Source organism: Simochromis diagramma, unplaced genomic scaffold (assembly GCF_900408965.1).
Source record: "Simochromis diagramma unplaced genomic scaffold, fSimDia1.1 OVJJ01000685.1, whole genome shotgun sequence".
Classification (NCBI taxonomy): Eukaryota; Metazoa; Chordata; class Actinopteri; order Cichliformes; family Cichlidae; genus Simochromis; species Simochromis diagramma.
The window spans coordinates 9748873-10323888 of record NW_024387477.1 but is presented as its reverse complement, the minus strand read 5'-3'; the positions used below and the strand labels follow the sequence as shown (position 1 = coordinate 10323888).

General features: G+C 39.3%; 33 protein-coding genes, 2 long non-coding RNA genes and 3 other non-coding genes across 64 annotated transcripts; 27 read left to right on the top strand and 11 right to left on the bottom strand.

Moving 5' to 3' along the window:
* Positions 1 to 3275: 3275 nt before the first annotated feature.
* tmco6 (transmembrane and coiled-coil domains 6) lies at positions 3276 to 8523 on the bottom strand. The gene is made up of 13 exons (XM_040015956.1): positions 8324 to 8523; positions 6971 to 7077; positions 6240 to 6352; positions 5954 to 6137; positions 5750 to 5854; positions 5496 to 5587; positions 5249 to 5365; positions 5039 to 5153; positions 4550 to 4730; positions 4145 to 4239; positions 3817 to 3984; positions 3604 to 3738; positions 3276 to 3516 (listed from the first exon to the last, which is right to left on the bottom strand). The coding sequence occupies exons 1-13, from the start codon at positions 8412 to 8414 to the stop codon at positions 3493 to 3495; spliced, it is 1527 nt and encodes a 508-aa protein (XP_039871890.1). The 5' UTR covers positions 8415 to 8523; the 3' UTR covers positions 3276 to 3492.
* Positions 8524 to 8860: 337 nt separating this feature from the next.
* On the bottom strand, positions 8861 to 14484 carry LOC120724037 (nucleolar and coiled-body phosphoprotein 1-like). 2 transcript variants are annotated; one of them, XM_040015954.1, is made up of 8 exons: positions 14229 to 14484; positions 13135 to 13187; positions 12990 to 13033; positions 12579 to 12625; positions 12315 to 12489; positions 9868 to 11071; positions 9689 to 9789; positions 8861 to 9586 (listed from the first exon to the last, which is right to left on the bottom strand). In XM_040015954.1, the coding sequence occupies exons 1-8, from the start codon at positions 14334 to 14336 to the stop codon at positions 9465 to 9467; spliced, it is 1854 nt and encodes a 617-aa protein (XP_039871888.1). In that variant the 5' UTR covers positions 14337 to 14484; the 3' UTR covers positions 8861 to 9464. The 2 variants fall into 2 exon arrangements, with proteins under 2 accessions (XP_039871888.1, XP_039871889.1); XM_040015955.1 differs by having other exon boundaries at positions 9872 to 11071.
* A 5459-nt stretch (positions 14485 to 19943) lies between these two features.
* Positions 19944 to 27576, top strand: arsia (arylsulfatase family, member Ia). 4 transcript variants are annotated; one of them, XM_040016390.1, is made up of 6 exons: positions 19944 to 21524; positions 22189 to 24629; positions 25576 to 25666; positions 25752 to 26132; positions 27009 to 27113; positions 27236 to 27576. In XM_040016390.1, exons 1-2 carry the CDS (start codon positions 21211 to 21213, stop codon positions 23585 to 23587), a joined length of 1713 nt encoding a protein of 570 aa, XP_039872324.1. In that variant the 5' UTR covers positions 19944 to 21210; the 3' UTR covers positions 23588 to 24629; positions 25576 to 25666; positions 25752 to 26132; positions 27009 to 27113; positions 27236 to 27576. The 4 variants fall into 4 exon arrangements, with proteins under 4 accessions (XP_039872324.1, XP_039872323.1, XP_039872322.1 ...); XM_040016389.1 differs by having other exon boundaries at positions 25526 to 25666; XM_040016388.1 differs by having other exon boundaries at positions 25522 to 25666; positions 27236 to 27534.
* Positions 27577 to 60051: 32475 nt separating this feature from the next.
* Positions 60052 to 60123, top strand: trnaq-uug. The gene has a single exon. It is a non-coding gene; the product is annotated as a tRNA-Gln (tRNA).
* A 1544-nt stretch (positions 60124 to 61667) lies between these two features.
* trnal-cag lies at positions 61668 to 61750 on the bottom strand. The gene has a single exon. It is a non-coding gene; the product is annotated as a tRNA-Leu (tRNA).
* Positions 61751 to 62801: 1051 nt separating this feature from the next.
* On the bottom strand, positions 62802 to 62873 carry trnaq-cug. The gene has a single exon. It is a non-coding gene; the product is annotated as a tRNA-Gln (tRNA).
* Positions 62874 to 65762: 2889 nt separating this feature from the next.
* On the top strand, positions 65763 to 68559 carry LOC120723858. The gene is made up of 4 exons (XM_040015638.1): positions 65763 to 65937; positions 66027 to 66404; positions 68168 to 68303; positions 68402 to 68559. Exons 1-4 carry the CDS (start codon positions 65883 to 65885, stop codon positions 68451 to 68453), a joined length of 621 nt encoding a protein of 206 aa, XP_039871572.1. The 5' UTR covers positions 65763 to 65882; the 3' UTR covers positions 68454 to 68559.
* A 7809-nt stretch (positions 68560 to 76368) lies between these two features.
* On the top strand, positions 76369 to 79664 carry LOC120723859. Its single transcript, XM_040015639.1, has 5 exons — positions 76369 to 76550; positions 77401 to 77543; positions 77632 to 78003; positions 79224 to 79359; positions 79454 to 79664. Exons 2-5 carry the CDS (start codon positions 77489 to 77491, stop codon positions 79503 to 79505), a joined length of 615 nt encoding a protein of 204 aa, XP_039871573.1. The 5' UTR covers positions 76369 to 76550; positions 77401 to 77488; the 3' UTR covers positions 79506 to 79664.
* A 6236-nt stretch (positions 79665 to 85900) lies between these two features.
* LOC120723852 (hepatocyte cell adhesion molecule-like) lies at positions 85901 to 90390 on the top strand. 3 transcript variants are annotated; one of them, XM_040015631.1, is made up of 6 exons: positions 85901 to 86059; positions 87119 to 87409; positions 87728 to 87985; positions 88069 to 88194; positions 88322 to 88435; positions 88665 to 90390. In XM_040015631.1, the coding sequence occupies exons 1-6, from the start codon at positions 86011 to 86013 to the stop codon at positions 88865 to 88867; spliced, it is 1041 nt and encodes a 346-aa protein (XP_039871565.1). In that variant the 5' UTR covers positions 85901 to 86010; the 3' UTR covers positions 88868 to 90390. The 3 variants fall into 3 exon arrangements, with proteins under 3 accessions (XP_039871565.1, XP_039871563.1, XP_039871564.1); XM_040015629.1 differs by having other exon boundaries at positions 87119 to 87439; XM_040015630.1 differs by having other exon boundaries at positions 85902 to 86059; positions 87119 to 87439; positions 88689 to 90390.
* A 2825-nt stretch (positions 90391 to 93215) lies between these two features.
* LOC120723856 lies at positions 93216 to 98120 on the top strand. The gene is made up of 5 exons (XM_040015636.1): positions 93216 to 93768; positions 96431 to 96751; positions 97289 to 97546; positions 97643 to 97768; positions 97977 to 98120. Exons 1-5 carry the CDS (start codon positions 93720 to 93722, stop codon positions 98114 to 98116), a joined length of 894 nt encoding a protein of 297 aa, XP_039871570.1. The 5' UTR covers positions 93216 to 93719; the 3' UTR covers positions 98117 to 98120.
* Positions 98121 to 106619: 8499 nt separating this feature from the next.
* Positions 106620 to 111979, top strand: LOC120723853. The gene is made up of 5 exons (XM_040015632.1): positions 106620 to 106962; positions 108037 to 108357; positions 108902 to 109156; positions 109245 to 109364; positions 111156 to 111979. Exons 1-5 carry the CDS (start codon positions 106914 to 106916, stop codon positions 111335 to 111337), a joined length of 927 nt encoding a protein of 308 aa, XP_039871566.1. The 5' UTR covers positions 106620 to 106913; the 3' UTR covers positions 111338 to 111979.
* A 10033-nt stretch (positions 111980 to 122012) lies between these two features.
* Positions 122013 to 126564, top strand: LOC120723855 (hemicentin-2-like). The gene is made up of 5 exons (XM_040015635.1): positions 122013 to 122138; positions 123209 to 123529; positions 124074 to 124325; positions 124414 to 124533; positions 126325 to 126564. The coding sequence occupies exons 1-5, from the start codon at positions 122090 to 122092 to the stop codon at positions 126504 to 126506; spliced, it is 924 nt and encodes a 307-aa protein (XP_039871569.1). The 5' UTR covers positions 122013 to 122089; the 3' UTR covers positions 126507 to 126564.
* A 9640-nt stretch (positions 126565 to 136204) lies between these two features.
* Positions 136205 to 139801, top strand: LOC120723857. Its single transcript, XM_040015637.1, has 4 exons — positions 136205 to 136529; positions 137074 to 137328; positions 137417 to 137536; positions 139129 to 139801. Exons 1-4 carry the CDS (start codon positions 136286 to 136288, stop codon positions 139308 to 139310), a joined length of 801 nt encoding a protein of 266 aa, XP_039871571.1. The 5' UTR covers positions 136205 to 136285; the 3' UTR covers positions 139311 to 139801.
* Positions 139802 to 149528: 9727 nt separating this feature from the next.
* LOC120723854 (hemicentin-2-like) lies at positions 149529 to 153255 on the top strand. Its single transcript, XM_040015634.1, has 5 exons — positions 149529 to 149917; positions 150948 to 151271; positions 151816 to 152067; positions 152157 to 152276; positions 152493 to 153255. The coding sequence occupies exons 1-5, from the start codon at positions 149869 to 149871 to the stop codon at positions 152672 to 152674; spliced, it is 927 nt and encodes a 308-aa protein (XP_039871568.1). The 5' UTR covers positions 149529 to 149868; the 3' UTR covers positions 152675 to 153255.
* Positions 153256 to 161454: 8199 nt separating this feature from the next.
* On the top strand, positions 161455 to 200496 carry LOC120723848 (contactin-2-like). Of its 4 annotated transcripts, XM_040015621.1 has the most exons (9): positions 161455 to 162386; positions 167532 to 167589; positions 168059 to 168376; positions 168563 to 168820; positions 194952 to 195269; positions 195476 to 195733; positions 195818 to 195922; positions 196088 to 196201; positions 196524 to 200496. In XM_040015621.1, the coding sequence occupies exons 2-9, from the start codon at positions 167541 to 167543 to the stop codon at positions 196700 to 196702; spliced, it is 1599 nt and encodes a 532-aa protein (XP_039871555.1). In that variant the 5' UTR covers positions 161455 to 162386; positions 167532 to 167540; the 3' UTR covers positions 196703 to 200496. The 4 variants fall into 4 exon arrangements, with proteins under 4 accessions (XP_039871555.1, XP_039871556.1, XP_039871554.1 ...); XM_040015622.1 differs by lacking the exon at positions 161455 to 162386 and having other exon boundaries at positions 167069 to 167589; positions 196148 to 196201; XM_040015620.1 differs by lacking the exon at positions 161455 to 162386 and having other exon boundaries at positions 167072 to 167589.
* Positions 200497 to 209107: 8611 nt separating this feature from the next.
* On the top strand, positions 209108 to 213863 carry LOC120723850. The gene is made up of 6 exons (XM_040015627.1): positions 209108 to 209290; positions 209380 to 209742; positions 211477 to 211797; positions 211921 to 212178; positions 212403 to 212525; positions 212715 to 213863. The coding sequence occupies exons 1-6, from the start codon at positions 209236 to 209238 to the stop codon at positions 212951 to 212953; spliced, it is 1359 nt and encodes a 452-aa protein (XP_039871561.1). The 5' UTR covers positions 209108 to 209235; the 3' UTR covers positions 212954 to 213863.
* A 1378-nt stretch (positions 213864 to 215241) lies between these two features.
* Positions 215242 to 219149, top strand: zgc:171497 (pregnancy-specific glycoprotein 22). Its single transcript, XM_040015628.1, has 4 exons — positions 215242 to 216162; positions 216253 to 216615; positions 217732 to 218094; positions 218555 to 219149. Exons 1-4 carry the CDS (start codon positions 216108 to 216110, stop codon positions 218953 to 218955), a joined length of 1182 nt encoding a protein of 393 aa, XP_039871562.1. The 5' UTR covers positions 215242 to 216107; the 3' UTR covers positions 218956 to 219149.
* Positions 219150 to 241052: 21903 nt separating this feature from the next.
* Positions 241053 to 252611, top strand: LOC120723849 (hemicentin-1-like). Of its 2 annotated transcripts, XM_040015625.1 has the most exons (7): positions 241053 to 241216; positions 241610 to 241930; positions 242227 to 242547; positions 243077 to 243397; positions 250890 to 251147; positions 251573 to 251695; positions 251988 to 252611. In XM_040015625.1, the coding sequence occupies exons 1-7, from the start codon at positions 241168 to 241170 to the stop codon at positions 252065 to 252067; spliced, it is 1473 nt and encodes a 490-aa protein (XP_039871559.1). In that variant the 5' UTR covers positions 241053 to 241167; the 3' UTR covers positions 252068 to 252611. The 2 variants fall into 2 exon arrangements, with proteins under 2 accessions (XP_039871559.1, XP_039871560.1); XM_040015626.1 differs by lacking the exons at positions 250890 to 251147; positions 251573 to 251695; positions 251988 to 252611 and adding an exon at positions 243590 to 244263 and having other exon boundaries at positions 241064 to 241216.
* LOC120723861 lies at positions 247643 to 249412 on the top strand. The gene is made up of 3 exons (XR_005693828.1): positions 247643 to 247902; positions 248335 to 248827; positions 248916 to 249412. It is a non-coding gene; the product is annotated as an uncharacterized LOC120723861 (long non-coding RNA).
* Positions 252612 to 269340: 16729 nt separating the features above from the next.
* On the top strand, positions 269341 to 274817 carry LOC120724349. Its single transcript, XM_040016516.1, has 6 exons — positions 269341 to 269576; positions 272674 to 272991; positions 273158 to 273415; positions 273524 to 273673; positions 273784 to 273897; positions 274262 to 274817. The coding sequence occupies exons 1-6, from the start codon at positions 269528 to 269530 to the stop codon at positions 274435 to 274437; spliced, it is 1065 nt and encodes a 354-aa protein (XP_039872450.1). The 5' UTR covers positions 269341 to 269527; the 3' UTR covers positions 274438 to 274817.
* A 7627-nt stretch (positions 274818 to 282444) lies between these two features.
* Positions 282445 to 344262, top strand: LOC120724348 (T-cell surface antigen CD2). Of its 6 annotated transcripts, XM_040016510.1 has the most exons (7): positions 282445 to 282551; positions 283870 to 284035; positions 285521 to 285838; positions 286032 to 286289; positions 340517 to 340717; positions 340838 to 340954; positions 341293 to 344262. In XM_040016510.1, the coding sequence occupies exons 2-7, from the start codon at positions 283990 to 283992 to the stop codon at positions 341481 to 341483; spliced, it is 1131 nt and encodes a 376-aa protein (XP_039872444.1). In that variant the 5' UTR covers positions 282445 to 282551; positions 283870 to 283989; the 3' UTR covers positions 341484 to 344262. The 6 variants fall into 6 exon arrangements, with proteins under 6 accessions (XP_039872444.1, XP_039872449.1, XP_039872447.1 ...); XM_040016513.1 differs by lacking the exons at positions 282445 to 282551; positions 283870 to 284035; positions 285521 to 285838; ... (2 more) ...; positions 340838 to 340954; positions 341293 to 344262 and adding exons at positions 318976 to 319260; positions 320555 to 320869; positions 321055 to 321303; ... (1 more) ...; positions 321683 to 321799; positions 322098 to 322767; XM_040016509.1 differs by lacking the exons at positions 282445 to 282551; positions 283870 to 284035; positions 285521 to 285838; positions 286032 to 286289 and adding exons at positions 338782 to 339037; positions 339655 to 339984; positions 340174 to 340425.
* LOC120724345 (hemicentin-1-like) lies at positions 292740 to 296469 on the bottom strand. The gene is made up of 7 exons (XM_040016503.1): positions 296019 to 296469; positions 295083 to 295403; positions 294659 to 294916; positions 293774 to 294094; positions 293320 to 293577; positions 293171 to 293197; positions 292740 to 293089 (listed from the first exon to the last, which is right to left on the bottom strand). Exons 1-7 carry the CDS (start codon positions 296065 to 296067, stop codon positions 292896 to 292898), a joined length of 1428 nt encoding a protein of 475 aa, XP_039872437.1. The 5' UTR covers positions 296068 to 296469; the 3' UTR covers positions 292740 to 292895.
* LOC120724346 lies at positions 302233 to 307780 on the top strand. 3 transcript variants are annotated; one of them, XM_040016505.1, is made up of 6 exons: positions 302233 to 302346; positions 305366 to 305686; positions 305821 to 306078; positions 306158 to 306379; positions 306496 to 306612; positions 306972 to 307780. In XM_040016505.1, the coding sequence occupies exons 1-6, from the start codon at positions 302298 to 302300 to the stop codon at positions 307196 to 307198; spliced, it is 1194 nt and encodes a 397-aa protein (XP_039872439.1). In that variant the 5' UTR covers positions 302233 to 302297; the 3' UTR covers positions 307199 to 307780. The 3 variants fall into 3 exon arrangements, with proteins under 3 accessions (XP_039872439.1, XP_039872440.1, XP_039872438.1); XM_040016506.1 differs by lacking the exon at positions 302233 to 302346 and adding an exon at positions 304409 to 304656 and having other exon boundaries at positions 306529 to 306612; XM_040016504.1 differs by lacking the exon at positions 302233 to 302346 and adding an exon at positions 304411 to 304656.
* LOC120724347 (hemicentin-2-like) lies at positions 309484 to 314859 on the top strand. The gene is made up of 6 exons (XM_040016508.1): positions 309484 to 309925; positions 312562 to 312882; positions 313067 to 313324; positions 313407 to 313595; positions 313715 to 313867; positions 314263 to 314859. Exons 1-6 carry the CDS (start codon positions 309877 to 309879, stop codon positions 314451 to 314453), a joined length of 1161 nt encoding a protein of 386 aa, XP_039872442.1. The 5' UTR covers positions 309484 to 309876; the 3' UTR covers positions 314454 to 314859.
* Positions 344263 to 344582: 320 nt separating the features above from the next.
* Positions 344583 to 350081, bottom strand: cdx1a (caudal type homeobox 1a). Its single transcript, XM_040016518.1, has 3 exons — positions 349488 to 350081; positions 348258 to 348406; positions 344583 to 346119 (listed from the first exon to the last, which is right to left on the bottom strand). The coding sequence occupies exons 1-3, from the start codon at positions 349945 to 349947 to the stop codon at positions 345934 to 345936; spliced, it is 795 nt and encodes a 264-aa protein (XP_039872452.1). The 5' UTR covers positions 349948 to 350081; the 3' UTR covers positions 344583 to 345933.
* Positions 350082 to 354436: 4355 nt separating this feature from the next.
* On the top strand, positions 354437 to 383869 carry pdgfrb (platelet-derived growth factor receptor, beta polypeptide). The gene is made up of 23 exons (XM_040016498.1): positions 354437 to 355025; positions 365933 to 366007; positions 366607 to 366924; positions 367178 to 367435; positions 367584 to 367714; positions 368109 to 368274; positions 370136 to 370316; positions 371538 to 371653; positions 371836 to 371959; positions 372097 to 372308; positions 372690 to 372784; positions 372862 to 372994; positions 374022 to 374126; positions 374462 to 374572; positions 375785 to 375941; positions 376198 to 376364; positions 376693 to 376805; positions 377132 to 377254; positions 377476 to 377587; positions 379914 to 380013; positions 380110 to 380215; positions 381163 to 381452; positions 382103 to 383869. Exons 2-23 carry the CDS (start codon positions 365956 to 365958, stop codon positions 382248 to 382250), a joined length of 3318 nt encoding a protein of 1105 aa, XP_039872432.1. The 5' UTR covers positions 354437 to 355025; positions 365933 to 365955; the 3' UTR covers positions 382251 to 383869.
* On the top strand, positions 377615 to 396062 carry csf1ra (colony stimulating factor 1 receptor, a). 4 transcript variants are annotated; one of them, XM_040016499.1, is made up of 22 exons: positions 384226 to 384407; positions 384768 to 384830; positions 386265 to 386543; positions 386657 to 386944; positions 387287 to 387423; positions 387520 to 387685; positions 387817 to 388018; positions 388352 to 388467; positions 388589 to 388700; positions 388846 to 389045; positions 389318 to 389409; positions 389542 to 389668; positions 389803 to 389928; positions 390075 to 390185; positions 390324 to 390486; positions 390566 to 390657; positions 390752 to 390855; positions 392091 to 392213; positions 392304 to 392415; positions 392497 to 392596; positions 393623 to 393734; positions 394036 to 396062. In XM_040016499.1, exons 2-22 carry the CDS (start codon positions 384785 to 384787, stop codon positions 394174 to 394176), a joined length of 2949 nt encoding a protein of 982 aa, XP_039872433.1. In that variant the 5' UTR covers positions 384226 to 384407; positions 384768 to 384784; the 3' UTR covers positions 394177 to 396062. The 4 variants fall into 4 exon arrangements, with proteins under 4 accessions (XP_039872436.1, XP_039872433.1, XP_039872435.1 ...); XM_040016501.1 differs by having other exon boundaries at positions 384228 to 384407; positions 389803 to 389907; XM_040016500.1 differs by lacking the exon at positions 384226 to 384407 and adding an exon at positions 384494 to 384518.
* A 3624-nt stretch (positions 396063 to 399686) lies between these two features.
* On the bottom strand, positions 399687 to 418258 carry hmgxb3 (HMG box domain containing 3). 3 transcript variants are annotated; one of them, XM_040016495.1, is made up of 22 exons: positions 416270 to 416457; positions 415558 to 415667; positions 415317 to 415468; positions 415021 to 415195; positions 413360 to 413866; positions 413134 to 413241; positions 412889 to 413023; positions 412558 to 412802; positions 411356 to 411465; positions 411188 to 411268; positions 410904 to 410986; positions 410692 to 410799; positions 410437 to 410577; positions 409896 to 410203; positions 407785 to 407912; positions 404588 to 404719; positions 404296 to 404480; positions 403947 to 404169; positions 402110 to 402243; positions 401791 to 401910; positions 401387 to 401596; positions 399687 to 401260 (listed from the first exon to the last, which is right to left on the bottom strand). In XM_040016495.1, exons 3-22 carry the CDS (start codon positions 415454 to 415456, stop codon positions 400667 to 400669), a joined length of 3867 nt encoding a protein of 1288 aa, XP_039872429.1. In that variant the 5' UTR covers positions 415457 to 415468; positions 415558 to 415667; positions 416270 to 416457; the 3' UTR covers positions 399687 to 400666. The 3 variants fall into 3 exon arrangements, with proteins under 3 accessions (XP_039872429.1, XP_039872430.1, XP_039872428.1); XM_040016496.1 differs by lacking the exons at positions 415558 to 415667; positions 416270 to 416457 and adding an exon at positions 418079 to 418258; XM_040016494.1 differs by lacking the exon at positions 415558 to 415667.
* Positions 416593 to 419942, top strand: LOC120724353 (SLC35A4 upstream open reading frame protein). The gene is made up of 3 exons (XM_040016519.1): positions 416593 to 416988; positions 417330 to 417428; positions 419432 to 419942. The coding sequence occupies exons 1-3, from the start codon at positions 416974 to 416976 to the stop codon at positions 419627 to 419629; spliced, it is 312 nt and encodes a 103-aa protein (XP_039872453.1). The 5' UTR covers positions 416593 to 416973; the 3' UTR covers positions 419630 to 419942.
* A 113-nt stretch (positions 419943 to 420055) lies between these two features.
* On the top strand, positions 420056 to 421519 carry slc35a4 (solute carrier family 35 member A4). The gene has a single exon (XM_040016517.1). The coding sequence runs from the start codon at positions 420156 to 420158 to the stop codon at positions 421131 to 421133; it is 978 nt and encodes a 325-aa protein (XP_039872451.1). The 5' UTR covers positions 420056 to 420155; the 3' UTR covers positions 421134 to 421519.
* A 10298-nt stretch (positions 421520 to 431817) lies between these two features.
* On the bottom strand, positions 431818 to 436671 carry cd74a (CD74 molecule, major histocompatibility complex, class II invariant chain a). Its single transcript, XM_040016360.1, has 9 exons — positions 436474 to 436671; positions 434627 to 434796; positions 434071 to 434165; positions 433877 to 433933; positions 433705 to 433788; positions 433520 to 433598; positions 432967 to 433167; positions 432807 to 432869; positions 431818 to 432691 (listed from the first exon to the last, which is right to left on the bottom strand). The coding sequence occupies exons 1-9, from the start codon at positions 436560 to 436562 to the stop codon at positions 432675 to 432677; spliced, it is 855 nt and encodes a 284-aa protein (XP_039872294.1). The 5' UTR covers positions 436563 to 436671; the 3' UTR covers positions 431818 to 432674.
* A 3193-nt stretch (positions 436672 to 439864) lies between these two features.
* LOC120724255 (bifunctional heparan sulfate N-deacetylase/N-sulfotransferase 1-like) lies at positions 439865 to 492745 on the bottom strand. 2 transcript variants are annotated; one of them, XM_040016358.1, is made up of 15 exons: positions 489592 to 490256; positions 455189 to 456206; positions 452208 to 452690; positions 451365 to 451452; positions 450809 to 450963; positions 449794 to 449979; positions 448508 to 448636; positions 445622 to 445804; positions 445080 to 445176; positions 444636 to 444759; positions 443592 to 443766; positions 443302 to 443472; positions 442027 to 442136; positions 441382 to 441484; positions 439865 to 441295 (listed from the first exon to the last, which is right to left on the bottom strand). In XM_040016358.1, the coding sequence occupies exons 2-15, from the start codon at positions 455732 to 455734 to the stop codon at positions 441176 to 441178; spliced, it is 2670 nt and encodes an 889-aa protein (XP_039872292.1). In that variant the 5' UTR covers positions 455735 to 456206; positions 489592 to 490256; the 3' UTR covers positions 439865 to 441175. The 2 variants fall into 2 exon arrangements, with proteins under 2 accessions (XP_039872292.1, XP_039872291.1); XM_040016357.1 differs by lacking the exon at positions 489592 to 490256 and adding an exon at positions 492459 to 492745 and having other exon boundaries at positions 441176 to 441295.
* On the top strand, positions 492064 to 497867 carry rbm22 (RNA binding motif protein 22). Its single transcript, XM_040016359.1, has 11 exons — positions 492064 to 492211; positions 493334 to 493387; positions 493494 to 493523; positions 493665 to 493797; positions 493896 to 493996; positions 494198 to 494370; positions 494506 to 494706; positions 495569 to 495733; positions 496108 to 496196; positions 496895 to 497023; positions 497175 to 497867. Exons 1-11 carry the CDS (start codon positions 492158 to 492160, stop codon positions 497327 to 497329), a joined length of 1284 nt encoding a protein of 427 aa, XP_039872293.1. The 5' UTR covers positions 492064 to 492157; the 3' UTR covers positions 497330 to 497867.
* Positions 497478 to 504541, bottom strand: LOC120724259 (myozenin-2-like). Of its 2 annotated transcripts, none has more exons than XM_040016361.1 (6): positions 504395 to 504541; positions 502501 to 502594; positions 500418 to 500566; positions 500015 to 500168; positions 499244 to 499427; positions 497478 to 498473 (listed from the first exon to the last, which is right to left on the bottom strand). In XM_040016361.1, the coding sequence occupies exons 2-6, from the start codon at positions 502580 to 502582 to the stop codon at positions 498290 to 498292; spliced, it is 753 nt and encodes a 250-aa protein (XP_039872295.1). In that variant the 5' UTR covers positions 502583 to 502594; positions 504395 to 504541; the 3' UTR covers positions 497478 to 498289. The 2 variants fall into 2 exon arrangements, with proteins under 2 accessions (XP_039872295.1, XP_039872296.1); XM_040016362.1 differs by having other exon boundaries at positions 500087 to 500168; positions 504395 to 504537.
* Positions 504542 to 510228: 5687 nt separating this feature from the next.
* LOC120723604 lies at positions 510229 to 512675 on the top strand. Its single transcript, XR_005693793.1, has 3 exons — positions 510229 to 511365; positions 511983 to 512112; positions 512284 to 512675. It is a non-coding gene; the product is annotated as an uncharacterized LOC120723604 (long non-coding RNA).
* A 5975-nt stretch (positions 512676 to 518650) lies between these two features.
* arl3l1 (ADP ribosylation factor like GTPase 3, like 1) lies at positions 518651 to 522502 on the bottom strand. The gene is made up of 6 exons (XM_040015991.1): positions 522158 to 522502; positions 521164 to 521307; positions 519958 to 520074; positions 519648 to 519698; positions 519351 to 519536; positions 518651 to 519128 (listed from the first exon to the last, which is right to left on the bottom strand). The coding sequence occupies exons 1-6, from the start codon at positions 522173 to 522175 to the stop codon at positions 519081 to 519083; spliced, it is 564 nt and encodes a 187-aa protein (XP_039871925.1). The 5' UTR covers positions 522176 to 522502; the 3' UTR covers positions 518651 to 519080.
* A 4656-nt stretch (positions 522503 to 527158) lies between these two features.
* rgs14b (regulator of G protein signaling 14b) lies at positions 527159 to 541649 on the top strand. Of its 3 annotated transcripts, none has more exons than XM_040015989.1 (16): positions 527159 to 527175; positions 527300 to 527431; positions 530813 to 530834; positions 530994 to 531145; positions 531264 to 531356; positions 532782 to 532925; positions 533022 to 533195; positions 534307 to 534388; positions 534519 to 534583; positions 534765 to 534983; positions 535221 to 535297; positions 535652 to 535778; positions 536756 to 536837; positions 537684 to 537733; positions 539675 to 539774; positions 540512 to 541649. In XM_040015989.1, exons 2-16 carry the CDS (start codon positions 527306 to 527308, stop codon positions 540784 to 540786), a joined length of 1788 nt encoding a protein of 595 aa, XP_039871923.1. In that variant the 5' UTR covers positions 527159 to 527175; positions 527300 to 527305; the 3' UTR covers positions 540787 to 541649. The 3 variants fall into 3 exon arrangements, with proteins under 3 accessions (XP_039871923.1, XP_039871922.1, XP_039871924.1); XM_040015988.1 differs by having other exon boundaries at positions 527166 to 527183; XM_040015990.1 differs by lacking the exons at positions 527159 to 527175; positions 527300 to 527431 and adding an exon at positions 528055 to 528178.
* A 10873-nt stretch (positions 541650 to 552522) lies between these two features.
* On the top strand, positions 552523 to 566793 carry slc34a1b (solute carrier family 34 member 1b). The gene is made up of 13 exons (XM_040016594.1): positions 552523 to 552556; positions 553526 to 553687; positions 553762 to 553947; positions 554303 to 554449; positions 554730 to 554873; positions 557497 to 557608; positions 558075 to 558270; positions 558943 to 559038; positions 559499 to 559562; positions 559942 to 560109; positions 561881 to 561997; positions 565144 to 565268; positions 565821 to 566793. Exons 2-13 carry the CDS (start codon positions 553627 to 553629, stop codon positions 566397 to 566399), a joined length of 1995 nt encoding a protein of 664 aa, XP_039872528.1. The 5' UTR covers positions 552523 to 552556; positions 553526 to 553626; the 3' UTR covers positions 566400 to 566793.
* The last annotated feature ends 8223 nt before the right edge of the window (positions 566794 to 575016 follow it).

Here is a 575016-nt window from a genome sequence, read left to right as displayed (position 1 = left end):
TCATGGACAGATAGAGCTGGGTGTCATCTGCATAGCAGTGAAAATGTATGCTATGTCTTCTAATGATGCTGCCTAAGGGAAGCATGTATAATGTAAACAGAATTGGTCCTAGCACTGAACCCTGTGGAACTCCATAATTAACCTCAGTGTGTGAGGAGGACTCTCCATTTACATGAACAAATTGGAGTCTATTAGACAGATATGATACAAACCACTGCAGTGCAGTACCTGTAATACCTACAGCATGTTCTAATCGCTCTAATAGGATATTATGGTCAACAGTATCGAATGCTGCGCTAAGGTCTAGCAGGACAAGCACAGAGATGAGTCCACTGTCAGAGGCCATAAGAAGATCATTTGTAACCTTCACTAAAGCTGTTTCTGTGCTGTGATGAGCTCTGAAACCTGACTGAAACTCTTCAAATAAACCATTCCTCTGCAGATGATCTGTTAGCTGTTTGACAACTACTCTTTCAAGGATTTTTGATATGAAAGGAAGGTTGGAGATTGGCCTATAATTAGCTAAGACTGCTGGGTCTAGAGATGGCTTTTTGAGTAAAGGTTTAACTACAGCTAGCTTGAAGGCCTGTGGTACATAACCGATCATTAGAGATAGGTTGATCATATTTAAGATCGAAGAATTAATTAATGGCAGGACTTCTTTGAGCAGTTTTGTAGGAATGGGGTCTAAAAGACACGTTGATGGTTTGGAGGAAGTAATTATTGAAGTTAACTCAGAAAGATCAATTAGAGAAAAAGAGTCTAACTTAACATCAATGGTACTAAGAGTAGCTGTAGATAATATTACATCTGTGGGATGATTACTGGTAATTTTTTCTCTAATGATAAAGATTTTATTTGTGAAGAAGTTCATGAAGTCATTACTAGTTAACGTTAAAGGGATTGTTGGCTCAAAAGAGCTCTGACTTTTTGTCAGCCTGGCTACAGTGCTGAAGAGAAACCTGGGGTTGTTCTTATTTTCTTCAATCAGTGATGAATAGTAAGATGTTCTGGCTTTGCGGAGGGCTTTCTTATAAAGCAACAAACTATTTCTCCAGGCTAAATGATGATCCTCTAAATTTGTGACACGCCATTTCCTCTCCAGATTACGAGTCATCTGCTTTAGGGTACGTGTTTGAGAATTATACCACAGAGTCAGGTACTTCTGATTAGAGACCTTAGTTTTCACAGGAGCTACAGTATCCAGAGTCGTACGTAGTGAGGAGGTGAAATTATTAACAAGATAATCGACCTCTGTTGGGGTAGCGTTCAGATAGCTGCTCTCCTCTATGTTGGTACAGGGCATTGAAGATGATAACAGTGGGTGGATTACATTCTTAAACTTAGTTACAGCGCTTTCAGAAAGACATCTACTTTGATAAAGTCTACTCTCCACCGCTGTGTAATCAATTATTGTAAATGTAAATGTTATCAGGAAATGATCAGACAGCAGACGGTTTTCAGGAAACACTGTTAAACGTTCAGTTTCTATGCCATATGTTAAAACAAGATCTAGAGTGTGATTAAAGTGGTGGGTGGGTTCTTTTACATTTTGAGAGAAACCAATTGAGTCCAACAACAGATTAAATGCCATGTTGAGGCTGTCATTTTTAGCATCTACATGGATGTTAAAATCACCCACAATAATTATTTTATCTGAGCTCAGAACTAAATTAGATATAAAGTCTGAGAAATCAGACAGAAACTCTGTGTAAGGCCCAGGTGGACGATAGATGATAACAAGTAAGACTGGTTTCTGAGTTTCACAGCTGGGGTGGACAATGTTAAGCATCAGGCTTTCAAATGAATTAAAAGTCTGTCTTGGTCTTTCATTAATTAATAGGCTGGTGTGAAAAATTGCTGCCACACCGCCCCCTCGGCCTGTGTTTCGAGATTTCTGGTAGTTAGAATGACTCGGGGGTGTTGATTCATTTAAACTAACATAATCATCCTGCTGCAACCAGGTTTCTGTAAGGCAGAGTAAATCAATTTGTTGATCAATTATTAAGTCATGTACTAACAGAGACTTGGAGGAGAGAGACCTAATATTTAATAATCCACATTTCACTGTTTTACTCTTTGGTTAGATGTGGATACTTTATTGTTCTTTCTTTGTAATTGTTTATGTTTAAGTTGTTTGTTGCTGGTTTTTAGTTTGTTTTTTGTCTGTTTGGGAGCTGACACAGTCTCTGTGGAGATGGGTTTTTGGGGGGGTAGCAGGAGGAGAGAAGCTGCAGAGAGGCGTGTAAGACTGCAACTCTGCTTCCTGGTCCCAACTCTGGATAGTCATATTTTGGGGGGTTTAATAAATTTGTCCATATTTCTAGAAATGAGAGCTGCTCCATCCAAAGTGGGATGGATGCCGTCTCTCCTAACAAGACCAGGTTTCCTCCAGAAGGTTTGCCAATTATCTATGAAGCCCACATCGTTTCTGGGACACCACTCAGACAGCCAGCAATTTAAGGAGAACATGCGGCTAAACATGTCACTCCTGGTCTGATTGAGGAGGGGACCAGAGAAAACTACAGAGTCCGACATTGTTTTGGCAAAGTTGCACACCGATTCAATATTGATTTTAGTGACCTCCGATTGGCGTAACCGGGTGTCATTACTGCCGACGTGAATTATGATCTTACTGAATTTACGTTTACCCTTAGCCAGCAGTTTTAAATTTCCTTCAATGTCGCCTGCTCTGGCCCCTGGAAGACAATTGACTATGGTTGCCGGTGTCTCTAGCTTCACATGTCTGAGAACAGAATCACCAATTACCAGAGTTTGACCCCCGGCGGGTGTGTCGCCGAGTGGGGAAAAACTGTTAGACACATGAACGGGTTGGTGGTGTACCTGGGGCTTCTGTTTAGGACTATGCTTCCTCCTAACCGTGACCCAGCCGCCCTCTTTCCCCAGCTGCTTGGGGTCTGCCGGGGAACAGCTAGCGGGGCCTACGCTATCTTCGGCTGCACCAGCTACAGGGGCCTGGCTAGCTATGGGTGAATGAAGGGTGCGAAGCCGAGTCTCCAATTCAGTAATCCTGGCCTCCAGAGCTGCAAATATGCTACATTTGTTACAGATATCATTACTGCTGAAGGAGGCCGAGGAGTAACTAAACATCTGACACAATGAGCAAGAAAGTGCAGGAGGGACAGGTGAAGTAGCCATGGTGCTAACGAGTCGGCTACGAGCTAAGCTAAGCTAGCGAAACAGTACAGAGACAGTGAGTGAATACTTTGGCTATAAATTAGGTAGTGAGTACACAGAAAGTGTGCTTCGGATGAATACAGTTTTATGCAAAAGTACTTCACCAGTACAAGTATTATAAAAATATTTAATATTTGCATAGATTAAAATTCCATGAGTAAAAACATACAAGACAGCAGTTTTATCACTAATTACTTCAAATACACAAACAAGTTTGATATCTATCATATCAAAATGTAAACATGTTGTTATCCTCAGCTGGGCCCTCCTAACACAACAAGTCTTGTTGTTGATTCAAGGATCCGGCATATTGTCCACCTGCAAGACAGCAGCTCACATCAGACATTTTTAACTAAAAACTACAAAAAAAATTCAACAGAGACAATAAGGCTGCATAACAATTACTGTTATATGCTGTTGGTAGGACAACAAGTGCTTCTCCAGGAGGTACGTCGACCTTTGTCTCATCTCTGCTGCACCATTGTACTGAAGGACCTCCAACAGTGAAAGCCCATCTTGCCTGACAAACTCCTCTGCCACCTGAAGAAGAAGAATACCACATCATGCCACAGCTTAGCAATCATTACAGAGTTTAGTTTCACTAATTACCACACTTACCACTGGACTGCTGACAGTCATCATGAACAGGATGTCCAGGCTCTGAATCACCATTTCCTGATCAGCCATTTTAAGCGTGGCACAGAGTGCAGACAGTAAACCAAGCTGCATGAGCTGCACACAGAACTCCTTTTTCTTGTGGGCAATATTAGCCAGAATCCTGAGAATCTGAGTGTAACAAGCAAGAAAAACAAAAAACAACAAAAACACAAAATCAAAAAACACTTTTTTCATCCAAAAGGATGCAAGAGAAAACCACAAGATTTCTTATTATATGCCACAATGACTTAATAGTACAAGAAGCACTTATATCAATCATAGTACTAACCATAGTATTAATGCCTTGAGAAAATGGGAGAAGTTGGATCAATCCTGGGACCAAGTTTAGAGTCAAGAGGGCGGAGCAGAATTCAGTGGAGTGAGCTGGGATGGAGAGAGGTAGAAAACACAATGGGGCACGTTACACACACTACAGAAAACCCTGATAATTATGATGCATCAAATCTCAGATGTGCACAGAGAATGCACAAGGCAGCCACATGCATTTTATTCAGTATTTGAATAGATTGAATAGTTACACCAAAAAAAATACAATGTTTTCTTGCACAAATCTATACTGAACTGCAGCAAAGCAGGAAAAATATATTGCAAAACGGTTCTATTAGTAATGATGAGGTGTACTTCTGTGTGGCTGCAGTCCCATTCAGAGACGACTAAAACAAGAGAGCCGTACCTGTGAGGTTGTTGAGGACCCAGACGGTCTCTCTGGCCAAGGCTGGCAGGGTGTGCAGGTAGGCTTGAACAAGTGCACACAGAGAAGCTGGCAGATGAGCATCAGTCAGTTGAGCATTCAGGTCTTCCTCCGGGCAGGAGGACAAGATGTTTCCCACACACCTCAACAGAGGCCAGATGAGCTGAAGAAGACACATTAAAAGCTTCTGTGATCCAAGTCAGATTAAAAACTAAAGTTGTTATTTTTACTTTGTTCTGAAGCTTAGGCAAATGTGCGATGTTGCTGTTTTGTTTCAGTTCCTAGATTCTTCAATTGACTTTTAGTAATAATTAAGTCATTTTACTGTCTTTGGAGGTAGCTCAGCATGAAATGAACTAATCTACATTATTAATTCAATGATAATTATCAAATTTGTTTGCTTAAAAGTAAAAAAAAAAGTCTTAACAAGTTTTAAAAGTAAATAGTGGATTTGATCATTCACTTCCATACCAGCTCAATCCCATCTTCTTTGTTTCCCTCGGTGACAGCACCACCTAGTGACACTAACAAGGAGCTGCACTGTGACAGGGCACCCTGAGCCAGCAGCTCTTTGTTATCATCTGTGCTAATAAAAGGCACAAAACAGATTCAGTAATTACCTACAATAGCAAATCAGCAAAAAAACCAAAAAGGTTTTGGACACTTTCCTAAACTTCTCACCTGCATATGAGGTAATGGAGACACCATGCACACTCTATGGCAGGAGCCAGGCCGAACTGTGGGTCGGGGGTAAGGACGGATAACAGGTGTGAAGGCAAGGTAGACTTCAGGACTGTCCTACAGACACAGAGGAAGACAAAAAAACACAACAAGGTTAAATGTGAACAAAACATTACTCTGACATTTTCTGCGAGATGAGGAATGCAGAGGCTGAAGACGTGAAGAAGTGCATTATTGATATATTTACGGGATTATCTTCTCAGGTGCGTCTCTGGCCTGGAGAAGCTGAGAGAGGGTGAATGCTGCAGCTTCCACTACTGCAAGTGTGTGCCGTTGGTTCTGGACAAATACACAGTAACATGTTACAAAGACGTGTAGCAGTCACACTCCTGTCTCTCTATGAATCGGATGTTTGAGTAGATTTGGATTCAACTGCAACAATTCTACGAATTGCCAGTACAGTAAGGATATTAGTGTAGACAGTGAGCCTTCGTAGTTTACCTCTATACAGCTGGCCAGAGCGGGAATGATTCCCTGAGCCAGGAGCTTCTCTCTTACCACATCGCTGTCTGGACACATGTTACCAAGTGTGTAGAGACACAGCTCCTGTGTACATATAATGTTCCGCACAATAAGGAAGTCAAAAATCTTCTGCATTGTAGGTCATACTATATCACAAACTGCCTGCACTGCATGGTGACTTACTGTAAACTTAGTGCTTGGGCCAGACAGGTAAGTGAGCAGGTAAGGGGTAGCAGGCAGACAGGCTGGAGCCACATTAGTGTGGGAAGAGTGAGAGAGCTCGTGAAGACACCGAACGGCCTGCAGGCGGCACTGAGCATTAGAGCCAGTGAGGAGGCCGACCAGCAGATGCATACTGTTCTCGTGCCTGAAAGAAAACACAGTTTCACACACAAAGATGAGGAAGTGACTTAAAAGTGACAGCGTAATTTAGTCTCTTCCAGTATGGCCACAGAAGCCACTACCATACTTGATAAAGGTGAGCTGTGCAGCTGGGTCGCGCAGAACTTTACTCAAGGCCTTCAGGTGTGCCTCCTTCTCTGTCCCGCTGTGTTGAAGTTTGTGGAGCAGACTAACAATGTCCTGAGGAAATATGAGACTGGCAGGCTGAGTTCAGATCTTTCATTTTACTGAACCTACCAAAAAAATAATCTAAGACAGGCATGTCAAAATCAGTTTACGTTGTGGGTCAAATACGGCCCAGTTTGGCTCGAGTAGTAAAAACACCCCATTCTGTCAGTGTTAATATATTTAGCTACACTTTAAATCCCTGAGAAAACTTACAATGAGACAAGGAAGAAACATTTCAACAATATGTCTCAATTTTTCAGCAAAATAAAATTACAGAAAGGTTCCAGTAGCTCTTTTTCCAGACTGTCCTGTACTTATAAAACAAAGTTTTTGTTAATTCACAGAAAATATTCTTTTTTTCCCACCAAAATTTCAAAAGATGTCAAAAAACATTAACTTTTCTGTCATTTAATTATTTATCTATTAGTTAATTCCTTTAGTTTAGTGTGAATGGCCACGTAGGAGGTCTTTATCAGCAGTAAAAGATGTAAAACTTCTGAAAACATAGCCTATAAGTTGATTCCCTCCTTTACATCTTCCAGCCTTCAAGTGGGCCAGATTGGAGAATTCTGGCACCTGGGAAATTCTTGTGCTTGACACCCCTGATCCAACACAATATCTGATACTTACATGTCCTCCTGGGGCTGTGTCCATGCTAACGTCCGGCTGCTCCTCATCTTCATTTAGCAGTAGTCGCTTGCTCACCAGCTGCCTGTCTCTGCGTGCCTGTCTCAGTGCTAAAGCATTCAGGGAGAGGCATGTCACAACTCTTTAACCTTCAGGGATCATACGTGATCATACTTGTGTTTAGTGTACATATGCTGTGCAAAACATGCGTCCTTTTGAGATAAAGCCACCATGGGGAGGCCATGCCTGTGGGGAAATAAAGAAGCTGAAGTTAAGATGATGCTAACATATCCATTTAGGTTTTGAATCATTTTACGCCAGTGTATGTCACCAACACTGCTCTATTTTATATTAAGACCTGTACATGGGAACATCTCAATTTAAAAAAAAACACTGAATTTCGAGTAGAAACGAAAACCTATATCTGCACAGGAACTGTTTTTGCTGTTTATGTGTTGTAAAAATGCCTGGAGATGAAGATGTAACAGCTAACAGTTCCTCACGGGTGTCATAAAAAAAAAAGAGCTGTATCTTTGTAATACAGTTTTTAAAAAAAAAATTACATGTGCACATTACATAAACCTATTTCACACTTTATTATGCACATTTGTTCAACTGCTTGGTAAATACAAGTATCTAATCAGACAATCACATAGCAACAACTGAGTTGGTTTAGACATGTAGACAGGGTCAAGATGGCCTGCTGAAGTTTAAACTGAGCATCAAAATGGGGAAGAATAGTGATTTAAATGCCTCTGAATGTGGAATGGCTGTTTGTGCCAAATTGGCTGGCCTGTGTATTCCATAAACGGATGACGTGCTGGAATTTCCAACACAACCATCTCTAGAGTTCACAGAGAACGGTCTGAGAAAGAGGAAAAATGCATTAGTGAAGCCAGATGTCAGAGGAGAGTGGCCGACTCGTTTGAGCTGATGGGAAGGCCACAATAGCTCAAATAACCGCCCATGACAACAAAGGTATGCAAAAGAGCATCTATGAACGCCAACACGAAATAGATGGCCTACAGCAATAGACAGCTGAGGCTACAATACCAATACTAATAGAACAATACCAGCACTTTATTGAATCTGTGCCCTGATGAATTAAGACAATTCTGAAAACACAAGGGGGTTCAACTTGGCTCTAGCAACGTGTACCTAATAGTTTATTAAGATATTAATAAAATAATGGTTACGTTGAAGCTACAGTTCCAGCTAGTTTCTATGGAAACTAAACATAGTCACAGAGCCAAAGGAAAAATGAGCTCATTACTGAATAAACAGGGTTTTAGTTAAAGACCAGGGTTAGCCTACAGTATGTTTGGGAAACTGAGCCTCGGTATTTAGCAGACACACCTCTCTCGTTCTCTCGCCTCTTCAGCCTGAGCTCCTCCAAGCTGCCGCCTTGTTGTCCGGCTTTGTGACGAACTTTGTTCAACCTCCACATTTGGCGGCCAGTAACGACTGCAACTGTAAAACTTCACTGACAGTTACTCATCGTTTGGTTAGTGTGTAGCTATGGTAGTGGGGCAGTCTTCTTTCTTCTTTAACAGTGGTAAAACAAACGTCTTTTCGCTGCATTAGCGCCACCCTCCGAATTGGAGTGGAACAGTCGTTTTCTCGGTTTCCTTAAAAAAAGACTTGACACCCTCACGTTACACGATTCAGCGGAAAGGCAGTTTTAGGCCTCGTCTCTCTTAATAATCTTAATTTGTCTCACCGAGATCCCTGACACGTACAAACATATAGAGTGTCCCCTACAGCACAGCACAATCTCCAGAGCTCATCAAGTCAAGCATTTTCCCTTAATTTGTAAGAAGTTCAGTGTTTGTGTGCCCAAAGAACAGGATTTACCAGATGTAAGACTTGGGACGGGTACAGTTGATAAAAACAAAAAAAACTATGGTGTTTAATTTGTATTAAAAGCATAATATACAATCTATATAAGAAAATTTATATCAAACATTTAAAACTTTAAAAAATAATGCTCATCACACACATAGAATTTCCCCTCCTTTCCCACGATAGAACAGCTGACATGTCAATTTGAATAAATATACATCTGGTTAAAAAAAAGTGTGTAATTTTTTTTAACGAAATACCAAAAGACAGCTATAGGACAGGAGTAAACCTCTTAATCAGAATCACACAGTTTCACTTCATTTTACAACTTAAATCTGCATAAAAATATGAAAGGTGGTTTAGAGAACCTAGCTCAGGATTATCACGAGGGAAATTCCTGAGAGCAAAACAGAATCCATGTTTATAAAAACAGACGTTACTCAATTAAACCCCATCTGAATTTCACTATGAGGCAGAAATATTTCAACAGGTGATCATCAGTTCCCCAAAACAACCACGAAATGCGCGTGCCGTGAAAATGGCAGCTACCGTAGAAACACTTAAGTAAAAAAACACAAACCCAAAACCCATAAAAAGATAAAAATGTAGCAAAAATATAAACGACGGATCTTTAAAGTTTTAAGTCATATTCTAACTACTGATATATGATCAGTGTACATGATCGGAAATCGGAGGACGTGATGTGACCCTCGTCCTCTGGGTCTGCGGGATGACGAGTCACACATCTTGATGATTCTTTGATGATTTCTTCTTCTTCTGTGGAGAGACAGACATGAGGGTTAGGATCCGCCAACGTTGAGACTGGACACATTTGTTTTCTAAGTAGCGTCGAGATTTGTTTTCTAAGTAGCGTGATACCTTTTTGTGGGAGTCGCTTGAGGCGGTTTCTGTCGCCATGGCGTCTTGGATTGAATCTACAGGTATTTCTGGGATGTCGGCTGGTTTCAATTTGCTTTTTTCTGAGGACAAATGCAAAGCAATTTTACAAAACCAAACCATCAAATTACATGTTTTGAAGCTATATGTGGGTTGTTTACTCACTTCTCTTCTTCTCCGTTTGAGAACTCGTTGCCTCTACGTCAGGTGGAGGCAGCGGCTCTGTGTTGGCGGGATTATTTTTCTTTTTCTTCTTGACACTCTTGACCTGCTCTGTTGTTTCCTCTACCTTATTATCTATTATATCCTCAACTACCTGCTCTCTTTCTTCATCAGCTTTTTCTTTTTTCTTCTTCTTTGATTTCTTTTCCTGCAGTACTTGTTCTGGATTTTCCTCACCATTAAGAAGGTCCCTTTTCCTCTTCTTTGCCTTCTTTTCTGCAGACGTCTGCTCTAAAGTCTCAGTTTCTTCAGTTTTTTGCTCTGTATTATTTTCTATGTCTTCAGCTTTTTGCTTTGAAATGCTTTCACTCTCAAATGTCAATGAATTTTCCTCACTTTCTGTTTTCTTCTTTTTTTTCTTCTTGGCTTTCTTTTCTTCTGCTATGTGCTCTGAGATTTGGTTGTTTTCTTCCTGTTTGCTCTCTCTGTTATTTTTCACTTCCTCAGATACCTGCTCAGAATTTCCAGTCTGTGCCAAACTTCCCTCACTACCAGCCTTCTCTTTCTTCTTCTTCTTTTGTTTCTTTTCTTGTACCGTTGACTCTGAAAGGGTTTTCTCGATAGCGTTCCCTCTTGTGTTTGTCTCAGTCGTGACTGTCTCATTTCTTTCAGCATCATCTTTGGTTTCTTTTGCTTTTTTATTCACCTTTGGAGTTTTTTTAGCCTCCTCCTGCTTCGTGTCTTTGGTCTTTCTCGTCTCTTCGCCACATTCCTCTTTTCCATCTTCACCCGTCTCATTCTTTTCCTCCTTGTCTGCAATTTTCTCCTTCTTTTTCTTCTTCTTCTTGGGCTCAGATGTTCTGTCATCAGTTGTTTGTTCACTGGGAGTTGCAGTTTCCCTGTCCTTTTTTATTTGTTTGTCCGCTGGAGATGAGAGGTTTTGCTTTTGGCTCGGAGTGCTTGAGGTGACAGAAGTCACATTTTTTGTCACATTCTTCTCGGTCGAGCTCGTCTTTGCTTTTTTTTCAGTCACATGTTTCTCGCCACCTTCGTCATTGTGTTTCACTGTCCCGTTACTCGGTTTAACTGGGGTTCCAGGTTTCGCCGGAGCCTTAGCCCGGGGTTTCCTGACTCTCTTTTTCGGGGGTTGAGGAGTAGAGGAGTCCAGGGCATTGATGGCATTCATCTTGACTATGTCGGCATCTGTGGACAGAGAAAACCCAGTAAAAACATCAAACTGTGCATGGTGGAACAAATGCCTAAAAGAAAACATAAACAGCGAGCAAACAGTAACTGTTCACAGCTCTGTTTGGATGAAATCACTCTTTTCCATGGTGAGGTTGTTCATGGGTGGTGCTGCACTGTCTGGTGGTTGTCTTTCTCTCATTAAGTGGAGGGACCAAGCTTTCCCTTCATCTTACATCACTTTGTACATTTTCCACACCCTCCACAGTTTATTCCACCTGAGTTTAGACTCCTTCCACCATGAACACCTCGCCTGAATGCTACATCTCAGTCTCTCAATAGCACGCTTTGACGTTAGCTCAAATGAGACATATTTTGCTTATTTCCAGCTTTACACTTTAATTCAGAACCTGCATTAGAGTATCTTTGCATGATTCTCATTTCAATAAAATCTTATTTGAAATATAAAATACAGTCTTTTCCTGAAACAGGTTATGTTAGCTCAGACCACGTTAAGGACCCCTCTTCTAACAAGCCTAATTTCATCTGATTGGATCTCTAACAGATCAAACTTGTTGGAAAAAAGATAAAACTCACCCACGTGTGCGCTGATAGCCTGCAACTGAAAATAATTTCATTACATTAAGGGAAAAATATCCTAAAGTTACTGTGCAAATAACCGCTCCTTCTGAGAGGGGCAGATGGGATTCTTTTTTTTAGATATGGTTCATTTGATGTGAAATGTTTCAGGTATCTGAACTGGATGTGCCCTGGTTGCTCCTTAAGTGAGGTGTTTTGGGCAAGTCAAATATTTCTAGCCTGGCTTTGGTCACTTTATTGTCCCCGTGGTAGAGCTGGATGACACTGCTGGGAAGAAAAAGGAGGTTTGGGCATCTTTGATTGGACTGCTGACTTCCATTTACACAGCAGAAAAAATGTTGTGTACAAGCCCCTGTTAACAGGTACTGTATGTGTATTATGATGAAGTGAAATTAAATCTGTGGTGCAGAAAGTGCTAAACAGAAAGGCACGAGGAAACCACAACTTAGTCAGCCAATCGTTTTAGTAGAAAATATTCAATCTGCATTTCTCTTCAACACATCTCAACACAGAATGAGCCGCAGCTCATGTCACCAAACTCCCTCCAAACCCGCCTGCACTAACAGAAAGCACTCATAACCCCCTCTTCATTTTTCTAGGATTCTTTTCATCACCTCATCCTTGACACGCTCGCCCATGAATAATGCATTCAGTGACTCACCTGTCATCTGTTGGAGCAGTTTCTTCCACTTCTCCACATCCAGACTGCTGTCAGAGTCTGAATCATCTGCACCGGCAGTCACAACTTTGTCTGATGTTCGGCTCTTTGATTTCTTCTCCCCTGTGACTTTTTTTGCAGCTTTTCCCTCAGTTTTTTTCTTGTTTGCTGGAACAGACTGGGAAAAAAAAGAAAAAGAAGGATTAGCGTGGTTGGTACAGTCCAAGAACTGCCACGAAAAGAAATTAAAACAAAATAAAAATTCACCTTTTTTGCAGTTGTGTCCTTTTTCTTTTTTGATGTTGTAGACTTTGCTAAACATAAAAAGTGCAAATGTGTTAAAATGCATTCAAATACGCCAACCTCTGGCCTCAAAGAGTTTACTGCTACAAACCGAGCTGCATTCTCTGATATGTCAGTTTTTTCACTAAGCTGTCGCCCTCATCTTGAATCTGATTGGAGGTTGTTAGGAGCGTGAATGTTTGGGTACAGGTGTAAGATGAAAATACTCAAAGCAAACTAATGTACAGAAGTTCCAAATCTTGCTTAAGAATTTTGTAAGCATGAACAGCTGGATCAGGACACACATATACACAAATAAACAAATGTAGTATCTCAGATCCAACTTCAGCTTTCTAATTTAATTTGTATTTAACAAAGAAAAAGAAAAATATGAACCTTTAGTTGGAGTCCTTCCTTGATCTGCTGAATCTTTTGGGTTACTGTCAGGAATAAAAAAATAGTTAGTATCCAAGTTATTACAAAATGAGACATCTAACCCAGTGGGCGTTGCTTCTGAAAAGCACTAAGAAATCATCCTTACTTCAACCATGATGTGTAGATGTCGAGTAGTGATACTGATATTTTGGTCTCCCCCTGTAGAAAATCAAAATTAAATGTTACAACTTATTAAGAAGTTTGAAACATACAGTGGGAGTATTTCTTGGACATGGTACAGTAGTCTGAAGGAGATGTCAGCATATAAAGACATAAAAACATGGCATTGTTATGGTTATGTGTCAAATTTGAATGAAAGCAGACCCCAAGAAGGTGGTTAGGAAGGACTTGAGTTCATTACAAATGAATGAACTAGAATAATAAACACGTTTACAGAAAAGGACAAAGTCTACTACATTTTGTGGAATATTTACAAATTCAAAAACCTGTGGAGGGACCAAATGGTTCTCATTTGGGGAAGAAAAATCAACAAGCCTTCTTGGTCTGTATTACATTTGCAATGACTGCACTTATACAAATCTCTGGGCTTTTTTCTTAGACTTTACCACAAACAGCTTTTCCTGGCCGCACACTCTCCCCACTCATTTAAATTGGCCATATGCTACATCCTATTTGAGCCACTTTGGGTGGAAGCTCTTGGTGAGTAGAGTCTAACTGATGGTATTTTTATGTCAAGGACTTGATTACCTTCAAAACTAATCTGACTTTTTCTGTCTTTCCTCCAGCCACAGTCCCTCTTACAGAGGTCTATACAAGGTGAAAGCCTTTCAAGTGTTACGTTCTTAGTCTAGGCAAGTATTGAACGCAACAAGAAGTTGGCCCACTCACACACCACTTTTTTTTAAGTGGTATATAAGTCCTAACATTGAGCTCGTTTTAGCTCACAGCAAGGGGAGGATACATTTCTTGGATCTTACGATCTTTAAAGTTATATATACACACACAACTATGTTTATGCAGAAAAATAGAAACACGTAGCAGTCTAGTTGTTACGAAAAATGGGGAGATTTAATTGAGCAAACGTTCTTCCCCGTCCACACTTCAGAAAATGTTTTTTTGTGGAATTTCATGAGGTGTGAGTAGAGGGGGTTTATTGCACAGAGCAGGAGCAGCATTTGAAACATTGTAACAGTTGCAGTTGATGTGTGTGTGTGTGTGTGTGTGGTGAACAATGTTGACCTGTGGGCTGTGCCTCTGTAGCTCATCTGCAGCTGAGCGATAACCATGCTCCTTCAAGTGGCGGTAGATCAGCTGGATCAGCTCGTGCTTTGATGCGTTCACGGACATATTCGAGAAACGAAAAAAGGATTGATCAAACTAAGGCTAAGCTAACGCAAGTGGTATTTTCATATTAAAAGTATCCTCATGATGCTCAGAGTTGCAGCTTCTGAAACCCGCATGTTACCATTTTGAACTCTGACCCAAGGATGTGATTATTTTCTACCGCTGCAATGCACTATGGGAGATGTAGTAAGCGGGGCGTAGCAACGCTGTCAGCGGTCCGCGCAAAAATATCACGCATTCAAACGAAAACTTAACCTGTGTACACAATGCATTTCGATAAGGGGCTAATAACGGAAAGTAGTTTATATAGTCTGTTAGTCATATGTGTGTCAGAGGCTTTTTCAGCTGTCTTTTCACCGCATTTTAAAGCCACGTTATAATGAAAACTGACATTAGTATTGAACCATTTAAACCAAATCATTTTCTTTTTATATTTGTGTTTTGCTATCTGCCTTTAACTATCTTATATTCGGGCCAGTTTAGGCTCAGTTTTACCCAAAGAGGGGATGATTTTCATGATGTGGACGAATCATATTTTATAAATGATGTTCTGGAAATTTACTCTGATTCTACCGGTAAAATGCAGACATCTGATCTGCCCTTCTATCATTACAGTTCAGCTACCATAAACACTTTTAATATAAAGCAAACAAACAATATGACAGCTTTGTGGCATGGCATGCTTCTAGTGGGCAATGTCTTTTTATAGCTACTACTTAAAAGCACCAAGTGTACAACTGGTTGCTTTCAATTGCTCCTTCCGCTGTGCAAATGTCTGCATGTTGCATGCAGAAGCAGATAAAACATGCTGTGTAATAAGTCTTTGACTTCAGTGTAAAAGATCGTTTGCGTTCTGCATAGTGTGATAAGCTTGATCTCTTTTGTCTGTTACATTCACCCACCACTTCCTTTTTCCTGCAGAACAGGCATAGATTTATCAAGATGCTAGAAACATTTTTCTGAGAATTTGGGCCATATCGACATGATATCATCCCACAGTTGCTACAGATTATTTTGGTTGGATATCCACAGTGTGACACTCCTGTTCCACCACACCCCATAAGGGTGCTTTATTGGATTGAGATCTAGTGACTGGAGGCCATTTCACTACAGTGAACTCACTGTGATGTTCAAGAAACCCCTTTCATATTATTTGAGCTTTGCGGCATAGTGTGTTATCCTGCTGGAAGTAGCCATCACGAAATGGGTACACTTTGGGTATGAAGGGACAGCAACAATGCACACATCATTACTAAATTTTGCCAAATTCAGCTATCTACTATCTGAATGTTGCAATAAAATAATTGGGATTGTTCAGTTAGCATATTTGAAACAACGTTTCAATTTCCTGGTCATAATTAACAGGAGTTGCACCTGCTGCGGTCTTCTGCTGCTGTAGCCCATCTGCTTTAGGGTTTAACTGGCTGTGCGTTCAGAGATGCACTTCTGCATCTTCATCTTCATCTTGAGTTGATCACATGTGATTGGCTTATATTTAGATATTTGTGTTTATAAGCAGTTGAACAGATGTACCCATGAAGTGACTGTATATGTCTGTCTCTATTGTAACAGACCCTGTCCCTCTGTTGAGATGTTCTCAAACCTTACAAATATGTAAAAGCGGGACATTTGTAGAGACCAAAATCCACCTCGGCATATATGTTAAAAGGCAAGAAATGAACTGTGAGAGCCAACATAAACTGCCTGCTCATATTCAGGAAACATAACTGTAAGTCTTAAAATACACCTACCCTTTATGTCTCTGTTAGCTCGCTCTTGTGGCTCTAGGTTTCTTAACTCAGTTCTCTTTTTTAATCACATGTTCGAAAAAAACAAACCCATTACCCATCCACATAGCCAGACAATCCACAAGCTATTCAAGCAAGTGAACAAGTCAGAAATATCCCAGAAACTGCCAGAAAGGTCAGTCAACTCTATCAGGTGTATTTGGATATAAGTCTAACTTTTTGCTTTGGTGTGGGAGGACATTAATGGTGATTGGGCATGGGTACATGCTGCCAGTGAAAAGATCTGAGAAAGCTGGCGGTGAGATCTTAGGTCAAACTAAAGGAGAGTATTGGGTAAGCAGGGGGTCAGTAAGAGCAAGGCAGCTGAAAGAGACTCATTCATCAGGGAAAACCAGAAAAGGAAAGCAGTGTGTAGTCCAAGCTCAACGTCAGCACTCAGTGGGTCTCACTGAGCTTGATTTCACCATCTTCCACAAGCTTGCTACCCCTCATACTCTTCTCTCTCACTCTCACTCTCTCCTCTCTCACACACACACACACACACACACACACACACACACACACACACACACACACACACACACACACACACACACACACACATTTGGTTTGGACAACGCGCAGGTTATGAGGCTGACTCAGCTCCCATTCTTAGAGTGTTGATGGGACAGACCACCAAAGTTTTGTGGAAGAAAAACAATTTTAATTTGTAATATTTAAAAGTGAGCAAAGAAAATGTAATATTTAATTTGCTCATGTTTACTCCAAACAAACATTCCAATATATTAAACTGGGTATTGACGAGTGTAAGAAAATGGATTTTAGCTAAAGTTACTGCTTGAGGGAGGACCAAAAGACATCCTTGAACACAAGGAAAAAGAAGTAGTACGCTCCCCTCGGCTTTGATGGCACGTTTCTGTAAAATGACTGCAGTATTTGTATAGGCTACACTTGTAAATGGCAGCCTGTTTCACAGGAAATAAATTACGCTGGACACATTTAACAGCTCACATCTGTGCTCACTCTCCATTTAATTACCCGCTATAGACGGCAAGGTCTGGGTGCCACAACCTGTCATCGCTGCCACACTGGCACAACAGTAAAACTGGTTAAGTGGAAACACTTACACACATGTGATTAATAAATATATAAAAGAATAAAAAATAGCATAACTGAGCTATACTTTTTTTTTAACACCCTCTCCTTAGGGATTCTTCAACGAGTCCCTTATGATGTATATCCAAGGGGCCTTGCAGGAGGGTCCTAATGAACTGCTATGCCTAGCCTTGCCAACCAGGTGCTGCCGGAGCTCCACATGAGCCAAATCAAACACACCTTCAGCGACGGCCAAGGCCATGTGTTTGAGCCCTTCCTCTGATTTCCACCTGCTAAGGGCTGATATGTGGACTTTAAAACCCCACCAGACAGAGGAAATCTAAGAAATGTTTACTCTTTATTTGAGTTAGAAATTAAAGTTATCAGTCTTAAACACTTGATTCTGGGACAGATCTTGTGACATGGTAACTACTGCACTGTAAAAGGCAACCACACAAGTTCACAAAGAGAAACTGAGGCAATAATAATGCTGTTAGCAGAATCTAAACGCTGTTCCTGTTTTTTGGTAAATACAGTTCTTTTCTTCTGTGTAACTTGTAAACTGAGTCAAAACCTACGCAAATTAGCCATACTAACCTCCCTACTATCTTATCTACAGTGCTCTTATTCAGTTACTTCTCTCTGCATTTGAATAGCTAATATAACTGTATGTAGGTCCTGGTTGTTGTCGAGGACTGTTTATGAAACTCACCTGAGAGAGGAAGCGTCTTTGGCCTTTACTTTGCTCCCAAATAAATGACCTGTAGCTGAAAGATTGATAAAAGATGAAAAAGCCATTTTTAGTAAATTCTGAAACAAGGCTTCTATTGTATAAAGTGGAGAGATGACAAACTGAGCATGCTGAAGTACAGGTTTTGCCTCAGAGTTGGCACACAGGAGGAAAAAGAACACTTCCATCCAGTCTTACTCAGATTAGAAAATTGGGGTGAGAGGTGGGGGTAATGTGGGGGTTTACCGGCAGGGCTGCGTTGATTAGAAAGGGGGTAGTGTTCCTAGTGAAGCGGAGCAGCCGTATTCAGTAACAGCACCACTTTCTTTAGCCAAAGCCAACATCTGCTGCCGACCGGCACAGCTGTCTCTACTTCCCTTTAAACTCATTGTCGGATTTCTCAAGGCCTTAAAATCCTGCTTGGAACCGGTTTGGACAGGGATGTAAAGATGAGAAAATGCTGTGAAAGTATAATTTTGTGTTACTAAATCCAAATCTTTTAGGGTGGGTCTGCTATTGATTTACTCTTTACGTGACAGAGAGGCAAAAACCACAGAAGCAAGACAGGAGCTGAAAACTACCTGTACCAGCAAAAGCTACCATTGCTATTTATAACTTTATGAATGGTTTTCTCCAGATCAAGCTAAGAAATCCTTAAAGAAACTGGATTCTGTTTTATGGCTCCACTGTTAATTACGGGGTAGGAAAATGAAGTGTTGTTAAATTTATGATACTTCACAGCACTTTGCTCACATCCTCTGGAAGAAATTGGCAAATTAGGAGGGTAATGAACAGCCAGTGAACACAATTAAATCTCAGTCTGAGAAATTCCCATGTAGCAGATTTAAAGGTTGTTACCACATAACAAGTTTAATTGGTTAATCAATAACTAAAATAGTGAAATAAGTGTCTGAGAATGTGAAATTTAACTCCCACAGCAACAACTCAGAATGAGTGGTTTCTTAAAGCAGAGTGACCTTTTTTAACATGCCTGAAATGACCGCTTACTGGAAATAGACAGCTGCGGTTTACGAGGATATTAAGAAATTCCATTTTTATTTACATTTTTTAAAAACACGAGCCTAACGTAAGTTAAAACAAACAAATAACTTTAAAAATAACCTCCAGAAACCGAGCACGATGTTTATTCAGGGTCCGTGATATTCTATTACTGGTGCATTGTAAGGTTACTCATTCTGTAAATACTGTCATCAAACCATTTTGTGTCTTAGCCTTGCGTTCGTGGTGAAATTATTTTGGCAATATGACAATCCACAAAAGAAAGAGCAAATGTGGGAGGCGAGCAAGAATATATCTGTGGTATTGGCCTATCACAGTCTTTTTAGACTTCAGAGTCTGTCGGGTCTCTGGGGACGTGGCTGTGTTAATATTTGTGGATGTGATAGATGTGAGTGTTGTTTGCATTGTGGTCTTGGATGTGAGCAGAGTTGTTGTCAGCCTGGCGAGCTGCTGCAGTTACAGCTCTGAGCGGCAGAAAACAGATGAGTCACATCTCATAAGTGTGGCTGCCCAAAGACCAGGAAACTCTCTTTCCTCTAATTTTTTGCATACTTTTGAGGAAAAGCAGTAATATCACAATCATGATATGTAATGTATTCCCTCTAGAACAGCACATGAATAAACATAATCGTGTAAAACTTCAGGTCCCTTTTCCTCCCTCTTTCTCTGTTTGTTCTGTCATAAAGTCTAAAGCTCCGCTCTAAAGATGCCTTTCCTGCTTCAAGACAAACATGCCCATCAACCTCAGCTTTATACTCTTTTGGGGGGCGGGGTCATTCTTCCTTTTGCACCCCACGACCTCCATGCCCACAAACCTCAATATCAACACTTGCAAGGTGTGATGTTTTACATCTCACTATGTTGACCAACTCCTCCCTTCAGTATATCAGTTTATTTTTGTCTGCTGGCCACATTTGACGTTGGTGACCATGAAGTATTCATTATATTCAAGTTTTAAAGCAAAAGAAATATTAACCACCAGCCTTGATTTTCCAAATTTGATTCCCTGTAAAATCGTCCTGTTTCCCAGAATTGCATTGTTGCCATTTTTGCCAATGAAGGACCTCAAGAAGGAGTGCAATGTTCAGTGGAAACTGTGCAGTGTTTCGCAAGGAGACGGCCCTGAAGGGAACAGCGTCAATCACTTTGTGCTTTAGCTCTGCTATGAAATGAAGCCTGATCCTAGCTTCAAGAGCAGCTCAAAAACACTTGTGATTCACAGTGACAGGCAAATACCCAATGTATGTTAGATTAATTATTTTCTACTTTTTATAGTCTGATTTTTAGCTGTTCTCTACAGCTATTCCACTGTTCCCAGTCAAAGTGAACCTGTATCATGATGGCGGTCTACAGTGCAGATACTGTCGAGAAATACCTCCACTCAGGAGCTGTGGGTGAGGCTGTGCAGTCCTGCTGCTTTCTGTTGACCCACTGGATGATTTGTAAAGTGCTTCTATGACGCCCGGCTGGAGATGTTATCAGAGTCAGAGAAGTCTGTTCTGTCTCTCTCCTAGGGTCTGCAGTGCGCAGAAACAGCAGGAAAAATAAGAGTGTTTGTGAGTGCAGTACAGAGTAGAGTGGAGAACTGTGTCTGTAGGGCCCCACAGCCACCCTGAGACTCAAATCTCCCCCACACAAGGTGGTTTTTTTTTTCTGTAGACCCTCTGTCAACTGTGTTTTAACCAGGTCAGATGGGGAGATATTGCTCTTGCTTTCTAAGGTTTTCTGAAGTCTATAGGGTGGCATATTGAAATGATGATCATGACGGAGCACAAATGAAGAGGAGAGTCTATGATGCAATTATTTTGAGTACTAAGTATGTTTTTAAAGCTATCTTTTACAGTCAAAGACCAACAAAGCTACATTAATATCTAGAATAATGCAGCACAATGTCCAAATTCAGCAGAAGTATCACTAATGTGAGATGTAAACTCTCCATTAACACCTGGATGTAGTAGAAATACTGTATTTTCTTTGGCAGTGGGGTCAGTAGGGGCTGATATTATTTCAGTGAGGCAGCAAGGCAACTGGGCGGGGTTAACAGGAACACTTGGAAAAGTGGAATGCTTTCAAAGGTGGCAGAAAGTGTTTGGAGATTCAGCGAGGCTGGAGGTGTAGCTTTTCTTAGTTTTAGGTTGCTTAACTGCCATTCAAGTGTACAAGGGGTTACTTGCAACACCTTATGAGGGGATTTTTTTTTAACCCTGAGTCTCACTGCATAGTTATTTAGCGCCAGCTTACTAAGTACAAGCAAGCTTAAGTAATTTAAAGCGTCACAGGAACCATGGCAACGACAGCTCTCACCGGTTTCTCCATGATGAGCCTGCTGAGCCTCGGGTACCTGACCTGGGATCTGATGAGCCCTAACCAGGTGGAAAACGATCCAGAAAAACCTTTTATTGGCAGATTTCCTGTCCCTCAACCCCCTCATATTATTTTCATTATGACAGATGACCAGGGGTTCAATGACATTGGCTATCATAGCTCAGACATCAGGACACCGGTGCTGGATAAACTGGCTGCGGATGGCGTGAAGCTGGAGAATTATTACATCCAGCCCATCTGCACCCCATCCAGAAGTCAATTCATCACTGGCAGGTAAAGTGTCCTGTGACTGGACTGCTCCTTATTTAAAATAAATGCTTTGTATTCCTAGAATTAGACCATACTGATGTTTAACATAGATGTAACTGCTGCCTGATAAATTAAACTACTGGATTTTAAAGCAGCTTCCTGTTTTGTGAGCTAAAGTATTTGAATGCATGGGGACAGTGGAACCAAGACCACACTTCTAGAGATAATGGCAAATCTAGAAAGTGTACAGCTTTTATGTTTCAAAGCTATCAATCAGGTCCAAACATGTGATTTCCGACTATATATTTCCAATTAAAGAAAAAGGATGTAAAGGATGTGCTTGCTATTACACAGCCTTCTGTCTGTGTTTTGACTGGCATACAAATATAAACAGACACAAATCTGGAGTGTATCTTCATGCCAATCACCATAACCTGTTTGAGAAAAACAGGGCAGTCTCCTTCTCCCTGTTCTATTTTTCTAAACCTCTTTACAACTCCTCTTATTCACATTTCTGTTTAACCTGTTGGATGTGATTGGATGATATGGATTAAGGCTGTCTTGATATCAGATTTCCCTCCTTTATTATTGCGCCCAAAAGATATGCAACCTCAAAAACGAATCTTATCCCTAAATGCAAACAATATATTTTTCCTTCTAAATATTTTCTTAATCTTAAATTCTGCAGGTACCAAATCCACACTGGTCTTCAGCACTCCATCATCCGACCTCGCCAGCCTAACTGCCTGCCTTTTGACCAGGTCACGCTCCCTCAGAGGCTACAGGAACTCGGCTACTCCACCCACATGGTAGGGAAGTGGCACTTGGGATTCTATAAGAAGGAGTGCTTACCCACTCGCCGTGGCTTTGACACATACTTTGGATCCTTAACGGGGAGTGTTAACTACTACACCTATGATGGCTGTGATGGCTCTGGGCTGTGTGGCTTTGATCTCCATGAGGGGGAGTCAGTTGCCTGGGGTCAGAGTGGAAAATACTCCACGCATCTGTACACGAGGAGAGTACGCAAGATCCTGGCAACCCATGATCCTCAATCCCAACCGCTGTTCATCTTCCTCTCCTTCCAAGCTGTTCACACACCCTTACAATATCCAGATGAGTACATCTACCCCTACCTTGGGCTGGAAAATGTGGCACGCAGGAAGTATGCTGCTATGGTGTCAGCTGTAGATGAAGCGGTTCGTAATATAACATACGCTCTCCGCAAGTATGGATACTATCAGAACAGTGTCATCATTTTCTCTACAGACAATGGAGGTCAGCCCTTGTCTGGTGGAAGTAACTGGCCTCTTAGAGGACGTAAAGGAACCTACTGGGAAGGTGGCATCCGGGGTCTGGGATTCGTCCACAGCCCTCTGTTAAGGAAAAAGAGGAGGGTGAGCAAATCACTGGTGCACATTACTGATTGGTATCCCACATTAGTGGGATTAGCAGGTGGTGATGAGTCCCTCACTGAGGGGGTTGATGGGTATAATGTGTGGGAGGCCATCAGTGAAGGAAAAGAATCACCTAGGCTGGAAATCCTGCACAACATCGACCCTCTGTATAACCATGCACGCACTGGCTCCCTGCAGAAAGGATATGGCATTTGGAATACAGCCATTCAGGCCTCCATACGAGCTGGAGATTGGAAACTTCTGACAGGAGACCCTGGTTATGGAGACTGGATTCCACCACAAATACTTCCAGGTTTCCCCAGTAGCTGGTGGAAGCAGGAGCGTCACACACGTCCTCGAAAAACAGTGTGGCTTTTTAACATCTCCGGGGACCCCTATGAACGTTATGACCTTTCTGAGCAGAGACCGGATGTTGTGAAGCAGCTGCTTGCCAGACTGGTGTACTACAATCGCACTGCGGTGCCTGTGAGGTACCCATCAGAGGATCCGCGGGCTGACCCCTATCTGAATGGAGGTGCCTGGGTCCCTTGGGTAGGTGATGAGGAGGAGGACAACTGGGGCAGTTTTTTCCAGAAAAAAAGCATGGATTGGAAGAAGAAGCTCAAGCTGTCCAAAAGCAGGTCATTTTTCGGGAAACTAAAAACTCGGATCATGTCCAACATAGTATAGGAGAACACAACCAAAAGAAAATCACTGGTTTAATGAAGAAGTGCTACTTTAGTTGAGAGAACATCTGAAGATGTGTTCTCACTCATGGGCCAGGTTTCTGCAAGATCGAGCTGTAGTTGCAGGTGCATGTTCGATTTCTGTAAGAATAACCGATTGGTGATGTTTTCATTATTAATTTGTTTGTATCTCAATTATAAGTGTTTGTTTTGCAAAAGTGAACATTATAAGCTTCAAAAACACATGAGCGAATTCCATTTTACAGGTGCAACTGTGCAAGCTAGTGTGTTTACTGTTGCACAGGTAAGGGTTGTTTTAAAAACTCAAAATCTGTGTACTTGACAAGAATGACAAGGTGGAATCATCAGAAGCTTTCTGGCTTTGATTAATGTAAATGATGACTACCTCTGTGGCAATGTGACATTAATTGTAGACATTATTTCCTTCATTAAATTAGCCTCTGGATTATTGTATTTACATATTTTCTACCGGAAGAATATTCTTTGTTTCTGTACACATCAGATTCTTTTTGTGCTGTTCTGTACTTTTAATAGCAGCTACCTGTTCCACTGAATATTAGAAGAGGGCTTCCTTCTTCATTTGTCACAGCTATTCACGATGAGCTTGAACGATTGCAAGGACTAGCAAAAACCAGTACAAAGCAACATAGCAATATGTTTTAAAAAACAGGCTTGTTTGCCTCATTGTGCCAGAATAAAAACTGATGAGATGCCCAGCCGTGCACATATATGCTGGTGGACATGCATGTACAGACATAGCTGTTTCTTCTATTTTTAGAGCAGGGTAGGAGGAAGCATGCAAAACAAAAGTCAAAGTAGCTTCAGTGTGTTTAAAAGCCCCGTACTATTCGCACAGGTTTACTGCACCCCTATAAGAGTGGTAGCTTCCATCTCCTCTGTAATACAGGAACTACCCATGTAGGTTCTTTTTTTTTTTTCACACAGATGGGTTTTCTCAGTTCCAGTTGAGTGATTATATGTGTGTTACTGCCTTAGCCTGTCCTGTTGTGTGCGTCCATTAAAATGTAAGTAAGCAATGTACATTCTTCTTTTCTAATGATCATTTTTATTCTTCTTATTCTGTTCTCCATCACTCCTCTTGCTTACTAACCTTAATTAAGAGTAAGTGAAGAATTGTAAAGCTTGCTTCCACCTGTGCAGAGCTGTAATGTTTAATGTTACTATGTTCATAGTGACTATTTGATATTTACTTTTTAAAGTTTATTGTGCTATTACAAAATTATTCACATATAAATCTGCATCATTTGAATTTGTTTTCTTTACCCAAATACTTGTGAGTCATGTAGCATGAATTTTCATATTGAATTCAGCCTCCTTTGTTGGATAAGAGGATTCTGTGTTTTAATATTTTCTGGAGAACATTGCCTCACAGTTTCATATTGTGGCAAAGATTTGCATCCTTTTCGCGTGGTGCTTTTAACCAGGTTGTCTGCATTTTATTTGTTCTATATCTTTCATTTCTCTTCCTTTTTGGAAAGCAAACTTATGCAAACCTACAAACAGAAAAAGACATCTCTCCTGCACACCCTGTAAAGACTGTTAAACAATAAAGTTCTCCTCACAGAAGCTTCTGGACTATCGGTGACTTAATTTGTCACTTTAGTTTTGGTTTGCTCCTTCTCACACTATCTGTGGTAACCAGCATACCATGTGTGGCTGACTGTTCTGAAAGTGTGACTACAGTTCCCAGTGTTGTTTAGATTCAAGTTTTCACATGCAATTACAACAGAGAGGAGAACATATTTGTTCATATGTGGTAAATATTTCTTAAGATCAGTTCAGTACAGCAGCCTGTCTCAGTTCTCTTTGTGTTGGCAAGGAAAGTGAATCACTTTATTTCCTGCCCCTGTGAAAATACCCTGCCTATATCGTCTCCCATTTACTGTTTCCTGTCAGTTAGGGCTGAGGTTCACAGCAGATTTACACCCGGATGTGTCCAAAATTTTCTAGATTCATTTTAAAACATTAAAACCACAGCGTGGGTGAATGAAAAGCATGGAGCAGTTTCTTATTCTTGCGCTATTGGCAGTGGGAACTCATGGTAAGATCATCCTCACAAGATGCCAAACATACATTTGTAGTGTGAATAATTTCAACTCATGTTCTTTTGAATGCATCTTTTCCAGCTCTGGTTCCGGTTGATGAGACTACTTGTGACCTCAGGACGAACACATGTCCATGCTCTCCTCTTCTTCAAGGAACTGTGTATATCCAAGTGATGACTGATGCTAGTGGCCGTGAAGTGAAGTGTTTGAAGGTCATCAATAATATAATTGCGTTTAATCAGAAGAAAGAAAAAATAACGATAGACAAGGAATTTCACAACAGACTACAGTTTATAATCGAGAACGGGACAATCAAGATCACAAACCTGAGGAGGAATGATTCAGGTCGATACAGCATTGAGGTCTTTAAGTCAGATGGAGTTCAAGAGAAAACTATTCATTTCACCCTGGATGTTAAAGACAGTGGCAAAGTTGAAGGCAAGGGACTCTGGAACCTGGAAGGTAACTTACTCATAATTTTATAGTTTTGATATTATTATAAAGTTAATCAGAAATGTAAGCATGTGAGAATAGAACTGCAAAACACAGTACACATCACTTGTGCAACTAATTATAGAAGATGAAATAAAGAAAATGCAGAGACATGAAAATGTATCATATTTAAAGTTTTCGATTTCTTGAGGAGAATGAACAGAATATTTGTTGATACAACATCTTTGTATCTGTTGGTATTTTCAGTTATTTCAGCCACACAAGGGCAGCTGTTCATATTCACGATTTATTTATCTTTTTATGGCACACTAAAACTTTCCACTTGGTCACTGATTATTATTAGCTGCACTATATGAGCACATTAAGCTGTGAAATGGATGTGTTGTGTAGGTGTGGTTTTATGACAGGAAACAGGTGGTTCAACAGAAGTTGTCAGTGTGGTTTTTCTTCAGTGTCTAACACTATACCTCTGGTGTGGTTTAGTGGGCGTTAGCAAATAATCACGGTCAGAGCAATAAACTTTATCTACATAACACTTTTCTTAAATAAGTGTTTCACTGAACAAATGAAAAGGAATAAAAGATAAGAACAAATGTGAATCTGGAACTGTCAAGAAGTAAAGATCTTGGAAGAAACATAACCTCGGGTTCTTGATACATGTATCAAGATCAATTAATGAAGTATTCAGCCATGATCCAAACTGCATAATGGTAGCTAAGAAAAATGTCTAGGATTCATTATGTTTTTATATCTGTAATCTGATACCTCAGCCTCATAACAAACTGACTTGTTTCATGTTGGGATCTTCTATGTTGCAAATACAATGACATTTACGTTGAACACTTAAATAAATTTCTAATTGTTATCACTGTGATCTTCCCTCAGCAAACAAGTGTCTTTACCTGGTCATAGCCTGTTGTGTACTGGCATTTCTCCTGATAGCAGTGTCATGCTGTTTTGCGTGTAGAGAAATTAACCATCGTAAGCAAGGTAACATGCTGTCTCATGATCAACAATGCTCAATAAGCAACTGCATCATTCACTGAATAACATAATTGGATGGGGAAGTTAAAAAGTGTTTGTTCTGCTGTATCTTTTCTATATTTTTACAGGTTCACGTGCTTCTGTACTTTAAGCAACAAGATGACTGAGCTGACCTCTTCAATAATCAATACTGGACACTGAACTAAAGATTCCTAAAAATTGGGGAAAAAAAATATCAAACTACAAAAAAAGAAATCAGGAGGTGACTGTGATATTTTCATTTTATACTTGTACATACTGAAAAAGACTTGTTGGGGTTTTGTCTGTAAGGGTTTTTGTATGGTCTTTACTGTACAATATATTGCACATTGAAGCAACTGTAATTGTGATTTGGTGCAATAAATAAATAAAATAGAATGGAAATTGATCCAAAAAATGTATGTAGATGATTAAAATGTTCATTTCTAAAGCCTGTCTGAAGGCTGATTATGCAACACTAAAGTAAAAAAAAAATCAAAAAAAAATCAAAATTTAAATGTAATTTTTCTTTATGTATAGCATTAGCTAGAAATATAATAAAGGGTATATTAAACCTTTTGATTTCTTAAAGTTTTTTTTTAAATTTGTCATTTAACTCATATGTTTCTTTCACTGAATAAAAATGTGATAAAAAATTAATAGTTTAAAAGCTAAAACTGTTATAACTGACAGGACTGTATGTGACTGTAGGCAAATGGGGCAGGATAAAATCAAAAGAAATAACAGATCAAAATGAGATTTTGTGGAAGATGCTGCAGGCATGCCTGTGGTTTGTATGTTGACATGTTTCACTTCCTTCAAACTGTAGTAACTGTTTACAATGAAAATCACTCCTTGTACGGTGAAACTTAACATGCAATCTCAGAACACGGAACTGCAGAAAATATGTCAAAAATCTGAAGTGCTGAGATTCCAGTTTTTTGATTGCTGCAACACTTCATGTCAGCACAGTGGCCTTTAAATAAAGTAAATAAAAGAATGAAGAGAAAAATTTTCAAATTTCAACTAATATTTTTAAAATTACATGTGGTGATGTCTTTTTGAGTTCATCCATTCACTTATCTACAACTGATTGCTAACAGGAAAGTAGACAGGAAAAAACAAGCTGCAGATGGGTTTAAGGTGATGAGTGGTTTAAGGTGTGTCCTTCGCACTTCTTTGAAACATGCAACAGATACTGTATCAAGTATAATCACTGCACATATTTTGAGGTCATGCTTTGTGTTGTGTTATTTGGCTTTGAGAATGACTATTCTATGCTATCAAAAACAAAATGTCTTATAAATACAACTGTCATGTAACTGTGTGAAGCAGCCAGAGTTGAGAACCCAAATGTAGACTCACAGGCAAAACTAAACTGAAATGTAGCTTTTTTGCTGAATTACCAAATATGGTAACCAAGGAACTCATAAGGAAACTAAACTGAGATATATTAAGCAGACGGCACGCACACAGACGTGGAGGATAAGAGAAATCACGACAAGAAACAGAAGGAAATGCAGACAATTTATACAAAGGGAATAAGTGCAGAGGGGAAACACCTGGGAAACAGGGCTGGACATGATCTAACTGGCGAGACAGCAAACAACTGAACGTGATGGACACAGGACACGTGACTATCAAAACAAAACAGGAAGACACGAGAAACCCACACTGAGACACAGACTGACTAAAAACAGGGAGCAGAGGGAGGAGACACAGACAAGACTAAGGAAACAGATAATTACAAAGGGCACGACTAACTCTCAGAGGAGACACAGGAACGAGTCAAAGGTAAAAAAGGAACCTAACAAAAAAGAAACTAGAAATACAAATAAACTCAATAAAGGAACTAAACTGTACAAAACGAACTTAAATCGTCTTCCTCATGCAAGGAAAGACTCATGAAACTAGAATAAACTCAAATCGCTGGGCCAACGACTCAGGATCATGACAACAAACTCACTATAATTTTTACTTGCAGCTGAATTTGAATTAATTATGACGTCAAGTGAAAGCTTTCTGTGGTTCAACTGGAACTGGTGCCAGTGGATAACAAATATCAGCGAACATTTCAAATACAGTGCACAACTAACAATAAAAATTCAGTAATACCTTATTACGTAATACGATTATGACTGATTCGGTATACATATGGGTAGGTGTGTGGTTTCCCTCTATTGGTTTTTAAAGGCGTTGCATTTAAAATTGTACTTGTATAACCCTCCACCTACCAAAAAGTAGAACAACAAAACCAAAAACCGAGCAGGAAAAGGTCAACGTTTTTTTTTAAACTTAACCACAACACATTTTCCACCAGCTGCTGTTTAAATTGTGTCACAGCAAAGAGCCTGTACTTTTCAGCTCTGCTTGTATGAATTGATACATTTGATATAGTGGACCTTAAAATAATAATTTATGTCTTGAGCAATGCTTTGGCATCCGAGCGCTGCTCTAAATCGGTTCCATATCTGACAAACTGGTCCTCTTCTATAAGGCCCTGAGGCTGAAACTTGGCTTTCACATAATGATGTCACCCTTAAAGCTGAAATCCTGGTTTTTAATGCCATTAACCATCAGCTTAGCCCCCCCGAAAGAACCTCGGTAAAATATTTAATTTGTCTCAAAAATTCGACTTGGAGACTCAACTTTTCATCAAAGCTCACTTCTTTAGAACATTATCAACACTTGTATCACATCCTGGATTACAGTTCTTATTTACTGTTGTGTATCTCCATTTTCCTAATTAGATTTCAAATAAACAATAAGTAAGACTAGAGACCTCGACTATGATAAGAAAATATAAAGAAAATCCTAACCTGAAGAATACAAACTAAGAATTCTAAATCCTGGGTCCAATACTGTCCAATGTCCAGTTCTTGTTAATTCAAAGACGAAGCAAAGAGACAACTGCTTTTTTCACCATCAGAGAAAGAAGTGTGATGCACATAATAATGCTACTCTTGGTCAAAGTTTTTACACATCCTCCTGAGAAGTTGATCGCTAACAGGATGCTGTTGGAAGCTGTTGCTGACTGTGTTAACACACTAAACGATGACAAAGATCAATTTTCTTAAGCTGCTACTACTACTTAAGCTACAACAGCAATGACCACTCAGCTTTATCACAATCAGATACGTGACTATTGCATTTGATATTGCATAAAGAAGACATGATTTCTGGTTTACTTAGCAATTGTTGATAATTTTGCTAGTTGTACTGTCATCATCTTGTTAAAAAACAAGAGTTAAAAATTCCTCAGTTTTATTCACAGATCTTTTTTGTACAGTTTTTGGCAAACTTACATATTAGATAAAAATGTATCATTTATTCCTTTGTTTTCTAAAAGTTGAACTGAGCTAGATGTCATTTTATAATTATTTTACTACATTGTTGCTACATTTCTAATTTTTTTTTTACACCTACACTTTAACAGTGTGTTTGTAATGTGTTTGTAATGTGTACAACACTAAGGAAGCAGACAATCTGGCAGATTTGCTCAAGCTCAAGTGGGACCTTAAATGCAGGTTGTAAATGAGGCTGATGAGAAACAGGTGGTCAGGCTGAGGCGTGGAGAGGAGCCTCTGCTCAGCTTCTCCTGGACTCAGGGAGTGTTAAAGACTCCAAACAACAACAACAACCCTGTGCAGAAATATGACTTCAGGCTGGGTTGAAGATTTAAGGTGGTTATACAACTTAAATGTATGCACTGATGTTAGAATGTTGCAATCTCTATTTTGCTTTTTATGCTGCCTTTATTTCCAGTTTTTCCAGCAAATATTAAAGAATTTAGAAGTGCTTTTCACACACTTCTGTAGGTCAAAAAAATAAAATGTGATGAATATAAATATTTTATTCATGCCAATATTTTAGAAGCATCTTATTGGAAACTTTAAAAATACAAAAAACAAAACCATTTGAACAAAACTAAGGGAAGTAGGTGAAGGCCACTTCACTTTTTTAACTATCAAGTTAAAACTGGTCCTTATTTTTACACTAGTTTTGTGTTTGCTGCTGCCATGAATACAAACAGTAATGATTAACTTTAACTAAATTAACTTTAACTTTAATGATTAACTTTAACTTTAACTAAATTAAGATAAGATAAGATAACCTTTATTATTTGTTTTGTTACAGCAGAAAGTGGACAGTGCAAAGTTAGATAGCAAAAATTTGAAAAACACTGGAATAGGATAAGAATAAGAAAAAGATACTGTACACAAATGTACACAATAGAATAAAATAAAATACTATACTGTATACAATAGAATAAAATAGAATACAAATACTATATACAACTGAGTAAAAAATAACATCGTTGTCAGAAAAAGAGTACTGCACTTAGTGTTGTTGCACATTTGTGGATGTGTGTGTTTGGTCAGTTGCAAAGTATTGTGAGAGCCTGACAGCAGAGGGGAGGAAAGACCTTCGAAATCTCTCCGTCCCACACCGTGGGTGCCGCAGCCTGCCACTGAAGGAGCTGCTCAGTGCTGTCAGAGACTCCTGCATGGGGTTGCAGATGTTGTTCAACAGCTTAGCCACCATTCTCGTGTCACTCACCACCTCCTCTGGGTCCAGAGGGCATCCAAGAACAGAGCTGGCTCTCCGGATCAGCTGTTCAGTCTCTTCCTGTCCTCAGCAGAGATGCTGCTGCCCCAGCAGACCACACCAAAAAAGTCAGAGTCATAGAAGATCTGCAGGAGTGGGCCCTTCACTCCAAAAGACCTGAGTCTCCGCAGCAGGTACAGCCTGCTCTGCCCTTTCCTGTAGAGGGCGTCTGAATTATGAGTCCAGTCCAGTTTATTGTTCAGGTAAACACCAAGGTAGCTGTCCACAGCCTCAATATCCATAACTTGACTGTTTAATGGTTGCAGTGGAGGATGTTTGTGTGTGCTGAAGTCTACCACCAGCTCCTTGGTTTTAAATGCAAGAGCTTGAATTTATATATTTCCTTTTTTTTTTTAAAATCAAAAACCTTTCAGGTAATTCTCCTTGTATGCGTCGTCACATGTGCTGGCGTTTTGATCACGCACTGTTTTGTTAATGAAAGCTGAGACGTGAACAAGATTCATCATCAGTATAAAGAGATGTAAAGTTTCCCTCTACTGGTTTACGGAGGTATTACTGTTGCTTGTACATAAATGAAATTGTGTCTAAAAAGGACATGCACATATTTGAATACAATAATGCTTGCAGGAGCAAACACAACAACAAACCAAAGTATATTTGTGAACTCAGAATTTGCCCATTAAAACTACTTAAATAGGAGCAAGCTGATTTGTGAAGGCTGAGAAGTTGCCCTGCCACCTTGAATCCAGTGGCTGAGATGGATATTGCCTAATCACCTTTATGCATGTGCAGGCAAATTTTAATTAGTGTCTGCACCTTCAAACATAACATATGAAGGATCATACCTTTATGTTTTATCATCTGAGAATGGGTCCCTTTCACTAAAGAAGTGAAAACATGACTGACTCATTGTCAGCATTAGATGTGCCATCCTCCAAACTCAAGATAGCTGACATTAAGTCAGCTAAACAATAACCTCTGGTTATAAGCCAACATTTTGCCACCTCATTTCTCACATCGTATGAAAGTCTATTTGCTAAGTGTCAATCAGAGGCGGAGGCAGACATTTGAAACACCTGGGGCTTAGCCCTAATGGGTAGTATGATTGTGTGGGATTTTTTTTTGGGGGGGGGGGGGGTAGAAATGACTGAAAGAGTAATTGGCTCTGCTTTTTATTTTGCCATTTGTTGATTCACTTGAAGAGCGAGTAACGTAATATGGGTCAAGTGATCATTTTGATATCAATTTTTCGTGATTCACCGTCATATTTACATTATTTGTACAGTACGAATGATTTGCTTTGGTACCTGGTCAAACTTCAGTTTTCCTCTGTCTGCCTGGCTCCGTTTCTCCAACAGGCAGCAGCTCCCCCCGCCCCCTCGCTTAGTGTCTGAGCTCGGATCATACCAATATTAGGGGGGATTTATGCACAGTCATAAATTCCCACAGTGTGCACTATGTGTAGTTTTTTGCTTTATACAGTTGTCAGCCAGGCATCTAACTATGAAAAAATTACACTCCAAAAGACCCCGGGCTTCTGAACAAACAACCCGAGCTTAAGCCCAGTAAGCCACTCCCACGCTCCGCCACTGGTGTCAATGTTAGATCGACTTCAAGGAAAGTTTCTCTAACACCGGCTAACAGCACTTAACAGAGGCTAACAACTACCTGTAGCAAAAACAGCAGCAGTGTTGGGTGAAGTAACTGAACCAGAGGAAATCAAATGAGAGGAGGCTCATATGAGAAATTTAGCTTAGCTTCAGAAAAGTGTGAAACAGCAGCACTGTCTGAATGTACTTCATCACCCTGTATGTCCACTTCTGCAATTAAGAAGATATGAATCTACTTCCTTTCCCACTTTGAAGCTCTGAATGACAAAGCATCAAATCATCAGTTTCACAAACAAAACCTCCTGAACAGTTTTTAAACTGATACATGGCTTAAAACTGTGATGAGTCTCAAAATAATGGCAGTACATTTCAGTCTTTGAAATGTGACATACAAATGAGTCAGAACAAGAGAGCTGACACATAGTTAACATGTGATGCACCCAGATCCCAAACTAATGACAGAATATTATCATTGTTATTATTATTCTCTTTATGGAAAACATTACAAGCAATTGTCAAGGAGGTAATACAACACAGGTTTGTATGGTACTTTTTATACATATACAAAAATATTTTCTTGCTAAAGGTTTCTTGATCTTTTCATCATATTTCAGCTAAATTTGTTAGCTAACTTGCTAGCTTTAACATAACAATGAAAAACAAAAGAGCTCTGTGCAAAGGTAAAAAATCCATCCAAGTCTGTGAAGTCTAGTCTAGTCTACTCCAGTCTGTGTGCTTTCCTGTCTGCAATGGAAAATATGTTATATTGCTTCTCTGCAGAGGAAGAAGACCAGGAAGTAATGTACGCTGATGTTAGGTTCATGCACCTGGTGGATGAAGGAGGAGAAGAGGTGTTGTATAACCAAGCCAAGTTTTCACAGTTATCTCATTACATCAAACTGACATGACGATGACCAAATCCTTTCTCTTTTGGCTCTCAGCGAAGGCGGTCGCACTTTTCTCCTCTCCTTTATCTTCCCTTATCTTCCCTGCTTAGCTTCTTATGTCCTTGTCTTGTCTTGTGTTTTTACTTACCTTTCTCTGAACACTCTCTCACAGTCTGTTCTCTAAAACCTAAAAGAGGAATACAATAAACACAGCAGTACTACTAATCCAAAATACTCAAAGCTTCATAGAACTGAAACAAACATTTATTTTTTAGTTCCGTTCTGCTGCTGATACATACTTTAGGTTTCTGAATATTAAACTTGTTGCTGCCTTTCATAGTGTGTAACTTGAAGGCCGTGAGTACTTTCTCCCACACTGAAAACACTGGAATGATAATATTATTTGAACATTACCTAATAAGACTGATTCAGGACAGATAATTAGTTATTTTAAATTTTTCTAGCAGTCCTTCACAAACAGGGAACAGTCTGTCTATTCTCTCCATCTGTCAGCTGCTGCTGGATCTTCCTCCTCCTCTTCCTCACACACTGCTGAGTTTGTCCTGGTGGATCATCAGGGGTGCAAAGCCTCACAGATGATGTGCAGCAGTGGGTCCCTCAGTCTGTCCTCACTCTGGACACTTGCAGTTGTCACACATGGAAATCAAATGTATGATAAGCTGCAGGATTCAAACACAAGTGTAACTTATATACTTATATAACTTCATACTTTTATTACACAATCAGAGAGAAAGAATAAGAGAGAGAGTGCAGGACAGAGAGAAAGTCGACAGTCTCAAGTATATACACTGCTACAAAATAGCTCAAGAGAAGGAGGGTTTTTAAAGATGAAAACTATAAAACAATTAAATTTATACTTATTTTGTCATCTAAAGGAAATTTCTTTTTAATACAGGAACATAGGGCTCTCAGGAACTTAAGCTGTCAGTCTCAAAATGTCTTTCAAAATAAATGTTAAATGTTTCATTCTTTTCTTCACAGTCCATTAATTCTATTCTCTTGAAATCTAAAAAGAGGAGAAGAACAACTGATGTCACTTCCTTGTTTTCTCTCACGAAAAACCCAGAACTTCAGTAAAACCTGCCAGTGTTTGAACTCCTTTGAGGCTAACAGGACACACTGCAGTCTGTTCAGAGTAAAACATACATTTGTTTTTGAGAGTAAAGGTCTGACAGCTGCTGCTTGAATCAGCAGTGAGAAAACATGGAAGCTGTAAGTGGGTAGAAGTATTTCCATGTACGCACCCAGATGCTCTACCAGTAGCAAAAACACATCTGAAAGTCATACTGGCTGATAGAATCTATAGTGATAATGGAACACATTTGACATTAAACAACAACATCTACTACTGCAACACACAGATGTAGAGAGTGAAGATGAGGGTGAATTTGTGGGGAGGTTTCTACAACAAAACAGTGAAATCAGCATTATCCCTCCAACTCTTCAATCTGAGTTGGGTAAACAAAAACTGGAGGTGCCTCAAACAGCTGACACAGACCCTAACTTACAGAACAGGGAAAGGAAAATGAAAATGCACCTGAACTGCAGACAGCAAAGGAACATTATGACTAGCAGGAGTCACAATATGACTTTATCTGACAACCAAATGTCAGATGAAGAACAGCATGAGCAAGAGACAGAGACTAGAACACTGAACAGGGGTTGTGACCTTTACTCGGACACTAGACACATGCTGGGACAATCTATGCTCAGAGAAGCTGAGAGAAGCTATAGACAGTATTAAGGTGGGAGCTATTTGCCCTTAGGGGCTGTAGAGGCCTTGGTCTCCTGAAGATATACAAGCAAGGCGTGAGAGACAGTAATAAGAAGTTGATGCAGATTGAACACACTAATAATAAATAGTGACAAGAAAAACACAGCAAACACAACACACAAAAAATTGACAGAATGCAACACTCATTCTTATAGTGTGTTCTATCATGTCACAGGGTGAACAACCATTTGTAATAATAGTGTGGTAACAGACTAAAGTGTATTGTTATAGTAAAAATGATATCATTCTTATGTTTGAAGCAGCTCAAACAATAAAACACTGAAAAAAGTGAAATTCTCCTAAAGATGTGTTGAATACGCAGGATCTTGAAAAATGACACGTAGGTGAACTTAAAGCCAATGGAGCAGTTTAAGAACAAGTGTTCAGTGGATCTAATTCTGGATATAATATGAGAAGCTGAATCTTATGGAGAGATTTATAAGTTAGACCACAGAGATGAAAATTACACTAATCTAAATTAGATAGCTGTTAAAAACAAGTTTTTACCAGCTGAGCAATACGACTGATTTTAGGGTTTCCCCTAAACTCGTTTTCCTGTTTAGAGGATAAAATAACCCTCTGAAATGTAGGCGAAAAAATAGTTAAAAAAAAATAAAAATAAATCCTTTTTCTCTGTTCATGTTTTACATAACTGATTCAAGCTGAATACGTTTATTAGAATTAAAGTTTAGACCGAAATAAAGGTTTTACTGCCATCTACTGATTGTTACATTAATATAGCAAAAGGTTCAGTAAGCTTTGTACCAAAATAGCTGGTAGAAACATACTCCAAAGAGCTAATTTTTCAACACTTGTATCTGCATTTCTGCTTAAATACTGAATGTCTGTACTTTTGCCAATTCTACTGGTATAGGAGGAGAAGTCAAAACCAGAAGCCAAGACTTTTTTTTGCAAAGTTTTTTCTACAAATGCTCAAGTTTTTAAACTGTTCCAACATCTCTCTCGGTATATCTGTATGTCTCTGAGCTTCTATGCTGAAATATTATTAAAATGAAGGTAAAAACCGACATGATCATTCTGCTCAGACCCCAAACAACTCTCCAACACTTCATGGGCTGGATGCTTCTTCTACACACATCATTCAAAGCGACACCTGTGCGTGCATGTGCAGCGAGTGGCTGTGATCTTGGAGTACCTGAGGCAGGCAGGGATCACGGCCAACCGGTAATCAATCTGGGACCTTGGGATATCATATGTTGACAATTTATCATCTCTCTTGTACTGACTTGTTTGCATCTGAAAACTTTATTGTGGTCAGATTATTAGCATCACTTGTAGCCTCATCAAAGTCTTAACTTGTGTTTTTATTTAAAAAATGTTTTGGTGTGAAAAAATGAATTTGCTGATTTGATTTTGCTTTGTGATCCACACAAAGGAACCTGATTTGCATTTACAAGGTGGTAAAACAGATACATTCACACTGCACTCTTGTTTCACACTGGTCTAAACCTCATGCTTTTTCTCTGTAAAGTTCCATTTCTCAAGCTAACTTAAATTTCTCACACCATCTTCCTCTTTTTTGCTTGAGTAACGAATATTAAGCAATGTCACCCAACACTGATCATGCTTTATTTAAAGAAACATGATGCCACATTGTTACACATTAACTGACATTAACATTTGCTGTTATCTAGAGCTACGTTACCTACCAGTCATCTCTATAACCTCTTGCCACATAAACAAGAGGCAGTGGAGAAATACATCCCTAACTCTTCACCTGGGTTTTTCTTTGTTGATAAAAAGGCTAAAACTCCCCGGCCCTGCATTCAAGACCTAAATAGCATTGCTATGAAAAATAAATAGCCACTCACATTCATATGCGCTCCTTTCAAGACACTACTGGAAGCCAGAGTTTTCTCTAAGTTGAATCTCCAAAAAACCTTTCATTTTTCATTTCCACTATTTTTTTGACTTGAATTGTAAACAAAAACAGATCTCATTAATTTAAATACAATCCAGATCAGATTTATATATGTAGCACCACATCGTAACATGTGCACTGTCAAATGTTGAATCTTATGTCAGCTTATTTGTACTTAGAAGCCAGTTTAACACACGTCTTCCTCTGTCGGCTTTGTAGATTTATGACCATTGTTGGGTGGTCTAACCTTACTTGAGCAAAGAAGAGGAAGATAGTGTGAGAAACTTTGCTTGAGAAAAGGAACATTATAAAGAAAAAGCATGAAGTTTAGACAAGTGTGAAAAAACAGTACAGTGTGAATGAATCTGTTACAATAATCAAAACAGTTTGAAAACTGCTGCACTGAGTAACACTGTAAAAAGTCTGAAATGTATTACTATTACATCTAATGTGATCACTCTAAATTTTTCACATAGTCAGTACTAGCGAGTTGCTTTCTTGATAGCTCATCTCTGTACAAAGGGAACAAAAAATCCAATGAACATCACGTCTAAAGCTAAGTCAGCTTAAGTTCCGTCTCAAAGCTTCTTTTAGAATACATGACAAATGTTTTGTTCTCCTTCTCACAGTCCTTCACACATGAAGTCTATTTGCTTGAAAGCTAAAAAGTGGAAGAATAACTGATGTCACTTCCTTTTTTCCTCTCAGTGTGTGAAAAGATAAACAGAACTTCAGTAAAACCTGACACCAACACATTCACACATTCTCCTTTGAGGCCGATTGCTGACAGGACACACTGCAGTCTGTTCAGAGCAAAACACACACGTTTGGTTTTGAAGTTTGAAAGCTGCTGACTGGATCAACAGCGAGGAGACATGGAAACTGTAGTTGGACTGTTGTTGATGATGTTTGGAGTGTCTCATGGTGAGCTGTTCAACTATTCTCATGTAGTCTTTCACAAATACTTGATTTTAAATCAGTAACATGTTTTGCAGCCATGACATCCAATGAAATCACTAAAATTCAGATAAAGATCAGATGAATACAGCCTCAGTTTGTGAATATCATTTTAACTTTGAACTAAACGTAACAATTTGTGATCTAATTTACATAAATATGCGCTAAAGCTGATTAAATCATAGAAAGAATAATATAATAAGAAAAATTGGATTATCCCTGAGCCCTAGCTGTGTGCAACATGTGTCGTTTTCATCTGCATGCATATAAATGCTTCTTTAGATCTCCTCGAATCTCTCTCCTCCCAAATATAAGAACAAAATCAGCATTAGCTCAGAGTAGCTTCATTAGATATGTGAATTAGATGGATGCGATTTGATTTTTTAAAATTTGTGCTTTTGCTTTGCTTGTGCCAAGTTGCTTTGATAAAATCTCTCACAATTAGAGTCAATTTAATTGTAGATTTTCTCTTAACCCTTTGTAAAAGAAAATAAAGGTATAAATCTGAGTATTAATCCTTATTACTCCAAACAGCTTGTGTAGGTTGTTCTAGCCTTTCCAGGTAACACACCCTCGAAGGCTGCACTCTAGGCTTCTAAAAGCATCCTATAGGTCAGGGGTAGGCAACTCCAGGCCTCGAGTGCCGGTGTCCTGGAGGTTTTAGATGTGTCCATGATCCATCCCAGCTGATTTAAAGGGCTAAATGACTCCTCAGCATTTCTTGAAGTTCTCCAGAGGCCTGGTAATGAACTAATCATTTGATTCAGGTGTGTTAACCCAGGGTGCGATCTAAAACCTGCATGACACCTGCACTCGAGGCCTGGAGTTGCCTACCCCTGCTATAGGTTAACAAGTACCACAATCAAGAGGGGAGATGATACAGTTTGACCTGCAAGCGTACTCAGGTTTCTTCATATCAGGGCAATCAGGGAAGACACCTGGTCATCAGTGCAGTCAGGCTGGGCGAGTCCCCTCACCCACACTGGCTCCAGCTAAACCCTGCATCATCTACTGGGTAAGACCCAGTAGAAAATCACCGTCCTGTACAGGGCGGTGGGTACTGAAAATTGACAAATATATTCTCTCTAGGTTTGATTAGAAACACTGTGTTACTCACACTGTGAGTGATTTTTGTGCTTCTGTTTTTATTTCAAGTTGACTAGTTTTTGACTTGGTAAAGTCAAGCCAGTTTAACTCACATATCTTTCTATCCCTCCTGCACCCTCTATTCTCCTGCAGCTACAGGAGAATAAAATCGTCAGATTACCTCTTTATGTAAAGCTTTAGGGATGTAGTTCTCCCTTGCCTCTTGTTTAGGTTGAGTTTACAGAAATGACTATTTAATGTAGCTGCAGTTAATAGTCAATGTTAAGTCTATTATTCCGGTATTATGTTTCTTTGAATCAAACATGACCAGTGTTGAGTGACACTGTTTAACCTTTAAAAATTTAAGTTGGCTTGAGAACCACCTTGTACATGTAAATGCTTCCTGTGTGTGAATGACAGTGTTGGTCAAGTTACTTGAAAAAAGTAATCAGTAACTAATTACTAATTACTTCCCCAAAAAAGTAATCCCGTTACTTTACTGATTACTTATTTTCAAAAGTAATTAATTACTTAGTTACTTTTTAAAAACACGATTTACAACCTGAAGAGGTGATAAAGCGATAGATCTTTCAGCCCAATTCTACTTTTTCTACATAATCCATCATACAAAATGTAATCAAATGGAAAAGTCTCTTTTTTTTAACTTGTTTTATCAGTTTTAATCTTTTAACTTTATGCATCAAGCAAAAATTTAATTATATGCAACATTCTCTGACTTGAATAAATTAGTTTAACATTTAAACCTGTTTTCTACACATTCCAGCACATAAAATAAAATATTTTTTGTGTTTACACTCACTCTTTCAAATAGATGCAAGTAAAACACAGCAGAAAATAAATAAAGTCAAAGACTCAGTGGTCCTGTTGCTCTATTTTCACCTGTAAAGCAGGACTGCGGTAGGCAGAGGTTTACCCTGGTGCAGGTGTGCTGCGGTCAGTTGAAGAATCTGCGAGTTTCTCTGTGAGTTTCCCATTGCGTCGTTGCGCACTCGGTACTTGCTTGGAAGTTTAGGGTTTTTTTTCGCTGTAAAAAGAAGTTTTCTTCCCACGCACAACGGACACTAATGTTTTTGTCACTTTTTATGGAATCAAACTCAAAGTAAGGTCAGTACTTCCACGCTTTAAACGCTGCACGCTCATACTCTCTCCCACAATCGATATGTGATCCATTGTTTTTTTTAACCCCAAGGGCATGCAAGTATTTCCCACACTCTTGCTACACAACATGTTAATGTATGTGCATATATGTATAGTATGTTACCACTTCCCTTTTCAGGGAACAAGAAGTGAAGCACCAACACTTAAAGCTGTTCTGCAGCAATGGAGGTTACTCAAGCCTTGAAAGTTTTTCCTACACGTGTCCAAAGTGTTCTTGATTACTTACAACCCTGCCCCTGCAGATAGAGGTGTTTGCAAAACTAGTGTTGGAACATGCTGTGATACCATGTCCTTGTGAGTATTATTTGAACTGTAATGTACAGCAGAAGATCATGTGTTTCCATAAAAATGGCAAGAAAAAGGAAATTAACCCTAGAAGAAAGACAGACCATCATAACATTTAAAAATATTTCCTACACAGAAATTGCAATGAAGTCAAGATGTCAGTCAGTAGTTTCCTTCACCATCAAGAACCACTCTAAGTAAACTGACGGGATGAGGTCTGCAGACTTCAAACCACACAGAATCAGAAGATACATTTCTGAAAGTCAAGCTTGTGTGGGACACCTCACAAGACCAGAGCTTTAAAACTTGATAGTGATTGTAGAAAACGAGTCTCAGTTTTGACTGCAAAGAGAAGCCTTTACAGTTTTTTCTGAATGCTTAAACCCTAACTGTGATTCCTGTAGCACAATCTCTAAAACTATTCAGACTTATAGCAAAACCACTCACTGAGTTTGCAAAACTAAAAGCACAAAAACTGCTTTGCACTCAGTTTGCAATTTTGTAACACACACTTTGCAAAACTGTAGGCACAATTCACTGCACAACACTCAATTACCAAATTTCCAACACACTCCTAGCAAAAGTATACACATGTATGGCTATCATTAACACTAATTTGCCAACTGTCTGGCACACTTTCACATGTGAAAACTTTTTTTAGATAATTAGTTCACTTTGCAATCAGCCTAAGCACTATAATACAGGTAAGCTGTGTGTGCGGAGTACAATGGAGGGAGCAGAAAGAGTGAGAAGTAGAGGAGGCCGAGGAAGAGGACATGGAGGTGAAGAAGTAGGATGAAGAGGACGACAAGGACAAGGAGGAGCAAGAGGAAGATGAGGAGGGGGGAGAGGAAGGGTAGGAAGAGTAAGAAATAGAATTGCTGATGACATCAGAGCTACAATAGTGGACCATGTAATCAACCGTGGAATGACCCTGAGGGTAACTGGCCAACGGGTCCAGCCTAACTCGAGCCGCTACACTGTAGCAAGCATCATAAGGACATCTTGAAATGAGAATCGGTTAGTACAGTCACTTCGCACTAAGATTTGTAGCACTGCCATATGCCAATGAGAAACACACCAATACCATTGATGTAAAAATACTGAAATTGTTACTTTACAGAATTGCTAGATGACCAGATGCTGGGGGCAGAGGAAGCATGTTCACTGCAGACCAAGTAACCCATATAGTCATTATGGCGATTGCAAATAATCCTATACTTGGAAATAAACACTTGTGTTTGTTTTGATGTGTGTGAATAAACACCAGTACTTGAAGTTTGGATCCCTCTATGCTTATGGATCTATGACAGAAGTATGAGCTCAAACTGACATAGCCTACCTTGTGCACAGAGAAAGCAAAAGCCAGATGTGTTTTGTATTCATACCATCAGTGTGCAGTTGGCGCATTGTGTGCTTAGTAGATGATGGCTTGTGTGTACTGTTTGATACGGAAACACCATTTTTACGAAGGTGTGAAGAGTTAATCCAGCTGTGTTTGCTTTTGCAAGAGAACTACAATGTTTTGATTATTGGGTGACAGGTTTTCTTATTTGTGTGAAGCGTTTTGCAAAATTAGCCAATAGTTACAAAAAATGTGCTTAAGCAATCAGAAAAAACTGTAAGTTGCAGGTTTGACAGGTCGAGTTGCAACAAGAAAACCATTTATAAGATGCCAGAATAAGTTAAAAAAGGGTTGCCTGGGCCAGGAAACACAAATGTTGGACTACTGTAGACTGGAAGGCAGTTTTATGGACTGATGAATCAAAATGTGAAATCTTTGTTTCATGCTGAAGGGATGGTTCCTCAGTGTGTAACACCATACGTCAAATAAGTAAGAGAAAGCGTCTGGTCTGTATGTAAAGTCCTTTTGCAATGGCATATTTTGATGTTTTGGGGACTACATCAATAAAACTAATAAACTAAATCACAATAACAATAATTTTGTCTAAAAAAGGCAACAAATGTGTAGCTGGTCAACAATAAAGTGTGAAGCAGTATCATTATTCTTTACTAAATATTATGTAGCACACTCTTGCTACATATGTATATGTAAATAAATGTATGTTACAAGCTGTACTTATATTATATATTTATATTCCTGCAAACATATTCTTCACTCAGTGCTCACCATGCTGACTGACATGTTTTTCCTTTTTACTTTGTGTTTAAAGATGAAAAGTAAGCCACAATTGATCTTGTGCTTTTGTTATCCACATATCTGTAACTGATCATTTCTCTTAATACAACAACACAGTTTTCTTATTAACATAATCTCAGATTCAAAACTTCTTTCAAAATAAATGAAGATTGTTTCGTTCTCTTACTCTCAGACCATAACGACATAATTCTGTTTTCTTTAAGCTAAAAAGCGGAAGAAGAACTTGTCACTTCCTTTTATCCTCTCAGCAGATGAAAGAATAAAGAAAAGTTCAATAAGTCTTGAAACCAGCCTTTTTTAAAAAATATTTTTAAACCCCTCTCATTTGAGGCTTATCACTGACACTTTGCTTCAGTTCAGAGCCGCTTACATGTTTAGTTATTCTGAAAGCTACTGAGTGGATCGACAGTGAGCAGACATGGGAGCTGTAGGGTTGTTTTTGATGATGTTTGGAGTCTGTCATGATGAGCTGTTCAAATTTTCTCCTGTAGTCCTTCGTTAATACTTCGTTTTATAGTCAACGTGTTGTTGTTTTCAGCAATGGGAATCAGTAAAATAAGTCTGACATTGTTGTAGTCTAAACAAATCCCCGGTACACACCCGCAGAGGAATTATTATTCTGATGCTGCTTTGAGCAACGTGAAGTTATAGACATCAGCAACCACAGTCAATTGTCTTCCAGGTGCCAGAGCGGGCGACGGTGAGGGAAATTTAAAACTGCTTGGCTAACGGTAAACATAAATTCAGTAAAACCTTTTTTGACGCCAGCGGTAACGACATCTGGTTTAGTCAATCGAAGGTGACAAAACTATTGCATGGTTGTGTAACTTTGGTAAAACAATGTTGTATTCTGTAGTGTTCATTTGTTACCATTACCAGCAAGTCAAACAAGTACAGGATATCTTAGTTCTTCTAAAATTGCTGGCTGTCCGAGTGGTGCCCTAAAAAACAATATGTTTTTTGTATATAATTGCAAAACTTTGTGGGGGAAACCTGGTCTTTTTTTTTATGGGAAAGGGGATCCATCCCAATTTGGATGAAGCAACTCTCATTTCTCCAAACCTTGAGAAATTTATTAAACCTCAAAACGTGGCTAAACAGAGTTGGGACCAGGAAGCAGCGTCACGTCTCTCCTCCTGGCATCCCCCTAGAGACCGACAAAAAGTAAAAAGAGATTTAAAGCAAAAAAAAATAAAAATAAATTAATAAAAAAACAACAACAGCAACAACAAAACATTATAGGGTCCGCAGCTCCACCAAAGAGTAAAACAGTTAAATGTGGATAAGTTGAACATTAGGTCCCTTTTACCTGGTTGCAGCAGGATGAATGTTTAGTTTATTAGATGAATCAAAACCTCGGGTCATACTGTCAGTGTCCATAGCTGGACTGGCCATCGGGCATACCGGGCATTTGCCAGGTGGGCCGATTGTGATTTTTAATTTTTATGGGTTTTTTTTCCGTAACGGTATAAACAATGAAAGGTGGTGGATTGGCCAGATACTGGCAGATGTGTAGAAATAACTCAATTGTTTGGTGGTGGCTATAGCAGAGCTTCCACAGATTCAATAACATTAGCAAGTGGTGGAGGCCAGCAGGTGGGCCTCCTGCCTCACCGCCGGTCCGAGTATCAGCGGAACTGAACTTCAGGTGAGAAGTTATGACCTGCAGTCTATCTGGGTCAGATACAAACCAAGTTTAGTTTACTTTCGTTGTGCTAACTTTTTACAGTCAGTAACAATAACTCGCACTGCGTATTAGCCAGCATGACGGAGTTTCTATACTGCTGGGCGGGTGCTACGATGTTACTAATGGTAAACTTTATTTTATTCATAAGGTTAGTTATTAGAGAACGCAATCTTCTCGTAGAGAAAATATTACGCGTTTCGTATTGCGGTGAAAAGGAACGCAATTTGTCCTGTACTTCAGCTACAATGAAAAAAAGACACAAAGCTGGAATTATTCTGTGTGTTTATGCTGTCTTCTTTCACTTTTTAAAGGTTGCCATGTTAGAAAAAATATTTTGCCCTGCCATGCTCCTTTTTTTATGTGGTAAATAAATAGTTTATGAAAATATCACTAAATCTGTCATTTATTATTTTTAATATTCAGTAATGATCAAGTTTCACCTCTAGTCTTCTAATTTCAGGTTTCCACTATGTGTTGTAGATCGTTCAGGAGGTTAACTCAACCAAGCAGTCTTTGGGTTTCGGCTAAGTACTGTTTAGAAGACTAGAATAGGGAGGGTGGTGTAGGTTTAAGTTTATTAGATTGATACATGTATACCAACAAGACAGTATATATCACGTTTGTTTTCATTCAAAGGCTTTATGGTTTTTCCTATAATACCTGGTGAGCAGGTCTCTAGTCACAAATTTTGTCCCAGTCCAGCCCTGACAGTGTCCTTAAAGCACAGGTCCACGTGGTGTGTGGCAGCAATCTTCCACTCCAGAACATTTAATGCTCAGTTCAGATAAAATAATTATTGTGGTTGATCTTAACATCCTTGCAGATGCTGTAAGTAAATATAGTTATGACTGTTGGAGCTGATTAATTTATATTTGAATAATAATATCAATAATAAAATAGGATGAAAGGCGTACCCTTTTTTCAAATATTTATTTAATGCATTTAAGTTTTGGAAAATCCCTCAATTACTTATTTAATTGCATTTTACAGACACTATGTTAGTGTAATTCAAATACTCTGCATTATTTGATCATTTTTAGTGTTTTAACTAGACCAATGTGAGGAGTTCCCTGAAACATCAAAATATCAAAATTGTTCATTCTTGCTATGTTTTTTTTTGTATTTAAGCTATTGACATTTTAAATTAAGTGTCTACATAGGTCATGATGTTATGATGATAAGGCAATATGAAGAGTAACAGAACCTTCTTTCATATCAGGTTCAGTCATGTCGTTTTATTATTTGGACATGAAACCCATAATTTTTAAATGTTCGTTATAAAAAAAAAAAGACTCACTCTGGTTAGGAAATAGTTGGCTGTAGCCTCGCTATGGTTTAGTCACAGACCTGTGTAATGCTCATTCACTTTGTGTGACCTGAGATAGGTCGCACTATTTCTGTTTCAGATAAACATTTGGAAATGCTGCCATAAATGTTCTGGTGGCGACTAAACACAGAAATGAGTGATATCTTTTCTTTAATTCATTATTATTATTATTTACAGGTGTGGAAAGTTACTGTGACGGCAGACCAGATGGAGCTCATTGTTATGGAACTTTGGGAGGAACTTTGGACATCAAACTGATGGACAGCACGTCAGAAATAGTCAGATTCCAACTATTAAAAAATAAATCAGTAATACTAAATTGGAGAAGCAACCGTCCTAAATATAATACGACAGATGAAAGATTTCTGTTTTATCCCAGTAATGGAACACTTAGGATAAATAACCTGAGCAGTACAGACAGCGGTAAATATAACTTTTCGACCTTTAATTCAGATGGAAAAACATCAGCTGAGCGGACTTTACAAATTTTTATTCAAGGTAATTTTTCCCTGCATTACTAGATGTTAACATTGTCCTGGTAATCCATATGCATATATACAGTGTGTAAAAAGAAGTATTGAACACATCACCAAATTTCTAAGTAAATCTAATTTTAAAGGTGCTATTGGCACGAAATTCCCACCAGATGTCAGTAACAACCTATCCAATCCACACATGAAAAGAAAAAGAGATAAATCGCCCTCATCACCCTAAAGTGAATTCAAGCGCTACAAATTCTTTCACAAGTTCTAAGTTCAAAAGCCTCTTATTAACAAACTCTGACAGAAAGAAAGTTCTGTGAATCTGAGTGTCTTCTCAGTTTCCTGTACAGAATCTCCTCTGCAACACACACTCTCACAGGGCTCTGCTGAACCGTTATATAGACAGCATGAGGCACATTAGAAATATCTGTGAATATAACAGGGAAAAGGACTTGCAGATCAGCGAGGAGCTCACTATCACAGTTAAACAACACTTAGGAAAAGATTAGAGGTCAGATCCCAGCTGAAATAGGAGTCAGGTCATTGCCAGATGCTTCACACACATGCTTGAGTGTTTCAGGTGCATCCAGGAGGGGATGGGGATCCTGGCAGATCCCTCCCCTGTAAGGTAAGGCGGGATGAGAGAATACACACACAGCCACCAGCACACAAACAGGATACAGAGGAGGACTATGACATTTGTCTTGTAAAATATGGTGCAAGAGTGAAAACTCTCAAGTGTGTTTTATTTCACAGCTCTAACTTTTCAGAAATATGTGTGTCTCTACACAGGTACTTCCTGGTTCATACATGGTTTGAAAGCAGTGGTAATTGCGGTGGTAATTATATCATTAAGTGGGATTTGGATCTACTTCACTTGGAAGAAAAAAACAATATTGGAAGGCTCTGCTGTCCCACAAAGGATGGAATCTCCAGATAACTCTGTTTTAATGACTGAAATGAGTCCTTACTCCAACACCTAGTGTCACCTTTCACCTGCTGTAAATTCGCTGTGTGTCCTTACAGGTGTGCAAATGAGGACTAGGTTCTTCTTCTTCTTGTTCTTTTTTCTTTTGTCATATGTAGTGCACAAGGACACATTTGTTTACACCCTTTGGTGTGTTTGTGTTGCATTTTATAATAAACCATATAGTTTACAATGTGATTTCAGTGTGTGAATAAAGAGGTAACAAAAATGTTTATTTCTGGTTCTTAAAAGCAGGAATAGTCAAAGAAAAAAAAGACCATGGAAAAGGGGAGAGCAAAAACTTTAGAGGAAAGGAGCTAAAGAACTGAAATAACATCTGAGTCGAACATTAACAATCAAGTTAAAAAGGGTCACGTTTTTATGTTGTGTAGTGTCGGGCAACAGAACTTCAACTGGATGGCATTTAGCCGGATTTGAGCAGACAGTATGTCTCTGAACACCTCAAAATACATTCGGCTGCGTATGTCCTGTGTCATCAATAAACACTAGTGTCCTAGTTCCATTGGCAGCCATGACATGCCTCCGCTGTTTTTTACAGATGATGTGGTATGCTTTGTATTGGTCTTTCACGTGGAATTCCAATAAAATTGATTCATGTTTGTGGCTGTAATGTGACAAAATGTGAGAAAGTTCAAGGGGACTGAATACTTTTGCAAGCCACTGTATATAAAAGGGCCTTGGCTAAAGTTCTCTGAGAAGACATATCTTGCGTTGTGGGACTACATAAATAAAACTAAATTTAAAGTCTGAAGAAGTACTTTCTGGTTTTTTTTAACCACAAGGGCATGCATGTATGTACCACACTCTTGCTACACATTATGTATAACAACTTAAAGCTGTTCTGCAGCAACGGAAATGGATTAAGCCTTGAAAGTTTGTGCTACCATTTCCTACATGCGTCCAAAGTTTTCTTGATTACTTACAGCCCTGCTCCTACAGATAGAGGCTTTTGTAAAAGTAGTGTTGGAACATGCTGTGGTACCATTCCCTTGTGAGTATTATGTCAGCCTGCAGTTTCCTTTGCCATCAAGAGGCACTCCGAGGGGAAGAGGTCTGCAGACCTCAAACCACACAGAATCAGAAGATACATTTCTGAAAGTCAATAGCTTGTGTGAGACACTTAATAAGACCACAGCTTCAAAACTTGATAGTGATTATAGTAAGCAAGTTTCGGTTTTGACTGTAAAGAGAAGATTTTGAGTCGCAGGTTTGACAGGTCGAGTTGCAACAAGAAAACCATTTATAAGATTCCAGAATAAGTTAAAAAAAAGGGTTGCCTGGGCCATGAAACACATCTGATGGACTACTGTAGACTGGAAGGCGGTTTTATGGACTGATAACTCAAAATGTGAAATCTTTGTTTCATGCAAGATTCTTATATGTCGTTGAGTAGGTGAAGAGATGGTCTTTCCCTTTTCACGTCCTTTGAAATGGCATATTTTGATGTTTTGGGGACTACATCAATAAAACTAATAAACTAAATCATAACAACAATAAAAATAATGTCTAAAAAAGGCAATAAAAGTGTAACTGGTCAACAATAAAGTGTGAAGCAGTATCATTATTCTTTACCACATATTATGTAGCACACTCTTGCTACATATGTATATGTAAATAATAGTATGTTACAAGCTGTACTTATATTATATATTTATATTCCTGCAAACATATTCTTCACTCAGTGCTCACCATGCTGACTGACATGTTTTTACTTTTTACTTTGCGCTTAAAGATGAAAAATATAAGCCACAATTGATCCTGTGCTTATTTTGTTATCCACATATCTGTTAGTAGGCATTTCTCTTTCTCGTTGACGTAATCTGTCAGTTTTGAGACTTATTTCAAAATAAATGACGAATGTTTCGTTCTCTTCCTCCCTGTTAATCGCGATATATTTTTATTCTCGTCAAACTAAAAAGCGGAACAAGAACTTGTCACTTCCTTTTATCCTCTCAACAGATGAAAGGATAAACAGCACTTCAATAAGACTTGAAACTAGCTTTCTTTGAAAACCCTCTTGTCCGAGGCTCATCACTGACGCTTTGCTTCAGTTCGGAGCCGCACACGCGTCTGTTTTTAATTATTTTGAAAGCTGCCGAGTGGATCGACAGTGAGCAGACATGGAAGCTGTAGTTGGATTGTTTTTGATGATGTTTGGAGTCTGTCATGGTGAGCTGTTCAAATTTTCTCCTGTAGTCCTTCGTTAATACTTCGTTTTGTAGTCAAAGTGTTGTTGTTGTTGTTGCTGTTGTTTTAAATCAGCCACGGGATCCTGTACAATCAGTTAAAAAAGTCTGATATTGCAACAGTGCTGGATATTGTTGTAATCTAAACACCCCCGTCCCCTCCCTGTACACACCCCGCGGGGTAAATATTATTTTGATTATTGGCGATGCTGCTTTGAGAAACGTGAAGTTCGAGACAGCGAGAACCAGAGTCACACGTCTTCCAGGCAGTGGCGTGTCTAGAAAATTTTTGTTGGGGGGGCAGGTAGGGGCACAGACTTGGAGAAGGGTGGCAGATGTAATTGGCAGATAATGTTAAAAAAATATCTTAACAACTGTTAACCATAATTCAATAACCCTATAAACCTAATAACCGAACGCACTTTTAACTCTTATTAGAATGAGATTTTAACCACTACGGTGCAAAGGTTTTAGATACTGCGTTATTAAAGTACAAGAGATACAATCAGTGCTTTGTTGGTGTTTATTCAGCATTCAAGTACAGCAATATTTGCATAGTATTTTTTACTGACATATAGCGCACATATTTTTTTTTGGCAAAAACTGTTTTGAATTTTAAAATACAAACATTTTTAACATACAATTTGCAAATTAGCCAATGCCAATGCAAAGCTTTATCTGCCTATTAAAAAAAGAAGATAATCTTCTCACAAACTGGTGTTTGATTTTGAAAAGGAAAAAAAGTGGGGAAACAAATGAAAAGACTAACATTTGAATGAAACCTGAAAGCAAGTAAATACTTTCTATGCTGCCCTATACATTTTACGTCAGATAAAACTTTTGTTTGCAAGATTCAGATAATTATTTAATAAGAGCTAGATATTTTAAATGAGAATAAGAAAGAAAAGTATTTCTTTGTGCCCCCCTTTCCCTGTTAATGCCCCACCTGGCCCCCTGGCAAAACTTTCCTAGAGAATGAGAGAAGAAGAGGCAGCTGTGCAGCGTAAACACACAGAATAACTCCAGCTTTGTGTCTTTTTTTCATTCTAGTTGAAGTACGGGACAAACTCTTCTCAGCTTAATACGAAATGCGTAATATTACCGTTCTATTTTTTAAGGAGCCGTTGGCAACTCTACTAACTAACCTTGTGAATAAAATAAAGTTCACAACGTCAGCACAACGAAAATAAACTCCACCTAAACTTGGTTTATATCTGACCCAGATAGACTGCAGGTCATAACTTCTTACCTGAAGTTCAGTTCACCTGACACTCGGACTGGCGCCCGCCTCGGGTCTGTCCTCCCCCTGCCTCCCCTTTCCCTCATCCACCTGCTGGCCTCTGTGGAAGCTCCGCCATAGCCACCACCAAACAACTGAGTTATTTTTACACATCGGCCAGCATCTGGACAATCCACCACCTCTCATTGTACATACTGTTACAAAAAAAATAAATAAATAAATAAATAAGTCATCAGCCCACCGGGCAAATGCCCGGTATGCCTGATGGCCAGTCCAGCTATGTTAATCTGCAACCAAATCTGCAGCTCCATACAGCAATGTTACGACTTGGATTATATCTTATAACTCATAACTCTTATGCTAGCTCCCCCCAGTAGCCTACTGTCTGAAATATTCGACGGTTGCAATAATTCTTTAAGTGTTATTTTTTCCTTGGTATTCTAATTTCACCGAAGTTTACTAAACTCAACAAACTTAATATTACTTATCAGGACGTTTATTCTCTCCTCATTTTCTTTCCCCGAAAAATTGTTTTCTGCGGGGCCGTCTTTCCTGCATGGCTCTCCTTCCTTTGCTAACGTGATGCTCATAGTGCAGAAGTCAATGCTGCATTCACTTACACTTGGATATCTGTATCAGAATCAGAAGACTTTATTTATCCCCAAGGGGCAATTAACATACAACAGAGCAGCATAACGTTGAAGATAAGGACAATAAGAACAGGCAATAAGAGTGAGATAATAAATACACAGAATATACAGTATATACAGTTTTAGAATTACACAGTTTTAAAATTAAAGTGACTGAAAGGTGAATAAATAACTGTAAGTGAATAAAAGTGAATAAAGTGTCGGTAGTATAAAAAGAGTTTAGAGTAGTTTATGCTTATTGGTGTGGGAAAAGCTCTTATCGGCTGGTGTTAAAAAGCAGAGTGGCTTTGGGGACAAAGGTGGCTCTCCTTCTCAGATAATTTCTTTTTTCTCCCATGTCCCCTGCGGGGCTCCGAACTATTTACATTTTAAGTAACACAATAGGTCATGATGTTATGATGATAGGGCAACATCAGCAGTAACAGTTACCCGAAACATCAAATTATTTTATTATTTGGACATTAAACCCATAATTTTTAAATGTTCGTTATAAAAAAAAAAAGACTCACTCTGGTTAGGAAATAGTTGGCTGAACTCTGGCCGTGTTTTAGTCACAGACCTGTGTAATGCTCATTCACTTTGTGTGACCTGAGATAGGTCGCACTATTTCTGTTTCAGATAAACATTTGGAAACGCTGCCATAAATGTTCTGGTAGTGACTAAACACAGAAATGAGTGATATCTTTTCTTTAATTCATTATTATTATTATTATTATTTACAGGTGTGGAAAGTTACTGTGACGGCAGACCAGATGGAGCTCATTGTTATGGAACTTTGGGAGGAACTTTGGACATCAAACTGACGGACAGCACCTCAGAAATATTCAGATTCCAACTATTAAAAAATAAATCAGTAATACTAAATTGGAGAAGCAACCGTCCTAAATATAATACGACAGATGAAAGATTTCTGTTTTATCCCAGTAATGGAACACTTAGGATAAATAACCTGAGCAGTACAGACAGCGGTAAATATAACTTTTCGACCTTTAATTCAGATGGAAAAATATCAGCTGAGCGGACTTTACAGATTTTTATTCAAGGTAATTTTTCCCTGCATTACTAGATGTTAACATTGTTCTGGTAATCCATATGCATATATACAGTGTGTAAAAAGAAGTATTGAACACAACACCAATTTTCTAAGTAAATCTAATTTTAAAGGTGGTATTGACATGAAATTCTCACCAGATGTCAGTAACAACCTGTTCAATCCACACACGTAAAAAAAAACCCCCACAGATGTCCATTAACTATGTTATGTGCAATATTGAGAAATGACAAAGGGAAAAAGGTGCAAAAAAGCATTGAAAATCATGACACCAGTCCTGTCACTTAGTGCAAATTAATTTTAGGTGGTTCAGTTCCAACTGCTAACCAATAAAAAGGTGTCTTGTTACCAAGAGATTTCTTGTGTGTGTCACACAAGAAATCTCTCATAACAAGCAAATCTCAAATGAGCAAGACCTTCACAACCTTATTTTTTTAAACAAAACATACTGATAGCATTGGTTACAGACAAAAATGTAAACTACTGAAGTTTACTGATCTCTGTTGAAGCCATAATCCTGAAGTGTAAAGAAAATAAGTTCACCCGGAAGATTTCAGACCGAGGCGTGAAAAGACTAATCCTTTGAGTTCTGATAGCTGGCCCTTCTCATAGGACCAGTTGAGGAGAGCTACAGAAAGACTTGGAATCAGCAGGTGCAATTGTTTAAAACGATAAGTAATGCACTCAACCACCAAGGCCTATATGTGCACTCACCATGCAAGATTGCATTGCTGAAGAAGCGTGTTTAAGTTTACTAAACAACATTTAGACGAGCCTGTAAAATGCTGGGAAAATATGTCTGGTCAGATGAAACCAAAAATGAACTCTTTGGATACCATAATATACGCCATGTTTGCATATCACTCCCAAAACACCATACCAACAGTGAAGTTTGGAGGTGAGAACATCATGGTGTGGAGCTGTTGTTCAGCATACGGGACTGGCATGCTGGAAAATGCACCAAGACATTCTTGACAAAATCTGCTGCCATCTACCAGGATGATGACGATGAAACGAGGGTGGACGTTTCAGCAAGAGAATGATCCCAAACACAAAGCCACGGAAAATCTAGAGTGGCCCAGCCAATCACTTGACCTGAATCACTTTGAAAATCTATGGAAAGAAATAAAGCTCAGAGATCATAGAATAGGGAGATTCTTGTGTGGAAGAATTGGCAAAATCACTCCTGAGCAAGCATGCAACTGGTTTCTCCATACAGGACGCACCAACAAAGGCTTTTGTACAAAGTAGTAAATTCGGTAAGTGTGTTTTCTCTGTGTCATTTCTCTTTATTAAACATATCCTAATTTATGGAAATCTGTGGTTTGATTTCTTTGCGTGTGTGGATTGGACGGGCTTGTCACTGACATCTGGTGAGAATTTCACGGCAATAGTGCTAGAAATATATTTCAAAAACTGGTCACTTATTCAATAAATAAATAATCTCTCTGTCTTCTCTATCTTATCTATGATAAATGTAGTTTGTGCTTTTGCTGTTCTTCATTAGAGGCTATAAAGTATTTCCAAGATTGTGTTTTAGCATCAAAAGTCATCTGTTTGTGTTTCTCTTGGCTCCTGTGTCCTTTTATTTTTAGAAGGAGGTATTTTGCCAGTGATCTGTGGTGTTCTCTCAGCACTGGTGATTTTCTTAGTTGTGGGTGTAGCTGTCATCTGTTTTGAGAGGAGAAAAAACAAAACAAAAAAAGGTACAAAACTTGCTTTTCAATCACCTCACTCAGCCTTTTGCTCTTCTTGTAGATATACAGAATCACATTATGCTTCTTTTTTGAAGACACTTTTTTGCTTTCTTGCTAATGATTTCTTTATAATGTTATAATTTCGTTGAAATATGTTGGTATTGCTAACCAGTCAGCTCTACTGCAGTAAAAACATGATCAAAACAGGTCAGAACAGCATGTTTCACAAAAACTATTACCCTAATGAATCACTGATGTTAATTTTATCTTGCTTCTATGCAGAGGAAGATGACCAGGAAGTAATGTACGCTGATGTTAGGATCAGGCAGCAGCAGGAGAAGCAAGTGAAGCGAAGAGAAGAGGAAGTGGAGTATGGCCAAGTGAAGCTTTCACAGTGATCTTATCAGACTGAACCAACGTGATGATTGTACAGAAAGATTGTTTGTATCGCAAAATCCTTAAAATCAGGTGATTTAGATGGTCTGTGCTTTTATACAGACTGCACCACTAAATGCCCACAGAGGGAGGAAGTGATGCTAAATCCCTAAACATCTTTTCTATCACAAAACAATTTTCTTTGCTTCATCTTTACTTTTGTATTATAACAGAGCATAAATTCATCATTTAAATGGAAATAATTCAAGTAAGAACACTGAAGTTTTGTATGAATTAAAGTGGAGCAACAGCTTTGAGCATGACAACACATCCAGATGTTACAGTTACAGAATATGAGAAAACCTTTTGTTTCGTGTTACTTGGTTTCCATCAATGATTAATACTTTTTACTCTGTAAACAAAGACACACCACCTTTTTATTAAAGACAATTCAGATTTATTTATATAGAACCAAATCATAACATATCAAAAAACCCTACAATAATACAGATATGAGCACGGCCAATTACTTGTTATAGTGACAATAATACAATATTGATAATGTTTTGTCATCAGTCTGGGATCTACATATGTGTTCGTTAGTGTTATGGTGTAAAAATCTCTTTATGCTAAATCAAAAATATAGTATTGTGAATAATGCTTCTATTATGCTAAAGATGTTTTTTGTTTTATTTTAATTGACTGGGTTTTTTATATATTTTGCTTCTCTATAGTTACACAGTCACAACATATTTGTAACATTGATTTTTGTGCATTTGGTGATTTACAGAAATTGCCATGGTCCCTGGGGCTCGGTATTGAAGTTTGGATTTTAGGTTATCTTTGGATTAGGTTTCTGTTATTTTTACTATTTAGTTTTCTGTTCACATAAAAGTTTATTCCTTTGTCTGTATATGTTTTTTTTTCTAGCCTTTTCGTTTGTGCCATCGGCTCTGATGACTTTAAATTTAGTTAGTTCCCCTTTCCAGTGTGTTCCTCCTTCTGTCTTATCTCTGTCCTTTTCTTTCAGTGTTTCCTCATTTCTGTCGACATCTCTCATGCTGTTTTCTTGTCTGCTTCCTCTAGTTACGCTCTTGTTTAACCGTTTAAAGACAAACTGCATCATGTTCAATTTTCTTAAGAGTTTCTGAGACTTCAACATCATCAGTTTGTTTTTTTGATTCAGGCTTAAAGAGTTCAGTTCAGTTCATGTTCAGTTTTTCTTGATGAGGTTTTTTAGCTTTTCTTCCTGGCTTTGCTCTCACTGATCACCTGATTATCAGCCCATCTGTCTCCTTTTCTCTGACTAACTGATACTTTGACATGACTAAATGATGTAATTACTTTGTTTCTTATCTCTTTAGAGTCTGTTTCACTTACATGTTTTATCACCGTTAATGATTTACTCTTTTAGAAATAATTACACTTCTAAAATGTCAGTTGAATTGCCTTTTTTGTTATGATAAAATAATAATAAATAATTATTAAAGTTTCAGTGAGTAATCTCTATAATTTTTATGGTAAGCTGTGTGGAAGACAGGGGTCGGAGACTGAACACTTAACTAAAGATGGCAGCTTTATTGCTGGAAAAAATGAACTAAAACAACATCAAGGCTGAAAGAAACAAACAAAAGCTAAACTAAACCCAAGGATCTTGAATTTGACAACTAACGACTTGATGTGACTGGAGAACGTAGCACTAACACAACACCACATAGGAAAAATGGAGAACACGACAACGAACAGAGGGAGACTGGTGATATGATATATTGTCATCCTTTTACAACAACATGAATGTACTATTGCTGTGTGGTTTATTACTATTACTGAAGGTTACTCGCCACCAAGCTAACATTGTTAGCTAGTGTCAGCTGAGGTTAGTTCATAAACTGCAGACTGTTAAACTTGATGGAAGCATTAACAAGAGTTTTTAAATCTGAGAGTCTTTAAATCTAGCTGAGATTGCTCAGCTGAGCAGAGAGACCGATCTTATCAGGGCTCAACTCAGCCAGGCAAAGGGCCTCGGGTCAGGGGTCAGAGAATCGCTCGACAGTGGCAATGAGAGAAGAGGGTTGAGCTGCAGCAGCACCGGGAGAGTAACACCTCAGAGCGCTGCAGAGAGCAGGATGTCTGGGTCCAGCTGTAAAGAGAGGCGGAGCCAGCATGTGTGGACTCCTGAAGAACAACAGCTGACTCAACAGGTAAGATTTAAGGGGTTGTTTGAAGCTCTCTGAGAGCAGCTCACCTTTTAGAAGTGGAGTAGTGGCTGCTCTTATCCTCCCTTCATAGCGTGATGCGACAGGTGTGTCGAGGAATGAACTGCGCTGAGCCTTTAGGTGTTCTCCTCATTCAGATATAGTAATGATTCACATGCAGTGTGTGTCTTGTTTTTTGTTGGGTTTTTTTTTTTTTTGCTTAGGCAACATCACTCAACACTTTCAGTGCAAACAGAGTGGAGCAATGCCTCCTGGAGCTGAACAGGCAGAGCGCTGCAGCCCGAGGTCGACTGCTGGAAATAATCGAGCAACAGAAGCGAAGTGTTTCAGCCAGAGTCTCTCCCACTGTCTCCCCGATCCCAGCTTCTGCCTTCTGCCCGAATCCAGAATCCAGTGGGTAAAAGCAACATGTCGCTGTCTGTCTGGAGCACACATGACAGTTTAAAATCATTACACCTCATCTTTTGCAGCGGAACGCCTGCAGGCATCAGAGCTGCTGCCTGAGCGGGAGCTCCGGTCACACAGTGGTGGCGGTGAGGGTGAGAGGAGGTGAGTATCAGATCGGCTCAGAGAGGGATGTTATGACAAAGAACAGTAAGGTTCTTTTCCCATTTCTTTTCCAGCACCTTAAACAGACACAAGGTGATGATGTCAGGAAGAAGAACTGACTGAAGATCACATGATGTAGGTGATTAATTATCTTTGCTGCAGGTTTGCTGGCTCTGATGCATCTTCTTACAGTTTTGGAAGAGAAACTAGGGATGGCAAAACACAGGTACACACATACACGCGCGCGCGCGCACGCACGCACAACAGAAATGTTACCAAATAATAATTAACTCACCTCCGTTTTTTGTAGTTCCACTTGCCTTCTTATGAATCCTACAAGACACTGTTCTTTATATAGAGATCAGTATCATCAAATACTGATCAGATATCAGTATTTGATGAAAGGTCTGCCCCTCACAAACTCCTCCCAGCTGACCCAGTTATAATGAGTTTGGTGGTAAAGATGTGTCGATAAAAATTATGAACCAAAATTTTTATCCATATTCTGTTTACATTTAAAAAATATTGCTTATAGCACCATTTAATCTATTTAATAGCAGTATTTCAAAGCCCGAACTTATTTCAACATGAAATGCTATCACATATAGATTGTCTGCAGTCCAAAATCCAGTGTAACCTAAATTTGTTCCAGTATTATTCTTAAAGTGGTTTTAGCTGCAACACAAACAGTAAAGGCTTTAGAGTGAAAGTTGCTTATTTTTCTGGAATTGAAAACTCAGTTTCTATCTTTAGGGTTAAGACTGGAGTAAAGCCGTATCCACGCTGTACTGTTTAATCAATGCTTCTCTTGGGCACTTCAATCAGGCTGGTGTGAGAACACTCCTTCCACATCACTACAAACACACGGACTTTGCAACTAAAAAGTTTTTTTGCTCTGCTCCTCCCAAACTCCTCCCATCTGCTCCCAATAACTGAGATGTCATATAAGATGTATAAGGAGTGTACATGAGTTTCAAATGAGTAATAAAAAAAACAAAAGTCAAAGTAGAATGGCTACACCACATGATTTCCCAGAAACCATGTGACTTAAGTTTCACCTTACTCATAAGCTCATTTATACCAACACGTATAAGTTTGTCTCCACCTGCTGGGCGGTGGCGTGTTTAGAGTGGAGGATGTAGTTGCAGCTGTCCTGCAGGAGGAGGTGGTGCAGGACAAGCAGAGCAGCAGATTTGTGAGTGTTTCGGACTTGAATTAAAAAGCCCAAGACGTGCTGATGAGGCTGCTGTGTGAGGTAGAGACAGGTATAAGGATGTGTATAAAGATTGGGTCTCGCTGTATTGCTCAGGCTGCGCTACAGCATCTATTCACAGGTGCGATCCCACTACTGAGCGACACAGGGGCTTTGACCTGCTCCGTCTCCGACCTGGGCCGGTGCACCCCTCCTTAGGTGACCTGGTGGTCCCGGGCTCCCCCAGGATCACCATATCGATGCCAAACTTAGTGCGGACACCCGATCGACATAGCCTGCTGCAGCTCAGAGCTCCTGAGCTCAAATGATCCGCCAACCTCAGCCTCCCGGTAGCTTGGATTACAGGCACGCGCCACCGCACCCGGCGAGAAGCACTTAGGTTAACAGGGCTTTTAACCATGTCTGAGGTGACATCATGACACTAACCTGCTGCCCATCATTAGCAAAGTCGTAATGATGGGCAGCAAAGATGAGGAATGAATGGTGCACAGTTGTTATATGCAAGTTTTTAGAAAGCTCGTGGTTAACCCTAGAGCATTTTGTCACAATATCAAGAAGAGTAACGCTTCAATGTCAGAAGTGGGATTCAAACCCACGCCTCCAGGGGAGACTGCAACCTGAACGCAGCACCTTAGACTGCTCAGCCATTCTGACATTGCAGTGTCAGTTTGGTGGAGGTTACCACTGTTAGATACTTTGGAAGAAACAAACATTATCCTTCTCATAACACATATAGCAGCTGTTCAGCCATGGAAACGTAGTGCGAATAATCTACGATGTCATCCATATTGATCATTTGGCTGAATACTTTTAGGCAGGTTGCCATGACCTGACAGTTCACACATTTTCGCATCGGTTCCATGGTGTAATGGTTAGCACTCTGGACTTTGAATCCAGCGATCCGAGTTCAAGTCTCGGTGGGACCTGCTTATTGGGAGGTGAAACCATACTGCATGTCAAGTAATGATAACTTGTGCAGGTTTTTGGTCGCCAAGCGGTCTAAGGCACTGCATTCAGGTCGCAGTCTTCTCTGGAGGCGTTTGTTTGAATATAGCAGCTGTTCAGCCATGTAAACACATACTACGAAGCTCGTGGCGCCCACTTTCTGTGCTGACTTTGAGGTCGGAAGAGGTTTGGAGCTGTGCAGTTAGAGAGTCAGCAGAGTGTTTGTGACTTTTGCGCACAAGCGCACCTCAGCACTCGGATACTCCAATCTGTAACTTTGTGTGGGTTGTAACTGAATTTCAGACAGCTCTTTAGTACCACATAGTGACTGACAAGTGAAGGACCTCTTTAGTGATTGACAAGTGTTTTGTAAAGGCAGACGTCATGATTAGCTGCTTGATTTTATACACCTCTGACTGAAAGCACAATGTGCTAGAGAAGACATGCACTATGGTTTCATATCCCAAAAGCAAATCCCACTGGATTCGCTGGATTCAGAGTGCTAACCATTGCACCGTGGAACCACGACAAATCATATCAGCATTATTGTCGTAGTATTTTTAAATGGCTGTACAAGAAAAAGAACGCCAGATGCATTGGCTGCATTTTAAGATTAATAGTCGTATAAAACTTTGTTGTTCACAAAATTTGTAAACTTATGGACAAAATCTTTGCATATGTTTTAAAAATGCACAATTTCTATTTGCATTTCAAGTTATGAAGATAATTTACTAAACATGTCTGTGGTTTTTACAGTAAGAAGAAAATATTACTACTACTAGGATTTTATGTTCTTGTGTGATTTCAGATCAGTTGTGTTAATACAGTATGTCAATGAAAAAATAACTGTAAATTCAGACACGTGAGGTTGTGCTGAAAAGAATGATACCAAGCAAGGCAAGGTAAAAAAAACCAAACAAACATTCAAACAAACAAACATTTACACAGTAAACATCTGAAATGATGACAGCCTTTCATATTTTAATACCATCACATGGGAAGGACCAGTCCTTATTTTGGGATAGTTGGAGTAAAAGATAAAGATTGTTTCAACTTGCTGAACGTTTTGACTTCACAAAATCAGGTTTTTAGCACATCAGTGTCAGTGTGAACAAATCCACCCTCTAGTGAATTTTATTACAATTATCTAGAATGTTGTTACACTGTGCATGATTACAAAATCCACTGCTGTCAGGGACGAACAGTGCACAACTCTCATAGTTGCCAGTTTCAAGTGTATTTTCTCACAACAGTAAGAAGTCTCCAAAGGTTCATTCTGTTCATCTGGATGTAGCGTTTTCAGTGGGAGAAACGTCTCGTCACTCATCCAAGTGACTTCTTCAGTCTCAGCTGACTGCAGGTTTCCCCAATCTTATAAACAGTATATTTGCATAATGACTGAAAGCAGCCCCCTGAAGGAACAGTGGGCTCGGAGGTCAGTTCCTTCATCATGATTATGCAAATTCTCATGACCATTGATCAAAGACCCATGAGTACCAGTAAGAAAGAAGTGCAAAAATTCAATTGTCAGAAGTGGGATTCGAACCCACGCCTCCAGGGGAGACTGCGACCTGAACGCAGCGCCTTAGACCGCTCGGCCATCCTGACATATTGAAACTTACCACTAATTGAATAATCCCGCGCAGTTGCTGATTTCCATTCGACATACTTGTATGTTAAGTGCATGTAATAAACAAAAACAAATAAAAAATAATTACAAAGAAAATATATTGATTTTAAAGTTTGTGTTAAATGTTGTAAGTCAGATCGAAATAGAAAGATCAGGTGTGGGTGGACAGGAATGATTAGATGTCAACAACTTGATTGGACGGCCAAAGTGTGAAATGTGACGTCCTGTGAGGGAAGCGTGAAAAAGCGTGAGCAGGTATAAAAATTAGGTAAAAAAAAGACATTCTGGGTTCTTCCATTTTGTCTTTTGCGAGATGAGCAGTTGGGAAGGTTGGATCTAAGAGGTTCACAGTTGAAAGTTCAAGCAGAGACGCTAGAGGGGGAACCACAGCCCAACCTGTGAACTGGTTTCAAATGAATGCCCAGCTGCTTTCCTGTTGGGTGATTTTCATCAACACAGAACACGGGGATAAATGCATTTTTGGTTCCATCCTCTCTCCTCACCAATAAAATAAGAATAAAATCTGCATTAGCTCAACGTGGTTTAGTCAGATAAGTGTTGTTTACATACATAATTGTTTGGCGACCATAAACATGCACGTGTTATCATCAAATTTTCATGGCATGCTGCTGTTACACATGCTACAGATTTAAAACAAGTGGGGCTTAAAACTTTACTTTGGAAGACATAAATATTATACTTCACAAAACACATAGCTGCTGTTCAGCCATGGAAACCAATACCACGATGTTCATGCTTGTTTGTTTTTTGATGTTAAAGACAGAGGAGGATTTAGTGCTGTACAGTTGTTGAGTCAGCAGCGTGTTTGTGACTTTTACTCTGTAACTTTGTGTGGTGTGCAACTGAATTTCACACAGCTCTTTAGTACTACTCTTTAGTGATTGACAAGTGTTTTGTAAAGGCATGGTTTGCTGCTTGATTTTATACAGCGTTCACTGAAAACACAATTCATACAGAAATTCAAAGTGCCAGAGAAGGTATGTAGTATGGTTTCACCTCGCAAATATCAGGTCCCACCTAGATTTGAACTCGGATCGCTGGATTCAGAGTCCAGAGTGCTAACCATTACACCATGGAACCCCTGTTGCAGTGTCTATACTGTCAGGTCGTGGCAACCTGTCAAAAAGTATTCTGAATTAAGTAAGAACGGTTCCATGTAAACCCATGCCGGAGGTGGATCAGATGAGAAATAGTATATCATCATGCGCAATTGTGCAGCCCAATAGTCCCACTGAAAGTTAGGACCCTTAAGCCCACCCCTGTCAAATGGCAGATATAATAGAATTAACCGAAGCCGATGGCGATGATTTTGCCAAATAAAATTGGTAATAATTTTCTTTAAGTTAAGAAAAAGACCTACAGGTACTGGTAGAGGGATATTCTGGAATAAGAAGAGGATTTTAGGGAGTACGCTCATCTTCACAGTAATATGATATGGGTCGATTTGCCTACCTATCTACAACCTCTGGCGAAGCGGATGGCACAACACAGAAGAGCACAGAAGAGGTCAAGGCCCAGCCAAAAGTGAGTTTCAACAATGAGATGGGATTCATGATAAAAAATGAAAAATGTCAATGTGATGACATCCAAAGAGGGAGCTCGCAGTTCCCAGTTTTCATGCTGATGTTAAAGTCAGAGGAGGTTTAGAAATGTGGAGTCAGTGAGTCAGGAGAGTGTTTGTGACTATTACGCACAAGCACAACTCAGCACTCAGACACCCCACCGTGTAACTTTGTGTGGTGTACAACTGAATTTCAGACCGCTCTTTAGCACCACATAGTGATTGACAAGTATTTGTAAAGACAGAGGTCATGGTTAGCTGCTTGATTTTATACACCTCTCACTGAAAACACAATTGTAGCACAGTTCTGGTGTGCCAGAGAAGACATGCAGAATGGTTTCATCTCCAAAAAGCAGGTCTCACCAATTTTTGAATTCAGATCACTGGATTCTAGGTCCACAGTGCTAACCATTACACCATGGAAGCACTACTGAATAAAAAAGGTATGACTACCAGATTGTTGCACTGTGACAGCACCATACCAGATGGAACCCAGAAAAAAAAAAGTGGGATAAAATAAGACAGATTTTATCCCAAATCTGTGGTTATAACTTATAACCACAGATTTGAATGACTACCTGAGGTGACACAGGCTCACCAAAATTCAACAATAGAAGGTTGGAAAATTGTCGCCTGTTCTTCATATTCTATAAAATAATATGTTTTTAGTTGCTGTCTGTGAGGCCCACATTTAATGAGCAGGATTTACAAAAACATAGTAAGTATTTCAGCTGAGCCCATGATAATGCAGAATAACATTGGCGGGGGATTTTTCACTTGAATGAATACTTTTAATTTTGAAAATTTAAATTGGATTTTTTTAATACATTTTAAAAATTGTGCAGTTTATTTGTAGTATAATATAGTATTGTAGGTACTTTCATAAAACACGTAAACAATTCCTCATCACTCCTCATTGTCATTTAGTGGTTAAAGGATCGTCATGATAGGGAGACATTGCTAATGAAGCTGTGCATAAACATAGTTCTTACTTCCATTTTTAAGGCAGAGTAAGAGGAAGCATGTAAAACAATAGTCCTGCCATAACATTCGGACAGTTTCATTGCAACCCGCTCAGAGTTGAAGGTTCCAGCTTTGTTTTATAATGCAGAGAGTACTTATGCAGGGTTTGCTTTTCTCATAGATGATTTTTCACATTTCCAGTAGAGTGCTTATATATGACCTCTCTGCATTGAATCATATCTGTTATTAACCTCTGTCTCTCTTCCACAGCATGTCTTTTATCCTGTCTTCCTTCTCTCACCTTAACCAATCACAGCAGATGGCCCCGCCCCTCCCTGAGCCTGGTTCTGCCGGAGGTTTCTTCCTGTTAAAAGGGAGTTTTTCCTTCCCACTGTCGCCAAAGTACTTGCTCATAGGGGGTCATGTGATTGTTGGGTTTTTCTCTGTATCTATGAAGCGCCTTGAGGCGACTTTTGTTGTGATTTGGCGCTATATAAATAAAATTGAATTGAATTGAATATGTTGCTTACTTAGGCTTTGCTGATGTGTGCATCCATTGCAACATAAGTATATCATGTACATCCTATGTTTCTTGATCATGATTCTTCTTCTATCCATGTTCGCCATCACTCCTCGTGCTTACTGAGAGTAATCAAAAGTAAGTGAAAAATTGCAAAGCCTCCAGTGTGCAGAGTCTGCAGTGTTTAATTTAAATACATTCAGTGACATTCTGCTATTTACCACTGAAAACCTGTGTTATTACACATTCATTCTAAACACATTACGAGCCGTTTACGGAGAGAGATTTAAATTTGCATTGTTTTCATTTGTTTTCTTTATTCAAATACTGTAAGCGAGTTCTATTACTTTTGAGTCTGTCTGCTTTGATGGGTAAAAAAAAATTATGTTTTTTGTTTTTGTCTAGAGGACATTGTTTCACAGTTTCATGTTGTGGCAGTGATTTGCATCCATTTAGTATTTACAGTTTACACTCTTTCTTTATTGTTTATTTCTCTTTCTTTCAAAAAGCAAACTTACGCAAACCTGCAAACATAAAAAGATGTCTCTCCTGCACACACTGTAAAGACCATGAAACAACTACGCTCTGCCCACAGAAACCTCTGGTTTATTTTGAATTACTTCCTGTTTTTTTTTCTTAAAATTTATATATTAAGACCATATGTGAAGGCTTTATTGACACTTGAAAGTTTTACCCCAGTAAAGAGTATTGCCTAGATTGTCTATAGATTGTCTATAGATTGCATAGGTAATTCCCCCAAATTACACCAGTTGAGGGGAAAAGATTCATTAACATTTGAGGATATTTCTTGAGATCAGTTCATTACAGCACACAAGCAAAAGCCTGCCTCACTTCTCTCTATGTCACTTCTATTTGTGTGGGCAAGTGGAAGTGAGTCACTTTATTTCCTGCTCTTGTGAAAACACCCTGTCTGTATCATCTACTGTTTGTTGTCAGTTTGCCTGAGGTTCACAGGAGGTTCAGCATTTGTTAATATTTTTCTATTATCTTTATTCTTTTAAGATTAAATCCACAGTGTTGATATATGAAGAGGATGGAACAGTTTTTTATTGTTGTGTTATTAGCAGGAGGAACTCATGGTAAGATTGTCTTCATAAAAAACACCAAACATTCACATTTGTAGTGTGATTCTTATAAGCTCATGTTCTTTTGAATGCATCTTTTTCAGCTTTCTTTCCAGTTGATGAAACTACATGTGATCTCAATGCAAACAGATGTCCATGCTCTCCTCTTCTTAAAGGAACTGTGTATATCCAGTGTGATGTGATGGCTAATGCTAGTGGCCGTGATGTGAAGTGTTTGAAGGTGCTTCCCAGGGTGAACATAACTGTGTTCAATATAAAGAAAGAAAAAATAATGATAGACAAGGAATTTAACAACAGACTAACGTTTATAATCAAGAACGGGACACTCAAGATCACAAACCTGAAGAAGAATGATTCAGGTCAATACAGCATTGAGATCTTTAATTCAAATGGAGTCCAAGAGAAAAACATTTATTTCACCCTGGATGTTAAAGACAACAGCAAAGTTGAAAGCAAGTTATGTAAGTTACCCTTTATTGCTTAGTTTTTATGTTATTATAAAGTTAATTACAAATGTAAGCATCATGTGGCAGTAGAACTGTTAAACACAGTAAACATCACTTGTGCAACAAATGATAGAAGCTAGAATGGGGGAAAAACATATGGAAAGAAAGATGGAAATGTACAGTGAACAGAATAGAACAGAGTATATGTTGATGCAGTATTTGTCTCTCTATTGGTATTTGTGGTCATTTAGCCACACATGGGCTGCTATTCATTTTTACGATTTAATCATCTTTTATTACCCAGTAACTACCACCTAAACTCTAAAGGCACACTGAAACTTTCCACTTGGTCACTGATTATTATTAGTTGCATTAAATGAGAACATTAAGCTGTGAAGAAGAAATATTTTAGCAGATGCGGTTTTGTGACAGGAAATTTGCCCTCGTTCAGCACAAGTTTTCAGTGTGATTTTTTTTCCAGTGTGTAACACTACCAGCTCTGGTGTGGTATGGTCAGGTTTAGTGAAAGATAAAAATAAGAATAATATTTATCTATCTAGTAGTTTCCTTCACAATGTGCTTCACCAGAAGAATTTAAGAATAAAAGATAAGAACATGTGTGAATCAGAAAGTGTTAACATGCAAAGGCTATGGAAGAAACAAAGCTGAAGTTCTTAATACTTGTATGGAGGTCACTTAATGAAGTATTAAATAACATGTAATAATGTTAACTATTAGTTATATAGTAGTGAATCCTCAACCCCATGTCAAGCTGACTTAAATGGTAAACTCATAGTTAAATACTTTTAAGTTATTTTATTTTTTAATAAAATTATACTGTGTAAAAATATGTTAATTTTTTATGAAATTATCTGAATTGTTATTGTAAAGTAATAGTCACTTTAAAACAATGCTAATCAGCTCTGTCTAGAGCATCTATAAATATCATAGATGTTTGTAGAGCTCATGGGTAGTGTCATGTGGTGTTTGTGAAGGACCCAAAGCACAGGCACTGGCTGATGTGTGAGTGAGCTTTATTGAAGGAGAATGACATACAACCAAACGCGAGGGTGGTGAGAAACAGAACTAAGAAACAAGGAAACTGCACACAGGAGGGAGACACAGCTGAACCTAATGAATCTGACGAGACAGGGAGGATGCAAACTGAATACACTGAGACAGAACACAGACCTTCACAATAAAACAGGACACTCAATACACATGCAAAGACACAGACTAAGAAACACGGGCCTTACACAGAGGGAACACACCAGCAGGGAATTACAAGACACAGAGCAGAGGGAGCACAGGATAACATGAGGTGCAACGGGGCCAAAACCTAGGACCTACAAATAGAAACTCAAAACATAGACAGCCATAACATGGAAAATAGATACTAAACAACTCCACATACTGGGCCGCAGACCCAGGACTCTGACAGGTAGACCGGCAGGGAGGAGGAGGAACCTGGAGGGCAATGCAACACGGTTGAGTGTTTTCCCCTATTGTTCCAGTTTTCTTTCACCATCTCTTTATTTAGTTTAGTCACTAAAGTTACTTGATTAGTTTTAGAAAAAGATTGACGTGAAATACATCAACTCACATCCCTACATCTTAAGAAACAAGGCTTAAGGGTACCCAGTGTGTGGGGGTTGTGCCCAAACGTTTATATATTTACAGTTAGTTAACCATAATAATACCAAAGTCTTACCAAAGTTTACGCTTGAATAAATTGTAAGTACTGTACTTATAATTATCACTGTGTTCTCTTCTCTCAGCACACAGTTTTCCTTACCTGAGGCTAGTCTTTGCTGCACTGGGATCTCCTCTGATAGCAGTGTCATGCTGTGTTGTGTATCGGGAACTGAAGCATCTTAAGAAGACTAGTAACAAGGCGGCCCATGATCAAAAGAGGTTAATAAACAATTACATAATTCCAGTGAATACCATCATTTGATGGGTAATTGTAAAAGTCTTTGTTTTGCTATAATTGTTTTTTCTTTCTTTCACAGCCTCAGGTGTGAAACAGAGAATATAAACCTTAAGTGTGAGTCTGAGATTTAGTGAGCTGACCTCTCTCATAATCAGCACTGGACACTGAACTGAGGATCAATGAAATTAAAAAAAAAAAAGGAAATTCAAAAACAACAATCAGGAGTATGTCTGTGTAGGTTCTCAGTCATCCAGGTCATGGTAGTCTAAGGAGCTTGGATTGAAAGCAACTGGACTTCGCTGAGTTTCTTGAAGACGCTTCACCTCTCATCCGACAAACCTCTTCAGTTCTGAAACCAAATGGTGGAGTGTTTCACTTAAGAAGGTCTTTGACCCACTAATAATCATGTCCGTCATCACATGACCCAAGGTGTAAGTCATTACCATTACAACACCAAGTGTCTGCCACCTACAACCCAGTTTTTAGATCCTTTCCCAGGTTCCTCAATCCCTGCTTTGTCAAGTGATGGGTCACATAATAGTTTTAGGTAAGGGCTTAGGGTGGTTTCACTCAAAACCTCTGGTGGTAAGGACTCATGCTTTTTTTTTTTAAACACCTTGGCTCATTCAATGAAGCACACGATCAATCGTGGGTCAATGACGCTCATAAGGGACAACTCCTACCAGGGTTTAAACACCTGGGACTCTCCACCATTTGTTTTTAGAATCAGAATCAGAATCAGAATCAGAATGGGGTTTATTGCCAAATGTTGAGCAGGTTTACAACATTAGGAAATTGCTGCGGTGCTTCAGTGCAAACATGGTGTCATAAATAACACTTAAATAGACATGGAAAAAATAAAAGTAGGGATAAGAATTAAAAGTGCTACGTGGAAAGATATGTGCATGAGATATACATGAGATATATACATGAGAGTAAGAATTAAGAGTGCTACGTTGAAAGATATATACATGAGTGCAGGTGGTGATCAGTGCCAAACATGGAATGATACAGTGAACACAGCATAGGGTCATGTGTTAGTGGTGGGGATAGTCATATGGTTATTGTTCATGTGTCCAACAGCAGAGGGGAAGAAACTGTTCTTATGGCGAGAGGTTCTGGTGCGAATGGACCGGAGCCTCCTGCCTGAGGGGAGCAGGTCAAACAGACTGTGACCAGGGTGAGAAGGGTCAGCTGAGATCCGAGCTGCACGCCGCAATGTCCTGGAGGTGTACAGGTCCTGCAAGATGGGAGTCTGCAGCCAATCACCTTCTCAGCAGAGCGCACAACCCGCTGCAGTCTCTGTTTGTCCCTGATAGTGGCTCCAGCGTACCACACGGTGATGGAGGAGGTGAGGATGGACTCGATGATTGCGGTGTAGAACTGCATCATCGTCCGTGTTGGCAGGTTGAATTTCTTCAGCTGCCTCAGGAAGTACATCCTCTGCTGGGCTTTCTTGATGACGGAGGTGATGGTGGGCTCCCACTTCAGGTCCTGGGTGATGGTGGTACCCAGGAAGCGGAATGAGTCCACAGAGGTGATGGGGGTGTCAGTCAGGATGATGGGGGGGAGTGGGGCTGTGTGCTTCCTGAAGTCCACAATAATCTCCACTGTCTTCTGGGCATTCAGCACCAGGTTGTTGTGGCTGCACCAGGACACCAGACGTTCAACCTCCCTCCTGTAGGCAGACTCGTCCCCGTCCGAGATGAGTCCAATAACGGTGGTGTCATCTGCAAACTTGATTAGCTTGACAGACTGGAAGTGAAGATGCCTCTTGGACCAGAGATGAAACATTTTCATGAAACTTAAAGAAGTCCAGTTGCTTTCTTTTCCAAGCTGCTTAAACATCAGGAGTGACTGTGGAAGTTTCATATTGTATGTGTTTAATGTTGAAAAAGACTTGAAAACAATACGAATTTTATGCTTGTAGCTATGTGATCATATTTTACAGGCCACATAAGAATATAGAGTCATGTATATTATGTTGATTCAAAGTTCCTTAAAAGCAATAAAAACACTGTAAATGAATGGGAAAAGTATTTTTCAGTGAGTAAGTAGGCATTTTTTAAAAAAATATTTCACTCTAGTTAGAAATATATTAAAAGATATATCAAACCTTGTGTTTAGTGCCTCATTTAATTCATATATTACTTTGTATGAATAAAAAAAGTTTGAAAATTGTGTTTTAATTATAACTAATAGGATGGCATATTTATCAGTGTGGATTTGACATTAGGAAAGCTGACAGGAAAAAATGAAGAGAAATAAAAGTACAATAGCTGGGCTCTTTGTGGGCCTGCAGTTTGTATGTTGACCATTGTCTGCGTTTCACTTCCTACATATGGTAGTGGTGTAAAATGAACATATCTCCTCGTATGGTGAGATCTCAGGGTGAAACTGAGGCTCTCAGTGTTGCTAAAATATTCACAAACTTCTACATTGTTTCACACGTCTATTTTCTCATGCAACTGAAGAACAATGTAACTGTTTTAATAAAGGTGACTGTAAATAATAATAATAATAATTTCATTAAGAAGAAGTGGTAATGTAACTTTATTGTTATATGTTAGTTGCTTTTTAAGGTAAAATGTAGTTCAGATCCAATTCCTACTTAGTCACATAACTCAGCTTACTGTGTAAAACAAAAGGACCTTCAGAAATACTTTCTTACTTAGGATGAGTATGACTGAATTTGTGGAAATACTATAAGCCAAAAACAGAAATATGTATTTCTGCACTTAAAAATAGACCAAACAGAATTATACTTATGATTTTGCACAAGAAATACAATTAATTCAACAAGGTAAGAAGAAGGGAGCATTTATTGTTGTGTAAACATTAAAATTAAATTAATGATCTGGACCTGTACATATGGGTAGGTGTGAGGTTTCCCTCTACTGGTTTATGGAGGTGTTGCATTTAAATTTGGATGAACTCTTGACCTGAGATGAGTCTTCTAGCAACTGTAGTTTTAATTATGTCACAGCAGGGAATTTGTCCTTTTAAGGCCGTGCGTATAATATTTGGTACATGGGTTTTGAGACCACGATATTATAAGGATGACTTTTTTCCCCAAATAAGCTGATGTATTAAATCAGACACATGCAGCGCTACTGTAAGCAATAAATAGAAAAAAATACTGCATGCAGTAAATATTATTAATTTGAAAGTCATGAATGCAAATAGATTAAAAAAAATGTGAATTTAAAAAATATTTCCATAGTTCTGACTTTAGAGGGTAATGATCTATTATGTAACCTTGATACTGCTCAGTCAGTTGTGCTCGTAGATGATCTGCTCCATTTGATACTGTGGACCATCAAATATTTATTTTCCCATTTAAGATGAGATATAAACAGTTGAATTATAGAAAGGGGAGTGCTGTATTAGTACACACTAAGTGATGGGCAAGATAGTGTTAACTTGTTACAGATCTAAAAGTAGTTTAGTGAAAGTGTGAGCGATAAGTAAAAAGTCTGCACACGCTCTGAGGGGTTCCTTTTATTTCTACCACGTAGATTATGTGGAATATGTGCTGGTGTTCCTTTTCAGCTTTCCACATATACAGAAAGAACTGTCTTAGAGGTTTATCAGAAGCCAATTGTGACTTTTAACTCCTTGATGTAAATATCTACTGGCTACATCTGCAGTTTGTGTCAATTCACATTTGTTCTTTTTTACATAAACACCCTCCATACAAACTACCTTGAGGTTAAAGAAAATAGCATTTTTGCTCTGTCTAATGCGTCTTCTATAGACTTGACTTCAGTGTTTTAGTCCTAATGGCCAACAGATCTTACAGCATTTGCTTTGGAATCAACTGTGGAGGATCTGTTTGACTGTATTTCTATGGTGAACATATTGCTGGGATAACATGGGAGTACATAATGGTTGTGTTCTTGAGCCTCTATTACTCAGTGAGAATTCTAAGAGGCAAAGTTCTAAGAAGAAAGTGAAAATTCTTAAGTAAAGTTCAGAATTCTAAGAACCAGGATAGAGTCTGGGATGAAATCCAGAATTCTGATATAAAAGTGTGAATTCTGTTTGTCAACATTCCAGGAATAACATGAGAAGTCCGACACAACAATCAGTATTCTGATGAGATAGTAAGAGTTCGAAGAGCGCTACTGCAACCCCAGCAACACTCCCTGGTTGTATTAACAACAGAATCTGCTTCATTTTTCTATTATCCTCCTCTTCCTTTTCATTCATCCCTCCCGCTTGCCCTTTTTCACGGTTCTCTTCCTTCTCCCTTCTTTTACTGCGCTTGTTTTCCTACGCAGTCACCTACAACACCCTCAATCTTTACACATCTACACGGCACGATCACAAACACGCTTTTTTTGTTATTACAGGAGACTCATAGACCTGACACAGCTACAGATAAACTTCAAAAACTTGAGTTTCCTAATGTGTTCTCAGCCTGCTATAACTCTAGACAAAGGGGAGCAGCATTTTTAATACACAAAAATATTACTCTCATCTGGATTATTCCTTAGTCAGCAGCTCACTGTTGAGTGACATTTCAGACACTGAGATACACCCTATATCTGTCAGTGATCCTGCTAATGTGTGTTTGATTCTAACACTTTCCACCAAGTAAAAACTGGAGATTTAATACATCATTGTTTAAAGTTGAAGATTTTATTAAATACTTAAAAAAAGAGTGGGCTTTATATTTAGACTGTAATGACCAGCCTGGAACATCAGCCTCTGTTCTCTGGGAAGCAGGGAAAGCTCTGATGAGAGGTAAAATAATTTCTTTCTCATCACATAAAAAGAAAATAGAAAACAAACATATTCAGGAATTAGAAAAATCTTAAGAAGATGACTATGTATCCTCCAAGGAACAGGAAATACTGAATAAAATACATAAACCAAAACTAGAATTAAATGAAATTATTAATAGAAATTTTTTTTTAATTCTTAGTACAAAGACTTCACTTGCAAAATTTTGTACATGGTAACAAATCTGGTCAATTTATTGCTAACCAGTTAAAAATAAAGAAAGAAACAACGACTATAGGTGCCATTAAAGACTTATCTGGGAGCACAGTATATGACCCTGAAAGAATAAACAACACTTTTAGGGATTTTTATAAAATTTCATATTCACCAAAAAATGAAACTGATTAGTTTCTTGGCAACGTAGCCCTTCTGAAATGACCAGACAGTCAAGTAACAGCAGTGGATTCACCGCTGACATCTGGTGAACTCCAGGAAGCCCTGAGAAGTATACCCAATAATAAGGCTCCAGGTTCAGATGGATTTCCAGCAGAATTCTACAAAGAATTCGGGACAATTCTGGCACCAGTATTCCACAGAATGTTGCAGGAAATCAAGGAAAATAGCAAACTACCACCAAATATGAATTCTGCCAACATTATCTCCAAAAGTTGATTCTGTTCATCTGGACGTAGCGTTTTCAGTGGGAGAAACGTTTCGTCACTCAAGCAGGTTTCCCCAATTTTACCCTACGTCCAGATGAACAGAATCAACGTTTGGAGATTTACTTACCTGGATGATTGAGCATGCATCAAGACATGTCTGCCAACATTAGTCTTCTACTAAAACCAGGCAAAGACCCTGTATTACCCACCAGCTATTGTCCAATATCCCTTATTAATGTTGACCTTAAAATAATCTGCAAAGCTCTCTCAGAAAGATTAGGGAAGATAACTCCCCCAATAATATATCCTGACAAAACTGGTTTCATAAAAGGTATGTACTCATCAAATACACGTAGACTACTTAATTTGATAGACTATTAATGTTTGCATTTGACAGAGTTAACTGGAAAATTTTATTTGCAACTCTACACAAATTTGGTTTTGGAAACTCTTTCATAAACTGGTTAAAAATATTATACAATTCCCAACAGCATGTGTCAGGACAAATGACCAAACATCCGACAATTTCTGTCTCCAGAGACAGGGATCGCCACGCTCCACTTCAGACCACATCAGATGGCTATTGCGATTAAAGGTATAAAATGCAAGAATGTAGAACATAAAATTAGTCTTTATGTGGATGATGTGTTGCTTTTTCTCCAAAACTCACAAACCACTCTCACTGAGGTAAATGCATTAATAAACTCTTTCTCAAAAGTTTCAGATTATTCGACAAACTGGTTAAAATCTACAGTTCTTCTGATTAATTGCTCCTTCTAGTTTCTTTAAAAGTGGGATGTTGTTTGGATTAGGTTAGTTAAATCTGCAAGATTAGTAGAGACATTAATACCTAAATATTTATATTTGTAGATTGCACTGGGATAGAAAAAGAATTATGGAAGACTCAAATCACTAATGGGATCGAAGGGTCGCCACAATAAAAATGATGGTCTTGCCAAGAATCAATTTTTTATTTTCGATGATCCCAAGTAAACCACCACCAGACTGGTTTAGCACTCTGGAACTGTTCATTTCTAAATTCCTTTGGAAAGATAAACCCCAGCGTATTAGTTTTAAAATGCTACAAAGGGCCAAGGATAACGGAGGACTAGATCTGATATCAACACTACTTCTTAGCCAACAGCCTACAATCATCTCAGGATGGTTAAAACATACCCTCTTACGAGCCCTGGCCAGACGTAGAACAGCCACCATGCGATAATATAGAGATTTCAGACCTACCATTCATTAGCTCAAACATCAAATGACATGTAGCAACCTCAAGGACTGACATAGGGACGATGTAGAGCAGGGGTGTCAAACTCAAATATACAGTGGGCCAAAATTCAAAACTGGAACAAGGTCGCGGGCTAACATTAATATTTATTGAAAAAAAAAAATCTTCCTCCAGATTTAAGAATGAATCTTTTCTTATGGACTCAAACAAGTTTCGCTGAAAAACTGAATATGGAACAAGCAAAGCTTAATACTAAACAATATATACATTAGCTGTATAATACCAGTAGGCCAGCTCTAATAATAATTTGGTATGGCCAGAGTGTGACACCTATGATGCAGAGTTATAAAACCCGTGAGCACTACTTACCGACGAAAACAACAAAAAAAATCATCACATCAAAATGCACTCTTGTACTTGGTGTCAATCAATCAAAAGTCATTAATCACAGAAAATAAAACATTTACAGTACACAAACCTCGTGAGCTGACATCCAGGAGGGGATAATATTCCTTTATGATCTTATTATCTTCTTCTCCATCTTCTTTCTCACTTATTTCTTCTCTTTCTCTAACTTTGAACATTACTTTCTCTATGTGTGGAGCTAACCACGAGCTGCAGCATGCAGACACCTGTTGCGCTAGCAAAAAAGTATTTGGGTGGAGACCCAAACTGCAAACAACTGTACCCTCCATAATTCACCACCAGAGGGTGCAAAAGAGCAAAATCTGGACATACAGCTCAACAAAACATCAAAATTTAAAAGACTGTTACATCACATATATGCTTTAAAAACCAAAGGGTGCTCTGGATCTGGTCCAGTGGACAGGGCTGTGCCAGGTGGCATTTGTGCAGGTAAAAAAGGCTGTCTGTGGGGAGCCGCTGGAATTTAGGGTCACCTGATCCAGCCCTAATTATATGCTTTAGCAAAAAGGAAAGTTTTAAGCCTAATTTTAAAATTAGAGATAGACTCTTGTCTCCTGAATCCAAATTGGAATCACTATAAGACAGAGGAGCACATTACAAGCCTGATACTTGCAAACCTAAAAATTTCAGTAAACTTAAAAAGTTTTACATGGAAACAACTGTGGTAGTTTCTGTGTAATAAGCAGGACACAGCGCTGCAAAATGCAAAACTGCCAGTTTCTATTTAATAACATATGAATAACCTATTAAAGTTTGTATATAAGAATATCATAGAATGGAATAGAATACTGAAACTCCTACAAAATGTAAATCAAAATTTTATCCTCAATATATGTTGAACTGGTTGTGACATTACATTCTGGCAGAGTAAAAACCTATGAGATGCCCACCCAGCTGGGTATGCCCATGTACATTCATACATCTTGGTGTTCATAGATCTAGCTGTCGATTGTATTTTTAGGGCAGAATAAGAAGAGGTATGCAAAATAAAAGTCAGCGTAGCCTCAGTGTCTATAAAAGCCCTGGACCACACACACAGTTCCATCTCTGTTCTGTAATGCAGGAAGTACCCATACACGGGTCTTTTTTTTTTCACAGATGAACTTTTCTCACTTCCAGCTGAGCACTTGCATGTTACTTTCTTAGCCTGTGCTGCTATGTGCATCCATTCAAATGTAAGTAAGCTAATTACATCCTTCTTTTCCCTGACGAAACACAGATTTTCTTGATTCTTTTTTTATTCATGTTCACCATCACTCTTTGTTCTTACTGAAAACATTACAAAGTGAAGATTTGTAATGTTTGCTTCCATTGCAGAATCATGCCGTGTTTATTTATATGTTTATTTATTTTACTATATTCACAGTGACATTTCAAATCTTGTTATGTTATTACACAGTTTTTCTATCCACAGGTGACTTACCACTGGGAATATAATTTACAGTTTTATCTGTGCTTGTTACCAAATACTTGTGAGTTGTGTAGCTGAAATTCTCATATTGAATTCAGCCTCTTTTGGTAGATAAAAGGCTCCTTTGTTTGTTGGACAGCATTGCCTCACTGTTTCATGTTGTGCTAATGATTTGCATCCTTTTAATAAGCTGCTTTTTCACAGGTTGCTTACATTTTATTCTTTCTACATCAGTTCGCTCCCTTCATTTCAGAAAGAAAAAACCAAACATAAAAAGACATCTGTCATAGACATTCTGTAAAGACTGTTATGCAATAAAGCTCTCACCACAGGAACCTCTAGACTATTTGTAACTTAACTTATCACTTCAGATGTTGCACGTTTTTTCTCAAAAGTAAACGTGAAGAAAAAATAGTGTGTGCCTGACACACATTTGAAAGTGTGTATTGTTTAGATTCAGTTTTGTGTATTTAATTACAAGAGCAAGGGGAAAATTGTTTTTTCGCATTTGATGGATATTTCTTGAAATCAGGTCGCTACAACACGTAGACATGCAGTTCATTTCCTGCTGTTGTGAAAATAACCTGTCTATATCATTTACTGTTTCCTGTCAGTTAGGACTCAGGTTTGCAGCAGATTTACATCCAGATTTGTACATAATTCTCTAGAATCGTTGAAAGATTGAAACCACAGTGTGGGTGAATGAAGAGCATGGAACAGTTTTTTATTATTGTGCTACTAGCAGGAGGAACTCAAGGTAAGATTGTCCTCATAAAGAAGCCAAACATTCACATTTGTAGTGTGAATAATTTCACCTCATGTTCTATTAAATGTGTTTTTTCCAGCTCTCATTCCAGTCGATGAGACCACATGTGACCTCAGGACGAACACATGTCCATGCTCTCCTCTTCTTAAAGGAACTGTGTATATCCAAGTGATGACTGATGCTAGTGGCCGTGAAGTGACATGTTTGAAGATGCTTCCCACCGTGAATATAATTGTGTTCAATCTGAAGAAAGAAACAATAACAATAGAAAAAGAATTTAACAACAGACTACAGTTTCTAATCAGGAATGGGACAATCAAGATCACAAACCTGAGGAGGAATGATTCAGGTCAATACAGCATTGAGGTCTTTAATTCAGGTGGAGTCCGAGAGAAAAACATTAATTTCACCCTGGATGTTAAAGGCAATGACAAGGCTGAAAGCAAGTTATGTAAGTTACTCTTTATTGAATAGTGTTGATGTTATTATAAAGATAATCAGACATGTAACTGTTAAACTGTTAAACACAGTACACATCACTTGTGCAACAAATGATAGAAGCAGAAATGCAGAAAAACATATGGAAAGAAAGATGCAAGTGTACAGTGAACAGTCTATGCTGATATAGTATTTGTCTATGTATAGGTATTATTGGTTATTTAGCCACACATGGGCTGCTATTACTTTTTATGATTTAATAATCTTTTATTTCCCAGTAACTACACTTTAACTACCACCTACACTTTAAAGGCACACTGAAACTTTCCACTTGGTGATAGAATATCCTGAGCTGCACTGTATGACCATATTAACCTATGACATGTATGCCTTATAATAGAAGAAGAATCCTTTTTATTGTCGTTATGTATATATATACACACATATACACACACACATGCATATAAGCACAAAGAAGACACTATTAAAAGCACACCGTCATACTAAGACAGGGGACACTTTCTGTTGTCACTCTGTAGAAGTTCATAAGAGGCAGAGAAGCGAGTCCAGTCCGTTTTAGCTTCCTGGGGAATAATAGCCTTTGTTTGGCTTTCATCACAAGGTGGGACGTGTTCAGGAACTGGGTCAGGTCAGATGATGACCTGTTTCATATTGGGATCTTCTATGTTGCAAACAGGGTTGACAACATTTTACATTTACTTTGAATTTTCATTTTAGCCAAAGCCAAATAAAAACATGTAGGTAATACTTCATCATACCTTGGTTAATAAGTTAGTAAAGTCATAGTCAAGTACTTTTAAGTTAATTTTTATTCAATAAAAATTATAATGTCACAAAAAATTAACAGATTTGTAAACATCATCTAAACTGTTTTTATAACATAATAGTAGCGTTAAAACAATGTTAATAAACTCTGTCTACAGCATCTATAAATATTGTACAAGTTTGTTGAGCTCATGGGTAGACCGGCAGGGAGGAGGAGGAACCTGGAGGACCACGCTACACGTTTGAGTGTTTTCCCCCATTGTTCCAGTTTTCTTTCACCATCTCTTTATTTAGTTTAAATAATAGTTTAGTGTGTGGGGGTTGTGCCCAAACGTTTATATATTTACAGTTAGTTAACCATAATAATACCAAAGTCTTACCAAAGTTTACGCTTGAATAAATTGTAAGTACTGTACTTATAATTATCACTGTGTTCTCTTCTCTCAGCACACAGTTTTCCTTACCTGAGGCTAGTCTTTGCTGCACTGGGATCTCCCCTGATAGCAGTGTCATGCTGTGTTGTGTATCGGGAACTGAAGCATCTTAAGAAGACTTCTAACAAGGCGGCCCATGATCAAAAGAGGTTGATATACAATTACATCATTTCAGTGCCATAATTTGATGGGTAATTGTAAAAGTATTTATTTTGCTATAATTGATTTTTTTTTCTTTCACAGCCTCAGGTGTGAAACAGAGAACATAAACCTTAAGTGTGAGTCTGAGCTTTAGTGAACTGAACTCACTCATGATCAGCACTGGACACTGAACTGAGGATCAATGAAAATGAAAACAGTTAGGAGGTGACTGTGGAAGTTTCATATTGTATCAAAAGCAATTTAAAAATGTTATGCTTGCAGCTTTGTAATCATATTTTGGAGATCAGATAAGAATATATAGTCATGTATATTATCCTGATTCAAAATTCCTTAAATAACAATAAAAACTTTGTAAATGAATGGGAAGTCTTTTTCAGTGAGTTAGTAGGGATTAAAAAAATAAAAAAAGTATATTTATAAACATATATCTATATCTATATCTATCTATCTATCTATCTATATATATATATATATATATATATATATATATACAGTGTTGGGAAGGTTACTTTTAAAATGTATTCCATTACAGATTACAAAATACATGCCCCAAAATGTATTCTGTAACGTATTCCGTAACGTTACTCGATGAGCGTGACGTATTCTGAATACTTTGGATTACTTAATATATTATCATGCTGTTTACAACTACGTGAATGTACTATTGCTGTGTGATTTATTACTGTTACTGAAGGTCCTCGGCTCCGAACCGTAGTAAAGGGACCTCTGGCTAATACGTCGGGTTCCGTGTCGGGCTCGTAGCCGAAAACTAGCTTTACTTTGTTGTCTGGGTCAACTTTGCTTGCGAGAGACAGAGAGAGGAGTTGAAAGGCTGCTCCAACGGAACTTATTGTTTCGGAGGAAAACACGAACACAGCGTACAGTCGAGTCTTAATAGCTTACTTACAACTGGGCTCGTCAGGCACTCTTCTTGGCTGCAGTGGTTATTATTATATTTACATGCTTCCAGCTCCCGTTTTTGCTCGATGACAACTCGTACTTTTCCTTTTTCTCCCTCCCTCGCTCACAGACACATAACAGGTATGGCAGTCTATTCTCCCTGCAGCACGGACTACACTGCCCATGATGCTACATTCTTTAGAGCTATACCTGTAGCATTCTGCCTGTTAGCTTAGCACAACAACAACAACAAAAAGGCGCTCTCTCACCCAGGAAACACGCAGAGAGAGAGCGTCACCCTGTAACCATGGCAACCGTAACGCTGCCGCCTGGAACAACAGAACGTAGCTGTCAAACAAACCTAAACAGTCCTGACCCGCCACAATATGAAACAGGGAAGTACCGCCGTGTAATCCATTTATTTCAACAAAGTAACTGTATTCTAAATACCACGTTTTTAAACGGTAACTGTAACGAAATACAGTTACCGTACTCATAATTTGTATTTTAAATACGTAACGGCGGGACATGTATTCCGTTACTCCCCAACACTGTATATATATATATATATATATATCGCTGTAGTTAGAAATATATTAAAAGATATATCAAACCTTGCGGGTTTTGGCTTTATCACTTTAGTGTGTCTTTGAATGAACCTAAAGAAGTTTGAAAATAAATATAACTGTTTTAATTATAACTAACAGGGCCGCATATTCATCAGTGTGGATCTGACTCTAGGGACATTGACAGGATAAAATGAAGATGGACTCTGTGGGAAAGCTGCTTGTGTCCCTGCAGCTTGTATGTTGACCATTGTCTGCGTTTCAATTCCTTCATATAGTAGCGGTGTAAAATGAACATATCTCCTCATATGGTGAGACCTCAGGGTGAAACTGAGGCTCTCAGTGTTGCTAAAATATTCTCAAACTTCTACATTGTTTGACACGTCTATTTTCTCATGCAACTGAAGAACAGAATTCACTCAGTCAGCTTCATTGTTTTAATGAAGTTGACTGTAAGTGAATTATGACATCACACAAAAGCTTTCTCCAATTTATTTCACCACTTTGTAAGTGGTGCTAATGAATAATTACGATTAATAATTCAATTTTTAAAAAAGCGTTAACTTTATTGTTATATTTATATGTTAGCTGTTTTTTTTAAGGTAAAATGTAGTTCAAATCTAATTTTTATACAGTGCACATAACTCAACTTACTGTCAAACAAGAGGACCTTTATATGACTATGACTGAATCTGTGGAAATACTGTATGTCAAAAACAGAAACATGTATTTCTGCACTTAAAAATAGGTCAAACAGAATCATTAGTTATGATTTTGCACTAGAAATGATGCTATGAAGAAGAGAGACCCTATTGCTATGTAAACAATATAACGACATTACTTTTAACGTCTGGACAAACATATTGGTAGGTGTGAGGTTTCTCTCTACTGGTTCATAAAGGGATTGCATTCAAGCTTTTACACTTTTACACTTTAACAGGAAAGGATCAGCACTAGTTACTTTGGTTGAGATGGCAGGAGCTTTTTAGGTTAATTTGTCCAGTAGCTGTAGATTTAATTATGTCATGGCATTGAATTTGCCCTTTTCTGTGCTACTATAGGCAATAAATTGGACAGAAATATTTCAGCAGGCAAAAATGGTTAAATTATATATAAAATAACAGAGAAATTCTTCAATGTAAAGTAAAAAAGGCAATGAGTTTCATTATTTGAGACGCAACTGTTGGTCTGTTCTTTAGTTTTGTTCTTTGGTGTCAACATAAATCTTCTTGTTCTGTACTTTTGTCATGTAAACACATTATGCTATCATGGCACTTTATGGGATTTTATGTCATGAAAAGAATTTTGAGCTTGCTTTGGACTGAAATGTTGAGAATCTGTTTAATTGTAATTTTTTTCACATCAAATTCCTACATGCCAAAAGCATATTTTGTAATTTTGTGTATATTCTTCATTAATCAAAGATTTTAAATATGAAATGAAACACTATAACAGACTTAGTGCCCAACACACCTGCTTATCTGACCATTTCTGTTTGGCAGAGGTTTACAGTGTTTTATTTTTATTTATTTATTTTATTTTAGAGAGAGTTTAGAGATTAAAAATACAAAACCATAATCGATCTTATACTTATTCTGTCACCTAAACATATTTCTGTGATTGAAAACTTTTTCCTAAAAGTGGACATTTTAGGAATTAAATACAGTCTTAAAACCTCTTGTAGTATACATGAAAAATGTTTTCCTCCATTATTCTCAGTCTGTCCCCCCGATTCTTTTTTCTTGAAGGCTAAAAGGGGAACTAAAAACAACGTCACTTTCTTTTGACCTCTCAGCGTATGAAAAGTAAAAAACTAGAACCAAAAACTAGAACCAATTCATCATAACCTGACATCGACATTTTCAACCGTTCTGCTCTCAGGCTGATCGCTACCAGGACACACTGGGGCTGCCGTGTAATAAGAGCAGTACACACCCCACAACTGATCTTATACTTACTTTAACTGCATATTTAACATGAAGATGCAGTTAAAGTAAAGTTCAAAAGAGAAAAAGTTGCTGACTGGATCACCAGTCAAATGTATCTAATTGACTGTACTGATTCCTGTGGCTTCAAAACATATTAACATATACAAGTATTAAGTATTAATGAAGGAACACATGAAAGAAGTGTAGTAGCTCACCATGAGAGAAAAAACCTAAATTCAGCTAAAGATGTGTTGAATACTTTCAACGTATGTTGCTTGGTTTAATTTAAATATGAATGCCTCATTCTGAGATCATTTCAAAATGAATATGCAGTTAAAGCAAACACAGCCATGCTGTAGCTTCAGGTTCATATGAACTCTGAACTCTAACTGTTTTTAAGACACAGACCTGTGCAATGCTCTTCTGCACTACAATAAATGTCTGTTTGCATAGTTTGCACTGGAACAGACAAACAATATACACATAAAAAAAAAATCTATCTGTTTTATGTAAACATTTGCAAATGCTTCCACAGCCCTTCTGGTATTGACTAACCACTTACATTTGGTATAATATTGCTTCTGTTGACTTTTTCATTTGCAGGTGTGGAAAATGAGTGTGAATGGAGAATGGAGCTCAGTGTTATGGAGATTTGGATGTTCAGCTAATAAACAGCACCTTAGAAAAATCCCAATACAGTTTGTTAAAGAGTTATTTCAAACTACTAAATGTGAAAGATAATAAGGTGATTTCTAATGGCATAGCACACATGTATCTCTTTTGTCCCAGTAATGGAACATTTAGCATCAATAACCTGAGCAGGAATGACAGTGGTAAAAAATATCCTTCCAACCTTTGATTCAGATGGAAGAATACCAGGCGTGTGGGGTTTTTCAAGGTAAATGTTGGGAAATGGAGCCTTTGATAGATGTAAATGCAACATTGTTTTGGTAATCTATATAACATAGTGTACATAATTTCAGATACATATATTTTGCACATTCCCTGTTCTGAATTAGAAGAGTACAAACAATGATAATCTGTATAATGTACCCTTCATGCACCTCTTATGCCTGATGGGCGATTGTGGCTCAAGAGTTGGGAGGTCACCTTGTAATCGGAAGGTTGCCAGTTCGAGCCCCAGCTCGGACAGTCTTGGTCGTTGTGTCCTTGGGCAAGACACTTCACCCGTTGCCTACTGGTGGTGGTCAGAGGGCCCGGTGGCGCCAGTGTCCGGCAGCCTCGCCTCTGTCAGTGCGCCCCAGGGTGGCTGTGGCTACAATGTAGCTTGCCATCACCAGTGTGTGGGTGGGTGGATGACTGAATATGTAAAGCGCTTTGGGGTCCTTAAGGACTAGTAAAGCGCTATACAAATACAGGCCATTTACCATTCATGCATCTCTTAATCTTTGAATTCATATGTTTTCAGTTTCATTGCCACTGTTGTATAAAACAAAGCACCTAGCCATGTAGACTGCCTCTGCTCACTGAATTTGTGTATGTTACTGTAACAGGAGGGGACAGTCCTCAGTACAGCTGGACTCTGGATGGATGCACACTGACAGATGCTGAGCTTTCTTCTGGAAAAACAGAGTAGTGATGAGTTAATGATTGATTGATTTTGTCTCTTTGAGATCATTCTCCTGCTTTGGAAAAACACTCTTCCACAAGGTTCTAATCAGGTAGGAATACATAAACAAAACAAAGTAATAAAAATAAACAAACAAACAAAAAGGAATACATAAACACAAGAAAGAAAAAAACATACACCTTATTTGACGTTATGGGATCAAAACGATTGTAGCCTGGAGAAAGTTTCCTTTTTTTTTCTTGGTGGTTCCATTGTGTAATATGTGATCATGAGCCAAACATGTAAACAGCAGCAAAGAGAGTCTCTTCTCCTCCTCTCAGAATGAACATGAGTCAGAAGGCTTTTTTCTTAAATGTAAAATGTATTTTTTTTTTTAATAAATTAACGAGGTCTGATCACTTACGGGAATCATGGTCAGTTATGTTGTCCATGTTGTTTGCATTTGAGTAGAATAGAGGAGTTTGTGTGAAATCTGTCTGCTGATTTGATTAGTGAGAGGCTAAATAGTGATGAAACATTCACAGAGATTTGGGGAATGGCTGCAATCATAGAACTGTAAGATGGCGAGAGACGTAGTCTAAAGTCTCCACAGTTGATTGCTCCTTTTTTTACATGAATGGCCTCTTTGACTCCCTCCTGAAACCAGTGTTTCTAAGAGTACATCTTTCACCATCTGTAATGATAGACCTGACACACTGGTATGTTTGAATGCTTGGGGAGTGTTTATTAAGGCACCACAAACATATGGCTGGACGTTTCTGTACACAGTTCATTAACTTCCCAGTCAGTCGTCAGTGCATGCTCCCCCCTCAGGTCTCCAGCTTCACTATATATAAAGGGAGAAACCTCATTAGTTAAATAACCGCCACTTGTCCCTCCAGCCTCCTTGGCACTGCCCCCTTGAGCTCACTGCCCCACCCCTCCCCTGCAGCTGAGCCAGGGACCACACCTCTGCCACACCATCTTACAATGCTGTGATGATTGCAGCAATTCCCAACTCTCCGTGAATAGTACTCATGGCAGTTGATCAGTGCTCATAATACTGGGCGTTTGGCTTAGGCAATGGGGGTAATTTCGGTCATTATGTAACTGTACTATTTATAAGGTAGGAAACATTTAGTCAGCTGAGAATGAAGAAGTCACTTGGATGAGCGATGAGATGTTTCTCTCATTGGAATTTAATTTTGGCAACAATAACAACCACTCAAACCAACAGTCATCCTAAAAAACAATCCTTAATTCTTTTTTTATGTTCAAAGCTGTTCAAAAGTGTCTGCTTCCCTCGTGGATGTAAATATGATGTATTAGATACTAAAACAAATTAAAAACTAAATTAAAATAAGATATAACAAGAATTCACTTTAGATGAGATATAAACATGACTGCTGTTAAACTGCACTAAACTAAACTTTGTTAGTCTACTGCCACCATGGGAAGGACAGTGTTATTTTGTTACAGATGTTGAAAATAGTCCAATGACAGTATGAGTAATGATAAAAAAAAAGTCTGTGGAAGCTGTGTGAGGTTCCTTTTATTTCTGCTAAGTAATGAAGATGTTAGTTTTGCTTCTGTTTTTAATGTGATGAGCTTTTAAAAAGAGGCTGATCAGGAGCCATTTCTGACTATTAACTGCTGTCTGCACGTCATCAAACAATGAAAGCAGTGGTTGAATTTATGGTGATTCTACTGGGGGTGTCTCATGGTAAGCTGTTCTGGGTTTTTCATGTGGCATTTTATTAAAAATGATAACTATATTATTAGTTATCATTTTTTCTTGATTTTCTTGATCACCAATGTGTTTTGAAGCAATACGATTTTTTAAAAATCAGTACATAAAGTTGGACATTGTCCTTAGGGGCGTTAAAGGAACTGTACTAATACTTGAAAAAAAAATGCTCTTGCATTTCTTTTCTTTTTTTCTTTTTTGGCTACATATTTAATTTGTGAACATTTGAGCAGAGCTTTAGTTCGTTTTTTATCCAGTGACTCTGGAAAAAAAGGAGAGTAGCAACTTTGCTCTCTATAATGGTCTTCCACAGACATGATTTCAGTGTTGTTGTTTTAAGTGCCAACACATTGTACAGTGGAGCATCTGTTTAACTGTTTTTCTTAGTTATTCACCTAATAACTAACATTTCTAACAGTAATGTTAAAAACATTACTGTGTTAACTTTGTGAGTATATTATCGATTAAATGTGTGCTCTTGAGGCTCTATTACCTGCACCTACTCAGAGTGAAATAATCAGAGCTTATGTACTCATGGCAGTAGTGTTATTAAAAATAACTTGATACATTTCATAATTTTATACACAGCTAACCAAAACACTGGATTATGCAAAAATAACAATTTTGTATTAAGTAAGTACATGGTAATAAAAAACATTTTAATAGGTAAAAGTCTACACACAAATTAATTTGGGTTTGCTGAAAATATTAATTTATTATATTATTATTATATTATTTAATTTTATTGTGTGGGGATAGGTTAATTGGATAATCCAAATTGCCACTAGGTGTGAATGTGAGTGTGAATGGTTGTCTGTCCCTATGTGTTAGCCCTGCGACAGACTGGCGACCTGTCCAGGGTGTACCCCGCCTTTCGCCCTATGACAGCTGGGATAGGCTCCAGCGCCCCCCGCGACCCTGAAAAGGATAAGCGGAAGCAAATGGATGGATGGATGGATGGAATTTTATTGTGATTTATTTGGCAGAAACTAAAGAATCACATTTTTTTTCTTTTTAATGTTTCAAACTTTGCAGGTGTGGAAACTCACTGTGATGGCAGACAGGATGGAGCTCAGTGTTATGGAGCTTTGGGAGGAACTGTGGACATCCAGCTGATGGACAGCACCTCAGAAATATCTAGATACGGCCTGTTAAAAAATTCATTAAAAATACTAGATGTGAGAGAGAAAATGATTCTCTCTAATACCATAGTACATAGATCTGTCTTTTTTCCTAGTAATGGAACATTTAGGATCACTAACCTGAGCAGGACAGACAGTGGTGATTATACCCTTCAAACCTTTGATTCAGATGGAAAATCATCTGGTGTGCAGATTTTGCAGTTGTTTTTTCAAGGTAAATGTTGTGATAATAAGTGATTAATAGATGCAAATTATACATTGTTTTTGTAATCTATATATCTCACAACATTTCCGATACATATAGTTTGTGCATTCCCTGTTCTCTATTGGGAGAGTATAAGTAATGATCTGCAAACTTTACAGTTGTTTATTCAAGATAATTTTTTTTCACCTATTGGGAAATAACAGCAACCAATTTAACATTGTTTTGGTAATCTATATATCATCATTATCTCCACAGATTCTGATGTAAAATCTAAATTCATCTGTGTGTTTCTCTCAGCTCCTGTGTCCTCTGTCCTGTTGGTCTCTGAGTGTCTGTCCCAGGGAGAGATGAGGGTGTCCTGTTCCTCTGAGGGAGGGGACAATCCTCAGTACAGCTGGACTCTGGATGGACGCACACTGACAGATGCTGAGATCCTTTCTGGAAATATGAAGACTAACGTCATCACTCTGAAACAGCACGTCTCAGGACATCTGGCCTGCTCCGTCAAAAACCTCGTTAGTAAAGTCTCCAAAGAACAGAGGCTATCTACCTGTGGTGAGTGAAAAAGGTGATAATTACAACTTTGACAATTATATTACTTTTAAATTTGTGAGAAATTGTCTTTTTTTTGCTCATAGGCTTCATTTTCATCAACTGCACTTCAGTCAATGGGACACAAGTATCAGGGTGGGTGTATGAAGCCAATAACACCCTGTGCATTGAACCAACAACTGAACCTTCCACAACCCCACAAACTGCAGTAGGTAAGAGGAATGACCCATGGTACAGGGGAAACTGAAAAAACAGCTAGACCCATTGATGTCATTTTCTCCTTTCTTCATTTCACGTTTATTGACTTAATCGTGCGTTTTTTTATGTCTTCTTTCTAAGAAATAGGACATTTGCCACTGATCAGTGGTGTTCTCTCAACACTTATAATTTTCTTAGTTGTAGTTGTAGCAGCAGTCTGTGCTCAACGGAAAAAGCAAAACAGCAAAACAAAAGGTACAAAACTTATTTTCCCTTACTTTTGTCAAATTGCTTTTTTTCGTTTTTATAAATATACTATATCTCTGTTATATGTCACTTAAATATTGTTAAGCAGCCACAGTTAACTGTAAAATGAAAAGAACTCAACAGCTTAACAAAATCCACCATAAAGTTTAAAGCTCAAAAATGAACTTTCATACAAAGTGCAAGTATTCCGTTAATTATTTGTTGATTATTTTTAAAGCGACCCCTTCTTCCTACTCTGCAGAGGAAGAAAATGATCAGGAAGAAATCTTTGCTGATCTCAGGGTCGTGAAACAGCAGGCGAAACAACTGGAGAAAAGAGCGGAGCTAGAGTTCTGCCGAGTCAAGTACTCAAAGCGTCCTCGGCAGACTGAACCAACAATAGATGATTGTTTGTATGTTAACGTCCATAAATTCAGGTGATTTAAGTGTTCAGTGCTTCTACACAGACTGCATCACTAAAGATCCATGGAGAGAAGAGCTGATGTTAAAATGCCTGAAGGTCTTTTATTTAATGTGATTTCCCACCAGAAAAATGTAAAAAACCTAATACTGACTGATTTATTTTATTTTCATCTGCATTATACCAGAGGACTACACATGTATTCTTTTATGATCTCTTGATTTAAAGATAGTATCTTATATAAACACTGCGAGTGTTTTCTGCTTTTGTATTCTGCAGACGCTCTGATAGAACATGTTTATTTAGGAGTTTTTCTTTTTTCATGTGAACTTGACAAGTTTTTGACTTGGTAGAAGTTGCACCAGATGATCCAAAATGGATATTTATTCAATATCCATTTAAATAAAGTAAATGGATATAAGTTTATACAAATTTCAGTGCAGCAAAACCTTTAGACAGTGATTAAACATCCAGATATCAACATTTTACCTTTGGTCAATACATTTCCTCACAGATGTCTTACAAGAGACACTGATATTCAGATGACATTCTCAAGGGAAAGGTGTGTGAGTCACCATCTTTGTATTTGCTGCCATTTGGAGAATCACTTGAAAGAGGCTGTGAGGTTTGCTATATGGCAAAGCAGAACTCAAACGGACTTAATGGACAATTAATTTATTTAGAAGCTTCAAAATGTGCAACCAACAATCCCAAAACTCAATACACAGCCTCGATGATCCAAATTCCAAGATGCCAATGATTCTCTTCAACAGGCTGCTCTCCACAGGTTTCTTTGCACAAGAGGGGAGGTGGTAAGTTTCTTCACAAGATAACAAGAAGCACAACAAACCAGCACAAGACCCGGAGTTACACTAACTGAAGTTCTCCAATGATCCAGCAAAGACTGAATAGCTCAGGTAGTGACTCTTGAGAAGCTTTAATAAGGAGACCCGATGATACCTCTTGAGGTGGTCTTTGGACTATATAAATAAAACAAAAACCTATTGAAACAAATTATGATAGTACAAAAAAAAAAAAAAGGGGGGGGGGGGTGTAACTGTTCAACAAATCAGTCTGAAGCAGTATTCTTATTTTTCACCATGAAATGGTGCTATTATTCAGCATTCTTTTAATGTATTAACTGTTTTAGTGGCTTATCTGACTTTATTGTAAAGAAGAGGTCTTAAAGATTTGTACTATTAAAACGTTAAAGCTTTAAAGATTAACTGTAACTATTTTAATTATATTTTTGTATATATTCTCAAAAAACCCCAGTTTTTAAATATGAAAGCAGTCATTTTAGTGAACAGTGTTTGTAAATAGTTATTGGTCAACATACGGAGTGGCTAGCCAGGACCCTTACTGGATAAGGACCCCTCATACTAAAAACAAAGCCCTGGAATGTCTGCAGCCTGTCCACAGCTCGGACACATATTGTGTCCGAGCTGTTGTACTCTGTATAATTGTGTATGTGACAAATAAAGGTTGTTTGTTGTTGTTTTGTTTCTTATTCTTACACTGTAAGGTCAACAAGCGGACTCTGTTGCCCCATCTACACATGCACTCACACACACACACACACACACACACACACACACACACACACACACACACACACACACACACACACACACACACACACACAATATATACTCCCCAGATACACAGGCTACCTTATTTAACCATCCCCTTCTGCGAAACGACTTTTAGATTTTATGCTATTTATGCCTTTTTTTTGCTGCTCTTTTTTAAACGTATTCTTTTAAACTGTATTTATTCTTGTTAAACTGTATTGCTTATTGCACTGTAGAGGCTAGTGAATAACAGTATTTCGTTTCGGGCTGGGTAACACCATACGAAATGACAATAAACTTCTTGAGTCTTTTATCCCCTCATCAATAAAATCTAACACCAAGGTTTTTGCACTTCATTGTCTGAGGCGGTTCACTAACAGGACACACTGCAGTCTGTTCAAAGAAGCATACACTGACCTGAAGCTTGAAAGCCGCTGTCTGGATCAACAGAAGCTGAACAATGTGCAGACATGGAAGCTGTTGGATTGTTTTTAAATACTTTTTTCTACACTTCAAAATAGAATTAAATGTTTTACAGCTATGGGATCCAGTAAAGTCAGTGAAAAGGTTTGACTTTATTCTTATGGATGAAGAATCTCAAACACAGAAAAGAGGCAAAATTCTGCAATAGATCTGCTAAATATAATTACAATTACAGAACTGCTTAAACATTTTTAAATGATACTGTTTGGTTTCTTGATATAATAATATCAAATTATGAGATCAATTTCATATGGATATGCACTTAAAGTAAATACAGTTATTGCAAAAGAACTGTTTAAATAATATATAACTAATTTAAATCAGTTTAATTAGCTCCATAACTGTTTTATTAATAATCAAATATGATGGAAGATGTACCATTTTTACAATTTTTATTTATTAAATCTATTTAGATTTTGGAAAAGCATTCAGCGATCTAAAATGTAAATGTAATTTAAATGCAGTTTTCAGACACTACCTGTCACGGCTGCGGCAGCAGTCGTGTGGTGTTTGTGTGAAAGGACACAGACACAGACAATGCAGACACTTGAAGTGATGAGAGGGAGCTTTATTGTAGAAAGTGAAAATAACAAAGGCGAGAACAGAACTAAACATAAACCTAAACTGGGAAAACTAGTAACAAACAAAACCCGAAACCATAACTCACAGAACAACACGCAGGAAAAAACATAAGGAGGTTACATAGGGGATGAGGACCAGAGAATGAAGAGCAGAGAGACACAGATATTCACCAAGCTACACTGATGGAGCGACAACAAGAAAATGCAAACAGACACTATATATACACAGGCAGGAGCGTGATGGAACGAGGCACAGGTTCAATTCAATTCAATTCAATTTTCGGATCCAGAGGCTGAGTCGGAGGTCTCAGTTTGCACTGGATTCTCAGAGGTGCGCGTTTCAGCTCCCACTATGGTCTCACACGAACTTGTGCAGCACGGCTCTGGGCCAGCTGGAGGCTCAGACGAACCCAGCCAGCAGTTTTTATTGTCAGCTGGGGGTTTACAGTGAAATTTGGATCTTCCTTCATTTGCTCCTCGCTCCAAGCTGACTGTGACAAGTCTAGTTTTGCTATAAGAAAGGAGCAGAATATCACCAAGAACAATCATGGAGGCTGTGCATGGTAAAAGTTGCATGTACACTTGTGGTTTGTATGTTGCAACTTATTTTTGCTTCACTTCCTTCTGTGCAAAATAACTTGTATGGTGAAACTAATTAACACTTAACCTCAACATACATAACTTCAGAAAACATTTTAAAACCAGTGAACAACAGAACAATCATTGATGGCTATGAATGTGTTTTGAGGTTTGAAGTAATCTGTAATTTAAACTTGAATATAAATTGGAATTTGTATCATGTCTTTGATAAACTGGTTTCAAAATACATTTTAACCTCTTACCTTTTTTTTAAAAAGTTTATTCAGTAATTACATTTATTTTAGCTGTAAATATTACAGTGTCAGTGAAACGGCATGATTAGCTAAACAAGATAATTACATATTTTGTTTGGAAGTATTAGTATGTCTAATCTGAAAGAAAACGTCTCTCTTTTTTCTCTCTTTAGCTCTTTTCTAATCACTTCCTGTCTTTCTGAGTTCACACATTCTTATCTGAAACTGATCACTAATGACAGCTGCGTTCAGTAGTTAATACTGAAATACTGTGAAAGAAGTCCCATCCTAACAGATATAAATTGACATGTTTTGATTTGAAGCTGATCACTAACAGGAAACATGGACAGCGTAAGTTGTGCCTTTTTGCATCTCAGTAAAATAGAGTATTTTATCTGTGGGTTGCCAGAACGTGGAAGCTCCTATAGAAGACTGTCATACTGTCATGCTCATAATCATCAGTAGTGTAGTCCTATTTTAAATAATTAATTATTGACCATGTTAATTCAGGTTCTTCTTTGTGGAAAAAAATAATGATGATGGAGAAAAACAGCTATTATTGAGAATGCATCAAGACAATACATTAATAATGAGTAATAGTGTTACTTTTCAGAACTTTTTGCATTGATGTTACGGCCCTGGGCCTTGGAGGAAGTGAGACTACCCTATGTTTATGCAAACCCAAAAGTGCTAGGACTCGTGGATGACTGGCTGCTGGGAGTCCTGTGCCAGCCTTCTTTTATGCAGATCCAAGTGTGCCAGCCCACGCAGACGATTGGCTGCCTGGAGATCCCATGACACTCCAGGACCAATTGACTGGCTGATTGTCTGCCGCTGGGAGTATAAAAAGGCTGAAGCTTCTTCATTCTTTGGGCTGGGCTGCTGGGCTGCTGGGAACATAGAGTGGCCTCCTTGTCTGCCTAGCATTTGAACTCCCTAATCCCTAAATTGAAAATGTGCATTTTTAAATGTTTTAAAAGTGTGTTTCTTTTTCTTCATTGATGTGTGTATCACCAAAATATGGACTTAAGATGGAATATACATGGGGCTGCTGTTGAATTGCATTAAACTACATGACATTGTGGTAGACACTGAGTGATGGGCAGGATAGTGTTGGTTTGTTACAGACTAAAAATAGTCCAGTGACAGTGTGAGTAATAATAATAAAAAAAATTCTGCAAAGTAATGAACATGCTAGTTGTACTTCCCTTTTCACATTTCCACACACAGAGTGAGAACAGTCTTTCTGTTGGTTCTTCAAGTATATTGGTTTTGCTTCCGTTTCTAATGTGAGAGGCTTTTTAAAAGAAGCTGATCAATAGCAGGAGCCATTTCTGACTGTTAACTGCTGGACATATGTGCATGCATTTAATAAAGAAACACACTGAACAGTGAGGAGACATGGAAGCTGTGCTGGGATTGATGGTGATTCTCCTGGGACTGTCTCATGGTGAGCTGTTCTTTTTACATGTGGCACTCATTATTTAATACTTTTTTATCCTGTAGAAAATACAGTGGGGCAAAAAAGTATTTAGTCAGACACCGATTGTGCAAGTTCCCCCACCCAAAATGATGACAGAGGTCAGTAATTTGCACCAGAGGTACACTTCAACTGTGAGAGACAGAATGTGAAAAAAAAATCCATGAATCCACATGGTAGGATTTGTAAAGAATTTATTCGTAAATCAGGGTGGATAATAAGTATTTGGTCAATAACAAAAATACAACTCAGTACTTTGTAACATAACCTTTGTTGGCAATAACAGAGGTCAAACGTTTACTATAGGTCTTTACCAGGTTTGCACACACAGTAGCTGGTATTTTGGCCCATTCCTCCATGCAGATCTTCTCGAGAGCAGTGATGTTTTGGGGCTGTCGCCGAGCAACACGGACTTTCAACTCCCGCCACAGATTTTCTATGGGGTTGAGGTCTGGAGACTGGCTAGGCCACTCCAGGACTTTCAAATGCTTCTTACAGAGCCACTCCTTTGTTGCCCGGGCGGTGTGTTTTGGATCATTGTCATGTTGGAAGACCCAGCCTCGTTTCATCTTCAAAGTTCTCACTGATGGAAGGAGGTTTTGGCTCAAAATCTCACGATACATGGCCCCATTCATTCTGTCCTTAACACGGATCAGTCGTCCTGTCCCCTTGGCAGAAAAACAGCCCCATAGCATGATGTTTCCACCCCCATGCTTCACAGTAGGTATGGTGTTCTTGGGATGCAACTCAGTATTCTTCTTCCTCCAAATACGACGAGTTGAGTTTATACCAAAAAGTTCTACTTTGGTTTCATCTGACCACATGACATTCTCCCAATCCTCTGCTGTATCATCCATGTGCTCTCTGGCAAACTTCAGACGGGCCTGGACATGCACTGGCTTCAGCAGCAGAACACGTCTGGCACTGCGGGATTTGATTCCCTGCCGTTGTAGTGTGTTACTGATGGTGACCTTTGTTACTTTGGTCCCAGCTCTCTGCAGGTCATTCACCAGGTCCCCCCGTGTGGTTCTGGGATCTTTGCTCACCGTTCTTATGATCATTTTGACCCCACGGGATGAGATCTTGCGTGGAGCCCCAGATCGAGGGAGATTATCAGTGGTCTTGTATGTCTTCCATTTTCTGATGATTGCTCCCACAGTTGATTTTTTCACACCAAGCTGCTTGCCTATTGTAGATTCACTCTTCCCAGTCTGGTGCAGGTCTACAATACTTTTCCTGGTGTCCTTCGAAAGCTCTTTGGTCTTGGCCATGGCGGAGTTTGGAGTCTGACCGTTTGAGGCTGTGGATAGGTGTCTTTTATACAGATGATGAGTTCAAACAGGTGCCATTCATACAGGTAACGAGTGGGGGACAGAAAAGCTTCTTACAGAAGACGTTACAGGTCTGTGAGAGCCAGAGATTTTCCTTGTTTGAGGTGACCAAATACTTATTTTCCACCCTGATTTATGAATAAATTCTTTACAAATCCTACCATGTGAATTCATGGATTTTTCTTTCACATTCTGTCTCTCACAGTTGAAGTGTACCTCTGGTGCAAATTACTGACCTCTGTCATCATTTTAAGTGGGGGAACTTGCACAATCGGTGGCTGACTAAATACTTTTTTGCCCCACTGTATCTGACATCATCCTCAGAGATGTTAAAGCAGCACAAATACTTACACAAAGTTACAATATCTGTTTTTTTAATCTTATTAAATTAATGTAAGAATCTATTGGCTATATCTGCAGTACATGACCATTTGAGCAGAGTTTTAGCTCCTTTTTTGGTCTTTTTACCGGTTTTAGTAACAGTGGTAAATTCTTAGCTCACTATACACCTTGGCAGCCTTGTTGCAGTGTGTTTAAGTGAGTTCTGGCTTTTTAAAGGACTTTATTCTTTCCATCCTTATCAAAGACATCATTTGATGGACTGCCTGATTTTGAAGACTCTGTCTCAACTTACTGATTGGATGTTACTAGAAATCTAGATCTTAGGTTACTTATGTCATGTCGTGACTACTGATATGCTGAAGAATGTATCGGTTGCATTACTTTTTCATTTATAAGGCCACCTTCAAAAATGAACATCTCTGTCCTGTTTGTGTACGGATTCTTTTCTCTGAAATATGGGTTCCTGTTTTCTTTTTGACAAACACCCATTTCTTTTCTTTTTTTTCACATGAAAATACTTTAGTTTTTGCATTCGTCTAAAATGTGGCGAATGTGTCTACCTGTATTTCTTAATTATTGATATATTGGTAAAGGTTGGACACATTCGTGTGTGATAACTTTGGGATTATGGATGCAGCATTTTGTTCTTGAGCATCTATTATCTACAATTTGCATAACTGCTACCTACTCTGAGTAAAATATTAAGAGCTGACAGATTTATAGCAGTAGTACTACCATAAATAATTTGATACCATTCAAGCAAAACACTGGGTTATCCAAAATATATTTTGATATTGGGTAAAAACATGGTAATACAAAAATACTTTTTAGTAAATGAAAGTCCTCACATCAGTAAATTTTGGTTTGCTGATAATGTTGATTCAGTTTTTGTTGTGATTTATTTGGTAGAAACTAACAAATCACAAATGTTTTTCTTTTTTATGTTTCAAAATTTACAGGTGTGGAAACTTACTGTGATGGCAGACAGGATGGAGCTCAGTGTTATGGAGCTTTGAGAGGAACTGTGGACATCCAGCTGATGGACAGCACCGCAGAAATACCTAGATACCAACTGTTAAAGAATCCATTAGTAATACTATTTGTCAGAAATAATACGGTTATTTCTAATACCATAGTACATAGATCTAGCTTTTTTCCCAGAAATGGAACATTTAGGATCAATAACCTGAGCAGGACAGACAGTGGTGATTATACCCTTGAAACCTTTGATTCAGATGGAAAATCATCAGACATGTGGACTTTACAGTTGATCGTTCAAGGTAAATGTTGGGAAATGCAGCCTTTAATTGATGTAAATACACTATTGTTTTTGTAATCTTTATAATATAGTGCAAATAATTTCAAGTACGTATATTTTATGCATTTCCTGTTCTAAATTAGGAAACCACAAATAATGATAATCTACATGATGCACACTGCATTCACCAAAATATTGCGCAACATCTCTTAATCTCTGAATTCGGATTTTTGTCAGTTTCATTGCCAGATGTATAAAACCAAGCATCTAGCCATGCAGTCTGCCCCACAAACATTTGTGAATTAATTAATAATTCTATAGAGCGCACTGAATTTGTTTATGTTACTGTACTAGGGTGCTACCTTTGCAGCAATTCGTTTTAGGATATTTCTTCCCTTCTAGATATTCCACAATCTACTGTAAGTGTTATTATTGCAAGTGGTAGATTTTAGGAACTACGGAAAATCAGCCACCAAGTTACAGACCACAGAAGGAAGCATAGTGAATGAAGGTGCATCTTATTATAGTATCAAAACTCATCTGTGTGTGTTTCTCTCAGCTCCTGTGTCGTCTGTCCTGCTGGGCTCTGAGTGTCTGTCCCAGGGAGAGATGAGGGTGTCCTGCTCCTCTGAAGGAGGGTACAGACCTCAGTATAGCTGGACTCTGGATGGACGCACACTGTCAGATTCTGAGCTCCTTTCTGTAAATAATGATGATAACATCATCACTCTGAAACAGCACGTCTCAGGACGTCTGGTTTGCTTAGTCAGGAACAACGTCAGTGATGTCTCCAAAGAAGAGAGGATATCTACCTGTGGTGAGTGAGAACATTTCGATTAAAAAATAATAATCATGACTTGTTCATTATGGTCGCTTTGTATATTCATTCATGAATTATTGTTTTAATGCATAGGTTTCATTTTCATCAACTGCACCTCAATCAATGGGACAAAGATAATAGGGTGGGTGCATGAAACCCATAACACCCTGTGTATTGAACCAACAACAGAACCTACCACAATCAGACCAACTGCAGTGGGTAAGGAGAATAACATAGTGTCAATGAACCCTCTTTAATTTAACTGCCATCAGCTATGACACATGGTATATAAATGAATAAAAATTAAATTCATTCATGTGTTTTTTTTTCTCTTTGTCTTATAAACTATGGTACATGAGTGAAAACTCTCCAGTGATTCGTCTTTCACAGCTCTAACTTGTCATAAACATTTTTGTGTCTAACACAGGTACTTCCTGGTTCATATTTGGTTTGAAAGCTGCTGTGGTAATTCTGTCATTAAGTGGGATTTGGATCTATTTCATTTGGAAGAAAAAAAACAATACTGGAAGGCTCTGCTGTCCCACAAAGGATGGAATCTCCAGATAACTGTTTTAATCAATCAATCAATCAATCTTTATTTATAAAGCACTTTTCATACAGAAAAAATGTAGCACAAAGTGCTTTACATAGTTAAAAGCAGCCCACCCCACCCTCCAACGCACTCCCCACACTCTCAATATACATATATCCCCCCACCCCCACCCACACACACATACACACACGTGCACACTTAAAGAGTAAAAATTGGGCTGGGCTCGCATGAGCCAAGTGAGGAAACATTATAACAGAGAGCCGTCTGCACCGGGAGCCGGTCACAGACCGCAGCCTCCGGGCTGGGCACACAGCAGGAGGGAGGCCAAGGAGCCCCCCAACCAGGCTGAGAGGACCCCAGAGACCCAGCAGCCACGGTCAATAACAGCCCCGGTGCAGAGAGCGCCCTCCGAGGAAACACTGGAGATATGAGTAAAATGATAAAATAAATAAGAACAGGATACAATATAAATATAAATATAAATATAGTAAGAAGATTAAAAAATGAATAAGAATAAAATCAATAAATATTAGGTAAATCCTAAATTAATAATAGAATAACAGGATAGAATAAATAAGCATAAAAAATAAATAAACGCTAAGTAAAAGCTAAATTAAAAAGGTGGGTCTTGAGCCTGTTCTTAAAAACATGCACGTTCTCTGCGGCCCTGAGCTCCTCCGGCAGGCTGTTCCACAGACGAGGACCGTACCACTGAAAAGCTGCCTCTCCGTGAGTATGTGTCCTGACTTTAGGGACAATCAAAAGGCCAGTACCAGAGGACCTCAGGATCCGCGAGGGTTCGTATGGTAAAAGCAGATCTGAGAGATAAGAAGGCCCAAGACCATTAAGACATTTAAAAACCAATAAAAGAACTTTAAAATCGATCCTGAAACACACGGGGAGCCAGTGCAGCGATTCTAAAACCGGTGTAATGTGGGCCCGCCCTCTGGTCTTCGTCAGCACACGAGCTGCCGAGTTTTGCAAAAGTTGTAAAGTTGAAATATTCTTCTTAGGAAGACCAGAGAGCAGGGCATTACAGTAATCAATGCGACTGGTAATAAAAGCATGCATCAGCATCTCCGTGTTGGCCTGAGAGAGAATAGGGCGGACTCTGGCTATATTTTTTAGATGATAAAATCCAATTTTGGTTACATGTTTAACATGTGGGATAAAACCAAGCTCAGAGTCAAAAATAACACCCAGGTTTTTCACTTGTAGCGAAGGGCATAGTGAAAATGCCTCTAATTTAGACAAGAGTTTCTCTCTCTGAGCCTCAGGACCGACAATTAAAACTTCAGTTTTGTCCTGGTTAAGCTGTAAAAAGTTTTCTGCCATCCAAGATCTTATATCCAAGATACAGTTAAAAAGGGCATCCATTGGTCTGGTGTCATCAGGAGACACGGAGATGTACAGCTGCGTGTCATCAGCGTAACTGTGGAAGTTCACTCCATGCCTCCTGATGACACTGCCGAGAGGCAACATATACAAATTAAAAAGTACAGGGCCTAGAACCGACCCTTGAGGCACACCACATGTCATTTTATGGATCTTAGAGGAGCATGTATCCATACTTACCATAAAAGATCTGTCAGAGAGATAGGAAGTGAACCAGTTGTGTACAGCACCAGAGAGGCCCACCATGTGTTTTAGTCTGTTTAAAAGAATAGCGTGGTCTACTGTATCAAAGGCTGCGCTTAGATCCAGTAGCACCAGGACTGAGAGCTTTTGGGCGTCCCAGTTACATCTAAGATCATTAAAAACCTTTAGGAGAGCAGTCTCTGTGCTGTGGTTCACCCTAAATCCAGACTGGAATATCTCCAGGATCTGTCTATCATTGAGAAAATCAGTAATCTGAGTAAAAACAAGTTTTTCTAAGACTTTACTTAAAAATGGTAAGTTGGATACAGGTCTGTAGTTATTAAAATCATTACAATCCAAATTGCTCTTCTTCAGAAGGGGCCTCACCACCGCCGTTTTAAAGGCAGCAGGGAAGACACCCAACTGAAGAGAGCAATTCATCATGTATAAAAGCTCAGCCTCAAAAAATCCATAAAGTGTTTTAAAGAGTGAAGAAGGAATTGGATCTAAAAGACATGTGGTGGGTCTCACTGTGGAGAAAACCTTCTGAAAGTTCTCAGCATTAACCAGGACAAAGCTGTCCAGTGTCTCCTCAGGTACAATCGAGCCCTCAGATGTGTTTACAATCATATCGTGATGATTGAAATGAGTTAATGATTAATGATTGAAATGAGTCCTTACTCCAACACCTAGTGTCACATTTTACCTGCTGTACATTTGTCATGTGTCTGTGTAGGTGTGGAAATAAGGATCAGAGTGTTTCCTTTTCTTTTTCATTCATTCCACATTTTTTCACAAGATAACAACTGTGTATACATTTCAATAGAAATGTGGTTCTTTATGTAATGTCTGTAATTTTATATTTAGGTCCTCTTAAATATAATCAAAGTGAAAAGAACCCTGTGTCCTTCATATTTTTTTTATTTTGCATTTACATTTCATCTGTAGTGCTGAAGGACCCATTTGTGTGCAGATGTTTTCACTGTTTGTTGTTTGTTGCTGCATTTCATAATACTTTGTACTTTTTCCAAATTTATAGTACATACAAACAAAAAAATCCTATTTTAGGATTAGTCCTTTCTAATGCCTGATCCATCCCAAACAGTGAAAAAGGGGTGGATATATGTGGGTTTTTTTGTTTGTTTGTTTGTTTGTTTGCTTGTTTTTGCAGGAGCAGAAGGGTGATGGAGACCAGAGGAGTGGAGACTGTAGGTTTACATGAGTGTGGGCGAGCCTTGCAGACTTAACCCTTTAGCTGCTATTTTTCTGTTTTACTGATTTTGTGTGAAAGAAACTGTTTTTACTGGCTGCTTGTTGGTTATGGTAACAGACTGTATTGTTGGAAAATGTCAAATGTTAGAAGTTGGCAGAAAACATAGCGTCCTTGAAGAGTGTGCAGAGAAGGCCAGCCCACATCAGCAGCAGTTAAACTATGCTCTGATGAACGGCTTTCATCCACCTGCTACCTGCTGACTTCATTAGGAAACAAAATTTTAATCAAAACACAGTATCTAAATAAGTTTGATTTATCCAGTCCAAACTGTCTCTGTAGATTCTCAAAAGATTTGAATATTTTCCCGTCTATTAATGTGCACATTGCCGTAATTCCTTTATTAACCCATCTTAAAAATGTACTATCCCATTGGTCACTTCAACTGCAAACTCGCAACAGTTTGCAGTCTTCTATATTTCTATATTTCGGCGCTATAATCCACCAGAGGTTAATAGTGAATTCGATAACAGGATTTGCGTGTGTAGACTGTATAGTTTGTTCTCCCAATCTTGCTTGTGGATGACATGATTGTGGTGGCAGATTTCTTTTCTCATGTATTAATCACATATTTAATCATATCACATTAGTTATAGTAATATCACTTTTTCACTTTACTATAGTACGAGCTCTCCTGTCACTAGTTTACATGCATGTGGAATGTTAACACAGTGAGTCCATTGTAATGGGAAATGTTAAACAGATAGTGGGACTCCTTCTGCTTATCGGGGATGTAAATCCTTAGGTGATGGCCAAGCAGAAAACAAGGTCATAATTCTCTCTGTGAGGGAGAAGGTATAGCCCCCCCGTGAGATGGGCCAACGTGTAAGAGTTTGTGGAATGTTCTTTGTCTGTGTCTCTGTATATAAGATGTAAGGGCGGTGGCCACAATTCAGAGATGGTCCTGGTGTTTCACTGGGATGCTCTCTCCAAATTGCAATGTGTTGATTAAACCCACTTCAAATCAAGCTCACTGGGTGTGTTGCAGCTTATTGTTAAAATTTCCATAACAATTTGGCGTTGTTGAACAGGATTCCTCATGTGAGTTTCGCTGAATCGCAGGTATGTGGTGACTGGCCATCCTGGGGGGAAATTGCCCCAGTCCCACCGTTCTTTTGTTTTCAAAAAAGGGGGAACCGTGAGAGGCCTTCACCGACTCACACATGCAGGAAATTAATGAACTATGAGGAAAGAAGTGGGAAAAAGAATCTGCAACGGTGAGCTGTTTTTGATTTGGAGGGAGTTTTCAAGTGGACCACAGAGAGGGAAAACTTCAAAATACAACGCCTAAATTAAGGACTGTCGTGGGAAGGACTTTTCTGTCCTTTGGTTTATGGTTTTTAGCACTTTGTACTGAAGCAAAGGCTGCAGAGGGGACGCCCACCTGCAATGGGTGCTGAGCTCAGCAAAGCGGCTACAGGAGCTGTAGGGAGGTTGTGTCCCTGGAGGTGGTCTGGGTGAAAACTCCAAATGGTTGAAGTATGTGTTGTGTAAGAGAAAGAAAGATGTCAACAAAGAAAAGAGGCTGATGTGTGTGGGATGAATGATGAGAAGAGGTGTGTTAAATGTGGAAAAGTGGTGTTTTTACTGAATCGGAGAATGAAAGTGTTAGTGAGTAGTGATGAAAATGATATTAAATAAATGTTTTAGTGTGTTAGTACAGGTGGCTACGGAACTGGGTCAACGTCCTCCGCAAGCACGGTGGCCGGAGCAAGATGATTGCTTAACTTAATTGGAACCACATCCAGCTCGTGTTTTGGCTGAATATTACACAGCTTCATTCCATGTACATCTTAACCTGAAGAACAAGCTTCGAGGACAATCAATCTCTCCCTGAAGACAAAATGCAGTTCGAGAGCAACGGCGTCCACTTCAAGAGTCGACAATGTGAACACACAGCAACACTGCCCTAAACCTTAAACCTTAAAGGGTTGAGTAGCATGTACAAATATGGAAGTATGCGCTCCCAATCACAAGCTCGGCGGTTCACCAGTGGCATCATTGTGTGTGAATGGACTTGAGAAGACTGTGAATTTCACATTTGCCATACTAGGAGTTGAAATGGCAAAGGCAGTAACTGAAAAGAGTGAAAGACAAAAGGCAAAGCTGAAGAAGAACGGCCCACTGGGCCCCTGACACACCACAACTGTGAACTGCTGCAGATGTGGGAGAGAGACAGAAGCTGTGAGAAGTGGGGAGAAGAGAGCATGGAGGAAAAATGAAGGCTGTTGTTGTTAATGTGAGAACACATGAAAATTGGGTTGGAAAATTGTGGCCCACTGTCTTGTGGAGGTTGAAAAAGAGTCCATAGGATCACAACAAAGGTAAAAAATAAAACGCACACAAACACACATAAACAGAGAAATGTGAAGGAAAGGCAGTTTTAAGGACATGCCCTGCTGAATCTGCAGCTCCACTGCACACACATCCATTGAATCTGCCTACTAGCACACACACACATGCAAAGAAGATCAGCTTGTTATCTCTCATCAGTGTTAAAATAGTGTAAATTTAACAGACACTTGTTATCAAACAATGACAATTACAGTTTTTTCTGATTGCTTAAGCACATTTTTTGTAACTATTGGCTAATTTTGCAAAACTCTTCACACAAATAAGAAAACCTGTCACCCAATAATCAAAACATTGTAGTTCTCTTGCAAAAGCAAACACAGCTATATTAACTCTTCACACCTTCGTAAAAATGGTGTTTCCGTATCAAACAGTACACACAAGCCATCATCTACTAAGCACACAATGCGCCAACTGCACACTGATGGTATGAATACAAAACACATCTGGCTTTTGCTTTCTCTGTGCACAAGGTAGGCTATGTCAGTTTGAGCTCATACTTCTGTCATAGATCCATAAGCATAGAGGGATCCAAACTTCAAGTACTGGTGTTTATTCAAACACATCAAAACAAACACAAGTGTTTATTTCCAAGTATAGGATTATTTGCAATCGCCATAATGACTATATGGGTTACTTGGTCTGCAGTGAACATGCTTCCTCTGCCCCCAGCATCTGGTCATCTAGCAATTCTGTAAAGTAACAATTTCAGTATTTTTACATCAATGGTATTGGTGTGTTTCTCATTGGCATATGGCAGTGCTACAAATCTTTGTGCGAAGTGACTGTACTAACCGATTCTCATTTCAAAATGTCCTTATGGTACTTGCTACAGTGTAGCGGCTCGAGTTAGGCTGGACCCGTTGGCCAGTTACCCTCAGGGTCATTCCACGGTTGATTACATGGTCCACTATTGTAGCTCTGATGTCATCAGTAATTCTATTTCTTACTCTTCCTACCCTTCCTCTCCCCCTCCTCATCTTCCTCTCCCCCCTCCTCATCTTCCTCTTGCTCCTCCTTGTCCTTGTCGTCCTCTTCATCCTACTGCTTCACCTCCACGTCCTCTTCCTCGGCCTCCTCTACTTCTCACTCTTTCTGCTCCCTCCATTGTACTCCGCACACACAGCTTACCTGTATTATAGTGCTTAGGCTGATTGCAAAGTGAACTAATTATCTAAAAAAAGTTGTCACATGTGAAAGTGTGCCAGGCAGTTGGCAAATTAGTGTTAATGATAGCCATACATGTGTATACTTTTGCTATGAGTGTGTTGGAAATTTGGTAATTGAGTGTTGTGCAGTGAATTGTGCCTACAGTTTTGGAAAGTGTGTGTTACAAAATTGCAAACTGAGTGCAAAGCAGTTTTTGTGCTTTTAGTTTTGCAAACTCAGTGAGTGGTTTTGCTATAAGTCTGAATAGTTTTAGAGATTGTGCTACAGGAATCACAGTTAGGGTTTAAGCATTCAGAAAAAACTGTAACTCTCTAGGTTGCAGGGCAAGAGTTTAACCTATGTGAAGGGGGAAAAAAGAGAGATTCTGGTTTGACCAACCATTGCTCAGACAATAAATTTAGTTGTTAATATAGTAAATTGTGAAATGCTTTCTGCTTGATTTGTGCCGCACAAGTAATTTACTGTATGAAGGAAATTCTCTTTTGTGATAATATTTTGAACATGCACTTCTGTTGTCCTGTCAACTTAGTGGGTTAATAGCTGATATGCAAATTAGTTGATTGTTACTAGGTCAGGGAAGGATGACTGGATTAGAAAACAAGTGAATAAGATGTAGCAGAGGGTTGAAATTAGTTTCCTGTTTCTGATGTATGGGTGAAGCTTGCAATCAGATATACACTCTGATTACATGAGAATAAACTTGTTTTGTGAAATACCAACACTGATCACTAATGACAGCTGCTTTCAGTAGTTAGACTAGAGTAGTTTATCTGAAGGTTGCCAGAACGTGGGAGCTCCTCTGTCATACTGGCATACTCATAATCATCAGTAGTGTAGTCCTATTTTAAATAGTTAATTATTGATCATGTTAATTCAGGTTCCTCCTTGTGGAAAAAAATAATGATGATGAAGAGAAACAGCTAGTTGTTTTTAGTTTTAGTGAGCTAGCTTTCAAACCCAAGAGTTTTAGATTTAAATAATTTAATAATTTTAATAACAACTTCGTCTGACATCATAGGTGTGATGATTTGCCCTGTTATTTCACTGAAGCTCTACAGTTACAAAAATAAAAAAAAATCAAACAAAAAATGAAACAAAGCAAAAAAGAAAGAAACAAATATGCGGAGTACTTTTATTTTATGAATTTCAAAGAATAATAAGATGAGTATACCAATGGCTTTCCTCAAAGTATTAACACACTGCTGCAGTCACAGCATGCCCATAGAAGGTTTTTGGTTCACTTAGGCTCTACTTTCACAGTATTAAACAAATTGAAACTGAACAGTCTTCTTTGGCCAACAAACACAACATGAAACCAATCACAAAAAGAAAGAAACACCTTTTCACTATTTTACTCATTTCAAAGAATAATAAGATGATTATAACAATGCTTTTCGTCAAAGTATTCACACACTGTCCTTTGAGGTTGGGATTCACATTTAGGATCTGTAGTCTGCGCAGGCAGACAATCTGAGCAGGCCTATGATTCAGATGAACACTTAGATGAGCAACAAAATGTTTCGCTCACTGAAAATGCTTTGTGCAGATTAAGAGAATTTTCTTAAATGTTTATATTATTATTGTAGTATTTAAAACATACTTTTGAATAATAGTGTCACTTTTCAGAACTTGTACTGGTTTGAATGAGCATTGGTCAAAACAACCACTCAAACCACCAGTTAGCCTAAATACCACAATCCCTAAAGTCACCCGTATAGAAAAGAAATAGAAAAAACTTATAAAAGACTTGCATCAGATGTGGCCTACTTCATATAATGAATCATATAAGGCTTATATGATTTACTCATGAAAGTGGCCACTTTCATATATTGTTTTAGTAAGTATCCAAAACATACAAGTTTCATTTATATATTTTTTCTAGGGATCTTATTTTTTTTTTTCACTCTTGTATGCTTTTCATACAAGTTTCACACAAGACAGATACAAACTTTATAAGATTTATATATATGTTTTCCATATGGGCAGAGTGTACATTTTATAATGTTTTAAAAGTGTTTCTTTTTTCTTCATGGATGTGTATACAAGGTACTTTGTATCAGCAACAAAATATGGACTTAAGATGGAATATAAATGGGGCTGCTGTTGAATTGCATTAAACTGCATGAATGTTGTAGATGGTGGGGAGGATATGGTTAGTTTGTTACCGATCTAAAAATAGTCCAGTGACAGTGTGAGTAATAATTAAACAAAGTCTGTGGAAGATCTGTGAGGTTCCTTTTATTTCTGCAAAGTAATGAACATGCTAGTTGTACTTCCTTTTTCGAATTTCCACACACAGAATGAGAACAGCATTTCAAAAGAGACTGATCAGTAGCAGGAGCCATTTCTGACTGTTACCTGCTGGACAAATGTGCATATTATTTAATAAAGTACTCTGACGGCTGCCGACTGTGTCAACACACACTGAACATTGAGGAGACATGGAAGCTGTACTGGGATTGATGGTGATCCTACTGGGAGTGTCTCATGGTGAGATATTCTTTTAAATGTGACACTTATCATTTAATACCTTTTTAACCTGTACAAAATATCTGACATCGCCCTCAGAGATGTTAAAGCTGCACAAATACTTCCACAAAGTTACAATATGTGCACTTTGATTTATTTTATTTAATTAAATGTTAGAATCTATTGGCTACATCTGCAGTACATGACCATTTGAGCAGAGCTTTAGTGCCTTTTTTTTTTTTGTCTTTTTACCAGTTTTAGTAGCAGTGGTAAATTCTTAGCCCACTATGCACCTTGGCAGCCTTGTTGCAGTGTGTTTAAGTGAGTTTTAAACTGACTTTTTAAAGGACTTTATTCTTTCCATCCTTATCAGAGACGTCAAGCTTATTTGTTACTGTGATAAACTGCCTGATTTTGAAGAATCTGTCTCAACTTATCGGTTGGCTGTAACTAGGAATCCAGATCTTAAGTTATTTAAGTCATGCAGTCACTACAGATATGCTGAAGAATGTATAAGTTGCATTACTTTATCATTTTTAATGCCACCTTCAGAAATGAACATCTGTGTCCTGTTTGTGTGCAGATTCTTTTTTCTGAAATATTGCTTCCTGTTTTCTGTTTGACATTTATTTTCATTTGGTTACATGAAAATACTTTAGTTTTTGCACTCGGCTAAAATGTGGAGAATGTGTCTACCTGTATTTCTTAATTATTAATATATTAGTAAATGTTGGACACATTCGTGTGATAACTTTGGGATTATGGATGCAGTATGTTTGTTCTTGAGGCTCTATTACCTACAATTGTCAAAACTGCTACCTACTCTGAGTTAGATATTAAGAGCTGACAGATTTATGGCAGTAGTGCTACTATAACTTATGTGATACCAATCAATCAAAACACTGGGTTATCCAAAACATAATTAGGCATTAGGTATAAACATGGTAATACAAAAACTACTTTTTAACAAGTAAAAGTCCTCGCATCAGTAAATTTTAGATTGCTGACCATGTTAATCAAATTTTTGTTGTAATTTATTTGGTAGAAACTAACAAATCACAAATGCTTTTCTTTTCAATGTTTCAAAATTTGCAGGTGTGGAAACTCACTGTGATGGCAGACAGGATGGAGCTCAGTGTTATGGAGCTTTGGGAGGAACTGTGGACATCCAGCTGATGGACAGCAGCTCTGAAATACCTAGATACGGCCTGTTCAAGAATTCATTAAAAATACTAGATGTCATAAATAATAAGGTTATTGCTAATACCATAGCACAGAGGTCTCTCTTTTTTTTGAGTAATGGAACATTTAGGATCAATAACCTGAGCAGGACAGACAGTGGTAATTATACCCTTGAAACCTTTCATTCACATGGAGAATTATCAGGCGTGCGGACTTTACAGCTGTTCATTCAAGGTAAATGTTGGGAAATGCAGACTTTAATTGATGTAAATGCAGTATTGCTTTGGTAATCTTTATAACATACAGCACAGAATTTCACATACGTACACTTTGTGCATCCCCTGTTTTGAATTAGCAAACCATAAATAATGATAATCTACATGATGCACACTACATTCACTAAAGTATTGGGCCACATCTCTTAATCTTTGAATTCTGATGTTTTTAGTTCCATTGGCACAGATGTATGAAACTAAGCAGCTAGCCATGCAGTCTGCCTCTACAAACATTTGTGAATTAATGGATAATTCTAAAGAGTTCACTGAAATTGTGTATGTTACTGTAACAGGATGCTACCTTTGCAGCAAATAATTTTGAGATATTTCTTCCCTCCTATATTCCATAACCAACTGATAGTGTTGCAAAGTAGTAGATTTTAGGAACTATGGAAAATCAGCTACCAAGTTACAGACCATGTAAAGTTACATAGAAGGAAGCACAGTGCATGAAAGTGCATCTTGTTATAGTACCAAAAGTCATCTGTGTGTGTTTCTCTCAGCTCCTGTGTCCTCTGTCCTGCTGGTCTCTGAGTGTCTGTCCCAGAGAGAGATGAGGGTGTCCTGCTCCTCTAAAGGAGGGGACAGTCCTCAGTACAGCTGGACTCTGGATGGACGCACACTGACAGATGCTGAGCTCCTTTCTGGAAATAATAAGAGTAACAACATTATCACTCTGAAACAGCAAGTCTCAGGACGTCTGGTCTGCTCAGTCAGGAACAACGTCAGTGATGTCTCAGAAGAACAGAAGACCTGTCGTGAGTGACAACATTATGAATGAAAGTCAATAATAACAACTAATTCACTTCTAACATCTTTCTCAAATTATTTGCTTTTTTCTGCCAGGTTTCATTAACTGCACCTCAATTAATGGGACAGAGATATTAGGGTGGATGCCTGTGAACAGTAACAGCCTGTGTATTGAACCAACAACAGAACCTACACCAGTCACACCAACTGCAGTGGGTAAGGAGACTAACATAGTGTCAAATAACCCTCTTTAATCAAACTGCCATCACTGATGACACATGGTATATAAACAGTGTTGGGCAAGTTACTTTGAAAAAGTAATTAATTATAGTTACTAGTTACTTCTTCAAAAAAGTAACTGAGTTAGTTAGTAACCCAGTTACAAGATTCTAAAGGTAATTAATTACTTGAAAAGTAACTATTGCATTTCTTTAAAAAAAAAAAGTTTAACCCTCTGGGGTTCAGGGTATAATTGGCCATTTTTGACTACTCTTGATTTTACCTCAACATTTCACCTTTAAAAACGATTTACTTTTCCTTGTTTGGTATCATCCTTTTCAGCACAACCTCACGTGTCTGAATTTACAGTTATGTTTTCATTTTGACATACTGTATTAACACAATTGATCTAAAATCAGAAAAACATGAAATCAGAGTAGAAAAAGTTAGATTTTTTACTGTAACAACCACAAACATGTTTAATGAATCATATTTTATAACTTTAAATGCAAATATAAATTGTCAATTTTAAAATCATATGCACAAGTTTTGCAAACAAAGTTATTTGCAGCCATTTACCTTTTACCTTAATTTTTTAAATAACCATTTCAAACTATTTACAGAACAATCAGCTGTTCTGCATTCAATAAGATGCCACACAAATTATTCGTGCCACTCCAAAACAATAATTTCTGTCCACTATAAAGGAGAACATCACAGCCTGATACCTGCAGGTCTGACAGCAGCAGGTGTATCACTCTTCCTGTTTTCATTCAGCAGTCGCCTCATTGTTCTGACACACAACACAAAACCATCCACAACACTACACACTAACTACACAAGACAACACATTAACTACACACTCCAAACACGCTAAACGTCACAAATCTCTCACATCTCAAAACTTGCTATGTCTTTTTCTGCTGTCTCTCTCTCTCTCGCCGTCACTGCTAAAACATCCCCCTCTTCTTAAACAACCAAATGTCATGTTGCCATATCATTTTTGATTGGTCGACATGGTGCATTTTTCCACCAACAGGAACGGGCTGTTTTTTGTTTTGTTTTTGTACTTTTTGCTCATAAGCAGAGAGCGCTTCCTAGCGCTGTCCTTAGACAGTAAACGTGACGAAAGTTAAACTATTGAGGAAAAAATGCTGCATATATTGTTTATCATTACTCTGGTTTTATGTGGCCTATCAACACAATTTAAAAACTGGTATATATCACCTTGTTGCTTTGTCATCTTGAAGTGGTCATGGGAGTGGCTTACCACGACTACTTTATTCTTCTTTAGCCAAAAAACAGCACTCATGCGATTGTTTTGCCCCCCTGAGCTCCAGGTGTTGTGCTGAAAAGTGATCGTCGGGCAGAAAGTGATTGCTGTCTGTGGGAGCGCGCGCAGCTGCTTAAAGCTGTAGCATCCAGGTTACTTACGTAGTCAGCTACTTCCGTGCAACCGATATAAGATGCGGTAAGCTGAACACAGCTTCAACCGTCTGTTTGTTGAAAAATAGTAACGGACCGCATTTTCTTGTTAGTAACTGTAACGGCGTTGTAACGATAGGAATAGTAATTAGTTAGTTTACTCGTTACTGAAAAAAGTAACGTTGTTAGTAACGCCGTTATTCCCATCATTGTATATAAATGAGTAAAAATGAACTCTGATAAAGGGGATGCATTCATGTATTTTTCCCCCTTTCTATAAACTATGGTACATGAGTGAAAACTCTACTGTGACTCTTCTCTCACAGCTCTAACTTGTCATCAACATTTTTCTGTCTAACACAGGTACTTCCTGGTTCATATTTGGTTTGAAAGCTGCTGTGGTAATTCTGTCATTAAGTGGGATTTGGATCTGGTTCACTTGGAAGAAAAAAACAATATTGGAAGGCCCTGCTGTCCCAGAAAAGGTGGAATCTCCAGATAACTCTGTTTTCATGATTGAAATGAGTCCTTACTCCAACACCTAGTGTCACCTTTCACCTGCTGTACATTTGTCACATATCTGTGTAGGTGTGGAAATAAGGATTAGAGTTTATCCTTTCCTTTTCATTCATTGCACATTTTGTTCAGAAGATAACAACTGTGTATACATTTCCATAAAAATGTGGTTCTTCTTGTAATTTCTGCAATTTTATATTTAGGTCCTCTTAAATATAATCATCATCATATAAACACACTCTGTCCTTCATACTTTTTATTTTGCATTTACAGTTCATCTGTAGTGCTGAAGGACACATTTGTGTACAGATGTTTTCGCCATTTGTTGTTTGTTGCTGCATTTTAAAATAATCAACCATGTAGCTGACAATGTGATGTCAGTGTGTGAATAAAGTGCCAATAAAAGAGTTTATTTCTGGTAACCATGCAGGAAGAGTCAAAGAAAAGAGACCATGGAGAACACAGAAGTAAGAACTTGGTGCTTTAGATTAAAAGAGAAAAAAAGAACTTAAGTTAAACTCAAACATTAAAGTTAAAAGCGAATATCTTTTTCTCTATGTGGTAGTTAAGTAAAATTAACTCATTTAGCACTTTTCACAGATAAAAATCACAAAGTGCTTCACAAAATGGTGTAGTGTCGGACAATAGAAGTTAATTTTTGGGAAATTGATGCCAACAAAACTTTAACCTTGTTAAAGTGTGAGAAGAGATCAGATACAGATTTGATAACTGACAACTGGCAGAAAATCTTTTTTTTTTTTTCTTATGGTGGAATTAAGTAAAATATATTTTTCTGTTATCCATTGCATATTCAGCTTCATAAGAACATGCGCTAAAAATCCTGCCTGTAGACTCTGCTGGAGCCACTCTGCTACACCTTTTGTCGCAGCGATGCTCCTCCTGTAAGCTAAGAACAGGAAACTGAAGACAGACTGGAAGGGCTCATGAAAATACTGAAGATCTGGTGACTGTTAAGACCATCAGCAGATCTCAGTTTCTCCACTACTATCTTTGGGATGCAGTGGATTGAGAAATTTGTATCTTTGCAAATTTTTTAAAAGCAATATATTGTCGATTTGCAGGCCCAGTTGGCCTATACAGAAAGTCTGGTTCGGCTCTTTGTTGAAAATGTTTTAATCTCTGATCCTGTGAGGCTTATGATTCCTATCTTACGGAGTAGCTATTCTGCCGTCACTAGGTGTAAAGCTGGTTTCTAGCTTGGCAGCTAGCATCACATTTGAAGAAAATGATAAAGTAGAATTTATGATACAGTAGACAACAACAAGTGGTCTGCTTGACCCCTTCTGATGCAGCAGAAAACAAGATTTTGAGGAAGATTTTCATGGGGACATTATATATTATATAAGATATTAGTTATACATAGTCCTATTACAGAACAAAAAGTCTGTAATAAAAAATAAATGTTAAGAAAATGCTCCTAATCTGCATATATGTTGATATCATATACTTTTACAGCACATGGATAGATATTAGGAGTGGGGCTCGATTAAAAAAAAAAAAGTAATTATAGGCTTTGTAATTAATCTCAAGTATTCGCATTTAATCGCACATGAAAACTGGCCCCAAAATACAAATATTTGTTTTAATTTAAAAGGGTTTTAGTGGGTGACAGAATCAAATAATAGACATGGACATGAATACTATAAACTCTAGCTCTTTTAATTTCTGGGGAAAAAAAGCATTTAAACTGCATTTCAATTCAAAACAGAGAAACAAAGACATATTATACCTGGCCAAAATTGGACAGACTTAAAAATAAAGTGCTATTTTAAGTACATTAAGTACATTTTGAAAATGTTATTGTAATAATAATACAATTTTCAACATAAAGTGCCATTTTTCTTCCTAAAAAAATAAGACAGAATCATAACAGGTTTTTTGACCAGCTTCACCTTTAAACTCTGAGTAACCTTAGCCAAAATTATTTTGTACGTTAGGCTAAAACAGTTTGATTATCGAACATTTTAGTGCAAAAAATAACAAACCTATTGGACTCACAATATCTCCATTCTTATTTACTTTCCATCTGAATCAGAATCTGATGACAATCAAAAGAGGAGAAGGTTCTTTGTCTTTGCTGGCTCCTTTGTATCTACACTGTTCCTGCAGCAGGGCCTCAAGGCCGGTCCAAACCTCTTCTCGCTTCTCCCCTCGCAAGACACTTTAAATCCTTAAAGCATGGGTCAAGCACAGTAGCTATCTTGAGCCATTGATGGTTGCGTGTAGCTACACTTGAGATTGGTCCTTTGTGAAGGGCAGTATTAAATTTTACCATGTATTTGAGTCATCATCAGAGATCTCCGTGGGTGTGATGCAGGTGTTAGAAGCAGGTAAAGCCACTTAACATGAGAAATATGTCTCACCTCCAAGAAGCTCAGTCACAAACCCTTAGCAGACAAGTCAGGAAAGTCATTATAGATCTACACATATTAACTGTCAATATGGAGCTTTTTAAAGAAACAGTAACAATAAGTTAAAAATAGTTTTATTTACCTGTTCAGGTCCATCACAGGGACGATAGTTCGAGTCCAGTGTCGGGAATCATTTCTACGTGCGTGGAGTAAATGGTATTTTATCACTTTTCTGCAGAAGGGAACATAGGGAAGGGAAGAAGGCCATTGCAGAGGATGCTCTGAATGTAAAGGGAAGATGTATCCAGTAAGTAGCTGAGCCAACTTAGCGGGCTAAAGAGGCAGCTGTGGGCAGGCACTACACTTCAGCCAGGCGAGAAGCCCCGGGCAGTTGTAACTGTATGGTAAGAACTGTAGGTAAAAGTATGTTGTGAGATGGCAGAGAAGGTTGAATGGTTGTGTGGGAAAGGGATCACTCAGCATCAAGGTTATTATCGTTAACGAAAACTAACGAAATAACGAAAACTAGAAGTGAAAAAACATTTTCGTTAACGGAAATAAAAATAAAAACAAAAAAAGGAAAACTAACTAAAACTGTAATGAGTGTTCACAAAACTAACTAAAATTAACTGAATTTATAGCAAAAATGTGTTTAGTTTTCATTGATGTGTGCGTGTCCTACAATAGTCAAGGGTGAAAATGAAGTTTAGTTTCCAGATTTATTTCTTGCTGTCTAATTATGCCAGCAGGTGGCAGTACGTTAGTCGAGTCGTCTGTGTTGCTGCTCCGTCCACGCGCAGAATCATGTCAGGAAAAGTCGGGAGAAAGCGCCGGAGTCCAATTTGGGATTACTTTGAATATTACTGTGTTTTGGATAAAGCAAGTGTCTTGTAGTGGAAAGAGACAAATTATGAGGGACATTTCTAAAGGGAAAAAAATCCCACAAACCTTAAAGTGCACTTGAAAAGCTCACACAAGAAGGCTAACCTAGCTTACCTTGAGAAGGTAAGGGAGCACACTCAACCCTCATCCCCAGAAAACAGAAGCTAACCCCAGGCAAGGCAGCGTGATGCATCCCGAGACAACAGGACTATCTACATAACTGTGGGAGTCAATTGGGTGGAGCAACAGTTTGACAACCCTCGGAGTATGTGGCAGGGACTAAACACGATCACAGACTTTAGAGGGAAAACCAGCACACCGCAGACCACGGCCTCTCTGTGTGAGGATCTAAACGTATTCTACGCTAGATTCGAACGCAGCGAACACCATGAGACCGGACAGTGTGCGCACCGCGGATGACGTCAGTGCGCACACTGTGTCTGAGGAGGATGTACGGAAGTGCTTCAGGAAGGTGACGCACGCAAAGCTACTGGTCCGGACGGGATTCCCGGCCGTGTCCTCAGGTCATGCGCGGCTCAGCTGGCTGGAGTGTTCACGCACATCTTCAACCTTTCCCTCTCTCTGTCTGTAGTCCCAGCCTGCTTCAAAATGGCCACCATCGTCCCTGTACCCAAATCCTCCACCATCTCCTCATTGAACGACTGGCGACCTGTAGCCCTGACCCCCATCGTAAGCAAATGCTTCGAGAAGCTGGTCAGGGACTTCATCTGCTCTGCACTACCCGACTCACTGGACCCTCTACAGTTTGCATACCGCCACAACAGGTCCACTGATGATGCCATAGCCCTGACACTACACACTGCCCTGTCACACCTGGAGAAGAGAGACACGTATGTGAGGATGCTGTTTGTAGATTACAGCTCAGCATTCAATACCATCGTTCCCTCGAAGCTGGACAGGAAACTGCAGGATCTAGGACTGAGCAGCTCCCTCTGCAGCTGGATCCTTAGCTTCCTGTCTGACAGACGCCAGGTGGTCAGACTGGGCAGCATCACCTCATCCCCCATCACACTGAACACTGGTGCTCCACAGGGGTGTGTACTGAGCCCTCTCCTGTACTCACTCTACACCTACGACTGCACAGCCACTAACAGCTCCAACATCATTGTGAAGTTTGCGGACGACACTACAGTGGTGGGTCTTATCACCAACGGTGATGAGACGGCTTACAGGGAGGAGGTCAGCGCCCTGACCCACTGGTGTCAAGACAACCATCTCACCCTCAACGTCGCAAAGACAAAGGAGTTGATAGTGGACTTCCGGAGGTGCAGAGAAGTACACACCCCCATCACCATCAACGGCGCTGCTGTGGAGAGAGTGAGCAGCTTCCGGTTCCTTGGAGTACATCTGGCTGAGGATCTTACGTGGTCAGTACACACAAACAAAACAGTGAAGAAGGCGCAGCAGCGCCTCTTCTTTCTCAGGAGACTGAAAAGATTCGGCATGAGCCCCCGCATCCTCAGGACCTTCTATCACTGTGCCATTGAGAGCATCCTCACTGGATGCATCACCACCTGGTATGGCAACAGCACCGCCTACAACTGCAAAGCTCTCCAGCGAGTAGTGCGGTGCTCTGAACGGATAATTGGAGGTGAGCTTCCCTCCCTCCAAGACATCTACAGGAAGCGCTGCCTGAGGAAAGCGGGGAGGATCATCAAGGACTCCAGTCACCCCAGCCATAAACTGTTCAGACTGCTTCCATCAGGAAGGAGGTTCTGCAGCATCCGGTCCCGTACCAGCAGACTGAGAGACAGCTTCTTCCACCAGGCCATCAGACTGCTGAACACGTCATAGACACCTCAGCTTCACTACTGGAACTTTAACATTATGCACTCCACACTGTATATAAATGCCACTTGTTTTGCACATATTCAACTCTGTATATTTTATATATTTTATTATTATTATTATTATTATTATTGTTTTTTTTTTTTTTTTTTTTTTTTTTTACTATTTAATTTGTAAAAATGTGTATACACACACACACACACACACACACACACACACGTAGGAAAATATTTAGTATACACATCCAGAAATGCATACACTATTATATATTGTAAATATATTTATTAGTTTCAGGTTGGCCATTCTTGTATTTTGCTCGTTTGTGTGGTTGTGTTTGGCACATCTCTGTTGCCTGTGGGCTCGCACACAAGAATTTCACTCGCATGTGCTGTGCCAGTGTGCCTGCACATGTGATGTGACAATAAAAGTGATTTGATTTGATTTGATTTGCCTTCAAAAAGTTTATCAATTCACTTGAACCAAAATTACGAACACCCGGTGCTGCAAGAGCTAATAGTCTCATTGGGGCCAAGATATACATTTTATAGTTGCCTGGTATCAATGGTTGTTCATCTGCCTTTATTTATTTATTTATTTAAAGAACCCATAGGTGGGAATGTGAGTTGTCTGTCTCTGCGTGTTAGCCCTGCGACAGACAGGCAACCTGTCCAGGGTGCAGGGTATGGTAGCTGGAATAGCAACATACCCAAGGATAAGCAGAAGAGAATGACTGATATGATGAAACTGGGATTTTGTTACACTTAATTATTGCAAACACAACTAAAACTATAACTGAAACTAATCAAAACTAAACTGAAACTAAGGATTTTCAAAAAAATAAAAACTAAACTAAACTAGCAAACAATTGGTAAAAACTAATTAAAACTGATATAAAATGGAAAATCTGAAGTCAAAACTAAATAAAAATAAAAACTAATGAAAATTGCAAAACTATTAAAACCATGCTCAGCATCAACCAGCTGAAAAGTAGAAGAGCAGTTGGAGAGAAAGGAAAAGATAAGTAATGCAGTTTTCGGACATCAAGAGTTGACAGCAGGTCAAGAGAAAACAGCAGTATCCTGAGCAGTGAGAGGTCCAGCACCAGCAGTATGTGCAAACGGCATCAGCATGGAGAAAACACCATCATCAGGACTGGATGGATGGAGATGCGTTTCCAACAAGCGGCAACTTCACTGTGCATGAATGGACCTTGGGAAGACTGTCTGAGTTTCATAATTGCCATATTTGGAGTGAAATGGCAATGGAAAAGACAGCCGGATTACACAGGACAAAGCTGAAGAGAACTGACTGCAACTGGACTGGTGCAAAGTGAGGAGGAGAGAAGACCACAGTGGAAGGAGGAGGGGGAGGACACATGGAAGAACGCTGTTTAGTGTGGGAGATCAAATTGGGTTAGGGAACCTGGGGCGGAAAACCGACTGCTTTGGGGTGGAGAATTGAAAACATGTCGGAGCACCACAAAGAGGAGGGGTATGTAATATCCCACCTGAACGTTCTTTGGCATACAGGGACGAGGGGAGCAAGCGAATCAGCGCTCAGGGCACAGAGACTAAACAGGTCTTAGACACACCATTTATTCCAGCGGAGGAAGAAAACCAGAACACAAATACAATTACAAATAAAATGTTAAAATACCCTTATACAATAAAACAACTTTCTCAATATGCTACAAACCCTGTCGGCAGAAATAAATAAAAACTATCTAAAAAATAATACAATGTCATCCCACTGTCCAGCCTCACTCGGGCAAATGTTCCTTATGTTTAAAACCAGGAGAGGAACTCCTCTTCTGAGATGGGGACCACGCCAGCCAGAAAACAAAGGCGGAAGCTCCCGTCACGGACCTGTCTTTTCCTTACGGCGCATCGCCGCGCAGTCCAGCCACACTCCACACTTGGGCCCGCGATTACTGCAAATGTGGCCTCCCTCGTAGCACCGCCCTGAAACAGACAGACATGGGTCAGCAACGTTGTCGGCACGGCCGCTGCGACCCTCCCCCGGCAAAGCTGCACCTGACAGTGGGAAAGCAATTCTCACAGATGCAGGCAGAGGCGCACCCCTGCCCTCCTGTTGATTTTACTTGAAATAGTCTTTCGGCACAGCAGTTGGAAAGTTGGATCACCTGATGCTAACTGTAGCACATTTTTTTAACCCCCTATCTTATACGACTCATAGTGGTCTACAGTCAGAGCAATCCATTTGACCTACTAATTTTGGTCCTGAAGCCAGTCATTTCATCAAGTTTGGGCTGCCAACACCTTTTACTGGTACTCGAACTGGGACTGCTAATGCTAAACGCTCCTACGGTTTCTGTGCTCTTTGCAACATGTTTTGCATTTAGATGGTACCGTAAGGTTGAAGTGCTTCGATGGTATGCCAACTCCTTTTTGCACAGTTTGCACAAAACCACACTTTTATCAAGGCTTCTGTTGGGTAGTCATTTGAAATGAAATTTGCTTCTGATCAGTCCTAGCAACACGCTTTTTCGGATTCATTGTGTGTGCATCAGTGTAATAGGTGTACTAGGAAATCATACACTGACAAAAGTTCTCCTTATCTTGGAATGCAAAGTGCAATTAAATGCGGCTTTTTTAACATGTTTTTTTTTATTATTATTAATTAAACGCAATTAACACATTAAAATCCCACACCTTGAGATGAAACTGCACACATATAGTGTGGGTGTCAAAGAAGAGGAATCCATTGCAAAATTCATGTCACCTCTCACAAATGATTTTTAAATACATTTTAACATGACGTTATCACATTCCTTGAATGTTGTGAAATTTGAGCAGACTTGTCTTTTAATTTCTTGGGAGTAGGAAAGCAGTTTCAGATTAAACTTGGCATAGACGTACAGTAGGTGGCCCAGAGGAGGAATGTGTTGAAAGTTTGACGTCAACTATTATGGACGATTTTTAATTTTAGGGTTAGGGTTTGGTCTAGTCAATTTCACTTCCTTCTGTGCAAAATATCTTCTATGGTGAAACTAACTAACATGTAACCTCAACATACATAACTTCAGAAAACATTTTAAAACCAGTGAACAACAGAACAATCATTGATGTCTATGAATGTGTTTTGAGCTTTGAAATAATCTGTAATTTAAACTTGAACATAAATTGGAATTTTTATCATGTATGTGTTGAACTGGCTTGAAAATACATATAAACCTCTTACTTGTTTTAATTTTAATTTTTTTTAGTTGTTGCATTTATTTTAAATTTTAAATATTAAAATGTCAGTGAAACTGCATGATTAGCTGAACAAGAAAATTACACATTTGGTTTCAAAGGATTAGTATCTCTAAACTGAAAGACAACTTCTGTCTTTTCTCTCTCTTGAGTTCCATTCTAATCACTTCCGTTCTTTTTGAGTTCACACATTCTTATCTGAAACTGATCACTAATGACAGCTGCTTTCAGTAGTTAGACTAGAGTAGTTTATCTGAAGGTTGCCAGAACGCGGGAGCTCCTATAAAACTCTGTCATACTGGCATACTCATAATCATCAGTAGTGTAGTCCTATTTTAAATAATTAATTATTGATCATGTTAATTCAGGTTCCTCCTTGTGGAAAAAAATAATGATGACGAAGAGAAACAGCTAGTTGTTTTTAGTTTTAGTGAGCTAGCTTTCAAACCCAAGAGTTTTAGATTTAAATAATTTAATAATTTTAATAACAACTTCGTCTGACATCATAGGTGTGATGATTTGCCCTGTTATTTCACTGAAGCTCTGCAGTTACAGAAATAAAAAAAATCAAACAAAAAATCAAACGAAGCACAAAAGAAAGAAACAAATATGCAGAGTACTTTTATTTTACGAATTTCAAAGAATAATAAGATGAGTATACCAATGGCTTTCCTCAAAGTATTAACACACTGCTGCAGTCACAGCATGCCCATAAAAGGTTTTTGGTTCACTGAGGCTCTACTTTCACAATATGTTAAGAAATATACTCTAAAACACTTCTTCAGTAAAGACTCAGAGAAGAGAAACACACAGAACTTCTTGCTAGCAAGGGCAGCCTCCAGACTGAGACTCGCACTGAGAAACTGCCCCGGTCTTTATTTATACTTCAGTGGGTGCTTGTGTGTGTGTGTGTGTGTGTGTGTGTGTGTGTGGGGGGGGTCCTGCTGATCAAAGGGTCATATAACATGAAAGCACAAAAGGAATATCCTTAGGAACCACCCTAGATGGTTCACCCTAGATAACACAGTGAGGAAGTCCAGCAGTTCATCTAAAGAAAAGGCACTTAGACTAAAACAGACATAGCTACGTTGAAACAATAAAACAAGGTACGACCTCTTCCCATGCTCCCAGGATGTGGGGGTGGACGCTAGAACACCTTGAAGTGTTACAGGCCCCCTAGGATGAGACATTCTTTCAATATGCCACCAACTATATACTTCTACACACAAATGATTACATGTAGCATTCTACCATATGCAAACTTATATCACTGAAAGATTATACTGACTAATAAGTACAATTTTCCATTGACACAGTATTAAACAAATTGAAACTGAACAGTCTTCTTTGGCCAACAAACACAAAATGAAACCAATCACAAAATGAAAGAAACACCTTTTCACTATTTTACTCATTTCAAAGAATAATAAGATGATTATAACAATGCTTTTCGTCAAAGTATTCACACACTGTCCTTTGAGGGTGGGATTCACATTTAGGATCTGTAGTCTGCGCAGGCAGACAATCTGAGTAGGCCTATGATTCAGATGAACACTTAGATGAGCAACAAAATGTTTCGCTCACTGAAAATGCTTTGTGCAGATTAAGAGAATTTTCTTAAATGTTTATATTATTATTGTAGTATTTAAAACATACTTTTGAATAATAGTGTCACTTTTCAGAACTTGTACTGGTTTGAATGAGCATTGGTCAAAACAACCACTCAAACCACCAATTAGCCTAAATACCACAATCCCTAAAATCACCCGTATAGAAAAGAAATAGAAAAAACTAATAAAAGACTTGCATCAGATGTGGCCTACTTCATATAGTGACTCATATAAGGCTTATATGATTTACTCATGAAAGTGGCCACTTTCATATATTGTTTTAGTAAGTATCCAAAACATACAAGTTTCATTTATATACTTTTTCTAGGGATCTTGTATTTTTTTTCACTCTTGTATGCTTTTCATACAAGTTTCACACAAGACAGATACAAACTTTATAAGATTTATATATATGTTTTCCATATGGGCAAAGTGTACATTTTATAATGTTTTAAAAGTGTTTCTTTTTTCTTCATGGATGTGTATACAAGGTACTTGGTATCAGCACCAAAATATGGACTTAAGGTGGAATATAAATGGGGCTGCTGTTGAATTGCATTAAACTGCATGAATGTTGTAGACACTGAGTGATGGGCAGGATATGGTTAGTTTGTTACCGATCTAAAAATAGTCCAGTGACAGTGTGAGTAATAATTAAAGAAAGTCTGTGGAAGATCTGTGAGGTTCCTTTTATTTCTGCAAAGTAATGAACATGCTAGTTGTACTTCCTTTTTTAAATATCCACACACAGAATGAGAACAGCATTTCAAAAGAGACTGATCAGTAGCAGGAGCCATTTCTGACTGTTACCTACTGGACAAATGTGCATATTATTTAATAAAGTACTCTGACGGCTGCCGACTGTGTCAACACACACTGAACATTGCGGAGACATGGAAGCTGTGCTGGGATTGATGGTGATCCTACTGGGAGTGTCTCATGGTGAGATATTCTTTTTACATGTGACACTTATCATTTAATACCTTTTTAACCTGTACAAAATATCTGACATCGTCATCAGAGATGTTAAAGCTGCACAAATACTTCCACAAAGTTACAATATGTGCACTTTGATTTATTTTATTTAATTAAATGTTAGAATCTATTCGCTACATCTGCAGTACATGACCATTTGAGCAGAGCTTTAGTTCCTTTTTTTGTCTTTTTACCAGTTTTAGTAGCAGTGGTAAATTCTTAGCCCACTATGCACCTTGGGAGCCTTGTTGCAGTGTGTTTAAGTGAGTTTTAAACTGACTTTTTAAAGGACTTTATTCTTTCCATCCTTATCAGAGACGTCAAGCTTATTTGTTACTGTGATAAACTGCCTGATTTTGAAGAATCTGTCTCAACTTATCGGTTGGCTGTAACTAGGAATCCAGATCTTAAGTTATTTAAGTCATGCAGTCACTACAGATATGCTGAAGAATGTATAGGTTGCATTACTTTATCACTTTTAATGCCACCTTCAGAAATGAACATCTCTGTCCTGTTTGTGTGCAGATTCTTTTTTCTGAAATATTGCTTCCTGTTTTCTGTTTGACATTTATTTTCTTTTGGTTACATGAAAATACTTTAGTTTTTGCACTCGGCTAAAATGTGGAGAATGTGTCTACCTGTATTTCTTAATTATTAATATATTAGTAAATGTTGGACACATTCGTGTGATAACTTTGGGATTATGGATGCAGTATGTTTGTTCTTGAGGCTCTATTACCTACAATTGTCAAAACAGCTACCTACTCTGAGTTAGATATTAAGAGCTGACAGATTTATGGCAGTAGTGCTACTTCAAATACTTTGATACCATTCAATCAAAACACTGGGTTATCCAAAACATAATTAGGCATTAGGTATAAACATGGTAATACAAAAACTACTTTTTAACAAGTAAAAGTCCTCGCATCAGTAAATTTTGGATTGCTGACCATGTTAATCAAATTTTTGTTGTAATTTATTTGGTAGAAACTAACAAATCACAAATGCTTTTCTTTTCAATGTTTCAAATTTTGCAGGTGTGGAAACTCACTGTGATGGCAGACAGGATGGAGCTCAGTGTTATGGAGCTTTGGGAGGAACTGTGGACATCCAGCTGATGGACAGCACCTCAGAAATACCTAGATACCACTTGTTAAAGAATTCATTAAAAATACTATTTGTCAGAAATAATAAGGTTATTTATAATACCATAGCACACAGGTCTCTCGTTTTTTTGAGTAATGGAACATTTAGGATCAATAACCTGAGCATTACAGACAGTGGTGATTATACCCTTAAAAGCTTTGATTCAGATGGAACAACATCAAGCGTGCGGACTTTACAGTTGTTCATTCAAGGTAAATGTTGGGAAATGCAGACTTTAATTGATGTAAATGCAGTATTGCTTTGGTAATCTTTATAACATACAGCACAGAATTTCACATACGTACACTTTGTGCATCCCCTGTTTTGAATTAGCAAACCATAAATAATGATAATCTACATGATGCACACTACATTCACTAAAGTATTGGGCCACATCTCTTAATCTTTGAATTCTGATGTTTTTAGTTCCATTGGCACAGATGTATGAAACTAAGCAGCTAGCCATGCAGTCTGCCTCTACAAACATTTGTGAATTAATGAATAATTGTAAAGAGCTCACTGAAATTGTGTATGTTACTGTAACAGGATGCTACCTTTGCAGCAAATAATTTTGAGATATTTCTTCCCTCCTATATTCCATAACCAACTGATAGTGTTGCAAAGTAGTAGATTTTAGGAACTATGGAAAATCAGCTACCAAGTTACAGACCATGTAAAGATACATAGAAGGAAGCACAGTGCATGAAAGGGCATCTTGTTATAGTACCAAAAGTCATCTGTGTGTGTTTCTCTCAGCTCCTGTGTCCTCTGTCCTGCTGGTCTCTGAGTGTCTGTCCCAGGGAGAGATGAGGGTGTCCTGCTTGTCTGAGGGAGGGGACAGTCCTCAGTACAGCTGGGCTCTGGATGGACGCACACTGACAGATGCTAAGCTCCTTTCTAGAAAAATTAAGAATAACATCATCATTCTGAAACAGCACATCTCAGGACGTCTGGTCTGCTCAGTCAGGAACAACATTAGTGATGTCTCAGAAGAACAGAAGACCTGTCGTGAGTGACAACATTTTGAATAAAAGTCGATAATAACGACTAATTCACTTTTAACATCTTTCTCAAATTATTTGTTTTTTTCTGCCAGGTTTCATTAACTGCACCTCAATTAATGGGACAGAGATATTAGGGTGGATGCCTGTGAACAGTAACAGCCTATGTATTGAACCAACAACAGAACCTACACCAGTCACACCAACTGCAGTGGGTAAGGAGACTAACATAGTGTCAAATAACCCTCTTTAATCAAACTGCCATCACTGATGACACATGGTATATAAACAGTGTTGGGCAAGTTACTTTGAAAAAGTAATTAATTATAGTTACTAGTTACTTCTTCAAAAAAGTAACTGAGTTAGTAACCCAGTTACAAGATTCTAAAGGTAATTAATTACTTGAAAAGTAACTATTGCATTTCTTTAAAAAAAAAAAGTTTAACCCTCTGGGGTTCAGGGTATAATTGGCCATTTTTGACTACTTTTGATTTTACCTCAACATTTCACCTTTAAAAACGATTTACTTTGCCTTGTTTGGTATCATCCTTTTCAGCACAACCTCACGTGTCTGAATTTACAGTTATGTTTTCATTTTGACATACTGTATTAACACAATTGATCTAAAATCAGAAAAACATGAAATCAGAGTAGAAAAAGTTAGATTTTTTACTGTAACAACCACAAACATGTTTAATGAATCATATTTTATAACTTTAAATGCAAATATAAATTGTCAATTTTAAAATCATATGCACAAGTTTTGCAAACAAAGTTATTTGCAGCCATTTACCTTTTACCTTAATTTTTTAAATAACCATTTCAAACTATTTACAGAACAATCAGCTGTTCTGCATTCAATAAGATGCCACATAAATTATTCGTGCCACTCCAAAACAATAATTTCTGTCCACTATAAAGGAGAACATCACAGCCTGATACCTGCAGGTCTGACAGCAGCAGGTGTATCACTCTTCCTGTTTTCATTCAGCAGTCGCCTCATTGTTCTGACACACAACACAAAACCATCCACAACACTACACACTAACTACACAAGACAACACATTAACTACACACTCCAAACACGCTAAACGTCACAAATCTCTCACATCTCAAAACTTGCTCTGTCTTTTTCTGCTGTCTCTCTCTCTCTCTCTCGCCGTCACTGCTAAAACGTCCCCCTCTTCTTAAACAACCAAATGTCATGTTGCCATATCATTTTTGATTGGTCGACATGGTGCATTTTTCCACCAACAGGAACGGGCTGTTTTTTGTTTTGTTTTTGTAGTTTTTGCTCATAAGCAGAGAGCGCTTCCTAGCGCTGTCCTTAGACAGTAAACGTGACGAAAGTTAAACTATTGAGGAAAAAACGCTGCATATATTGTTTATCATTACTCTGGTTTTACGTGGCCTATCAACACAATTTAAAAACTGGTATATATCACCTTGTTGCTTTGTCATCTTGAAGTGGTCATGGGAGTGGCTTACCACGACTACTTTATTCTTCTTTAGCCAAAAAACAGCACTCATGCGATTGTTTTGCCCCCCTGAGCTCCAGGTGCTGTGCTGAAAAGTGATCGTCGGGCAGAAAGTGATTGCTGTCTGTGGGAGCGCGCGCAGCTGCTCAAAGCTGTAGCGTCCAGGTTACTTACGTAGTCAGCTACTTCCGTGCAACCGATATAAGATGCGGTAAGCTGAACACAGCTTCAACCGTCTGTTTGTTGAAAAATAGTAACGGACCGCATTTTATTGTTAGTAACTATAACGGCGTTGTAACGATAGGAATAGTAATTAGTTAGTTTACTCGTTACTGAAAAAAGTAACGTTGTTAGTAACGCCGTTATTCCCATCATTGTATATAAATGAGTAAAAATGAACTCTGATAAAGGGGATGCATTCATGTATTTTTCCCCCTTTCTATAAACTATGGTACATGAGTGAAAACTCTACGGTGACTCTTCTCTCACAGCTCTAACTTGTCATCAACATTTTTCTGTCTAACACAGGTACTTTCTGGTTCATATTTGGTTTGAAAGCTGCTGTGGTAATTCTGTCATTAAGTGGGATTTGGATCTGGTTCACTTGGAAGAAAAAAACAATATTGGAAGGCCCTGCTGTCCCAGAAAAGGTGGAATCTCCAGATAACTCTGTTTTCATGATTGAAATGAGTCCTTGCTCCAACACCTAGTGTCACCTTTCACCTGCTGTACATTTGTCACATATCTGTGTAGGTGTGGAAATAAGGATTAGAGTTTATCCTTTCCTTTTCATTCACTGCACATTTTGTTCAGAAGATAACAACTGTGTATACATTTCCATAAAAATGTGGTTCTTCTTGTAATTTCTGCAATTTTATATTTAGGTCCTCTTAAATATAATCATCATCATATAAACACACTCTGTCCTTCATACTTTTTATTTTGCATTTACAGTTCATCTGTAGTGCTGAAGGACACATTTGTGTACAGATGTTTTCGCCATTTGTTGTTTGTTGCTGCATTTTAAAATAATCAACCATGTAGCTGACAATGTGATGTCAGTGTGTGAATAAAGTGCCAATAAAAGAGTTTATTTCTGGTAACCATGCAGGAAGAGTCAAAGAAAAGAGACCATGGAGAACACAGAAGTAAGAACTTGGTGCTTTAGATTAAAAGAGAAAAAAAGAACTTAAGTTAAACTCAAACATTAAAGTTAAAAGCGAATATCTTTTTCTCTATGTGGTAGTTAAGTAAAATTAACTTATTTAGCACTTTTCACAGATAAAAATCACAAAGTGCTTCACAAAATGGTGTAGTGTCAGACAATAGAAGTTAATTTTTGGGAAATTGATGCCAACAAAACTTTAACCTTGTTAAAGTGTGAGAAGAGATCAGATACAGATTTGATAACTGACAACTGGCAGAAAATCTTTTTTTTTTTTTTCTTATGGTGGAATTAAGTAAAATATATTTTTCTGTTATCCATTGCATATTCAGCTTCATAAGAACATGCGCTAAAAATCCTGCCTGTAGACTCTGCTGGAGCCACTCTGCTACACCTTTTGTCGCAGCGATGCTCCTCCTGTAAGCTAAGAACAGGAAACTGAAGACAGACTGGAAGGGCTCATTAAAATACTGAAGATCTGGTGACTGTTAAGACCATCAGCAGATCTCAGTTTCTCCACTACTATCTTTGGGATGCAGTGGATTGAGAAATTTGTATCTTTGCAAATTTTTTAAAAGCAATATATTGTCGATTTGCAGGCCCAGTTGGCCTATACAGAAAGTCTGGTTCGGCTCTTTGTTGAAAATGTTTTAATCTCTGATCCTGTGAGGCTTATGATTCCTATCTTACGGAGTAGCTATTCTGCCGTCACTAGGTGTAAAGCTGGTTTCTAGCTTGGCAGCTAGCATCACATTTGAAGAAAATGATAAAGTAGAATTTATGATACAGTAGACAACAACAAGTGGTCTGCTTGACCCCTTCTGATGCAGCAGAAAACAAGATTTTGAGGAAGATTTTCATGGGGACATTATATATTATATAAGATATTAGTTATACATAGTCCTATTACAGAACAAAAAGTCTGTAATAAAAAATAAATGTTAAGAAAATGCTCCTAATCTGCATATATGTTGATATCATATACTTTTACAGCACATGGATAGATATTAGGAGTGGGGCTCGATTAAAAAAAAAAAAGTAATTATAGGCTTTGTAATTAATCTCAAGTATTCGCATTTAATCGCACATGAAAACTGGCCCCAAAATACAAATATTTGTTTTAATTTAAAAGGGTTTTAGTGGGTGACAGAATCAAATAATAGACATGGACATGAATACTATAAACTCTAGCTCTTTTAATTTCTGGGGAAAAAAAGCATTTAAACTGCATTTCAATTCAAAACAGAGAAACAAAGACATATTATACCTGGCCAAAATTGGACAGACTTAAAAATAAAGTGCTATTTTAAGTACATTAAGTACATTTTGAAAATGTTATTGTAATAATAATACAATTTTCAACATAAAGTGCCATTTTTCTTCCTAAAAAAATAAGACAGAATCATAACAGGTTTTTTGACCAGCTTCACCTTTAAACTCTGAGTAACCTTAGCCAAAATTATTTTGTACGTTAGGCTAAAACAGTTTGATTATCGAATATTTTAGTGCAAAAAATAACAAACCTATTGGACTCACAATATCTCCATTCTTATTTACTTTCCATCTGAATCAGAATCTGATGACAATCAAAAGAGGAGAAGGTTCTTTGTCTTTGCTGGCTCCTTTGTATCTACACTGTTCCTGCAGCAGGGCCTCAAGGCCGGTCCAAACCTCTTCTCGCTCTCCCCTCGCAAGACACTTTAAATCCTTAAAGCATGGGTCAAGCACAGTAGCTATCTTGAGCCATTGATGGTTGCGTGTAGCTACACATTGAGATTGGTCCTTTGTGAAGGCAGTATTAAATTTTACCATGTAGTTTGAGTCATCATCAGAGATCTCCGTGGGGTGATGCAGGTGGTAGAAGCAGGTAAAACCACTGAACATGAGACATATGTCTCACCTCCAAGAAGCTCAGTCAAAAACCCGTATTAATCTACACATATTAACTGTCAAGTATGGAGCTTTTTAAAGAAACAGTAACAGTGTTTTATTTACCTGTTCAGGTCCATCACAGGGACGATAGTTCGAGTCCAGTGTCGGGAATCATTTCTACGTGCGTGGAGTGATGGTATTTTATCACTTTTCTGCAGAAGGGAACATAGGGAAGGGAAGAAGGCCATTGCAGAGGATGCTCTGAATGTAAAGGGAAGATGTATCCAGTAAGTAGCTGAGCCAACTTAGCGGGCTAAAGAGGCAGCTGTGGGCAGGCACTACACTTCAGCCAGATGAGAAGCTCCGGGCAGTTGTAACTGTATGGTAAGAACTGTAGGTAAAAGAATGTTGTGAGATGGCAGAGAAGGTTGAATGGTTGTGTGGGAAAGGGATCACTCAGCATCAAGGTTATTATCGTTAACGAAAACTAACGAAATAACGAAAACTAGAAGTGAAAAAACATTTTCGTTAACGGAAATAAAAATAAAAACAAAAAAAGGAAAACTAACTAAAACTGTAATGAGTGCTCACAAAACTAACTAAAATTAACTGAATTTATAGCAAAAATGTGTTTAGTTTTCATTGATGTGTGCGTGTCCTACAATAGTCAAGGGTGAAAATGAAGTTTAGTTTCCAGATTTTTTTCTTGCTGTCTCATTATGCCAGCAGGTGGCAAGTACGTTAGTCGAGTCGTCTGTGTTGCTGCTCCGTCCACGCGCAGAATCATGTCAGGAAAAGTCAGGAGAAAGCGCCAGAGTCCAATTTGGGATTACTTTGAATATGACTGTGTTTTGGATAAAGCAAGTGTCTTGTAGTGGAAAGAGACAAATTATAAGGGACATTTCTAAAGGGAAAAAAATCCCACAAACCTTAAAGTGCACTTGAAAAGCTCACACAAGAAGGCTAACCTAGCTTACCTTGAGAAGGTAAGGGAGCTCAACTCTCATCCCCAGAAAACAGAAGCTAACCCCAGGCAAGGCAGCGTGATGCATCCCGAGACAACAGGACTATCTACATAACTGTGTGAGTCAATTGCCTTCAAAAAGTTTATCAATTCACTTGAACCAAAATTACGAACACCCGGTGCTGCAAGAGCTAATAGTCTCATTGGGGCCAAGATATACATTTTATAGTTGCCTGGTATCAATGGTTGTTCATCTGCCCTAATTTATTTATTTATTTAAAGAACCCATAGGTGGGAATGTGAGTTGTCCGTCTCTGCGTGTTAGCCCTGCGACAGACAGGCGACCTGTCCAGGGTGCAGGGTATGGTAGCTGGAATAGCAACATACCCAAGGATAAGCAGAAGAGAATGACTGATATGATGAAACTGGAATTTTGTTACACTTAATTATTGCAAACACAACTAAAACTATAACTGAAACTAATCAAAAATAAACTGAAACTAAGTATTTTCAAAAAAATAAAAACTAAACTAAACTAGCAAACAATTGGTAAAAACTATTTAAAACTGATATAAAATTGAAAATCTGAAGTCAAAACTAAATAAGAATAAAAACTAATGAAAATTGCAAAACTATTAAAACGCTGCTCAGCATCAACCAGCTGAAAAGTAGAAGAACAGTTGGAGAGAAAGGAAAAGACAAGTAATGCAGTTTTCGGACATCAAGAGTTGACAGCAGGTCAAGAGAAAACAGCAGTATCCTGAGCAGTGAGAGGTCCAGCAGCAGCAGTATGTGCAAACGGCATCAGCATGGAGAAAACACCATCATCAGGACTGGATGGCTGGAGATGCGTTTCCAACAAGCGGCAACTTCACAGCCGGATTACACAGGACAAAGCTGAAGAGAACTGACTGCAACTGGACTGGTGCAAAGTGAGGAGGAGAGAAGACCACAGTGGAAGGAGGAGGGGGAGGACACATGGAAGAACGCTGTTTAGGAGATCAAATTGGGTTAGGGAACCTGGGGAGGAAAACTGACTGCCTTGGGGTGGAGAATTGAGAACATGTCGGAGCACCACAAAGAGGAGGGGTATGTAATATCCCACCTGAACGTTCTTTCGCATACAGGGACGAGGGGAGCAAGCGAATCAGCGCTCAGGGCACAGAGACTAAACAGGTCTTAGACACACCATTTATTCCAGCGGAGGAAGAAAAACCAGAACACAAATACAATTACAAATAAAACGTTAAAATACCCTTATACAATAAAAACAACTTTCTCAATATGCTACAAACCCTGTCGGCAGAAATAAATATAAACTATCTAAAAAATAATACAATGTCATCCCACTGTCCAGCCTCACTCGGGCAAATGTTCCTTATGTTTAAAACCAGGAGAGGAACTCCTCTTCTGAGATGGGGACCACGCCAGCCAGAAAAGAAAGGCAGAAGCTCCCGTCACGGACCTGTCTTTTCCTTACGGCGCATCGCCGCGCAGTCCAGCCACACTCCACACTTGGGCCCTCGATTACTGCAAACGTGGCCTCCCTCGTAGCACCGCCCTGAAACAGACAGACATGGGTCAGCAACGTTGTCGGCACGGCCGCTGCGACCCTCCCCCGGCAAAGCTGCACCTGACAGTGGGAAAGCAATTCTCACAGATGCAGGCAGAACCGCACCCCTGCCCTCCTGTTGATTTTACTTGAAATAGTCTTTCGGCACAGCAGTTGGAAAGTTGGATGATGCTAACTGTAGCACATTTTTTTAACCCTCTATCTTATACGACTCATAGTGGTCTACAGTCAGAGCAATCCATTTGACCTACTAATTTTGGTCCTGAAGCCAGTCATTTCATCAAGTTTGGGCTGCCAACACCTTTTACTGGTACTCGAACTGGGACTGCTAATGCTAAACGCTCCTACGGTTTCTGTGCTCACTGCAACATGTTTTGCATTTAGATGGTACCGTAAGGTTGAAGTGCTTCGATGGTATGCCAACTCCTTTTTTGCACAGTTTGCACAAAACCACACTTTTATCAAGGCTTCTGTTGGGTAGTCATTTGAAATGAAATTTGCTTCTGATCAGTCCTAGCAACACGCTTTTTCGGATTCATTGTGTGTGCATCAGTGTAATAGGTGTACTAGGAAATCATACACTGACAAAAGTTCTCCTTATCTTGGAATGCAAAGTGCAATTAAATGCGGCTTTTTTAACATGTTTTTTTTATTATTATTAATTAAACGCAATTAACACATTAAAATCCCACACCTTGAGATGAAACTGCACACATATAGTGTGGGTGTCAAAGAAGAGGAATCCATTGCAAAATTCATGTCACCTCTCACAAATGATTTTTAAATACATTTTAACATGACGTTATCACATTCCTTGAATGTTGTGAAATTTGAGCAGACTTGTCTTTTAATTTCTTGGGAGTAGGAAAGCAGTTTCAGATTAAACTTGGCATAGACGTACAGTAGGTGGCCCAGAGGAGGAATGTGTTGAAAGTTTGACGTCAACTATTATGGACGATTTTTAATTTTAGGGTTAGGGTTTGGTCTAGTCAATTTCACTGCCTTCTGTGCAAAATAACTTCTATGGTGAAACTAACTAACATGTAACCTCAACATACATAACTTCAGAAAACATTTTAAAACCAGTGAACAACAGAACGATCATTGATGTCTATGAATGTGTTTTGAGATTTGAAATAATCTGTAATTTAAACTTGAACATAAATTGGAATTTTTATCATGTATGTGTTGAACTGGCTTGAAAATACCTCTTACTTGTTTTAATTTTAATTTTTTTTAGTTGTTGCATTTATTTTAAATTTTAAATATTAAAATGTCAGTGAAACTGCATGATTAGCTGAACAAGAAAATTACACATTTGGTTTCAAAGGATTAGTATCTCTAAACTGAAAGACAACTTCTGTCTTTTCTCTCTCTTGAGTTCCATTCTAATCACTTCCGTTCTTTTTGAGTTCACACATTCTTATCTGAAACTGATCACTAATGACAGCTGCTTTCAGTAGTTAGACTAGAGTAGTTTATCTGAAGGTTGCCAGAACGCGGGAGCTCCTATAAAACTCTGTCATACTGGCATACTCATAATCATCAGTAGCGTAGTCCTATTTTAAAAAATTAATTATTGATCATGTTAATTCAGGTTCCTCCTTGTGGAAAAAAATAATGATGACGAAGAGAAACAGCTAGTTGTTTTTAGTTTTAGTGAGCTAGCTTTCAAACCCAAGAGTTTTAGATTTAAATAATTTAATAATTTTAATAACAACTTCGTCTGACATCATAGGTGTGATGATTTGCCCTGTTATTTCACTGAGGCTCTGCAGTTACAGAAATAAAAAAAATCAAACAAAAAATCAAACGAAGCACAAAAGAAAGAAACAAATATGCGGAGTACTTTTATTTTACGAATTTCAAAGAATAATAAGATGAGTATACCAATGGCTTTCCTCAAAGTATTAACACACTGCTGCAGTCACAGCATGCCCATAAAAGGTTTTTGGTTCACTGAGGCTCTACTTTCACAATATGTTAAGAAATATACTCTAAAACACTTCTTCAGTAAAGACTCAGAGAAGAGAAACACACAGAACTTCTTGCTAGCAAGGGCAGCCTCCAGACTGAGACTCGCACTGAGAAACTGCCCCGGTCTTTATTTATACTTCAGTGGGTGCTTGTGTGTGTGTGTGTGTGTGTATGTGTGTGTGGGGGGTCCTGCTGATCAAAGGGTCATATAACATGAAAGCACAAAAGGAATATCCTTAGGAACCACCCTAGATGGTTCACCCTAGATAACACAGTGAGGAAGTCCAGCAGTTCATCTAAAGAAAAGGCACTTAGACTAAAACAGACATAGCTACGTTAAAACAATAAAACAAGGTACGACCTCTTCCCATGCTCCCAGGATGTGGGGGTGGACGCTAGAACACCTTGAAGTGTTACAGGCCCCCTAGGATGAGACATTCTTTCAATATGCCACCAACTATATACTTCTACACACAAATGATTACATGTAGCATTCTACCATATGCAAACTTATATCACTGAAAGATTATACTGACTAATAAGTACAATTTTCCATTGACACAGTATTAAACAAATTGAAACTGAACAGTCTTCTTTGGCCAACAAACACAAAATGAAACCAATCACAAAATGAAAGAAACACCTTTTCACTATTTTACTCATTTCAAAGAATAATAAGATGATTATAACAATGCTTTTCGTCAAAGTATTCACACACTGTCCTTTGAGGTTGGGATTCACATTTAGGATCTGTAGTCTGCGCAGGCAGACAATCTGAGCAGGCCTATGATTCAGATGAACACTTAGATGAGCAACAAAATGTTTCGCTCACTGAAAATGCTTTGTGCAGATTAAGAGAATTTTCTTAAATGTTTATATTATTATTGTAGTATTTAAAACATACTTTTGAATAATAGTGTCACTTTTCAGAACTTGTACTGGTTTGAATGAGCATTGGTCAAAACAACCACTCAAACCACCAATTAGCCTAAATACCACAATCCCTAAAGTCACCCGTATAGAAAAGAAATAGAAAAAACTTATAAAAGACTTGCATCAGATGTGGCCTACTTCATATAGTGACTCATATAAGGCTTATATGATTTACTCATGAAAGTGGCCACTTTCATATATTGTTTTAGTAAGTATCCAAAACATACAAGTTTCATTTATATATTTTTTCTAGGGATCTTGTATTTTTTTTCACTCTTGTATGCTTTTCATACAAGTTTCACACAAGACAGATACAAACTTTATAAGATTTATATATATGTTTTCCATATGGGCAAAGTGTACATTTTATAATGTTTTAAAAGTGTTTCTTTTTTCTTCATGGATGTGTATACAAGGTACTTGGTATCAGCACCAAAATATGGACTTAAGGTGGAATATAAATGGGGCTGCTGTTGAATTGCATTAAACTGCATGAATGTTGTAGACACTGAGTGATGGGCAGGATATGGTTAGTTTGTTACCGATCTAAAAATAGTCCAGTGACAGTGTGAGTAATAATTAAAGAAAGTCTGTGGAAGATCTGTGAGGTTCCTTTTATTTCTGCAAAGTAATGAACATGCTAGTTGTACTTCCTTTTTTAAATATCCACACACAGAATGAGAACAGCATTTCAAAAGAGACTGATCAGTAGCAGGAGCCATTTCTGACTGTTACCTACTGGACAAATGTGCATATTATTTAATAAAGTACTCTGACGGCTGCCGACTGTGTCAACACACACTGAACATTGCGGAGACATGGAAGCTGTGCTGGGATTGATGGTGATTCTCCTGGGACTGTCTCATGGTGAGCTGTTCTTTTTACATGTGGCACTCATTATTTAATACTTTTTTAACCTGTACAAAATATTTGACATCGTCCACAGAGATGTTAAAGCAGCACAAATACTTACACAAAATTACAATATCTATACTTTGTTTTATTTTATTAAATTAATGTAAGAATCTATTCGTTACATCTACATGACCATTTGAGCAGAGCTTTAGTTCCTTTTTTGTCTTTTTACCAGTTTTAGTAGCAGTGGTAAATTCTTAGCCCACTATGCACCTTGGCAGCCTTGTTGCAGTGTGTTTAAGTGAGTTCTGGCTTTTTAAAGGACTTTATTCTTTCCATCCTTATCAGAGACACCAAGCTTATTTATTACTTTGATGGACTGTCTGATTTTGAAGAATGTGTCTCAGCTTATTGATTGGCTGTTTCTAGGAATCCAGATCTTAAGTTATTTATGTCATGTCGTGACTACAGATATGCTGAAGAATGTATCGGTTGCATTACTTTATCATTTTTAATGCCACCTTCAGAAATGAACATCTCTGTCCTGTTTGTGTGCAGATTCTTTTTTCTGAAATATTGCTTCCTGTTTTCTGTTTGACATTTATTTTCATTTGGTTACATGAAAATACTTTAGTTTTTGCACTCGGCTAAAATGTGGAGAATGTGTCTACCTGTATTTCTTAATTATTAATATATTAGTAAATGTTGGACACATTCGTGTGATAACTTTGGGATTATGGATGCAGTATGTTTGTTCTTGAGGCTCTATTACCTACAATTGTCAAAACTGCTACCTACTCTGAGTTAGATATTAAGAGCTGACAGATTTATGGCAGTAGTGCTACTATAACTTATGTGATACCAATCAATCAAAACACTGGGTTATCCAAAACATAATTAGGCATTAGGTATAAACATGGTAATACAAAAACTACTTTTTAACAAGTAAAAGTCCTCGCATCAGTAAATTTTAGATTGCTGACCATGTTAATCAAATTGTTGTTGTAATTTATTTGGTAGAAACTAACAAATCACAAATGCTTTTCTTTTCAATGTTTCAAATTTTGCAGGTGTGGGAACTTACTGTGATGGCAGACAGGATGGAGCTCAGTGTTATGGAGCTTTGGGAGGAACTGTGGACATCCAGCTGATGGACAGCACCTCAGAAATACCTAGAATCCAACTGTTAAAGAATTCATTAAAAATACTATTTGTCAGAAATAATTATATAGTTATTTCTAATACCATAGCACATAGATCTAGCTTTTTTCCCAGTAATGGAACATTTAGGATCAATAACCTGAGCAGGACAGACAGTGGTAATTATACCCTTGAAACCTTTCATTCACATGGAGAATTATCAGGCGTGCGGACTTTACAGTTGTTCATTCAAGGTAAATGTTGGGAAATGCAGACTTTAATTGATGTAAATGCAGTATTGTTTTGGTAATCTTTATAACATACAGCACAGAATTTCACATAAGTACACTTTGTGCATCCCCTGTTTTGAATTAGCAAACCATAAATAATGATAATCTACATGATGCACACTACATTCACTAAAGTATTGGGTCACATCTCTTAATCTTTGAATTCAGCTGGTTTCAGTTCCATTGACACAGATGTATGAAACTAAACAGCTAGCCATGCAGTCTGCCTCTACAAACATTTGTGAATTAATGGATAATTCTAAAGAGTTCACTGAAATTGTGTATGTTACTGTAACAGGATGCTACCTTTGCAGCAAATAATTTTGAGATATTTCTTCCCTCCTATATTCCATAACCAACTGATAGTGTTGCAAAGTAGTAGATTTTAGGAACTATGGAAAATCAGCTACCAAGTTACAGACCATGTAAAGTTACATAGAAGGAAGCACAGTGCATGAAAGTGCATCTTGTTATAGTACCAAAAGTCATCTGTGTGTGTTTCTCTCAGCTCCTGTGTCCTCTGTCCTGCTGGTCTCTGAGTGTCTGTCCCAGAGAGAGATGAGGGTGTCCTGCTCCTCTAAAGGAGGGGACAGTCCTCAGTACAGCTGGACTCTGGATGGACGCACACTGACAGATGCTGAGCTCCTTTCTGGAAATAATAAGAGTAACAACATTATCACTCTGAAACAGCAAGTCTCAGGACGTCTGGTCTGCTCAGTCAGGAACAACGTCAGTGATGTCTCAGAAGAACAGAAGACCTGTCGTGAGTGACAACATTTTGAATAAAAGTCGATAATAACAACTAATTCACTTCTAACATCTTTCTCAAATTATTTGCTTTTTTCTGCCAGGTTTCATTAACTGCACCTCAATTAATGGGACAGAGATATTAGGGTGGATGCCTGTGAACAGTAACAGCCTGTGTATTGAACCAACAACAGAACCTACACCAGTCACACCAACTGCAGTGGGTAAGGAGACTAACATAGTGTCAAATAACCCTCTTTAATCAAACTGCCATCACTGATGACACATGGTATATAAACAGTGTTGGGCAAGTTACTTTGAAAAAGTAATTAATTATAGTTACTAGTTACTTCTTCAAAAAAGTAACTGAGTTAGTTAGTAACCCAGTTACAAGATTCTAAAGGTAATTAATTACTTGAAAAGTAACTATTGCATTTCTTTAAAAAAAAAAAGTTTAACCCTCTGGGGTTCAGGGTATAATTGGCCATTTTTGACTACTTTTGATTTTACCTCAACATTTCACCTTTAAAAACGATTTACTTTGCCTTGTTTGGTATCATCCTTTTCAGCACAACCTCACGTGTCTGAATTTACAGTTATGTCTTCATTTTGACATACTGTATTAACACAATTGATCTAAAATCAGAAAAACATGAAATCAGAGTAGAAAAAGTTAGATTTTTTACTGTAACAACCACAAACATGTTTAATGAATCATATTTTATAACTTTAAATGCAAATATAAATTGTCAATTTTAAAATCATATGCACAAGTTTTGCAAACAACAAAGTTATTTGCAGCCATTTACCTTTTACCTTGATTTTTTAAATAACCATTTCAAACTATGTACAGAACAATCAGCTGTTCTGCATTCAATAAGATGCCACACAAATTATTCATGCCACTCCAAAACAATAATTTCTGTCCACTATAAAGGAGAACATCACAGCCTGATACCTGCAGGTCTGACAGCAGCAGGTGTATCACTCTTCCTGTTTTCATTCAGCAGTCGCTGAATGAAAAATCATTTTTGATTGGTCGACATGGCGCATTTTTCCACCAACAGGAACGGGCTGTTTTTTGTTTTGTTTTTGTAGTTTTTGCTCATAAGCAGAGAGCGCTTCCTAGCGCTGTCCTTAGACAGTAAACGTGACGAAAGTTAAACTATTGAGGAAAAAATGCTGCATATATTGTTTATCATTACTCTGGTTTTATGTGGCCTATCAACACAATTTAAAAACTGGTATATATCACCTTGTTGCTTTGTCATCTTGAAGTGGTCATGGGAGTGGCTTACCACGACTACTTTATTCTTCTTTAGCCAAAAAACAGCACTCATGCGATTGTTTTGCCCCCCTGAGCTCCAGGTGTTGTGCTGAAAAGTGATCGTCGGGCAGAAAGTGATTGCTGTCTGCGGGAGCGCGCGCAGCTGCTTAAAGCTGTAGCGTCCAGGTTACTTACGTAGTCAGCTACTTCCGTGCAACCGATATAAGATGCGGTAAGCTGAACACAGCTTCAACCGTCTGTTTGTTGAAAAATAGTAACGGACCGCATTTTCTTGTTAGTAACTGTAACGGCGTTGTAACGATAGGAATAGTAATTAGTTAGTTTACTCGTTACTGAAAAAAGTAACGTTGTTAGTAACGCCGTTATTCCCATCATTGTATATAAATGAGTAAAAATGAACTCTGATAAAGGGGATGCATTCATGTATTTTTCCCCCTTTCTATAAACTATGGTACATGAGTGAAAACTCTACTGTGACTCTTCTCTCACAGCTCTAACTTGTCATCAACATTTTTCTGTCTAACACAGGTACTTCCTGGTTCATATTTGGTTTGAAAGCTGCTGTGGTAATTCTGTCATTAAGTGGGATTTGGATCTGGTTCACTTGGAAGAAAAAAACAATATTGGAAGGCCCTGCTGTCCCAGAAAAGGTGGAATCTCCAGATAACTCTGTTTTCATGATTGAAATGAGTCCTTACTCCAACACCTAGTGTCACCTTTCACCTGCTGTACATTTGTCACATATCTGTGTAGGTGTGGAAATAAGGATTAGAGTTTATCCTTTCCTTTTCATTCATTGCACATTTTGTTCAGAAGATAACAACTGTGTATACATTTCCATAAAAATGTGGTTCTTCTTGTAATTTCTGCAATTTTATATTTAGGTCCTCTTAAATATAATCATCATCATATAAACACACTCTGTCCTTCATACTTTTTATTTTGCATTTACAGTTCATCTGTAGTGCTGAAGGACACATTTGTGTACAGATGTTTTCGCCATTTGTTGTTTGTTGCTGCATTTTAAAATAATCAACCATGTAGCTGACAATGTGATGTCAGTGTGTGAATAAAGTGCCAATAAAAGAGTTTATTTCTGGTAACCATGCAGGAAGAGTCAAAGAAAAGAGACCATGGAGAACACAGAAGTAAGAACTTGGTGCTTTAGATTAAAAGAGAAAAAAAGAACTTAAGTTAAACTCAAACATTAAAGTTAAAAGTGGATATCTTTTTCTCTATGTGGTAGTTAAGTAAAATTAACTTATTTAGCACTATTCACAGATAAAAATCACAAAGTGTTTCACAAAATGGTGTAGTGTCAGACAATAGAACTTAATTTTTGGGAAATTGATGCCAACAAAACTTTAACCTTGTTAAAGTGTGAGAAGAGATCAGATACAGATTTGATAACTGACAATTGGCAGAAAATCTTCTTTTTTTTATCTTATGGTGGAATTAAGTAAAATATATTTTTCTGTTATCCATTGCATATTCAGCTTCATAAGAACATGCGCTAAAAATCCTGCCTGTAGACTCTGCTGGAGCCACTCTGCTACACCTTTTGTCGCAGCGATGCTCCTCCTGTAAGCTAAGAACAGGAAACTGAAGACAGACTGGAAGGGCTCATGAAAATACTGAAGATCTGGTGACTGTTAAGACCATCAGCAGATCTCAGTTTCTCCACTACTATCTTTGGGATGCAGTGGATTGAGAAATTTGTATCTTTGCAAATTTTTTAAAAGCAATATATTGTCGATTTGCAGGCCCAGTTGGCCTATACAGAAAGTCTGGTTCGGCTCTTTGTTGAAAATGTTTTAATCTCTGATCCTGTGAGGCTTATGATTCCTATCTTACGGAGTAGCTATTCTGCCGTCACTAGGTGTAAAGCTGGTTTCTAGCTTGGCAGCTAGCATCACATTTGAAGAAAATGATAAAGTAGAATTTATGATACAGTAGACAACAACAAGTGGTCTGCTTGACCCCTTCTGATGCAGCAGAAAACAAGATTTTGAGGAAGATTTTCATGGGGACATTATATATTATATAAGATATTAGTTATACATAGTCCTATTACAGAACAAAAAGTCTGTAATAAAAAATAAATGTTAAGAAAATGCTCCTAATCTGCATATATGTTGATATCATATACTTTTACAGCACATGGATAGATATTAGGAGTGGGGCTCGATTAAAAAAAAAAAAGTAATTATAGGCTTTGTAATTAATCTCAAGTATTCGCATTTAATCGCACATGAAAACTGGCCCCAAAATACAAATATTTGTTTTAATTTAAAAGGGTTTTAGTGGGTGACAGAATCAAATAATAGACATGGACATGAATACTATAAACTCTAGCTCTTTTAATTTCTGGGGAAAAAAAGCATTTAAACTGCATTTCAATTCAAAACAGAGAAACAAAGACATATTATACCTGGCCAAAATTGGACAGACTTAAAAATAAAGTGCTATTTTAAGTACATTAAGTACATTTTGAAAATGTTATTGTAATAATAATACAATTTTCAACATAAAGTGCCATTTTTCTTCCTAAAAAAATAAGACAGAATCATAACAGGTTTTTTGACCAGCTTCACCTTTAAACTCTGAGTAACCTTAGCCAAAATTATTTTGTACGTTAGGCTAAAACAGTTTGATTATCGAACATTTTAGTGCAAAAAATAACAAACCTATTGGACTCACAATATCTCCATTCTTATTTACTTTCCATCTGAATCAGAATCTGATGACAATCAAAAGAGGAGAAGGTTCTTTGTCTTTGCTGGCTCCTTTGTATCTACACTGTTCCTGCAGCAGGGCCTCAAGGCCGGTCCAAACCTCTTCTCGCTCTCCCCTCGCAAGACACTTTAAATCCTTAAAGCATGGGTCAAGCACAGTAGCTATCTTGAGCCATTGATGGTTGCGTGTAGCTACACATTGAGATTGGTCCTTTGTGAAGGCAGTATTAAATTTTACCATGTAGTTTGAGTCATCATCAGAGATCTCCGTGGGGTGATGCAGGTGTTAGAAGCAGGTAAAGCCACTTAACATGAGAAATATGTCTCACCTCCAAGAAGCTCAGTCACAAACCCTTAGCAGACAATTCAGGAAAGTCATTATTAATCTACACATATTAACTGTCAAGTATGGAGCTTTTTAAAGAAACAGTAACAATAAGTTAAAAATAGTTTTATTTACCTGTTCAGGTCCATCACAGGGACGATAGTTCGAGTCCAGTGTCGGGAATCATTTCTACGTGCGTGGAGTAATGGTATTTTATCACTTTTCTGCAGAAGGGAACATAGGGAAGGGAAGAAGGCCATTGCAGAGGATGCTCTGAATGTAAAGGGAAGATGTATCCAGTAAGTAGCTGAGCCAACTTAGCGGGCTAAAGAGGCAGCTGTGGGCAGGCACTACACTTCAGCCAGGTGAGAAGCCCCGGGCAGTTGTAACTGTATGGTAAGAACTGTAGGTAAAAGTATGTTGTGAGATGGCAGAGAAGGTTGAATGGTTGTGTGGGAAAGGGATCACTCAGCATCAAGGTTATTATCGTTAACGAAAACTAACGAAATAACGAAAACTAGAAGTGAAAAAACATTTTCGTTAACGGAAATAAAAATAAAAACAAAAAAAGGAAAACTAACTAAAACTGTGATGAGTGTTCACAAAACTAACTAAAATTAACTGAATTTATAGCAAAAATGTGTTTAGTTTTCATTGATGTGTGCGTGTCCTACAATAGTCAAGGGTGAAAATGAAGTTTAGTTTCCAGATTTATTTCTTGCTGTCTAATTATGCCAGCAGGTGGCAGTACGTTAGTCGAGTCGTCTGTGTTGCTGCTCCGTCCACGCGCAGAATCATGTCAGGAAAAGTCGGGAGAAAGCGCCGGAGTCCAATTTGGGATTACTTTGAATATTACTGTGTTTTGGATAAAGCAAGTGTCTTGTAGTGGAAAGAGACAAATTATGAGGGACATTTCTAAAGGGAAAAAAATCCCACAAACCTTAAAGTGCACTTGAAAAGCTCACACAAGAAGGCTAACCTAGCTTACCTTGAGAAGGTAAGGGAGCACACTCAACCCTCATCCCCAGAAAACAGAAGCTAACCCCAGGCAAGGCAGCATGATGCATCCCGAGACAACAGGACTATCTACATAACTGTGGGAGTCAATTGGGTGGAGCAACAGTTTGACAACCCTCGGAGTATGTGGCAGGGACTAAACACGATCACAGACTTTAGAGGGAAAACCAGCACACCGCAGACCACGGCCTCTCTGTGTGAGGATCTAAACGTATTCTACGCTAGATTCGACGCAGCGAACACCATGAGACCGGACAGTGTGCGCACCGCGGATGACGTCAGTGCGCACACTGTGTCTGAGGAGGATGTACGGAAGTGCTTCAGGAAGGTGAACGCACGCAAAGCTACTGGTCCGGACGGGATTCCCGGCCGTGTCCTCAGGTCATGCGCGGCTCAGCTGGCTGGAGTGTTCACGCACATCTTCAACCTTTCCCTCTCTCTGTCTGTAGTCCCAGCCTGCTTCAAAATGGCCACCATCGTCCCTGTACCCAAATCCTCCACCATCTCCTCATTGAACGACTGGCGACCTGTAGCCCTGACCCCCATCGTAAGCAAATGCTTCGAGAAGCTGGTCAGGGACTTCATCTGCTCTGCACTACCCGACTCACTGGACCCTCTACAGTTTGCATACCGCCACAACAGGTCCACTGATGATGCCATAGCCCTGACACTACACACTGCCCTGTCACACCTGGAGAAGAGAGACACGTATGTGAGGATGCTGTTTGTAGATTACAGCTCAGCATTCAATACCATCGTTCCCTCGAAGCTGGACAGGAAACTGCAGGATCTAGGACTGAGCAGCTCCCTCTGCAGCTGGATCCTTAGCTTCCTGTCTGACAGACGCCAGGTGGTCAGACTGGGCAGCATCACCTCATCCCCCATCACACTGAACACTGGTGCTCCACAGGGGTGTGTACTGAGCCCTCTCCTGTACTCACTCTACACCTACGACTGCACAGCCACTAACAGCTCCAACATCATTGTGAAGTTTGCGGACGACACTACAGTGGTGGGTCTTATCACCAACGGTGATGAGACGGCTTACAGGGAGGAGGTCAGCGCCCTGACCCACTGGTGTCAAGACAACCATCTCACCCTCAACGTCGCAAAGACAAAGGAGTTGATAGTGGACTTCCGGAGGTGCAGAGAAGTACACACCCCCATCACCATCAACGGCGCTGCTGTGGAGAGAGTGAGCAGCTTCCGGTTCCTTGGAGTACATCTGGCTGAGGATCTTACGTGGTCAGTACACACAAACAAAACAGTGAAGAAGGCGCAGCAGCGCCTCTTCTTTCTCAGGAGACTGAAAAGATTCGGCATGAGCCCCCGCATCCTCAGGACCTTCTATCACTGTGCCATTGAGAGCATCCTCACTGGATGCATCACCACCTGGTATGGCAACAGCACCGCCTACAACCGCAAAGCTCTCCAGCGAGTAGTGCGGTGCTCTGAACGGATAATTGGAGGTGAGCTTCCCTCCCTCCAAGACATCTACAGGAAGCGCTGCCTGAGGAAAGCGGGGAGGATCATCAAGGACTCCAGTCACCCCAGCCATAAACTGTTCAGACTGCTTCCATCAGGAAGGAGGTTCTGCAGCATCCGGTCCCGTACCAGCAGACTGAGAGACAGCTTCTTCCACCAGGCCATCAGACTGCTGAACACGTCATAGACACCTCAGCTTCACTACTGGAACTTTAACATTATGCACTCCACACTGTATATAAATGCCACTTGTTTTGCACATATTCAACTCTGTATATTTTATATATTTTATTATTATTATTATTATTATTATTGTTTTTTTTTTTTTTTTTTACTATTTAATTTGTAAAAATGTGTATACACACACACACACACACACACACACACACACACACACACACACGTAGGAAAATATTTAGTATACACATCCAGAAATGCATACACTATTATATATTGTAAATATATTTATTAGTTTCAGGTTGGCCATTCTTGAATTTTGCTCGTTTGTGTGGTTGTGTTTGGCACATCTCTGTTGCCTGTGGGGCTCGCACACAAGAATTTCACTCGCATGTGCTGTGCCAGTGTGCCTGCACATGTGATGTGACAATAAAAGTGATTTGATTTGATTTGATTTGCCTTCAAAAAGTTTATCAATTCACTTGAACCAAAATTACGAACACCCGGTGCTGCAAGAGCTAATAGTCTCATTGGGGCCAAGATATACATTTTATAGTTGCCTGGTATCAATGGTTGTTCATCTGCCTTTATTTATTTATTTATTTAAAGAACCCATAGGTGGGAATGTGAGTTGTCTGTCTCTGCGTGTTAGCCCTGCGACAGACAGGCAACCTGTCCAGGGTGCAGGGTATGGTAGCTGGAATAGCAACATACCCAAGGATAAGCAGAAGAGAATGACTGATATGATGAAACTGGGATTTTGTTACACTTAATTATTGCAAACACAACTAAAACTATAACTGAAACTAATCAAAACTAAACTGAAACTAAGGATTTTCAAAAAAATAAAAACTAAACTAAACTAGCAAACAATTGGTAAAAACTAATTAAAACTGATATAAAATTGAAAATCTGAAGTCAAAACTAAATAAAAATAAAAACTAATGAAAATTGCAAAACTATTAAAACCATGCTCAGCATCAACCAGCTGAAAAGTAGAAGAGCAGTTGGAGAGAAAGGAAAAGATAAGTAATGCAGTTTTCGGACATCAAGAGTTGACAGCAGGTCAAGAGAAAACAGCAGTATCCTGAGCAGTGAGAGGTCCAGCAGCAGCAGTATGTGCAAACGGCATCAGCATGGAGAAAACACCATCATCAGGACTGGATGGATGGAGATGCGTTTCCAACAAGCGGCAACTTCACTGTGCATGAATGGACCTTGGGAAGACTGTCTGAGTTTCATAATTGCCATATTTGGAGTGAAATGGCAATGGAAAAGACAGCCGGATTACACAGGACAAAGCTGAAGAGAACTGACTGCAACTGGACTGGTGCAAAGTGAGGAGGAGAGAAGACCACAGTGGAAGGAGGAGGGGGAGGACACATGGAAGAACGCTGTTTAGTGTGGGAGATCAAATTGGGTTAGGGAACCTGGGGCGGAAAACCGACTGCTTTGGGGTGGAGAATTGAAAACATGTCGGAGCACCACAAAGAGGAGGGGTATGTAATATCCCACCTGAACGTTCTTTGGCATACAGGGACGAGGGGAGCAAGCGAATCAGCGCTCAGGGCACAGAGACTAAACAGGTCTTAGACACACCATTTATTCCAGCGGAGGAAGAAAAACCAGAACACAAATACAATTACAAATAAAATGTTAAAATACCCTTATACAATAAAAACAACTTTCTCAATATGCTACAAACCCTGTCGGCAGAAATAAATAAAAACTATCTAAAAAATAATACAATGTCATCCCACTGTCCAGCCTCACTCGGGCAAATGTTCCTTATGTTTAAAACCAGGAGAGGAACTCCTCTTCTGAGATGGGGACCACGCCAGCCAGAAAACAAAGGCGGAAGCTCCCGTCACGGACCTGTCTTTTCCTTACGGCGCATCGCCGCGCAGTCCAGCCACACTCCACACTTGGGCCCTCGATTACTGCAAATGTGGCCTCCCTCGTAGCACCGCCCTGAAACAGACAGACATGGGTCAGCAACGTTGTTGGCACGGCCGCTGCGACCCTCCCCCGGCAAAGCTGCACCTGACAGTGGGAAAGCAATTCTCACAGATGCAGGCAGAGGCGCACCCCTGCCCTCCTGTTGATTTTACTTGAAATAGTCTTTCGGCACAGCAGTTGGAAAGTTGGATCACCTGATGCTAACTGTAGCACATTTTTTTAACCCCCTATCTTATACGACTCATAGTGGTCTACAGTCAGAGCAATCCATTTGACCTACTAATTTTGGTCCTGAAGCCAGTCATTTCATCAAGTTTGGGCTGCCAACACCTTTTACTGGTACTCGAACTGGGACTGCTAATGCTAAACGCTCCTACGGTTTCTGTGCTCACTGCAACATGTTTTGCATTTAGATGGTACCGTAAGGTTGAAGTGCTTCGATGGTATGCCAACTCCTTTTTGCACAGTTTGCACAAAACCACACTTTTATCAAGGCTTCTGTTGGGTAGTCATTTGAAATGAAATTTGCTTCTGATCAGTCCTAGCAACACGCTTTTTCGGATTCATTGTGTGTGCATCAGTGTAATAGGTGTACTAGGAAATCATACACTGACAAAAGTTCTCCTTATCTTGGAATGCAAAGTGCAATTAAATGCGGCTTTTTTTAACATGTTGTTTTTTTATTATTATTATTAATTAAATGCAATTAACACATTAAAATCCCACACCTTGAGATGAAACTGCACTCATATAGTGTGGGTGTCAAAGAAGAGGAATCGATTGCAAAATTCATGTCACCTCTCACAAATGATTTTTAAATACATTTTAACATGACGTTATCACATTCCTTGAATGTTGTGAAATTTGAGCAGACTTGTCTTTTAATTTCTTGGGAGTAGGAAAGCAGTTTCAGATGAAACTTGGCATAGACGTACAGTAGGTGGCCCAGAGGAGGAATGTGTTGAAAGTTTGACGTCAACTATTATGGACGATTTTTAATTTTAGGGTTAGGGTTTGGTCTAGTCAATTTCACTTCCTTCTGTGCAAAATAACTTCTATGGTGAAACGAACTAACATGTAACCTCAACATACATAACTTCAGAAAACATTTTAAAACCAGTGAACAACAGAACGATCATTGATGTCTATGAATGTGTTTTGAGATTTGAAATAATCTGTAATTTAAACTTGAACATAAATTGGAATTTTTATCATGTATGTGTTGAACTGGCTTGAAAATACATATAAACCTCTTGCTTGTTTTAATTTTAAATTTTTTTAGTTATTGCATTTATTTTAAATTTTAAATATTACAATGTCAGTGAAACTGCATGATTAGCTGAACTAGAAAATTACACATTTGGTTTCAAAGGATTAGTATCTCTAAACTGAAAGACAACTTCTGTCTTTTCTCTCTCTTGAGTTCCATTCTAATCACTTCCGTTCTTTCTGAGTTCACACATTCTTATCTGAAACTGATCACTAATGACAGCTGCTTTCAGTAGTTAGACTAGAGTAGTTTATCTGAAGGTTGCCAGAACGTGGGAACTCCTATAAAACTCTGTCATACTGGCATACTCATAATCATCAGTAGCGTAGTCCTATTTTAAATAATTAATTATTGATCATGTTAATTCAGGTTCCTCCTTGTGGAAAAAAATAATGATGATGAAGAGAAACAGCTAGTTGTTTTTAGTTTTAGTGAGCTAGCTTTCAAACCCAAGAGTTTTAGATTTAAATAATTTAATAATTTTAATAACAACTTCGTCTGACATCATAGGTGTGATGATTTGCCCTGTTATTTCACTGAGGCTCTGCAGTTACAAAAATAAAAAAAATTAAACAAAAAATCAAACGAAACACAAAAGAAAGAAACAAATATGCAGAGTACTTTTATTTTACGAATTTCAAAGACTTTTGAAACTTTTGGAGATTTATTTCCCTGGATGATTGGGAATGCATCAAGATGAAACACAAAAGGAAGTGCACAGCTTTTAGCAGCTCCCCCACCCCCCCAATCACACACCCCCACTCCCCTCCCTCCAGAATTCCCAGGTAACAACCTAATATATGTATGAATGACTAGCCAATTAAGCTTCCACTTGGCTGAAGCTAAAGCTTAGCTAAAAGCCTACCAGCCATTTGGCTGCTCTCCGGGTTTTATAGGTAGAAAAGCCAAATGCCTTCTCTCTGGGAGTTTAGGTGTCAAAGGGTCATATAACATGAAAGCACAAAAGGAACATCCTTGGTCAGGAAGAGGGTAGTCTCACCCTAGATGGTTCACCCTAGATAACACAGTGAGGAAGTCCAGCAGTTCATCTAAAGAAAAGGCACTTAGACTAAAACAGACATAGCTACGTTAAAACAATAAAACAAGGTACGACCTCTTCCCATGCTCCCAGGATGTGGGGGTGGACGCTAGAACACCTTGAAGTGTTACAGGCCCCCTAGGATGAGACATTCTTTCAATATGCCACCAACTATATACTTCTACACACAAATGATTACATGCAGCATTCTACCATATGCAAACTTATATCACTGAAAGATTATACTGACTAATAAGTACAATTTTCCATTGACACAGTATTAAACAAATTGAAACTGAACAGTCTTCTTTGGCCAACAAACACAAAATGAAAGAAACACCTTTTCACTATTTTACTCATTTCAAAGAATAATAAGATGATTATAACAATGCTTTTCGTCAAAGTATTCACACACTGTCCTTTGAGGTTGGGATTCACATTTAGGATCTGTAGTCTGCGCAGGCAGACAATCTGAGCAGGCCTATGATTCAGATGAACACTTAGATGAGCAACAAAATGTTTCGCTCACTGAAAATGCTTTGTGCAGATTAAGAGAATTTTCTTAAATGTTTATATCTGGATTATTGAGAATGCAGTATTTAAAACATACTTTTGAATAATAGTGTCACTTTTCAGAACTGGTTTGAATGAGCATTGGTCAAAACAACCACTCAAACCACCAGTTAGCCTAAATACCACAATCCTTAAAGTCACCCATATAGAAAAGAAATAGAAAAAACGTATAAAAGACTTGCATCAGATGTGGCCTACTTCATATAGTGAATCATATAAGGCTTATATGCTTTACTGTATATTTTATAATGTTTTAAAAGTGTTTCTTTTTTCTTCATGGATGTGTATACAAGGTACTTTGTATCAGCAACAAAATATGGACTTAAGATGGAATATAAATGGGGCTGCTGTTGAATTGCATTAAACTGCATGAATGTTGTAGATGGTGGGGAGGATATGGTTAGTTTGTTACCGATCTAAAAATAGTCCAGTGACAGTGTGAGTAATAATTAAACAAAGTCTGTGGAAGATCTGTGAGGTTCCTTTTATTTCTGCAAAGTAATGAACATGCTAGTTGTACTTCCTTTTTCGAATTTCCACACACAGAATGAGAACAGCATTTCAAAAGAGACTGATCAGTAGCAGGAGCCATTTCTGACTGTTACCTGCTGGACAAATGTGCATATTATTTAATAAAGTACTCTGACGGCTGCCGACTGTGTCAACACACACTGAACATTGAGGAGACATGGAAGCTGTACTGGGATTGATGGTGATCCTACTGGGAGTGTCTCATGGTGAGATATTCTTTTAAATGTGACACTTATCATTTAATACCTTTTTAACCTGTACAAAATATCTGACATCGTCATCAGAGATGTTAAAGCTGCACAAATACTTCCACAAAGTTACAATATGTGCACTTTGATTTATTTTATTTAATTAAATGTTAGAATCTATTGGCTCCATCTGCAGTACATGACCATTTGAGCAGAGCTTTAGTGCCTTTTTTTTTTTGTCTTTTTACCAGTTTTAGTAGCAGTGGTAAATTCTTAGCCCACTATGCACCTTGGCAGCCTTGTTGCAGTGTGTTTAAGTGAGTTTTAAACTGGCTTTTTAAAGGACTTTATTCTTTCCATCCTTATCAGAGACGTCAAGCTTATTTGTTACTGTGATAAACTGCCTGATTTTGAAGAATCTGTCTCAACTTATCGGTTGGCTGTAACTAGGAATCCAGATCTTAAGTTATTTAAGTCATGCAGTCACTACAGATATGCTGAAGAATGTATAAGTTGCATTACTTTATCATTTTTAATGCCACCTTCAGAAATGAACATCTCTGTCCTGTTTGTGTGCAGATTCTTTTTTCTGAAATATTGCTTCCTGTTTTCTGTTTGACATTTATTTTCTTTTGGTTACATGAAAATACTTTAGTTTTTGCACTCGGCTAAAATGTGGAGAATGTGTCTACATGTATTTCTTAATTATTAATATATTAGTAAATGTTGGACACATTCGTGTGATAACTTTGGGATTATGGATGAAGTATGTTTGTTCTTGAGGCTCTATTACCTACAATTGTCAAAACGGCAGTAGTGCTACTATAACTTATGTGATACCATTCAATCAAAGCACTGGGTTATCCAAAACATAATTAGGCATTAGGTATAAACATGGTAATACAAAAACTACTTTTTAACAAGTAAAAGTCCTCGCATCAGTAAATTTTGGATTGCTGACCATGTTAATCAAATTGTTGTTGTAATTTATTAGGTAGAAACTAACAAATCACAAATGCTTTTCTTTTTAATGTTTCAAAATTTGCAGGTGTGGAAACTCACTGTGATGGCAGACAGGATGGAGCTCAGTGTTATGGAGCTTTGGGAGGAACTGTGGACATCCAGCTGATGGGGAGCACCTCAGAAATACCTAGATACCAACTGTTAAAGAATTCATTAAAAATACTAGATGTGAGAAATAATTATATAGTTATTTATAATACCATAGCACATAGATCTAGCTTTTTTCCCAGTAATGGAACATTTAGGATCAATAACCTGAGCAGGAATGACAGTGGTGATTATACCCTTGAAACCTCTGATTCTGATGGAGCATCATCAGGTGTGCAGACTTTACAGCTGTTCATTCAAGGTAAACGTTGGGAAATGCAGCCTTTAATTGATGTAAATGCAATATTGTTTTGGTAATCTTTATAACATACAGCACAGAATTTCACATACGTACACTTTGTGCATCCCCTGTTTTGAATTAGCAAACCATAAATAATGATAATCTACATGATGCACACTACATTCACTAAAGTATTGGGCCACATTTCTTAATCTTTGAATTCTGATGTTTTTAGTTCCATTGGCACAGATGTATGAAACTAAGCAGCTAGCCATGCAGTCTGCCTCTACAGACATTTGTGAATTAATGGATAATTCTAAAGAGTTCACTGAAATTCTGTATGTTACCGTAACAGGATGCTACCTTTGCCGCAAATAATTTTGAGATATTTCTTCCCTCCAATATTCCATAACCAACTGATAGTGTTGCAAAGTAGTAGATTTTAGGAACTATGGAAAATCAGCTACCAAGTTACAGACCATGTAAAGTTACATAGAAGGAAGCACAGTGCATGAAAGGGCATCTTGTTATAGTACCAAAAGTCATCTCTGTGTGTTTCTCTCAGCTCCTGTGTCCTCTGTCCTGCTGGTCTCTGAGTGTCTGTCCCAGGGAGAGATGAGGGTGTCCTGCTCCTCTGAAGGAGGGGACAGTCCTCAGTACAGCTGGGCTCTGGATGGACGCACACTGACAGATGCTGAGCTCCTTTCTGGAAATAATAAGAGTAACAACATTATTCTGAAACAGCAAGTCTCAGGACATCTGGTCTGCTCAGTGAGAAATCATGTCAATAGTGTCTCCAAAGAACAGAAGACCTGTAGTGAGTGACAACATTTTGAATAAAAGTCGATAATAACGACTAATTCACTTTTGAAGGTCTTTCATGAATGATCTGTTTTTTGCTCACAGGCTTCATTAACTGTACCTCAATCAATGGGACACAGATATTAGGGTGGGTGCATGCAGACAGTAACAGCCTGTGTATTGAACCAACAACTGAACCTACACCAGTCACACTAACTGCAGTGGGTAAGGAGACTAACATAGTGTCAAATAAGCCTCTTTAATCAAACTGCCATCAGTGATGACACATGGTATATAAAGGAATAAAAATGAACTCTGATGAAGGGGATGCATTCATGTATTTTTTCCCCTTTCTATAAACTATGGTACATGAGTGAAAACTCTACTGTGACTCTTCTTTTACAGCTCTAACTTGTCATAAACATTTTTCTGTCTACACAGGTACTTCCTGGTTCATTATTGGTTTGAAAGCCGCTGTGGTAATTCTGTCATTAAGTGGGATTTGGATCTGGTTCACTTGGAAGAAAAAAACAATACTGGAAGGCCCTGCTGTCCCAGAAAAGGTGGAATCTCCAGATAACTCTGTTTTCATGATTGAAATGAGTCCTTGCTCCAACACCTAGTGTCACCTTTCACCTGCTGTACATTTGTCACATATCCGTGTAGGTGTGGAAATAAGGATCAAAGTTTATCCTTTCCTTTTCATTCATTCCACATTTTTTTTCACAAGATAACAAGTGTGTATAAATTTTCCATAAATAGTGGTTCTTTCTGTAATTTTATATTTAGGTCCTCTTAAATATAATCAAAGTGGGAAAAACTCTCTGTCCTTCATACTTTTTATTTTGTGTTTACATTTCATCTGTAGTGCTGAAGGACACATTTGTGTACAGATGTTTTCGCCATTTGTTGTTTGTTGCTGCATTTTAAAATAATCAACCATGTAGCTGACAATGTGATGTCAGTGTGTGAATAAAGTGCCAATAAAAGAGTTTATTTCTGGTAACCATGCAGGAAGAGTCAAAGAAAAGAGACCATGGAGAACACAGAAGTAAGAACTTGAAGTTAAAAGTGGATATCTTTTTCTCTTTGTGGGAGTTAAGTAAAATTAATTTATTTAGCACTTTTCACAGATAAAAATCACAAAGTGCTTCACAAAATGGTGTAGTGTCGGACAATAGAACTTAATTTTTGGGAAAATGATGCCAACAAAACTTTAACCTTGTTAAAGTGTGAGAAGAGATCAGATACAGATTTGATAACTGACAACTGGAAGAAAATCTTTTTTTTTTTTTTCAAATCTTATGATGGAATTAAGTAAAAGATATTTTTCTGTTATCCATTGCATATTCAGCTTCATAAGAACATGCGCTAAAAATCCTGCCTGTGGACTCTGCTGCAGCCACTCTGCTACCCCTGTTGTTGCTGCATTGCTCCTCCTGTAAGCTAAGAACAGGAAACTGAAGACACAGACTGGAAGGGCTCATTAAAATACTGAAGATCTGGTGACTGTTTAAGGCTGTCACCAGATCTCAGTTTCTCCACCACTATTTTTGGGATGTGGTGGATTGAGAAATTCATATCTTTGCAAATTTTTTTAAAAGCAATATTGTCAATTTGCAGGCCCAGTTCGCCTATACAGAAAGTCTGGTTCGGCTCTTTGTTTAAAATGTTTTAATCTCTGATCCTGTGAGGCTTATTATTCTGATCTTATGGAGTAGCTATTCTGCCGTCACTAGATGTAAAGGTGTGTTGTAGCTTGGAAGCTAGCATCACATTTGAAGAAAATGATAAAGTAGACTTTATGATTCAGTAGACAACAACAAGTGGTCTGCTTGACCCCTTCTGATGCAACAGAAAACAAGATTTTTAGGAAGATTTCCATGTTAATAGATTAGAAAGAATTATACACCAAGCATCACTGCAAGTCTTTCTATAGAGATACACACCAATTCTAATGGCCTTTGAAAGTCTGACTTTTTATTTTCATAACTTGTCATTTAAAGATATTAGTTAGTCCTATTACAGAACAAAAAATGTGTAATAAAAAATAAATATTAAGAAAATCCTCCTAATCTGCATGTATGTTGATATCACGTACTTTTACAGCAAATGGACAAATATTAGGAGTGGGACTCGATTAAAAAAAAAATTAAAGTAATTATAGGCTTTTTAATTAATCTCAATTATTCGCATTTAATCGCACAAGAAAATTTGCCCCAAAATACAAATGTTTTTTTTTTAAATTTAAAAGGATTTTAGTGGGCGACAAAATCAAATAATAGACATGGACATGAATACTGTAAACTCAAGCTCTTTTAATTTCTGCAAAAACAAACAAACATTTAAACTGCATTTCAATTCAAAACAGAGAAACAAAAAAAATTATTCCTTGCCAAAATTGGACAGACTTAAAAATAAAGTGCTATTTTAAGTACATTTTCAAAATGGTATTGTCTTTAAATAATAATAATACAATTTTCAACATAAAGTGCCATTTTTCTTCCTAAAAAAAGAAGACAGAATCATAACAGGTTATTTGACCAGCTTCACCTTTAAACTCTGAGTAACCTTAGCCAAAATTATTATGTACATTAGGCTAAAACAGTTTGATTATCGAACATTTTAGTGCAAAAAAAAAACCAAAAAAACAAAACCTAATGGACTCACAATATCTCCATTCTTATTTACTGTCCATTTGAATCAGAATCTGATGACAATCAAAAGAGGAGAAGGTTCTTTGTCTTTGCTGGCTCCTTTGTATCTACACTGTTCCTGCAGCAGGGCCTCAAGGCCTATCTTGAGCCACTGATGGTTGAGTATAGCTACACATTGAGATTGGTCCTTTGTGAAGGCAGTATTAAATTTTACCATGTAGTTTGAGTCATCATCAGAGATCTCCGTGGGGTGATGCAGGTGTTAGAAGCAGGTAAAACCACTTAACATGAGACATATGTCTCACCTCCAAGAAGCTCAGTCACAAACCCGTAGTAGACAATTCAGGAAAGTCATTATAGATCTACACAGTAACTGTCAACTATAGCGCTTTGAAGAAACAGTAAAAATAAGTTAAAAATAGTTTTATTTACCGGTCCAAACCTCTTCTCACTCTCCCCTCGCAAGACACTTTAAATCCTTAAAGCATGGGTCAAGCACAGTAGCTTGTTCAGGTCCATCACAGGGACGATAGTTCGAGTCCAGTGTCGGGAATCATTTCTGCGTACTACAGTGCGTGGAGTAATGGTATTTTAGCACTTTTCTGCAGAAGGGAACATAGGGAAGGGAAGAAGGCCATTGCAGAGGACGCTCTGAATGTAAAGGGAAGTTGGATCCAGTAAGTAGCTGAGCCAACTTAGCGGGCTAAAGAGGCAGCTGCGGGCAGGCACTACACTTCAGCCAGATGAGAAGCTCTGGGCAGTTGTGACTGTATGCTAAGAACTGTAGGTAAAAGTATGTTGTGAGATGGCAGAGAAGGTTGAATGGTTGTGTGGGAAAGGGATCACTCAGCATCAACCAGCTGAAAAGTAGAAGAGCAGTTGGAGAGAAAGGAAAAGACAAATAATGCAGTTTTCGGACATCAAGAGTTGACAGCAGGTCAAGAGAAAACAGCAGTATCCTGAGCAGTGAGAGGTCCAGCACCAGCAGTATGTGCAAACGGCATCAGCATGGAGAAAACACCATCATCAGGACAGGATGGCTGGAGATGCATTTCCAACAAGCGGCAACTTCACTGTGCATGAATGGACCTTGGGAAGACTGTCTGAGTTTCATAATTGCCATATTTGGAGTGAAATGGCAATGGAAAAGACAGCTGGATTACACAGGACAAAGCTGAAGAGAACTGACTGCAACTGGACTGGTGCAAAGTGAGGAGGAGAGAAGACCACAGTGGAAGGAGGAGGGGGAGGACACATGGAAGAACGCTGTTTAGTGTGGGAGATCAAATTGGGTTAGGGAACCTGGGGAGGAAAACCGACTGCCTTGGGGTGGAGAATTGAGAACATGTCGGAGCACCACAAAGAGGAGGGGTATGTAATATCCCACCTGAACGTTCTTTCGTATACAGGGAAGAGGGGAGCAAGCGAATCAGCGCTCAGGGCACAGAGACTAAACAGGTCTTAGACACACCATTTATTCCAGCGGAGGAAGAAAAACCAGAACACAAACACAATTACAAATAAAATTTTGAAATACCCTTATACAATAAAAACAACTTTCTCAATATGCTACAAACCCTGTCGGCAGAAATGAATATACACTATCTAAAATTCCCCCCACAGCCCTCTGTCCAGCCACACTCGGGCAAATGTTCCTTATGTTTAAAACCAGGAGAGGAACTCCACTTCTGAGATGGGGACCACGCCAGCAAGAAAACAAAGGACGAAGCTACCATCACGGACCTGTCTTTTCCTGACGTTGCATCTCCGCGAAGTCCAGCCACACTCCACACTCGGGCCCTCGATTACTGCGAACGTTGCCTCCCTCGTAGCACCGCCCTGAAACAGACAGACATGGGTCAGCAACGTTGTTGGCCCAGCCGCAGCGACCCTCCCCCGGCAAAGCTGCACCTGACGCACAACAGTGGGAAAGCAATACTCACAGATGCAGGCAGAGGCGCACCCCTGCCCTCCTGTTGATTTTACTTGAAATAGTCTTTCGGCACAGCAGTTGGAAAGTTGGATCACCTAGCACGTTTTTTAACCCCTGTCTTCTACCACTAATAGTGGTCTACAGTCAGAGCAATCCATATTTCATCAAGTTTGGGCTGCTAACACCTTTTATTGGTACTCAAACTGGGACTGCTAATGCTAAACGCTCCCACAGTTTCTGTGTTCGCTGCAACATGTTTTGCTTTAGATGGTACCGTAAGGTTGAAGTGTTTCGATGGTATGCCAACTACTTTTTGCACAGTTTGCACAAAACCACACTTTTATCAAGGCTTCTGTTGGGTGGTCATTTGAAATGAAATTTGCTTCTGATCAGTCCTAGCAACATGCATATGCACTAGGTTTAAATGAACTGCAAACTGTAATCCACTTACAAAACTGTCTCATTTTATTAGAACAATTCACACTTGTATCCTTTCATGGTACATTTTATATATCGTCTCAACACGTTTTTAAACATGATGAAAGGACAGAGGGTGTTTGTGTGGTGTGCAGACAAGATTTTACATCCCATTGTAATTAATGTTATATCTTTCATAATTTAGAACTACTTAGAACAAAGTGTCAACATTTTGAGAAGACATTTAGGACAGTGTCATCCTGGCAGTACATTTTCTTAAAGCAAATTAGAGCTGCAAGACGACTGTGAGTATTCATAATTACAAGTGCAGCTGAAGGTGTCTAATGCTGGTAATGAATACACATGTTCTTTTTAAAACCACATGCCATATGTGACCACAGCTGACATGCGCTACACTGATGCCACTCGCGCCATTTCTTCATAGTTCAGAGTTTTTCCTCTTGTTATTGAAATGAGCGTGCCAGAAGCAGCAAATGTAAGAGGCCTCTAAAATACACAAAAAGTGGAGCTGTTGGATCAGGATATTAGCTGTAATTTAAAGACAGATAACACGCTACTTTATCTGAAGACATACCATCCCTAGCTGCTAGCACTGCCTCAATTCTGGATGTTTCCACAGACTCCTCTAAATTCTTAATTTACAAACAGCAGTTGCACAAAATATATAATTATTTTCTTCCCATTAGTACTTTTCACTTCAAGAAATTGCCCTGTATGATTCACAGGTAAGTATGTTGTGAAAATAAGTAGTATGTTGTGACATCAGCAACTACTTACTAATTGCATATTGAGTCACTCACTTGAGTAAAATGTGTTGTTTCCTTCACTAACCTAACACAGAGAGCCAATAAGGTAAGGAAGTAACACATATTGTACTATACTGCCCGTATACTACTTAGTGTTCTAAATGATGAAGGGTCTGAGGTCAGACTCAAACCTGGGCCACTACATTCAACCATGTGGCATATGGTCATCTTGTCAAGTAGTGAGCTAAACCAGTGCCCTAATGTTATGAAATTTATCACAAATTTAGAGAATATAACAAATTTCTACTGATGACTTCATCTCATGAAATTGCTGATAGATGTCAATGTATAGATCAGCTGAGCTGGTGATTAAATAGTAACCTTTCCTACTCAAAATGCTGTTAGAACAATTCTAATTTTATAACGTGCTGTCACAAGAAACTTAAAATGGGTGCCAGTTGGTCCACCGTGTCATTTGTTGTTTTTCCACATGTAAGGTAGTAATAAACAAACATACAAGAAACTTGTTTCCAAACACTGCCTCTAAAATATCTTCCACAATTTCTGTCCGAAGTCCACTCTCCCTGCCTGATCCAAATAAAACACAAAATTACAATATGTTGTTGACATTGTTTTCAATGTCTCTCCTTACAGAATGTTTAACCAATTAACCAATATGTGTAATTGTGGAGGCTTAATGAAAGTATCACACATTTTTTTTATAAGTTCCTATACAATGAAAATATGGCGTATTTAATTGACAGATACTAAAAAAAATGCCAACTTAGTAAATCAAACAGAAAACCTGCAATGTGAGCAGAGAATCTTAAGCTAACAATAACATATTTTTTTGGAGCACAATGGCTCAACACGTCCAGAATTTTGTACCAGGTATAACTAACAGAATTACTAAGATTTAAATGTAAAACATGTCAAACATTATAGATTACTCAATCTGAAGACATACCCTCTGCCGGCATTACTACAGTACCACCTGTGCTCCTCAGCACTCTGTACACCTGAAGAGAAAAGAAGGGGGGAAGTGTCCAAAAAAATCAAATCTACAATGTGTTAAAGAATCTTTAGTCAAGAACAGATTTGCCTTCCAAAGTGTGGTGTTAGACACCACTGTACCTCTGCTATTTAAAAAGCAGACTGTTAAGAGTTTGGGTCAAAACACTTTGTGTTTTAGTTCATAATGTTTTTCCCTTTTTTAAATTCAAACTAAGAAGATATGTAACTTTTTAGCTAATAAAAATATGATTTTCTTCTTTAGATTACAGTTGATCATGATAGATTAATCAATCACAATCAAACTGATATTTCAAAAGACAAAAATATTGATTTTACAGTAACATTTTTGGAGAAGTTGTAAACAGATCACAGTTGTTGGGTTTTACAAACAGAACTGGAATGTATCCTAAACCAGTTGAGAGTGCTGATCATCACCACTCACTTTTTCAAAATAAACCCTTACATTTGAGATTAAATTACTTTCTGTAGTGAAATATAATAAATAGGGATGGGTATCGTTTAGGTTTTATCCGATACCGGTGCCAAATCGGTACTTTTGAAACGGTGCCGGTGCTCAAACGGTGCTCAAACCGGTGCTTAAAGAATGGAGAACACAAAATTGGTCCAAAAACCTCTCATGTTGTTATGTGCTGGATTGTCTCTTTACACAGCCTGCACCTGGGGTCTTGCCTGGTGTGATAGACCCCAGCCTCAATGGATCTTGTGCTCAGCGCTTGTTCTTGTGCTGCCATGATTAGTGCCTCTGTGCTGTCTTTAAGTCCAGCTTTGTCCAGCCACTGGTAGGATTTCTGGATATCAGCCACCTTCTCTATCTGCCGGTGGTACATACCGTGCAGGGGCCTGTCCTTCCATGATGGGTCCTCGCCTTCCTCCGAGGAACCATATATATATATACATATACAGACATGTACATGTCAATATTAAAGTGATAATCCGGTTTCCTTCATTTGTGCAGTTGTTATAGTAACATATTTTAAATGTTACATGTTCCCCTAATGACATGCTTCTTCCTGTTGTCTAAAACTTTTTTGGATTAACATGTTCATATGTACTGGGTTTAAATGAACTTCAAACTGTAATTCACTTAACATGTTTTTACACATAATGAAAGGACAGAGGGTGTTTGTGTGTTGTGCAGACAAAATTTGTTATGTGTTATAATTTAGAACAATTTGAGAAGACATTTAGGAAAGTCACATCCTGGCAGTACATTTTCTTAAAGCAAATTAGAGCTGCAAGACGACTGTGAGTATTCATAATTACAAGTGCACATTAAGGTGTCTAATGCTGGCAATGAATACACATGTTCTTTTTAAAACCACATGCCATGTGTGACCACAGCTGACATGCACTACACTGACACCACTCGCACCATTTTTTATAGAGTTCTTCCTCTTGTCGTTGAAATGAGCATGACAGATGCAGCAAAAGTAAGAGGCCTCTAAAACACACAAAAAGTGTGGTTGTTGGATCAGAATATTAGATGTAATGAATATAACAGATGGATAAGACACTACTTTATCTGAAGACGTACCATCTGTAGCTACTAGCACTGCCTCAATTCTGCGTGTTTCCACAGACTCCTCTGGGCTCTGTGCACCTAAAGAGAAGGTCACAGGCTAGCAGCACATGTAGTTGGTAAAATTCTTAATTTCCAAACACCGCTGCACAAAAATGCAATTATTTTCCTTTCATTACTGCTTCTCACTTCAAGAAATTGTCAAAATAAGTCGTATGTTGTGACATCAGTGTTGGAAGTTTTTATTTAATAAAGCCTGCAGACAAACAGTGAGCGGTAGCCAGCATCCTTTAACCAAAAAAGAACAAAAACCCAAGCTTGGAGCGAGCAGCCATCACACGGGGCAAATGATCAGCAGTCTCTACTGGACCCAGAACAGCCCTGGGTTAAATACTTCCTAAAGGAATAATAGGCTGTACACAGCTGTTTTCACACCTTTGGTCTTCCCCAAAAAGAAAGTTCAAACTCCCTTGCTACTTCTTACAGTAGTTGAAACCAAAAGACTCTTCCCTCCACTCTAGGGTCTTTGTGTGTGAATGCTTCCCCCCCAACTTCCTGAGATACTATCTGTTAACAGCATGAGGCTATGTCCACACTAATGCGTTTTCAAACGAAAAACAATCTATCCAGCTAGTGTGGACGTAGCCTGAATGTGTGAGACACTGAGACATGATAAAAACCAGCGGCACCAAAGCATTATACAATAAATAATGTGAATAACACATAAATAAAAGAAATTCCTTTTACATCAACAACAATAACATATTTTTGTTGCAGCACAATGGCTCTAACATCAACACATCCAAAATGATGTACCCAGGTATACCTAACAGAATTACTAAGATTGTCTTTCAGTCTTTCAGCTCCCACTATGGTCTCACATGAACTCGCAAGGCACGTATCTGGGCCAGCTGGAGGCTCAGACGAACCCAGCCAGCAGTTTTTATTGTGAGCTGGGGGTTGACAATGAAATTTAGGTCATCCTTCCTTTGCTCCTAGCTCCAAGCTGGCTGTGACAAGTCTAGGTTTTGGCATGGAGCAGAATATAACCAAGAACAATCATAGAGAGGCTCTGCATGGTAAAGGTGGCATGTAGGGATGCACCGATACAGATACCGGTATCGGCCTCGATACCACATTTTCTAAAGTACTCGTACTCGTTAAAAGTCCCCCGATACCGAGGACCGATACCACGGTCTGAGACCTGTCTATGTTTGAGCGGCATGTAAGGGGTTAATCACAGGCACCGAGTGCCCGCCCCCAGGCCCCGAGTGCCCGCCCCCAGGCCCCGGCTGCATCTCAGAGCTGGGAGAAGGCGAGGCGAAACATATCAGCCGTGTGGAACTATTTCAAAGTGAACGAAGACGCGAAAACAAAGGCGGACTGCAAATTGTGCTCAGCGAAATTGTCTAGAGGAGGCTCAAAAGGTAGCGCATTTAACACAAGTAATTTAATCAAGCACCTAAAATCCCAACACGACAACGAGTACAAAGAGTTTACCCACGCTTATTAGCACATAGCTGATGCAGTGGGACGGAAAATAGTTGGGCATTTTAAACATTCCACCTTAGCCTACTCCCGCCTCGAGGACATTCAGGGACAGCTCAACCAGCCAATAAAGAGACTGCAGCAGGACGTACAGACGTGCTGGAACAGCACGTATTACATGCTCCAGTCCCTCATTGAGCAAAAGCGAGTGCTGGGCGTGTATGTGTCCGAGTATGAACTCCCTGACTATCTCACCGCTTACCAATGGGCTCTTATGGAGAAGACTGTTGCCATCCTCGCCCCCTTTGAGGAACTAACTAAAAAAGTGAGCAGCTACGACGCACTAGTCTCTGATGTCATTCCAGCTGTGACTGTGCTAGTGAGACTTCTAAACAGAGAAACAGACGGGGACCATGGCGTCAAGGCAATGAAAGCAACCTTACTGGCAGCTGTCAAGAAGCGCTTCAGTGACGTCGAGACCAACCCACTGTACTTCATCTCCACCATACTCGACCCAAGGTAAAGTCTGTGTGCTATAGGTATTCAATGAGTATAGCTACAGTACTAAATGTAAGATTATTTTACATCTGAAATATTATATATTTGTAACTAAAATACACAAATACAAATGTATACAATATATACAATATGAAATACATTTCCCTTATTATTACCAGAAAGTCAAATGGATGGCATTTGTCACAGTGGTTTATGGGAAACTAAAATCAGTCCTTTTTTTCCACATATTAATACATTTATGAATTTTGTGCAGGTATAAAGATTGCTTCTTCTCCAACAACACTGCTCCAGAGGCCAAGCTGCACCTGAAGCAGGAGCTGCAGATGATGTCCAGAGCTGAGGCAGAGGGGAGTCGGGCAGAAGCTGCAGAACCTCCTGCTAAACTGTTCCTCAAGGCCCAGACCCAGGCTCGACACATACCTCGGAGAGGCCCCAAGCCCTCGTGAAGACAGTCCTCTGAAGTACTGGGGTGTCAACAAAATCAGGTTCCCCACTTTGGCTAAAATAGCCCGTAAATAACTCTCAGCCCCATGTAGCAGTGTGGAAAGTGAAAGGCTTTTTAGCTCAGTGTCACACATTATAGATGAAAACAGAAACAGTCTGACTGCTGATAATGCAGAAAAGCTACTTTTCTTAAAAAAAAACCCTGCCACTCACTTTTTCTCTCCATTAAGTGAGTCATCTTAGACTTGATGTTAATACCTATTGGTGCTGCAACTCATAGAGAAATAATTAACATTGTGAAGACATTTAAAAATAAAAAGTCCACTGACTGTTTTGGTATTGACATGATATTAGTTAAAAGTATTATAGAATATATAGTGCAACCTTTCGCATACATTTGTAATCTGTCCTTTCAAACTGGTGTGTTTCCCTCACAAATGAAAATAGCAAAAGTTATTCCAATCCATAAAAACGGAGAGAGATGTCAGTTTACCAATTATAGGCCAATATCACTACTCCCACAGTTCTCAAAAATTTTAGAAAAGTTATTTGTTAATAGACTTGATAAATATATTGAGAAGCATAATCTCCTAAGTGATAACCAATATGGCTTTAGAGCGAAAAGGTCCACTTCAATGGCAGTGATGGAACTTGTTGAAGGGATATCTAATGCAATAGATAATAAGGAATATACTGTTGGTGTTTTTATAGACTTAAAAAAGGCGTTTGATACAATTGATCATTCTATATTAATGAATAAACTAGAGAGGTATGGCATAAGAGGGATAGCATACAAGTGGATGAAAAGTTACCTGGATGAAAGATATCAATATGTCGAATTCAATAATGTAAAATCTAAGCAGTTGAAGGTAACTTGTGGTGTTCCTCAGGGCTCTGTGCTGGGCCCTAAATTATTTATATTATATATAAATGACATATGTAGTGTTTCCAAACTGTTAAAATGTGTATTGTTTGCTGATGATACCACTCTGTACTGCTCAGGTAAAAACTTAGAACAGCTTCTGACTACAGCGGAAAAGGAGTTAAATATATTAAAAAACTGGTTTGATGTAAATAAGTTATCATTAAATATAAAGAAAACAAAATTGAGTATTTTTGGCACTAGACAAATGAAAAATGTATCTAAAATCAGGGTTAATGGAATTGAAATTGAAAGAGTGTACGAAAATAAATTTCTTGGAGTGATAATTGATGATAAGCTGAGTTGGAAGTCTCATATAAACCACGTGAAAACAAAAATGTCAAAAACCATTGCTATTCTCTATAAAACAAAGCATGTCCTGAACAAAAAATCATTATACACACTTTATTGTACTCTGTTGCTTCCATATATGACTTACTGTCTGGAGATATGGGGTAATGCATATAAAACGAACACTCTTCCTATTTTGAAGTTACAAAAAAGAGCTATAAGAATTATAAACCAATCAAACTATATAGAACCAACTAACATTTTGTTTATCAATCTGAATACCCTGAAATTTTATGATTTAGTTGAATATAAAATGGCACAGATAATGTATAAAGCACAAAATAACTTGCTTTGCCCCAGTACTCAGAAGCTGTTCAAAGTCAGAGAGAGTCAATATGACTTAAGGGGAACAGATTTCTTTAAAAAAAACAAGATAAGGACAAATATAAAGCAGAGATGTGTTTCTGTTAGAGGAGTTAACCTGTGGAATAGTTATGACAGTGATTTAAAAAGGTGTAGTTCATTTTCCTTGTTTAAAAACATGTTTAAAAATAGAGTAATAGAAAAATATATAAATCAAGAATGAAAGAGCAAAAAGGAGAAAAAAAAAAACCTCTTGATTCTTTTGCTTTGATGTAGTTACTTATCTAAGGTGGAAAGTTTTTTTTCTTTGTTTTTTTTGTTTGTTTGTTTGTTTGTTTGGTTTTTGCTTTGTTTTATTATTTTCTTCAAGCCCTGTGTACAGGAGCTGCATATAAAAAGATATTTTGTGAAAAGGGTTGGCGTAATAAGCAAATGCTTCAGCCAATACCTTTTGATTAGCCTTGTCTCATGCTTTCTTTCTTTATGGTAGATTTTTGTTCTGTTTTCACTGTTTTTTTTGGTTTTTTTTCCACTGTTTTCACTGAGATTTGAATTTGAATGCTAATCAATAAAATCAAAATCAAAATCAAATTAATACCTACTTCAATTGCACTGACTGCCACAGTTTTATGTCGGTCGATGTTGTTAGTTTATTCAAATATTGTGCACTAAATGGCAAAGATGTTTATTAATACCCCTTGTGTTGTCCAAAGCGGCAGAGTTTACAATAAACTGAAAAAAATACTTGAGTTGCACTGTCACTGTTTAAATTTTTTTTTCATAATTATTTATTCTGTAATATGTTGCATACAACATGCTTTTCATTTTAAATAAATGTTCTTAATTCCAAACCAGTCACTTGTTTTTTGTATTGTTTTTTGTTTTTTTGTTAAATTATAGGACTAAAGCTGTTACCTGTAAATTTAAATCATGTTTTTATTAAGTACTCGGTATCGGTATCGGTGAGTACTGAAATGCAAGTACTCCTACTCGTTTCCAAAAAAAGTGGTATCGGTGCATCCCTATAGTGGCATGCACACTTGTGGTTTGTATGTTGAGACTTAGGCTACGTTCACACTGCAGGTGTTAATGCTCAATTCCTTTTTTTTGACCAAATTCGATTTTTTTTGTCTGCTTGTTCACACTACAAATAGAATGTGACAGCAAACGCGCTCTAGTGTGAACCCTCAAAGCAGCTCGCAGAAGACATCACACACAACGCGCTCTGTTCAGACCCAGACCAAACAGTATTGTTTGACTGATGGCCCTTAATATAAAGACTTGTTTCAGACTTTACATTTCCCAGTTTTGCTTTAAGTTATAAAGTTATTTTGTTATTTACATATGGCCTAATAATGATCCTTATTGCTGTTTTAGAGAGGAGCAGCCAATTCCAGTTTCCAACAATGGCGGCAGCTACTTAGTTTTAATATTACTCTTATTTTTCTTTCTGGGTCGCAAAAAAACTTTTAACATATTTTCAGGTGAGAATGTAGCTGTGTAAACTTCAAATATCTGAGCCAACCGACACATCGTTTTCAAACCCCAGCGGTCTTTCACTACTCGGGTTAAACATGATATATAAGTCACTTTGATAACTTAATGTTAAATGTTATTGTATGGCTTTTTCAGCGTTTTATTTGTTCGTGAGTAAATCGGTTTGGCTGAGATTAAAGTTATTAGATTAGATCAAATTTAACTTTATTAATCCCTCGGGAGGGTTCCTCCAGGGTTTTCACACAGCTGAATAAACGTCAAACAGAAAACGAATTAAACAAAGTGTGAGACGGTCGATTGATTGATTGATTGATTGATTGATTGATTGAATCTTTATTTTGAACATTTTGAAAAAGTACAACAAAATAGAATTAAAAGAGACAAATGAACAAAGAACAAAGTCGAGAGTTTAAGTCAGCGCCCGGTTATATTTTAGATAGCAAGGAGCAGACGGCAGAGTTTCACTCCACCGAGGGAGCTCATGACGTACTACCCGGCTTTCTTTAGACTGCGAAGGCCGGGTCCTCAGGTGGAAGCACCCTCTGAATTTGGACACCCCCGCTGTTTCCGGGCCAGCCAATAATAACGGTGACATTTAGCGTATTTTATCCAATAAATAAACACTGTATAATGTATTCCCCCCCCCAACAGCCCTTTTGAATTTCTCCCTAATTCTGAGGTCTCAATGTTGGCAAGTATGGCCACAACACCTCACTTTTTTGCCACATGTATCACAAACCACGTCTCAGCTGTTTGTGGAGGTAAAATACCTCTGCACAATTACGGTCAGCCATTGTTGTGAGTGTGCACGCCAAGGGGCTGCGAAACATTTATACAGCCGTATTTCGCACATGACTATGAAAGGCGGAAGAGGAAGTAGTTCCTTTGAATGTAGACAATCCGAATGTTATAGTTTCTTTCCACTGTGTTCCTGTTAACGATAAACTACAAATTTAACCTACATTACTAAAATATCGATATTTTAATGTGAGAATCAATTCTAGAACATAAATGATTGGTATCGGAGGAATTGATATTTCAGCATCGATCCGCACATCACTGCTCTAAACTGAAAAACAACTTCTCTCTTTTCTCTCTCTTTAGCTCTGTTCTAATCACTTCCTGTCTTTTAGTCAAAGGAGCTTGCAAAGAAAAGCGTCTGGACTTCTTTAAGTTGCTTGAAAGTGTTTCTTTTTTCTTCATAGATGTGCACATCATATACTTTGGATCAGAACCAAAATTACTTAAGATAAAATATAAATGGGGCTGCTGTTGAATTGCATTAAAATACATGAAATTGAGGTAGATCTGAGTGATGGGCAGGATAGTGTTAGTTTGTTACAGATGTAAAAATAGTCAATTGACAGTGTGAGTAATAATAACAATAAAAAATAAATTCTGCTAAGTAATGAAAATGCTAGTTGTACTTCCTTTTTCACATATTCACACACAGAGCAAGAACAGTCTTTCTGTTGGTTCTTTAAGTATGTTGGTTTCGCTTCCTTTTTTAATGTGATGAGCTTTTTAAAACAGACAGATCAGTAGCAGGACCCATTTCTGACTGTTAACTGCTGGACATATTTGCATGTCATTTTTTAACATACTCTGTGTCAACACACACTGAACAGTGAGGAGACATGAAAGCTGTGCTGGGATTGATGGTGATTCTTCTGGGACTGTCTCATGGTGAGCTGTTCTTCTTAAATGTGGCACTTATCGCTTAATATGTTTTTTAACCTGTACAAAATATCTGACATCATACTCAGGGATGTTAAAGCAGGACAAATACTTACACAAAGTTCCAATATGTGTACTTTGATTAAGCACGGTAACGCCATCATCGCGACTAACGCGATTAACATTTAACTCACCTGGAGCTCAGACTGACTCAAAATCCCTGGAATGTCTCTGTCAACGCATTTCAAGCAGTTTGTACGAAGGCTGTTCTTTCTACGCTCCAGACGGGATGAGTGCGAGAAGAATTTTAATCGCGTTAATCGTGATGATCGGTTAGGATCAATTAGGTATAAACATGGTAATACTAAAATACTTTTTAACAAGTAAAAGTCCTCATAATTTAATTTTTATTGTGATTTATTTGCCAGAAACTAACGAATCACAAATGTTTGTCTTTTTAATGTTTCAAAATTGGCAGGTGTGGAAACTTACTGTCTTGACAGACTGGATGGAGTTCAGTGTTATAGAGCTTTGGGAGGAACTGTGGACATTCATCTGATGGGGAGCACCTCAGAAATATATAGATACTACTTGTTGAAGAACTCAATAAAAATACTAGATGTGAGAAAGAATGAGGTTATTTCTAATACCATAGGAGAGAGAGCTTATTTTCCCAGTAATGGAACATTTAGGATCAATAATCTGAGCAGGACAGACAGTGGTTTATATACCCTTCGAACCTTTGATTCAGATGGAACATCATCAGGCGTGCAGACTTTACAGCTGTTCATTCAAGGTAAATGTTGGGAAATGCAGACTTTAATTGATGTAAAGTGATATTATTGCAGAGCGGACGAATTTAGGAACTATGGAAAATCAGCCATTAAGTTACAGACCATGTAAAGTTACACAGAAGGAAGCATAGTGCATGAAAGTGCATCTCATTATATTATCAAAAGTCATCTGTGCGTGTTTCTCTCAGCTCCTGTGTCTTCTGTCCTGCTGGTCTCTGCGTGCCTGTCCCAGGGAGAGATGAGGGTGTCCTGCTCCTCTGAGGGAGGGGACAGTCCTCAGTACAGCTGGACTCTGGATGGACGCACACTGACAGATGCTGAGCTCCTTTCTGGAAACAATGAGAGTAAAAACATTATTCTGAAACAGCACGTCTCAGGACGTCTGACCTGCTCAGTCAGGAACAATGTCAGTTATGTCTACAAAGAGGAGAGGATATCTGCCTGTGGTGAGTGAGAACATTTTTGATTTAAAAACAATAATCATGACTTTGTTTATTATGGTCACTTTGTACATTTATTCATGAATTATATGTTTTTACGGATAGGCTTCATTTTCATCAACTGCACCTCAATCTTTAGGACACAGGTGTCAGTATGAAACCAATAGAACCTTGTGTATTAAACCAACAAGTGAACCTAGTTTTTAACCCTTACAAAATATCTGACATCATCATCAGAGAATTTAAAAGCTAGTATATGTGTACTTTGATTTCTTTTAATAAATTAATGTAAGAATCTATTGGCTTCAATTGCAGTACGTGACAATTTGAGAAGAGCTTCAGTTCCTTTTTTGTCTTTTTATCAGTTTAAGTAACAGTGGTAAAATCTTAGATCACTATGCACCTTGGCAGTCTTGTTGCAGTGTGTTTAAGTGAGTTCTGACATTTTAGAGGACTTTATTCTTCCCTCCTTATCAGAGACATCAAGCTTATTTTTCACTTTGATGGACTGCCTAATTTTCAAGAAACTGTCTCAACTTTTTGCTTGGCTGTAACTATGAATCCACATCTTAAGTTATTTAACTCATGCGGTGACTACAGATATGCTGAACAATGTTTCGGTTGCATTCCTCTTTCAATTTTAATGCTACCTTCAGAAATAAACATCTCCATCCTGCTTGTTTCAGGATTCTTTTTTCTGAAATATATCTTCCTTTTTTCTGTTTGATGAACACCCATTTCTTTTTTTTCATGAAAAGAATGTAGTGTTTGCATTCGTCTAAAATGTGGAGAATGTGTCTACCTGTGTTTCTTAGTTCTTAATATATTAATAAATGTTGGACACATTCGTGTGATAACTTTGAAATTATGGATGCAGCATTTTGTTCTTCAGCCTCTATTACCTACAATTTGCAAAACTGCTACCTACTCTGAGTAAAATAGTAAGAGCTGACAGATTTACAGTAGTGGTGCTACTATAACTTATGTGATACCAATCAATCAAAGCACTGGGTTATCCAAAACATAATTAGGTTTAAACATGGTAAAAATATTTTTAACAAGTAGAAGTCCTCACATCAGTAAATTTTGGATTGCTGACAATTTTAATGTAATTTTTATTGTGATTTGTTTGCTAGAAACTAATGAATCACATATGTTTTTCTTTTTAATGTTTCAAAATTTTGCAGGTGTGGGAACTTACTGTGATGGCAGACAGGATGGAGCTCAGTGTTATGGAGCTTTGGGAGGAACTGTGGACATCCAGCTGATTGACACCACTGCAGAAATACCTAGATATGGCCTGTTCAAGAATTCATTAAGAATACTAGATGTCAGAAAGAACAGGTTTCTTCATAATACTATAGCACATAGATCTCTATTTTTTCCCAGTAATGGAAAATTTAGGATCAATAACCTGAGCAGGAATGATAGTGGTAATTACTCCCTTCAACCCTTTAATTCAGATGGAAGATCATTAGGCCAGAGGACTTTACAGTTGTTCATTCAAGGTAAATGTTGGGAAATGCAGCCTTTAATTCATGTATATGCAATATTGTTTTGGTAATCTTTATAATATAGAGCACATAATTTAAGATGCATATATTTTGTGCATGAAATAAATATAATCTACATGATGTGCACTTCATACACCAAAGTATTGGGCCACATCTCTTAATCCTAAAATTCAGATGTTTTCACTTCCATTGCCACAGATGTGTGAAACCCATGCAGTCTGCCTCTACAAACATTTGTGAACATGTGTACTCAAGTGTACTAAAGATTACACTGAAGTTGTGTATGTTAGTGTAACATGAATGCTACCTTTGCAGCAAGTTATTTTGAGATATTTCTTCCCTCCCACATATTCCATAATCAACTGTAAGAGAGCGAAAGATTTCAGGAACTACAGAAACTCAGTACTAAGTGGCAGACAATGTGAAGTCACACAGTAGGGGCATCAAGTGCTGAGGTGCATAGTGCATGAAAGTGTATCATTTGATGTATCAAAGTCATCTTTGTGTTTTTCTCTCAGCTCCTGTGACCTCTGTCCTGATGGTTTCTGAGTGTCTATTCCTGGGACAGAGGAGGGTGTCCTGTTCCTCTGAGGGAGGGGACAGTCCTCAGTAGAGCTGGACTCTGGATGGACGCACACTGACAGATGCTGAGCTCCTTTCTGGAAATAATGAGAGTAAAAACATTATTCTGAAACAGCACATCTCAGGAGATCTGGTCTGCTCAGTCAGGAACAATGTCAGTGACGTCTCCAAAGAACAGAGCATAAGTACTTGTGGTGAGTGAGAACACGATGAAAAAAATAACTTAATGATTATATTATCTGTAATATATTGTCTGTGCACTTGCAGCCATAAACAGTCTGTCTTAAACCAACAACAGACTGTGTGTCTGCAAATCTTCAAGATCCCAAATAATAAAACATACTGGCAACCACCAGAACCCCTCATCCTCCCAGTAGCCGCACCTATGTTATCTGTTTCACCGTTCTCATATAATCGCATTAATTTGTGCAGCCCACCTTGCAGGGTGAGGACAATACCTCTTTCACAACTGATGTGGTAGAAAAGGATTTAACTAATGTGAACCATAGTAGTGGCTGAATAGTGTAGTGGTTTGCACATTTGCCTAATGACCAAAAAGACCTTTGGCTCCTGAGAGGAAACAAAACTCCTTTAGGGTTGTTTTAGGAAGGGCATCTGGAATGATAAAAAATCTTACAAATCAAATACATGCCACCACCTGGTGTGATGAGTCGTTGTAAATAAAGAGTCAGCAAAAAGTTGATTTAACCTGATATGAACCACAGTACATAACAGATAACACTCTTGTCACATCATTAACTTTGCTTGTGATTTTTGTGTCTCTGAACAGATATTTCCTTGCCTATATGTGGTTTGAGAGCAGTTGTGGTAATTGTCTTATTAATTGGGATTTCCATTTACTTTACTTGGAAGAAAAAGAAAAATGAAAAAGTTGAAGCCTCTGCTGTCCCACAAACAGAATTCCCAGAAAACTCTGTTTTGATGGTCGAAATGAGAAGTTCTGCAACTTAGGCCAACACTAAGTTGCAAATTTCATCTGGTGAAGCGATGAGTATTTTTAACATTTGGATTCTGTGGAAACTAATAGAAAAAAAAGATGTAAGAAAAGTAGTCCGGGTCTTTTAAATTGTCACTTTTTTCTAGGTAAAGCTGAAATTAGATAATGCTATAAACAAAAAGAATCAGCCCACTTGTTACTGCTGTTTATACGAAATTTTATTTCAGGAATCTTAAACTGCTTGTTTTTAATCATGCTTTCTGCCTTTTATTTGGGAATTTGTTGAAGACATGTATTCAGCGTCTTTGAGATTGGAATATCTTTTTCCCAGTGACAAAAAATACATATGTAAATATTGTCCACTTCCTGAAGTGAAAATCCTATATCGAAATACGATGTTATAAAATAAGTTTACATCTCAACAAAAAAATCTCTGCAACTCTCCGTGTGGTCAACAACAGACACACATTATGCCCCTATCGTGGACTAAACCAATGAGAGATAGTCAGGGGCGGGACCTCTCTGATTGGCCGTGGTCCTGTTGAAAGTGCAGGTGGATAGAGAGAGGTGAGTAGCTTGAATAAAGCGATATCCTGAATCGACTTTTAAATATAAATGTATGTTGCCAGAAACGCCAGATTCTCAGATTAGAGCAGGTAAACTGACTCCGCACAAAGACATAATACAGAGCGCGGACCCAACGCATCAGAATCAACTTTCTCTTTCTCCCACCAGTCTACCATTGTTTACAGCTCTGTCGGACACTGTCTTTTTCCTTTTTTCTTTTCTTTTACTTAAATGACCTCGGACAAGAAAGCCTAATTTCTGCTGTTCAATACAGAAGAAATTTTAACTTTTGAAAATTATGCAAAATTGCAGAATATTTTTAAGGTTATCTGCTATAAAAAGCCAGGCCAGGAAAATCTCCTTCATGTTTTTCTGTGTTTTATTCTACGTTACTTTGACACAAAGGCATCTGCTGTGATCTTTACAATTCTGATGAAGTCTCACATGTATCAGTACTGATAAATGATCAGAATTTTAATATTTCTGACTGTCTGAGGCAAAACTGAATGGAATCAGGAACTTTAACCTCTTAAGCCCCAACGCCCGCTGATACGGGGGCAAAAGGCAGAAGATCAGTTAGGCTTGCGGCTTAAGAGGTTAAGAACCGAAATCGAATGGATTATAGAAATCAGTGATGATACCCAGCCCTAGTGAGTAGCCTAGGCCCGACAGAAGAGGATGTAGCTGTGGGTAATAAGAAAAGATTAAAAAAAAGAACTATTGATAACTTTTTTGTTAAGTTAAGGCCTGATCAGTCTGAAATTCATAGCCAGTGCTCTGACACGATGCCATCAATCTTTGAATGCTGAAAAAGCACAGTGTATCCAGAAAACACATTATATGGTGCAATAAATGCACTGCCCAAGTGTCCCCTCTCCCCACTGCCTTTCAGCAGCAGGCAACAGCAAACAGGTCATCAGAGGAGGCCGAGATGACGATTAAGTTTAACATTTTCTACAATATTGCCAAAGAGTGCAAGATTATTAGTTAATCATTTACAAATCAATATTGTCACTATCCTCTCACATGTAAAACGGTGTTAAGCGATGTGGTTGAAAAATTTGAGTGTGCCTAACTTTTGTGCCGGTGCGCCTAACTTTTTAAAGTTAGCCAGTGCAACCGTGGCAAAAGGTTAGTCTAGAGCCCTGCATTAGGTAATTTACATACATGATCCTGTCACGATCCTGGGCCTTTTGACCCAGCGTCTTGAGTTTTAGTTTATGGTTTATGTTTAAGCCCTTCAGGTTTTCTAAGTTCATTTTTTTTATCATGCCTAGGTTGTTATAGTTGTTTGTTATTAGATTCCCCTTGTGTCTTCCACCCCTGTTAAGTCTCCCATGCCCTTCATTTGTTTCATGTCTGTGTCTTACGTTGTCAAGTTCAGGTTGTCATGTCTGCGACTTATGTGTCCTGTTTTATTTTGAAGAGATCTTGTGTTCCTGTGTTCATCGTGTTTAGTTTTACTCTTCCACTGTGACGTCGTTATGGTCATGTGTGTCAGCTGTTCCCCATGTGTTCCCACTTCTCTCATTAGCCTCCTGTGTGTATTTAGTCTGTGCCTTCTCATTCAGTCTTTGTTGGATCGGCTGCATTGTTTCCATGCCATGTCCTGCGTTCAGGTTTTCATATAGCCTCTTCTTCATTGCCATGTTTAGAGTTTTGTTTGTTTTTCTGTTTGCCAGGGTTTTTCATAGTTCGTGTTTCCTTTCTAGTTTACCCAGTTTAGGTTATTGCTTAGTTTGCCCTTTTATTTTGTACTGTTCTGTCAATGTGTGTTGTGCATGCTGTTTGCATTTAATTTGAGTAGAGGAGTTTGGATGAAATCTGCCTGCTGCTTTGACTGGGGAGAGGCTAAATAGTGAAGGAACATTTGCAGAGTGTTGGGGGATGGCTGTAATCGCAGAACTGTAAGACAATGAAAGACAGTCTTAGGCTACATTCACACTGCAGGTCTTAATGCTCAATTCAGATTTTTTGATCAAATCTGATTTTTTGTCTGCTTGTTCACACTACAAATAAAATGTGACAGCAAATGCGCTCTATGAACCCTCAAAGCGGCCCGCATGTGCAAAAGAAGACGTCACACACAACGTGCTCTGTGTAGACCCAGACCAAACAGTGTTTGACTGATGGCCCTTAATATAAAGACTTGTTTCAGACTTTACGTTTCCCAGAGTTATTTTGTTATCTACACATGGCCTAATAATGATCCTTATTGCTGTTTTAGAAAGAGCGGTACTTCAAAGGATAGTTGCAGATTTCTGTCAGAATCTGCAGATTATACAGTACAAATAAAATGTTCACGTTTCTCCAACATTGTCTTCCCAACAGTTGTACTGGATGGCCAGGAGGCATTCATGATGTCTTCTCGGGCGCTGATAATTGGCGTCTGTCTTGTGTCAGTGACGTAAAAGACGGATTTAATGCAACATGACCATTCAAACAGCAGTCGCTTTCTAAAACATCAGATATGTGTTGGATTCAGTGGATTTGGATTTGAAAATATCAGATTTGTGGTGTTCACACTGTCAAACCATGATTGGATATGGCTCGCATAGGGTCAAAAAGTCAGATTTGATGCGCTTTCGCCTGCAGTGTGAACGTAGCCTTAGGTCACTTTCCCCTCAGTTGTTCCTAAATGGCCTCTTTGACTCCCCCCACCCGAAACCAGCATTTCTAAGAGTACATCTTTCATCATCTTACAATGCTGTGATGATTGCAACAATTCCTGACTTTCTGTGAATAGATCTCATGGCTGTTGATCAGTGCTCACGACAATCTGCATGTTAATGATCATGAAACTGAGCTTGTGGCTTTAGGCAATGCTGCTAGTTTCTGTCATCATGTAACCGTACTATTTATAAGACTGGGAAAACCTTCTGTCAGTTGAAAATGAAGAAGTCACTTGGATGAGTGATTAGATGTTTCTCTCATTGGAAATAATATTGGTAACAACAACCAGTCAAATCAACAATCATCCTAAACACCAAAGTCCTTTTTGTATGTTCAAAGATGTTCAAATGTGTCTGCTGTATGTGATGTATTAGATACTGAAACAATATAAAACTGCACTAAATTGGTCTACTGCCTTCATGGGAAGGATAGCGTTATTTTGTCACAGATGTAAAAAAATTATCAAGTGACACTGTAATTAATAATAAAATGGTCTGTGGAAGGTCTATAAGGTTCCTCTTATTTCTGCTAAGTAATGAATATGTTAGTTTTGCTTCCTTTTTTAATGTGATGAGTTTAGGGTACAAGTGGGTCTATAGTGTGCACTATAGTCTACAGCACACAGGAGTATTAGGTTATTATTTACATGTTGGTAAGCTGTCTTGTGGCAACTGACGAATTGAAAACAAATGAGTGTGCTGTGTATGAAACAGCGCAACAAACATTACCTGTCCTTCTATTAAGTGCAGAAGTAGTGCTGGTCATTGGATGCTAGCTAACTGGGTAAGGCTCTCATAGGTCTGTAGCTCTGTCTACCATTTTAGGGAACGGCTTTAAAGTAAGTTACAGGGCTTTTCCCTGCCTTTCTGAAGGGCTTCTATTTCACAAAAAAAAAAAAAAAAAAAATCGAACACGCATATCTACATAATTAGGGCTTATTATATATATATATATATATATATATATATATATATATATATATATATTTTTTTTTTTGCCTGTCCCATCTGGTTCTTTAGCCGTCAGAATTGTTGTCTGAAGACCAACAAGGATACCCAATGGATTTATTTTGCCAAATGGATCATCATGGCATTGCCGTATTGGTCCATTTGATCGACCTTTGTTTTTATTATTTATTTTATTTTATTTTCAGTTGTTACAGACGGGACAGACATGAGTGAGGGATAGGGAAGGGAGAAAGAAAGAGGAAGGAAAAGAAAAACAGAAGGGGAGAGGGACAGTGAGAAAGGGGGAAAAAAAAAATTAAAATAAAATCTCCTGGATCACCTGTTGAGAGAAGAAGAATAGAAAACAAGCAAAAAAAAACAAAGCAACATACTAAACACAACACCATCGCATTAATCTAGCTAAGTGTAAACAGCAGTAAATACTAAATATTCAATGTTGTTGTGCAGCACGCAGGACAGACAGCGCACAATGTGTTTTGAAGTAGCAGCCAAGAAAGGTGTAATTTAAGTCTACGAACAGTGAACACCCGTGTGCACACCTGTGTGGATCAGCGTGCTTGTATTCAAATGGTTTCCACATGTTATGGTCTGCAAGAGGATGTAGAGAGCCATAGCCCTGTCCCCCAGGGCATGAAGCAGGCATGGAGGAGATCCAGGCCCCAGACATCCAGAGGCCCCAGAGTGCGAGAGCCCAAGGAGGACCCCTGGAGGGGCATCCGTGCCACCCTCATGGGAAGGGCTGAGGATCCCCAGACGAGGCGTCACCCAGTAGCCACCGAGCAGAAGCTAGAGGGGGCTGCACCGGCGTGCCTGCCGGCTCTGCCGGCAGCCAGCTGTGCCAGAGTGAACCGAGCCGCAGGCCCAGAGGCCGGAGGCCCGAGGGCACCCCGCACCCCGGAGGAGGCCTGACCGAGCAACAGGCGCCAGGCCCCCCCAAGTAGCCACCGGGAGTGAGCTGGTACATACCTGAGCGCCCAGCCCCGGACACTAAGAACCACCAATGCACCGACCCCTGAAGGCATCAGTCACCGGCAGGGAGTGTGGTGAGGGGAGATAGGCCTTGGAGGGCCTGGGAGTTCCCAGAGAGGTGGAGTCTAAGACCCGACCTGATATATAGACACAGACAAACAGGCACACACAGACACAAACATGCATTTCCACCCTCATGCACACATATACAAACACTCAGCACTCACCCAACGTAAGGATTGACATAAATGGACATGTACACACAATCACACTCCCCAAATATACTCTTAGGGCTTATTATAATTACAATATTTAAAACACACACACTGTATTTTGAAGAAATCACATTAAGAAACAAATATATGAGCGATTTGCCCTGAATCGCTCCTTCTGTCAAGAGCGATTCAGGGCAGAGGGGAAACAATCAACTGACAAGACAAGGGAAGCACATCTGAGCATAGTACACACAGATCAAGGGGCGAGAGAGCGAGGTGCAGGGACAAGACCGATAAGCAGTAATTACAAAAGCACCGTTTCTGTTTTAGGTAAACAGTTAAAATTGTTGCTGCAGTCCTTCTCATAGGCACTGAGCATGCAACATGTTTTTAATCTTGCCTTTGTTTACTTTCATATTTGCAGGTGTGGAAATTTACTGTTATGCCAGACAGAATGGAAGTTCGTGGAGCTTTGGAAGGAACTATGTACAAAGCTGATTAACAGCACCTCAAATATCTAGACTCAAACTGTTAACGAATACAATAAGTGGTACTTAAAGTGAAAAAAAAAATAACACAAGCGAGATTTGTCTTTATTCCCAGTAATGGAACTAAGCAGGAATGACACTGATAAATATATCTTTAAAACATTTGATTCAAATGGGATATCATCAGTCTTCAAGGTAATTTTTTCCCTGTTGGGAAATTAAACATGACTGTAACATTGAATTCAAATTTAACATCCATGTTAATTTTGAAATAAAGTGGGGAAACAAAGAAACAGTCAAAGGCAAAGACAGCCAATTTTATGTAGTTGATACACTGAGAGAATGGATATGTTAAATACAACATGTGTTAAATTTGAATATGTGCTGTATCAGACCAGGGACTACACATTGTGTGAATTTCGAACAAATTTTCAACCAAGAAATCCAGACAAATCACAAGCATAAAAGTGAAATAAGTATTTGATCCCCTACAACACAGCCAGAATTCTGCCTTGCAGAGATTGACTGTGTGCCCATGTGGCAGATATTCCTAATCTCAACTTCTTGTGTATAAAACAATCCTGTCCACAGAATGAAATTCTTCCGTCCCAACATCAACTCGACCTTCTGTGAATGGAGGAAAATAAATTCTCATTGAATGATATCTCCACAGAAAAGCACAGAGATGGAAACAGTATTTTTTGGAGGTGTTTTACTGCTAAGGGTACAGGACAACTTTATCATATTAGGGGCCAATAGATGGCCATGCACCATCAATATTGGATGAGACAGGTCTTTCAATATGACAATGACCCAAAACATACCAAGGCAGCAAAGTAGTGGGTAAAAAAAAAAAAAGAATGGTGGTCATGGAGTTTCCTAGTCTTCAGACCTCAGTACTAAAATATCTGTGTAGTGACCAGAAGCTTTGAGTTTCCAAGTGGCAGCAAGAAACCCAAAAGAAAAAGTGTTTCTGCAAGGATGAGTTGGCCAAAACCCCTTGTGAGATGTGCGCAAACCCCAACTGCAGGAAAAGTTTTACCACTGCGGTCGCTGACAAGGGTTTCCCCACCAAGTACGTCATGCTTTGCTTGGAGATCAAATACTTATTTTACTCAATGACATGCAAATCAATTTATAGCATTTTTGTAATGTGTTCTTTCTGGATGTTTGGTTATCTCTCTTCATAAAAACCATAAAAATTAGAGACTGCTCGCTTACAAAGAAATGATCAAACTCACAACTTTAGCAGGGGATCAGATAATTATTACTAAGATCCTGTGATAGTACCATAGACTAGTGATGTGACGTTCTGTATCGAGACTTCAAAGCTTGTGTCGAGTAATGGAGGGGGCGTTTCCGCGATGCGCGTATCGAGGCTTGCTTCATTTATGGGAAGAGTTGAAAATGATGACGCCCGAAGCCTCGCTGCCTGGCTGTACCACGTGACTGGTTCAGGAAGTGGTTCGATATATAAACCCCTCAGACTTCATTCAAAATGTGGGTGTTTGATGGAGAGTTGCGGTTAGTGAGAGTTTGGAGAGAGTTTGGAGGTTTATGAGAGTGAGGAGAGAAAGTCAGGAGAGAATGGAGCCAGCTAAGAAGAGGAGGATGTCCTCCCCTGTGTGGGAACATTGTGATTTTATTCCTCCCAACAAGGTATGTAAATTTCTACAGAAGATGTATTTTCATAATACTGATGGTGCAATACAATTTATGTTAAGCGGCTTTACTTTTGTACAAGGTGAAGTGTTGGCTTTGTGCCAGGGAGCTGGGATATAACAACAACACCTCATCCATGCTTAGGCACTACAGAGCTTTGCATGAGAATAAGGGGAACACCGATTGTGGAGCAAGACCAGGTGAGCCATCAAATGCCATGATAATATACCATGCTGTAATGTTACTAAATGATATAACAATATTATACAACTGTAATAAGTTACATGTGTGATATTTATATTTGTGCTTTGTTTTTATTGTCTTTCCTCAGGAGAACAATCTCAAATAGATGAAGTCAAGTCAAGTCAAGTTTATTTATAAAGCACATTTAAAAACAACCAAGGCTGACCAAAGTGCTGTACAATAAAATACAAATATAAAATACAATAAAACACAAGTACATAAAACACCTCACTGATAAAACAATAAGTTAATACAGTAAGTTAAACCTTGCTAAAAGCCAATGAGAAGAGGTGAGTTTTAAGAGCAGTTTTAAAAGTTCCTAGGCTTGTGGAGAATCTGATGTGAGGAGGTAAACTGTTCCACAGTCTTGGTGCAGCCACAGCAAAAGCCCTCTCTCCCCTAGTCTTTAATCTGTACCTGGGAACATCTAAAAGCATCAGGTCTGCTGACTTTAAAGATCTCCTGGGGCGGTAAATGCTAAGAAGCTCTGCCAGGTAAGGAGGTGCAGTACCGTTAAGAACCTTAAAAACCAGCAGTAAAATTTTAAAATCAATCCTAAAAGCAACTGGGAGCCAGTGGAGAGAGCAGAGGACCGGAGTGATGTGGTCTCTCTTTTTGGAACTGGTCAGCATGCGAGCAGCAGCGTTCTGCACCAGTTGGAGGCGATGCAGACAGGAATGATCTAAACCAGCATAAAGGGAGTTACAGTAGTCCAGCCGTGATGTAATAAAAGCATGGACCACCCTTTCTAGATCGTTCCTGCACAGGTAGGACTTGACTTTAGCTAAAATCCGTAGACGATAAAAAGATCCCTTGACTACGGAGCTGATTTGTTTATCAAATTTAAAAGCACTGTCAAAAGTAACACCGAGGCTCTTAATGGAGGAAGTACATTTGGAAGTTAGGGGTCCCATAAAATCAAAGGAAAGGTTGGGGTCTTTAGGAAGCCCAAACACAATGACTTCAGTTTTACTTTCATTTAGATGTAGGAAGTTAAGAGCCATCCAAGTCTTAATGTCAGACAGACAGGAGAATAACGGCTGCAAAGAGTCCTTACAGTCTAACCTCAGAGGGAGGTAGATCTGAATGTCATCAGCAAAGGTGTGGAAGGACACATTATGTTTGCGCAGCACATCGCCCAGAGGGAGCAAATACAGAATAAACAGCAGGGGGCCTAGAATGGACCCCTGAGGTACACCACAAGTTAAAGGAGCTCTGGGAGATGACAGTTCACCACAAGCATGCTGTTGAACAACAGCATGCTTAAAAAGTGTTGGGAAACAACCAGAGCTGAGACAGGCATTGATCAGGACCAGAAGGACAGGTCCAACTGAGTCCAGGACCTGCTTCAGAAGACGAGAGGGGATAGCATCAGTGGAACAGTTGGTAGACTTGACCTTGCAGACTGTTTCATGCAGCTGAGAAAAAGAGATTAGCTCAAACTGGTTAAAGGCAGATTGGCACGAGGGAGAAACACAGGGATTGAAAGGTGGAGGTGGAATGACAGACTGCAGGGAGGAAATCTTATTAACAAAAAAAATATAAAAAGTCATTGCAGACGGTGGCAGAAGGTGTGAGGCAAGTGGACGTATGAGGATCAACAATGGAGTGGAAAACCTGGTTAGCATGGTGATTGAGGACTCCCAGCGATTTAGCATTGTGGAGGACAAAGGATTTAAAAGATTTGTTAAATCATTAAATCCTAGCTATGTTCTCCCCACTAAAAAGGTCATAAAAGCAGTGAAAATTTAGTTTTTACAGAATAAAATGTGGGCAGGACTGAGGTTCAAAGCCTCAGTGTGTAGCTGTCCATACCTCAACGTTACAAAAGCACAACTACTGTCCACACCCCAACCTCACCTCACCTCACAGTAAATGATCATTTCCATTTTAAGCATTTCCAAATAATGATTTTCCATACTGCCAGTATAAATATACACAGTATACTGCATCATTACAATATAGATGTTTTACACACTCCTTTTGTTGTTGACATTTACAGGCTGTGTGCAAAAGGCCACACTCTTCAAATTCATGCCAACTAATATTTTTACGTCCAGTAGATGTCCTACTAGAGCAAATGAAGCTTCAAGACGCTTTGCGCTGGAGTGAACCAATTGGATGAAAAGCTTCAGTGCTTCATGAAGCTTCATCTGCCCATCACTACCATAGACATCTGTATGTTTCTCTCAGCTCCTGTGTCCTCTGTCCTGCTGGTCTCTGAGTGTCTGTCCCAGGGAGAAATGAGGGTGTCCTAGGCTCCAGCGTCCGTGAGCAAAAAGAAGGGGATCAAACACGCTCCAAACTTCTCCAAATTACACCCCCCCCCACTTTCCACAGGTGGGTCCACTCACTCACACAGTGCTGCAGCCTTAAGTAGGGCTCAGGATTAACGGCGATAGGCAGCAGGTGTGGAGTTGAAAACAGGTGCGTGGCCCAGAGACGGGAGCCCGTAATGAGCACCGCCCCGGCAGGAGAGAGAGAGAGAGCAAAAAACTATAACACATGTTGCCTAACACGGGATCAGCTGGTGAGGCACAGGGACCATGTCATTGAATAGTTTTTGATTTTGAAAATTTTGGCTCATCCTTTAAAGCAGTTAAATTCATACAAAACGTCAACCATTTTAATTTGAGTGTAGAGCACATGTTGTTTTGTTGCTTGGTTTCATCAGTGTTGAATTATTTTATTATCTTATTTTCTAATAACAAATACATTTTCTTCATTCATTTAAATATGTGACAGCATTTTAGCTTATTTATACTTACAATAGGGTAGGAGCCTATTTAACGCTTACACATTTGGATGTTTAACTATGTTCACAGTCAGTGTTGGGAAGGTTACTTTTGAAATGTATTCCATTACAGAATACAGAATACATGCCCCAAAATGTATTCTGTAACGTATTCCGTTACGTTACTCAATGAGAGTAACGTATTCTGAATACTTTGGATTACTTAATATATTATCATGCTGTTTACAACTACGTGAATGTACTATTGCTGTGATTTATTACTGTTACTGAAGGTCCGTGGCTACGAACCGTAGTAAAGGGACCTCTGACTAATATGGGTTCTGTGTCGGGCTCGTAGCCGAAAAATAGCTTTACTTTGTTGTCTGGGTCAACTCTGCTTGTGAGAGACAGAGAGAGGCGTTGAAAGGCTGCTCCAACGGAACTTATTGTTTCGGAGGAAAACACGAACAAAGCGTACAGTCGAGTTTTAATAGTGTACTTACAACTGGGCTCGTCAGGCACTCTTCTTGGCTGCAGTGGTTATTATTATATTTACATGCTCCCAGCTCCCGTTTTTGCTCGATGACAACTCGTACTTTTTGACTCTCCTTTTTCTCCCACCTCGCGCTCACAGACACATAACGAGTATGGCAGTCCATTCTCCCTGCAGCATGGACTACACTGCCCATGATGCTACATTCTGCATTCTGCTTATTAGCTTAGCACAACAACAACAACACGAAAAGGCGCTCTCTCACCCAGGAAACACGCAGATCGAGAGCGTCACCCTGTAACCATGGCAACCGCAACGCTGCCTCCTGGAACAACAGAACGTAGCTGTCAAACAAAACCGAAACAGTCCTGACCCGCCACAATATGAAACAGGAAAGTACCGCCATGTAATCCATTTATTTCAACAAAGTAACTGTATTCTAAATACCACCTTTTTAAACGGTACCTGTAACGGAATACAGTTACTCATATTTTGTATTTTAAATACGTAACGGTGGTACATGTATTCCGTTACTCCCCAACACTGTGTTCACAGTGGCCAGTTTATTGACAGTCAGTCACGGTACAAATATTAAGGAAATGTTCAAGTCAGGATAAATTTATGAAGCTCAATTATGCTTCTTAAAGATGTTGTTATTTTTGGGGGGACAAATTTTTATGTTTGCTAAACAATAATAATTTCTTTCTTTGTTCTTGAACTATTGAACTAGAGTATAGTATGTTTTAGGAACAAATGTGTGCTTGTTCAGGGTAGAAATCAAGCTTCTATTATATTAAACATGTTTTTTGAATTGTAGTTTACTTGATAATTTTGAGTTGAAAGAGTAATGATGAAGGATGATGTTAATAACTTTGTTTGTTTGTTTGTTTGTTTGTTTCACTTACATGTTTAATCATCATTATTAATGTATACATCTTTATAATTACCAAACATTCGACACTTTAATTTAGTTGCCTTGTTGGGTCATTACTTAAGTAAACAAATAAAAAGTAACCACAGTCTTGTAAATACTGGGTGTATATCAATAAACTAAGCAGGATATAGTCTTGAATATTTGCTTGAAACCTATAAACCCCAGGCCTTTATATTTCTAGCAAAGCAGACAGTAGATGTGAAATTAAAATTACAATTGTTTATCTATTCTTACAATAAATTAAATGAAGGAAACAAAGGAAAACAGATTAAAAACAAAAAAGCCTGAAAAAAACATCCATCCATCCATCCATCCATCTTCATCCGCTTTATCCGAGGCCAGGTCGCAGGGGCAGCAGCTTAAGCAGAGAGGCCCAGACCTCCCTCTCCCCAGCCACCTCCTCCAGCTTATCCGGGGGAACACCAAGGCGTTCCCAGGACAGCCGAGAGATATAATCTCTCCAGCGTGTCCTGGGTCTGCCCCGTGGCCTCCTTCCGGTGAGACATGCCCGGAACACCTCACCTAGGAGGCGCCCAGGAGGCATCCTTGTCAGATGCCCGAACCACCTCAGCTGGCTCCTTTCGATGTGGAGCAGCAGCAGCTCTACTCTGAGCCCCTCCCGGATGGCCGAACTTCTCACCCTATCTCTAAGGGAGAGGCCAGCCACCCTTCAGAGGAAGCTCATTTCTGCCGCTTGTATCCGCAATCTCGTTCTTTCGGTCACTACCCACAGCTCGTGGCCATAGATGAGGGTAGGGACGTAGATCGACCGGTAAATTGAGAGCTTTGAATTTTACACTCAGCTCCCTCTTCACCACGACGGACCGGTGCAACGTCCGCATTACTGCAGCTGCAGCCCCAATCCGTCTGTCGATCTCCGGCTCCCTTCTCCCATCACTCGCGAACAAGACCCCGAGATACTTGAACTCCTCCACTTGGGACAGGAACTCATCCCCGACCCAGAGTGGGCTGAAAAAAACAAGCAAACAAAAAATTACAAATATCATTGATGAAATATTATTTCGTTAATATCACAATTTTTAAAAATCTTTAATATTGTGGCGTGTTGGGGGAACAGCTAGTTCTCTCCCATCATGCCTTGGGACATGTGCTGCTATTTAGATGTTCTTGTTTTATTGTTTATGGTTACACTACTTTTAACTGTTATCTTGAATGTTGTGTTTGTACTGCGGTTCAAAGTCACTTACAGTTATTGTTTTATAGAATGAATGCAACCATAAGTGAGTTCTGTTATGCTGTTAATGACCCTCGAAGCACAGTGTAGCATCAGCAAGTGTTGTAATAAAGAGCTCCCCCTACCAGCTTGGGGTTGAATAACAAGCTTGCTCTCTCTCTGTGAGCTTCTTTGTAAAGATTCCTCTGCATGCCACATTGGTGTCAGAAGTGGGATTCCAAGAGCATGGCCACTATTCTGAAAGAGGAAGAGGAGCTGAGGAAGATTGAGGAGCTTATCACTCGCCTGGAAGCGGTGAATGGAGCACGATCGAAGAAGCGGGGAGAGCCCCGGGCAGCAGCAAGCCAGCCAGGGGAAGATCTGTGGGGCTTACCAGATGGAGCCTCACACCCCCGCCCACTGGGGAGCTGTCGGAGCCGCCAAGGCATGCTGCAGGCTCCAAGACCACGAGCAACCAGCCAGCCTCCACTCATGGTGATGCCTGGGAGCAGCACACCCTCACTGATGGTAGCCGAGGGGGACAACGCCAACTGTCTCCAGGACCAAGTGCAGCCGCCGCTGCCATCAGTGGCTCCTGTTCGGGGGAGCATGAAGCTGCCACGCTATAATGGGGAGGCACCTCCAGAGACCTACCTTATCCAGGTACAGCTGGCTGCTCAGCTAAACGGATGGTCAACAGAGGAAACAGCTGTCCAAGTCGCCCTCGCCTTGGAAGGCAGGGCCCTGCAGATCCTCACAGATCTTCAGCCAGAAGAGCATTTAAGTTGGCCTGCTGTTGCCAGAGCAATGCAGAGCAGGTTTGGCCTCCGTACACATGCAGATGATGCCCGAGATAAACTTGCTAGCCGCCCACGGAGACAAGAGGAGAGTCTGGGTGCCTATGCTGCCGACCTACGTCTTTATGCACGTAGAGGGTACCCTGCTTTGATGCTGCAGCACAAGAAGAGCTTGCCCTCCAGGCTTTTGTCCGGGGTCTCCAGCCAAAACGACTACAAGAGCACATCTATCTGCATGCACCAGAAACCCTGGCGGCAGCTCTAACTGAGGCCGAAAGAGTGGAGCATGTGCTCAGCCCAGGTGCACACAGCCCTGGCATAAGTCACCAAGTGCGCCAAACGGACTACGAAAGGAGTGACCAGGAGGAGGAGGCCTGCCAAACCACCAACACACCACCCTGGCGATCTTGGCGAGGGAATAGGCAAGCAGGAGGCCAATCCAGGGGTACCTGCCATCGGTGCGGAGAACCAGGCCACATCGCACGCTACTGTCCAGCACCAAGCCCACAAAGCCTGGCACCCCAGCTGCCTTTAAACTAAGGCGGGGTGGCACAACGGAGGAACTGCCCCCTGCCACCACTCTGTCCTCCGAATCAGACTTGCGGGTTGGCCGGCTCGGCCAGACACGGGGACTGTATCTGGACTGTGACCTTGCCGGCACCACCTGTAGAGCCCTGATAGACACTGGATCCACGCTTTCCTTGGTACAGGCTGGAGTCCTCCCTGGTACTGATGGCCCAATACCGCAGGGTTGGCAGCCTACTCAGCTCCACATCACCACAGTCACGGGGGAGCATGCCAAAGTTAAGGGGGAAAGATCCCTCCCGGTGACTGTTGCTAACTGCACCGTGGACCACCAGTTCTGGCTAGCCAGCATCCAGGACCAATGCATCATTGGCCTGGACCTGCTAGCCAAATGGGAGGCCACAGTGGACGTGTCCCGAGCAATCCTTTACCTGGGCACGGAGGCTGTGGAGCTCCACACCACAGAGGAAGTCCCGCTGCCTGCCTCCACTTTTTCAGCCAGCGTCAGGAAGCCTGAGGACCTGTTGCCGCTGGCGGGGGAAGGGGCCTCCCCTTCACCAGCAGTACTGCAACTGTCTGCAGAGACCAAGCAAGCTGTCGAGGACCTATACCAGAGGAGCTGTGAGGGTCTCCAGGCTGATCAGCGACAGCAGCTGCGAGAGATACTTGACTTGTTTGCCGACATCTTTGCAGCCAAGGTTGAGGACTGCATGCAAACCAGCCTGGTACAACATGACATTGACACTGGGGATGCACGGCCCATCCGCCTCCGCCCTCGTCGCCTTCCCCTTGCCAAGCGTGCCGCAGCAGAGCAGAAGATCAGGGAAATGGCAGAGGCGGGCATCATCGAACCCTCAAACAGCCCCTGGGCAGCCCCGGCTGTACTGGTTCGGAAAAAGGATGGTACCTGGCGGTTTTGTGTCAACTATCGTCTACTCAACAGCATCACACGCAAGGACTCCTACCCATTGCCCCGGATTGACGATGCCCTCGACGACATTGCTGGGTCCTGCTGGTTCAGTTCCCTCGATTTGCGCAGTGGCTACTGGCAGGTGGAGCTGACGCCAGAGGCCCGCCCAAAGACTGCTTTCTCCATTGGCCAGGGACTGTGGCAGTTTAAGGTGATGCCCTTCGGCCTCTGCAATGCCCCAGCCACATTCGAGCGCCTAATGGAGAGGGTTCTGGCTGACATCCCCCGCGACCGCTGTGTGGTCTACCTGGATGACCTCCTCGTCCACGCGACAGACTTCGAGAAAGCCTTGGCTAACCTGACTGCTGTTTTCCATGCTATCCGCCAGGCTGGCCTTCGCCTCCACCCCAAAAAGTGCCACCTCTTCCGAAAGGAGACGACCTTCTTGGGTCACGTTGTGAGCGGAGCAGGGGTTTCCACTGACCCTGCGAAGGTGGCCGCTGTGAAAGACTGGCCCATTCCGGGCAACACTGCTGAGTTGCGGAGCTTCCTTGGCCTGGCATCATACTACCGACGTTTCGTCAAGGACTTTGCTACCATTGCAAGCCCCCTGCACTGGCTCACACAGAAGGGCCGGGAGTTCCATTGGAGTGAGGACAGTGCCGTGGCATTTGATCGGCTCCGATCTGCACTGGTTGAGGCACCGGTGCTAGCCTACCCAGACCTGCAGCTCCCTTTTGTTGTGGACACTGATGCCAGCAACACAGGGGTGGGGGCTGTACTGTCGCAGGAAGGCCCTGAGGGGAAGCGGGTCATCTCCTACTACAGCCATTCCCTCAGCAGACCAGAGAGGAACTATTGTGTCACCCGTCGAGAGCTGCTGGCCATCATCCTGGGTCTCCGCCATTTCAGACCCTACCTCTACGGGAAGAAGTTCCTCCTGCGCACAGACCATGCATCCCTCACTTGGCTGCTCAGCTTTAAAGAACCGGAGGGACAGCTAGCCCGGTGGTTGGAGACGTTGCAAGATTACCACTTTGAGGTTCGTCACCGGGCGGGACGTCTCCACACCAATGCAGATGCCCTTTCCCGACGCCCTTGTGAGGAAAAACAGTGCAGGTACTGCCAACGCTTGGAGGACCGGGAGGGCATGACTTCAGTGATCGCGTCACCACAGGGCGGCCCTGAGAATGACTCTGTTCCAGGTGGGCATTGTAGCAGTCTTCAGGTCCAGTCCGCCGCAGGGGATACTGAGCAGCTGCAACACGACCAGAACCAAGACACTGCCCTTTCCCGGGTTCAGTGTTGGATTGGAGCCGGTCAGAGACCATCATGGCCAGAGGTATCTGCACTGGACCTCGAGACCAAGGCTCTCTACTCCCAATGGGCCAACCTCACAAACCGAAATGGCCTCCTCTATCGCCGCTGGCAGGCTCCCGGGGGTCACCGTGAGGTCTTCCAGCTCGTGGTACCTCAACAGTTGCGGTCCAGGGTGCTCCAGCTGGTCCATGGTGCAGCGGGGGCAGGACACTTTGGAGTTACCAAGACTCTGCGGCGACTTCGGTCTCGGTTCTACTGGCCCGGGTGTCGCCAGGACGTAGAGCTCCATGTCCATCGGTGCGATGCCTGCACGGCTCAGAAAGGGCCTTCCCAACGCTCTCATGCCCCCTTGCAGCAGTATCAGGTGGGGGCTCCCATGGAGCGGGTTGGTGTGGACATCCTGGGACCCTTCCCCACCACTGACCAGGGGAACCGCTACGTCCTGGTTGCCATGGACTACTTCACTAAGTGGCCTGAGGCCTATGCAGTCCCTGACCAGAGTGCTGTTACCACTGCTGAGCGTCTGGTCAACGAGATGTTCTGCCGGTTCGGGGTACCAGAGGAACTGCACAGCGACCAGGGCCGGAATTTTGAGGCTGCGGTGTTCAAGGAGGTTTGTCAGCGGCTGGGTATCAGGAAGACCCGGACGACGCCACTTCACCCCCAAAGCGATGGGTTGGTGGAACGCTTCAACCGCACCCTGGCCACCCAGCTTGCTATCCTGACCTCCCGCCAGCAGCGTGACTGGGATCAACACCTTCCCCTGGTCCTAATGGCCTACCGTTCTGCAGTCCAGGAATCTACTAAGTGCACTCCAGCGGCCTTGATGTTCGGTCATGAGCTTCGTACCCCAGTGGACTTGGTGTTTGGATCACCTCCCAAGCAGGAAGTGTGCGGGGACCCCGGGTTGGACTACCTCCACAACCTCCTCGCCCGGCTCCGAGAGGTGCATCAGTTGACCAGGCAGGCTCTCCAAGATGCGGGCTCCCGGCAGAAGCGAGCTTATGATACCCGCTGCAAGGGGGAAGGACTTTCTCCCGGTCAGCATGTGTGGGTCTACAGCCCGGAGAGGAAAAAAGGGCTTTCTCCCAAACTGATGAGCCAGTGGGTTGGACCCTGCACTGTTCTTGAGAGGCTGTCCGACATGGTCTACAGGGTGCGGCTGGTCAAACGGAACAGGGTGGTCGTACTCCATCGTGATCACCTGGCACCCTATCAGCCCTTGAGTCCATCCAGGGAGGCGTCAGGGTCCCAGCTTCAACTGCAGGCCCCCAACCTGGCCTCGGAGGCAGCTGGGGGACCCACGGAACATCCTCAACGAAGCCGTCGCCTTCCCCAACACCTCAGAGACTTTGCTATGGACATGCCGGTTGCTGGGGACAGCTAACCACTCAGGTGGGGGCTGTGTGGCGTGTTGGGGGAACAGCTGGTTCTCTCCCATCATGCCTTGGGACATGTGCTGCTATTTAGATGTTCTTGTTTTATTGTTTATGGTTACACTACTTTTAACTGTTATCTTGAATGTTGTGTTTGTACTGCGGTTCAAAGTCACTTACAGTTATTGTTTTATAGAATGAATGCAACCATAAGTGAGTTCTGTTATGCTGTTAATGACCCTCGAAGCACAGTGTAGCATCAGCAAGTGTTGTAATAAAGAGCTCCCCCTACCAGCTTGGGGTTGAATAACAAGCTTGCTCTCTCTCTGTGAGCTTCTTTGTAAAGATTCCTCTGCATGCCACAATATAAAATTTAGACGCTTCATTGCCAAAAGCAGCTGCCCAACTTAACTCTAACTAAAAGGAAGTTAGGAGAGGCCACTTAGGGCCACATATACAGTTTTTGTCTCCATTTTTAGAGCACTCACCTCAGAGGTGTTAAGTTCCATCTCTGCTCTGTGATGCAGGAAATCTTTGCTACCAGATGAGTTGACCCTTTTGTGTTCTCAGAATGTGTACATACATTACCACGCAAGGATAAATATTGTTACACGGGGACGCTCTTTGTTGCTCTGCAATTCAGTTCATGATTCCCAACAATCTTGGGTTATTCAGTTGATACAAAATCAAGAATTTAAGTACATCAGCGCTGAAGCCTGGTGATATGGCTGTGAACATGTGATTCAGGGACACAGGATCCATTAAAAAGCACTAGAATGTTTATTGACATACATCTATTGCTGCAAAAGCTAAATGAAAAGGGTCAGCAGTATGAAGTTAGGTCATGCTTGAGATGTCAGGGGCTTTTATTTCATTAAAAAAAAAAAAACCACAGACTTGTGTAAAATCGACTAAAACATTAGCCTTTTGAGTTTAGGTGTAATTTACAACAGTGAACAATAATAGCCCACTGTTCACTGATATAAATAAGAGTTGTCATTTTTAACGTAAAAAAATAAAATCTATATATTTAAAGGTTGTTCCCTTACTAGTGTGTAATTCTATTTTCCTTTTCTCAAAGCTTTCATGAGCTACTTTTACAATCACAAATTGGCGCTTAATTGTATGTTGAGCATATTTTTTAGATTGGAGTAAAATTCCTGTAACAGTAGTAGGTGTAATGTTTCCCCCTGTTGGTTCATTGAGGTTCTGCAGTCACACTCATTCAAAGTGAAAAGTCTCATAACTGACGTAACACATAAGCCTTAAATAAAACAACAACAAAACAAACAAACAAAATCAGGTGTTTTTGCCTTTATTGGAGAGTAGAAAGGCAAGCAGGGAGTGTGCAGAGGACACTCAGCAAAGGGTGAGGGGTTTTTTATAGTTACCTCCTCACCCTGTGAGCTAAACTGGTGCCCTAGACAACAGTAACAGGAGTCGCATCTGACTTCCTGCCAATATGCTAAAGAAATGTAACTGCACACTTAAAGACATGCAGATGTGATTGTAGTGTGATCTTTTTTTAAAAATGCCAGCTCTTGTTTTCTCAACCATGAAGATCATTTCCCTCTCTTCATGTCAGTCCAAATGGGTGTCTCAGAAATCTCCAATTCTTGTAAGTTTAAAGAGGAAGTAATGTGTCAACTGCTTTTACCCCTTTTCAAACAATACGCCGAATATAACAATGCTCTTTTTGGTCAGAGTTTTCACACATCCTCCTGTGAGGCTGCTCACTAACAGGATGCTGTTGGAGGCTGTTGCTGACGGTGTCAACACACACTGAACAGTGAGAAGGCAAAGATATATTTTTAATAAGAATGCTTTTAAGTTAGGGCGAGCATAACCAGTGAGCTTGGTTACTGACACATGCTTATCAGATTTGGTATTGCATAAAGAAAAAGTGATGACGGGTGTACTCTCTAGTTGTGCAGTCACCTATGCTCCAAAGAAAAAAACTAAATGATGAACCCAAAATCCAACATGTTTTACTTGTATTTATTTCTCTCATTTAATTTATTTTCAACAATTACAGATGTAGATATAGTCAGGCTTTGTAACTTAATCACCAAAATATTTAATTTAATTGTTACATTTTTCATAATTAAACAGCCAAAATTAAACAAAATTTCATGGCCAATGAGGCAGGCTCAACTCAAACATACGTCTCAAAGTAAAAGTTCAGTGTGTTTATTCACAATGAAGTCGATAATGTTAAACACAGTGCAAAAAGGGGAAATCCTGCTCCAGGGAGGAAGGGAAAGGAATACAAGCATCCAATAATCCAAATACATGTTTGTTTGTTTGTTTGTTTGTGTGTTTGTTTGTTTTTAAATAAAATGGACGTTTCTTTCTAAACTAACACAACAGCTCATAGCCCTTTACTTCAAAAACATGGATTAATCAACTGCAGACACTACACTCTGGAAAAAAGAGAAAAAGACAGCAGGTATATAGTGGAAGCCTGGTTGTCCCAGGTTTACACTGCAACTTGAAAGCAGCTTACATTTGTGGATCTGTGGGAAGCTGGCAGCATTAAATGTTACTCAAAACCCCCACTGGGCATGCAATGTGATGTGCGTCTCAAGCTATTTGTCCACACAAATTTAGCGTTTTTTTTAACCAAGAGCAATGTTAATTATTTGTACACACAGAAAGGTTTTTGATAGGTGAGCTGAACTTAATAAAATAATGAGTAGTTATCCAGGTTTTAATGTACGCATTTGTAAAATAGTTTCACTTGTGGTCAAATTGCTTCATATTTGAGTGTGGATTCAAACACATGCACGTGACTCCTCAAAAGTTACACACAAATCATAGCACACATTTATGAAGCTTATTTTATGCAGGTGGATCATATCATACACATGTGTAACCCTTTAAAGACACATTTCTCTCCATAGTTTCCAGCATTATGGGGAACATTAAGTCATTTCTGTTAACTGTTGCCTTCAAATGCCTGTTTGTTCTAACCCAGTTTCTTCTCAGTTCTCCTAGTTACTTCCCTGTACTTCTACAGAAACCTTGCCAATCTGGACAACTACTTACCTGCTGCTTGCAAAAACATTTATCTCTATTTTCTGTTCTGACACCAATTCTCTGTAAACTGTCACAAGAAGGACTTCTCCCCCAACTCTCTGATAATTGCCAGGTGCCTACACACTACCTCCAATACATTTGTAAAGCTTAGTTTACGCTTGAGGATTATGTCGTACAGATTTGGAAGCCTTTTGAGACATATTTGCCTTCGTTGCATCCAGGATAAGTCCCACCTGAGCACAGCCAACAACAACAAGAGACAGACAGAAGGCCAACCTGGTGAAGTCAGCCAGGGAGGACTGAGGGACTATGACAGGGTTGTTACATTTTACATTTTAATGATCATGAAACTGAGCTTGTGGCAGGCAATGGTGCTAGTTTCAGTCATCATGTAGCTGTAGTGTTTACAGCTGAGAATGAGCAATGAAACATTTCTCCCACTGAATGCAGGGCTGTATTCAAATTCTGGTATGAATGAATATTGGCAACAACAGTCATGAAAACCACTAATCACCCTATAAACTACAATCCTTAAAATGGTGATGTTAATTTTTAAAAATGGTTTAAGGTGTTTCTGCTTCCACTGTGGATGTAAATGCATTTTCCTGCATGAGGAACATAAACTACATGTAAGTCACTAAAATATGAACTTTAAATGAGACTTTTGTTGAATTGGATTAAGCCAGTGGCTGAATGTAATAGACACTATGTGATGGGATAGTGCTAGTTGGTTGCAGATCTAAAAATAGTCCAGTGACAATGTAAATAATGACTGAAAAAGCCTGTGGAAGCTCTATGAGCTTCCTTTTATTTATGCCAAATAAGGTATATGTTGCTTTCACTTCCTTTTTTAGATTTACACATATGCAGTGAGAACACGATTTCCAAGGAGCCATTCATGACCAATAAGTATTGGAGATATGTGCATGCCATTTAATAAAGCACTCTGACAACTTCCAACTATGTCAACACACATTGAACAGTGAGGAGACATGGAAGCTGTGCTTGGCTTGATGGTGATTCTACTGGGAGTGCCTCATGGTGAGCTGATCAAGGTTTTTTTTAAATATAAATAATTATTAATAATATGTTACATATAAGCAATGTGTTTTGAACCAATACCATTTTTTAAAATAAGGGATGTTAAAGCAGCTCTACTAATACTTGAAAAAAGAGATTTGTGCTTTTATTTGTTTTAAAAAATCAGGTTATATTCTTTTTGGCAAAATCTACAGTTTGTAACCCTTTGAGCAGAGCTTTAGTTTCTTTATGGACATGCCTCTAATTTTAGTAGCAGTGGCCCTGAATTGGATAAATTGAAGAAAATGGATGAACAGGCATTAGGTTAATTGGTGACACTACTTTACCTGCAGTGTAAATTTGAGCAATAATTGCATAGGTGGAAGGAAATGGATGGATGGATAGTAGCAGTGGTAAGATAAACATAATAATGAGATTTTAAAAATTTAAGACTGTTCTTTGTTTCTGCTTCTTTCTTCTTTTTGTTGTTTCTGTTAAATGTTACTTTGTTCATATAAGCACTTTATGTTATTGTGCCATTTTTGTATCTATTTGTATTTTTTCATGAAAATGTTAGCATTTCAACTGACCTACTGAACTCTCTATAACTATCTGTAGGTGAAAAGAGTCTGAAAAGTTCTTCTATAGACATGGTATCCATATTTTAGTTTTAATTGCCCAACAAATTTTATGGTGTTCGCTTTGGCCAAAACTGTGGAGGAACTGTTTAACTGTTTATCTTGGTTATTAACATGAGTGCACTCTTGGAAACATTACTGTGGTGATTACTTGCACCTTGGAAAACTACTTCTGCAAAGTAGTCTGAGATCATATATTTATGGCAGGATTATTCAATATGCAGTTTGGTATTACGTTTCAATGTGGTAGTTCAGAAATATTTGTAACACGTAAAACTATTTTACAGAAACTAACGAATTACAAATGTTTTTCTTTATTAATGTTTCAAAAGTTCCAGGTGTGGAAACTTACTGTGATGGCAGACAGGATGGAGCTCAGTGTTACGGAGCTTTGGGAGGAACCGTGGACATCCAGCTGATGGACAACACCTCAGAAATATCTAGATACAAAGTGTTAAATAATTCATTAAAAATACTAGATGTGAGAAAGAATAAGATTATTTCTAATACCATAGAACATAGATATCTTTTCCCCAGTAATGGAACATTTAGGATCAAGAACCTGAGTAGGTCAGACAGTGGTAATTATACCCTTCAAACCTTTGATTCAGATGGAAGATCATCAGGCGAGTGGACTTTACAGTTGTTTATTCAAGGTAAATGCTTCCCTGTTGGGAAATTAAGCCATTAAAAGATCTGAATTTAACCTTGTTTTGGTCATCTAAATATCTCACAAATCTCACATTTTAGATATTTGTGTTTCATGCTTTATACTTGGTTTTCATTAGAGACTACAACAAATGACAAAGATCCTGATTTTTTTTTTTTTTTTAAATAAAGATCATCTGTGTGTTTTTCTCAGCTCCTGTGTCCTCTGTCCTGCTGGTCTCTGAGTGTCTGTCCCAGGGAGAGAGGAGGGCGTCCTGCTCCTCTGAGGGAGGGGACAGTCTTCAGTATAGCTGGACTCTAAATGGACGCACACTGACAGATGCTGAGCTCCTTTCTGGAGATAATGAGACTAACATCATGACTCTGAAACAGCATGTCTCAGGAACTCTGGTCTGCTCAGTCAGGAACAACGTCAGTAATGTCTCCAAAGAAGAAAGGATATCTACCTGTGGTGAGTGATAGTAGGCGATAATCACAACTTTGACAATTAATGTCACTTTTTATAATGGTCATGAATTATCTCTTTTGCTCATAGGGTTCATTTTTATTAACTGCACCACAGTCAATGGGACAATGATATCGGTGTGGGTGCATAAAACCAGTAACACCCTGTGTGTTGAACCAGCACAGATTTTTAAGGGTAAGGAGAACGGAGCTGCCATAAGTGATGACATATGGTGTATTAGAAATTGAAAACTAACTACATCCACTGGTGTCATTTTCTTATTTATCCCCATTTAATTTTTTCATAAAATCATGTTTTCTGACTCAAATAACAGCTCTTTTTTAAAAATTTATGAAACAGGAAATTTGCCACTAATTGGTGTTCTCACGACGCTCATCATTTTCTTACTTGTGGGTATAGCAGTCATCTGTGCTCAGCGGAAAAAGAAAAACAGCAAACATAAAAAACAAAAAGGTACAAAACTTCATCTTTTTCCTCACTCACAATGCTCAGATTGCTTTTTACTCTTTTTATAAAAATAAATAATTATTGGAAATTTTTAAATGAAACTTTTTTGATGACTTAGCAAGATATGTCAGTTAAATACATGGATAGTGTTTAACCAGCTACCTTTATCACAGAAGACAGATCTGCCCTACCATAAAGTCTAAAGCTTGCTAATGAACCCATTTCAAAAGTCATATTTTGTGTGAATCATTTTACATTATTTCCAGTCTTTGTGATAAAACTAACCAACTTTTTCTGCCGGCCCACCGCTCTACTTGCTATTCCTCAGAGGAAGAAGATGACCAGGAAGAAATCTTTGCTGATATCAGGGTTGTGAAATGGCAGGCGAAACAACTGGAGAGAAGAGCTGAACTAGAGTTTGGCAAAGTCAAGTATTCAAAGCGTCCTCGGCAGACGGAACCAACAGGAAATGCTTGTTTGTATGGCAACGTCCATAAAGCCATGTAATTTAAGTGGTCAGTGCTTATATACAGACTGCACAGCTGAAAGCTGATCAGTGAGGAGCTGCTGTCAAGATGTCTAACTATTTTTCGTTAAATGTGATTTCCCATCAGAAAAATATAATATATACTATCAAAGGTAATACTTACTGATATAAATACTTACTGATAATTACTTTCATTGCACTTCCAATCTCTTGATTTAGTATGTTGCACAAATACTGTGAGTGTTTTCTGCATATATTCTGTGGAAGCTCTCATAGAACATTGTTATTTAGGTTATTGAGGGGAGGATCTAATCGTTAATCCAAGATGGCGCTGGTGTGCTCGGCAGGCTGGGCCCTCTACTGTTTGGAGTATCAGATCTCCTACCACTGTTATGCTGACAACATTCAAATCCATTTCCAATTGTCTGATGACCTGCCAGCTTCATTGAATCGTTTGTCTGACAGCTTGAGAGAGTTCCCAGTGGCTGTCAGCCAATTCTCTCATTTTAAATGAGAAGAAAACTGAGATTATGGTGTTTGATAGTCACACTCCACAAGATCAGCTAGCTGCCCGATTTGGTCCCTTTGCTTGCTTCTTAACGATACTGTAAGTAATCTAGGTGTTTTCCTGGATAGTTCATTTAAACTGGATAAACAGGTTTTCTTTGTGGTTAAATCTGGCTTCTTCCAATTGCGCCAAATTTCCAAGGTCAAACTTCTAATACCGTACAAAGATCTTGAAAAATTTATACATGCCTTTGTGACCTCCAGATTAGATTACTGTAAATCTCTCTACTCTGGACTCCAACTCGCTCACCTCCAATGGTTACAGCTTGTTCAGAATGCTGCAGCTCGTCTTCTAACCGGAACTAGAAAGTTTGCCTCCATTACTCCTGTGCTCTCTGACTTACATTGGCTGCCTATTAAATTTCGTATTGATTATAAAGTTCTGCTGCTTACTTTCAAATGCCTAAACAACCTTGCGCCCGACTATCTCACCAACCTCCTCAGTCTTTATACTCCCAGCTGTTCTTTGTGATCATCTGGTCAGTGACTAGGGGTGATTGTGCCATTGCCTCTGTAGCACCAAACCTCTGGAATAGTCTTCCTGCTACCATTCATGTTTCTGAGTCCATTCAATTCTTTAAAGCACACTTGAAAACTTACCTATTCAACCTGGCTTTTCCAACTTGCTAATTCTCACCGCTCACTAACTGCTGTATCGTTACTCATTTCTCTGGATCATCATGAATTCTTCCTACCCCTACTTACTAATGCCTTTGTTTGTTTCTCTATTTTACCTTGTTTTAATGACTTACTGTTTAGTGTAATCATTTTACTGTTTATTCCTTACTGTGAAGCACTTTGGTGTACCCCCTGAATTTAAACTTGCTATATAAATAAAATTGTATTGTATTGTATTGTATTTTTCTCTTTCCATTTGAATTTGACTTGTTTTTGACTTGGTAGAAGTTGGACCAGATCATCCAACTCAATTCAGTTTTATTTATATAGCACCAAATTACAACATGTTGCCTCAAGGAGCTTTATATCATTTGGTAAAGACCCTACAATAATACGAAGAATCCTTAAAACACAAATAAAGTAAAAAGGCTGAACATTTGGATGTTTATAAGACATCCAGATATCAACAATTCACCTTTAGTTGGCAAGTGTCCTCATTAAAAACACTGATGTTCAAATTACATAAAGGACAGGTGTGTGAGTCACTTTTTCATCTAAACATGTTTCAAATTGCTGCAAGTTGGATTTTACTTGGATTTGGCCACTGATATTAGTAAACAGAGGGACACTTCCAGGCTTTTTCAGCCTCAGAACAGGGGGATTGTTAACCTGCTGGTCCGCTGTTGTGCACTTTTTATAAGATGGTTGTTATCACAAAATACATCAGAAATTTGTTTAGCTCATCTTGAAAGTTGTAACATTAGTGGTGATTGAGCTATATCACTTCAGTCTACCATGAGATGGCTGGCCATTTAAAGAAAAAAACCCTCATTATTATTCATTATTAGTCATCATTATCACAATTACCTGGGTTTACGTACGTCTTAGAAAAAGAAGGTTGTTCACAAACTCGTGTTTTTTTTTTTCTCTGTTCCTGTTATGACACCAAGCTCAATTTTTCACACTACACTCCTCTTGTTTGTGCTCCTCTCATGTTGCCCTGCACTTATACCTTAACGGTTTATTTTGCTTTACTTGTTTTGCATTGGTTTATTCCTGCAACCATTTTTAACCCATTATTTTCCTTAAAGTGGTGTACTTGCACATTTTTAATAAGGACCACACTAGATATGTCAATAACTTCAATCTACAATCATCACCCTGTGAAATAGGAAAGGAAACTTCCCATAAACAGGAAGGGAAAATTCATGCTTCTTCTTTTTGATAAAGCTAAAATTTGTGTTTAACTTGGGTGTGTGTGTGTTTGTTTCCCCGGTAAAGCAACAGAAACAGTGCACCAACAATAGAAGGTCACAGGAAGTGCTGGTTATGATTTACTGCATAGAAAGGATAAAATGGTCACAGGCAGTAATAAAATTGGATGTTTCAAAATAGAAAGCGACCATCCTACTTTTATTTCAGAGTTCAGTTTTTAAATTCTGGCTGAACTCAATTCAATGCAATAAAATTTTATTAATCCCGGTTCCAGGTCCAAGGTTGGCCCTGAAGGAAATTGTGTGTGTGTGTGTGTGTGTGTTCCGTGTTCAGCTGAGAGAAAGTGTCCCTTCACCCAGTTAGGCAAAAGTCAACAATCTTTGGTCGACGTGGGGTGGCCTTAAGGGAGGGGGAAAGAGAGTCACAACAACAATCTTGTTATCTAATGGAGAATTTTGTTATTTCTGCCAGCTTTTGCCTTGAGCAACCAGCTGGCGCCAGGGGGGCCGCATGAGTTGAAGATGGTAGTTGTTTTGGTTAGTGCGAACAAACTGCATCCAATTTTACAGTTGGTCTAATCTCCATTACTGGTCACAAGGTCTCTCAATTCCCGTTGCAGAGCCATTAGCTTCTCCAAGATTTTGCCCATATGCATTCAATAAACAGTCTGAACTGTGTTTTAGTCCATTATAGTCCTTCAATTTGAAATAAATAAGATGGACCATATTATTATTTAATTTCCCCCTATCAAGCTTTAAACAAAGCTCACCAAGGTTTAATGGGACATTCAATAACATTTGATTTGAGGCACCAGTGTATTGGAAAGTAATAAATAAAACAGTAAAAACACAACAAAAATAAAGCAACAACCCTAGAATGGCAAGGAGGCAAATAAAGCTCAAATTTATAAGATAAAACCTATAGTTAAAAAAAGGTAGAGTTCATGAGGCAAACAGTTAAGGTAAAGCATGAAATCCAAACATGATGAAGAAGATAACCAGCAAGTGTTTTCAATTGCATTGCTACATGTATACTAAATCAAGCACCTAGCCATGCAGTCTGCCTTTACAAACATTTCTGAAAGAATGGCTCATTCTACAAAACTCAGTGAAATGATAAAATAATGCAATGAAGAAAACCTTAAGAGCTAGGCTTGCTAGGGAAGGAGAAATGGATAAAAAAAAAAACAGTATACCAACTTCCCTTCAACAAAATGTATGGAATCAGGTGAATTAGTCTGCCACTACTATACAGCCTACACTGAGGAATTTCCACAGGCCAAAAGTAAAAACTCTGCACATGGAAGAAAAAAAAGAGGAGAAAATGCTGAACAACCACAGGACTTTCCTCTTGTTTAAAATAAGAAGTGCTTTTGCTAAACTTACTGCCAACTGTTTATTTGTTTCCTTCTGCACAAATCTGTATTACATCTAATTAGGTCAGTATGTAATGCCATATAAAGCTCTGTGCATGCTTTCTGTATTTCTTTGATTTTATTCATTTGTAACATTTGAGACACATTATTTGGTAAAGGTGTGATCCTTTTAATAGAAACAATGATAGTAGTGTAAAAAGTAGAATGCAAATTAGTTTAATGAGTAAAGGACCTCACGTTGGCCTTTGGTACGGCTGACCACCACATTCTGCTTGGAAGGCTGAATATTGGGTCGGTGTATCTGAATCTGCCTTGGAGTGGTTCTCCTCATATTTGTATGAATGATGCTTTTCTGTGGCGGTTTCTAAGTACAGGTCATCTTCCACTTCCATTACCTATGGTGTGCCACGTGGTTCTGTATTGGGACCTTTATTGTTTCTAATATATCTACTTCCTTTTCAGCATACTTTCACCCCTTTAAGGACATTTGCTAACACTGCTATGCAAATGACATTCAGTTATACATTTCTTTTAAGCCCCAAGATGTTTCTAAGCTGTAGATTCTAAATCAGTGCTTAGAATCCTTTAAAGGTTGGATGGCTGACAACTTCCTTCAACTTAATGAAGGAAAAACTAAAGTCCTTGAATGTGCTCCTGACAGATTTGCACCTAAGACAATGAAAGCTCTTGGTCCCCTTTTGACATTTGTGAAATTGTCTATCAGCAACCTAGAGGTAAACTTTTAACTTGGCTCTCACTTTGGATGTTCATGTCAAATTTCTGTTTCGGTTTTGCTTTTATCATCTAAGAAACGTTGTTAAATTAAGCCCTATTGTATCTCACACCAAACTGGAGATTGTTACACATGCATTCATTTCATCACGTTTAGACTATAGTAATTCACTGTTTATATGGTTGGCGGAGAACTAAGGGAGACAGGGGAAAACTTCACCCTGAGAAACCCTTTGCCACTGTGGCCCCCAGACTGTGGAACGCTCTCCCTCTGAGCTTAAGATCTGTGGACTCAGTAGTCTCTTTAAAAAAATAACTAAAAACTCATCTTTTTAGAATTGCTTTTGGTTAACTTTCTATCTGTCTTTGTTTTATGCCTTGGTATTTCTGTGTGAAGCATTTTGTGATCTTTTGTCTTGAAAGGTGCTATATAAATAAAATTTTACTTTACTTTACTCAAAGTCCTAACAAGAATATTATTTGCGGTTATTTTTAATACTTGAATATAATCATAGCCATAGAAAATATGTAACTATCCATTTTAAACAAGTTGAAACCTCACAATTTTACACAATTATATACTCATGTATTTGTCTCATATGATTCTAATTACAGATGTAGGCCTTTCAGTATCATTATTTTAATCAGTAATGACATGAAACATTTGACAGAATTAAAGTAGGAACTTTAATTGAGTTTTTTCTTGTTCTGTATTTAAAACATTTCAGTTAACTGTCCTTCTGATGTCCTCCACAAATTAATTTTTTTAAGCCTTTGCTGCCATTTTGATAAACAGTTGTTTAAGAAAAGGTAAGAAGTGAACAGATAAGTATGAAAAGGTGTGACGTTTCCCTCTACTGGTTTACAGATGCGTTACTGTTGCTTATGATAACGTCTGTATTGAGTGAAGTTCATTATTATTAGTTAAATATAAAACATACATTTCACCCCCACATTTCTTCTTATAATTATGAGTTCAGTGTGTTCTTTGACAAGAGTGAAAAACTTCATGAACTTCATAAAACTAAACATGATGCCTTCCACCCAAGAATGAGCTTTGTTTTCCACTCCAATCGCTCATCTCTGTACCCCTGTGATTTCAAAACAGCCATATATTAAAAAAAACATCAACAAAAAAAAAAAAAAACCCTTTCTGTACATTAAAATCATTTGGCACCATACTGTTGGCAAGAGCTACCCACTGTTGCTGTGGATTTGATGCTTTAGAGGTGACCCTTACAGACTGGTTGGCTATCCCAAGGTAGGTGGTTTGTAGTGCATAGAGTTAGCTATTTAAAGCAACAGTGAGTGTTTTCACCACGGATAGCCATGTAGATTGTTCTAGATCTGATGTAGATCTGCGTGATTTGGCACGATGGATAGCTACACCAATGCATCCATGTACTTCAGCACCATAGACAGCTACACCATGGGTTTTAGTGCTATGGACAGCTACACTAGTGTGTCTGTGTGAGTAGAAGGTACAGATATATGTTAAAATATGTAGAGAGTAAAAGTAAAAGTTCTCAGAAAAAATAAATACTCAAGTCAAGTACAGATACATGAAAATTTAAGTACAGTAACAAAGTATTTTTACTCTGTTACTTTCCACCTCTTAACCACTATATGAGTTACCAGGATGCTAGTAACTATGTCAAAAGGATTTCCCTCTGTTTAGTTTCTTTTGTTGCTCAATCTGAAAAAAGGTCTTTTTTTCTGTCTTTTTAAAGTGTTTATATAAATTTGTTTTAATGCTATACTTTCCTTTGTACATACATCATGATTTGCGCTGTTTTCATTTAAAGTAATAAAAAATGCTCTTCTTTCTCAGTCACTATTTAGTAAGGAGAGCTGTTACTGGTGGGTCTTTTCTTATATTGTGGGGCCATATAGTGTGAAGTTCTTTGTGGTGAACTTTGCACACTGACAGAGGCTCAGCTCCTTTCTGGAAATAATGAGACTAACAACATCACTCTGAAACAGCACGTCTCATCTCATCTGGTCTGCTCAGTCAGGAACAATGTCAGTAATGTCTACATAGAGCAGAGGATATCTACCTGTGGTAGGAACAAACAGGAGACGATTGTTTGTATGTCAGCATGCATAAAATCAGGTGATTAAAGTGATCAGCATTTTTACACAGACTACACCACTGAAGGTCCACAGAGGTGATGTCGAGATACTGAAAGGTCTATTAAATAATGAGATTTCCTGTCAGACAAATCATCAAAGCTCATAAATATTGAATTTCATACATTTCACTGTTCTTCCACATTTTGAATTCTGCTTTAATGCATCCAGTCTTATGTTCCTGCTATGAACCTCTGTCATTTGAACTGTTTTGCCCAGTAAGACTTTTTGGTGTCAGGTTTCCCTCTACTGGTTTACAGAGGTATTGCATTTGCTTACAAATAAGTTCAGTGAGTGAGTCAGAGAAACTCTTATTTTTCTTTATTTTACTCTTTCTTTCTTTCTTTCTTATTAAAAAAAACGTGCACTTATTATTATTAAAACAGTGCTTGCAGGGCAAAGCTTCACAAAACCTACATGCAAAGCATCATGTTTCTCTAAATCATATAAATAGTATCGGATGATTTAACCAGAGGAGAGCAAGTGAGGGGAGCTTCACAACAGGAACATTACAGAGACAAAGCATGACATTTAGACAAGTGTGAAATGGCAGCACAGTGTGGCTGTATTGTGGGATGAAGGCACAGACGACACGGGTGCTCTAGTTTTTTCCTCTGACTTTATTCACCACCAAACATGAACTGAACACATTGCGCCAAAACCCAGCGAAACCCCTCCTCCCGACCTGGGTGTGAGTGGAGCCCTCTGGTGGGCCATCACAGTATTTACTTTTATTTTGTATATGTACTTTGCTCATATGATCTGAATCTGTCAAGGCTAATGGGAAGAGGGACTCAGGAGATCACACTTCAGTGCATTTTATTTACACTGGAGTAATATATATTTAACATTAACAAAGTAGCATGTGAAACAGTGCTCCAGGGAGGGATCCAGGGAATCCACAACTCCAAAAAATAAAACATCTCAAAAACAATGTTTAAATAAGGACATGGCTTCACATTGCGATGAGTGTGGAAGTGATGGTAACACATTTCAATCAAGCTTCACTGCATTTCTTAGATTGAACTAAGAGTGTTTTAGATGATTATAAGCCTTTATTACCAAAATGGGTGGCGAGAAGGAGAGAGAAAGTTTTTAAGACCTGTGTGTGTCTGTATGGCAATAAATACTTGTTTGTATGGTCTAAACTGAGACAGATGGGAGCCACAAAACCACTATTTCTGTTTTAGGTCAACATTTGCATCTGTTACCACAGTCATTCTGGTAAGAACTGAACACTCAAAACTGTGACATTTTGTTGTTCGCTTTTTGTCATCTAGCCATGTTTGACCTTAATGTCCTTGAATTATTCAAAAGATTCAAGGTTTAAAGCTAAAACAAATCTGATCTACACTACAACAGCACAAATGACGCAGGCAGTTTGGAGCCTCAGCGAGGATGGAGGTGTAGCTTTTTTTTTTAGTTTTTTAGGTTCCTTAACCTGCCAAATAAGTGCATAAGGGGCCATTTGCAACATCTTATGAGGGGATTTAGCACTCTGAGTCTCACTGCACACTGATTTAGAGACAGTATGCTGAATACAAGCAAGTTTAAGTGGTTTAAAGCGTCACAGGAATCATGGCATTACAGCTCTGATCAGTTTCTCAATCATGAGCCTGCTTAGCCTGTACCTGACCTGTGATCTGATGATCCCTAAGCAGGTGGAAAAAAATCCAACTTTTATTGGCGGGTGTCCTGTCCTTCAACAGGATGTACATGAAATGTCCTAAACCAGGGCGCCTAAAGAAAACCTGTCAGGTTTCATCCTTCCAGAGGGGTAGACATTTTTGCATATGTCAATCATTTATTAATCTGTTCTCCTTATAAGCAGGCCTGCTAAAGTGCTGTAAAACACCTCACTGAGAACAGTCACAAAGTGCGCCTCTCCAAATTACAGTGGGCTTCGGAGTAATTAACCTATTTGGGACATGTAATCACATTAGATGGTAAGTCCCTCTGTATAAAAAGGACTGCAGCGATTCAGTCGATTCCAAAATCACAAAGACAGTTTTGGACATAAGATCATATTGCTGACAGTGGATGCCCAAATATGTTGTGTGACAGGCTCCACTATCAGCAGTGATTCAGTATACAAATTTCACAGCTACTTGACTGACAAATTCTTTTGGACTCCTGCAATTCTGTATAGCAGCTAGACTGCTTCATACAGTGATGCTAGTTCCTAACACCTGAGAAACTTGAGCATCATCCTCATTTCCCTTGTAAATATAACAACTAGCTGTAAGTTCCTTTGTTATATCTACTGATTTCTGACACTTTGAAACTCTTAAAGAGAATTTTGTGGCCATTTCACAAATGATTTTGCTTTGAACCACCAGATTAAACCTTCTTTCAAAACTGCACTGTAAATACCTTTAGGATGTTTTAAATATCACAATGTTATTGATGCTGTTATATCAGACAGATTTCTCCTGTTTGAAAGGGAGAGGCAGTACAGGCTTAAGAGAGAAAAAGACTCAGTAATAATAAAAAGGGTGGCGATTCAGATGAAGATGAGTGGGTAGGATCCACAGAACAGTAGAGACATCATTTAGGGACAAGGTAGATGTTAGATGGTAGATGGTAGATGTATTATTATTACACTCCTCATTAGAAGGATACAAGCATCCCACGGTGTGAAGGGTTAACATGTAAGAAAGTTGAGTGTTTTTAGGTGAAATTGCTACACGCTTACACAACAGAAAGGGAGAGGATGCCTTGGCCTTGTGCAGGGGTATAAATTGTTGTTCCAGTAATGATGATGGCGCAACAACAAATAGAATCTATAAGGTGTCAGTTAAAGCTGACATCAACGAGGAAATTAAACATGTCTGGTAACAAGTGCAGACTTCCTGTGTTGTCTCACACAAGCAGCGCTTTCCACACCTGCCTTGCATATTGTAATCAACTGTGGAGTATTTCAGATTGAAGCTTGCAGCAGTTCTCATCATAGATGATGGATCATTGTCTATTAATAGAAATATGTCTCATAAGCATTGTAAATGTGTACGATATGACCCACAAGCGTAAACTAGGCTTTACAAACGTGTACAATGATTCATGTGTAACTTTTGAGGACTCACATGTGCGTGCTTCAATCCGCATACAAATCTGAAGCAATTTGGCCACATGTAAAAATATTTTACAAATGCATACATCCAAACCTGAATAAATACCAGGAGCAGATCTGCTTAAAGTACTTGAACTTAATACATTCTGGGTAGTGATTAGTATTCATTCAGGTTTGAGATATATTTCTCTCAATAGTTGCCATAATAGGGAACATTAAGTCATTTCTGTTACCTTGCCTGCAAATGCCTGTTTCGGGCTAACCCAGTTTTTCTCAGTTCTCTTAGTTACTTCCTTTGTACTTCCACAGAAACCTTGCTAATCTAGGTGACCTTAGACTACCTCCACTGCTCCATTCAGTCCCAACTCAAGTAAGACTGTTAACCACCCACTGGATTTTTAAAATTAATTACATCGACCTTTCGGACGCCATTTAATCACTTCATTCCCCTCTAACAAAGCTCCCGTGTGTCAGTCTGCAGTGCTGCAGAGTTCCCCCATACACTGCCTTTAATCCAAACAAACATGACAAAATGCACAGTGGACTCCAACACTCATCTGACAATCCATCCATGATCTGACCTTTCCAGCCCAACTGCCTGATCACGTTACGCTCAAAAAGGAGGGTGAGCAAAGCAGTACACATTACTGACTGGTACCCCACACTAATGGGATTATCAGGTTGTGATGAGTCCCTCACTGAGAGGCTTGATGGGGATAATGTGTTGGAAGCCATCAGTGAAGGAAAAGAATCGCCCAGGCTGGAGATCTTGTAAAATATCAAACCTTCGTATAACTATGCACGCACTGGCTTCCTGCAGAAATGATATGGGATTTGGGATACAGTCAGGAAACTACACACTTGAGTTCAGAACGCCATGCTTTGAGTTTTTGCGCGTTTATGATTTCTTGTGATTTTGACGAGGGATTTGTTCTAACTCTGTGCTGGTTATGGTCTTCTGTTCATTCATATTCACCGATAATTTTTGGGTTTCTTTGTTTTTTGTTTCTTTAGTTTCGTGCTGAGTTTTGGATTATTTTGGGTTCAGTAGTTCCCTTTTGTGATTCCTTTCTGTTCCTCCAGTCTTTTCTCTGCGGTTGTGTCAGCATGACATCAATTGTAATGACATATACCAAACTTAATTTCCTTTATTGGGATTGTCCTCTTAACTATTCTGTTTACATTTTTTCAAACTGAAGAGTATGAAATGAATAAATTGTATATCTCATATCTCAATTCTATATCTTCTATGCTCAATATATTTTCAACTTCTTATTTGAGAAAACAGGACGTTTTGTCGACGCGTGTGCATAAACATAGTTCTCACTTCCATTTTTAAGGCAGAGTAAGAGGAAGTATGTAAAACAATAGTCCTGCCATAACATTCGGACAGTTTCATTGCAACCCGCTCAGAGTTGAAGGTTCCAGCTTTGTTTTATAATGCAGAGAGTACTTATGCAGGGTTTGCTTTTCTCATAGATGATTTTTCACATTTCCAGTAGAGTGCTTATATATGACCTCTCTGCATTGAATCATATCTGTTATTAACCTCTGTCTCTCTTCCACAGCATGTCTTTTATCCTGTCTTCCTTCTCTCACCCCAACCAATCACAGCAGATGGCCCCGCCCCTCCCTGAGCCTGGTTCTGCCGGAGGTTTCTTCCTGTTAAAAGGGAGTTTTTCCTTCCCACTGTCGCCAAAGTACTTGCTCATAGGGGGTCATGTGATTGTTGGGTTTTTCTCTGTATCTATGAAGCGCCTTGAGGCGACTTTTGTTGTGATTTGGCGCTATATAAATAAAATTGAATTGAATTGAATTTAATATGTTGCTTACTTAGGCTTTGCTGATGTGTGCATCCATTGCAACATAAGTATATCATGTACATCCTATGTTTCTTGATCATGATTCTTCTTCTATGCATGTTCGCCATCACTCCTCGTGCTTACTGAGAGTAATCAAAAGTAAGTGAAAAATTGCAAAGCCTCCAGTGTGCAGAGTCTGCAGTGTTTAATTTAAATACATTCAGTGACATTCTGCTATTTACCACTGAAAACCTGTGTTATTACACATTCATTTTAAACACATTACGAGCCGTTTACGGAGAGAGATTTAAATTTGCATTGTTTTCATTTGTTTTCTTTATTCAAATACTGTAAGCGAGTTCTATTACTTTTGAGTCTGTCTGCTTTGATGGGTAAAAAAATATATTTTTTTTGTTTTTGTCTAGAGGACATTGTTTCACAGTGTCATGTTGTGGCAGTGATTTGCATCCATTTAGTATTTACAGTTTACACTCTTTCTTTATTGTTTATTTCTCTTTCTTTCAAAAAGCAAACTTACGCAAACCTGCAAACATAAAAAGATGTCTCTCCTGCACACATTGTAAAGACCATGAAACAACAAAGCTCTCCCCACAGAAACCTCTGGTTTATTTTGAATTGCTTCCTGTTTTTTTTCTTAGACCATATGTGAAGGCTTTATTGACACTTGAAAGTTTTACCCCAGTAAAGAGTATTGCCTAGATTGTCTATAGATTGCATAGGTAATTCCCCCAAACTACACCAGTTGAGGGAAAAAGATTCATTAACATTTGAGGATATTTCTTGCGATCAGTTCATTACAGCACACAAGCAAAAGCCTGCCTCAGTTCTCTCTATGTCACTTCTATTTGTGTGGGCAAGTGGAAGTGAGTCACTTTATTTCCTGCTCTTGTGAAAACACCCTGTCTGTATCATCTACTGTTTGTTGTCAGTTTGCCTGAGGTTGACAGGAGGTTCAGCATTTGTTAATATTTTTCTATTATTTTTTTTTTTTTTTTTTTAAGATTAAATCCACAGTGTTGATATATGAAGAGGATGGAACAGTTTCTTATTGTTGTGTTATTAGCAGGAGGAACTCATGGTAAGATTGTCTTCATAAAAAACACCAAACATTCACATTTGTAGTGTGATTCATATAAGCTCATGTTCTTTTGAATGCATCTTTTTCAGCTTTCTTTCCAGTTGATGAAACTACATGTGATCTCGATGCAAACAGATGTCCATGCTCTCCTCTTCTTGAAGGAACTGTGTATATCCAATGTGATGTGATGGCTAATGCTAGTGGCCGTGATGTGAAGTGTTTGAAGGTGCTTCCCAGGGTGAACATAACTGTGTTCAATATAAAGAAAGAAAAAATAATGATAGACAAGGAATTTAACAACAGACTACGGTTTATGAACGGGACACTCAAGATCACAAACGTGAAGAGGAATGATTCAGGTCAATACAGCATTGAGGTCTTTAATTCAAATGGAGTCCAAGAGAAAAACATTTATTTCACCCTGGATGTTAAAGAAAATGGCAAAGTTGAAGGCAAGTTATATAACTTATTCTTTATTGCATAGTTTTGATGTTATTATAAAGATAATCGGACATGTAAACATTATGTGGCAGTAGAACTGTTAATCAGTATACATCACTTGGGCAACAAAATGATAGAAGATGAAATGACAAAAAATAAGCATATGCACAGAGCAAATGTACAGTGAACAGAATAGAACAGAACATTTCCTGATATATTATTTGTCTATCTATTGATGTTTCCAGTTATTTTTGCAACATGTGGACCACTACTCATATTCATAAATTAATCATCTTTTATTTCCCAGTAACTACCACGTAAACTTAAAAGGCACACTGAAACTTTCCACTTGGTGATTGATTATTATTAGTTGCATTAAATTTAAACATTAAGGTGGGAAAAAGAAGCACTGTGGCAGATGATAAGAACACAAGTAAATCAGAAACCATTAAAAAGCAAAGAAGAAACAAAGCTGAAGTTCTCAATAACTGGGTTCACAAAATAGGGTTGGAAAGAATAACAGATGAGAACAATAATACATTGGAAACCTTTAAAAAGCAAATCTCACTGAAAAAGATGTACTTGGAGTGTATCAACGTGGATTTCCTGACACCCGAATTGGGGTCAGTTAATAAAGTATTCAACCCCAATGTAAACTGCGTAACGGTACCTCAGAAAACCACACAGGCATTATGATTGTTGTATTTTTAACCTAATTCTGCAGCCTCAAAACCAAGTGGCTCGTTTCACATTTGAAACTTCTATGTTGCAAACACATAGACTTAGTTTGTGTTTGAATAAAAGTCTAATCATCTTCACATACAGGCTAATATTTTTTTAACTGAACCAAACTGTTACTATTAAGCTGCACATAGCTGTAAAAGACAATGACGGTTTTAGTAAACTTTGAGTAGGGCAGTTCATTTAGCTCTGTATTCACCAGCTCTTTGTTTGCTTCAAGCACTAAAACCACTTGATTCATTTTAGGAAAAGATCCTGGTTTGGGCTACTGGAATACATTTTAAAAGTAACCTTCCCATCACTGCATGCTCAGTGCCCAAGTGCTGTGTCAGCTAATGTGATGTGTGTTGCACCTTTTCCACTTACTTGCTTGCTTTTCTTTAAATATTGATGCCTCTTTCTGAGATCCTTTCAAAATGAATATGCAGTAAAAACAGCTTTGAGAAATTAGATCATTAAATAATCTGTAAAAGGTCAAAATACAAAAGATTACAAGAGCTTTGCTTTTCTCAGTTTCCATTTTGGAAAAATCACTTAATAACGGATTAAAATAGCCTTATTTTACAGCAGGTATTTTAAATGCTTGTAGAAAGCATGGGCTTAGTGTCACATCCTCATTATCATCATGGTGTGACAGTAACTCAACATGCATATCAGCAGAACTCTGAAGCTACAGCAGCTAAATTAAATTCAGTCTTTTTTTTTTTTTCATTTTCATTTGTGAGTTTCGATTTTCCAGTTAGAATTTCCAAATTTTCATTTTGAAAAAGATCAGCACAAGTAAAATAGAACCCTTGCTGTGTTTAAGTCATAAACCTGTGTAGTGCTCATCGGCATGAGCACTAAATATTTCTTCACATAGTGTGAAGTGAGACAGACAGTAGGCACAAACATCGACGATTGTTTTAGGTAAACATTTGCAAAAGATGCTGCAATCCTTCTGGTAGGGACTGAATACTCCAAAATTTTACAGTTTTGCTTTTGTTTACTTTTTTTATTTGCAGGTTTGGAAACTTGCTGTGACATTAAACAGCATGGAGCTCAGTGTTATGGATCTTTAGGTGGAAATGTGGACATCCAACTGATGGACAATACCTCAAAGACATCAAAATACCAATTGATAAAAAATTCATTAAAAATACTAAATGTCAGAAATAATAAAGTTCTTCCTAATGCTGAAGGACAAAGATTTGTCTTTTCTCCCAGTAATGGAACATATAGGATTCCTAACATGAGCAGGAATGACAGTGGTAATTATACCCTTCAAACCTTTGATTCAGATGGAAGAGCATCAGGCGAGTGGACTTTACAGTTGTTTATTCAAGGTAATTCCTTTTAATTAATAGAAATGTAATATTGCTTTAGTAAGCTTTAGAATTTTCTGCTTTTGCTGTTTTTCATTAAAGGCCAACTTAAAGACTTAACTCATCTGTATGTGTTTCTCTCAGCTCCTGTGTCCTCTGTCCTGCTGGTCTTGGAGTGTCTGTCCCAGGGAGAGAGGAGGGCGTCCTGCTCCTCTGAGGGAGGGGACAGTCCTCAGTACAGCTGGACTCTGAATGGACGCACACTGACAGATGCTGAGCTCCTTTATGTAAATAATGAGACTAACATTATTACCCTGAAACAGCACGTCGCAGGACATCTGGTCTGCTCAGTCAGGAACAACGTCAGTAATGTCTCCAAAGAAGAGAGGATATCTACCTGTGGTGAGTGAGAACGTGATGAAAAAAGGTTGATAATTAGTTTTTGTTGATTATTTGTACTTTCATAAATCCTCAGACTGTTTGAGGTACATTCAATTAAAATGAGCAATCAGTAAAACAGTGATATCACATCAGTAAATCAAGTGGTCAGCGGTAATGGTATATTAGTAAATTAGTAAAAACATGCATTTGTTTACTTGTTTGTTTTTTATGTCACTTTATTTCAGAAGCAGGTATTTTGCAAGTGATCGGTGGTGTTCTCTTAGCACTGCTAATTTTATTAGTTATTGGTATAGCAATCATCTTTGATCAGAGGAAAAAACAAAACTACAAACCTACAAAAGAAAAAGGTACAAAACCTCATTTTTACTTCACTCAGAAGTATCATATTTTTGCTAAGACTATGTTGATGCCGCTGTCATGTAAATTCAGAAATGGATAATAAAGGCATTGTGTTTGTGATTTTTAGTCAGAATCAGAAATGACAGTGAAAATCAGAAGTCAAACTAATGTTTTAATTTGATCTTACTACTCTGCAGACGAAGAGGATGACCAAGTGGAGCTCAGAGCAGCAGTGAATTTGCAGGCCGAGATTGAGCTGGAGTTCGATGTCGAGATTGAGAGTGAAGATGAAGATGAGGGTGAGGGCGAGGGTGAGGCAGAGGCAGAGAAAAAGGTGGAAGTGGAGTATGCCCAGGTCAAGTTTCCAAAGCAACCTCGACACACTCAACCAACAGGAGATAATTATTTATATGCAACAGTCCGTAAAATGAGGTGATTTAAATGGTCGGTGTCTTTATACAGACTGCACCACTGAAGGTCCACATGAGGAGGTGACATCAATTAATTATCAGGCAAATACACAAAGCTCAGCTGATTAAAACAGAGCATCAATCCATCCAGTTTTAGGTTCCTTCCGTGTTTAATTACAAGCAATATGTGCGTTGTCTGCATTTGCATTGTGTTAAAGCTCTGATAGAATTAAGGTCATGATTGTAGTCATCCTTTAAATGAAAATGATTAAAGTAAAAAGTGTGGTGAACATTTCTATGAATTTCTGTGCAGCAAAAACTTGAAACAGTGATAAAGCATCAATGTAAATAAGGCCCAGCAAAGGCTCTTTAGACTGCTGGCAAGTCTATAGATACGCAACAGAAAGCATCATCTATTGTAGTATGACAGTATGGCATGGCAGCTGCACGGCACAGGACAGAAATGACATGGCCAGGGTAGTGAGAACAGCACAGGGCACTGTGGGAAATCTTCTCCCAGATCTGGACTCTGTGTATGCTTGCTGTGTCCAGAAGAAAACCAGCTGCTTTGGTGCAGATCCCACGCACTTGAGTAAATGACTGTTTGTCCGTCTGCCTTCTTGAAGGTGGTTTAGGACTAAGCAAAAAGCATTAGACTGAAGCACACTTTTTCCCCTAGAACAATGAACTCTATCACCCCTGTGCATACACACACACACACACACAAACACACACACACACACACACACACACACACACACACACACACACACAGGACAACTGCACTTTGGAACATGTAACTACAATGCTACCATATTTTCCTGTTCTGTATATTTATATATTATGTATCTTTCTGTGCTTTGTATACTAGTTGGTATTAAGCTGACCACATGCAATTCCGTTATGTGACTGCATAATAAAGGAAACGACAAAGGATCTTTGACTCATTTAAATCTTTGAATCAGCCATTCAAAACAATGGACAATGCACAACAGAGCTGTAGGTGAAAGTTCAGGCAGGGTGGAGAGGGTGAAGACGAGTGTCAGGGTGATTTCTGAAAGAAGGATATTGGAGCTAGAATGAAAGGGACGGTTTCCAAGATGGTAGTAAGACCTCCTATGATGGATGGAGCGCTGATTTGGCGACAGAAACAAGAGACAAAGCTGGAGGTGGCAGAGTTGACAATATCAAGATTTACAGTTGGTGTCCAGCATGCACAAGATTATAAGTAATTATATCAGTGGGGCAAGAAAAGTAGATTTAGAATGTAAAAAAGTAAACTGCAAATTTGTTTTAAGAATAAAGTGCTAACAAAAATGTTATCTGTGATGTGTGATGTACTTCTTGATCTGGTCCCTGAACATACCTGCAAAGGATGCAGCGTTTCCAGCTCAGAGTAACTCTTTATTACAAACTATGAACAATGCTTCCGATGTTGTCCACTCAACTCAACTGGTGTAGGGCACCAGCTCCTTACTGTTAGCTTATCTTCTCTGCCACACACACCCTGGTCACAGCATACTCCTGTGTACTGTGAGACCAGGACGTTGTAAGTGTTGATCTTAAGCTTTAATCCACTATAAATAAATTAATGTAAATAAATTGTTGTGGGAACTTATGAAGATGTGTTTTCACTCAAGGAGTCAAGTTTGTAAAAGATTGATCTCCTAGCTGCAGGTAAATGTTTGGTCTCCCAAAGAAGAACTGACTGGCTCTAGTGATGTTTTCATTATTATTATTTTGGATCTGCTTGAATAAAATACTGCTTATAATGTGTTACCAAAATGAACATTATAAGTTCAAAAATGTTGGCTGGTTCCATTTTATAAGCTATAGCTGTGAGTATGTGGAAACTAGTGTGTTTATTATCAACTGGTAAGGATTATTTCGCAAAATCAAAATATGTTTACTTGACAAGGATAACAAGTTGAAATCGCAGAAGGGAATATGCAGTTTTGATTCATCTGTGATTATAATGTCACATTACATACTTCATCATTCATTAATGCATATATATGTGTGTGTGTGTTTGTATGTTCTGTTTACATCTCCTCCAAAATGTAAACCCTAATTTCTATGCTTAATATATTTCGGCCTGATTATTTGTAAAAAAAAACTGGTATTTTTGCCAGATTGTCCCAGGGTAAAAACTGATGAGATGCCCAGCTGTACACAAGTATGTTGCCTGACATGTGCATAGACATAGTTGTATAATTGTAACTTTTATTACCGCTTTCAGAATAGAAGATCCCATCCTTGCTCTGTAATACGGGAAGTACCCATGTAGGTTGTTTTTTTTCTCACGAATGAGTTTTTCTCAGTTCCAGTTAAGTGGTTGCATGTGTATTACTGCCTTAGCTTGTTCATCCATTCAAATGTAAGTAAGTTATATGCATCCTTCTTTTGTTGACGTTCACCATCACGTTTTATGTTTACTGTGTGTAACTGTACAGAGTCTGGAGTATTTAATTACACTACATTCATACAGACTGTCTGACATTTAACTCAATGTTTTGTGTTATTACATGCCTATTCTATTCTATTAGCACATTTCAAGTGATGTAAAGCTTAAAATATACATTTTAATTTCCTTTTATCAGTAGCAGATAATATTTTTACAGTGTGCTTTGATGGATATCTGTGTTTTAATATTATCTGGACAGCATTGCCTCACAGATTCATGTTGGGGCAAAGATTTGCATCCTTTTAACAAGCTGCTTTTTACCCGGTTGTCTACATTTTATTCTTTGTATATTGTTTATTTCCCATCCTTTCTGAATAAACATGTCTCTTCAGCACACCCCATAAAGCCTACTAAGCAGTATAGCTCTCCTCACAGGAACTTTTGGAATACTTACGAATGAACTTGTGATTTTAGCTTTTGTGTGTCGTTTTCAAAAGTATACATTATGTGAAGACCAATTCAGTGTTGTTTAAACTTAGTTATGTATATTGAAATAGTGGAGGAAAATGATTTGTTCACATGTGGTACATATTTCTTTCAGTTTGCTACAGCAGCCTGTATCAGTATTCTGTGTGCTGGCAAGTAGAAGTGATAGTTTCTTTTCTGTTTTAGTGAAAACATCATGTGTTGTCACCGATTTACTTTTTCCTGTCAGTTTGGGTTTAGGTTTGTTGCAGATTTATATCTGGATTTGTTCATAATTTTCCAGTCAATAAATGAAGAGCATGGAGCAGTTTCTTATCATTGTTCTATTAGCAGGAGGAACACTCGGTAAGGTTTTCCTCATAAAGATGACAAACTTATACATTTTTAGGATGAATAATTTAAACTTGTGTTTTTTTTTCATGCTTTTTTTTCCAGCTCTCGTTCAAGTTGATGAGACTACTTGTGACCTCAGGATGAACACAGGTCCATGCTCTCCTATTCTTGAAGGAACTGTGTATATCCAAGTGATGACTGATGCTAGTGGCCGTGAAATGAAGTGTTTGAAAGTGCTTCCCAGTGTGAACATAACTATGTTCAATCTGAAGAAAGAAAAAATAATGATAGACAAGGAATTTAACAACAGACTACAGTTTATAATCAAGAACGGGACACTCAAGATCACAAACATGAGGAGGAATGATTCAGGTCAATACAGCATTGAGGTCTTTAATTCAGATGGAGTTCAAGAGAAAAATATTCATTTCACCCTGGATGTTAAAGACAATGGAAAAGTTGAAGGCAAGTTATATATTTTGAAGTTATTATAAAGTTAATCAGAAATATAAGCATCTGTCACAACGGGACTGAAGGGACTCAAGCGCAGGCTCTGGGTCGTGAAAAATAAAGAGTGTTTATTTACAGAAACACCAGTTGAGCTATTTACAAAGTGAGGGAAAAGACGGATTCCGGGAATCCACACGAACAGGGAAAGACGCTTGCACCAACACACGCTCCTAGGTCCACACTCCATCCACGCTCCACGCCACATGCTCCTCTTCACTCTCCACCAATCCACAAGAAACACAAAGCTGGCTCCAATTCTCACACACTCAGTCACACAGGTAACACATGGACAGGTCCAGGGAAAACTATTCACAAAGATACGAGAAGATTACTACGGGAAGATCGCTAGAGATACGAGAATAAACAAGGCCGGGGTTAACACTGACAAGAGTCGGCAAACGGTCCAGTGACGAGAAACACAGAGCTGCCATCTTATATAGTTACTGGAACATTGTCAAGTGATGAGCCACAGGTGTGAGATTACGAACAGGTGCGTGGGCCAAGGGAGGGAGCCCACAGGTGAGCTCTCCCCAGGCAGTAGGAGGAAGGAGGGACAGTGAGGGAGGGAGAGAGAGAGCGGGAGCAAAAAATCTAAACAAAAACACGTGTAGTCACACTGAACCAACCGGTTAGAAACAGGGACCCTGACAGCATCATGCTGCAGTAAAACTGCAAAACAGTACCCACTTGTGCAACAAATGATAGAAGATCTACTGAAAAAACTACAAAGACAGATGCAAATGTTTCATGCTGCTTGATGTTTCCAAATTCTTGAAGAGAATGAATGGAAAATTTTGCAATATAGTATTTGTCTATCTATTGGTATTTCCAGTTATTTTCCCCACACATGGGCTGGTATCCATTTTCATAATGTAATCTTTAACTTTAAACTGTAAAGGGACACTGAATTTTTAAACATGGTCACTGATTAGTGTTAGCTGCACTAAATGAGTACTTTAGGCAGTGAAGAAGAAGTATTATAGTAGAAAATTTGCCAGGAATGAAGCCAATCATTTCCATTTGAAGTGTGAATAATTTAAGCTCACGTTCTTTTGAATGCTTTTTTTCCAGCTCACGTTTCAGTTGATGAGACTACTTGTGACCTCAGGACGAACACATGCCCATGCTCTCCTATTCTTGAAGGAACTGTGTATATCCAAGTGATGACTGATGCTAGTGGCAGTGAAATGAAGTGTTTGAAGGTGCTCCCCAGGGGGAACATAACTGTGTTCAATCTGAAGAAAGAAAAAATAACGACAGACAAGGAATTTAGCAACAGACTCACGTTTATAATCAAGAACGGGACACTCAAGATCACAAACGTGAAGAGGAATGATTCAGGTCGATACAGCATTGAGGTCTTTAATTCAAATGGAGTTCAAGAGAAAAATATTCATTTCACCCTGGATGTTGAGGACAATGGCAACGTTGAAGGCAAGTTATATATTTTGAAGTTATTATAAAGTTAATCAGAAATATAGCCATCATGTTGCAGTAAAACTGCAAAACCGTACACATCACTTGTCCAACAAATGATAGAAGATCTGAGGAAAAAAACTACAAAGACAGATGCAAATGTTTCATGCTGCTCAATGTTTTCAAATTCTTGAAGAGAATGAATGGAAAATTTTGTGATATAGTATTTGTCTTTCTATTGGTATTTCCAGTTATTTTCACCACACATGGTATCCATACTCATAATTTAATCTTTAACTTTAAAGGGACATTGGACTGTTAAACGTGGTCATTGATTAGTGTTAGCTGCACTAAATTAGTACTTTAAGCAGTGAAGAAGAAGTATTATAGTAGAAAATTTGCCAGGAACGGAGCCAATCATTTCCATTTGAAGTGTGAATAACTTAAGCTCACGTTCATTTGAATGTGTCTTCTCCAGCTCTCATTCCAGGTGATGAGACTACATGTGACCTCAGGACGAACACATGTCCATGCTCTCCTATTCTTGAAGGAACTGTGTATATCCAAGTGATGACTGATGCTAGTGGCCGTGAAATGAAGTGTTTGAAGGTGCTTCCGAGGGGGAACATAACTGTGTTCAATCTGAAGAAAGAAAAAATAACGACAGACAAGGAATTTAGCAACAGACTCACGTTTATAATCAAGAACGGGACACTCAAGATCACAAACCTGAAGAGGAATGATTCAGGTCGATACAGCATTGAGGTCTTTAATTCAGATGGAGTCCAAGAGAAAAACATTCATTTCACGCTGGATGTTAAAGACAATGGAAAAGTTGAAGGCAAGTTATGCAACTTACTCTTTATTGTATATTTATGAAATTGTTATAAAGTTAAACAGAACTATATAAGTATCATACGTTTTCAGTGTGTTTTTTTGATTGGTGTCTGACACTACCAGCTATGGTGGTGTGCTGAGGTTTAATCTACAGGGTGTGCCATTTATATGGATACACTGTAATAAAATGGGAATGGTTGGTGATATTAAAGTACTGTTTGTGGCACATTAGTATATGTGGGGGGGGCAAACTCCTCAAGATGGGTGGTGACCATGGGGGCCATTTAGAAGTCGGCCATCTTGGATACAACTTTTGTTTTTTCAATAGGAAGAGGGCCATGTGACACGTCAAACTTATTGGTAATGTCACAAGAAAAACAATGGTGTGCTTGATTTCAACGTAACTTTATTCTTTCATGAGTTATTTACAAGTTTCTGACCACTCCTAAAACGTGTTCAATGTGCTGCCCATTGTGTTGGATTGTCAATGCAACCCTCTTCTCTCAGTCTTCACACACTGATAGCAACACTGCAGGAGAAATGCCAGCACAGGCATCCAGTATCCGTAGTTTCAGGTGCTGCACATCTCGTATCTTCACACCATAGACAATTGCCTTCAGATGACCCCAAAGATAAAAGTCTAAGGGGGTCAGATCAGGAGACCTCGGGGCCCATTCAACTGGCCCACGATGACCAATCCACTTTCCAGGAAACTGTTCATCTAGGAATGCTCGGACCTGGCACCCATAATGTGGTGGTGCACCATCTTGCTGGAAAAACTCAGGGAACGTGCCAGCTTCAGTGCATAAAGAGGGAAACACATCATCATGTAGCAATTTCAAATATCCAGTGGCCTTGAGGTTTCCATTGATGAAGAATGGACCCACTATGGACAAACCATCACTTTTGTTGTTCCAACAGTCTTGGAGGGATCCGTCCAATGTGGGTTAGTGTCAGACCAATAGCGGTGGTTTTGTTTGTTAACTTCACCATTCACATAAAAGTTTGCCTCATCACTGAACAAAATCTTCTGTGTGAACTGAGGGTCCTGTTCCAATTTTTGTTTTGCCCATTCTGCAAATTCTGTGGGCCGATCTGGGTCATCCTCGTTGATGCGCTGCAGTAGCTGGAGTTTGTAAGGGTGCCATTTGTGAGTAGCTAAAATCCGCCGAAGGGATGTTCAACTAATGCCACTCTCCAGTGACATGCAGCGAGTGCTACGCTGTGGGCTCTTGCTGAATGAAGCTAGGACAGCCACTGATGTTTCTTCATTAGTGACAGTTTTCTTGCGTCCACATTTTGGCAAATCCAACACTGAACAAGTTTCATGAAACTTAGCAAGCAGTTTGCTGACTGTAGCATGGGAGATGGGTGGTCTCGTAGGGTGTCTTGCATTGAAATCTGCTGCAATGACCCGGTTACTGCGTTCACCAGATATCAACACAATTTCGATCCGCTCCTCATGTGTTAACCTCTTTGACATGTCAATGGCTGTGAACAAAGAGAAACATGAAAGAATAAAGTTACGTTGAAACCAAGCACACCATTGTTTTTCTTGTGACATTACCAATAAGTTTGATGTGTCACATGGCCCTCTTCCTATTGAAAAAACAAAAGTTGTATCCAAGATGGCCGACTTCTAAATGGCCCCCATGGTCACCACCCATCTTGAGGAGTTTGCCCCCTCACATATACTAATGTGCCACAGACAGGACTTTAATATCACCAACCATTCCCATGTTATTACAGTGTATCCATATAAATGGCACACCGTGTATATAAGAACAATAAACTTTATTTACATGGCACATTTATTAACATTTATTAAGGTTATTCACAGAAAGGGTTGGAAAGAATAACAGATAAGCACAATAATAAATCAGAAACCATAAAAAAGCAAAGCTCAGTGAAGAAACCAACTTGGAGTGTATCAATCTGGATTTCCTGACAACTGAAATGGTTAATCAAGTATTGAGCCACAATGTTAACTGCGCAATGGTAGCTGAAAAAGTGCCAGATGCATTATTTTTTGCACTTGTGACCTGATGCTTCAGCCTTATAAAAAAGTGTCTGTTTCATATTCTGTTACAAACTCAGTGACATCATTTTTGATGGGCACCTTTGTAATTCCAAAAAATGTAGGTAATGCTTTATAGTAAATTGGTTAATAAATAGTAAATTCATAGATAAGTAATATATTAAAAGAGCTTCCATTTGCACAGTCACCTTCCTTTGGGAAAACAACTGAACAACCTCTATTAACCATTAAAATGTAGTTCACAGATGAAATGGAAAAACTTGTTCTGACTTGTAGAAAAACACTGGGAACCTGCTACATTTAAAATGGCTTAAAAAAGTACTAGCTTTGAAATGTACTCAAAGTAAGAAAGTAACACCAACTCCTTGAAGAACATCCAAAACTTTAACTTGTGAAGCTAGAACTAAACAAACAAAAAACCTAAAACACAGGGAATACATCAAAGCAGCTTGGAATAACCAAGGAAACACAAAGACACAAGGAAGGATAAGCAAACGCACTGAAAATGGATGTAATATATACATGAGGGTGATTAGGGAAGAAGAAACACATGGGAAGCAAAACCAAATACACTGATCTCGGGACGAAAAACTGTCAAAATGAAACAGGAAGTACACAAACACGTGACACAGAAACCTGGAGAAGAGTGGGGGAAGAAACAAGGAGACAGATAAGACCACAGGCTCACACAAGCGACACAGGAGTGTGACAAAGACACAAGAGGAGCCTCACTAAACAAGAACACAAGACTAAAGCTGTATAAACTTGAACTTAAATCATCATTATAATACAAAGACCTAATAAATCTGATTTAAAAACATGAGGACTTGCCTGTAAACTTCTAATTTCCAGTTGATCAAATAGACTTAGAGCTTTTTTAGACTTAGAGCTTTTTATTGTCATTGTGCAGTTTCTTGCACAGCGAAATTGGGTAAATACCACTGAGCAGTCCTTGACTTTATATCTAACCTCTCTTCTTCCTCTGCCACTTGAACCCTTGACTGTGGCACACAGTTTTCCCTCTTTGATCTTTTTTTATGCGACATCCCCTGGTGATTAACACACAAACAGGATTGTATTCCATGCGTTACTGCTTAGGCACAAATCGGTTTGATGTTTGAACGCATGCACTGATGAGAAATAATAACTCCTCTCAAATATGTTAAACCAATAGTAAAAAGCCTGTGTTGAAAATGTACGGAGTAGTACAAAATTTTTTAAAAACTATTCAAGTAAAGCACCTGAGAATTCTACTTTAGTACAATAACAAAGTACAAATACTTTCCAACTCTGTATAGTATCAAACAGGAGTGACAGTGATAATTATACTCTTCAAGCCTTTGATTCAGATGGAAGAAAATCAGACGAGCGTATTTTACAGTTGTTTATTCAAGGTATTTTTTCTGTTCTGTTGGCAAACTAAATAATATATCACAAAATATCAAATACATGTATTTTGTTCTTTCCTTGTTTCTTTTTAGAGACTATAGAAAATGACAGAGATTCTGATTTAAAATCTAAACTCATCTGTGTGTGTTTTTCTCTCAGCTCCTGTGTCCTCTGTCCTGCTGGTCTCTCAGTGTTTGTCCCAGGGAGAGATGAGGGTGTCCTGCTCCTCTGAGGGAGGGGACAGTCCTCAGTACAGCTGGACTCTGGATGGACGCACACTGACAGATGCTGAGCTCCTTTATGGAAATAATAAGACAAACATCATCACTCTAAAACAGCACGTCTCAGGACATCTGGTCTGCTCAGTCAGGAACAATGTCAGTAATGCCTTCAAAGAAGAGAGGATATCTACCTGTGGTGAGTGAGAACAATACTGATAAAAGCTGATTTTTAGTGTAATTTTTTTTTTAAAGTTATCTCTTTATCTGCTCATAGGCTTTGTTTTCATCAGCTGCTCATTATTTAATGGGACACAGATGTCAGGGTGGGTGCATAAGTCCAGTAATACCCTTTGTCCCGAACCAACAGGAGACCCTACCACGGCCACACAAACTGCAGTGGGTAAGGAGAATAACATAGTGTCAAATAATCCTCTTTGATTAAACTGCCATCAATAATGACCCAAGGTATTATTAAAGAGGGAAGATTAACTCTGATGAAGGGGATTAATTCATGTTTTTTTCCCCTTTGTCTTATAAAGTATGCAAAATTCTACAATGACTCTTCTTTCACCGCTCTAACTTGTCATAAACATTTTGTTTTTCTGCACAGGTGCTTCGTGGTTCATGTTTGGTTTGAAAGCCGCAGTGGTAATTATATCATTAAGTGGAATTTCGCTCTATTTCGCTTGGAAGAAAAAAACAATATTGGAGGGCTCTGCTGTCCCACAAAGGATGGAATCTCCAGATAACTCTGTTTTGATGATTGCAATGAGTTCTCACTCCAACACATAGTGTCACTTTTCACCTGTTGTACATTTCTCATGTGTCCTCATAGGCTTGTAAATAAGCATTAGTGGGGGGGCCTCATTTTATTGACAGCTTAGTATATTTTTAGTATATGTCAATATGTTTTTTGTGTTTTTATTATTCAAGAACAACAATCCAGCAAAATATAATCGAAGTGGAAAATCAGAGAAAGATCTTTGTCTCCTTCTTTCATGTATTATTTATTTTGCAATTGCATTTCATCTGTCTACTTGAAATATATTCCAAAAAGACATTAAGCACATATGTTAGTATTTTTTTGTCATGGTGGCTGTGTGGGTGGCAGAGGTTGGACACAAGACTTAGGCTACGTTCACACTGCAGGCGAAAGCGCATTAAATCCGACTTTCTTGACCCTATGCGACCCATATACGATCATGGTATGACAGTGTGGACAGCACAAATCCGATATTTTCAAATCCGACCTATGTCACTTTCGTATGTGGTACTGAGTCCGATAGATATCTGATGTTTTAGAAAGCGACTGCTGTTTGGATGGTCATGATCATTAAATCCATCTTTTACGTCACTAACACAAGACAGACACCAATTATCAGCAAACACAAACGAGAAAGCATGGCGGCGGAAACTGGAGACGGAGGGAGTCAATGGACAGAAACTGAGGTTTTGGACTTGATTACCATATGGGGAGACAATTCTTTTCATGCTAAATTTGAAGGGTCGTATCGTAACCGGGCTGTGTTTGAGTGCATTGCCAAAGAAATGGTTGAACGAGGGCACAGGCGAACGTGGCTACAGTGTCTGAGGAAAGTGACTAGTCCTTAGGGACTAGAAAAGCGCTATACAAATGCAGGCCATTTACAACCGTGAGGGAGGACACAACAAAGTCTAATGCAGACAACATATACATAAAGAAGATAACGAGGGAAAAGGCTACAGGTGGGAACACAGCTGACACTAATCTGACTGACGAGAACGGGGAAGCAAAATGAACACAAAAAAACAGGAGACTATCAAAATTAAACAGGACAGACACCATTGTCAAAATCTGAAGGGAAAAGCATAGTTTGGACACAAAGTAAGAATTTCCTGAAAAATGGCATGGGATAATCAAGTTAAAGGGTCACATTTATATAGTGTACAAAACGCAGTAGAAGTTAAATGCGATTAAATAGGCAGGAGGAGATAATCACAAGTAGAATACGAACAGGTCATTGCTTTCTAAATGGTATTCTTTTTAGGATTGGGAAACATCCGACTGGGTTATGGGATTGGTGTAATGCTATGGAGACGGTTGAACATGTGTTTATTAATTGCAGGAAGTATGTAAGTCAAAGGAGAGTGCTGAGGTTTGAGATGAATGGTGGAATGGAACATTTTTTGTTTTTTGTGGGTTTTTTTTGTTTTTTAAGAAGAGGCTCCAAAGATTTTTAAGTGAAGTGAGAGTAAAAGCCAGGAGATGGCAGTAGTGCAACATCTTTGGATGCAAGCTGCCGTTAAAAACGACAGAAGAAGAAGAAGAAGAAGGAAAATTAAACAGGGACTAACAGACACAGACATGTGTGGGGATAAACAGAATGAATATTAAAAGTACACACTAGAAAAATACTAAACTATAAAGAACTAACACTTAAGTCATAAATTAACAGAAAGAATCATTAGTCCAAAACCAACTTTAAACGCTGGGTAAGAGACCCAAGGACCATTACAGTTTTTGTTGTTTTTTAAATTAAATTAAATAATTGATGGATAATTGCTTAATTTAAATCAATAATAATAATAATAATAATAACAATAATAATAATTATTAGTCTACATAAAAGTGTTTCCCATCAGTGTTAAATTGATTAATATTTTTGCTGTATACGGCTGAGCTAATTTTAAATACTTTATTATGTGTTTAATGTGAAGCTTCATATTTTGTGTTTGTAGTGGCAGTTGTTTATTAGCTCAGAAACACAGGCCTATATCTTGATTTTTCAAAAAAAAAAAGCTTGTTTACTTCCTGATGCTACCTGTATTTCCATATGAAGTGCAGGTCAGAACTGATCTCAGAACAGGGAAAGCAGAGCCACTGGAAGCCTATGTGGCAAGCTTCTACCAGATCTACCATCAGTTTACAGACCAAAAGTTTATCTACAAAGTACATGCGCAAACGACCAGGAACACGTTACTGACCTCTCAGTTTGCCCAGCTCCAGTTATCATTCACAGGAACCAGATTGCGCTACACTTTGCTATGAGATTAAATAAGCACAGCTTTGACAGATGACTGTAGCCACAAGGTGGCAGTAATGTCAAGGATAGATGCACTTATTAACTGACGGGCGAGGTGCTTTATGGCAGTGCTTTCTGATATCAAAGTAGCTTTAAATTGCTTTGCTTTTCCTGACAGAATACTACTGATAAAATATGAATTTATTAATTATCTGCTAACAAAAATATTATTTGTGGTTATTTTTGGCCTGTTTCTATCAATATTTCAAGCAGTAATGATGTGAAATCTTTGACAGCATTTTATTTCCTGTTCAGTTAACTGTCTTTGTACTGTGTCATCAGCTTATCCTGTTAAGCTTTGCTGACATTTCAACTGTGGGCTGTTTCATTGAACAAAAACCTATCATCAGTATGCAGAGGTGTGAGGTCTCCCTCTACTGGTTTACCGAGGGGTTACTGTTGTTTATACATAATGTCTGTACTCAGTAAAACTCTTTGTTAATAACGTGCCAGTAGTTGAAATAAATGATACCTACAGAAGAAAAGCTATGTAAGACTGAAATTCAAAGCATAATATGTCTTCAAACCATAGACAACCAGTGTTGGGTGAAGGAATTGAACCAGAAGAGAGCGAATGAGTTGAGCTCTGCAACAGAAAAGTTACAAAGCAAAGGCATGGGTGTTAGACAAGTGTGAAATAACACCACAGTGTGAATGTATGTATTTGATCACTTTGCATGTATATTTCTCCTTTCTGCTAAGAAGGTGTGAAGAGTTTCCTTTGCCATTTCATAAGGTTGTGAATTATAAACATTAAATCAGCAATTTCACAAACTAAAAATCTCAAAAACATTATTTTAAATTATTTAAATTTTTCAGGAAACTCAACATTAATCACTATCAATAGAATTTATGACATGACTAGAAAATCAAGAGTTGTTCTTTTTGTTGTCAGGACACATGAAAACGTATTTTTACTATTAAGCCAAAGTGCTACAAGATCGAGTTGTAGTTGTAGCTGAAGATGTTCATTCTCTCAAGGGAGAACTGACTGGATCCTCTGACATTTTGATATACAGCTGTGAGATTGCGCAAGTCAGTGTGTTTACTGTCGTACTACTTAAGTTGTTGCATGTTCTTTCTCAAAAGTATATGTGAAGATCGTTCTAAACTACAGATAGAGTGTGAAAGTATACTATGGTGAAGGGTCAGAATATAAGCAAGAAGAAACATACAGAGGCTCTTCGTGGTAAAAGCTGCATCTGAGCTTGTCGTGTGTGTAGTGACCCTTACTGTTGTGGTTACAATGACAATCTTTTCTTTTATGTGAAAACCTAACATCTAACCTCAACACACTGAGCAGTACAACAATCATTAATGTCTGTAAATGTGTTTTGAGCAATTAAGCTCAGATGTATCAAATAAAATATTTATAGCTTAATTATACATTATAATGCCTGTCATGTCTGTGTTAAACTGGCATCAATTTGTTTGTAAACTTCTTTTTTTGGGTTATATCTATTTAAAAGAAAATATTACAGTCTCAGTGAAACTGCATTATTAGTTGGAGTATAAAATGACACGACTGGTTTTGGGAGTTTAAGTGTCACTAAATTGATACACAACTTCTCTCTCTACAGTTCTATTGTAGTTACATCCTGCCTCGTGTGAGTTTATGCATTCTTATCTGAATCTGATCAGTAACACCAAGCAATAGAAACCAATGAAAACTGAGTACAGTTTATTTGAAGCCGATCACTTACAGGAAACATGGTCATTCTAAACTGGGCCTATTTGCATCTTGGTAAAATAAAGGAGCTTATCTGAAAGTTGCCTGCTGAGTCCACAGAGGCTGAATAGTAAAGAAGAAGCATAGAAGATATGTTTGGAGTGTAGGTGATGCTATAGGAGACTCTTAAGGTGAGCTGTGTTTACTTATTTATAACCTGCAGTTAGTGTGACAGAACAGTTACTGAATACATTTCGATATCCTGTGTTTTATACATAAACACAAAGTTGAGAACAAAAGTTGAAAACCAACTCAAAGCTACTTTAAAGTGATCACCTCAGTGATTCGTCTGTAAAAACACGAAGAGGGTTTGCTGGTGAATCAGCCGGCCATTCCAAAAGTTAAACAATACTGCTTCACAGTTTCATGCTGTTGCAATGCTTTGCATCTCTTTTTTTCTTTCTATATTGCTTATTTCCCTTCCTTTCATGCAAACCTAAGCACTCAAAAAGGCATCTCTCCCTCACAGCCTGTAAAGACTGCTAAGCAACAGCGCTCTCCCCCCAGGACACTTCTACACTATTTGTGAATTGTTGCCTGTGCTTTCTAGGAAGAAAAATCACCCTTTAAAAGTTTCGCTTTAGTGAGACAGTGTTGTCTAGACTCAGTTTTGCAAGTACAATTAAAACAGGGAGAGGAAAATGAGAAGGAGAAGTAAGACAGTTTAGCTTATTTTATTCTTTTTACAAAAATACTGTGTCTACATCATCACCCATTTACTGTTTCAGTGTGAACTAAAGGTCCCAGCAGATTTATAGCCAGATTTGCTCATAATTTCATTTCATTTTTAAAGTGCATTTTTTTAAATTTACTTTTCAAGATTCAAACCACAGCGTGGATGAATAAGGATCATGGAGCAGTTTCTAATCCTTTTGCTAGTAGTAGCAGGAACTCATGGTAAGATTGTCCTCAAAATGATGCCAAAAATGTACATTTGGAGTGTGAATAATTTAAACTCACAATCTTTTGAATGCATCTTTTCCAGCTTTCTTTCCAGTTGATGAGACTACATGTGATCTTACCAAGATCACATGTCCATGCTCTCCTCTTCTTAAAGGAACTGTGTATATCCAAGTGATGACTAATGCTAGTGGCCGTGAAATTAAGTTTTTGAAGGTACTTCCCAAGGGGAACATAACTGTGTTCAGTCTGAAGAAAGAAAAAATAACAACAACAGACAAGGAATTTAACAACAGACTACAGTTTATAATCGAGAACAGGACACTCAAGATCACAAACATGCGGAGGAATGATTCAGGTCAATATACTGTTGAGGTCTTTAATTCCAATGGAGTCCAAGAGAAAAAAATTAATTTCACCCTGGATGTTAAAGACAATGGCAAAGGTGAAGGCAAGTTATGTAAGTTACTTATGCTTTTATAGCTTTAAAGTTATTGTAAAGTTTATCACAAATCATATAAACGCCATCTGAGTAGAACTGCAAAGCACAGTGTACATCACTTGTGCAACATATAACAGAATTTCAAAGGAAAAACATATATCCACACTCAGACACAACTTTAATGTTTAAGGTTTCCAGATTCTTGAAGTGAATGAACAGAATGTGTGATATAACATCTGTGTATCTATTAGTATTACCAGTTATTTTAGTTACACATGGGCTGCTATTAATATTACTGATTTAATATTAAACTTTATGCTTTAAAGTCATACTGAAGCTTTCCACTTGGTCACCAATCATTATTAGCTGCACCAAATGAGAAAATTAAAGTGTCAAGCACAAGTATAATAGTAGATGTGGTTGTGATTGTGCTGCTTTCACACAAGTTTTCCATGCAGCTTTTTTTGGGTGTCTAACAGCTATCATCTCTGGTGTTGTTTGGTGAGGTATAACAATATAATGTACTTTTTTTTTTACATAGCACAATTCTCAAGTAGCTTCTGCACAGAAAGAATAAAAAAGATTCAAAAATAAGAACAAGCTTGAATGAGAAACGATGAAAGAAACAAAAAAAGTTCTGAAGACCTGTACTGAGGTCAGTTAATGGTATTTGTGTTTAAAAAAACCTCCTGCCAGATGCATTATTGTTTAAAAAAAACAATAATACCTCATTCTGAGATAACTTCAACATGAGTATGCGGTTAAATTAATTATAGCAATGAGAATTTTAGTTATCAAATTATATGGAAAAGTAAATCTAAAACTATCCTTTGCTTAATCCTCTGTTTTTCCCATTTTGGAAAATCACTGAATTACTGATATTAATCCATTAAAAGGTTTTTTGTTTGTTTGTTTGTTTGTTTTTGTTTTTTTGTAGAAAGGCTACAGGCTATGTACAACATTTAACATTTTTTCTATTTTATGATGATGTGACTGTAAAGCTACAGTGACCGACAGCAACTACTACTTGGAGGGCATTGAACAATGAAAATTGTCAATGTTTTGATTGTGTTTATTTTGTTTATTTTTTTCTATTTATTTGCAGGTGTAGAAACTTACTGTGATGGCAGACAGGATGGAGCTCTGTGTTATGGAGCTTTGGGAGGAATTGTGGACATCCAGCTGATGGACAGCACCTCAAAAATAACAAGATACAAACTGTTAAAGAATTCATTAAAAATACTAGATGTCAGAAATAATAAGGTTATTTCTAATATAGTACAAGATAGATCAGTCATTCTCCCCTGTAATGGGACATTTAGGCTCAGTGACCTGAGCAGGAATGACAGTGGTAATTATACCCTTCAAACCTTTGATTCAGATGGAAGATCAACAGGCGAGCAGACTTTACAGTTGTTTATTCAAGGTAAATAATGAGAGTAACTTTTTCTCCGATTGGGAAATGATGACAATTTGTAGTTAGAAATTTAACATTGTGAAATTTATTTTTCATTTGAGACTATAACGAATTAGATTTTGATGTAAAATCTAAACATATTTTTTTAACCTTTTGTATTCAAGGTAAACATTAATAGTAAATATTAAATGTTAAAATACTTTAATAATAATAAAAAAAAATAACAATAATAACTATCCTCTATGGGAAATTGACAACAATTACACACGCACACACACACACACACACACACACATATATATATATAAACACACACACATAATAGTTTTTTGGTAATTTATATATTTTCACAAAATTTCATGTATTTTGTATTTTCCCTGTTCTTCATTGGACAATATAAATAATAACGCGCATCTTAAAATCAATAGTCATCTGTGTTTATTTGTCTCAGCTCCTGTGTCCTCTGTCCTGCTGGTCTCTGAGTGTCTGTCCCTGGGAGAGAGGAGGGTGTCCTGCTTCTCTGAGGGAGGGGACAGTCCTCAGTACAGCTGGACTCTGGATGGACGCATACTGACAGATGCTGAGCTCCTTTCTGGAGATAATGAGAGTTACAAAATCATTCTGAAACAGTACGTCTCAGGACATCTGGTCTGCTCAGTCAAGAACAACGTCAGTAATGTCTTCAAAGAAGAGAAAATATCTATCTGTGGTGAGTGAACACATTATTAATAAAAGCTAAAAGCAATTTGTGTTTATTATGGGCACTGTAAGGTTTTCAGAAATCCTTCCATTGTTTGCTCATTTCTATTGTTTGCACATTAGTCAACAGGGCACAAATATCATATCCACCCATTCCCTTCTGCTTATCAGGGTGGTGGAGAGGGCTGGAGTCAATCTCAGCTATCTTAGGGCAAGAGGCAGGCTACACCTTTGACAGGTCCCCAGACTGATTTAGGGCTAACACAGAGAGACAGACAACCATTTCCACTCATACCTATGGGATATTTACAATAACCAGTTAACTTAACCCAACTAATATCATGAAATCAAAATGTCAGCAATGATGACTGGTACTTTAGCAAATAAAAATGGAGTTTTATGAAGTGGATTCATTGATGTTTATTTTCTTTGTTGTCTTTCTTCATTTGTTGACTTATTTGTTTTTATGTCATTTATTTTTGCAGCAGTAATTTTGGTATTGATGGTTGGTGTCCTCTCAGCACTGGTGATTTTCTTAGTTGTGGGTATAGCAGTCATTTGTTTTCAGAAGAAAAAACAAAACAACATATCTGCAAGACAAGAAGGTACAAAACTTTCGTTGTGCTCACTGCACTCTGGTTGTTTATTGCTCTTTTTATAAATTGATAATACATTTAAACATATAAAGAATAAAATTTGCTCTTGCTTTTTTTTAAAAAAAACAAACAAACAACCGTTTTACTTTCTTAAATATTGATAAGGAATGTCTTGATGCATGCTCAGTTATTCAGTTAAGTAAATCCCAAAAGGTTGATTCTGATCATGTTGATAAAGAAGTCATGTGAACTCACAAAAAAGACAATTTTAAATCAGTTTGTGTGTGATTTTTGCTCAGAATCTGAAATGACATTAAAACATGTTTATCATTTTCTGTTTCTTTTTAACTCCTGTCAATCTGCATAAGTCAAACTATTGTATTAATGACTTACTGAGTTTTATTTTATCTTCTTGTTACTCTGCAGAGGAAGAAGATGACCAAGTGGAGGAAAGAGCAGTAGTGAAGGTGGAGGTACAATACGCCCAAGTCAAGAATAAAAAGCTATGTAGGCAGACGAAACCGACAGGAGGTGATTGCTTGTATGCAAAGGTCCATAAAGGTAATTTAAGTGATTGCTGAGTTTAGGTGGGCTGCAACACTGAAAGCCCATGGAGGGAGAAGGTGATGGAAAGATACCTAAAGGTTTTTCATTTAATGTGATTTCACATCAGACTAATCATCAAAGCTCATTATTATTGATTTTCATTACTTCGAGTTCCAAATTACGACAGGGCATCAATGCATCCAGTCTTAGATTCTTAGATTCTCTCTATATTTAATTACAGAAGCACTGTATGTGTTTTCTGCATTTGTATTTTGTTGAAGGTCTGATGGAACAAAGACTGTGATTGTAATGAGGGACTTTCTTTTAATTTGAAATTGACTAGTTTTTGACTTTGTAATTGTGGAAATTAATCATCAGATTAAACTGTTGCATGACTGCAGTGCAACCAGTACTCTGGGCAGTGATAAAACATCCAAATTCCAGCTTCTCTTATAGAATTATTATTTTTAAAGAATAATCAAACACATTGTGTTATTTGGTGTCATCACTACTAAGCAGTACTGGCAGTATAACAAACACACATTCTTTATACATTTAAACACAAATCAGATCAGATTTCTTTATATGCCACCAAATCATAACATCTCATGAAACACCACACAGTAAAACCTTAGAGTATTGTAGATTTGTGCACTGCTAAACTACTTTTTATAGTGATTAAAATAAGCATCAGTTTTGGATCTATGGGCACATGCGCAACACAGTGGAAGCCTTTTTTCACTTACAACAACCTATAAATGCTTTGAATATGTTTATACTGGACAGTAAATTGACAATAAGCTTCAGCACGAATATCAAAGAGATCTTCAGAGTCAAGATAACATTTAATCAGCTCAACTATGCTTTTATAATTATGTTCTTGCTTTTTTATTCAATGTCAATATTAGATAAACAACAAAATGCACATGTAGAGATAAATTTGGAGACAGTGACATTATTCTTTTTTGTTTAAGATTGTATTATTGTGCATTTGGTAATTTACAGAAATATTTACAAATACTGAAATGCACGTCTAACATAAACTTTGAGATGGTTGAATGATGTTGATAATTAATGTGTTACTGATGTCTTTGGAGTCTGTTTCACATCCACATCCTATCAGCATTACTGATGAACAAAGCTCTAAAGTTATTAAATATTTAATACTTTAATCTTGTTGACTTTTTGTGTCATTTTTTAAATAAAAAAAAACAAAAACAAAAAACAAAGGTTTCAGTGAGCTATCCTTATAATTACAGATCATACATCTCTTTCAATAATCTTTGGCTCCAAAGGCTAATAACTACTTTGTGTTGAGCATTTAGGATTATTAAAGTAAGCATGATAGACAGTGGTGAATATATTCTCCAAGCCTACTATTGATACTGATAGTAAAGCAGACAGTCTCATTATTGACAAAATTAATTGTGTTACAGTATCTGTGAAAAATGCGCAGAAAAGTGCACATTGTTTTTTGCATTTGCAGCCTGATATTCCAGGATCATACATTACGTGATAAAAAACCTAGCTGGATCTTTTATGTTGGAAACAGTTACACAGACTTTGAAGGCTACTACTTTTGTGTGCATTTTCTGTTTCACACAGTTTAGTTTTACTTATATCAGCTTTTTGTTAGATTTAAGCACTAAAACCTCAAGATTAAATCTGTCCTATTAATAACCTTTTACCTTAAAAAAACAATGGAGGTGTGCCGAAGCAGCTATGTATCTACAGCTTTTTAATAATACTTACTTTTAAACTGTTACCAAATTCTACACTTGAATAGAGAGAAACAGCTTTAATCTGAAAACAGTCATCATCCCAGTCTGTGCTCCTGATAACACTGTCTGTTGTGTACAGAGAAGTGAAGCAACATAAGAGGTCAGGTAAAACTCAACACGCCAGCTCATCATGTATTTAAAGGGTTAGTTGTATTGGCAATTACAGACCATGTTTGTGTTTCAATCCGATCCTATCATGAAAAAATGGATACAGGAGGCCAACTCAAGGGGTTCAGCACAGCAGGATAGATGCAACAGAGCAAGGGAGAAACTGCAAAATGGAGATCAATGATATCTGGGACCTGGAAAGCATGGCAGGGAGATCATGAAGTTGTTTTGGTTTTTTTGGTACCAGTGTTGGTTATGGAGAAGGAAAAGTAACAGGTGAGTACATGTGAGAGAGTATACCCCTATAATACTGCTGTAATGGTTTCTAGAGCAGTAAGACTGTTATGGACATGAATGCAACATACCGTTGGACCGCTAATTATAGGGAAGGGTCAAAATATAACCAACGCTTTCATGCTAAAAGCTGCATCTGCACCTGTGGTTTGTGTAGTGACCCTTGCTGCTGCTTCATTTCCTTGTGGTTACAGTGACAAACTTTTCTTTTATGTTGAAACATGTAACCTCAACAAATTGGACTTTTAAAACTCACTGAGCAACACAACAATCATTAATGTCTGTAAATGTGTTTTGAGCAAGTAATATGTTATTTAAATGTCTCAAATAAAATATTTATAGCTTAATTATAAATTATAATGACTGTCATGTCTGTGTTAAATTGGAATCAAATTTTTCATTAACTTCTTTTTTTTTTTGGTTAATTTTATTCAAATGTAAATATTAAAGTCCATTAATTAGTTGGACAATAAAATGACATGACTTGGTTTGGAATTTTAGTGTCACTAAATTGATAAACAACTTCTCTCTCTTCTCTCTCTGCAGTTCTATTATAGCTACATCCTGCCTATTGTGATCAGTGGAAACCAATGACAACTGTGTTCAGTAGTTAAGATTAAAAAACTGTGAAGCAGTCGCATCCTGGATGGTCTGTATTTACCACAGGAAACATGGTCAGTGAAGGCTGGGCCTGTTTGTATCTTGGTAAAGTATAGGACGTTGTCTGAAAGTTGCCAGCTGAGTCAAAAGAGGCTGAATAGTAAAGAAGCACAGAAGCTATGTGTTAGGTATTTTAGTACCATGGGAGCATTTACTGGATATTGTTTTATAGTGACATTATGCAGGAAAACTCTGTCATTCAATAAGGCCCCTTTGTTTTAGTTATTTTTCTCTTTGACCCAAGAATTGATGTGTGAGAATCACAGGCTGGTACAAGGTTGAAATACCACAGAGATCACTCCCTCAGCTACATTAGTTTCTTAATCTCTTAGGAGATGCCTGTTGAAGTCCAAATGGTTTGTTTCAGAATTCACTAATGAAAGAACTCTTTGTTTTGTGCCTTGAAAATATGTCGCTGAGATAATCACAATTGTAGCTGAACTGATAAACTATACAAAGGATGCTTCTTCACCCAAGGGCAGGAAGACGCTCCCTTATCTTGGTCTGTACTGGTTTAAACTGATAATCTGCTGTCTCATGAATTTTACCCTCTATATAAACTGTTGTACTTGAGAATAAAGTTGAGTCAATTTGGGAAGACAACCTGAAGCAGTCTCTGTTTTCTTGTTCTCCCAAGCTGCTCCCGAGCTCGTACTAACACGCTGAATGGCATGCTTGAATATTACTTGAGAATATATTTGACTGTGTTACAGACTAAGGGACATTCTCTGCTGATAGACGTCCACGCCTCGGAGGAAGCCGATCCACGGATTAGGCCCTGGAAGCTGTTTCCTTCAATTTTGGTGTCAGAAGTGGGATCCTGACGAAGGTAGGCACGTGTCTTTTATTTTATAAGACTGTGTTATGCCTTTCTCAGTGATCCACATAGAAACGGGATACGCTGACGAGGCCTTCTTCAGTGGCCCACATAGTAACAAGTGGGATACGCTGAGGAGCCTTCGTTAGTGGCCCACATAGAAACACAGGAAGTTGCCTGTTGTTTTGTAAATTAAAGCAGAAAGGACACAGGAAGTTGCCTGTTGTCATAAACTAAGAAGTTGCTCACCAGCAGAAAGGACACAGGAAGTTGCCTGGGGTCATAAAACGAGAAGTTGCTCGTTAAAAAGTGAGAAGTTGCTCACTAAAAAGATAAAATTGCTAGCAAAAAATCAAATAACCTCAGGTGTGCCACAGCAAAAAAAAACTAACTTAAATCCTTCAAGTGTCTAAACCCCTCTGGAAATCACTGACCATGGGTCAGAATAATTCAAAGACCTTAGACGGGTCCGATAAAAAATCCTACAGCCTTTGTTTCTGCATTACAGAGAAGTACCAGATACCACCACTTGGGTGGGCCTGATTATAGATATATATTATGTCAACGAATCCCAGGTGTGACTGAATCTCAGCTTATTGAAGAAGTAGAGGAACTAGACCCTAAAAATGACCAAGCAGTCAACACCACCTCGTTTTTGTGGATAAACGATGACAAGATCACAGCCTTTTTTCAAAATCTAAAGAAATTTCTGCTCACAATGTTGGTGTGGTGCACGACTTTGGCACATTGTGGAGACAGAGAGGCTTCACATCTGCTGATGGAAAATCGATCGCTAATTCTGATCTTGTTCAAAGACTTTTGCAGGCTATACAGCTGCCATCGGCAATTGCAGTTGTTAAAACGAAGGGGCACAGCACGGCTGACACAGACGAAGCAGTGGGAAATGCTCTTGCAGACGTAACCGCGAAAGCAGCTGCTGCCTCACAGCAACCACCCAGAAAGGAAGTATTATCTTTGCCTTTACAGCTGCCACTTGTCACACTCCCAGACTATTTAGAAACAAATGTTGACCTAAAATTCATACAAGAGCAAGCCTCTGCCTCAGATTACACTTACTGGGAAAGTAATGATTGTACCTTAGATAACAGAGACGGCTTATACAAAAACCTTGAGGGTTTGATTGCCCTCCCATCTTCACTACTGCCGATCCTTGTCCGCCATTTTCACGGTGTGAGTCATGTCGGACAAAGAGGGGTAATAGGAGCAATAAAATCAAGATTTGTAATTGAGAAAACATCACACGCAGTAAAACGCATATTAGCAACCTGTCTAACATGTGCACGAACTAATGTAGGTAGCTCAAAAGCAAAACAGCAGCATTTACCACAACCAGATTTCCCATTTCATACATTACAAATTGATTTTACACACATGCCAGCACAAGGAAGCATCAAGTACTTACTGGTAATAGTGGATCAATTTAGTAAATGGGTAGAAGCTTATCCAACATCAAAAGAAACTGCAGAAGTAGTCTGTCAAAAGTTGTGCAATGAAATAATACCCAGATTTGGAATACCTCACCAAATTAACAGTGATAGAGGACCTTCATTCACATCAGAAGTAATTCAAAAGTGTGCTAAAACTCTAGCAATAGACTGGAAATATCATGTGCCATACCATCCTCAGAGTTCAGGAGTTGTAGAAAGAATGAATAGGACCATAAAAAATCGCCTGACTAAAGCAATGATAGAAACAGGAATGACCTGGATCAAACTACTTCCTCAAATCCTCTGCGACATTAGAATGACTCCATCCGCAGCAACCAAATTATCTCCATTTGAAATAATCATGGGAAGACCGTTTCCAACACCATGGTCAGCCTCCAGAGGGGCACCGCTATTGGAAGGGGACATAGACACTGCATTGTCTGACTATGTTCATAACCTGGTAGAAACACTGAATAATAACTATCAGAAAGTTTGTCTCTCTCAGCCTCTCCCTTCCACAGATCCAACCCATCCGTGGAAACCAGGAGACGCGGTGTTGGTGAAGTCGCTAAAACCAAGGGCACTCGGGGAGGCCGCGTGTTCCAGCCCCCAGACTGTACTTGCAGTGACGAGAACCAGCATCCTAACAGACGGACAACCTCAGTGGATTCATGCCAGCAGGGTTAAGACCAGCCCCACCAAACCACCTAAGGCGTCGGATCAAGTAGATGACGACTCAGGCGAGCCAGCGCCCGGATTCAATACACCTACACACACACAATCACTGATTAACACACAACGCCTGAAAGAGCCAAGACTCAGAAAGCCCTTTGATCCCCCACCTGAACAACAACAAGGTACTCGAACATCCAGCAGGAACAGAAAGCCTAGAGTACCACACAATGTCTAACCTGATAAAGATAGACTCATTCCATCCTGATAATGGAGAAAATGAAATGCCCATTGTCATCACACGACGCTTATACGGGGTCTCTCGAACCTGGGACCAGGCCAGGAGACGACTGAAGAACTGTGTTTTTTATATATTTAGGTTATTAATCATATCTACTGCATTAACCTTAGGATTTTTATTTACTATTTTGTATTGTAAACTGCAACCCTGTTCACATTTCTGCAAGCCACATTTTGCTGACAATACCTCATGCTCCACTTGGCAAGACACCCACCTAGTACACTCCTCACGTTATAACCCATATAGCTACCAGTACAGCTACTTCAATGTATTTGCAATTAGCACAAATTGATCCTGAGGATGTGCCAGATGTTACCAATGATGTTCCTGATGTGTATATTGAACATTAGGTTGTGAACTATTACATTTTATGATTTGCTTTTTATATTATGTTATTACATTTGTGATTTTTCCTTTCTATTTGAGTTATTATTTTAAAAAATAATAAAAGAGGGGAACTGTTAGGTATTTTAGTACCATGGGAGCATTTACTGGATATTGTTTTATAGTGACATTATGCAGGAAAACTCTGTCATTCAATAAGGCCCCTTTGTTTTAGTTATTTTTCTCTTTGACCCAAGAATTGATGTGTGAGAATCACAGGCTGGTACAAGGTTGAAATACCACAGAGATCACTCCCTCAGCTACATTAGTTTCTTAATCTCTTAGGAGATGCCTGTTGAAGTCCAAATGGTTTGTTTCAGAATTCACTAATGAAAGAACTCTTTGTTTTGTGCCTTGAAAATATGTCGCTGAGATAATCACAATTGTAGCTGAACTGATAAACTATACAAAGGATGCTTCTTCACCCAAGGGCAGGAAGACGCTCCCTTATCTTGGTCTGTACTGGTTTAAACTGATAATCTGCTGTCTCATGAATTTTACCCTCTATATAAACTGTTGTACTTGAGAATAAAGTTGAGTCAATTTGGGAAGACAACCTGAAGCAGTCTCTGTTTTCTTGTTCTCCCAAGCTGCTCCCGAGCTCGTACTAACACGCTGAATGGCATGCTTGAATATTACTTGAGAATATATTTGACTGTGTTATAGACTAAGGGACATTCTCTGCTGATAGACGTCCACGCCTCGGAGGAAGCCGATCCACGGATTAGGCCCTGGAAACCGTTTCCTTCACTATGTTTGGATTGTAGGTGATGCTATAGGAGACTCTTAAGGTGTAGAATTATTTAAAACCTGCATCAGGTGTGGCATTAGGTGCAGTTACTGAATACATTTCGAAACCTGGTGTTTTATACATAAACACAAAGCTGAGAACAAAAGCAAAGTTGAAAACCAACTCAAAGACACTTTAAAGTGATCACCTCAGTGATTCGTCTGTAAAAACATAAACAGGGTTAGCTGGTGAATCAGTGCTTCAAACACACGTCCGCATCACTGCAGCCGCCGCACTAATCCGTCTGTTGATCTCCGGCTCCCTTCTCCCATCACTTGCGAACAAGACCCCGAGACCATGGAAAAAGACTTTCGGACTGCCTCGAAGAGATTCTGGCAAACCGTCAGGCGTCTCAGGAGTGGAAAGCGGTGCTCTACCTGCACTGTGTATAGTGCTGGCGGAGCGCTGCTGACTTCGACTGAGAAAATTGTCAGGCGGTGGAAGGAATACTTCGAGGACCTCCTTAATCCCACTGACACGTCTTCCGAGGAGGAAGCAGAGTCTGGGGATGAGGGGAATGACCCGCCAATTTCCGGAGGCGAGGTCACTGAGGCAGTTAAACAACTCCTTGGTGGCAGAGCCCCTGGTGTTGATGAGGTCCGCCCCGAGTTCCTGAAGGCTCTGGACATTGTAGGGCTGTCCTGGTTGACATACCTCTACAATGTTGCGTGGAGATCAGGGGCAGTACCCCTGGACTGGCAGACCGGGGTGGTGGTCCCCATCTTTAAGAAGGGGGACCGGAGGGTGTGTTCCAACTACAGGGGGATCACACTCCTCAGCCTCCCTGGGAAAGTCTATGCCAGGGTGCTGGAAAGGAGAGTTTGTCCGCTAGTCGAACCTCAGATACAGGAGGAGCAATGCGGTTTTCGTCCTGGTCGCGGAACACTGGACCAGCTCTTTATCCTCTCAAGGATACTTGAGGGTGCATGGGAGTTTGCCCATGCACCCCAAGTCCACAAAACAAGTCCAAGTGTTTTGTGGACTTGGAGAAGGCATTCGACCGTGTCCCTCGGGGTGTCCTGTGACCTCCCACAGGACACCCCGAGGGACACAGCTGCGGGACTATGGGGTGTCTGGCCCATTGCTATGGACCATTCGATCCCTATACAACCGTTGCAAGAGCTTGGTTGGGTGATGGGTTCTGCCAGGGCTGCCCTTTGTCACCGATTCTGTTCATAATTTTTATGGACAGGATTTCTAGGCGCAGCCAAGTGGCGGAGGGTTTTCACTTCGGTGGCCTCAGAATCTCATCTTTGCTTTTCGCAGATGATGTGGTTCTGTTGTCTTCATCGGGTGAGGGCCTCCAGCTCGCAGTGGAACAGTTCGCAGCCGAGTGTGAAGCAGTGGGAATGAGGATCAGCACCTCTAAATCTGAGGCCATGGTTCTCAGCCGGAAAAGGGTGGAGTGCCCACTCCGGGTCGGGGATGAGTTCCTGCCCCAAGTGGAGGAGTTCAGTGTTTAAACCTTGAGTGATCCCTTATCAATTAGTGAATATTGTGTACAATACTGTGCATGGATAGTTAATGTCCAACATGCTATCTGACAAGACCTGTTTGGAATACATAAATGATTTGGATGAGTGAGTGACTACTTTCGGTAATATACACAATGTTGCAGAAAATAAACATTACCCCAAACATTTTTAGGCAGAAAAAAATTATACTTAAAAAAAATTGAAAATGGTCAGACCTGAATACCATGAAAGGGTTCATTTCACTGCTCACACATGTATTCAATTTATATTCGACCACTAGATGTTGCTTTTGAAGACCCTTTTTTTTGACATTTTTTTTTCTTTTCTTGATAGCAAAACGGGGATCAAATATGATGTCACTTCCTTTCATCCTCTCAGCGTGTGAAAAGTGAAGTACAAGCTGACAGCAGCGTGTAGCACACACACTTCTGTTATTGAAGGAAAAGTTGCTGACTGGATCATAAGGGGCTGTACAGTGAGCAGACATGGAAGCTGTCATTGGACTGTTGTTTATGTTACTCGGTGTCTCTTATGGTGAGCTACTAAACTTTTTGTTCTTCTTCATTAATGCTTAATTTTATAATAAAAAAAAGAGGTTTTGCTGCCACGTGATCTAGCACCATCAATAAAAGTAAGCTGAATTCATCAAAGGATTTGTTGAACTGCAGTTTATGAGTTTTATTTTAACACTTTAAATGATTTTTACTTCCATTACTTATATTTCCTTAAAGATTAACGACACATTCTGAGATCATTTTAATGTGAAAATGTGTAAATATAGCTATGACATATAAACTCATTAAATAACATGTAACCTTATTTTCAGAGTCCTTCGGGGTTTACATTTTGACTAAATTAAATTCAGACACTGATTTTATCATCTGGGTTTGATGTTGACTTTGTTTATTTGTTCACTTTTTTTTGCAGGTGTGATCACTCATTGTGATGGCAGACAGGATGGAGCTCAGTGTTATGTAGCTTTGGGAGGAACTGTGGACATCCAGTTGATCAATAGCACCTCTGAAATACCTAGATACCAGTTGTTAAAGGATTCATTAAAAATACTAGCAGGGAGAAATAATACAGTTATGTCTAATGCCATAGAGCATAGGTCTCTCATTTTTCCTAGTAATGGAACATTTAGGATCAATGACCTGAGTAGGAATGACATTGGTAAATATACCCTTTTAACCTTTGATTCAGATGGAAGAAAATCAGGCGAGCGGACTCTATATTTGTTTACTCAAGGTAATCTTTTTTTGGTTAATAAAGCTGCTACTTTATATAAATATAAGATTTTTTGGTAATCTTTATATCTATATATATATATATATATAGCATTTTCTGCTTTCTCTGTTCTTTTTTAGAGACTATCAAAATGAATTTGAACAAAACAATAGCAAATACATTTTTATCTTACTTTATATTTAATTTTTTTTAAACTATTTAACTAATATGGAGCTGAAAAATACAGCTATGAGAGGTGAACTTGTTAAATAATAAGTAAAAGAATAAATTGTTTACTTTTTTGTTTTCCTTTACAGGTGTGGAAACTTACTGTGATGGCAGACAGGATGGAGCTCAGTGTTATGGAGCTTTGGGAGGAACTGTGAACATCCAGCTGATGGACAACACCTCAGAAATACCTAGATACTACTTGTTAAAGGATTCATTAAAAATACTAGATGTGAGAGGGGATACGGTTATTTCTAATACCATTGCACATAGATATCTCATTTTTCCCAGCAATGGGACATTTAGGATCAATGGCCTGAGCAGGACTGACATTGGTAAATATACCCTTCAAACCTTTGATTCAGATGGCAGGACATCAGATGTTTGGACTCTACATTTGTTTATTCAAGGTAACATTTTCCCTGTTGGGAAGTGATGCTGCTAATTTACATACATTTGATAAGATTTGCAGCATTTTTGCACAACTATCCCCTGTTTCAGGAGTACTCAAATCTTTTCTTTGTGGGTTAAAATTTCCTCCATTTTCACTTCCTGCATTCATTTTCAATGAATAACTGCCACATGAGAGCAACTTCCGAAAGTCAGTTTTTTAGACCCTAAGAACAGCAAAAAAATTGAGGTTTTGCATAACAGTTAGATACATATTCTGTTTTTGATCGCCAGCAGGCCTGAGTAAACAACAAACTACTACTAAAACAAAACGACAGTAGCCACAAAACCACTATTTCTGTTGATGGAATTCAGTCATTAATTTGTGCCCACCTGTGGGAACCATATGAAAATAATCATAAATAATCATGAAGCTTACAAATTTCTGTTTATTGTAAACATTTGCATATGCTACTGCAGTCTTTCTGGTAGTAACTTAACACTCAAAAGTCTGACAGTTTTGCTTTTTGTCTAATTTTTTATTTGCAGGTGTGGAAACTTACTGTGATGGCAGACAGGATGGAGCTCAGTGTTATGGAGCTTTGGGAGGAACCGTGGACATCCAGCTAGTGAACAGCACCTCTGAAATATCTAGATACTACTTGTTAAAGGATTCATTAAAGATACTAGATGTGAGAGGGAATAAGGCTATTTATAATACCATAGCACACAAATCTCTAATCTTACCCAGTAATGGAACATTTAGAATCAGTGATCTAAGCAGGACAGACAGTGGTAATTATAGCCTCATAACCTTTGATTCAGATGGCAGATCATCGGGCGAGCAGACTTTACAGTTGCTTATTCAAGGTAATTCCTTTTCTTCTCAATAAAGCTATTAATAGATATACATTTAACAATGTTTTGCTGATCTATACAATAAATATAAAAAATGTTCAGATGCATGTATTTTGTGCTTTCCCTGTTCTTCATTTGAGACTGTAAAGAATTTTCACAATTCTAGTTTTTAAATCTAAACTCATCTGTGTGTGTTTCTCTCAGCTCCTGTGTCTTCTGTCCTGCTGGTCTCTCAGTGTCTGTCCCAGGGACAGATGAGGGTGTCCTGCTCCTCTGAGGGAGGGGATAGTCCTCAGTACAGCTGGACTCTGGATGGACGCACACTGACAGATACTGAGCTCCTTCCTGGAAACAATGAGACTAACATCATCACTTTGAAACATCACATCTCGGGACATCTGGTCTGCTCAGTCAAGAACAATGTCAATAGTGTCTCCAAAGAACAGGAGATATCTACCTGTGTTGAGTGAGAACATTGTAAGCAGTATCTAATAACGAATCAGCAATTCAGTCACTGTAGTTTCACAGCAATCCAGGTCACGGTAGTCTTGAGAGCTAGAGATACTTGTACTTCACTCTGCCACACAAGGTGCCCAAGTGCTACAGCCTGTATTAACAATAAGTAAAAGGACTGTTCTGCTCCAAAACTGTTGCTAATTTTGACCTCACGTGTGAGACGACTTGTAGACATTGTGAGATATTGCTTGTGCCTTGTGCAGAGTGTCCTACCTCAGCAGAAGGTGATATTATCATTATTCATGCCAGTATTTATAATTTTACTAATTATAGAATTATCTGTTTGTGTCTCAGAAAATCACACACAAATTATCACATACATACATTCACTTCTATCTGCAAAAAATTCAAATTAAGGCTGGCAAGAAACAGAGACACAATGTTGTTCATTTTGTCTGTATGAATTTATTAAAGACAGTTAATTGAACTCCTGGATTGCTTCAGTCTTTCTGACAGTAGATTTAGGCCAGACTTGTATACCACCAGCATTTCAACATATCTTCCACATGTAGCATTTCTCACACCTGGGACTTTATATGAGTCAATTAGCCACAGAAAACATTTGGAAGCACTGCTGCTTCTTTGAAGATCAAAATACCTCTTAACTAAATTTTCTGAGCACATTCCTACTAGACCTCACATCATTGGAAGGAAATCTTTGGGCAATACCTACTTTTGAGTGTACTCAAACATTTTGGTTTCAGTTTGAATCAACACACTATTTTGATTCCTCCATCAGAAGATTGTGGCTGTGGATAATACATGGATACTCAACATCCTCTGCACCGCATGCAGCTAAACGCTTTCTCCGATAAATGTTTCAGCTACATTGACACCAAAAATCTTTGGTGAAACTGGCTCAAATATGGATATAAAAATGTAACATCAGTTTGTTATTTGCCAAATAAGGCAAAGAAGACTTTTTTTTCCCCATGTCCCAACCCATTAGTCAAGGGAATAAACAAACATGGAGACAAGTAGACAAAACACAGGGAGATCAAACAAACAGAAGACGCTGAAGATGAGACAAAGACAGACTGAACATGAGAAAGAGATCAGATATAAAAAGAAATGAACTGAAAACCTGAAACATAAGCATGCAAAACTCGAAGTCCCTTAGAAACTAAACATACGTATCTCATAGTTCCATTAATGAATAACGTCAAACAAACCTTAAACCCTGGGTCAAAGATCCAGGACCATAACAAGCATACCAGGCATTTTCCAGGTGGGCTGATGCACTTGTGGGCTGATGGGTCAATAATTTTTTCTCTGCGTTGATGTAATTATACAGGCTACAGCTGTCATTAAGGGCTGCTGTGCATTATTTTCATGAGCAAATGCAATACCCAAACAAATATCCTAATGCAACCAGTCCCTTCCATGTGCATTCATGCACTATGCTGAACACAGTTTAGTGTGGTAGGAGTAGAGAATAAAGATGGGTAAAAAAAAGCGAAAAAGTGGAGCTGAAAAGCTAAGAAAGAAAGAGAAAAAAATAGAAATAAATGCATCAAAAGGTGTCAAATTAACCAACATGCTAGCTATCGTGGCTACAGCAGCTGCTGCACCATTAACAGCTGTGTCAGCAAACCTACGCAGTCACAGGAAGCTGTTATTGCTAGCATGGACAACTACAAGTACAATGAAAGACAGTTTGGCATCTCTCCATTGGCAGTATGTAGATTTTTACATTAAAATTACTTTTATCTTTTATTTTAAAGTTACAGAGATATATACAGTTGTATAAAAGTTATATATGCTGTAAGGTGCAATATAAGCAGCAATTTAATCATATATATATATATATATATATATATATATATATATATATATATATATATATATATATATATATTAGTGCCTCTGTGCTGTCTTTCAGTCCAGCTTGGCATGGCATGGCAGCACAAGAACAAGCTCTGAGTACAAGATCCATAGAGGCTGGGGTCTATCACACCAGGCAAGACCCATGCAGGTGCAGGCTGTGTAAAGATGCCCCAGAGACAATCCAGCACATAACAGCAGGGTGCAAGATGCTAGCAGGCAAGGCATACATGGAACGCCATAACCAAGTGGCCGGCATAGTGTACAGGAACATCTGTGCCGAGTAATGGGAGATGCCCCCAAGGGTGGTGGAGAATGACCGAGCTAAGATCCTGTGGGACTTCCAGATACAGACGGACAAAATGGTGGTGGTTAACCAACCGGACATAGTGGTGGTAGACAAACAGAAGAAGATGGCCATAGTGATCGATGTAGCGGTTCCGAATGACAGCAATATCAGGAAGAAGGAACACGAGAAGCTGGAGAAATACCAAGGGCTCAGAGAAGAGCTCGAGAGGATGTGGAGGGTGAAGGTAACGGTGGTCCCCGTGGTAATCGGAGCACTAGGTGCGGTGACTCCCAAGCTAGGCAAGTGGCTCCAGCAGATCCCGGGAATAACATCGGAGATCTCTGTCCAGAAGAGCGCAGTCCTGGGAACAGCTAAGATACTGCGCAGGACCCTCAAGCTCCCAGGCCTCTGGTAGAGGACCCGAGCTTGAAGGATAAACCGCCCGCAGGGGCGTGCTGGGTGGTTTTTATATATATATATATATATATATATATATATATATATATATATATATATTAGGGGTGCAACAATACTCGTATCGGTATTGAACCGTTCGATACAGTGCTTTCGGTTCGGTACGCATATGTACGCATATATCGAACAATACAAAATTTTTATTTTATTTTATTAACTTTTATTCTGAAGATGCTGTCTGTGTTGAGAGCTCAGTGGATCTGCGTTCGACTACTCCGCCTAGGCTGCACCGTCGAGCGCAGATCCACTGAGTGCAGCACAAGCTAGCGAGACAGAAGTTAAGCTCATTGCAACATGGTGTTTGGAACTATTTTGGTTTTCATGTGAAGCAAGACCCTGATGGTAAGCGCGTCATGGACAAAAGTAAAACAGTATGTCGGATGTGCCACGCAATACTCAATTACATTTGCGGGAACTAGTGCGTTAGCGCAGTTAGCTCGTTAAGGTGTTGACGCCGTCCAGCCCCACACGTGGGGCAATCCGCGGTAACTCGTTAACGGAGATTTGCGGCGTTATGGTGTTAATGTCATTTTAACGAGATTAACGCTGACAGCACTAGTGGGAACACAACGAATATGACTGCACATTTACGCCGACATCATCCTAGTGCAAAGACAAGTGGAAGCAGACAAAAACAAGCAAGCACGCATGCTACAAACTTTACCCGAGTCATTTAGACAGTCGTTAGCACATGATTCTCCTTATGGGGACCTGATATGTTTAATATGCTGCTGAGAGTATACCCCAGAAGAAGCGCATGGTATAGCTTTTATTTTGTAAAGAGCCATTTCTCAGTAATAGACTCTATTTTCCAAAGATGAGTGATTTCTCGATCAGATAGATTTATTATTTTATCACTTTGTTGTTTCAGCAACATTAAATTTAAAAACTGTACTTTTGAGTTAATATATATATATTTACAATTTTAAATAATGACAAATTAAAAAGGCATGAACATTTTTTTGTATCAAAAAAATATTGAACCGTGACACCAAAGTATCGAACCGAACCGAACCGTGAATTTTGTGTATCGTTGCACCCCTAATATATATATATGTGTGTATGTGTATATGTATATATATGTATATATATACATATATATTTAAATATATATATATGTGACTGGTCTGTTAGTTCAAAGTAGCCCTGTACCACTCGAACAGTTTCACTGCACCTCTCTCAGAGTGCTAGCTTCTATCTCTGCTCTGTGATGCAGGAAGTACCCATGTGTGGGTGTCTTTCTCACAGATGAGTTGTGCCTGGTTCCAGTTGAGCGCTCGTAAGTGGGTTACTGCCTCAGCCTGTGCTGATGTAGGCATTCATTAATTTGGAAGTGAATCATGTTTATCCTTATTTCCTTGATGGTAATTCTTCTTCTGTTAATGTTTAACCATCACTCCAGCTGTTTACTGACGTAAGTAAGAAATTAAATGTTTTTATTTTTTTAATAAAGTACAAAATATTCAACCTATTTTTCAATTAAAAATTAAAAGTGATTACAAAATTGTAATGTTTGCTTTAACATGTCTGCAATTTTTAATTTAATTACATTTACAATAAAGATTCAAGGCATATTACAGATGCATACATTTAGAGTACCTAAATTTGTCTTCTTTACACAAATACTGTAGGCAAGTTTGATTACTTGTGAGTCGTGCATCTACATTTTTATATTGAATTCAGCCTGCTTTGATAGATATGAGGATTCAATGTTTTAATATTTTCTGGAAAACATTACTTCATAGTTCCATTTTGTGGCAATGATTTGCAGCATTTTAACAAGCTGGTTTTTCCTTGGTTATTTACATTTTATTTGTTCTATACTGTTTATCTCCTTTCCTTTCAGAAAGAAAACTCATCCAAACATCCAAACATAAAAAGGCATCCCTCCTGCACACCTTGTAAAGAGTGCTCTTTACAGGGTGTGCAGTACAGCAGTACAGCTCTCCCCACAGGAAGTTCTGAACTATTTGTGAATTAACTTGTCACCGCACATGTTGCCTGTTCTTTCTCAAAAAGATATGTCAAGAATACATGACATATACTTTTTTATACTTGCATTGATATGCTGTGAAAGTGTCACCCTACAGTGTTGTCTAGAGACTCAGTTTTGCCGATGCAATTAGAGCAGCGATAGAAAAGTAAGATATATATGTAAAGGTATGCTGAAAAAAATACTGTCTAAAACAGTAAACAACAGTATATACGTTATACTGATTTATACCCAGCTTTGTTCATCATTGTCTACAGTAATTTTTAAAGATTAAAATCACAACGTGGCTTAATGAAGAGCATGGAGCAGTTTCTTATCATTGTGCTTGTGGCAGGGGGAATTCATGGTAAGATCATCTTCATAAAGAAGCCAAGTATTAGTATTTGTAGTGTGAACAATTTCAGCTCATGTTCATGTGAATGCATCTTTCCCAGCTCACGTTTCAGTTGATGAGACTACATGTGACCTCAGGACAAACACATGCCCATGCTCTCCTCTTCTTAAAGGAACTGTGTATATCCAAGTGATGACTGATGCTAGTGGCCGTGAAATGAAGTGTTTGAAGGTGCTTCCCATGGGAAACATAACTGTGTTCAATATAAAGAAAGAAAAAATAACAACAGACAAGGAATTTAACAACAGACTACAGTTTATAATCAAGAACGGGACACTCAAGATCACAAACCTGAGGAGGAATGATTCAGGTCGATACAGCATTGAGGTCTTTAATTCAAATGGAGTCCAAGAGAAAAACATTCATTTCACGCTGGATGTTAAAGGCAAGTTATATAACTTATTCTTTATTGTATATTTTTGAAGTTATTATAAAGTTAATCAGAAATATAGCCATCTTGTTGGAGTAAAACTGAAAAACACAGTACACAACCCCTGTGCAACAAAGGGTAGAAGATGAAAACAAAACAAAACAAAAAAACTACACAGATAGATATAAATGTTTCATGTTGCTTAATTTTTCCAAATTCTTGAAGACAACAAATGGGATATTTCTTGATTTAGAATTTGTCTATCTATGGGCATTTCCAGTTCTTTTCACCACACATGGGCTGGGATCCATATTCATTATTTAATCTTTAACTTTAAAGTTTAAAGGGACACTGAAATTTTAAACGTGGTCACTGATTAGTGTTAGCTGCACTAAATGAGTACTTTAGGCAGTGAAGAAGAAGTATTATAGTAGAAAATTTGCCAGTAATGAAGGCAATCATTTCCATTTGTTGTCTGAATAATTTCAGCTCATGTTCTATTAAATGTGTTTTTCCAGCTCTCGTTCCAATTGATGAGACTACTTGTGACCTCAGGACGAACACATGCCCATGCTCTCCTATTCATAAAGGAACTGTGTATATCCAAGTGATGACTGATGCTAGTGGCCGTGAAATGAAGTGTTTGAAGGTGCTTCCCAAGGGGAACATAACTGTGTTCAATATAAAGAAAGAAAAAGTAACAACAGACAAGGAATTTAACAACAGACTAACATTTATAATCAAGAACGGGACACTCAAGATCACAAACCTGAGGAGGAATGATTCAGGTCAATACAGCATTGAGGTCTTTAATTCAAATGGAGTCCAAGAGAAAAACATTCATTTCACCCTGGATGTTGAGGACAATGGAAAAGTTGAAGGCAAGTTATTGTAACTTATTCTTTATTGTATATTTTTTAAGCTATTGTAAAGTTAAAGTTAATTGTTCATGATTTCTTGTTTGTTAGTGTTACTATCGCCAAGCCTCTGCACTTGGGTCCTCTCGTAAATGCTTGATTGCATAGTGTACACTTTAGCAAACAGTAAACAGAAAACTGCAATTTCTGTTTTTGTTAAACATGTGCAAATGCTAAATGAAAAGAAAAACTCTAGTTCTTGTAGGTACTAAACACTCAAAATTGTGTCAATTTTTCTTCCGTTTACTTTGCATTGGCACGTATGGGAACTTACTGTGATGGCAGCCAGGATGAAACTAAGTGCTATGGAGCTTTGGGAGGAACTGTGGACATCCATCTGGGCAGCATCTCGGAAATACTTGAATACCAATTGTTGAAGGATTCATTAAACATATTTAATGTGAAAAAGAATATGATCAGTTTTATAACCACAGAACATAGGTATCTTTTCCTCAGTAATGGCACATTTAGGATCAATAACTTGAGCAGGAGTGACAGTGATAATTATACTCTTCAAGCCTTTGATTCAGATGGAAGAAGATCAGACGAGCGTATTTTACAGTTGTTTATTCAAGCTATTTTTTCTGTTCTGTTGGCAAACTAAATAATATATCACAAAATATCAAATACATGTATTTTGTTCTTTCCTTGTTTCTTTTTAGAGACTATAGAAAATGACAGAGATTCTGATTTAAAATCTAAACTCATCTGTGTGTGTTTCTCTCAGCTCCTGTGTCCTCTGTCCTGCTGGTCTCTGAGTGTCTGTCCCAGGGAGAGATGAGGGTGTCCTGCTCCTCTGAGGGAGGGGACAGTCCTCAGTACAGCTGGACTCTAAATGGACGCACACTGACAGATGCTGAGCTCCTTTCTGGAAATAATGAGAATAACATCATCACTTTGAAACAGCACGTCTCAGGACATCTGGTCTGCTCAGTCAAGAACAACGTCAGTAATGTCTCCAAAGAAGAGAGGATATCTACCTGTGGTGAGTGAGGTCTTTGTAAATAATATCTAATACTGAATCAGCAATTCAGTCAGTGTAGGTTCCCAGTCATCCAGCTCATGGTAGTAGTCTCGAGAGCTTGACAAAAGACAGAAACTGGTCTTTTTTAGATATTTGTACTGCTACTGTAGTGTGAATATGTCTCTGCTCTGACTTGCCCTTGGGAAGTTAGTGACCAAAATGGTCAATTTGTACACCTTTCATAAATCATTTATTTATGGGCTATAAGCTTCATTTTCATTGATTGCATATTAATCAGTTGGACAATAATAATCACTGATGGCACATTAATAAATTAAAACTTTAATGCAATGAATTTATTGATGTAATTGTCTTTATTTTCTCCTTGTGTTTTGCCATAAAAACACATGTTGACTTGTTCTTTTTTTTAATTTAATTTATTTTAGGAGCAGGAATTTTAACACTGATGGGTGGTGTTCTCTTAGCACTGATAATTTTCTTAGTTGTGGGTGTAGCAGTCATCTGTTCTCGGAGAAAGAAACAAAAAAACAAACCTACAAAACAGGAAGGTAAAAAAAACTTTGTTCTTTTTATAATTACATATAAAAAAATTTCTGTTTGCTGTTTTTTAAATAAACAATTTTTATTCTTTGCCAAAAGTTTGTTGATACATCAAAAAAGCCAGAAGTGAGCAAAATTAAAAGTCTTTTTTTTGTGCGCATTTTAGTCAGAATCAGTTAAACCATTTCACAATTTTCAGTCTACTGAAGAAATGATGGTAAACTTCTGTTTAGACCTCAAACGATTATTTTAATGACTCACTAATGTTACTTTATTCTTCTTGCTTCTCTGCCGAGGAAGAAGATGACCAGGCAATAAAGTTTACTGATGTCAGTCTCACACAACAGCAAGGAAAGCAAGCTGTCAAAGAGGGGAGATAGAGGTAGAGACAAAGTAATCCCAAGTCACCCACGTGATTTACCCAGGGTTGTGAGTTTTATGATGTTTTGGGGTTTTACTCATTTTTCAAATTAATTTTGTTCAATGGGGCTTTAGGTTCATTGTGGTTAATGGTGAGTTTGGTGTTCAAGCTCAATAATCTTCTGTTCACATTCTACCTTCTGTTTACCTTTGAATGTCATCTATAGATCTATATTTTTAGTTCATGGTTTCGTTTATAATGTTAGTTCCTTTTCATTGGGAGTAACCAGGATGGACAAGAGTAGAAATTAGTATATTAGAGGCACAGCTCAGGTTGAGCAGTTTGGAGACAACATGGTTGTCATGTTGGACATGCAGAGAGCTGATATGATAGGAGAGGATACTGGGGATAGGAAGACGGACTGCTGGGATGGACCCTATAAGTATCAGATGGAAGAAGAAGAGGTATTCCTGACCTGTCCAGACAGTTTATAATAAAACATCAGAGGGTAAACCTCATCTTCTGTTTCTGTCCTCTTATTTTAGTATCTCATTTTCTCCATATACTGTATTGTATATAAATGTAATCATGAACACAGGTTACAAACATTGTACAAACTGCTTTTATTAAAAAATGAATTCATTAAAATATGTGCTGCAGTCTGTGTTCATCCAGATTTAAATGTAGTGACACAGTAGAATATAACAAAAATAAATAAAAGAATAAAAATGAGGCTTTTCATTTTAAAACCTGCATGTGTGCTTGTGGTTTGTGCAGTAGCAGTTACTATTGCTTCACTGTGTTTCCTTCTGTGCACAATGACGGTTTTACCTGACATATAACATCAACGAACAGAACTTCAGACAACACTTCAAAACTGAGCAAAACAACAAGCAATAATGTCTGTGAAGGTGTTTCAAGGTTTGACAGAATCTGTTATTTACATTTCTTAAATTAAAAACAATTGTGGCTTAATTACACACTTTTTTTGGTAATTTTTGTGTACTTCAAAGTGCTTAAAAAAACCCTTTAACTTGTTAATTTAATTTAGCTGTAAATATCAAGTGTCGATGAAAAAGCATAATAAGTTGGACAATATTGCACATAATGTCATCTTTGTATATATCTATTTACTTACTGTATATAATGTTTTTCTCTCTATATTTTGCACAGTCGAGGAGCGTATCAGGTCACATTTCACTTCGTGTTATACTTGTATAACTATGTACGTGAAAAATCCTGAATTGAATCTTGAATAAAATTACAAAATTGGTTTAGGAGTTTTAGAGTTTTAGTATTACTAAATTAATGACTGCAGTCTGTCTTCTCAGTCTCTGCAGTTGTATTGTAGTCACATCCTGCCTGGTCTGAGTTCACACATTTTTATTTAGAAGCTGATCACTAAAACAGGAAACATGGTCAGAGGTTTAGCCTATTTGTATCTTAGTAAAGTAGAAGGTTTACTTAAAAGCTGCCTGCTCAGTCACAAGAGGCTGAATAGTGAAGAAACACAGAAACTGTGTTTGTGTAGGTGATACTATTAGTTGTCCTTTGTGGTGAACTGGGTTTAATTATTTGAAACCTGTAGCAACCGTGATATTAAAGACATTCACTAAATAGATTGTAATGAACGTTATGTGTGAGTTCACTAGGGAAGATCTGTAGTCACTCATTTGCCTGCTTCTCTGTTCTCTACATCACTGCCACTTTCCCACGCTGTCAGTCTCAATACCGTCATCTTTACTCTAGTCCAATCATCTTCTTACTCACCTTCTTTGGGCTAATCAGTGTCCACTGCGCTCTTTATCATTCTTCTTTCCTCATTCATGCAGTTTTTTCAGCTTTTTACATGTGGCATACCATTAACATATATTTACATGTTATATATCAGCGCAAGGGCGAAGATTTGGTTTTGGCATTGGTGGGGACAGATGATTCAGCCACCGAACCCTGCCATGTTTCTTTTTTTTTCTTTTTGTCTTTGCTTCTTAATACAAAGAGGAGAAATATACTTGCCTACATATGCTATTCTACATGCTTTTAAACCATTTAAAATCACAATTCATAGTTTTATATGTGAATTATATAATGTTAAATTACTATTAAACAAATGACTAAGTATTTTAGACTTTAGTTTACCTCGGCCATATTCCATATAAATTAGGTATCATACAAAAATAAAAATAGTTTCAAATACAATCATGACAATAAAGGAATATGACTTTAAGGACTTAACAACATTACTTCATATTATAGTACACCAACATCTCTTATACAAAACTACTCATATAAGATTACCACAAAGTAAAAGATCTCTCAGCAAAATTATGCAACATTTTAGGTACACTACTGCCCCTATCAAATCAGTGAGCTGGGATTTTTTATTCTAAACATGAACTACTGTTACAGCAACAGACATGGACTACTGGTGCCCCACACAACAACTCAATGTCCACTATGTGAAGCAGCCAAACACATGCCTTCTCCTTTCGTTAGCTGAGATAAACTTCTGGCATATTTGTTTTACATCTATACTGTCCAGTCTCTCCTATTGGACAGGTTATTCATGGTTACATAAAATTTTAGACTGATGTGGGCCAAGCCTAGCACATACTTACCAACTTTGAGACCTCAGAATTAGGGAGACATTCAAAAGGGCTGTTGGGGGTGGGGGTGGGAGTGGTATACATATACACAAAAAAACTTAAATCTTACAGTGTTTATTTATCGAATAAAATAAGTTAAATGTCACTGTTATTATTGTCCGGCCGGAAACAGGCCGGGGGTGTCCAAATTCCGAAGCTGCGTCCACCTGAGGACCCGGTCTTTGCAGTCATGGGCCGGGTCCTCCATTCTTTCCTGAATTATGAAGAAATATGGGCCCCAGTTGGGCAGCACGTAGTGTGGGCTGCCCATACTAAGCAGAGAGGGTTCCACAGTGGGGCCAATTGTACATATAGTAGTATTTCCACACTCTAAGGCTACGTCCACACTAGCCCCGATAAATTTGAAAATGGCGTTTTTGTCTGAAACGCCAAAACGGAAAGAAAAAAGATGTGTTTTCAAATGAAAACGTATTAGTGTGGACATGGCCTAAGTGTGGGCTGCCCTAGCACGGGCATATGAATGAAACAGGGATAATGACTAGGTGCTGCGAAGGTATGGTGTTATGAGGAGAAATGCAGAAGGACAGTGTCATGGTTCTCAAGATCTGGAGAGGTCGTGGTGTGTGTGTTTTTTGTCTTAACCTCTCCCACCAGGGCGGAACTGGACCTTGGTTCCCCGCCTCTGAACCCACCCTGAACACACACCTGTGGCTCATTCACACTGATCCTGGCAGACTACTTAAGATGGCAAGAGAGGCTGCTTCCTCGCTGGATCGTCACATTGCCAAGTGTCAGTGTAGCGTTGCCTATGAAAGTGTTCCTTTGATCCCCTAGAGTTTCCTCCTGACTTTGTTGTTTCCTCTGTGTACAGGCCTTCTAGACTCCCTGCCCGTCTTCCCTGCCGTCTGGATTTCTGTGGATGTGTGTGAGTGAGCGTGAGCTTCTTAGTGTGGACATTTTTGAGTTACGGATCAAGTGGAAGAAGAGCGTGTGTGTACCCCCGTCTTGGACCTTCCCTTCTGACCCCGCCCTACTCCCTGGAGCCCCGTGTTATCTGTTCCACTGTATATATGTATATATTCTCACTTGGTGTCACATTGCAAATAAACCCTCACCTTCTCTCTAAACTTCAGAGTCCTGCGAGTGAGTCCTCTGCCTACTAATCTGTGACAGACAGATGTTCATGGATTTTCCTAGAAGGTTGAAACTGGTTGTGATGAACATTTCCTTTAAGAAAAAGTTAAATTTTTGAGCTAAACCTCTGTGAACCTAATATTATTATCTTGTAACAGAAAGTAACAGATAGCAGTATTTGTATAACAGTTTGATGGTAAAAAAAAAAAAATGTGAAAAATATGAAAATATTGTTTTTCTGTATTTACTCTGTCATACATATTTGGGGGAAAAAAATTTTTATTATTGCAGTTTTTCTTGATTGCTTTGACCCACCTAAAGATGCTGGGTTCCCTCAGTTTTCATCATCATTATATCAGTAGTACAGAAGATACCTCTTGGAAATGTTTTAACCCACAGTTTTGCAAAACAGTTAACACGGATGTCATTCAAACAGTCCATACCTGACAGCTTTTTTCCTGAGACCTGACGATGTCCTAAAATGTACACCGTACAAAAGGTTCCACATCTGTGTTGTTCTTTACCAGCATCTATGGAGGAGGTCTAAGGCAGATGAGAGTGAGTATCAAAAGTGGTGATTTCTATTGCTGTAACAGATTTTATTTTGGTTTACATGTATTTTCTGTAATATTTCATGTATTTCCGTTTTTGGGCATTCTCATATTCAAGTGAGAAGTGCATCAACATAGTAACAAATATATATATTAATAAAATATATTTCTACACATTAACCATGTGCAGAAACCACAGTAGTGTGTGAAAACAATGAGAATGATTAATGTGTTACTGATTTCTGAACTGCATTAAGAGTGGTGAGAATTGTGTTTCTGCTGTGAGAATTGTGCAAATGTAATTGATAATATGTATGTAATATCAATTTAGTTAAGCTGTTATGTTTTGTCAGGGATCATGTTTATGAAATAAAGCAAGGCAAATAAGGTGGCCAGTAAAGAAGTCCAAAGCTGCATAATTTTTAATCACTAGAGGGCACCATTATGTAAGAATTACTGAGCTGACAGTGTTTCCATTGTTCAGGTTTTAAAATCAAATGTTACATTTCAAACCCAGTTTGGCTTAACTATGTTTTTGTTGAGTGCAGGTAGGGTGGAGTGTGTGGAGATGAATTTCAGGTGTGACAGAAGGCTAGCAAGAAGAGCAAAAGTGAAGGTTTGCAAGATTGTAGTGAGACATGCTATGATTTACAGTTTGGAGCTGGATGTTAAGATCTTCAATGGGAGTAACCCGAACGTACAAGACTCAAAATAAGTATCAGAGGGAACAGCTCAGGTTGAGGATTTAGGAGACAAAGTTAGAGAAGCAAGTCTAAGAGGGTTTAGACATGTGGTGAGGTTTTTAAATACTGGAGAGGTGTAATCGAGGGTGCTGAATATCGAGCTGTCAGACAGCAGGAAAAGAGGAAGCCTGCAGGAGTAGATAATCTACCGGGGAGCAAACAAAAGAAGACGGAAAAGCTGTGGTTTTCCTGATCTGCCCAGGCAACTAATATATAATATCAGAGATTATATTTCAATCTCCACACACATATTCTGCTTTGGATTTCTTCTTTCAGCATCTATTTTCCTCAAAATACTGTATCATATACAGATGTAATAGTTTGAACGCACCCACATTGCCTAAACTATTTTTATTAAAAATCAAAGGCAAAAAAATAAAACATCAAAAAGCATGGTGTGCCCTGTGCTCATCAGTCTACATTTTAAACATAGACATAAACATAGAGCAGGAGCACAATATAACCAAGAAGAGTTATTGAGAGGCTCTGAGTAATAAAAGCTACATGCATATTTGTGGTTTGAATGGTGACACTTTTTTGTGTTTCACTTCTTTCTGTGTGCAGTGATGGTAACAGTTGCTGTGCAATGACATTGATGTCTCCTTTTATAGCGAAACCTAACATGAGACCTCGACACACAGAAATTTGGTACATTTCAAAACCACTGAAAAACACAACAATCATTAATGCCTGTGAAAGTGTTTCAAGGTTTGACAAGTAAAAATAATTGACTGTTTTTCATTAAATTGGTAGGCAGCTTCTTTCTTTTGTCTCTCTTTGCAGCTCTATTGTAGTCACATCCTGCCTGGTCAGTGTTCACACGTTCTTCCACCAACAGGAAACATGGTCAGTGTAGGTTGTGCCTTTTTACATCTTGGTAAAATAGAAGAGTTTGTCTGAAAGCTGCCTGCTGAATAGGCTGAATGGAGAAGAAACACAGAAGCTGTGTTTGTGTAGGTGATGCTGATATCATATTATTATTTTATATTACTGATGATGCTATTATTGCATCATATCTGTGGTGAGCTGTATTTAATTGTTTGAAATATGCAGCAGCTGGGGTAATAAGTGTTGTCACTGAATCGATGATAATATTATCTTTAGTGTTCTGCAGCTTAAAGGTTGAGCTACACTTACGATAAATTTATACAAAAATAAAATTCATTATAAGTTTTCCTTGGATTTAAAGTTGCCTGGATATTAAATGAAAGCTTTCTTTGCTACAATCTCCACTGATGTTTGTGGATGATTACTATTTACACTTATCACATGTAAGGAATCACTCGGACAGCTGAAAACTGTGCCAGCACGCACTGAACAGTGAGAAAAGATGGAAGCTGTGCTTGGATTGATGATTGTTCTACTGGGAGTTGCTCAGGGTGAGTTTTTCAGCTTTTGAGATGCAACACTTTTATAATGTAAAAATCTTATATATCAACAGTGTGTTTTGAAGCCATGGCACGTGTTAGTACATTTGACTACTTGAAAACAGCCAAAGGATCTCTTGTCTTTTATTTGTTTATAAGTTCAGCTTATTTACAGTATGCACTTAAGGTAAAAACAAGCAGTGCTGAGTTATAGTCATGTTGGCAAATACAGATTTCCAACATGACTAATGTGTTCATCAGTTACAGTAGCGGTATGATGCAGTAGTGTTGAGTGATATATTTTTTAAAGTTTTTAACTGGAAAAAATATAGCTGCAGATAAATGGAGAAATTCTTTACTTTGTGCATTAATTTTTAGAATTTAGGCAGTTTTTGTTCATCCTTGCTGCACAAAACCAACTTCTTCTTCAACTTCTTCTTCTTGTAGTTTTTGTGGTTGAAATGGAATTACCTTATAATGGAATCTTTTTACCTATTTTCTTTTTCCCACATCTAAGGACGTTTACTTTTCCAACTAAATGTTAAAACTTTAAATTAAAATTTCGTAAGGTACAAAAAGTAGCTTGGTTTATTCAAAATTTTATTGCCATGATTTCGTAATTGTAGTTGTCATAGGTGACATATTACACACTGTTTACTTACCAAATTGCTTTAGTAGTACTCTATTTTCTGCACTATAAGGCACATTTATAATGCTTACATTTTCTCAAAAATCAGCAGTGTGCTTTATAATCCGGTGCGCCTTATGTATGAATTCTGGTTGTGCTTACTGACCTCGAACCAATTTTATGTGATAAACCGTGCTCAAAAATCTGTCAAAAAGATTTTTAGTACGACTTTGGTAAGCTACGAAGCCGCACTGCTGTCGGAGCATTATGGATAACATAGTCAGGAGCCTCACGGAGTAATCTGGGTCCAAAACGTCTGTTCAGGTCCTAAAGATAAATGAACACTGGGCCATCACTGGGAGTTAAAAACCTTCTAAATGCTTTCATCTTTAATATAATGATCAGCATTGCTGCTTTACCAGGTGTAACAATTAAGTTCAAAATCGAGGCATCCATGAAAACAGAATTTATTAAATTTAATGGAGTTAGAAGTTAGCAGGGAGTTAGCTCGCTAGTTTCCACCTAAACAGGATATACCATGTTCTGACTGAAAGATTTCGTAAACAAATTAAGACGTGCAGCTCTGCTATCACTTCCGACATAAATGAAGAGAGAAACTAAACAGCAGTGACGTTTGTAATGTACAGATATGGGCAGTAACTTCCAGTCAGAGAATGTTGCATATAATTAAATTTTTGCTTGATGCATAAAGTTAAAAGATTAAAACTAATAAAACAAGTTTTAAAAAGAGACTTTTCCATTTGGTTACATTTTGTATGATGGATTATGTAGAAAAAGTAGAATTGGGCTGAAAGATCTATCGCTTTATCACCTATTCAGGTTGTAAATTGTGTTTTTAAAAAGTAACTAAGTAATTAATTACTTTTGAAAATAAGTAATCAGTAAAGTAATGTGATTACTTTTGGGGGGAAGTAATCAGTAATTAGTTACTGATTACTTTTTTCAAGTAACTTGACCAACACTGGTAATGTACACTATATAAGTGGTGTATATAGACAAAGGCATCTCTTAATATTTGAATTCAGGTGTTTTCAGTTACATTGCCGCAGGCATATTAAATCAAGCACCATGCAGCCCACTTTTACAAACATTTGTGAAATAATGGAAAGCTTTAAAGGACTCCATGAATTGATCAAATAATGAAATAATACAATAAATCAAAATTCAAAGTATAAAACTAGGGACAAAAATTTTATAAAAAATAAAATGAATTGCAAATAGCAGTAGTAAAAAGACGAAACATGAACATAGCTATCAAGTTGAAGCCTTCAATTTGACACTATTATAAACCCATAGTGTGTTTGTCTCATATGATTCTAATTACAGATGTAGGCCTGTCGCTGGTATTATTACATAGAGTAATGATGTGAAACCTTTCAAGTATAAAACTAGGGACTGCTCTCACTTCCAACATAGATGAAGACAGAAAACTAAACAGCAGTGACTTTTGTAGGGTTACTAAAGTTGGGCTAGTTGGTATATAATGATTTGCTACATGATCACTAGTGACACAGCTATGTTAGCACAACATAAACACAGAGAAGCTAGAGGACGAATGCTAACTTTTTTCCACTCAATAAAAGTTAACGTGAGGGTTCCCGATGGTATTCGGACAAATGCAATCGCATGGCAGGATGCTATAAACAGACCAAACTTCAGTCAGGAGAACAACTGAGATAACCCATCCACAATAAAGGTTAGTCATTAATATACTGCAACAACACAGGAATAGAGCAGCTGCAAGAAGATTCAACATTCATGAATCAATGGTACGGAAATGGAAGAAGCAAGAAGAATGAGTTGAGCAAAATTGACTTATCTGACGCTTATCTGCCTTATGTATGAAAACAGACCCGTTCAGGGACAGTGCACCTTATAATCCAGTGTGCCTTATGATCTGAAAATATGGTATATTTAGTTGTTAAGATATCTCTAAATTTTGGACTTTACTACTGTAACGTGCAAAGTTTGTAGTGACCATGTTTGCAGTGACCGTGTACTGGTGCCTCTATTACCTGTGACATATAAGACACAATGCCAGGTATAATACCTTGTTTTTACACGTTATAACCAATTAACCCACTGTGAGTGAAATATTCAGAATTATTTTTTAATTGCTTCAGTGCTGCTTAATATCTTTTTTTTTTTTGTTTGTTTTTTTCACAAAAATATTTTTTGAATTTGCAGGTGTGGAAACTTACTGTGATGGCAGACAGGATGGAGCTCAGTGTTATGGAGCTTTGGGAGGAGCTGTGGACATCCAGCTGATGGACAGCACCTCAGAAATACCTAGATACCACTTGTTAAAGGATTCATTAAAAATATTGGATGTGAAACACAATAAGAGTTTTCATGATACCACAGAGAACAAATTTCTATTTTTTCCTAGTAATGGAACATTTAGGATCAGTAGCCTAAACAGGAATGAGCATGGTAATTATACCCTTCAAACATTTGATTCAGATGGAAGAAAATCAGATGAGTGGACTTTCAAGTTGATCTTTCAAGGTAATTTTTTCCATTTCAAGAAATGACTACAATTATTATATATAGCCAAAAGAAAGAGAGCAGCTCACTAGCTGAAAACCACCAAAAACACAGCTCACTAGCTGCAAACACAACACCCACTCAGCTCACAAGCTGTAACCACACTACTGGCACTCTGGCCCAGAGATCACCTCTCGCAAAACATCAAACATTTTAAACTTTATAGATAAATACTTTATAGTGTTTAAAATATAATTTGGATTAAAGGGCTAATAAATATTGGTGCATGAAAAATCATAGAAACATAAAAAATATATTTGCTAATCATCAATAATGTTTATTTAAGGCAGGTGTGGTATAAACGTTGCATTAGATGGTAGCCTAATAAATGTGTTAAGCCCTGTAAATGTAGCATTATTTTGGGTAATCTACATAACATATCATCTTATATAATATATCTCATATTCTGTGTGGTATAGATGGTCCTTTACTTTACAACATAAACAGCGTGAGGCAACTGTTGTTGTGATTTGTTGCTATTAATAAAATTAGATTAGATTAGACTGAATTTGAATATTTAATTGAAAATTCTAAATTTAACTGTATTTTGTGGCTACAATTCTCTTCCTTATATACTATTAAGAATGAACAGTTCTGACATATAATATCAAAACTCATCTGTGTGTGTTTCTCTCAGCTCCTGTGTCCTCTGTCCTGCTTGTCTCTGAGTGTCTGTCCCAGGGAGAGATGAGGGTGTCCTGCTCCTCTCAGGGAGGGGACAGTCCTCAGTACAGCTGGATTCTGGATGGACGCACACTGACAGATGCTGAGCTCCTTTCTGGAAATAATAAGAGTAACAACATTATTCTGAAACAGCACGTCTCAGGACATCTGGTCTGCTCAGTGAGAAATCATGTCAATAGTGTCTCCAAAAAACAAAGGATATGCACTTGTGGTGAGTAAGAACATGATGCAAAAATATCTTAAGAGTTATGAGTTTTACATTTGTTATAAATTATTGAAACAGCAAATGAATTCCTCAGGATTCATATTCATTAACTGCACTTTATCTGATGGGACACACATTACAAAGTGGGTGCTTGCAACCAAAAATACCCTGTGTATTAAACCAACAATGGGCCCTATAAAAGTCTCTGACACTCCTCTAGGTAAGGAATCAATCCTCTAGTAGTATCACTTACTCCAATGGTAACTCAGTTATACATAAGTGAACCTGGTCAAAGCTCTAATTTAATGTGATATTTGTCTCTCTGAACAGATAACTCCTTACTTTTATGTGGTTTGAGAGCAGTGATGGGAATTCTCTTATTAATTGGGATTTTCATCTACTTTGCTTGGAAGAAAAAGAAAACTGAAAAAGCTGAAGTCTCTGCTGTCCCACAAACGATGGACTATCCAGACAACTCTGTTCTGATGGTTGAAATGAGAAGTTCTACTTCTTGCAATGTGTAGTGTCAACTTTGATCTACTGACATTTCACATCTCTGTGCGTGTGAAAATAACACTTAGATTACACGTATCTCTTGTTTTTATTCACTAATCATGTTTTACATTTACACAGCTTACACTGAATTACCATGAGAAGGTCTGAGTATCTTATGCATTTGTATTCTGTGGAAACTAATATAACAAATGTTGTAACTGTAAGTAGAGTAGTCTTTTAATCTGAGACATTTTTTGGCCTAAAATCAAATACATATTACATAATTGCAAATAGAAATAATCAACCCACCAGAAACTACTGTTTGTACTAAACTGAATTTGAGCACTGTTGCAACTGGTTGAAATCAACAGCACTGATTCATACTGTGTACTTTTCTTTTGTTATTGCTACACTGTAACAATATATTTGCAGGACAGGTTTATTTATTGCTGCGTTTTCTTGCTTCCCTATCTGGTTCTGCCTTTTCTGTGTTTCCTTACCTTTCTGTCTTTGTGTCAAGCTCATATGTCATAGTCTAGGTATTAATGTTAGTCATTTCCTGTTTTAATTTGCCATCCCTTGTGCTTTGTGTTCTGTTTTGTTTCTCTTATTTCATTAGCCTGGGATAAGTGTCTGTACTCCCACCTCTTGCCTGTTCCCTCATCTTCCTATATGTTCATGTATGGCCTCAGTCTCATTTAGTTTTATGTTCTGTTCTTCCTCTAGACAGTGTGCCTCTTGCTGTGTGTTCTGCTGTTCATGTGTCCTACCAAGTAAACCTAGTTCATTAGTTCCTGTTTCCACCTTGATTGAATTATTTTCTATTCTGTATTTTAGTTTTTGTTCATTTAGCAATAAAGCTGTTTTGAGTTTAACTTCTGTCTTTGCGTCCTAACCTTCCTGCTACACAGCCAGTGACATGTGACACAGGAAGCATGATGTTTAGAGTGTGAAACAATAGCACAGTGTGACTGTCCATATCTTATCAAGATGTACAGTTTCAGAGCTTCTGCTTATAAGCAGATCTGTCCACTTGCTTAGCCAAGTTTTGTTAAATTCAACCAGCAATTGTTGAAATTGTAAACAAAACATCTCAAAACCTTTGTTTTTAAATGGATACATGGACTGATACTGTGATGAGGTCAGAAACTGCAATAGATTTCAAACTTGTAGATGACTACTGTAAAACTGTTAACTATTAAATAGGTCAGTCCAAGAAAGCATTGATGATAAAGAGTATTCTTATTGTTACAGCAAGTGTAAAATACCCTAAAAAACCTTTTATTGTCAAGAGCTGTTTATTTTGGGTTCCTCTAATACATTTAGGGCCTTTGAGGTAGTGCAATAAAAACTACATTCAATAAAATCACTTTAAACAGAATATGGTCAGACAAAGCTTTAAATGGCCAAAGAAAACCCCAATGAAAGCAGCATTATTTATATGTGTCAATGGAGGGAGCCATTATGTGAGATATTTACAATAGTTGTCTTGGTGTTATGCCTCCAATGTTCAGGTCTTAAAATGAAAAGAGAAGCACTCAGAGTGTGCAAACCTCTACTAAGGTATTTACTTTGAAAGGAATAGTATTGTACTCAATTTGTTTACATTTATTCCTTTAAATGTTTTTGAAAAGTTTGTAGTACAATAAAATGGAATAGAGTAGACCTTTATTGTCATTGTACATGTACAACCTAATTGCGGGTGCCCCACGCCACCTGTACAGGAATAAAATGAAGATAAGATGAAGAGAACGTGGTAATGGAGGATTTTTAGTGACTTATCAACCACAGCACATTCACCATTGGAGGTTTCACAAGCAACAAGCTGAGTAATGAGAAACCTAAGCCAACTCCACCCTTTCTTGCATAGCCTAGGTGTGGGGGGGTCTGGGTGGAGGCACAGGAGAGACACATAGCTACTCTCAGCTCATGCTTGAAGGTGACAGTTTGTGGCAATAATGTTCACTCTGTTGGGTTGTCAGGACAAGTGGTGAAACAAAGTTTACTTTATTGATAACTTGTCTGTTCTAGTTATCTTTTGTGTTTAATGTTCTGTGACCGTGACTTGTGTTTGATTCTATGGTTGTTATTACTCTTTGTCAAAAACATGCAGTGGTTGTTCAGCAGAGCATGAAGAAACTTTTGATATTTGCATATACTATATACTACCATGAAAGCCACACCTTGTGACAGGAGCATGATGTTTTATTTAGTTTTATCTGGGGATTTGCTTATACTGAACCTGCATGACTTTCTCATGTGTGTTTTCACCAGTTTTAACAGTGTAAAAGGTCAGTTGTTGTGAGAAATGCTCACTGTTCATTGCTTATTTTTTATTTTACAATAGGAAACTCCTTCAGTTTCTTGGGCTACAGTGCGGAAAGTCACTTGATGCAGCAAAATACATCTTGTATTGAAAGTAGAAAAATGTAGAGAATATGAAAATGTCTTTCTGTTTTCCTTGAAAGCACAGACAGTTTCTATTGAGGTAATTCAGTGAATTTAGGGCTCAGTGCACCACTCTCACTGATGACATGATGGTTTTCATCAAACCGTGTTTGGAGTGTGTAGTTAATGTGTTGTCTTGTGTAGTTAGTGTGTAGTGTTGTGGATAGTTTTGTGTGTCAGAACAATGAGGCGACCGCTGTCTCCAGGTAGAAAAAGAAGTGATACACCTGTTGCTGTCAGGCCTGCAGGCTGTGATGTTCTCCTTTATAGTGGACAGCAATTATGTTTTTGGAGTGGCACAAATAATTTGTGTGGCATCTTATTGAATGCAGAACAGCTGATTGTACTGTAAATAGTTTGAAATGGTTATTTAAAAAATCAAGGTAAAAGGTAAATGGATGCAAATAACTGTGTTGTTTGCAAAACTTGTGCAAAGGATTTTAAAATTGACAATTTATATTTGCATTTAAAGTTATGAAATATGATTCATTAAACATGTTTGTGGTTGTTACAGTAAAAAATATAACTTTTTCTTTTCTACTCTGAGTTTATGTTTTTTGTCTGATTTTAGATCAATTGTGTTAATACAGTATGTCAAAATGAAAACATAACTGTAAATTCAGACACATGAGGTTGTGCTGAAAAGAATGATACCAAACAAGGAAAAGTAAATCGTTTTTAAAGGTAAAATGTGGAGGGAAAATCAAAAGTGGTTAAAAATGGCCAATTATACCCTGGACCCTAGAGGGTTAAACGTTTTTTTTTTTTTTAAAGTAACGGAATAGTTACTTTTCAAGTAATTGATTATTTTTAAAATATTGTAACTCAGTTACTAACTCAGTTACTTTTTTGAAGAAGTAACTAGTAACTAATGCCACAACAACCATGCCACGTTCACAGTCACAAAATCAGCTTTCTTCCGTATTTGAATGCTCAGTTTGAACTTCAGCAGGTAATCGTGATCATGTCTACTGTCATGTTGGTTGGTTAGATTTGTGTTAACTGGAAGAAACCAGCAGAGTAAGGCTTAGAGAGGGGTGGCCATCTGCCGCAACCAGTTGAGGGCGAGCAGATGAAGACAGGACAAAAACACACTGTAGAAGAGAGCCAGAGATTAACAATAACTAATAATTAAATGCAGATTGGTGTAGAAACACAATTGTTGAATAATGTCTGGAGTGGTGGAGATATGCTCTGGAGAGAATAAGAGTGAAATTCAGTAGAAACAAGACATAATACATGTGTGTGGATGTCAGGGAGATGGGTGAAAAGGTAAAAATGCAACAAGAAAAGGTAGTGATAGTGGATGAATTTAAATAACAAAAAATCAAAGCAACAGACAATGCATTAGAGAAGTAAGGAAGAGAGTGGTGGCAGGTTAAACTGGGTGGAGATGAGTGTCTGGGGTGATATGTTACAGAAGAATAGTAGCATAAGTGAAAGGGAAGCTTTATGAGATTATAGTGAGACCTGCTATGATGCATGGTTTGGAGAGTGTGCTGTTGTCAAAAAAACAAGAGACAGAGCAAATTTAATGTTTTATTTCCTTTTTCATACTTTAGTCTGGCTTCCTTCATATATATATATATATATTATATATTATATTGTATACAAATGTAAGATGTTGAATACATGCACAGTGAACATTGAAACTGTTCTATATAAAAAACCCAAATAAACAATTAAAAAAGATATTGTGCTGCATCCTATCTTCATCAGTACAGACTTATAATATATGGGAAGAGCACAATACAATCAATACGAATAATAGCTCGATCATGTAACAGCTACATGTGTACTTGTGGTTTTGTATGGTGACTATTAATGCTGATTGACTTCATTTTATTCATTATTAGAATCTCTACTGGCATGCACATAACCTTAACACACAAAACTTCAGCAACACAACGATCGTGAATGTCTGTGAATGTGTTCTGAGGTTTGAAGTATTCTATTTTTTAAATGTATTAAACAATATATATATATATGGCTTTATTATACAGCGTATTTTTGTCATTTCTGTGTTCAATTAGCTTCAAACTGGATATAAATCAGTTGTAAATATTAAAAGTACTTTTGAGAATTGGGATTCTCTGACATACATCTTGCCTGGTCTGAGTTCACACATTTTTATTTGAAGCCGGTCACCAACAGGAAACCAGTTGTGCCTCTGTGCACAGAGTGTGAAATGAGGCCTGCTTGCATTTATCCTGTGCTGTTTGCATCTTGGTAAAGTAGAGGAGTTTATCTGAAAGCTGCTGGCTGAGTTGACAGAAAGTGAACAGAGAGGAAAGAACTTAAAGAAGTCCAGACGCTTTTCTTTCCAAGCTCCTTAGACTACGATGACCTGGATGACTGAGAACCTTCACAGACAAACAGAGAGGAAACACGAAGCTACATTTGGACTGCGGGTGGTGCTATTAGGAGTTTCTTATGTTTAGCTCTGTTTAATTATTTAAAATATGCAATAGCTCTGTTATCAAGTACAGTCACTGAGTAGCTTTTAATAACATCCTTTGTGTTAAGTTCTGCAACTTAAAGCTTCACCTGTGCTTGTAAAACTTTACACAAAAAATAATTCATTGTAATTCTTGGTACATTTTGATGTACCACTGACTGTAACTATAATTGTGGCTGATGTAGCTGCTGTATGATGAGGCTAATTAATATTTATACTTTGACAGCTACTGAATGTGTCAATAGACTCTGTGAGAAGCAAAGTTGGGTGATTTTGACACCATCTATTGATATCATGTTACTGTAATCACATTGCAATTTTCATTACACTGTTATGACCCCTCATTTGTCTGTGAAGTCTAGGGGGCACAAGGGTGTAACACACAAGGGCAACAGCACAAGCCATACATAAGCCCATAAACGATGAGTCAAAGATTTATTTTACAATTTTACAAACAACTATTTACAATTAACTTAAGTAGGAGGAGAAAAGGAAGCAAATTCATCTTCAGGGTCTCCAAGGACAAAACAACAAACAAAAAATCCTCCTGGAAAGAAACGAACACACTAAACTCTAAAGTGAAACAAAAAAACACAAACAAAGAAAAACAAAACAGCAGAAAAGGTTTGCATGAATAAAAATAGTGAAGGAACCATCACTATCTACTGGCACGGATATCAGTGAAACTGAGACAGGGAAAGTGGATTCAGAAGGTTTGTCTTTTAGATGGGAATTTTGGGGGATCTTCCCTAAAGTCACTGGAACAGTTTCAGCATGTTAGTATAACACAGGCGTGTCTGCTTCCACCGTGCAGGTGTGTGGAGAGTCTGGTGTAATTTATGCTGCTTTTAACTTAACCCTGACCTGCAAATTTTGCTGAAAACAACTGTATGTGGGTACCAACACTAGCACTTGTCAGCAGGTTGAAAAAAAAAAAAACCACTGAACAGTTTTCCTATCATATAGCGTTTTCATGTTACTTTGAGAAAAGAAGAGGCTCGGAACTGTGTGACAACATCAAGGACAAACACTTTTAGCAGCCCTCACACATTATGTCCAAACAGCAGCTCAGCAGGGATAAAACTGAGAGATATCTGCTTAGCCTTGTGAGCAGCAAACAGCAGGAAAGCAAGACCTTTACCCCAGTGTCTCTCAGTCTCAAGGCAGTATTTGTGCATCATGACCTTTAAAGTTTGATGCCAGATGTTTGTTTGAGGCTAGAGATTTTATTTTCGAAATACCTAAAGATTGCAGATCCACATTATTAGATTATTTTTTATGGGCCGATTTATATTTTAGGCATGCTCAAAACATCACTTAGTAATAAATAATAAATGCTTCCCCTCCCTTCCTCGCAATCCATCACACATGAATCTTTTTTCTTGAAAGCTAAAAGAGGAAGGAAAACCGACACCACTACCTTTTATCCCCTCAGTGCATGAATATACAAGTACAACTTCAAAACCGGATGCCAACGTTTTCACTCGCCTCTGAGGCTGCTTACTAACAATTTGGAGTCCGTTCAGAGCACCACACCCACCTTTGTTTTTGATGGAAAAGCTGCTGACTTGATCAACACAGGCTGAACAGACATGGAAGCTGCAGTTGGACTGTTGCTGGTGTTGCTTAGAGTCTCTCATGGTGAGTAACTTATTTTTGTCATGTCGTCTCTACTTATTAATTTCATAATCAATAATATGTTTCCAGCCATGATTAAAAAGGAGAGAGAGAGAAGAAAAAGCTATATTTAGCTAAAGATATTTTGTTCAACTTATGTTGAACACAAACTATAGATCCTGTCGTACTAGTATCGATCCAATACCAATAACAGTGCTGGTATCAATACTATTGATATTTGTGACAAAACATACTCATTTGAGTGCCCTGTTAACGAAGGCTATATACCTTCATTAGCAGGCCATATAGGCTATACCTATATGGAAACTATATTGCTGAGGTATGAGTATGATCAACAAGCTACATTAAGCATATTTACTTTTGAAGAAATATTTGTTTTGTAATATTAGAGGTTATATTGACACGGGTGTGCATTTAATATGAAGTTTTGATTGTGAGTTTTTTGGTTTATTTGGTGAAATCAGATGTAGGGAGTGAAGCTCTATTGTATGAACTTCAAGTACTCTAAACTTACTACGACACATCTGCTTCAAGATGAACTAAACTGCACTTAATTACAAGCCTTAGGGTCCTGGGCCCACCCACTTCAACAAGGGGTCTGTTCTGACTGCTCCAGAGAACTGTTTTCTTAGGTTTTATTTTCAGGTACTAAATGTTTTTTTCTTTTCTTAAATGTTTTAAGTTATCATAGATGAATTCTGACCAAGTACAACTGATAGGTTCATTACACAATTTACTTTTTCTTTTTCACAGTAGTAAGCTCCTTCAGCTCTCATCATAAGTTAATTTAAAAAACACATTTAATTATACTGTTCTCCCTTTTTTAGTGTAATTTCTGTTTCTGAACTTCACTGGAGAGCTTCTCCTGTTCAGAGCACTAAAGATATGCAGAACTACAAAAGCATACTTTTTCATGTTCACATAAGTGTCAGGGCGTCCCACATGCCAAATAAAAGTTAGCTGGCTTTGTGGAGGCTTTCTGTATCATTCCATTTATGCTCTTAAATAAGAATGGCCTTATGTTGGGCCACATCTTCCAGATTAGCTATCATTCTTTTAAACATCCATGAGTCTTTACCTTCAACTGGGTCAGCTATAACAGGTCATTTCATTAAATAATATGACCGTGTGAAAAATAAATAAATTAGGTTGAAAGATCTGTCCTTTCCACGTTCCTCTCTTCTTTATATTTGTGAAAGTCAGTGAAAAACATGAATCCATTTTAATGTGGTTTAAAGACAAAAATGTCAAAATTATCATATTTCACAGGTGGCATTTTTCCATTTTTGTAGAAAAGCGCAGGGTACACAGGTGTCCAAACAGGTACTCAGAAATGCACAATTTTCTTGGTCGGCTGCTGCCTCTAAACATGTCATGTATCATTAATACTGTGTGCTGCTCAGTAATATTTATTATTTACTGCTACTTATGACAATGTTAGTTGTTGCTGTGGGTTCCCTCCTTTATGCTTGTTTTTTTTCAGCAGGTGGTGAAGCAGATTTTTAGTGTTTTTTTCTCTCTGTCTCCCTCTCTCTCTAGCCCTCTTTTTCTCTATTTTTCTCTTTCTCTTCTTCTGTTAACTTTATCGCCAACTTCTCTTTCTTTCTTCTTTCCTGTCCTGGCCTTGTCCAATCTGATTGTAGTAACCCCCAAAAATTCTAATAAAATATGATAAGTGTACCAGTATAGCAAAAGCTGTAATGATACACTTGGAAAAATAAATGTGTTGGGCATTTTCTTTTGTCCTTTTAACATCAGTTCTGATTGCTACACTGTCAGACAGGACAGGCAAAAAAACGAAAAGAAAAAAAAAAAGCTCCGGATATAAAAATGAAATAAGACTATGATGGTATAACAATAAGGCAACACGTGTCATCAACAAAACCCTAAAACTACAGCAGCTAAATCATGCGAAAATGCAGTGTGAATGCCGTGTAGTGGAATCTGAAAACAGCAGAAGAAGGAAAGCCATCTGTTGAAAAAGGTGTAGAAGCTGAACTCTGCTTTATTTAAAAGACTATACTGAAGAGTGTCAAGAAAGCAGCCCATTTTGCTGACAGGGACCACATTATCAGTGTGATCACCAGTTTTGCTTGCCGGGCTGAGCCATGTTTTAGCTCGGTGAGATGAGCAGCCGTTCTCAGACCAGGAGGCCAGGGTTTGAATCCTGCTTATGGCAACATTTTCTTCAGTTAACACTTCAACTGTTTAAACTCTTTTCCACACAAATTTCAGCTTTTTCACCTCTTTTTAGCAAAAGTTTCAGTTTTTCACTACTTTTCAGCACAAATTCCAGCTTCTTAAGCTGTTTTTAGCACAAACTTCAGCTTCTTTTCCTCTTTTCAGCAGAAAGTCTGCTGATTCACCTCTTTTCAGTACAATTTTCAGCTTTTTCACCTCTTTTTAGCACAATTTTCATCCTTTTCTGCTCTTATAAGCACAATTTTCAGCCTTTTCACCTCTTTTCAGCACAATTTTCAGGTTCCTTATCTCTTTTTTGCTGAACATTCAGCATTTTCACCTCTTTTCAGCAGAATTTAGCTTCTTCTGCACAGTGCACATTTTTTTTCCTCTCATCATATCTTTGTTTGGGACCAGAAATGGTTTGGCGCAGTGGGATGCGCAGCTGCTGTGAGATCTGGTGACAAGGGTTTGAGTACTACATGGGACAGATGCTGCACATCTTCCCTGCTTGCATGTAATCTGCTTTCTTGACACTCTTCAGTGTAGTCTTTCAAATAAAGCAGAGTTCAGCTTCTACACCTGTTTTCAACAGGTAGCTCTCCTTCTTCTGCTGTTTTCAGATTCCACTACACGGCATTCACACTGCATTTTCGCAGGAAGTGCAACTTTTTCTAGTTGTATAATTTGAATTTGTAATTTTCTAGTTTTAGTTTGTAACTGTTCATCAGCACAGGGAAAATAGTGCTGCTAGCTGAACCTTAACTGTGATTCACAGACCTGTATAATGTTCATCTGTGACAGACAGTGGGCACAAAACCGTCATTTTTGGTTTATGTAGACATTTACAGATTTTGCCAAACTCAAATTTGTAACTTAAAAACAAACAAACAAACTGTGTTTCCTTTTTTGTTTGCAGGTGTGGAAACTCACTGTGATGGCAGACGGGACGGAGCTCAGTGTTATGGAGCTTTGGGAGGAACTGTGAAAATCCAGCTGATGGACAACACTTCAGAAATTCATAGATACCATTTGTTAAAAAATGCATTAAAAATATTAGATGTGAGAAATAATAAGGTTATTTCTAATACCATAGGAGAGAGAGCTCTTTTTCCCAGTAGAGGAACATTTAGGATCAATAACCTGAGCAGCTCAGACAGTGGTAATTATACCCTTCAAACCTTTGACTCAGATGGAAGATCATTAGGCGGGTGGACTTTACAGTTGTTCATTCAAGGTAAATGTTGGGAAATTAAGCCATTAATAGATTTTTGGTAATCCATATAATACATCTCACAAAATTTCAGATACATGTGTTTTGTGCATTCCCTGTTTTTCATTAGAGGCTATAAAGAATGACCAAATACCATTTTAAAAAACTGATCTGTGTGTGTTTCTCTCAGCTCCTGTGTCCTCTGTGGTGCTGCTCTCTGAGTGTCTGTCCCAGGGAGAGATGAGGGTGTCCTGCTCCTCTGAAGGAGGGGACAGTCCTCAGTACAGCTGGACTCTGGATGGACGCACACTGACAGATACTGAGCTCCTTTCTGGAAATAATGAGACTAACATCATCACTCTGAAACAGCACGTCTCAGGACATCTGGTCTGCTCAGTCAGTAATAATGTCAGTAATGTCTCCAAAAAGGAGAGAATATCTACCTGTGGTGAGTGAGAATATAAATAATCTGATATATATATGATAATTACTAATTCATTAATTAATACGGTAACTTTGCACATCTTTAACGAATTATGTGTTTTATTGCTCATAGGCTTTATTTTCATTAACTGTACTTCAGTCAATGGGACACAGATATCACGGTGGGTGTATAAAGCTAATAACACCCTGTGTACTCCACCAAAACAGACTTCTGTGGGTAAGGATTACGGAACTACCATCAGTGATGAGCCATGGTACATTAGTAAGTAAAAAGTAACTTCAGATCCATTGATGTAATTTTCTCCTTTACTCATTCTCTGTCTGTTTCTGATTCAACCTGCTATCTGTTTGTGCCTTTTATTTTTGAAACAGGAAATTTGCCACTGATCGGTAGTGTTCTCTCAGCGCTGGTAATTTTCTTGGTTGTTGGTGTAGCAGTCATATGTGCTTTGAGGAAAAAGCAAAACAGCAAACCTACAAAAAAGGGTACACTTTATTTCATCACTTATTTTGCTCAGATTGCTTTTTTTGTTTTTTAGGATATACGGAATAGTAAGCTTTTTAAATACATTTTTGATTTCTTGTCAAGAGTTTATTGATAACTCTGTCATATATCAGTTAAATATGCAGATACTGCTATCCTGCTACAATTAACACAAAAACCTGTAAAACAGCTCTGTCTAAACAAAGCAAAATCCACAAACTATAAACTCTAAAGCTCACTAAAGAACCCATTTTAAAAGTCATGTTTTGTGTGACTCATTTTATGTTGTCTACTGTCTTTGTATTCCTTTAATCATTCACTTTTTTTAATACTATATTTGAACCATCCCTTCTTGCTACTTTGCAGAGGAAGAAGATGACCAGGAAGTCTTTGCTGATGTCAAGTTTGTCAAAAGGCAGGCAAACCAAGCTGAGAAAAAAGCTGCTGTGGAGTACGGCCAAGTCAAGTCTGCAAAGCGACCTCGGAGGCCTGAACCAGCAGAAACTGACTGTGTGTATGCTAACATCCATAAAGTCAGGTGAAGAAGTGCTCAGTGCTTTTGGACAGACAGCTCCACTGAAAGTAGCTGGAGTGAGGAGCTGATGTTAAGATGCCTAAAAGTCCTTCATTTAATGTAAATTCCCCGTATAAAATACAAACCATAGCTTATAAGGTTTAATGTATTGGACTATTTAACTGTCACTTTTGTAATATATCAGGTGATTAACACAACTATTGTTACATGACCTCTTGATTTAATTACAAACACAGAGTGTTTTCTGCATCTGTACTCTGTGGAAGCCTTTGACTAGTTCTTCACTTGGTAAAGGTTCGACCAACATGTAAATGGAAACATGATAAAGAGAAAGCATTTTAACGTTTATGAAAATATGACTGTAAATAAAGTGTCTTTTGTACCACACTTGTTATGTGAACAAAAATGTAGCTTTTCATATATTTTGGTTTTTGCACAGATACACTATAACAGTGTAATTGTAGAATATAAATGGGATATACCCCTGAGAGTGAGTACATAGTAGTGGTGGACAAGCAGAAGAGAAAGACTGTAGTGACAGATGTGGCTATACCAAGTGATAGCAACATCTGGAAGAAGGAACACAAGAAGCTTGAGAAATACCTAGGGGTGAGAGGGGAGCTAGAGAAGATTTGGAAGGTTAGGCCAGCAGTGGTCCCAGTGGTAATCAAAACACTTGAGGCTGTGAATCCCAAAATGGGCAAGCAGCTCAGAGATTCCATGAACAACATCCGAGATCTGTGTCCAGAAGAGCACAGTCCCAGGAACAGCAAAGATCAGATCATCAAACAAATTTAAATAAAAGACAATGATAAGACAAATAAACAGAAAATGGGAGGATAAAATCCAAACCTACATAGCCCTGTGTGGAAAAACTTGATATGTGTCCACTTGAACAAAAGCTTTTAGTGATATATTCACCACTAGCTGTCCTTCTCAGGTTATTGATCCTAATTATTGCATTAGTGGGACCACAAACCTGTTTCTGTGTTATAAAGTAGAACCTTATTCTTTTTTCCAGTGAGTACTTTTGATTGATCCTTTAACAGCTAGAATCTAAATATGCTATCTAAATAAAGTGTTATCCATCACTTAAATTGCCACAGATCACCCCAAAGCTTCATAGTGCACCCTGCCTTCACAAAAGGTTTCCTCACCTGCAAATAGAAAAAGAGCAAACATCACTATTTTGAGTTTTCAGTCCCAACCAGAAGGACTCTGACCACAATTTGTAAATGTTAACCAAAAACAGAAAAAAGACATTTGGTTGCACCCATCTGTCTTAGTCCATGCTATGCAAAGGTGCTTCATGCAAGTCTGTGTCTGAAACACATTTAGGGTTCAGCTAACAACACTAAACAACAGCTAAATATTATAACTGGGAAAAAAAGTCAATTAAATTAATTCAGTTTTATTTACCTGTTTAGCTTCATGTGACGGCATCATGGCCTGCTGTGTCACTACCAATAATACAACTTACACTACTAATGAAAAAGAGACACTGTAGGGTCACTGTTCATATCTTCAACTAACAAAAGAATATCATCTAACACACTCATACACACTCCTCCTCAGGGTCTTGTCCTGTCTTCTTATAGGGCATGATGCAGTGGATCAGCCTTCTCCTGTTTGTTATGGTGGGGACTCGGAATTCTTCACAGGTTTTAAACATGTATTAATGTGAAGCATTGTATTTGCTTACTTAGAACAATCTGAAGGGAGGGGGGGGTGAAAAAGTGACAACTGCTTTTGACATGGCCAACATTACCATGTGACCTACTTTTGTTTCTGTTCACTTAGTGGGGAACTGCCAAACACCCACTCATAAACTCTCACACAAACATACACATGAACACAAAAATACTCCCCACCGGAAAGTAAGCATACATTTCAGCCTTGTTATCAAAAAGAGGGTGCATGAAGTTTCCCTTCCTGATTCACTGGATGTTGTAGCTTAAAGATATTTATTATTCAGTAAAACGTCTAGTTTTAAAAAGTGCACATATTTTAACAAAAATGATAATGATAAATTTAGGTTTTGCTTCAGAGAAGGAAAAGAGTGAAAGCATGAGTTTTAGACCAGTGTCAAAAGTTGAGTCTGCTTCACATTGCTGCAGGTGCTGTAGCACCCCCTGGTGCAAAAGGCAGATATCACAGCTGCCATAGTGCCATAATGCTGTCTAGTTCCTTGCATCCATCCATCTTTTTCATTACTGCCATCTTGTGGCCACAATCAGGTATTGTTGCTGAAAGCGACCTTGACCTCTAGGTAAAGGTAACATCTCCAGTAATCTGAAACTCTAATGAATGCGATAACTCGAGAAGGTGGGCACCATTCTTTTTAAATTATTAATTTTTTATTGAGGAAAAGAAAGTTACCCAAACTTACCCACTCCTATCTGAAAAAGTAATTACTTCATAACTTTAACAAGTGGTTGTGTGACCCTTAGCAGCAAGAACTGTGAAGCGAGCATCTTAATTGGATTTACGTGTGAACTTTGACTAAGGTCACTCCAAAGCCTTAATTAAAAAAGTATATATATATATATTAAAAATATTTATTTATTGAGCCATTCAGAGGTGGACTTGTCGTATTTCTGAGCATGTCCTGAAATTCTTCTTGATGATTTTCTGGTAGAGCTCCTCAGAAATACCTAGATACCAATTGTTAAAGAATTCATTAAATATACTGGATGTGAGAGAGAAAGGGGTATTTCTAACTCCACATCACATAGATCTCTCCTTTCTCAATGCAATGGAAGATTTAAGATCAAGAAAGTGAACAGGAATGACAGCGGTAATCATAGCCTTTAAACTTTTGATTCAAGTGGAACATCATCAAGGAAATGGACTTTACAGTTGTTAATTCAAGGTAATTCTTGTTGGTTTAGAATGAATAAGAAGTTTTTAGTTTATATAATTTTTTCAAGTTTTATGGATATCATGTTTTGTTATTATGGTATTTCCCATTTAAAAGCTTAGCAACTGACTAACTGAACTCTACATACAAATTAAGAAATAGTGACAATGTTGTTTTCTCCAACAGTGTCATCAGTCATGATTCCACTCCTGTAGTTTTCATTTTTTTAAAACAAACAAACATGTACAGTGTTTGTTTTAGACTGAACTGGAGAGTTTGTGTGACTTATTTTTTTTAGTTAGTTAATAAATTAGTTATGAATAACGTTCATTGTTAGTGTAACTTTGTGAGTGAATTGTGGTTGTAGTGACTGTGTAATAAGGTTCTTTATAGTATAATACAAAGTAGGTCTCTTTTTATTCCCAGTAACGGAAGATTTAGGATCAATAACCTGAGCAGGAATGATAGTGGTAAATATACCCTTCAAACCTTTGATTTAGATGGAAAAGAAACAGGCAAGCGGTCTTTACAGTTGTTCATTCAAGGTAATGTACTATTATGAATGAGTTCAAGAACTTGATAGAAATTTAACATGGTTTTGAAAATCTTTATGATTTAACTCACAAAAATACAGTATAACACCCTTTAATCAAACTACCTGCAGCGATGGCACATGGCACAATAGTAAGTGAAAACTAACTCCAGTAAATTGGATTCATTTACATCATTTTGTGGCGGAGGTGTGGTCCCGTGCTCGGGCTGCAGGGGAGGAGTGGTGCAGTGAGCTCAATGGGGCGGTGCTGGAGAGGCAGGTGAGAACACAAGTGATGGCGTTTGGTCTGATGACGGTTTTCCTTCCCCTTTTTAGTGAGACGGGAGAGGAGCGGAGGGGAAGCTGGGAACAGCTGAGACTGGAGCTGTACAGACGGTGGACTGTCACAATAAAGGCAAAATTCAAAACAAACGTGGCATCTGGCTATAAAGAACTCTGTGTGTGTGTGAAGTGAATTTCACACACTTTCTTCTTTCTTACCATGAGAAGTAAGTGAAAACTCACAGCTCTGCCTAACATGTGATTTTGGTGTCTCTGAACAGATAATTCCTTGCTTATGTGTGGTTTGAGAGCAGTTGTGGTCATTCTCTTGTTAATTGGTATTTACATCTACTTCGCTTGGAGGAAAAAGAAAAATGAAAAAGCTGAAGTCTCTGCTGTCCCGCAAACAAGAGGAGATCCAGAGGACTCTGTTCTGATGATTGAAATGAGTTGTGCAACTTACACCAACACCTAGTTTCACCTTTTATCAACTGAAATTTGACAAAACAACACATTTTTGTTTATATTCTTGGCAAATTATGTTCCTCACTTAAGCACCTCATGCTGAATTAAGCTGTGAGGGTTTTCTGCATTTTTATTTGTGGAAGCTTTGATTACAAAGGTTGTGAATGTAATCCGAACTTGGTAAAGGTGGAATCAGTCAAGTCAATTTTTTAATTTAAACATCTGAAACATTTAGTTTCACTAAGCTTTAAACAAGGATTTTTGTCTTAGAAGATTCGGGCGATTTGATTTTTTTTTTTTTTTTTTTTTTTTTTTGCCTGTCCCGTTTGGCTCTTTTGCCATCAGAATTGTTGTCTAAAGGCAAAGAAAGATGCCCAACGGATTTACTTTACCAAATTGACCATCCCAGCCTTGCCGTAATGGTCCATTTGATTCACCTTTTATTGTTTATTTTATTTTCACTTACTGAATACGGGACAGACTTAACTGGGGGAAAGAAGGGGAGAAAGAAAGAGGGAAAGAGAAACAGCTGAGAAGAGGGACGGGGGAGAAGGGCAAAAGACAAAAACCAACAGAATGAGAAGAAAAAAAAAGAAAAAAAAAAGCATATATCAATCACCTGGATCACCTGCTGAGAAAGAAAAAAGAAAACAAGCAGAAGAGAACAAGAGTAATAGAATAAACAACATCACAATGATATATGGGAATATGACAGTAAATACTAAATATTAAACATTATTGTGCAGCACATAAGATCAACAGAACAGAGTGTGCTTTGAGGTAGGAGCCAAAAAGGGTGTAGTTTGTGGGTGTGATCACCCGTGTGTACACCTGTGAGCATGTACGCGCTTGTTTTTTTTTTTTTTTTTTTTAAAAGGTTCCTTCATGTAATGATCTGCTAGAGGGTGTGGGGGGGCCACAGCCCCGTCCTCCAGGGCATGAAGCAGGTATGGAGGAGATCAAAACTCCAGACATCCAGAGGCCCCCAGAACACAAGAGACCAAGGAAGACCAACAGAGGGGCAGCCGCGCCACTGTCCCAGAAAGAGCTGAGGAGAGTCCCAGATGAGGGCTCACTCAGCAGCCGCGGAGCAGAAGCCAGGGGAGTTGCAGTGACGCGCCCGTGAGCTCCGCCGGCAGCCAGCCGTGCCTGAGTGACCGAGCCCCAGGCCGAGAGGCCAGGGGCACCCCACCTCCGAAGTGGCCCGAGCGAGCCCCAGGCTCCAGGCCCCGATAAGCGGCCGCCAAGGAGTGAGCCGGTGTGTACCTGGACGCCCACCCCCGGACATAAAGAACCACCGATGTCTGAGGGAGTCCGCCACTGGCAGGGGAAGTGGTGGTAGGGGGAGATAGGCCTCCAAACCTTGGAGGGCCTAAGATGTCCCCAGAGAGGTGGCGCCTGACACCCAACCTGACATATAGACACAGAAATACAGGCACACACATATACAAACATCCATTCCCACCCTCATGTTGTGGCCACAAGATGGCAGTAATGTTGTTGTTTTTGTTTTTTTTAAAGAGGAGGATGGCCTGAGACATTTTACTCAACTTCAGAACAGGAACATTAATGTGAAAATCTATGAAGTTCAGACACATGTGAGTCAACAGCATAGTGTGAATGTCATTTATCACCATGTGTAGTGTTGCCATGAAACAACATTAAAACCATAAACTTCAAAAACGAAAAATTACAAAACCCTTTTTAAATTGATGATGTATTTTCTTTGTCCCTTTTCTGTTTTTTTCTGATTTCTGTTTTGATGCATGTGGTCTCTCAAGTACGGGTTTGCTTTTCTTTATTTCAGAAATTTTGTAAAGTTTCAAATAAATAAATATTTGAATAAGATGGGTAGAGAACACAGAGACAAAAGACTTGACACACAGAAACAAAGGGAAACAAAAAGAGAGAGAAGACTAGAGTAAAATCACATAATGTTAACCTTTAAGTTAACTTTTGAACTCTTAATAATCTCATTATTACAAAATTTACCTTTTCTGGTAAAACATTAAATATTTGCTAAATTATGTTTGATCAATTTCATCTGTTTACAGAAATCCAAAAGAAGTGATAAAAGATTAGAAGCGTCTTTACTGAATTCTCTTATTTCTTCAGGTGAATTTTTAAAGTGGACCATCTGAAAAATGTAACGTCACCAAGCTGATTGAATGGACAGTACACAACAGAGGTAAAGAAGAGAGTGCAGGTAGGGTGGAGTGGGTGGAGACAAGTGTCAGGGAAGATTTGTGACACAAGAATACAAGATACCACCGGTTTACAAGATGCAAGTGAGACCTGCTTTGATTTATAGTTTGGAGATGGAGGCAAGAGTCAGAGCTTGAGGTAGCAAAGTTGAATGTGTCAGGATTTTCATTGGAGTGACCTGGATGGACATAATCAGAAATAAGTATGTGGCAGCAAGAAGGAGGAGGAAACTGAAAAGGCAACAAAATGGTACTGACAACGCCACTTGGGGGTGGAGTTACACGCCAGGAAATACGACATTAACTAGTGCAAAGTTTCACCAGTTACAAAGGCACTCATGCTCGTTACTGACGAGGCAGAGGCGTGACCAATCAATTTCAATAAGTTTATTAAACAAACTAACTGAAGATAATATGGAGCTGCACCAAAGAAAACAGAAAATTAGGTGACAGGACTTAGAACACCACAAGGCATTTAATTAAAACACTTTATTACCAGGCATTGCTTAAAAACAACAAGATTCACTGTCACTGTCTTGCTCTAGTTAAAATAGCAGCTGAACAAAATAACTAATCAATAGGGTTAAAGGCAGGCCACTTAGAGAAACAACCTACAGAGCGGCAGTGCTACCAGTTGCTCACTCGTGATGTCACACTGCAGCTCAAGGGGTGCTTTTTACTCATATCCTGATGTTTACACTGACATGCATAAGAGGGAACTTCACCAAACACGCCTAGGCTGCCAAACAAGCAGCTTTCTCTCTACTAAAACAAAAGAAATTAAAAATAACCTAAAAAACAAGTTCTAAAGAAACGAGGAACAACTCAGTGAACAATATGAAAGCAGAAGTTTCTCTCTCTCTCTCTCTCTTGCTCTCTATCACATTTTACAAGCTGCTGTTATTAATAAAAACAATAATAAGAACGAAACCTCTGCTGTGCCAAGTGTTCATAGTCTACACTTAAATATAGACGAGCAGAATATAACCAGAAGAATAATGGACTGGCTGTTCTTGGTAAAAGATGCATGTGTACCTTTGGTTTTGTATGGTGACCGTTCCTCTTGTTTCACTTCCTTCTACATACAATGACAATCTGTTCTTTTATGGTGAAACACAACACTTAACCTCTATTTATGATAACATTTCAAAACCACTGAGTAACACGGGCATCATAAATGTCTGTGAATGTGTTTCAAGGTTTGATGAAATCTGTTATTAAGATGTATTAAATTAAACATGTCTGGCTTTATTATACACTCTGTTTTATGCCATCCCCATTAAACTTGCTTCCGCGTGCAAATAAACATATTTTAGTTGTCAGTGTAATTTAGCTGTAAATATTACAACTGTCAATGAAACGGCATTATTAGTTGGACAATAAAATTACATGATTAGTTTGGGGCTGTTGAATTAAATTTAAATTAAACTTTTCTCTTTTCTTTCTCTGCAGTTAAATTCTAGTCACATCCTGTCTGGTCTGAGTTCATACATACTTATCTGAAGCTGATCAGTATTGACAAGCAATGAAATTTATTGGCAACTGCTTTTAGTAATTAACACAAAAAAATTCTGAAGTAGCCACATCCTGCTTGGTCTAAATTTATATGTTTTGATCTGAAGGTTTCTCACCAACAGGAAACATGGTCAGTGTAGGTTGGGTCTGTTTGCATCACAGTAAAGCAGAAGAGCTGCCTGCGGAGTCGACTGATGCTGAATAGAGAAAAAACATGCAAGCTGTGTTTGTACTGTTCGTGATGCTATTAGGAGTCTCTTATGGTGAGCTGTGTTTACTTATTCAAAGCATGCAGCTGCTGTGGTAATAAGTACAAAGATTTTGATGTCGTCTTTAGTGTTACAGTAAGTTCTGCAGCTTACAGGTTGGTGGCATTGTGTTGATGCCACTGGGAGTATCTGAGGATGAGCTGTTCTGCTTTTTCATTTCATGCGGCACTTTATTGATACATACTCATCCCCAGACCTGGTGTCACTCGACCTTTGTTCATGGGTCTAAAAAGTATATTTACAGTCAAATCATCTTGTTTTTATTCCAAACAAATGCTTGATATTTTAGATAACACATTTTTATATTTCAAAGGTTATGACTGTAATTTTAACTCGTCTATCTTTTAGCGAAAGTGGAATCAGATCATCGCTTCAAATAAAGTCATCTGACCAGTGGCACCTGTTTGTATGAAACTGTATTTGAGCACTGGTTTTTTATAAGATACTAGTTTTTAAAATAACAACTACAATATGAATAAAAACAATACTGATCAATTCAATTGGTAAAATTATCTCAAACTTCGGGCCTCTTTAAAGTATAAAAAGGGATCAGATACACATTTTGTCACAGCCCGTATAATTTAATGTTATTCCACAGTTAAGATGGGGGAAAATAATTATTTTTATGTTAATAAATGTCAAATATTAGCTACAATACTTTTTTGCTAATGATTATTTACCACTAGAGTGCACATTTATGAAAAAAGAAATACTGTGATTTAAATCCTTCAGCAGTAGTTTTGAATCTGGATTAGTTTTTATAAGCATTTATTGCAAAAGCAATCAGAGATTTTGAAGTTTTGTTCAATTAAACTTTAAATGATATGAATGTTAAATGACCCCATGGCACCATTTAAGATTCAACTAAAGCAATATTTAATTCCAACAGTACGTTCTGTAATTTGTATAAATTCTTCTGTGATCAGCATTTTTAAATATAACATTAACCAGTGCAGTGCAGAGAATGTTCAAACCATTGTTGCTCAACATGCTGAACTATCTGTTTGACAGAGATTGAAAGCGTCCTACTTTCATGTTGTACTCTTTTTAGAGATGAAACATGTGCTATCATTAATTTTGTGTCTATTTTTTCATCTAAACATTTCTGAAATGTATCATTTCATTTTAAGTCTGGAACTTTTATTTCTTAGGAATTTAAATTGTTACTCTCATATATGAAATCTCTTTTTCATGAAGGTTAAAGGAGGAAGAAAAACTAATGTCAATTCATTCTCCTACTCTCAGCATGTGAGACGTTATTTACCACTTCACTAAAACCTAAAGCCAACGTTTTCATGATTTCTCCTTTCAGGCTGAGCACTAACAGTCTGTTAACTGCAGTCTGTTAACATCAGTAACATCACAGATTTGCTTATTTGAGAGAAAAGATTTGAAAGCTGCCGATTGAGTCAACATAGACTGAACAGTTGACATGGAAGCTGCAGTTGGACTATTGCTGATGTTCGGAGTAGCTCATGGTGAGCAACCAAATTTTTTTTCATGCAAGGTTTCAAAAATACTTATTTCATACTTAATTTCAGTACAATCAGAATTAGGTCTGAAAAAAAGTTACTTCTTAGTTTTGTCATGCTCCTTCATTCTGATGTTGCCGTCTTCTATCTGGATTTTAGGATTGCTTCATGTATCACAGCTGCTGGTCGGTGGTTATGTCTGAGTGGTTAATGGTTGGCTGTCTGTCTATGTGGAACTCAAAGTTCCACATGACCTTAGTTAGCACTGTTGTTCTCAACCACCTTCAGTGGGGTCTCCTATCGGGATTTGGGGATCATATGCAGCACAAATGTTCTTGTAGTTGGTTGTGCAAGTCAGTGTACGCTGTCCCAGCCCTGTTACTGTACGCTGCTCTGTCTCTGAGCCCTGTTAGATGTGACTCCTTCCTCTAAAATCTAGTGCTTAGGCCCTGTTCTTTTTCTTCCCTCTATCTGTTGATGATATATCTGCAGGTCAGTCATACATGATGGTCCCACTTCCTGTTCCTTATCACTGTCTGTCTTCAGCTGTTTTGGAGCAACTCACCTCAGGGAGCCATTTTTTATTTCAACAGCAGCTTCCACATCTGTTCACAGAGTCTCAGACCTTTGAGTGGAAATTGAAGAAATCAGAGGAAGGATGTTGAGTGGCATTGTGAGGAGTTTTCATGTCTCCTCTTGTGGCCAGTTTGTTATTCCAGTTTGGTATCTGATGACGTGAAGACATATATATTGATGGCTCACATTTTTTAGCACCTCTATTACTTTCTGGAGGTATTTGACTGTGTCTGACTTTATTGTGTCTTTATCATGTAGCTCTCGTTAACCTGTTGGATACCCAAGCACTTCTTCTGTGTGTCCTGTATGTCCTTATGGCAACTCCACCCCATCAGTCTCTCTTTACAACCTTTTTGCCACATTTATAAAGAATGACATCCTAGCGTCCTCACTGTAGATCCTGGTGAGGTGGATCAGTGAGTCAGTGTTTCAGTCACTCCTGTCATACAGCATAATGTCATCGATGGACAAGAAGTGGCTGATGGTCACTCCACTCTGATCTTTGTGATATGGACAGTGCATCAAGTGTGGGATATTCCACATTTGATGGTGACTTGAGTTCTTAGTAAATGTCATTAGTGCAATATTAGCCTTGTATAAAGCCAAGCACACATAAATCCAGAAGCACTGAGTTGTAAGCCTCCTCAGGTTGGTCTTCCTGGTCTTATAGTTCTGGTGTACAGGTCTATTAACCATTACTTTGTGCTTTGATCTCCTTTTGTTACCACTTCTGATATCCTCTCTGAAACATTGCTTACATTTGTTAAATAGTGTTCAGTAAAGAGGAGACAAGAAAGCAGGGCACACAGCAAAAGCCCTCTGGCTAGAACTCAGGCTACTACATCAGGCATGTGGACATCTGTTCATCTACTGAGCAAAACTAACAACTATGACAACTTTATTTTTGTTTTGCAGGTGTGGAAACTTACTGTGATGGCAGACGGGATGGAGCTCAGTGTTATGGAGCTTTGGGAGGAACTGTGGACATCCAGCTGATGGACAACACTTCAGAAATTAATAGATACCAATTATTAAAGAGTTCATTAAAAATATTAGATGTGAGAAAAAATACGGTTATTTCTAATACCATAAGAGAGAGAGCTCATTTTCCAAGTAATGGAACATTTAGGATCAATAAACTAAACAGGACAGACAGTGGTAATTATAGCCTTCAAACCTTTGATTCGGATGGAAAATCATCAGACGAGCGGATTTTACAGTTGTTTATTGAAGGTAAATGTTGGGAAATTAAGCCATTAATAGATGTAAATAAAATATTGTTGTGGTAATCTATACAATAATCTATACAATATATCTCACGACATTTCCCTGTATTCTATGCTTTCCCTATTCTTTATTAGAGACTCTAAAGAATTAGGGAGATTCTGATTTAAAATCTAAACTCATCTATGTGTGTTTCTCTCAGCTCCTGTGTCCTCTGTCCTGCTGGACCCTGAATGTCTGTCCCAGGGAGAGATGAGGGTGTCCTGTTCCTCTGAGGGAGGGGACAGTCCTCAGTACAGCTGGACTCTGGATGGACGCACACTGACAGATGCTGAGCTCTTTTCTGGAAATAATGAGAGTAACATCATCACTCTGAAACAGCACGTCTCAGGACGTCTGGTCTGCTCAGTCAGGAACAACGTCAGTAATGTCTCCAAAGAGGAGAGGATATCTACCTGTGGTGAGTGAGAACACTGTGATAATCACAAATATGATCATTTTGGTCACTCAGTCTTTCATTAATTATACGTTTTTGCTCTCAGGCTTCATTTTCATTAACTGCACTTCAGTCAATGGAACACAGATATCAGGGTGGGTGTATGAAGCCAATAACACCCTGTGTATTAAACCAACAACAGTCCCCAAACAAACTGCTACGTCTAAGGAGACCACCGTAGTGTCAAATAAAAACCCCACTAAGATCAAACCCTTCAATCAAACTGTCAGCAGTGATAACCCATGGTACATTAGTAAGTGAAAATAACTTTGCTACAGTAGACTGACTAATGCCAGTTTCTCATTATTTCTTTGTTTGTCTTCATATAAACTCAGACTTGCTGACTTGTTTTTGTCTTATTCTGTCCTTTTTTCAAACAGCCTATTTTACCACTGATCGGTGGTGTTCTCTCAGCACTGCTCATTTTGTTAGTTGTGGGTGTAGCAGGTGCCTGTGAACACATCATAAAGCAAAAAGCCAAACCTACAGAACAAAGAGGTACAAAACTTTCCATTTCCCCACTCCACTTTGATTAATTAAACATATATAATTATTTAAAAAAAAATTAATAAACCCTTTTGCTGTCTTGCCAAGAGTTTAATCATACCTCTGTCATATGTCAGTCAAATTTGTTGGTATGGCTAATCAGCTAGCTTTAACACAACAACTAAAAAAATGGGGAAACAGCTCAAAAAACAGCAACCCAGGAGTTCACCAATGAAACATTTTTAATTAGTTTTAAAGTGCACCAGTTAGAATCACACACACTGCCTTCAACCTTTGTGGTAAAACTAATCAACTGTTCCAGCAGCAGACATGAGAGTGAAAGTTATTCTTTAAGTCAAACCATTCCTGTACTAATACACTGACTGTAACATTATGTTTGTGCCACCTCTTCCTACTAATTTGCAGCTGAAGAAGATGACCAGGAAGTAATCTATGCTCATGTCATTATCACGAAATGTCAGAGGAAGGATGCTGAGCAAAGAGCAGAGGCGGAGGTGGAGTATGGCCAAATCAAGTTTTCAAGCAACAGAAGATGATTTAAGTGGTTGGAGCTTTTACACCGACTGCACCACTGACGGCAGACCGAAGGAGGAGGTGACATCAAGATGCCAAAAGGTTGTTGCTTCATGTAAGTCTGTGGCTGAAACACAGTTAATGTTCCAGCTAACAGCACATAAAGAACAAAACAAATATGAATAAATTAATGACTGAATTCTATTCAGACACTTTAGCTTCCTGTGACACCTTCATGGGCTACTTTGTCCCTACTATAACAACAACAACAACAACAATAATAATAATAATAATAATATTATTCATCTTTGGCCTGTCTTTAGATTTATATCTGGGGATCAGCCCCCTCTTCTCTAAGAAATGCAAGTGTCTTAATAAATCTGGATAAATGTGAAGCAAACATTGTATATAATAACATGGGAAGAGAAGAGAGAAAAAATCCTAATGATATTGTTCTGGTGGACTAATGCAGAAAGTCTTCATTTGTTTTTCCTCTTCTGTTCTCAACCACTCTTTGAGATCAGTGTTTGATAACGTCCCTGCCGCCAGTTTACCACCAAGAAAGAAGTGGTTACAAATTCTGTCTAACAAACACCATTTTAACCTTACCACTGTGCTCCACACTCGTGTCCAGGTGTCCCTGTTGCTTGACGGTCAGGTTTTTAAATGGTCATATTTGACTTTAATGTTTGAATCCAGATTTTAAACATCCTGCCATTTGCATAGGAACATGGCTATTTCTATAGGTGACCGACTTCTCTCTGTGTGTTGTTCTCTCATTATTACAACTGAAACAGTTTCTGAATGTGTGCTGTCAGTTGTTTTATAAAAGAAGGCAAGATATAAAATACACATTTTACATTTTGATGTACACTTGTATTACTATACTTTGAACTGTGCTTTTACCTTAATTGTACATATGTGGCTTTTTTAGGAGAATGGAACCTGTTTTGGGGAAGATTTCTGAAGCTTTTGAGTAACACAAGTAACTCTTATTTGTATCTTTTGTTATAGCAATTAGTTTGCATGTTTTTTACAAGTAGACGAGACTTCTGTTTAAGTATGTACGACAAAGAAATCATATGTTGCAGCAATTTTCACATTAGTTGTTTAAAATAGTAATTCTGAGTAGTCTTTACAAAGTGAAGAGTAGATGTGACTTATAATAGCCTTGTACTCACTTACAGTTTTTATCTTTGCAAACAAAATATCACTATTAAGCTCAGTCTTTAATTTCACACCAGTATAAACCAGTTTTAAGTTTGTCTAATGTGATTCTAAATTTAGACAGGCCTGATGATGCCATGATCACAAGCAGTATTGATTCAAAAGCCTTTGGTGACCGCTAAGAAGTGAACATAACTTTAAACTTATCAGTAAGAAGATGTGGAAGTTTCCCTTCTTGTTCCATGGTGCTTGTTGTTGTTGTTCCTTAAAGATGTTTGTTTAATAAAGCTATTAATTAAAGCTTCTCAATAAAAACATGGAGTTGTCACTCTCAGTTAGGCAGAGGACTCACTCGCAGGACTCTGATTTTTAGAGAGATGGTGAAGGATTTATTGTGAGAATATATACATATATACAGTGGAACACGTAATACAGGGCTCCAGGGGGTTTGGGGGTCCGAAGGTGGGGGAAGGTCCAGGGCAGGCACACACTCTCCTCTTTTACAGTCTGTGATTCACTCAGGCAGTCCAATCCAGAATGCTCATGCCCACTCACACACATCCACAGGAATCCAGGCAGCAGGAGAGATGGGCAGGGAAAACTATGTTAGAAGGAAACTCTGGGAAATGACAAAAGATACTCAAGAGGCAAGGCGAGGGGAGGGGAGGGGAGGCGAGGCTAGGCTAGGTTAGGCTACACTGACACTAGGTAGTGCAACAATCCATCGAGGAAGTAGCATCTCCTGCCGTCTTAAGTAGTCTGCCAGGAAAAATGCTTGCGATGAGAAGCCAGAGCAGAATCAGTGTGAATGAGCCACAGATGTGCTGTGAGGGCAGGTTCAGAGGCGGGGAAGCAAAGTCCAGTTCTGCCTTGTTGGAGAGGCTGAGACAAACACACACCACACCCTCTCCAGATCCTGAGAACCATGACAGCAATGCTCTAAACAATGATGAAGCAATGTAAAACATGCATGCAAAGCATTATTTAACATTAAATCCTAAGTCTTGGGCAACCCCAATGACACCAACAAACACCAACAAAATAGAGAAAAAACCTGACCTTCAGACCACACTGCAACATAAAAAAGTGTTAATACACATATTTTACTCTTTGTTATCTCTGAATCTGTGATGAGGTACTAATAAGTTACTAAACTCCTTCCTCCTACACTAGTACAGTATCATTGGGGACGCACAAATAATGATTCTGTGGGTGGTGCAGTGCCCCCTGTCATAAAAGACAAACATCACAGTGCCCCATTCTTTCTTCTTATTTTGGTGTCTGCCTTTAGGGGTCACCACAGGCGATCATCTGCTTACATCTCACCCTGTCTCTAGCATCCTCTCCTATCACACCAACCCTCTGCATATCCTTCTTCAGGATATCCATGTGTTTTCTCTGTGGTTTTTTCATTTTCTTTTCCCCTGGCAGCTCAATCATTAACATGTTTTGTGAAATATAGCCACTATCCCTCCTCATGTTTAAACCATCTTACCGCACGCAAAATGCAAAAAATAGATGAATAAATGTCCTAAAATGTTTTTAAACAATACTGTAATTTTAGAAATGAGTGATTTAGGAAGTTGAGATAAATAAGTAAAAATAAAAATGAATAATAGTTATTGTTTTTTCAACACAGTTGCCAGAGCTATAGCTTCCACAGCCATCACGCTATCACAATAGCACAGAAATAAATTTGAGACACTGAGTTCGTTCTGCTTGTAAAATTAAAAAATAAAATCAGATACACAAACCTGTTAAGCATGGACTGAGTATGTACTTCACTGTACTTTTATTTTGTTAAGGTTTAATGTACTGTAGTTTCAAACTATTTGGTATGGGAAAATGTTGCTGTACTGGTGGATTTCTTTAAAATTGTAAGTTCTTGACATTAGTGTAAAGTCTTTTGTGAAGGAAAGTATAATAAAAGCAAGGACAGTGTAACAAAGCAATGATAAAGTCCAAACCTTTCCCACTAGAGGGCGACATTGTGTAAAAATACTGAAAATTGTCATGCTGCTATTCCCACAATAGGAGAAAGAGGGTGATTTGTACCCCTTGTTTCTAGTGAACCATAGAAGAAATCAGTCATGTGACTGCACATTTTTGAAGAGTCAGCCATTTTACTAATCCTGCAAATAAGAGAACCTCATTGCATCAGAATATTTAAGTTCAAAAACGATTTTTGCCTTTCAAGGTAAAATTTCTGTGATCAAGGTTTTTTGATTGTTTTGTCTAAACAGTTACAGACAGGTTTAAAAACATTTCACAAATGTTTTAGTGCTTTGGTAAGCTACACTGTGAGTCTATATGGTGTGGTGCTTTGTGCCCAACTTATGAATATTTTAAATATATTATTTTATTGATTGTTTTTTATTATTATTATTATTATTTACCGTTTTTCACAGTGACATTCTTTATTTCAGACCAAAAATAGAAATAGACCATCATGCCATTGAGTTATAATAGGGAGGGCAGGCAGGGCTTTCACTCCTTTACAGGACATGGACAGAGTGAATGATGTGAGAAGGGGAAGTCCATTCATCAAGTGGCGAGGAAGATGAACATATTCATGATGACATTAAAACAATATGTGGAGAAGAAAAAGATAGATGGAAGAGACATAAGGCTATAAAAGGATGTAAAAGATCTGGACTTGTCAATCAAGTGTTATGGAGAGAGAGCTGGCAGAACATATGAAGGCACTAGCAGCCTTTATGTGTTCATTACTTTGTGCATACTCAAAATCCAGTTCATGGTATTTGAATATGCACAAAGAAATGACATTTTGATCCAGCTAGCAGGGATATCAGAGGCAGGTTGGGTTAAGTGTCCATTTAAGGAAAAGTATATAGGGAACAATAATTATTTCCCCTGGAAATGCTCATTATCAGTTATTAAAATGCAGATAGTTCACAAAGAAGTAAAGTTGGGTACTTATTTAGAGTGTATAGCTTGACATATAATTGAAAGTAATTGTGATTGTCATTATGACGTTTGCAGGCAAAATCAAATCCTACAACTACATGGATTGGTTGATGGTGCTGACTGACACTGGTGCAAAGTGTTTAAGGTGAAGTAGTAATAGGTCTGTGAATGGAAAGCCCATCTTCACTTTCAAAGAAAATTTTGACAGAGTCATCCCTCGAGAAGATGTGCATAAAAAAACAACTACCCACACCACAAAAACTTGGTGGTACATCCAGAAGGTAGCAGTGGGTAGCTTCAACAAGTTCATTTGGTCCTTGGCCATTTTTAAGAAAACTGACTTTCGATGTGCTCGTGTGGCTTGTATACAATTGGCCTTTGATATTGTAAAATAATTTTAAATATGTTAAATTTGTCTAGCTTTTATATAGCATTACAGTTTCTGAGATCAAAATATGCTGGCTCAATTTACCCCAAGGTATTCTCTCCAAAGACGCAACTTACCCTGCATCGGGGTCAAGTTGTGCCACAAGAGCACTTTTTTTTAAGAAAGCTATATATTTCAGATCCAAAGTGATTGTTCCCAAGCATGCACAACATCCTGAAATATATGTACATGTTTTAGTTGGAAGCATTACTATCATGGCCTCACTTTAAGCAAAATCTTAAAGTGAGTTGTGCCAGTTTTTACTTTAAGTAAAACCCACCCCACTCTCCCCTATTTATGTTTTAAAACTCAAATAATAAAACTCCAAATATAGAAGTTTTCACCATCCACAAAATATATTGTGCAATATGTCTAAAAACTTATTTCACATTATGAAACAGTGATCAGTTCAGTTAATATGGTTTTATGTTATCACTGTACAAGAATTAAAAGATATACACCAAGATGCATTTCATGATTATTTTGCCACGTAAGCATTGATCACATTGTTTTTCCACAAAGTGCATGTGACCTGCATTTGAATTTAATGTAAACATTGCCCAGATGGGACCCGGGAGTCTAAAATGACAAAAATCTCCTGCCTTGGGTTGTATTTGTGATCTGAGTCTTTCAGTCATTAACCAGAGCTCATGACAATTGATGATCTTAGGAGCATGAATCTAAAGCTCTTATTCTCTCAGTTCTTTCTTCAATGGACCAGTGCAGCATCTGCATGACTGCTGTTGTTGCCCCAGTTCATTTATAAATCTCCTGCTTCCCCTTCTCCTCACTCAGTAACTTCATTTGCAGAAAATTAAAAAAAAAAAACTGACACATAAAGTAAACTTAATTCAAGACTTTATTGTTTAAGAATTGTAAAGATTTTGTATTTAAAAAATGTAAAACCCAGAAACCACAGAGCTTCTCATCATAATTCGTGGGGAATAAAAAGAGCAGAAGAATTTCTCTCTAAATGCTATTTTCATGCTTTTGAACCAAAGATAAATAACAGCAAGTAAAAGGTGAAACTAGGTGTTGGTGGAAGTTGCAGAACTCATTTCAACCATCAGAAGAGAATCCTCTGGATCTCCTCTTGTTTGTGGGACAGCAGAGACTTCAGCTTTGGCATGTTTCTTTTTCTTCCAAGCAAAGTAGATGGGAATCCCAATTAGCAAGAGAATGACCACAACTGCTCGCAAACCACATATAAGCAAGGACTTATCTGTTCAGAGACACCAAAATCACATGTTAGGCAGAACTGGGTCTGCTGTTGGTTCAATGAACATTGTTTTCATGTACCTACCCTGATGTCTGTATCCCACTGACAGAGCTGCAGTTAATAAAGAAAAAAATGAAGCATAGTATGATCCAACAAACAAACAGTTCAAGACATAATGACCATAAAAATTTAATTTGTGCTTATTAACTTTTATTCATAAGGTTCTCACTCACCACAGGTAGACAGCCTGTGTTCTATGAAAACATTACTGACGTTGTTCCTGACTGAGCAGACCAGATGTCCTGACATGTGCTGTCTCAGAGTGATGATGTTAGTCTCATTATTTACAGAAAAGAGCTCAGCATCTGTCAGTGTGCGTCCATCCAGAGTCCAGCTGTACTGAGGACTGTCCCCTCCCTCAGAGGAACAGGACACCCTCCTCTCTCCCTGGGACAGACACTCAGAGAGCAGCAGGACAGAGGACACAGGAACTGAGAAACACACACAGATGAGTTTAGATTTCAAATCGACATTGCAGAATTAAATCAGTCATTCTTTATAGTCTTCAGTGGAAAAATATGTATAAACCGTAAAATACATGTATGGAAAGATATGGATTACTTCAACAATATTAAAGTTATATTCATATCTATTAATGGCTTCATTTCACAACAAGGAAAACATTACCTTGAACAAACAATTGTAGAGTCCGCTCATGTGATGCTTTTCCATCTGAATCAAAGCTTTTAAGGCTATAATTACCGCTGTCTGTCCTGCTCAGGTAATTGAGCCTAAGTGTTCCATTACTGGGAAAAAACAGAAATTTATGTTCTATGATATTAGAAAGAATCTTTTTCTTTCTCACATCTAGTATTTTTAATGAATTCTTTAACAAATGGTATCGAGGTATTTTTGCGGTGCTGTCCATCAGCTTTATCTCCACACTTCCTCCCAAAGCTCCATAACACTGAGCTCCATCCTGTCTGCCATCACAGTAAGTTTCCACACCTGCAACGACACAAAAAAAGGAAACAAAAGCAAAATTATTTGAATGGACTGGCAGCACTGACAAATGTTTACCTGAAACAGAAATGTTGTTATTGCAGCTACTGTTTGTCTGTGTTTTTGTGAAGATGCCTTTATTGTTGCACACATGAGTAGCATGGACCTCTGAATATTTCACTGTTTGGGTAGACATATGGTGCCACAATAAATCAATAAAATCATAGATGGTATTGTAACTGCCATTTAACTTTTTTTAAATTTTTGTTACTTTGTTAGTAACTGAAGATGTATTTTTTTAAAAACACACACACACACAGTCAGAACACTTTCTGTTCTTTACAACACCTTTAAAAATGTGGCTTCAATGTTCCAGTTAAAATGAAATTCCATTGTGAAATATGTGTATAAATTAGAGAGACAGACAACAAGAATCATATGAAAATGTTTATCTAGAACATAACTGGTGCTTTTGTGGTTACTGAATGTCATTAAGTAAAGATGCGTTAAAGAAGGCGCAGACAACTGGGGTCCAGGTAATGGTAATAAAAATTCAGTGTTCTCACTCACCACAGGGAGATATCTTCTGTTCTTTGAAGGCATCACTGACGTTGTTCCTGACTGAGCAGACCAGACGTCCTGAGACGTGCTGTTTCAGAGTGATGATGTTAGTCTCATTATTTACAGAAAGGAGCTCAGCATCTGTCAGTGTGCGTCCATCCAGAGTCCAGCTGTACTGAGGACTGTCCCCTCCCTCAGAGGAGCAGGACACCCTCATCTCTCCCTGGGACAGACACTCAGAGAGCAGCAGGACAGAGGACACAGGAGCTGAGAGAAACACACACAGATGAGTTTAGATTTTAAATCAGAATCTAGGTCATTCTTGTTGGTCTTTAATGGGGAACAAACATAAATCATACAATACATGTATCTGAATTTTCTGTTTCATATCTATTAATGGCTTTACTGTATTTCTAAACAGGGAAAACATTACCTTGAACAAACAAGTGTAGAGTCTGCTCGTCTGATGCTTTTCCATGTGAATTAAATGTTATAAGGCTATAATTACCGCTGTCATCCCTGCTCAGATAATTGAGCCTAAATGTTCCATTACTGGGAGAAAAGAGAGACCTATTTTGTAATACATTAGAAAGAATCTTTTTCTTTCTCACATCTAGTATTTTTAATGAATTCTTTAACAGTTGGTATCGAGGTATTTTTGAGATGCTGTTCATCAGCTGGATGTCCACACTTCCTCCCAAAGCTCCATAACACTGAGCTCCATCCTGTCTGCCATCACAGTGAGTTTCCACACCTGCAAACACACAAAAAAGGAAACGAAAAGCAAAATTATTACAATGGACTGGCAGCACTGACAAATGTTTACTGAAAACAGAAATGGTGTTTTTGTGGCTACTGCCTGTCTGTATTTTTGTAAAGAGGTTTTTGAAACTGACAACTTAAATTCCCAAGAAATTCACGTTTCCATATTAGGTAGTGTAAGATAAATTGTGACGTCCTATTAAAATTGTTATAAAATAAAATAAAATAAAATAAAATAAAATAAAATAAAATAAAATAAAATAAAATAAAATTAGGAACTGCATGAAAATATTTTAATTGGCACTGTAGCCCTAAAAACATGGGGTCCAATAGCCGTGTCTCAGCTTAAGAAAATCCAACATAGTTGTTATGTTTCCTGAAAGTGCTGTTCACATGAAGTGATGTCAGAGTTTCCTATTATAATTAAAAGTGTTAATAAAGAAAAAAAGAATTAAATGAAATTAACTAAAAAGAAAGAAAATGAAGGAGAAGAAAATGAACATGCTCTATATTAAAACAGTCCTAAACTGCAGATGTATTCAACAGTTCCTGAATTTATTTTAAAAGAAATACAAGAAATACAATTCCTCGACTGTTTTCAGCTCACCATGAGACAAACCCAGCAACATCACTATCAATCCAAGCACAGCTTCCATGTCTTCTTGCTGTTCAGAGTGTGTTCATACAGTTTGCAGCATAAATAACAGAAATGACTGACACTACACATCAGTCGGTGTTCACAAACTGTATGTGGAAAGGTGATAAAGGAAGTAAAACCAAGAGCAGAGACAAAATAACATCAGCTTCTTCTTTCCCACGTTTTGTTTCAGTGTGCAGATTTTTTTTTGGTTTTTAATTTATTTTACAAACACAGGAATGCAGAAATATTAAGCCATATATGTATACACTTACAGTCTCATTTAAAGGTTTTTCTTTATTTTCACACATATGGAATTAAGCAGTAAACAAAAAGTGAACTAACTCAAAGCATGTTTTAGATTCTTGAAAATAGACACATGTGGAAAGGTGATATAGGAAGCAAAAGCAAGGGCAGAGACAAAATAACCTCAGCTTCTTCTTTCCCATGTTTTTTGCAGTGTGCATATATATATATATATATGTGTGTGTGTGTGTACATATACTAGTATATGTATAGTATAGTATAGTATAGTATAGTAGATACTATATACTTACTGTGCTATGTATGATGAAAAAAAACACAACAAAAAAAACAAGAGCATTGAATGAGAAAGTGTGTCAAACCTTTGACTGGTAATCAAGTACTCTGCATTGTCCCCTCAGCCTTGTTAAAGCTAGGGCTGAGGGAACCAGAACCTGAACCTTAACATTACTGAAGCAGTGTGGCATCATGTTAACAAAGAAGGAAACAAAAGTCAACATCCAAAAAAGAGCCTGAAATTGTGTTCTTTGTATTTATGACTGCAGATTTAATCAAAAGAAAATTTTAATTTTTTAAATTCTACAATTAAAATACTAATAAAAATACTTCATGATGAGTTACGTTTGTTGCTTTGAATTTGCTCCAACGTCTTTTTTTTCCTCAAACATTTTAAAATTTGTCTGTGTTGAAACTTACTGGCAGCTGACCCCCAGAACATTCCCTTGACCTTGCTCCTCGTCAAGGTCAGCCACCCAAAGTGTCTCCTAAATCCCCTGATCTCTCCCAGCCTTCATGTCGCTTACTCTTTTGCTCCCCTCTTGTTTGAATGTCTTGTTTCTATCCGTCTTTGCTCCCTCCGCCCAACCAAGGCAGCATGAACTGTTTCATCTGTTGCTTTATATGTTATTTTATCATTTTAGTTTTTTATTATGGGTGATTTTTTTGAATTGGTTCTTGTATTAATTCTTGTAGAGTCTGTTATTGCTTACAATTTCTTGTATAAACTTGTTCCATGTAAAATGTATCTATCTATCTATCTGTCTGTCTGTCTAGTTTTGATTTGTATTTGTTGAAATTGCTGGTTTTCTTTATTTCTTTTGTGTTTTCTTTCTGTGAAGTTCACCTGTGTTCAGTGTGTCAGTTTTGGTTTTGATTCACTTCTTGTTTTATTTCTTTGGTCATCTTCTGTGTCTCATGTCTAGTTTTACTTCTTCTCTCTTGATTATTTTCAGCTGTGTCATAGTTTCTCTTCCGTGTCATCTTCCCCCATTACTTTTTTGTATTTATACCCTCTGTCTTCAATTAATTCCTGCTATTATCTGCTCTTTTTTTCACTGCATGTTTTTTCCTGGACTTTCTGGGATCCTATTCCTATCCTATTCCTCTTTTGCCTCCACAAATCATACAAAATAGTTGTTTTTTTTCCTATTGGGAAATTAAGCCTTTAGTAGATCTACAATTTATGCTATAATCTCCATATTACACCATATTATAGCTATTTCTATAAATAAATAAATTATAATAAATCTGTTGATGCAGAAGGCTTCAAGAAAGGACAGATATGGCCTTGGCCATCAGGGAAACCAGGAGGCAGTACAGATTGAGACTGGAAGGATACTACAACAACTCAGATTCCTGATGCATGTGGCAGGGCTTGCAACACATCACTGATTTCCAACAGAGTAGCAGCAGGGTCACAGTCCGCTGCAACGCCCTACCAGATGAGCTGAGTGAGTTCTACGCTCACTTCGACACCTTCAACACCAGCCAACATAGAGGGATTCTACCAGTAGAGGCATCACAGAGCTCCTCACTAGTGATGGGAATTCCGGCTCTTTTTAGAGAACCGGCTCTTTCGGCTCCCAACTGGCTCTTCAGGTTGTTTTGTTGGTCTAATTAATTTATTATCAAAAACCATATAAAATTATGCAGAAAAGGAATTACTAATGTAAAAAAAAATGTGGTTTTATTTATATACGTTTATATATAAATATATACAGTAGGCCCTAGAAACAAAACACCAAAACACATTGCTAGCATTAACTGAACTTCCAAAACAGAGCTACCTAGATCACTTAAATTACACAGCATATGTCTTTTGTTTGTGTATTTATACACAAGCACTCATATGTATATATATATATGTAACCAACACATCACTACTCCTCACTAACTGTGACTTTGACTGAAGTATGCAAGGTTCTGATGAGGACTAACCCCCAGAAAGCAGCTGGCCCTGACAACATCCCCAGCCCTGCTTTGTGGGTCTGCTCTTCAGAGCTGACTGAGGTGTTTACAGACATTTTTAATGTGCCCACATGCTTCAAGTTCACCACCATAGTTCCCTTCCCCAAGAAGAACAACCTAACCTGTTCGAATGGCTATCACCCCATCGCAATCACTTCAATTGTAATAAAGGAAACTTCTTCACTCTTGGACTGACACCCTCCCGCTGTTGCTGGGTCCTGGACTTCCTCACAGGCAGACCTCAGGCAGTTAGAGTTGGTACCAGGACATCAGGTACAAAGACAGTAAACACAGGGATCCCCCAAGGCTGTGTGCTCAGTCCACTCCTGTACACCCTCTTCACCTATTCCATTCCCTCCCTGTGCAACACTTCCATCATTAAGTTCACTGACGACACAACCATCTTCGGGATGATCACTGGTGGAGAGGAGGCTGCCAACACTTGTGTCCTGGTGGCTGGAAAACAATCTCTCCTTAAATGCCGAGAAGACTAAGGAGAAGATTGTTGACCCGAGAATGAGGAGTGACCAGCATGCCCCACTATACATCAACGAGACTCAGGTGGAGAGGGGGAACACCTTCAAATTTCAATGCACCCACATCAGTGAGGATCTCAACTGGACCCATAACACACAAGAAGGCTCAACAATGAGTCACAAACTCCATCATAGTGTGGTACAGGAATAGCACCATTAAGGACAGGAATGCTCACCAGTGTGTCAATAAAATTGCACAATTCATCTGTGGCGTACCCCTCCCACCACTACAAGAACATTTACAACACCCAGGTCAGAAAAAAGGGCAGACAATGTCATTGGGGACTGCACCCACCCACAGCACACGCTGTTTACACAGACGCTACAGGAGTTTGAAAGAGAGGACAACCAGACTAAAAAACAGTTTCTATCCGCAGGTTACTGAATCATGACTAATTGTTGTTCACTAACTAATTATTGAACTGTGATTATCTGCCTCAATAACCTGACCTGTAAATTTGCAATTTTGAACATTTATATAAAATATAATACAACTTCATACAAAACAAACAATTTTAATATTTGTACATTCTGAATATCTTAACACTGTGACAGTGTTGCATAACTACTTACACTTATTCATTATTTTCTATGCTTAGAGTTAGGGGTGGGGGGGTTAATTAGTTGTTTATTCAGTTGCATTGTCACGGTTCTGGGTCCGTTGGACCCAGTATTTTGAGTTTATTATGTTTTGGTTTATTATTATCATTATGGACCTGTTTCTGTTATTCTTGGTGAGGGATCAGTTCTTAGGTTTCGGGTTCTCATGTGTATTGCAGTTTCTGTTCAGTGTCTAGTCTGTCTCTCAGTGTCATGTCTGCACCTGGTTTAGTAATTCTTGTTTCCTGTCTTATTGTGAAAGTCTTTGTCTTATGTTAGTGTGTGCAGCTTAGCTCCCCCGTCTCGTTAGCCCTTATCTCCCCCAGCTGTGTCTCCCTTCTGTTGCCCATTCCCTCATTACTACCCTGTGTATTTAAGCCTTGTGTTTTCCCATGCTTGGTGTTGTGTTGTACCCTCAACTTGCTGTGTGTTTGTAATGTCCTGTCATGTCCTCCAGCACCTCGGTTTAGAGTTTTGTTTTTGTAAGTTTTATTTTGTGAATCATTCCTCCAGCAATAAAGCTGCGTTTTCAGTTTATTCCCATCTCCAAGAGTCCTGCAATTTTGGGTCCACCACTTCTGCTTGCCTGCCACACAGCCAACCCTGACATGCATGAAGGGAACTTGCAAAGTAAGAATTTCATGCTCAGCGTAACCATTTGTGTTTTGTGGTGACAAAAAATGTCTTGGATCTTGAACATTGAATATGTCATGCTGTCTCTGTTCTTCATTGAAAATGACAGAGTGACCAATATTCTGATTTTGATTTAGATTAAAATAATCATCACATCAGTGATAGCTGTTTATACTAATTTGTATTTGAGCACTGTCAAACTGCTCATTAGTCATTCTGGGGAAGGTGTTAAACATATTGTTAATTTATTTGCACTTGGAATTAGCTAAGAGCCACTTAAAAACACAAATCTTCGGTTTTCTAGACTTTGAGTTACCATTGTATTGATAACCAAATACAGCCAGAAAACTTGTTATTAATCTCTGGCTCTCTTTTTTTTCCCCCACTATGTGTTTTTACATCTCTCTGGATGAAGTCAGTTATTATTTATCTCTGACTCTCTTCCAGAGTATGTTATTTGTTCTGGTTTCCTCCCCTAACTCCAGCCTGTCATAACATATGGCTACCCCTCCCTCAGCCTACTTCTGCTGGAGGTTTCTTCCTGTTTAAAGGGAGTTTTCCCTTCCCACTGTCTCCAAAGTGCTTGCTCATAGAGGGTCACATGATTGTTAGAGTTTTGGCTGTTTTATTTGTAATTTTCTTGGGTCTTTTCCTCACAATAGAAAACACCTAGAGGCAACTGTTGTCCAGGATGAGACAACAAACATCCACAATGTTCAGCAAATACCTCAGGTAGCAGAAACCCAAGAAAGAGGAGGAACCATCATGGAAGGACAGTGCCCCTGCCCGGTATGTACCATCAGCAGACAGAGGAAGTGGCTGACATACAGAAATCGTACCAGTGGCTAGACAAAGCTGGAGTGAAAGACAGAACAGAGGCACTAATCATGGCAGCTCAGGAACAAGCTCTAAGATCCATAGAGGCTGGGGTCTATCACACCATGCAAGACCCCAGGTGCAGGCTTTTTAGAGATGTTCCTGTCCAAGATGCAAGCAGGCATACATGGAACACCATAACCACGTGGCCGGCATAGTATACAGAAACATCTGTGCCGAGTATGGCCTGGAAGTCCTGAGGTCAAAATGAAAGACACCAGCGAGAGTGGTGGAGAATGGCTGAGCTAAGACCCTGTGGGACTTGTACAGATGGACAAATTGGTGATGGCTAATCAATCAGACATAGTGGTGGTAGACAAGCAGACAAAGACGACTGTAGTGAAAGACAAAGTGATACTGAATGACAGCAACATCAGGAAGAAGGAACACGAGAAGCTGAAGAAGTACCAAGGGCTCAGACAAGAGCTCAAGAAGATGTGGAGGGTTGAAGGTAACAGTGGACCCAGTGATAATCGGAGAACTCGGTGCAATAACCCACAAGCTAGGCGAGTGGCTCCAGCAGATCCCAGTAACAACAGCTCTGTTCAGAAGAGCGCAGTCCTGGGAACAGCTAAGACACTGTGCAGGACCCTCAAGCTCTCAGGCCTCTGGTAGAGGACGCGAGCTTGAAGGATAGACCACCCACAGGGGCAAGAGGGGAAGATCATGGTGACATGTACATAAATATGTGACCAACAATCTAAATAAAGACTGAATAACAAGCAAGAAACACAAAATGTGTGCCACTGACAAAACTTTTGGAAACAACTGTAACGATTTTATGATTAAATTAAGGTGATGGCACGCTTCAAACATATGCAGAACAGATGTGGCTGTGGTTATGCAATTTTGTCTTACAAAGATCAGCTCTCTGTTTCAGTACTTAAGATATGTTTCCCCTTTCTTTAGGTCAGAAATGTCCAGTTGTTGAATGTTGAAAGCAGAAGTAAAATGACAGCTCCTCAGTTAATATGACTATAGCAATGTTCTTATTGGTTAACGTTTTCACACATTGTTCTGTGTTGCTGATTTTTAACAAGATGCATTGCAGGCTGTTGCTGACTGGGTGACAGATGCGTAACAGAGAGGAGACATGAAAGCTGTGGTTGGACTGCTGGTGCTGCTGGTCAGAGTTTCTCATGGTGAGTTTGTTTCAGGTTTTTCCACTAAAACTTAATTTTAAATGATTTATAACATGCTTTGCAGAAATAAGACGAAGTGCACACAATAAAAGTTTTAAATGATCCTTTATTGATTAAAAATAATCTTGAATACTAAAATACTGAAAAGCATTTCCATATTCAGTAATAAATATGTACACATGCATTTCACACCTCCATCTATTTCTAATGAATTAAGTAAAGTGTGAGGAAAAAGCATGAGTTCAGAAAAGTGTGAATCAACAGCACTGTATAAACTTATTTTATTACAACCTGTACACATGTAGTGCCTTTTTGTGAATACTGAAAATGACATTGAGATATATTAACATTAAAACCATCAGTTTCACAAACAAAACATCTCAAAAAGCATTTTCAGATTTTAATGATGTATGAATGGACACTGTGATGATACGGTGATGATGATGATACATGTTGAAGGTATCTGACTACTGTGAAGTTGTCATTTTTCGAGTACAGTAAGAATGTTTCCACAGAGATACTAATAAATGAGACCCTTTATTAGAACAGGCTCACCAAGGTTGGAGATAGGCCATAACATAGTGCCTGGCACAGGGTACTGAAATATCTATCCTGAGTGTGGCCTGGAGGTCAAAATGGTATATGCCGCTATAAGTTGTTGAGAATGACCAAGCTAAGATCCCGTGTGATGTCCTTACAGACAGACAAACTGGTGATGGCTAACCAATCAGACACTGTAGTGTTGGGCATCCTGTAAGAAGAAGGCGGCCGTAGTGATAGATGTAGCAAAACCAAGCTATAGAAAGATCAGAAGGATTGGAACACAAGAAGCTAAATTAATACCAAGGGCTCACAAGGGCTAGAGACGATGTAGAAGGTGAAGATAATGGGGAAGGTGGAAGATGCGGAAGGTGACAGCCAGTTAGGGGATCACAATGTCATTCCTGGATAGTCATCTGAGATTACCAAATGAGCACAGTTGTAGGAACAGCAAAGATACTTCACGGGATGCTCAAAACTCCCAGGTTTCTGGTAGAGGCCTAAGCTTGAAGGATATATTGCTATTGATATATATCACTCACCCACTAAAATCATTGAATCCAGAAGATGCAATCACTTCCATGGCCACAGGTGTATGAAATCAAGCACCTAGGTATACAGACTGCTTGTATAAAAATTTGTGAAAGGATGGGTCACTGTTAGGAGCTCAGTAAATTTCAGCATGGTATCATAATAGTATGCCAATTTTCAAGTCCAGTCATAAAATTTTCTCACTGGTAAATATTCTACAGTCAGGTGATTTTAAAAAAGTCCAGGTGATTGGGAATGACAGCAACTCGGCCACGAAATGGTATTTTATGTGAAATCACAGCACAGGTTCATCAGGTGCACAGTGTGCACAGGTCACCAACTTTCTGATATAGACCTCCAAACTTTGTGTGACCTTCCAATAGCATAGAGAGCTTCATAAAATGGGTTTCCATGATTGAACAGGTGCATCCAAGCCTTACATCACCAAACACGATGAAAGCAGTCGGATGAAGTGGTTTAAAGCATGGTGCCACTATATTCTAGAGCATTAGACATGTTCTCTGGAGTAACGAACCGCCCTTCTTCATCCGGCAATCCGATGGATTAGTAGGTGTTTGGAGAACTCTACCTGTCTGACTGCAATGTGCCAAGTGTAACGTTTGGCAGAGATGGAATTGTGGTGTTTGGTTGTTTGTTAGGAGTTCAGCTCAGCCCCTTATATCCAGTGAAAGTTAATGCTGTAACAACAAGAAACTTCTTTACCACTAGGGGCTGCCAATAGTTAAAGAAATAGTTTTGACATGGTAGTATTACTTTGACGTTTAGGTTAAAATCAAATGGTAAACACTCAAGCCCAGTTTGGTTTAACTGTATGTAGCTTATGATTATTCTCTCATGTAAATTTATTTCTGTAAATATTTATTTTTCTGTTAACACTTGACTACTTTTTGTCTTAATCAAACCTTGTTTAGCGTGAATGACAAATTGTTCCCTCTCTTCCTCTCAGTCCATCACATCTGGATTATCTTTTTTCTTGAAGGCTAAAAGAGGAAGAAAAACTGATACCTCTTTCTTTCTTTCTTCCTCTCAGCATGTGAAAAGATCATTTTAACTTCAGTAAAATCACACCTCAACAGTTTCACACGTTCTCCTCTGAGGGTGATCACTAACAGGATATATTGAGACCTGTTCACGCTTGTTTAAGAGACAAAGAGATAAAAATGCAGAACATGGAAGTTGTATTTAAACTGTTCTTGATGTTGCTCGGAGTTTCTCATGGTGAGCTACTAAACTTTTTCCATGTGGTGCCTCAATGTTAACTTCTATATTTTATTTATGTTTTGTGGCTACGGGATCCACTACAGCTAATGAAACATGTTTTTTGGTTTGTTTTTTTTTGTTTTTCAGTTGAGGGCTAACAGTTGCAATATTATTTAAGTAAAGTAAACGCAGACAAACTGATTAAATATTATTTAAATATAAATATGCATATCAAAAAGTAGATTGGACATAGCACTATGCTGGCAAAAATACACATTTTAATATTAGGTATTTTGAATCATTTTAAAATTATTAGGGTCTTCTTCACAAACGAAGGTAACAACTTCTTTTATAAACAACAATTTATAATTACTGAGCTTTTTTCTTTTTCGTTTCTTTGGTTGTAAAAAGGCACAGACGAATTGCAGCATTTAAAACATGGACAACAGAATACTGAAGCTACAGCAGCTGTTCTACAAAAGACATGTCAGCTGAAACGTCACTGTCTTTCAGTGACAAACCTGTATAATGCATCTGCAAATACTAAATGATTTGCATACTGTGAACTGAGACAGACACACAGTAGCCACAAAAGTGCTATTTTTGATTTAGGTTAACATTTGCATGCTGCAGATACAAATGTTTACCTTCTAACAGAGACTGAGCTCTCAAAACTGATATTATTTTTTTTATTTTCTTGACTTTAATTTTTTTTTCTTTTTTGCAGGTGTGGAAACTCACTGTGATGGCAGACAGGATAGAGCTCAGTGTTTTGGAGTTTTGGGAGGAAGTATAGACATACAGCTGATGAACGGAACCTCAGAAATACATAAATACAAATATTTAAAGAATTCATTAGTACTACTATATGTGTCAGACAAACGAGTTCAGGCTAATACCATAGGACACAGATCTCTCATTTTCCACGTTAATGGAACATTTAGGATCAACAACTTGAGCAGCAATGACAGTGGTATTTATACCCTTCAAACCTTTGATTCAGATGCAAGTTCAACAGGCCAGTGGACTTTACAGTTGTTTATTCAAGGTAATTATTTTCCCTGTTCGGAGATTAAGAATAGATATACATCTAATAGCAGCATATATGTTCTTCAATTAAAATAACAAGAAATGACCAGGATCCTGTTATACTACCAAAATTCATCTGTGTGTTTCTCTCAGCTCCTGTGTCGTCTGTCCTGCTGGGCTCTGAGTGTCTGTCCCAGGGAGAGAGGAGGGTGTCCTGCTCCTCTGAGGGAGGGGACAGTCCTCAGTACAGCTGGACTCTGGATGGACGCACACTGACAGATGCTGAGCTCTTTTCTGACAATAATGAGAGTAACATCATCACTCTGAAACAGCACATCTCAGGACGTCTGGTCTGCTCAGTCAGGAACTACATCAGTAATGTCTCCAAAGAGGAGAGAATATCTACCTGTGGTGAGTGAACATTGTGATAATCACAAATATGATCATTTGGTCACTTTGTCTTACATACATAATCTGTTTTTGCTCTCAGGCTTCATTTTCATTAACTGCACTTCTGTCAATGGGACACAGATATCAGGGTGGGTGCATGAAGCCAATAAAACCCTGTGTATTAAACCAACAACACAACTAACACGAGACCCTAAAATGATCACGCAAACTGTTGTGACTGAAGGGACTGACAGAGTGCCAATTGAAAACCCGAATGATATCCTCAGTCCAGTTTTCAGCAGTGCTCAGCTGTGGTACATTAGTAAGTGAAAATTAATTCTACTACAGTAGATCCGTTAATGTTCTTTTCGAATTTGTTCTTTCTTAATAAAAAAAGGTGTTTTCTGAATGGTTTGGTTTTGTGTCCTGTTAAAACAGGTATTTTGTCACTGATCAGTGCTGTTCTCTTAGCGTTCCTAATTTTATTAGTTGTGGGTGTAGCAGTCATCTGGGCTCAGAGAAAAAAGCAAAACAACAAACCTACAAAACAAAAAGGTACGAAAATCCCTGTTGTTCTTACTCATAGCTCAGACTGCCTTCTTACATTTTTTCTAAGATTCGAGAAGGTTTAATATAATTTTGATTGTATTTACAGAAATACACACAAATATTGTTTCTCACCAGCCTCTACCTCTACATTTTTGATTTGCTGCCAAGAGTTTATAATTCTGGCACATGTCAGTAAAATTTGAGTGCATCATTTATCAGCTGGCTTTAATACAGTAACGAGAAATGTGAGGAAACAGGACTGAGCATTTTTGTTTAAATCTTATAAAAAATAAGTTTTGTGAAAAGTCAAACTACTCAGTCACTGTAATACTATGTTTGTGTTACTCCTTCTTGCTACAATATAGATGAAGAAGATGATGAGGAAGTAACCTACGCTGATGTCAGGGTGATGAAACACCGGGAGAAGGAAATGGAGCAAAAATCTGAGGTGGAGGTGGAGTATGGCCAAGTCAAGTTTTCAAAGCGACCTCTGTACACTGAACCTACAGAAGATGACTGTTTGTATGCCAATGTTCAAAAATCAGATGATTTGAGTGATCATTGCTTTTATACATACTGCACAACAGAGTGAGACGGTGATGTCAAGATGCTTCAGGTGATTCAGAAAAATACAAACCATCAAAGCTCATATATATTGATTTATGGATCTTCTTTACTTTCACTGCACTTCTCTATCACAACAGAACATCAGTACATCTATTGGAGCTTATATTTGTTTTGGTAAATGGACTGGTTCTTATATAGCGCTTTTCTACTCATCTGAGCACTCAAAGCGCTTTACACAACTTGTGCATTCACCCCCATTCGCACTAAGTGCTTCATAGCTAACATTCACACACTTTGATGGATGCATCTGAGAGCAATTTGGGGGTTAGTATCTTGCCCAAGGATATTTGGCATGTAGACTAGGGGAAGCCAGGAATTGAACCACCAACCTTCCAATCAGTGGATGACCTGCTCTACCACCTGAGCTACAGGTGGTAGAGCAGGTCTGCTACAGCCACCCCGTTTATTTTATCACCAAAATATTTGAATGTGAATATGTGAATGACTATTCTGCCGCTTGGTGTTCCCACAGTACAATCATCCTGTACCCTGAGCTGAGAGAAACACACCCAGATGTCTTTTGATCTGATTTCTTTAGTCGTTAATGAAAAAGTGCGAAAGTGCAAAATACACATCTGGTATTGTGTGAGATAGAGAGAGATTTTATTTATTTATTTTAAAAACCAGTGTTTAATTTAAATGTTAAACTTGACTGATGATTTTCTAACTGAATAAAAGATTTTACATTAATATTTACCACTGTCATTCTTGCTCAGATTACTGATCCTAAATGTTCCATTACTGGGGGATAAAAAGAGATTTATTTTCTATGATATCAGGAATAACCTCATTATTTCTTAAATCTAGTATTTTTAATGAATTCTTTAACTTTTTTTTTTTTTAAAGAATTCTAGGTAAATGTTCACACTTCATCCCAATCCTGTCAGCCATCACAAGAAGTCTCCTAACTTACAAACAAAAGTAAACAAAACCACAATTGTCATCATGTAAAGGTAATATTGGCATATTTTTACCCAAAGCAGAACTTGTACTTTTGTGGTTTCAGCCTGTCTGACTGTGTTTTTGTAAAGATGCATTTGTTTGTGTGCAGAGGGCATCACTGTGACTGAAATGCATCATTCACGCCTTCAAAAAGAAAGCTAATTCATGTGTGACTAAGAGGAAGAGAGGAAATCATTCATCATCCATATAAAAAAAAGAGCTTTTGAGACTTAATAAATATCCATATTCCAGTACTTTAAAAAGTAGAATAATGATAAGGATTGTCTCTGCACAGTTTCCCAGCATCCATGCCCTCACAGGAGCACTACAGGAGGAACAGTACCATCTGGTGGCATGCATTTAAACATCTTTTCCACTCAGCAAGCCAGTGAGGGTATAATAGAGACCGCTAATTGAATGACATACAGACAAAACAAAGCTTCATCACTATTCACTCTTTGTCAACTCAGTAGGCAGCTCTCAGATGAGCTTCTTTTGCACAGCTACAAACAGGTTGTGCCAGTTTGTAGCTGTCCTGTTAGTGAACAGATCCATGCCCTGTGACAGACTGGCAACCTGTCTAGGGTGTACCCTGCTTCTCGCCCTAAGACAGCTGGGATAGTCTCCAGGCCCTCCGGGACAATAAATATGATGCTAATGGTGTGGCGTATTATCAGTAAAGACGTGCCTTTCAGTGTTTATCTAATTTCATATTAATGACCTACAAAAGCAAACTTCAATACAGCAGAACTCTGCCAATTAACTATTCTCTTGATGAACTCGACACAGCCAGATTTGAGGTGTGCAGGTCATCAAAGCTCCAGAGGTGCCAAGTCAGGCTGGCTATAGTTCCAATACATTACAGAAAAAAACTCTGACACAGTCTGATACATGTCATAATAGAAAATAGACAGATGGATGGGGCTTATATCATACAACCTGTAATTTGTAAAATGAAAAAAAAAAAAACTCATAATGCTAAATAAAAACTAATGTACAAAAGTCATGTGTCATTCCCCTTTTTTATATTTTGGCTCCTAAGAAGCCAGGCTTTCTCATTTAAAAGCAGGATTTAGCAAATGTTCGCCAGGATTTCCAGAGGTCTTAAAAAGTATCAGTGATACTCTCTTGCTCTCTCTCGCTTTCTTTTTCTGTTTCATGTGTATATGTGTACATATATAAATACATATGGTGACTTATTAATATATTTTAACAGATTGCAACATTTTATTTGCCTTTAGCTTTTAAATAAAAGTCCAAGATCATTGTCACTAATGTCACTGTTACATTAAACATGTAAACAACAATCTAATTGAAAACTGAAGCAACAAGTATAAAACACAAACTTTGGCCAAAACTGTAACGATAGTGAGTTTTGACTTCATAAAAGTCTTTATTAAGGTGACGACACACTTTAAACATATGCAGAAGAGATGCATCGTCTTACAAAGAACAGCTCTCTGTTTGAGTACTTATAAGGATCGGTTTCTTCTCCTCAGCTCAGAAATGTCCAGTTATGGTATGATGAAAGTGAAAGTAAAATGAGAGCCCCTCGGTTACACCTCAGAGAAAAATAAAGATGACTATAACAATGTTCTTATTGGTTGAAGTTTTCACTCTTTTTCCTCTGTTGACGATCTCTAATAAGATGCATTGCAGGCTGTTGCTGACTGGGTGACAGACACGTAACAGAGAGGAGTCATGAAAGCTGTGGTGGGACTGCTGGTGCTGCTGGTCAGAGTTTCTTATGGTGAGCTTTTTAAGGTTTTTCCACTAAAATTTAATTTTAAATGATTAATCAGTTGCTTTGAAGAAATAAGACGAAGTGCACACGATAAAAGTTTTAAATTATCCTTTGTTGATAATTAAAAAATTATCTCAAATACTAAAATACTGAAATGCATTTCCATATTCAGTAAAAAAAATATGTACCCATGCATCTCATACATCCATCTATTTCTCAAGCAGGGCTTTTCGTAGAGGTAAACGTGGTGTACATCCTGGACAGGTTGTTAGTCCATGGCAGGTTGTGCACACATTTCCGAATCAATTGTATCTTTCTCTTTGTTTCTGCTACACAAAACCAACTTACTTTTTGCATACTTTTTTGTTTGTTTTCATGGCATCGTTGTCATGTCACTTTTAGATCCATTTTGATTTTTATATGTTAAAGTTTAGCTTTTCATCTTGGCTACTGAACTCTCCATATCAACTGTCTTAATAGAAAAAGTGGAAACAATCTTGCTAATGTTTTCTTCTTTTGCCATGATTTCAGTGTTGAGGTTTAACACAATCTGCGAAAAATATTATTTTCAAAAACAAAATTTGAAGGATATAAAATTTTCACCTGAATGTAGAGCAGGAGAATGAATCAGATGATTTTAAGTTGGACAAAGAGAGTTCAATATTTGGTTGGAATTCTTAGTACCAATGAGGTGATATTGAGTACTGACAACTGCTTTAAGTAGTTTATACTAAGATACTGAAAGCAGATGTCAAATGTAATAGTAATTACTTCCTGTCTGGTCTAAATTTACGTGTTCTTGTCTGAAACTGATCACTAACAGGAAACATGCTCAGTGTAGGTTGTTACAAGTTTACATCTGTGTTAAGTAGAGGAGTTTGTCTTAAAGCTGCCTTGTGATTAAATAGAAAAATCAACCCCCCCAATAAACAGTCTGTTATAGTATGCTGTTTATTGGGGGGGGGTTGATTTTTGTTTGTTTGGTTTTTTTTGCACATGTACCAGCTGTGTTATCAAGTCCAGTATTGGAGCACATTTTTACATCATCCAATAAAACTATAATAAAACAAAAATGTAAGACTGTAACTCATCCTATCCTGAATGGCACTGGGTGAAAGCCACCAAACATTCACCCAAAACATTACACAAAACTTTAAAAACTTACAGGAGTATAAAATGAACCCCATCAGTGATGTCTGCTTTTAGAAAATTGAATTCTTTAAATCCGATATAGCTTATTTTGCTATTACAACAGAGTATACAATGAAACACTTGCCATTGTACTGCCCACCCAGGTCATTGTAAAATAAAATAAATGGTCTTCTTTAAGTTTTTTTTCGCCTCTCAACCAAAATGTTCCTTCAGTTTTAGAACAGCTGGTGGAGACTCCAATATAATAAACCCCTGATGGTGGCTATCCCAGCAAAGGTGGTCGTGAGGGTTGTTAGCCCACTACGGATCATGTCAGTCAAACAGAGTAATATACCTGAATGCAGTTTAATATGTTAATAGTGGGTTTCTCTAATGTTGCGAGGCCTTCATCTTTGTGGAGGTGGCATATTTTGTGATTTTATGCTATAAAAATAAAAATGAACAGAACTGAATTATGACAGTACAGGAAGGTAAGTGTAAGAAATGCAACAAAGGTGTGAAAGTTTGTCAATGAAGTCTGAAGTAGCATTATTATTATTCACCACTAGAGGGTGCCATCATTTGTAGAAAAGATTTTTTGAAAGCAGTGTTATTTCTAAAATGCTTAAGTTTTAAAATGAAACAATAAAAGCTCAAAATTAGCGTAGCTGCATTGTGTATTGTGTTAATGTTTTAGTGGAATATAAGAAAAAAGAAATAAAAACCTGATATTTAATTTTTGTAAACATTGACTGTTAAATATCCAAATTGAACTCTTGTCAAGCCGTTAAAGATTACCCTGACAGAGTTAGTATTTCCAACAGTACAATTTCAAATTTTTTATATATCCTTCTGTAATCTGAAATCTTATGTAGAGGTTGAAAATGTATTATAATTATTAGAAGTAGTAGTAGTTTTAGTATTAGTATTAGTTTTATTTGACTGTGAAGGGCAATGAAAAATCATTTATTTTATTAAATTTTGTCACCTAAACTTATTTCTGAAGTTGATCATTTCTTTTTTGATGAGTTTGAAGTTTGATAGCTGCTGACTGGATCAGCAGAGGCTGAATGGTGAGCATGCATAGATGCTGTAGATGGACTATTTATGTTTTTGTAGTCTCCCATGGTAAGCTGTTCAGCTCTCCTCACGGTGTTTCAACAATATGCTTTGAAGCTAGGTAGAAGCTGTACACCATACAGCCAAAAAACGAGTTTCATTATTCTTACTAAGAAGCAGCTCCAACTTCTCTTCTTCTTTCAGCTTGGTCACCACAGCATCCATCCCACCCTATCCACAGCATCCTCTTCTGTCACACCTACCCTCTGCATGAATGTTCTCTGAGGCCTTCCTCTTTTCCTCCTGCATAAGGCTCTATATTTAAGACCCTTTGCCCAATAAAGCCACCATCTCTCCTCTGGCACTGAAACAGACAGAAAATCAGCAAAAAAGTACTATTTGAACACCTAAAATAATAATTTATGTTTTTTTTACATTTGTTTTATTTGCAGGTGTGGAAACTCACTGTGATGGCAGACAGGATGGAGTTCAGTGTTATGGAGCTTTGGGAGGAACTGTGGACATCCAGCTGATGAACAGCACCTCAGAAATGTCGAGATACCAGTTGTTAAAGAATTCATTAAAAATATTACATGTGAGAAATAATGAGGTGATTCCTAATATCACAGAAAGGAGCTCTGCCTTTAATTCCAGTTATAGAACATTCAGGATCAATAACCTGAGAAGGAATGACAGTGGTAATTATACCCTTCAAACCTTTGATTCAGATGGAAGAATATCAGACGTGTGGACTTTACAGTTGTTTATTCAAGGTAATGTTTTCCCTGTTGGAAAATGCTAACATTATAAGTTATGAATTCATCTATAAATTAAATTATAATTTTAATCTATAAAGCATATCTTATAAAATTTTGGATGCCTATATGTTATTCTTTATACTTTAGAATGATCAAGATTCTGATTTAACATATAAACTCATCTGTGTGTTTCTCTCAGCTCCTGTGTCCTCTGTCCTGCTGCTCTCTGAGTGTTTGTCCCAGGGAGAGATGAGGGTGTCCTGCTCCTCTGAGGGAGGGGACAGTCCTCAGTACAGCTGGACTCTGGATGGACGCACACTGACAGATGCTGAGCTCCTTTCTGTAAATAATGAGAGTAACATCATCACTCTGAAACAGCACATCTCAGGACATCTGGTCTGCTCAGTCAGGAACAACGTCAGTAATGTCACCAAAGAAAAGAGGATATCTACCTGCAGTGAGTGAGAACACTGTGACAATGACAACTTTAATGATTCTGGTCATTCTGTTTTTCATCAAGTATATGTTTCTACTCATAGGCTTCATTTTCATTAACTGCACCTTAGTCAATGGGACACAGAAATCAGGGTGGGTGCATGAAGACAATTACACTCTGTGTATTGAACCAACAACACAACCTACACGAGAACAAACAATAGAGTCTACACAAACCAGCATAGTGTCAAAGAAACACTCTACTAACAGCAGTGATGACCCATGGTACATTAGTAAGTGGAAAATAAAAACTCTGTAGATCTATGTGTGTAATTTTCTTCTTCCTTCTTGTCCTTTTCATTAAGAAAATACTGTATGTTTGCCAACTTGTGGTCTCGTTTGTTTTTAACAGGATATTTCCCACTAGTCGGTGTTGTTCTCTCAGCAGCTGTAATTTACTTAGTTGTGGGTGTAGCACTCATCTGTGCTCAGAGGAAAACGCAAAACTACAGACCAACTAAACCAAAAAGTACAAAACTTATTTTTTCCTCAGTCACTTGCTCGGGTTAGTGTACCTTTTGGATTTTGTTTTGTTGTTAAATATACATCATCATTTTACATTGTTTAATAACTGTTTTTGCTGTTTTAGGTTGAGTTTATTGATACATTTGTTATATGTAAATGTAATTTTTGGCTGTTGCTGATCAGCTAACTTTAATACAATAACTACAAAGAAGGAGAAACAGCTCTCTCCAAAGATAAAACTACATTTCACTACTGGAACATTTTTGTGTGAACTTTGATCAGAGTCAGACAAATCATTTCACATCATCTCCAGTCTTTGTGCTAAAACGAAACAGCTGTTTCCACAGCAGACACTGACAGTGAACATTTTTATTTCACTCCTATCAAAAAAGCAAAGAAGTTTCACAATTTCTCACATTTCTTGCTAATTTGCAGATGAAGAAGGTGAGCACGAAGTAACATATGCTAATCTAGAGGTCATGAAACAGCAGGAGAAGCGAGTGGAGCAAACAGCAGAGGTGGAGGCAGAAGTGGAGAATGGCCAAGTCCGGTTTTCAAAGCTGCCTCAGCACACTGAACCTACAGAAGACGATTGCTTGTATGCCAGGGTTCATAAAGTCAGGTGAATTAAGAGCTTCTATGCAAACCACTGAAGAGCCACAGAGGGAGGACTTGTTGTCAAGATGTATGAATATCTCTCATTTATTGTGATTTTCAGTGTACAAGCTTTTCAACCACAGCTTTTATGAGTGGGGGTTTTTGTGTTCTTTTTTGTATCCTGTTAAAGATCTGAGATTTCCTCCTGTTATCATTTAAGTGAGACTAGTTTTTAACTTGTCTTGTTAGAAAAATAAGGCAACATTGAAAAACTGAATTTTTGGACAAATTTCACTGCAGCAACACAGAAAAAGAGAACATGGTGTTAAAAAAAAAATCTTGAGAAACATTAGACAGTTAAAATTTATAGATTAAGCAATATCAAATGACTTCTTATAGACATAATACTATCAATACTGATCATTTTCTGGGAAGTTGTATTTTTAACATCTTGGCATCTTTTTTGTATTTGTGACAAATTAACATATTGGATAAAAATAATAAATTAACAACTCATTATTATTAATAGTAAATTAGTTTTTGAAGGTTCTCACTCATCCAGGTCATCGTAGTCTAAGGAGCTTGGAAAGAAAAGCGTCTGGACTTCTTTAAGTTGCTTGAAGACGTTTCACCTCTCATCCGAGAAGCTTCTTCAGTTCTAAGGTCAAATGGTGGAGAGTCCCAGATTTAAACCCAGTGGGAGTTTCCCCCCAAAGAGGGACAAAGGACCCCCTGATGATCCTCTACCTAATCACATGAGCCAAGGTGTGAAAACATGTGTGGGTCACAATCAGCCAGGGTTTCGGGTGAGCTCATTGTGAAACCTAGCCCCACCCTATCATGTGATTTCCTGAGGTCAGATGGCCCAGGGTGTGAGTGCATTAAGGCGTCTGGGAAGGGATCTCAAAACTGGATTATAGATGGCAGACAGTTGGTGTCGTAAACCACCGCCTCTGTTCAAAGATTCTTTCCAAGCTCCTTAGACAAAGATAAATGTATATTTTACCCTTCCCTACCCTGTAGCAATGTATATTTTAACATATTTTTTCATAGTGTCCATATATTCACAAACATTAATCATTGTTTATATCTGTCCCAGATATCCCAACCTGTTCCAATATAGATGACTCAGTTTGTTCTTTATTGTATTTTTAATTAGTTAAGCTAACAGTGTTGATGTAATGAAAGATTTGTTAGATGGTAGCTCTTATTTATGGCTTTTCTTAATGGCAACAGGGAACTTCAGCAGCTTCTAACTTTTTCCTTAACCTCCTAGGACCTGGCGTCCACATATGTGGACATCACATTTTGGGTTATTTAGACATAAATACTCAATTGTGCTCTACAAGGGCCTGATATCCACTTACGAGGACATTATACTGTTACTGTTCTATCGAAATTTTAAACGAATATCCTCATATGTGGCTCTCATTTTTCTTAGAAACAAAAATTAGGTGAAAAAAAAATCTTTGTTTTTACATTCATCAGGTCCCAATCAGCCCAAATATCAAAGAGAAATTAAAAATGCATGCAGTGGAAGAGTTCGAATCTTAGGAGGTTAAATATAAGTTATGGTTTAAAATTTGTACCCCCAACCGCTCACAGCAGATGGCTGCCCCTGCCTGAGCCTGGTTCTGCTTGAGGTTTCTTCCTGTTAAATAGAAGTTTTTCCTTCCAAATGTCACCAAAGTGCTTGTTCATAGAGGGCTGTCTGATTGTTGAGGTTTTCTCTGTACATTATTGTATCCTCCAATAGGATGTAAAGCTCTTTTAGTTGTCTGTTTTTGGCACTTCATAAATAAAATTTAATTGAACATTGAAAGGTCATATTTACATGTACAGAAAACTGAAGGGGAAGAAATTAAATAAAGATACTTCATTTGTTTCAGTAAATATTAACTTTACTTATTTATTAATTGATTATTTGACTGCAGCTGTAACGATATTACTTATAGCAAAAATTTGTAATAAGCCCTTTGACAGATTAAATAGAGTTAGTCATTGATTCTTGTTAAGGCCTGTGATCTGCTCTCATACAAAATAAATGTATACATGTCCATTCCTTCATTGATTGTTGTTCTTCAGTCTGTGGAAAACATCATACATACATCATAGTTTGACTAGAATAAACTAGTTTTCTTGATATAACATTGTGACAACGGTAAAATGATGCCGGGGTTTCAGTTCAACTCATACAGAACAATTCATACAACACTAGAAACTTTACACTAATCAAAATTTCTAAATTGTATTTACTTAGTATTCAATTGATAAGAAAATGTTACATACGGAACAGCAGTACTGTTGATGTTGGATCAGTGCAAGCTATCCACTATCTCCTTCCCTGACTAGGGGCATTTCAAGAGGAACAGTGCCATCTGGTGGCTTAAATAAAAACATCTCTCAAATATGGTATCCCAACATTTGTTTGCACATTTTAACAAATTGCTGCATGTATTTCCGATTTCTATTTCCAACACACAAATACACATTTCTGGATACATCTGTAAATGCCATCATTTTTTCTATTGTAAAATTTAATAATGATGTAATAATAATAATAATAATTATGTATACTTTATTGATCCCCGTGGGGAAATTCGTCTCTGCATTTAACCCATTCACTCAGTGAAGCAGCAATTTCTTTATCCTGTGTCAAAGTACGACACTGCTATAGGAGCCTGTTACTCAGAAAAACAAGATTAATATAATGATGCTCTTATTAGTCAAGTTTTTATGAATTCTCCTCTGACACTGATCTCTGACAGGACGGACTGCAGGCAGCTGTTGACTGGGTCACAAACACTGAAGAGAGAGGAGACATGAAAGCTGTGGTTGGACTGCTGGTGATGTTGGTAAGTTTCTTATGGTAAGCTGTTGACTTTTTTCATCTTTATTCACACGTTTTGCAGAAATCCGATCAAGTGCAGTCAATAAAAGTTTTACGTTATTAGAGCAATATGTAAAGCATCCCGAATACAATAGTACTCAAAAAAAAAGAAAAAGTATTTTTCACTATTCTTTTCCATATATTAAAAAATCAAATCAAATATTCTGGAATCATTTAGACTATTTCTGTTTCTGCTTCACAAAACCAAAATCCTGGCTGCACACTTTTTTGTTGTTTTTTTTTACTTGTGTCATGTAACTTTTTTAATTTATTAATTTTAAGATACTTTGGAGCAGTTGTCACATGTGATAATGATCACTTCCTGTCTAGTCTAAATTTACACGTTCTTTTCTGAAGCTCAAGACTAACAGGAAACATGCTTAAAGTAGGTTGTACGAGTCTGAATCTGGCTGCTGAGCTAACACAGACATAGGATGCTATGTTTGGGCTGTCTGTTTCTGACTCATGCACATTCTGTGGTATCAAGTTTCTGAATACATTTTGAAATGATCCTTTACACAATAAAGCTAATAAACAGAACTTTACGACTGTAACTTGTCACAGTACTGGGTGTGGAGACCCAGTGTTTGTGTTTTTGATTTAAGTTATATTCTTTGAATGATTGTTTTCTGTCTGTATTATATTTATAGTTCCTGGTTTCTAGGTTTTCTGTTCTGTTCCTGTGCCTCCCCTGCATTCTTGGTATCATGTTTCTAGTAAAAGTTTAGTTCTGTATTTTTGTTTTTCCTATTTGTCTCCGTGTGTTGTATGCTTGAAAAATACGAGTGCTCTTTGTGAGCTTGTTCCCAGTTTGTAAGCAGCACTCTCTGTCATTAAGGGAGAGCATTGCTTAAAGGTCATAATGTGACTGATGCAAGACAGATCCTTTATTTAGCAAAATTGGTGTTAATAGTCAATTGTTATTACTACAAACACACACACACACACATTAAAAAGACAAACAAAAAAATGTCTGAAGAAAAGGGCACTTGGGGCACTGACGAGCAAAAGGGGCAGGTGCCACTGACAGAACTGTTGTCCAAAACTGTATCATGGATATTTCTGACTTTATAAAAATCTAAATTAAGGCGACTACACACTTCAAACGTATGCGTCCATTCTTGTCCACAGTCTTGTTACCTCCTGTACTGACTATTGTAATTCTCTCTTGCATGGTCTCCCCCAAAAATCCCTCCATAAGCTTCAACTGGATCAAATCTCTGCTGCCCGCATTATTACCAGAACCCCCTCCTACCAGCACATCACCCCTGTTCTCCAGGAACTTCACTGGCTCCCTGTGAAATTCCAGATTAAATACAAACTTCTACTGCTCACCTTCAGAGCTTTCAGTTGCTCTGATCCCAGGCTGTGGAACTCTCTACCCCCAGATATAAGAAACATTGGTTCTCTCCCCCAGTTTAAAACTCAACTCAAAATCCATCTATTCAAATCTGCATATTCACTGTGAACCTATTGTTTGTTTATCTTACGTTGCGCTTTAGTTTTCTTATTGTTCCTTGTTGTCATTGTTCTATTATGTGTTTTATTCTATTGTCAAGTGTCCTTGGGTGTCTTGAAATGTGCTTTCAAATAAAATCTATCAATATTATTATTATCATCATATGCAGAAGAAATGTGGCCGTGGTTATAAATTTTTACCGTGCAACGATTAGCTCTGTGTTTGACTACTTATAAGGATTGTTTCCTTTTTTCAGCTCAGAAATGTCCAGTCGTGGGATGTTGAAAGCGGAAGAAAAATAAGACCTCCTTAGTTACACCTCAGAGGAAAAAAAAAAAAAAAGATGACTATAACAATGTTCTTATAGGTCAAAGCTTTCAACAGGATACATTGCAGGCTGTTTCTATCTGGGTCACACACACTGAACAGAGACGAGACATGAAAGCTGCGGTGGGACTGCTGGTGCTGCTGGTCGGAGTTTCTTATAGTGAGCTTTTTTCATGTATTTCTACTAGCACTTTATTTTAAAAGACACTTAATAAAAGCTTTACATTATGCATTATTATGAGAGATAATTAAAAAGGATCTTGAGCACTAAAGTACTAAAAAGCGTTTCCATATTCAGTAACAAATATATAAAGTCTGCACATCTCATACATCCATCTATTGGTGGGGTACATCCTGGACAGGTTGTGCATACGTTTTAGAATCTAATACTCTGGAATTATTTAGACTATTCCTATTTATTTCTGCTATACAAAACCAACTTCCTGTTTGCACACTTTTTTTTTGTTTGTTTTCATGGTATGTGTCTCATATCACATTTCGATCCATTTTCATTTTTACTCGTTAAAATGTTTTTCATTTCAACTGTCTTAACATAGAATGAGTGTAAACAACTTGCAAATGGTTATTTCTTGTGCCATGATTTCAGAGTTGAGATGTAAAGCAATCTGTTATTTACTGAAAAATTCATGTTGATTATCCAATGTGAATATAACGCATATTGAATGTGAACAATTTTACTTTTTATATAATTTGAAGAAGATAAAATAGTGACTTGAATGTAGAACAGGAATCAGTCAGATGATATTAAGTTGGATGAGGAGATTTTAGTATGAATAACCTGATATTGTCTCCTGGCAAGTGCTTTAAGTAGTTAATACTAAGATACTGAAAGCAAATGTAAGATGTGATACTAATCTCTTCCTGCCTGGTCTATATTTACATGTTCTTATCTGGAAATGATCACTAACAGGAAATAGCTGTATGTAGGTTGTACAAGTTTGCATCTGTGTTAAGTAGAGAAGTTTGTCTGAAAGCCGCCTGCTGAGTCAATACATGACCTCTCTGTTCCTCTCGGAATAGAGAGGAACAGGGAACATTTTCACATCATTCTAACTACATCCTAAATGCACAGAACTGAATTACGACAGTACAAAACTTCAAGTGTAAGAAAGGCAACAATGAAGTCTGAAGCAGTATTGTTATAATACTTAGTCTTGTATAACGCCAAGCACAACAAAATCCATGTGTAAGGCACTGAGTTTTAAGTGTTCCTAGAGTTAATCCAGCCAGTGCTCAGGTTGGTCTGCCTAGTCTTTGAGTCCTGGTGGTGTTTTGACCCTCTTTTGTTTCCACTTCTGATCTTTAGCTTTCCGTAAAGAGAAAGAGAAAGGAGGGCACACAGCAAAGCCCTCTATGCTAGAATTCAGGCCACTGCATCAGGCAATCTGGGGATAAACTAACACCTATGACAGCTTTATTTTTTTTTTTTGCAGGTGTGAAAACTTACTGTGATGGCAGACAGGATGGAGCTCAGTGTTATGGAGCTTTGAGAGGAAGTGTGGATATCCAGCTGATGAAAAGCACCTCAGAATTACCTAGATACCAATTATTAAAGAATTCTTTAAAAATATTAGATGTGAAAAATGATCAGGTTAATATGATAGGAAACAGGTCTACCATTATTCCCAGTAATGGAACATTTAGGCTCAATAACCTGAGCAGCAATGACAGTGGTAATTATAGCCTTAAGACCTTTGATTCAGATGGAAAATCATCAGGCCAGCGGACTTTACAGTTGTTTATTCAAGGTATTTTTTCTCTGTTCATAACAGATGAATAGATATCAATTTAACATTGTTTGATAACCTTTGTAATATGCAAAAAAAAAACAAAAAAACTCAAGACACATGTATTTTGTGCTTTTCATTTGAGACTTAAAAGAAGGTCGAAGATTCTGATTTAACATCTAAACTCATCTGTGTGTTTCTCTCAGCTCCTGTGTCCTCTGTCCTGCTGCTCTCTGAGTGTCTGTCCCAGGGAGAGATGAAGGTGTCCTGCTCCTCTGAGGAAGGGGACAGTCCTCAGTACAGCTGGACTCTGGATGGACGCACACTGACAGATGCTGAGCTTCTTTCTGGAAATAATGAGAGTAACATCATCACCCTGAAACAGCACGTCTCAGGACGTCTTGCCTGCTCAGTCAGAAACAACGTCTCCAAAGAGGAGAGAATATCTACCTGTTGTGAGTGAGAACATTCTGATAATAACACGTGTCATCATTTTGGTTGCTTTGTCTTACATAAATAATCTGTTTTTGTTCATAGGCTGCATTTTCATTAACTGCACTTCAGTCAATGGGTCACAGATATCACGGTGGGTGTATAAAGCCAATAACACCCTGTGTATTAAAACAACAACAGATCATACACAAACTGGCATCGTGTCAAAAGAAAACTCCACTAACAGCAGTGATGATCCATGGTACATTAGTAAGTGGAAAATAAAAACCTGTAGTTCAGTGTGTGTAATTTTCCTCTTCCTTCTTGTCCTTTTCTATAAAAACATGTTGTGTGTTTGCTGACTCAAACATCTGTGTTTGTGGCTTTCTTTGTTTTGAACAGGATATTTCCCAATGGTTAGTATTGTTCTCTCAGCAGCTGTAATTTACTTAGTTGTGGGTGTAGCACTCATCTGTGCTCAGAGGAAAACGCAAAACAACAGACCAACAAAAAAAAAAGGTACAAAAACCTGATTATCCCTGATCAGCTCACTTTAATACAATAACTGGAAAGAAGGAGAAACAGCTCCCCCCAACAATAAAACTACATTTCACTATTGAAACATTTTTTAAATCTTTTTGTTTGTGTGAACTTTGATCAGAGTCAGACAAACCATTTCACATCGTCTCCAGTCTTTGTGCTAAAACGAAACAGCTGTTTCCACAGCAGACATGACAGTGAACATTTTTATTTCACTCCTATCAAAAAAAAAAGCAAAGAAGTCTCACAATTTCTCACATTTCTTGCTAATTTGCAGATGAAGAAGGTGAGCACGAAGTAACATATGCTAATCTAGGGGTCATGAAACAGCAGGAGAAGCGAGTGGAGCAAACAGGACAGGTGGAAGCAGAGGTGGAGTATGGCCAAGTCCACTTTTCAAAGCCGCCTCAGCACACTGAACCTACAGAAGATGATTGCTTGTATGCCAGAGTTCATAAAGTCAGGTGAATTAAGAGCTTCTATGCAGAATAACCACTGAAGAGCCACAGAGGGAGGACTTGTTGTCAAGATGTGTGAATGTCTCTCATTTATTGTGATTTTCAGTGTATGAGCTTTTCACATCAAAGCTCATGCATATTGATTTTCTTCACTTTCACTGCACTTGTTGTTCATAACAGGGCATAAATCCATACTGTATTAGGTGGCTCTCAATTACAAGCACCATGAGTTTATTATTTTATTTTTTATTTGTATTCTGTTAAAGATCTGAGATTTCCTCCTGTCATCATGTCAGCGTGACAAGTTTTTCACTTATCTCGTTAAAAGAATAAGGTAAAATTGAAAAACAGAATTGTTTGACAAATTTCACTGCAGCAACACTTTACAGTGATACAAATTTACATATTGAATAAAAACAATAACTTAATAACTCATTATTGTTAATAAATTATAATAATAATACATGTACTAAGTCAGACCTACCCAAAGTGTGGGGCCCGCCCCCTAGGGGGGGCGCAGAGCCATTGCAGGGGGTGCTCGATATGAAAAGGGAAAAAAAAAAAACAATGCTTGGACACTGCTAGCACGGGGCTCCTACACAAACGCAAAGCAGGAGATGAAGCATCGCTGAATATGTTTCCAAACCAACCTTATTCTAAGACAAACACTAGAAAATATGGTGAAGCATATCTTCCCTTTGGTTTCACCTGCACAAGTGCCAAGGTAGGTCTCCCCTGCTTAATTGGTCTTTCCTTTGTCGGGAGCACCGTTGGGCTCTTCAAATTATGGACAAACAATATCCCACATTCTTGATTTTTAGTTCACAAACACTTGTTGTAATGACTAACTACTCCTGACATTTTGGAGATGTTAGCTCTTTATACAGTAAAGTTACAGTGGGATACAAATAACATCAGGCTGATATTGCCACGATTTGTTCCCCCTGTCTAAATCACGGACAAACAGGATCCCACAGCTGTTTATGTTTTTAAACCCATTTTGCACAGAGAGGCATTTTTTTAAAAAAAAAAAATGCATTGATAGCAATGTTGAATATTATTAAACAGGAAAAAAACAACTACACGTAAAATAATTACACCGTGACGCCTCTGCCTTTCTAAATAGAGGGACATTAACTGCGTGTGTATATGTAAGCCTGTAAAAACTGAAGATAGAGACAAAATACTGTTAATCTGACTACCTGCCATTCTGCAATTCATCTCATGTAAACAATAACGTGGCGCACAGCGTGACGTGAAAAAAGCACATACCTTTGACGTTGCCTGACGAACTCTGTATTCCTCGTCCACACATAAACGCAAAAAAAGGAGTTTTAAAAAATCTCAGTTTTCGGTGATTCCAAACGCCGTTTACGTGTGGACGAAACAGCTGCGTTTTCCAAAAATACCCGTATAGGTGTGGACGTAGCGTAAAAAAGTTAGCAGTTTATTTTCTTACTACCTGTAATTGATTGCAGATTACTTGTATTTGCTTAATTGCTTACTAAATGTTTGAGGTGTGAAATAAACACTGTACTAAGTATTTTTGGCTTCTGTATTACTACCCTCTAGCTCTCTGTATTTAGAATGTAATTTTTTTTAGTGTCCATAGATATTTACAAATTCACAAAATCTGTCCCAAATATCACAACCTGTTCCAGTATAGATGACTCAGTTTGTTCTTTATTGTATTTTTATTTAGTTAAGCTAACAGTGTCAATTTAATTGTGTCTTTTCTTAGTGTCTGCTTCTCACTTTTCCTTTAAATACAAGTTATGGTTTAAAATTGGTATTCCGGTGTTTATACACCACTTTGTATTTAATGGCCATTTTCATAAATCTCTTGCTCTTAGCATCTGTTTGGACCTGTCTTCCTCCTCTCACCCCCAACACTCACAGCAGATTGCTGCCCCTCCCTTTACTTATTTTCTAATTCAGTCTTTTAATCAAAATGTTTCTGCAGGTTTAACAGTATTGCTTATAGCATATAGTTAGTCACTGATTCTTATGAAGACCTGTATGCGAATTGCTCTCATAAAAAATAAATGTATATATGTTCATTCCTGTATTGATTGTTTTTCTTAAAATTCATGATGATATGCAAATTTTGGAAAATAAATTCTGAATATTCTAAACTTAGCTTTAAAATATAAATATTCTAACTCTCAAAACCACATGACAAACCAACTGACACACCTGAGTCACTCACTTTCTTTATTCTACTCACGAGCGACTCAATCACACTGGCTGTTTTTTTATTAATCACTGTGTAACTGCTGTAAATTCACAGTAATCACCATCTCCTTACAAATGTTTATTAAATTCACCACACCACACGACTGACGGACTGTGTTGAAATAACCTGTCAGCAACATGTCACAGATGACATATTTAGTGTTTATTTGCTGGTTTGTCGGTAGCAGCTCCTGAAAAGCAAGTCACACATCTGTTTGACCAATGCCAGTTGATCTGCGACGCCAGTTAATCTGGAACACCGGGCCGGACTAAAGCTGCTGCTCTTGGTGGACGTGCACGGTAGAGACGAGGAAGCCCTGAATAAGCAGGTGTAGCACGCCAAATAGCCAAGGGAGTCCGGAGATCATCCTCTGTAACCGGAGGGCTAACTCCTCCTGGTATTCCTTACTAGATACACAGAGGGAGACACAGGAGCAAAGACACGGGGAAATCTAACAACCAAAAGCTAAACATAAGAACCAAGGGACTATTGACTAACCTTTAAACTAACAAGGTGGACTCAAACCATAATACAAAATGGAAAAAAAACACAAGAAACTGAAACTGCTGGGCCATAAGACCCATCATCGTAACACAGACTGCACCTCATCCAAGCATACTAGGACTAACACTGCTAACAAATGCCTGATGTTTAAGGGGGAAAATACCTAATAACTTATCATGTCTGTTTGTCTCCCAATTCCCATTAGTCTTTGAGCCAGGAATCATATTTCCGTACATCACAAATGAACAGTGGAGGGTAACATAATAAACAAACAGGAGGATTTTTCTTACAAAAACACACTTGTTTGAAATTGAATGATATGACACTGTGATGAGGTCTAGTGCTGAAGATAATACATTTCTTACCAGTGTGACATTCTCAGACCCAAAGTCAGAGCTGAAAACAGGCATCAAAGCTAATAATGGCCAACAATGGAGCGGTGTTATTATTATTTACCACTAGAGGGTGCCATTATATTTGGAAAAGAAATTGTGGTAGTTGTGATATGCCTTCAATGTTCAGCTTTGCAAAATGAAATGATAAAGCTGAAAATCAGCTTATTATTAATTTGATGATTGTAGTGTATTATTGAGCATAATGGTGGGCTGTAGCTCAGAAGGTAGAGCAGGTCATCTACTGATTGGAAGGTTGGGGGTTCGAGTTTTGGCTCCCCCAGTCTGCACGCTTACCCCAAGTTGCAATGCATCTATTGGAGTATGACTGTGTGTGAATGTTAGTTAGAAAGAACTTAAAAGTGCTGGTGTGATCTAGAAAACCTGTTTATAAGAATCAGTCCATTTAACATGTTATAAGACATTATCGTGAATAAAACGATTTTTCCCGCCAGCAACAACACTAGACATTCACCCTCATCTGTGAATTTTTTTTAACAATTTACAGATGAGGGTGTCCTGCTCCTCTGAGGGAGGGGACAGTCCTCAGTACAGCTGGACTCCGGATGGACGAACACTGACAGATGGTGAGCTCCTTTCTGGAAATAATGAGAGTAACGTAATCACTCTGAAACAGCACGTCTCAGGACATCTTGCCTGCTCAGTAAACAGCAACATCAATATGTGTGTCTCCAAAGAGGAGAGGATATCTCCCTGTGACGAGTGAGAACAACAAAAAAAAGCTGATAATCAGAGCTTTGATAATTATTGCGACTTAAAAAAAAACTTAAATTATTATTGAAGCGTATGACTTGCAGATACTGTTAAATGACTAGCTGATACAACAATGAATTTTGTTTCTTATCTAACTTGAATCTAACTTCCTTGCTAATAACCATTTAAAAGTCATCTTTAGTTTAGTTTAATTTAGTTGCCTTAATGTGTCATTTTCTTAAGTTAATAAGCCACCCTCACAATCAACCATGGGGTTCAATGAAGTTTGACATTACAGGCTTGTAACTATTAATCAAAGTGAAACCCTGCCTGTGACAGACCTAACATGACCTTTCATTTCTGCGTCACTGAATCGTTCACTCCTGGCTCAAATGTGCTGAAGCTCAGGAGTAATATAATTGAAAAGGAACAGCAACACCACCTGGTGGTTTACACCCCAGAAAATATTAGCCAATAACAACCCTTAATTATACTGGAAAATGACTGTGAGGCACAAAAACTCATTGCTGACAAAGTCAAGATCTGAAATCAAGTTAATTCCAATATTAGATCAAATAGTGGAATAGATCAAATAACAGGGCTGGACCCACTAGGGAAAGAAAAACAGGTTCAGAAGCAAAATTAAATTACAGTAAATGACAATAATTACAGTTAGTTTTACAAAAGCCTTAATAAGAAACCTAAACCAAAAACACTAAAAGCAGCAGCTTAACTTGATATAAAAATCAAACTAAAGGAATTAGCTGGAGGCCACTTGTGAACACTGTTTTCACTGAAGAAAGGCCAGAGGTGCTACAAACACGATGCTTCACTGAATGTGGAAAAAAACAGATAAATATAGAAATAAATACTTCTTCTTTAAAAATAATATGGTGCAGGTATTGAACTATATTTCTAGCTCTGTTAAAGTGTAACCAGATATGAGAAATATAATAATATAATAAAATAATACTCCCTAACGTTTTATAGTCTTACTTTGGAAGGGAAAGAAAAATCTCTGGTTAAATATTAGCTACATTATGCTATATTACCTTTGTTTAAACACCCAGCTTAAAGCTTTATTAACATTTCTCTCCTTTTTTTTGAAGCAACATGTCTCAGTTTATCTAAGTTGGCTTTTGCTGACACTTTGCTCACAGACACATTGGCAACTTCTGCTGAGAAGTAAGCAACATGTCTTCAGATGGGGAAGCGTGAAGTTTCCATCTACTGGTTTACAGAGGTGTTACTGTTGCACATGCATGCTTCTGTTTTTAGTGAGACTGTTAAAAACATGCAAATATTTAATGAATGCTTGCAGAAGCAAAACAATGCAAAAGTTACATTCACAGCATTATGTTTCTTTAAATGATAAGTTTCCAGTGTTGGGTGACATAATGTCATCTAAAATCACAAACAACAGGACAGAAGAGGATCATTAGATGAAACCTACGAGGTTCAGAAGTGTGAATGTACATATTTTATCATCATGTGTACTTCTGCCATGTTGTTAATGCTTAAATGACAAAATGTTAAAAGCACCATTTTCACAAACAAAACATTAAAAAAAATTCCCCAGAGTGATCACACAATCCATGATTACTTGTATGACAACCACTGCAAAGCCCAAATACAATTTAATATGACCAGCTGCTACTGGTAGGTTTACCTCATAGTGTGAGGCCTTTGGTGCTGAAGTCCTTTGAGATGGCATGTTTGTGATTGGGTGCTCTCATTCTTTCCATCTCTCTGTCTGTTTTCCTGATGAACTCCTTCTTTTCCTGCCTTCACCAACATCTACCACGGCCCTGCATGTATGAATATTGGTTGTGAGCTGCTGCTAAAGCTAACCTCTGTCTCAGCTATTTTAAAGTTAACTACAGTGTTTTCATGCTGAACTGGCTGAACATACAGTGACAATGTGCATAAAAGCTGGGATTTGATTTTAATGTTTTCCCCTGTCCCACCTGTTCAGTTCATTTGAGGGGAAGGGCACACTAGTGTACGGACCTGTGTTAAGCCGACTGTGTTACAGTTACAGTTATGAGATTTATCACAGTTATGTTAGGTTGGTCTTGTTATTGTTAGTTCATGATGTGGACTCCAGTGTGTTCTTGTCTGCTTGTCTGAGGGTTCCTGCTGAGTGTGGCTAGCAATGAGCCTCCATGAACTCCATGTCGGTATTAATGCTAATAATACTGAACACAGACGTTACAAAAAAGTGTGGAAGCTCTATCTTATGGGGTTTTTTTTAATCCCACATGATAACTGACTTTGGAAGAAACTATCCTCAGACGTGTAGGGTAGAAAGGGGGCAGGTAAAATACACACTACTGTATGCTGCCAATGATATCATTTTATTATGATAAATACATTTTTAATAGATGTATTGATAGTATATGGTTTCAAGATCTATCATTTAAGAGAATGCCAGCTCAGCATGGGTGTCTGAGGAATTTATGCTATGAGTCTCAAACGCTCTTTTACTAGAAATAAGGAATGTTTCTCTCTTTTCCTCTCAGTCAGTCACACATGAATTCTCCCTTTCTTGAAGACTAAAAGAGGCTCAATAAGCAGAGATCACTTGAAAGAATTTAACATGATTTATTGAGAGAGAGAGATAATTAATCTACTTGGTGGTGAGTCTAGATGTTAGTAGTAGTGATGAAGAGAACAGAAAAGCAGCCAGGAACCAGGCAGATTACTGATTACAGATCTTCCTCAGTGAACTTATGGATAAGCTTCATAATAAAAGCTGTGTCTATTCCTTTCATGCACTCAGCGAATACAGTTCAGGACGACTTCAATAAAACCCGACAGCAACATTTTCACCTGTTGTCTGAGGCTGATCTCTAACAGGACACACTGCAGTGTGTTCAGAGCAGCACACACATATATATTCAAATTTAAATTTTCTGTCTTTTACGTAATTTTATATTTTTTTAGGATTTTGCTGCAAATAACAAAAGTGTGAAAACATTTTTTTACAGTACCTGGGAGAATGAAGAGACACGTTTTTCTTTTTTTTATAAACAATTTACAGGCTACATGTAGCATTTAAAATGACTGTTTTAAGTATCATAGTTGCCCATCACGATGTAAGAACAAGGACCATGCACAACAGTGAACTCAGAAGAATTTTTCGCTTCAGAAATGTTATTATGTTCTTCTTGAAAACACATCTCTGTGAAAAAAAAAGCCTTAAATGTATTTTTGTCACAGATCTGTATAATCTGTGACTGCACAACAATGTATAGGTTTTTTTTTTTTTTTCATAGTTTGGATTCAAAGAGGCAAAGTAGCAACAAAACCATTGTTTTTGTTTTTGTTGAACATTTGTAAATGTTGCTACAGTCATTCTTGTGGGACAAAACACTCAAAATTCTAAAAGTTTTGCTTATTTATTTTTGTTTATTTGCAGGTGTGGAAACTCACTGTGATGGCAGACAGGATGGAGCTCGGAGTTATGGAGCTTTGGGAGGAACTGTGGACATCCAGCTGATGGACAGCACTGCAGAAATATCTAGATACCAACTTTTGAAGAATTCATCACGAATACTATTTGTCAGAAATAATGTTATTTCTAAAAACATAAAACACAAATTTATGCTTTTTTCCCAGTAATAGAACACTTAGGATCAAACAGGACAGACAGTGGTAATTATACCCTTCAAACCTTTGATTCAGATAGAAAGTCATCAGGCGAGCGGATTTTAGAGTTGTTTATTCAAGGTATTTTTTCCTTTTTGAAATAGAAACATTGTTTTGATAACCTTATTAATATAGCACAAAATACACAAGATAAACATATTTTTTGCTTTTCCTGTTCTTCATTAGAGACTCTAAACAATGAAAAAGATTTAAATTTCAGATCTAAACTCATCTGTGTGTGTTTCTCTCAGCTCCTGTGTCCTCTGTCCTGCTGGACTCTGAGTGTCTGTCCCAGGGAGAGAGGAGGGTGTTCTCTCAGCACTGGTATTTTTCATTGTTGTGGGTGCATCAGTCATCTTTGCTCAGTGGAAAAAGCAAAACAACAAACCAACTAAAGAAAAAGGTACAAAACTAAATTTTTGCTAACTCAGTTTGCTCAGCTTATATTTTTCTTTTTTGCAGGTTTTTTTTTTGTTTGTTTGGTTTTTTTGCTGTTGAGCAAAGTTTATTGATCACTGTGTCTCATGTGAGTGATATTTGCAAGTATCACTATTCCTCATAGCTAAAACTAGAAATGTGAGGAAACACATCTGCCCAAAAGTAACAATATTACACTTCACCAACGGAAACTTTTAAAAGTGAACTTTTTTTTTTTTAATTCTTATCAAGAAAGTGAATAAGTACGATCATTCTACGTTTTTGCCACACCTGATTGTTATGCCTTATTGCAAATGAAGAAGATGACCAGAAAGTAACCTACGCTGATGTCAGGGTCATGAAACAACAGGGGAACCAGATGGAACAAACAGCAAAGGCGGAGGCAGAGGTGGAGTACGGCCAAGTCAAGTTTTCAAAGCGACCTCGGCACACTGAACTAAGAGGAGATGACTGTATGTATGCCAAGATACAGAAAGTCAGGTGATATAAGTGGTCAGTGCTTTTACACGGACTGCACCAATAAAGGTTCACAGAGGGAGGAGGTGATATTGTGATCCTAAAGGTCATTTAATTTCTGTCTTTGTGTACAGTTGAATCGCTAACAGAACAAAGGTTATCCAAGTCACCACAGCTTCATCTTCATGTCTTCATGTTCAGCTCAAGAAACAGCTTACAGTAATAGATTTAAGCAACATCAAAGTGCTTGTTATAGACATATTACTCACAATACTGATAATATTCTGGATTTGTTTTCAACATCTTGGCATGTTATTTGTACTTAGTCATGTTATGTTTCCTGATTTTTTTTTTTTTTTTTTTTTTTTTTTTTTTTTTTTATATTAAGGGTTTTTTGGGATGTTTAGTTTTTCTCTAGTTTGGGATTCTTGATCATCTTTGTGTTTGTTTTGTGCTTCTGTTCCAAAGGTCTTGATGTTAATTCTGGGTTTTGAGATGAAATTTTTTCTTTGAGCTCCATAGCTTTCTGTCTATCGGGTGATGGTTATGTTCCTGTTATCTGTGTTATCATTTGTATTTCCATTATGTGTCTTCAGTCTTGTCTTCGTGTTTTATCTCTTGTGTTTCTGTCAAGGTTGCATGTTTTGAGTCTGCCATCAACTTCCTGTTTTACTTTGGTGGATTTAGTCTCTTGTTCTTTGAGTGTAGTTCCACTTCCTGTGTCTTACAATCTGTAACGTATGTATATATTGTCTCAGTCCTTGCTTGACCTCATGTCTGGAGTACAAACTTCTCGATGCATTGATTCAGCTCAGTCTTACCACACACATCCAAGGATATGTCTTCATGTTTAGTGAGCTACCCTTATAATCACAGATTGCACCTTTATTGTATGCTGAGCATCGGATGATCCAACACATAATTTGGCAATTTTAGATTTTTACATTGTTTCGAGGTTCAACAAATAAAACTTTCTGTAGGGTTTATTATACACTCATAGCTTCATGTTTGCATTTAGTAGATCTTCCTAAATGTTGATTTTACCAAATGTCTTTTAAATTCTGTCTTTAATTATTAAAAAACTTTCTGTATTTGTCTCATATGGGTCTAATTACAGATGTTGGTCCGTTGCTGTCATGATTAAAACCGCATTTATGTGAAAGTCTTGTGAGAGCTGAGAAATGAACAAAATCTGAAAGTCATCAGAAGATGAGCTGTGAAGTTTCACTTCCTGCTTCACAGTGGTGTTACATACATATATTTACATATTCAGCTAAACACCTTCTTAAACATTTAGAAGTATTTTTAAGGAAAACTATAATCTAAACTTGTGCATGCAGGGGCAAAGCAGTGCAAAACATACATGCAAAGCATTATATCACAATAAATCACAAGTGTTGGACAAAACCATAAGAGAGAGAACATAAGAAGGTATAATAAATACAGTTTGACTTCAGAACAGGAAATAATCATAAGCTAAAGGCCAGTGTGAAAATATGTGCATTGGCACAGTGTTAATGCACATGTTTTCACACCTTGTCAGTGCACACCTTTCACACCTTCAGTTCCTTTAATGAGGAACTGAAGACTTCCTCTGACACTCAGCTAGCTGTTGGCAGCGGTGAACTCCCAAACTGTGTGTTTTACCCAAGCAGTCAGCAGTACCACCCAGGGCAGTGAACTAATGATGCTGTGAGTAATACATCAATGACTATTTCTCTGTGGTCTTCTATTCCCTGGCAGCTTATTCTTAAAAATCCTTTGTCCAATATATCAACTATCCCTCCTCTGCATATGCCTAAACCATCTTAACCCTGCAAAATGCAAAATGCAAAAAATAGATCAATAAAAAAAATGTAGTAGAACTTTTTAGACAATATTGGAATTTACTTAAGAAACCAATTATTTACTAAGTTGCCATAAATAAATAATAATACTGAATAAATGTTTATTTTTCTTTAAACAGCTATGTCACTGTCAGACAGTATTATAGTCTGGTCACCAGAGCTATCGCCTAGTAGCTATCATAAGATATCACTATGGCAAAGTAGTAAATATCAAATTATTTTTATTTTATTTTTACATTTTATTTATGTATTTCATAATAGGGGTGGGTTTTGATGATCGATTTATTGATTAAAATCGATTCTAGCTTGGATAACGTGATATCGATTCATTAAAATTCTGAATCGATTTTTTAATATAATTTTTTTTTGCCCGAAATGCCAGAATCTCAGGTTAAACCTCACAAAATTTCAACAATCACCAAACAGCTAAAACAGTAACTGAGAGCAGTGAATCTCACCCAACGTCACGGACACGGTCGGGGCTGAAAGCTGACAGCTCGCTGATTCTGATGTTTCGGCGGGTCTGCGCTTTGTGTTTACGCCCTTTTTGCGCTGATTCTGAAGCTGCAGGTTTTATCTCTCTACAAACAATATTGACTAAACCAGCAGCAAAAGAAGATCCAAACTACGCTTCACATAAACATCATCATGAATTCCCTCTGACTTTTGCTGTTTTGCTTCCACCACGATAAAATCACACTTCATGCACAGCTCTCTCTCTCTCTCTCTCTCTCTCTCTCTCTCTGTATACTTCAAGAACAGTTTCGCGTCTAAAATCTGTTTTCTGCATTATTTGCTTGCTTGTTGCGCACAAGTCTGCCGTTGTTTACAGCGCTGTAGGCCGCTGTTGTTTTCCTTTTACTTACTTCCGAAAAGAAAACCTAATTTCTGCCTATTTTCAATTGGCTACTGAACAAATTTTAACTTTTTTACAATTATGCAAAATTGCAAAACGCTTGGCTGTGTCTCTAGTAAAACCTCAGTAACTTTGCTCTGTTTCACTTCAGCAGCATCAGGTAATGTTCATATGTTGATCAATGGGTTTCTTTCGTTTTTGATCTACTGCAGAATATTTTTATAAAATCCCAGGCTAGGAAAATCACCTTCATGTTTTTCTGTGTTTTATCCTCAGCTACTTTGACACAAAGGCATCTGCTGTGATGCTTACACCTTTGATAAAGTCTTGCAAGTGTCAGTTTTCTTTTTATAGATATAAAAATATGGAAATGTACTGATCTGAATTGTAATATATCTGACTTTCAAAATTTCCCAGATTCAAATCGAATTGAATCGAATCGTGGATCGAATCGATTCGGGACCTTGTGAATCGGAATCGAATCGATTCTAGAAATCAGTGACCATACCCAGCCCTAACCCTAACCTCTTCTGTCACATTAACCCTCTGCATGTACTCCATCACTAAATCCAGGGGTCTTCTCTCTTCTGCAAAATGCAAAAAAGCAGATGAATCATTACATGGGTTAAAACTTTTTAGACAATGTTGTTATTTATCTAAGACCTCACAGCCCATTGTTCCTTCAGTGGTGCGAGTTTCAGTCATTATGCAAATACACTGTTTATAAAATTGGGGAAACCTGCAGTCAGCTGAGACTAAAGAAGTCACTTGGATGAGTGACGAAATGTTTCTCCCACTGAAAACGTTATGTCCAGATGAACAGAATCAACTTTTGGAGATTTGCTTACCTGGATGATTGAACATGCATCAAGAAGTTTTAACCCACTTTGGCAAGGACTGCCTAAAGCTTGTACGTCAGTATGAGTAAACAGCACATAAGATGGCAGATTACAGGAACCACCTGAAATTCAGCCTCAGATGCAGGGTGAGGCATTTTACCATCGACATCCCAAAATCTCAAGAGGAGCGGATTCGACAGAGACTTACCATGCTTCTAGATGAGAATACTCTTAAAAGGGTGTTTGACTTCACTGAGAAGGCTCATCTAGCACAGCATAAGACATCTAAGACCAGGCAACAAAGGAAGTTTGACTTATTTGTTGTACATCGGAAACCACAGCAAAATATGGAGAGTGTCTTCAGCAGTCAGAAGAGAGAAGGATGCGACACCGAGGATGTGGACAAGTGGGTGAAGAATTTGTCTGACAGACAGCTCACCCAAACAGAGAAAAACATCCTTGCTAAAGGGTTGAATTTTGCTGTGACGAAAATACTTATGAGCCCCTGAAACGAGACCCAGGAAGTTGTTACAGGAAGAGGGTGATAGACTGTCTGAAGCAGTTAGAAGAAGAAAATGCTATTGACCAGACCTCATACCACAGGCTATACCCAGGCGAATCTACACCAAGTCTGTATGGTTTACCGAAGATACACAAACGGGTTGCACCTTTAAGACCGATTGTCTGCATGATCAACTTGGTCACCTATAACATCTCCAAGTTTCTGGCCTCGATCCTCAACCCACTGGTAGGCAGCTCTGAACACCACATCCAGAACACCCTGGATTTTGTTGAAAAGGTGAGAGATGTCGTTATGGAGGCAGATGAAACCATGGTCTCGTACGATGTTACATCTCTCTTCACTTGCATCCCAGTCACGGAAGAGTTGAAAGTAGTTCATAAGAGATTACAGGATGACCCCAACCTCAGCAACAGGACCACTCTCAGCATCGACCAAGTGTGTTTGCTTTTGGAACCGTGTCTTCATTCCACCTACTTCACATACAAGGGTCAGTTCTACAAGGCAGAAACATGGGTGTGCCATGGGCTCCCCAGTTCACCCATCGTGGCCAATTTGTACATGGAAGAAGTGGAAAAGAGGGCTTTGCTATCCTACCCTGGAACACCACCAAGTCATTGGTTCAGGTATGTGGATGACACCTGGGTGAAAATCAAATCTCAGGACGTACCACAATTCATGGACCACATTAACTCGGTGGACCAACACATCAAATTCATCAGGGATGATATGAAAAGTTGCAGGTTAGCCCTCTTAGACTGTGAGATTTCCATCAGTAATGGGGGACATGTAAAAGCAGATGTGTACCGTAAACCTACGCATACGGATCAGTATTTAAGGTTTGACTCTCATCGTCCACTGGAGCATAAACTGGGTGTCATCAGGACACTAAGACATAGAGTGAACACCATCCACACTGACACAGTGTCCAGGAAAGCAGAAGAACATCACATCAAGGAGGCCCTGAGTAAATGTGGTTAAGGCACCAAAAGAAAGCTCCAGCTGATCCAGGAGAGAAAGACAACCGCTAAGTGATCCCTTATGTGTCAGGAGTATCGGAACAGCTGAGAAGCACTTTTTTCTAAACACCGGGTCTCTGTGGCTTTTAAACCCCAAAGCACGCTGTGCCAAAACTTGGTCAACCCCAAGGATTAGAACCCCGACACAAACAGAGCTACTTGAAGCTGCATTTGTAGGCCGATTACGTCACAGCGACGCGATGAAGGCTGTCCAAATTTGTAGACTTCTCCAAATGCAGCCGACAAATGTGTCCTCCTTTTCCCCAAATTTGAAGGATGGTTCAGGGTGTATCCTTCGTGGCCCACCATATCCCAGAATTCATAGCGTGGCCTAGTCAATTCCAGTTTTAAACAATGGCGGCCGCTACTAAGTTTTTAATATTACTCTTATTACTCTTTCTGGATCACAAAATAAACTTTTAACATATTTTCAGGCAAGAATGTAGCTGTGTAAACTTCAAATATCTGCTCGGTTTATCAAGATATCACATATTTGCAAAAGTGCTCTGACGTTTTCGGAGACGTCTGTTACCCACCAGCTCAATAGCTAGCCGGGAACTTGAGGGTGACTGGAGCCGCCGAGAACGGCACAACTCCCGGCACATCATTTTCAGATCACTGCGGTCTTTTGCTACTCAGGTTAAACATAATATATAAGTCACTTAGATAACCTAAAAATGTTATTGTTTGGCTTTTTTCAGTGTTTTATTTGTTCGTGAGTAAATTGGTTTGGCTGAGATTGACGTAGACTGCGAAGGCCGGGTCCTCAGGAGGATGCAGCCCATGAATTTGGACACGACCGTAGTGTACGCTGTTAAGTGCCAGGAGAATTGCCAGGATTTATACATTGGGGAAACCAAACAACCTCTGGCGAAGCGGATGGCACAACACAGAAGAGCTACCTCGTCAGGCCAGGACTCCGCAGTCTATTTACACACAATGATGAGGATGTACACATCTTTCGCCATCCTACAATGCTGTGATTGCAGCCATTCCTCAACTCTCTGTGAATGGTACTCATGGCCATTGATTAGTGGTCATGAGAATTTGCATAATTATGATGAAGGTGACCTCCCAGCCCATTGTTCCTTCAGTGGTGCTAGTTTCAGTCATTATGCATATGTACTGTTTATAAGATTGGGGAAACCGGCAGTTGTTGTTGTTGTTATTGTTGTTGTTGTTGTTGTTATTGGTGGTGCTCTTGTTTAATAACTACCAGCTTATAAAAAGAGCACAACAGCAGACTTGCAGATTAAGGATTTTCATTCTCCTGTTAATAGAGACATCAAGGCCTCATCCGAGTGATCATTCTCCAACATGCAAGTAAAAACCTGGTTACGTCTACCATGACACATAAGAGACACACAGAGCTACTGTTAATGTATATATTTTCAGACACTGAACTCTTTGGATATCAGTGGTAATGTGATAATGAGCTGCCACCAATCGGTTTAACATTGTCCGTAATTTACAATTACATGAATACATTTGGTGCAAAAAGGATTTTGATGAAGTTTTATGCTTTGCTAACTGGACCCAGTAAAATAATTTAAATATTTGGCTATGTTAGTGAGCTGTGCTCATAGGATTCCTCCCCCCCCTCTCTCTCTCTCTCTCTTTATGTCACACGCACACAAACACACATTCGGACATTTGGCTAAGCTACCAGTTTTAATGATAGATTTCTTAAATGTTTAACTTGTATTTGCATACTTTCTGAGTGGCAGCAGGACACTGAAAGAGAGCCTTCTACTGCTAACCCTTCCTTAAATGTAAGTTATGGTTTTGTCTTGGTATTTTCATGTTAAAACTATGAAACAATGAAAGGTTATATTTATAAGTAAACCAGAAGGTGAACCATGACGTCACATTTGTTTCAGTGAATATTAACTTTGTTCAATTGTTATTTTCATCAAGCTTTTATTACAACTTTAACCATGTTAATTGTTATCAGTAATTGTAATAAGCAAAAAGCCTGATCATTGCTGTGAGGGTTTAGAAAGATTTGTGTAACTGTGCTCCTCTTACAGAAGGTAAATGTAATGATGCTGATTTTCTGTACTGACTGCTGGTCTTCATCCAATGAAAAACACCTGTAGACTGGAAAAAACTAGTTTTCTTAAAATTACTTTAGTCGGGATGTTAATTATTCTTATATGAAAAGGAACACAAACCAGCAGCCTGCATGTTACTACTGACGTGCTCTAACCTTGAGTATGTGACTCAATCAGGTGGTCATCCTGTTATTTCTGACTGCCCACCCAGACACAGCAAGCTCTTCCCTCAAAACACTTTTTAAAAAAGTTTTGTTTTTTTTTGTTTTTTTGGGGGGGGGGGGGGGGGGTGATAATGTGATGAGATTTACAACTGACAATATTAAATCTAAAAAGTATCTGTGAAGCTGCCAGAAACAAAGAAGTCAAATAAGCAACGTGTGCATCCAGTAAATTCTGAGGCTGTATAATTCATTACCACTAGAGGGAGACATTGTGTAAAAAACAAACAAAAAACAACCCCGTGATCATTATTGTTCAGGTTTTAAAATCAAATAATAAAACCTCTACCTCTGTTTAGTATAACTGTAATCTGTTTTATTATATAAAACTGTATTTCTTTATTAAAAGATATGCATACATTCTTAAGATTTGCACTTACATTTTCAGTGCTGTCCACCCCACACCCCCTTTTTTTTCCAATTATCTAAGTTTTATCTAATGAGTTTTAAAATACTGAAGTCTTCTAGTATGCAGTGTGTGTAAAGAATCATTACTCATAATGTTGTTGTAACTTCTACCAGTTTGGTAAGGAAAGCTTAAGTGGTTTAGAACGCTGGATTATTATTATCATTGTTATAAGCCATGATGTATTATTATTCTGCCACCTAAACATGTTTCTGTGATTGATTGTTTCCATGTTAATCTATAATATGTCTTAGTCAAAACGTCTTTTAGTATAAATGATAAACATTTCCTTCTCTTCCTCTCAGTCTATCACACATGAATTCTCTTTTTTGTCAGGGCTAAAAGGGGAAGAAAAACTGATACCACTTCCTTTCATCCTCTCAGTGCATGAAAAGATAACTTCAATACGACCTCACGTAAAGATTTTCACACATTCTCCTCTGAGGCTGATCACTAACAGGACACACTGCAGTCTGTTCAGAGCGGCACACACATATTTGTTTTTGAGGAAAAGGGTTTGAAAGCTGCTGACGATCAACAGAAGCTCAGCAGCTGACATGGAAGCTGTAGTTGGACTGCTACTGATGTGGCTCGGATTCTCTCATGGTGAGCTTTTCATGTTGTAATTCATCATACTTTGTTTCTGTGCATAAATAGCATGTTTTGGGGTCACAAGATTCAAAACTGTCAATGACACAAGTTTTACAAATAAATAAATTCAGTTCAGGATATGTTGAACATAATAACAGTGCTATTTTCTGAAGTCTTTAACTTTACAATAATGCTACGTTCTAATATCATTTCAACATTTTAACATGAATGTGCACTCTAAAAAAATTTCAGGGTTATTTTACTACAGTAAAATGTATTTTGCAGACAGTATGCTAACAAAAACTAAAAAATGAAAACATTCTAGCTTTAACATCAATCATTTTCATAAACAACACAATATCATAATTATAGGGTGAGTTAAATATATTTTTAAAATGCTAAAAATCTCTAAAGAATTGAAAACAAAAAACAAAAAACACTGGACTGCTTGCAAAATTCAAAACTCAGACATACAGTTAATTATCTGTACTTCTACTGATATAACTGATTTAAGATTATTTGTTAAATGTTCTTCTAAAAATATTAAAACTTAAATGTCAGATGGAGCTGTAAGCTGAATCATTACTGTTTTTTAGTTTTTGCTTTTGTTTTCTTTTACATTTTCCATGCAGGTGTGGAAACTCACTGTGATGGCAGACAGGATGGAGCTCAGTGTTATGGAGCTTTGGGAGGAACTGTGGACATCCAGCTGATTGACAGCACCTCAAAAATACCAACATACTTACTGTTAAAGGACTCATTAAAACTACTATATGTCCGAAATAATATGGTTATTACTGACAACAAAAGCACAATAGCACACAGGTCTCGCTTTTTTCTCAGTAATCGAACATTTAGGATCAATAACCTGAGTAGGAATGACAGTGGTAAATATACCCTTAAAATCTTTGGTTCAGATGGAAAATCATCAGGCGAGCAGACTTTACAGTTGTTTATTCAAGGTATTTTTTTTTCTCTGTTCGGAACAAATTATAGATATACATTTAACATTGTTTTGATAACCTTAGTGAGATAGCACAAAATACACAAGCTACATGTATTTTATGCTTTTCCTGTTCTTCATTAGACAGTATCAACAATGACAAAGATTTAAATTTGAAATCTAAGTTATCTGTGTGTGCTTCTCTCAGCTCCTGTGTCCTCTGTCCTGCTGGTCTCTCAGTGTCTGTCCCAGAGAGAGATGAGGGTGTCCTGCTCCTCTGAGGGAGGGGACAGTCCTCAGTACAGCTGGACTCTGGATGGACGCACACTGACAGATGCTGAGCTCCTTTCTGTAAATAATGAGACTAACAACATCACTCTGAAACAGCACGTCTCAGGACATCTGGTCTGCTCAGTCAGGAACAACGTCAGTAATGTCTCCAAAGAACAGAAGACCTGTCGTGAGTAACAACATTATGAATGAAAGTCAGTAATAACAACTATTTCACTTCACTTCATCTTTCTCGAATTATTTGGGTTTTTTTCTGCCAGGCTTCATTAACTGCACCTCAATCAATGGGACAGAGATATCAGGGTGGGTGCCTGTGGACAGTAACAGCCTGTGTATTGAACCAACAACAGAACCTACCCCAGTCACACCAACTTCTGTGGGTAAGGAGACTGGCACAGTGTCAATTACACAATTCAACAATGAAACTGTGACTTCCAACAGTGATGACCAATGGTACATTAGTAAGTGAAAACTAACTAGATCCACTGATGTCACTTTCTCTTTCTTTATGTTCCTTTACAAAAAACATACCTTTGATAACTGAAACATCTGTTTTTTTATGTATTTTACTTTTGAAACAGCCAATTTGCCACTGATCGGTGGTGTTCTCTCAGCACTGGTATTTTTCTTACTTGTGGGTGTGGTGGTGATCTGTGCTCAGAGGAAAAAACAAAACAACAAACCTACAAAACCAAAAGGTACAAAAATTCTTCTGTCACATATAAAATCTGTGGGTATTGTTAACTAATAAGCTTCAACACAAAAGCCGAGTAGACCGCTGTGTACAAAGGTAACAAAGTCTGTCGACTATAAACTTAAAGCATTGCCAAAGAACTCATTTTAAAACCCATTTTTGTATCTGACTCATTTTCTCCAGTCTATGAACTGAAGCTAACCAGGTCTTTCTGCAGCAGATATCACTGTGAAAATATTTTTGAAACTCGCATAAAGAAAGCAAAAAGACTTCACAAAAATTAAAACCTTTAAAAGTTATCTGTAATACTCTGCTTGTAACAATCTTCTTGCTACTCTGCAGAGGATGAATGTGACCAAGATGTAACCTATGCTGATGTCAGGATCATGAAGCAACAGGGGAAGCCAGCAGTGCAAACAACAGAGGCGGAGGTGGACGTGGAGTACGGCCAAGTCAAGTTTTCGAGGCGATCTCGGCACACTGAACCAACAGGAGATGATTGTATGTATGCAAAGGTCCAAAGATTCCGGTGATTTAGGTTGTTGGTGTGTTCACACAGACTGAAGGTCCATGGAGAGAGGAGATGATGTCAAGATGCCAAAAGGTCTTTAATTTAATTCAATTTCCCATCAGAAAAATAAAAACGTTCAGATCTCATACGTATTGATTTTCTTTGCTTTCACTGTGATTCTGTTATATAAAAGAGCATCAGCACACTCAGACTTAGGTGACATCTGGGTTATCATTTCATATGATGCTACACAAGCTGCGGTAGTTTTGTAGCTATTTAACATTTCTAAACATAATTATTCATATTTTTCTATTAGCTTTTATATTTATAGGATGTTGTAATAGTTTTAATCGCAGTTATAATTTATGGATATGTTTTATCTTATTTATTGTCTAAACACTGATAAACTGCATTATTACTATAGTTTTAACAATACATGATGCACTCATTTAACCTAAAACGGCCAATTTCAATCTAATGCCACAAAAAAAATTCCATTTAATTAAAGTGTGATTATTAACCACATGTGGTTAATGACTTGTGATTTACACAAACCTAATTACTAACAGTTCAGTGTAGTTTGTAGGTGGAGGTTGTCTTCCTTTGGCTCTTCAGTCCAAAGATAAATTTACAGCGAAGTGTTTCAGGAAGTTCACAGTAAGCAGACGAGAGAGGGGATTTGTTTCCATGATGCAAATACTTCTGCTTTTTTCTCAGACGTTGGTTTTCATTCTTTCTTCTTTTTTTTTCTGCTCAAACCGTTTGGATAAGATCAAAGTTCAATAACCACTTAGAGCAATAATACAGTGGAGTGGGCTGTGTAGGTTTAATCGTGACACTGGTTGTTAAAAAAAAAAGAATACGTTTTGTTTCAGTGTATCAAGACCAGCAATCTTATAAATACTGTCTCCTAATTGCCTTCAAATGTAAAATTGATTCAGAAATTCAATTTTAAAATGTAAAGACACCTCTACTTTTCATTTTTAAACTGTACTTTAAATGTTTGTGTTGATGATTTGTGACTACACTAAAAGGAGTTCAGTGAACTAGCTGTAGTTTGAGGAAGAAAGCTGTTTTACTGCATGTGAGATTCTGAGCTGAAGCCACCTGTTTATCATTTAACAGCATCAATTTGTGTTTTCTATATTTAGTTCAATTACACTTCCTACGTGTTTGCGGTTCGAGTTTAAGTTGTACCTGTCAAAAAAAACAGAGATGACATCATCAGTCTCTTCAAACAGTGCATGGTTTTTAATCAAATATAAGGTTCTAACTTGCAGGTTTGAAGAACTGCCGTTATCCATTCAAATGATTTTAAATTAATAAAAGGTCAGCTGAACAAAAATCAGCTGAAGCAGATGTTTTAGCGTTAATCAGGAGGTGAAGTGAGAGTCATGGATGGAAAATTATTTTGGCCTGTGTTAAAACTAAAACTAAGTAATTATGTTTAAAAGGAATAGCTGTTAAAAGGAGAATCACAGTTGAAAACAGGATAATGCACATGTTTAGACCAAGTCATTAATCAGAGATTACAGAGATTCAAGATTCAAACGTTTCATTGCTGTTTGAGTCTCAGACAGATGCATGTGCAGAGCACTGCACGGTGAACCTTTTCTTACAGATGCAGATTAATTCTAAATAGGGTCATTCACAGTCCCGGCATCCTTGGTGTGGGTGTGAACACGGTCAGGCCGACTATCGCGTCTCTTTGAAGCACAGGAAGGCCGATAACACATTTGTATAAACCATATTTTAAATGAACTGGCGCCGAATGAGTTTGGTCCCGTTCGGTTTACTGTAATGTTTGCCCATTTCAGTTCCTCTTTTCTGCATTTAGACTGTTATATAAAAAGAAGAAAATACCTTTCATGGTTGAGTGTTTGCTCCAAAATACTGGTAATATTTTTGTCACCTGACAAATGCAGAAGTTGCAACTGTTGGCACAAAACAGATGAAATACATTTGGTTAGATATGGGGTTAAAGGTTGATAACCATGCACTGACTTTATGCTGATTCATACTGCCATAAAATTGGTGTTTATGGTCCATTACAGTTGTAGTTTCCTCAGAGTTTATTTTTTGATCATGTGATCAGTCAGCAAATGCTGCTTTGTACATCAGGGCATCCCAGTATGGCCAACATTGTTTTTACCTTTTAATGTGTGTGTGGCGTAGGAAATGCAAACGAGTGAACTGTTGCACATTCACTAATGAGAAGCTGAAGCACATACACACCAGGGGATTTTATAATTGCCGTGACACGATCATGTGATGCTGCCTCGCAATGCCAAAGCTGTTAAACTATAAAACCAGACTGGCGCCAGTTCTCTGGTCTTTAGCACTTCAGTTTTTAAACTGATAAAAGCCTTGAACTATAAATACTTTTCAAACAGAATATCATTTATATTTTTAATGCAAGAGAATGAAAACATTTTTACATGTTTTTTTCTTTAGTATTGTACAGTACAGATTTTGTAGTTTAATTGGTACTTTTTTTCTGTAAGACAAAGTGTGTATGTAACTTTGTTTTTCCACAGACAGTTATAGACACATGCACACAGACACTCAGCCATACATACAAACCGCATTCACGCATGCATGCGCAAACAGCACAAAACAAACACACACGCTTATGCCTTAAAGTGGCAACTGCCTAATAAATAATGCAAATTACAAAACCGAAAACCAAAATAGTCCTGTGTCTTTCCTCTCTTTCTGTAACCTTTAATACACCTTGTACAAATTGAAAATTGTTTTCCTTTTTTCACACAATAAAAAAAAAGAAGAAAAAAGATTGTTAAGGAATGTAAATGTTGTGTTTATTTATTGTTATTTTTTTGTAATTTAAGGATATACAATTGAGGTCATCTTAGGCTTTATTGTGATGAATTTAATGTCAAGGTCAAGGTCAAGTTTATTTATATAGCACCTTTAAAACAACCGGAGTTGACCACAGTGCTTCACAGGCAGCCAATAATAAAACATAACAAAAAGGAAATGTCAAGGTTTAGATCGAATTAAAGGCCAGAGAGTAGAAATGAGGCTGGAGCAAAGACTCAAATGTAGAAACAGATTCTGCAGTTCTAGTGTGAAATCGTAAGTCACCTTTATTTTTAAGTCTAGTTTATGGAAGTCACATCTGATTGGAAGACCTCTGACAGGACTGTGAACATAAAAAAAGATCCAACAAATAAAGCGTTGTAGGCTCGTTTAGAGTCTTAAAAGTGATGACAGGAAGCCAATGTATTCGTTTTGCGCATTTATAGATAGAACTTCATACTAATGTTATATTTCTTCATCAAGAAGCCTTTTCCTGTAGAAACTGTGTTGTATGAAAAGCAAATTGACCCACGTGAATGTGGCTAGAGCAAATTAACAGAAAATACAACTCTAAATCAATAAAACCTCAGTGCTGAGGAGAGGGTTTAAGCTGCAAAGCCAACATAAACTCCACTTGAAACACACAAAAGCATGTACAAACACACTGAAATTCGGAAGAGCTAAATTAGAAAACGGTGACTTTCTTACACTCTAAACATTTGTGATTACACAACTGCACACACTGCACTGTTGATAAGTCAGTCATTTATTTAGAAATGGAAAAACCTTTAATCGTTAGATGACTCATACCTACTAAATTTCCACATCTTTTGTTTCTCCTTCCTTTTCTTTAACATTACAGTGAAGAAGTATCAAAGTGTGTCAACATTTCTTGCTTGTACAGCACATCCTTTAACATTTCATATATACAGACATTGGGTTCTAAAAAAAATAGAGAAGTGTAGACATTTTTTAAAATAAAACGAATATATCTAGTTCCATGCCAGAGCTGAATGTCTGTGCCACAGCGACTGTAAATCACGAGTCATGCAGTTGAGCAATCTTCAGCAGTTTTTCAGGATGTGGCTAAACTCTCCCGTCTGAATGTCTAAAACCAGTGACACTTTTAATAATGCTGCCCTTGCTTTGCTGCAGCTAAAATGTAGAGTAAATGCATGTTTTCAGAAAAACAAAAAGAACAATTTAACCACCTTTCGAATTAGATATCTGCTTTCCCCATCTGATTTCCTGTAACTTCAAGTTGTCATAAAAAAGGCGTGTTAGTGTCACAGTACTGCCTTGGAAACAAGAAGAAGGGCTGTCAGTTTTTTTTCTTTTTTATATCTGCATTTGCATTATATTCCTGTTAATGGATACATATACAAGGAAAAGACAACAAGAAAGACACTAATCCTCTTTCTTGGGCATGCACTGTTAAAACGCTATCTTGACGTTGATAATGATTAACACAAGCAAGTGGAATAAATGCCCACTCGACTCGATCCATGTGACAAACGTGTGGTGGTGACATTGTAAAATAGAGGTGATCTTCATGTGAATCTTTTTCATTCGTTCTGTGGTGAACTTGTACAACTATTAAAAACATTATTTACACACACAGATACAGTGCCAGTCTTTCACATAGACTTCACCTAGTACTCCTCCGATACTGCGTCTGACAAAATGTTCCTGCTGGGGCTCGCGGGGTTGTGGGTGTCACTGTGTGCACACAGTACAGGTGGGGTGGGTGTGGTTGTTGAGGCCTGCTGGGAATGCTGCAACTTCTTCCTGTTGATCTTCCTCTCCTTGGCACGTCTGTTCTGAAACCAGATCTTCACCTGAGACATACATGCATGAGATATCAGCATCAAGAACATTTCTCAGTTAGGGAGCATTATGGCTTGTTCCCTAAACGACATCAAAAGAAACAGCACATCATTATCATTTTCATTTCTTCTATAAATCGCTTATTTGCTGCATTAAAAGGAAGTTGAAAACTGCAGCGACTTTGCTTTCTGTGGTAACTTTCCCTTGCCTTGCTTCATCTACTTGAAATTTAGTAATCTCTGACTTTCCCAGAATTACTCTGGGAGCTACAACAATTGCACTCAGCTGTGGTTTTAAGAAGCTGCAAGGGCAGGCAGAAGAAACAACAAGAACAGCATAATGACAGTAAGATTGAGGGTTTCACCATTAACACTACTTATGCGTTTGGCCACATATGTTAACATTACGGTTTGCAGAATTTGTTTTTTTTCTCTGGAGCTCGTTTCTCCAGAGGGGATTGTTTGAGAACATTGTGCTCACATGTGCTGCATTAGTAGAAACCCTACACTTAACCATGGGAATAAGTAAAATACAGCACAGTGGTAATAGATGGCCTGCAGATGCAGGGGGTTTTTTCTAATGCACAATAACATCAACAAAATAAATCCAAGCTCCACCTTCCCTGTTATCTCACTTCACATAAGAAAAAAAAAGAAACCCACAAATGAGATAATAACCCCGTAACACAAAGTTAATGCCATATTTGAGATCTGTGCATCATCAGTGGTACACTGTTTACAATCAGATATCTGCAGTATATGCAGATTTATGCGGTGAGCATGAAATTCCACAAAAATGCCAAGATCATTTTTGTTATACCCCATGTGTGTTTATACACATGGGGTATAATAAGTATTGAACACATCACCAGTTTTCAAAGAAAAATATATTTCACATGGTATGAAATTCTCACCAGATGTCAGTAACAACCCAACCAGTCCGCACATGCAAAGACAAATTAAACTGCGGATGTCCAGAAACTATGTGTAATAATAAGAAGTGACACAGGGAAAAAGTATTGAACACATTTACTGACATTTATTTAATACTTCGCGCAAAAGCTTTTGTTGGTGATGACAGCTTCAAGATGCCTCCTGTGTGGAGAAACTAGTCGCACACAAACAGAAATTCAAATCCTGAAGGCTCTGTGGGCCTCTTCTATGAACTCTGGGGTTTAGTTCTTTCTATAGATTTTCAACTGGATTCGGGTCATGTGATTGGCTGGGCTATTTTTAGCAGCTTTATTTTCTGTTTCTGAAACCAGTCAAGAGTTCCCTTTGGCTTTGTGTTTGGGATCATTGTCTTTCTGAAACGTCCACCCCTCGTTTCATCATCATCATCCTGGTAGATGGCAGAAGATTTTCATCAAAAAAGTCTTGGTACATTTTTCTATTCATCCTTCCCACCTCTTAACTTCCCTGTTGGTGTTTTGGGGTGATATGCATTGCCCTATTGACCTCCTAACATGGCGTGTATTTTGCCATCCAAAGAGTTTATTTCAGTCTTATCTGACCAGACTATATTCCCCCCAGTATTTCACAGGCTTGTCTAAATATTGTTCAGCAAACTTTAAACATACTTCAGCATTTTTGGCAGTTAAGTGGATTTCTTTGAGATAATGATAACGATAAAGGTTAAACTCCAGTAACTAAAAAAACATTTAATTATTTTGTGGTTCTGGCTTTACAAAGTTAAAAAAAATTAGGGCATATTTTTTATACCCCTAACATAAACATGTTAAATTTGCAGTGACCTTCCTTATTATTGTCACTCACAAAAGGGGGTGACAAATATATACTTCTTGGCCTTGGCCTATAGATTTGTTCGTGCAAACCATGGGGGGTTTGCACGAACAAAACCCACATTCTGTTTCCTAACTGAGTTTCAACAGTAACGAAATACACTGTCTCATTGCTTCATGGGGGTTTTCTGCTGTGAGTTTAGTTTATCTCATTCGTTCCTCTTAAGGAGGAACCTAAAAAAAGAAAAACAGAACATGTGGTTGGCTACTCTTCACATTCTTTGAATGTGAAGAGAGAACGCAAAAGTTACAAAGTCTCACTGTCCTAGACAGTTTCTATATATTTTCTACATTCAGTTTTTCTATATAATTTCTACATTGACCGTTTATTTACTCTAATCTTCTCACCTGCCTCTCGGAAAGGCTGAGTGCCATTGACAGCTCTGACTTCCTTCTCATTGTGATATAGCGGTTGAACTGAAACTCTTTCTCAAGCTCCATCCTTTGGTGGTCAGTGTACACCACCCTGTACTTGTCCTTAGTGCGAGTCTTCCCACCTAAATCAGACAAAACAATTGCTTTTTAGTAAAAAATCAATAAATATTAAGAATAGTAAACATAAGCACAAAAATAAAGACAGTGAATGTAAGAAAATAGAGTCATTTTTTATTCATGTGTATGGCCCACATCTTTTTCAGGAATTAATAATTTTGTGTCAGTGAGTTACGAAATGTGTGTGTCGTGACCAAACAGTCTGGTGCCACGTTCAAGTTCAGGCGCCACTTAAAACCTCATCAATTCTACTAATCATGCTCAGACTATAACGAAGGCAAAGACTCCCCACTGCATTGCATCAGTGCTTCTCCTTATCACCGTGAGTGCTGTCTACACAGCTCTTTACATAGGCAGCTATTCATTGACACGCATGTTCACATACACACTCAAGAAACTAGGAGTCACAGTTATTGATCAGAAAACTAGCTCATGTGACAGCATTGATCCAGCCACACCCACACACACACAGATACACACAAGAGGGTTAAGAGAGGGTTAGCCTTTAGAGGAGACTTAGTTTAACTTCTGCAGACTTCCTGCACTTCCAGTGTTATCTATCCAGTTTGTCACCATCTCACACCCACCCAGTGGACAGAGAGGGTGGGGTGTGAGACTTGTGTAGACTTCATGGCCTCCACTGTTAGCTTTGCATTGACATCTCACAGCATGATTGTCCAAAGAGGTTTGCATGTGTTTCTCATGCGTTACCCATACTTGTACGGTTTTTTTTAGGTTTAGTTAGTCATGCAACCACAGCGACAGCTACAAAGGTAACCCAGGAGGTTGTGTAATCTCCTCCCCCTATAGAATGTGTCTTATCAAGATGCTGCATTTCCTGTTTGTGTCACTTGTTAACATTTAAGACAGCTAATATGTGATCAGTCGCGAGAATGAAGAAGAAGAAGAAAAAAAACAGAGACAAGTGCGTTTGAAGTACTCCAGATAACAGATATTTGTATGCACGAAGCAACTTTAGATGAAGATGTTACAAATGTTCTTTATATCTGTATAATTCACTGAATACATTATGCAGACCAAAATAAGCCTATGATTAAGAATAAGTATGATAAAGTAAAGTCCCACCTGAAGTTGTTTGTTTAACGGGCTCCTGTGGTCTTTTCCTGGGAATGAGGGGATCCTGTCCAGAGATGAAGTTGTAAGGGGTGAGCGATCCCCCTCCAGCGGCGGAAGGAACGTTGCTCAGATCCGGGTAGGTGAAGTTGACCTGCGCGGTGTTGGGGCTTGACCCCGGGAAGCTGTAGGGATACTCCTCCCGGGGCGCGTAAAGGGGGTTCCAGGTACTTGCCGACAAATCACCGACTCCCGTGACGTGATGGTGGTAGCTGGGGAAGTCATACGGAGGCGGAATGTACTGACTGTTCAGTGACAGAGCCTGAGCCGTTTGTCTGATAGAAGCAGAGCTCGGGTACATCCCGGTATCCTCGCTCGACAGGTAGGGTGAATCTCTGGAAGACCTGGAAAAATCAAACCTCCAAGAGCATGTTAGGCCCCCGAGTTTATCTTCAGCAAGCTCTGTTTTCATTTCAGTCTAAGGTTCAGGCTACCTGTGAAGTAAGACTACACACCTTTATAGATTTACTGGCAAGGAGTTCGAAAGTATCATCCTGACGTCACGCTTTACCTGAGACTCACCTGCCTGCTGGTCTTTGCGACGTCAGGGCAATGACCCCGATTTACCAGGTTTGCCCTGATGAATCATTTTGATAAGGCGGTACAATGTGTGGAATGCGTGGGAAGTCCATGTGCCTCCGCGTGCATGTATATAGGGGGCTTAGATTCAGCGCAGAGACTACAGGCCAACACCAATAATAATAATAATAATACGGACAGAGGTGGAAGGAAACAAATACACAAACAAACAAGCAGGAAAACATACCACTATATGTTTTTGTTTTTTTCAAAGCAAGGAAATTTTTAAAATATGAAATTACATATGTTGAAAAATAATCAGGTCAGGATTTCCGGTTACCCATAAAGACCTCGTCTAGCCATGCCGAAGATTTTAAAAAATGCACATTCATTTATTAATTTATATTTTTATTTTGATATAGTTTAGCTTCTTATTTTAAAGCTTAAATGTTGTTTTTCTTCACTGTCAACTTAATCTTCATACACTAAAAAGAATTTAATTATTCAACCCCAATAAACATGCAAGTAAAACATTTGAGTAAGATACAACTTAAATATATAAAACTAAAGGTTTATTTACTCAAATAAGAAATCGTGAGGGAAAACGTGCATTGTATGAACTAAATGTAAACCAATCAAGCATATTACATTTGCATACTGTATTGAAAAAAACATGGAAAATGTACATGTAATTAAATTAGTTAAAGTCCATATTTTAATTCTATACATCACAGGAACATTAGAACATGTAGCAAACATAGCTGTGGAAATGGGCTGCTTCCCTTCAGTGGCAGCTATGGCTCTGACCAGATAATACACTTCAGTATCATCATTATGGCAAAAATAAATAATTTTTTATTCTCTTAAGCTGTTTAATATACATTTGTAGTCCTTCAAACTACATAGGTTTTTCTCCTATTTTGTCTTTTTCTTTTTTAGTTTCTCACAAAACAAAATTGAACATGGTTCTCCTTTGTAACTCTTTGTGTTGTGAGCTTGATTAACCAGAAAAACACTTGATAAAAATCCTGAAATACCACTCCAGTGCTCTTTATCATTTATAGTCTGCTCTGATGTAAGACCAATAGTGACATAGGTCAAGCAAAAGCAAAGTTGCTTTGCTCCCCGCTATGTCATGGCTCAAAACGTCCATATGAGGGCAGCAAAAAGCTGAATAATAGCAGATAACTTTCCTGGTTTGGAGTCTTTCAAGTTCAGTCATACAACTGACCTGTCGTTAACAAGATGCACACAGTTTATTTGTCATCATCATTCTCACTGTTAGCTTTTTATTCTTTCCATCTTCTGTTGACACTGTGCCTTATGCTATATATTGCACTTATCAAATCCGTGCATGAGGTCCTCTATATAAAACGATCATAAAAGATTCATGTCACTATCAAGATAATCATTCTCAGCTACAGTGCCTATCAGCTGTTAGCAGGAAGCTGGCTGAAGTTAATGGAAATGGCCTGATCATTAAGGAAATTGCAACATAAACATGAAAACATATCATCCAACGCTTGAAATACATTGATGGCGACCACAATGCAAGCCAGCTTGCCTGAAAATAAATAAATGTGGTAAAAGCACTTATGAGGGTATGTCTTAATGTACAAAGTAAAGTTTGACCTCGATAAACCCTAAACATTTCTATTACTGTATAGTTATAATTCCATATATAGAGATTTAGTTTAAATCTGTTTAACCTTAAGATGCCTGTTTCCTTTTTTAATCTATTCAAAAATCACCGCTCCAAAAAGAGAGCTGGTATAAGGAATGTTTTACCCTTTACAGTCAGCATCGTGGTAAGTTATATATTTAGTTTAAATTTAAGCCAACCACACTCCCTAAATGCAAAATAGATAGCAATGCATTGTTGTTTTGTTGTCTGTCCCACTTTGTCTTCTCTTTTTTGACAATGTGTTAGACACCATGCAACTAAATTGCACTAAGATGTGAGTGTAGAGAGAGGGCACGGATGCGGTTTCTGTCATTTCTCCTCCAGTAATCTCATTCATTCCCATAACTAGTTCTTGAAGTAACAGATCAAACAAATCGTTCCATTTGAACAGTAGCAATTTACAAATAAACTAAATATTTGTAAATTGATCACAACATTTGGCTAAGACAAGCAGAAACTCTTTTGCACTGGAGAAGCTGGAACCATAGAAGGTTTTCTGTTTTTGGTTTAGTTTATAAACTAGTTGATTAACCAGTGTTCAGTGTTGTTGATAACAATATTGCTTCACGGAAGGAAACTCTGGGTTTGAATCCAGCACCCAGCTGGGGCCTTTCTTTGTGGTGTTTGTAGGTTTTCCTGTCGTTGCATGGGTTCTCTGTGGGTACACAGTTCCACAATCTAAAGTCATGCATCTTATGTTAACTGGTGATTCTAAACCGGCTTTAGGTGTGAATGTGAGCTGTCTGTTTCTGTGTCTTAGCGAGTGATAGCAGCTTCACCAAGTTGTATGTCGTCTTTTGGTGTATATTAGCTGGGATAGGCTCCAGGGCCCCTAAGACCCCAAACTGGATAAGGAGAAGAAAGTGGATGGATGTGTGTTTGCGGCGGGGTGTAGTTTGCAGATCAGCTGCAGTGGGGGTGGGGTGTGGAGTAAAGGGTTCAGGAAATGGCGTTAGGGGAGGTTGACCAACACAGCTAGCCTTCCCTATTTCAGTAGGTTGCTGAGACTCGACTTGTAAGGCTGTGTTCTTCGGGTCCTTTTGTTATCGTGTTTTATTATCTCATATGTGATGATGCTGTTATGATGATGTTTTATGTTGTATTGCTTCTTCTTGATTTTTGCTATCTCGTCTATCTCGAATGTCTATCTCGAATGTCTTATAACTGTGGTTCATTCTCAGATTTAGTCCCATCACATTGCCGAAATCAAGCTTTAAGGTGCCCCAAAGTCATATATCCTTTATCGGGACAACTTGAAATGGAGGCAGCCGTAGTTCAAACATTTCCGTCAGTCTTCATCTATCAGAGGTCCAGCAGGTTCAGCTCCAGGTCTAGAGTATATATGCTCCCTGCCTTTACAGGTCTTTGTCTCAACTCTTGTACCTCTATAATGGCCTGTGCTTGACAAACACAGCGGTGTAACTTTTACCTTTTCCTGAAACCCAGCAGGAAAACAAGCGTATAGTGTGTTTTTACTGCTTTGCACTCAAGCTATAACACTAATTCAGATCAGCAGTGAGAGAAACTACTTGTTAGCTGCTGACAGGCTGAAGAGACTCAGTATTGTTGAGGCAGAATATTTTGGAATCCCACTTGTTAAGAGCTGCTCCACTCTGTGGGGGTAAACAAGGACTGCTGCCATATATAGAGCAGTAGACATCCCGTTGTGGACTCTCTCCAGCACTGCTTTGTAAAAAGATGCTAAAATTATACATCTCATGCTGATAAAGAATCGTGTGTTCATGAGTGTTTACATACGTGACTGACGAGCACGTTCTTGCTGTATTACTGCCTTTTTATCTTTTGGGTCTACAGTTTTATTGACATTACAAGCAATAAAACGCCTTCAAATAGATTCAAGAGTTCAAATAAGTGGATTTAGAGCAGGTTTATTGCAAGTAGGTGCTAATTACATAGGTAGAATTAGAAAGATGTAAAAGGAGGAACTGTCCCTGTGTGGTGTTGCTCCCCTCCTATCTAATAACTGGAGGGGGCTTGCTGGCACTCTAATTAGTGCGAGCAGGTCTTTTAGATTTGCCCTCTCAATTAGAGGAGAACATGTTAGTTTCCAATTTAGCTCCTGTTCCCCTCCCCTCCCCCCCCAACCCCCCCCCCCCCCCCCTCCCCCATCTGCCCCAACCTGCTTGTTAGATAGAACAGGTCTTTATTCAGCTGCAGTGTTGCGTAGCGAATCTCAGATCATCCTCTCATATCCTGGGAAAGGATTGAATTAGGAAGAAAGCTAGTATTGAGAGCAGACATATTTACATGGTTTTGCTTGTGTTTATAAAAGAGAGGATAAAAGGCCAAGGGAAAAAAAGGGAGAAAGAGGGAGTGGGGATGGTGGGAGGTGTTGAGTTATTTCATGCAGGGGAAAAAGAAAACACGTGAAAAAAATATGATATAAAAAGCGATGTAAAAAAAAGTTGGTTCACTAAAGCTAAAGTCCCCACTTTTAACCACTTTTATACCTGTTTTTAAGAGTGTGATTATGTAAGGGAAGTTATTTTTCCTGAGAAACTGAGACTTCCATGTTTGTTTCCAAAGCAGGGTGCAATCAGCGCTGCCAAAACCTTTTTTTTTTCTCCTGGCTGGACCACTCACTCACTCTCTCACTCTTTCTCCTCCTTTTTATTGTGTTTGTTGTTTTATGGAGGGGGTTAGATGCGGTCCAGATTGCCGTTGCCAATAGAGACAGTCTCAGTTCACCTCCACTCCATTCATAAACAAATCGCTCCGGCTCAGACCTCTGAGCCTCTACCTTAGAACAACAAGCAGAACTGGATTTGTATTTTGAAGTTTCGTCGCCCTGCTAGAAACTTCTTGCTTTCTGCTTCAGCTCTGTTTCACTGCTCCCTCCCTCCTCTCCCTCGTCCTGCTCTCTCTCAGCTTCAGCAGGGGTGGACACTGACGCTCTGCTTAGTGTGGATCTGTCAGGGGTGGAGTGTGCACAGTTTGTGTGTGCGTGTGTGTGCATGTTTCTGTTGGGAACTTTTTTTTTCTTAGAACACTCTTTCTGAGTGTGAGAGTGGAGAGAGAGAGAGAGACACCCGCGGTGATGTGATTTGACTAAACAAACAGCCGGGCTCACTGCAGTACCTCCTCCAACGGACTCCTGGGACAGGAGAGATTAACCTCAGAGTGAACATCAGAGGGATCTATACATTTGAAGCAGCAGCCCCTGTAGAGACATCTCACTGGAAGTCTCTCCAGTTTCCTTCTGCTGGCCGGCAACCTTCTTGGTCAAAGAGGAAAGATTCTTCTGTGTTTCTGGGGTTTGTCTGAAGGTAAGAAGCATACTTCTCTGTCACCGTCAAGTATTTTAGTATAAGTTCCAGCTGCTCGACAGCTGCTGGCAGAAGTAAAAAAGGGCTGTATACGAAGTGGTGAAAATTCACTTATCCTGTACGGGAAGCCCACTGTGACAGATTGAGTTTCACAGCCATCTGACATAGACGCACTTCATCCTGAACACTGGACCCAAGTTTCTTATAGCTTTTTTAAACAAAAAATCTGATTCGATTTGACAAGAGAACAACTGTATGTCTTTGTGATGTTGTTGCTGTCTCTTGGTGGTGTTCGTTACCCACATACTTGTGTGTGTGTGTGTGTATACACAACAGCCATTGCAACGCTGCGTGAAAGAGCGTAAGCAACCTGTTCAAACATCAGCATAGTGATGGCTTGCATCTCTGTACACAGCAACTGTTTGACACTTTGACATTGGACAACTTTAACATTGTTTATTTTCCCACTAACAGAATGCATTTGACAAGGTGTCCCGGGGTCTAGCGTACACACAAACACAGTAGGGTTTATAGTACAAGCTGTTTGTACGCTCTCCACTTTGTGCTTCGCTGCTAAAGGGCTTGTTTGTACAGCCCTCTTCAGTCACCCAGAGTGAACCGGGGGTCCTCTACACCAAACCATTGGTCACTTTCCTCCCTTTTCAATCTTCTCTGCATTGATACATGGAGAAGCTCATTGAAGAGCCATGGCTGTGAACCGATATCAGCATCTATCACTGTCAACAGCATCCTCTTTGGAGGAATTCCCTTTAAGTGTTAACACATACCACCCTAAATTTATAGTTGTGTTACTCAGTCTCCCTTTTGTAATGTAGATATGTCGTAAAACCAGCAACCTGGTCTCATCTCAAGAATGCCGAGTCCAGCCGGCATAATTAGTTGAATCATCGCTTCCTGTTCATCAGAAGATTTTAGTAGCTGGAACGAGTTATATTGTAGCACTGTGAGCCATTTTAATGGCTGTGACACATGTGGCATACATGTCTTTTCAGTATATTCCAACACATGTTTTGCACCTGAAAGCCTTCCTGCCTGACTGTTGTGTATGGTGACTTTGGTATTTAAGTTGTTGGGTTCATTAGCTGCACATTCATCTTCTGCATACAGGGGACCTTTTTGACATCTGCTGTAATCAAAATGTTGTTGGCATGTGTTTTGTGGATGCTCTTCTCCTCCTCTACAGACAGGAGTGTCCTTTTGAAGTTTTTGATCTTCTCTGGCGCTGTGGATGTTTCACTCCAGGCACTGTCTGGCATTGTTTTTGTAGATGAACCGCTGGAAGACTGCATGCATGTCATACTTTTACCATCAATGGTGCTAGACTGCATTGCATTCGTTTCATAGCTTTAAAGTCGGCTTCTATTTTCACGGCACCAACTTATAAAACACTAGATCAGCTGTGACAAATCTTTATTGTAAGATTTGCAAAACTTAGTTTAATTTTGACTCTGACAAGTGGGGATTTTCCTGTCTTGCGTCATGCTGCTGGTATGTACTCCAGCGGAGTGCTCCTCTCCGGCCCCGATGAAGTGCAGCCCAGCCGGCTCCATTCCCCCTGGCCCGGACCTAATCCGTCGACATCAGCTGTTTCCTGGCTCTCTAGGCCTTCTGCATGCCAGCAGCTTTGAGAAAATGTGCTTCACATTATGACCATGCAGAAAGCATGCCAGGAGTCTGATTTAACTCACATGTGCAGATATGTAACATTTTGAGCTCAACAGCAACTTTTGAAAAATACTGATCCCATTCTGTCCTGTTTTCATTTATCCTCTGTGATTTCAACTCAAAGTTGAGCAACCCTCATCTAAAAAAACTTGTTTATAGAGGAAACACTGAGTTAAAATACTTAGACACTCTCACATCATGTTATCGTGACACGGATTGGTTCGTTTTTCAGATTCACAGAACAAACTCTGACTCATCCTCTGGTGGACACTCATTGGCTTACTCATTATCCACCACCAATATTTTTTGAATGAGCTGTTGCTTTTCTTAACACTATTAGTCTAGAGCCTCTTTTTACGTCGCTGGTTCTTTCATGCTGTACTTAGATTTTATACTTGAGTCACACAGCTTTAATGAAAAGCACCAAGTGGTGCTGCAGTAAAGCATCCTGTATGGCTGTCCATCTGGCCTCCCCCTCATTGTTTCCCTCCCACTCGCACAGAGCTGTCAGGCAGCTGCATCTCATCTTAAGACAGGAAGTGAGTTTGTTCATTGAGCAAACATTCATTTGATTTATTATATATATACTCTTGTCGCACAATAACAAACTTTTGAAAGGGGATCAGCCTAAAATCGCAAAGAAAGGTGTCATAATCATGCAAAAAAAAACCATTGCACTGTGAATACAGTACAGAAAATTACTAGAAGACTATTAAGAGACTACTTCCTCCATAATGACTTATCTTGTTGTAAACACCCAGTCACGTTCCAGGTTTCCTCAGATCAAGATTTAGTAACATTTTAACTAAGATCTAATAACAGCTGCTGAGTTGTCGCTAAAGGGAAATAACAGCCCGACACAAATGAGCTTGTTGTACCTTTTGATGAATTTCTGAATTAATTTTTTTTTTATATATTTATGTAACTAAATGCAGTTTGACATAAGGCCAGTATAGAGCATGGGACTGATGTGCTGCACACAGTTTATACCTATTGCTTATTTCCAACCCTTGTCTTTTGTTGGGCTTGTGCAAAAAGAAAATTTATATCATTCATTTACATAAAACCACAATACACTTTGAATGCAAAACTACACTAAATCCACATATTACAAAAATATAGTGTAAAAAAAGATAAATAAAGCTTAAATAAGTGTAAAACCAAGAAACTGATGAGAAAGGTCCACTACATCTTTCCCTTGTTTTCAGTCTATGTGCTAAGCTAAGCTAATCAGTACCCCCAGAGTTGCATTAATGTTTTCACTGAACTCTTTGCAAAAAATGAAAAATATTTATTTCACAAAATATTTTATACTTTTATTTAAAGTGTACGACTTTGACTTATAATGTGGTCTTTTTTTTATTGATTTTCCTGCCTTTACTCAAGTAAATGACTTGACAGCTGTGTCCAACCTTGTATGAGTGTTGATTATGAGTTCCTCTCTGGATTTATTGCATAAGGATTAATACAGGCTTACTTTCAACAGGAAGTTTTGGTCTCCATCAGATTCGTTTAAAGCACCAGGCTTTCTCCCTGGAGTTTGTTCTGTCCTCTTTCCAACAAAAACATGTTGGAAATGGTGATACAGTGCAATAAGAAAGGAGGATAAAGGAAAACAGTCTTTTTGTGAGATAAAAATATTTTGCACAGTTAAAAATGGAGCATTTTGTTAAGTTAATCTGCACAGTTTAGCTTCACTGAAAACAAGACACAAAAATGTGGGAAACTGCACAGCAGTTAAAATTACAGAATTTATGCACAAATAGCATAAGTTATCCACTAAAAAGAAATTCCCTGTGACTGTTATTCTTCCTTCTCCGTCTCCTTGGGTTTGTTTTTTTTTTTTTTTTAGGTAAACAGATGGAATTTAAAGTCAGTCAGTCCTAATTGTATTCAGCTGTTTCAATTTCTTTCTTTTTGGGAGGGAGTGCAGGGACTGGAAGTGTGTGTAGGCGTATTTCATTTCTCATGAGGCAGGGGGTCTCATATCGTGCAGCAAAAAAGGAGGGTACCACAATGAACATGGGTGGAGACGTTTTTGGAGGAAAATCTTTGAAGGATGTTGTGTCGCTTATGCTAGCAAATGTATCTGCATGAGCTGCATTATCTGTATACCCTATAAGCAATTTTATTGAGTTGACTGGCAGTGACAAAATCACATCCAGCTGATTTGAAAGAGGAAAACTGACTTCAATGACAGAGGCTGCTTAAGTTTGTAAATCGTAATCCCTTTTTCCTTCATTTTGGTTCCTGAAAAGTCATTAAATTGATCTCAAACGCTAGCCACATCTAAGGCTGTCATTCTACATCCATGGGTTTCACACAGAAGCTCTTTACATCTCCCCCGACTGCCACTACACACAGCATTTACAACTCTGTTTAAAAGGCACTGAACCAAAATCCGCAGTCTCCCAAACATGTGTTGCCTCAGCATGAGTATAGAGTTACTTTGGTTTCTGTGATAAGACCTCACAAGCACTGTGTCCAAATACCGAACAGAAGGAAACCTGTTACAGGAGTACTAGGCAGATTTTTCAGTGCTGATAATGCAAACTTGAGATGGTTTCGGTGCAGCTGTAGCTTTTTAAGTTTCAGCGTACAAGCACTTTTTGTCCAGCAGAGACTTTTCTAATAGTCTAACAGTTTTCTAATAGTGTCCTGCTGCATAATAGTGAAACCTACTTTGAGGTCAGAACAAGTGAGTCACACATCTGAAGAAACCTTTTTAGTCATGACCACAAAAACATAAAAAAAATGCCCTTTATACAAGTTGGCTGGCATGAAAATACATCATGACACCAAAGGCTCTGGAGTGGAAAGACATGTGGGGTATGACATGTGCATTATTGGCAAATGGCAACTGTTAGATCATCAGTGAGTGAGAGGTTAGAGATTACATTTGTTTAGTTTGTTAAAGATGCTAAAATTAGATAGATGAGATCAACTGGAAGGACACTCAAAAAGTGCAGTTATATCTTTAAAGAAAGTGACCCTGATTCAGACCAACGTTTAAGAGCTGCTCCCTGTGTGCTCTAAACTTTCTGCCGAGGCTGAGGAGGGTGTGCAAATTTTCCGGGCAGTAAAACCGCTTTATTCACACGTGGACTCAGTAGGAGATTATATGGACTTTAACCTGGGGAATGATAAGGTAAAGTCTTCTCATGTCATTTTTATGCAGATGATCTGCAAATTTACATTTCAGTAAAAAGAAATGATATCAGAACATAAAAGCATCGATATGCTTAATTTTTTTCAATATTTCAGTGAAAGTAAAACTAAGACTATTGTGTTCAGACCCAGTGGTGATTGTGCTGATACTCTCTTGGACTTGGGCCATATGTAAAACCCACAATAACCAACCTTAAGTGTCAAACCTGAGTCTGATCTTAAACTAGATAAGGAGATGAATTCTCTCACAGAGGCTTTTATCCAAGGTGAAATCTTATCAGTTTTACAACTCATTTGAAGAGTTACACTTCCTTAACAACATTTTATTTGCACAATTGTCAAAATGCTGCTAATCTTTAATCAAATACTTATAAAGAGGAGCGCCTTTTCCACTCAGCCTCCTTCCCCTGACTCCCCAGTCGTTTTAGGATTCTTTTAACATTTTTATTTATTTTAAATCAGCACCAAGATATATGGCTGAGCTATTGACTACACATTTCACATCAAGGTCGTTGAGATTTGTGGAGTCTCTAAGATTAAACTGAATACCAGGGGCAACTGTGCTTTTTTTCTCTGGAGTCGTCTCTGCCCATATTAGGTTGAGAATTAGCTGTTTGATGTTTTGGTGTAATGTACAAAGTGCTGTATGAATAAAACTGGATTGGATTCAGACATCATTATTCTTAGAGGTCTTCCAATGTCTTGAGGAGTTCAGGGGTGCAGTGCATGAATGAAACACTTCTGGAATAACTGAGTAAACATCATGAGTCACAGCCAGTATGTTTGATCAACGTGCACTGCAAAGTGCAGATCAGACAACTTGAAGCCTTTCAGTGAAGAGTCTTGGCAAAGAGAGTCTTGATAGAGAGACGGGTCCCCGCATTTGAAGGGAATCACTGATTACAGGCCAAAGTATTAACTCTGTGTCATTCTAGTATGCCACTTTTAAGCATGTTATGGTATTTTTTCAAGTGCTTTCTGAGACATGAGGACTCTCCTCCCAGTTAAGAGCAGGTCATCTCACCAGATACCCTGGTGGTCAGTGTCCTCTGTGATCCCTGAAAGAAGAGTCTCGTTTCCTTTTTCGGTAATTTGACCCTGGATCTAATGCCTGTAGCATTACAATATCTTTCTTTTTCTTTTTTTCTTTTTTTTTTTTTTGCTAGAAGATGATCTCAGAGTTTAAAAATAATATTTTTCCTGCTACTTTGAACTTAAACATTTATTTTTGATAGCATAATGCGACCCCTGTAGACTTTGGTAATCTTTTATTTACAAATGTAGATATAAGATGCACATTTCACTAGAAATTAAGAAAAAAAAATTTGTTGTATTTTTGTAGCATTTTAATTTGTGTCTTAAGATTAGTTGCACTGTACTGATTTTCTTTTACGTAATCATCAAAGGACATCCTAGCTGCTTGTGTCTAGCTGCTTTTTTCTGCTGGTCCCTGGTTGCCAATAACATTAATTAATGTTACTTTAAATGCAATATATTGTTCCAAGATTATACTACAAATCAAAGAAAAGAACAATTTCCATTGCAGTTGTATTTGTAAATCAAAAAGTATTCAGTTTCACACAATCTCCAAAAGCAGTTCCTGCTAAAAATCATTTGTATGAGATTGTAGCCGAACCTTTCATAGGGCTTCACTGTGGTATCATTTTTACAGCTCCTGTAATGTACAAAGTGTGCATTAGTAGAGTTATTGGAGTTGATGGACAATGAGGCCGCCTGGGGTGGGAACAGTGCATCATGGGTCTGCTACAGAGAGACCAGAAGGTTTTCCTCAGGGGGGATGATCAGTTCAAGATGAGTGATAAAAATGGAGGTTTATTTTAACAAAGAATCACTGGGTCAGTTTTTTCCCACAGAGCTTGCCAAGTCCTGCTGTTCAGAGATACGTCAGGAAAACGTCGCATCCTTCAAAAAACAAAAACTAAAAAAGACAAATGTGGCATGTGCATTTATTCTGCACTGTAGATAGTCTAATGATACACTGCATGCCCTATAAAAATCTTGATTGTCAGCAATAGTTCACATTCTGAGCTATAATTGTTTTCATTGGAAAGATGTGACTGCTAAATTGGAGAAGTTTGTTTTTTATGTATGGTGGCTTCCTGGGCACTTCAGCAGAGTAAACATCACAGTCTGTGATGCAAGTCTGCGTGTGTGCGCCTTCTGCTGGCTCACTCCGTTCTTTGATGTGGTTTTACCCATAAGGTATATTCCGTATGTTTGTGTGCTCCCTTTGCTGTTTATCCCACCGTCTGGTCTGGTGATGTGTGCAGTTTTTTTTGTGGTGTGTTAATGGTTTGTCATGCTTTGTCATTGGTTTAATTGGTCTATTCTTGCCTGCCGTTGTTTTGTTTCTGTTTCTCTGTTGTTTTTCATATCTGGTGGTGAGTTTACATCTTTCGTCTGTGAAGCTTGTGAATCAAAGATGGGTTTTTTCCTCCTTGTCTTATTGCTGTTAGATTTCTACTGATTGTTGTTTCTGAGCCTATTTGGATTGGTGGTTGTGATGGTCTGCTGTGTCCATGACACACATTTGGTTAACACCCACACAAGACCGCAAAATTTCCCAGAAACAGGAAGTCGGAGCCTTCCAGCTGCACTTTGGGAGGCTTTTCAAAAATCCTTCTCTTTTGTTAGAGATTACACTTTCCCCCCCTCCCTTTTTTCCAAGTGCAAGATTACCCCCGCTCGGGAGACGCTCAAGCAACAGTTTGCTACAAATGTGGTTCTGACAGTCATTCCCACCTCATCGAGGACTGCTTTATCATTGCCAGATGTTTAACTGAAACATGGAGCTACAGTATATATAGATAATCCCTGGAGTGGGATTACGGGGTGCTGGGGACTGGCGTTTACACACTTAGCTGAATCCTGAGGCTGAGCGTGGGCTGCGTGCATCCCAAGGAGGTTGACTTTAGCATTCTTCCTCATTAGCTGGTGACACTTTGAGTGTAGCAGGATTGTTTATGAAAACTGGGAAGGGTCAATCAGCCACCAAATTCCCAAGCATCTGTGGGAAACCTCATGCAGAGTGATAAGAATTTATCCCCCATTGTGATTACTATGCCATCACTAACACAAACATCACTTGTGGTTTTTTGTTTGTTTTTTTGTTGTTGTTGTTTTTTCCAGACCTCCAAGATTACTACAGGAATGCAGTATACCATTTCAAAGATTCAAAAGACACCAATAAACATCTGGGTTAGAAAAATGCTTTCGAGATCCTTTAAGATCCTCTACACGTTCTAATTCTCAGATTGAGAAGCCCTTCACTTAGTTTATGGACCTTTCTTACTGTAAATGACTCTGTTGCCTCTGTGGTGCAGACAAAGAGCTGTCCTGTGGTTCAGGGATCAAACTGTTACCAAGTGCTTTATTAACATCTCTGAAAGGTTGCCAAGCATTCTTGGCAGATTCACTAGTGGCCTGACCCTTTTAAGGCTTCATAACACTGTTTGTTCCCGTCTCGCACAAAGATCTGACCAAGGCAAAGATGAGCATTAATCTCAGTGTTAAAAGTATCCCTCCTGTGGTAATGTTCACTCTCCTAACTCCTGTGTAAGTGGTCTTCTGACTCCTTTGGGCCATGATCCTTGAGAGCACATCCCACTTTGAGGTCAGTGGCTCCACAGTGTAGTGGTTTACACGTTTGCTTAACAAGCAAAAGATAATTGGTTTGAACCTGGAAGAAAGCACAAAAGGGTTCAGGAAGAGGATCCAGCATAAGAACTTTAACCAATCAAACACCCACTGTAGTGAATCCTGTGAGTATGGGGGCAGCTGAAAGTAGCTTTTCCCTCTCAGTGTTCTCTGGTCATGTTGTCCCAATGCCCATCGACCAGTGTTGGAACAACCAAACATTGTTTTTCTGTCCCTTCTCAAGCCTAATGAAAACACCTCGACTCTTGTTAATCTCAGCATGATCTCTGTTGTTTGATTTTTAGATGTGAATTCACATCCTGTAGTAGCCCTTAATGTACCAGTTTGGCTTGTTTTAGCAAACATATCATCAGCAGCCAGTCACAGAGCTATTTGTTTTGTTTTCATACTGCCAAATGACACATGCCTTTGGCATCTCTGCGTTTGGCTGTTGTCGCTATCGTTGACACTGAGGTTACTAGTACTTGTAGAGTGCTGATGTATGGCTTCCTCGGCGGACCGGACCTTGTCGCATGTTGCCGGGGTCCCCCGGGGATGAGGTGACCCCTCCTCTTCTGCCGTCATCACCAGCAGGGTCCCCGGTGTATCAGCAGCCCTGGGAAAGTTTCAGTTTTTCTGTGGGAACGTGAACTGTACACCCAAATCAGTGACAAAAAGGGGAAAAGGCGGGAGAGGTCTGGCGAGTGTTTCTGTGTGTGTGTGTGTGTGTGTGTAAGTTGTATGTATGACAGGACTCTTGTACAGCATGTGTCTGTGTGTACATTATATGCATCCAGTATCCATTATGTGCCACTAAGAATGTTTACGTGCACATGTGAATGAACTACGACACAATAAAAACATAACATCTCTTTCACTCGCTCTTGCTCTCTCTGTCTGTTTCTCCTTCACCCTTTTTTATTGGAAGCAGGAGGCAGGGGAGGAAATGGACCAGTCATGTTTTTGGAGCAACTCAAGAGCTGTGAGCTTTTCGTTTTGGGAGCGGAAGTGCCAGAGGCAGTTAATTTAGAGAGACAACATGTATCTGGTTTGAGTAAATGTCCTTGGGTTAGTCACAGAACTTTTTGTGCTTCACCACCACTATCAAACTAATCAGCTGTGTTGTCTTGTTTAAACCTCAAAACACCACCTTTAGTAACGTTGTGCAAAGGATACAGCAAAGGAGGTCTTGCCAAAGATATTTAGTTGATGAATGAAGCGTGAAGCCTTTTTGTTCGTGATTAGATGGAGAGATGTAATCTTCAAAACATGTGTTCTATTATGTAATGTAGGAAAATGGCCCAGTTTCTTAAAATAGAGGTGGTGCAATTGGTGTACATTATCTTATAAAAATGTTAAATTGGGGAGCGATTTCTAGAGATACATTTCACAATTTTTCCATTGGCTCACTCCCTCTCTTCCTTCTCCACCCTCGCTCTTCCCAAGAATCATTCTTCGGCCCTCTCTTTTTCCCACCCTCGTATAGGCCTGTGATCCATCCTTAACTGTTTCCAGACGCCTGTGTGCTGCAGGCCTTAACCCTTATCCTAAACATAACAGCAAACCACCCCTCCCCACTTTCTTTTGGCCTCTCACTGTGCTGTACAATTAGAACTTCAAGGTCTTTGATAACAGTCTCGATGATGGTAAGCATGGGTCAACTTTGACCCCCCCAAGTGCTGAATCCATTGATGCTGACATTGCTTTGCTGTACAACACGATACCCTATTAGTAATGCCAAACCATAGCAACCTTTCAAAACTCCAAGTGCACTCCTTTGTCAGCAGCTTTTGTGACTGCCCTCATTTTTACTTTTGTTTTTAGCAAAACCAATTAATGGCTCAGCATGGCTGTGGAATAGCTCGGACGCAGCATTGTTGCCAGCGAGCGCGTTGCAAAGCCGAACACAGTGACCCGTTTGTTAGCGGGCAGAATGCTGGTGAACCGGGAACAAAAAGAGCCAGACATTGTTGCTCTGTCCTGGTGCAGCGAGGCATCAAATACCTGATGAGTTGCATCAGTACCTCAGTTTCTCTGTGAGGGCCAGTCGCTATTAAAGAAAGCAGCCTGATAACAAACTCAATACTTTTTGTTTCTATTTAGTGGGAGAAAAGCATAGTTTGGTATCATTCTCTTTCATTTGACGCAGTTTGTTCTGACACACACGATTTATTTTCTCACTTAACCTGACCTTGTGGAGCCTGCGAGAGCAGAAACCAATCCATCATGATATGAAGCTCATCCTCACATGGACAGATGTTAAGTCTGTTCAAGATTTGTCTTCATTGATTTGAATAGAAAACAGAATTTTGCTGTTGTGTTCATTTTCACTTAACTGTTGAGGCAAAATACTTCTGAAAAGGATCACTCTTGTTGTTGTTTTTTTCTTTTTGCAGAACAAAGTGACTTGAAGGCCTCCATGATGAGGAAGGTGACAGCATCACCGCTCCACCTAACAGTCACATTTACAGGTGAGGCCTAAATTTTACTTCAGCAACAAAAAGTGAAACTGTGTAAGAAGAAGCAAAAGTCATTTGCAGGGAAGCAAGAAGCTTGAAGCTAAGTTTGGATGGAGTATTTTACAATTAGGGGAAATAGATACTGCAAGACTGGGACTCTTTTATAACAAATCACAGTTAATGTGATTTGGATATCTAATATAACAATTTAATATAAAAAATGGATATAATTGAATGGGTTATGACTTATATCTTATTAAATTTGCAAAACATGTGGTCAGGATTATGGGGACAGCATGTTTCAGGTTTTATTAAGTAAGTATGAAGTCATTCTGTTCAGAATGTTTAAAGAATACAGCGACTTCTTCTGTGATTCATTAGCTGTGGGATTTCACAACACAACTGATGCATTCACTCACCTCTTTCAATTTAAATGTATTTATCAGTGACAAGGCGTCGTCGCCCTCCCACTAAATTGCTGCAGACAACTCACATCCTTCATCATTTAAAGATAGCGCAGGACTAACACTGTTGATTTAACCTTTCACCTCCTGCTGCAGTCTCTGTGACCTCCATCCTGACCTTTTTTTCTCTTGCTGTGCAAACTGCAGCTCTGCTGTGTTTCTGCACTGAGCTGCGCTGCCTGGAGATCACGCCCGGTGACAAAGAGTTTGTTCTGGCCGAGGGCTCCTCTCTTACCCTTACCTGCAGCGGCTCAGGGGAGACCACGTGGAAGTTTAAGATGGACGACGTGCCGTACTTTCAGCTGGAACCATCTAAACCGGGTCACCAGAGTTACGAGATCGTGCAAAGCGGAGCCACATCCAGCGTTCTGACGTTGTTCAATGTGAGCTGGAAGCACACAGGCGTGTATCAGTGCATTGATCAGCGCACGCGAGACACAGAGGAGGTGGCTGTGTTTGTCCCAGGTGGGGCCTGGTTTGCTTACCTTTGGTTTACCTTCCTGATTCAGAGTTTGCAAAGCTAACTGTACAGTACAATTGAAAAAAAAACTGTCTAAGTTCCATGCTGCATGTAAATAAAGAGCTTCTGAAAACACTGTGATTTTTGAAAGCGCTCTGAAGAAGAGTAAGGTGAAAAACCTCCAGGCAGTTCTTTGAGGAAGACGCAGTAAATCAATAGAAAAATATTTTTTGTCATAAAAAATGTGTCTGTCTGCAGATCCTGACGTGTGGTTCATAGAGAGCTCTCACGGCATGGTAACAAAGACCAGTGAAGAAAGCACCATCCCCTGTGTGGTCACCAATCCAAAAATCACTGTCACCTTGCACGAGAGGGACACTGACATACCCATAAGTGGGGTGTATGTTCCTAGTGAGGGCTACAAGGCGCCGGTGGAGGACAGGAATTACGTGTGTCGGGGAGAGCTGAACGAGGAAGTGCGAGAGTCTCAGGCTTTCTATGTCTTCAGCATTGTGGGTAGGTGTTCAGGTTGAAGAGCTTGTTTTAGAAATAGTTCTTTCCAACTTAATAACTTGATCAGCCTTAGTGCAGACATTATTGTTTAGTTACATTACATTACCACACCCTTTTCACTTCTCCCTTGTGTTTTCTCTTCTCGTCCCAGTCCCAGAGGCCATTGACGCCTACATCAATGCCTCGAAGACGGTCCTGAAGCAGGGTGAACCACTGACAGTAAACTGCACAGTGCACGGAGTGGAGCTGGTGAATTTTTCTTGGGATATTCCCAATAGAGGGGTGAGTAGGAGTGGAGCAGAACAAGCGCTATTGTTCCGTTTTCCCTTTGTGATCACTCTAAGGCCTCTGGACCAAGCCCAAATTATATCAAGATGTGGAGACACACCTCATAGTTTTTATTCTGCTGTGAAACTTTACTCACAGCTCACATTAGGCTGGCATTGTAATAACTGGGTCTCTGTAGGTCCTTGTTTGGATAACAGCGAAGCTGAAATGTTTCCGTTTTATCTTTGATGATGAAGTTTTATTTTTATGGCTTTATTAGAACATGTTTTAAAACAAACTCACAGCTTTTCCTAATAAGTCTGACTGCAAAAATAAGAGCTCACTGAAAGTCCGATTTCAATAAATTCATATTAAAACATCACATCTTATTCTTGTACTTGTCTCTAAGCTTGACTTCTATGAGCCACTGACTGATGTCCTGTCCCCCACGAGCATGCGCTCCTGCCTGGTCTTCTCCCAGGCCACGGTGGACCACAGTGGAAAATATGTCTGCCATGTCCATGAGGGCATACAAGACCAGAGCGCCTCTGCCAGCGTCAACATCACTGTGCTTGGTAAGATAAAACCCCCCTTGCACACCCCCAACCTTTCTCCCACCTTCCTCCCACACACACACATAGACATAGACACAAAAGTAAAACAAACTGATGCTGTGCAGATTATTATTACCTTTTGCTGACATAGGAAAGACTGCTTATTATGTCAACCTCTGGATGTTACGGTGGGAGAGGAGTTACTTTTAAAGGAAATGAAGATCACTTCTATTTGTTTTTCTTCAAAGTGTGAAATAAACTTTTGACACGGTGTGGATCCCTCGAGTGATACATTGAGAAACAGAGCTGTAAATCAGTGGGTACAGCAAATTTATATTTAGACTCACAGTGTTTATGTAACTGGGGTTTGACTTCAAATGTTAACATACAGTAAGTCAGCATCTTAGCTGCTAAGGTAAGCGGGATTCATCATATGTACTCTTAATGCTCTGTCTCCTGACCGTCACTGCATGCCGTATAGGTCAGTTAATGCTTACTCCACCTGCACTGAGGTGTGTTATATTTATACAAGCTTGAAGCTCCATGTTTAGTAGAGACAGGAGGCCAGGACAGTTTAATGGTGGACACTGGACATCTCAGTGGAAAAGATGCATAGTGTCTGACCACAGAGGTTCAAGAATGTAGAGCAGCAGTACAGAAGCAGCTTAATAAATGGTTTTGTACAGAGAAATGGTCACATCAAAAAGCCTTAGACCAAGAAAAGCAGTCTGAATAGAAACACAGGGGAAAGTAGTGCCCAGCTATGTGAAACTAGAAAGTATCTTTTAGGATTTTTCTTTTTATTCTCTGGCCTGCAGAGTTTTGGTTTTGGTTCAGTCTCACTGCTCTCCTGGACAAAATCTTTGGTTGCAAAAATATCAGTGGAGTGGAGAGTAGGTATTGTGCAAAAGTCTTGTGCCACATCTTATTTCTTTATATTTTGCTTCCTAGGAGACAGACGTGCTTTGAATTTCTTTTAAAGTGGTCTTGAGTAATAGTTTTTTAATTAAGAAGTTTTTGTTTTGATACTGGCTGCTTTTCCAACTCATTTTCTGTCCAATTTTAAATTGTATTTTGAAGCATCATCCTGTTGTTGTTGTTGTTGTTGTTGTTTTCTGGTTAAAGCTATGAAAAATTCCAAAGATAAGACAGTTTGACAGACATAAAATAGTATTTTTGCACTGACAAGGTGATTCCCAAAGAGGCTTTAGCCAAAAACTGGGAATACCTAAGCAGGATGTGCAGCATGTCCTTAAAAAAATTGAGGAAATCTGAATAAGAGAAGAATAAAAGAGAAGTCACAGGCCTAAAAAATAACCTAGAGCAGATGAACAGGACCTGAAAGTCATGTCTTTAAGAAATAGGAAAACAATCCAACAAAGACCTGAAGCAGGATCTGAGAGATGCATCTTTGCCTTTATTTGATCCATCTATTGTTCTCTGATGCCTCATCATAATGGTCTCAGTGGTAGAAGCCATTCTTTAGGAAAGGAAATGAGGAAAAGACTCAAGTATGCCAAATTACACACAAACTGGACTGAAAATCAGTGGCAACGGGACTTAAGCAGTGAGAGTCTACAGCCATCTGTAGAATACAGCTGATACTCTGTCATGAAACAAAAAGCGCCAATATCTAAAGAAGAACCTTGAATGTTCATTAAGTAGTCTGAGAGAACTATTCCTGAAGAATACTTGCTGTACCTCTTGGAATGTTTGCACGTGCATCAATAAGTCACTACATGTGTTTTCTATTTTCCTAGGAAAATGTAAAAAAATGAGCTTTGGCAACAGACTTTTTCACAGTACTGTAGTTAAGCTAAAGAGAAAAATAATTTACTACATTTAGTGCATTGCATATATACGTTGCTCTTTTTCTTGTTAGAAAACGGCTTTGTGGACATCAAACCGCCTCAGCAACGAAACATTTCCGTCAAGCTACAAGAGAACGTGGAGCTGAGAGTGGCGATGGAGGCGTACCCTCCCCCACAGGTTTACTGGACCAAGGATGGCGCCACCATCAAGGGAGACAAAATCATCAACACGAGACAAGAGCATGAAATAAGGTAGAACATCCAACCAGTATTTAGTTTCACGCACACCACAAAGCACCCAAACACGTCTACGGCCTTGATACATTTAAACAATTAGCACAGGACCTATGATAGGGCGACAGCCTCCACAGGTCAGTCTGCTCCTGTCAGTCATCGCCAGATAAGGGTCTCCACAGAGAGAAACACGATACCCTCTGGAGGGCTGGACGCCATCGTTCATCACACAGGAACCATAAACACCAAATGCTTGTCACAACTTACTGAGTTGTGTCTTTCAAACGGATGTCAAATAAAGCTTAAATTTGAAGGCTATGTTTTCACATTCCTGCCAACACACATTAAATATCTAAGTGAGATATCAACCACAGGGATGATGATAGGTAGTTAGAAAGAAATAACCCATGTTAACGAGTTCCATGAAGTCTCCGGCGTGTAATAAATAAGAAAGAGAAACATCAAGATGTTTTTTTTCTAGTAGTTCACAAATAGAGAGACAAAGTCACCACCTCCACGCTGACAGCTATGTACAACACATGAGACAAAACTGTCATGTCCCCTGATAATGAGGTACATCCTAAACTTTACATCTTCTTTTGTGTTGTTTAAAAAATCAAACAACAAAACACGATAAAAAAGAAAGCTTAATTCCACTATAGTGTAGTGTAAACTCATCAGCTGGTGCCATCACAGAGTTTCTACCAGATATTTTCATTTAAACCCGTCCTTCTTGTGCACAGTGTTTTTAACCCGGGGTGCTTCTTAATATTTTCATATCACACAAAGTCTCTTGAAGACTTTAGAAATGAGTTTGCTCTCATATCTAAAGAACAGTTCATTTAGTGTTCAGCCCCATTTCCACAAAAGCTGGAACACTGTATGAAATGTAAATACAAACAGAATTCAATGATTTAGAAATTTCATATAACCACATTTTTTCACAACAGAACATGAAAAACATAATTAATATTTAAATTTACATTTTTTTTACATAACAGTAAAATAAAAAAAAATGATTTTACACATGGATCATTGCATTTTGTTTTTATTTACATTTTAAACAGTGTTGCTGCTTTTTGGTTTAAGAGTGTTGTGTCTCTTATTAAAGTAGATCTGATTAAATTTGTAACTTTTTGCCAGTCAGCTTTGATTTCTCCAGACAAATAGTCAACATTTTCAGTACTGGAAGAAAAAGTGTATATTTTATTTTTTTAAAATGAATTTTTTGTACCTCAGGTATGTCAGTGTCCTCACCTTGGTGAGGGTGAGGACAGACCAGAAGGGCCTCTACACTGTCCTTGTCACCAATGGAGATGACTTAAAGGAAATGACCTTTGACCTGGAGGTCCAAGGTGAGCCTTTTTTTAAGCTGAAATGTTCCCACGTGTTTTGTGTGCTGTGGGGTTTTGTGTGGTGTTTTATATTTTTTGACCGACTGTCTGAAAGTGGTGTTTGTGAATGGAAAAAACTGAGGACAGATTGTGTTTTTCTCCGAGTCAGCAATGATTAATGGCTGCTGCCACCCTGTGTTTAGTTCCCGCTCAGATTAAAGACCTGACCGACCACAGTCTCCCAGGGAAAAAACACTTGGTGACCTGTGTTGCAGAAGGGGTGCCAGCCCCAACCATACAGTGGTACAGCTGTGGCAGCATGCTCAAGTGAGTCCCTACCACCCATTTCTCCATTGAACTGTCACAGAAGGAACACTAGGGGGCTGACCAAAACACGCTTTGCTTTCAGTGCGTCTGTTTTTGACTGGACATATTTCACCCTCCGATCTAATGTTCTTCTGCAGGTGTAGCAACCAGACAGAGGTGTGGAAGCCGCTGACACCAGAGCCAGAGGTGCTGAGCATTCATACGAACGTGAGCTACAATGAGACAAGAAAGGTCAGTCAGGTTCGCAGCCAGCTGACCTTCCAGACACCTCAGCAGGTCACAGTTCGGTGTGAGACCAGCAATCAAGAGAGGCTCATCGCCAGGCGGGACATCAAACTGGTATTCAGCTGTAGGTGTCATGTGATTATTTTATATATATATATATATATATATATATATATATATTAGGGTAGATGAAGGATATTATAGAACATTATACTTTAAGTTTGTCATTTTTTTATTATACAAATATAGACTATGCCACTTTACTATTAAATGGGTAAATGATAATATAGGATTACATTAAATTGTATTTGGCTTAAACTGCACAAACACTATAGGAAAGTCTGATAAGTTTATAGAGACACAAAGCAAACTTTGTATCCTTTAGTAGACTGTATGTCTTAGACAAAACATAGCTTCATTTATACTTATAAATTAATTTCCAGCATGTGGAGATTCATGTTATTTATATTGTGTCTAATGTTCTGTGTCCTCTTGCCTATTGCAGCCCTTTTCTCCCAGGTGGCAGTGTTGGCTGCTGTTTTAGCCTTAGTGGTCATTGTTATCATGTCTTTCATCATCCTCATTGCAATCTGGAGGAAGGTAAGAGAAACTCAAACATTTTTTAGTTTCCATTTTTCAATTTTCCTTTCTTCAAAAGCAATGCTGTTTGTTCTCAGAAACCTCGCTATGAGATCAGATGGAAGGTGATAGAATCTGTGAGCCAGGATGGACATGAGTATATCTACGTGGACCCCATCCACCTGCCCTATGACCTGGCCTGGGAAATGCGTCGTGACCACCTAGTGCTGGGTGAGTCCTCAGTTAAGAGAGATGATGAGCTAAGCTCAGCTAAAAAGAACTAGTCCTGATGGAAATCCTAATATCTTGCATGTGTGCAGTTTAACTTAAATCTGCTCCCGTTCATGCAAATTAGGGAAACCCAACTTAATGAAGATCAGAAATTGCAGTGTTACGAATGATGCTGAAAACAAAGGCAACAACAACATAAAAATATGATTCATAGTTTTATGTTGTGAAGCATAATAACAAATTTAAATGGCATAGCAAAATTAAATTAGATTAAACTATTAAAAAATATTTTTTTTAAAAAAAGGGAAAAAAAGAAACAGAGCAGAAAATGTCTTTGTAATTTTCTCCCACTACATTAAACCTTTTTAATAGAGGTTTTCCATAAATGGTAAAATATTATGTGTGGTTAAAAAAATATGAAAAAAAATTATGTGGCACAAAAAACAGAGTTTTAAATCTATTAAAGCATCAACACACTGAGGATTGAACAAATATTTATTATCTTAGGCATTAAAATTAGCCTAGTCAACTGAGGACACTAATTTGTTGTTAGCTGCAGCTAAATTTTCAGCTTGCCACTTTTTATTTGTCTTAATAGACGCATTTGCTTCCAGACATTTTAAACTGGAGCTTTTGCCCGGTAGCTGTAGTGCTGTGGGTGGTTTGTGTTGTCTGGGCACAGTCGACACTGGAATACTAAACAAACCTTGTTAAACGTCTCTTATCGGCTCCAGTGGCACTTCATTTTTAAAGCCCTATTCACAGAGAGCTTTTAAACTTTCATGTCTAACGACTGACATGTTCATAGTCAGCTGCTCACCTACAAACAGGACACATCTCAACATCGAGAAAAACATCATATGCTCTTAATAAATACTATTTATCTGCAATAATCTTCCCTTCTTCAGAAAATAGCATACATTTGCTGACACCAATATTTTAGTTAAAAATGGTCTCCCTTACTTTTGCAGGTCCAATGTGGGCCCCATTCAGACTCTGTCCTTCTGAGCTCCTCTTTGTGTTTCAGGTCGCACTCTTGGATCAGGAGCGTTTGGCAGGGTGGTCGAGGCAACTGCATATGGTCTCACGCATTCGCAGTCCAGCACAAAGGTGGCAGTGAAAATGCTGAAATGTAAGCCCTACAATATAAAAACAAAGCAGAAAGCCATGTGCGTAATTTGTGTGAACAGTATATGGACCCCCGCATAGCTGTCAGATGTTGTGACACCAGTGCCATATTCCTGTGGGCTCAGAGAGAGCAGCAGCCCGCTGAGCTTTAGTTTGCTTGCCAGCCTGATTCAAGTCGTAGCTCACAGGTCATTGAGCAGTTTGGCAAAGGCACAGTGTGTCCTGCTCTCAGGGTTCTTAGTTCTCTTGTTCTTGTATCTACTTCCAACTACCCTAAGTTTATGCATCTAATTTTTCCATCTTTTTCTTCCCTTCTTTTTCCCCTCTTCTGACATCCAGCTACAGCCAGAAGGAGTGAAACTCAGGCTCTGATGTCAGAGTTAAAGATCATGAGTCATCTGGGTCCTCACCTCAACATCGTAAACTTGCTAGGGGCTTGTACCAAACATGGTGAGCATGCATCACAATGACAAACTGTGGAAAACTGCTTTGATACACATGTCTGTCTGCTCATTTTAGCTTTGTTTAATGCAAAAGGTACCAGATAATAGTGGTGAAGATTTGTTTAAGTCAAAGGTGGGAAGTTCAGTGGCATTTGGTGCTGGATTGGCCTATATTTTTTTTAACATTAAAGTCACAATACATTTACCATCAAAATAATCAGTACAAAAGGTTACAAGTAAGGAAATGTGCTTTTAAGTAAGAAAATGTGACTAATAGAAAATGATTTTTTAAATATAGAAAAGTACAATTTATCATTTTGGAAGTTTGCTTTTCTTGCCCAGAAACAAGTTTATTTCACTGGTCAAAGGAATAGAAAAGCCTTCTTGGCTTTCTTACACATGATTAAAAACAAAACTACTGGAAACTGAAAGCATAATAAAATGGACAAAATTAGTCAACCAAGTAAAAATAAGGTTTTCAACCAGCCTGTTTGTTAGAAATTTGATGTCACCCATTTACCATAGCATGCTTTCTAAATGGACCTTTCTAAATGGCTCTTTATAATACCTCACCAGACTTCCTAAACCCTTGTCTAACTTCTTAAAACAGTGCTTTGATTTACCCTAAAATGTGTGACTCTACTATTCATAGCAAGAGGGTTCTCAGAATAATACCCTTGGAAATGTAAAAGTTTGCTACATCTAATAGTGAATATACTCACATCACTACTGACTACTGACTCTACTGACTCTACAACAGAAAAAAGTATCCATTATTCTACTCCCACCCCACTTTTTTTGGGTAACGATGTGAGAACTCCTGCTCTAGATTATATAATTCACATTACATTGCACTTTGGATAATGAGTTAATGAGTGTTGGCATGTCTTGCACTTTAAATAGCTGTGGAATTTCTTTAAAGAATGCTGAATGAAAGAAAACAGCCAAGTGCGTTAACTGTAACACATCAGAGCTTACAAGTGTTTTTTTTTTTACATCTAGAACAGCTGCTTTTGCAAAGAGAAGCAGCAAAAGAGAGTCCCTCAGTTAAATATGCTCAAAGCATAGAGTCAGCCACACAGTGAAAAAAGTACTGTATAAAAGCTCTATATTTTTGAAAGTTATAGTTGATTTTATGAGGCATACATCATACATACAAGTATAAAGAACATATTGTATTAATATTGTTATTGTTTTACTTCTTGTTCTCTGATCACAGGCCCTTTGTACCTGGTGACTGAGTACTGTCGCTATGGCGACCTGGTGGACTACCTGCACAGGAACAAGCACACGTTCCTGCAGTACTATGCTGAGAAAAACCAGGACTACAGTTGTCTCATCTCCAGAGGAAGCACCCCTCTCAGCCAGAGGAAAGGGTGAGCGAAGCAGACTGGAGCTTTCAGAGCTGCACAAAGGGCGTTTTTGTATGATGTGGGAGGTTATTTTTATTAAAACCTCCTCTTATGTACTTTGAAACATTAGGTAAATATACTTTACAACAGAAAAATATCCCCTTAGGAATCAATAAAGTTCCAGATGATGAAGGAGCATAAATAAACAAATATGCCTTTAAGGTCAGTTTAGTGCACTTTCTCAGACACAATAAATATATATATCTCTCCATCCCTCCAGCTATGTGTCTTTCGGAAGTGAGAGTGATGGAGGATACATGGACATGAGCAAAGATGAGCCCTCAATCTACGTTCCCATGCAAGAGCAGATAGATTCCATCAAATATGCAGATATCCAGCCTTCTCCGTACGAGGCTCTCTACCAACACGGCTTCTACCAGGAACAAGGTTTGATTTGAGCCAGTTTACCACTGTTTTAAAATCACTTTAACCATGATGGATGATGAACTCTGCCACTATAAGCTGTACTTCTGGTTGAAAAGCACAGTGCTTTACATATAATAGACTAATGAATACTTGTTTTCTTAACTGATCAAATGCTGGAGATAATGTACAGACAAATGTGGCAACATATAAAGAGCCTGATCTCTTTTTACCCAGGCAGTCACAGGACAGCCAGAGTTCCCCCATCACAAAAGACAATGTCTTCATTCATGTTCATCACCTTCCTTTTTTTTTTCTCCTGCTGATCCTTTCACCTTGTCACTGTGTTCAGGAGTCAACAGATTAGACCTGGTGATCAGCGACTCTCCCAGTCTCACCTACGAAGATCTTTTAGGATTCAGCTACCAAGTGGCGAAGGGGATGGAGTTCCTTGCCTCTAAGAACGTATGATATTTTATAAAATACTCATCTCAACCTTCTAGATAACTGCCATTTTGTGCCCATTTAAACAAAGATGAAATTAGAAAATTAGTCTTAATTTTCCGATTATATAGAGAAGAATTGGAAGCTTAGTTTAGCATAAAAAAAATTTGAAACAGAGAAAAGAAACTGGAGAAAGCAGGTAGCGAGACTGTGTCAAAAGAAGACAGAGGAAATAGAGATCAGCTAATCAGCATCCAAATTTGCAGCAATATGTAAAAGGAAAAATTGTGCTTATGTGGCAACCTCATGATGATTACAACAGGTATATTCGTTTTCCTCCTCCGCAGTGTGTCCATCGTGACCTGGCTGCCAGGAACGTCCTGATCTGTGAGGGCAAGCTGGTGAAGATTTGTGACTTCGGCCTGGCCAGAGACATCATGCATGACTCCAACTACATCTCTAAAGGCAACGTAAGTATAAAAAAAAACAGTGGTTTATGGAAAAACTTATGGAAAGTTATTCTATTCTGTTCTGACAAGTTTTCACCTGTTTTGGCTTTTTATCCGCGTATAACAGAAATTTAATAGCAGCAAATAAATTCTAGCTGGACGCTTTTAGCCCTCCTGACTGTTGCATGTTTCAAATTAGGAACAGTGGTTCTTTAATAAGATGTTTTTCTTCTTTCATTCAGACGTTCCTTCCCTTGAAGTGGATGGCACCTGAAAGCATTTTCCATAATTTGTATACCACCCTAAGCGATGTGTGGTCATATGGCATTCTTCTTTGGGAGATTTTCACACTGGGTCAGTTCAGGCACACTCACATCAACACACAAAAAGCTTTTAGTCCTACTACTGAAGTGCTGTAGTCATATTGTAGAAGAGAATCACCTTATTTGTAAGTGATAATATAGGACACTTTGTTCCAATGTTCCCACTAAATTTTCATGTGTCTGAGCGAACACACAAACTCCCTGAGCGATCCCTTGGACCACTGTGAGCAACAGCAGACGTGTGCACTGTGGTCATGCCAGCATCCAAGTTACATGGTTTATTATTATATTTATTATTTATTATTAAAATAATCAAATTACAGCATTTACATTTGTGTTAGACTACTTTTAATTAACTGCTTTAACCCACTTACAATGAAAATTAAAAAAAATCTTGTTCATGTCCTGTGTAGTATGTTAACACTATTGGAAGTAAAAATAACTTGAACTCCAATTTTGAAAGCAAAACTTTTTTTTTCTTTTTGTACAGTGTATAATGACCAATGTTGGGCAATTAATTATATAGTTACTTCTTCAAAAAAGTAACTGAGTTATGCAAACAGAAAAGTTTTTTGCAGCTATTTACTTAAAAATGCAGCCAAGGTGTTTTTTTAAATATACATTTCAAACTATTTACAGAACAATCAGCTGTTCTGCATCAAATTTGATGCCACACAAATTATTTGCGCCACTCCAAAAAATAATTTCTGTCCACTATGAGATAAAGGAGAACAACAGCCTGATACCTGCAGACCTGACAACAGGGGATGTATCACTCCTGTAACACCTGTAACATTCAGCAGTCGCCTCATTGTTCTGACACACACAACTAAAACTATTGACTACACTACACACTAACTACACAAGATTTGCGCTAAACGTTGCAAATCTCTCACATCTCAAAACACCTCCGTCACTCTTAAAACTTCCCCCTTCCTAAACATCTAAATGCCATGTTGCTATATCATTTTTTGATTTGTCGACATGGTACATTTTTCCACCAATAGGAAAGTGTGGGGGTTTTTGGTTTTGTTTTTGCTCACAGGCGGAGAGTGCTTTCGAGCATTTCCTAATAAAACGCTGTTTTTACCGTTTCTTCCCGCAGTAAATATAAACAATGATAATATTCAGGAAGAAAACCAAACATTGCAGATATTTTTATCATAACTCTGGTTTTACGTGGCCTATCAATGCAATTTAAAAACTAGTATAAAGTCCACACTTTTTCCGTCAATTGTTCTGTCTGTCCTGCTCACATCTCCGATGATTGTACACGTTGTCATTAACGTGGCTTCACTCCACATCAGCCACGCCGCTTTGCTAGCTAAAACACAGGTGTCAGCACATAAGGACGCTGTCATAGCCTGTCAACGACATTGATTAGCTGCGTATATACGAGTGTGAATTGCATTATAGGCTGAAGTATGGGATAAGGGGGCATCGTTCTAATCCCATACGGGAGCAGCCAGTCACTTACTGACTAACACTGCAAAACAGAATTGTTAGTGTATTAATTTTAATTTCAATTCAGGTTAGATTTTTTTTTTTTTTTTTTTTTGTGCGCAACGCAGATTTTCTGTGCGCAGAGACTGTGCCAGCAGTGCACAATTGCGCACACGTGCAGCTTAGAGGGAACATTGCTTGTACTGAACATTTAAACCTGCTTGGTCTTTTGAAGCTTGTCACACAAACTCTCCTGGACTCTTTACGCACTTCTCTATCCTAAAGTGTAACCAATAAAGAGACATACTATTTCCATGTGACAGTAAAGGAGAGTATAGGAGGCCATGGAAAATCTTCTGTTCTATGTCTGATTGCAAGTACGTACCAGTTTCTTTGAAGCTTCATATGAGGTCAATCTTCCAATTAGGCACAGTCAAGGTTTGAAATCAGCATTTCCTTACTCAGAGTATTGAGAGTTTTTGGTTGTTTATTTTTAAGCATCCTTTCACCAATTTTTTGAAAGTACTATGAAAACAAAGTTGACAGTTTGTTGGATATGCACTTGTAAGCAAGAGTGGTGAAAACATACAATCCGCTTTTGTAAGCGAGATACTTATGAAATTCTCTGTATTTCCTTGTCTAAATGTGAAATTAACTGGACTTTATGGGTCAATTTTTCTCACAGATCTGGGTCAGAATAAATACTTTACTTTACTGAAGTTGAAATAATAAGTCAGTGTTCTGCTTCTTGGAAAACACATTAAATTCACTCATGTCTCAGTGTCTCATAGGCTGAAACAATGTAATTCTGTGTGCAAGGTTGCATTATGTTAGATACAGATCTCAATTAGATTCCTAGCCTTTGCTTCTGATTTCTAAGTCAGCTTTTGAATGATCTCAAATGTTCTCTGCAGGAGGGACCCCCTACCCTGATTTGCCCATGAATGAATTATTCTACAGTGCTTTGAAGAGAGGCTACCGAATGGCCAAACCCACCCATGCCTCCGATGAAGTGTGAGTCTCACTGTCACCTTGACATTTTATTGCCTTTTCAACAACTTTTGAAAAGAAACACACTTATTTCCTTATTTCATGTTGCTCATGTTGCAGTTATGAGATTATGAAGAAATGCTGGGATGAAAAGTATGAGAAAAGGCCCGAGTTCTCATTTCTGGTCCACAGCGTGGGGAATATGCTGACGGACAGCTATAAAAAGGTACATAATAACACTTCCTAGTAGCTGGATGAGATATTGGCAAGCATTCAAGTACTTTACATTGGTGCAATTTCACAGTAATTTCACTTTAACCTTAAAATTGTACTGTAAAAAAATTGTACTTCAGTTTTATGGTTCTATTCTTATGCTTCTGCTTCAGCCAAACTCAGATGGAAATCTGGTGTTTTTTAAGTTCTTTTTCAGTCACCTAATGACATTAGCAATAATAGTTACTTGTTTTTTATTCTTTAAAATAAAGCAGTTCCACACTAAACCCTAACCCTTTCTTTTATTCAGTATTTGTATTACCTCCCACCAATACAGTGATTTAAAAATATTTTTACAGTCTTTTACAGTCATTTACCATTAATACATATTTTATAAGTAACACATATCACATATGTTGCAAGTGTTTTCAGAAAGTGTTGGCAATATAACCTCAAAATGAAATTACAATATTTAAAAATCTTTCTAACAATTTTGACATTTTTGACAAACAGAAAACAGAATAGAAATACTGAATGATTTATTTAGTAATATTTTATTTATTCAAGTAAGTAATAATAAGTAAATGAATGACATTTTCCATGTTTTTATTGCACTCATTATTATAATGAGCTAATGTCACCAATGCCACACTACCTACCTTGAAGTGTGAAACAAGGTGCCAAAAGCAGCAGCATCATAGCGCAGTAGTTGCACTCCATATGACAGCTCTTCCTGTTATATGGAGTGCAACTAGTGACTTGGAGACTATTGATGTAGCTCTCTTTTGAATATAATCATCATCAGAGGTTGAAGAAATTACTCCTTCCTGAGTTTAGGTTTGTCACAGTCAATAAAAAACACAAGTAATTTCACTAAAATGCTCATCATCATTCTTCTTACAAGCTCATCAGACTGCTCCTACGCTGTTAAGGTAATCAAACTCTCTCTCCTGACAACAGAGATACAACCAAGCCAATGAAAACTTCACGAAGAGTGACCACCCGGCAGTCGCCCGCACCAAACCTCGGCTGACCTCACCCTTTCCAATCGCCAACCCAGCATTTGGCACCCCATCTCCTGTCACACTCCAATCTCCACTGGATGCCTACAACCAAAACTCAAGGCCTAGACAAGACTTCAGACAAGAGGCACAGGAAGTCATACCGTCATACAACGAGTACATCATTCCCATTCCGGACCCGAAGCCAGAAGACGCTTTCACTGACTTGCCATCGGAAAGTCCTGGAAGGTACAGAGTCACTGAAAGGATGCTGCAAATGTGTGCCAAGAGCAGGGACTGAAACAAAGATGAATTCGTGTTTGCTTAACTCAAGCAGTTTTTTCATCCAAACACCCACTCATCCAGATGTTGAGCTGAAACAATAGCCGTATTATGGAGAAGTGTTTTTACTGCTTAGATAAACACACACTCAGCATTAATGAGAAAATGAATGCTTGAACCACCAAAGTTTTAGTTTTAGTCACATTTAACTTGAACATAGAGATTTTTTTTCCCAGTTTGGGAGTGATCCAAACCAGTGATGGAAATGTTTTTGTTTTATATTTGACTTAGAAGTCTTACCTTGTAACCTTTGTCCAAGATCACTGACACAGATCACTGATCACTTTTTTTAGATCGTATTTTGTAATAAAAACCAAATAAACATCCACCATTTAGCTGGCATATGAAAATAATATATACGGATATAATAAGACAGCTAGCACCTTGGGCTTTTATACCACCAATATATGTTTAAGTGGTTTTTATGAACCTTTTTTAATGAACAAGTTCATGTTGAAATACTTCATCTAGAACAACACCTCAAAAAGAGCCGTCTGTGTACGACTTTGTGATTAAATGCACTGTGTGAACTTGTGAATGGTTTTTTTCACCTTCAGCTCTGTAGTTGTGGGGGAGGAGACCGACTCCATGTCTCAGGACACTGCTGACACCCTTCCAGAGGAGGACCGGCTGGAAGAGACCAGCGAGAGAGACGCTCTGTTGGGCTCCTCCGGGACACCCGAGGTAGAAGACAGCTTCCTGTAGCCAGATGTAGGAGCCCAGAGGAAACAGATTTCCTTTCTGGGGCTGAAAAGGGAACGTGAATAAACTAAAATGTAGCAAAGTAGAGACTGAGATGGAAATCTCTGTATTTTCACTAAGCACACAGAAAGTTTCTTCTTTTGTTTTTTAACTACAAGTAGTTAACTACAAAATTGTCTTCTGTCATTCGGTTGTATTAGGAAACTTGGTACAAATTAATGCGGTACCCTCCTCACAATTTACACATAGTTTACAACGTGTAGTGAGGCTTATGAGGCCTTATTAAATAAGTGCTTTATCTTTTAGATAACTAATCAACAACTGTTCCCCATATTCACTGTTCAAAAGTAGGCTGCATTTCCTTTTTTTAAAAAGTACGAAATCATTGACACAATATTGTGAGAAAACCTCGAATCCATTTTTCTGTGTAGATTTCGTCCACGTTACAACAGGCTTAAGTGGCTGATTGAAGGCAACTAGACTTCTATTTAGGTTTCTGAAGACATTTCACCTCTCATCTGAAAGGCTCCTTGGAGGTAGTCCTAAGAGTTGCTCACCCACCCTGTTATCATGTGAGTTCTTAGGATCACCAGACCCAAGGCATGGGTCAAAGTGTGAGTTTCACCCATGTTTCCCTAATGACTCACATGATGAGGACCACCTACAGGTGACAACCAGGCGTGAGGTTAAAGACCTGCTAGCCCACATCAGGGTTTTTAGAGCTAAAGAGGCTTTTCAGGTAAGAGGTTAAACATCCTCAAGAACCTGAAAAGAAGTTAATTTGCCTTTAAAGGACAAGTTGCAGAACATTTTGTCCTAAAGCATGATCAGATGTGAAATGGCGATATATAAATGAAAACCTTACCTTGGGTACAGTCAAGAGGACTAATCGTAGTAAATACAAACAGGTTCCACATGCACTGTTTTAATGTGAGATATACTTTATTTTTTAGTTTAATATGCCACAGCGTCTGTGTTTTTATTTGTGTATTTTGAATATTATCTTGTATGTGATGTGTGTGTATGAAAACTTTTGGGAGTTTTTTTTTGTCCTGTATGCTTAACTCATAGTTCTGTGCCAGATTTGCACTTTATGTAGAAAACGTGGATATTCATAACAAAAAAATAATTTCAATTATGTGAAAGTTACATCACAGCAACTGGGGATCTAATGTTAGAGTGATTATGATATGCAGTTTCTGTGACTCTCAAGTGAAAACAATAAATACAGCATATCACTGCCTTAGCACAAGATGGCACAGATGAGTGCCTTTGTATAGACTGATTGTTGTCTTGGGCTGTTGTTGCTTGCATATGAAGGGCTGCTGCTCAAGAAATAGATAGCCATAAATATGTACACATGAAAAAAATCTAAAAAAAAAAAAAAATACCTGTAGTCTTCTGTTGCTTTGGATAACACTAACTGTGTTTCAACGTAATTCACCACTTAAAGGAAGAACACGTCTTTTTATGTCCTGTAGCCTTTCTTACTCTATGTAAAATGCACAAGATCACTGTTATCACAAGCTATGGTACCAAAGCTCTTCTTAACGTTTACAAATGTATTTTTTATATGTGTCATTTTCTATGTTGTAAATGTGACAATAAAGTGTATAATCGTAGTATTGCTTGGATAAGTGGTGTTTTCTTTGGTGTCTCTCACTGTCATTACTGCTGTTAATGCAACTCAAGCACATTAAAAAAAGGAAAACTTTCTGTAATATTTCTGTGATTTAATTTTCTCACTCTCCATTTTCACAGTTTATTACCGAGCTGAATTTCTAAGCCTGACGCATGTCCAAAGTTCAGCGGAGATGAAGATGATTGGTCTCACCTCTGCGGATGTTTCGATATTATTGTGCCTTTCAGAGGCCAATTGACACTGCCTCATTAATTTGTTGAGCATGATATGCTGACTGCCCCCCCCACCCCCAACACGTCGCCTCTCTCTCACACACACACACACACACATTGTTCCTCCACCCCTCCAGACGACTTTCTGTTTGCTGTGTGACTTGTGGCAAAAAGCCTGTAAACAAGAAAGAAGAAGGAGTGCGGAGACGCACAGAAAGGGAACGAGGAACTCAGCTGTGTCAGCTCTGGATGCTGGAAACTTCTGACTCAGGGAAGTTATTAGACCCAAGCTGAAGACATCTGCAGGTGAAAACACTGGAAAGAAATATGGGCTGCTTCTATAATTCATAATTCTGTGTTTCAAGTTAGAGTGACTCTTTACTTTTAATACATGCACCAATGAAATTCTTTCTCGGGGTATGTCATTCTTTAATTGTTTTTATGATCTCAAGTTTTAATATTTCAATTCTGGTTTTATTACACTGGTAATAATAATGGAAACAGTTTGTTCAGTGTTTTTCTTGATCATTCAGAAAGAAGTAAAAGATGAAATTCAGTGATAGCAACAGTTGCTTCTTTGGGGGGGTTTGTTTTTAAGCTCGCACCCATCACTACAAATCAGGTTTTTTCTTCCTGCACTAATAAGTAACAATGTTTAAACTGCAGGTCTGAGTTGATCAAGGATGTTGTCCTACCTTATGCTGTGGCTTGTGGCCTCCACTGCTTCAGGTAAGCTCTGAAAAGCAACAATTTCAATTGCTGTGATTTTGCCCCCTTATATCAGATGTTTGCTTTTCATTTTTGTCTTGTTTTTGAAAACTAATGTGGACTTACATGTTAAAACCACAATTTGTTAGATGTGAAAGATGACCGGGTAAAGCGCGTAACTGTCACATTCCCCGATAGACTTAAAGAATGAAAAGTCCTGTGTGAGTAAAGTTTGTGTAACACTAAAAGATTAAGTTAGTGAAATCAAATTAAATGTGATTACAGAAAATAGCATTCATCTGTTTATGTTTTTAAATGTGAGATGTAAACATGTCAACAACATACTCATCATATTTGGAGTGATGCACTTGTACTCACAGCAGAGAAGAGCTGACAGCCTTCTCAGCTGTTGATTGTCTTCAGTTTTGGGGGTTTAGGGTTGTTCTTGTGATAATATTTAACATCACAAATATGAGTATCACCCGACAGCCATCCAATTGCAATTTCATTTATTTGCATTTTAATAGATAAAAGCATCTGTTGTTTCGCTGAGTTAGGTCTGAACGAATTAGCTTTGCTTTCTGGTTGATTATTGTATAACGTTTATATTGGGTCATATTGAGGTTGCATGAATAGCTCTTTTAAACAGCTGAAGGACTTTGGGGCAAAGGTAGCTGTTTACACTGCTGAGCAGGACATCAGAAATAAAATGCTGGCTTCATATGACATTTAATTTTCAGTGTCTTACATTGTGCTATGTGGCGAATACAAAATGCTGAACGTGGAATCTCAGTTCTGCTTCAAGATTCAACACGCACTGTAAGAAAGGCCAAATGGAAAATTTTATGACCTCTAACTGGAAAGACGTCTCAGCTTCTCCAGTGTCGGTAATTTGGCGTAATGCACTATCCAGTTTTTAAAAACGTCCAGAGTCTCACCAAAGTAATCAAAGAAATCAGTGTTCTTTGTTGCAAAAAATATGCTTTATTAACCCCTCAGGGTTTGGCCCATTACACAAAATCCCTTCCTCAGAAATGGCTAATAAATATTTCTCCGCTCTCATGTGTTTAAAATTCTTAAATGTGTCTCTAGTTTTATTTTTGGTGTCAAAGGCAAAGGGTCTGAGCAAAAATTACAGCAGTAATATTTGAAGTTTCCCATAGTAACTGTTTTTTTACCCCCACTGTTGAGATATAACAACAATGTGAAAAGCAGAAGTATCAAGTATAGATGGAGCCAAGAGTCTTCAATCTGTTTCCTGAATCATACTCTTAAAATAATTCTGAGTCACAGAGCAGATGAGATAATGAAATGGCGAGAACAAAAATAATATGCAACACAAAAAAATAAATAAATAAAAACCTTCAGAGACCATCAGGAACAAATTCAGTTCATTAAATTGTTTTACCCTATTTTTCTATGTCATTTTAATTTGTGCCATTTTCTTATTTTTAGCTGAGTGGAGGCGTCCAGTGATCAAGTTAAACTCCAAGGTGGTTAAGAGCGCTGAGGTGGTGGTCAGAGCTGGAAGACCTCTGGATCTGAGGTGTGAGGGTGAAGCGCCTGTAATCTGGCAAACCAGACTACCCAAACACAGACGCTACATATCCAGGGGCAATGGGACTGTCCGTACTTTTAAAGTCGAACGTCCCACTGCAGAATTCACTGGAACGTACAAGTGTTATTACACCAGCGGGTCCCACCGTGACTCCTCGGTGTATGTGTATGTAAAAGGTGAGCTTCTGTTGTTCTGCTGTAAGCTTCCTGAAGTTTGTGCTTAGCTGGATGTTTATTAGTGTTCAGGCTAAGTTTCGCATTAGTTAATTGTTTGAAAATCCTTCTTCCAGATCCAAGTCATGTTTTCTGGACCAGCAGCACATCCCTGCAGGTGGTAGCGAAGGAGGGTGAGAGCTACCTGCTGCCCTGCCTACTGACCAACCCAGAAGCTACAGACATAAGCCTGCGCATGAACAATGGCACTTCTGTGCCACCAGGAATGAACTTTACCATCTTCAGAGACCGTGGCATTCTCATCCACAGCCTTCACCCCAGCTTTAATGCTGACTACATCTGCACGGCCAGGGTCAACGGAGTGGAGATGACCTCTAAGGCCTTTTCCATCAATGTCATTCAGAGTGAGAAAAACAATTTCCCAAAGCTTTTTTTTTAGAATTCCTCTAAACTGAAACTTGTCTGGCGTGGCTGTAACTCAGGAGGTAGAGCAGGTGGTTCAGTCGCTGGCTGCTTCTGTCTCTGGTCTGCATGCCTAAGTATCCTTGGGCAAGATGCTCAACCCAAGTTGCTCTCTGATGCGTTTATAGGATTTGAATATGTGTGAATATTAGATAGAAAGCACTTAGGTGTAGAAAAATGTGCTTTGAGTGCTCAAGTAGGCACTCAAAACACAAATATAAGAATCAGCCCATTACCACTTGTGTCTATTTTGACATTTGGGTATGATTTTTCTCTTTTTCTAGAGCTCCGTTTCCCTCCATACGTCTTCTTGGAGACAGAGGAATATGTACGCATAGTTGGGGAAGAACTCAAGATCCCATGCACAACACACAATCCCAACTTCTACTACAACGTCACCTGGAAATACACAACCAAATCAGTCAGTACAAGATATTTCTACGTTTTACAGTGATACTAATCAAAATTTTCATTTTTTCTTTTTCTTCTTTAAACATCTTTATGTATTTGTCTTCAGGTCCCAAAAATCACTGAGATAGTTCGCTCCAATGGTGAAAATCGCCTGGACATAGAGAGCACACTGACTATCGCTGCTGTGAACCTGGCAGACACAGGAAACATCTCCTGCATCGGTTCTAACGAAGCAGGGGTGAACACTTCGACCACATACCTGCTGGTTGTGGGTAAGCCACAAAAAAACACCCAACAGCTAAAACCTCTTGGAATTTATAAAGATAAGCCTAAAGTATTCACTTTATAAACTGTTTAATGATTTCAATAAACTAAAATGTTTGTCTCTTCATTGTTTGAGCAGACAAGCCTTACATCAGACTATCACCCCAGCTGTCGCCTAAGTTGGCCCACAAGGGCCTCTCGGTCGAGGTGAACGAGGGAGACGATCTGGAGCTCAGCGTGCTCATCGAAGCATACCCCCACATCACAAAGCACAGATGGGACACGCCGACATCTCTCAACACAGCCACACAGGAGAACAAGCTCATCCGATACAACAACAGGTGGACTAAAATAGCTTCATGGGAAAGAAACGTGCAATACCCCTACTCATCATTCTGGTATCTCAGCAGTACAGTTAGAAAAGTGCAAAAATCAAGTGTACTACAGGAAGAGGAAGTTTTACTAAATTTGAGATTTGCTGTCCTTGCATTCTGTGTAAATCTGACCAGGTCATTATATTTCCTCAGGTCATGAAACTCAAAGAGGGAAGAGTGCTGTTCTCTTTTTATTTCACCAATGATGCATAGGAGCTGTCTGAATTCAAGACACCAAATTAGTCACTTCTGGTTCTGTAGATATTCCTCTTTTTCACCATTTATTTATTTTTGTTTTAGATACCATGCTATTCTGCAGCTGAAAAGAATGAATATACAGGAGCAGGGCCAGTACACCTTCTATGCTCAGAGTGAAATGACCAACGCATCCATCACATTTCAAGTCCAGATGTATCGTAAGTGACAGAAACACAAACTAACATCGTTTAATTTTTTTCTTTGTCAACTGGTCGTATATCTCGATCATTCACTGTTGACTAATTATTGTTTTTCCCCCTCATTTCTTCCCACTGGCAGAGAGACCAATTGCTGTCGTGAAATGGGAAAATGTAACCACACTTACTTGCACTTCGCATGGCTATCCTCCTCCCAGAATCATCTGGTATCAGTGTTTTGGAATCCGACCCACGTAAGTATAACTGCGCATAAAAGACCTCACCCAGTCTCTGACCCTCTGAATGAACACAAACTGTAGTGATTTTAGTGATTTCTCTCTGAGATAAGGTTAAGCACTGATGTTTCTGTCAGTTTATTGCCTTTCTCTATCTGTGCAGGTGCAATGAAAACAATACTGGACTGCAGCTGGCAATCCCTCTCCGAGCTCCTACAGTGGAGGTCCAGAGGGAGGAGTACGGGGCTGTGGAAGTGGAAAGCGTCCTCACTGTGGCGTTTTCCAACAGGAGGATGACGGTTGAGTGTGTGGCTTTCAACCTCGCTGGCGTCAGCAGTGACACTCTTGCTGTGAACGTTAACGGTGAGCACTCGATCATATGTCCATTTTAAGGCTGCTCTCTAAATTTCTAATTTCTCTAGAGTACCATTACTGGATGTGGTTCAGATCTAATCTAATGTTTCTTTCATGGAAAGAAAAAAAATGTTATTTTTCTTCTTTTCTGAGCATGGTTATTAATTATCCTCAATAAATATGCAAGTGCTAGATAAATTCTGTTTAAGGACATCAGCTTGTATGTCACACAGCCAGTCTTAATGAGGTTAACTCACATTGAAATCTCTCTCTATGAACAGACTGGCCTTTTACTTCCCTTCTGATTGGAGCAGCAGCGATTTTGACCATCCTTCTTGTGCTCCTCATTTTCCTGTTTTACAAATACAAGCAGGTAGGTTGAGTCAATTCTTAAAAAATAACATCGCAAAATAAACTGTAAGAAGCATCTCCAACATCCAAATATGACGCCCAAAAACATTTAAAGAAAGCAGTTACTCCATTCTTTACTGACTTTATTTTTAAGAAACCGAGGTATGAGATCCGCTGGAAGATCATTGAGGCGAGAGATGGGAACAATTACACCTTCATTGACCCCACGCAGCTGCCCTACAATGAAAAGTGGGAGTTCCCTAGAGACAAGCTCAAACTAGGTGTGCAACGTGTTTGTCAAATTGACTAAATTCTCATTATATTACATCAAAATAATAATAATTGAATATTTGATTGTAAATTGCAGACTAGGTTGAAGTCAAAATGCTCCTCTGTGTATTTTCTCTACAAACAGGGAAGATCCTGGGTGCAGGCGCATTTGGAAAAGTTGTTGAGGCCACTGCTTATGGAATGGGAAAGGAAGACAATGTGATGCGTGTAGCTGTGAAAATGTTAAAAGGTTTGGATCCACTGTTGCACTGTGAGGTTTTTTTGAGTTGAGCGTGACAGATCTTTCATGGAAAATAGGACCTAACTGAGAGGTTATTGTCCACATGAGCAAGTCAGACTGACTCTGTGTAAAAGACATTATATTTAGACCTCTGAAAAAAAAACCTGTTTCTGCAGCCCGTGCCCATTCAGATGAGAGGGAGGCTCTAATGTCTGAACTGAAGATCTTGAGTCACCTGGGTCACCACCAGAACATCGTCAACCTACTTGGAGCCTGCACCTATGGAGGTCAGAGAACGCAGATGAAACGGAAATACTGCAAAAACTTGTGTTAAAATTAGAAGTCATCCATATCATGGAAAATCCTGTTTAACTAAGCATGCAAGCTCATTTCAACGGTCATAAGATAGCAGGTTTCCTCATCAGGTCCAGTGCTTGTGATCACTGAGTACTGCAGCCTCGGCGACCTCCTGAACTTCCTTCGCCAGAAGGCAGAGACATTTGTGAACTTTGTCATGAATATTCCCGACATCATGGAAAATTCTACCGACTACAAGAACATCTGCAATCAGAAGCAGTTCATTCGAAGGTACATCAGCAAACACACTTAATGAAAGAGGACATGTGAAATGTATCCAAGCACTGATATCTCTGTTTACTTTTAACAGCGATAGCGGGATCTCCAGTGAAACCTCGAGCACCTACTTGGAGATGAGACCCAGCCGCTTAGCAGAGTTGCCAACTGTGGAATCATCTGAAGGTAAGCTCGTCAGCAGCCTGAGGTTTATATTGTTGAAAATGATCAGATCAGTGTGCTGACCGCAGGATTTTATTCCTATCTGATTCTTTTCTAGACCTTGTCTGTGAGGAGAGTGGTGACTGGCCGCTGGATATTGATGACCTGCTCAGATTTTCCTTCCAAGTAGCTCAGGGCCTCGACTTTTTGGCCAGGAAAAATGTGAGTTTAACACTCCATTAACAAATTAGAAATCTGACACTTTATGGTTTGTGAATAAGAACAGAATGTGATTCACAAATTGTTACAGCAACGCATTTAATTTGAAATAGTACAACACAACAATGCTGAAACTTTGTTGTTTTTTTATATGACAAATTATTTCATGATTTCAATTTCATACCAGAGACAAAAAAAATCATGCATTGGAAAGCAGGATGGGTGTGAGGTTAACTGGTCAGAGGGCCCGGTGGCGCCAGTGTCCGGCAGCCTCGCCTCTGTCAGTGCGCCCCAGGGTGGCTGTGGCTACAATGTAGCTTGCCATCACCAGTGTTTGAATGTGTGTGTGAATGGGTGGATGACTGGATATGTAAAGCGCTTTGGGGTCCTTAGGGACTAGTAAAGCGCTATATAAATACAGGCCATTTAACTGACCGCAGGTGTAACATGATTTCATTAAGAAGCTTCCAGGAAAGGCTTAGACTTTTAGAAGTAACAATGTGGAGAGCGTCACCCCGGGCAAACAGTTTAGGATAATGTTTCTCTGTTTAATATTGCAGATGATGTAGATAGTAGATTATCTAAGACACACAATGTCATTATAAAAATCATACAAGGAGCAATGGCTGATCTTTAACCCGTAAGTGACATTCCAATAAAAATAGACAACAAAGAGGAACTGTGGTTTGGCTAATTTAAAAATCTTTATGGGAACAGGGGGAGCTTTAAAATGTACATAAAAATGCAAACCCACATTATGCATGTATTGCTGGAGTGTGGCTGCATAGCAAGAATTATGAATATGGGGCATTATCTGATTTTTAAAAAAATGTGACAAAGAAGGCATTTGAAATCTTTTATCTCATAAGGTGAGACAACCTGCTGTGACCAGTCCCCTTTCCATGTTTTTAAAGCTGATATCAAAATCATATATTTCTTTCAGTTTTAAAATCTTTTTTATTTCCTTTTTGCTGTTTAAAAAACAAAAAGGGGTCTTAATGTCTTACAAAAACATTGCTTTCAGCTTTCATTTGTTTTTACACAGCGTCCCTGTGTGTTAAACCACTCCTCTGGGCTTATGATGGGTATTTCCCATCACATATTTAGTCATAGTTTGACGTTGTACATTTCTTGATGGAGATCTTTCGTTCTAAATTAAGCCTTCCACTGATCTTATTGTCTTTCACTGGGCAAAGCTCTACAAGCTGAAACAAACTGTGTGAAATGCGTGTGTGCAGTGTATTCACAGAGACGTGGCTGCGAGGAATGTGCTCCTGACCAGTCGCAGAGAGGCAAAGATCTGTGACTTCGGTCTGGCACGGGACATCATGAATGACTCCAACTATGTGGTGAAAGGCAATGTAAGCGTTTGATCTGATAAGAGCTAAATATTGCTTACATGGTATCCACTGCAAATCACTTAATTTGTTTGTGTGTTGTTTTGTGCAAAGGCACGTCTGCCAGTGAAGTGGATGGCTCCCGAGAGCATCTTTGACTGCGTGTACACCGTTCAGAGTGACGTCTGGTCCTATGGCATCCTCTTGTGGGAGATCTTCTCTTTAGGTAAGAATGCGTAAACATGTGATCTGTGCTTGTATTTATTTCATGGGTTGGTGCTGAAAATCACATGTTATTCACTACTAGGCAAAAGCCCCTACCCCAGCATGGCTGTGGACACTAGGTTCTACAAGATGGTGAAGCGTGGCTACCAGATGTCCCAACCAGACTTTGCTCCACCTGAAATGTAAGTTTGACACTTCAGCAGCATGGCTCATTCAGGGATGAGTCACTGCTTCCCCTTTTTCTCAAACACTTTATTTTGTCTGAGGCTCTTATCCTGCTAACCATCACCTGATTATCAGTTGAGTTTTACGGGCGTATCAAGTGACTATCAGCAGAGTTTTTACGACTGATACAATGGCAAATAATCCAATTAAAGGCCTTCGTATCAGCTCCTGGCACGTAGTTAAGCAATAGTAGGAGTAATACTATGGTTATGCTTACTAACCAGTGAGATCAGCTGATAACATGCGGTGACTTTTAACTAGTAACAAGTTAATTTAAGATAACAGACTTATTAATGTAGCTGATTGTGAATAGGCACTAGCCTCCCAAAGTTCAAACAGTCTGCTTTCTAAATGGTCTTTATGAATGAACAAAGATCCTATTTTTTCCCCTTCCTGCAGTCTCACGGGCTATCTGACATCTGAAATAACCGACAGATGAGATAACCTCATAATGCACTTCCATTATTCATGAATTTCATTTGCTTTTGGGTTCTCCCTTGACCTCAAACCTAAAACTAAATAAGTCCAAACTCCAAACTTTGCAAGCCATCGAAATTAAAATAAAATAAAGATTTTATTCTTTTTTGCGATACAGCCCTAACATCTGTGTGTGCTGATTTGCCATGGCATGTCACACTAGCCAGGAATAAATGTGCTGTGGAAATAGACTTAATCTGAGTCAGGGCCAAATCATTTCTTGTTCTGCTGTGAGTCAGGCCTCAGTTCTGCCTGTTAGCCACATGATCTCAAAGCTAGAGAGCCATGTAACTGCTATTTCATGGCAACTAAATGGAACTGGAGGGGCAGGGGTCCTTATAAACAAGTCTGTCTTTTTTTTTAACTGCGTCACCGCCCCATAAGCCTCTCCTTATTCATCTAACTCGGCTTTACACCACACAGTCTGAGGAGTGAAAATAAGAGTGCAAAACCCCTTTAATGTACACCATGAACTGTTTCTCTGAAAGAACTCTTTTTGATTTCAGCTACGGTATCATGAAGATGTGCTGGAATCTGGAGCCGACAGAGCGTCCCACCTTCAGCAAAATCTGTCACATGATTCAAAGGCTACTTGGGGACCAACCTGAGCAGGGACAGGTGAGTTAGTCTGCATGTGCAGTGTGAGAGAAAGCACCCAGGGAGAAAAACATGTGGCGGCCCGGCCAAGATGACCTCGGGAAACCCTGTTTCTTTTAATTTAATGGTCCTTAAGAGACAGCAAATTTAGTTGTGAAGTCCAAGACCAATTACACGATTTAGATTCTTTGCGATAATGTCTGTTTGGGTGTTGTTCCAACTGAAGATACTCACAATGCCACTATTTATGTCAGTCTAAAATATAAACTCTGTAATCATGTTTTGTATAACTCTCACCATCTTGATGATACCTCTTCCGCAGTTAATGTACCAGAATGTGCAGGAGCAGGTCACGGAGGGTGAAGGGTGTGACGAGTGCTTCGACAGCCCCTGTGACCAGTCTTGTGACCACCAAGAAGAAGAGCAGCCTCTGATGAAGACCAACAACTACCAGTTTTGTTGAAAGGCCTTACACTCAAATCAATCAGCAAACCAATCACTCTTCAACAAGGATCAGAAAACTGGCATGATCTCTAGTTTGCAGCTTGTTTCAATCGCCGGAGAGTCGTCTTATCAGCTATTTTTCGCCTGTCGTGCCTGCTCTCCAGACAGACGAGCAGCTGCGGCAAGCATGTGACCTGCCTCTTTTGCATGCGATCCATGACTAGAAATTGCCACGTCTAAAATGAAAGGAGGAAACAATGTCAACAAGTCACACAAGGTATCAAAGGGTAGTTTATTCTAAAGATTGCTCCATGGCAGACTGTTTATTAGCCCTTCTTCTGTTTTTTATTTGAGGTCAAATCTGTCAGTTTTTCCAAGCAAGAATCTGCTTGATTCTTTTGTTTTATTCTTGTGAGTGTGCTCTTAATTATCTGTTGCACACCATGTTTATTATACTTTTTATTACCGCCAAAGGAGACTCAGAATTATGTGTTCTTCCATCAGGATCACTGTCTTTCATTATTTTGGGGGTACAACAGTCGGAAACACTGAATTAAAACAATGAGAGCCTTTCTTCTCTCTAGACAACCTGTGTTATATTAATTATAATCAAAAAATATAAAGCGCTCAAGTTTTTCCCTTGATTAAAACATGCTAAAGGGGCCAAAGAGGAGGCAGATAATGAGTGCAGTGTTTTCCTCGCTGGGCTTTGGTCACAGCTGTATTTCTTGTGACACACTTGCAGTAGCTGTTAGTGGGTTGCAGCATGTGATTGTTCGACTTCAATCTAATTAGTCAGCGTGATTTTAGAACAAGGAGTACGACTGAGCTGAGCAGGGAAATCGTTAGATGTCTTGTGGAGCAAAAGAACAATGTTTGATGTTTGGGGTTGATGGGGTTAGCAGGGTGCAGCTGAATCTTGTACTTTCCTGTAGCATTAGATGATAAGTTTCATGCACATGTGTATGTAGCAGTCAGCCTACACTGCCAAATGTATGAAGATTATATGATCATATAAATATATATATATAAGCTATACGAGAGACAGAGACTGCCAATTTCTGTGACTTTGGCTACTTTAAATGTGCTTGTATCTGAATGAAACAGAAGTGAGATGTCGAATAATGTACATATAACACATGAATCAAGAATGATCTTTATTTTCACTGAGAAGAGAAACATGAATATTTCATAGATGTGTTATGTCTCGTTTTTATCTTTTGTGCAAATGAGACAATCAACAAAAAAGCTGCAAATTAAGTTGTTGCATAACTGCAGAGGCGTTCATTAAAAGATTTATCACCGAAACTCTGTGTTTCAATGTAAAGTTTTATATTATCCAACTGAAATGTTGTATTTCACACCATTTTTTTTTCTTTGTTGTTCCTAACTGTGCCAACAGAAACTGTTTCCTTCGTGTTCTTCTCTCCTCGCTTCCTGTTTTTATTGGATAACATCCAGTCCACATTTCCCACAGTGTCTGTCAACAATTGCGCAACTCTAAAATCTTTATAGGGAAGTAATAATCCGGCTTCAGTTTCTATGTCAGTCTGGACTCTTTTCCTTCTCCGTGTGGGTTCAGTTAGAAACCTATTTCATTCTCTATCAGTTTCAGACACTTTTCAGGAACTATCTTGCTCTACTTTATCAGGTGCTGAAATTTGCTCTATCAAGAAGCTGAGATATTACTGATTTTGAGCAAAGCATGATCATCGTCCCTATCGTCACTGGGTTGTACTCTTTTTGTCAGCTGCTGTGTGTAAAACTTTAAAAGAATCTACTCTCATATATGTGACGTGCGTTCTTACTGTGGCTTGAAACATATGACAAACTGTAAAGTATCTGTTTTGTCCACTCAAATTGTTCCTACTTTATTTTAAATGAATATAAATGTTTTATCAAGAAGCTGGTTCAGATTTGAATCTTATTTCTCATGAAAAACGTGAAAGTCGTGGAGTAAATAACAGTACTTCTGTTTACATTTTAGCTTTTAAACATTTGCTGGGACTTCATAGATGCTTCTCTTCATGCCTTGATTACAAGAGGAAGTTCATGCGCGTAATGAGGTTCAAGAAATTTTCTCAGAATTGACTGGACAATTTATTGACAGGGTGTTATTTAAAAAAAAATGAAGCAGACTTAATATCTGTTGATTCCAAGTGTCAGATTTGAATTTTATAGTTTTTCATTGTAATTTTAAATGTGATACTCAAAGAGATCTCAGTGTGAAGAACGACATCATTATACTGGGGGAAAAAAATGAAGAGAAAGAGTAAAAGGTTTAGGAGTGTCCAAAGCAACAGGAATGAATGCAATGACCAGCTCAGCAACACCAACAGGCCTGAAAGACCTCAGAGGACAACTCAAGTGCATGAAGATCTTCACAACATCTAACTAAAGGAAGTCCTGAGTCAGAAGAAGTCACGTTGTTTTCAAGCTCTGCAATTATGAGTGGAAATAGAGGTTTTACACCAACATACAGTACACTTAAAAAAGTTTAAGGTCGAGATATATTTGTTCGTTCATTTTTTAATTGCACTTTCATGAACTTTAACGTCTAATGTGTTAACTGTGCCTATAGAGTTTGACATGTCACGCTTTTTATTCTTGCAGTTTCTCTGACCTTGGGGTGAATTGACTCTTGGGAATACTGCCAACTGTTTTAAAGCTTCTTTTTTTTTCATAATCTTTCTCACTGTAGAATGATGAGCTTCAAATTGGTCCCAGATTACAATTATAATCATTCTCTGATGAATAGCAACAGCTGCTCCTTTAACATCATTGCTGAAGTCTAAAGCCTGATGTCCTTAATGGCATTGCGTTAACACTTGAATGTGTCAACCAAGCCAATACTTTTATAGAAGTGCTCACACTAATGCTAATGAGGTGAATCAGGTGCATCTGATCATCAGCACCTTGCTGCTAAAAAATAAATAAATAAATAAATGAATAAAAAATAAATTAAATGAATGTAAATTTTTTAAAAAGACAATAATGGTCAGGTTATACCAGGGGTGTCAAACACAAGTTCCTGGGGCCAGAATTGGCCCGGCAAAGGCTCCGATCTAGCCCCCTGGATAACTTTGGAAAATGTGAGGGAAGGCGTTAATTTTGGACTTCTAACTACATTTATGTATATGTAATATCTTATACAGCTTTGGATATTTATTTTTAAAAAAAACTTCCTCATGGCTTCCTCAAACTTCCTCATATTACATTAAAGTAATTTTGTAAAAGGAAATCACAAAAAAGTTCATTTTTTCCCCAAAAAATCTACCAAAATGTGTGTTTTTTAATGAATCCATAATAATAATACTAAAAAATTAATTCACATTATCTGTGAATTAACAAAATCTTTCAATTTTATAGTTTCTGGGCATTCTTGAAAATAAGCTTGCACAACTTTTTTCTGTAATTTTATACATTTATTTCTTGCAATTTAACTCCAAAGAGTCATGCAATGCAGATGGAGTTCATTTACTTCAGCAGCATTTCTTTATCATGCAGAAAAAAATATATATGGTTGAACTTGCACTTCTTTTTCTAATGTTAAAGAGGACATGAAACACTACACATATCAAGGCTAACACACATTGTGGAGCGCTGCTCTCAAAAACTGAAATAGTTGTAAGTAAGTAAGTAAGTAAACTTTATTTATTAAGCGCTTTTCACAGACAGACAATCACAAAGCGCTGTACACAAATATTAAAATATTAAAATAAACAATAAAATCAATAGACATTATATACAATGTAAAAGATCAAATGTAAATAATGTAAAAAATATAAAATATGTAGATCAACAAAAGGCTTGTTTGAACAGAAGAGTTTTTAACTGTTTTTTAAAAGAATCCACAGAGTCAAGCAAATGTAATTGTAGTGGTAAACTGTTCCACAGCCTTGGTGCAACAGACTGAAAGGCTCTGTCCCCTTTTGTCTTCAGTCGTGTACGGGGAACAACTAAGAGACTCTGAGTCTGTGTCTGAGGCCATTTAGTGCTCTGTATGTTAAAACAAGAATTTTAAAGCGAATTCTAAACTCTATTGGGAGCCAATGTAAAGAATATAAGATGGGAGTGATGTGAACACGCTTGGTAGAGCGAGTTAGTAGTCTGGCTGCTGCGTTTTGTATTGTCTGGAGGCGAGAGAGAGACGATTTATCCAAGCCAGTAAACAGGGAATTACAGTAATCTAAGCGTGATGACACAAATGCATGAATGAGTTTTTCCAGTTCAGCTGAGGAAACCATATGTCGCAGTTTAGATATGTTTCTTAAATGATAGAAACAGGAACGAGACAAAGATTTTACATGAGATTCAAGGCTCAGAGAAGAGTCAAATATTACTCCAAGATTTCGAATATTTGACTTGACAGATGGACAGAAAGAGGCAAGAAGCTGACTGATTTTAGAATGTAGCTCAGGAGGAGTTATGATCATGGTCTCGGTCTTGTTAGTATTTAGAACGAGGTAGTTGCTTGAAAGCCAATCAGAAACCTGGGTTAAGCACTGGACTAGGGTGGACAGCCTATCCAGCTGATGAGGCTTAAAGGACATATGGAGCTGAATGTCATCAGCATAAAAATGATAAGACAGGTCGCTAAAAGATTGAATGATACCAGCTAAAGGAAGCATATAAAAAGTTGTAACACTGTCTGTGACACTGGATTGAAGAAATGCTTAAGTGGTTAAAGTGTAAGATTTGAGAGCATGTGTAGCACCTTCTTATGCCTGTATAAAACATTATGTCACTGGGATGGTCTGTTGGTTGTTGCTGCTAATACATTTAAATTAGTTTATTTTAGCTAATTAGTGACAGAATTGTTGTAACGTTTGGGTTAGTACGGAGCATCTATTCAGTTACTGAAGGCAAATCATCTCAAGGTAGAAGACAGAATTTGTTGATGTCCATGGATTCTAGACTTAAGGTAGTTATTCACTACAAAGGATTTTCAAGTAAATTCACAACTTTTATAAACCCCTTCAATTAAAGCTGAATGCTTGCAGTCTAATTGTATACTTAATATTTGATTAAAAATCCAGTGTTGCAAAAAAACAACAGAAACTTGCTTTTTTCCCCTTCACATCTATTCTATTCTAATCATCTAATTATATATTAATTAATCATAATTATATATTAATTCATTAATCCCCAAAGTACACCCAACATTGACTGAATTAATAACTTAATTAGTAATTTGCTTACTTGTAAACCTCTCTTCATTTCCTTATTAGTAATGAATGATGTCAGAAACTATATCCTGGAGCTGTTTCACTTCTTTTACCTTTGTGGGACTTCAAAACCCATCCTGATGTTTGCAGCCTCTTTCATGTGATGACTTCTTGTAATTCTGAATGTCAGTGTTGCTTGTGGGTGGCTTTGATGTAGAACTGAGTAAGGAAACTTCACAGACAACAGATTTACAGTAGCAGACATTAAACCGTTACAAAGTTTCAGATTTCCTGTTGTCAAGTCTAAGTTTATCAGTTTATACACATGTTATTTATACATTTAAATAAAGCTGCAAAGCCATTAATTTCTTTATATTTATTTGTGACAGAAGCAGTTTAATTTACAGACTACTTTTGCATATTACCACTATACACGGCTGCTTCGGTGCCACTTGATCAACAGGTGTCCCTACTAACAACTCTGCAGCCCCAATACTTCTATAGAGATTCTGTTCATCCATTGTTCATTTTAACTGCCAGGCAAAGTCTACGTTATCTTTATCAACACCAGAAAAAATGAAAAAAAAAAAAAAACGAATACTTCACATAGACAGATATATTACATATCTTTTATGCAGCTGTTTCTTTAAAGGTTGGCTACTTCACTTGAGTCAACCCAACTCATTCAGTGTGGCACAAATTAAAGCAAAAACTACCAACAAGGGTCTATCACCACATTATCATATATTACAATTAACATTTATAATCGCTTCCCAAAATAAACATCAGTCCAAAAGGCAGCGGGTGGCAGTTGAGAGGTAAGAGTGTAAAAATGTAAAGCAGGAACGCCAAAGGGTTATAAATATACCAAATAATTCAAAGCTAAATATTTACTTTCATGTTTGAAGTCGTAGCTGAGTGAATAAAACCCTGCTTACATTCTTTCAGTCAGAGGAAAGCACTCATTTATGAGCAGGACTCAAGGTTACTTACATACATTACATATATGTTCTGTTCTTTTTTCAATCTTTATTTCCTGTTGCTAAAAAAAACATATATATACATAGGTTACATTCATTTAGTCAACTGAGAAGGACAGCTTTGACATTTCATTACCATCAATCTGATCTACTTGTTCTCACACTTAAACATCTCTAAAACTGTTTCAACAACTTGATACAAGATCACCATCTTAAAAATACTATTATTGTCAGGGTTAACCCTACAATCACTACAATCACTAGTAGAACTTGCATGTTTCTAAATTTTTGCAGCCATTATACATTCAGTCCACCTCCCTGCCTGCTTGCTCACATATCTCGCTTTCTAAGCCAAATTAGCTTATTCATCCAGAACAACCTCAAACGTCTCTATTTCTTCCTCCTGTGCCTGTCCCTCCACCCCACTTCCTTCATCTTCCTCGCCATCCGTTTTTATCTGTGCCACTCCCAGTCGGTACAGAGAATCCCTGATCACGACCTCTCCAGGCTGGCAGGCCTTTACAACTTGACTGATCTGCTGGCTCACGATGTCTCTGCTGGTGAGAAAATCCACCAGACGGTTGTACAGGTAATAATAAGCTGTGTTGTTGAAAACAATAGGTTGTTTCAGCGCACGGCTCACAGAAGGAACGCTAGAAGAACTTTCTGTGGAGTCACTCTTGAGTGTATCTGACTGTTCTTTATCCGGAGCACTCTTGTCATCTTCCTCGCCCTTCTCCATCTCTATCTCAGCTACCAGGCTAACATAGGGCTCGAGGTCTTTGCAGACGACCATAGAATGATGTTCTGGAGCAGCAGGCTTCTGGGTTTCCTGTGGAGGATGAACCAGCCAGCAGGAAGAGGACTTGGTGATGGGGTGGACCTGCTGGTTCTCTGCTCCGGAGGACAGGTCAGCACTGTACAGCTGGTCCTGGAGCTCCGGACATGACACGAGCTAAAGAAGACAAAGGACAGTTTGTCTGAGGAAGGCACCACACAGAGTGTTTACCTCGTAACTTTTGAATGCAAACTACTATAATAACAGCTTATTTCGATCACACTAAACACTGGAATCACACACCACTGGTTTTTCAAAAGGGTCAGAGAAGCAGCCTTGATTTCTGCCCCACATTTGTTTCGCCAGCTGTGGGTACTGCAGGTCAGTGCAAAGGGCCACCTGACGAGCACTGTCACAAACATAGACTGGAGGCCAGTAGCGAGATGACAGCAGCAGATCAACATGGTCACGAGCCGTCTCTCCTTTCACCAAGTACTTAGACGCGCACATGACCTGGGCACAGGCATCACAGAGAAAACAATTATACTTTTTAAAGTGTGTACAATCACTTTTGTTTGTTACTTCTTTAAAATACTTTGGTGTGTTTGCACCAAATGACACTTGCAGATGGATGCATGTGATACAAGTTGATCCATTTAATTCATTTGTTTTGACACATCTGGATAACATCTAGCTGCTGTTTTTACCTTGTGGGGGCAGACTTTGGACAGCTTGCCAGCAGTGAGGTGTGCAGGGGGTTGTGTGGCAGTGGAGAGGCCGCTATGAACGACTGCGTACAAGGAGATCAGAGAGGCCAGCAGCTCATTCTAATTCATTCAAATGGAGACAGAAAGCAGGGTTTTATTAATACAAACTCTCACACAAATATGAGAAAATGAATGAATTAACAAAGCAAATTAATGATCAAGAAAACAGATTTTTGAAGATTTGGCTTCATAAGTAGTAAATTTAGTTCCAGTTCCAGTTATATAGTAGGAAAAAAGTGACACACACACACACACGTACCTTAGTGGAACCTGGGGCGATGTTTGCCCCACAGCAGTCCAGGACTTTTCTCAACTCGTCCTCAGTGTGATCTTCAATCTTGTCGAGTCTCAGCTGACTGTCGTGAATGAGGCGTACCAAAACTGATGGATCTCCTGAAGCACATGATGAACAATGCTGTCTTAAAAAATGGCTACATCCCTACTCCATCATCTTAAAGCAAGTTAACATATATTTCAGATCCACACTACTCCAACTTTTGCAAATGCTGCCTTCAGTTTTCATTTGAAATCTGTAGGTCTGTATTCAAGTCTGGCGAGACAAAACTGAGACTTTCCGAAATGATGATGCAGACAACCTTGATTTCTTCTCAGTCATATACAGTCACTAGTAACATTATTAGATACATTTTCCTAGTACTGGGTTGGACTTTATTGTCCAAATGGTGACAGATTCAACAAAGTGCTGGAAACATTCCTCAGGGATTTTAGTCCATACTGACATGAATGATGTGACTCTCCGGTTCAACCACATCCCAGAGGTGCTCTATCACACTGAGATTTTTTTACTGCTAAGGCCATTTGAGTGCAGTGAACTCACTGTCATGTTCAATAAAGATGTTTAAGATGATTTGAGCTTTTTGACATGGTGTGCTATACATTAGAAGATGGGTACACTGGATGGATCCATGCTTCCATGTTCTTTATGCCAGATTCTCACCCTAAAATCTAAACGTGGCAGCAAAAGCCCAGACTCCTCAGACCAGTCTTCTGTGGTCTAATTGTAGCCTTGGTTTCCTGTTGTTAACTAACAGGCGTGAAAACCATGTGCTCTCCTACTAAAGTGGCCCATCTGCTCACATTCACTCCTGCATTCACACCTATGGGCAATTTGGATTAACCAATTAACCTATCCCCACTAACTGCATGTCTTTGGACTGTGGGAGGAAGCCGGAGTACCCGGAGGGAACCCACGCAAACACGGGGAGAACCTGCAAACTTCACACAGAAAGACCCAGGCCTGATGGTGGAATTGAACAGGACCTTCTTGCTGTGCGGCAAGATGATGATGATGGATTTTTCCTCTTCTTCAAATTATTCTCTGTAAACCATCTCTGTGAGATGCTGTTGTTTGGGAAAATCCCAGTACATTACCAGTTTGCAAATTACCACCCCACGTGGCAACAATGCCCCAGTCAAAGTCACTTAAATCATAATTCTAATGATGTGTTTGATCTTCAGCAGGTTGTCTTGGCCACGTCTACATGCTTAAATGCATCGAGTTGCTGTCATATGATTGGTTTAGACATGTATTAATGACCAGTTGAACCAGTATATCTAATAAAGTGGCCAGTGAGGGTATATTAAGCTCAAATATTATGGCTAGGCTACCTGTGAGATTTCATAGTTTTGCTTTTTCATTGCAATGACTTCTTCTAGCAGTGGATACCGCTCCAATACCCGTTACTAAATCACCATATTGGTGCAACAATCCCCTAATCTATGTTCTCCCGCCGCTCCTGTGGTTCTGTAACATTTCCATGTTATCGGCAGTCCGAGTAAAGAAATCCTTGATCTCACTTTTAGTATGTTTTTAATCCTCCGTTTCCTGTTTACAGCATCTTACGCACATACAGTGCACATGAATGGTCATGTGAGATGTGTTTACTACAAAACTGTTTTTTTTAAACACTATTACGCATTTATGTTCTTTTAGCCTTAAAAATCTCCATTATATTTGCTTGATTATAGTACTTCTTGCACTAGAATTTAATCACTGGAACATCGGACACCCCTTAATAAAAATGATTTATGCATGTGGAGATTAAAATCAGCAGTAATTTACAGGAAGAACATACCCGAGGACTGCTCAGGGTGTGGCAAGACCTTGTCCTTCTCTGTGTTGATAACAGTGGGGCTCCTCATCAAAGGTGGAATGAAGGGAGCAATTATGGAAGCATCTACCCGTGTGATAGGGATGTCTGTGGGGAAAGCTGCTTGCTCAATAGCCTCACTCTCCATGGTCAGCCAGAAGTCATCCACATGTACCTCATCTGACACTGAAAACTCAGGCCAGGTAAACTGCAGAAAGGTCACAAGAGGACACAACAAAAAAGCACACAGTCAAACACATATCTAAACAAAGCAGCCATTGCCAAAACAAAAATTATGTGGCATTAATTACAGTTGTTATCACCAAACTCTCACTTCTACATTCTTGAGCTCCAGGACATTGTTTGTGTGTCTCTGTGCAATTTCTATCTTTGGAGCAACGCCGCAAATTCCACAGATCATATCGTTGTAATCTCGTACGGTGAGACACTCAAAGGCCCAGTAGCCACTCAGGAGAAGCTCTTGAATTTGAGATGATTCATCTGGATTAAGAGAATGGACTGGAGGCCAAAACCAAAGGAGAAAACAGACTGTCAAAGCCATTTTTAAAAATGTAGACCCTTACAAAGTAGAAGCAATAAATGCTGAGTGTAATAGAGGATTTTACCAGGATGACTGGGGACGTGGTCCACTATAGTCTTGGCTGCCTGATAGGGTGATTGGCCTAGTTTGATGCTGGCCCTGATCTTCAGAAAGAGGTCGATGCTCACCAGCAGTCTGTTCCCAATGTTGAACAGACCTGTTAGAATAAAGAAAGATTCATCAACTCGACGCCAGAGAATATTGCTACAGGCTAAACCACACCTTATAAAAAAGCTTCCTCAGTAAGAGCTGTTTATATCCACTCAATGCTTTTGGTATGAATACACAAGGAAAATATTGTTTCTCCATGGTCAGCCAGAAGTCATCAACATCATCAACAACCCCATCTGTTACTTTGACCATATTGAGGCAGGTTGAAACGTTAACCTGTCCTTATATTATTAAAGGTTAGTATGGAGCTGAAAGACGATGACAACAGTTTTTGAAAATACTGATAGATTTGCATTCACTGGAGTCTTATATCCTAGGCTTTTAACCAATCAGTGAAATAATTGCTGCAACTGGTAAATGCAACATTTTACTGCAGAAGCTGACCTTTAAGGGCACTTTTTGAAGAAGAGCTATTCCAGGGCAGGTACCGATGGAGTTAACATTTGAACAAGCACCAATTTCTTTTTTGAAAAAGGAGTGACTGATGAGTAGCAAGGCTAAAAGTAGTGGACTGCTGTCTTTTCTAACATTTTAAGCAAACAGAATTGCAGCACCCTTCTTAGTTTTACTGTTTTGGTCTCACAGAGCCACCGTTACTCATAATAACATTGCTGTTTGGGTAACACTGGAATTTCCATCACGACTGAAGACTTTGCCAACTTATTTTCTGTCCAGTGGATCACAGAAGCACAGTGTACTAAAAACTGGATAAGTCAAATTGGGAGCATGGGTCTATAAATGTACAGATGTTGTCAGAAGTTTACATACAGCATAAATGTCATGGTAGTTTGGGGTATTGTTGATTTTTTAGCTGTTTTTCAGGGTGTAATGATTGTGAAGCATACATCTTTAACAACTTTAGAAAACAAGAACTGGTGCATAGGATTGAATTTATTTTTAATTTTCTCTAATCCACATAGAGTCAAAGGTTTTATGCATTTTAAGCATAAGGTTAGTTCATTAATTTTTAAAAACATTCAAGCTGGGGTGTTAGGAAGACCATTCCAGAAGTCTAATGTCAGCTTGTTTTATCCTTTCAAAACCAGTTTTGATGTTGTTTGGGATCACCAGCGAGAATTTAATAGGCTTTGGCCTCATCACGTTAAAAAACACAGTAGAACCTCAGCACCACTTATTGAAAGATTTAGATGAGTCTGTGTATGTTTTTGACCCTGTCTGGATTAGAGAAAATCCAGAATAAATTCAGAACCAATACTTCTTTGAAAAAGAACAGTTCAAATAAATAATTAAAATTACCATGGCACTCATGCCTATGATAACTGAATGTAAATTTCTGGTCATTACTACATACAGTTGTGGTCAAAAGTTTACATACACTTGTAAATAATATAACATAATGGATCTACTGAGTGTCCCGTTACTTCTAAAACTCTGATTTTTCTCTGATAGAGTGATTGGAACAGATACTTCTTTGTCACAAAAAACATTCATGAAGTTTGGTTCTTTAATGACTTTATTATGGGTTAACAGAAAAAAGTGATCACATCTGCTGGGTCAAAATTATACATACAGCAACATGAATTAGCAATTTTGGTGACTTAGAAAGTTGTCAGTGAACTGAGCTTCATAGCATGGCCTCTTAACTTCTTGTGAGTGATTATGAGTGACTACAGCTGGTGACTTCTCTTAGACAGGTTAAATAGGGCTCATTGGATACAAACGCCCACAAATGCTACAATGGGAAAGTCAAAGGAGCTCAGCATGGATCTGAAAAAGCGAATCATTGACTTGAACAAGTCAGGAAAGTCACTTGGGGCCATTTCAAAGCAGCTGCATGTCCCAAGAGCAACAGTGCAAACAATTGTTTGTAAGTATAAAGTGCATGGCACTGTTTCATCACTGCCAAGATCAGGAAGAGAACGCAAGCTATCACCTGCTGCTGAGAGAAAATTGGTCAGGAGGATGAAGAGTCAACCAAGAACCACCAAAAGGCAGATCTGCCAAGAATTAGAAGCTGCTGGAACACAGGTATCATTGTCCACAGTTAAACGTGTTTTGCATCTCCATGGACTGAGAGGCTGCCGTGCAAGAAGGAAGCCCTTGCTCCAAAAGCGGCACCTTAAGGCTCGACTGAAGTTTGCTGCTGATCACATGGACAAAGATAAGACCTTCTGGAGGAAAGTTCTGTGGTCAGACTAAACAATGGCCACAATGCCCAGCGATATGTTTGGAGGAGAAAAGGTGAGGCCTTTGACCCCAAGAACACCATGCCTACAATCAAGCATGGTGGTGGGAGTATTATGCTGTGGGGCTGTTTTGCTGCCAATGGAACTGGTGATTTACAGAGAGTAAATGGGACAATGAAGAAGGAGGATTACCTTCACATTCTTCAACATAACCTAAAATCATCAGCATGAAGGTTGGGTCTTGGGCGCAGTTGGGTGTTCCAACAGGACAATGACCCCAAACACACATCAAAAGTGGTAAAGGAATGGCTAAATCAGGCTAGAATAAGGGTTTTAGAATGGCCTTCTCAAAGTCCTGACTTAAACCCCATTGAAAACGTGGACAATGCTGAAGAAACAAGTCCATGTCAGAAAGCCATCAAATTTAACTGAACTGCACCAATTCTGTCAAGAGGAGTGGTCAAAGATTCAACCAGAAGCTTGTGGATGGCTACCAAAAGCGCCTAATTGAAGTGAAAATGGCTAAGGGACATGTAACCAAATATTAGCACTGCTGTATGTATATTTTTGACCCAGCAGATGTGATCACTTTTTTCTGTTAACCCATAATAAAGTCATTAAAGAACCAAACTTTATGAATGTTTTTTGTGACAAAGAAGTATCTGTTCCAATCACTCTATCAGAGAAAAATCAGAGTTTTAGAAATAACGGGACACTCGGTAGAGCCATTATATTATATTCTTTACAAGTGTATGTAAACTTTTGACCACAACTGTATGTGCCAGCGTGTGCCTACTGAGAGCTTCTGCAGACAAAAGGTAGCCAGTCTCCTGAAGAATCTTTATTTAATTCAAACAAATCCCATAATTATATGTGCAATATACCTTCAATTGGCTCTGCTTACCTGGATGAAGGTCAGTGAAGCTGTGCAGGGCCAGACACTGAACATTGAGACAAACCTTGAGCTGCAGAGAGACTGTCTGCATTAGAGTTTCAGTGAGCAGCCAGCAGTTCTCCTGTCCTGCAACAGTGCTAAAATGTACAGATACAGATAATGTAAGATACCAGATATTACAATAATAACTTTTTTAGCATTTTTCAAAACACAGAGTTACAAAGTGCTTAACAGTTTGAATAAAAGCCACAGAGTGATGATAACCATTTTGATTTATCGTCTAGAACATCATGTTGGAATTAGAGGCACTGCCTTGGAGTGGTTTAAGTCATACCTCTCTGATAGAAGTTTTTCAGTCTCACTTGGTAAATTTCATTCATCTTCCGCCCCCCTCCCATGTGGTGTACCTCAAGGATCCATCCTTGGGCCCCTTCTTTTTAGTATTTATTTACTTCCCCTTGGCCATATTATTAAAAAACATAAAGTCTCATTTCATTTTTATGCAGATGATTGTCAAATTTATCTACCGATGAAACACAATGACCTTAACCCCCTCAGGCCTATTTTAGAATGTCTTAAGGATATCAGAGCATGGCTGGCTCTGAATTTTTTAAACTTTAACGAAAAGAAGACTGAAGTCATTATATTTGGGCCGAATGGACCTGGTGTCCCTCCATCTGACTTGGGTCCTCTTACATCGTGTGTCAAATCAATTGTCACAAACCTTGGAGTAAAATTTGACACAGCTCTTAAAATGGACAAACAAGTAAATACAGTGGTGAGAAAAAGCTTTTTTCAGTTGAGGCAGCTCTCTAAAGTAAAACCTTTTATTTCCTTTTGTGACTTGGAGAGAGTTTTGCACGCATTTGTGACCACTCGCCTTGATTATTGTAATGGACTTTATATTGGTATTGATCAGGCTTCACTATCACGCTTGCAAATGGTCCAGAATGCTGCTGCTCGCCTGTTGACAGGGACACGCAAACGTGAGCACATTACCCCTGTTCTTGCCTCCTTACACTGGTTGTCTGTCCATTTTAGAATTCATTTTAAAATTTTATTGCTTGCTTTTAAAGTCTTAAATGGCCTGGCTCCGTCTTACCTGTCAGACCTTTTACACCAATACACTCCACAAAGGTCTCTCAGATCATCTGACCAGTCACTCCTTGCTGTCCCCATGTCGAGACTGAAACACCGAGGAGACCGAGCTTTCGCTGTTGTGGCCCCCAAACTATGGAATAAACTGCCCCTCCATATTAGGCTGGCCCCAACACTTGAAATGTTTAAATCACTTTTAAAAACACACTTTTTTTCAAAGGCCTTCTAGGAGTGTTATCAGAGCCAGTTTGTAGTCAGTTTTTAGTCAGCTGTTGGTCATTCTTAATCTTTTTACTTTGTTAATCTTATTCATTGTATATCTTATTGTTTATTCTACTCCTCATGTTGATTTATTTTTATCTTCTTATTTCATTGTATGCTTAAAGTATGGTTTTAACTGCTATCTCTGTTTTATTATTGGAAAGCACTTTGGTCAACTTTGTTGTTTTTAAATGTGCTATATAAATAAAGTTGGATTGGACTGGAGCCACACAGAAACAAAATCAACCATATACGGTCAGAGACTCATTCCAACATACAAGCAAATAGTTGCAAATTACGGTCAAAGTCAAGGGGGAAAATATTAAGGGAAAGCTAACCTATAAAAATGACTTTTCAGCAGTTAAAACCAGTAACAGTGAAGTTGACCTGATAAGTGTGGAAGGCTAATCCACAGTTTAGGTGCAACAACCTCAAATGCACAATCACCTCTATTTTTAAAACCCTGGTTTAAGGATCGGAGAGGCCGGCTGCAGTGACGAGGTTTCAGAAGCTCTGCTATTTAAGCAGAGGTCAGAATTTTAAAGTGGATTATGAAATTCACTGAAAGCCAGTGAAGGAATCAGAGAATAGGTGTAATATGTGACTGCTGACTAGTTTTTGTAAGCAGCCTTGCTGCTGACCTGCTGTAACTGGGGGTTAGATATGGAGGACTGAGAGACACACGTGAAAAGTGAACTACAATAATCAAGGTGGGAGAATACTAAAGATATTAAAACTAATCTTGTCATGCATCTTCTTACCTCTGATCACCTTTGAAGAGAGGGTAGTTACACAGGCCACAGTGAGTAGCTGCTGACTCGTAGTACTGAGGCCACCTAGACTGAAGCATGGTCTCTGCCTCGGCGCTGTTTTCCTGCTCCTGGTCAGCCACTTGAACAAAGACAACCTGGAAAGTGTTGAGCTCCTGGATGAGGGTTAATGTTTCCTGAAGCTCAGTCTCATTCTCAGGAATCTGCAAAGAGCTGCGCAGCAGCTGCACCGTATTTTGACGCTGGATGTCTTTTTGGGCAGGACTAAGGGGATTGTATGGATACAGCAGAGTCTCAGACTGAAAAGGGGAAATTAAGAAATCAATGGAGACAAATGGATCCGTATTGAAAAATACAAAAATGTTGGTTTTAAAGTAAAAGTAAAGCATTTAATACATTTGTGTTCAGAAGTTGCTAAAGGTTTCTGCAATAATTATAGTGAAGACAAGTAAACGAAAGTGTTACAGCTGTAACAGCACCTTACAGCACCTGCACTTTGGAGAAAAATTGGAGGAAGGAAGGTTTTGTGTACCTTTGTTGCCTTGGCATTCTTCTGGGTCAGCTCGCAGCCACATTTCGGGCACACTGCAGGTTTGTGCCTGTTCTTATAAATATAGTCGCAAGATGGGTTCTTACACCGACCCCTGCCTCGTGCTGTGGACAGTCCCAAATCCTTAAAGAATAAAGAAGTAAATTACCTAAATATCAACAAACAAGCAATATAGAGGGACAAAAGTACAGGTTTGTACACAATTACAGCAAAATAAACTGCAAAGAAGATACTCACAAAACTGGAAACTGTTTGCTGTTTGAAAGGCACAACTGACAGGATATTCACTCTCCTGTCAGTCAGAGAAGACGTGGGCTGGCCTCTGTCAGCTGCGCCCGGAAAATCCTATGCAAATGCATGCAGACAGTTAGAAAGAAGAATTAACTCTGCTGTTTTGCAGTTCTGTGTGAGGTTTTTCTCTGTGTGTGTAACCATATGTATGTGTTAACCTGGTTAGCTGTGGTCGTTGGGACAGCGTGGCCGAGCTGCTTTAAAGTGCTGGGTTTGAGACCTGAGAAACTCTCTGGTGGCACTGTGGTTAAAAAAGAACCACATCAACTGAGAGCTAAAACCTCAGAAAATACAATCACATCGAGACACTTCATGATAAAATTGGTCTGCATGTGTCAAGAACAAGTACAGAGCATACATGTAATAAAACCAGACAGAAGCCACAAATGTGGAAATTGCACAGAATGAAGAATAATTAGAAATACAGTCAAATGATCATTACCATTCGGTGAATTATTGTTGTGTGAATACTGACATTTCTCTTTGTCAGGTGGAACAGTTATGATCTGAAACACAGCACGACCTAAAACACAAACACATATGTTGACGCTGTAAGAGCCCAATTAAACACAGGCACCAAAACATTACTGCTGGCTCTGTTTCATTTCACCTGTGTTGTAGCAGGCAGGAAGGATGGGCCTCACAGGCCTCTTCTGCACAGTGGTACTGCTCTTTTCCTGGCCTTGGATTGAGGCACTTTTAGGATTGTCTTTCACTTGTCTAGAAATAAAAGAGTAAGTATGTCAAGTCAGATACAGCCTAGTGTCAAAACACAGAGGGCAGCAGGCAGCTGTTTTAACAGCACAAAGAGGAAATGAGTATAATTCAACTTCATCCACATTTTCAAAATGGCCTTTTTTTCCACACATTTTTGGCAGTTCTTGTTATTAAGGAAGGTACAGTAAGTTAAAAGAGAAAAAACAAGATAAGTGTGCATTTTTAAAAATAAACAAATCCACTAATGCACATACAGTGCTGTGAAAAAGCATTGAGCCACCTCAAATTTCTTGACATTTGGTAGGAAAATGACAAATATGGGCATACAGATACAAATCTACAAATACAGGTACATGCCATTGATTTTAGTGCCTTTTTATGCTTCAGTTATTCTGATATTATTGTTACATGGCTTAACAAATATTTAAAAAACATTCAAGTACAAGATTAAAATGAGTTAACGAAAAATGTTGATAGTCCTTCAGAAGGCCTGAGAATTAATGCTCAAAATGACTTTGAACATTAAAAGAAAGTATTGAAGAAAAATGTAAATATAAATGACAGACTACAAGAAGCAATCTTGAGACTTTTGCATTGTACTTTTCATACTGCATGCCTTCTGCAGCTAAAGCATAAAAGCTTCCATCTGTAAATAACCACCACTTAAACCATGTAATCCAGCGGTCCCCAACCCCCGGGCCTCGGACCGGTACCGGCCCGTGAGTCGTTTGGTACCGGGCCGCGAGAGTTGAGGCTCAGTGTGAAATGTATGGTTTTCAGGGTTTTTATCGTTTTTCAGCGTTATTTTGTTATAGTTTTTATCGTTAACTCGGTTTTCCTGGGTCTTTTCACATGTGTTATGAATAAATCTTCTTTTTTTCGGTACCGGTACTAGTTTTATTTTGTTGTATTTATCCGCGACACCTTAAAGGCCGGCCCGTGAAAATAATGTCGGGCATAAACCGGTCCGTGGCGCAAAAAAGGTTGGGGACCGCTGATGTAATCAACTTGCTTCTTTAAAAGAACGAACACAATATCTGATTTAATGGCCTTGTGAACTCTCAGACAGTAATAATCTGCAGAAATGACACACACCTTGTTTGAGCCGGTTGTTTGGTGCTGCTGCCCTCTTGTGGCAATCCAGCTGAATGAACAGGCTGCTTTCTGGCGCGCCTCAGAACTTGTCCTTCTTTGTTGACTGCAGTACTATTTATTTTGCTGACAGCAGCACCTGCCTTCTGAGTTGTTGGTTGTGTGGTTTGACAGCTTTTATTAGCTTTTTTTTTAGCTTTTTGTTGCAACTGCCTTGAAGCAGCTTGCTTCTCGTGTGACTTTTTTGCCTATTAAGAAAATGGCAGCCAAAACTAACTGATTAGAATCACAAGTAAATAGTGAATATTTTTTCTTAGGTTTCATTAACACTTACAGCGGGTATCCATTTACCACCCAAGTGGCTCCCACACTCGGGGCATGTTGGTGGCTTGTGGCGGGTAACGTAGACAAATGAACAGCCAGGATTCAGACACCTCCCTCGACCTCTCCGAGTGTATGTCTTCACAGACTGATGAGAAGAAGAAAATATGTAACTTCAGGTCTTTCAAGTCCTAAAAATTAAATGTGTACTCTTCCAGATACAAGATTTTTCTTTATTTGACTAATATGCATGCTTACCATTTTATATGAAGGTTTGACACTTTGCTCTATGCTTGCTCCAACAGGGACCATCACCACCGGGCCCACAGAGCTCACAGTTGCCAAAGACTTGGGCTCCAGTAGGTTCTAGGGTAAGGCAAGAAGTAAGCAAAATACATGTGCTGTTATTAAAATTAGGTGATTATATAAGTTAATGAATATCAGTCTACAACCTGGCAGAAGATGGAGGACATTTAGGTCGTACCTGAGTGGGTATGATGGCCACCACCTGTGTGGTTTCCCCCTGTGTTTGCTGCACCATCGATGCACTGTAACTACTACTGCCAGCTTTTGCCTCATTTCCTTTCAGTATGACCCGATTTGCCGCACAGTCACCAGAGCTCTGTGAGACACTGGAGTCTCCAGAAGCTGTTGCTTTCGGTGAGACAGAGGAGGAGGAAGAGGCGGGTGCAATTCCTTGGAGGGCAGGAGACACTACCGCCGTTTCCCCTGTTATTTCATCAACAACAATGGGGTGTTCAGAGAGTTCAACCTTACTAGCCAAACCTAGAGGTGTCAACCGGGCTTCCTGAATAAGGGAGACTGAGGGCAAGCCATTTTCAGGTGGATTCTCCGTAGACTCAATGCTGAGCTCTGATTGAGAGCTTCCCGGCTGGAGACTTGAGGAGCAGCCTTTGGACAATACAAAGTAACTGGTTCTTGGTAGGATTTTGCGGAAGCCTGGCAGATCTTTGGAGGGACTAACAGATGACTGAGGAAAAAGCACAATCGAGACATTTTTTATGGCCAAAAGAATTCATGATAAAGGAAATAAATTAATCTCACTGGAGGAAGGGCTTTTTAATCAGCTGTCTACCAGTGGCAATGTTTTTAAAAAGACGGGTTGACTTTGTGGAATAATGATTAATTTACTACTAGAGTGTCTACTAGTACAGTATTTATTATAATAAAAATACTTTTTACTGTTAAGTTTTTACTGAACTTTTTAACTCAGAGATGAGGGAAAATCTGGATGTTTTGTTCAGAAAACAGGAGTAATTTAAAATCTGAATCAGTTACCATAGTAACAAATTCTGACTCTTCACGTCCAGCTAAACACAGTTACATGGTTTCTTTTGTTGATTCATAGTTGATATTTCAAAGAAGATAATGGAATGCATTTATTTGCTAAAGTTTAGGTATTCAATTCATATTTACCTGGAAAATCAAAGTCCCAGGTAAATATTAATTGATGCTGCTGCCCTCTTGTGGCACTCCAGCCAACTAATAAATATTAGTTGACGACTGCCTTAACAAGCTGTTATCCTTGTAAGAGAAAGAGATCTAGCATATCTGTGGACATGCTAGATTTATTCTCAGATCTTCACTGAAAATGTTAACATCACTCACTGTTTAGAAGTTATAAAAAGTGACTGTTTTTCATGATGTGATTGGCTGCAGTGATGGGGCCCTCCTATTATATTTATAAAATCATATTCTACGATCATAGTAAGTCGTCCCTTGGAAATGACTTGTATACTTCTAAGGATGACTGCATGTTCACATATAACAAAAGTAAGGTTATGTACCTGCGTTTATGAAGGCTGCAGACATTTTTCAACGTTCTGACACTATTGTTCACTATGTAGGAATATATACATATTTTGAAAGATAGTCAAACACTATTGAGGAAGGTCTTAAATGTAAATTAAATCTTTTTTCCCATATATTGAACTAAGTATTTTTCTAATTTATTTGTAACAGACTCATATTGCCAGGTGAAAGTGCGCCAGTTTTGAATTCTAGCATAAGTGTTTAAGAAGGTTTAATCTACAGATTAATGGATTTAAATAATATGGTCTTCTCAGCTAATCCGATACGCTGGTTTGTTTACATTTAAAAAAAAAAGTTGAGACTGCAGCTTACTGTATCTATGCCCTCCTTCTCCAACTTGGCTTTTTCCAGGTAGTAGCTTTTCTCAGCTACGCTGAGTCGTTTCCAGCTCTCACTGATACGCTTGTTGATCTCAGACTGTGGCATATTAGAGACTCCGAGTTGCATAATCTGGTGAACATCAAAGTAGTATAGCAGATAGGCAGACCTAAGGCAGACAACACATTCCAAGTCTACAATTAGAACATGACATTTTTAAGACATCTTTAATGCCTTTGAAGCTCAGCCAGTGATGAAAGAAGGGTTGAAAACCATTTTATTCATGTTACCTAGGCTTCTTAGGTTTCTCCACACTGTCATCTTGAGGTTTGCTCTTCCTCTTTTTAAAGGATGTCACCTCCATTTGGCTGTAGGCACTCTCCACCTCTTCTGTCACTTTAACAACCTCAAAAAGCTCCACTTTGTCCATGTTTCCAAAGATCTAGGACAAAAATGACACACAGCAGGGGATCCATGTTTGAACTGTCAAGAAGATGGAATTTATTGCAGGGGTGTTGTGTCAAAGCGTACCCATCTCCACTTCACTTCAAAAAGGGAAGCACCAAAAATAGAAGCATTTAGGCTTTATTTAACCAAGTAAAAGTCTCAGGGAGAATAAAGATCTCTTATTCGGTAGTTAACTTGCCAAGAGAGCAGTAAAATAGTTGTAAATAAAAACACAAACGATAAGAACAGACAAAAACACACATTAGACGAGTGAATACAATATCTCGTTCACATGCAGTAAATTCTAAAGCTCAAATTGGAAACAACTTGCAAATTTGTTTTTATGAAATTCCATGTTTGCACATCTTAGCTATTTCATGCCTAATAACACAATAACATGCAACTAAGGCACAAATCATTAGCGGGCACAATGTTTGAACAGTATGACAAGGGTGATTTTACATAGTAACTGCAGTGCTTTTGACATAAAGTTTATTTCACCTCCTTTCCTCGGGTGATGAGAGGCAAGCAGAGGTGCTAATAAAGGCTATAACTAATGAAAAATAATACTAATAAAAGTACTGGAGTGTGACTAAAGGTTATTATTTGAATATATCGCTGCAAAAATGCCATGCACTTTTATCCACATTGCTCAGGGAGAGAGATACTAAACCAAACAAACATGTAAAAACCACCGCTCCTTCCTCGTTTTAAAGGTAGGTTTAATGGCGTGTGTTAATACTGCCCGCACGGTCAGTCAGTTATCCAATGAAATGCCTTCTTATTGAAGTCTTACCTACGACGGCCCAAGGTACTACAAACTACTCTGAACAACGTTTAGAAGTCGTCGAAAATGTCCATGCATTGTGTTATTATGCTAAGTAATGCTACGTGTTGCCTGTTCTTTACATTAGATAAAGAATTTCACGACGCTAGTAAAGGTGTAAAGTAGCCTCGTTGCTAGTCGTCTCATGAAAAAAGATGGCGGTTTGTTGCCATTGTCATTAACCAATCACATGCCAGAATGTATACATTAAACCAATCACGTAAGACGTTTTTGCCACGTGAAAGTGCAGTGTGCGTCCTACGGAGTAGTGCTTGTGGACACAAGCAAGCGCAATTGTTTTCCGGTTAAATGTCTCTAGAGGGGCTACAGTAGAATAACAGGGTAGAGAGTGGCTTTGAGTGGGATACATACATGGGACGCATTTAAAAATTAAATATTCCCCATAAATCCCAAAGCCAAAGAAATGCATTTGGAAAGTTTAAATGACGTGCATCCTGATAAAGATTTTCATAACTTTGCGCGACAGCGATATGGAAGGGAAACTCCAAACTCTTTCCAACCGTACTTTCTCATACGCATGCCAACAGCACCAAATTTCAATTTGTATAACTAACGTATTACAAAGCATTGATTTCCAGGCTATACCAATCGAGCGGATAAACAGCTGCAGCACAGACTTATGAGCCGAATGCCGATTAACGCACCGAGCAAAAATGGCGGATGACAAGGTTAGTGAGAGTGTGGTCAGGCTGAATATGTTTTATGTTTATGCTGTGCGCTTCATCGTTTGTTAGCGACTGCTAGGACAATAAAATATATTTTTCTCTTAACAGCGTTTATTTTAAACAGGGTAGGGATCACTTTTACATGAAATTGTTCGGCTTTAGTATTACCGCTTGTAGCTGTGATAACTTCGACAGAAGTGTAGAGTTTGGTGGAAAAAAAAAACAGATGTGCTCTTCGTAAAACCGCTGTAGACAAGTTTAGGCTGTCACCTGTCCTCGGGTAGATTAATTTCGAACTATCATATCATGTCTAATGGGAATTTGATTAACTGCTTTTATTACAGGATCCTCTGAAACAGTTAAGAGATCTAACACAGCTCAAAAATCAGCTGGATGAGATCCAGAGGCGAGTAGAGCACGAAGTATCTGCAGGAATTCCCCAGGTAAGTTATTACAGGTGTCCCAGATAAGTGGTCAGTACCTTGAAGCACGTTCTCCTTGTCTAATCTTGCTGTAGGAATATATAGTCGGTGGCCACTTTATAAGGTATATGATGCTATTACCGAGTTGGATCTTTTCTGTCTCCATTCTTTATGGCACAGATTAAACAAGCTACTGGAAACATTACTGACAGCTTTTTTTTTTCCCATCTTGACATGTAAACATCAGATTTGTTGATCAAATGTCACACCACGTCCCAAAGGTGCTCTATTCCATTGAGATCAGCTGACATTTAAGTGGCATGAACTCATTGTGGCTTTCAAGAAACCAGTTTGACATGATTTGAGCTTTGTGACATCAGGTTTGAGATACTTTGTCTACCTGTAGGTAGATTTTGTCTGTAATAAGTCATCCATTCCCCACATTTTCATCAGAGACACAACAGATAAGTATAGTTCAAAATACCGAAAACAAAACTGACAATAATTTTGAGAACAAACAGCTTGTCGGACTGGGGAAACCCAAATAGGTGAGAACCGAAAGGAGCGTGTATAGAGGCGTGGTCCCGCTTCTGAAATTCCGATACTTAATCTCCAAGACAAGTTCACCTAGCACCAACAATCATGCCACATTCAAAGTTACTTAAAATCACCTTTCTTCCTTACGCTGATGCTCTGTTTGAACTTCAGCGTCTTGTTTTCACGACGTCTATATGGCTAAATGCACTGAGTTGCTGCCATGTGACTGGCTGACTGGATATTTGTGTTCATGAGCAGTTGAGTGGGTATACCTAATAAAGTGACCGGAGAGTGTATATGATTGTAAATGTAAAGCATTTCCGTTAGCAGTTGTATTACGACCAGAGATGGGCAGTAACGCGTTACTTGTAACGCGTTACTGTAATCTGATTACTTTTTTCGAGTAACGAGTAAAGTAAGGGATTACTATTGCAAAAACGGTAATTAGATTACCGTTACTTTCCCGTAGGAAACTACTGCGTTACTAAAACCGTGATTTTTTTTTTTTTTTTTGCGAGAATGTCTCACGACAGTGACGTAAGCGAGTGCGCCGTTAGTGACAACAGCTGTGTGCAGATCAACAATGGATCACATATCGATTGTGGGAGAGAGTATGAGCATGCAGCGTTTAAAGCGTGGAAGTACTGACCTTACTTTGAGTTTGATTCCATTAAAAGTGACAAAAACATTAGCGTCCGTTGTGCGTGGGAAGAAAACTTCTTTTTACAGCGGAAAAAAAACCCCTAAACTTCCAAGCAAGTACCGAGTGCGCAATTCACAGAGAAAGTCGCGGATTCTTCAACTGACCGCGGCACACCTGCACCAGGGTAAACCTCCGCCTACCGCAGTGCTGCTTAATAGGTGAAAATAGAGCAACAGGACCGCTGAGTCTTTGACTTTATTTATGTTCTGCTGTGTTTTACTTGCATCTATTTGAAAGAGTGAGTGTAAACACAAAAAATATTTTATTTTATGTGCTGGAATGTGCAGAAAATAGGTTTAAATGTTAAACTAATTTATTCAACTCAGAGAATGTTGCATATAATTAAATTTTTTGCTTGATGCATAAAGTTAAAAGATTAAAACTGATAAAACAAGTTAAAAAAAAGAGATTTTTCCATTTGATTACATTTTTTATGATGGATTATGTAGAAAAAGTAGAATTGGGCTGAAAGATCTATCGCTTTATCACCTCTTCAGGTTGTAAATCGTGTTTTTAAAAAGTAACTAAGTAACTAAGTAATTACTTTTGAAAATAAGTAATCAGTAAAGTAACGGGATTACTTTTTTGGGGAAGTAATCAGTAATTAGTTACTGATTACTTTTTTCAAGTAACTTGACCAACACTGATTACGACTGATGAATAAAAGTGAATACTGGTCACTCATTCAGACTAACGGAAGCTAAATTGTGATTGTGGTCTATGCAGAATATATATTTACCCTTAATGAAATATCTTCATTTGTGTATATTGTTTTGCCTTGTAGGGTGGTTCAGTGTTGGGATCGCCATTTTTGAAAGGCTTTTTGGCCGGTTATGTGGTGGCCAGACTACGTTCATCTGCCTTCCTGGGAGTACTGCTGGGAACAGTCACTGGCATGTATGCAGCGCAGAATTATCAAGTGCCCAACATTGAAAGGACCTTTAAGGAGTACATGAACAACTTGAAGAAAGGACCAAAGTAATCTGGGATGACTGTTTGTCTTTCCAGTGACTTTACAGAAGTACTACTCTTGGAGCTCCCGGCTCGTGATAGATCAGGACTTTTGCGTAGACTGGATTATGGATGTAAACATTTAACTCAAATTTTACTGGGGACTGAATTCTTGCTTCTTTTTTTTTTTTTTTCTTGCATTTTTGTTGTGAGGGAAGTTACATGCTACTGTTCCACTTGCATCTGTCCAATGTTAACCCTGACCTTGAGCCTTTAGATTTCATGACCTGTCTTAGTTTTGTTCCAGCTGTTTACACCTGTCAGATTTTGAAGTAGTCATATAAAAAAAAATTGAAAATATTTCCTACATCTTTATTGTTCAGCTAAAACACGTAGCTACATAGAGAAATATCTATCTATTGTGCAATTACCATTTAAATGGCTGTAATTTGTTGCTTGTCATTTCAAAGTAACCTTAAGTGGGGGGGTTGATGCACTTTAGCAAAGCCTGAGGTTCAGATTGTTGGAAAATAAGTATTTATTGTGTGTCATCGATTATGATTGTGATTGATAATGTGGGGCCCAGTCCCCCAGCAAGGATTAAGAGGCAGTTGGTGAAAAGAATTAGGTGGGGGTTTCTCCTGGGGCTTATGGTTCTCATCTATGGTTCTCATGCACCACTTATCACTCTCACTAAGGTAGATGGTAAAGTCCCTTTTAACCCTTCCTCATGTGTTGTAATGATTGAGTTAGCTAAACTGCTCATCTCTCTGATGACTCTTGTTCTCACTGGTGGTACATCAAACTTGTGTGCTTTTCCACGCCTTGCCTTCGTGGCCCCCTATGCAGTCCCTGCTATACTTTACGCCCTCAACAACAACCTGGTTGTTCTGATGCAGGCCTACATGGACCCAAGTTCATTCCAGGTACTGTCAAATCTTAAAATTGCCTCCACTGCCCTGCTTTACTCCCTCTGTTTGGGCAAGAGCTTCCGGCCTGCTCAGTGGTTAGGCCTGGGGCTCCTCATGTTTGCAGGCGTGTTCCACAGTTACAGTAACCTGGATTTGGAGGAACCTGACAAGGGTGAAGCTGAGGAAGTTGAAAGGCTTTATATCACAGCCTGGGGGCTTTTCCTTGTGCTGGTGTACTGCTGTGTTTCAGGGCTGGCAGCAGTTTACACAGAGGGGATACTGAAGAGCCAGCAGCTTCCCCTGAGCCTACAGAACCTCTACCTCTATATATTTGGTGTGGTAATCAATGGACTGTCATCTTTTTCCTCTGCGGCAAGTGACAAAGGCTTTCTGGAAGGCTACTCGTGGGTGGTTTGGGTTATCATAGCAGGACAAGCAGCAAATGGACTCCTGATGTCTGTGGTTCTCAAACATGGCAGTGGGATCACCAGACTGTTTGTCATTTCCTGTTCCATGCTGGTTAATGCTCTGTTGTCTTGGTCCACCTTAGGTTTGCAGCTGACTGCTTTATTCCCAGTACCCGTTGCTATGATTGGATTGGCAGCTTACCTTTACTACAGATAGTGCAGTCTTTAATAAAAGAACCACCAGCACAGTTTGACCCCACAAAAGCTCTCAGTGGAGGCTACCTAAACTTTTGTTTTTTAGGGTTTTTTAATGCCTTATCTTCCATCTGAAACTTGAAACTCTTCTTTTTTTTATTTGGATTCCAACACGTATTTGTGACCATATTACTCATACCTGTTAAGTCATGTTGCCTAATTTGACTTTACGATTGTGTTACACTGCAGTAAATTCAGATCACACAGTAAACAAATGTTATATGGAGTGAATTATTTCCGATGACTGCTGCTATTTTTTTCATTTTTTTATCACCTTCTCTGCCAAGAACAACATCAGAGATAAAGTGTTATGCAGTGTTTTAATAACCAATAAAGTGTCAAAAAATAGTTTTTTTTATTTGACATTTATTTCTCATGATTTACAGTCCGCACACTGCTGCGTAAAGACATTCAAGTCACACATTCAGTGTTGACGGGGGATCAGCCACGGGATCACCTTGTGCAGCTAGCATATCCTTCAGTTCTCCTGCTGCTGTTTAAATAAAAAAAACATTTTTTTTAAGCATTTAGTTATACAACCACACATCTAGCAAAGGTTACATAATTTCAAACTGACATTTACGGAGTTGCTTATTCTCTGCCTGCAGCTGCTGGTTCTGTGCAGACAAGTAGATGGCATCCTGCACCGCTTCCAGCAGCACACTTCTGTATCTGCCCTCTGAAATCTTTCTCTGCTCTTCGCCTACCTGACGAAACACTCTGAACACCTAGGGAGATAACAGCAATGTAGAAAGGATATCATTTAGTAAAGCTTTATACAAGTATTTTTATGAAGCAGCTAACAAAGTCATTTTATATAGAGCATAGTCTTCTCTTTAAAGTCAAAACTGGTGTTTGCTTACTATGATCAATATCAAACTGTGGTCTTGTAAGCTGCCTTACAAGCTGTTAACTTCAAAAACTCATCTTCTGAGTATGTGTGGCTTTCTTTCTGTGGATTTCTCTGTAGGAATAACCTACTCTTTTAAATGTCACGATGGTCTGTCTCTCTTGCATTCTTAATTGCCATGTTTATAGCAACACACCGCTTAGATCTAGGCGAAATGCTTAATAATTTTAATGTAAGTCTGAAGTACTAAGAGCAGGAAAAGATGCAAAATATGAACTTTATATACGTGACTCCTCCCTCATACAGCTGAATCAGCAAATATCATCACTCGGGGGGGATGTGTCAGCGCTGCATTATCCATCATCAGAGCATTACGGTCTATGGCAGTGCTTCCAAATATAAATATGCGATGTTTACTGTACATAAATCCTAATGGATACAGGAATATAGTAATCAACCATACAAGGATACAGATTTTTAATAAAGTTATACAGTAAATTTAATTGCTGTTAATTTGATTAACTTTCCATAAAACATTTACAGGCAAGTTCATACACATGTTTACAACAACTTGTCATCACTATGTGTTGTCATGCCCTGTGATGACCTGGCTGCCTGTCCTGAGTGTATCCCCCACCTTTCATCAAAAGTTAGCTCTAACAGGCGCTAGGATATAGATACTGTCTTTTGAGCTCAAGGGAAATCTTGTATTTGATAGCTCAGCTACTATAAAACTTGTTGCACATTTTTAAATCAAAGAGTTAAATGTCAGCTTGTGTTTTACGCAATTGTAGTTATTGAGAAGAACAATATTTACATAGCTACGACCTCTCTTAAATAATCTGGAAATCCAGACGAATTGATGACAGCTAAAAATTTACACATGGTAATGATTTCCAAGACTGAGTCACAAATTATGATCGTCCTTATGAAGATAGAAATGTAACTTTGGTGTTTTTAATGTCAGAGGCAGTTCAGGCAGACATGAGTTTGCTGAAAGTAACAAACTAATAAAATGTGAATAAGTCCTGTTATTTGAATCATGGTTATTTCTCCCACCTGCAGGCTCTCCTCCCTGAGACAGTGCAGCTCTGCTCGGTGTCTGTCATATTGATCCTGTAGGTCTTTTTCAGCTTGCTGGGCCTCGGCACGCAGGGCCTCTATCTGCAGTACTAGGACCTGTCTCTCTCTGGTCAGTACCAGCAAGTCCCTCTGAGGACCTTCTTTCTAACACAGGAATGCACAAACCATAAAATTATGCAAGAAAATAACATAATTATACAGTGAATTCCACTGCCTGCCATAAATCCAGCCTTGCATTAATTCAAACTGACTCAGCAACCTCAGCTAAGATGGATCACAAACAGAATAGTGTTAGTGTATCTCATTATCTCACCGGTAGGTTTTCCTGTGCCAAGTCTCTCTCCATCTTCTCCACCTCCTGCTGAATTAATCTCCCATGATCCTCCTTAAGTTGCCTCCTCCGTTCCTCTGCTTTGTTGTGTTCCAACTGAGACTAATCATTAAATTGGCAAAACAAATGCCGTTGTGTGGGCTGCCCACTCTTGTGCACATAAATAATTTTTAGATGGTGAAAAGATTATTGATTCAGCCTTGTTACTGCATTATCCAACCACATGCATGGTTTTGGAAAATGCCCAAACCCCTTTTGTTCTTGCACATTTTAACGTGTTGTCGGAAAACCAAATCTGGACGTCAGGTTAAAACCTAGAAGTCCAAGAAATTCGCTGTAGACTTGCGTCGATCAGGGCAGGAGTGTTGAACATCTTCCAACATTTCAACTGTTACCAGGAGCCAAATTGAAGTGGAAGCTTAAAACTTCGATGAGTTGGTGTTTCAACCGAAGTGAGCTGAAGGTCAGCATTACTCCAACATCATGCCTATAGAGAGGCTAGATGGAAGCTGGTCGTGCATAAAAGACAAACACCTACTTGCTTGGAGCTCACTGAAAGGACTAAGTTCAGATGTTTCAAAAAAAAGAGTAACACTGCTCATCTCATCCCCAAGGAAAAGCATTTCAGTGGCAGAATCGTGCTATGCATATGCTTCACTGCAGCATATGTGGGACTATATTCCCCATCTACATCATAGGGTATTCAAGTAGTGTAGGGGTCTGAGTATTTTCTAAATGATCTGTAATAAATTAGAGTTTGTAATGCCAGATGATGTGCTTTACTTGTTGACAGGCAGGGGAATTCCCAGTAGCAGCTCCACTCTTGAGTGTCTCCTCCCTGAGAGCCTCCTTCAGCTGCTGGATTCTCGCTACTCTCTCCTGGACCTTTTCTGCATTCTCTTTACCTTCTGGGAATATGAGAAACAAACAGAATACGCCAGCTGTGGTTAGCCATATGGAACCGTGACTTTTGAATCTGAGTATTTTACCTGTAATATGTTCTTCCATTTCCTGCCTCAGCTGGTCCTGTAGACATTTCATTGTATCTGTACCCTGCCTGCTGTTGGGGTGATGATCTCCAGAAAACAGCAGATTGCTATTTGAGGTCTTGCAAGTCTGCCAAGTAATATAAAACATGGAGCTCATTTTATTGTGTTGAAGACACTTTGTGTTCTAGTTTTTGCTACACTTGTGAATAAATGTAATAATTCGGATATAAACCTTTATTTTGACTTTTATCTTTTCTGATTCTTCCCGTCTCTTCTCCCATGATTGATTTTTCACCATCTGTTGTGGTGATCACAGCACAGACTCAAACTCATTATTTGGGAAGCATTATTTTCCATGAGGCTGATTTTATGAATTACCTGCAGGTTTTGCGTGAGCTCGGCCAGCTCGTAGATGCTGTGAACTTCACTGTCCCCCTGTGACATTATCACGCTTCTTAGATCAGTGATGCTGTCACGAATCTTTTGCTCAGTTGCCCTTGGACTCCAGCAACCAGTGGTGGGCTTAGTTGCAAAACCTCTCACTTTCTGGGCCAGATTTAAAGCAGAAGGTGTCTCGTTATCTAGAAGACCTGAAAGGAGGAGGGTTATTTTTGTTTTGTAAATCACACATGCATATTTATTTCTTTGTATGTTGATGTGGTGTAGCTCAGTACCTTGAGGGTTAATGCAGTAAATGAGGACAGTCCTGCTATTTCCTTTTAAGGCATCATTAAGCAAACGAGGCAGGAGGCTCACACTGATATTAGCAGCAGGATTTGGGATTTGGTCCAGGACCTTCAGCAGTGGGTTCACTCTGAAAATATATATCAAATATCACAAAGTGGATATGCTATCCAACCATCCAGTTATTTATTTATTTCTTTTTTTGCCATTAATCTGGGTTCAGGTCCCAAAGATGCCCAGACCTCCCTCTCCCCATCCACTTCCTCCACTTCCTTCAGGGGAACACCAATACATTCCCAAGCCAGCTGAGACACATAATGGGCCTGGATCTGGGTCTTCTCCTGGTAGGACATGCCTGAAACACCTCATTCAGAAGGGATCCTAGTCAGAAACCTAAACAACCTTAGCTGGCTCTTTTTGATATGAAGGATTAGCAGCTCTACTCGGAGCTCTTCACCCTGTCTCTAAGATATCAGGACATAATATAATATAGTAATAGCATATAATATCATATCAGAAATTAATGTGGGTATAAAATCAATACATAAAGATATCTAGGCCTTTACAGGTCTTTTAAAATGAGGTAAAAACAACTTGAGCTGAATTACAACACATGACAAATTACATCTTATTATTATTATTTTATCAAAAAACTAAGGCAAAATGCAAAAGAAGTATCTGAAAAACTAAGTACACCATCCACCCATCTTCATGTTGCAGGGGGAGAAGACTTAGCAGAGAAGCCCACACCTCCCTCTCCCCAGCTTATCTGAAAGAACACTGAGCCAACAGAGAGACATCATCTCTCTGGCATGTCCTGGTCTGCCCCGGGGCCTTCTCCTGGTAGGACATGCCTGAAACATCTCACCTGGGAGGCATCCAGGAGGCCTCTTAGTCAGATACCTGACTAACCTCAGCCAGCTCTCTTTGATGTGGCTCTACTCTGAGCCCCTCCCAAATGACTGAACTCTGCACCTTACCTCTAAGGGAGAGAGCAGCCATGCTAAAAGCCAATTCCAAATGACCTGCTGAGATTGAAAAGGCGGTTTGTGTTGTGTTCATGCTCTAGCACACCGACATAAGAAACCATGCTGTAAAATGTAGAATTAATAATTTTTAGCTTGAATAAAGCTTCTACTCATAAAGAGAACTGATGTCAAAAAATTACATTTCTGAGGCAAATGCTGTCCTCCCTGTTGATCTGACCTAATTAACAGGACCATATAACTGCAGACATTTTTGACTCATCGCAGCCAGAAAAGTACAGGTTTTACTAATGAGGTGAAGGCTGCAAGATACTTCAGGCAATCACTCTAGTGTACTGCGGCACTCGCATTGGCATACTCCCCTCACATACCCAACACCCTTTTAATCATGCTGTATAAGCTGTCAGTTCCCTGCTCATTCTTTCACTGCCTGCCTGTGAACACTGCTTTCCCCAAAAGCTATGCCGCTACTTCCTTCCATTGTTACTGAACATATTTCAAAAAGGCCATCCCCCACCCCAGCATCTACCTGTAGGCTCTGAGTCAAATTCACTCCCTGTTGAGTTGGATATGTTTTCTTGTAGAGATGAAGATCTGAAGCTGGTTTGCTGAGTGAAATAACATTAGTGTCATATAGATTTTTGTTTGCAATGATGATGGACAGGCTGACAGATGAGGTCTTTGGACTATAGTGTTTGTAGGCAACATTGTGGTCTTTAGTGAGAGTAGAGAGCACGCTGGAAGAGGTAGGGGTAGAAGCAAGACAGAATACATGTGTGTGAATAAGAGGGACACCGGTGGAAAGGTGAAGCTGTAAGGAGCAGAGGTGGTGAAAGCAGATGAGTTAAAAAAAAAAAAAAAAAAATAAAAAAACTTGGTTTGTTTCAACCATCCAAAGAGGTGAAGAAGAGGCAAGTGGAGTGAGCGGAGACAAGGTTCAGGGGTGGTAAAGAAGTGAAAGGGAAGGTTTACAAGATGGTAATGAGACCTGCTGTGATGTATGGTTTGGAGGTGCTGGCACTGACATAAAAAAGACAGGAAGCAGAGGTTTAGAGTCTCAGATTTTCAATAGAAGTGACCAGAACGGACAGGATTAGAAATGAGAACATCAGAGGGACAGCTCAGGTTGAGTGGTTTGGAGACAAAGTTAATGAGGCAAGGCTGAGAGGGTTTCAATATGTGCAGAGGAGGGATTCTGCATAAATTGGACAAAGGATGTTGAACATTGAGCTCCCAGATGGGAGGGAAAGAGGAAGACCTTAGATAAGATTACAATCCAAGGGATAGTGTGAGACGGGGGGCAGATGATACACTTTGGCTACCTTAAAGTTGTTTATAGGACAGATATAGAATCACTTTTGACTGGTGTAGATTTGGCCCCAACATCACTCTATTACAAAAACACCTACTCAGAAAGTCACAAGAGGTACATTCCTCAACTACAAGAATCCATCAAGAAAAGCAGTTGTTCCTACAAGACGATTTTGTTCAGGAATAGCAATATATACTACTTATCTCCTATAATCTATGCCTACAGCCAGAGGTAAAAATAAATAAATAAATAAATAAATATAGCACATCTCCCTCCAGATGATGACCACAATCAGAATAATACTTTATCAGTTTGTGGTAGATCATTTCAAGTTCCACTTGCCCATGTAATAGAGATCTCATTGGCTATGTCACTGACCCTCTGAGGTCAGTCCTACTGGCTCCTCCTGCCAGGCTGAACAGCTGAAATCTGCTGCGGCAGACATCTGACTCCACCTCCTCTGGATGGAGTTTCCACTCAACAGTCACCATGAACAGGGAGCTACATCTGAGAGAAACACAGCATAAACATTTGACAAGTTCATATGGAAATTTATGAAAAAATAGGGCAAGCTGACTGACACCGTGCAGAACAACTCAATCATAAAAGCCAGAAGTAAATTTTTTATCGCTCAGGCACTTGGATTTATTGCAATTAACCAATTTAATGAATGGATCCAAAGTGATTTTGTAAATGGATTAGAGTTCATAAAAGTTGTGCTTTGTATGACCTACCGGCTGGAAATGGAGCCTGTGTTCGCCTTCAGTGTTTCCCTGCATGTTTCGTACAGGTTATAAGCTTCTTCAGCTGAACGCACACACACCTCACATAATCCTCCTATGAGACTGAGAGAGAAAAGAGGGCATGAGCATATATAATACAGCTTCAGTGTGTATATGTTTTATATGAGGTCTTTGTTTATCATTAAAATGCAAAATTGTGACACACCTTCCAAGCGCTGGATGTGTTACAGGTTGTAGAGTCTGTCTGTTGAGGCTCAAGAGATCCACTGCACTGCCGTCTGGATAAAACTGACATTGAAAAACATTAGCTGTCATCATGTGTTTTATTGCATCTATTATCCTTTGGGGCTCTGCTACTGAATACAAGGACAAACCTGAAGGGATGACACAGAGATGAATAACTCGCCTTTCACTCTTGACTCCATACAGCTGAACAGGTTAGCCACGACCTACAAGCGAATCAAGGGTATGATTGAAAATATAAACACATAAAATCTGCAAGTATTAAATGCAGTTTTGTTTAGAGCTCCACCTGTCTGATGACACTGCTGTCAATAAGAGCTCTCGTCGTCTCTGTGGAGGCTCCACATATCAGCAGTGCTGCGTTACACCCACTAGACATGCACTCGGTGAGAGGCTGCAGGAGCTCAGGGTGAAAACTCTGCAGATTTACACTCAAGTCTTTCAGTTTCCAGCCATCAAAATATCAGGTAGTGAAAATATGTGCAGTGGAGCAGAAAAAGGTTAAAATAAGAGGTCAGGAGCTGTTTTGTACCTTTATGCTGTCAACAGTCACGACTTGGTCGAAAGAGAAGGCCTTGGCTGCCTGTTTGAAAGAATGTAAGCAATCTTGAAAGCAAATTAACAAATACTTTCTGAAGCATGTGTGTGAAGTCAAATGACTTACCTCATTATTTGATGATTTGTAGTAAACACTATGTCCTTCTTCATCAATAACAACAGATTCTTTACCCTCTGTGCATTCAAAACCAAGTTAGTCATTCTGCAGTGACAGTATAGCAAATATTCAGGTATACTGTCACTGTCCCAGCCTTACCTGGTTTTGTTGTAAGTACAACTCCCACTCTCACTGCGTCAGCTCCCTAAAACATTAAAGATCAATGACAGAGACTCCAACAAGAGTGCCTTTAAATTCTGCATTATTCTGATGTAAATATACCCCTGCTTTAAAAAGATGCTATTTATATACTGTGTAGAATATGAATACTCACAGGTGCATCCATGTTAACAGTGGCCATCCTGCGTCTGACAGCCACTGGCGCACCTGGATTTCATTTCAGATGGATGAATTATTAATGATCCAGAGGCTACTTCCACTGGTGAAAGTGAGCAGGGTTCTGTTACCAAGACGGACAGAGCGGTCAGAAATGGGGTCACTGATCAGCAGTACTATCTTTTTAAGCAGGGAAAAATAAAATAGGATTTATGAAGACTCGTTCCATGATCACATTTACAGTTTGTACACACTAGAGAAATACAACAGTTGTGACAGTGTAATTAAAAACTCATTTTTCTGCTATTGCCCTTTTTATGAGAAGGCACACTTTATACAAGGGTTGTAAGTTAAATAATGGCTATACAATGGTGATACCATGGTTAATTATTAATTGCAAGAACATGCTGCTTGTGTTTTACTGACTTAACCTTGTAAGAAACATAAGGGTGATAGCCATTATTTATTTGAAAAATTGGCCATATATATATATATATATATATATATATATATATATATATATATATATATATTATGTTAACTTATATTTCTCTGTGTGTGTTCCAGGAGGACAACTTCACCATTAGTGGTTTCTCTTATATAATACAAAAGACAAGACAGTGAGCACACTGGGTGGAACACTGGTATTGTGGTTAGCACTGTTGCCTCATAGCAAGAAGGCTCCTGGTCTGGACTCCATCTGGGGCCTTACTGTGGAGTTTCCCCGTGCCTGTGAGGGTTTCTTCCAGGTATTCTGGCTTCCTCCCAAAGACATTCACTTAATAATTTAAGAATCAATTGGGAGAGCAAAAAAGATCCACAAACTCTTTTAATAAATAGTTAATAAGTTGTCAATAGACTTCTCCTCTACTCTGGATGGATTCAAAAGACTTCCTCACAGCCCTGAAACTTTTTGTTATAGATTATTATTATTATGAAACCTCTAATTAGACCCTTTATAAAAGTTGAAAGTAGAACCCAACAAAGATGGATGCTGTAAATGTGGGCAAAAATAAACAGTGTCAAAAATCAAGTGTGATGTTGCATCCCGCTGCTCGGCTTCACATGCTTCAAGACACAAATTCATTATCAGAGTCTCCCGCTGGGCTTCTGGTGTGTTGCATACAAGTTCTCAGGCAAGTCCTCCACTACACACTTGTCTGTGTTATCCAGGAAGATGATGGCATCCCACTAATGGGGCTACTGCTGGCATAAAGAATATCATTCTGCTCCAGTTTGCGCAAAGCTGAAAAGCCTGGTAATAAATACACTTTGTGGGTTTCACGACTAAACTTAAAGCAAATCTTATCCTTGCTTAAAAAGCAAACTGAAGTGGCTGCTCTTAAAGTGGTAATGAGCCTCAAATGAAACGGATGACTCAGTGAGTCAGCAGAAGATAAAAAGTATCCGATCTAGAGAAGATAATATGTCATGGTTTCAGCGTTTAAATTTACGGCTTCAAATACAACAAAAAATGTTTTAATAAAGGAAAAGAATTCCTGTTAATATTAAAAAAGGAACTGGAACTAGGAGAAACTTTAATCTCAGAGAATCCTCACATAAAATTTCATTATAATACGTGTTTGCTTTATTTGACAGTTTGAAATGGTTGTTAAAGTACACATTTTTGTTTTTTATTCATATTTTTTAAGGGTTTCCTTGTCGTACAGTGAAGCCAAGCAGAGTTATAAACTCTTAACATCCACTTTTTACAGCTTGAGACCTTTTGGTTGCCAGAAGAATATCCCTGTAATAGACTGGCGCCGTGTCCGGGTATATCCTGCGTCTCACTGCATGCCAGCTGGGACAGGCTCCAGCCAGTGGTTAAGATAGTGGATGGATGGATATGGGAGAACAAATCTGTAGCTAAACGTGGATCTTATGTGTTTTCATGTCCAGCCAGTTTAGACATGGATGAGTATTTTTTGTGTGAGCTGTTCACCAAGTTGGAGCAGGTATGTGCAACTGGCTTAATCCATCAGTAATTTTCCTTTTCTTCACATCTTTTTTTTTTTTTTTTTTTAAAGAGGACTCACTGAGAAAAAACCTAATGTTTTGTACATCTTCACCACTAATGACGAAGAAAATAAATTCACACTTTTGCACCCGTCGTCCCAGATAGCGAGCCTCAAGTGGGCAAATTTGCACTCCTAACATGATCTTGGGTAACTGTCAAAACAGAAGGGACAGAAGCGAGCACCGTGGTTTTCACCTTTGCCTGTTAGATCGTGTTAATTTGATGACTGATAGTGAGAGTGGTGCTTAAAAAAAGATGGGGGCACTCTTTTTTTTTTAGAAAATGTGAGAGAACTCAATTTCTAAAAGAACTAAAAGGATGAGTCGGTGCACTCATGCACATTTCAGGTTCTTTAACGGCAAATGTATTGAGTGTCAAAGTGTCTAATTTTTAAAAAAATGCCACAAAATCCAGGACTGAGTGAGCAGCGTCACTGCATCTAATCAGGTTAAAGTTTATTCAGACCTTATTTTGATTACAGCTTAAGCAATGATTTCTCTTAACTGTAGATAATGTGAAAGATGTAATGCAAGCGGTGTTAACAGGAAAACTTTATTCATCAACCTTATTAAAACAAACATGTCATAAAAGAGTAACTTTATCATATTCACATCCTGTGAAGGATAGGTTCGCCCACAGTTTATGGTATGTATTTATGGTATGTAGATTTATACTAGCTAGATTTCTAGTTGGAAATGCAAATTATTCATTTATTTATATGTAAAATAGCAACATCTCTTTCCAGATTGTTTCTAGTTGCTTTGTTTTTTTTTCCTGACACTACTTTCTAGCAAAATATTAGAACCTATTTAAACTGCCCTCTGTGAGGTTTGGATTATCAGACCAGCACGGGAAGAAATTAGGCTGGTTTACATTAATAAATGCAATTTTTCAATGTTCAGAGCATCACAACCAAGCTTCCATTTTCCTGCATTGAGTTTAAGAGAAGGAGATGCGGTAAACCTACCCTTTAAGCATTCATCAGAACCAAACATATTAAACACTCACATAGTTTAATGTACTTATTGTGGATTATACAAATATACCCCAAAACAAATCTGACGTAAAGGCAGTTTTTTTTTTTCAAAATTAAATGCACTAAGGTGTAACAGGCCTCTATTGATCCGATTTCAAGCAGCCACAAAAAATGGTTAAAATCACGAGATTCCACGCAAAACGAGCTCATCAGGGATAGAAGCGTTAATAATTGAAGTGCGGCATGACGTCTGTCATTTGCAGAGATTGCTGGATGAAATCTTTCTTCAAGATTTGCTTCACTTTTGTTTTTCATCTGGAAAAAGAGATGAAAACAGCAAACAACAAAGTGATCATGATGATGATGCCAGTGAAAAATCTCACAAATGAAAAATCATCAAAAACAAAAAAAACTAATCTGAAGCGCTCACCATCCATGTCGTATGTCTTCTGCATCAGCCTGGGTGCAACCATCATGCGACGAGGAAATGCAGCTAAAGTTAACAGGAAAAAAACCCATCTGGTGTCATTCACAACAGCCTCACCAAAACTACACATGTAAGAAAAGATCCTTTAATCCGTGTCCTCTACCTCTCTGGCACTCGGGACGGCCACGCATGGTGGTTCCCTCGATGGGATGGCCCTCGCTATCCACGCACCAGCAGTAGCCGGTGGCGTGCCAGCACTGCATTGGCTTGTAGCGGCCCTGCTCGTCACACTGGGGCTTGTATGAACCAATCTTGCTGGGTCCGGGTGCTGCCTCCACCTGGCATTTGGTCTTGATGGTAGTGGCTGAGCGGAGAATATTCAGACATTCATTTTGGTTTTATTTACCAGTTAAAAATTAAAAAGTCATTAATAAAGACTGTAAAAAAAAAAAAGGCATTTTGTTGAGAGTTTAATGGGAATACAGATCTCAGATAGCTTAGCACAGCTCACAAACATGAAACACGCATGAACAACATCCAATCATTTTTCAACATTTTGTATTTCTTTCTTTTTTTTAATATAAATCTCTAAAAAAAAATGACTTAAATGCCAAACTAGTGCATACTAGTAAAACAGGAAAATCTGTATTTGCTGTTATAGCAACTATTTGGGTAATAAAACACTTAAAAGTGAAGGAAAGAAAAGTTGAGCTAACCTGACTGAGGTGTGGGGGTTGCAGGCTGCTGCTGGGCCATGTTGAAGATAAGCCAGTAGCGCATCCAGGTCTCAAAGCTCTACAATACAGAAAGTGTTAGATAAGCATGGCTAAAAGGACAGTCGCCATTTTTCATTTTTATTTTAGCTACGTTAGCAATGTGATCACTGCGTGTGACACTTCACCTTCCACTCGCTATCGTTCATCTGCTGCTTCAGGGTTTGCAGGTTGGCCAGGAAGGTCTCGTTGAACTGAGGCAGCTCGGAGTCCTGTTCAGAGCACGTTCGAGAGCTTACCGTCAGCAACACATCAACACGCAGGTAAGGAATGTGAGGCTAGACAGTGTTTGCAACCTACCTGCATGAGATCCATCAGCTGTTTCTCCACACTGACAATGGCAGTGTTCTGCAGTTTCTGGAGGAAGGGAGCATTCAAGTTGAAATTAATTATTCAACTTTTAAATCCAAGCATTAGCAATTAATTTGAAGCCTTAAATGAATCCCAGCTGCACGCAAATATGAACTTTTTCCCAGAAGATGGTGTGCACTTACAGTCAAGGGGGTCTTGGGTGCTGTGGAGTCCTCGGTGAAGTCCATGAGGAGGGGCAGGCTGTTCATGGGCATGGCCATCCTCACTGGAGCCACAGCTGGAAAAAAAAAAATTAAAAAGAAGAAAAAAAATCAGCGACAACAACAAAAAACTTAAATAAATGCAAGTACAAGAAAAAGTAGCTCTTTTTATGTCTAAATTATTAATGCTCAGCAGAAACAAATTGAAAAGTTGGACTACATAATAAATAGAGAATTAAAAAAGCAATGTGTTTTTGTTTCTTTGTTTAACAGTATCTCTCGAGACGCCTCTGTTTGAAATCTTGTCTTAATGCTATTAACATAAAAATATCACACAGTTAACCTTTTTCTCCCCATGAGTCACCATAAACTTTTCATTTCTCCATCCACCTTCAAACTCAGCTTCTGTAAAGTAAACTCTCACTTCCCTCCTCAGCGTTCCAGCCCGCGTCCGCCTGTCTAATTAAAACTATCACTCAAAATGACACATCCCCTTAGGGCTCTGTGTGGCCATTAAGGTTTTAGTGCTCGACTTTACCGTGAGATGAGCGGGTCAGCTGTTTGTTAATTCTGTCCGAGTTCTTCTGTAGAGTGTGGATCTGCTGCTTTTGGCTAAACACCGTGTAGGCAGTGAAGACCTGGCTGGCCACCAGCAGGCAAGCCAAGGTTGTCAGACCCGCAATTTTCAAGGCACGACTGTTGGAGCCTCTGTGAGAAATAGAAAAGTATGTGTCACTAAAAGGTTGGAGGTAAATCAGGAGGTTGGGGGGAAGAAATGAAGGACATAAAAAACGGTAAAACAAAACGTGGGATTCCAATAAAAATATTCTTGGTATGAAAGTGACGTGAGGGGATTTCTATAAGTGTGTGACATTTTTAAGGCCTGGGTGAGTCATTTGGATTTTGGACAGTCCACACACAAAAATACAATAACAAAAAAAAGGAAAGCCACAGTTTCCTTTAGTCAAACCTGTAGATGATGAAAAATGATCATGATTAGTGTGTAAAATGTTAATTTACCGCACATTATGTGATGTAAAGGAAGGGACAAATCTGTGAAGAAAACAAGGAGGGGGAGGGGGGGATTGGCCTTTGTCTCTCCTTTGTTTGCCTTTGAATTTCCTTTAAGATTTATTTTCTTTTGTTCCTTTTTTAAATTTGAATCTTTAAAGATATTTGTTTGGTTTTTCAGTGTGGGGGACAGGAGTTGAAAATGGGTAGGATATGTTGGGGAGGAGAGATATAACACACAGCTGTGATCCAGCTGTCTGGGAATCAAATCAGTAAACCATAAAAAAAACAATTATTTTCCGTCATGTAAAGAGCAGCAAATCTGGAAAATATATAATTTTTAAAAAAAAAAGTTAGATTAGATAAAAAAAAGAGTGATCTCAGATCTAATTACTGCTCCTTCTTTTATTTCAGCCAATAGAATGTGAGTATCACTAGTTACTAGGCAGATACATTCTTCTGGCTTCAGCAGGAAGTCATATTCAACTATGATTCAAGTTAAACTTGCAAATTAAACAAAGGTAGATAGGTGTAAAATGATTTTTCTCAAATACAAACGTATAAGGACAATGTTACTTTTTCATTATTGCTGGAAAACATTAAAAGTGAAAGTCAGAAAGTCATATGTTTACATATCCGCTTTTTAAATCGCGACATTAGTCTGTTCGATGCAATTTATTTGTTTATTTTTTATCATAAATTCATGTATACCGCCAATATAATCTGTGTCGTAAAGGAAAATATAAAGTTTGTTTATCTATTATTTCCAATCAACAGTCCACACAAAACGTTTATTCATAAATCAGATTCTAATCGATTATCAAGTTGTAATTCTTGTAGACTGTATTTATTTCTAACTTGTATTGTTCCCAAAAAAAGGCATTTTCTTTTCTCTATTAGCCAATAACAACTGCTGCGTCACCAGTTACTAGGCAGACGCCTTGTCCTGGCTGAAAGGGGAAGTGCGGTTCAGTGAAATTAAGAAGTAAAACGAAATGTTTTAAAAGCATTATTTGTTGTAAACATGAATACATACATAAATAATATTATAATATATAATTATAAAAGATAAAAACGAAATAATTTTACTGCTCTTTTAACTAAAAAGGAATAAGTGCAAATCTGAAACAGATGGGCCTACCTTCAAAGTTAAATGTCATAAAATGTATCTTTGCTATTGCTAAATGAAATTAAAGGAAATGTGATACTGCTGCATGTAAGCAACTAACCTTTGGTGAAAAACTTCAGTTTTTTTTAATTTATTCTGCTCTATCTGTGTGAGCCAATTTAAAAAGGTGCACTTTATTGAAAATAATAATAATTTTTAAAGATACAGCACAAACAGCTGCTATGGATAAAGTACACTCTTCTCACCCTCTTGGTGCTGCAAGGGGAAGAAGCGTCTCCTCACTGTCTGCCAGGTTTCCCCTGGCCAGGGGTGCATCGTCTGGAGAGTGGGCCATCTGTGTTAGGAGTTCTTTCCGTTCCTTCAAGCAACAAACTGAACAATGAACAACACGTCTAGAGCATAAATTGCCTACAAAATGAGGAAAAGAAAACCAGACGGGTTCCACAGAAAGCCTCTCTATTTAAAAAAAAAAAAGAACAAGAAGTTGTGGGACGGATCACTAGCGCCACTCTGATTGGCTGATTTAATAGCATCATCTGTTGACAGAGGCAGACAGCAGCGACATAAGCGACGGTTTAAGATCTAGAATTTACCATTATTGTTTGATAGTATAGTATTTTCAGTTGCCTCTGCTAATTCTAGCAAGTAAACATTAATTATTTGTAAATATAGATAATGCTGCTAGTAATAATACTACAGTAGTTTATTAGATGACTGAATTACTACATCAATGAAAATACATACTTTAGGTTTCATTACTAAACACTGCACATTATGACATTTAGGTAGTTGTATTAGTAAATAAAATACATGTTATATAATTGAAAATAATATAATAATATTCCCATAATTACAAATAAAGGCTAATATTACTATTATAGCTTAAAGAATAAAGAAACAGTGAATCAAATCATAGTAATATGCAGTGTTCTTTTAAAACAAAGTTTTAGACATTACAATTACAACAATGTTAAGGGAAATGTGGTGAGTACATTTGTCCACTTTTTATGTTGGCCTCTTTTAGGAATAAGATGAGACTTCTTTGCACACTTTAAGGTGTTTTCCCCAATGAGGAAACGAAAAGAAGAAATATGAATTACTTGTAAATCTGGTGGACTTTAGAGTAAAAGACTTATGTAAGTAGGTAAAAGTTTTTACTTAATAAAAGTTAGTGCTGAATGTGCTATCAAGGGATTTGGTTTGTCTGCTTCACGTCTCCATAAAGTGAAACAAAAAGAAAAACAGTTTGTTTTTCAATCCAAACCAGGAGACTGGGAAGCTTCTAGAAATCTCTGCATAATAGTCATCATCACGTTGAATGCTTTTAATTTACAGCTACCCCTAAAATAATAGTTCATACAAACTCCCACCTGTGGACTGTAATATATTTAAGGACTTATTTAGGACTGCAAAATTTACTACCACACGTTAACATTTTTACAGTCACATGACCTCGGTGCTTATAAGGCTGGGTCAAAATTAGGAGGTCTTTAAGCCAACTAATTATAACCAAAAGATTTTTAGGCTTCTTATACCCATAATGATATTTTCAGGGCTGAAAAACATATTTACGCTCTGTTAAAAACTGCATGCACTTCGTGTCACAATTTAATACTCAAGTCTTTATAATTCACTGGAAAAAAAAAAACTTTCAAAAGTACATTTTAGTTAAGAAAGAGTTAGTGGAGTGGAAGTAGAGTGGAAGTGAGTGGCTAGTTAAAACAAGCCAGCATCAGAAAGGTGTCCTTTTATAGTAATGCAAAAAAGAAAGTACAGAGTACAGGCCACCTTTGGTAGCACTAACCGTCCGTTGATGTTTGCAGGTGTTAGTTTATGCACAGCTCTCTTGAGGTCCCACCCCAGCAATTCAATCAGATTGAGATCTGAACTTTGATTAGGACATTTCTTTTTTGCCATTCTGTTGTAGATTTGCTGCTGTGCTTGGGATCACTGTGATGTTGCATGACCTAGTTTTGTCCGAGCTTTAGCTGCCGGACAGATGGCCTCACATTTGACTGGAATACTTCAGTATACAGAGGAGTTTATGGTTGGCTCAGTAACTGTAGGTGACCAGGTATTGTGGCTCCAAATCAAGCCCAAATCCTCTTGCCAGCTATGCTTGACAGCTGCTATGAGGTGTTTGTGCTAATATGCTGCGTTTGCTTTTCGCCAAATGTGACTCTGTGCATTGTGGTGAAACAGCTCTACTTTGTCCTTTAGACAGACAAGACTGTTCAAAACAATCTTGTGGTTTGTTCAACTTTCCAAACTTAAGCTGTGGTGACATGTTCATTTTAGAGAGAAGAGGCTTTTGGCTGGCAAAACCTTAAACAAGCCATACTTGTTCAGTCTTTTTCCAATTATACCGTCATGAACATTTAACATGCTAACAGAGGCCTGAAGAGTCTGACATGTAGCTGTTGGCCTTTTGTTGTGTGCAGTTTCTGAGCATTGTACTGACTGACCTTTAGGGTGTCTTTGACGGGACTTTCACACCTGGGAAATTTGTAGTATTGTGTTACAAGACACAAATGAATGCTATAAAACCATCAAACCACCAAAACTGCTGTTCTAGAGGTGATCAGACTGTTTTCAAGCAATTAGCTTTTAGCTAGCAGCAACACAAAGCTGCTTACACTCCTTAATTCCTATGGATGGACTTCACAGGACTGCATCCAACCCTGGAAGAAACTTCCCTTTTCACAAGACTCTGTGAGCATTTTGACACTAGGCTCATCTTCTAATCTCAGGGGTGGATTTACAGGGAGGCAAAGGGGGGCAACTGACCCACTGCTGTAGATCCATGCTCCCCCCACCCCAATTTTCTGTCCCCAACTAATTTTCTCAACCTAATTGTCTGTTTTCTTAGAAGAGATCATGCAATTAATAATTTAAAGTGTTTTGTGGATATTTTGTTGACATATTCATATAAGGGATTTTCACAACCTTCACTGAAGAGGTATGTGCCACCCTGCCTAGACCTCTTGCCCCCACCCAAATGTAGAGTTTTCTAGATCCGCCACTGTCTAATCTTGTTTCCATATTCTTATATAATCATAGCATGAGGTAGGCTTTGCATGACTTTATTAAATGAAAGAGCTGTTTATGTAAAACAAACAAACAAAAACAGCTGGAAGCCAAACAGCAGAGAAAGGAGAGGAAAAAAAGATCCAACTACTGAAAAATACAGTGGTGTTTTATTTGCAAATTAAAAAGCACCGACAATATTAGTTACACTGTAAAAATTATTGACAACAATTACAAATCTTTATCATACAGTCCAGGAGATTAGTACCATCGTTGCTGTTATGTGTTATCATTTAATACTTTATATGGAGAGACTCAGTACCTTTGTACAACAGTTGGCAGTGAGAGGACATGAGAGGAAAGAATCTCAGCGACACACCTCTGCACAGTGAGGAGAAAAATAAAATAAAATAAAAATTTCCACACTCCCCCTCAGTAGAGCACTGACATTTCACACAATGGGCTGATGGAGAGTGTAAACCCAAACACATTCAATAATTTAGGTCTACAGAGGGTTTTCGCATTATTTACATTATAAAGTCACCGTCATGTGCATTGTTATAACATCAGAACATCGTACAAAACTATTGCAAGAAGAGCAGCTTTTTGTTACCTACGTTTGACATCTAGTTGCAGTGGTAACACCTTGACCGACAACCAAAATGTCTGAGCGGTCTCTCTGGGCGAACTGTTGGTTTGCCGGGTGACTTTACGTGTTTGTTCTGTTTTTAAATAAGCAGAGTCAGCTTTTAATCTCCCAAACGAAACCTTTTCTATTGAGTGACATGAAACAGAACATAAGAAAACATAAACAGCTGTGATTAAAAAAAAACAAAACAAAACAAACAAACAAAAAACAACAACAATGCTGACACCAGATTTTCAGATGCACAATCTTCTGAATCTTGTGGGACCAGAGTGTGGCGTTAACATACAGTAGCTAGCTTATGATCTTCTTCTTCACAGATTGTAGTAGGAACAATTTCGTGAGTGTGCTTTCCAGTAACCTTTTATCTTCAAACAATGTGCTTTCATCACCCGTCCTATGTTCCTGCTGTAGCCAATCAAATGGTTGTAAAACTGGCTACAGAGCATGCTAAGCTGAAAACAGTGTACGCAACTGTACTGTACATCTGGCCTATATGAAACCAATGGCGCTAAAGTGTTTAATTTTGGTACATTCTACAGCAATGCATTGCCATCCGCATTACAGAGACGTTAAAATCAAAGTAAAGAAAAAAAAACACTTTAAAAAAAAAGAGCCATGAAAAGTCCATGTGGTAATAGTTTAAGGAAGATTCTTGTCCTGGCACTTGTAACGTGATAACTAGATTCTACCAAGGCCTATCAAATAAGGCTACAACATGCAGCCTAAGTCAAGACTTCAGACGTCCCATTCTCCCTTCATACAAACACGTGCATCAAAGGCATTTGGAACCAATGTCTCTCAGGCGATCGGGATATCATCCATTAAGCCTGCTTTAATGTGCTCCTTACGTGAAAATTCATTGGCGGGGACACAGGTGATGCTCTCCATCACCTGTGTCCCACAACTGAAATTTCAGACTTTATTCCCTTCCTCTGATTTCCAGGAAGAAGTTCATGTGATGATAAGTTTGATTGAGGAGAACAGCCATGTGATTATCAAACACCGACAATTCCTCGTGTGCGTCCTCTTGAGTCTTCCCCGGTCTCTTCTTCAGTGCACACCGTTAAGGCTTCCATGTTCCTGGTTTGCCCACTGTTGCCCTATTTGGGAAGATCACAGTTGAGTCTTGAGTTGTATGCGGATGTCTCATCCTCAAATCTCAGTCAAAACAAATTGGGATCTTCAACATTTCAGGCCATGAGGCCAGTGAGCCCCAGCAGGGAATATTAGTGGTTCAGTATGAGGAGGTGTGGTTTTCCCCTGTGGTGCTGCTACCTGGTGTGGACCAGCTCTTCTCGGAGCCAGCTTGGTAGAGGCTGTCCCATCCTGTAGAGCAGCTTAGACAGCTCAATGTTATGATCCCTATAGTACTCCCTGAGGAACGCCTGGGACTGAAGAATGCAAAAATAGAGCAAATATTAAATTAAAATATAGCAATTAAAAAAAGATCATACTATAATGTGATAATTCTTCCTACCTCAGGGTCCATATCAGGGTACCTGCGTCCTTTACTCTTTCCTAAACACTTTGTCTTCCCCCCCTCCAGCAGCTGACACCAAAAACCTTTTTTAGGGTCGAACCTGGACGTAAAAAAACACAAGAATACACTGAGAAATAAGAAACGACTATTTAGAATTTCAATTCTAATATTGAAAATCTAAAATCTCCCCCCAGTTACTGTGTTTCCGTCATATTTTCTTTGCTCATATGTCCACGTGCTGTTTTCTAGCGCGTGGACATATGAGCATGTTTGACGGCTCCACAAATAATCCCATTCCAATAAGCAACTTAAAGAAGTGTGATGTTCACACTTAGAACTTTCAGCATGTATTTTAGGAGGGTGGGAGAAATCTTTTTTTGAGCTGACAAACCTTCAAATTAACCATGAGACAAACACATTTTTAAAAGCCAAGTGATTTAGATTTTTTTTAATGTAATGATTTTTTAAATGTCTTTATTCTTTACTAGCGGGAGCTGTTGATAGCTAAGGTTTTTTAAAATGCTAATGACTCAAATCACATCTTTGTATTTACATTTGAAGGCAGGAAAGCTATTAATGCAGCTGCAAGTTCATTTGTAAACTTGGCAGCTGAAAGCAACATGCTGGGATGAAGATACTTACGCTAAGATCTTGTGGTAGTTGATAATGTTAGTGAGGCCAAGAAACTTCTGGATTTTGTCCATGACTGAAGCAGGCTCGGTTTTCAGCATCTGTCCATCCAAAACTAACACCTGGGAAACAGTATGTGAACAGGAAGAGGATAGTTGGGTATGCAGAAAGCTATAAGACACTCTCAATGATGAGCAGAGCTGATAAAGGAGTTTTTAAGACTGATACCAGTTTATTTGCTCATTTAAGAATCAGATTTATCGTCCGATATTTCCTTTCATATGACGCATAAACAAATTTCCATAAAGTTTGATATGCGTAGTTAATTATGAGTCTTTACTAGGATAATATGGCAATGAAATAAAAAACATATCTTATTTAAACATCACATGAAATTGTGCTTTACGATCTGCCCAACTCTGCTTGGACCAGCTGGTTGTTTGGCGTGTGGAAACATGTCACGGACAGGGAAGTTGTGTAGTTCCCTCTAGTGAGCAAACTATGAACACGAACACTATAAACATGGTTGAGGAGAGATCCTCCAGCCACTTCTTTATTTTTTAAATTCTAATTTCTCAAGAGGACTAACATATTGGCCAATATATTAGTCAAGCTTTAAAAGTATTATTTATTATAAATGATCATATTTCAGATCTGCAAGTCTGAATACAATGATCTGTTAGCCAGAATCCACCAGAGCTGACTCTTATGGACGTTCTTGTTCAGTAATGACGCTCACAGTTAATCCCGACTCATTGTGCAGCTTAGAGATTTTGAGCAACAAGTGTTCACTTTGCTGTTGAGTGTCCCCAAAGAGCAGCTCTCTTTCTTCAAGGTCACCCGCATTTGAAACACTGACTATGAGGAATACCAAAGAGAGAACAAGCCACCCTTACCACAAGTGATTTACCATACCTACATTTATACAACCTGAGTGTTAAATTCATTTAAATTCAACTATTAAATTAGTTGTATACTTTGTAATTAGTTTAGCATTTTTATTCTTTGATTTTATTTCAGTTTAGTTCAAGTGTGTTTGCTTGTTTTAGTTTAAATTTTTGCCAAATTAATAAATAATAGAAGGACAGAAATATTCAATTCTTCTGTATTCTTATTTTATTTTTGTTAGTGTTCAAAGTCCACAAAACCTTTTCAGGTAGTTTTCTTTATTTTTTCATAGTAGTGGTAAAGTTTTTTCACATCTAACATTGTTTTAGTTTGTTATAATGACTTTGGGTGCATCTGCACATTTCCCCCCCACTAAACAAAGCATCCTCCCCTCGGTACCTGGCTGGAGTGGTAGAAATTAAGCCAGCGCTCCAGATGGATGGCATACCAGCCTGGCACCAGACAGCGATTCTGGAGGACCCGTAGTTTGACAGGAGCATCACGCCCTGCAGTGATGACGTCGTGGAAAGAATATTTCAATGCCACTGGGTCATCGTGGGCTCTTTGGTGCTGCATACAGACACAAAAGGTGAAGAGAGTCTTTTAATTGGGATGAAAGAATTCTCTAACTATAATACAACAGCGTTTATTCAAAAGTTTGGAGATTAGTGGAGTAGCAGGTCACCAACCTGGTACCACGAGTAAGCTCTGTCTGCTGGGCTGATGAGGATGGTGATGATCTTGGCTTTGGGTAGGAGAGCTGCAGCCCTCTGAGCTGCCACCTCAGAGTCAAAGTAGTTAGCACTCTTCTCAAAGTAGTAGTCTGAGCTAGTATTGGAGGGCAGAGGGAAGTATTCCATATACCTAATGCATTAAAAAAACCACACAAAAACACAGCAAAAAAATTACAAGCAGCCGGAGTTGATCTGGTCCAATTTGCAACCTGCAGATAAGGATTATTTCTCTGTTCACTGTGTGGGTGATTGACCATGCACAACAGCTTGGCACCCCGAGTACAAAAAAACATCTAACACTCTATAGTGTTATACAATGTTAATATTTGGGCAGCCCACTCATAGAAATTTCCAGCCTGCCAAGTAAATTTTGTGTTGGATTGTTTTCAGATTGTCTGCAGTGGCGCGTGAAGCTTCACTTTAATGCTGCTCGAAGTCAATTAAACCTGCAGGAAACTCAAAACAGTGACTTTTTTTTAGATGAATGGGTGTTAATTGCGTTGCTGGTCTTGCTCTCGGCAATGTCACAAATGAGTGGATTTGTTGTTGTGAGGTGGCGTCGTTTGCTTTTTTTTTTTTTTTTTGCTTTTTACTAACAAAGTGAAAATAAATTGTTCACTGCCGTTGCCACTTTGTGTTTTTTTTCTTTTGATTTAACTGCAAATGATCTAACCTGTGCTCCTACCTAAACATATGGGAGAACATAACTCCAGATGCAGGTGCAGCAAAGTTGTGAAGCAACTGTGACTATAATTACAAGTGAAAATTGCCTTTTTCCACTCACAGTCCGGCGTATATGCCAACACGCCGAAGAGGGATGTTAAATTAAGAGCACTGTGAACAGTTGCTGTCAGTTGCTTCGATGCTGCAGCATCACACCAGACAGGGGGGGGGGTGGGGTGAAAAAATGTGAACATTAATTATATTATGGGGATATTTCTGACTCGTGAAGTGTTACTTCCCACTGCACAAAAAAGAGGCGAGTGTAAAAATACATACCAGTCAATGCCTCTGTGGTAGTTATGCCCATTGAAGAACTGGATCTCCTCAAAAGTCTCCTTGCTGGGGTAGTTACTGGTCAGATCAGGGTGCATGCCAAGAAACAGGTAGAGTGCTGTTGTCCCTGAGTGAAGAACAGCACAGCAAGTGTCACTGACATGATCAAGATGGTGAGAGGAAGAAAGAGGAAGTCTCTAACAATATAATTAGAAAGCAGATTTAAGTGTAATGTAACAGACATCTACAGTCAACCACGGTAACAACCTCTCATAAGATAACTTCTGCTTTTGAACTGAATGGCTGAATGTACTGAGTAAAGCTAAACATGTATATATTGTTTTTTTCTGTATATGTCTGAAATAAAGATACAATAACAATGGCAATTGTCACATTTAATCACTTCTAGCTATGTCCTGTAGAGGGTGTTGAAGTACTGCTTCTCACCTGTCTTCTGAGGACCAATGACGAGCAGTTTGGGGAAGCGGTCACATGTTTTCTCTTTGGACCAGATGTCCTTGTGCCTTTTGTCCTCGCAAGGATCCTGTAGCCAACAGAAAACACATTGAAAAAACATCCAGTGTTACAAATTTTTAACAGATATGAGAGCAACCAAATGGTGAAGTGGCCATCATTAAGGTATTACGCACAGGCTTTGCTTGATTTATGACACGGCCTAACTTGGGAAAATCTAACTACACGTTGCAGTGTTGCAAATCTCAACAATTGCGATAGGCCTGTGCGGTGGTGATATATGGTGTATACTGACTACAGCAAGGATGATACCCCCGTAATGGGCTGTAATTGTATCTAGCCTGCTCATTAAGCTATGCAATAGCTGCCACTGTGAACATATGCTGTTTTTCTCATTTTCATAGCTCTAAGAATACGTGCGCAGACTTGGAGCAGGTTCTGGAATCGTCCCTCCTTTGTGAGTTTCAGTAAAATATAAAAAATAAGGAATATTACACTCAGTATGTTCTTTTCACCTGCCAGAGGGGATCTCTCTCAGATGGGAACAGGCTGAAGTACTTCTGAGCCAGCTGGACAGGCGGCAGGGTCTGCATTTTCAGGTTAGTCCATGTTTTGACAAACATGACCAGGCTTTTGAAGGTGTATAGGCCGAGGCGGTCGTTCCCATAGTTGGACAAATGGGTCATGAAGATGCTGATCTGCGAACGGAGAGGGAAACGTGGAGAGAGAGTTATAAAAGGGGAAGAAGACAAACAAAATATGGTCTGAACTGGAAACGTGGTAAACTGTGTACATTATGTAACTGTCTGTGATTATGTGAATTTGACAGGAAATAAAACAATTAGTTGATTAATTGATTAGTTCATGAACAGAAAATGACAAACATTTAGTGAGTCCAGCTTTTCAAGTGAGAAATGTCTGCCTATGTCAAACAAAAGCAAATCCTAACTCTGGTACATTATTATGAGCACACTTTACCAACAGTACTACAGTACTAGGGGTGGGGGAAAAAATCGATACTGTGTAGTATCGTGATATTTTGTTTTCTAATAATGTATCGATACAGGGACAGCAGAAATCGATATTTTGTTACAAAAAAAGTGTTTGTGGACTGGAACATGCTCTGACTTCAGAGCATGTTGATCAGCTCCTTTTTCTGAGCAAGAATCCTGACATTCCTTCACTGTCCAAATGTGTTTAACTTTTTTTTTGGCAGCAATAAACATGACAGTTTACTTATTTTAATTTAAGACATGTTTTATTTTAATTAAGTTTAAAACTTTTTTATTTAATGTAAAATTATATTTTGTTTTAATTTACTTTCAAATTCTTCAGTTGCTGAATGGGCTGCATAGTTTTCATAAATTGCATAGTTCAGAATAGCTATAATTGTACCAGATGGTTGCATTCAGTTAAGTTGGACTAGACTGTAATACAAACCGTTCAGTTTGTCAACAATAAAACTGAAATGAGAGAAAGACTGAGTGCGAGACTTTGATATTAGATAAAATGAATATTGATAAAGTTTACCTTTATGTACAGAATCTGAATATCGCAAAATATTTTTAAAAATTGCAATAATATCGTATCGTGAGTTAAATATTGTGATAATATCGTATCGTGGGATGTATGGTGATTCCCACCTCTATACAGTACTGTGAAAAAGTCTTGAGCCACCTGTCTTTTAGAAAAATATTTTGCTTCCAAGTAGCCAGATTTCATTACAAGGTTTTATGAAGGTCTTTCACTTTTTCTTACCATTATCAGAGGAATGTTCTCAGAGGAATGACACTAAACACTGACCTATGAATCATTCAAGCACAAAAAGGCCCCGAACTCAAGTGATGAACCAGTCGAGCCTACACATAACATAAGGCAACTTAGCAGTTTTGAAGTGCATCTTCAGGCACTTTGTTACTTTGTGCAAAAATGTGCAAGATAAAAGAGTTTTACAGATGTAAAATAGTATTCTTGCAACACAAATGTGATTTCCAAAGAGCTATCGGCATACCTCACCACAGTGTACAGTGTGTTCTTTGAAAAACCCAAACCAAAACATAACAAAACAGTTTAAGGAAACTAGATAACTGAAAGACAAAAGAAGAAGTGGTAAGCAAAAATGGTAAGCAAAATTACCCAAGAACTGAACTGAAAAAAGGTGACAAAAAGTCTTACAGGGTGATGAACTGAAACATTATTTTTTTTTTAATTTCAAATCACTCTTGAGACGTACGGGGGGGGTCAGGAGCCCAACACAATGGAGATTCTGTCATGGTTCGAGGGGCTGGGCTCTTGTCAAAAGTGAACTATGAACACAGAAATGTATCGACAGATTTGGATCCACCATGTGATAGCATCCAGAAAGCATCTGATTGGCAACAGCTTCCCTTTTCAGCATGACAAGAAACGCAAACGAATGGACCAATGCAGTAAACGGTCAGAAAAACCAAAACAAAAAATGTAGCACTATCTATCAGTCATGGATTGGTCCAGACCTCAATATTATTGAAACAGTGTGGGAACATCTTAACAAAGGACATAGCAAAACACAGCCAACACCCCAAAATGAGCTTTGAATGTCTTTCGAGAAGCCTGGAGAGCTTTTCCTGAAAACTACATAAAAAAAAAAGATGACAACAGAGCTTGCCTAACAATGTTTTGCCTGATGTGGTCAGTCTAAAATTTGACCTCTGCATGTTTTCAAATTGTACAAACTGTGGTTTTGCCCCGGATACTATTTTCCATTTATGCTTTACTGCATTTTCCTAGCAAAATATAAAGAAATGAGGGGTGGCTCGAGACTTTTGCATTACATTATTAAAAAAAATAATAATAAAAATAAACATATTAACCACAGATGAATGACTCTGACATTCATTACTATCACTATACAGTATAATAGACTTTAAATATTAGAGCATGCTGCCCCAGTTCTCAATAAGCCACTAAAACCTTCAGATGAACTTTTCCTGGATCACAGTTAATTATACGCAGTATGAGGGAAAAGGTTTTGAGCAAAAGAGGAAGTGGCAGTTTAAAAAAAGAAAAAAAACTGTTGAAACAACACTTTATAATTATGTGACACAAACAAGTCTCACTTAAAAAGTAAAGCCTTGCAAAAATTATCTTCAGACCAGACTAACCCATTTATATCATCTCAAACAAAACATGCTGACAAACACAACGAATTCTCAACACTGTTTTTGCTCCAGCGACAGAAGCTTTGGCAGCAGAGTAAAAAAAAAAAAAAAAGAGTGCGCTTGATGCAGACATCCCTGTGTGACTCACCGACTAGTCATTGTCCCGTCCCTCGTTTAAATTTCAATTTACACCATCAGTAAAACGGTTTTTCCAAGCTCGCGAGACTATCGAGGTGCTGTGCGGATGTGTAATTGACTCACGGGGTTCAGAAGAACAGTGAGGAAGAGCTCTCCACCATTGATGAGCTTGTCCAGCTCATTCGGACTGCCCGGGTAGTCTTTGTAGAAGATAGTGTGCGTGAAAAGACCACAGGTCTGTCTGGGCAGCACCTGCGACACGAACAAAAACACAAAGTCACCAAACCAAGAGCGAGGAAACAAAAAGGGAATGAAGTTACACACTCACGTTAAAAAAAAAAAAGGATCATGAGAAGTGCATTGTCACAAATAAATACACACCATCAGCCCTCCGCTGAGAGCAGAGCGAAGCTGTCAGTACTCCAAGCAGTTACCCCACACATTGTTTGCTTCCAATAACATTCATATTATGCAGCTCATCTAGCCAAAGCAAACCTCTTATTCACTCCGAGTCTATATGGAAATTCATGGAAATGCGTTTACAGTTTGGAGTGTCAGGGGAACTGAATATCAATCATCAGTAAGCAGTGGAGACTGTCCATTCAGACTGCTCTATCTCAAGGACAGGAACAGAACTGTGGGACCACACAGGCTGACTGAATGCCAGCACTACAAAGCAACTAGACTGAGGCTGCACTGCTTCTTATCAGCAGTGAAGGTCAACCTGGGAAAGAAATGGATAAGATCCCCCCTTCACCCACCCACCTTTTAAAACCTCCTGAATGTATTCTATTCATCTTTAATTTTGCTCTCTTCAGCTCCAACTCGGATCCGAAGCTGAATAAAGTCAAGTGTATTTTTCTTTCTGTTTTTTTTTTTTGAGGAGGGAGTGCTGACATTTCAATGATTGCTGTATGCAGACACTCGCTATGCTGTTGCCAAGGATGTCAGTCTCCATTATGCTGCTGAGGCCTCCTAGGCAGCGCAACCTAGACAGGTGTCTCATGCAAGACTGGTTCACTTGACTACATTATCATTTGGCACTCGATAGGAAATACAACCAAGCAGGACTGGCCTTTTGCAGGACTCCTGATTCCAAAGATGGAAAATAATAACACTGTCATCACAATTATCATCTAGGAAAAGCGGGCACGCTGAGAGCAGTAGATGAGGGGCAAAAGAACAGGTTGAAAAGAGAGTTGGTCATAAGAGAGGAATAAATATAAAAGAACTGAAGGAGGAGGGGGGAGTGATAAAATATGTAAATGGTAGAAGAGACCCCTGAAAGGGATTATTGGCTCAGAAGGTAATGGATGTTGAGAAGCCAAGTGGAGAGAAAGCTAACAAGCCAGAGGTAAGAAGATAACGAGGCTTTTTCGAATGCCTGGGTGTATGAAAAGTTGCCTTACACTGATGCCGCTATGGATGAAACCTCGCCGGAAGCGAGCAGGCTTTAGATGCGGGTACTCTTCTGTGCTGGTCACCTTGATGCCCCACACCTTCTTCCAGGCGTCGTACAGCTGTATGTGCACAGGGTAAACGCCCGAGTGGTGAGGAGCCACCGCGTAGCCCATGTTAGTGGGGATCCCCTGCTCCTGGGGATGAAAAAGAAAACGAGGCGAGGTTTAACGACACCCGTCAAGCTCTGGGGATATTGAGAATTGTCTGAATTTGAAAAGGGTGTCTGCGTTTTCTTTGCTGTATTCACACTGACTGTATAAGCAGAAGGAATTCACAGGAAAACAATGCAGCGTGTGCAAATTTATGCAACTAATAACGGGCTCGCTGTTCTGTTGCTCATATTACACCATTTAAGAGCTCTACCAAACCTATAATTTCCCGTTGCTGCTGTGCAGTTAAATCTTAGACTTGTTTTTTAACTGTTAAAGGGGTCATAGAAGATGCGTCGCACGTGCTAACATTGTTAGTGGAGATGGAAATCATTCTTTTTGAACAAGTTCATTTTTATGCGTCTCTGTTTGAGGAGTGAGTGAGCGAGCAGTGAGGAAGGAAAGAGCAGCCACAGCGAGATATTAGATAAGAGCCGAACGACGCCTCAGCAAGCCTACTTCCACAGCGTCTTCTTGCACAGAAGACATGCAGGTCCGAATCTTCACATCTGATTAAAATTGCACTAGTTTTGCATTCTTAATCAAAACAACGCAAGACTTTTTTTTTGGCTACAGGCACAGATGCACCAGATGCCCTTTTGTATTACAGACAAAACAGCTGCTCGAGGCACGTGTGCCGCTAACTGAAGTGAGCTTCAATCTTTATTGTTTTTGGTTTTTTTACTTGCGAAAACGTCACCAGCTCGTCCGAGACTGCCTATTTAAATCAAAACAGCAGGATATGCAAAAGATAAGGCCGATCACTGTGTTTACTCAAAACAGCGATGTGACCTTTACCCCCAAGCTGACTCACCATGGCAAATTTCTTGTTGAGCAACATCTGCTCGGCCAGCACGGACTGGTTATGAAATAGATGGGGCTGCATGTGGCTCCACATGTGAGGAAACCACCAGAAATCCTTCACATAGGAAAGCAGCAGGTCATCTCCCAGGTCCTCCTCATCAGATCCTGGACGTAAGAGAGAATAGCATGGGAAAGGAAGAGGGGGAGATGGAGGGAGATGAACGGGGTTAGCGCAAAAATGAGGGGCGGTGGGTTATGAGGAAATTGAAGATATAAAAATGGGAGATGACAAAGAAGAGGCAAAGGTAAAATGGAGCCAGTGATGACAGGGAGAGGAAATGAAAGTCAGCGAGGCAAAGGGAGAGACAGAGTTCAAATATTAGAAGGAAGCATTTGAGAAATGAGAAGCAGGAAATGGACAAAGTCAGGGCATGACAGAGAGGACGGAGAGGAGAAGCAAAATTAAAGAATATGAATCACGACTTCACCAGCTTGAAGTTTTATTTATTTTAGTTTATCTCAGCGTGAGTTAAACTGGCAAAAGTTCTCGTCGGGTTGCATCTCACCAGCGTGAAAGAATTTCCCTGAGAAGCCCAGATTGAAGGTGAAGTTGGGCACATGGGTGCGCAGCTCCCTCTGTGTCTCCAGCAGGGCCTGAAACAGTAGGAGGAGAGGAGGGTGAGTCAATACACGATGCGCTGAAACCGGTGCACGAGCGCATTAATGAGAAAGCGCGAACGCCCGTTCGGTCTTGTGCCCACATGCATATTTTATTCTGAAAGTTTCTTTCGGTAAACATCCAGCATCCACTCCCAGTTGCCTCACTCCTCTCCTCCATTCTGTTTGATATTTTGCTCTCCTCTGATTCGGGTGTTTGTTTCATTTGATCTCCGTGCTGGATGAGGCTCCCAGTGCACACCCCCTCTCTCTCGCTCAGATTTCTCCATCATGTCAGGGTGTGATGCGTCTCTAAAAGCTAGCTGCTGCGCTGCCAGTGAGGGGGGCCTTGATGCCTCTTCCATAACTTTTTCTCATACCCTCTGCCTCCACATGTGAGGCGAGCCTGTTCTGCTCTGAGGGGACGCAAGCAAGGAGCTTTTCAACATTCTTTGTATGTCTCTGGGCCCCTGAAATATTCATTGCTGTGGAGCTTCTGTGACAGTGTGAGCAGTGGGGCCTGTCAGCTTTGAGCAGCCTACTGGGACGAATGCATTCAAAAGGAGTAGAGGAGTGAGAAGAAGGGGTTTCTGTATGACTGGCAGAGGGTAGAACATGCTATGTGTGAGGCAATTTTTTATTTTCCAGCAAAGGGCTGTTGAAAAACAGCGGCTGATGAATAGATAAGTGGGTTCAGTTACTATTCTGAGAAGATGTTTTTCTTTTTTTAGCACTTTGAAACACAAACTCACCTTTACGTCAGGCACCTTCATGCGGGTACCCTCTCTGCCCACAAAGATGTCATCTATATCCACAAGGATGTAGCGCTCCAGAGAAAGCGAGAGCCGCTTCCCTGTCAAAAAGGCCACAGCGTCCACAAACACCAGCTTGTGCAGCCAGAAAGCCAGATTGTTGCCGAACAAGACCCTCTGGATGCCGTCGTGAAGCCCCAGGTCCTGCACCACTGACGGCAACAGAGCAGCATTCTGCCCCATCGACGCGACGCTCTCAGCTGATTGGGTCTTGGCCAGTAACACGGGTTCGTATGTCGAGTGGTTGGACTGAAAGACGGTCCAGTCATCTCCGGGGAGAGGACCTGGCAGCGGCTGCCCAGATCGAGTGATAAAGAGAAGCGGGGACTTGGGGTTGACCGTGCAGTCCTTCAGACCCAGGTTAGAGTGAAGAAAGAGGGGGAAGCCTTTCAGCTGTGCACTGAGCAGGCTGTTTTCATTGGCCTGATCAACACAGAGAGACAGAGACGAGAGAGAAATCACACAGATTCATCATACACTGGAGTGATGAAGACAGAAATGCATTGGAAATAATTCCCCAATTTCTCCAGTCATGTGTGAAATAAGGAATGTCAGGCCTGCTCAAACGTGAAGGCATGAGGCAGCTTCTACCTGCTATGCTCAATCTGCTATGCCCTGAGATTGCAGTCAAAATGAATAACCTCCTGCTGTGTTCTCAAAGACTCTGAGACTGAGACTTCAGCAAAGGCTTAATGAAATTTCCCCGCCAAAACTTGCCATTCCCTGATTCTCTCTTACTTCATCTTGCACTTCAACATAACTCTTCCTTAGAATTTCAACACAGTGTTTGGATGTTAGTTAGAAACATTAACACTAATATACACTGTGCAGTGTCCACATGATGGTCATTGTATCTAAAGAAACGTTCATTTGTTACACTCGTTTACCTCGAGGCTGCAGATGTAAATAAAGTGATTACCCATGTCATCTAATTGATTTTTCTTTTCATCACATCTTATCAGAAACTAATATGAAGAAAGTGATACAAATACTAATTACAAATTAGGCCTGCTCTGTGAGGTAGACTGCATTTAGAGCCTGTCTGACATTAGATTTTTGAGATTGACAAAATTACAAATATTTGGTGATTTAAAAGTCAGATTTTTGTTTTCTTTTAGATGCACAAAATATAAACGCCTTTCCCTAACGTTTGGTATGTGCAGTCATTTATGAGTCCCTATTAACAAACCATAAGGAAACCATTTAAATATAATCTTGTTTACGTCATGGATTACTCGTTTACGCTCCGCCCGACTCTGCTCCAATCAGCCGTTTGCCGTTGTTTTCGTGGCCGATGCCGACAGGGTAGAAACTTGGCCAACATTTCAGTCAAGCTCGAATTTCATTGGAAAGGAGCATTTTATTCTCCGCAGACTACACGTGACAAAAAGTGTATTCGCTTGATTTGCTGTATGATTACTTACAGTCACTTCATGTTGCACAACTTAAGTCTTCCTTAGAAATACAAAACAGCGCGTGGGTGTTAGCGAGAAAAGTTGACACTAACACAAACTGCGTGGTGTCACGTCACCGTTTTTCCCATTCATGTGTGCAGACTATACGTTACATCTGTGATCATATTTAGTAGTTTTAAAAATCTAATAAAAAACAAATCAGCTGATTTTCTTTAACCATTCGTTCATTCTGGCTTCTTTTCCCCCCCGCATCATTTGGAGTTAAATTACCCCGAGGCTGTAGTGTAGATAACAACTATTGCAATGCTTAACTATCTAATTGTATTTATTTTTCTTTGTATTTTATCTTATCAGCACCTAATATGTAGAAAAATAAACAAGCACACATGCAACATCAATTTCCCTTTCCATATATCAGGCGTGCTTTATGAAGGAGATGAAGCCTCACTAATACACAGGATTTTTATGATTTCCCTAACAGTTGTTAGATGTAGTTATTTATGAGTCTTTATTAATATGAGAAAACAATATCGATATATTGGCAAATGGCTAATATCAGCCACTATATCAGTCGAAATATTTTATTTCATTTAAAAAAACAACTATTTTATTCTGCACAGACTACACATGACCAAAAACATACCATATCATGTTTGCTATACGGAAAATTCTACAGTGTGCAAAACTCTGGAGACATGCTACTCGTGTTCACGGTCACGTGAACCCTGTAGAGTTTTAACTGTAAACAACACAGAGTTGTAAATCACAAATAATCCAAATAAACTTTGTAGGGCTACATGAAAAAAGTAGCCAAAGCTAATTACAGATGCAGAGCAGATGTAAGTCCACTGTTGTACAGCTGGAGTCTAATTAGAAGCAATGCATCTGCGTCTGTAGTGGACTTCATGTGTATGTAACAAACTCGCTGATATCCATCAAGGAAAGGCCAAAACGGGACAACGACATCAATCATGCAGATGTGTAAGTGTACTGGTTGCTTTCTCTTTCTCCTTGTGGTAAATTCTGCCAGGAAACCATGACCTGCCTAAAATTTCTTCTACATCTCTAGATCTTCTGTACATGGCTCAGAAATGGTGATTAAAACCATAACACCTTAGAAGAAGAAAAAAAGCTGGCCTTGGGCAAACATAAGCATCTACGGATTTACTGATCTAGAGGAAAAAGGAGAGAGCATGAGAGAAACACAGAGGGAGAAGGAGGCTGGGGAATGCATGTGTAGATTAAAACAAAGCAGAGAAATAAGACACTGAGGAAGAAAAGAGAAGAAGGCCAGATTGCAGAATAAAGAAAAACATTGATACAGAGAACATAAGAGAGACAGAAGACACTGCCGTGGGACAGAGTGATATTGAACCAGGCAGGTCTTTCCAACTCTGTGAATCCCATCTCCTTAGAGACGGTGGAGCCAGATGGACAGGGCAGAAGGTGTGAGTGAGAGAGGGGAGAGAAAGGGGGGAGGCAGAAGGAGTGTGGTGTTGTCCTAACCTTGAAGAAGCCAATGATGCCTACTCCATATTCCACACAGTATTTGTCCAGCAGCTCTCGGTTCCAGGCGTCCAAGTTGACATACTTGAGAATGTTCTCATAAATAACAAGTGTAAAACGCCCCTTTTCTTTGTCCGTCAATGTGGGCATGTCCCCTTTGCCAGGAGAGATTTCAGTCCGGTACCTGAATCGGCCAGACTCCAAAATGGCCACAATCTCCTGCCCCAGTTGAGAATATTGGCTTTCCACAAACACCAGGACAACAGGTTCTGTCCTTGTCCCTCCGGGATCTGCCCCGGGGCCCCCTGAGGCAGGCCGCAAAGGCAGCAGTCGGGATGGAGTGACCCTTGGGTCATCGGTGTCGGCGGATGCTCCCTCGGCTCCGGATACACCCCCTCCTGATGGCTCCAGCTCCCGCTTGACGCCATATAGGAAGTAGGCTGAGATGAAGACGCTGACGGTGCAGAAGAGGAAGAGAAGTATCAGCGAGGTCTGCAGGGGGAGGAGACGGACCTGCCGACGGAGGCGGGTCACACATCCCAGCATCGTCTCACGCCACACCGCTCTGCCGCGCCGGCTCAGCAGCACACCTTGGGGGACAGTCTCTCTCTCGGTGTGGATAGAGGACAGCGAGCAGGGGATTCTCAGAGCAAGGTCAGCCTTGTTATGGAGCTAAATATAAGAAGCATTAAGATAGCAGCTGCAGGAGCTACTGGAGAAAGAAATGAGGCGGTTTTGGTTCTCCCTCATATTGCAGCACTGCTTATGTCACCATGGCAAACAAATAAGGGGCCTTGGACTGCTGGTACACACTTATGCCTCGCGGGGAGAGCTGGCAGGCCGAGTCACTGGTGGAGAAAGATGATGGAAGACTCCATCACCTGTCCATCATGTAAACCTGTCAAGCATGTCCTGGCTCGATTTTGCTCCACTCTTTTGATTGGAGAATAATCTCTTGAGGAAACAAAGGCCACGCAGGTCATCTCAACAGCATTCCCACAGGATTAAATCTCCTGACCTAGAAAAACGGCAAGACAGAAGGAAATAGCGTTAAAATCTAACAGCACAAGCATCAGCTCCTATAGAACAAACAGCATATCACGTTCTTTTGTTGAGTGGGATTAGCCGTGTGTGGGAGATGTTGCATACTGGCAGTGCCAGCACTCCAAAAGTTCGCTCCAAAGTAGTCCTTGCATTCACCTACACAAAGTAAGAGCTGCCAGTTTTCCCCTACACACACGCACACACACACCTAACCCCTGTGTGTGCAAACATAACACACACACACACACACAAATCACCCGCTCACGCAGCCTCCACACAATCAATAGGCAAAATTTGAGTGACAAAGCTTCAGGGTGAGCCAATTCCCAGTTCAGCTCAGAATTGTGTGACTGCGTGCAAGTGAAGCCATCACCCATGGGGACATTCGCCTTCTATTTCTCTCAAATCCGCACAGTATCGGAACCAAAACGGAGAGAAGAAAGGAAAAACAAGCTGATGGAAGGGAAGCGATCCAAGAGCAGAGGAGTGGATGGGAGTGACAGACAGACCTGGCAACAAAAGGATCCTTTACTCTTGGAAAAAATCCCTTATCACACTCTATATACATTTCCATACCCTCAGCAGACCTAACATAATATACCAGCCCTTTAGGCAACCTCCATCAAGCCAAGTGTGAAAAGTAAAGCATCCAGCATGAGAATGGTATGAACGAGTCACTTACAAAAACATCATTTCTCCATTAAGTCTCCTGGTGGAGAAATGAGATGGAGCATCATTACCTTTGCATGGAAAATGGTCTGACCATTAAGCGGGAAGAGCTATTGCAGCGTGCACACATCCCTGTGTAAAAACCATAGATGCTGCATTAGAGACACATACCCCTCAACCCGAAGACATTAAACAGTGACCACGAAACCCAGCAAGACACAAAGGGGACATAAAGTAGATGTAATAATGCCATTAAAGGGTTTATTGGTAACCCGATAAACCTAGGTTTAATTAAAAGTAAGCAGTAACGTCAAAAATACACAAGTGGCCGCACTGAGCTCGGCTCAAACGGAATTCCAAAGTGGAGAAAATCAAGTGCATCCGGTGTCCTTTTAATGAGAATCAAGGTCAGCACTCTGGCAAGTGTCTCTGCCCCGGCTATCCTTCCAGCTAAGCTTAACAGGATGCCTTAAATCTGCCTCCTGCAAGAGCTGTGGAAGAAATTGCACGTCTTTTTTCCCTTCATGGGGATGCAGAGACTAATGTAAAGAGAGGCCGTGAAAAAAAACAGTGGGTGTTCAGAGAATATATCACAGCGGTGCAGACAAAAACCAACAGAGCTGGTTGCTTGAAGATCCCCGGGTACCTTGTTTGTTCCTTTCTTATGGAGCCAGGGTTCGTGCCACAGCATATCAAAGTATGATTAGCCACAGGAAGTGACTCCTGATGGAAACAGTGAAGCAGAGGACATGACCGGGGTGACAACTATTACCACTGTAAAGAAGCACAGTTTTCTTTTTAGGTTTCTCAGCGTCAAGCTGCTTCAGAAATCTACATGGCTCCAATAATGAGGACCAGAATATTAATCAACAAAACTTATTCACTTGATCTTAAAATTGTATCAGGATGATGTGTTATGGTTTTATGGTCATGGGTTTGTTTTCCCAGCATTTGAGTTTTTGGACTTTCTAGTTTTGTTTATTTACTTGATATATATTGAGATCTCAGGGTTGTGTGAGGTTTAGATTATGTCTTGTATTCCTTCTCCTAGCGAATTTAGTCTAGTTCTCTTTTCCTCCCTCCCGTGTCAAGCCTCTTGCATTTAGTTTGTTCATGTCTCGTGTATGATGTTTTCCTCATTAAGTCATCAGTTCCTGTTTTACTTTGAGAGTTTGTAGTCCTGGTGCTTTGTTTTTACTTTTGCTTCCTTTGTCTTGTTCACTGTGATTTGGTTTAACGGTGTCTCATTCTCCGCAGCTGTTTCCACTCCCCCCATCACCCTCCTGTGTAGATATACTTGCTGTCCCCCCTTGTCCTCTGTTGTAGTATCTTTTCACCTCACCACAGTGAGTTCCTAGTTTTAGATTACCGTACAGTAAGTTTGTAGTTTTCCTCCTTTTAAATGCTGTATTTCGCCTTTTGGCATATGCTCACCTTATTTAGTTTAATGTACTATTGGACATTAAACTAAATAAGCAGCTAGCTGTAAGTTGTTTGGTTCAATCAGCATAGAGGCATGATTGCGAATACCGGCTGAAGTTCAAACTTACTATTGAAATGGAGAAGAAAGGTGATTTAAGTTACTTTAAATGTAGTATGGTTGTTGGTGCCAGATGGGCTGGTCTGAGTATTTCAGAAACTGCTGATCTACTGGGAATTTCCCGCACAACCATCTTTAGAGTTTACAGAGAATATATCCAGTGAGTGGCAGCTCTCTGGGAGAAAAATGCCATGATGCCAGAGGTCAGAGGAGAATGGCCAGGCTGCTGTGAGCTGATAAGATGGGAACAGCAACTTAAATAACTGCTTGTTACAACAAAGGTATGCAGAGGAAGATCGATGAATACACAACACATCCAACCTGGAAGCAGATGGGCGACAGCAGCAGAAGACCACAACGGGTATCAATCATATCAGACAAGAACAGAAAAAAATGAGTCTTGATTTCTGCAGCAGCATTCAGATTGTGGGGTCAGAATTTGGCATAAACAACATAAAAGCACGGATATATGCCTTGTATTGGTTCAGGCTGCTGATTGCAGTAAAAGTGTGGGATTATTTTCTTGGCAGTATTGTTGCCAACCATGTCCATCCCTTTATGCATAGTGAAGCAGTCTACTTATGGCTGCTTTAAGCAAGATAAGACACCATTTCACAAAGTTCAAATCATCTCAAACTGCTTTCTTGAACATGACAATGAGTTCACTGTACTCAAATGACCTCTACAATCACCAGATTGTCAATCCAATAAAGCACCTCTGGGATGTGGAGGAATCTACATTACAAGATTTATATCGCAGACGTGCAGCTGACAATTCAGCAGCAGCTGTGTGATGCTGTCATGTCAATATGGACCAACATCTCTGAGGACTGCTTCCAGTTTTAAAGGCAAAAGGGGGTCCAACGTGTACCTAATGAACTGGCCGGTGAGCGTATGTCAGCAGATATGCAGGAAGAAACATTGAAATACACAAGAATATTTGTGATAAGAGAAACAACAATGTAGATTTAACAACAAAGTAATACATTTATAGTGGTCTATTAAGAACATGGACACTAAAGATTTCTTTTGTTCTGACGAATAGTCAAATGCCAAAAGATTTGTTTTTAAAACAGGAAGAAACAAAAAAGAGAAACAAATTAATCCTAACCGGTTTGGTTGAACGCTAATTAGTAAAATGTTTCCTCCCCAAATGATAAACCTTCTAATGATGTATATATTTTCAGATTTCTCCATTTCCAGCCATAGTGGCCTGCCCCGATCAGAGCTATATTAAAGTCAATTCCTGTTAATGTGTAATCAGACTGAAGACATGCTATCTTTGGCCGTGTCTGCAGGGAGACAATAAGCACTGCTGTGACTTTAATGACACTGTTAACATGGCTTGGAAGCAGATCTAATGGCAGCGCGGAAAGACTGAGCAGACTCACAGGAAACCACATTTCTTGCCCAAATCACAGTAGAGATGACCGCCTCCCAATGTTGACCTTCACACTGCGATGCAGTGAGCTACAGCTGAAGAAAGGAAGAAGGCAGAGAGAAAGAGAAGGCCTGAGAGGCGGAGTGAGAGAAGCAGACACAAATAAAGGGAAATCTCAAGGCCTTGAGTGCGAAGCAGTGAGGTCAGACCCGTTAAATAGAGAGTACAATACATTAGACCATGATGGGGCTGAAGATAAAGCACCTAAACCGAATAATGGCTAATGGATCTCAAAATGTCTGCATGCCCATCTCACCTAATGTGCTACGTATACCTTGGAAGAGGCCGAGATAGAGCTGGAAACGTGTCTGTGCTCCTTTCTTCAAAATAATAGATTCAAAAATGCAGAGGGAGAAAGCAAGGGGGACATGAATATTTCATGCTTTGCAGAAGCTGATGAGAGGTATAGCCAGCAGACATATTGGGTAAGGTGAAGAGAAGCCAAAAGGTTCACAGACACCACGGTGTTCCAGTCTGCCAGAGAGTCAGAGTCCTAACTCATGCATAAAGGAGCGGCAGTAGGAGACTAACGCAGATCCCATAGCCAACCTTTTCATTCTTGGTGATGGAAAGAGCTCAGACCAAATATGAACTCTGTAATTGCACATGTGGACTAAAGCCTCCCTAAATAGAGGTGGCAGACCAGAGTAGTAAGAAAGGAAAAAATGAAAGACAATAGCAAATGAAAGGACAAGTTGATCAACTCGTACAAGACAAGAGAAATTAGCAAGAGATTCACCCCAAAGTATAACCATCAATCCCGACGCTTCGAAAACTACAATTAAAGCACTTTGCTCATTATTTTAGAGCGGCTGATAGACACGAGGCGACAGAGTGAAATGTAGGCAGAAACACTAGCAGGTGACACCGGGGGCAGACTGATGCTTTTCCTCAGGGTGGGTGGTCACTTAAACCTGCTCGCTCTACATCGCTGGAAACAAGCCAGAGCCATAGTGCTAGATTAATGAGAGACAAAGAGGAGCAGGGGGATGGAGGCTAGTCCTCAGCTGTAACAACTCTCTGGAAAAACAACGCTACGGTCGACCATATGCGGCTTCACACGTCTCCCCCCCCTTTTTTGCCCCCTCCCTTCCCTCCCCGACACTGCTGCTGCACTTCTTTTAAAGTGTGAATACGACTAAGTGTCTGAGGGATTTGTGAGGACAGTCGGTACATTAACACCAACAAACCAGTGTCAGACTCCGCCGTAGGTGATCACTTGGACAAATAAACTTTTAAAGGAGATTTAGGCCCTCCACATCCCCTCAGGACCCAACAGTCCCCCCTCTTCTCCCCCCCTGCTGTCCCCTCTCCAATCTGCCCCCTTTGCTCCTGTCAGACAGAAATAAACGATGACCCTCAGCGCTCAATCGCCACAGGACTTGGCAACTGCACGTTTCCCATGGAAACGCTGGAGTTGGGTTGCGTTCAGAGGCATGGAAGCTGTGCCGAAGGAAAAACAGTGAGGGCGCTAATCCATAGGACCCTCATCGAAGGGCTGCTGGTGTGACCACATACGCAAACACACACAAGACACTCCAATAGTAGATAGGCTTGTTTGCATTCAGTCCTGGACAACACTGCCAAGTATCGTGTTCAAACACTAACACTGAACTTGGTCTTGTGTTTGCAAAGGCCTGAAATTTTTCAGCGGGGCATGCGTCAAGGTTAAATGGGTAAGAATGACGCTAGTGTAATCCATAATCTGTAATCCTGTTAATCTGCAAACAGCACCAAATGTGCTTATGGCAGCTCTGTTACTGTGTGAGATACCTTGAAGGGATTAAGAAATGAGACACAATAGAGCCACTATGGTGAAGTTTTGACAGTACATTGGGAGGGAGGCTGGGATGGCAGCCATGTTTTTGATTTGAGAACTGAGATGTGCACGACGCTCGCTCAGAAGGCTCACTCAAAAGCCTGACATTTTCGAAATGCTGACTGTCCGCGGCTACAAGATGCCCAAGTCTCAAGCAGTAAATAGCAAAGCCGGAGCAAATTTCCACATTTGCATTCTGCCTCCTACCCTTTCTTAAGAGAGATTAAACTTCAAAAAGCAAGAATTTTTCATATTTCTTTTGAAGCACATCTAAAAGCAACAAACGGGCACATGAGAGCAGCAAGGACTCGCCTTCTTAAAGAGGTTACGTTTAAAAAAAGCCACAGTCACAGTTCTTTTTCCCCTTAAGCCAGCCTTGGCATTCATCAATATAAAATCAATCAATCTGAAATTTGAATTCCATTTTATGCATTCATTGTAGCTGCTGCGATTAAAGGCTTAGGCCGTGAAATAGTGTGGAGCGGAGTACCGTATCCTCGCTCGGGCTACCGCCTCTCACCCTTCAGCCAATCTGAATGCGCGAGCAGGCAGCTTCATTTTAGCTGCAAACATTTACACCGACACTTCCCTCTCCCTCCGTCTCATCAATTCATTTCATGCCACTGCGTGAAGGACAGAGGACTCGGGAGGGAAATGTAGTTTTGCCTTCTAATTCTCCAGAAAGTGCCTTTCAGACAATTTCCCCTTACCAAACCATGTGGCTGAATTATCACATCATTTTTCAGCACCTCAATTTACTGTCCCCAAGACTGAGGCAATTTCGCAGAAGAAAAATGCCTTTCCTCGGTTCGCCATGCCCTTCCAATTACTTCTCAAGGCCCCACTCGATGACCTCGATCCCAGCGCTGTCATAATTGAAATGATTGCAATGCTATTCTTTGACATAGTAACGGGACAAGGAGGGAATTATCTTCAAAAGCGCACGAGGTAGTGGAATCTTTACCTAGGAGCAATTATCGAGAGAATGGGAAGACGGTAACCCTGCCCTCAGACTTCTATATTTAAGAGATCACATCAGATCCCATCAACACAAACATCATCGTCAAGGGAGACAACCTAAGTAGGCGTTGGCATAATGGCATGATTACACATTTATAATATGTGAGAATGATTAAGACCGAAATGAATAAGAAACAGGAGGAGCAGGGAATAAATTATACATGGCACTCGTGAGTCATTTTCATCTTGGAGGCTCACAAACCTGGCTGCCACCTTCCTTTAGTTTTCCAGTGGGTATCTGAGAGCAGAGGGAAGTGTAAAATGGATCACCTCACAGTGGAAAAGCAGTGCGGAGTTGGGAGCCATGGGAAAACTGTGGCTGAGCAGAGAAGGATCATTAGGGAAGGGTCTAAGTGACATGTGAAATGGTATTGCACCCCTGGGCAGCAGGATGGAGGGGCCGAGAGTGGAACCGGCATCCTCATCAATGGCCTCGATCACTTCCACGGAACATGTGAAAAGCAGTACACACACGCGCACACACCAGTAGCTCGGTGCCACAGTATATCTATTTATAGACGCTCCGTGTCCCATTTACAGGCATAGGGGGACACTGGATCAGAAAAAGAATATGTATAAAAAGCTGAACGTGTATTAAGATGGACAGTCGAACCACAAACTCTATCGTGCGATTTACACAGGGGACAAATTAACCAGATAATAATTACATAATGAGACGACGGTCTGATTAAGCCAAAGAGAAGAAAATAATTGACATCATTTTGGAAACTGTGCATAAGATTACTTCTTTAAGTGACACAGCAGACTATCAGAGGCATTAGCCGCAGGGTAAAGCGATCCTACGGCGTCTGCCATTGAAAATGCATATTAATTTCCTTCATTTGTCTTCCTTAATGCTCTGACATCACGGATATGGGCGTCCTGCAGGGTTGAAATTATACCCAGTGACATGTTTATGTGTGGAAATTACTGCAAAGGTAGTGAACAACCCGCACACCGGCAAAAACTACACTTCAGAGAAAGGGGGAAAAAAGGCAAGCACACTCTATTGGATTTCTGAGGGTAGAAAATAGGCTTGTAGAGCCTCGGACAGCCAACGTGAGGCAGAGGGAGGTGGCAGAAGAGGGAGGAAGGGGTTGGTCATTTATCATTTTTGTCAGTCCTGGTAGAAAAGGGAGGTGGGCTGGGAGGGGGGGGGGCTTTCATATAAATTGAGTGTAGGTGGAATCAATGTGGCGTTGTTGGTGAAAGCAGGGAGGGGTGAGCCAGCCAGATCAATGCTGGTGGGAGTGCCTGTTTGTTCCCATTGTTTATCTACTGTCATCTCAGGATGCTAGTGAAGGACAAGAGAGCATGGCGGGCAGCCTGATGTCTCCATCGGGAACTGAAGATCCCTGACGGGTCTCTCTTTATGCAGACAATACACATCCCTCAGAGGTGAAAGTCGCACTGTTCGCGAATAACGCACGTCTCCGTGAATGTGAGTGTGGGAGTCGGGGGTTCCTGAGTGGAAGGGGAACGTAGAGACAACAGCACTTAAGTGTCAGCGTGGTTTGATGCTGCAGGGTCTGCTGATCAAATGCCCATTCAGCTGAGAAAGCCCTACGTAGTGCCCCGCAGAATGTCTGACTGAAGCACAACGGTTTTATTAGGACCTCCCCACCTGCAGCAGAACAGCAATAAGAGATCTGCTGACCTGACATGAACCAGAGATGCTATCAAACGGCAACAACGCGCATGATGGCCGCAGACGAATAGAAAAGAAAGCGATCAAACTAATAACAAAATCCCCAGGCAGGCTGTTACACGAGTCGTGGCACTCGCATAAACAATATAACCGTCTAATCTGCTCAATCTGAGGGGAAACAGAGGGAACGCAGCCGATTTGAGCTTGCATCCCGGCCTGCAAAAAAAAAGGGGGGGGCAAGTAAAATACCTGCTTATGAAATGATGATGGGCTAGATTCAAGAGCCGCCGCCCTCCCACCCAAACCCTGGACCAGTGAATTTCAGGTATTATGATTCCCAGGGGATCTCTTCCTCTCTCTCGTCTCCTTTCCTCTCCCTCACTTTTACACCTTCCCTCTTCCATCTTCCCGTCTTTCATGTCCAGATAAGAACCGGCCCGCACTGATCTGTCTGTGATTCGCGCAGCAGAAACGCGTTCCCATGAGAATATCGCAGCGCGGAAGAATAGCTGACACAAGAGATGAGATTCTGTTGTGCTGCCCATATTTTTGCCTGCGAGATCAAACAGATATGATCCCACCCACACCCCCGTAAGAAAACACACTCATAATCATCAGCTTGCTTTCAGCACACAATCAAGAACAGCAGATAAATGGAGGGAAGTGGAAATTTGTCTACAGTATGTTTTACATAAACAAACAGCGCACACTTGACACATCCAACTGCAGAGAAATACTCAGCCTCGTGATTGGCTTATCGCAGTAACAATAACTACACACCCGATTGTAGGCCCAGTCGTGAATCTTATTACAAATCCTATGTGTTGCTTGAAACTGAGCCTGAGACTTTTTTTTTTCTCTCCTCTCTCTTTCTCTCTAATTTTTTCTTCCACAGCCGCGGTTTGAAAAAACACGACCGCAGTCAAGCTCAGCGATACTTCCAGCTTTTCCAACGTGGCAGCACGAGTGTCTCTGCTTGTTTCTTAATTGAAAGAAGAAAAAAAAAGGACCAAATGTGAGCAGTTCATTTGAATGCAATTCCACAACCTTTTTTTTTTGCATTAGCTCCATATGTCAATATTAACGTAAAAGCTCTCATAATGGTTACATGTTTTGGACCGGGGAGAAAAAATCCAGGCAGTGTTACATACTAAATGGTAAGCAGCAATGGAAATACTAAACATGTCTATATAAGCCATCCAGTGATTGAAAAACTTTAATTCATGGCCATCTTCAAAAACTGAGCATCTCTGCATTGGAGGACACTACTTTGAAGCCAAGCGAGAGGTCTGCAGCAACTTTGAAGAACCTACAAGCCTCCATGGCTGAGAGATGAGAGACAATGTACAGTTGCCCGGGTGATTTACCAGCTAGTTTTCTGGTAGACTGAAAAAGAGAGAAATCACTGTTAAAAAAAACTGATGCCATCTCAGCTAGCGTTTGCCAGAAGGCATGTGGGAGAATTTGGAACAAAGCTAAAATAGTTTTTGGAATAAGGAGAAAAATGAGCTTTGCTTTTCCCCCCCTTCTATCACACTAAATGCTATGTTTGGTGTAAACCAAACAGTGTGATGTCATCATAACTCATCCTTCATCCACATAGCCTGGTTCCTGCAGAATCATGCTTGGAGGGGCTTCCTTGCAGCATAATTTGGTAAAGGTAAAATAAATTCAACAACAAAAGAAGGGGAAAAACGAACTATGGGAATCTCTGTTATGAAACTATAAAGAGAAGGTTTTGATTTCAGCAAGACATAAATCCCAAACACAGGCCAACAGCTACACAGGAGTGGCTTTAACACAGCTATGTTATTCTATTAAAGTGGCTAAGCCAGCTTCCAGACCTCTGTGCAACGCAGAATTAGTTGAAGGACTTCAAAATTTGCGGTAGCTGTGCAACTTACTGTTCACAGCTATATGTGCAGTCCCAACATTAGCTTGTAACCGCTGACTGCAGACTTAAGCTAAAAATATTTAGCACTCATGTAGTTAAACCCTTCTTATTTTTGTGAATCTGTTGATCTGTGTGAACAAAAGGGAGCAAGAATTTACGCAGCGCGTACCACACCTCTGCCGTGGCTTTACGGCTCTACCTGCACCCTGTCACGCTTCCTTTCCCTTGCTCTGGTCTCATCCCAGAGGAGAGCCTGAGCCATGTGTGGGTGTCACAGAGCTGACAGGTCTATCTGGGCTCTGTCTACTGTGCTGGCTATTCCCATTTCCCCTCTTCACCGCCTCCTCCACAGCTGCTGTGTATCCGACTGTGACACCACGCCTGCACGCGCACGCACACATGAGGTATATCAGTTTACAAAAGGGGGAGGCTTGAGGCTACGCACGAGGTCAATCCCAGAACACCTTTAAAAATCCAAACTATATTTTAGCATCTGTTAGATAAAAGAAGAGAATCAGAGAAAAGTAGACGTATGTAAGTGGGAAGAGAGACACTGCCAGACCTGTGGATAAACAGCATCCTATATAGACATGCATATCTACTGTTTGACCATTTAATGGAGTGTATATTGCTGTTGTTGTTTATGGGTGTAAAAGTGTGCACGTTTCTGCACGAGTGCGTGGATGTTAATCGGCAGTGGGTTATGGGTTCTAGCACTCAATCGGAAAAGCAGACTGTCATATAGTGTGTTAGCCCTGTAAAAATCTAAAATCTGTCTCCTGCCACGGATCCATAATAAGGCCCAGCAGCTGCTCAAGTCAATGCGGTTCAAGCACACGCCGCCACCATAAACCCTATGTAACACATTTCTCATTTAATACGCCTCTCAGCCGTGTGCTCTCCTGAGCACACAAGCAGCCTCTTGCACTGACACACGAGGATTTGCACGCGCAGATGGGCCGTTTGTGTGTGTTCTTGCTAGCTGTGGCAGGTGTGGTGACGGAAGTGGGGGTAAGAAGGAGTAAGCTGATCCATCCACTTGTAGTCCCACTGCTATACTATAGCTCCTAAAGGAAAACTTCCAATCAGCTGGGCAGATCAATACACCCAAGCTTCAAGATACGGTGCTCAAAAGCTAAGTAGAAGCACTTAAGGTGAGAGGAATCGTATTGATTACAAAGGGTTAACGTGACCATATGTTCTTAATACTTTCTCTTTCTGAATTAGAAACGTACGACTTGGTCAGCTGATTGATAAAAATTGGTAATGCTTTACTTTTCACTCTGTGGCCTTGTTTTGAAACCTAAAAGTACAGCCATCCATCTACAGCCAGCCATGCATTCAGCTGTCATAGGTCGAGAGGCAGGGTACACCTGTGGTAGGTTGTCAATCTGTCTCTTAAATGTACAAATGAACAAATTTAAGCTGAATGAAAAAAGAAAAAAAAAAAATATATATATATATGTAGCTCCTCAGTCACAGTGTAGCATTGACCACAATGAAACACTGCTAGCTGAAGTAGATGACCAGAAAGCAAACTGGTAAATCTTTTATCTGCACTGCAAGTTAAAACACTGAGCACAATGAGGTTCAGGATGCCACGACATCTTTGCTCCAATATCAATTATTCAGCATTGCCTTTTCTAACCCTTTAATTATACATCAATGTTAAAATAACAAAGGCTAAGGACGCTCACTGTGTTTCTGCTTACAAAGACACTGCCAATGAAACCCGGATGGGGAAACTTTAGCCTTCAGTTAAGGGCTGAAGGAAGACAGAAGCAAAACGGCCTCCAGGATGCTTTTCCCTGCTGTCGAGCTGTCATTTACGATGTGTCCACCTCACCCACTATGTGATCAGAGATCAAAGGGTTAAATGAAACTCTGGCCTATAGCCCTGTGCTTACATTATTCAACAGCTTGTTACAACAGCCTGTTCACTGATCTCACACACAGGGAGATAGAGCTGGAAACTCCAGGGAGGGGAACACTGGGGACGAACAGCCAGATTTAACAAAAAAGGGATGACAGAGAGACTGCGAGGCTGGAGAGAAGAAAGAATAGAAAGAGGGGTGGACCTCAGGGATGGTTTTTTTTTTTTAAAGGGTGAGCTGCGGTGAAAAAAGGAGGACTTATTAGGATGAAAAGAGGTATTGAGAAAAGGGGAAGGATGAGAAAGTGGTGAAAGATTGTGAGCACAGGTGGATGACCTGCCAGTGCTCACAAGGTTGCCAGGGGGAGAACTCCTGAATATAGATTTTTAACCTTTGCCCAGAATTTGTTAGCTTTGTGCTCAACGTCCATTTATGCACGTCTCAAATACGGTGAAACATAATGGCGATGAAGGCATTCCGGGTTTTCCTGACAAAAAAAACAAAAACGTTCCAAATTCTTCCCCATCTTTCACTTCTCATTCTCAATAATAGACAGCAGAGTTTTGTCTGGCTGGCAGTGTGTTCAAACAGATAACAGTATCCATTTGCTTTGGACTGCTCTGAAATAGTCCTCTCAGACGCGCACTTACACACGCGCAAAGCAACAAAGCAAAACAACATCCATCAGTTGAGCACTGAACTGACAGTGACCATGTTTTGGGAGCGCCCTGTTTATAGTCCCAGACTTGCGCTGCTGCTCAGTGAGCGGTCTCCTTTGTTCATTAATTGATTGGCCTCCCCTGCTGGGCCCTCAGTAACTAGGTTACACAGATCCATGAAAAGAAGAGGACTGCCCCCCCCCCTCGGTGAAAGGCGGGGGATAGACAGACAACTCCGGGGCAGGAATCCGAGTGTTAATATAACTAATGGAGTGAGGACGACGGTAACTTTATTGAAATCACCCTCATCTAATTAGAGCGAGCAGCTGATGAGAGTGAAGAGGGACTGGAAGGAAGACTGGATTCCATTATGCAAAGGGTGATCTCACCATCAATCGAAAGGGTGAGGCTGGGGGAAAGGTAAAGTGATGGCTGGGAGAGAGACGGAGAAAGCACTGACAGGACCTCTAACATCCTATCACTTTGCTCACTGGCACTTCTGCTCCTGACAAAAAGGAAGAGCGGCTTTCTCTAAAACAATAGAAGGGTTTTTGGGAAGAACGCGTTGGGTGATGTTTTGAACTTTCCTCCCACATCATTAGCTCTGACTAAAGCACCAGATCTTTGGTGGTGCTATTTGAAAGCGAGTGACCTCTGTGGCAAGATGAAAATCTGCGCACGGTGTACTGGCTTTGGGCAGCTAAATGTTAACATTTTGCTTCTCTGTCCTGAGGTCAATGAATTAAAAGGCACTGGAGAAGCATTCCTCTTTGGAAGTCCTTCGAATATTCACAGACTTTAAAAAGAAAAGGATGCAGTGCCAATAAGTCGCAGATTGCATTCCTGTAACTCACTCTGTATACTTTATACTGTCACACAGAGGACGAAATGTATCAGTGTGATCTCTACTCATAAGGGGCTCATTCTGTGTAATATCTGCGTTAAAAATATATTCTTGGTATTTTGGTCAAAATATAAGCAAGTCTACAGTTTAAGGTAGTTAAAAAAAAATAAAAAAAAGATGAAGGAAAAACTGTCACCCTGCTGTCAGCAGCACAAGCAGGCTGACCTCAGACCAGCCGCTATAGCCATCAACTAACCACTAACAAATGTTTTTTGAAAAAACTCAGTCATAAGACACTAAAGCCTGGGCTGCTTAGCGCTAGCAGATTTCTTTTTAATTTTTTAACAGGGGAATAAAAGACAACTGAACTTGGACATTTCTTTGCATAAAAACAATGCAAATGAAATAATGCACAGTTAATAAAAACGCCCCTGCACAAAAAAAGGGGGAAAAAAGGACCGCCATGACCCGAATTTAGATTTAAAGAGGCGTGAAAACCTCCTCGCAAACAGTAAATGTCTCGCCCAGCCCCGTAACTCCTCCAATAACAGAGACGGAGGCCTGCTGTGCCTTCCCCGCCTGTACGAGGCACGACAGCTGAACCAAATGAGGGTCTGCATCTACCCCGCATACCTCAGAGGATACAAGTTTCCACCACACAGTTTATCCCTCAGGTGACAGGCCTGAGCTCTCTCCACAAACGAAGAGGAGCGCAGACAGATGGGGTGGTGGGGAATGTGGCAAACACTGCCGCTATCAGCCTAATGAATATGGGCGCTGTGTGCGCTAGTGGCGGTCAATAACTGGGGGAGGGGGGGGATAAGTGGTGTGGATGACACTGGCAAAAGGTTGGAATCTAAAATAAAATCAAACCGGGCCTAAGGCAGCTTTTGAAATGAGGGCTCATCAGAGCATGACTCTACAGAAATCTTTTTGCCAGCGTAGCGCTTCTCAACCCAAGTGTGGCGTGACAACTCGCAACATAATATTAATATAATATTTGATCCGCCCACCCCCGAGCGATGCAGTCATAATGCATTATGAGCTTCAGAGGTTCAAGACCCTGAGCAGCAGAACAGTTGACCGCTTCTCACGAGAGACGACTTCCAGGTCACATGATTCCCATGCAGCTACTAGCTGTCACTAGTAGCTGGAGGGAGAAAGACAGGGGGAAGAAGCAGAGAAAGGGAAATACAAAGCATGCTGCTGGTATTTCTTCAGACTTCAAATTACCTGCTTGGCAAATTGAAAGGAGAGGGAAAAAATGTCCAACTTCTCCTCAGAGCTCCTCTAACGGTGTTGTCTTTAAAACCTTTATCACTAATTCATTGCTTCTGATTTCCCAGCAGCAAGGGTTGAAGCTTTGTCTTCTGTCTAATTGAGAGCCAGAGGCTTCAGGCTCTAATCAGTCAAAGGTACTAACAGCTTTTCTTGGGCGAGGATGAAGTCAAACACGGAATTATTGTACCAGTGTGTGCAACTTCAAATTACTTTAGTTTCAAGCTCTCCAAAATGGTGATGTGGCAAGAGGTAAAAGTGTCAAGCTGTAACGAATGTTGGGGTTTGCTGCTTGTCAGGATGTGAATTCTATCACCGAGCGGCATTCAAAGAATGTGCCACACATTCAAGACATGAGTTTGGAGCAACTTTAAGCACACGTAATGAATAAAAACTTCCAAAACCAACCCTCCCCGCCCCTCTGTTTTTGCTAAATCTCACTACACCCCCACCTTTCCCCTCACTTATGGAAGAGTACACTAGTCTAATTAGCTGAGCCGTATCCCTTGATGACTCCGCCATTTCCTCTCACTGGGAAGATTAACCACCACAGCACTCCTATCAGCCTCCACATCAACACAATTAGGTGAAGAGTGAAATGTGAGGCATGTCGTCACATTTCCCCAGCTTCATTAGGGCACACAAAAGACAGCTTGACGACAGACAGACTGCTGCATCTGCAGACCAGGGAGGCTCTCGAGCAGGTATACTTAGCAACCCTATCGGCATGGGATGCGGTTAGAACTTGTCCTACATTTGACTGGCCAGATTTATTGTTGATAGCAGAGATTACAACAGGAGCTCAAAGGCCACTTAACATTATAGTCAGCTGCTTTAAGTTTTCACCTGTGTTGCAGCTGATTAGAGCTCAGCACTACCAAGATGTCAGCCCATTATTAAAATCTACCCATGGGCTTAAAAAGGTATCATTTCCTCAAGAGGTCTATCGGACGACCGGCCAGGGACAGGAGTCTCGTGGTCGGCTGGGAAGCCTCACATATGTCCAATTACAAGCCGGTCCATTTCATGTGTGCGGCGGCACAGGCAAACAGTCATGTACACAATCAGAGCCACACACTAGCATGTGGTTAGCATGGGAACTCCTCGCTGTGAGTGAAGGCACAAAGTTCGCCAACGGAAATAACTGGGAGACCACCATGCATCGTTAATAACAACAAACCTGGACAGACACTTAAATCACCCTCACCAAGCTGAAAATGCCCATTTTACAGAAGCTGACAAAGGTGAAGCTACTGAGAGCTAGCCAGCCACAATCCAGCAGCCTCGGTATGAGCAAATGATCAAAGGTTTACAAGGAAAAGTACGGAGACATATGTAGTAGATGGCTGTCCCTAGCCAAGCCTGGCTCAGCAGGCTTCTTCCTGTTAAGAGTTTTTCCTCCACACTGTCTCCAAGTACTCGTTCATGGTTATTGGGGATTTCTTTCTAATACTGTGATATCTTTGCCCTATAATAAAGAGCCTTGAGGTAACTGTTATTATGAACTGGCAGTATATAAATAAACTGAATTGAACTGCACTGAAAATCAGAATGTCTCTCTCTCTCTCGAGGAGAGTTCACATAAATGCATATTTTCAAATCAACTTCTGGTACTTCCTGATAACCTTCACAGGGGTGTGTCAATCTGGGATGCACCTATATTATATATCTGAAGCTTTGTAGATGCTGAAGTAGTTTTTAGTGGTTTGCCAGATCATTTAAACGCACAATTTAAACGCACGCTTAAATAGCACAAGGCTGGAAAGTGCATCTGGTTTTACGCTGTCAGGTTTGGGTAAAATCTGGAAAGATTCCTATCTGTCAAACCACCAAAACTATTCCGGCATGCATGAGGATGATGATTTTTGCGATGAATATAAAATCGAAGCATAATAAATCAATCACTGGCATCAACTAAGATAGTTGTCTGAAGAGGCCTAAAGTCAGGAAAGAGAAGCATTTATTCAGTCTGACAAGGAGCCTCCTAAAGACAATCCATTGTTTCAAACTGCTTCCAGATGCTCTCTTACTTTAAACTGTTGCATTTTCTGGCTATGATTTGTCATTCTTCCAGTCAATGCTGGGGCTTCCTGTTAGCCAAGCCACCACCCAAAGCATCCGCAGAGAGCAAGTGAACTTCAGGAACACTTGGGTGCGTTTGTATTCGCTTTTGTAACGAGACATGTTTCAATTAAATGCAACGAACACAACAACGCGAGTCTGAAACAGGAGGAGAGGAATGCCCCGTTCACCACAGTCGACATGCCAGTTAAACAGACAGCTTTATCAACACCAAGAAAACATTTTTTAGGAGGAAACTGACAATTTTATCATTTCATGGCAGGTTCACTGTCAAAACAACATGAGGTTTAGAAACAAAAGTCTGCAAATCAAAAAGAAACTTTTGTAATATTACTCCACACAGCCAGCACGCTATACTACAAAATGCAGCCAGTTCTACTAATGATACCATTAATTAAAGGCTCCATTTGTCATCCGAATGTAAACCAAGCCCATCATTAAAGCTCAAAACACTGAACGGGAGCCTACCATAATTCATTAACTAACAAGACACACAAAAATACACAAGGCAGCAATTCAATCTCACAACGTTCAGTGTGTACTAAAAGATTTGCTTTTCTTTGTCACGTGGTAGATGTTTGGGACACAATGAAAAGAGCTCTGAACTGTGAGGCTGCAGTGCAACACCACGTTTCAGATGTACTGACTTCATAATTGCAAGGTTAAGTATTTTGTGAATACCGATCCACACCAGGTGGCCAACACACACTGACCTTTTAGTAAAGAAAAGACCATCTGGATAAGAGGCTGGCCGTGAAGAACTGCACTAATAAATCACACAGAATCAGAATCTGAATTTCATACAGGGTGAAGATTGTTTAGTACTCTTCAAAGTTAATGCAATTACTCTAACTACCACAATTATTTCACAATTTGAGGATGGCTTCAAGTTATCCTCAAACACCTTTCACTGCTTTTTTTGTTAAAGCAAAAATCCTCAGTTGTAGCTCAGTGGGCAAAGGATAGGAGTCAGTGGTTTGGCAAAGAATGAACAGCCCGCGGTAGACGCCAAAATAAAAATGCCACCCCTTCTTTCAGTGAATCAAAATTTGTTTTGAAATAAGAATAAATTCTGAATTGGAGTCAAATCGGTAGACTGCCAATGATTACCATCCTTATGTAACAGGCATTTGTGACTCTTTTGTAATGCTTTATGCACCAAGTAAGAAAAGAGCAGAAAGATGAAACAAAAATAACAGTTACTCACTGCTGTGATATTATCCTTTGAGTCACAAACAGTCTTTTGTTTTATTGAGGGCTCTAAAGTCAAGACGATTTATGAAGAGGTTGATTTTATGCTGGATTTTCTTTTTTTTTTCACATTTCAAAATGACCCAGGCACATGGTATAATGGCAATATACAGTGACCAGCCACTTTGTTAGGTACACCTGCTCAACTGCTACCAGCAGTAATCAGTGGATAGACTGCTGATGCTGGTCTATAAAGCTCTGAATGGTTTAGGACCAAAATACATCAGTGACCTCCTGACCTGAACCTTCCAGATCCCTCAGGTCTAGGGATGGGTACCGGTAATGGCACCGGTTCTGACATAAACGGTAATAACCAGACCGAAAAGCAGCGCACATTTCGGTGCTTTATTTCGGTGCTTTTTTTTCCTGAGATGTCATACACTTTGGATTCTAGCCAATCATTTCACCTTTGCAAGCGTAGTAGGCGGGCCCAGGTACGTACGTTCTATTAGAGCAGAGCTACAGATTAAAAATGCCCAAGGCAAAGCGGTCAAAAGTCTGGCTGTACTTCACAGCAAAAGATGCAAACTCAGCAGCCTGCAACAAGTGCTTTCAGGTGATACTGTCAAAGGAGGTAACACCTCGAATCTGATGAAACACCTGGCGACGCATAGCATTTTGTTAAAAGCCGAGAAATGCACCGTATTTGATAGCTTGCTGCGAGACCTCACACCATGCACATCTACTGCGGGTGTGGTGCCTGTTATCGGACCCGGAGTTAGCAACATCCCCCAAGAACCCGAAGAGTACAGTCCTGGCCCCTAGCCCTGCCAGTATAGCAGAAATGATGACGGATGATGATGGCAGCAGCAGCTCTCTGAGTTCTGAGTTCTTCTCTGAGTGAGTGGCTTAATGTTGTTCGTGTGTAATTTACGTTCAGTAGGCTAACCACGTTATTAAATTAATGCATGTACGGTGAACTAGCAAACACCGTCGTAGTTACATGCAGCTGTCTTCTTGTTTGACGGCAGATACTCCCTTCACCCTGGCCAAAAAGCCTAAAATGACCAAAGAAAAAGAGGAAAACAGCTAAACATGAGAGGTTTTTGGACAAAGTTTGTGTTTTTTTCCCCATTGATTAAGCACTGCTTCCAGCCAAGAGTGATACCATATATGCCCTATAGCTGCAGAAAAGGCTAACATTGTTATCTTTTTTACAAAAAAACAGCTGAACATGAGAGGTTTTTGGACAAATTGTGTGTTCTCCATTCTTTAAGCACCGGTTCGAGCACCGTTTCAAAAGTACCGGTTTGGTACTGGTGTCGGATAAAACCTAAACGATACCCATACCTACTCAGGTCATCTGGATCTGGTTTTTTTTTTTATCAGTTCCCAGAGTCAGAACCAGACACGGAGAAGCTGAATTCAGCTTTTATGCTCCATATATCTGGAGCAAAGTCCCAGAAAGCCTCAGATAAGCTGAAACACTCAGTTTATTTAAATCCAGGTTGAAGACTCACCTGTTCTCAGCTGCATTTGAATAAAGCACCAAATTTGCACTGTTTCATTTTTAAGTTTAAATTCTAAAACTTACATTTTAACTACTGATTTTATCTATCTATTTTAAATCATCCTTTTTATACGTTTTTATTTTTTTTTAATGTCTTTACAGGGAGTGCAGAATTATTAGGCAAGTTGTATTTTTGAGGAATAATTTTATTATTGAACAACAACCATGTTCTCAATGAACCCAAAAAACTCATTAATATCAAAGCTGAATGTTTTTGGAAGTAGTTTTTAGTTTGTTTTTAGTTTTAGCTATTTTAGGGGGATATCTGTGTGTGCAGGTGACTATTACTGTGCATAATTATTAGGCAACTTAACAAAAAACAAATATATACCCATTTCAATCATTTATTTTTACCAGTGACACCAATATAACATCTCCACATTCACAAATATACATTTCTGACATACAAAAACAAAACAAAAACAAATCAGCGACCAATATAGCCACCTTTCTTTGCAAGGACACTCAAAAGCCTGCCATCCATGGATTCTGTCAGTGTTTTGATCTGTTCACCATCAACATTGCGTGCAGCAGCAACCACAGCCTCCCAGACACTGTTCAGAGAGGTGTACTGTTTTCCCTCCTTGTAAATCTCACATTTGATGATGGACCACAGGTTCTCAATGGGGTTCAGATCAGGTGAACAAGGAGGCCATGTCATTAGTTTTTCTTCTTTTATACCCTTTCTTGCCAGCCACGCTGTGGAGTACTTGGACGCGTGTGATGGAGCATTGTCCTGCATGAAAATCATGTTTTTCTTGAAGGATGCAGACTTCTTCCTGTACCACTGCTTGAAGAAGGTGTCTTCCAGAAACTGGCAATAGGACTGGGAGTTGAGCTTGACTCCATCCTCAACCCGAAAAGGCCCCACAAGCTCATCTTTGATGATACCAGCCCAAACCAGTACTCCACCTCCACCTTGCTGCCGTCTGAGTCGGACTGGAGCTCTCTGCCCTTTACCAATCCAGCCACGGGCCCATCCATCTGGCCCATCAAGACTCACTCTCATTTCATCAGTCCATAAAACCTTAGAAAAAACAGTCTTGAGATATTTCTTGGCCCAGTCTTGACGTTTCAGCTTGTGTGTCTTGTTCAGTGGTGGTCGTCTTTCAGCCTTTCTTACCTTGGCCATGTCTCTGAGTATTGCACACCTTGTGCTTTTGGGCACTCCAGTGATGTTGCAGCTCTGAAATATGGCCAAACTGGTGGCAAGTGGCATCTTGGCAGCTGCATGCTTGACTTTTCTCAGTTCATGGGCAGTTATTTTGCGCCTTGGTTTTTCCACACGCTTCTTGCGACCCTGTTGACTATTTTGAATGAAACGCTTGATTGTTCGATGATCACCCTTCAGAAGCTTTGCAATTTTGAGACTGCTGCATCCCTCTGCAAGATATCTCACTATTTTTGACTTTTCTGAGCCTGTCAAGTCCTTCTTTTGACCCATTTTGCCAAAGGAAAGGACGTTGCCTAATAATTATGCACACCTGATATAGGGTGTTGATGTCATTAGACCACACCCCTTCTCATTACAGAGATGCACATCACCTAATATGCTTAATTGGTAGTAGGCTTTCGAGCCTATACAGCTTGGAGTAAGACAACATGCATGAAGAGGATGATGTGGACAAAATACTCATTTGCCTAATAATTCTGCACTCCCTGTATAAAGCACTTTGAATCACCTTGTTGTTGAACTGTGCTATATAAATAAACTTGCCTTGCCTAATCAGAAAGTCACATGACAGCAGCTCAGTACATTTAGGCAAGTAGACGTGGTCAAGACGACTTGCTGAAGATCAAACTCAGCATTAGAATAGATATGAAACGTGATTTAAGCGACTACGGACACACGACCTGGCACCAACAACCATGCAATTTCACAAGCATTTCAGAAACCTCTGATGTACGAGGGTTAGGGAAACACCCCCAAAACAAATCGAAAGAAAAATTGGTGCAACATAGCATCATGATATTTTGCGTGTTGATGTTGTATTGATATGCCAAACATCACTGTTTTATTAAATAAATAAAAATACTTATCTCCTGCACCACCATCCTGAGAGAATATCAGCAGAGCAAACTGAATAATTACATTAAATTAAAATCCATCCAACACAATTAAGCTACCTCTTAATTCAGAGCAAGTGAATGGCTCAGTCGCATGAGGGGTAAATGGGACAGGAACCTGCTTGCACTAAAAAAAATAATTAAAAAAATATAAAAAGTGGATGTCTGGTGATTATATTGATTGTTTCCCCACATTCTCCGACTGATTGCAAATTGTGGTGATTGAATGGTTACCCAGACCTTAAGGGTGCTGCACAATTACAGCCACGTTTAATCGCAAAATGATTGCAGAGGTCGCCTGATAAGAGGCAACCTTTCTGCAAAAAGTTGTATATTGCAGATTGCCAACATGTTGCAATCGGTCTGAATGAGCCTTTGTCAATGACCACAAATCGAGAGGACTCAACACAATTGGTTGTAACATATAAAACAGGAAGTTTGCTGAGCGCAAATATAACCCATCTTCAAATAACTGCTTCCAGCAGTATAACGCACCACTTTACAAATCTCAAATCATGTCAAACTGGTTTCTTGAACACAATAACGGATTCACTGTACTCAAACAGCGTTATAGTCACTAGATCTCAATCCAATAGAGCACCTTTGGGATGTGGCAGAACAGGAGATTAGCATCAAGGATGTGCAGCCAATAGTGATGGGATTTCCGGCTCTTTTTAGAAAACTGGCTCTTTTGGCTCGGCTCACTAAAAAGAGCCGGCTCTTTCGGCTCCGAACCGGCTCTTCAGGTTGATTTGTTGCTTTAATTAACTTATTATTAACAATAATATAAAATTGTGCACAAAAGGAATTACTAATGTAAAAAAAAGTGGTTTTATATGTGGTGGCCCCTAGAGACAAAGCACGTACAAACTCCAAAACACATTCCTAGAGTTAACTGAACTTCCAAATCAGAGCTTCCTAGATCACTTAAATTACACAATTGAAAGCATATGTGTATGGTTTGTGTATTTATACACAAGCACTCATATATATTCAAATAATTTAAAAAAAATGTTCATTTACCTGTTACTACCACACACCAAATCCGGTCGTTGGTACTTCCTGGCTTGTGTAGCCACTAGGTAACAAAAGCTCAACACTGCCCATAGCATCCTGGAGCACTTCTGTTGTGTTTTGTACGTGCATCAGAGTTTGTACGTGCTTCTGGAGTATTTACGTGTTTTGGAGTTTTTACGTGCTTCAGAGTTCGTACGTGATTTGAAGTTTGTACGTGCTTTGTCTGTAGGGGCCACCGTAAATATACTTTTATTTATTCACTCCACATAAAATGTAATAAATAAATCATATAAAACAAAAACCAACAAGTCACAGTTCAACTTTTAACTATATAAATGTTCCGCTTTTTCCTTTTAAACAAATTTAAAGTGAAACAACACAAAACACTGCAAACCACAACACAATGAAATATAAATTAAAATATGAAAACAAAAAGAACATGCATATTCTCTGTCATATGGGCCTGCATGAATAAACTTTCTGAATCCTTTATCATCCGCAACTGAAAATAGCTGTGGATGATTACTATACCTTTCTAATGTGATGTTGTCCCTGGTTCTCTTTCTCTCTCTCCCTCCCGCTCTGTTCCTGTGCTACTGCCAGTGTAACTACCGTCCCTCCCCCCTCTGCCCAGCGCAAAGCACAAGACTGGCGTGCGGAGTGAAGCGGAAAAAAAGTGTGAGAGAGAGGGTGAGAGAAAGAAGAAGAAAAAAACCCACGGCTCGCGATAAGGAGCCGGCTCGCGTCGTTTACGTCAAAGAGCCGGCTCTAAGAGCCATTTCGTTCGCGACCGACACATCACTAGCAGCCAACAAATTTGCAGCAATTGCGTGATGTTATCGTGTCAATATGGAAAATCTCTGAGGAAAGTTCCAGCACCTTGTTGAATCTGTGTCATGAAGAACTGAAGCAATTCTGAAAGAAAAAAAGGGGTCCCGACCTGGTAATAAAGGGGCCAGTGAGCATAAATAAGCAAAAATATCCTTGCACAATGTTTTTTATGAAACATTTGGACCTTCTGAAAAACTTTTTCCCTGCATGGAAAACAGGGACAAAAAGACTGAGGCATCCTCATGATCAGACATGCTTCCAACTGACATAAGAGTACACAGAACACATGTCGGGCTTTTTGAAAACATCTGTAGGCTCAGAGAAGTCTGTCAGGCAGGCAGGGTAAACAACATGGTTACTAGCATCTCACTCCCCCATGCTAGCCAGGCCTGTCAATCACATGAATCAAGCTAGTGGCTGCAATTCAAGTGGTTAAAGGAAGCTCGAGACACGGAAGACACGAGCTACACCGCACCAACAAAAACATAGCAATTTATTTAAAAAGGAAAACAGACACAGAAAGACAAATTTGAGTTTAAGGCTCAATGAAACAAAACACAACAAATGTGTAGCTAATTGAGATGTTCAGCTCAAAGAACTGCTGTGGTGACAACTTGAGCAGCAGGTTCAAAAATATGTAACAGAAGAAGAAAGAAAATGGGAAATCTGCCACTGAACAGGACGGGACAGAAAAGAGCAGAGAAGCGAAAACATGCAAAGGGAGGAAGACGAGCGCATCGGAACAGAGGAAATCTAACAAAAGACAACAGAACTCAGTCGGAACACAGTGAAGCCGAGCACAACACACCAGAACAGGCTGTAATTGTGTTGTGCGGGACTGACCCCAGCGCATCCCAGCAGGCACTGCATGATGAATGGGCCTGGCGATGACTACATCCCACTCCCCCCCTCCTCCTCCTTCTCACATGCTCTCTTCTCTCCCTCTCTTCTCTGTCGCCACTGTTAGCCCTTCTTCTGTCCCTCCCTTCCCCAAAACCGCACTCTATTCAGCTGCTGCCATCCCACAAGATTAATTTGCATTCAGTGCACTTAGTCCTCGTATTGTGCTCTGACACAATGACATATTACAGTGCACAGCACACCTATTAAACATATAGTCTAGCTTGAGGGACGATGCTTTTTTTTTTTTTTGCTCGATGGTTATGATAAAGTACAAATGTGTGCAAGCAAGAACCGTGAGGGTAGAGCTTGATTGGTTACAAACACAGAGAGGCTCTGACACGCGAGTCCAGGCGGAATCATTACAGGAACAGTTAGATAACCTCGATTAATGATTTACTAGACCCAAACTAATAAACTGGGTCAGATTGTGTTAGCGGCGGTAGCGAGAGCAGAGAGACCTTCAGGTTAGGCCGCATGAGAGCGAACACCAGCAGTAAGAGCGAACTAAAAAAGGAAAATTAAAGAGAGAGAAAGAAAAAAAAGTGATAGAGGTGTTGGTGTTACTCCATCCTTGACCCTAAGGACAGAGACAGTAATGCATGGGAAATGGGCTTTTTCCTCTAGCTTTTCAAGCTGTTGTTTCTCTTTCTGCTGTTCCATCCTAACAATGTCCTGGGAGAAAAAAAAATAGGGATACAAAATTTAATTTGCTACACTTTCTCCAGCCATCACCCACTGTGCCCGGGGGCAAAAGAAATGGATTCTGGAATTTATAAAGATGAGTGAAATAAAGAAATAAAACAGGGCACTCAGGAGAAGGCACCAGAGACAATGGCACAGAGGGTGGCAGGGAGAAACGAGAGCAGAGTTGGAGGAAAGCGGAGGGGCGGGCAAGAAACTGGGAGACTGTTATGTAGGCCAGACATGAACTCTATGGTTATCATAAACCAGCGCTGGGGCGCGGCCAACTAAAGACCAAGGGGTTACTCAAACAATCAGATGAGGGTGATGATAGCTGCCACTCCTGACGCTATCACGGCTAAACACGGAGGTGACTGAGGGGTTAACAAGTCATTACCTCACCCTGTTGCACTCCCAGGGGAGACACAGCATAGAGTTGTGGCAGCAGTGTATATGTGTGTGTGTGTTTTCCTCAAAGCCTGAACTGCACCTTTGGGCTAGCACTCAACAAAGGGAAGCTCAGCAAAGTGACGTCAGTACGGGGATGAAGCCGGCGTGCGGGAAGAAAATGGGAAACAAGGGTGTGGAAGATGGCGAATGGGGAGGTTTTGGACCGTATAGTGGAGTCACATTACTCCCCTGCAGCTCTGCTCTACCTGTCACATAAGCACTTTGAGGACTCGACACAAAAGCCTGAGCCTTCACAACTTCAAATGCCTGCTTTGCTGGGGCAGATCAGAGGCATTGGAGGGATAAAGGAAAGAATAAAGGTGAAAAAAAAGTGCCAGGCTTGCTCAATGTATATTCACAGGATCCCCGTCATGAATATCATTATCAGATTCTTGACTCTATTTCATCCACTACTCAGTCCTACGGTTTAGAGGGGGGGAAAAGGGAAGGGGGGAGGTTCCATCTCGGCCCACTGAGAGCCAATGAGCTCGGTCAAGCTGCAGCAGAGAGTTGGAGGCCATTACTAAGAGAAAACAAACACAGACCTCTGGCCAGGCACATACAGCCCGGCCCAGACACCTGTGTCCCATTCACCAAACATATCCGGGCACTTAACACTCCACAGAGGGGGTAGGGTTGTGTTTGTGTTTTCAGGCTCGCACACCCCACTAAAGTTCCTTCAGTTTGGTTTCTTTACCCAAACAAGCCTCCCAGCCTCTCTGCAAGGACCGAACGCTCGCTGCCGTACGCTTTCCGCTGAGAGCGGCCAGCCGTTACGCCGCCTGACTGTCACAACTGACCCCTCTCGAAGCTGCGCCCTTTGAATAAAAACTGGCCAAAAACCTTGCAAAACAAAGCTCATTCATCCTGCTGTCATTTGCAGTCTCCAGCCGTCCTTCTGTCTAGGTACCCCAGCTGTGTCTGGACCAACCTCCGCCAACACCTGTCCTGCACAGACAGAGACAGCTACACACACACAGGCAGACGCATATCTCTCTGCCACCCAGGATGAATGAGAGACAGCAGGCTAGGCAGACGTGGCACCGCCTCGGATCAGTGGAGGGGTACGCGCGGAGCTGCCAGAAGCTAAACCTGGGGTCGACACCGTCACAATTCTTTCCACCTCAGCAATTCAAAATGGAAAAGAGGCGTGTCATCAGCTGCGGTCACTTTGTAGCGCTGTATTCTCAGTGTCTCGGTATGATTTTATGAACTGATATGGAGATGACCCATAACCCTGAGGATGACTCACAGTTTCCAAACAAAGATGAAGGGGGAGGAAGAAAGCGGGACCGAGCTGTTTAGATGTATTAGCGGCCGTTTGCATGCTAGAATGTTTTGTTTGCTCTGAAGTCAAATACACTCGCAGATGGGAGCCGACTGGACACCAGATGACTTGCTGTGATGTGGTAAAATCGTCTGCTTTGGGGCCAAGAGACGGGGGAGAGGGAAAGAGAAGAGAACAGGGGCACTGGGCACCAGATGCCCTACAAAAGTCAATGCAGTCCTGGTGGGATGCCACCACTCTGGCGCGGTCGACTCTCAAGCAACTGGACGGAGAACAGAAAAGAGCGTGCCACAGATCTGCCTGCTCTTATGTTGTATTGCCGTCCCAACGAACAACAACTATCATTACAGGCTAACAAAGGAAAACTAAAACCTCTACCTGACTTTGCGTAGGTGTTCACTGCCTGCTTTTTTTTTTTTTTTTTTTTTTTTCACAGTATCACGGCTCATCGTGACAGCGCTGTAAACATAAACTCGAGTTGGCAAACAGAGAACACGGGTTGCCTGACAGCGTGAGGTCAAAGCTGTGATCTTGTTTAGGCTCGAGGAAGAGCCGTCAAACAGCATGAACACAGGCCTGAGCACTGCAAAATACAGTACAGACACTGATTACACTGTCATTTATCTGTAAATTGGTACGCTTAAGTACATCTAATGCAACCTGCTACACCTCCTTTTGTGAAGGTCACAATTTGTGCGCATGTTAGCAGCTGTAGTCCGTAGTATTCCCGAATTTGGAAAGGTTATACTAAATTTATTCTCACTTCATGATTAAGAAAAAAATGATGGAGCTTGTACTTGTGTGACACGTGTGGTCTTTGCTTTTTGTGAAAGCTACTTCATTGAGTCTGTTTCACACTTGGTGGGTGGATTACTGGGACCCAAAACAATGCAATGCAGAGACTGAAGTAGTTTCCATAGCCTGTAGTCAGACAAACATAAAAGGGAAGTACTTTATAATGACAGCATGAGACTACATTAGGGGTGGTGCAAGTAATCAACGCAATCAAAGCCCGGACAATGCATTCCAGTGGAGAACAAGCTGCAGCTTAAACTCCCCCATGATCACTTATAGTGAGTACTAAGACAGAGACCCAACAACGTGACGCTCTACAAGCACTGCAAATTGAAAATGGCTTATCACAAGTACGACTGCTACGCGCAGGCACTTGAAGAAAAAGCATCCAAGAGTGCTTTGTCAAGACTGCAGCAAGCGCAAGACACAGTATTGTTTACTTTGTGTCCTCATCCAAGCACGGTACATTACGATTATAAACACGAGAAACCCTTCTGTTAGTAGCAGACGCGTTAAAATTGATTTCGAGAAAATGGCCTGAATGAACGACTGTTGGTAGAGGATGTAAATCATTTCTGTTATTTCCCTTGCCCACAGATTATTTTAACTGCACATTACTCCGACTAATGAAATTAATCTATGTCATAACAATTTGGTTATGACAACAATCATCAGAGTAAAAAAAAAAATTAAATATAAATCAAGGAGAGGGCTGCTGTAACGTAAAGTAATTCAGTTAATCAATGTGTCACAGCAATACTTTTGAATTTCAGCACCAGTACTTTTCTAATTAGGCGTCCTATTTATTAGGGCTAATATAATAGTATTATTATTAATGTGCTAACAGGGCAGGTAGTGAAATTAGGTGAAGATTAAATAACTGACATGCAGTATTCAGGTGGGGAAATACATATTAACCTTTGGAACAACTGTTATATTAATTGACTTATTAAAAAACAATCATTAGATTAATTTTAAAAAAGTGTAATTATTAAGTGGTGCCCCATATTATATTCACATGCATGAAAAGCAGTGGTCAAATGTATATTTGGTATATGGCACTGCTTAACAATTTACTAGTTATTAGTTATGCAATTTTGCAAATCTTGCAAAATTCCGCTTAAACCTTAAATTCTCCTACTGCCTGTTCCTCAGTGACATACATGCAAATAGATGAACTTTTCTATTTAGAGTAAGGGATGGATGCTATTTGCAACTAAACTGTATACAGACTGAGACATGCATGCGTGAGAGCGTGCACACATGCCAGTTCGACAGTAGGTGAGAGTATGTTTGTGGTATGCGTAGTGCAGTCACACACGGCCGGGGCCACGGCAACTGAATAAACACAACCACCCTCATCCCCGCCTCCACCACCACGCCAACTACCGTTACCTATCTTCCCTCAAAGTTCATGTAAATGAGCTTTAAGCACCAAACCTATAGTTTAAAATATAATCATCATTGATTTCTAGTGTAATATGTAAGACGGGCTTAAAATTTAAAATACCTGGATGCGTTAAAAGCATTTCTTAAAGCAACACCGAGACAAATCACTGACAGATCTCTAACTCAGTTGGAAAAAAAAAAAGAGCAAACCAAACATCTAAATGGACAAAGGAGGGAAAAAAATCTAATCATATCCGATGACTGATAGCACTTATGATGAGGATGGGGGGGTTAAAATATCCGGCGGTGAAGTGGTGCGTTCCCATTACGGCATCTCTCCATCTCTGAAAATGGCTTCATTAACAGGCCTGTGCCGAGAGCTCCCTCGCCGAGCGTACGAACGCGCAGTACCCCGAGGGTCCACCGGAAAGGCTGAGGTGAAGTCCATTAACACCCGACAGCTTGTTTTTTGACCACTAAATAAAACAAGATACTTTTTCTCTGTCTGCAGTATAAATAGCCTTTAGCTTAGGGGCTGGAGAGCACGAAAACTCTCCACTCGAAGTAGAAAATTAAACCCATTGATTTAGTGCTGTTGATCTGGAGGAAAGTGAAGATGTAAAAACCCGTACGAAGAGCAAGGTCACGCAATATTCAGAAGCCCATGGACCTGAGAAACAGCTTCTTATCAAAATTTACACAGAGGGTAGCCAAGCGAGGCTCTTTTGTTATTCATTAGAAGCAATTTAACAGCCAATCTTTGTTCAGTGTAACTCCCGCTGTGGGCCTAATCAGAGCACAATTGAGTTTAATGTACTAAAGACAACTGATGTTTTTCCTACTACGTCATTCATTCATTGTATCTTTTTCTGGATGAGCATGTCAACTAAATGGCCTAAAGAGATGTAAATGTCTCTATCTTAGCAGTGGTAAGGGGAAATGGGTGTGATAAAAAAAAACCCTGTTCCCTGCCATATCTCATGACCTGTCTTGCTTTTCTGGCATACATTCTGACCCCTCAGGCAACCAGAGCCGGCTACCTCGAAGCCCATGACATAGGTCTTAATTTCCCAGCACTTACACTCCAGTCATGTGTCATTTGATGAAACACAACACCCCAGTTACCATTATTTGTCTGGATACAGGATCCTTTGGAATGTATCGGATTCCTGCCTCAGGGGGTATGCACCTCGGAAACATGGTCCTACCTCCACCAGCGGCTCTCTTCCACCCTCCTCCCCCAACCCCCTCCGCTTTCCATTCAGTAAAATTCCACTAGAGGCCAGCTTGATTCGCACTGCCTCATCGCCGATCAGCCTAGCACGCATCACAATAGAGGAACAGTTTATTGTATTGAGGGCAGTTTTCCTCCTTTGCGTCACACTGCCAGCTAAAGAGTAAACACCACGCTGAACTCTACCTTTTGTGCAACCAAAGTTGAAGCCAGGTCACACTGCCATCTGTGCATGAAAGCAGGTCCCGGAGCTCTTAATGAAATTCAAATAGAAAAAAAAAACTATTTTGTGCTCTGGTGCAACAAGGGTCACAACATATCTCCCCCTCCCCAGAGAGCAACAGTTATACCATGCGGTACTTGGGCTGGTAGTACGGAGTATCTCTGAGTCACTGGCCGGCGTAATTCAGTCTAGGGAATTATGACAGTGGAAAATCATTTCCCCGGGCCGGGGATGGGAGGCCATGGCTAATCGTTCAGTAATCTGATCTGCCTGCATACTGTAGCATTCAGCTAGCCTCGCCAGCCACTCACACATGTGGACAACCCTACCGCCTGCCAACTGTCTGGATGGACGCTAGCGCCATTCAAAGACAACTCTCCAGGTTTTCCCGAGGATTACAGATGATATCGGATCATTTGCTAATACTCGGTTGTGCTGCGCTGTCTGAAATGTATTTACTTTACTCCTGCTCTCCAATACGCCTCATGCTAGCCCAGCCTAAGCCCAAAAATGCCACCTCCACATTCCGGGACAGAAAAGACACTTAAACGCAATCTACTTTTTAGAGGCTACAGTGGCGCAATCTGCCTCTCGAACTCTGGCTTATTAATCCAAAAGCTTCATTTTAATGAGGGAACATCTGACTTTGTCTGTCAGACAGCAGGCTCTAGCTGGGTTTACGTCCAATTGCAGATTCCAGTATCTTGTGGAGCTAGTGGTGTTGTAGTAATATGTGAATAAAAACCATAGGGAGCAGCTCTGTGGCACAAAGCAGTGCTTATAACCAGCAGAGAAGGTTGAGGGTTGTTGGGGGGGGAGTTGAGTTTGGAAAGATGCCTGGCTTCGGCCTCACACTAAAGAGAGGTCTGCCCCCCACACACAGAGTGGAGCTACAAGGAGCAGTGACATGGAAAAATACAAGCGCTGGCAAGTTGTTGGGCCCTGCAGCTCCCAACAATTACTGCACATAGCTTTAAATGTGATGATAGTTACTGCTTACAATTAAATTTACATCCACCTCTACAATGAGATAAGCAACGACGAAGGGCTGGAGCCTCTGATCGACAGCCGATCTCCCTCTGTTCCCTGTTAAAACCTTAAAATCTACAATGACATACTGCCTGTGATCATGCCTCATTCTGATAAACGCTCAAGACGCGCCTCGGTGACGCGATCTGTCATACAGCATCATACCCGCGCTATTTTATCAACCTGCGTGTATGTGTGTGTGTGCGCGCGTGTAGGCATTGTAGCCCTGCTGCGCTGTTTCACAGGTATATCTAAGTGAAAAGATGTTGATATATGATCAAATGGATGCGGCAGCAGTGGCAGCCTTCATCAGCTGAAAGCGCTAGATCACAGCATGGTTGGCAGCCAGTGGGAGCAGTCAGATGGAGGGTTAGAACAACCAGACAAACAGTTGGCACGGATAAATAGAACGCAACTTAGGATCCGGCTTTCCACAAAATTTTGACAAACAAATGACAGCAACCTCACTCCTTAAAAAAATATAATCTGAAAATGGAATAAGCCCCACTTTTTTTCTCTCTCTCTCTCCACAGATGCAGGGTGGGACATTTGATAAACAACACATGGCTTGGAAATAGCAAAAAAGGAAAAGAAAAAAAAGTTAAGCAATGGTCAAATGAATCTCTTGATACATAAAATCAGCAGGGCACTGCTTTTCACTTGCAAAAATTTGCTCTGCAGCTGAGGCAAAATGCAGGGAAAGTCCTTGTGACTTTGCCAAATACATTCTGAGCGTGAGTCACTGTTCTTTAGTAATCTCTTAGTCACTTGAGGTGCACACTTCCATGCTCCAACGCCCCAAGGCAACAGATTTCAGGCAGGTCTGGACTGCCTACCCCCCTTTTTTCTCTCTTTTCTTTTTTTTTTTTTTTTTAAGTGTTTATAGTTTTTAACGGATGCGGTGCTTGGTGGAGGCATGCATTTGCTCTATTTTACGCCAGACAAGAGCAACAAAGCAGGCTCACAGAGAGAAGACACAAATCGTATCTGAGCCTTCCTTCTGTGCATGGCTGGAGCCCTTTTACAACAACCACCAAGCCACATGTAAACATATCAGAACCGGGTGCCTTTCTCGTGCATTTGAAAATGTCCCACTTTCTCAGAATACAAAAAAACCCTCATCTGGTTAATAATTTGACCTAATCAGCTTCACATTATTAGTTGTAAACAGTTAGTAAATTAGAAAAATCAATAAACAAACACCAGCATTTAGATGACTCCTACAGGTATCTGATAAATCCCATAATAACAGCTTTTAACAAGCAAGTTTCAAGAAAAAAATATGATCACCTAAATCAAATGAAGTCATATTAAAGCACTAGTTACACTCCCGTGCTAATCTTTTGTCCACCTCTGCCACGCGCAGCAGACACTCGCATAAATCTGTTATTTTACGCACACTATCATTCGCCTTTTTAACCACAGCACTGTAACAGGTCTGCTGTTAACACTGCGGCCGGATAGCGCAAACTTATGGGAGGGCGATAATTTCCTAACACCGTGCACACTGAGCCACAAAGTTGTAGAAAGCAGTTCTGCTCGGTGCCGAGCTGTGCCGTCTGGTCCCCCTCGATAAAGGAATTCCCGTGAAAATCACGGAGCGGTTCTATCCTGAGCACAAACTTCCACCCGACGCGCTCCACGACAATAACGTTAGCCCCTCGATCACCGCTGCTACGTGGACGAGCGTGAAATCTGTGCCGAGGGGCCGCCACCATAATAACAACGCCGGGGCTTTATGTTCCCAGCTAGTGGGCAGAGAGAGAAAGAGAGGGAGATCAGGCCGAAAAAAAACTGGCCTCATCTCCGTCTGCGCCAGACAACTAGCCTGGCCTGGGGAGACCGAGCGACGAGGCTTTCGGTCGCCTACCAAATAGCAAAAACACCGCGACGCTCCGTGCGGTCGTGTCGATTTTCACTCACCTTGTCCGTATGTGACGACGCACGGATGTTGTGCACACGAGGCCGACCGGGTTGAATGTGGTGATTTAAGCGCGCCGGGCTCACGTCGTCTCGGTTTGCTGTCGGCCGTGATGTGGAAGCGGGCAGAGCGGACTCGGCTGGGAGAAATCGGGAAATGTGAGAAAGACCCTCTCTCCTGCAGCTCTGTGCACAGGCAGTAGCCCATAACTGTCGTCAGGAGGCGCCAGCGCGGCGCATTTTTCCTCCTTCTGATATGCGCATGCATGCATGCAAGCTACAGAACTCCTCAAAGAAATCACTGTGCGATCTTGTTCCTGCAGGAGATTATTGCGGGAGCGTCCCTGATCGACAATGCGGAGATTATTTGTCTTCTTGTGCTTCCACGTTTGTCGAAAACTATTACAATTGCACTTAAAAGTTTTTGATATTTTTTTTGGAAAATGGGTAGTTGAGGGAAAGGAATGCTATGCGCACAAGGAGCCAACATTTAGGTCATTTAACCGGTTTTGCATCAGTCTCTGTTTCCTTATAAGAATCACTTACACAGTGTTGAGTCATAGTGGCTTTATCACTGCATTACTACAGTTATCCTTTCACACTACAGTATTTTCATTATCTTGTGAAGGATATGTCTAATGGAATACTTGTATTTGCAACCATATTCTTGGTGATGCTTAATAATACAAAACATTTCACAGCAAACATCAATATCTTTGAATCATCTGCAATAAAACTGGTGACGACGGTCCATAATAGCCTAAATAACAACCAACTGTCTGTCATGTCATGTGCCAAACAGATTCACACAGTATCAAGGCAATGACTTCTTGAAGCAGCTCTGTAACACGAAGCATCTGAGATGCGGCAGCACACCTACACGTCCTCTGACCTTGTGACTCTTGCAGTTGGTGATTTTAATTACAGGCCGGTTAATCCGAGACAAAGCCGTCCTTCAAAACAACTGACTCACATGATCAAGGAGAAAGGGTCAGAAAACTCATTAGGACAAAAGGGCTGTGCCCAAAAGGTTTGCTTTGTTCTGCTATAGGGCAAGAGACTGCCTGTTCACCCCGTTTGAAGAAAAACAACAGGACAAGGCCAGTGGAAATTTCTGCTCCCCTATTATGTAAATATGATTACTCAAACCCTCAATCATTAACAAACGGAGCCACCTATCTGATAGAATTCAACCAGTTTATACTTGAAATCCTAAATCTAAGTAAGAGATCAAAAGAAATAGGACAACATGGGGATTTTCCACTTGGAGGTGATCATAAAGAATCCCAGACGCTTCATTTTGACTTGCTAAAGGGCAGCTGCATGCTGCCAGTGCTCCAGACCTCCATCTAATCCCTGCCCTCTGACTCCACAACCTCTCTGACCTTAAATAAACATTAGGGACTTAGTTGCCATCTGTAATCTTCAACATCCTTTGGCCCACTAATTGGAGTTTCACACCGCAAAGACACCCTGACCTGAATCAGAGCAGGTGGATAGACAAACTATGTGTGCGTGCGTGCGTGCGTGTGTGTGTGTGTGTGTCGAGGACACAATTGGCTTACACAAGCTCTCAAACATCAACCAAGCAGTCTGTCTGTCTCCTGTTTTTCCCTGTCTCCGGAAATAGCACTTTGCAGCCTTTGTTTACAACAAATATCTCTGTATCAGCACCTCAGTTAAGCAAATAAAGCATTAAAGTCATTTTAAACCTCCCCACAGGCTGTAAGCGATATCATATTAGGTCACTGATTTTTTAAGACATACTCAAAAAAACACCAGTTGCGTTTTCTGTTTTTGGGGTAAATTAATATTATACACCTTCACAATTAACAGTTCGTGTCATAGAGCCAAAGGGAAAAGCACACAACAAAAACACACTCAGGTTTACACCCAAGGTGCAGATGGACGAGTCGGGGTTAGTATTTCTACTATACTCACGGTTATTCTCTGATATTTACTTTCCCATTTTATTTTATCGTAAACCTGATAGTTTCTTGAAATAGAGCGACATCCTTAGGTGAAACGTGGCTATCTGGCCCGCGGTGCATTGTGGGCTTTTGTAGTCTCGCAGACTACACAAGATTCCCACATCCCGCTAAACTAAACACATCCTCAAACTGACTCCTGATAGAACACATCCTAGACTTAAAAGTAAAAACAATAGTCAATTTAAAAATGTGTCGCCTTTCGCCCAGTGTAGAGCGAGGTCTGCAGGGTTGCCAGTTCTGCAGTTTTCCCGGAACTGGGCTACAGTTAAAATGCTGCAGGATAAATATTATTGGTTAAGTAGACACATTTCGAAGGAACTTACATGTACATCTATAAATACAAATTCATTTTTGAAAAGAAACAATGCATACATGAATTAAGCAGTTGTATACATGTTTACATATCCCAGCAAACTGGTTCTAGTTCACATGTCATCCACTTACAGGTACTCTCTGCCAGCCGCTGCCTGTACCGCTACCAGCGTTGGCTGATGTGGGCGCCAGTTTTGATTGGCTATTGGGGTGGTTTTTCACGCACAGACCTGGCAACCCGTTCCGGTTGATCCACAGTCTGCAAAATGGCGACTTCCCTAGGCTCCAACACTTACAACAGACAGAACTGGGAAGACGCGGTACGTTTTATTGAGGTTATATGTTGCCGAGTGGTTTCAATGATTGACGCACATTATGTTACGTTTCATTTCACGAGTTAATATAATCGCGAAACACGCTAGCTTTTTATTAAACTAGTCAGTTTTCTTGATAGTTAGCCTTCCGCTAGCTAGCGGTAGCTAGTTGTAGAAGCGTGGCTGCTAGCTTCGTTAGCTCACCTGTGTACATTATTGCTTTCGATATTTTACATTAGTTCATGGAACATACCTTTTTCCACTGGATCCAACGAGACCATATTATAGAGTGTAGTAAAAACGGCAGTGACTGAGCTTACAGCTATGATTGCTAACGTAACCTAACCCTGCGCTGTGTGATAGTTAACTGGCTGCACCTATAAAGGCCAGCACTAGCAGGCTAACAATGCTAAAACGATGGTAGGCGGGTGAAAATTTGCTTATATAAATGAATATGAGGAAACGAAAAAAGCCACATCATCCTGGGTGGAACCGCTCTAAGTGACACTGAAAAAACGAACCTTCTTGTTAGGCAGGTTTGACAGCGGTGTTGTGAAAATATTAGAGAAAATTTAGTCTAAAAATAAAATTTTTACACTACTGGGTAAATTCAACAGCGACTGATTGTTATATAAGGTCACAAACAGACCAGTCCTTAGTTGGAAACAAAAAACGTGTTTGTGACCTGCCTAAACATTACTTACCCTATAAGGCAACAAATCAGTTTCCCTTATTGAGCTATGACACCACAGGGCATTTATCCAATGTTGGTTTTGTTAAGATGCTAGACTATAAACTTTGCAACCCTAGATTATGTAGATGACGCTTCAGCCATAAGATCTGCCTATATTTAGATGTTTGGCTGATGCTGTCTGTGAGACGGATTAGGGCAAGGCCGTTTTCAGCACCCAGCACTTGGACTGAAACAGCATCCTTTAACAGATGGCAAAATATAGGTCCCATAGCACGACTTGTATTCAGTCTTACCTGTACATGTGCCAAGGTGCTCACAGCAGAAGGTGAAGCAGAGATGGGGAGCCAAGTCGGTCTGTTGAATAACTTAATTCAAGGGATTGTTGGATAAACCGAAGATTACAGTGCTTGATTTTCACGGTTCTTCTTTCTCAGGATTTTCCAATTTTGTGTCAGACATGTTTAGGAGAAAATCCTTACATTCGTATGGTGAGTGAGCATCCCTGTGCCTTCATAGCAAATTCAAAACTATTTGCTTGTAGTGTTAATACCAGCAAATGTGCAAGTCCAAATATGGTCATGCTTTGTTTTACAGACCAAGGAAAAATATGGGAAAGAATGCAAGGTATGTTTTTTTTTTGTTTTTGTTTGGGGGGGGTGCCTTAACTGTTTAAATTGTACATATTTAGCCCACATTGTACAGGCCTTTTTGATGCATGACAATAAAGGGCTATTCTATTCTAATACGTCGCTCTCCGCCTATCAGATCTGTGCTCGGCCCTTTACAGTGTTCCGATGGTGTCCAGGAACACGGATGCGTTTCAAAAAGACAGAAGTCTGTCAGACCTGCAGTAAAATGAAAAATGTTTGTCAGACATGTCTGCTGGACCTGGAGTATGGTGAGTCTCCTCTGGGTTTTGTCGCTGTGCAGATTTCATGAGCCCCTCATTTATATAGTTCTGAGCGTAACCCTCCTGTCGTATCTTGTGTTTGACAGGTTTGCCTATCCAAGTCCGAGACACTGGACTCTCCGTTAAAGATGAGGTTCCTCGGTCAGATGTGAATAAAGAGTACTACACACAGAACATGGAGAGAGAGGTAAGCTCCTTTCTCATGACTGCAGTATGATTTTTTTTTTTTTTTGTTTGTTTGTTTTGGGTTTGTTTATTTTTTAAGTTGTTATGCTTGCACAGTGATAACAGTCTTTACTGGTCCAATGTCTGATCCAGTGGTTTTTTTCAAGCAAACATAAGAGAGATTTCCCATCCATCATGCCTCTCTGGACTTTTTTGTTTACAGATAGCCAATTCCGATGGCACTCGGCCAGTGGGCCAGCTTGGTAAGGCTCCAAGTTCTAGTGATATGTTGCTGAAGTTGGCTCGGACCACACCATATTACAAGAGGAACCGGCCACACATCTGCTCCTTCTGGGTCAAGGGAGAGTGTAAGAGAGGGGAGGAATGTCCCTACAGGTGAGTGCCATGATGCTAGTCTCCATGGAGCTGATTCTTTCTTTTGATATCAGCTCACATATATTAAGACATCGCTATGGGTTAGTTGAAGTTTCATATCATATTTATTGTTTTTCTGTTGCCCTCTTTACACAGGCATGAGAAGCCCACAGATCCTGATGACCCTCTAGCAGACCAAAACATAAAGGATCGTTACTATGGCATCAATGACCCAGTGGCTGACAAATTACTAAAGCGGGCTTCAACTATGCCCCGACTGGACCCACCAGAGGACAAATCCATCACCACTCTCTACATCGGGGGGTTGGGAGACACTGTTACAGATGGAGACCTCAAGTAAGCATTTCTGTTTCATAATGACCTCTTTTACAGCTTGGTGTGATAATTTATTGTTATGCCTTGATGCCTGGGACAGCCGTGGCTGGAGGCATTGTGTTTTTGGCTGTCTGTTCATCCATCTGTTCCATTCCTATCTTATCTCTCTCATCACTATTTAAATCAGGCACAAACAAAGATGAGCTGGTTAGAATAATACAAAATACAAATGTCTAATTATACTAAAATGATCATAGCGTATGTATCTTTGTATGCTCCTTATTGCCTCCAACACAAGTGCACTAATCTTGATGAAACTTTGTATAAACATTGCCTAGGGCCCTGTGAGTGCCAACATTTATATGGCCTATAGGAATATTTTATAGAAATCCCACAGTCGTTTATTGTTGTACATTTGACAGTTCAATTGAGCGGTGCAGTGTCAGAATAGAATGTTGTCACAATATAATGTATCATAGCATTACACTGTAATGATCGTAGCATGTGTATATTTGTTCCTTCTCCGCGATGCATAAGCAAGGGCGTTTGGCAGTAATACAAAATGCTGATGGGATGTTCTACGAGAGCAATTTGCTGAGTTTTACTCAAAGAAATAAGTCAGGAAAAGAAGAAGAGATTGTGGTCATATGTCACGTTTGGTCAGATTCTAAATTGGTAACACTTATCTTTCGTGCCTGCTTAATAAACTCTTCTAAAGCTTCCGCTACATGTATTATTAGGCTAGACAGCTGTTGTTGCCGGCTAGAGGGTTACAGCCACAAGCGGATATTGTTATTTCTACTTACTTTGTAAATTTTGCTGTGTTGCAGTATTTTTATTTCACTATTTTGTGTATGATGATCTCTTATCTGTGTCATTGCAGGAGTCACTTCTACCAGTTTGGTGAAATCCGAACCATTACCATAGTCCAAAGGCAGCAGTGCGCTTTCATCCAGTTTGCCACGCGGCAGTCGGCTGAAACGGCTGCTGAAAAGTCCTTCAACAAACTCATTATTAACGGACGAAGACTCACTGTCAAGTGGGGAAGGTAAGAATCCGATCAAAAGTTAAACATTGTCCAGCTTTGTGAATATTAAGAGCAACACCAGAAGGTACTGAATCCATTAAAGGGGGTTCATAACAATGTAAATTACAAAACATCATTTTGCAATCTGATTTATAAGCTTAACTCCCATAAACCCCCACCAAGGAGAGCCATTTAGGTAAAGATGTAAATTTTAAAAGTGATAATTTGCCATGTTTAAAGGTAATGCCCTGACATAATGCTTGACTCAAAGTGGAAATGTAGAAAGAGTTTAATCAAATTATGTCAGGCAGGAGGCTTAAAATTGTTTTTGTCCTGGATGGTGAATGTTGCAGTGCCATTAGTCATTGTCTGACTTGTGCTGTGTGCCCATTTAGGTCCCAGGCAGCAAGAGGAAAGGAGGGAATCAAAGATGGTGTCAGTGAGATGGGTACCAGACTTGATCCTGTACCTGGACTGCCTGGAGGTGAGTCTGGAAGAGTGTGAGGATGTGTGTGTGTGTGTGCATGAAGAACATTTAGAGTCGTTCTTGCGGCGCTGAGCATTTGTGGTAGGTGTGTATGGGCAGGATTTCAGCTGTGCTTGATTCAGGGTTGAAAATGTTCCTTATTTATCTTATACTGAGCTATTCAGTTCATCATCTGTCCCACACCAGTCGTTTTAGCTTTTCTCCCTTAAACCTTCAGTTCTGTACTGACACTGGTGGGGAATAGAGTCACTGCAGAGGGGAAAAAAAGCTGAGTGAATGTGACTTTTGGAGTAAAGCAAAGAGTCTGCCGTTCCTTTTTTTTCAGTGTTTCAAGGTAGTTGCACTTTAGAGCACAAATAAGATTGTGTGCAGCTCCACACAACCTTGGAGGAAGTTGCCACATTTGCAGATTTCATGTGAATCCAAGTGGAACGGACACTTCATCTGCTGTGACTGCGTATGTACTGCAGCTCAGGTTCAGCTGTCAGACACAGCGAGCAGAGGAGAAAGCGAGCTGTTGCATGCTGTTTGATGTCTGCATCTAATTCTTATTTGTTGTTTTACAAACTCTCAATTAATATGAAATCTGTGCATGTAGAATTGGGCTAATTTGGCAAAATCGGACATAAAAACATCTTGCTGGCCTGTTGCCATTTCCTGTTTAGTTTCTAAAACTTTGCTCTTCTTTGCACTAGCTCTGCCCCCACCGCCAGCTCTAGATGAAGAGCCTCCTGCTAACTACTTCAACCTTGACCCCAGCTCCTCTCCTGCTGTCATGAACATTGCATTACCCCCACCTCCAGGCATCAATCCACCTCCTCCAGGTAAAATTATGACTTATTAATGTGTATTTTATAGTATAGTTTATGAAAATAAAATTTTAAAAAGCCATCAGTCTTGGTTTAGTCACTTACATAGGTGTACACAGTTTGTAATTGTAGATACTTAGCATGTTTATTTCCTTTGCTCCCTTAGGCTTTGGCCCTCCAATGTTTCACCACATGGGTCCTATGGCCCCGCCTATGCCCCCTCCAATGAGCATGAGACCTCCAGGTCAAATCCACTACCCCTCTCAGGATCCTCAGCGCATGGGTGCCCATGCTGCACATGGAGCACGTCATGGCGATTAGCGGTCGGAGGGAAGTCGTGCTGTTATTAGATGTCGCTCTTCTCCTTGTTTTCAACCTGGTCAGGACACATTGCAAACTGGCGGTGAACCCAAAGGCAACGTCTGGGAGCAGGACATCGCATAGAAAACCGTTGGGTTTTTTTGTTATGTTTTTTTTAAATACTCCACCTGCAGAGCAGTGAATGATGTGAAGAAGCACCATCTGTGTCTGGAGAGACGACAACCAGGATCTTGCAAGTTGTCAAAAAGTAGCCAAAACGGCATCTGAACACCGGAGCCTAACGTTTTAAAAGACTTTAAAAACAAGAGCGCTGACCACACGGGTTTCACCTCCTGTGGTAGGAACCATTGTGTGTATATATAAAATGTTTTTCCTTAGGTTAAACTTGTATTTGTCACATTGTGTGTAGTATAACGTGCAGTTAGATTCTGTTCATTTCAGTTGACTTTTTTATTTGACATCATCTGACTTACTTTATTGTAAGGCTTTCTTTGAATATTGTTTTCATTTGTCATTAAAACGGCTAACTTTTTCCATCCATCGTCTCTGTGTGCATTATTCATCATTACTTGTATAACAGTGTATGGCAGCTTCTGATTAATAGAGAAGATGTAAAGCTGCAGAGTGAAGGGAAAGGAGAGGGAAGGCAGACATTGAGACATTGATGGGATCAGATACTGCTCGAGGTGACAAACAGGAACAATAGGTAGGACTGATCAGCCTGTGGCAGCATTGTCCTGGACTTGACTGAGTGTGTAATGAACTTGGGAGTTCGCCTCAGCTCATCAATCCACTCGGCAGTAGAAAACCACTTTGTATATCATGCAGGAGTACTTTTTTTCTTCTTCTTCTCCCCTGCGGTGCTTTAGGATTAACAGAGGGTTCGTCTTTGTAGGAGGAGAAGAGCGATCATAGGCCAGAGTTTCAGTCTTTAGCTTCTTTTAGTCTGTCAGCTTCTCTTCATAGTTCATTAGATTCAGGGCAGTAATCGGGTCCCCATCCCCTGGGTGCTCTGTTGAAGTTGGGGCGACGACACATGCGGTCCAGAGCGATGCCAGGAAGTTGCTGGGATTCTACAGCCTCAAAGCTGATCACCGGGATCACCCGTTTGCTTGCCACAGCGCCCCCAAATGGCATTGGAGATCTGAGAAACAAAGAAGAGTCTTTTAGTGGTTAAGTAAACACTTTATGGTGGAACATTACCTAGAAGTGTTAGCTTACACTCCTTCCCTTTAAAGCGGGTGTCTTTCACATGATACCTAATATGAATTTGGAAGTCCCTGCTCTAAACAGAAGGCTCTTTTAACGGTTAAAAAAAAAAACCCTAACAGGCATTGGGGGTGAACTTGACTCCTTTACTCACACTGTTGCTCTCACTGTTAAGAGTTCAGATTTAATTAAGCCTTCATAATAACTGTAAGTGTGTAAAAAGATCCTTCCACATTGGCTTCAGTTTCAACCTGGCTGTCAGAATTTATTTATCTGACACCTTCAAGTGAGTAAAGCCAGTTGGTCTTTCATATATTCTCCGTTTATCCGTCTGCCCAAGCGTAACCTTTGTCCTGCCCTCGCTTGTGTGATGCAATTCCTTGTGTGCCATGAGAAACGTGATTCTCTTTCGTGTGCTGGTTTGTCCTGTGGGGCCATTTAAAAGCTTGCAACCCCTCAGTAGATCGTTTTTCAAGAGCCAGTGTTCAAAATAGCCATCACAGATACGTCACTCCTAAGGAAGTGCAAGCCAGACACTGGATTAATTTTCAAACCATGGAAACATGGAGCGGAGCCGACGGGAAGATATGATAGTGATGGATAAGGTGGTGAGGTCATCTGTGGGACTATTTGTAGAACTGTGGGCTTCTAACAGACTAAGATTTACCACTTTTTGATTTATTTGGTGTGAAAGGGCAGATTTACCTGTTGAAGCACCTGTAGTTGGAAGCCTGTAGTCTTTGTGGGGGCTGGGGCAGCTGAGTATTGAGGGTGTTCAGGAGCTCCTCATTGTCTCCCAAAGCTTCCATCCATGGTGAGCAGTAGGATTTGGGGATTACCGTTGTGTTGAACTTCTCACGAGGAATTTCCTTCAGAGGGCCAGAATACCCTGACATGAGCAAAAATGTAGTATCAGCGGCTAAAAATAGCACACCGCTTTGGGCAAAGAGAAAAGTTTGACTTCATTTGTGAGTGTGTGCTAAATTCTATGTAAATGAGCTCAACTAAAAAAAACTCAAAACCCACTAGATAAAAATCATAAAAGCTCTCCTTATTAAAGCAGACACAGATCTAATATGAATATGTTTGATATCACCCCTGTCAATAGGAAATAGGAACTACAGTAATTAGATCTCAGTGTGAATCCCTGATAATAAACAGTGCTTATCTCACTGTCAGTCAGAGTGTAAGCGGTGCCTTCTGTTGGGGCAAACACACAACAGCACTCGGCAAAGATGCTCACACTTAATTGCTTTCTACAAACTGCCAACTCTCCTGGCACCAATAACCATCAAACAAATCCATGTGCCCGATGCATTTCCAAAACAAAGGTGAGCACTTGCAAACCAGAGTGTGCTACAATGACCATGCATTGCTCAAGCGTTTCCTCTATCCAGGCACTGGCATTGCAACGAGCAAGTCTCATGGCTTGTGCTTTTGGCAGTCCTTGGCACTCCTTTCATTGTCGTGTATTACCTGGAGCCAGGACATCAGGACTGCCCTTCTTTGCTACAGTCTTCTGAAGGTTCATGACCAGGCTATGCTTACCAGGGATGGAGAAAGCCTGGTTCTCTTTTCCTGCCTGCACCTCTTGGATGACTTGCTGGGTAGGAATGGGCTCCGCATAAACCTAGGAAAGATACTGGGTTAATTTACTTATTACTTTCCTAACAAGTTTCCTTGTTGTGATGTTGATATGGTAGTAATTCTTCATGATGTGAGGTAAAGTGGCCTCTTGCTGTACTACAAATACACTGCACAAGGGCCAAGAAAATGCTTTTTTGCTATTAATCGTAACTGTTTGATCCATGTAGCACACTAAGCTGTTACAAGAGAGCATACACATGAGAAACAGTTTCCTAATCTCTCACTTTCTTACATTACTGGTGTTGGCAGCACTCTCTACTGTGAATCTCTCAGCCCTCTTCTGTCTCTCCTGAAACATGCGAGAACCCCGATTAGAGAGAAGGTTGAGCTCCTCCATCATCACGTCTTTTGGAACGCTAATCTTCTTCCCCAGGTTCAAACCTTGTGCAAAACAGGATACACAAAGAGATACTCACGTTTTTAAAACTGATTACACGTGGCATTTTTTAAGTTACAGCTCATACTACAGAAAATAATTTGCTTCAAGATTTTGTGCAGTGAGGCAGCGTGGATTTGACCCTCCATAAATACTTTTAGCTGTTGGTGCTAATTAATGATGGCAGCAACTTGCAGACGTTTGGAAGGAGAAGGGCAGTAACAACAGGCTATTAAGGACCTTTGGCAAATCATAAAGTTCCCTCTGGTCCTCTTATTTCTGTCAACATTAAACAGCTGAGAGGGACTTATATATAAAAGTAAAAGCATGGGAAGCCTCACTTAGTTGGTATCCTCAGAGCTTTTGCTCAGGGTCTCTTCTTGTGTGATATCCCGGCACTGTGGAGGGTCTCAAATAGCCTCAAGGTGATGTCAAGAGGTGTGTAATGTCTGTTGTGGTCCAAGGTTGCATGGGTAACCGGCATATAAATAGGCTCTTTGGATGAAAGACTTGTGTAAGAGCGGCTCTCTTACTTGCACATGATAAGTGTTTGGGGAGGTTTGGGCATGTGCCATCCTGGAGGAGCTGTCTTTGATCAGCTTGTGTAAAATTCAGTGGTGGGAGTCACATTTTGCTGAGTTTAGGAGACTTAGTTTCAAAGCGTAGCTGGTGGCCAAAACTGGAAAACAAACAGTGCAAATGGGATGGTCCCCACTGGAATGTGCAGAGAATTTCAACAGCATTTTGGCCTTCAGGGGATTTCGGTATACTACAGTTCATTTCTCTCCAGGCAGTGGGCTAGCATGTGCTGATGTTTGGCTCAGTTCAATCTGTTGGTCCCAGATATGCTATATGTCACACGGGACATGGGCTCATATCCACACGTTATTTTGTGGAATATGAGGAACTGTGATCCTGCATGAAGAAGTTAAGAGTAGAAGAGAAGTATGTGAGGGTGATACAAGACCTGCATGAGAACAGTGAGAGATTGGTGAAGTGTGTGGTAGGAGTGACAGAAGGGTTCAAGGTGGGAGTGGGATTACTTTCAGCCCCTTCCTTTTTGCAATGATTGATGGAAAAAAAAAAAAAACGTCGCTGGCAAAGGTCTGCAGCCTTAACCCAATTTCCTTCGGGGTCAACCTTCAGGATCAATAGAGTTTTATTGAATTGAATTGAATGGACGGGCTGACAAATGAGATTGGACACTTTTGTGGACTATGATGTTTGCAGAAGACATCTGTAGTGAGAATAGCAAACAGATGGGAGAGAGCCTGGAGATGCGGAGGTATGCTCTGGAGAGAAGAGGAATGAAAGTCAGTAGAAGCAAGACAGAAATCATGAGTGTGAATGAGAGGGACAGAGGTGGAAAGGTGAAGATGCAAGGAGTGTATGCAGTAAAGGTGGATGAGTTTAAATATCTGGGGTGATCCAAAGCAATGGACAGTGCACAAGAGAGGTGAAGAAGAGAGTGCAGACAGGGTGGAGTGGGTGGAGATGAGTGTTAGGGGTGGATTTGTGACAGAAGGGAAAGGGAAGGTTTTTAAGATGGTAGTGAGACCTGCTATGAGGTATGGTTTGGAGATGGTGTCTCTGACAAAAAGACAGAAGGTGGTGCTGAAGATGTTAAGACTTTCATTGGGAGTGACCAGGATGTACAAGATTAGAAATGAGTCCTATAGAAGAGGGATAGTGGAGAAATGATGCTGAATATAGAGGCACGAGAAAAAGAAAACACATACAGAGGACATGCAGAGAGCCTCTGTGAGAGATAATGGGATAAAGGTAGATGATCTAAATGGACCAACTAAAAGAAGAAGTAGACCAACGTGCATAAAAGCATTGAAACTAAAATGCAAATGTTTTGTACACATATGTCAGTTCTATTTCCTGATGTCCTGACATAGGCAGTAATAAAACAAAGCATCTAAAATACACTTACCTCCCCTGACTTCCTTAGACAGACCCTTAGTCTGCAACAACCTCTGCTTAGTCATGTGATTCACGTCTGACTGCATCATCATTCACAGCTTCCTCTAAGGAACACATACATTTTCATCATCAGTATAAGGGCTAATGTGTAATTTTTCCCATATAACATAAACACAGAATCTTTTTAACTCTAAATAATTTTTACTGCTTCTGATTTAGTGACATTTTATAATTAGATATTTTTATATCACTGATGTTGATAAAACTTAGCTATGCCACCCCTCACCCATATGCCACAAATCCTTAGCAATGTAACCCAGTACTTAAAGAAAAATGTTTGGATTCTGTGTAAAATGTAAGAAATACAGATTGCAAAAAATTACAAAAGATCGAAAACCAATTTCTTAAACGAGAAACTTAAGATTAATCCATACAGAATATGTTAAGTAGAGAATTATCTTTTGGTCAGATGGATTATAAACAACTTCTTGCACAAATTCTCTGCATCCTGTGGACTAAAAAAGAAAGGGACTATCCAGCTTAGAGCTGGAAAGCACCTACCTGCAATTTGCAGAGACTATCCATATTATGCAAATCTGGAGAGGCATTATTGATGCTGAACGTTATACACAGGCATCGGAACATACAGTTGGGTTCATAAATATTTGGACAATGACACAACGCTTGTAGCTGTGTCTCTGTACACCAAAATAGATTTGAAATCACACAGTCAAGATGTGATTGAAGTGCAAGTGTTAAACTTTAATTCAAGGGGTTCTATAAAAGTATGGCATTAACTTTCAAGGAATCGCAGCCAATTTTATAAACAGTCCTCAAAAATAATTGGGCAAAGTAACATACATACAAATATAAGGATTGTCTATTTTAAGAAAATACCAATTGTACTGATTTGGCTACTTCAGATCTTTAATATTTAATTTGCCACAGAATAACAACAGAGATAGGCCTCACCTGGTCAAGAACCTGCTTGTAAATCAAAATCCAATTACTTATGATCCTCTGAAAATGCGGGACTGTGTTTAAAAACGCCTGTGATTCCCTAAGAGTTCATGTATTTTTTTAAACCCCTCAAATTAAAGCCTAAAGGCTACACTATAGTCACATGACTGTCTGATCATAAATCCACTGTGGTGGTGCACAGAGGCAAAATTACGAAAAGAGAAGGTCTTAATTATTTTACTAAAACTAAACCATATTCATAAGATCATGACTGTAAAGTTAAAGACTCTGGGCTCTAAACTTGGGTGCCTGCAGTCCGGGCCTGTCAGTCACTGAGAGTGTTTGGTGCACCATGAAACCCAAATTATGACAAGGGAGACCGCAAACCGTTAAGTAGCTGAAATCGTATATCAAGTGAGTACAAGAAAATAATAAACTTGGTCAATAAAGTCCTCAAACTCTTACAGGCTGTCTGTCGCCTGTAGAAAAGTAAAAAAAAAAACCCAACCAACCAACCAACCAAAAAAACAAAAAACAGTATAAAAACAGTATAAAAAACAGTTTTTGTCAAAACAAAGTTAAAAATTAATAAAATCATGTCAGTGTTTACATTTAATCTGCTCTCATTTCACATACATATAGTCAATGATGATTTGCACTGCATCACCATACTCTTTTTTAAAAAGGCGGCCCAACTTTCTTTGAAAAAAATGTATATTCTGCAGATTTTTTATTTTTTTTGGTACACACGTACTCCGGTCATGCGTTATAACCTCATGGGTCTAAACAAAACGGGCAGATTACTTCTTTACAATGAAAATAAAAATATTCACTTAGCTGTTCAGTCATGCTTCTGATAAACAGTCATTTATGAATCCTGTGTCTTATGTCACTCCTTATTTGGATCATACAAAGGTTTGCACTCCCCTTATTTTAGTCCTTACCTGCTTCTCTTGCTTCTGCTGCCTGCCTGTTTGCCGGGTGTTGGAGCTGGTTGGGGTGTTTGTGTGGTTTGTTCTTTTACTGTTGCTGGGATGCTTCCACGCTCCACTCTGACACTCCTCAGCACAGAGGGAGCAGTCTGTATAAAACTCATCCCAAGATGCCTCCAGTGCTTACCTCACTGAGTTTATTTTAGCAGAGGGGTAAGAGGGCGAGGATGGATCGAGGGAGTATTTGAGGAGGAGGGGTGGCACTAGCGATTTAGGGAAAGGGACGAGCACAAAGATTTACATCCTGACCTCAAGCTTCTGTGATGATAAAAATCGGATCCCTTCAGCGTGTGTGTTTGATGACAGCAGCTGTCCAGACACTTGCGCACTGAGGCCAAGCACCCAGCCTCCCCTGTTGCAAACTTGGACACTAGAACGCGGTTTTGGAGAAAGAGCTTCAGGACTGATCCGAGGTTGTGGCTCTGAATCTAGTTTGGTTGTTCTTTGAGTTTCTAGAGGTGGGAGACCTTTAGCTGAGTTATTCGGCTGTGTAAATGATCACAGTAAGCAACCATGCAATACTTTTACTATCTGGATTTAATTTATTTGTTGGTTTACCAACTGCAGAGAAACTCCAATAGTGACTTCTGCATAAATACTTTTTGCCTTGCACAATGCGTAATGACCTTTAACTTTATTTTTGGATGCCCTTTTTGAACTAAAGTTAATTTTATCATGCAGTTTTTCTTTCCCCCCACAAATTGATTCATTGAGCTCAGCAGGAGTCTGGAGGGGGGGAAAACCATTTTCTTTATCCCTGCTGAGATTGGATATCGATTTTGCACCTGCCCTGCTCCACAATACCACTATCTCCCAGTGGGAAGCCTCCCAGCCTGAAAGAAAATGTGAAGTCATCCCGAGTCACAGAAAATCAGCTGCAAACAAACAATAAAAGCTGAAGAGTTTCTGCCCATTAAAAGGTTTATTTAAGAGTGTTTGTTTAGTAGAAAAAGCAATTTTGCTTTTTTTAAAGAACCCCCCCCCCATAAAGGTTTAAACATTAAAAGAAAAAATAAATCTGCTTTGTGTGGTTCAGTCACATGTCGGGAACAGTGAAAACAGTTCATAACTCAAGTCTACTCTGAGCTAGATAAAGGAATAAATAAATAACACACACATACACATTCAGATTTTGTGCATTGATAATTTTATTGCAAACAAGAGGATGATAAAATGAAGGCAGAAGTTTCTCAAATTGGTCTCATCTGTGTTCAAGAGGCGTCTTCCGCAGGGAGTTTGTGTCACATCGAGAGGTGCACAGCCACCAGGCACTGACAGCTGACACAAGAACAAAAGAGTCCCATTCAGACTCAAGGGTTTTGTGCAATTAGGGCGCCTTTAAAATCGTTTGCCCCGCTGGCCTTCAGATGAATCCTTATTGGCAGAGTGAAGAGCTGGAGAAAGCAAAAGCAGCAGTATAAGTACACGTCTTTTTATAGCTTCCCGCTAAAAGCTAAATGCATTAATATTCAGCTTGCAGCCCTGAAAAAGTCAGCATTCTGAACTTTTCTTATCGCTTGCAGGTGCCTTGGGGAGAACTGTTGCAAGTCAGTCAGCTGGGGAGGCATCTTGCTATATAGTGCTAGTCAGTCTGAGCTTCAATCCAGTGAGAAATAATGTATGGGCTTCTGTGTGAGAGTCATGACTTCATCAAGGAGTCTTACGGAGACGATGTGTGGAAGCTGGTCAGAGAGAGCAGATGTCAGGTGGGTACACTGGCATGGCTTTATGCTTTATAGTCATCCATGGACTAATAATATATTTTAGGTCTGTAGTGTGTGACTGCATCCAAGTCAACATGATAGGACTTTTATTCATTGCTCTGTCACTTTTGTCTGAAAGGTCATAGTCAACAGGCCAGAACAGCTTCTTCACCTAAGTCAGAGCGTTTGCATTTGCAGGTCTATATTGAGAGTTTTATTCCCCGGATTTCAAAGGCAGCATGTAGAGTGACAGCAACACCCCACAAGAGGCTGATGAACTCCTGGGGTGTCTGCTTCCTGGGTTTTGTTGAGAAATATGGTTATGACAGGATCCTTGAGGTGAGAAAAGATACAGATGACAAAACTGTCACGGCTGTTGTTCTGCTAGTGGGTGTTACATGAGTGTAATACCATGCAGCTTCTTCCATATCCAGAAGATATCGGTGGGTTTGGAATAGCTTGTGTAACTGCAATAAAGGACTAATAACACTTAGATATAGCTGGCGGACTAAAACGTGGACTGTAAATGAAAAATATTCAGAGATAAGATGAAATAACATCAGATTGGATTATTTTTTAAAATGGATGAAATATTCTGCATTAAACATCTTAAATGACTTTGTCCCTGTATGATTACTATATTAAAAAAGTCAGAGTAACATGTGACTAAAGGTGTAATTTCTCTGTAGTTAAATTGCATTTCACTGTATTTTATCAGTTCTTTAGATTTTTCCCCACCTTATGGTAGAGATGTAGTAGGGATTTAGAACAGTGATGGTGAAGGGAAGAAAAAAAAGTTAGGCTTTGTTTCATCATTTTACGATTATTTAGGGATGCAACTTTGATGATTTGTTTTTTCTTGTAAGGCGGTGAGGGAGAACAATCCTCAGCGGGTTTATATTCATATGATAAAGGGACAATCCATCATGCACATCAACATAGTCAAGATTAAATAAACCTAAAAAATAAAGATGTAAAAAGGCTAAATTAATCCAGTCCATAATACGGCCTGTGCTCTGAGAATTACAGCTTACTTATGATGTACGATGGGGAAATATTGTTTTTCAGTAAAAAAATCCAAGAAATTATGCATCACTTAAAACAACCTAGAATGTACTTAAATGTAATTACACTTTAATTTGTTTCCAGAAAAACCTGACTTGTCACCCCCTTATTCTAGTGTACCTACCTTAAAGTATTTGTAGGTAAATATAATTACATTAAAATTCAAATAAAATACAATGAATTTCCAGTTACTTACAAAGGGATTACACGCTTTGTTGCAGGGCACATTATGAAGGGTTTCCAAAGTCATTCTCTCTCCATCCAAGTGCTGTGCCGACTGCTGACACATACGTAACTTTGTCACTGGCCTTGACTTTCACAAATACCTGCTACCCCAAGGTGCAGCCTCCGACCTTCTTCTGCCAGGAGGAGTGACCCTCCACTACAGGTCTGCTACAGCAGGGGTGGGGAGGAGGTCGGGGACTGACTGCAGCGTTGGGCTGGGGCAGACAGGAGACATAACAACAGACATAAAAGCTGAAGTAGAGACAAGGAAAAGCTGCGTGGTTAATCTCTTTAGAAAGACATTAGATTTTCTTTGTCTGTCCCCTGCAGGAGTAAGCGATAGGACACTTTGCTAGTAGGGGTGCAACGATATTCGTATCGATATTGAACCGTTCGATACAGTGCTTTCGGTTCGGTACGCATATGTATCGAACAATACAACATTTGTAATTTATTTTATCAATTTTCCTTCTGACGATGCTGTCTGTGTTGAGCGCTCAGTGAATCTGTGTTCGACTACTCCGCCTAGGCTGCACTGTCGAGCGCAGATCCACTGAGCGCTCAACACAGACAGCATAGTCAGAAGGAAGAGCGCAGGGCAAGCTAGCGAGACAGAAGTTAAGCTCTACTTGCAACATTCAGATCTGGCGTTTGGAATTATTTTGGTTTTCATGTGACGTATGACCGTGAAGGTAAGCGAGTCATGGACTAAAGTAAAACAGTATGTTGGATGTGCCATGCAATGCTCAATTACATTGGTGTGAACTAGTGTGTTAGCGCAGTTAGCTCGTTAACGTGTTTGCCGTCTAGCCCCATGCACGGAGCGATCGGCGGTAGCTCGTTAACGGAGATTTGCCGTGTTGTGGCGTTAAGGTCATTTCAACGAGATTAACCTGAAAGCACTAGTGGGAACACAACGAATATGACTGCACATTTACGCCGACATCATCCTAGTGCAAAGACAAAAACAACAAGCATGCTACTAACTTTAGCCGAGTCATTTAGACAGCTGTTAGCACATGATTCTCCTTATGCTGCTGAGAATATAGCCCAGAAGAAGCGGATAGTATAGCTTTTATTTTGGAAAGAGCCATTTCTCTGTAATAAACTCTCTTTTCCAAAGATGAGTGATTCCTCAATCAGATACAGGGCTTGCAATATCGCTAGCCCGACGTCCCGGAGCTAGCGATTTTTTCAGTCGGGCTACCAAAATCTATCTCTTCCCTGCCCGTCGGGCTATTGTAGGAAAAATATATGTCAATGCTTTTGCATTCTTTCAGAAATGTAGCTGGGTAATTATGTCATTGGCATCGGTGAGCCACTGTCAATATGTGACATATTGAAGTCGCGTTTGAATTTGCGCTTGTTTTTTTGCTTTCACTTTGCAATCGTGCGAACTGTGTATAGAGAGCGACAGCACTGATCTGTGAGTGAGGATAATTTGTGCACCAATTCCTCTGACATCGTCTTATTAATCGTTAGCTTACTATGCAAACATGACAAGTGAAATCTCCCGCAGCAAGCTTAAACATGTGAGAGGTTGATCACGCAGAGAATCGCTGAGCTTATGTGAGTGAGCGTGTAAAAGCATTTCAGTTCTGCTGAGCCAAATAAGACAGGTCAGGGTGAAGAAGTGACAGCCAAAGAAAAGCTTACCACAAAACGGAGAAAGTTATGACAAATCAGACTATAAGGCAAAAAGAAAGTGCAGCTTTATGGTTTCATGGACAAAAGAATTTCTGTGGCTGCAATATGATGAGCTAAATAACCAGGGCTGCACATAAGTGGTCCGCAGGTGCGCATTCGCTGTCAAAATAAAAAACATGCACAAGGGTTAGGGTTTAAATTTAAAAACTGTACTTTTGAGTTAAAATATATATTTATAATTTTAATAAATGACAAATTAAAAATGCATGAACATTTTTTTTGTATCGAAAAAATATCGAACCGTGACACCAAAGTATCGAACCGAACCGAACCGTGAATTTTGTGTATCGTTGCACCCCTATTTGCTAGGGGTCAGCTGAGGCAGATGTGGAAACAATTTTATGACACTGACATCCATGTGGAGGTGCTCTGTGAGCAGATGATTGGGGACTACTCCCATGTTACCATGAGGTGTGGAAACAGAGAAAAACATAGAAGATCAAGTGGTGGGAAGAACTCTTTATTTTCATTTATTGCAACTGGATACTTTTTTTTTTCTGCATGTATTTTGGAAGTGACAGTTAAGATATAATATAAAAACATAAAATCAGTGGTTACCAAATCCTTTCGGCTCATGCCCCGCTGCCTTTTTCTAAAGTTAAGATCTTCATGCTTCTTTCAACACAGTTTTTTGAAAACTTAACTTTAAACTTTTAAAAGAAGCACTCATCTGCTTCACTACACAGGCTGAACTTTGATAACTCAGCCTACCGGCACATCATGAAAGAGGATGAGAAAAAGCAGAAAATCTTTCCCATTACTTCTGACTTCTTCTTTGAGGTCTTCCCCTTTAACAGACAGGTAATTATTTTAAATTGCCCCCTCTTTATATAACCGCTGGCAGTCTGGAATGAAATGAAGACACACTCACTGATCCTTTAAATGATTTAGGACATGGTGGTGCAAAATGTTGGCTCGAGCCTGGCTACAGTCTTCCCTGATCTGGATGGAAAGAAGTTCAATGAAACCTTCTTGGTGGCTCGCCCCCTTGTGGAGTTCACCTGGAACATGGTGAGAAATTTCAGACGGCAACAATGTTCTTGTTAACAGCAAATAAAGTTCAGACTAGACACTAGTTAGATTACAATGTAGTCTTTAAAATATGAGCTATTCAGAATACTGATCTAGTATTGTGTAAACAGATAATCTCCAATCCCAAAAATCTGTTTCAGATCATATCCAAGCAGCTAGCTAAGCGAGAGGAACCATCAAACCAAGACCGAAGCTTGTAAACAGTCACAGGGGTGTGTGTCTGATTTAGAGGACTTGTGGTTTAATCAGATATACTGTAGTCAGACACAAAGTAGTGCCTGGCTATTTAAATTTCATTCTTTTAAAGAAGTGTGCAGTTAAACTGTTAAACTGTCTGTTCTTGTGCAAGGGAATGAATATTTCACCTAGAGTGGAATCAAATTTTTGAGGTCCTGCAGTTGCAGAAATTCAACTCTTTGATGTTTTCAATTGACTGAATTTATTTGACCTGATCCAAGCCCGGGTAAAACACGTTGATGAGTCCCAGTGCTTCAGCTTGTTTATCCGCAGATTCTGACTATGAAAATGTCAGCTGCTCTGCTGACGTACATGTGGAGATCATGGCCTACCAGTCTGTCATCGGAGATGATCATAAAGGTCAAGTCCTCTCTGTTATTCGCAAAAATGTATGGCGAGACTCGTTGGGTTCTTCAAAATATTTATATATATTTTCAATACCTCTTTCTTTTCTTTTCAACATGAAACTGGAGCCAGTAGAAAGTTTCTGAAGTCCAAAGGCAGCCCAGAACAAAAGCTGAGACAGAGTCAGGCAAGCTTTCTCTCAGTTAGCGCTTCCTATGCCAAGCTGTTGTATCCAGCTTCACTCTGAACACACAGATATGAGGGTATTATCTGTTTTCATCAAACTGCCATCAAGAAAATGAATAAAACTACTTCCCCAAATGTCAAACTACTCTTTTAAAAAATGCTAAGTCCATTAAGATGACATTGTTATCACAGTGTGCAAACCATTATCCCCTGCTGAAATGTACTGCTGAGTATCTACAGTTAAAATCTAACCTAAAACACCTCTCTGAATGTTTGCCTTCTCGCCGTTTGATTGCCCCTCTTTTAGGCGGTAACAGTGCTAATGCAATGGAGAGCTGGAGTGATGGGAGCTGCTGCCTCAAACTAAAAGGACAAATGAGATACATGCCAGAGTGGGAGTCCATCATCTTCCTGGGAACCCCTGTATAAAGCCTCACGTTCACCCCCAAAGACACAAACATGCACACACACCTACACACACACACACACACATCTACACACACACAGAAAGAGAACTTTATTAAAAGGCTGCAGTTGAAAAGTAAAACATTCTAAAAAGCAGCAAGAGCTAAAGTGAATTACGAGTGAGAAATAAAAGCCTGGGCAGTGAATCAAATCAGAGGCCCATTCTAACAGCACTTACCATGCATGAAATGAGCTGCTAATTAGCTTGTAATCAGACAGTGCAGCTCTTGTGAGCCTAATGGGAACCCATTTGCAATTGAGAGTGTTTTCCACTGAGTACATTACAAAAACATCCCCCTCCTCTTCTAAAACATTTTGTTTTGCAAGAAAAATGCCCTTATCCCTGTATTGACAAAGCTAGTGAAATATCAAATGCCACACCACACTGCTTACATTATTAATGTTGCAGGAAACTGAAAAAAATAAAAATAATAATGCATCCCATGATCACAGTTTTTATATCCTACAATTTTATAAGTAATGATAGTATAATTAGATTTTATTACACATAACTACCACTATCATTGTTAATTAATGTATTTTTCCACCTCCACTGTCTTTCACTGCATGTGAAGGTTGGACAGCCTCAATGTGATGTGTCAGACCGGCTTGTACATCAGTGACCTAAGGCTGCACGACTCGAGCAGAGACCTGGTGCTGGAGGGAACGCAACAGTGAGAGGAGCTAAAGAGAGCTCTCATACAGGTACTTGGTGCTAAAGTGCAGCTGTATTCTGTATGAGTGATCGGCTCGCTTGTCAACCTGTATTATGCAAAGTTGCTCTAAAGCCCAGCTTTCAGTCTAGCAGAACCAGTTTACCAACCTTTTGCACAAACTAATACTTTTTCTCTCTTTCTTCTCACTGGGGAAAACCAGGAGCAAAGGCAGTCGAGTAAGCTGGAGGAGAGCGTGAAGTTGCTGGACTATGAGATGAAGAAGACTGAAGACCTTCTTTACAGGATGATGCAGAAAGGAGAGCTAGCTGTGAACACTTCGGCTGTTAGAAAATGCTGTTTTTCTACTGTCTGTACCAAGCTAAGCTAACTATTATTGCACACAGGTGGTACTGTCTTTGTACAACATGCTGGGAAAGAAACCTTGAAGGTAATAAAAGGTCATTTGTTTACAAATGTTCTGGTAAAAAAATGTGGCTCCATGTCAAAGAAATGTTTCTTCTTCTTGCACAGAAAAAGGCAAGTGAATATATATTACCAGCATAACTTTGATAAATTTTATAATGTCTTCAGTGGACTCAGTTTGCCTCATCAATATTAGGATACAGACGCTGCCCTTAAATACTTGCCTTTAATTGGCTCTAATTAACTCTAAAAGAAATTGAGATGAAAGAAAATGGTCCATCTATAATGAAGAGGGGAGTACGCATGATTTGCTGTGGCTGCGCTAGGGAGTGAAGAAGGCCCCGAGACATGTGTGCTCTGTGCACTTACTCTAACTCACACGCATGCATGAAGCACTTAAAAAAGTCGCATTTTTTTTCATTACATCTCCAATCTAGCATTTACTAAAGCATAAACTGAGCCGTTTATATTGTGAAGAGTTCCCAGACACTTTGTGTCTTTTCTCCCAGGTTTTCCGTGATGTGACCTTCCTCTTCAGTGATGCAGGGATTTACTCGCATTTGCAGCCACATCACACTGAGGCAGGTGGTCTCCATGTTCAACACCATGTACACCCTATTTGACACACTCAGTGTGACACAACACATCTTTAACTTTTTTCTTTCTTATTGTAAAGCACTTTATGCCCAAGTGTGTTTGGGTAAGAACACTTGTCCTTTATTATGCAGGTTGAGTACAGTGGAGATGCAGACACAGTAGTTGCTGTGACATGGCCTTAGACATGGTGCACTCCATAGATCACCTCAAAGACCAATCTAACAGCAAAAACATACCATTTTTTCTTGGTGGGTAGAAGCTGCGTAAACTCCGGTGACAACAATCAAATACAATTTAATACAAGTTATGCTAACTTAAAATAAAGAAATTCTGTAATATTAATTATGGTAGTAGACATATTTATTTATTAATTTTAGGAAGCTTAGGGTAGTTAAAGGAAATATTATTGGAAAATTAAGGGTGAGGCGATAGAATCCCTCTTACATACACCGCACAGCTTTCTAAAGAATGCTTTAATGAATGTATGACAAGCAACTGGAAATGGGTCATTGGCTAGAAGTTATTCATCACTGCAGGTGTCTCAGTCATGGTGGATTGTTGCAAAAAAAAAAAGATCCACAAAAATAAAAGTCTGTGCATGATAATAATAACTGAAAAAAATACACAAATCAGGTTTAGACTGTACCAGTCCCACGACTTGTCAGTGTGGAAATGTTCCTTGCTCAGTATGTATGTATAGTCAGAATGTCTTTATTTAGTTATTGTTGGTAATTTGGGGGATTTTCTGGGGACTGATGACTCTGTCAATCAGGAGCTGCACATTCAGCGAAGCAGTGCCTCCTACAAGCACCTGAAAGGAAGCCACCTCATGTCTGAAAGGAGGGGCATCGTTAGCATCAAGGTCAGCGATCGAAACTCTCCCCATAGCAACGACACCTACTTCATTTGTTGCGCATAACGAGCCATTACAGAAACATGTAATCAATTATCTATTGCTGTGGAACAAATACGCATCATAGTTTAAATCAATTCAGTACAATTTACCTCAAGAAATTGTTTAAAGTAGCAAATGACAGAAATAAGAACACAGGTCTCAAAAAACAGAGGATGAGGCAACGACGTAACAGTATTAAATAGTCTGAATGTTTAGAAAAGTATAACGTGCATGCCTGGATATTGTGGACGGGTCTTATGAGACCCAAAGACTGAGGGTTTCATTTGTGTTAATGGATGCCTACCAGCAAACAGAAAGGATAAACATTTATGAACCTCAGAAACACATGAAATAATAATAACTGACAATGTTTTGGCTCTGGGGAGTCAGCACACTCAGTATTCACAGCTGGTAATTGCAGTTTGCTTCTTGATTTACTGCTTTATCAGTGAGCCCGACTTTGAGGCTGTACATTCAGCGATAATACCGGCAAAGTGACTCCCAGAGGTTTCTGAGGCACCTGATTACACACACCAATCTCAAGAAAGCAACAGCAATTCATTTTTCATCAGGGAACTAAGAATCTGGCAGCTGCTATTTTACTTCCAAAGCAGAAATTGTGCCTGTGAATCTCTGTCTTTGAATATAAGTTTGTATGTTAGGTACATTTATGCAACCCCCCCCCCCCCCCCCCCCCAAAAAACAAAAACCCCAACAAAAACCATCAAATTTCTCTTCTTTTTTCTTCCCTTTGTACATTTACAAGGCAGTGTTGAAATAGAAACATAGTGGCTGAAAGGCAAAATGGACAAGCATTGTAATGCTCAGGCAGCGTGTCCTCAGTTTGAGACAAGGACCATCAGTAAAGCCATCAGCAAGGCCACCATATTGGACCCTGAGGCCACAGGGGATGAGCAGGGACCGGTAAAGGTTCGGCTGAGACACGCTTGAATGGTGCGCACTTTCATTTGCTTTATTGCCACAGTCATTATCTCTGATTCCTCGAGGCTCTTTCTGTCTCTGCGCTCAGGTTTTCCCACTGGTACCAGGGGAAGACGTGGATGATGTCAAGTATGTTCGCTCTCATCGTGTGAAAATGGAGATTTCAGGCCATTTTCTGGGGACTCGGTGAAGGAAAGCAGGATGGAGGAGATAACTGTTCATGAGTTGAGAGAAAAACTGTGGTGCAGGAATTTTTAAATTGCTGAATTAAATAAAAATATTTTTTTCTTTTGCTTTTCATATATACACAGTTGATTCAACCTGTTTTGTTATTAGGATGATTAAATGACGTCTTCCTTCTCCAGTCTTACTATAATGATGGTCTCCAGGACTCTCACCTTGATTGGGACTCGCGTGGGTCAGAGGACAGAGACGACACTGTGGTTCCCGCTCCTCCAAAAGTGCCATGTGCTCTTTATCATGAATCATAAGATAGTAATGCAATCGAAGCTAAAATACAGTCACGTAGAATTCAGAATGCTGAATATTAGCCTATAAATGACAGATAATGAAGATCATCTTGTGTTGATGTCTGTATATAAGCTGTAATGCTCAGAATTACTAGTGACCTCATGTGGTGTTGAATTTCCAATATGGAAATAATTCATTAAGCTCCAAAAGTGCACAAATTGATTTTATTATTAGTGTTAATTTGCTTCACGACTGAACAGACAAGTCTCAGTTTCAGCCACTAAAGCTCTGTAAGCTTGTGTCTTCCAGCCAGACACAAGCTCAGTAATTTCCTGCACTCCTTGTTTTTGCTGCATCCAAATGTGATGTCTTGATTCACCCTTTAAACAACCTCTCTCCCCCCACCCTGTCCCTTCTCCTTTCTCTCTTTCATTTGTTAGAAACACACAGCAGTGGCACAATAAAATCACCTGTCACCTCAGTGAAAATAAAGCACGATGGCTGCTGGGCTGGGTGCCAATGCATTTATTATTGTTTTTCTTGTGATTCAGTGGCATTCAGACTCATGTGCACATATATTATACATATATTCAACAGATTTTTATTGGACACAATAGCTATGGATCTATGACATTTAAGTGCATTTGGATTCGTCTTACCTAAACTTATGTGAGCTTAGGAGGAATCCTACTAACAATACTGTTTTGGAATTATGCTTTCATTGCACTGCTACTGCAGGAAATTCCCAAGAAAGCTAAATCACAACCACATGACAATTATCTTGGTCTGGCATCACAGTCAGACAACATTCCCTACTGACTGGTTATCAGATGAGCTGCACTTATATGTGGCGTCCTCATGATCTAGGCTGCATCCGTTATCTGCATGCGAGTCTTTAAGCGACGTACCGATGGAGCAATGGAAGCAGAAGGCGTAGAAAAAGGCTGAAAGGAGCAGGACAAAGACCACGCAAAAAATGACCACAATCAGGAGGGTGGATCCTTCTATGTGAAAGCGCTCACGTGGCAGAAGTGCTGTCGTGGTCAGGAGGCTGAAAGCTGTCGGGCTCGCGTCAAAACTGGGATGGGGAGTGAGTGTTGGGAAGGGCGGCTTCATGGAAGACAGGTAGGCGTCTTCTGGCATGATGGATATGTTCCGTCAGTGGGTTTTGGAAGGTTTTGTTGTGGCCTTAAACAAACCAACCAACAAACAAACAAACAACAAAACATTTTAACTAGTGTAAAATGAATCCAAGTGGAGTTTAAAAGCAAGATAAGCATACAGTATGCAGTGATAAGCCAACCTGTTGAAAAGACAACATTTGGCAATAGAAACAGTTATTTTGAATCTCTGTTAATGTAATGACATTTTGTAAATTGTTAACCCTTTCAAATGTAAACATTAGCTTTCTGTTCTGTATTTTTAAACTGGCAGGTTAATGAACTTTCACACAGACAACCAAACACAGAAAAAGTTTTTTGATTCCTACCTGCAGTGTTTAGTTGCAGTGTTGTGGTCCAGTCTCTGTGCAGGATTCAGGATTTCCTTGGTAAAGGAGGTAAGGCGAGCTTTGGGGAAATGAAAGAAATGAAGGAAGGGAGAGAGAGAAAGAGAGAAAGGGCTATACCGAGGAAGAGCGGCGGCTGCTTCTGGACCAGGGATAACAGGGATGGTTGCTATGGCAACACTTGCCAAGGGGCTACTTGCATGAGAGTGACATCATGTCTCTTTAAGATTAAAACACGTTTTATTGTATAGAAATTAGGAGATTTTTACATTTTAAACAATCCAGAGGTAAAGCCACTAAATTGTTGCCCAGTAACCTGAATGAAATACATAATTTATTTTGTATTTACAGAAAGCAATAAAAGCATATGCTCAATCACACTTGACCTTTCAAACAGCAAACAAAATCAGAGGAATTAGAGAGTGTCAGATCACTTATGTGCAAATAGAGGACTCCCCGTCTGCCAAAAGAGTGATCCGACCCTCTAATGCTGCCACCTGTGGGCGAAAGAAGCAGCACTGAAAAGTCCATTGCAAACCTCATTTCTCCACCAAAGACTGTACATGAAAAGAACTCAACGCCCTCCCAGCCCCTGCACTGTCTGGTCCCTTTCAGCCTGCCATAAGGTTCTTTAGTACAACTTGTAATTGGTCCCACACACCCCTGCTGTGCTCCCTCAAAAGACATTGAATGTTTTAAGGCTTGCTCCAGTATTAGTCACCATGGAGATGACTCACTTAATCAGCCAACATCTAGCGTTTTGTTAACACTTACCAAGTAAACAAACATACATTTAATTTTTCAGAACTACTCAAAAATGTCAGACTAAAAAACAAAAACAAAAAAAAGGGGTGGGTGGGGGATATTAATTTGCATAATTTAATGCAGAGCAGAACACACGGAGTAAAGCCTGCCAGCTGATGTGATTTTAGAGTGCTTTCAGATGGCTAATTGCAGCTCCAAACAATAGAAACAAAAGATCCATTAAATCCAACTGCAGCAAAAGCGGGGCCAAAATGGCTGAATAGAGGACTTAGCTTACACCAAGGTCAGCGTAAAGGACAAATATGTGAAGAATGACCACAGGGGTAACTGCTCGAGTACCAGGACAGATTAACTGATTCAGGAAGTACCTTTTTTTTTTTACACATCTCAAAACAGAACTTGAATAGTAGATGAGACTATATGCATTTCTGCTTGAACGCCGTGCATTCACAGCTGGATGTGAGATGTGTCATATGACCAACCACCACCGTTAAAGCAGCTAGACAGGTCGCACACTAATGCAAAAGTCCTGGAATTAACATAGAAAACATCTGAAGAAAAAGAATCCCTGCCGAAAATGTAGACAACCCCTCTCTGTGTAATTTCCTTCTCTCTGTTGTTCCGCTGTGACTCAAAGATTTGATATCTTCTTCTGCCACGCAATGTGAGTGTGTAATTGTAAACCCTCTTCCCTCCAACTTCTCGCTTTTCAATGAGCCCCTCACTCACTGTACGGTGTAAGTGCTTGTCATCGTAGAGTGGAAATAAAAGCAAGATGACAGCTGAGCAGGGGCAGATCAGCTCGTTATTGTTCCTCTTGTCACTCAGGAGATGATTTACAGTCACATTTGTGTGTTTCTGTCACTGACAGCTATTATCTGACCCGTAAATGCGGCTGCCTTTATTGTCTGTGCATGCATGTATTCGTGCTTGGACAATCTGATTACTGATGGCTACATTTGATTTGAAAACAAGGAAACACAATGGCAGAAATGACTAATTGTTTTATTTGTTAAAAATCTCATGACACATACATTACACTCACACTGAGCTGGTGTTTGTGTAACTGACAGACCACTACATAACTACACACTCAGCTTTTCCTTCCCCCAAGAAAGCACACAGTTTGAAGAGACGAGGATAAAAGAGGGAACAAAAATATATTTTTTAAGGACGGAAGAATGACCAATGTATGCCTAATTGACTTACTGGGGCTAAAATGTGTCTTTATATTGGCTAATTTTGCATAAAAATGTCAGAAATTGTAAAAACAAACTTGTTTTTTAAATCTGTAAGGGGAGCTGAATCTGTTATAAGTGAAGTCTGGAGATATTACATGAAACATCTATATTTTTAAAATTCCCTTATGTGATCTCTGCACTGTTTCACTCCGATCGGTTTTGCTTGGGATGATGGTTCACTTCTTCTTATTCACAATGTTGTTACAAATCCAGTTCATCCCATCCTAATGGAGAAATGAAGACAAAAGAAAATGATCCAAACGATCCAAGCATGGAAAACAACACAAAACCATCAAATTAATCACGTTAAAGACTTCACTGAAAGAAACAGGGTCTCTGTTTCAATTGATTGTGGGCCCAGTGAATAAAGGAGGGACATGCAAAGCATTTGTTGCCAATTAGATTCCATCTGAGGCAGAAATCAATAAATCAAAGTCAGGTCTGACCTGAACTCCCTCGCCAGAAACAGCAGAGCAGGCCTGAATCTGCCACTCGCGGTCCCGGTACGTGTGCAGGTTGAGCCCCTCTGCGATCTCGCTGGCCGGTGATGCTGTGGCCAGATCCTGCTTATTGGCAAAGATGAGCAGCGGAACGCCTTTCAAATTCTCCTCGTCAGTCAGCTCGGACAGCTCCTGCACATACGCACATAGGTGCAACTTTTGATTCTATTTTGTGCACAATATGGTATCTGCTAGCATTACTGTTAGTAATAAGGCTGTTAGTAAAAGGGTTTAGACACTCACCAGCCCCGTCTCTTCAAAACGCTTCTTGTCCGCACTGTCAATAACATAAATCTAAAAGAAGAGACATGTTACAGTGTTGTCACATCCACATTTTCTGAAAGTTTACATTTTATTATCTGCAAGAAATTATTGTTAAAAAATACTAGAGAAGAATGTGGTCACATCATGTCCAAAACATCCTTAAAGAAGTGTTTAATCTCTGCTTATATGTGGGATAGTGTCCTGAGGGTTAAAAAGATATTAAAATAATATAAAACTTCTCTACTTTACTGTGTTATTGATTTAAAATGGCTTAAAGTGACCTACTCACCAACAAGTCTGTGTTTTCCAGATACTTTTTCCAGAAGGGCCTGATCTTTCTTTGTCCTCCGATGTCCCAAACGTTAAGTTTCATCCCATGGGAGGCAACACTCTTTATGTTGAAGCCCTTAAGAAAAAAACACAGCACCTAGAGTCACTGCCCTGCCTTCAATTTAAAAGCTGTTTCCACCTGATAAGGTAATTCATGAAGTGTCACTGTACTTGATCAGTGGTTACACTCAGTTGTTTATAAGGATATGGTTGCTCTTCATAACACAACACCTCTGTTTCAGTTGGCAAAGTTGTATAACAACTTTATCCCGAGGGCCATCCGAGGAGCAAATCTGAGGATAAGACTCGAAGGATCAAGGTAAGTGTATGTGTTCATGTGTCACGTCTGATTTAGCTTTGTGTCGACTATTGCCATACTGGACTGCGTCCTCCCTCCCTGGTGTCTGATGAGCTTTCACACTTGCCCAGGACCGGACCTGGCAGTACATCAACTCAGTGTTGGCTTGTCTCGGTAGAGTAATACAAGGTCATTAGATAACGACATTAGAGCTTAGATAAATACATCAGAGGGAGATGAGAGAAAAAAAAGAGAAAAGGAGAGAGAGAAGCAGTCATAACGCCAACCAGGATGTTCTCAGAAAATGTGTGGAGAGCATGCAAATCAACAAGGTCATGTCGGGCTACAGTTTATCTCGCGATGAAGGGTTATTTAACAGTGTAACAGCGTGATCTGACAAATCTGGTTAAAGCATGTGTGGTGTGAGGCCAATGATTGCATTTTACTGTGTGGGTCAGGAAAACAAGGGTCATCTGAGTCTCATTACTTCAAATGTGCTCTGATTTAGCAGATATTGCAAGGTTAGGCACAATCCTCTCACCTGTTATGATGCTTGGCTACAGTATCATGAAAATACAAACCATCTTCCAATGTTTTGTATTTTTAATTCCATTTTATTACATTTATTACATTATATTTAGTATTCAGAAGAGCTTTAATGGTAAACTGCTTATTAACAAAGTATTGATGGAAAACTGCTCACAGACGGACCTTTTTTCACTTGATATACATATAATAATGAACATCGACTGTTTATGTTAAAATTGAATTGATTTAAACAAGGAGATGAAAACACAATGATCAGCATGTGTTCTAATGTTATAGAGCGGATGCACACTGCTTTTTGAACACATAACTTCCCCTCACCTGCGTTGGCGTGATAGTGTTCACATCCTCAGAGGCGAGGCTTTTCAGCAGGGTGGTCTTGCCAGCGTTGTCCAATCCTAGAAGCACTATCCTGACCTCCTGCTCTGTGGATCCCTTCAGTTTCTCTATGACAGAGAGTAAGCCCTGTGGAGAGGCATGGGGGCAGGAGGGGCAGGCAGAGCAATAAGGCAAAGAAACTGTCAAGCATCGACTCCCTCAGAACTGAATAATAATTAAATTAAAGCATAAAGCCAGCCAACTTTGTATGTAAATGTGAGTATCCCAGCCCTAACCTTTGGAGGCAAACAGAAAATACTTATGTACAATGCACCCTTTTTTCTTGGGTGCATTGTTTGTCTCATAAAAAAAACAACACTAATCACACTATTACTATCCAAAAAACAAAATCACATGAATAGACAAAAATAGCTTTAGCCTCTCAAAACAAAATCCCACTGACCTCTTTCTGATTTGAGGTCAAAGCTCCCCTCACAGAGGCCTACTTGTTTTTGTTCCTCAGTTTTTGAAAAGACTGTATTGCTACCACAGACACTCTGTGAGGATCACTGTGTTGCTTTATTTAGAGAAGCACTGGTGTAAAAAATAGCTCCATTCATATAGCTGTACATTAATGTGATTAGTCTGCAGGGTTGCACAACTGCAGACAGTTCAGCAAGGCTGCCATATTGTTGACTACAGGCACCATAGTTTTCAACATTTCATTTGCATTTCTGGTTAACTGTACAATAAAGAGATTCCATTCCATTCCAAGAGATTCAAGAGTAAAATCTTAGTTACTGTTCTGTATTAACACAAGGAGTTCAGATAATCCATCGTGTCTGTGAGCTGCAAAGACACACAACACAACCGCAAAATACTTTATGTCTCATAGCCCACTGTTCAGGTCACAGCTACTAAAACCTCTTTTTTATGCAGACTCATAAGGTTAGCATTTGAGTTTGTAAGTCTTGCTGCTCCAGATCAGGTCACCTACCTTTTGAGCTTCTCCCATGTTGGTGTGTTTCCTGTGGCGTGGCTGGAGGGCTACAGCTCCATTCTCCAGTGAAGCTCACACACAGGTGTGTTAGCTATCCAGTCACCCAGCTATCCAGGAAAGGGACCAGCAGCCTCTGTCTTTTTCCCTTCCTTCTCAGTAAACCTGGGTGGGTTACGTGATGCGTTTATGTGATAGTAATGTCTACCTGGACATGAACTGCTCCTCAATGTAACTGTAGAGTTACAAGAAGGAAGAGAGGCAGGGCGTATGGGACTGGGATTAAGAGGCCAGAATTAGCCCTAGGCATCCATGCAAAGGCAACCCCATCCCCCTCCTCCCCCTTCCTCTGTCCATCCCTCCGTCTCCACTTTGCAGTGGCTTTACCTGGATTATCCCTTAGCCATCTGTTATAGAAGGAAACTGAATAAACAGTCCTTCCTGACCCACTCATACATGCGGATAAATAAGTTTTTGCCATATGGCCGGGAGGGGAACCCCCCCCAAAACACTGCTAATGCCAGGCACTCTGGCAGCATGAAGACCGAGCTTAACACTTAAACTTCAAATCATTGCATCCTGACATTGAATCGAGGCACCTAACGCTATTACTATGTTCATAAGTCAATCTTCAAATCCCACATTCATCCCTCTCATGGATAGGAGTAGACAGCATTACACTCCCATATATCCATTACATGCAAGCCACTGTAAAGCTGAGCAGTGTGCGCCACTGTGAGTGGAGCATTCAGCAGGATTAGTGCGAGCATGCCAATCCTGTGTGTGGATTAAAACATTTCTAGGTTCTTTTTTTTTAAACTGAGCAAACTAACAGAAATGCAACGCTACATTGTGGAAAAGTGTGACTTTAACTGATTAAACACGCACACATGCACTCAAAAACAGAGATTAAAGAGTATTTATTCAATTTGTGAGCATTCAAAAGTCTGAAATATCAAAAAGATAAATATATATTATGTTGCATAAGATCAGAATTTATTATATTAAAATATGATAGAATGTTTTCTTTTTAGGACTCTCTGGGTGTGACAGGATATGGCCCACCAGCAGCCTGTCCAGCCTGTCTCTGTCTCACCCTCTCCCTGTGTTTATCTGCAGAGAGAGAGCATTCAAATCAGTCAGATGTGTCATTCTGAGTTCTGATGTGTAGATAGATTCAAGATCATCAACAATATTGTTCAAAGTTGTAACTGAAGGCACCAGCCTGTTAGCTTAGCCTCGCACAATTACTTGTAATGCGGTAAAAACAGCCTGTTTTCACCCAGACATTCAAAATAAGCATCAAAATTTGTTGTATTTTATTGATAGTCATGTCATGATAGTTAAGTTAGTTAAAACTAGAAAAACTTCTTTCTTTCTTATTGTTGTCTAATACCACAGACATCTTAAAATGAGCTCTTACCACTGTCTCTTTTCAGCTTACACTTCATAATCAGTCCCATAATCAAAACAAGGGCCAAAGCTGCAACACCACAGACCACCAAGATGATCACAGTGTTGTCTAGACAATGACACACACATAGACAAATACACAGGAAGTGAAGACACATGGTATCAAGGGCTGTTGATAGCATGCCATTATACACATTTCTAAAATCATAACATATAACAGAAGTACACAGATGGATGGACTTACGTTTTACAGACAGTGTGTATGGTTTAGAATCACAATAGTAACCGGAGCAGTTTACTGAGCAGATGTATATGTCAGAAATTGAAGGGGCATTTTGGATAAGAAAGGTCTTATTATTTTCTTTTTGTTTGACCTCATTTTTCGTCCACTGAAATGTCACAGTTGAATTTCCACATTTTTCATTGCATGTGAGAGTGACGTCGTCACCCTCATTTGGGCTGGATGGCTTGCTGCTGATGAACACTTTATCTGATGGGCAGAGTAAACATGAAAAGCGAGGAAAGCAACAATAAATAATGTTAGGTAATTAGAGTGTGCTCTGTTATAATCCATTGCTTCAGACAAAGGTATTCTCAAATGTTACATTCAGTGCATTGTTTAAATGTTGTTCCTAAAGAGAAAAAAAATGAAGAAGAATGAACACTGTCACATTCAGCATTATTAAAAAAATGAAATTTAAACGTAATCTGGTCGACTTTCTTTACTCTTAAAGATTTAATTTTAGAGATACACAATTATCAAAGAAAAAAAAAAAGCTTATCAATATTTAATTTATATTTCATTTTAGTGTCAGACACAACCTTAGGCTGTTATCACACCTCTCTACCAGTTGCAGTCTATTCAAGTTCACAGGATTTATAAAAAACAAACAAACAAAACAAATAAAAACAAAGTGAGGACTAACCATTGCACAAAGTGCTGTTTTCACATAGCGCATAAGTATCTATGGGAAAAACAGATGAAAAAAAATAACGTCAGGAACATTTTTCCAATACATCTCATTTTGCATTTTATTGGCAGGCAATGTTCAGGCACATTAGCTGCGACATGACATTTCCAGATGTACAATTTTCCTTTTCCCCCATCTGCCATAGTTTACCCTGTGATGGTACATTTCAAAAACTCAACAGTAACACAGGCAGTCAGTACCAGCTACGATATCAGAATATAGAGCGAATTATTTAGAGCTAAACTGGCACATATACAAACAGAGAACAAGAAAATATAGACATATATACATAAATGTAGGTGAGTGCTTACCAGAGAGGAGATAACCAAGCATGAGATAAATGATAACCATTCTCTACTAGAACAGACTGGATTCACAACCGTTAAGAACAGTCTGAGAAATTAATGTCATTAATATCTAAAAAAAAAAAGAGCATATAGAAAAATAGGAAGAACAAGTTTCATAGCAATGAAATACTTTAAAACTTTTAGACAAAGCATTAAATATATTTTTAAAGTTATACATATAATACGTAATGCTCTTACCTGGATTGCCTCTGACACACAGACCAGAGTGATGACCCGCTCTGCTTTGCTTAACTGAATAGTCTTTGCATCAGAAGAGGCACGGCAAAACTGATTCTAAACACTGATAGCAATGCAAATATATTCATCCCTGGAATATTATAGCATGAACAAAGCAGCTGTTTGTTGTGAAGGTGGATGTGACGACAACGATGACGGTAAAGCCGCCGCTGCTGCTTTCATGTAACATTGAGTGACGTTTAGGTCAAAATGATGAGATTTCTTCAGCTCTGATCAAAACACCCAAAACATAAGGACACATGCTGAGAGATGGAGCTGTGCTCTAATATAGCCTGTTATCAGGGAAACATTGGTTTACTTAGGCAAACTACCCTCTGCCTCTGTGCACACAGTTTATTATGACACATACTAAGATGAACTTTTCTAAGAATTTGGAAGAATGAATCCAAAATGATTTAGTTTAAAAGGCACCTCAAAAATACATTACTGCCTTTTACTGAAATCATGCATTACTTTAAACAGTGACTTATTCAAACAGTGGCCACTAGAGAGTGCTGCTGATCACAAAATCGTATTAATTTTTTTCTGAAGGGCTCCCGTGCAGCTAAATGGTCTACCATTGCCAAAACATGTTACACACTGCTAAAGCTAAATGCTTTACAGCACATTCAGAGACTGAATTGAATAAAACCTCTGTTTTAGAAAATGCATGCATACAAACCCACACACACACACACGCTGGACATGCAAACTCCACACAGAAATAGAATGACTGGCTTTGCATTCAAATTCTCTCTGGGCCACCTTAACCAAAGTGACCAGATGATAAATAAGATGAATATGGTTGAGTAATGTGGCCCGTTGCTGTTTACATTCAATTTGTTTAGTCAGTTTAACGTTAATCAAAAATTTCCCTTACTGTGGCCAGTCTCGATAGATACCTAAACTCATCAAACACAACAACAGAAAACAATAGTTCACGGAATGATGACACAAGGCTGCAATTTTGCTATTCCATTTGCCATCAAGCTTTTTATAGTTGCTGATAAGAAATAACAATGAAACGGATTAAGCCACACTCTAATTTTCTTGGCCTTGTACCAAGTGATTAAAGAGAAAACTGACTTGTTAAAAGGAAGCGATGTAGGAGAATGTGAGCAAACTGGTATTTTCCCAGATGTGCTCAGGCTGCTATTTGTGCAAAGTGAGTCCATTCTGCATGGACCTCAACAACCTTTCAAATCAAACAGCTTTGGAAATAGTTTTAAATGAATTTACAACTGTTTTTGAGGCAAATATCAGCCTGCAATCGGTGCTCATTAAAGCACTTAAGCAGCTCTAGTTAAAGTCATAACTTTCAGTTTTTGAGTGTAAATTCAGGAAGCGTTACAAACTAACCTTTGTTTCCTCTGCTTATAAATTGCATAGTGAGACCACTTGGCCTTAGAAATGTGTACGTTTCCTTTCAGTTTTAATTCTTCCACCAATCAGTTTCACTTAATACATCTCTACTGAAGTTGATCCTTTGCTTTTTATATATTACACATTCGCTTAACATGCTTAACGTGATCAAGCTACTGTATAATCCTCAACATTAACATGGTACTTCGGGAAAATTATCTATCTATCACTGGCTGCCTAATGATTCATACACTGACGGCCTACGACATCCTGTAGCGTTTCACAAAAATGCCCTGTGGGACCAGGAGGTGCCAAATGCATGAAATATGCATGAAATTCTCGTGCTAGTTAGTGTAGCATGTTTTTTTGGTATCAATATTGTCTCTTTTATTATATAGCATATATGCTAACATGTTGAGTTGTTTTTCGATAAACCACTCATGAGTTTTGCAAAACACTTAAGTGAAGAGTTTTTTTCATGTTATTGTAGCATTTAATGTGTTAATTTAACAGCACTACTAAAACATTACAACTCAAATGTACTATTAGCTACTAAGTACTAATAATTAGTATAGCTAAGTACTATCAATTAGTATGGCTAATGTGATATCATAGCTAAGTAATATAAATTCCAAGCTGCCAAAAAACTATCCCGGGGTAGAGGGCCGCTGATTGTCCAGGGCTGTTTGTGAGCATGTCAGGGCTTAATTAGTTGTTAAGTAGCACCCAATTGGCTGTAGAAAACATTTATACAGTCACTGGTAGCGCCTGGCTAATGTTGTCTACACTGTGTTCTGTTCTGTATTTTCTAGTGAACCATGGTTACTTTCAGCGGAGTGTATAACAGGTTTTCTCGCCTGGCAAAAGTTGCAGCCCAAAAGCAGCAACGGAAATATAACAAACTGTGCGCCATAGCCAGCAACATCTTGGGCAACAACAAGAAGGTATGCCACATACAGTGTGAGCTTTCGGTGCATGTGTGACTGTGCAGTTTTAGCCTGAGCGTTATCTTGAGTCATCTGTTTGCAATAGCGAGAGAGTGGTACTCTGATGATTTTTATCTCTTATCATTTCATTTGAATCTGCGCAAAGCCATGTAACGAGTTTTGCTTTCAGATGATCCAGAAATGTGTTAAATGATACCCTATAGTAAAATTGGGCTTATAGCAAAGAAAGGCTTCTTTCACGAGGCCCGTTTGAAGGGTAAGACTTGAAATGTGTGTGCTTTAGGCCGCAATGAGTTAAAAGTAAAACCGACAGATTCTGAAACTAAGGTCTAACACTAAATCTGCAAAATTGTCATGTTTATTTAGAAAGATAGAAAGCCAAAATAACCAAGCGTTTCATTGACTGCGCATAAAAAAAAGCAGAATGACAGTCTGGCTGCCTGTGTACCCACATCACAGTGTTTCTCAAGATGTAGGCTGAGAGCAGTTTGATCATAGTAACCATACTTCCTCTTTTGTGGCTTGTTGCTATGGTAAGACTTCCCTTCCAGGCAGGAAGTGACAGGAAGACCCAAGTGATGAGTTTTGTGTGTGAGTGTGTAAGGAGTGTGCATCAAGTTTGGGTGGAGCACTCTGCTGCGTCCCCTGACAGTGTGCACATCGTAGGACTTCAGCTCTGAAACTGGTGTCTGGGCCATCATGGCGAAGAACAGCAATTCTTTAGAGATCCCTGTTGGCCACATGGTGAGTTGGCACCATTCTTGTTAGGTCTTACTTGGTTCTGTGGCCGTCCTTTGGGTAGTAGTTCTTTGATACGCTTGTTACGCATACGATAGGAGGCTTTGACAGGCCTTCCACAGTGACTAGTCAAGGCGTTTTAGTGTTGAGTGTGTTGACTACGCTTCTTGTAGCCGTGCAGGCACTCGAAATCTCCCTGTATGCTGTTTTGATCTGCTTTTTAACGGTGCTGTTACTATTAAGCTGACTTCCAATCCAGAGTATCAAGAGTACGGTTTGAGCAGTTGTCTCGTGCTGGCTTGTGTTTTGCCTCCAGTCTTTGATAGTGCCAGAATCAGCCTGTGTGGCTACACTTGGTTGCTACTGAGAACAGGCTGGGCCATTCTGAGCCAGAAGGAGAAACTGAGCCATGCCTGTTGTCCAATCTGTCATGTGTAGGCTGAGTTGGCTTCAGTGTTCTCGGTGTGAGACCATTGCATTTCTTGAAATGGTTCAGTTCTGCCAAAAAAAGGTGTGAAAATGTATCAACGGATATTAAGTCACAAGAGCAGGATGTTGCCGTAGTCTTAAAAAAAACGGGCTTTCTGTGGCTTGCGTTTGATGTCTGCATTTTGATATCGCTCCTTTAATAGATTTTTCAGAGAGTTAAAAGTGCATTTTACGAGAATGCAAGGTTTACAGCTAAGACGGTGACGAATCGTTTGTTTTCATTAGTGTTGAGAAAATGTACTATTGACTATGAAAGCAGTATTTGCATAGCAGAGCAAATAACTGAAGAGGTGGAGTCAGAGAGACTCACACCTGCAGAAATAGACAGCCCATTTCAACTGTATATGGTCAAAATGTAACAATAGACAGGGGCTGTTGTCAAGATCAGTTATTTTTGGTTACAACGACGCACTCTCTGCTTAGAGTGCGTCGATATATAGATATATCTGTAGATATATAGATATATCTATATAGATGTATAGATATATCTCAAATGAAAGCTTGTAGCAAATGTCAAGGATAAAAGGAAAAAGTGACGTATTAGGAAAAATAAAATGCTAATTTTTTATTGTATCGACACACGAGGAGCTCTACAAGCGAAACCCATTGATTCTGTTTTGGGAATTGAGCAAACTGACCTTTGATTAGTGGATGATTTTCTCCTCTTCCTCAGCCTGTGTCGCCTTGGTTATGTATCTGAATTTCACTTTAACTATACAATGTAGATGACCAGTTTGGTTTGTGTTGCACTAATGTAGCTGGGTTACCTTGCAAATTGTGCCTTGCAGGACTTCCTAATCAGAGCTAGTTTTAGGATGACAGATAACTTTATCTAGTTATCTATATCTGGTTATATAGATTATAAGTAATGTAACTTCATGATTTAACATTTGACTAAAATTCTGAACTGAAATCAAGATTAACTGGCCATGTTGTCAAAACCTTGATGTTTACATGGCCTTCATTAACAAAATAAACAAATAATTAAGAAGCTTGCCTCCATGATTTAAAAAGCTAGAATATCAAGTACAGATCAGGTCACAAAGGTAATATTAAACACAGAATGAAAATGAAAGTAATCTATTCATAAAAAGTTAAATGCTCTACTTTAAAAGCAACAGTTACTGTGCAGGGTTGTGAAGATATTTGCCTTTTTCTGTAATGTAAAGGATTCCGTTACATTAGTATTATCAGTTAAAAACAACGTGTACTGTTGCTTAATCTTGCATTGATTAAAATGGCACTCACAGCTGTCAGTTATGAAAATGGTACTTTATTTATAAGACCTATATCCTCCACACACTCTGGGCAAGTTGCTACCACACAGACTATACAGACATGTAGACACACACACATTCACACCTTTGGGCAATTTTAGAATCGGAGCCCACACGTCTGTGAACTGTGGGAGGAAACCAGAGCATGAAGAGGAAACCTTGACAAAGCTCATAAATGTATCCACCGACGGTCTCCTATGGATTAAAACCCAAAATTCTGCTGTGAGCTAATTTGCTGCTGTTTAAACAATATTTCCATAAGCTGAAGCTTTTCTGTGTATACGTCAGATCAGTATCTTGGTGACTTGAAAACATGTTTGTGATCACAGCTTGTAGGTTACAGGTGTTTAAATAGTCTGCAGATTTCATTCAGTTTCTGTAAAAAAAAAAAAAAAAAAAAAAAAAAAAAATGTGTCGGTTGAAGCGAACATTTACAAGATGTGCATTTTCTGTGCTCTGAAAGCTGAATGAGGCTTATTGTCACCAGTTTTGCAACCACTTCCTGTAAAAACAGCCTTGGCTGATTGCGCTACAGAGTTACAGGTTGGAAAAAAAAACAAGAAGAGAAAAATAATGTGCAGCTGCTGTTCGTGTTTCCCTTCCTAAAGTCTTTTATCGTAGTGCTGTATAGTTGTTGCAGTAATATTGAGCTGTAGTGAGAATCTCCACAATCCTGTGTAAACGGGGCCAAAGTAAACTTTCTTCTTTCCTTTTGACTGTGCAGCCTGAAGAAAATATACGTAGGATAAATTTGAATAATATTATCAGTATTATACAGACAATAACAAAGAGTATTCAGTATTAGGCTTTTTCTCAGTTTTAGTTTTAACTGTTGAAGTAAAGTTCTTTGACAGATTGCTCTCTCTGTTCACAGAGCCAGGCAGTGTCAGATGGAGGTAAGCATGAGCAGCCAACTTGAATGCTGCTAATCCTGTACATATCTCAGTTCTACAACGTGAACATGTCTGTGCATGAAAATATCTGATTCAGTCTCACTCTTGGTCATGCTTTTCTGTGCTGATAAATGGGTGTGTTTGTGCCTGGATATGCTTTAGATTTGAACATGTCTGCACGCGGCTGTGGCGGCAGCAGCACCAGTCTTCCTGGGACTCCAGCCGGAGAGCATGGCCCAGCCAACAGTGTCATGAGCTGGGCCGTGTCATTTGAGAAACTGCTGGAGGACCCTTTTGGGGTCCGTTACTTTACGGTGAGGCAAACTAATGTTGGAATTTTTCAGTTAGGAAAAAGTTCAGGCAGAGTTCAAGTGTTGACATTAACTAATCATTACCCATACCTAATAATGCTGTGTGTGTGTTTGTCTGCAGGACTTCTTAAAGTCTGAGGTGAGTGCGGAGAACATTTTATTCTGGCAGGCTTGTGAAAAGTTCAAGAAGATTCCGGCCACTTCCTTGGATGAGGTACAAACTCTCTCTAAACTTTTCTTTTATGTATTTATTTTTAATTAATACTTTATTGCAGTAGTTCTTGTACTATGGGAGACAGAACTACTGCAGGACCAGATGTAAAGTATGGAGTGAAGTAAATATGATTCTTAAAGGGAAAATTAACAAGAGTTTGATCATGAAGTTGTGATGGCCTTCAACTTGGATCATATTTGATGGGTGTGGAGTGTGAATTTTCCTGCCTTCTGAAGTGGGATATGGCAGGAAAAATATTTGTAAACCACTACCCTGATAGCACACATTTGTTAAAACATGTTTTGTAGAAAAGAAGTGGACTGTTTAGTGGGAATAGGGTTGCCTTGTTGCTGTGACCGTGGGTGTCTCCAGCAATCGGAGGATGGCAGTGCATCAGTAATTCTGTAATCTTTTAGTTGCTTTTCAAGTAACCCAAGCATTTTTCTGTTGTAATTTTGAGATGATCCCTCCAATAAGTCATTTGGTGCACTTTAACTGCTGACACTAACTTTTAATTGCATCAACCACAGTCAAACAGCCAGAAGCTGTGCATTGTTGGCAAAAAATAGATCTGCTATATGATAATTTTTATGGCTGTTTTTGGAGATTTACCTTGTGAAACAATGTGCAGAAATTGTAAGTATTCAGTTATTAAAAATGAAGAACAGGTTTGGTGGGAACTACTTAATTTTCCATTTTACAGAATGGTTGTTACAGTTACCAGCTGTTGCAGTTTGCTCTATAAACTTCTTTTGGCAAATATATTGGAAAGCAAAGTTATGTAATGCAAATGCATCATAATTCGGGGGACATTTGTATTCCTCTATAACAGTTTATATTTAGTGGTTACAATGAAAACCTGTGTAAACCCCATCACCAGGACCAATGTGTTAATATCCACAGTAGCTCATAATTTAGAGTATTCAATGGGATATAGTATTGTGTTACACAAGTAAACTAACTTTTACCATTTGACTGTGGCTGACCTGAATCTTTCTTTCACCTGCTGTGGAGATTATTTCCATTGGAGATTGACTGAGGAAATAGGAAAATGTATTGAAAGGATCCAAATAGATCATACATCAGCCATAATTATGTAGGTGAAAGGTTTACCTTATCCTTTAGAAATCTGTATGATTTACATCAGAGAGCCACAGAAAGGTTTCCTTTAATTTATGGTACATAGAGTGTGCTTAACGCTTAAAGTAATACCACCATGTAATTTAGAAGCTTTGCAAACAATAAGTGACTTACTAGAGGATTTAAGAAGGTGAACATTCAAATGAAATCCACAGGGAAATTAACAGAGTGTCTGATCTTACTTGTGCCTCAGCACTTCATGAACTGTAATTAAGAAACAAAGTTTAGCTGATTGCTGACCTTCAGAATAGTTCAATCTGACAGAGCTCTTGCTGTTTTTTCCAGCTGAAAGCAGAAGCTCGCTCAATCTACAGCACCTACCTGTCTGAGAGTGCTCCCTACTCGGTGAACATTGATGACACAGCAAAGACGGAGGAGAAGGACCTTCAGCAGCCTACACCTGACATGTTTAACAAAGCTCAAGCGCAGGTTGGTATGAATCAACCCTACTACTTCTGCTCAGTAATTGTGACTCATTTTTGACACACAGATGACTGGGTGCCCCCTCTTGTTGCTTTGCTTCAGATATTTAAGCTGATGAAAATGGACAGCTACAGGCGCTTTGTACGGTCCCCTCTTTATCAGAGCTGCACTTTGGCAACAGTAGAAGGCAAAGGCCTACCTCGGCTCTCCAATGAGTCCCCGCGCATTGGATCCTGGGAGGATGTGGCCTCCAAAGTCCCCTTAAGGGAAAAGAAGGTACCGTATTTTCCACACTATAAGGCGCACCTAAAATCCTTTAATTTTCTCAAAAATTGACGGTGTGCCTTATAATCATGGTGTGCCTTATGTATGAATTCTGGTTGTGTTTACTGACCTAGAACCGAATTTATGTGGTCAAAAATCTGTCAAATGTTTTAGTACGACTTTGGTAAGCTATGAAGTCAGGAGCCTCATGGACTCTGAGTAATCTGGGTCCAAAACTCCATCCGCTTCAGGTCCCAAAGTCAAACGATCACTGTGGCATCACTGAGAGTTAAACTGTCCAAATTATTTTATTTTTAATAAAATGATCAGAGTTGCTGCTTTACCAGGTGTAACAATTAAGTTTAACATTCAGGCATCCATGAAAACAGAATTTATTAAATTTAACATAGTTAGAAGTTAGCAGGAAGTTAGCTTGCTAGTTTCCACCTAAACATGATATAGCATGTTCTGACTGAGAGATTTCTGAAAAAATAAAATGTACAGCTCTGCTGTCACTTGTAACATAAATGAAAACACAAAACTAAACAGCAGTGACTTTTATAGGGTTGCTGAAGTTGGGCTAGCTGGTATATAATGCTGTGCTACATGATCGCTAGCAACACAGCTATGTTAGCATAACATAAACACAGTGAAGCTGGAGGATGAACGCTAACTGTTTTCCGCTTGATAAAAGTTAATGTGAGAGTTCTCGATGGTTGGGACAAATGCAATCGCATGGCAGGATGCTGTAAACAGACCAAACTTCAGTCAGGAGAACAACTCAGATAATCCATCCACAATACGAGGTTAGTCATTAGTATACTGCAACAACATGGGGATAGAGCAGCTGCAAGAGAATTCAACATTAATGAATCAATGGTACGGAAGTGGAGGATCAAGAAGGATGAGTTGAGTAAAGTTTGACTTATCGGACTGTTTTGTTTCGCTTAATGCGCCTTATAATCTGGTGTTCCTTATGTATGAAAACAGACCCATTCATTGACAGTGCACCTTATAATCTGGTGTTCCCTATGGTCCGAAAAATACGGTAGATGGACTGAAGGTCGAGATGAAGAATACCTGTTTTATTATTCGTTTGACATTTATTTAATCGCCCCAACAGGGCAAGAAGTCAGACCCTAACAGCTTTCTAGGTGGTAAGAGTGCCTCAGAGAAACAGCGACAGAAACGAGGATCCTGGGGAGGTAATGTGTGCCAAATGACACATCTCATGCTTCTGTGATATCTTATGTACATCTTCTGACTTTATTTATTTATTTTTAAATCTCATCAATAACAATGATTCCAACTCCTATGGTGTGGTTTCCTGGAAAGAGTCCCATTTGTCCATCAAGTCGACCAGTAGTGTGGAGCTTGGCTCCATCTGCAGGCATATGGAGGTCAGTACATTTATAAAGCATTTAGAGTTGGTTGGAATTATGGGAAATGAATGTTAATTTACAATTTATATGATTGGAGGTATACAGTTAACAAAACTAATATTTGAGGTGACAAGTATTAGTATAGAGGAAAATGTGTGATTGGGATTACACTTTTCTCATTTCTCTGTCTGTGATGTAGAATGGTCGCTCGAGTCCCCGCTCCCCTGAGCTGGGGGGTGGAGGTGGGAGTCGTGTAGGGTTGGAGGGGGGATACTGCTGTGTCTACTTGCCTGATGGCAGTGCCTCCTTGGCACCCACGCCTAATGGCCAGCCAATCAAAGACTTGCTGACTAGCCTTTGTGAGAAAAGAGGCTTCCCACTGAAAGATGTTATCATTTACCTTCATGGCAAGGACAAGGTGAGCACTTTTGCTGTGCTTCAGCTGCAACTTTAAATCAGGAGGCATTTTTGAGGAACTTGAGCCACACTGTAAAGTTGTTTACAACAGTGAGCATGACCGACGACTGCCTCCTTCCTGTTCTGACATTTTCGTGCTGTGTTATCTCACCCCCTCAAAGTAACCCATGTTGATGTTCACATCTATAGAAATCCCTCTTGTTTCTTTCTGTTTGAAACATAATTTCTCTCTCTGCAGCAACCATTATCGCTGGACCAAGACTGCTCCGTACTGAGAAATCAGCAGGTCTCTTTAGAGCTCAGAGTGACGTTTGCGTGAGTTAACTGAATGACTTCCTTCACTTCCTATTTTCTCCTGTCTTTGACACCATAGCAGGCTTGCACACCCCCACTACATGTCCCTTCTTACCATATTAGAGGGAAGTCCTTGTGGTAATATGCACACAAAGTCTAGCTCTCTGAGCATTAATCTTTGTACTCTTCCTTTACATTGACTAAATAAAATTCAAAATGTAATCAGAAATGGGTTTCCTGCTAAGATATCCCTTGCCAGCTGCCCTCGTGACTACAGACATTGTCTGACAGTAATTCTGTACTTCTGTTCCATTGCATTTGATACAGTGTGAGTCAGTGTGAGAGGAAAGTTATAGAAATAAGTGTGTGTTTCAGGGTGGAGATTGCCTTCACTGGTAAAACTGTGGGGATCATGGTGAAGTCTAGTAAGACACTGCAGGAAGCTCTCTCTGTGGTGCTGCAGAAGCACAATATTAAGCCACAAGAGGCCTTGGTCACCATGGTGAGTGTTGCATATGAGTAGGATTATAATATGTTACCTTTTCTTTGAGTCATTTCCATATAAAGATTATCAATATTGTCACTTTTAAATGAATGATTGATTTTCTGTGGTTGAATTCTACTGACAAAAATATGTGAAATGCCTTTTAACCTTTAATCTATTAGGAAAAATCAATGTGCATATTTACCTATGTAAACATGTAATTTCAAAGTGTTACACCAGTGATTCTTTTCAATATTATAATATCAATATCTATTTTACATATTTTTCAGCCATGTATAGTCTAGGATTATTTTGAACTATAGGTCTTGCAAAGATACTCAGTAGAGCAAAAAAGCTGGAAATGAGCGTCACTTTTAAGGATGGAGTTCAAAATCTCACTAAATGAATGGCACACCCTTGTTGGCATTGTCATTGTAGCTGCATTGAAATGAGTCACACACTTGAATGTTTCTCACGTTTCAAAGTTTCACATTACATTCTTTGAAAACTTGCTTTACTTAAAACCTTTATCTTTCTCAGTAATGGGAAGCCAGCTGCACAGAAAACATTTCCCAGCCACGGTTTCTTTCATTTCTTATTACAGGAAAGAAGGCCTCACACAAACATGTAGATCTGTTTGCAAAGCTGCTACATTTTAATGAGTCATCTTCTTTATTTGTCAACTTTCACAGACACAAGTTTGGCTTATTGTTTTAATGAAATTGCTTTAGTAAAATTACTCATTTTAAGAATAATGCATGGTTCAGATTATTAAGATATCATTTTGAAACTAATGTAAGCAGCTTCTGTGTGTCTTTAAGATGCTGGTTCTACTTTTAATAAACGTTACACTAGTTTGTAGTGAGTAATGAGATTATTTTAGTAATGCATTGTCTTTTCTAAGTTATGCACAACCCATTTACTGCAGAGATGATTGATTCTCATAGTACTGTTCAGCTAAGTCGGTCTGCATGTGTGTATGCTTTGTGTTTCAGGTTGGAAGTGATGAGCCTCTGAATGTGAGCACCAATGTGTTTAGTCTGGCCAATAAGACGCTCCGACTTGACAAAATCAAAGGTTAATATACTTGACCTTTTTAGAAACCCATAAATTTACCTCAATGTGAAACAGGCTGATTCATGTTTATAACATTTATTGTAATACAGCATGCAGCTACCAGAGGAGCACAATAAGCCACAGGATGAAAACAAACCTACTTAGCTGATAAGTAAATGAAAACAGTCTTCAGTGAAATCAGATAACAGCACATTTCATCTCTCCATCAGCTGATTATGTTGGCGATACATTGGCCATTATTGTGTGTTCTCTGGTGCTGTCTGTGGCTCCTTATTGATTTAATCGTTTCTTAATGGCTCGTACAAAGTGTTTTTCAGCTCGTGGTGCTCTCTCCCTTGAGGCTGTCTGAAGAGTCTTTTCACTGTCCATTTTGCAGTCATGTTTTTTCTGCATCACTGTTTGCATGTTTCTTTCTTTACTTTGCTTTCTCTTTGTGCATTTCTCTTTTAGCCGCTTCATTCTTTTTTTTTTTTCTCTCTTTCTTTTTTTTTTTTTAAATTGAAGTTAAAATGTCTGAGTCCATTTGGTTTGTTGAATGCTGTGCCACTTTCAGTTCACTCACCTCTTTTCCTGACTGCTGAGGCTAGATCTGACTTCAGTTTGGATCAGTGCTCTCGGCCTCAGATTCTTTTTATTTTGTTCAGGAGGAACTAAGTAGATTCAATTAGAGTGGTTGTATCCCAGGAGGACCATTTTAATACTTAAGATGTTTTATCTGCCTAATGTCAGTGTTTAACGTAATGGGTATGCTAAAGTTCTGTAGCATCGTCAGCTTTTTGTTGACTACTTGTACACTGAAAATAAGAGTTCTGTTAGAAACTAATTTCCATCTTTGTGTGTATACAGGCAAAGAGCAGACCAGCATTTCCAGAGGCGGCAGTTCTGCAGCCAACCAGGTGAGGCAGTGTTTATTGAAGCGTCAATAAAACGGCAACAAAAATAATTTTACCATCATGAAGGAAACTTTGAATTGCTGCTTTGTGATTCTTAGGCATAAATATTCTTTTGTGACTTTTGGGTAACTTATTTTGGAAAAATAACAACTCAAATGAGAATTTTTGTATGAAGCCAAGGCTGAACATGAATAGTGTTAAACAACCTTCATTACCTTCTTAGACAAGTCCCTATGTTGCCCTTTTTTGTCTATTTTATGGGACCAGTCATTTCCCTTTAACAGTATCTATATAAACATACATTATATAAATCTATGAAAAGTGGTATGTTGCAGTGTGTAAATGGGCCTCATTCACAAACTACATTATGTCAAATCTATATAATCTTTCTGTACAAATGTTTAATGGACTAGTGTAAGCATATACATGCTGGTACTCTGCAAAGAAGACTTAAAACCTCCTGATCACCAGGTGGTTTTGGGTAATTTTAACGGACATCTTTGTATTCAAGGTAAAATAAGAATATTGTCAGAAATGATCGTTTATAGTTTTCCAACTTGGTATCACAAAATGTTTACAAAATTAAATGACTATAAGGAATATGTTAGCTAAAATGATTTAGGCCTTAGCCTACATTTTTATCCTTTCATTATGAGGTTTCACCAGTTCAAAAACAATACAGAAGGCAAAGTCTGAGACATTTCAGGCTATATTGCTTTAATGATTTATTTATTCTTATAACTTTTATCCAGCGCACTCCTTCTGGGAAGGCTTTCTACAAGTTTTAGGAGTGTGTTTATTGGAATTTTTGATCATTCTTCCAGAAGCGCGTTTGTGAGGTCAGACGGTAATATTGGACGAGAAAGCCTGGCTCACAGTCTCTGCTCTAATTCATCCCAAAGGTATTCTATCAGGTTGAGGTCAGGACTCTGTGCAGGCCAGTCAAGTTCTTCCACACCAAACACGCTCAACCGCTGTCTTTATAGACCTTGATTTGTGTACTGGTGCGCAAGTCATGTTGGAACAAGAAGGGGCCGTCCCCAAACTGTTCCCACAAAGTTGGGAGCATGAAATAGTCCAAAATGTCTTGGTGTGATGGAGCATAAAGAGTTCCTTTTACTGGAACTAAGGGGCTGAGCCCAAGTCCTGTAAAGCAAAATGCCAAAAAACCCCTCCCCCAGACTGTACAATGCAGTCAGACTACCACTCCTCTGGCAACCAGCAAACCCAGACTTGTTCAACAGATTGCCAGATGGAGAAGTGCGATTTGTCATGTTTCCACTTCTCTAGTCCAGTGGCAGCGTGCTTTAAGACTCTGGCGTTTGAATTGCACTTGTTGATGTAAGGGTTGAATGCAGCTACTTTGCCATGGGATCCACTCCATGAAGCTCTTTACACACTCACTCTTGAGCTACTCTAAAGGGTACAAAAGTTAGAAGGGGTGTGTGACCTCTGTGCGCTATGCTGCTGAGGTCTCAATTAACAAAAAACATGTCTTTTTATTTGCCATTCTGCCCTTCACGTGTTGGTCTTGTGCACTTTTGAATTATTTTTGGCACTGCTGCTATTTTTAAATTGCTCCCTAGATGTCTTTTTCTAGCCACCTGTATCCTTCAAATATGCCATAAATATACCTCAAACTCCAGCTGATCTAATCCTTATGTTGAGGAGCATCCCTAGTAATAAGAGTTGGGTCTCTGAATGTGAGCCACACACCTTTTCTTCAAGATAAAATGCAAGTTGAAGTGAGACACACTAAAGGAGGTTCCGTTTGTACTGCAAGGAGGAGCGATCTCAAACTAAGTCTGGAAATGGTACATGGCTGCACAAGATGCCGTCAGATTCAATGATTAAAACTAGAAATGAAAACTTACTAAGTGTTACTGAGATTTAAACCTTGTGAGCTGAGAAATGGTTTGTTGATGATGGTGAAATCTGTTTTAGTCCCAGGGAGGAGCAGCAAGTACAGGTCCAGAAGCCAGATCACTGAGCCAAGACAGAGCTAAGGCTCAGCCAAGGTCTACCAAGAACCGCGAGATGGACGGTAGGATGACTTGGCAATATCTAGTGTGGTTTGGTTTAAAGTTATTGAATTAGCGGAGTTGTTTTCAATGTGGGGAAATAATTTTGTTATATCAGTCTTTATCTGCATGCCAAAATATATACATGTAGGTAATACTTCATTAGAATATACATGATAGTCATACAACTTCACAATGCAACAATCTTTATTAGCCAACCCATCTAAAAAGGATGGGCATTTTGAGGCGTATGCGTTTTAGCTTTTTACCCCTCAGCTTTAAAAGGCTGATGGGGTATTGTCGTCACTTGCTGGATGGGTGGCATGGACACAGGTTTGGGATTCTGATATCTTGAAAACAATGCCTTGTAGAATTTTTATAACTGATACCATAGATGCATCCGCTAAAAGTCTCGGATGAGTTTGAATCGGTGACCTCGACCAATGGAATGCAATGGGTACTTCTGCCAGGAGGCTTGGGGGGGGGGGGTAGGTAGCACCACTGGCAGGTGACAGTATTGAGGTTTTTTCTTTTTTTTTTTTTTTTTTTTTTTTTTTTTTCTCAGATGTTTTATATTATTATTGAAATTCTGTTCAATATCAAGATTATTGTCAATATATCAACTATTTAGATTACATATTAGATTGGATGAAACTTTATTAATCCCTTGGGTGGGTTCCTCTGGGAAATTCAGATTATATTACATTTATCTGTTTATCAGAACAAGAGGGCAACAATAACAATGATTTGTCCATGCCAGGGTTCCTGGACATGCTGACGAGGGCTCAGAACTCCAGGGTGGATGATCAGCGAGGTCTTCTCACCAAAGAGCAGCTGGAGGTTCCTTCCTTCCTCCAGCTGCCCACAGAGCAGGTGCAGGAACCAGAGGATCCCAGTATAGCCAGCTCTTCCACTACTGACTCCAAAGCAAAATCTGAGGATAAGAATTCAGCTGAAAATTCAGCCGAAGCAGCGAAGGAAGCCCCCGACTCTGCTAAATCGAAATCCCCAGACATGAGGGAAACAACAGTTTGAAAGACAATCATGTGTTGGATGAACGAAGATGTGATCAAAAAAACTACGACGAACATTTCACAAAACTGTGATATGATTAATTTAAGAAAATTAATGTAAGAAAAAATTAGTCCTATAGCACTTTTTTCTAATTGTTCGCAGTATAAGCTCTGAGAAAGCGGTGTGCTACCACACGCTGCTCTATACTTTTGAATGACCTTTTAAGCCAATTTGTAAATAAGGCAGATCATGGCAAGCATTTATGGTGTCGTTCTAAAACACTACACATCCTTATGGGGAAAATGTTTGCTATGAAATGATTAATTCAACCTTATATGAAAAAGTTATAGGTCAGAATGTCACCCTGAAACTTTAAATGTTTTAGTATACATTTTATTCATCCCCTGATTTGTAATACTGTACAGATTTTGATATATCGTTCACATTTCTTCTGTTTTTTTCACAGCCGTACTTTGCAGTAATGTTTTCTTTAAACTAAGCACAGGAAGGAGTGACTGTCCAAAATGGGTTTTAATGTTTTTGCACGGTTTCTTTGCTTCAACATGCATGGAATATTTGATGCAGATTTAGTATTTAATATATATTCTTTTTAAATTTGTGTGTTGCATGCTTTAGGTGTGTGTGGTGTGTTGTGTGGTTTTTTTTTTTTTTTTTTTTTTTTTTTAAATTATCCTTATGTTTGCTGTGACTGCACTTTGCAAAGCCCTGGTCATGTCCTGTATTCCTGTTCTCTACATCTCAGACTACAGATCAAGATCTAGTTCATTAAATGAGTAATGTGATAATAAAAATGAAATGGTTGCAATGATTCTAACGATAATCCACAGGGTGTATTGAAAAAAATTAAAGTGTTTTATAAGAAATTGTTATCCTGTCCGTCTGCTTTTTTTTTTTTTTTTTTTGGGGGGGGGGGTGATGAATCATTGAGGTCAATTTCTGGCTTGAGAAATGCTACGTGATTGGGTTTTATATGCAGTGCAGTCAGACCCCACAACCCCTGTGGACCAACTGTGTGATTCATACAGGGTAAAGCAAGTCTTTACACATGTAACTAGCATTGATTACATTATTCATTCCGGAGTCTTCTGGTGTATTTTGGTTAAAGGAAAGCTCTTCGAAAATGCTGTCACATAATGATGTCCTTTTTCTTTTTTTTTTTTTCTTTTTCTTTTTTAAAGAGCCAATCAGAGCATTGCAGTGCTCTGATTGGTTCTTTAAGTTGGTTCTGTGGCCAATGACCAGCTTAATCTTCCTGCAGACTTGTTGCTGGAAGGTGGCTTCCTGTTGTATTTGGCTATTGTATGGGTTACAAAACAATCTGGATGAGTCATAATGGTCTCATCAACATGAATGATGTCAGCATTATGCATATTTCAGAGTACATGTTTTGAAAGTATCTCAGTCAAGCCACCTTACATGCATCATCATCTGGTATAATGTGATTGTCATTGAAATAACCTAAAGTAATGATGAGAGCTGTGGACGTCAGCATTGATGTGCAGTGTACAATACCTGTCTGTCACATCCACAGCTTCCCACTGCCAGCCTGGAGACATTAGCACACAAAGCTTTGAGTGACACACCTGGTGGTAGTCTTGGATGTGCGTGTGTGAGGGGGGAGGGGGGGAGCTGGCTGGCTGGCTACTGACTCCATCCATCCGTGAGTGGTGCGTCGGCGGAGCTATGAATGGGCAGAGAGGGGTGTACTCTCACAGACACCATAGCAGCAGTGAGATGAGGAGTGTCATTTACCCCACTGCACGCCTACTATACTGAGAGGAGAAAAGAGAGGGAAAGAGGTGAGTGTATGAATTAACCCCAGGCATTTCATTTGTCTCATTTGCGATGATTGCAGGGCTCGTTCAGTCAGTAGATGTGGGTGCCTTTTTTTCTCCTCTTTCCATCACCCGCATCATTCATTCTCCACTCCCTTCTGTCACTCAGTGCTTTACTGTGCTTGATGAAAAGTACTATGCCTCCTTCATTTCCTCATTCATGGAAAAGCACGTTTTCATTCAGACTGTGCTAGTGCTCTGTCTTGTCTCTGTTTTGTTGTTTACAGCTTTCAGTTTGAGCTAAGCTTCATGTCCATTGTACATCTGGATGAATAACAAGCAGGTTCTGGATTTCTAAAATAGTTCTTCTAATGGGAGCTCACACCGCCTTAGAGAGTCCTGCAAAATATGTGTAAGTGCTGTAAAACAAAACCTGTCCAGCCGATCGATGCAGGCACATTAATGTGGATTGAAAGATTGTGCACAGTTGAAGGGCAGTCTTCAATCAGTCTTCAGTGGGTTAAGAATGAAAAGATTATGGAGTCATAACCATGACTCGGGTATCAGGTGAGATACACATGGCTCAGCTGTGATTCCGACAGAGGGCAGTTGTGCTGGTCAGCTACTGACTTAATACATCCAGCTGGGTGTAGTTGGGATGTGTGCATGTCCCACCTGAGTGTGACAAAACAGACAGCACATCATCATCAATTACACAGCATAATGTCCTTGACACTGAGCCATTTTCATGTGCTCTCTTCCATCACTGCTCACATGCTGACCTTGGTGCTCCAGCCATCTCGCTGTGTGTTGTCTGTGGTAAAACAGCCCATTTTATTACACAAATCCTGGCCACGTGAAGATTTGCGATCAGCATGTTTGCAGACACTTGTGTGGTGGCTGAGAAATGTCAGACACTGATTTTTAACTCCTGGTTTGAATTCCTCCCAAAAGACTTGAAACCATCAACACATGGCTGAAGCGATACAGGCATCCAGTGTCATCACTGTTTGACTAAATCAGCGAATGAAACTAATGACTTCTTATTGTGTTTCCAGGAGGGAGTGATTTGGCAGACCTTTAGGTTGAGCAGGAAGAAGGCAGGAGTGACAGTGTAGAGGCAGAACACACATCCACAGGAAACTTATGCTTAAGGAGCTCTTGTCATGTTCTGTTTCTCAGTTAGGGAGTTAATTAGTGTTGACCCGGACGCAAAGATAGGCTCTGTGTGAGGTTCTTTCAGGGTTATGGATTCAAACCTCCGGAATAGATTTGCTTCTTACGTAACGCAGATGTGAACAGCAGCGTTTATTAAGGATCATAAAGGCTACGTAGTCATTAAACTTTTCTGCCTTATCTTCTTCCTTCTGCTGCATCTCAAATTGAGTCTGTTTGCCCATCCCTGCAGAACAAAACTTATTCAGTAGCTTTAAATGGTAAAGATTGCTTTGCACGTGTATGCTCCCGTCTGTAGGGGCATGTAAAAGCTTTATGCATGTACATTTCTTTTTATCTATATCAAAAAAAGAGACGTGATGATTTCGATGTGCCACCTTGATTGTTGCTCATGTGGACTAATCGTTGGCGAAGTGTTTCTCAAAGCCACAGGGGTTTTTATCTCTGCTACAAAGGAGCTGAACTTCCACCCGCCTCAGTTTAACCTATACGATCCTCCACTTCTTGGCTTCGTCTGCAGTGGAAGAATTTCTCTTCTACACAAAGATGAAAAGACGGTAACAGAGGAAAGCGGGGGATAGACAGAGTGAGGCAAGCAAATCATTCACATTTAGGTCATTTCCTTCAGCGAGTTGGTCAGAAAGAGCACTCAGGACTCTTTGAATGCCTGCCCTGCCATCAAGCCTCAGATTATCCTCAGCTGTCCCTCAAAGGGCTATAATGCACATTTTAAAGTAAGTGCAGAGAGTTCATCATCCCTCCTGGCTGTACCTACCGAACAAACATACATGTTCTGTGGTAATGGAACTTGTATAAAAGAAACCAGAAACTTCACTGGTACTGACCAAGTGGAGTATTTCTGGCCTCACTGAATATCACATATATTCCACTTCAGGTAGGACTTTGTACCAGAGTTCCCTGCAGCATCAAAAGTGATGCCACCATGATGTCAGCCATCACAGCGAGTGAGTGCGCTCCCGTTGATCATTTCCTATTCATTCTTTATGAGCCCTGGGCTAAATGCTTCCTGTAAGATTAGGCAGAACTGGAGCCCAGAATAGTAGACTGTTTGACTTCAGTCAGAGTGCGTGTATATATGTATATATATATATATATATATATATATGTATATGTATATATATGTGTGTGTGTTGTGTATGTGTGTGTGTGTGTGTAGTTTGTGTGTGTGTAGTGTGTGTGTGTGTGTGTGGTTGTGGGTACTATATGTGTGTGTGTGTGTGTATATATATATATGTGTGTGTGTGTATATATATATATATGACATATATATATATATACACACACACACATATATTATATGTGTGTGTATATATATGTGTGTGTATATATATGTGTGTGTATATATATATATGTGTGTGTGTGTGTGTATATATGTGTATATATATATATGTGTGTGTGTGTGTGTTTTTGGCATTCTAGCCTCATCAGTAAGTAATAAGTAAATTGTAATCGCATGCATCTTGGAAAGAGATAAGCTGTCTGTTAGATGTGCTACATTTTGAAAACTCAGCAATGATTGACGCTTTAAAGGCTCTGAAAAAAAAACACAGCTTTTTGTGAAATGACTCAGTTGCCTCAGTTACATAATGGTAATGTTGCATATGTCTCTGCACCAATCAGGATTTAGAAACAGGTATTTTTTTAATGTAGAAACATCAAGGATATGAAGTTATTTCTGTTACTATCACATCATTTTTCATATTTATTAGGTTGCAATATGCCAAATTACATTATTAATTCAATTTACAGTTATTTTTATACTATTCATTCACAACAGCAGTCACCTCAAGTTCATTTATATTATAAGGTAAAGACCCTACAATATTAAAGAAACCCCAAGAATTACACAACCTCCTCCGAGCAAGCACCTGGTGACAGTGGGAAGGAAAAACTCCCTATTAACAGGAACAGACCTTCAGCAGAACCAGGCTCAGGGTGGGACACCCATCTGCGGTGACTGGTTGGGGGAGAGGAGAAGGAGAATAGAGGACAGAGAGACAGAACAAAAGGCAAATCATAGGAAAAAGACCCAGAAAAAAAAATACTGGCAAAAGTGATAGATCCACTTAGATGGTGTTTCTGCTATTCTCTGCAGGATGTAGAGAAAAGCATCAGAAAACTACAATAACTTCCTAATTTTAAAGTTTCCGCTTTCAATAATGTTGGTTCCCATGTTCAACCAAGAGCTTTTAAGCTCAAGTCTTTTGTTTGAAATACCTATGACATATTTTATTTCTTCTTTTTGAACAGCAGCACTGAACCACCCCTTCATACCATTAGAATCTCATCGGTGTGCCTGACAGAGAGAAGCAGACATCAAAAGGGAGGCTGATGGACTGTTAAAAAAAGAAAGGGAAAAAAAGTCTCTTGTTCACTGAACCAGACCCAGTGGTGTTTTGTCCCTCAGCCAACAGGGCTCATGACTCCAGCTGTGGCCCTGGCTGTGACTGTTGCCTAGTGTTCTCTGTGGTCTTTCAGTTCTCGAGGAATCACTGTTTGAGTAACTGTGTGTGTCCTTGTTCAGAGCAGTCCTTCTTTTCACGATTTTATTTGCTGTGACTTGCTGTTTTGCTTTCGTCCTCTCAGCTAAAGTTGAGCTTCTGTTATGTCAACCGTTAGGGCTCCAACAAGCAATGTTTATATACTGAAATACAATTTAAAAAAATTTTTTTGGTGGATTTATGTATAATCAAACAAGGTCAGAAGAATTACCACCCCTTCTCCCCCCCCCCCCCCCACCGCTCCTTTTTTTTTTTTTTTTTAAGTATGCCTGTTTTGCCAGTAGAGAAATTTGAGCCAAGTTAACCTGTAATCAGTCATAATTTTTGCTTCTAGTGAATCCCAAAGCTAAAAACAAACAATAGGACACTGAAATCTGCAGCAGTGTATCTCTGAGTCAGAGACACCCTCTAGTGAGAAGAGCTCATAACTGCACACTCTCTTGCTCTAGCTTCACTTGGATCTCTTGCAGTGGATCAGACCGCTTAGGGCAAGATTAATTGTTTGCATTTTACTGGATATAAGATAAGATAAGATAACCTTTATTAGTCCCACACGTGGGAAATTTGTTTTGTCACAGCAGGAAGTGGACAGTGCAAAAGTTATGAGGCAAAAATTAGAATACAATAAGAATAAATACAGTACACAACTGTACAGAATAGAATAAAATAAAATACTATGTACAGTAGAATAAAATAAAATAAATATACAATAAGATAAAAATACAACACAAATACAAATACTATATACAACTGAGTAAAAATACAACGATGACAGAAAGGATTATTGCACTTAGTATTATTGCATATGTATGGATGTGTGTGCTTGATCAGTTAAAGTCTTTATTATGGAGTCTGACAGCAGTGGGGAGGAAAGACCTGCGAAATCTCTCCGTCCCACACCGTGGGTGCCGCAGTCTCCCACTGAAGGAGCTGCTCAGTGCTGTCACAGTCTGCTGCATGGGGTGGGAGATGTTGTCCATCAGGGATGACAGCTTAGCCGCCGTTCTCCTGTCACTCACCACCTCCACTGGGTCCAGAGGGCATCCTAGAACAGAGCTGGCCCTTCGGATCACCCTGTTCAGTCTCTTCCTGTCCCCAGCAGAGATGCTGCCGCCCCAGCAGACCACGCCATAAAAGATAGCAGAAGCCACAACAGAGTCATAGAAGGTCTTCAGGAGTGGGCCCTCCACTCCAAACGACCTGAGTCTCCGCAGCAGGTACAGCCTGCTCTGCCCTTTCCTGTAGAGGGCGTCTGAGTTATGAGTCCAGTCCAGTCTATTGTTCAGATGAACACCAAGGTACCTGTAGCTGTCCACAGCCTCAATGTCCATACCTTGGATGTTCAGTGGTTGCAGTGGAGAATGCTTGTGCCTGCGGAAGTCTACCACCAGTTCCTTGGTTTTACTGGCGTTGATCTGGAGGTAGTTCAGCTGGCACCAGTCCACAAAGTCTTGGGTCAGACCTCTGTACTCCTTGTCGTCCCCATCAGTGATGAGGCCGACTATTGCAGAGTCATCAGAGAACTTCTGCAGGAAGCACCGGGTGGAATTGTGGGAGAAGTCTGCAGTGTAGATGGTGAAGAGGAACGGAGCCAGAACCGTTCCCTGTGGGGCCCCCGTACTGCAGACGACCCTGTCCGACACTACAGCCCTGAGTCCTCACATACTGTGGTCGGTCGGTGAGGTAGTCCAGGATCCAGGTAGTGAGGTGATGGTCCACTCCAGAGTTCTCCAGCTTGTCCTTCAGGACTGTGGGAAGAATGGTGTTGAAGGCACTGGAGAAATCAAAGAACATGATTCTCACAGTGCTTCCAGCGGTCTCCAGGTGAGCGAGGGAACGATGTAGGAGGTGAATAACGGCATCATCCGCTCCAATGCCAGGCTGGTAGGCAAACTGAAGTGGGTCCAGTGATGAGCTTATTAGGCGCCGAAGCTGAGCCAGGACCAACCGCTCCAGGGTCTTCATCAGGTGGGATGTCAGAGCCACCGGCCTGTAGCTGTTGAGGTCCTTGGGGCGTGAAGTCTTTGGCACTGGTACAACACAGGAGGTTTTCCAGAGCTGTGGGACTCTTCCCAACCTCAGGCTCAGGTTGAAGAGGTGCTCCATCACCCCACACAGTTGGTCCGCGCAGGACCTGACGACCCTCGAGCTGATGCCATCTGGACCCGCTGCCTTCTTGCCATTAATCCTCCTCAGTTCCCTCCTAACCTGGGTGGTTGAGAGAGACAGGCTGGAGCCTTGTGTTGAGTGTGTATTGGATGCTGCAGTTGGGGGTGGGGGGGAGTGAGCAGGGTGAATAGAGGAGGTGTGAAGTGTCTGAGGTGGAACAGCAGCAGTGGGGGTGGGTGAGTCTGCAGCCGATGTTGCAGACTGCCTCATGGCTGAATCAAATCTGTTGAAGAAATGATTCAGTTCATTTGCCCACCTCACATCCCTCCCAGGCAGAGAGTTCTGCTGTTTGTGGCCCGAGATGGTTCTGAGGCCTCTCCAGACTTCACCAACGTTGTTTTGTTGAAGCTGGTTCTCCATCTTCTGCCTGTAGCTCTCCTTCCCATTCCTTATCAGTCCCCTCAGCTCTCTCTGCACCCTTTTCAACTCCTCTTTGTCTCTGGATTTGAAGGCCCTCCTCTTCTGCTTGAGGACGGTTTTAATTTCTGGGGTAATCCAAGGTTTGTTGTTGGAGAAACACCGTACAGTCCTGGTAGGTACAGTGTTATCCACACAGAAGTTTATATAGTCAGTAATGCATGTAGTAAGGCTGTCGATGTCCTCTCCGTGGTCATCACAAATCACCTCCCACACAGTCGACTCAAAACAATCCTTAAGAGCCTCCTCGCTCTCCTCTGACCATCTCTGTACTGTGCGGGTGGCTGGTGGCTCCCTGCGCACTATTAATGACTTTCCCTTGTCTGTTGTTGTTGCGTGCAGTCACGGTTTTTGAAAGTTTCTCTCGTTTTTTCTCCTAACCTTTTAGTTGCACAGCCAAAGTTTGCAAGAAAAACAGAGTGATCCATCCTAAGTCCCCACAGCCCCGAACTTCTGAGGAAAAACTTTCAAGTCAGCCATGGAGCAGAAGACAAATGAGGTACTTAAGAACCCGATACTCTCATACACTAAATTTTAATCATTCGCCGTCTAATGCGACCCTTCCCTCTGCCTAGTGTCCCACCAACACCTCTCCTCAGAAACACATGAAAAATAGGTCTAAGTCCACAGAGGAGGTACAGCAGTCAAAGAAGGTGAGCCTGCAGCAGCCTGACCTGATGTTCACCCTAGCACACTATTTCTTCCCTCACCCTATGAGTCAACCTTACTGTCTTTCCTCACAGGCCTTTTCCTCACAAAAATCACTCCCAGGCAGACCAGAGCTGGAGAGAGTGAAGGTGAGATGTATCACTGTTCTACTGTATTGGCATTAAAGCCTAAAGCTATGTTTAAAACCAGAGTTTTATTTTTATTTGTTGCAGGAATGTCCTGATGGCTCTGAGACACCGTCATCCTCCAGCGAAGAACTGAAATGATGAACAAAGCCAAAAAAAGATGCCATAAAGCTACATCATCATAAACCTGAGACATAAAATGTGCAGATGTACACAGAGGAACATGCAGAATAGTATATGAAAAAAATGCAAGCCATGAATTGATTAAAAGGAGAGAATTGGACTAAAACGCACACACACACACACACACACACACACACACACACACACACACACACACACACACACACACACACAAATTCACCCTACCGCTGAAACAACATGTATGTGAACAGAAGGACACCTGTGATGATATTGTTTCATTGTACTGTGAGTGGTGTATACATGCCACCTGAATGTGTAGTAACAATAAAGTGATGTTGCTGAGTGAATCTGTGTTTACTAACCTCCACTAAGCCAACTGCCAACTGTCAGAAACAATACAGATAGATGATGGTGTGCAGCAGAGGATGAAAGAAGCACAGCTTAAAATCGAAATCTTTATGAAATCACCCAATAATATGTAAGATTATCCCATCGATGCATTCAATGGCAGTGTCAGTGTATTTTTAAATAAAAATAAATAAAGGTGCTGATGTTTAAGGATGGAAGAGCTGCTTCATCACACATACGTATATGTATCATTAGTTTCAAATGTTCTTTTCACCCTGCAACGTCTCTCTCTCTTTTTTTTTTTTTACAAACTTGCAAGGTCCGAAACCCAATTTGAAATCTGGCAACCTTCTGCCACCCACGCAATCCTTTAATCATAACTCTGATTACTGCATGAAACTACGATGGAGTGTTTTCTTCTCGGTGATTTATTTTGATTTGTTTGTTGAAGTTCTGTTGATTGATTTGCTCGTTAAAGCCGATTCTCTCTTATGAGCTTTACGTCTGCCACCTACGATAAGAAGTCATTTAAATTCCATGGGTTCCTCTCGCCCTATGACAGCTGGGATAGGCTCCAGCGCCCCCCGTGACCCTGAAAAGGATAAGTGGAAGCGAATGGATGGATGGATGGATGGGTTTTATTTTAATAGTTGTGATTGCTTTTTGTTTTTAATTGTAAAATGCACCTTCTTGGCCAGCAAGCCTGCAGGCCTAACTTCAGCACCCACTAGGGGGCTGCAGCAACCACTTTGGGAATCGCATAATCTGAAACGGAGGCCGTACATGTGGCAGGATTGACGCTTATTCCTAAACCAGCAGTTTATGTGCTCAAACCATGAAATCAAGTTGATTATTTGAGTCTGATTGTTTCAGTTCTGTGAATGTGAAGCTCCAGTTAAGGTTTTAGCTTTTGTGTTAACAACAGACATGAAAAACACACAGATCTATATCAGAGTGCTTTTTCTTTTTCTCAAAGCGTCATTACTCCCTTTGTGTAGATGACAACAGTGATCAAGGTAAAAGAGATTAGTATTAATCTGAATGATTTGTGCCGATTAGTGTCACCTAACCAGTCAAAACAAGAACCGAGTCTTTAGAATAAGACACACACCTGTGTAGAGATAATTAACTGACGTTTTGTTCATAGTGTTATGGGCCCCTTTGTTGAAAACCCAGAGGCTTTGCTTTATTTATTTTTTAATATTAGATAAACCAAGCAGGACGCCTCGCGTGGCATAATTTAGCCCCCGTCTGGTTCATCGGCATGCTGTGCAGTAGCAGCAGCCACCCTGTGACTCGCACATCTGGAGATGGGATTAACCGCAACGTGGAGTGTTTTTTAACCAAAGAGCTCTAGAGCCGCTCACTGTGTGTTTAAGTGATTACACGTGTGTGTGTGTGCGCGCGCGTCCATGTGCGCTGGTACATCTGTGCTTCGTTTTTTTCTCTCTCTCTGTATAATTCTGCTCCAAATCTCAAGGATTTCTCCTCCAGTCGCCACCTACAGCAGCAAACCCAGCTCCCTGAAAAACAACAAGGCTGTTATTTCGCTCAGGCTCCCAGATCTCATAACAGATTGGAAAGCAACAACTTAGTCTAAAGGGTTTATTAAGTTCATAGATGCAAGTCTGGCGTCAGCAGGCTTGGGAGATTTGGTTGAGAGCACTGCTGATATGACAGAACCGCGGCTACACTAATTATTAACAATTACCCCCACAACAACACAGGCGGGCGCTGCGTGTGGATAGCAGTGCATGCGTGTCAAGAGGCTCTCAGAAAATCTCCTTGATAGTCTATTTCCAATCAAAACAGGCTTGATGCTGAGTGCTGGCAAAGTACCTAAGTACCTGAACATTCTGTACAAGTCAAACAGATTACGCTTTGCGTGTCTGAAATACTTCCACTGACTTATCTCGTGGAAGAAGTGATCATTTAATACCCCGGCTTTAATCTTTGCCAAGACTACAAAATGTGATGGAAACAGCCGCATGAGAATGTGAGCGGACTTAAGAAAACAGGAGCAATCTCCCAGGTTTATCTAAAACACGCCACTAGATGTCAGGTTTCTCCTGCACTGCTACCTAAAAACCTCAAGTGAGAAGGGTTGATAAATCACATCAAACAGGCCACTTCATCTTGCAATCTTTATCTGGGGCCCAAATCAGGTGAAAATAGCTGGCTGAACAAACATCATTTATTACCTAATACACAACAGGCATTTAAGACCTATGCATCATTAACTTAAGACATTGTGTAACTGATTAACAATGCTGTCTCTGATGAGAGAGCAAGTTAATAACCGAGAGATCACGTAGATGTTTCCCCCCTGAGACCTCCACACTCGGTCTATTTAAAGATGTTTTAGTCTTCAGTTTGATACCTTCCTTTAGCGGGGTCATGAGCAACACCTAAGCCTTTGGACAAGGTAAGAGGCAACACTATTTTACTATATACACTTTTTTTTTTTTTTAATTCCAGCTTTTATTTCGATGTCTCATACATACTTTTAGAAAATCTTGCCAAGTAAGCTGACTCACACTGACAACATTGGCTAAATGCTTGAGAAAAGCCTGCATTTTTCTACAAAGCAAAACAAAATTGCAGCAACACTAATCGAGAAATTATCCATGTGAGTCACAGAGACAGCCTTAAACACAAACTTGCACGTAACGGCACAAGAGCTGAGACGGGAACGGTGGCAGACTGACAAACAGACGAGCGGGGCAGTTAGATTAGAGGATAACATTCAGTACACACGCTCACAAAATCAGCTCAGATACATTCAGAGTTTATCCTGCTGCAGTGGGCTGTTTCTCCCACATACAGACAGATGTACATATGTTAACGCGGGCCTCCGCGCGCATCTGAAACCTGCAGCAGGATGACACGCGCGGTGAGGATGATGCAGTGACTGTAATTACTGTAATTTCGGCTGCTGTAATTACTTCCATCCTCTTTGCTTTTAAGAGACATTAGTACTCCCTCCCCCACTGGAGTCCCCGAAGTGGAAGACAGAAAAAAAAGAAGGGTGGGATGGGGGTGGGGGTTTGGGGTGGGGGGATCTCTTCAAATCAAGAGCATGAAACCCTTTGAAGAGACTTGCTCTATAGATGCTGGAGAGTCCCTTGAAGAGCTGGCTCGCAGCTGTAGGAAATGGAAGACAGCATAAGCTACACGGATCCTAATGTGTTCTTCATGATCTGATGAGGTTGTTTAGTTGTTTGGGAGGTGAGACGCCTGACCTCACATCACGGATAGCTGCCAATTACATAACCACGTGGGCTGCCTTCACTCTCTTCTAATTGCTTGTCTGTTGATCCCTGTACCTCTGTGAGAGATGGGCTCATATACACACTTGTTGGTCTCTGTTGGTTTCTTTTTCTTACTGCTGCAGGTGGCTGATAAATACATCCACTATCAGATCTGTTCCCTCCACGGTGGTAACATCCTGCGATTTTAATTGCTTGCATATCTCCACACAGCACTCACAGCGCCATGTCCTCTCGATCTATAACCATAGTGTCCTCTGGACGGAGCACGGAGCTCGGCTTCAGTGGTAACTCATTAGTTTAAATTCCCACCATTCTTGTTTTATGTATTTGAATTGCCTGACTCCTCTTCTGCTACCAGGGGTGAGAATACACTCGGCTCAGCTCCCCTCACATCCCAAACTCCCACTGGCGGAGGAGGACAGGGAGTCTGGCATCGGCTCCACCCTTGACCTCACTGGCAGCTTTGAGGGCTGTAACCAACATACCAATCACCACTCCGACAAACCCTCACTGATGGAGGCAGGCACATTCCCCGGGGAGAAAGGTACAAGAGAGGCATAAAGAGGAGAGTGACACATACATCTCCCACGCTGGCAGCAGGTTTAACCTCTTTGAGGCGGTAAATTACAACAGCAGAAGCGAGCCACAGGCTCATTAGATAAGGACATGCTCAGGAGACACACAGTGCCAGTGGGATCATGTGGCCTCTCACTCAGCAGTGTTTGGCTGCATATGGGTTATGAATGTACTTTGTCAGATGGCTTCTATCTCTACATGTGAGAGGACACAGCTATCAGAGAGTCGAGCAGTGGCCAAAAACATGCTGCCGTTTTGTTTCATCAGATAAAATCCCTTAAAAAAAGATTTCAGTCTAACCGTCTCTTTGCTGTTTTCTCCAGACAGATCTCCTCAGACCTCAGCAGCGAGTCCAAACAAGATCAAGAAGGTCCTTATCAATCTATCCAAGATCCCTCTCCTCTTCCTCCTCCTCTTCCTCTTTGTTTGCTCCTTGGACACTCTGAGCTCTGCCTTCCAGTTAGCAGGGGGTAAGCGCTCTGACCCTCACTGCCCCATCAGCAGGTTCATAGTGACTCAGTCTGTTGATGTTTGACAAATAAGTGAGTCACCGAGCACCAGTTCACGCCATCCTACTGGGCCCTGCTGCTGTATAATTTACTGCCGAGTTTGATCTGTGACCTTCTTGAAATTGGGGAAACAAACAGTTTGATTTTTGTTTAACATTGCTCTTGGCAACCTTGTGATTCCTAAGACTGGTATTTTTTTTATGTGTGTGTTTCTGTGTATGTGGGCGGCATATCTAACCAGGTAAAGTGGCAGGGGACATTTTCCAGGACAATGCAGTGCTGTCTAACCCCGTGGCAGGGCTCGTGGTGGGGATCTTGGTTACTGTGCTGGTTCAGAGCTCATCAACCTCCACCTCCATTGTAGTCAGTCTGGTGGCCTCCGGACGTGAGTAGGCACATAAACGCATGTGCAAATGTGTGAGTGCCAGAATTCAGGTGTGTGCGCGTGTGTGTTTATTGTACTGTCTGCACAGTAGGCTTATGTCTCTGCAGGTTATTATTTTGCATATATAGATAAGTTAATAAACAGAAAACAAAATCCATTACTGTAGCAATAAAACCAGAGAAAATAACACCCCCATGGCACCTTATTGGCAGCAAAATCAATTTGCAGTCTATAGTTCAAATCGAAATTTTCTGCCTCAAAGTCCTATAACAACCCGTATTCCCTGTGGAGGGTTGAATCCATTATGATCGGTTTGTTATTTGGCATTAAGGATTAAATTAGCAAATAAAGTTTGGGTTACATTAACAAACTATACCAGAGGATTGTTCTTCAGAGAACAGGAAGATTTTCTTGCACACATTTCTCCAGCACTCTAATGTAACTAAACTAGCAGATGAACAGCTAAGAGTGATGTTTCCAGTCATCTAGCATCTAAACAACCCCTTGAAAAATATTAAAACGAGCATTGTGCTAACTTTTCGCTCCATAACTCACATTCACAGTTTTATTAATCTCTTGAAAGTGCTAGGAAACCCATACAAGTCTATTGTAAATGATTTATTTGTTGCGTGCTACTTTTGGCTGCAGATTAATGCACCGTTGTTGCTTTTATTTTATTTTATTTTTAGCTTTCCACTATTTAGATGTTTATGTCAGTTTTCAAACTTGTATAATGAAAGAATGATTAATGTATAGTACTGTACACAAGTCTTGAGTTGCCCCTCATTTCATCACATTTTGATTCCAAAGATCTACATGTGGTCTTGAGCAATAGTTCTCCAGGGTTTCTGAAGGTCTCTCAAAGCATTTCATTGACTTTTCACTTACTTTCAGGTCAGTCCCCATACCTGACTGTTCTCAAAAGGACATTTTTTTGAACCACTGAACACTGACCTATGAATCATTCAAGTTTAAAAAACACCACCTAACTGAAGGGGTGAACCAGTATTATGTCTACGCAAATAGAAAGAAACAAATTGCACTTTGTTACAGACTGTCGCAAAAACATTTGTTCTTTTCATTTTTGAATCCACAAAAAACAAAAAATGCCAACGATAATACAGCTGGACAGGATAAAATAGTAGTTTTCTGCCAACAAAGTAGTTTCCAAAGAGCTGCTAGCTGAAAACTCAGTGTGTCCTTAAAAATTGAGTAACCTGGACACATGAAGGACAAAAGAAGAAGGCATACCTAAAAAAAAACAAAACCCATATACAGCAGACAAACAGTATCTGAAAATCATGGCCTTAAGAAATAGGAATGTAATCAATCAAAGATCTGACACAGGACCCGAGAGATGCATCTGGCCCTTCACCTGATCCAGCTACTGTTCAATGATGCCTCATCAGTAATGGTCTCAGTGGAAGGGTGGCTGTCAAGAAGCCATTTCAGAAGAAAGGAAAACAAGAAGAAAAGGCTGAGGTATGCAAGATTACACAAGAACTGGACTAAAAATGAGTGGCAACAGCTCGTACGGAGTGATTAATCCAAATTTGACATTTTTGGTTCAAATCATCATCATTATATCCAGATGAGGTCAGGAGAGAAGCACAAAGAGATTAAAACACAGTAAATGCTATGTGATGGCTTGGGGCTGATGGAGATCTTTTTTAAAACTGATGCAATAATAAACCAAGTATTGTTGATTTTGATCCAACTCAACATTATTGAAGCAGTCTGAGAACATTATGACAGACCAACATCCAAAGAAGAGCTTTAAATGTCCTGCAAGAGCCCAGAGAACTATTCCTGAAGACTGCTTAAAGAAAGAAACTCTGTTTTTGCCTTATATGTGTATATTTGCATGTTTCAATTAAACACTGCACCCATTTTCTATTTTCCTTGCAAAATATGAATAAATGAGAGGTGGCTCAAGACGCTAACTGCCCAACCTGAGAGTCATTTCAGAGAGATTTCAGTACTGCAGTTGCAATTTGTAAAAATGATGTAAAATAAGTGTAGTCTGACAGGGTGAAGCAAGATTAGAGGGACAATCAAATCCAACCTTTCTTACTCTGGGTAATGTCTCATCATCTCAGTCAGCCTTGTTTAAGACCATTATGTGGTAAGGTTACAAGAAAATGTTCAGGCTTCTGCATGTAGGTCTTCCACCTTTGCTCTGGGTAGTTAAAGTGAATTACATCAGTATGCAGGAGTTGCTGCTCTGCTTCCAAAGATTTGTTTTAAATAAGAGAGCCATGAGGATGATTAGAGGTAATTATTGGAGATTGAAAGATATGGAAAGGCATAAATGTTTGTCTTCCTGACGTCTGCCCTCTGGGTCATCACCATTAAAGGCGTATTCAAAAATAACCCATCTCCAAAGCCGTCTCACTTAGCCTAGAATTACAATCACCTCTCATCTCCATTAAAACACATGTTGCATCAAAAAAGTACAAGGCCATTTTCTGTAATTATATATATATATATATATATATATATATATATATATATATATATAGATAGAGAGAGAGAGAGAGAGAGAGAGAGCAATGTTTAGTTTTAGTTTAGTTTAGTTTAGTTTTTTTGTAACATGCTTCTTCATTTTCGTCTCATCTGATAGTTTTAGAAGTCAGGTCGGCTGTTCCAGTCATCATGGGGACCAATATTGGGACTTCGGTTACAAACACCATAGTGGCCATGATGCAAGCGGCAGAACGAACCGAGTTTCAACGGTGAGTGACAAAACACAGCAAGATCGAGGAGGAGAGTGGAGGTAGAATAGGGTGGGGGTTGAGGCAAGAAGACACTGAAATGGAAAAGTGAAGTGGATAAGTGGTTAGATGGAGGGAAGAGGGGAAAAGTGTTAAGAGAGCAGAGGAGAAAGTAGAGGAGGATGATGAGAAAGCATCAGCAGCTGTAGCTGCAGCTTCACACTATAATAATGGCACCAGTCCACACTAATCCTATACCAGTAACCAGTGCGCCAGACAGATGGTGCGTTAATCTATTACCACTAAAATAAATATCATTAACCTTTCATAATATGCACACGTCAAAACTCAAATGCTTATTACATCACTGCCAAAGACCAAAAAAGCAAAAGTTGAGCTGTGAAAAGGAGATTAACAAGCAATCACTCTGAGTAGTTTATGATGCTCCTGGATAGCTAACACAGAAAATGACTGTGATCCACGATAGTGCTTTTGCCGGAGCAACAATCCATGACTGCTTCAACTGGCTGTCAGTCCTGGTTCTGTTGCCCCTGGAGGTGGCGAGCGGGTTCATGACTCGGCTGTCTCACCTGCTGGTCACCACTCTGAGGCTCGAGCCAGGGGAGGAAGCACCCGAGCTACTCAAGGTCATCACGGAGCCAGTCACCAAGCTTATCATACAGGTAAAACCATCAGACGCCATTTTTTCTAATTTACTGTTTGCTAAGCCCCTTCATTGGACTGCAGCCCTCTATGATCTCAGCTTAGTAACTGTGATGTCACTCACAGCAGGTCAGCAATGTTGTGATTTATTTGTAATTTATATTTATTTTCTTTTTCTGTCCAAAACCAAACATCACAGAAACCAAAATGTAAGAAATAGATTAAACACAACATGGTAGAAGGCAATTCTGAGCACATAATTGATGGGTGTCTCTGTCGAAACACCATAACTCAAAAATCTTCAAATAAATTCTGATTAAGCTTTGTAGGGGTGTAGAGTCGGGTCATCAGCAACCCGTTAAAATTTGGCTTATCACAATTTTTCTTCTACTTATAATGCCTGAATTTGACACTACACAGCAAAACAATGGTAAGGTTATTTCAACATCATGAAAAAGTAAAGTATAAAATAAATGATGCACGTCATATTTAGAAATATCTGGAACATGTTTTCAAGTAAATAGTGAAAAATGTCACCTCAAAACCATCTCATGTATCATCTAACTCGTTAGCTGAGGTCACTGCTGAAAACTGATAAACTCGATCAGCAATTCAGCTGCCAAGCAAAAAAAACAAAACAAAACAAAAAAAATTGTGGTGAAAAATGAATGTACATCTTCTTTCACCCTCAGCTGGACAAGTGTGTGATCACAGGGATCGCCATGGGGAAGGAGGGCATGAGGAACAGGAGCTTGGTGAAAGAATGGTGCCAGACCAACCTTGTTATGGTAATGTCTCATCTCTAGCCCTGTCTCCTTCATATCGTGGGGCGATCGTGGCTCAAGAGTTGGGAGTTCGCCTTGTAATCGGAAGGTTGCCGGTTCGAGCCCCTGCTTGGACAGTCTCGGTCGTTGTGTCCTTGGGCAAGACACTTCCTAGCCTACTGGTGGTGTCAGAGGGCCCGGTGGCGCCAGGCAGCCTCGCCTCTATCAGTGCGCCCTAGGGTGGCTGTGGCTACAATGTAGCTTCCCATCACCAGTGTGTGAATGTCTGTGTGAATGGGTGGATGACTGGTTGTGTAAAGCGCTTTGGGGTCCTTAGGGACTAGTAAAGCGCTATACAAATACAGGCCATTTACCATACTGTGTCACTGTGTAGTGGCGCCAAATGGAGCCTGTCACTGATGCCAGTAAAAATGGCCTGGCTAATGTCTTTCTTTCTTCCTTTTATCTATCCATAAATCCATAGTCTCATCACAACGTGAGCACTGAAAGCTGTGACCCCAGCCATGACTTGCAAACACACGTGAAGTGTAAGTTAAAACCTAAAGTCCTATCTGAATCCGAATCAATCATATAATAAGCCGGAACCAAACTGTACAACCTCATATCCAAAGAAGTTAACATAATGCCATAATGTTGGTATACAAGCAGTGTGTTCTGGATAAAAGGCCTCCCTTATTTCAACAAGAGAAGGCCAAAACTGAACTGGTCTTCCCAAGAAAATTTTATTTACATAGCAAAACAGTCGATACAAGTATAACTAAGCAGTAAGAGAACATTATCAAAAAATATGGCAAACTAAATGGTGGTAAATTGAACTTCAAGTTTTGTCACTTTGCATAGTGTCTCAACTCATTTGGTAAGGTATAAATGCAGTCAAATATCCTGTTATTGTGGCTTTCTTTGTAGGTAGACATTTGTTTGCATCTGCTGAGATGTCAGACCTCACAGTGGGCCTCATCCTACTCGCCACCTCGCTGGCTGTCCTGTGCACATGTTTGCTGCTTCTAGTCAAACTGCTCAACTCTCTTCTTAAAGGCCAAGTAGCAAAGGCCATCCATAAAGTCATCAACACAGGTTAGTCTAAATTTGAGCTACCAAATGAATAAATAAAAAATGAATATCTTGACTTGTTAGGAAATAAATAATGGATTGCATTAATATAGCGCTTTTCGAGATCCTCAAAGCACTTTACAATTCCACTATTCATTCACACACTGGTGGAAGGCAAACCACAGTTGTAGCCACAGCTGCCCTTAGGCAGACTGACAGAAGCAAGGCTGCCATATTGCGCCATCGGCCCCTCTGGCCATCACCAGCAGGCGGTAGGTGAAGCGTCTTGCCCAAGGACACAACGACCGAGACTGTCCGAGCCGGGGCTCGAACCGGCAACCTTCCGATCACAAGATGAACTGCCAACTCTAGAGCCAGGATAAACCCATCAACCCATCAGCACTAAGTAATACAGATAACCCATCGTGTGTTATCTGTATTACTTAGTGCTATGTGTAGCTCCAGGAAGTCACTGTACTGAACAAACAGCAAAACATCAACCAGTGTTGCTAAAGTTCTCAAAAAAGTAATGTATTACACAATACTTGTTATTTTTTAAACTAATGCCTTATATTATTTGGAGAAAGTAATTCTCTATCCTACTCAGGAGATGAGATCTTTCTTTTAGTGTTTAAATTTGAATCAAAAGAAAGGTGAAAACTTGGCCACAGAGGACCTCACCACTGAGACTGTACTGCAAAAGCATTTACAGGTTGAAATGGAAGCTAAAAAGCTAGAAGAAAAATAAAATTACATCTATATTTCCTAGTGACAAAGGTTGCAGGTGCAACACCATTTCCCCCTCACAGCAGAAAAGCTGACTGTAGTTGAAAAAAAGAAAAAGCTTTAATGCTCTTTTCTCTCTTTCCACCCACCTCTTTATAAAGTGAGAACCAACATAACTGTTACTGCAATGTTATTACTGAAATTAACACACTAATACATTCCATTATTGCATCACATAAAAATGTAATGTGATTGCATGAAGCTGTACTTTCCAACACTCATAATAACCCAGGTTAAACTGCTACAGTTACTAAAGGAGAAAAGGCCAGTGTAACTAAGCTGGAAGAAACTGGTGTGAGAAGGCAATTGGAAAAGGTGCAATGGGAGTGGAAACCTCTGCAGGGATATACTAACAATGGGCAAATTTACATATGCACATGGATCGTGTTCAATTCAGTAATGACCAAAATCTCTATCAAGAGAAGTGCAGATTGGAAGTGCAAATTTTCACCCAGATTGCTGATGAATTTTTGAGAAACACCATCAGCAATCTGGGCAAGCATTGTGAGCTGTCCATGGTACTGAAATGCTAAACACAATGGTGAATTTAAGCTTTTATTTTATTTTATTTTATTTTTATTCTTATTATGTGTCAGTATATTATAATTATTTGTTTTATGTGTGTGAGGGATGTTGTGAAGCCTTACAAAATTCACACAAAAATCATTTGAGAGTTTATTGAAGCTCTGCCTGACTTCTTGATTTGAAAAGCTTCAGAGCTCAAGTGAAACTTCCAGCTCATATTGGCCAGCTCCAAATATGCATGTTTCCTTGCCTTGTTAACCCATAAGAGGGAGTTCTCAGAATGAGCTTTCAGGGTCCTGGTAGGTGTTTATGACTGCCTTTGATCAGCAATTCTTCTTAGTTTTAGCATCAACGGGCAGATGAGTGTAGAACTGACATTTTAGTTTAACATAGATTTTTAACTGAAGGGGGTTACATGGAAAATGTAAGCACTTTATTCTTTGAAGTTAAAAATGATTGAAGTTTCTCTTGTGCATCACTGCAGACCTTCCCTATCCATTTGGGTGGCTGGCAGGATACATCGCCATGTTTGTGGGTGCAGGTGTGACATTTGTGGTGCAGAGTAGCTCTGTCTTTACTTCAGCCATGACTCCTCTTATAGGTGAGTGATGTATGTTTTTGATCTTTTGAATGTCAAAGTCTGCACACCATGTGCACAAATCTTTGCCAAGCTTCGTGGATTTTATCTGTTTATTCTTTTTTAACTTTAGTCCCCTCAATCAATTCGGGCTGCATGATTATAGCCAAAAATCACAATTAATTTGTTCAATATTGGTATCTATCTATCTATCTATCTATCTATCTATCTATCTATCTATCTATCTATCTATCTATCTATCTATCTATCTATCTATCTATCTTTGAGAACAGAGTTCACAAAAGGCTTTAGCAGATAGTTAAAGGTCATTCAAGGGTCAAAATCCATGCATATTTACAGGCCATATTCTATTGAAAAAGCTTCCTTTACTCTGCCAGCTAATGGAGAGGGCCAGCAGTGCCCACAAATCCTCTTACAAAGCTCCTATAATAAGAGGCTTGGCCTATGAAACTAAAATTCCATTTGATTTGTTGGAACAGGCCACTCTTAAATTGTCTCCTTCTACAGAGATTGTTTAGGTTTATCTCAGCCATGCTGACCTACAATGAGACACTTGTTTGGTTTAATTGGATGATATAATTGTATTTGGTCATACTTTATACATAGAGTATACTTAAAATATATAAAAAATGCTTTATTCTTGGTGATCAGCTTTAACCTTTTAGGAGCAGCTTGCTAAATTAAGTGCTGAGGAACGGCATGACTAATGCTATAAAGAAAATGATCAATCCTAGAATGGGGACATGAATGTTTTCCAGTGATCATCACTAAATTTCTTATAGATGGCGCATAAAATAATCCTCACCTCACTAACTTGACACAAAAAACCTTGAGTCACCATGAAGCAACTGAAGGACAGATTATGACAATAAAAACACGTGTTTTCAGTAAGTGGCTGTTGCATTGGTGTCAGTTTCATTTTCAAGTGAATCCTGCCTAAGTCAGTGTCACCCTAACCCTGGTGCAATAACTGTCTCTGGCTCAAAAATATATCAGGAAGGTTACGTAATGTCTCTTTGTCCACTCTTTGCTCAGAGATTCGCAGATCATACAAAAGGAGATGTAACAGTCTGAAGACATTCTTTGAGGCTTTGATGCAGGAAAAAACGGATTTATTTGCCTCCAGTTTTGACTTGACGCCTCATATGCAGCAATAATGTGGAAGTTTTGTCTGGGTGGCAACATGCTATTTATTATAAACAATTAATGTTTCATAGTACTCAGACATTTTTTCCCAAAACAATCAATAATTTCCTGTAAGTTAGTGCTGCTGCAACCCACACAAACAGTTATACAGGATACTTACACATGGCAAATCACTCCAAAAGCCAAGCCACCCACATGAACAGACCTGCAATTAACCCATGCAATATAATAGAAACTTTAAAGTTGTCCCTCTTGCTAAATTACATTCCTGGCTATCGACCTTTCCCACATATTAAAGCACATACACATAATATATAGCTTGGGTATCATGGAGATACAGTGTTAGACAACAGGAGAGCAATACAGGCAACCTTACTGGTCTTAAATGTCTTCAGGAGGCAACAGATCGCCCTTCCTAACAGTGGAACAACTAACTGTCTTCATTGCCACTGACTCTAAACAGCAGTGGATACTACCATCCCTCTGGACCACACAGCACAGCCTTTAACTCCCCAATGACCCACTTTTAACTCTTTTTAGTGTCTCCCCCTCACCCTCAATTGCCCACACCTGTCCCCCCATCAGATTGTCTTTCTCATGAAACCAATCACCTCGATATCTGTCATGTTTTAGCCTTCAATTACATCACAGAGCTTATGCCATACTGTGAATAGATTAAACAGTGTATAGAAGGAAATCTAAAACATTTTATAAAAATACCAGCATTTCATGGCAGACCTATTACTTTAACTTCCGTCATTTTGACCATTTGGAGGTCAGGAACAAGCAGCTTGTTAATTGCTGACTTTTTACATACCTTTCCTTTTAAGTGGGTGTGGAGGAATAAAATCACAGTTCAGAGGTTTTTGAAAGTAGCCACGGCTTTTTGAATGGCCAGAATAGTGAAAAAGCAGAACATTGTCCATCCAACTGAGAACAAACCCTTTAAAAATAAACCTGATCTAAGCACATCTTCTAACAGTGGTGTTAATAGACGCCACATTTGTGGTATTTCCTCCAAGTGGAACTCCCATCAGTGGAGCTTGAATTAGATGTAACCAAAGACACTCTAACCACTGAAACTTACTGAAACAAACTTTCCAGTAAACAAATAAAGGTATGCATGAAATACATGTTGCAAGAGAGGTTTAGGAGAGGTTAAAACTGAGCAGTGTTTGTTTTTTTAAGATTGAGGAATTGCTGAAAATTACTTGTTATCCACGAATATGCCAGAACAGTGTACCAGTGTAAAGTTTTTACACAACTTTGTTTTTCAGTTGTCACAACAGGGGACACATACAGAGAGAACTCCACTGATAACAACACATAAGAATTACTGTTGTGTTCTTGCCATAAACTGCACTTTTCCCCCCCAAGGCCAGTGGTTTCTCTACAATATAAATTCTAACACCGCAACCTCTATCCACATGTTTATGGTTATCCTGATAAACTATTAATAAAGGAACGAAAGGTTTGCTGTATTGCTGTTTAATTTGTTTAATTTTGTTTAATTAACCATGTTATTACCTCTGTGCCTGCTTAAATTCATTTATCTTCTACTTGTCTTTCCTGTGGTATGCCACAAGGTTTCAGTTATATCTATCTACCTATCTATCTATATACATATATATAGCCCCAAGATATTTCCTAGTTACCTAGTTGCGCATCTTGCTTTCGTCCATAGACTGTTAAAAGTTGGACAGCAGACCGTTTCCTTCAATTTTATGAGACAACAGAAGCCCTAACAGATTTGTGATCAGGGTAAGGGTAATTCTAGGTTCTTTTCCCTTTTTGCTAAGTCTTCTGTGAGAAGCTTTGGTAACCCTTGAGTCGCATTAAATCTCTGGTTTGCTCTTGTTTTTTCAGATAAGAAATGTGGTGAAGTTGAGTTCTATTGTCTCATGCTCTAAATTCCAAATTCTTATTCATACCTTCACTAATTATATTTTCTGGTAAACCAATACGATATGCTTTACAGCATTTGGCTTTGTCATCTTCATCAGGTATTGGTGTAATCAGTTTGGAGCGAGCCTATCCTCTCACTCTTGGGTCCAACATTGGCACAACTGCCACAGCCCTGCTGGCAGCTTTGGCCAGTCCTGGGAACAAACTTGCTGCTGCCATACAGGTAGGTTTTGTTTGTTTTTCTGGATACAAAGGACATATAATAATAATAATAATAATAATGATGATAATGATAATGATAATAATAATAATAATAATAATAACAACAAAAATTTCCAGGGGGTTGCTGTGGAAAATGTAATTTAAAACAAAACAAACATCACATGTTTAAACTGAAAACTTTGATTTTGCTTTGTATTTGCTGTGTTTTGACTTCATGGCCATAACCTGCTGAATTTGAGCTTTGTATAAGTAATCAAAATCAGCCATATACTGCCAAAATAACCCTCTTTTTGCCTAACATATGGTAGCCGTTTGAAACATGTAACCAAAACATAGCAAGTTATAGCTAGGCTGTAGAAAAACTCCGCAGTGTGAGGTATTTTGTAATGTAGTGTTACAATAAGCTACCCATGAAAGCTAATTGGAATATATTTATGATATCAGTGTGACATTATAAGAAATCAGTAGACGCTTTCTACTGGTATGACTTTGAGTTGACATCAATACACATTAAGCATTTGAATTCTTAATTATTAGGTTTCTTGTCTTCTAGATTGCTCTGTGTCACCTTTTCTTCAATGTTTTTGGCATTCTGTTGTGGTATCCTTTCCCATTCATGCGTCTACCGATAAGGATGGCTCGTGTTCTCGGTGAGCGCACTGCCAAGTACCGCTGGTTTGCAATCTTGTACCTACTCCTCTGTTTCCTGTTGCTTCCATCACTGGTGCTGGGCCTCTCACTGGCTGGTTGGCAGGTGATGGCTGGAGTTGGGGCTCCTTTCTTGGGTGTAACCATCTTCATTACCATGGTGAATGTAATGCAGTCCCGCAGCCCCCATCACCTGCCAAACAAGCTCAAGAACTGGGACTTCCTGCCCAAATGGATGCGCTCTCTCAAACCACTGGACCACCTAATTGCCAAAACAGTTCTCTGCTGCAGCTTCTCTTGTGAAGACAGACAAGAGGAGGAAGAAGCACCAATATCTCCAAGTACAACCTCTTGCAACAAACACACAGAGTTTGCTCAGCTTGCTTACAACAACCCAGTCATGGATTACCTGCATGAGAGAAGACCAGATGTACCAGTTCTTAAATTAAAAGGTTTAGAGAGGTGCAACAGTACTCCTCTGTAATTCATCCAATAATGAGGGCTTTTGACAAAATGGAAGAAAAATTCCATTTTGTCAAAAGTGTAGGTTTTAGAAAAGTAACTTTTAATTTTGTGGAAATAAACTGATTTGTGATTCCTGACTGACTGACTTCGTTTGAAATGGAAAGCAATTTTAGGATGAGATGTGAGTTCAGAAAACACCAACTAAGAATCAATGAGGAGAACAACAACAACGATTCCCTCATAATGAATGTCTATACTGACCTTTTAAATACAAATCTATACAAAATGTATGACTAGCCTACCTGACGTTAATAAATGGATGATTAATCCTTAAAAAAGGTTTCATAGAAGAGATAGTGTTTTTTATTTTATTTTACACTCATTTCTTGTAAATTAGTGTTTGTAAAATCTACATTGTGATGCAATGCCATGGCCTCTCTTACCTATCAAAACATAATGATTGAAATATAAATTATTTGAAGTAAAACTGGGAAAAACATTGTGAAAGTGTTGGTATTTATTATGTAATCATGCATAACTATTTAGACAGACACTTTCATCATAAAAATCAACCTTATAATAAGATTGCATAATTATCCATATCTAGATTATTATAACAAAGCACAAAACTTAAAAAAAAAATGCTTACTGCAAACTAGTTTCTGCATTCAAAGCAGTGGTAGGAAACTCCTACAATCCCTCTTTTGATCTCTGTTTTAATTGGAGTTTTTAAAAAAAATGATTCGTATTTCATTATTTTGAGAATTTCTTACATTTCTATGACATGTTCCTGGTCTTGTTGACCACAAAAAGCACTTTTTTTACTACAAGTAACATTGTCTGTGTCTCAGTCATCCAAGTCATGGTCATTTTAGGAGCGACCGGACTTCTTCATGTCATGAAGACATTTCACCCAAGAGGCTTCTTCATTTCCTGAAGAAATTAGGTGGAAATACAGACAGTCTCAAGGTCCCTCTTCAACTCTGTCACTACTGTCCCACAAAAAATACACACAGTTTCACAGTTTGAAGATTCCCTAAAACTAAGATTTTTCTTGTGCATCTAAAATCCAGCCTCCATGTAGCACCTGTACCTGTTTTCTTTTTTTGGGTCATATTTACTGCTGTCAAATGTCAACCTGTTTTAAACTTGACCCAAACAGTGAGGATTTACACACAAACATCAAGGATTCCACAAAGAAACCAAATAATTTTATCCAGTTTAAGAATATTTAATAAATTCATTAAAAATAAACACCACCATATGTAGGAATGCCAGAATGAGTACATAACAATAACAATTATTAGGCCTTATTTCCCACAGAATGCAGAAATGGTTGAGGAAGATATTTATTTTATCTTCTAGTTTTTGTAGAAAAATCAAGAAAAAGAAATGAACGCTGTTTAGTCCAGAGTTTAATAAAACAATCATATTACCAAGTGGAGAAATGTTTGATCATTAAGTGAAAATACCATGTACTCACTGGTTATATAAGTCTTAGTGGGCGACTGAATACACAGAGACTCTACAAGGAATTCAAAGAATCACCACATTAGCTGCTTGATGTTGTCTACAAAGAAGTGCATGAATGTGGCATGAACGTGTTGCGCGCTGTGTGTGTGTTGTAGTTTTTGTGTGTGTATGCTTTTCCAAGTGGGTGAGTATGCACACTCGGGAGGTGTTGCTGAAAGTGTGAATATGTGCCGTTTTCTCTGCTGTTCTGAAACAATTGATAAAGAAAGGGGAAAAAAAGAAAAGAAATATGGGCTTGCTGAAATGCACTGATGCAATCAGAGAACAAAGTCAGACACTTTCACTTGTAAGGTGATAGACAAAGACATGACGAACTGAAGAGCAACCATTAGCCTGCCAATAACTTTTGTTCAGAATTGTCAAAAATAAGAGTTTGTTTATTAAGATTAGTCATCTTTGGTTTCACAGCTCACCTTTTCTTTAACGAAAAGCATCGTCTTGTCTTCATGTCTCTCTGATAGTGTTTCGCTTTGATGTTCAAAAGTCGCCAATACACATACCAGTCTGCACTGAGTTTACACTGCCTTGCTGATTCATTTGAACCTTGAAGGCATCGGAGAGCAGCATGAGAAGAGAAACTGCCATGAGTCCTTGAACCTCATTCTTACATCCACTCATTATAAAATACTGAGGTGATGGTAAAATAGAGGTGATGTGAGTGCTGATAATCATTTGTGTGCGTGCAGTTTGGATCAATGCTGGAGTCCAGCAGGGCAGGGTCACTCCAGCCAAGCCTTTTTGAGTCCAAGGATTCACAGTGAGGACCTGGAGCTGCTAGGACTTTCTGCTGTTTTTTGTTCAGTCTCTACAATATTGCAGAGAAAATAACACGATCGTTCACACATTCACGCCTCTGAGTGCCCTTTCTCTCCACTCATCCACGATGTGTAAAGTGTTTCAATCGTTTTTTCCATTTCTCCCAGTGCGATCATTGTGATCCCATTAACGTGGAATCTGTTACTTCCTACCTTATGCTCTCTCACACTTATTTACTCTCTATGCTCTGTGCGAGCAAAGCAAAAGAAGAAACCAGTCCACCAGACTCAATTAAATTCTGTTTTATTTATATAGCGTCAAATCACTGCAGCAGTAGCCTTAAGGCACTTTATATTGTAAGATCAGTGGGAGACCTGTGCAGCGCCAGTGTGAAGGAAAAACTCCCTTTTAACATGCAGAAATCAGACAGAACCAAGAAACACTGGAAGAGAGCCAGAGATTAATGATAACAAATGATCAATTGCAGATTGGTGTATAAACACATGGTGTGTGATGATGAAGTCACGCCGCACACATTTCAGCAACTGCGTTCATGAACCCTTTCAACCCTCAATCCTTCCAATTTTGCTTGCAAGGCATTATGCTTCACCGCCCAAGTGCTGATTTAGCAATAATCTGTCATCAGCCTTCTCTCACTTTGTGATGAGAAGGCATTACAACATACTTATTCCACATAATCATCCAGGGTGAGGGCAGAAGAGGTGTAAGGAAATAATGATTCTGAAGTCATCTGGTGTTTTGGGTTCTGAAACAGCAGTCAATATATTATTATTATTATATCAGAGTGTATGAAGTTAAAACGAATGAGTGATCTTTTTTGATTCCACAACATTTCCGGTGGTGTTAAAATTGCCTCTTTGATTTCCGATACTCAAGCGCAGAGTTTCAGTTTAGCATTTAGCTTTGGTTCATGCCTTGAGTTCTATTAGTTAGCAATAGTCGGTTTAGTACTCAGCTTTGCCCTGTGAGTCTTGTTGCCTCTGGATTAGAAAAGTATCTTTTGGGTGTTTCCTTTTTTACCTTGACAGCTGGTTTAGGCTGTTTGTCTGATAGTCTTACCTTTGCCTGTGTCTTGCTCCCAAGCAGTTATCAATGTGTGTGTGTGTATATATATGTATATATATATATAGTCCTGTATTGCTCTTTGTGTTTGTCAGAGCATCTGTGGAAGAAGTAACTTTATTGCTGTGACTAATTAAACTCAAAAGTACAAACATATAAAAACTCAGAAACTAGGAATTATCAAGTAGGAATAAATGATAAATGAGGGCCCGTGGAACACAAGGAAACACACAGTAAATGAAAAACAATGAACAGAGGGAGACTGAGGACTTAAATGTGCAGGACAAGAGCACAGGGGAAGCAAAACTGAACACACTGTACACTGGAAAAGAAACTGGAAGCAGGATAAACATGGAGATGAAGACAGGCTTGACACTTGGACCAGGGAGAAAAGGACACGGGGACATGACTGACTGGGTAGACGAGAAATAAACAACATGAAGACAAGGCTGACTAAACACAGGAGAGGAGCAGACACTGAGGGAAGAAAAACTCAAAGATCACTAAACTAAATGCTAAAAGAAACATACTTTAAGCATGATGTAAAAACAACCATGAAACTATATTCAAAATAAACAGTATAATGTCCATAAACATAGAAACATTAAGTTAAAGACCCAGTGCCATCACATTGTCTGTGCTCCTAGCACCAGATCTGTACTCCCTTTTGGATTAGAAAATTGTCCTTTATTCTTCAGCCTCTCATAAGAAAACAAATTGATCTTTCATGGCCCGTGGCTGTTGGGCCTGATGGGATTACGTGTTTATCCAAACTAGCAGAAGCTTCTGCACTTAAACAGTTTGCAGTTCTGTTTCAAAACAAAGGTACTATTGTCCGACTATTACATTATCAATAAACGGGCTGGTACCAATCATCCTCTGTTTAATTACACTTTTCTTCTAATAACACGTATAACACGGACACAGTCCTTTGTTGTTTTTCTGATTGATCAGCAAGCCTGCACACGATTTGTTGAAATAATGAGTCTAAATATAGTCAAAACACAGGTGTACTGCAATATCTATAACTCCATAGTGTTTTATGGGGAAGCACAATTATAGAGCATACATAGAAGCTGCACAGTGCAGTCCAGGCCACCTCTCACTTGTCCAACACCTGGAAATAATGGTACATGTTAAACAGAAGTGGAAATTATCACTGACAGCTTCATTTCAGGTAACTGTGTTAATACAGGAAGTGTTAAAACTGAAGCTGTGCAAATGAGTTATTACTGTGTGGGCAACGTTCACACACTGTAAGCCACTGCCACAGGCAGGTAAAAAAATCTCTGCCACAATCTAATATAGTCTAATGGTAGCCAAACTGGAAGTAGTGGTTCTGGGCTCTTATCTGCTTAGGGAGCCCCTGGGTGGAAAGTGGACAACCAGCCTGTGCCATTTAGTAACATTAGCATACAGTTTCGACTCAGTACTTTCAATTTAAAAATGACCCTTGGATTTTCATATTTTCCCCTCCCCACTCAGAGAAATAGGGAGAGAGAGCGAGGAAGAGAGAAACAGATGTGAGTGTTTTTGGGGGGGACTGGCTCTTTCGCTGCTGGACAAGGTGGGTGGTTGATTTGAAATATTCAGTGCTTTCAGTGTTGATGCTGATATTGTGCACAGGCTCGTCGTGAAAGTTGTTTATACAGCATGTTAGGGGTTCCTGAATGCTGGCTGATGCAATGATGCTTCACTTCAGTTACCTAGCATGCACAGAATGTGTCATTTATTCCTGTTTAAACGGCAAAACAAACAGCGTTATTATCCTTATTCAGAGCCATTTATGGCAATCATTTTACACGACGCGGCTTTTTAACAACTGCAATTTCTGAAATGTTTTGATAAGTTGGTTTGCTGTTTTGCTAACTTACAATTACATGTGTGCATGTGGCTGGAATTATACCAATCTCAAGGTCATACTCAATTTATATCCCGCGCTGAAATATTTCAAGCTCTACATTCACAGTAAATCTTGCTTTATCTGTTTTATGCATTGGTGCTTTCCATTAACTCCATCTGGGCCAGGGCTTTCAATCATCAGTCAGCATAATAATGCAAACAAACAGGATGTTGCAATGCAGTAGAGACAGACAAGCGAACATGTTGTATAGCACTGTGAACAGGATGCATCTAATGGCAAAATATAAGGAAATGAAAGCAGAATTTGTGAAAGCAGGAATAAGAATGAGCTGCAAAGTAAATATGTGCATTAAAGAAGAGACTGAAATCTGATGTCACCAAAGCAAGGTGGTTTCTATTTTTAATCAGCCAAAAGCCATGTGTTGCCTGGTCCTCATGACATGCATAAAGAATATAAAAACAGCTGAATGTAAATTGCAAGATTGGAGGGAAAAGTAGAAAACAGCATCTGACAAGCAGGCACATTTCCAGACAACGAGACAGAAGCAAAGAACAGGAGGACAAACAAGACTCTTTGACGTCATGCAGTCCAAGCTGGGATATAACATTACATATGGAATCAAACTTTCAGTATATTTAGCTTCCTGTAGACTTGCTAATGTGACACACACACACACACTCTGAAAAGTATGCAATGTATAATGTGTTTTTTATTTCAGTATTTCCTCCATATGCTATTTTCTGTTCTCAATTTTCTGCCTTACTGTTGCTTCATGTGATTTATTCTGTACACTGGTACACTATTTGTTATATAATATTACTATTATTTTCATTTATTTGGTGATGTGTGACCTAATATGTCCATACACATAATGTCAGTATGTCCATAATATTCTCTATATCTCCATAATTCACGTGTTTATGGAGTGAAGGTGGAAGCTGGATCTCTCTAAGCCCCAAATCATGCTTCATAATATAGCTACCCCCCCTGATTTACTCTCACTTGGCCTCCCTTCATTTACTTTGGTTGCAGCTGAGAGTGTTTGTCACAGGTAGTATAAAGTCAGTTATTCAGTGCGTATCTTGTCGCTTGCCTTGTTTTTGGCAGTGTAAGTTGGCCGACTTCTGCCAGAACCCCGCTGTTGTTCTGCCAATCTAATCCAGTGTCCATATGAAGTCACTGATGCAGTTTTGTTTAAGTCTTTTGCCTTAATCTGCATTGTTTTTCCCAGTTCTGCTTTAATTATCATTATTATTATTATTATCATCTCTCTGTATTTATCTTAGGTTGGTCAGGCATTTACTATGTAAGTGGAGCGTCTGATGTGCCACTCAGCTGTTTGGACTGGTCATAGTCTATGCCAGCTCTCCCTTCCAGAGCTGAACCACACCCTGCCACCAAACTAGATTATACCATTTCATTTGAAGTGAGGAGTGGAGCACTGAGTACCTATGTGCACTCCTGGGCTCTCATGAGTGTACTGGAGGCTGTTCTGTAGGTGGTTGTGGTGGAATTAAGGCACGATGGGTCCAAAGATCATAGTTTTGAGCCATCTTTATTTCATGTGGCTGCAGCTCTCAAGCTGCCAGCCGCAAATACACCACACCACAATACACACCAACCCCTGAGTCCCCGTGTTTATAACTCGGCGGGCGTGATTAAGGATGCCGTGCAGGTGCGTCCGCCCTCCCTGCACGGCACCGCAGACCACGCCCCACCACAGTGGTCTTCACCTAGTTTCCTCGTTTTTCTTTAAGATTAATTAAGGCTGATGGTTTTTACTCTTTTAATGTCCATGCCTTTTGATTTTCTGATTAGGTCTTTTTAGATTATAGTGTCAATGAAGTAGGATTTTAATTCCTTACTTGTATTTGGAAATCTGCTTTGTGGCTTTTCTTCTCCAGCAGCTCTGTTCCCCACCCATTTGATTTGACATCCTTGTCTCAATATAATAAATCTTTGTGTCTCTGTTAGTTTACAATATAACTGAGAGATTTTATTGTATGTTAATATTTTCTGGGGTGCAATTCCCTGGTGTTATTGCTGGCCTCCTTCCCTTTCATTCCCCCTCCCCACATAGTGCTTTTCAGTCTCAACGCATCAACCACGTGTTTTTACTGGTAGCAGGTGGCAATTATTAACTCTGATATTGAAAGTGAAGATAATAAGCAATAAGTTCCTCTTGCACCAGACTTTAACAGCAGTTAAAGATAAATGATTAAGAACGGCTGCAGCACTCATAAGCACTTTCTGAAACATTAATTGAACATGTGTACCTATGTCTCAGCAAAAATAAGAAAGCAAGTAAAAAAATAATAAAGTAAAAGGTAAAGTCAGGCATCAAAATGTATTAATGCGAAAAGAAATGAGGCCTGACTAATTACATCAATTTGTATCTTCATTGTTTCTCAGCAGCAGTGACTATGAGCTCTTCATAAACCAACATTTTTTTAAATGCCTGTTTGTTACTGTGTAATTAAAATAATTTTAGTCAGTATCTGACAATTGATTGTGCTGCCAAGTGAGATACATGGAAGGTCACATACTGTATGTCTATTGTATCTGAGCCAACACATTTCAGTAGATGAGACAGCAGTCAGTTAGCTAAACCCAGCCAAACAAACAGTCTCTGGTTTATTGTTTTGTCTTTGGAGCAACAGCAGATACTTAACCCGCATAATGCAGCAATACTGAGCAAACAGCACTGAACCACAGGACGGGTGCTACAGTGACTTGTGCTGTTTATTTTGTTAGTATTTATTTACCAAGGCAAGCTGGAAAGTTAAAGCTGTGCATCAGTCTCTTTGTCATAAAAATATATGACAATAATATTGTGTAGTATGCAACGCAAAACAGCAAAAACATAATATGTTAAAATATGTGCAGTTACTGATGATTTACAGTAACGTGTATATCAGCCTTAAAAAGTGCACCATGATGGAAGTTTAAACTGGAAATGAGGAGGATTTGTCCGATCACAAGGTGGCTCTGTCTTTCAGTCATTGAGTTGACCACAAGCCCTCCTGTTCACCAAAGCATTATATAGTCAGATATGAGGCCATCTGTCCAACAGCTAAAGCTTGGCCCAAATCGAGTGAAGCAACAGGACAATGATCTCAAACACAACAGCAAATCTACAACAAAATGACTGAAAAATTAAAAAATCCAGGTGCAGCAAAGTCCACACCTCAACCTGACTGAAATGCTGTGGGACCTTAAGAGAGCTGTGCATAAACAAATGCCTACAAAAGCTCAATGAACTGAAGCAACAATGTAAAAAACAGTGGGCCAAAATTCCTCCACAACAATGTGAGAGGCTGATAAAGTCTGCGTCAAGTTATCGCTGCTAAAGGTGGTTCTACAAGCTATCAAATCATGGGATGTACTTGGCTTTTCCTAC

Bases quoted from the DNA above. Each gene is read 5' to 3' on its own strand.
- csf1ra (XM_040016499.1), top strand. From the start codon at position 384,785: ATGTTGTCCTACCTTATGCTGTGGCTTGTGGCCTCCACTGCTTCAG. The intron at 390,186-390,323 runs GTCAGAGAACGC...TTTCCTCATCAG, and splicing joins TGGAGCCTGCACCTATGGAG to GTCCAGTGCTTGTGATCACT. The intron at 392,597-393,622 runs GTAAGTTTGACA...TTTTGATTTCAG, and splicing joins GACTTTGCTCCACCTGAAAT to CTACGGTATCATGAAGATGT.
- LOC120724255 (XM_040016357.1), bottom strand. From the start codon at position 455,734: ATGCTGGGATGTGTGACCCGCCTCCGTCGGCAGGTCCGTCTCCTCCCC. The intron at 443,473-443,591 runs GTTGGTGACCTG...GTCTGTATGCAG, and splicing joins GAGCTTACTCGTGGTACCAG to CACCAAAGAGCCCACGATGA. The intron at 441,485-442,026 runs GTAAGTATCTTC...TTTTACGTCCAG, and splicing joins AACTACCACAAGATCTTAGC to GTTCGACCCTAAAAAAGGTT.
- arl3l1 (XM_040015991.1), bottom strand. The intron at 520,075-521,163 runs GTGAGGGGAAGT...TTTTTTCTTAAG, and splicing joins ACACTATCACGCCAACGCAG to GGCTTCAACATAAAGAGTGT. The intron at 519,699-519,957 runs GTGAGTAGGTCA...CTCTTCTTTTAG, and splicing joins TGGAAAACACAGACTTGTTG to ATTTATGTTATTGACAGTGC.
- rbm22 (XM_040016359.1), top strand. From the start codon at position 492,158: ATGGCGACTTCCCTAGGCTCCAACACTTACAACAGACAGAACTGGGAA. The intron at 493,524-493,664 runs GTATGTTTTTTT...TCCGCCTATCAG, and splicing joins AATATGGGAAAGAATGCAAG to ATCTGTGCTCGGCCCTTTAC. The intron at 494,707-495,568 runs GTAAGCATTTCT...GTGTCATTGCAG, and splicing joins GTTACAGATGGAGACCTCAA to GAGTCACTTCTACCAGTTTG.
- LOC120724259 (XM_040016361.1), bottom strand. From the start codon at position 502,582: ATGATGATGCAGTCAGACGTGAATCACATGACTAAGCAGAGGTTGTTG. The intron at 500,567-502,500 runs GTAAGTGTATTT...GTTTTGCACAAG, and splicing joins GTCTAAGGAAGTCAGGGGAG to GTTTGAACCTGGGGAAGAAG. The intron at 498,474-499,243 runs GTAAATCTGCCC...TTTGTTTCTCAG, and splicing joins AACTACAGGTGCTTCAACAG to ATCTCCAATGCCATTTGGGG.
- LOC120724348 (XM_040016509.1), top strand. From the start codon at position 338,989: ATGGAAGCTGTAGTTGGACTGCTACTGATGTGGCTCGGATTCTCTCAT. The intron at 340,426-340,516 runs GTGAGTAACAAC...TTTTTCTGCCAG, and splicing joins CAAAGAACAGAAGACCTGTC to GCTTCATTAACTGCACCTCA. The intron at 340,718-340,837 runs GTAAGTGAAAAC...CTTTTGAAACAG, and splicing joins TGATGACCAATGGTACATTA to CCAATTTGCCACTGATCGGT.
- LOC120723857 (XM_040015637.1), top strand. From the start codon at position 136,286: ATGGACAGCACCTCAGAAATACCTAGAATCCAACTGTTAAAGAATTCA. The intron at 137,329-137,416 runs GTGAGTGACAAC...TTTTTCTGCCAG, and splicing joins AGAAGAACAGAAGACCTGTC to GTTTCATTAACTGCACCTCA. The intron at 137,537-139,128 runs GTAAGGAGACTA...TGTCTAACACAG, and splicing joins AGTCACACCAACTGCAGTGG to GTACTTCCTGGTTCATATTT.
- LOC120723859 (XM_040015639.1), top strand. From the start codon at position 77,489: ATGAAGAGCATGGAACAGTTTTTTATTATTGTGCTACTAGCAGGAGGA. The intron at 78,004-79,223 runs GTAAGTTACTCT...CTCTTCTCTCAG, and splicing joins CAAGGCTGAAAGCAAGTTAT to CACACAGTTTTCCTTACCTG. The intron at 79,360-79,453 runs GTTGATATACAA...TTTCTTTCACAG, and splicing joins GCGGCCCATGATCAAAAGAG to CCTCAGGTGTGAAACAGAGA.
- LOC120723856 (XM_040015636.1), top strand. From the start codon at position 93,720: ATGGAAGCTGTGCTGGGATTGATGGTGATTCTCCTGGGACTGTCTCAT. The intron at 93,769-96,430 runs GTGAGCTGTTCT...CAAAATTTACAG, and splicing joins TCTCCTGGGACTGTCTCATG to GTGTGGAAACTTACTGTGAT. The intron at 97,547-97,642 runs GTGAGTGAGAAC...TTTAATGCATAG, and splicing joins AGAGAGGATATCTACCTGTG to GTTTCATTTTCATCAACTGC.
- rgs14b (XM_040015989.1), top strand. From the start codon at position 527,306: ATGGTTACTTTCAGCGGAGTGTATAACAGGTTTTCTCGCCTGGCAAAA. The intron at 527,432-530,812 runs GTATGCCACATA...CTCTGTTCACAG, and splicing joins TCTTGGGCAACAACAAGAAG to AGCCAGGCAGTGTCAGATGG. The intron at 537,734-539,674 runs GTGAGGCAGTGT...AATCTGTTTTAG, and splicing joins GCAGTTCTGCAGCCAACCAG to TCCCAGGGAGGAGCAGCAAG.
- tmco6 (XM_040015956.1), bottom strand. From the start codon at position 8,414: ATGTGGAGGTTGAACAAAGTTCGTCACAAAGCCGGACAACAAGGCGGC. The intron at 5,588-5,749 runs GTAAACTACGAA...GTATTTGTCCAG, and splicing joins CTCTGGCCAGCTGTATAGAG to AACCAACGGCACACACTTGC. The intron at 5,154-5,248 runs GTGAGAAGTTTA...GCCTTTTATTAG, and splicing joins CTCCATTACCTCATATGCAG to CACAGATGATAACAAAGAGC.
- LOC120723849 (XM_040015625.1), top strand. From the start codon at position 241,168: ATGGAAGCTGTCATTGGACTGTTGTTTATGTTACTCGGTGTCTCTTAT. The intron at 243,398-250,889 runs GTAATTCCTTTT...TGTTTCTCTCAG, and splicing joins TTTACAGTTGCTTATTCAAG to CTCCTGTGTCCTCTGTCCTG. The intron at 251,696-251,987 runs GTAAAAAAAACT...CTGCCGAGGAAG, and splicing joins CAAACCTACAAAACAGGAAG to AAGATGACCAGGCAATAAAG.
- LOC120723852 (XM_040015629.1), top strand. From the start codon at position 86,011: ATGAAAGCAGTGGTTGAATTTATGGTGATTCTACTGGGGGTGTCTCAT. The intron at 87,440-87,727 runs GTAAATGTTGTG...TGTTTCTCTCAG, and splicing joins TTTGCAGTTGTTTTTTCAAG to CTCCTGTGTCCTCTGTCCTG. The intron at 88,436-88,664 runs GTACAAAACTTA...TTATTTTTAAAG, and splicing joins GCAAAACAGCAAAACAAAAG to CGACCCCTTCTTCCTACTCT.
- zgc:171497 (XM_040015628.1), top strand. From the start codon at position 216,108: ATGAAGAGCATGGAGCAGTTTCTTATCATTGTTCTATTAGCAGGAGGA. The intron at 216,163-216,252 runs GTAAGGTTTTCC...TTTTTTTTCCAG, and splicing joins ATTAGCAGGAGGAACACTCG to CTCTCGTTCAAGTTGATGAG. The intron at 218,095-218,554 runs GCAAGTTATATA...TGTCTTCTCCAG, and splicing joins GGACAATGGCAACGTTGAAG to CTCTCATTCCAGGTGATGAG.
- LOC120723853 (XM_040015632.1), top strand. From the start codon at position 106,914: ATGGAAGCTGTACTGGGATTGATGGTGATCCTACTGGGAGTGTCTCAT. The intron at 109,157-109,244 runs GTGAGTGACAAC...TTTTTCTGCCAG, and splicing joins AGAAGAACAGAAGACCTGTC to GTTTCATTAACTGCACCTCA. The intron at 109,365-111,155 runs GTAAGGAGACTA...TGTCTAACACAG, and splicing joins AGTCACACCAACTGCAGTGG to GTACTTCCTGGTTCATATTT.
- LOC120723858 (XM_040015638.1), top strand. From the start codon at position 65,883: ATGAAGAGGATGGAACAGTTTTTTATTGTTGTGTTATTAGCAGGAGGA. The intron at 65,938-66,026 runs GTAAGATTGTCT...CATCTTTTTCAG, and splicing joins ATTAGCAGGAGGAACTCATG to CTTTCTTTCCAGTTGATGAA. The intron at 66,405-68,167 runs GTAAGTTACCCT...CTCTTCTCTCAG, and splicing joins CAAAGTTGAAAGCAAGTTAT to CACACAGTTTTCCTTACCTG.
- LOC120723855 (XM_040015635.1), top strand. From the start codon at position 122,090: ATGGAAGCTGTGCTGGGATTGATGGTGATCCTACTGGGAGTGTCTCAT. The intron at 123,530-124,073 runs GTAAATGTTGGG...TGTTTCTCTCAG, and splicing joins TTTACAGTTGTTCATTCAAG to CTCCTGTGTCCTCTGTCCTG. The intron at 124,534-126,324 runs GTAAGGAGACTA...TGTCTAACACAG, and splicing joins AGTCACACCAACTGCAGTGG to GTACTTTCTGGTTCATATTT.
- LOC120724345 (XM_040016503.1), bottom strand. From the start codon at position 296,067: ATGGAAGCTGTGCTTGGATTGATAGTGATGTTGCTGGGTTTGTCTCAT. The intron at 293,578-293,773 runs GTAATGTTTTCC...TGTGTTTCTCAG, and splicing joins TCTACAATTGTTTGTTCAAG to TTCCTGTGTCCTCTGTCCTG. The intron at 293,198-293,319 runs GTGAGTGAGAAC...TATTAACTGCAG, and splicing joins ACACAGGCTGTCTACCTGTG to CTCTGTCAGTGGGATACAGA.
- cd74a (XM_040016360.1), bottom strand. From the start codon at position 436,562: ATGGCCCACTCTCCAGACGATGCACCCCTGGCCAGGGGAAACCTGGCA. The intron at 434,797-436,473 runs GTGAGAAGAGTG...TATTTCTCACAG, and splicing joins CCCCTTGCAGCACCAAGAGG to AGGCTCCAACAGTCGTGCCT. The intron at 432,870-432,966 runs GTAGAGGACACG...TGTTAACTTTAG, and splicing joins CCGTCCCGAGTGCCAGAGAG to CTGCATTTCCTCGTCGCATG.
- slc35a4 (XM_040016517.1), top strand. From the start codon at position 420,156: ATGATTGTGATTGATAATGTGGGGCCCAGTCCCCCAGCAAGGATTAAG.
- LOC120724037 (XM_040015954.1), bottom strand. From the start codon at position 14,336: ATGTCCGTGAACGCATCAAAGCACGAGCTGATCCAGCTGATCTACCGC. The intron at 13,188-14,228 runs GTCAACATTGTT...GATTTTCTACAG, and splicing joins TACAGAGGCACAGCCCACAG to GGGGAGACCAAAATATCAGT. The intron at 13,034-13,134 runs GTAAGGATGATT...TATTCCTGACAG, and splicing joins ATCTACACATCATGGTTGAA to TAACCCAAAAGATTCAGCAG.
- LOC120724353 (XM_040016519.1), top strand. The intron at 417,429-419,431 runs GTAAGTTATTAC...TTTGCCTTGTAG, and splicing joins TATCTGCAGGAATTCCCCAG to GGTGGTTCAGTGTTGGGATC.
- LOC120724347 (XM_040016508.1), top strand. From the start codon at position 309,877: ATGAAAGCTGTGGTGGGACTGCTGGTGCTGCTGGTCAGAGTTTCTTAT. The intron at 312,883-313,066 runs GTAATGTTTTCC...TGTTTCTCTCAG, and splicing joins TTTACAGTTGTTTATTCAAG to CTCCTGTGTCCTCTGTCCTG. The intron at 313,868-314,262 runs GTTAGTGTACCT...GCTAATTTGCAG, and splicing joins TTCCTCAGTCACTTGCTCGG to ATGAAGAAGGTGAGCACGAA.
- arsia (XM_040016391.1), top strand. From the start codon at position 21,211: ATGGCAACGACAGCTCTCACCGGTTTCTCCATGATGAGCCTGCTGAGC. The intron at 21,525-22,188 runs GTAAAGTGTCCT...TAAATTCTGCAG, and splicing joins AGTCAATTCATCACTGGCAG to GTACCAAATCCACACTGGTC.
- LOC120723850 (XM_040015627.1), top strand. From the start codon at position 209,236: ATGAAGAGGATGGAACAGTTTCTTATTGTTGTGTTATTAGCAGGAGGA. The intron at 209,743-211,476 runs GCAAGTTATATA...TTTTATTTGCAG, and splicing joins AGAAAATGGCAAAGTTGAAG to GTTTGGAAACTTGCTGTGAC. The intron at 212,179-212,402 runs GTGAGTGAGAAC...ACTTTATTTCAG, and splicing joins AGAGAGGATATCTACCTGTG to AAGCAGGTATTTTGCAAGTG.
- LOC120724349 (XM_040016516.1), top strand. From the start codon at position 269,528: ATGGAAGCTGCAGTTGGACTGTTGCTGGTGTTGCTTAGAGTCTCTCAT. The intron at 273,416-273,523 runs GTGAGTGAGAAT...TATTGCTCATAG, and splicing joins GGAGAGAATATCTACCTGTG to GCTTTATTTTCATTAACTGT. The intron at 273,674-273,783 runs GTAAGTAAAAAG...TTTTTGAAACAG, and splicing joins TGATGAGCCATGGTACATTA to GAAATTTGCCACTGATCGGT.
- pdgfrb (XM_040016498.1), top strand. From the start codon at position 365,956: ATGATGAGGAAGGTGACAGCATCACCGCTCCACCTAACAGTCACATTT. The intron at 368,275-370,135 runs GTAAGATAAAAC...TTTTCTTGTTAG, and splicing joins CGTCAACATCACTGTGCTTG to AAAACGGCTTTGTGGACATC. The intron at 372,785-372,861 runs GTAAGAGAAACT...GTTTGTTCTCAG, and splicing joins TCATTGCAATCTGGAGGAAG to AAACCTCGCTATGAGATCAG.
- hmgxb3 (XM_040016496.1), bottom strand. From the start codon at position 415,456: ATGGACAAAGTGGAGCTTTTTGAGGTTGTTAAAGTGACAGAAGAGGTG. The intron at 411,466-412,557 runs GTGTGTGTCATT...TTTTATTTCTAG, and splicing joins AAACAACCGGCTCAAACAAG to ACAAGTGAAAGACAATCCTA. The intron at 411,269-411,355 runs GTGAAATGAAAC...TTTGTGTTTTAG, and splicing joins TCCTGCCTGCTACAACACAG to GTCGTGCTGTGTTTCAGATC.
- cdx1a (XM_040016518.1), bottom strand. From the start codon at position 349,947: ATGAAAACAGAGCTTGCTGAAGATAAACTCGGGGGCCTAACATGCTCT. The intron at 348,407-349,487 runs GTGGGACTTTAC...TGTCTGATTTAG, and splicing joins CGTTAAACAAACAACTTCAG to GTGGGAAGACTCGCACTAAG. The intron at 346,120-348,257 runs GTGAGAAGATTA...TGTATGTCTCAG, and splicing joins TCAGCCTTTCCGAGAGGCAG to GTGAAGATCTGGTTTCAGAA.
- slc34a1b (XM_040016594.1), top strand. From the start codon at position 553,627: ATGTCCTCTCGATCTATAACCATAGTGTCCTCTGGACGGAGCACGGAG. The intron at 557,609-558,074 runs GTGAGTGACAAA...GATCCACGATAG, and splicing joins GAACGAACCGAGTTTCAACG to TGCTTTTGCCGGAGCAACAA. The intron at 559,563-559,941 runs GTAAGTTAAAAC...CTTTCTTTGTAG, and splicing joins CTTGCAAACACACGTGAAGT to GTAGACATTTGTTTGCATCT.
- LOC120723848 (XM_040015621.1), top strand. From the start codon at position 167,541: ATGAAAGCTGTGCTGGGATTGATGGTGATTCTTCTGGGACTGTCTCAT. The intron at 168,377-168,562 runs GTAAATGTTGGG...TGTTTCTCTCAG, and splicing joins TTTACAGCTGTTCATTCAAG to CTCCTGTGTCTTCTGTCCTG. The intron at 195,923-196,087 runs GTAAGGAGAACG...TTTATGAAACAG, and splicing joins ACCAGCACAGATTTTTAAGG to GAAATTTGCCACTAATTGGT.
- LOC120724346 (XM_040016504.1), top strand. From the start codon at position 304,599: ATGCAGAACATGGAAGTTGTATTTAAACTGTTCTTGATGTTGCTCGGA. The intron at 304,657-305,365 runs GTGAGCTACTAA...TCTTTTTTGCAG, and splicing joins GTTGCTCGGAGTTTCTCATG to GTGTGGAAACTCACTGTGAT. The intron at 306,380-306,495 runs GTAAGTGAAAAT...CTGTTAAAACAG, and splicing joins TGCTCAGCTGTGGTACATTA to GTATTTTGTCACTGATCAGT.
- LOC120723854 (XM_040015634.1), top strand. From the start codon at position 149,869: ATGGAAGCTGTACTGGGATTGATGGTGATCCTACTGGGAGTGTCTCAT. The intron at 152,068-152,156 runs GTGAGTGACAAC...TTTTGCTCACAG, and splicing joins CAAAGAACAGAAGACCTGTA to GCTTCATTAACTGTACCTCA. The intron at 152,277-152,492 runs GTAAGGAGACTA...CTGTCTACACAG, and splicing joins AGTCACACTAACTGCAGTGG to GTACTTCCTGGTTCATTATT.